The sequence below is a fragment of the Elephas maximus genome, chromosome 27, assembly GCF_024166365.1.
Source record: "Elephas maximus indicus isolate mEleMax1 chromosome 27, mEleMax1 primary haplotype, whole genome shotgun sequence".
Classification (NCBI taxonomy): Eukaryota; Metazoa; Chordata; class Mammalia; order Proboscidea; family Elephantidae; genus Elephas; species Elephas maximus.
This window is the reverse complement of record NC_064845.1, coordinates 36,122,099-36,698,814: the sequence shown is the minus strand read 5'-3', so window position 1 is coordinate 36,698,814 and position 576,716 is coordinate 36,122,099. Positions and strand designations below refer to the sequence as shown.

The window sequence follows — 576,716 nt, the reverse complement described above, 5'->3', positions numbered from 1 at the left end:
TAAAATACTTAGGAATAAATCTTACCAGAGATATAAAAGACTTATACAAAGAAAACTACAGTACACTTCTGCAAGAAACCAAAAGAGACTTACGTGAGTGGAAGAACATACCTTGTTCATGGATAGGAAGACTTAACATTATAAAAATGTCTATTCTACCAAAAGCGATCTATACATTAAATGCAATTCCAATCCAAAACCCAACGACATTCTTTAATGAGATGGAGAAAAAAATCACCTATTTCATAGGGAAGGGAAAGAGGCCCCGGATAAATAAGGCATTACTGAAAAAGAAGAACAAAGTGGGAGGCCTTACTTTACCTGATTTTAGAACATATTATACTGCCACTGTAGTCAAAACAGCCTGGTACTGGTACAACAACAGATACATGGACAAATGGAACAGAATTGAGAATCCAGACATAAATCCACATATGAGCAGTTAACATTTCACAAAGGACACAAATCAGATAAAAGGGGAAAAGACAATCTTTTTAACAAATGGTGCTGGCATAACTGGATATCCATCTGCAAAAAAAATGAAACAAGACCCCTACACTCCATGGACAAAAACTAACTCAAAATGGATCAAAGACCTAAATGTAAAATCTAAAACGGTAAAGATCATGGAAGAAAAATCAGGGACGTTAGGAGCCCTAATACGTGGTATAAACAGTATAGAAAACATTATAAAGAATGTAGAAGAAAAACTAGATAACTGGGAGCTCCTAAAAATCAAACACCTTTGCTCATCCAAAGACTTCACCGAAGGAGTAAAAAGCCTACCTACAGACTGGGACAAAGTTTTTACCTATGACATTTCTGATCAGTGCCTGATCTCTAAAATCTACATGATACTGCAAAAACTCAACTGCAAAAAGACAAATAACCCAATTAAAAAATGGGCAAAAGATATGAATAGACACTTCACTAAAGAAGATATTCAGGTAGCTAACAGATATAAGAGGAAATGTTGACGATCATTAGCCATTAGAGAAATGCAGATCAAAACTACAATGAGATTTCATCTCACTCCAGCAAGGCTGGCATTAGTCCAAAAAACACAATAAATGTTGGAGAGGCTGTGGAGAGATTGGAATACTTCTACACTGCTGGTGGGAATGTCAAATGGTACAACCACTTTGGAAATGGATTTGGGGCTTCCTTAAAAAAAAAAAACTGATATATGCATATCCATGTTTATTGCAGCACTGTTTACAATAGCAAAAAGATGGAAGCAACCAAAGTGCCCATCAACGGATGAATGGATAAATAAATTATGGTATATTCACACAATGGAATATTTCACATCAGTAAAGAAGAGTGAGGAATCTGTGAAACATTTCATAACATGGAGGAACCTGGAAGACATTATGCTGAGTGAAATTAGTCAGTTGCAAAAGGCCAAATATTGTATAAGACCACTATTATAAGAACTTGAGAAATAGTTTAAACTGAGAAGAAAACATTCTTTTGTGCTTACGAGAGGAGGGAGGGAGGGAGGGAGGGAGGGAGAGAGGCATTCACTAATTAGATAGTAGATAGGAACTACTTTAGGTGAAGGGAAAGACAGCACACAATACAGGGGAGGGCAGCACAATTGGACTAAACCAAAAGCAAAGAAGTTTCCTGAATAACTGAATGCTTTGAAGGCCAGCGTAGCAGGGGCAGGGGTCTGGGGACCATGGTTTCAGGGGACATCTAAGTCAATTTGTACAATAAAATCTATGAACAAAACATTCTGCATCCCACTTTGAAGAGTGGCGTCTGGGGTCTTAAACGCTAGCAAGCAGCTATCTAAGATGCATCAATTGGTCTTAACCCACCTGGATCAAAGGAGAATGAAGAACACCAAGGACACAAGGTGATTACAAGCCCAAGAGACAGAAAGGGCCACATGAATCAGAGACTACATCACCCTGAGACCAGAAGAACTAGATGGTGCCCAGCTACAACCGATGATTGCCCTGACAGGAAACACAACAGAGAACCCCTGAGGGAGCAAGAGAGCAGTGGGTTGCAGACCCCAAATTCTCATAAGACCAGACTTAATGGTCTGACTGAGACTGGATGGTCCCCGGTGGTCATGGCCCCCAGACCTTCTGTTGGCCTAGGACAGGAACCATTCCCAAAGCCAACTCTTCAGACATGGATTGGACTGGACAATGGGTTGGAGAGGGATGCTGGTGAGGAGTGAGCTTTTTGGATCAGGTGGACACTTGAGACTAGGTTGGCGTCTCCTGTCTGGAGGGGAGATGAGAGGGTAGAGGGGGTTAGAAGCTGGCAAAAAGGACAAAAAAAAGAGAGAGTAGAGGGAGAGAACAGGCTGTCTCATTATGGGGAGAGTAATTGGGAGTGTGTAGCAAGGTGTATATGGGTTTTTGTGTGAGAGACTGACTTGATTTGTAAACTTTCACTTAAAGTACAATTTAAAAAAAAAAGGAAAGGGAAGCATCAGAGAGTTGGGGACATCATACCACCAAGAAAGAAGCACCCGGACCAGAGCGCATCCTTCAGACTCGGGATTCCTGCGCAGAGAAGCTCCTAGTCCAGGGGCAGATTGACGAGAAAGACCTTCCTCCAGATCCAGCAGAGAGACAAAGCCTTCCCCTGGAGCTGACACCCTGAATACGTACTTTTAACCTATTTTACTGTGAGAAAATAAATTTCTCTTTGTTAAAGCCATCCACTTGTGGTATTTCTGTTATAGCAGTACTAGATGACTAAGACAGTACTCAAAGTATGTTCTGTGAACCAGCAGCATCAGCATAACCTGGAAACTTGTAAAAATGTATCATCTTAAGCTCAACCTCAGACCTGCTGCATCAGAGGCTGCAGCTTAACACGAGCTCCAGGTGATTCGTATGATCATTACAGTTTGAAAGGCGCTATTTTAATCTGTTTGAACCTGTTTCCTCATACTTATCTTACCAGGTATCATGAGGATTAAACGTATTCAAAGTGCCTGGCAAACAGTAGGTGCTAAATAATTATCATCTTCCTTTGCCCAGAGCCTAGCACTGCCCATGCACCTCTGTTCAGTCTCTGTCTGCCTGTGCCCTTCTCATTGGCCTGGACTTCTGACCGCTGACCTTAACTTACTTAGTCAGACCATGCCACTTGGCCGGTGCCGTAGACTCTGACCTTAGCTCTTTCCTTGGAGTCCCTAGTGACTGGCTATGGCCTCTGACTATGCCCTTCAGCACTCCCTGCTGACCCAGACTCCTCCCAAGCCCCACCTCTCTTGGCCTGTTCCATCCTATGAACACTGAAGACCCTTTGGCAGCACTTATTTTTGTCATGTTGCCATTGCTCAAAATGGCCTTGGAACTACCCCTTGGAATTTGCCTTGCATGGTGCCTAGCCCAGAGTATGCACTCAACTAAACATGCGTTAGGGGAATGCATGAAACAGAAGGATTTGTACTGGGGTGTGGTGTTAGGAAGGAAGCCCTGGTGGCACGGTGGTTAAGCACTCAGCTGCTAACTGTAAGGTCTGCAGTTGAACCCACCAGCCACTCCATGGGTTAAAGATATGGCAGTCTGCTTCTATAAAGATTACAGCTTTGGAAACCCTATGGGGCAGTTCTACTCTGTCCTACAGGGTCTCTATGAGTCAGAATCAACTGGACGGCAACAGGTTTGGTTTTTTTTTTTTGTTTTGGTGGTATTAGGGTTTAGTATCTCTCTTTTCGAATTCCATCTCTTTGCTTTTCCTTATCCTCACTTTTCTTTGCATCCAAAAAGCGAGATGCGGAAGGATGAGATGTAATGTGGGCCTAGGAAGAAAGAGCCAAAGAGACCGCCCAACCTGTCTGGATTCTAGAACTCAAGCCTCTATGCAAGGGAGCCCTAAGGGTTCAGCCCTGTTCACTATGGTTCCACACTGAGGTTTGAGGCCCTATCACCAGCAGGTAACAAAGTGTTCTGAGCCTGGCCAGGTACTCTGTATTTAGGTCACTATAGGCTGTCTGTGTCCTACCCAATCTCCTTTACCAGCCAAGACACCCATCTCCCAGCTGCTGCAAGAGCTGAAAGCTAAAAGCTTCCATCTGTGACCCTCTTTGGATAATTGACTTTGGATGAACTGTCTCACCTAGAGAAGCTTGGGATGTGTCACATATTCCCCAACCCCTCCCAAGAAAAAAAATCAGCCAGTGGTTGATGGATACAGGTACAAGTGCACGTTGGCATTAGGTGGGACGGATTCTCCTCTGGAAAGAATCATGTAAGGAGCACAGGGGTCAGGTAGAGCATTAGAGCTCAAGTTGAAATCAAACCAACAAGGGACTTGGAAACACTGGATCCCAGAGATGATGAGATGCTCCAGTTGCTCATGTATACTCCTAGGAAACTCTCGTGTCTCCAGTTGAAATCAAACCAACAAGGGACTTGGAAACACTGGATCCCAGAGATGATGAGATGCTCCAGTTGCTCATGTATACTCCTAGGAAACTCTCGTGTCTCCAGTTGAAATCAAACCAACAAGGGACTTGGAAACACTGGATCCCAGAGATGATGAGATGCTCCAGTTGCTCATGTATACTCCTAGGAAACTCTCGTGTCTCCAGTTGAAATCAAACCAACAAGGGACTTGGAAACACTGGATCCCAGAGATGATGCGATGCTCCAGTTGCTCATGTATACTCCTAGGAAACTCTCGCATCTCCAGTTGGGTTCTTCAGAAGACGACGCTGCAAAGCAATTATTAAGGGTGTATTCCCAGGAGAAGCTGGTAAGCAGACGGGGAAAACAAGACAGGGAAGGGGTGGGGGGGAGCATGGTGTAATTTCAGGCTGTTCTGCAGAGGCAGCTTCAGCAGGATACACCTGAAAAACTTTGGAGTGTGAGTTTGTATAGTCCTACACTAATCGGTAATTGGCTGCTGCCCACAGTTCCTTGCCATGTAGCCCTCTGCAGAGGCCCTCTCATAACATCGGAGCTTACTTCTTTAAGCCAGCGATAGAAAGAGAGATGAATGCTAGGAAGATGGAGTTGTATTATGTATATTAGATATAATGTAATCATGGGAGGGACATCCCAACACCTTTGCTGCATTCTATTAATTAGACCCAAGTCCAAAGTCCTGCCTACTCTCAAAGGGAGAGGATTATACAGGGCACGCATATGGGGGCTATACTAGGGCCTGTCGCCCACAATGGGTATGAAGAGAGGATGTTTGTTAGGAAGTCTCTTGGTGAAAGATGAAAAAAGTCTTGTGGTGGAGGAGAAAGTTGGTTTAGTCTCCACTCTTCCATTCATACTAGCCTGGTCTTTAGCAAAAAGCAAGGCCTTTCTTGTGTTTACTTGGAATGGTTTTGATCTATTACCTTGCTTCCTGACCTGGCTTTCCTGGGTTCGTTTTGACAGCACATTCTCATCTGCCTCCTGACCACTGGCTCAGCCTTAGGCTGTCTCCCTCTAGTAAGACAACCTTGCTTTAACTCTGCATTCTTACGGCTGCTGCCTCTGGTCCCACACTGGTTACCTTTTTCCAGGTAATTTCCTGCAACCATTTTCATGTATTTGATCATAACCATCCTATGGTAAAAGGCTAAGGCTCACTGGGTCAAACATTGCACATTATAATTATCAAATGATCAGATCTTAGTTAAGTTTCTTTCAGGTAAAAAGAGGCTAAAATAGATTAATTGTACTTGACAGCCTTGGTAAAATTGACATTATTTAGATTTATTTTTAGCCTTGGGTTTTTTGTTTGTTTTTTTTTAAACCTATAGAATTTTTTTATAGAATACCAGTTTTAGAAAATTTGGCTGGCATTCTGAAAAATCACATTTTGCTGAAAGCTTGTTGGATTCAGAGCTCATGTCTTATGTAAATTTGAAGATTTTTATGCTTAAGAGCTTCAATTTGTTCTTTCTCTTTCTAAGGTCTTAAAGCGTCATTATACTTTATTCCATCAATGGAAACAGTTAATAGTAAACACTAGGGGATTAAAAAATAATATGCTATTCATTCAGCATTATCAGCAAAACCTAATCATCAGAAAAACAAAAGGAATTTAAGAACTGAAGATCATTTTAGAGCTGGACCAGGTCAGGGATGGCAAATATTCAGCACAGCAGCAGCCTCTACTGCCCATTCCTGTGCCCGTGGCAGAAATCACCAATCAGTCACAGTATCTTTCTGTTGAGTCCTGATGGAGTTTTAGAGTTCTTCTGAACTCTGGGAAACTACTATATATTTAGGTAGGGCTATTCAGTTACAAATAATAGAAACCAACCTGAGTCAGTTTGAGAAAGTAAGGAGGAATTTCATACAATCATACAAGGGTTTCCCAAAAGACTCAGAACAGGAATACAGATAGGCCTTCGGAACCAGAAAGCTGTAAGGACAGTATCCTTTGTCTCTGTGTTTTTGCATGCCTGTTTCACTTTTTCTGTCTACAATCTGACTTTCTCTACCTCTCCAGTCTGCTTGATGTCATGTGGCCACCCCAGAGCACCCATGTTTATTTATTTCAGTTATAGCCACCTGCAGAGACTATGTCTGAATCTCATTACTAAAGTCCAGAGGAAGAGACTCTGATAGACTGTGCTTGGGTCACATGGCCACTCCTGGTCCAATCAGCCCTAATCTAAAAGGTGGTATCTAACACTCAAAATAAGGTCCGTAGGTGACACAAGATGTTTGCACTTAACTGCTAACCTAAAGTTTGGCTGTTTGAACCCGCTCAATGGTATCGTGGAAGAAAAGGCCTGCCAACATACTTCTTTTAAGATTACAGCCAAGAACACCCTGTGGAGCAGTCCTACTCTGTAACACACAAGGTCACCACGAATCAGAATCTACTCAATGGAGGGGGGGCCAAGATGGTGGAGTAATCAGATGCTGCCTGTGCTCCCTCTTATAACAAAGACCTGAAAAAACAAGCGAATCAATTATATATGATAATCTAGGAGCCCTGAACATCAAAGGCAAAGTTGAGGAATTGGACTGAGCGGCAGGGGGAGGGAGAGACAGTTCGGAAGCAGCAAGGAGTTGCCAGACCTGACCTGGCAGGAACTAGCACCCTGTAGGCCAGATCTGCCTGTGTGAGCATGGTAAGGCAAGTGGTGGCATTTGGGACACGTTTTCCACATCAGGAGAGACTGAGCAGTGGAGGGTTCACTCATGCCTCCAGAATCAGAGAAAAGTGGTGCTCTCAGCATAGGTACTTGCATCTACCATGGGGACTAAAAAACACCCCTTTGGAAAAAAGCGCTCTCTCATTTAACTAGTCCCTCCCCACTCTGTACAAGTCCAGAGCCAGCTTCAGTGATAGTCACTTTCCCTGGGCTGAAGTAAGACCTGTTGTGCACCCTGAGCCATCCTCCCAGGCTTGGAGAAGGAACAAATTAACAAATGGGGAAAAAATAATCTGCCAGTTCCTCTAAGCTGGGAACTCAGGGCAGAAACAGCTCATTTGCCTAGGTACAAGCATAAGCAGTCCACAGACTCTGAATGCGTTTCAGCCTTGTATAGACCTGTGTGGGCCCATTTCAGCAGCATAGACCCTCATTAGCACAGTACAACAGTATATATATATCTGAAGTCTAACTTCAAGTGTTTCAGCCTTACAGTGGAGAGGCAAGTTTGTGATAAACCACTCTGCCTATTAAGCAGGATCCTCACCTACCCACATCAGGGGCCTGAGGACTGGTGGCTTCACCCACATCACCTAGCCACCCTCAACAGGGGTTCAAAGATAAGCGGTGCCTCCCAGTTCTTATAGCCAACAGCACTGGGTGCCCCTAGTCCAGCTACAAAACCCACCCACCTAGGCGCCCTAGGGAACAGGGACACACTTTCCTCACAGACACTCAGGGGAGGTTGTCAGTCCCCTGCCTTGCTCAGCGCGTGACCCCTTACTGCAGCCAGATACCTGTGCCTATACCAATCACCTCTGCTCTTCTAAGACTGTAGGTGAGAGCCTGCACCACACACTTGGTGACTGACTACCTGGACACCTGAGATGAATCCATACAAGAAAAGTAAATGAACTCCTGGGCTCATATACCTGGTAAGAGCTCTAACCACCTAGTGACAGGACATTAGAGCTTCAAAGGCATCAACAATCAAACTAGCTCACTCAAGCAGCCTGTGTTGGCGTATTAAAACAAAAGAAAACAAGAAGCTAGGACATAGTAAGCAAACATAAAATAAATAAATACAACAATTTATTGATGGCTCAGAGACAACAGTCAATATCAAATCACATAAAGAGGCAGACCATGGTGGCTTCAGCAAGCTCCCAAAACAAAGAATCAAGAAATCTTCTGGATGAAGAGAACTTCCTGAAAATATCAGAGGTAGAATACAAAAGATTAATACACAGAGCTCTTCAAGAGATCAGGAAGGAGATCAGGCAAGACACAGAACAAGCCAAGGAATGAACAGACATAGCATTAGAGGAACTTACGAGGATTAGAGAAGAGCAAAATGACAAATTTAGAATCAACTCAACAGCAACTAACAACAACAACAACAGCACTTAAAATAGCTGCCTAGTGCCCATTCCTGTGGAGTGGGGAGTGGTTCTCAGAGAGGGCAGGAATGGCTCACAGCCTGGGCAAACAACCTGTAGATGTTTTTCTGCTACTTTTATCAATCAGTGAGACAAGTGAGAAAACAAATTTTCTCTTCAAGACAATAGAATTTTCTTTGATAATGAAAATGGTATATAGTTGCACTCTCCAATGCAGTAGCCTCCCGCCACATGTGGGTAACGAGCATTTGAAATGTGACTGAGGAACTGAATTTTTAATCTTTTTTATTTTTAATATATTTAAACTGAAATGGCCATAAGTAGTGAGTGGCTACCATATTGGACAATACAAACCTATTTGGTCTTTCTGGTTTAAAGATAAGGACATTGGGCTTCTAGATCACCCAGCTAGTTGAGAACATGACTAGAACTAAAATCTTGGTCTCTCCTCTCTTTTTAAATTTTCCATCCTATTAATTGGAATTGAGGAGGTGATTTTCCCAGATAATTCAAATTTGCCATTTTAAATCTCCGTACCTAACCATTCTTTGATGTAAAGTTTTCTAAAATGTATTACACACTTCTCTGTCTTGGGAAAAAAGCCCATGTGATCATAATTGTTACTGTTGTTAGTTCCCACCTAGTTGGCTCCAATTCATGACAACCTCAGGTATAACAAAATGAAACATTGCCTGATCCTGCGCCATCTTCATGGTTGTTGGTATATTTGAGCTCATTGTTGTGACTATTGTGTAGTGCTTTCCAACCTACGAGGCTCATCTTTCAGCACTATATCAGACAATATTCTGTTGTGATCCATAGGATTTTCATTGGCTAATTTTTTTGAAATATATCTCCAAGCCTTTCTTCCTAGTCTGTCTTAGCCTGGAAGCTCTACCAAAACCTGTCCACCATGGGTAACCCTGCTATTTGAAATACTAGTGGCATAACTTCCCGCATCCCAGCAACATGCCAGCCACTACAGTACAACAAACTGACAGTCGGGTGGTGGACCGTAATTGTAAACAGTCCTCAATAACACAAAGTTGTAACTGTGAACCTCATTCTGGGTTTTAAGAGTGATGCCCTCAGATCAGGGCCTAGTGAAGCTTACAGGGCTGTCTTCACCATACTCACATCTCTACAGCTGGGAAGCAATTCAGCTGTTTCCTCTCCCCTCATCACATCATGACGTGGTAGCTTCTGACAGCATCTGCCCTGCCTTCACTAGCTCACTACAAACCACCTACATGAATTTGATTCACCAGTGGGCTTAATTTGACCCACAAGTCCACATCCTTAAGTCTGGGGGATGTTTCACAACTGAGTCAACTATACAAGGTTTTATACAAAATTTTTTCCACGATGTGCAGGCATTTTTCATAACGAATATCCATTGCCATCAAGTCAATTCCGGCTCATAGCAACCCTACAGGACAGAGTAGAACTGCCCCACAGGGTTGCCAAGGAGTGGCTGGTGGATCTGAACTGCCAACATTTTGGTTAACAGCCAAGCTCTTAACCCTATGCCACTAGGGCTCCTTTTGTCGAAAGGCCTATAATAATGTGAGTTTCTAAAAGGCTAATTGCTGGATAAGTGGTATGGTACTTTATTTTACTTTAATTATACCACTCTAGATATGTCAAGGAAACCCTGGTAGTGTAGTGGTTAAGTGCTACGCCTGCTAACCAAAGGGTTGGCAGTTTGAATCTGCCAGGCACTCCTTGGAAACTCTATGGGGGCAGTTCTACTCTGTCCTGTAGGGTTGCTATAAGTCGGAACCGACTCGACAGCACTAGGTTTGTTTTTTTCGGTTTAGATATGTCACTATTATAATATCCAGGGTACCCAGGCAGGGTAGGATTGTGCACAAGATATTTTGAGAAATGTGACTAAAACTAGCCTTACAGATTAAATTGTGTCCCCCAAGAATGTGTTGGAATCCTAACCCCTATACCTGTGAAGGAGCCCTGGCGGCACTGTGGCTAAGTGTTCAGCTGCTAACTAAAAGGCTGGCAGTTCGAATCCACCAGCTCCTTGGAAGCCCTGTGGAGCAGTTCTACTCTGTCCTACAGGGTCACTATGAGTTGGAATCCACTCCACAGCAACGGGTATGGTTTGGCTTTTTTATACCTGTGGATGTAATCCCATTTGGGAATATCAGTGCAGGGTGTGTCCCAAAACTAATCACTTCTGAGTGATATAAGGAGCAGCATAGACACAGAGGCAAGCAAGCCTCCAGGTGAAGATAGACACTATCTGAAGACAAGGGAGGCTGTCCAGTCTACAGACCCAGAAACTCCAAGGGCTGCCCGCTACTCAAAGCTGACGTAGACAAGAAAGGACCTCTACCTACAGCCAGTGCCTTGAATTTAGACTTCTAGCCTCTTGATTTGTGAGAAAATAAATTTCCGTCTTTTAAAACCACCTACTTGTATTATTTCTGTTATTGCAGCACTGAGAAAACTAAGACAATTAGTGTCTTAGTCATCCAGTGCTGCTATAACAGCAATACCACACGTGGATGGCTTTAACAAACAGAAGTTTATTTTCTTACAGTAAAGTAGGCTAAAAGTCCAAATTCAAGGCATCAACCCCAGGGGAAGACTATCTCTCTCTGTCAGCCTTCTCATCAATGTTCCCCCAGACTAGGGGTTTTTTCATGCAGAAACCCTAGGTCCAAAGGACGTGCTCTGCTCCCAGCATTGCTTTCTTGGTGGTATGAGGTCTCCCTGTCTCTCTGCTTGGTTCTATCTTTTATATCTCAAGAGATTGCCTCAAAACAAAATCCAACCTTGTAGGCTGAGTCCTGTCTCACTAATACAACTGCCACCTATCCGCCCTCATTAACATCATAGAGGCAGGATTTACTACATACAGGAAAATCACACAATACTGGGAATCATGGTCCAGCCAAATTGATACACACATTTTTGGGGGAACATCATTCAATCCATGACAACTAGATACAGATTATTTTAGATGACTTTCCTTAGCCGTTTTTCCTTAGTATGTTCTCAGGTCCTGTAATATGAACAGTTTTGTGAGTCTTTTGAAAATATTCAAAAACTAAAGTGGAATTTAAGAAAGCTAAATCATCATAATAAATTTACCTCACTAACTCTCCACTTATAGAGAGGCCAGGCTTCCAATAACTGTATCCGTCCTAAACTTATTAGAGAGCATGGGAGCCAGAAAGGGCTCAGAGCAACAAGAGTACTTGTCCCAAAGCCCATGCATTAGAGCCCATGGCAGCACCCCGGGAAATAAGGCATTTGGATAGCCTTAAGCCTAGGTCTCCTGCTCCACTCCTGGAGCTGGGACTGAGGGTGTGTGAGGAGGGTGGCTTAGGAGGAAATCTGCATTCTGCTGCCATATCCTGGGCCACCAAACCCCAATAAATGATTATGCACTCTTTTCACCAACTCTGGGAAGAATATAATACATTTTAGAAAGATTTTTATACACAATTAAAATGTTGGCTTTTTTTTTTTTTTTACATCTATTAGGGTAGTTTTCAGTTATCTGGAAAAACTATGTAAAGGCACCACTGTCAGTCAGGTGTTCCTGTATTTTTACTTGGCCTTTTGGAACAGCTTAAGGATTTGCTCAAGGGAAGCACTCATTTTGCCTATAAGCTGTTTTAGCAAATGACTTTACTAAACATGTTTATTGCTCCATTAGTTATTTTTAGTCAAGTTCTGATTATCCACATGGCAGGTTCCTGGCACAGTTTTCAGCCCTCTGTTTGCCTTTCTCACCTCCCACCGACATACGTTTACTGAAGCTTGTAGCAACTTAGAATCTCCCCTGAGTCACAGCTCCCCTTCCGCCAGGTCCAGCTCAGCAACCCACCTCCATCCCCAAGATACCTACAAACCCAAACAGCAGTAACCTACCTCTCCCCTCAGTCTGCTTCCACCCCACATCCTCCACCCAGTTTTCCCCAGAAAAGTATGAGGTTTGCCAGAGAGAACGCACAGAGGAGGAGGACCTTGGAACCGGCAGCCCACAGAGCACATTGGTGCACACGTGTCCTGGGCACCCGAAGGCTAAGGTAAGGGTTACCAAATAGGGCAGGGAGGGGGAAATTCAATAGCTTTCCATCTCTTCACAGCGTGGCATCCTTTTGTTTGAAGTGTTATGTATTCCCAAGACATGTGACACACCCACACCTCCTCAAATTCCAGATGAGTACAAAAACACATTCCTAAGTCTCCCCAGAATCATTTCTTTTGTAGCTGCACTTTGGCCTCAGTGAAAGTGGCACTGGTACTTTTTATACTGAGAGGTTTCTTCTAGGTCTCCTAATGCCCAAGCCAGGACAGTTGCCACGCTAGCTTCAAGCAGTGGTTCTCAGCCTTGGAATTCTGATGGCCAGGCTTCACCTTCAGAGATCCTGATTTTAACTGGTCTGAGATAAAGCCTGGCACACCAATGGCACACTGATTAAGAGAATGGCTGCTGACCAAAATGCTGGCACTTCGAGTCCACCATCTGCTCCTTGGAAGTCCTATGGGGCAGTTCTACTCTGTCCCATAGGGTGGCTGTGAGTCAGAATCAACTCGATGGCAACTGGTTTTGTTTTTTTGGTTTTTGAGATAAAGCTTGGAGTTCCTGGGTGATGCAAATAGCTAGGCACTCTGCTGCCAACCAGAAAGGTTGGCAATTTGAATTCACCTGGAGGCACCTCGGAAGAAAGGCCTGGTGATCTACGTCTCAAAGGTCATAGCCATTAAAAATCCTATGGAGTGCAGTTCTACTCAGACACGTGGAGTCTCCAGTAGTTGGATTCCAGGGCAATTAATTATTTGGGTTTTTTTTTTTTTTTTCTTTGAAGGTGAGGCCTGAGCTTTCGGATTTGTAAACATTCCCCAGGTGATTCTAATGTGCAGCCAAAGTTGAGAACCACTAGGTGAACAGTGATTGTGTTGTTGGGTGGAAACCGCAGATTTTGCCCAGTAAAACTTGTCTCAGCCAATAAACAAGAGGTCAAGGTAGGAGATTAGAAAGGCACCTTTATTTCATTGCACAAGGAAACAAACAGTTGGGGCTGCTGCCTCCAAGACTGCTCAGTGAGGGTGAAAGGGAAGGTTACTTTTATGGGGTTTACAAGCAGGAAGTTCACAAAAGTTATCTCAGCAACATTTTTAATCATACTATGCAGGCATATTCATACTACACATTGCGTATTCAGAAAATAGTGGTTAAACTCCACCTAGGGGCAGGGAAGTTACTATTTACGTGGTACTTAATGAGCTAAAAGGTTATCCAGAATGTCAATATGGTGCCTGTCATGGATTGAATTGTGTCCCCGAAAAATATCTGTCAACTTGGCTAGGTCATGATTCCTTTGTATCACTGTATGATTATCTATCATTTTATCATCTGATGTGATTTCCCTATGTGTTATAAATCCCATCACTATGATGTAATAAGATGGATTAGCAGCAGTTATACTGATGAGGACTACAAGATTAGATAGTGTCTTAAGCCAGTCTCTTTTGAGATATAAAAGAGAGAAGCGAGCAGGGAGACATGGGGACCTCATACCTCCAAGAAAGCAGTGACGGGGGCAGAGTGCATCCTTTGGACCCTGAGTCTCTGTGCAGAGAAGTTTCTAGTCTGGGGGAAGATTGATGAGAAGGCTGATAGAGAGAGAAAGCTGATAGAGAGAGAAAGCCTTCCCCTGGAGCTGATACCCTGAATTTGGACTTTTAGCCTATTTCACTGTGAAGAAATAAATTTCTCTTTGTTAAAGCCATCTATTTGTGGTATTTCTGTTCCAGTAGCACTAGATGACTAAGCACCTAAACCAGTTTCTACTGATTTCTCCTAGTTTTGGGCAGCAGTTTAGGAAAGGAGAACCATGATGTTAATGTAAAGCTACAGGACATGTCAAGCAAGCTGCATGAGGCAGTGGAATTTTCCACAGCCTGGGGACTTCTGTCTTAATTGTGCGTGTGGTTCTTTGTACAGCTGTGGCTTTGCTGATTTAGAATAAATGTTTGAATAGGAAGGGGCTAAGACATGCACACTCATAGAACAACTCAGGAGCTGTTGTATATTTCCAGGGTCAACATTTCATTCACTCAGTCATTCAACAAACATTTATTGAGGGCTTCTGCTAGGATGGGTGGATGAAAAAAAATGCATGATGAAGTCACTGCCCTCAAGGCATAAAAATTCCCCGGAAGAATCCTTCAGATGTGTTCTCTGGGCCCCCAGGCTCCCCGAAAGAGGCAGTGAACTCTAGCCTTCCTTCTTGCTGTTCATCCCCAGCTGGTGTCTAATGATTCCCCTCAATTTGCATCATGATTTGACTGAACATACAGAATCTTGACGCCCGTAGTCTCTGGTTGCTCTATAAAGTGCAGTTGCTTGAATTATAACAGTTATCTCTGCTAATAAAGTTCACTTTTTTACTGCAGAGTTATAAATACACACGCAGCTTGCACATCCAAGGAGGCATGTGGGAGGAAACGCTAAGCTGTGGCTAGAACAGAAGCCACTCCCTGGCACCTGCACATGCATAAATTTCCTGATACCACCTCCCCCCCCCCCCCCCAAAAAAGGCTCATCCTCAGGGCTTTCTTATAAACAGGAGTTACTGTAAACAGCCCTGGTGAGAAAATCAGAAATTAGTATCCTTGATATCTGCATTCATTCCGTGGGCCCCCAAACGCATTCACAGCGCTCACCTCTCCCTCTCCAAGAGGAAAACTCATCCTGCAGTCGTTGAGGAGACTGGCGTGGAATTCACTGGAATGTAAAGCGACAGCCGAGTGGTGATCAGGGGGCAGGCTGCACTGCAAGCAGCAGAAAGGGGATAGAGCTGATCTTACAAGACTCTGAGCTGTGCAACTTAGTTCATTAAATCTAGGACGCGCTCAGGGTACTGGCAGGGCATATGTAGAAGCAGCAAACAAATCTGGCCTGTGGTCTGGAGAAGAATGGAAGCTAATGGAAGAATTTGATAAAAGGAGCTTTGACTTTTTACTGAATACAGTAACACTGTAAATTACAAATCAGCTAACTGTAATTTTAAAATTTAGCCTGGAATTTGAACTGCTTGCAGGAGATTTTACCTTGTAGGTAATAACAGGTATGCATGGTGAATGTTATGCATATTTCTTTAAAATGTAGAGCTACCTACTGTGGTAACAAATGCTTATTTGCAAAGAAAATTATGATTATGGTGCAATACAGCATGTAGCAGACCCTGCCAGCTGTCCAACCAACAGCTTTTTCCTTGTTTTCTTGCCAGGTGAGCCTTGATTTGGGGTGAAGAACTTCAACTCTCCCCCATGAGAGGGGTGAGTGACCTTATTCCTACTCCCCAGGATCAAAGTTAAATCCTAATGGGTTTAAGCCAACCCCGTGGCCCATTCCCCTTACTGGGACTGGCTTTGGGGTGGGTGTGAAGGATTGCTAGTTGTCAATCTAGCATGACCACTGTTCCCTTTTACGTCTAGGAACCATGCTTCCCAGCATCACTCTCTCTGTCCAAACCAAAACCACAGCCATTGCCGAAGAGTTGATTCCAACTCATAGTGACCTTATATGACAGAGTAAAACTACCCCATGGGGTTTCCAAGGAGCGAGTGGTGGATTTCAACTGCCAACCTTTTGGTTAGCAGCTGAGCTCTTAACCACTGCGCCACCAGGGCTCCTTGTCTTTGTCCAGTTCCAGGTTATTGCTCATGAGAGAATCTCAGGCAAGATTTAGAAACAGGAAGCCATGGTTCCTTGCGAGATGACTATAACCGTGTAGATAGGCCAATGAGAGATTTCTAGTGGTCTCAGTGGCACACACTTGAAGAACTACCTGCTCAGGTGTGTCAGGCTAAGATCTCTCAGGGTCAACTCCTCTGACCTCCAAGTTCCTGAACTCTGCTCACCCAGCTCTCCTAGCAGTCCTGTGACCCTTTAATTCAGGGCGGTTGTCGTTGTCCGTTGCTGTGGAGGCAATTTCCAGCTCATAGTGACCCCATGCATGCAGAGTAGAACTGCTCCATCGGGTTTCCAAGACTGTGACTTTTGGGAAGCTGATTGCCAGGCCTGTCTCCTAAGGTGCTTCTGGGTGTGTTTGAACTGCCAACCTATTAGCTAGTAGCTGAGTGCTTAAGAGTTTATGCCACTCAAACCAAACCCATCACCATTGAGTGGATTCTGACTCACAGCCACCCTCCTAATTCAATGCTAATGCCTTTATATCCAGGATGCACAGAGTGGCTTTTGTTTTCCGGCCTGAATCCTGACCAAGAGAGTGGCCATGTGGTACCAAACCTGCCAACAGGATGTGAGGGAAGATCAGCTGGAGGGCTTCTCCTGACTTCTAAGGAGACTGTGGAAAATTCAGCCCCTATCTGCCTCTGGACAAGGTGGCATTTGGAAGCAATGCCTAGTACAGCTGTTATGATCTTGCAGCCACCCTGAGGATAGAGCCAATACGCAAGTAGACGGCACAGCCAAGAGACACGCCCAGCAAGAGGACCTGGAGCCCAGAAGTGTCAGCAGCCAATGGCCCTCTAATTGTGCACGCTCATCCCTTAAGGAAGTAAATGTTTAAGATAGTTTGACATTGGCTGCCCTGTTTTCCTGAGGATGAGACATTATATAATGATCCATGCTTGTCCTCCATCATTTCCTCTTTATGCTCTCACCCTCCAGGCAAATGAATACCTTAATTTCTGTCTCAAATGTATCACACACTATTGAGATGACTGTATGAGGTACTGGTTTGCACTGGCAAATGTATCTATAATATTATTACGCCTTGTTATCATTTTTCAAACTGTAATTATACTTTAAAATATACTTACATTGCCAAAGCATTTGTACATTTACACCATTTAAAAATTCCTCTTGTTTTACTTACATAAAGACAGCCCTCACTTTGCATGGTACTGCAGGATTGTAAAAACACCCGTGCCTGCTGAAATCATGCCAAACAATCTTAATCAGGAGGAAAAATTATAATTATTCCATAAATTTTTGTTAAAATATTAAAATTCTTACTTTCAGTTATAAATATATAGGGGGATTCAAAAGATACTAAAACTAGTAGAAACATTGACAATTAAATTATTTTATTTCTTTGTGAAAAATTTACCAAGCATAGTTCAAGCAATGCTTGCTTTCAGATCGTCTTTTCTGTGCCTTGGCAAACTGTCGTACTCCATTCTAAGCTTGGATCAGCTTCCAGCAGTTTTATCTTTGCACCTTCAATGTCACGCAGTGTCTTGGAGAGTTCCTTCAAAGTGAACTTTCTGCCAGAGTCGCTTCCTCCGGAACATCATCCTTTTTACCGCAGCCACCCATCTAGGTTGACACGTTTGCCTTCACTAAGTCCCTCTGGCTGTACACCTAGCGTCTCTTGAGTGGCAGCCGTGTCAAGATTCCCACAATCCCCTGTTTCTTCTCTAATTCCATTTACATTCTACTTGAATTTCACTTTCAACATTATCACTTTTCGTCCCTCTGAAATGCTTTCATCTTTTTTGGCCAATTCTCTCTCTTGTTTACCCAGTGATTTAGAAGCGGGAGATGAAGAAGCAACACAACTATTTGCTTTACTGTCTGTGTGTGAACAATGCTTTAACCAATCACCAACAGGCTTTGAAAGAAGTCACGTGATTGGTCGCTGATCACAAAGCACATCTGTTATTTATGTAGCACTTTGTGGGCCCAAGAGGTAGCAATAAAGTTTTTACTATTTTGTAATTACTCACTGTTAATACGCTGTGTAACTAAAATTCGCTTCATGTTGTTAGGGGACTGGTGATATTTAACAAAGCCATGGTAACTGAACCTTGTGACTATCTGACCCCTGCAAAACAAGAACAGCCTGTGTCACAAATGGTGTGATATTATGACAATTCACTAAGACCAGCTAGTGGTCTTATTTCACATCAACTTCTAGATACATTTGGAAATGTCTTATTAATACTCAATAATGTACTAATTTTGTTGATAAAGCTACCTAATGTATAATAGTATCAGAAACCTGAAAAGCAATGCCCTAAACTACACAGGGGTTTATTTTTCTCTCACCTAAAGAGAAATCTGGAGGTGGGAAATCCAGTGCTGGTACAGTGGCTCCATCATGTCATCGAGGCCAGGCTCCTGCTATCCTTCCATTCAGCCATCCTTAGATCAGGTTTGTCACCTTATGATCACAGGATGATTACTGATGTTATATCCATTACGTTCACCTTTCAGGGAGAAACAGAGAAGGGACAGAGAAACATGCCCCCCCCCCCAAAAAAAATCACCTTCAATGATCTTTCCTGGAAGCCCCTAAGCAGTGACTTCCACTTATAACTCATTGGTCAGAACTGAATCACAAGACAATCTTCAGCTACAAAGTGGGATGGTAAAGAATTCTTTTTTTTTTTTTTTTAACTGGGCACATTGATGCCCTTTATGACATTGGGGATTCCGTTAGTAAAAAAGATGCAGACCGTGGACGTTGGAGAAGCAAATAGCAGTTTCTGCCACACGTTAAAGAGTTACTGTAGATTATAAGCACGTGAAATAGAATAGTGAAAACAAAGGCTGCTGGGAAAGCTCAGGTTTTGGCTGATGCGGTGGCTAAAGACACATTAAATACAAACCTAATTCCTTCCGCTGCTCAAATGGAGCTGGAACTGGGGGCGAAGCTGCTTTTTAGTTGTTATTCCCTCAATAGCCAATTAAAAAAGAAAAGTTCTCCCACCTTAGAGTTTCTTATTTGATATTTAATGTAAATTGGTTTTTATATGTAAAAACTAGAAACTACGGCATTAAATTGCTTATAATGACGAATGATCTATAAAAACTTTATTTTAATTCTGTGCTGTCATGGAAATGCTATTCACCTTTGCTCAAATTTATTTGAACTGTAACATATTGAAAAAGAAATGCAACATGCCTGTGCTTTTCTAAGAGATCTTTAGTACTGCCTGAGGACTTTTTTTATCATGAGATTAACAATGATTTGTTTAGATAGAGCGTTCATGGAGGTTTGCCAATCCACAAAATTTCAGAGGATTTTACAAATATTTCTATGAAGAGTTTTTCAAAAGGCAAATTTTTCCTTATATTTCAACTGACAGGAGAGAAGGAACACAGAAAATGCTGTTTATGGTAAATTACAGCATTTCTTAACTCATACACTCAAACTGTGCCCTTAAATAATAAAGGAAGAGTATGGTACAAATGGTTCGCTCTCTGCTACTAGCCTGAAGGTTGGTGATTTGAACCACCCAGAGGCACTGTGGAAGAAATGCCTGGCAATCTGCTTGTGTAAAGATTACAGCCCCAAAACACCCTACACAGCAGTTCTACTCTGTAACACATGGAGTCGCCATAAGTGAGAATCTACTCAACAGCAATGGGTTTCATTTTGGTCTATATTAGAAACTTTAAACAAATGTATGAGACAATGAAAATAACTTACATAAATTAGAGCTTTGTTGGATTTTCATTGATGCATTAAGATTTTTGATTCTGAACTTCTATAATAAGTTTATTTAGCTAGAGTTAGGATACTTTGGAATTTGGAAGCACACTTATGACTTCACCAATAACTACTCAAGATATGGTAGTATTTGACAGCTAACCAAAAGGTTGGTGGTTCAAACACACAGTGGTTCTGTGAGAGAAGGACCTGGCAATTTGCTTCTGTAAAGATTACAGCTAACAAAACCCTACAGGACAGTTTTACTCTGTCACATGGGGTCACTGTGAGTCAGAATCAACTTGACAGCACCCAACAACAACATACATATATATACATATACACATAGACAGATAGATAGACAGTAGATATAACAAGATAGAGATGGAGAGAGAGGAGAGGAGAGCAGAGAAAGCAAGGACAAGCTTGGGCTTTAGAGTCAAACAGAACTGGGATGAAATATTGGTGCTTATAATTTCATTTATTCAATTGACAAATATGCATTTTGTTCCTACCATACTGCTGGTCTTCGAAAGTAAGGATACAGTCATTGTTTTCCGACAGGTTTCCAAGGAGAGGCTGTGGATTGGAACTGCCACCTTGTGGTTGGCAGCCAAGTTATTTAACCACTGTGACACCAGGGCTCCAATCTAGTGAGCTAGTTACTTTATTTCCCTAAGAACCTGTTCAGACATTGGTAAAATGAACAAAATATCTATCCACCCTAGGATTGTGAAAAATAAATAATATAATGTATGCAAAAGATTTAGCAAAGTACCAGGCATGTATTCAGTGTTCTCTAAATGATAACTGGTAGAGGCTTCTGGTTGTCTAGATTATACTTGCTGGCCCCTTTTGCAGCCATTTATGGTCATGTGACTTAATTCTAACCAATGAGATGAAGTGGGAATTACTGAGAGGAACTTTTGGGAAGGCTCCTGTATTAGTTTCCTACTGTGCTGTAACAAATTACCAAATTTACTGGCTTAAAACAACACAAATTTATTAATTATATTACAGTCTAGAAGTCAGAAATCTGAAATGAGTTGATAGGGTTGTCTTTCTTCAGGAGGCTCTAGGGGAGAATCTGTTTCCTTGCATTTTCTAGCTTCTAGAGTCTGCCCACATTCCTTGGCTTGTGACCCTGCATCATTCTGATCTCTGCTTCCATCTTTATATCCTCTTTGACTCTGACCTTCGCGCCTCCTTTTTAAGGACCCTTGTGATTATATGGGGCCCACCCTGGTAATCCAAGATAATCTCCCCATTTCAGGATACCTAACTAAATCAAACCTAATCATCAAAAGTACCTTTTGCCATGTAAGGTAATATATTCATAGGTTCTGGGGATTAGGATGTAGTTATCTTTGGGGGGGGGCTATTATTCTGCCTACCACAGCTCCTTAAACAGAGAAGAGACAACTAGAGAAATCCCTTTTGTCTTTCCTCCTTCTTCTATCCAGCTGCAAATGTGTTTCAGCAGCCACCTTGGCCCATGGGGTGACCTAGAATGGAAGCCGCATGCAAAAACTGAAAAAATGATAGAAGTGTTCTTTCTTGATGGCCTTGGAGACACCATACCAGTCCAGGCTTGTCTACCTCTGGAGTTCTTTTACATGAATGAAAAATAAACTGTCTTGTTTTAAGCTACTGTTGGGGGAGATTTCTATTACTTTCAGCCAAAATAATTCTAACTGATACAGAAACTATTAGTATAATTGATATTGTGGTAAATTCCACACAAAAATGTCCTGGTGAGTTCCAAATCACATATAGTTAAATTTGAAAAGAACTGTATACAAACTTCGGGAGCCTACCTCTGGAAATTAGAAAAAACATGTTATATGCATTCTCCATCCTATTATCTTGACCTCTTAAAATGCTATTTTTCATCCTCTGGTCCCCATTATGCACCATAAATGTTCTGATTGTTATTAGAACTGACCTACCCTTATGGGAAAAATGAAATGAGACAAACTATCCTACACATCAAAATAAAATACAAGAAAAAAATAGAGACTCAGCAGAAACAAAATCAACAACAACAAATATGAGGAAAGGACAATATATAAAGATAACCTACTCAGCACATAAAATTAAGTGGGAAAAAGAAATTGTCAACAACACACAAAAAAAGACATCAAAACGATAGCACTAAATTCATACTTATCCATAATTAAGCTGAATGTAAATGGACTAAATGCACCAATAAAGAGACAGAGAGTGGCAAAATATATTAAAAAAACCCGATCCGTCTATATACTGCCTACAAGAGACACACCTTAGACTCAGAGACACAAACTAAAACTCAAAGGATGGAAAAAAATTACATCCAGCAAAGAACAATCAAAAAAGAGCAGGAGTGGTAATATTAATTTCTGACAAAACAGATTTCAAAGTTAAATCCATCATAAAGGATAAGGAAGGACACTATAGAATGATTAAAGGGACAATATACCAAGAAGATATAACTATATTAAATATTTACGCACCCAATGACAGGGCTGCAAGATTCATAAAACAAACTCTATCAGCATTGAAAAGTGAGATAGACAGCTCCACAATAATAGTAGGAGACTTCAACACACCACTTTCAGTGAAGGATAGGACATCCAGAAAGAAGCTCAATAAAGCCACGGAAGATCTAAATGCCACAATCAACCAACTTGACCTCGTAGACATGTATAGAACACTCCACTCAACAGCAGCCAAGTGTACTTTCTTTTCTAGTGCACATGGAACATTCTCTAGAATAGACCACATATGAATTAGGTCATAAAGCAAGCCTTAACAGAATCCAAAACATTCAAATATTACAAAGCATCTTCTCTGACCATAAGGCCATAAAAGCAGAAATCAATAACAGAAAAAGCAGGGATAAGAAATCAAGCATTTAGAAACTGAACAATACCCTGCTCAAAAAGCGCTGGATTATAGATACATTAAGGTTGGAATAAAGTAATTCATAGAATCCAATAAGTATGAAAACACTTCCTATCAAAACCTTTGGGACTCAGAGAAAGCAGTGCTCAGAGGTCAATTTATATCAATAAATGCACACATACAAAAAGAAGAAAGGGCAAAAATCAAAGAATTATCCCTACGACATGAACAAATAGAAAGAGAGCAACAAAAGAAACCCTCAGGCACCAGAAGAAAACAAATAATAAAAATTAGAGCAGAACTAAATGAAATAGAAAACAGAAAAGAAATTGGAAGAATTAATAAGACCAAAAGCTGGTTCTCTGAAAAAAATCAACAAAATTGATGAACCGTTGGCCAAAGTGACAAAAGAAAAACAGGAGAGGAAGCAAATAACCCGAATAAGAAATGAGATGGGCAATATTACAACAGAACAAAAAGAAATTAAAAGAATCATATCAGATTACTATGAACAATTGTATTCTAACAAATTTGAAAACCTAGAAGAAATGGTTGAATTTCCAGAAATACACTACCTACCTAAGCTAACACAGAGGCTGTTGTTGTTAGGTGCCCTCGAGTTGGTTCCAACTCATACCGACTCTATGCACAAAAGAATGAAACACTGCCCAGTCCTGAGCCATCCTTACAATCGTTGTCATGCTTGAGCTCACTGTTGCAGCCACTGTGTCAATCCACCTCGTTGAGGGTCTTCCTCTTCTCTGATGACCCTGTACTCTGCCAAGCATGATGTCCTTCTCCAGGGACTCATCCCTCCTGACAACATGTCCAAAGTATGTAAGACGCAGCCTCGCCGTCCTTGCTTTCAAGGAGCATTCAGGTTGTACTTCTTCCAAGACAGATTTGTTCGTTCTTTTGGCAGTCCATGGTATATTCAATATTCTTTGCCAACACCACAACTGAAAGACTTCAATTCTTCTTTGGTCTTCCTTATTCATTTTCCAGCTTTCACATGCATAAGATACAATTGAAAATACCATGGCTTGGGTCAGGTGCACCTCAGTTTTCAAGGTGACACCTTTGCTCTTCAACAATTTAAAGAGGTCCTTTGCAACAGATTTACCCAATGCAATGCGTCTTTTGATCTCTTGACTGCTGCTTCCATGGCTGTTGATTGTGGATCCAAGTAAAATGACATCCTTGACAACTTCAATCTTTTCTCCGTTTATCATGATGTTGCTCATTGGTCCAGTTGTGAGGATTTTTGTTTTCTTTAGGTTGAGGTGTAATCCATACTGAAGGCTGTGGTCTTTGATCTGCATTAGTAAGTGCTTCAAGTCCTCTTCACTTTCAGCAAGCAAGGTTGTGTCATCTGCATAATGCAGGTTGTTAATGAGTCTTCCTCCAATCCTGATGCCCCATTCTTCTTCATAATAGTCCAGCTTCTCCGATTATTTCCTCAGCATACAGATTGAATAGGTATGGTGAAAGAATACAACCCTGATGCACACCTCTCCTGACTTTAAAACAATCAGTATCCCCTTGTTCTGTCCGAACAACCACCTCTTGATCTATGTAAAGGTTCCTCATGAGCAAAATTAAGTGTTCTGGAATTCCCATTCTTTGCAATGTTATCCATAATTTCTTATGATCTACACAGTCGAATGCCTTTGCATAGTCAATAAAACACAGGTAAACATCCTTCTGGTATTCTCTGCTTTCAGCCAGGATCCATCTGACATCAGCAATGATATCCCTGGTTCTACGTCCTTTTCTGAAACTGGCCTGAATTTCTGGCAGTTCCCTGTCGATATACTGCTGCAGCCGTTTTTGAATGATCTTCAGCGGAATTTTGCTTGTGTATGATATTAATGATATTGTTCTATAATTTCCACATTCAGTTAGATCACCTTTCCTGGGAATGGGTGTAAATATGGATCTCTTCCAGTCAGTTGGCCAGGAAGCTGTCTTCCATATTTCTTGGCATAGATGAGTGAGCACCTCCAGCGCTGCATCGGTTTGTTGAAACATCTCAATTGATATTCCATCAATTCCTGGAGCCTTGTTTTTCACCAATGACTTCAGAGCAGCTTGGACTTCTTCCTTCAGTACCATCGGTTCCTGACCATATGCCACCTCTTGAAATGGTTGAACATTGACTAATTCTTTTTGGTATAATGACTCTGTGTAGTCCTTCCATCTTCTTTTGATGCTTCCTAGATCGTCTAATATTTTCCTCATAGAATCCTTCACTATTGCAACTCAAGGCTTGAATTTTTTCTTCAGTTCTTTCAGCTTGAGAAACGCTGAGCGTGTTCTTCCCTTTTGGTTTTCCATCTCCAGCTCTTTGCACATGTCATTATAATACTTTACTTTGTCTTCTCGAGCCGTCCTTTGAAATCGTCTGTTCAGTTCTTTTACTTCATCAATTCTTCCTTTTGCTTTAGCTGCTCGATGTTTGAAAGCAAGTTTCAGAGTCTCCTCTGACATCCATCTTGGTCTTTTCTTTCTTTCCTGTCTTTTCAATGACCTCTTGCTTTCTTCATGGATGATGTCCTTGATGTCATTCCACAACTCATCTGGTCTTCAGTCACTAGTGTTCAATGAGTCAAATCTATTCTTCAGATGGTCTCTAAATTCAGGTGGGATATACTCAGGGTCATATTTTGGCTCTCGTGGACTTGCTCTGATTTTCTTCAGTTTCAGCTTGAACGTGCACAGGAGCAATTGATGGTCTGTTCCACAGTCAGCCCCCGGCCTTGTTCTGACTGATGATATTGAGCTTTTCCATCGTCTCTTTCCACAGATGTAGTCAATCTGAGTTTTGTGTGTTCCATCTGACGAGGTCCATGTATATAGTCACCATTTATGTTGGTGAAAGAAGGTATTTGCAATGCAGAAGTTGGTCTTGCAAAATTGTATCATTTGATCTCCAGCATTGTTTCTATCACCAAGGCCATATTTTACAACTACTGGTCTTTCTTGTAGGTGTTTGTCAGTTTGTTCTACTGTGGGGGCTTGTGTGTTCCTGTGATGCTGGAAGCTATGCCACCGGTATTCCGATACCAGCAGGGTCACCCATGAAGGACAGGTTTCAGCTGAGCTTCCAGACTAAGACAGACTAGGAAGAAGGACCCAGCAGTCTACTTCTGCAAAGGATTAGCCAGTGAAAACCTTATGAATAGCAGCAGAACATTGTCTGATATAGTGCTGGAAGATGAGCCCCCCAGGTTGGAAGGCACTCAAAACATGACTGGGGACGAGCTGTCTCCTCAAAGTAGAGTCAGCCTTAATGACATGGATAGAGTCAAGCTTTCAGGACCTTCATTTGCTGATGTGGCGGGACTCAAAATGAGAAGAAACAGCTGCAAACATCCATTAATAATCAGAACCTGGAATGTACGAAGTATGACTCCAGGAAAATTAGAAAGCATCAAAAATGGAATGGAATGCATAAATATCGATATCCTAGGCATTAGTGAGCTGAAATGGACTGGTATTAGCCCTTTTGAATTGGACAATCATGTAGTCTACTATGCTGGGAATGACAGCTTGAAGAGGAATGGTGTTCCATTCATCGTCAAAAAGAACGTTTCAAGATCTATTCCGAAGTACAATGCTGTCAGTAATAGGATAATATCCATACGCCTACAAGGAAGACTAGTTAATACAAACAGAGGTAGAGTAAGTAAATAGACCCATAATAAAAGAAGAGATTGAAAAGGTAATAAAAAAAAAAAAAAAACTCCCAACAAAATAAAGCCCTGGCTCAGACGGCTTCACTGCAGAGTTCTACCAAACTTTCAGAGAAGAGTTAACACTACTACTACTAAAGGTATTTCAGAGCATAGAAAAGGACAGAATACTCCCAAACTTATTCTACGAAGCCACCATATCCCTGATACCAAAACCAGATAAAGACACCACAAAAAAGGAAAATTACAGACCTATATTCCTCATGAACTTAGATGAAAAAATCCTCAATAAAATTTTAGCCAATAGAATTGAACAACATATCAAAAAAATAATTCACCATGACCAAGTGGGATTCATACCAGGTATGCAGGGATGGTTCAACCTTAGAAGAACAATGCAAGCCATCATATGAATAAAACAAATAATGACATAATTTTATCAATTGATGCAGAAAAGGCATTTGACAGGGTTGAACACCCATTCATGATAAAAACTCCCAGTAAAATGGGAACAGAAGGAAAATTCCCCAACATAATGAAGAGCATTTATACAAAGTCAATAGCCAACATCATCCTAAATGGAGAGAGCCTGAAAGCATTCCCCTTGAGATCAGGAACCACACAAGAATGCCCTTTATCACCACTCTTATTCAACATTGTGCTGGAGGTCCTAGCCAGAGCAATTAGGCTAGATAAAGAAATAAAGGGCATCCAGATCGGCAAGGAAGACATAAAAATATCTCTATTTGCAGATGACATAATCTTACACACAGAAAACCCTAAGGAATCCTCCAGAAAACTACTAAAACTAATGGAAGAGTTCTGCAGAGTATCAGGATACAAGATAAACATACAAAAATCAGTTGGATTCCTCTACACCAACAAAAAGAACATCGAACAGAAAATCCCCAAATCAATACCATTTACAGTAGCCCCCAAAAGATAAGATACTTAGGAATAAATCTTACAAGAAATGTAAAAGACTTATACAAAGAAAACTACAAAACACTTCTGCAAGAAACCAAAAGAGACCTATATAACTGGAAAAACATACCTTGCTCATGGATAGGAAGACTTAACATCATAAAAATATCTATTCTACCAAAAGCGATCTATGGATTTAATGCAATTCTGATCCAAAGCCAATGATATTTTTTAATGAGATGGAGAAACAAATCACCAACTTCATATGGAAGGGAAAGAGGCCCCGGATGAGTAAAGCATTACTGAAAAAGAACAAAGTAGGAGGCCTCACTCTACCTGATTTTAGAACCTATTATACAGCCATAGTAGTCAAAACAGCCTGGTACTGGTAAAACAACAGATACATAGACCAGTGGAACAGAGTTGAGAATCCAGACATTAATCCATCCACATATGAGCAGTTGATATTTGACAAAGGCCCAAAGCCAGGTAAATGGGGAAAAGACAATCTTTTTAACAAATGGTGCTGGCATAACTGGATATTCATCTGTGAAAAAATGAAACAAGACCCATACCTCACACCATGCACAAAAAAGAGCTCCAAATGGATCAAAGACCTAAATATGAAATAAAAAATGATGAAGATTATGGAAAACAACATAGGGACAACATTAGGAGCCCTAATACATGGCATAAACAGTATACAAAACATTATTATCAATGCAGAAAAAAAACTGGAAAACTGGGAGCTCCTAAAAATCAGAAACCTATGCTCATCCAAAGACTTCACCAAAAGAGTAAAAAGATTACCTACAGACTGGGAAAAAGTTTTTAGCTATGACATTTGCAATCAGCACCTGATCTCTAAAATCTACATGATACTGGAAACACTCAACTGCAAAAAGACAAATAACCAAATTAAAAAATGGGGAAAAGATATCAACAGACACTTTACTAAAGAAAACATTCAGGTAGCTAACAGATACATGAGGAAATGTTCACAATCATTAGCCATTAGAGAAATGCAGATCAAAACTACAGTGAGATTCCATCTCACTCCAACAAGGCTGGCATTAATCGAAAAAACACAAAATAATAAATATTGGAGACATTGTGGAGAGATTGGAACACTTATACACTGCTGGTGGTAATGTAAAATGGTACAACCACTTTGGAAATCGATTTGGTGCTTCCTTAAAAAGCTAGAAATAGAACTACCACATGATCCAGCAATCCCACTCCTTGGAATATATCCTAGAGAAATAAGAGCCTTCACACGAACAGATATGTGCACACTCATGTTCACTGCAGCACTGTTTACAATAGCAAAAAGATGGAAGCAACCAAGGTGCCCATCAACAGATGAATGGATAAATAAATTGTGGTATATTTACACGATGGAATACCACACATTTATAAAGAACAGTGATGAATCTGTGAAACATTTCATAATGTGGAGGAATCTGGAAGGCATTATGCTGAGTGAAATTAGTCAGTTGCAAAAGGACAAATATTGTATAAGACCACTATTATAAGAACTCGAGAAATAGTTTAAGCAGAGAAGAAAATATTCTGTGATGGTTACAAGATGGGGGAGGGAAGGAAGGTGGGAGAGGGGTATTTACTAATTAGATTCTACATAAGACCTACTTTAGGTGACGGGAAAGACAACACACAATATCTGCAAGGTCAGCACAACTGGACTAAACCAGAAGTAAAGAAGTTTCTGGAATAAACTGAATGCTTCGACAGCCAGCATAGCAGGGGCGGGGGTTTGGGACCATGGTTTCACGGGACATCTAAGTCAATTGGCATAATAAAATCTATTGAGAAAACATTCTGCATTGCACTTTGGAGAATGGCGTCTGGGGTCTTAAATGCTAGCAAGCAGCCATCTAAAATGCATGAATTGATCTCAACCCACCTGGACCAAAGGAGAATGGAAAACACCAAGAACACAAGGTAATTACGAGCTCAACAGACAGAAAGGGCCACGTAAACCAGAGACTACATCATCCTGAGACCAGAAGAACTAGATGGTGCCTGGCTACAACCGATGACTGCCCTGACAGGGAACACAACAGAGAACCCCTGAGGGAGCAGGAAAGCAGTGGGATGCAGACCCCAAAGTCTCATAAAAAGACCAGACTTAATGGTCTGACTGAGACTAGAAGGACCACAGTGGTCATGGCCCCCAGACCTTCTGCTGGCCCAGGACAGGATCCATTCCCAAAGCCAACTCTTCATACAGTGATTGGACTGGAGAATGGGATGGAGATAGATGCTGGTGAGGGGTGAGATTCTTGGATCAGGTTGACACTTGAGACTATGTTGGCATCTCCTGCCTGGAGGGGAGATGAGAGGGTGGAGGGGGTTAGAAGCTGGTGAAATGGACACAAAAAGAGAGTGGAGGGAGAGAGTGGGCTGTGTCATTAGGGGGAGTGTAATTGGGAGTGTTTAGCAAGGCGTATATGCGTTTTTGTGTGAGAGACTGACTTGATTTGTAAACTTTCACTTAAATCACAATAAAAATTATTTAAAAAAAAGAGAGTGGAGGAGGGAGCAGGTTGTCTCATTGGGGGAGAGCAAATGGAAGTATGTAGCAAGGTATACATAAGTTTTTGTGTGAGAGACTGACTTGATTGCAAAACTTTCAGTTAAAGGACAATAAAAATTAAAAATAATAATAAACTATAAAAAATATGTAAAAAAAAAAAAAAAGGACTTTGAAGCTATGTCTGGGCTCCACAGAAAAGAGTGCTGTAATTGATTATCAGGGTCTGTCATAGTTAAGGGAGGGGAGAGTAGGAGCATGTTAGCTGTGTATAGGCCATTACTCATCTGGAGCCTGGTTCTTAGTTGTTAGGATCAGATATTCAAGCTTGGTAGCATATCAAAACGAATAGACTTGTGCCAACCAAATTCATAAGAGACATTTATAAATCAGGAGGCCTGTTCATTGATCTGAATCAGAAATAAAACCATAAACGTGCACCAGTTATTAAGTGGGAAAGTGGTTGGGGTAATACAGAAACTTGGTCTTTGGAGTCAGGCAGAACTGGTTTTACAACATGGCTCCTTTCCTCACTGGCTATATAGCCTCTCAGAGTGTCCTGTTGATAAAGATGTTGATGCTGTGTCTGGGCTTAATGAGAAAAAAAAATGTCCTGATGGATTAAGCATGTCTGAAACAGTCAAGGAAACGCCGGTGGCATAGTGGTTAAGTGCTCAGCTGCTAACCAAAGGGTTGGCAGTTTGAATTCACTAGGCGTTCCTTGGAAACTCTGTAGGGCAGTTCTACTCTGTCCTATAGGGTCGCTATGAGTCAGAATCGACTTGATGGTACTGGGTTTGGTTTTTTTGGTGGAAACAGTCAAGTTAGGCAGAGGAGGGGGAATAGTTATAATTGATATGTATTTTTGTATGTTCTAGATTTTTTTTTTTTTTAGTTTTTACCAAATCAATGCATTCTTTCCTGAGAGAAAAATCCATTTTTCTAGAATTGAAAAATTGCTTTGTGAACATGGATATAAAAGAAGATATTTGCTGCATGGTTTTTTATGGCTAATATTATTGAGCTATCTTCACCATAGGAACCCAAATGGCATTAATAAGAAATGCAGGTTTGTGGTTCTGGACACCCATTCGCCTGGTCAGAGCTGGAGGAAAGTCATGGTCAAATTTTTCTCCTGCTCACCCTTCCCCCCTCCCCATTTTATAGATGGCTTATAAGCCAGTGTTATCTAATAGAAATACAATGCAAGCCATAAATTTGAGCTACATGAGTTATTTTTAGTTTTCTAGCAGCCACATGAAAAAAAGTTAAAATAGACACAGATACATTTGTACAAAACTCTTATCATACAGTTTTATTGCCCATTATACCTTGTCCTACATAATCACACTCTCAGAGGCTAGTCTTTGTACTTGGCTATTGGCTTCAAGTATCTCTGGCCAGAAGTCCCTGGGTGGTGCAAACTCAGGGACTCCATACGTCTATTGCAGCCCTCTATTATTCCATGGTGTTTGTCATGGATTGAATTATGTCCCCCCAAAATGTGTGTATCAACTTGGTTAGGCCATGATTCTTGGTATTCTGTGGTTGCCCTCCAATTTTATGTTAAAGAAGATTAGGGTGGGATTGTAACACCATTCTTACCTAGGTCACATCCCTGATCCAATGTAAAGAAGTTTCCCTGGAGTGTGGCCTATATGAACTTTTATCTTACAAGAGATAAAAGGAAAAGGAAGCTAGCAGAGCGAGGGGAGGTCACACCACCAAGACAGGAGCAGCAGGAGCAGAGTGCATCGTCTGGACCCAGGATCCTTGAGCTTGAAAAGCTCCTCGACCAGAGGAAGATTGAGGACAGCACCTCCTCCCAAACACGAACACCTACCACAGTCATCACTCAATGGAAGATTGTTGAATGGTTGAGTGAATAAATGAAATGTGTTTATAAGGAGAAAAGGGGGACTATTCACATGTTAGTTAAAATTTTTCTTTAGTGTAAGAGACAGCAATGACACTAGAGATTATTAAAAACAAAAATACTTAGCCCTATTATAAAACACTGCTGCAAGAGATTAAAGAAGGCTTAAATGGAAAGACAGTCCATGTTCATGGATTGGAAGACTTAATATTGTTAAGAAGTCAATACCTCCCAAAGTGATCTATGGATTCGATGCAATCCTGATCAAAATTCTGGCAGCCTTCTTTACAGAAATGGAAAAACCAACAGTCAGCTTTATATGGGATGACAAGAGGCCCCAAATAGCTAAAGCAATGTAGAAAGAGACAAAGGACTCACACCTGCTGATTTTAAACCTGCTGAGGCTGCTTATATTCAACCGAAAACCTCATGGGATTTGGTTTCTTGGTTTGGAGGTTTAGGGTCATGGTACCATGGGACATCACAGTTAATTGGCCTAGTAACATGTTTAGTGCTTCTGTTCTATCTCTTAGTTCTATGTGCAGTGCCTGCAGTCTTAAAAGCTTTCGAGTAGCCATCCAAGGCACAACAATTGTCTCCGTTCGCCTGAAACAAAAGAGGAAGGACAGTCAGGAGTAGAGAAGGAGATGGAATGTGTGGCTAATTGCCTCCATGAACACTGCTTCCTTTGCCAGGAGATCAGAAGAACTGGATGGTGCCCAGCTACCATTACTGAACATTTTGATCAAAGATTCCATAGAAGAATCCTGATCAAAAGGGCCAAATTGTAGAACAGATTTTCAAATTCTCATGGATTCCAGACTTCCTGGAGCAATGAAGGTTGGATGAGCCCCGGAAACTACTGCTTTCAGATAATCTTTAAACTTTAAACCAGAAAATCCCCTGAAATCTTAAAACCAAACAAGAATTTAGCTTAACTAGTAAAGAATGTCTGCCTTGAGCATTATGCTTTTTTTTAAGCACTATGTATATGGGATCAAATTGACAACAGTTTTAGTAAAGAATGTCTGCCTTGAGCATTATGCTTTTTTTTAAGCACTATGTATATGGGATCAAATTGACAACAGTAACTCAAAAGACTAGATAGAAACCCTAGGGAGCAATGAGTTTCTGTTAATGGGGGAGGAACAACTCAGAAAAGAAGGGTGAGAATACTTACATAACTTGAAGAATGTGATCAATGTCACTAAATGGAACATGTAGAAACTGTTGAATTGGTGTATGTTTTGCTGTGTATACCCTCAACAACAACAACAAAATAAATAGAATTATATAAAAAAAACCAACAGTTGATCCTCCTGAGAACTCATAACTTTAAAATTACTTACATGGTGTCACTCGCACACACAGTTCTAAATACCCATCACTGTTTCATAGACAAAACTTCCATTTGTTATAGATGGTGTTACTTGGATTGATGAACCTAAGGTGCGATATTATGAAGAAAATGGATTCAGTGCCCTTAACACACTGGGTTTCAGAGGCTCTGCTTTTTTAATTTTAACTTATACATTTTAACTTTTTATTTGGAAAATTTCAAATATATACAAAAGTAAAGAGGGCAATTTAATGAGCTGTCACAAACCAACTGACCAGGTTTAATCGTCATCAACTAATGGCCAGTCTTGTTTTATGTATAACGTTACCTGCTTCTCCTAGGGAGTCCTGGTGGTGCAGTGCTTAAAGCGATCGACTGCTAACCGAAAGGTTGCTGGTTCGAAACCACCAGTGGCTCCATGGAAAAAAAGATGTGGCAGCCTGCTTCCATAAATATTTACGGCCTCGGAAACTCTTTGGGGTCACTATGAGTCAGAATTGACTTGATGGCACTGGGTTTAGTTTGGTTTGGTTGGTTACCTACTTCCTCTATGTGTGTTGCTACTGTGAAGCAATTCCCAGTGTCATATCATTTTATTTGCAACAAATTTCAGTGTATATCTCTAACATATAAGGACTCTTTAAAAAACATAGCCAACTATCACACCTAAATATAATTCCTTAATATCATCAAATAATCAGTGTTTAAATTTTCCCAATTGTCTCATAAACTTTTTTAGTTTGTTTATTCACATCAGAAATAGAAATAAGTTCCATATATTGCAATTGGCCGATATGCCCTTTAAGTTCTTTATTGGTAATAATTTCTCTTTAAATTTTTGTTTTATCCTGTCATTAAAAAAAAAAAAAAAGTTAAACAGCAGCATACCATACCATATACACTTTTCTCTGTCTTGCTTTTTTCACTCAACCTTATAGCCTGCTGAGGAGTCTCCGGGGGGTACAAATGGTTAATGCACTCAGCAGCTGACTAAAAGCTTGGAAGTTTGAGTCTACCCAGAGGTGCCTCGGAAGAAAGCCCTGAAGATCTACTTCCAAAACATCAGCCATTGAAAACACAACAGAGCACGGTCTCCTTTGACACACACGGGGTGTCCGTGAGTCAGAATCAAGTTAATGGCAACCGGTTGCTGGTTATATCCTGGTTATTACCACAGAGTAGTTTATAGAGTAATTCCTCATTCCTTTTTTACAGCTGCATGTTTTTTCACTATGTGAGTGTTACATAGCTTACTCAACCAGTTCCCTGTTGATAGGTGTTGGGTTGTTTGAAGTTTGTTGCTATTACCAATAATGCTGCAATAAATAGCCTACAGTGAATACATCTCTTTGTATTTTTGCCAGAGTATCTTTGGGATAGATTTCCAGCAGGGAGCCTGCTGGGACAAAGGATAATTGTATCTGTAATTTTCTAGACATTGCAGAGGATCTGCTTTTAAAAGGCAATGCATTTCTGCAAGTTTTGTCATAAAATGGGTCCTGAAACAGATCCTATTTCAGTAATCTACTGCTATATAACAAAAGACCCCCAAAACTAGTGGTTTAAAGCAACAACTATTTATAATTTCATGATTGTGCAGTTTGGGTGGGGCTCATTGGGAATGGTTTGTTTCTGCTCCATGTGGTTGGCTGGGGCTGGAGAATCCAAGATGACTTTATTCCCATGTTTTGTACTTCAATTACAATGGCTGGAATGACTGGGGCTGGCTAAGTCTCTCTCTCTAGCAGTCCAAGCCTCTTTACATGGGGATTAGATCACACACGACGGCAAAACTGGAAGTTGCAAGGCCTCTTAAGGCCTGGGTCCAAGAGTCACACAAGACCATTTTTGCTGTTGGCCAAAGCAAACCACAAGGCCAGCTTAGATTCAAGGGAAAGGAAAACAGACTTGGTGAGAGGAGCAACATGTACAAACAGAGGTGAAAGAAATTGTTGATGGCCATCTTCACAGACAATGTACCACAGACTCCAAGTACGTTTATGCCTTATACAAACCATAAATACATGCGCAATTCTCATCTACTTCAGCATCAGCAGAAACCTGTGGAACGAGTCCATAGAGATGGAGTTTAATGACTCTGCATTCGACAGTGTTAAGTGAGTGTCGTGGTAAAGTTTAAAGCAACTGAAAGCAGAGATTTTATGTATTGATATAATACATAAAAATATACATAAAAGAGGGTCTTTCATTGAGGCAGGGCACTTGGTCACATATCTAGAACATAAATCTATCAGCAGCTATTGCATTCATTCATTTGGTTTGTGCTTACTCAAGAACACTGTTACAGGTACGTAACATAACAGACAAGGTCTTAGCTCTTTGGGCACTTACATTCTAAATGGGGGGATGCAGGACATGGTAAGGGATAGAAATATATAGGTATATATGGTATAGATATGAATTGTTGTTGTGTGCTGTGGAGTTGATTCCGACTCACAGAGACCGTATATGACAGCATAGAACCACAGGGTTTCCTAGACGGTAATCTTTATGGGAACAGATTGTCTGCTCTTTCTCTGGCAGAGCTACTAGTGGGTTCAAGCCACTGACCTTTCTGTTAGCAGCTGAGCACTTAACTCTTGTGTCACCAGGGCTCCTCATAGATGTAGATAAATATATGAATATCTTGCCCTTGAGGAAGTTACGATTTAGTGGAAAGCGGGGATGATGAGCTAGAACAAAATAGAGATAATGTGAAGACACATGCAACTTCGTGTAAGTGGAGAGAAACAAACAGACATTAGAACACCTGCTCTGCATAAATAAACAGCAGCAATACCAGGAGGAATGTCTACAAAGATTCAGACAACAATGAGGAGTGAGTTCAGAGAAAGAGGGAGCATGGTGGTCTAGGGGAATCAGGGTGTTGGGAGAGAGAGGCATGTGGTATCTGATGAAATACTGACAAGTCTCAGGGACTGCTTTGTAATTAAAGCTTCTCACCAAGATGGCTTCCCTCCAAGATGGCCTCCTGCTACTTGCAGAGAAAGAGAGAAAGACAAGTTAGGGCTTTAAAACTGATTGATATACCTGGTAGGCGATGCAGTTCAATATAAAATATATTTGCCTTTGAATACAAAGACAAAAACTGGAGTCTTAGGACAGATGTTCAAGGCTGAGTCCTTGGCTCTCATATCAACTTGCTCTCCCTTGGTGATTTCACCCAGTCCCGTGGCCTTACATAGCATCTGAATGCCAATGACTCACAGAATGATATCTTCAGCTCTGACAGCTTGCCACACTTGTATATCAACCACTTAATCTACATATCCACTTGGAAGTCTAAAAGGCACTATAAGCTTCCCATGGCCAAAAATGAATTCTCGATTTTTTCTGGAAAACCTCTGTTCCTCCCCAGTTTCCCTAACACAGATAGTGGCACCTCTACCACCAAGTTACTCACGCCAAAACTTTGGAGACTTTCTTGACTCCTCTTTTTCTCACACCCCACATCCAAACACTCAGTTAGTCCTGTTGTTCTACCTTCAGGATATATCTAAAATTCAACTACAACTCAACATCTCTTTCCCCACACCAGCCACACGGGCCTTCTTTATATTTCTTAAACATGTCGAACTTCTTGTTTCCTCGGAAACTTTGTGCTTGCTCTTGCCACAGACTGTGCCTCTCCCAGGTCTTTGCAAGTCTGGAAACTTCTCATGTTTTAGGTTTCAGCTCAGACGACACTTCCTTAGAGACACATTTCGTCTTGGTCATCTAGTGGAGGAAGGTCCATGTCATCAATCTTCCCTTGGGCTAGGAGCTTCTCTGCGCAGGAACCCGGGTCCAAAGGACATGCTTTGCTTCTGGCACTGCTTTCTTGGTAGTATGAGGTCCCCAACTCTCTGCTTGCTTCCTTTCCCTTTTATCTCTTGTAAGATAAAAGGTGGTGCAGGCCACATCCCAGGGAAACTCCCTTTATACTGGATCAGGGATGTGACCTGAGCAAGGGTGCTACGTCCCACCCTAGTCCTCTTTGACCACAGGCAGAGATTATGCTTTATAACACAGAAAAATCACAAAATGGAGGACAACCACATAATACTGGGAATCATGGCCTAACCACGTTGACACATATTTTGGGGGGACACAGTTCAATCCATGACACCATTCCTGACCACCCTATAGAAAGAATTCTACAGTCAGAATTCATTAACTCTGACACAAAGGGTACAGTAATGGACATATCAGACAAGATTCTTCCTCTTGTACTTACATACTAAATGAGGGGAATGCCAGCCATAGTAAGGATACCTTGTTATCCTGTTTTATAGTCTTCATGGCATTTATCATGCTCTGAAAAATATCTGACTTAATCAGTTTCCTGTTTACTGTCTAGCTCCACCATTCAGTATATATGCACCCTGCTCTTACGCCAAACTCTTCTTTTAAAGCATCCCATTATCTGACTACCACTTTCTGTCTTCCTAGTTCATTTATTCTAATACCCTCACTCAAGATGTCGTTCGATCCCATCAGGAACTCTGATCCTTTGGCCCATCGGTATTTCACTGTCCCTCCTCTCCTCACTTTCCTTATCCAGCCTAGATTCCACCACCCCTCAGTATAACAGCTACCTTGTGTACACCCCCAACTACCTTGCCACTTTCTCCTCTATCATACTTGCCTGGGAAAACTCCAATCCTGGTTAAAGCCAACTCTGCCTACTCTGTCCCTCCACCCAAGTAGTGGAAGAAAACTGGACCAAAAATGTCACAACTGCGCTGTTTATACTCTAAACTTACAATCACCAGTTATAGGAATGCCCTCAACAATGCCCAGTTGTTCTTCATTTCCTTATTCCACTCTGTTTCACTCTGCTAGAAAACTTTATTTCTCTTTAAACCCAAGACTCCCAATGCCCACTCTTCACTCTTACCGGATACTCTCTCCTTATGAACTGTATCTCGTATCCTCTTTCTTTCTGAAGGATGTTGCTGCTGCAGGTATCTATTCTCTCATTCACATCATTAACTCTCCCCTTTCAACTATACCATTCCTCAGCCTATAGATAGGATATAATATCTTCCATCTTAAAAGTCAAAAACAACTTCCCTTAAGCCTCACATTCCAGTCTATCTACTGCCCCCTTTCTCTGCTGCCCTTTAAAACAAAATTCCTTGAAAGAGTGGTCTTTATTCCTTTTCCCCACTTCGTCACTACTCATTTTTTTCTAACTTATTAAAATCAGGATTTTATTTCTGCCATTCTCCTGAAACCTTTCCAAAGCTTGTCAGCAACCTCCACACAGCCTAACCCAATGGCAAATTCTCATTTCTCTTTTTGTTGGACTCAATAGCATTCAACCCGTTTCTTGAAATATATTCGCTCTTGATTTCTAATTTTTCTTACTCTACTGAGACTCCTTTGCCAATTTTTTTTTACTGAGACTCCTTTGCCAACTTAGACAACTTTCTTTTCCTACTCTATTCAGATCACGTGGTTTTGTCCTTTATCCTGTTACATTAATTGATTTTCAGATGTTAAACCATCCTTGCATTCCTGGAGTAAATCCCACTTGATTATGGTATATATAAATACATATATACACACATTTTTTTTTAATGATGCTGAATTTGCTTTGCTAATATTTTGTTAAGGGTTTCTGCATCTTTGTTCATGAGGGATATCAATCTATAGTTTTTTTTCTTGTGATGTCAGTCTGACTTTGGTATCAGGGTAATATTGACTTCATTAAAGGAGTTGGAAAGTGTTCGCTACTATTTTTCTGAGTTTGTGAAGAATTGGTATTATTTCTTCCTTAAATATTTGATAGAATTCACCAGTGAAGTCATGTGGGCCTGAGCTTTTCTTTGTGAGAAGATTTTTAATTATTAATTCAATACCTTTAATTGTTATAGACTTATTCAGGTATTTTACTTCCTCTTGAGTCAGTTTTGGTAATTTGTGTCTTTTAGAAATTTGCCCATTTTATCTAAGTTGTCAAATTAATTGCATAAAGTTGCTTATAATAAAACCACAACCAAACCCACTGCCATAGAGTTCATTCTGACTTCTAGCAGCCCTATAGGACAGAGCAGAACTGCCCCATAGGATTTCCAAGGCTATAAATCTTTAAGGAAGTAGACTCACGTCTTTGTCCCACCAAGTTATTGGTGGATTCCAATCATTGACCTTTTGGTTAGCAGGCCAGTGCTTAACCATATTGTCATAAGGGCTCCTTACACATCCCTGGTCGTCTAAAACCCAGGTCTGGAGACAATATATGTAAGCCATGTGGGGAGACAGAACACTTGATGTCCTCATGCACAAATGGTGAGCCACAGCCCTGGGGAATGCATGGCCACAAAGCCGGTGAGGTCTCCTCTCTCCAGAATCTTCTGTCGTAGTCCAGTTTCCTATGGCGAGGCAACCTCCCGGGGTCAGTGCTTTTGGGGCTGAAGTCAGTATAGAGGCTGTTTGGGGTTGGTGCTGACAGAGTCTATGTGCAGCTATCAAACAGTGTCTGGTCAGGATACAGATAGTCTTCTGCAAAGTCTGGGTATGTATGTGCAAACCTGGTGAAGTCAGCAAGGGAGATTCTTCCCTTCTCCTCTTTATTGATGGTGCTGAAGAGGTCTGCCCCAGGAAGTTCTGCCACTCCCACGGCTGTCTTCAGAATGCAGGAGAGATCTTCCTCATTTATGCAGCTGTCCTCCTGTGATGTGTATATCTTGAATGCCAGCTGGATGGTGTCCAGAGTCTTGGACGCTCTGCAGACTATGGACAAGGCGGTCACATATTCCCGCAGGTCCATCTTGCCACCTCCGTTCTCGTTAAATAGTGAGAACATGCCATCCAGCACGTCAGAAAGGGGTACCTCCAAGTACTCCGCAAACTCCAACAGGTGGATCTTCTCGCCCTTCTTCAGTTTAGCACTGAGTATTTATCCAGACCTTTTTCAAGTTTTTCTGGCTTTAGCCCCAGGCCTCTCACAAGCCTGGCAAATTCTAGAAGGCAAGTGTCCGAGGGAAGACGGAACTGTCCTTCTACCAGGGCCAGCTAGCAGTCCTCGTGACGGAGACACTCAGGGCCTCTGCTATGACACGCCTTACATTGCTACACCGCTGGGCTCCTCATCGCCTCTGAAGGGTGGTACACTGGGAGAAACTCAATTTGCATCTGACTGTGAAACTCACATAATGTGAGTCACAGGATTTCTAAGACTCCAGGCCCTTCCCACTCCACCTGATCATGTCCAGCTAATTTGGGTATCATAAAACCACAGGCTGCACAGGAACTCCAGGGATAAACACATCAGTCCTGGAGGTAATTAGCCGGGCCCTTTTGTTGGTACAAGTACCTTCTGGAAAAATCATAATAGTGGCCACTTCCCACTGGACTGCACCAGTCTCTTTATCTCTTCCACTGTTTTCCTGCACAAGTCCTGGTCTGATCGGGACACAAACACTGGCCAGATGTACTTGATCAGAGTCCCCCCAACTGGGTATCCCTGCTCTCCGCCTTCATCACAACCGACGACATGGTCATGGTCACCCGAAAGGCATCGAAGTAGGAGGGGTGCGGTGCCAAGGTTCAGGATGGCCACCTCAGTCGGTAAGGCCTGTCACCCCTTCCCGGCCACCCAGTGGGAGCCGCCGGCAAACCACGAGGTCTGCATGATGGCCTTGAACAGGAAGTCTACGACCTTCAGCCACAAGGCCAGCGGCTCTTCTGGTTCTTTCTCAGCAGATCCCAATGAAGCCACAAATGAGAAGGACCAGGAGAACAGCATCATGAAGGCGGCGAACAGGAGTCAGATGGGAAAGAGGGTCAGCGACACAATGGTGATCTGGACCTTCTGCAGGGTGCTGAAGAGCAGCTCGTGCACGAATGGGGTCCACCCAAGGGGCGCCAGCCACTGCTTCACCTGCCCCTGCGCTGGAGGAGGCGGCAGCTGAGATGGGGCAGCCTGCGGCAGGTCTCCCCATCCGCACGGCCGCCGCCGTGAGAGGAGCCCCAGCGGACCGAGGTGGAGGGTGGGCAGGCCCCTTATAATTCTCATTTCTAAAGGGTTGGCGACGATGCCGCCTCTTTCATTCCTGATTTTGGTAATCGGTGTCTACCGTTTTGTTTTCTTGGTCAATCTAGCTAAAGATTAATGGTTTGTCAATTTTGTTGATCTTTTCAAAAAACCAATTCTTGGTTTATTTGATTTTCTCTGGGTTTTTCTTTCAGCTACAGTATTTAGTATTTCACACCTTTTGCTTGCTTTAGGTTTAGCTTGCTGGTTGTTTTCTAGTTTCTTAAGGTGGAAGCTTAGATTTTTTGAGACTTGTCTTCTTTTCTGTCATAGGCATTTAAAGTTATACATTTCTTTATTAGCAATGCTTAAGATACAACCCATATATTTTGATATGTTGTGTTTTTGTTTTCATTAAGTCCAAATTATTTTTAATATCCCTCGTGATTTCTTCTTTGATTCATGGATTATTTCGATGTATGTTAACTTTCAGATATCTGGTGTTTTTTCATATTTCTTTGTGTTGTGGATCTCTAATTTAATTACATTGTGGATAATCAGAGAACATATTTTGTATGATTTCAATGTTTTTAATGTTATTGAGACTTGGGCTCCAGCATATAGTCTACCCCGGACAGTGTTCTGTGTTTTGCAGTCCTTGGGTATTCTATAAATATCACTTATGTCAAGTTGGTTAGTAGTGTTATGAAAGCTTTCTACGGTTGTTCTACCAATGATTGAGAGTGGGGTATTGAAATCTCTCTCTATTATTGATGAATTGACTATTTCTTCTCTTAATTCTTCTGGTGTCTACTTCATGCACTTTGGGGGTCTGTTGTTAGGACATTTAAAATTGTTATATATTCTAGTTGTATTAACTCTTTATCAAAAATGTCCCTAGTAATATTTGTCTTTAAGTCTATTTAATCTGATACTAATATAGCCATTCCAGCTCTCTTACGGTTACTGTTTACATATTATATCTTTTTCTATTCTTTATTTTTAACCTATTTATGTCTTTGAATCTAAGGTGTTTCTCTTGTAGCCAGCAAGACCCATTGTTGGATCTTGCTGTTTTATTCAGTTGCATAATCTCTGCCTTTCGACTGGGGTGTTTAGTCCATTCACATTTGATGTTCTCCTTGATATAGACTTTTTTTTTTTTGCTATTTTGCTAGTTGTTTTTTGTTTGTTTCATGTCTTCTTGGTTTTAATGAAATAACAGAACCGTTAAAAAAAATTTAAGTTTCTAAGAAGCACCAATATATTTGGAAACTACTTAAATTATTTTTCACTAAAGAAAAAAATGCAAAAGAGAAGAAATGACTCACACTGCTGTCATTCAAACATAACTTCATTTAACATTGTGGTAATTTTCTTCCAGTCTTTTTTTCTCTTCATAGATGTTTGTCTGCTTTTTTTCCTCCCAGAGTTTATATCACACTACATATACAATTATTGTATATTTCCTTACAGAAGTGTATGTATTTTCCATGTATTTGAACCACAGAAGAGCCATCACCAGCCAAGATATCCTTGAAGCACTCAAGCAGATATTCTCTTGGAAGACTTTCTGAATAAATCAAGTGGTTCTATATGGTCCTGTTGCTTAAATGACTGCACTTATCAAAAAGTTGAATATGTCAGAAGGTTGAGTTAGAAGGAAGTACTTGGGTTTGGATGATACAAATGGTTAACGTGCTTGGCTGCTAACTGAAAGGTTGGAGATTTGAGTCTACCCAGAGGTGCCTCAGAAGAAAGGCCTGGGGATCCAATTCTAAAAAATCAGACATTTAAAACCCTATGGAGCATAGTTCTACTCTGACACATGTGGGGTCTCCATGAGTCAGAATCAACCTGATAGCAACAGTTCCGGGTTAAAAGACAAGGTGTCTGAGCAATGCCTGCTGCATCAAGTCTTTGTACTACACACCTGGTCTCTGGGTGCTGTGTTTTTAGCTTCCTACTTACTTTGTGAAATAAAAGAAAGATGTTTTCTCTCATAAGTTTGGTAAAAATCACCTGTAAATGGCTGGACTTAGTGTCTTGAGGGAGTGGTGTGGATAGTTGTTTGCTCTTGATTTTATGTACAGGCTGATATCAAATTTATTGATTTTATGGTATTTAAACATTTTGTCTGCTTGTCTACTAGTTTTTGGTGGTATATTTGCCAATTCTCCAAGTAGTTTCACCAAATTTTGCTCGCTATAGAGAGAAGATTCTGCAACTCTGTCAAAGTAAAATAAAAGACCTTTATTGAAGCCAATATGTCATTCCAGTGGAGACTGTGAAAACCTCAGAGTCTGAAGCTCATGGATCCAAGGGAGGGGGTGCCAATCACACATAGTTATGTGCCATAGGAGGAACTACGAAACACAGTGTTCTGATTGGTTTATAGTGACTGAGGTCAATCAAAGGTGGGACAAAGCAAAACATGATTTTTAACATTAGTGGTTACATTAATATAGCTGGAATACATTGATTGGCTAAAGGACATAATTACAAGGTATGTGTTTGTGGAGGTGGTCTCATGCCCATCACAGAATGATGGCATAACAGATACTGTCAGGAAGAGATTGCTAAACATTGCCTCGCTCAGAGCATAAGGTTTTCTGGAGCAATCTAACACAAAAAGTTTTGATAAGGTCTGATTACAGACCCCAGGACATGTAGTATCCACATTCTTAGCCTGAGCACAAAGAAAAGAGTTTCCTTAATGACAGGGTTGGTTCCTATGAAACAGGGTTTGAATCTGTGTGAAAGGTTATACTGAGCTTTAGCATTAATTCAGCCATTTTACTTTAGGTCAGATGCCTCTTTTGATTTTATATCCCATATCATTCTGTCCTTTTGATCAAGGATTCTGAAGAACCTCCTTTGTTCACACATATGGGCATAATCTCTTCTGCATGGGTTTGTCAATATGTTGCTCCCTGGTGATTACTCAGCCATCGTAATTTATGCCTTTCTAGTTTTTCATGTTAAGCTCCTTTTCCCCCATAATCAGGGACCATCAGTATCTTGGTTGCTGGGCATCTCTGGTAAGTCCATCATGCTATGGCTGAGCAGCTGTCTTCAGTGATCTCGGTATGGGGAGTGGATAGGGTAAGACCACATTAGAGGAACAACCTGACTTATTTTCAAATGGCTAACATAAGTCATGAAGCTTCTCTAATTTTGGGTTCCTGAATGCAGTGTTGATATGCATAATTCTCTGAGCACGAGATGACGTGGAGTTATCTGTTCCTGTTGTAGATGCACGTCTCATAACACATTTTATAATTCCAATAATAAAGATTATTATTAAAATAATTAACCCAGTTTGCAACAGAGACTGTAACCAAGAAGCTGCACTATTAGGCAGCCAATTGAAGATATTAAAAAAGAATGGCAAAGTCATAGGGGTATAGAATGTAAGCAAACAGCCATTGGATGAATCTTAGCAATATCCTGTTCAACGTCTCCAATTAATCCAAGTGCAACAGTAGGGGTTATCAATGGCGCAAACCTCTCTTTGCTGGGCCAAGAGGAAATCCAGGGATATTTTATGGTCCAATACTACTTTTACCAAGGATTCTAAAGATTTTTGTTGGGCAGCCATTCCATTGGCCACATCATCAACAATTTTAGCCATAGTGGCAGATAAATTGTGAATGGGCTGTTTTATTGCATACTCCCAGGCCAGGGCACAGGAGCACATTAGAAGGACCATCCCCATCATGGGTAATAAACCATAGTATTATCTGAGAGGACAAGTTCTATCTTCTGTATGGATATTAATACTGTTCCATAGTAAGGTGTCATTGTATGAATGGATACTCATGGGAACTCGTAGGGTCTTTAAGGTACATTTGCCTAGCATGTATTCCAACCATGTAAACATGATAAAGTCCAAATATAGAGTGAAGTATCAGATTTTTTTCCTTGAATAAGCTGATCCTCCTACACAAAAAGACACATCTAGATGAGGCAAACAACATGCCTGCCCCAGTTTGAATATAAGGAAATGGGATGGGCTGATTGGCCCTTCCAAGTCAGTGTGCAGTTAATGAATCATCACAAATGGATAATTCTCCCAACTCTAGGGGATCCTGCAGTCAGGCACAGACTGATAGTTTCTTATTATTTTTAAAATGGCATCTGCTACTGGGAAACCCTGGTGGCATAGTAGTTAAGTGCTATGGCTGCTAACCAAAAGGTAGGCAGTTCGAATCTGCCAGGTGCTTCTTGGAAACTCTACAGGGCAGTTCTACTCTCTCCTATAGGGCCACCATGAGTCGGAATCAATTTGACGGCAGTGGTTTCGGCTTTTGGTTATCTGCTACAGCAGAATAATATCAAGCATTATTAAAAAAAAAGATTGCATGGTGTGGATAGAATAAAACATTCTAACCATGCACTGGTAAGAGTGAAAGAGGGAGCTGATAGATAAGTGGGTAATTCTGGAAGTAGCCATAATGTGACATGAATAGCCCATTTAAAGGGTTTCTCAAAATCAACAGTAAAATCAGGTGTGGATTTATAATCTAATACTGGCACAGCAAAAGGATCAGTATGATCTTGTGTAGACTAAGGGCAAGAGTGATGCATCCAGCCTTCAGTTAAATTGTAAGCACTGGCTACTGATTGAATTAATTTGACAAAAGCATTTTCTTGCCAAGTAATAGAAAAAGGAAACAATAAGGAGATTAAAACAGTACTGGGAATCACGATTAGAACACATATACCAAAAAGGAATAACACCACAAACATCCTGAAAAAATAACTGTGCTTATAATTACCAAGTAAACCCTTGTGGTATAGTGGTTAAGGTTTGGCTGCTAATCAAAAGGTCTGCAGTTCAAATCCACCAAGTGCTCCTTGGAAACCCTATGGTACAGTTCTACTCTGTCCTATAGGGTCACTATGAGTCAGAATTTGCTTGACAGCAATGAGTTTGGTTTTTTTAGTTTTGGTTATAATTATCAAACTAAGTCCAAAATCTCCAAAAGTTGCATAAATGTTTACCAAAAAACAATTCTTAAGTATACAACAGATACAGAATAGCTAAAGCTAGAAAGATAGCAGTATAACAAAGTCTGAAGGTCTTAGCCACTTCCATGTTCCAGTTCCATGACCTGGAACTCTTGCAGTTGTCCACTCTTGCAGTTGTCTACTTCATGTTCAAACACCAAGTGAATATCACTTTGAGTTCTTCTGTGGCTTCTAATCCAAACAGGTGCTATAGGTTTTTTCAGTTGAGATAAATGGATCAACTCCTTAACTCCTTGTAATTTGGCCACACAAGGATTAATTAGGAGGACTAGATATGGACCTTTCCAACAAGGCTCAGGTGAATACTTTAATTGGTGCCTCTTCCAATAAACATAGTTGCCAGGTGCAAAAGGAGGCATTGTGAGACATTCGGTACCTCTTCCATCAAGTGCTTCTTTGAGGAGCACACTCCTTGGCAAAATAAATTAAGACCTGGCAATATTTTAATAAATTGGCTTGGATCAAATTTGAATCAGCAGCCCCCAATATATAAGAAAAATTCATTGGCTGGCCTGAAATTATCTTATAAGGGGTCAATTCATGAGGGCCAGGTCAGCCCCCTTGAAGATGAAAGTTTTGCCAGTTAGGTCTTTATGATACCATTGTTCCATTCCACAAATCCAGAGGACTGAGGGTGGTAAGGACAATGGAGCTGGTGAAAAATAGGAAATATTCTACAAATACAGTGATCACTTGTCCAGTAAAGTGGATACCTCAATCACTGCAAAGGCTGGTTGGAGCCCCCCAAGTGGGAAACATATTTTCCAGCAATTTCTTAGGCACAAAAGTTGCTATAGCTTGGTGATGGGGAAAATTTTCTACCCAATGTGAATATCTGCAAATCATGACTAAAACATATTTATAACCACTGGAAGAAATTAGTTGAATAAAATCCACCTGCCATTCGAGGTTAGGGCCTATTAGCAGGGGGTATCTCCCAGGAGATACCCTGAGGATGGGGGTAACTCCCTGGTGAGGGTTGGTAGATTTTACTTGGGTTATACTAAGAACAAACAGAGCACTGCCTCATTACTTGATCTGAAGCCTTCCAAAATTGTCCCAAAAAATATTTATGTAAAATTCCCATTGTCTTGTCCCTGCCCAAATGATCCTTCACATGAAAGGTCATGAACAAAGGGATGTGTAAGTCCTTGAAGTTTACTGGTTTTGACTCTTGCCCTTCCCAAAGTGAAGCAATCTTAATAATTTTACAACCCTTCTTTCATGGATTGCCTTGTGTCCCCCAAAAATATGTGTATCAACTTGGCCACGCCATGTTACCCAGTATTGTGTCACTGTCCACCATTTTGTCATCTGATGTGATTTTCCTGTGTGTTGTAAATCCTATCGCTATGATGTTAATGAGATGGGATTAGTAGCAATAATGTTAATGAGGTAGGACTCAATATACTAGATTGTATCTTAAACCATTCTCTTTTGAGATATAAGAGAAAAGTGAGCAGAGAGACATAGGGACCTCATACCACCCAGAAGCTGCACCAGGAGCAGGACACGTCCTTTGGACCTGAGGTTTCTGCACTGAGAGGCTCCTAGACCAAGGGGAGATTGATGACAAAGGCCTTCCTCCAGAGCCGACAGAGAGAGAAAGCCATTGCCTGGAGCTGGCACCCTGAATTCAGTCTTCTAGCTTCCTAGACTGTGAGAGAATAACTCTCTTTGTTAAAACCATCTACTTGTGGTATTTCTGTTACAGCAGCCCTTGATAACCAAGACAGAATTTGGTACCAGGAGTGGGGTGCTGCTCTAACGGTTACCTAAAATGTGGAAGTAGTTTTGAAACTGAATGAATAGAGGCTGGAAGAGTTTTAAAGTGCCTAATAGTAGAACCCTAGATTGCCTTGAAGAGAGTGTTGGTGGAATTACAGACATCGAAGACAATTCGGGTGAGGACTCAGAAGGAAGTGAGGAGAGCTATTACACTGGAGATAGAGCAGACGGTGAGAAGCAGCTGCAGAGAACTGGCAGCACCAGAACCAGGAGAACAGCACAAGACAGCACTGGAGCCAACCCATGGAGTGAGAGTTCTGACTGACTTTCCACAGGAGGCTTCCTGGTGGAGTGGGATGCCCTCAGGCACTTATCAGTGGAGCTACACTTGCCGACCCGTGAAGCGAGAGAGCTGAGTGCCTTCTGGCCTAAGTTTACTGGTGGAGCGGGGTATCTCCAGGTACCTATTCGTGGAGCTAAAGGGCTTTGGAACGCTTGCCCCAGCAGGGCAGATGTCGGTGGTGAGGCCTGAAGCGCCGAGAGACTAAGAAATCAGGAAGCAGACGCTGAAGAGGCAAGGAACAGAGGAAGCTAAGCTGCTTCATTCTCAAAGGGTATGGCCACGACCTCTGGGGTCTCAAACGGGGGAGCCATGATCTCTGGAGTTTCTACAGATGGAGTTGCCACACAGATGGACTAGAAGAATGGTGAACCTAAAGCTGAAGGAGCAGAGTTGCCATTCCAGGGCTGAGTGGCCTCTACTCAGAATTGGGATGGTGTAGCCAATACCTAGAGCCTGGAAGGCAAGGCCATTGTTTGGATGGTCTCAGAGAAAAAGGATTATTTTCAAGCCTTGAGGGCTAATGCAATGTGTTCTACTGATGTTCTTTCCTTCCAATTTCTCCCATCTGTAATGGAAATGTCTAGCTTGCTCATGTTCCACCAGTGTGCTTTGGAAGCAGATAACTTGTATTTCACAGATGAAGAGGAATTTTTGGATTTGGGGCTTGAAGTTGAATTAAGACTTTTCCTATGATATAATGGGGTGAATGTGTTTTACATGCAGCAAGGACATGAATTTGGGGGGGCTAAAGGCTGGGATGTCATGGATTTAATTTATCCCCCCAAAATATGTGTATCAATTTGGCTAGGCCATGATTCCCAGTATTGTGTGAATTCCCACCATTTTGTCATCTGATGTGATTTTCCTATGTGTTGTAAATACTATCTCTATGATGTTAATGAGATGGGATTAGTAGCAGTTATGTTAATAAGGCAAGACTCAATCTACAAGATTATGTTGTGTTTTAAGCCAATATCTTTTGAGATATAAAAGAGATGAGTGAGCAGAGAGATATAGGGACATCCTACCACCAAGAAAGCAGTGTTGGGAATAGAGCACATCATTTGGACTCTAGGTTCCTGCACTGAGAAGCTCCTAGACCAAGGCACGATGATGACGAGGATCTTCCTCCAGAGCCAACAGAGATAAAAAGGCATTGCCCGGAGCTCACACCCAGAAATCAGACTTCTAGCCTCCTAGGCTGTGAGAGAATAAACTTCTCTTTGTTAAAGCCATCTACTTGTTGTGTTTCTGTTATAGCAGCACTAGATAACTAAGACACCTCCCCTTACATTGTTCCCTCTCATCATCAGGAGCGTTAGCCTGATGGGTAGTCAAGACATGCCAAACAGCAGTTTTTTGTCTACACGCTTCAGTTAGTAAGTTGGTGGGTGTATCTGGAGGACAGTTGCTGCAAAGGCGACATTTGTTATGAACAGAGGAGTTGTTGGGACAGTGTCGGTAAGAAGGGCTGTAAATGTGCGAGCCATAAGGACTCAGAATCATAAAGGTTCTTGTCCTGTAAGACACTGTGGAGCTAAAAGATGCTATGTGGTTGGCAGTGGACTCGAAATGTCCCCCAAAAAGGATTCCAAGAAATCAATGAAGCTTTCACAAGCATATCGATCATCTCGATTAAACAGGTTCAGAGCAACTGGACAGGAAGGCAAGGAGGCAAAACAGGTCTGTCCACAGGACCAGTCCACAAGCATATGTAACACTCACTACATGCCCAGTCCTGAACCTCTTCCTCAGAGGCCAACTGCTGATATTTACTAGGATACCAAGAAATCAGGAAAACTGGAAATATCAAGAATGTTTGGGTTAAGTTTTGCCAGGCCCAACTTTACTTGATTTATCTTTCTTGAGATATCAGACTTCAAAAAACTGCAAGAAGACCCTTATTTTATTTCCCTTATTCCCTCATTTACGTTCTGATGGCAACTGAGGCTGTCATAAGCAGGAGGTAATTGGGAGGCAGCCTGTCTGGTAGCTGCGTCAGCTAAAATATTCCCTTTAATTTCTTTGGTCTGGGGAATATTTTTAGGTTGTGTGCCTTCCTTTTTGCAATAATAGTAAATGCCAGGAACTCCTGATTGGGAAACTCTGGGTCTATTCCCAAACCAGGGTTTGAATCCTTTATTACAACCTGGAGATTGTACTTGTTGTAAATATAATGCCATTAATTTATTCTGCCAAGTTTTAAGCTTTTGGTCCAATTTCTTAGCTCTTCATTCTAAGGTTTGGGCTAATTTATAAAAAGAAAATAAGCCAAGGTCAATTCTGAAGTGTCAGTATTTCCCAGTTTAATTGATGATGTTTAACTGAATTGGCCAGTTTGGTGTGGAGTCCTCCAAAAAAATAGAATTAAAAGAGATCTGGCTCTAGCATCTTCTAAATTTAACACTAATGATCCATAAAAAGTTTAGCTAAATAATCCCTATAGTTATAAATTTTTTCACCTTTATCCTGCTTACAAGCTTGAGTCTTAGCCCAATTTATATCGTGGGCAAAAACCTCTGGGAAACATTCGCTAGATTTGCAACAATAGCTTTAGTCTAAGTTAGTAATTCTAGACCTGGGACATTAGATTGTATAGCTAAATATTTTCTATTTAGCTTCTTCTATCCACCTTTGATGGAGCCCTGGTGGCGCAGTGGCTAAGAGATTGGCTGGTAGCCAAAAGGTTGGTAGTTTGAATCTATGAGCCACCCCTTGGAAACCCTATGGGGCAGTTCTACTCTGTGTTTTAGTTGGCTATGAATCGGAATTGACTCGATGGCAATGGGTTTGGTTTTTTTTGGATCCACTTTTGAGCATCCCCAGGTTCTAGTAGCATGTTTAATAGATTATATAAATCTGCTGGTCCAGGTTCTGAAGTTTCTGACAAAATCTTAAACTGACAAAACTTTTGATGATCTTCGCAAGGCTGAAGAAATTCTTTAAAAATGGCATGAGGTTTTGCTTTAGTCCAGAGGGCAAAAGAAACCTCAGGAGGTCTTTCCCCTGCCTTTGGATATTTTATTTTTAAAGGCATCTTAATTACTGCTTTAGTCTCTCCTGTAGCTACTAGTTTGGTTTCTTTTGAAGATACCCAGGGGTAAGAAGGAAGTTCACACCTAGTATTGTCAGGACAAGAAGGTATAGATGGGTACAGAGAAGCAGCCTCCAGAGGAAAAGACGGAGGAGGAGAAAATGCTGTAGTGGCAGTAGAGTTTTGGCATTACAATTCTTTAATTTGTTTTCCTTGCCTGAACACTGTATCTTGCAGTAGGCAAAACTACAATCATTTTGTCTCTTGGAAGCTTCCAAAAACCAATTAAAATAGGGTTCCCACTGGTTCTGATTGGCCCAAGAGCCTTTAGCCTCTAACTTGCTGCACAGAAAAGTTAATTTAGTGAGTTCAAAACTCCCCTAACTTGGCCAGGGATTTTCTGGCTTTTCTCTATAAGCACATTCAACCACCCAAAATATTGAACTGAGCTAGGGTCATAGTTTTTAAAAAAAAAAAAAAATTTTTTTTTTTTTTTTTTTAAGCGGTGGGAGTCCCAGAAGGAGGTCTGTTATGGTCTTTGGAGGTGGTATTCCACATCTTACTAAAAACTTCTATGTTCCAGCAACCAAAGGGTGTGCTAAGCCTGATTCACCTTTAGAGAAACAAAAGGAAAAGGTTTGTACAGGGAGTTACACTTTTCTTCCACTAGATGGTGGACTTGTTATGCTCAAGAATTCTACAAAATGTCTAGGCCACGAAAAGAAAGAAGTGACCAAAAGCTCAAAAGGTACACTGAGAACTTCAGCACCTTCAGGGTTTGAAAAAAATCTCACAGTATTTTGCTGTGGTTGAGGTGTGCTGTCTTGTTGTATTTAAGAGGTTGGCCTGTGCCTTTATTTTTTTAATTTATTTTTCAGCTTGTAAGACCTGAAAGCACCCTAGTAGACAGTCATTCAAACCAGGAATTAGACTGTAAATGAGAACAAATGGGCAACACCTGCCCAAAACCAAAGAAGAGAAGGCAGGAAGGGACAGAAAAACAGGATAAATGGACACAGGAAACCGAAGGTGGAGAAGGGGACAGTGTTGACACATTTTGTGGGTTGCGCCAATGTCACAAAACAATTTGTGTATAAATAGTTGAATAAGAAACTAATTTGCTCTGTAAACTTTCACCTAAGGTGCACATGCACAGGAACACACACACAAACCAAAACTCACGAATTAGAAATAGGCAAACAGAAAACAAAAGAAAGCTGAGGGTGAATACACTTAACAGGGTACAGCCAGTGAGCGGCAACTTTGTAACATCCAAACTGTAGTTGAAAACACAAACCTCCAACAAAATTGTTCAGTAGCAAATGAGACAGTGAAAGCAGAGAAATGGCTTTGATAAATCCCAAAGAGCCATGCCAAAATACTTGGGGCTCACTTTTGGGAGCGCTCACCTCTGGACAGGTCCCAAGGGGTCTGAGAAAGCAGGAGGGCACAAGGGGCCCTTGTCAGTGCCTGACTCTGGTTTTTCAGCTCCTCCTGCTCCATTGGGGAAGACATCACCCAATCCTGCCAAGACTCTGCCAAATGTTGTAGTGAAAAGATTCTCCAACTCTGTTACAGTTAAATAAAAGACTTTTATTGAAGCCAATATGTCATTCAAATGGAGATTGTGAAAGCCTCAGAGTTTGAAGCTCAAGGATCCAAGGGGGGGGGGTGCAAATCACACATAGTTATAGTGCAGTAGGAGCAGATACAAAACCTAACATTCTGATTGGTTTACAGTGACTGAGGTCCGTCAATGGTGAGACAAAGCAGAGCATGATTTTTAACATTACTGGTTACATTCATACAGCTGGAATACATTGGCTAAAGGACAAAATTGCAAGTTATGTGTTCGCAGGGGGAGTGTCAGGACCATCACAAAACCATGACATGATGTTGGCATAACAGATACTGTCAGGTATAGGTTGTTAAACATTACCTCACTCACCAAAAAAAGACCAAACCCATTGCTACCAAGTTGATACTGACTCATAACGACCCTACAGGACAGAGTAGAACTGCCCGCGTAGGGTTTCCAAGGGGTGCCTGGTGGACTTGAACTGCCGACCTTTTCGTTAGCAGCGGTAGCTCTTAACCACTACGCCACCGGGGTTTCCAAGAGATCTAACACAAAGCTTTTCGATAAGGTTTGGTTACAGACCTCAGGACAGGTAGTATCCACACTCTTAGCCTGACCACAAAGAAAAGAATTTCTTAATGACAGGGCTGGTTCCTAAGCAACAGGGTTTGAACCTAAGTGAAAGGTTATACTGAGCCTTAGCATTAGTTCAGCCATTTTACTTTAGGTCAGGTGCCTCTTTTGATCTTATGTCCCACATCATGCTTTAGGTTGTTAAGTGAATACGAGTTGAAGACTGTATGTTTTCTTGATGTTTTCTATAATTAGTATATACCACCCGTTTATCCTATCAATCCTTCTTACCTTAAATTCTTATGCCTGATATTAATGCTATTTACATAGCAATCTTTTGGTTAGTATTTTCTTGGTATATAGTTTTTTTTTAAACCCTTACCCCAGAAGTTTTTGGCAATATAACTATATATCTTGCAAACAGCACATAGGTGGATTTTCGTTTTAATCTATCCCTGGATTTTTTTTTCTTTAATACACAAGTCTAATTAATTTATAGGTATTGTGATTAATACACTTGGACTTCTTTCTACAATCTTATTTGGATTTTCCTGTTTCCCATGCTTTTAATTTGCTTCTATTTTTCTTCTTTCTTACCTGCTAATCAATTAAGTTTTCCCTCATTTTTTTTCTTCTGTATAAAAAAAAAAGAAAAAAAAATTTTTTTATAGGTTTGGAAATAATACATTCTATTTTTCTTATTTTGCTGAATACTCTTAAGTATTTAGCATGCATATCAGTAATGAAAAGTACCTGAGTGGCACGAACAGTTTGCACTTGACTACTAACCTAAGTCACCCAGTGGCCCTGTGGAAGAAAGGCCCGGTGGTATCCTTACATAAAAATTACAGCCCAGAAAACCCTGCAGAGCAGTTCTAGACTGTAACACTTGCGGTTGCCGTGAGACACGGGCTGACTCAATGGCAACTAACAATAATATCAGTAATGAACTCCTGTCATCTTCAGGACTGCCATAATCATTTAAACAGCCTTTCTGTATTTGGGTTATTGATCCCACCTCTCTAGTATAGAAGGCAGAACTCAAATTTTCTGCCTTCCTTGCAGCTAGGCTGCAGACCTGTAACTTAGTCTCTGCTAACTAGAAGCACCGGTGGGAGTAAGCGATGTAAGCTATGCAACTATGCCTTCAGCTTCCATTTTCCTGGTAGAGGCAGAGGAATTCAGCTCATGGTGGCAGCAGTGGTTGCAAGATTAAGTTCCTGATGCAGAATTGACACTGATGCTGACAACAGAAGCCAACGAAGAAAAGTTGAGCTCCTGGATTTTGGTGTTCCCTGGGGGCAGCAGCAGTTTCTTTATCACGCTCATTCTGTTGCATGGTTTAGGGCACTCCTAGGACCTTAGCCCAAACCTTTTTTTTTTTCCCTAACCCTCCTAATGACTCTGAGAGCTGCTGCACAGAATTTTAAGAAATTCCTCCACGGATTCCATTAATTGCAACAAAGAACCTTAACTATAATAACTTGTTAAAATCAAAAGTTAAGGAATATTTTGCTCCTTCTTCTGAATAAAAGGAGTCAAGAATGTTTTAATTCAGAACTCCTTCCTGCTATCATCTACCATATTTTTAATGACTAAAAAAAAATTTTTTTTTTTAATACATTAATTTCACCTTGTTTTTACATTCTAAAATACTGACACTTAAAAAACAATAATACTTATTTGGATTAACCAGGATATTTGCTAATTTAGTGGTTCACCCTTTCTTCTCCCATCTCACTCATTCCTTTAGGGTTCAGTTTTTTTTTCTGGTTTAAGTATATCCTTTAATATTTCTTTCAGTGAGGGACTGTGAGTCCCAAATGTGAAAATGTATTTTGTCCTTCCTTTTGAAAGATAGCTTAGCTAGGTATGGAATTTAGTTTCTCAGTTCTGGTTTCTCAACACTTTGAAGATACCTTCCATCTTCTGTCACCTATTTTTGCTGATAAGTCTGATGACATGTCCCTGTCTTTCCTTTTAGGGTAAGTTGAAGTTTTTCAGTGGTAATTTTTAACATTTTCTTATTGTGTTTGGTATCCTGTAGTTTCACTGTTATGTGTAGGTCTCAGTTTTTACAATTTATTCTGCCTGAGATTTACTGTCTACCTTTGATCTGATGACTCATGTTTTTCTTCAAGTCTGAAAAACTCTCAGCCATGATCTCTATGAATAGTGCCTCTTCTTCACTTTCTATTTTCTTTCCAATGAAACTCTTTTAGATGTATGTTGGATCTTCTAATTTTATCTTTTAAGCCTCTAAACTTACTTTCAATTTATCTCCTTGTATTTCTTTGCTGCTTTGGCAGTCTATTATATACATTTTCAGAGTGTTTCAGACTCTTTATAAAGCTCATTTTTATAAGACAGGTAGAGGATCAGTGAACAAAAGGAAGACCCTCAACAATATGGATTGACACAGTGGCTGCAACGATGGGCTTAAACTTAGCAACAATTGTGAAGATGGTACAGGGCTGGGCAGTGTTTCATTCAGTTGTACACAGGGCTGCTATGAGTAGGAACTGACTCGACCACACCTAACAACAACAATGGGGATTATCTGGCTGAAAGACATCAGTAGTTGCCTATTTCCTACTTTATTAGCTACTCTTCTTGGCTTCCAAGGCCCTCATGAATCCAGGCCTGCCATTTACTAGCTGGGTAACTCTGGGCACACTTCTGAGGCTATTGAAAACTGAAATGAGATAAAGGATATACAGTGCAGAACAAGTACCTGACATGTAGTAGTATCCAAAAACCTACTGCCATCAAGTAGATTCTGACTTACAGTGACGCTATAGGACAGAGTACAACTGCCCCATAGGGTTTCTTAGCTTGTAATCTTTACGGAAGCAGACTGCCACATCTTTCTCCCCTGGGGCGGTTGGTGAGTTTGAACTGCTGAACTTTAGGTTAGTACCCAAGCCCTTAACCACTGTACCACCGGGGCTCCTTATGTAGTAGTATCCAAAACAAACCAAACCCATGGCCACTGAGTTAATCCCGACTCACAGTGACCTACACGACAGAGCAGAACTGCCCTGTAGAGCTTCCAAGGAGTGCCTGGTGGATTTGAACTGGCAGCCTTTTGGTTAGCAGCTGTAGCCACCACTATGCCACGAGGGTTTCCATGTAGTAGTAAATAAGATTTGTTGTGGCTATCCAGCTCACAGCAATTCTGTATGAAATCTGTCCTCCCACCATTTTAGACACGACTTCTGCATAGAAACTGTCATCAATTCCAAGACCTTGCTTCTTTGGCTGTAGTGATTGGCTAAGGCGTGGTCACATGACTGCAACCCAACCAGTTAATCATTCCTTTCTTCTGTGCAGTGGGTGATGGATTAGAACCCCTGACCTTTCAGTTAGCAGCCCAGTGCTTAACCACTGTGCCATCAGGACTCCTCTCCAAATCTGAGGCCAGGAATATTGGCTTTTTTCCTTTAGCATTGCAGAGTACTTAAAATGTGTTAGTAGAGGTCTTGGTTGTAGTAAAGGAGAATGAAAGTGACCTGCAGAAAAGAGGAGGGAGGTAAGGGTGGCAGACGGAGGGATTACTGACAACATTCAAGTTTCTAGTTTCACTAGCTTTGATGATAAGGGACATTACTTTCAGTATTATAAATTTCTTTTTTGTTTTTATAGTGCTTTAGGTGAAAGTTTACAGCTCAAATTAATTTCTCATACAAAAATTTATACACATATTGCTATGGGACCCTAGTTGCAACCCCTAAAATGTGGCAGCACACTCCCCCTTTCCACCCCGCATTTCCAGTGTCCATTCGACCAGCTCCTATCCCCTTCTTTCTTCTCATCCTGCCTCTGTACAAGAGCTATCCATTTAGTCTTGTGTATCTACTTGCACTAAGAAGCATTCTTCATGAGCATTATTTTGTTTTATAGTCCATCAATTCTTTGTCTGAAAAGTTGGCCTAGAGAATGGTTTTACTTCTAGGTTAACAGAAGGCCCGGGGGCCATGTCTTTGGGGGTTCCTCTAGTCTCAGCCAGACCATTAAGTCTGGTCTTTTTACGTGAATTTGAGTTCTGCACCACATTTTTCTCTTGCTCTGTCAGGGACTCTCTGTTATATTCCCTCTCAGGGTGGTCGTTGGTGTTCTTCTGGTCTCAGGCCAATGGAGTCTCTGGTTTATGTGGCCCTTTTGTCTCTTGGGTTAATATTTTTCTTGTTTCTTTGGTGTTCTTCATTCTCCTTTGCTCCAGGTGGGTTGGGACCAACTGATGCCTCTGAGATGGCCTCTTGCAAGCTTTTAAGGCCCCAGATGCCACTCCCCAAAGTGGGATGCAGAATATTTTCTTAATAAACTTTGTTATGCCAATTGACCTAGATGTCCCCTGAAACCATGGTGCCCAGACCCCTGTCCCTGCTACTCTGTTCCTCGAAGTGTTTGGTTGTGTTCAGGAAACTTATTAGCTTTTGGTTTAGTCCCGTTGTGCCGACTTCCCTTGTATTGTATATTGTCCTTTCCTTCACCTAAGATAATTCTTTTCTACTATCTAGGTAGTGAATTCCCCTCTTCCTCCCTCCCCACCCTTGTAATCATCAAAGAATGTTTCTTCTGTTTGACGTTTTTCTTGAGTTCTTATAATAGTGGTCTCACACAATATTTTTCCTTTTCTGACTAATTTCACTCAGCATGATGCCTTCCAGATTCATCCATGTCATTGAGATATTTTTCACACTCATCATTGTTCTTTATCGTTGCACTGAATTCCACTGTGCGTATATACCATAACTTGTTTATCCATTCATCTGTTTATGAGCACCTAGGTTGTTTCCATCTTTTTGCTATCATGAACCGTGCTGCAATGAACATGGGTGTGCATATATCTGTTCATGTAAAGGCTCTTATTTTTCTAGGATATATTCCAAGAAGTGGGATTGCTGGATCGTATGGTACTTCTATTTCTAGCTTTTTAAGGAAGAACCAAATCGAATTCCAAAGCGGCCATACCATGTTACATTCCCAACAGTAGTGTATAAGTGGCCCTATTTCTCCACAACATCTCCAACATTTATCTTGAGCTTTTTGGATTAATGTTAGCCTTGTTGGGTTGAGATGGTATCTCATTGCAGTTTTGGTTTACATTTCTCTAATGGCTAGTGATCATGAGCATTTCCTCATGTATCTGTTAGCTGCCTGAATGCCCTCTTTGGCGAAGTGCCTGTTCATATCCTTTGCTCATTTTTAAACTGGATTATTTGTCTTTTTGTTGTTGAGGTTTTGCAGTATCTTGTATATTTTATAGATTAGACCCTGATGAGATATATAGTAGATGAAAATTTTTTCCTAGTCTGTAGGCTGTCTTTTTACTCTTTTGGTGGAGTCTTTTGATGAGCATCAGTTTTTGGTTTTTAGGAGTGCTCCCAGTTATCTAGTTTCTCTTCTGGTGTTTGTGCACTGTTAGTTATGGTTTGCATTCTGTTTATGACATGTATTAGGGCTCCTAGCATTGTCTCTATTTTTTCTTCCATGATCTTCATCATTTCAGATTTTATATTTAGGTCTTTGACCCATTTTAACTTAGTTTTTGTACATGGTGTGAGGTATGGGTCTTGTTTCATTTTTTTTGCAGATGGATATGCAGTTACGCCAGCACCATATATTAAAGAGAGTGTGTCTTCCCCCTGTAATGGACTTCGGACCTTTGTCAAATATCAGATCCTCATAGGCAGATAGATTTACATCTGGGTTCTCAATTCTGTTCCATTGGTCAATTTGTCTGTCATTGTATCAGCACCAGGCTGTTTTGACTACCATGGCGATATAATAGGTTCTAAAATCAGGTATTGTGAGGCCTCCCACTTTGTTCTTCTTTTTCAGTAATGCTTTACTTATCCGGGGCCTGTTCCCTTTCCATAGGAAGTTGGTGAATCACAATCTCTTTAAAAAATGTTGTTGGAATTTGGATTGGGATTGCATTGTATCTATAGATCGCTTTGGGTAGGATTGACATTTTTATAACGGTGAGTCTTCCTATCCATGAGCAAGTTATGTTTTTCTGCTTATGTAGGTCTGTTTTGGTTTCTTGCAGTAGTGTATTGCAGTTTGCTTTGTACAAGGTCTTGTATGTCTCTGGTTAGATTTATTTCTAAATACTTTACCTTCTTGGGGACTATTGTAAATGGTATTGATTTGATGATTTCTTCTTTGAAGTTCTCTTTGTTGGTGTAGAGGAATCCAACCGATTCAGTACTGTACATTTAAACACTTCTTTAATATCTGAATATTTTATAATAAGCAGGAATAATCTTATAAAAATTTTTTAAAATATCAGAATTTGAACATGAATTTTATTTTACTGCTCAATTTCTCACATTTTTTATTCCTATGTTTCAAAAAAAAAAATGGTTATTACTCTCTTGCCAGCTATGGAAATGTAGTTGCTATAATAATAACATTAAATTTGAATAGCCCTTCAGAGTTCCCACAGCCTTTCATGTGATCTTAATTGTGTGAGATGAGCAGACCAGGTAAGGGCAGGTTTAGATTTCACAAATGGTAAAATTGAGATGCAGAGAAGTTAAATGATATTCAGAGTCAGGAAGGGTGATAACCCAGATAGGTCTTAAACATTCTCTAGCAGGGGAGTTTCGCGTTTACTATTGGTAAAGTTGTCAGATTTGGCGCATTACAAAACATTCATTAATTATTGATAATAAGGAAAATTCAGAAGAGCCCTGAAAAGTTTTATTAGATCTATTACAAAACCTACAAAAATGCATACTTGGTCCATAATTTAAATTCACGTCCTCAAAAGCACTTTCGCTCTCCCAAAAGTTAATTTTCACCATGTTCCTAATCACGTTTCCACTGTGCTTTTAAATTCTAGAACTTTAATCTAGAGAAGGGATGATTGGAGGGAATTTTTTGACTTCTAGCTAGGCATCCACAGTAGTTAACAACAGGTTTATGTATGCATGAAGCTGAATTCTTGCACCCCTTACTAAGGTAGAACGTTGTATTGGACATAGCACATGGGTAATTATTTACAAAGGTGACCTGTAATTACAAAGTGCATTGGTAGTATTATCACAACACCTTTGTTTTGCAGAACTCAAATGTTTTCATAACATTAATTCATTCACTTTCACTGAACAGATAAGGAGAGGTTGGGGGACAAATAGCATCCCTATTTTATCTGCTGGAGTTGATGAAGTAAAGGGAAAGGAGTGAAGTACTGAAGATAATACAAAGCAAGAGCAGTTGGACTTTCTTTTTAATTTTGTCATGACTGTGCATCTCACTGTTATGAGAATCCATTTTAAGTAGAAAATGTAATTTATGATGATGAATATAATTTTAGGTAGAAATTGTTTCTGTAGCATCAAGGTATGATATGTCAAAGAATACTACTAGCAGGCTTGTACTATTAATCTGTATCGTTTTTGATCTTGCAGATTCTGATATTTTCATTTTTTATGGGCCTAAAGATAAGATAAGATAAGCTTTTTGTTATAAGTGAAGCATTAAAATAAGCTGACAGTTTTGGCATAGGTCCCCTTTCCTGCAACCAGACTGCCATTAGGCTCAAATCGATCTTCTAAGTATAAAGTGTATCTGAAGAGATACAACCGATGTGGGGAAAACAGGACTTTTTAAAACCAAGTCTGAGGTCACACTTTTGTGTTCTAACCATCTGTACCTTTTATTAACCAGGGGCTGGTGCCGCCAAGGAGGTCACACACAGGCGCACAACAGTCTTCTCCCACACAATCCTGGAATGGTAACAGTGCGTGGCTGCCTAAGAAAGAGAAGCCATTTCAGAGCTCTGGGGTGGCCTGGGGAGGGGGGGGAGTGTGTGTGGGCGGGGGCAGGGTGAGGGAGTCATTCCTCTTCTCCATCCAAGGAGGATACTTATTAGAAATCTTGCACATCTTTTTTATATTTAATTGATTTCTCTCGCGTGGGAGGCAGAATACTTGCATAAGAAGAAAGGGGGAATAAAGAAAAAAAGGAAGCCTGGCAGGGGTGCTTTCGAGATGGTGACCATAGCCTTGCTTAGGATTGGGGACTGCGGGTAAAAAAAAAAAAAGCTCAGGTGTTCACAACCTGTTTGGCTGTAAAGATGCCTCCCTTCCTTCCGGAGAGCCAGCATCCCCCCTCTTCCCCAGGATTGCAGCCACCAGGCATTACCTCACACCCTTCCAGTGACTCCACCATCCTCTCCAAATCCTGGGCCTTTGTGGTGGGGGGGAGGAGAGGGGAGACAGAGGGGTCTCCATTCTACCTCGTCACACAAATAGCGGCCAGTTCGCCTCCCCCACCTCTCTCTGGCCCTGCTCACCGCCCCAGTGAGGGCAGCAGCCCCCAAAACCACCTCTCACCCCACTCCCTGGGCTCCTTCGACCCTCCCCCACCCAAGCCCAGGGGCGCATCCTCACTCTTCCTCCAAATGCGAGTCCAGCTCACCCCCCAACCCAGGCCGCTATGGGGAAGGCAGCAGCCCCCAGGTTCCCACCCCTCACGCCTGCCCATTCCCGCCCCTCACCCAGCTCCTTCATCCTCCAAAGCTGGAGGCCCATCTACACTCTACCTCCACGTGTGAATCGCGGGCCGTTACCCCCACCCCCTGTCCCCTTCAGCCCCGGGCTCCGCCCACCGCACTAGGCCGCGCGCCCAGGAGCCCGTACACCTGGCCGTCCCACCCCCGGCTCCGCCACGTTCCCGACTCCCCCGCCCAGGGCAGCCGCAGCTCGGCGCCCACCCCTCGCGGCTTCCTCCTCCCCGCCCTCTCCCCTCCGGCAGGCGGGAGGGGCCACCAGCGAGCGCAATGGCGTAGCCAATGGGCGCTCAGCTTACTCTGGCCTCTCCCCCGGGCGGCGGCCAATCGCGGCGGGCGGTGGTGGCAATATTGTGGAGTGGAGTTTGGAGCCGCTGCTGCCGCGGGCTGGAGCGGCGCTGCCGCGGGGGCTGCCAGGGTATTTCGGGAAGGGGGCGTGAGGGGGAGGAGGCGGCAGGGGCTGTGGCGGCCGCTCGGGCAGCGTGTGGAGGCGGCCGAGAAAAAGAGAAAGAAAGGAAGGAAGAGGGCGTGGAGTCCTTAGAAGGAGGAGGCGGGACCGGCCGGGCTCCTCACCTCTCGGTGGCGGCGGGCGGCCCGGGAGGCGGTGCCGCCCCCTGCCCGCGGACTCCTCAGCTCAGCCGGCCGCCGACCCGCCGGCCCCGGGCAGCTGCTGAGGCCACCGGGGTGGGAGCGGCGGGCCGGGGCGTCGGCGGAGGCTCGAGTTGGCGCGGAGGCGACCGCCATGGCGTTCCTCAAACTCCGCGACCAGGTAGGTGAGGGGCGACGGAGGGGCAGCGCTCCGACTGCGGAGGACGGGGGGTAGGGCGGGCCGGCGACGTGGGCCGCCTGGACGCCTGCCCGGCGGGCTGTGTGCGCGGGAGGCAGGGATCCCGCCTCGGGGACAGGCGCGGGCCGGGGGCTGCGGACGGTAGGGGACCCGCCTGTCAGCGCTGCCCGGGCCCGATAGAGCCCACGTGCCTCCGGGGGTCCTGCCGCCGCCTCTGGTGGCAGTCTCGAGGAAGGGGCGGGTCCCACGCTCGCCGCCTTCCAGTCGGGCGCACTATCGGGTGCGCCTCCTGTCGCCGGCCAGGTGAGGTTCAGGCCTAACAGGTGGCTTCCCGCAGGCGGGCGGGAGCGGCGCGGGCGGCCATGACCCAGGGTCACGACCTTGCTTGTTTGCCTCGCCAGATAGTTCCAGGCACATTCTTTCCTGGTTCAGAGTAGTTGATTCCGCTTAGGGACTAGTTATTCAACGTGCAGGTTGCCAGGTTTGTTTTCTTGTGACATCTTGTGCACCTTCTTGGTTCCTTTCCTTGACTTGGGAAGAGCTGGTCCAAGATTACCTGAAGTACTCTAAAAACTCGTGACTTTCTTGTCCTGAAAAAATATTTTGTGTCTAGGAGCGAAATCTCTGTTGTATCAGAACGATATGTTCACCTAAATACGTAGGTAACGAGGCTTTCAAGAGATGCAGGCGCTTGCAAAGATTTGTGTCTTTCCTTGAGGAAAAAGGAAATGTGAAATTTACTGAGTCGTAGGAAACTTATTAGTGCTGAGAACTTATTTTTGCCCTCCTCCCTCCCTTTTATGAACAAAAGATAATTGAACAGATTTGAAGGAATAGTTACTCGCATGCATTGGGAAATTATTCCATACATCAGTACCTGTTTTGCAGAACAATGGGGGAAAACTTGAAATGTGCCTTTTAATATTGTTCCTTAGTGAATGCTGTGCCTTGCGTTCTGAATCTAAATCGTGTTATGAATTCTCATTTCTTATGTGAATTTTATTTTATGTTTAGGCTGGTGGCTGAAGTTGGGTATCATTTGGTAGCAGAGGGGTCTACTTGGTCTTGACATCACCAGAACATGATACTTTGAAAAACTTCAGTCAAGTTTACGCCATTTATTTAAAATTGTAGGACTGCGCTGTCCAATATAACCACTAGCGGGGCGGGTCGGGGGAGGGGACAGAAAAAAACCTGTTACCCTGGAGTCCGTTCCGACTCATAGTGACCCTATAGGACAAAGTAGAACTGCCCCATGGGGTTTCCAAGGAGCGGGTAGTGGGTTCGTACTGCTGACCTTTTGGTTAGCATCTGTAGCTCTTACCACTGTGTCACCAGGCACTAGTCACCTGTGGCGATTAACGTTTAAATAAATTTGAAAAGTCACTTCCTCAGTCCTGCTAACCACATTTCAAGTGATGGGTAACCACATGTGAATATTAGCTATCCTTAAAAAAAAAAAAATTTTTTTTTATTGGACAGCACAGATGATAGAACATTTCTATCATCAGAGTTTTATTGCACAGCATTTTTACAGAATAGCAAGCAAAGTACAGTTGAAATAAATTAGTTTGTCTTTGGAAACCGATTCCTGTACAGTTATCTCACATTATACTCCAGGGTTGTGAAACTCAATATCTAGATTTTCGTCAGATTTTTATCATTCTAATAACTTTGTGTTCCCATAAGTAATGGTTGAGGTAACGATTGTTTGCTTTCTTTAGTTTCTAATTCTGTACTTTTAGGAAAGTTATTTTTACAATTTAAATCATTGTGCATGTTAGGGATATGGTGAACTTTTAGGAGAGCACGCTATTTTATTCACTGTCAGGTTTAAACAGAAATAGGATTGGGTTTTCAGTTGGTCGTAAAATCCAGTTGCACCTTTGTATTTGTGTACAGTATTTAGAAATCGGAATTAAGTGGTTGTGACGCTAGTCCAGTTTTATGTAATATCTAGTAATACCAAGTGATAATGTTAACCTAGTAAAATGTCACCTGTAAACTTGAGGGACCCTGGATAAGTTAATAAAATGGCCGGGCTGAGAGGGGGGTAAAAGAGCATTGAGGTTTATGTGTTAATCACTAAGCAGTTGGTTCATCTGGTCTCTCTTTTGGAAAACATTGAGAAGCGAGTTTAATATTGCCAGTTTAAACAGAATAGCTGTTTTAGAAGTCATCTTGTATGTCGATACTTACTTTACAGTTAGAAGTGATGGTAAAAGTGAAATGGAATGTAAATACTATTTGAACTTCCTCATGTCCAGAAAAAGCAGCTCAGCTAAGATGAATTACTTTATTTGGAGGAAAGCAGGAAGAGATCTGAATAAGTACAAGTGAGTTTTAAAGCTGGAAGTTACTTGACATACATTTAGCTCAAGGAATAACAGTGAAAGCATAAAAGAAACTGGCTTCAATTACATTCGAGGCTGGAAGTAGTAGACCCTACTTTTCTAGGTCTGTTTCCATATTCACCTTGTATTTTGTTTTCTTCTAGCTTTGCAAAATACAGCCTAATATGCACAAACTGTAAATGGTTAGGGCTCCTTTTTTGATTATGCGTTTAAGCATCAGGAGAGTTAGAGCTGGTTTAAATATAAAATCAGTGAGCAAATAAAGCAATTTGTTCAAATACCCAATCAGTGGGTTAATCTGAATGAGCTTTCCTTCATCTTATGTCAGTACCTAATTACGTGAGTAAGAAGTTATTATTGGTGAAAATAATTTGAGACTTTTTAACCTAAAATAAATTTCTTATTCTTTGTAGAGTAGAAACATGAATTTTTCCCCAGATTATTTCACTTTAGTTTACACAGCATGAGTCTGTAACACTTGTAGGGTTTTATTCAACAGGTGTTGCTGTGCTGATTTTTCTCTTTGAAGTTAATAGAAGTGTAATAATACATGATTGCGTTTTATTTTATTAGTAGTGATTCGTAGTACATTCATTATAATAAAGATAGAAGATCTTCATTTAGCTCAGGGATCACAAATTCACATGCCTATAGGGACTACAATAGGGAGTGATGTCTGGAGATCACAGCATATAGGAGCAGGTATGTTACTTGCTGCCATTGTTAACTGTGCAGGTATGCCTAGTGTCTTTAGAACTCCTTTTTTTTTTTTTTTTTAAGGAATTCAGCACTCTGGATTCTTAATACAAAATCTCTTTATAAGAATTTAATGCAATGGTTTTAAAAAGGGGCTTGTAGGGGACTAGTTTGTAATCTGTAGTTTTAATCAGCTTGAGAAAACAAAGTAGTAAGTTAGATTCCTGTTAAGTTTTCTTCAAGGTAAAATGACCAAATTGGTCATAAGCTTAAAAAAATTGAGATATAATTTAGGTCACATATATTGAAAGCTGAGATGTAGTCATTCCTCCTACCAAGTGGTGGTGGTCGTTAGTTGCCTTGAGTCAGTTTTGAGTCTTAACTCGTGGTGATCCCATGCTCCATAGGGTTTTCAAGGCTCTGACCTTTCAGAAAGCAGATTGCCAGGCCTGTCTTCCTAGGCTCTTTTGGGTGGGTTTGGACCACCAACTTTTGGCTAGTAGTTGAGGGCTTAAACATCTACACCACCCAGGGACTCTGAGATATAATTTATATAATATAAAATTCACCCTTTTAAAATGTACAGTTCAGTGATTTTAAGTATATTCACAGAGTTGTGCAATTATTACCATTGTCTAATTTCAGATCATTTTCATTAATCTAAAAAGAAACCCCATATCCCATTAGTGATCACACCCTACTCCCTCCTCCCTTCAGCCTCTGGCAATCACTGATACTGTCTCTATGGATTTACTTATTCTGATTATTTCATTTAGACAAAGGTCTACAATATGCGGTTCTTCCTGTCTGACTTCTTTTGTTTAACGTACTATTTTTAAGGTTCATGTGTGTCATAGCATCAGTTGGTTGGTCGTAAACTTTTACATTATGTTTCCATTGTCATCCAGTTGACTCTAACTCATAGTGACCCTATGGGACAGAGTAGAACTGCCCCATGGGGTTTCCAAGGAGTGGCTGGTGGATTCGAACCACAGACCTTTTGGTTAACAGCCTCTAGGACTCCATATCATGTTTAAAAAATAGGGGTTCCTAAAAAAGTTCCTGTATTTGTATGCTATTTCACTGCTTCCTGTAGTGTTTGTTGATGTTGTCATAAGGTGCTGTCAGGTCAGTTCTGACTCAGCAACCCTGTGTACAACAGAATGAAACACAGCCTGGGCCTGTGCCATCCTCATGATTGTTGTTATGCTTTAGAGAATTATTGCAGCCACTGTGTCAGTTCATCTCATTGAGGGTTGTCTTCTTTTTTGCTGGTCCTCCACTTTACCATGGCAGACATGTTTCATCTGAGCTTCCAGACTAAGATTAGGAAGAAGGACCTGGCTGTCTACTTCTGAAAAGAATTAGCCAGTGAAAACCTTTTGAATATCAGTGGAACATTGATATAATGCCAGAAGGTGAGCCCCCCAGGTTGGAAGGCATTGAAAAGACGACTGGGGAAGAACTGCCTCCTCAAAGTAGAGTCCACCTTAATGATGTGGATGGCATCAAGCGTTTGAAACCTTTATTTCCTGATGTGGCATGATGTCTTACATACTCTGGACATGTTATCAGAAGGGACCAGTCCCTGGAGAAGGACATCGTGTTTGGTAAAGAGAGGGTCAGTGAAGAAGAGGGAGACCGTCAATGAGATGGATTGACACAGGGGATGCAGCAATGGGCTCAAGCATAAAAATGGTTGTGAGGATGGCGCAGGACCAGGCAGTGTTTCGTTCTGTAGTACGTAGAGTCGCTGTGAGTCAGAGCCGACTTGACAGCACCTCACAACAACAACCACTTTACCAAGCATGATGTCCTTTTCTAGGGACTGATCCCTCCTGATAACTTTTCCAAAATCTGTGAGACGGAGTCTCATCATTCTCCCTTCTAAGACACATTCTGGCTGTACTTCTTCCAAGATGGATTTGTTCGTTCTTTTGGCAGTCCATGGTATAGTCAATATTCTTTGCCAACACCACAACTCAAAGACATATATATGCATATACACATACATAAAATATATATTGCATATATAATTTGGGATGTTATTATGTTTCCTGCATCTGTTTTATAACTGGAACTAAACATTGTTTGCAGTAGTACTAAAGGTGAGGGGCTCCCTTCAGGGTTAGTGGTCATTAGGTGAGGATTCTTGATATGATGAAGGATTTTATGAGCAAGTGTCTTAGTTATGTAGTGCTACTATGACAGATACGATAAGTGGATAGCTTTAACAAGCAGAAATTTATTCTGTCACAGTTTATGAGGCTAGAAGTCCAAATCCAGGGCTCTATCTCTAAGGGAGGGTTTTCTCTTTTTGTCAGCTCTGGGGAAAGATCCTTGTCATCAGTCTCTCCCTGGTCTAGGACCTTCTCAGCGCAGGGACCCTGGATCCAAAGGATACACCCATTCCTGTCTCTTCTTTTGGTGATAATGAGGTCTGTCTCCTCTCTGCTCCCATCTCTCTTTTATATCTCAAAAGAGGCAACCCAATCCTGTAGATTGTGTCCTGCCTCATTAATATCATAGCAGTTAGGATTTACAACACATAGCAGAATCACATCAGATCACAAAATGGTGGGCAGTCACACAGTACCGGGAATCATGGCTTACCCAAGTTGACACACATTTTTTGAGGACACATTTTAATCCATAATAGGGTTGGCACATCTCACTGAGTAGAGAGAATAACTTAACTACTATTTTAGTTAGTAAGTTCACACTTGCTCCAGTACCCACTAAGTGGGTAGAACATTGTACTTTGAACTTTGTTTATGGAGGCATGGGGGAAGACGATTCTTGAGAAATCTTGTAATTTGGGGTACAGAATGCACGAAGTGCCTGAAGAACACTGAGGCCTAGATATTGAGGTACTTTATGTCAAGAGTACCGCTTTTGTGCTGGAGACTGTGGGACGCCCAAGAGTACATTAGCTACTGTCTCTTCCCTTAAGGATCTTATTGGCTATGAGAGTAGAAAAGATACACATTAATACAGAGTGTCTGAGATACTTTACATGAAAAGCTTTGTGGAAGTTGAGGACAAACATAGAAAGCATATTATTTGAAAATGTAATGAACAAGTGTATTTTATGTTTCCTAACTTTTTGGATAGTTTGTATGATGCAAGGAAACCCCGGTGGTATAGTGGTTAAAGGCTGTGGCTCCCAACCAAAAGGTTGGTAGTTTGAATCTACCAGGCAGTCCCTGGAAACCCTATTGGGCAGTTATACTCTGTCCTACAGGGGCATTATGAGTTGGAATCGACTCAACGGCAGTGAAAGTTTTGGTATAATACAAGGTAGAACATGGTGAACTTTATAAGAGATGTAGATAAGTTGTTTCAGAATTCAGAAAGGAGCAGATGATGTGATTGTGGACAGAGGGATGATGTCACGGCAGGGGAGGTATTTTAGGTTTACCTGGAAGTATTTGTAAAAAGCGGACAGTTGTGCATGGAAGCAACAAGAGGGAACCGTGAGGTCAGTCCAGAAAATGGATGGTGTGCCTATGTTGGGATAGTAAAGAGAGAGCCCTGATTGGTGCGTGTAGTTGAAAAAGAATGGCAGATAAATTATCTAGGTTAAATGTGACTACATTATGAAGTACTTTGAATATCAGGCTAAGAAGTTTGGACTTGATTGGGAGGCATTGGGAAGTCATTATAGCTGGGCTTGGTTAACCTAGAGTCTGAAGGACTTCAGGAGAGATGTGCATGTATGTACTTTCTCAAGAGGGCCCTTAAGTTTTATTAGATTCTCAGAAGGGCCTGTGACCCCTAAAATTTAAATTACCACTATATTACAGGTTTTAGAAGAGTAGATTACAAAGGACAGATAAACACCCAAGGCCAGTTGGGTCGCTATTGCTGTAATTCAGACTGTATGTAATATGTTTGAGGATAAACTGAGGACATTAAGTACTAAGCGAAAGTTTGAATGGAAGTGAGTATATCTTTAAAGGTCCCACATAGCCATATTAATGGCTCACTTGTAAGTACAACTGAGAGTGACTGTCGTATGTTTTGGAAACCCTGGTGGCGTAGTAGTTAAGTGCTATGGCTGCTAACCAAAGGGTTGGCAGTTCGAATTCGCCAGGCGGTCCTTGGAAACTCCATGGGGCAGTTCTCTGTCCTACAGGGTTGCTATGAGTCAGAATCGACTCGACAGCACTGGGTTCAGTTTGGTTTTTTTTTTATCATGTATTTTTGTTGTTATTTAGTCCCAGTAGGATGAATTAAACTTTATGAAAGTGAAGTCAAACATTGATTATGGCAGTAAAAAAGAATCAGATAATCCAGGTGTTTAGATTTGGGTTGTGTTAGGTTTTTCAGTGTTTTATCCTGTTGTCTGGTTTTTACTCTAGTCTAACATAAAATTTATATTTAGCGAATGTACTCTGGGGTGAAGTGACCCTGGAAAAATGCTGTGTGTCTGGAGAGAGTAGTTTAGGATTAAGCCTTTTTGTTTTGGATAATGTTCCCGGTAGACAGCCACATGAAATCAAATCAGTCACATAGTAATACTTCTGATTCAAAACAAAATTTAATGAAATCTCCAGTCACTTAGATCAGTAATGTTTTCAACAGTTACTAGTACGTTGTGTGCAAATATAAAGTTAAAATGATTAAAATTATCAAATACATTAGGTTTTATTTCCACCATTCCCCATTCTTATTTATATGATAACTGTCCTCCTTATGTGAAGCTCATTAAAAAAAAAAGAAAAACTTAGTAACATTCTTCTCTGTATTTGCTGATTGGCATAGAAAATAGTCTGGATGCACTTATTACTTCACAGCTTTAGTGAAAAGGCCACTTAATTTATTAGTTTATTATTAACTTCAAGGTCAATCTTTTGTACTTGTAAGGATTTAAGGCCACAGATAACATTAAAACATGCAGCACAGGATAATTAAAATATTTAAAAAATGAAATCAGGTAGAGAAATATTTGTTCTAAAAGCTTAGAATGAGAGTTATTACAGTTGAGCACTACATTTAACTTTTATTTCTTGTTACCTAAGGTATAAAAAAAAAGAGAGATTGACTTTATATCTTATAGTAGGGAGCACAAATTACTTTGAAGAGGTAGCCTTTTCTTTTGCATCAATTTCTGGATTCAAAAGCTGGATCACTATCTCTTTTTTAGATAGCTTTTTATTGAGATATATTCACCTACCATACAGTTTACCAATTTAAATTATACAGTTTGGTTCACAGAATGGAACAAGTATCATTATGATCAATTTTAAACCATTTTTATCATACCAAAAAGAAACCCCCCACCTCTAAGCTGTCACTCCCTAAATCCCTATCCTCTCCAGCTGTAGATGACCACTGAACTGTTTTTGTCTCTGTAGATTAGCCTTTTCTGGATATTTTATATAAATGGAATTAAATAATGTATGTCCTTTGTGATTATCTTCTTATCTTTGGAGATGTATCTATTAAGATCCATTTTTCATTTTTCAATTGGGCTATTCATCTTTTTATTATTGAGTTGTAGGAGTTCTTTATATATTCTAGATAGAAGTCCATCATCAGATACAACATTTATCAGATTTTTCTACCAGTCTGTAACCTGTATTTTCACTTTTGTGATGGTGTCCTTTGAAGCATAAAAGTATTTAATTTTGATTAAGCCCAATTTATTTTTTCTTTGGTTACTTGTTCTTTTGTTGTCATATCTAAGAAATATTTGCCTAATTCAAAGTCATGAAGAGTGTCCCCCACCCCCCCCAAAAAAAACCAGTGAATACTGGTTCCGAAAAAGACATGTCCAAGTCCTTACCCGAGGATCCTGTAAATGTGATCTTACCTGGACAGAGGGTCTTTGCAGATGCAGTAAAGGTAATGATCTCAAGATGAGGTCACCCTGATTAGCGTGGGCTCCAAATCCAGTGGAATGTCCTTGTAAGAGATAGAAAAGGAGAAGACTGAGAGACCTAGAAACACATGGGAGAAGGCAATGTGAAGCTGGAGGCAGAGATTGAAATCACATACCCTCAAGCCAAGGAACGACTGGAGCCTGAGATGCTGAAAGAGGCAAGAAAGAAGTCTCCCCTAAAACCTTTGGAGGGAGGGCAGCTGTGCGGACACCTTGATTTTAGACTTCTGGCCTCAGCTGTGAGAAAATAAATTGTTGTTGTAAGCTACCAAGTTGTCATTTGTTATGGCAGTCCTAGGAAACTAGTACAAAGAGTTGTATAGTTACAGCTCTTACATTTTGGTCTGTGATCCATTTTGAGTAAGTTTTGCATATGCTATGAGGTAGGAGTTTAACTTCATTTTTTTGTGTGTCTAGACTATTCTTTTCCCATTAAATTGTCTTGGTATCCTTGTCAAAAATCAACTGACTGTAAATGTGAGGATTTATTTCTGGCCTCTCAATTCTGTTCCACTGGGCTATATCAGTACCATACTGTCTTAATTACTTGTAGCTTTGTAGTAGGTTTGAAATTGAAAAGTGTGAGTCCCCCAACTTTATTCTTCTTTTTCAAGATTATTTTGACTTTTCTGGGTTACTTGCATTTCCACATAAATTTTAAGATGAACTTGTTAATTTCTGCCAAAAAGGCTGTTGGACTTTGATGGGCGTTCTATTGAATCTGTAGATCAGTTTGAAAAATACTGCCATCTTAGCAATATTGTCTTTCAGCCCATGAACATGGGATATCTTTCCATTTATTTAGTTTTTTTTTTAATTTCTCTCAATGATATAGTTTCCAGAGTACAAGTTTCTTAATTTCCAGATTGTTTATTGCAAGTGTACAGAAATACAGTTGTCTTTTGTATATTGCTCTTGTACCCTGCAACTTTGTTGAACTTGTTTATTAGTACTAATAGTTTTGCGTGGATTCCTGAGCATTTTCTATGTATGAGATCATGTCATCTGTGAATAGAGAGAGTTTTACTTCTCTGCAGTCTAGCCTGTTATTTCTTCCTCTTGATGAATTGACCTGAGCAGAGTGTCCAGGACAATGTCGAATAGAAGTGGTTAGAGTGGACATCCTTATCTTGTTCCTGATCTTCTGGGGAAAGCATTCAGTCTTTTATTTTAAGTATGATGCTAGCTGTGAGTTTTTCATAGATGGCCTTTATCAGTTTCAGGAAGTTCCCTTCTATCTCTGGTTTGTTGACTGGTAGCTTCTTATACATGGATAAGAAGTTCCCACCTTGGGTCCATGATGTAGCCATGTAAGTATAACTAGAAGGAAAACCCCCCTGGCTTTAGCCAAGGTCGTATATTGTCAGAGCTTGTCCATTCTCAAGACTTCTAAATATTGCGTTTTTATTAGTGATTCTCAAATTTGTGATTCAGGTTTTGAATTTTGACCTAAGTTCTAATCTCTCTGACATTTGCTTAATTTGATAATCCCAATTAGCTATCAGTCTGTCATTCCAAATTCAGCACAACTTTATTTATGCATTCATTTGATTGATTCATTTAATATACATTGAGTGCTGTTCCAGACTCCAAAGGACACAAGAATATGTTTGGAGAAATGTCTGGGGTAAGAATGGCTCTAACACAGAGGACCTGGCATGTCAACAGAGGACCCTCTTGGAGATGTGCAGGGGCCGTATCACGAAGATCCTGTGAGCTAAGTTCTAAGGAGTTAGAACTTCATTCTGAAAGTAGTAGTGAGCCACTGAAAGATCTGAAGCAGGAAATCAGTGTCACATGTGAATTTTGAACAAATTGTGAGGAAGGAGAGCTAGTGTAAAATATATAGATTGATGCTGAAAATGAAGCTGGAGGTTGGGGAACTGGTAGAAAGTTCTATCGTTTGAAAAAAGAAGAAAGTCTGAAATGAGACACTGGCAGTGGAGCTCTGGTGGTGCAGTGGCTAAGAGCTACAGTGGGCCATGGCTACTAACCAAAAGGTTGGCAGCTCAGATCCACCAGGGGCTCCTTGGAAACCCTGTGGGGCAGTTCTACTCTGTCCTACAGGGTTGCTGTGAGTCGGAACTGACTTCGATGACAACGTTGGGGTTTTTTTTGTTGTTGTTGTTTGTTTTTAGTGAGGCTAGATCTGTAGATTTTTAGGAAGTAAAAAATGGATAGCAATTGGTAACTGGATTTTAGAGGCTGAAGGAGCAGGATGGTTCCTCCGTGATTCCTGTGGTTTTGACTAGGGGGCCTAGGTGGTTAGGGAACAAACAGAGGGAACTGGTTTGGCAGGAAGATGAATTCATATTGGGATATGTTGAGGTACTAGAGGGACATCTAAATTGGAGAAGTGTTATAGTTGTTGTTAGTTGCCATCAAGTTGTTTCCAACTCACGGTGACTCCATGTGTACAAAGTAGAACTGCTCCATTGGGTTTTCGAAGCTGATCTTTCATAAGCGAATCGTCAGGCCTGTCATCCAAGGCACATCTGGGTGAGTTCAAACCGTCAACCTTTTGACTACTAGTCGAGTGTTTTAACCTTCTGCACCACCGAGGAGCTCCTAGGCAGTTAAATGTGAGGCTGGACTCAGAAAAAAGTATTTTCGGTGATAATTGAAGTGAATGAGGTCACTCAAGGAATGAGCAGAACTCATGGTCAATGAGAGTATAATGGAAACTAGAGGATGAGTAGAGGAAAGGAAGCCTGAAATTAAGCTACAAGAGGTAGGAAGAATGTTACGAGAGGCTGCTATTACAGGCCAAAGTAGGAAAGAAATTTGCTCAATTTTTCATTATCTTTTAGTTTTCCTTTTATCCAGCACATTGTTTTAAACTTTAACATGAATTTTTTTTTTTTTTTTTTTTTTCCCTTTGCCTCATGCTCTTTACTACCTAAGCCAGTGTTTCCTAACTTGGACATACATCAGAGTCACTTGGTGAGATTAAATGCAGGTTCTTGGGGTCCTGGTAGACCTACTGAATGAGAATCACCTGGGATGACACCCTAGAATCTGTATTTTTTTTTAAACCTTCTGTGTTAAAGCCTGGCTTGCTCTTTACCGAGCATGTTTCTTTTTATCCCTAACTTATATTTACTAGTCCCTTTGGTGCTGGGGATGGCCATATGATTGAGATCTTATTATAGGAAATTCAGCAGAAGTGTTGAGTGTCACCTTATCCCTGACAAATATGAACCTCCTTTGATCGATCCTCTCTCTTCCCCATCTTCTGTCTGGGAGTTGTATGACAGAGCAGCACTGGAAATGAGGCGTCAAATAGAGCTGAGCTTCTGTCAGCCTGGGTTGTCTCCACCATCCTCAAACTGATCATTAACACTGATTTTGGTCTTTATGTATGCATGGATTAAAAATAAACTATTGTGTTATGCCACAGTTTTGGAATTTACCTAATATAATATCCACTGTTACATTAGCCAGTATAGTTTCTTAGATTACTATTTAAGGACCAGAGTTTGGGGAACCATGACCCTCGGTCTCTGCCATTTGTGTTTTTAAACTTCTTTATATGGCAGGGTAGTCTTCAGTTTCAGACAACATATTGCATTAGGCAAATCTGCTGCAAAGACCTCTTTAAAATATTAAAAAGCAAAGATGTCACTTTGGGGACTAAGGTGCACCTGACCCAAGCCGTGGTATTTTCAGTTGCCTTGTATACATGTGAAAACTGGGCAGTGAATAAGTAAGACTGGAGAAGAATTGATGCCTTTGAATGATGGTTTTGACGAAGAGTATTTAATATACTATGAACTGTCAGAAGAGCGGACAAATCTGTCTTGGATGAAGTAACAGTCAGAATGTGCCCTAGAAGCAAGGATGGCGAGATCGTGTACTTTTGGCATGTTATCAGAAAGGACAAGTCCCTAGAGAAAGACATCATGCTTGGTAAAAAGAGGGTCAGCGAAAAAAGGGAAGACTGTCAACGAGATGGACTGACACAGTGGCTGCAACAGTGGGCTTAAACATAGCAAGGATTGTGAGGATGGCACGGTTACTGGGCGATATTTCGTTCTGTTGTACATAGGGTCATTGTGAGTTGGAACTAATTTGATGGCACCTGACAGTAGTCTTCAGTTGTTGATTTACAGGACCTGTAGGTAAATATTGTGGGTTTTTTTCTGTAATAATTTTAATGGAAATGGTTTCATTAACATCCTGATAATTTTATTAAATGACAGACATTTGCATGCATACTGCCTGCTGGTCCTTGAAGTTGGGGATACATCTACATATAAAACAAAGGGTCTGCCTTCTGGTATGGGATAAGATGGAATTAGACAGGGGCAATTATCTTACCTGTACTTTGGAGCACCAAGGGAGAAGTGGCTAATTGAACCCAAGGTGGAGTGGGTGGAATCCTTCCTGATGTTTGTTTTAATGCAATTTTACTTAGTCCTTTTTGTAATATTGTTCTCTTTTATCCTTGTTGGACAGGAGTCATATATATGACTCCTTTAAAATATCCCTTTAAACCAAAAAAAAAAAAAAAAAAAAACCCAAACCTGTTGCCATCGAATCCGTTCCAACTCATAGCCACCCTATAGGACAGAGTTTTTAAGGAGCACCTGGTGGATTCAAATTGCTGACCTTTCAATTAGCAGCCATAGCACTTAACCACTACGCCACCAGCATTTCCAAAAATACCTCTTTAGAAGATCAGAAACGACAAGTATGTTTTTGGTAGATGTGTGTTACATGGGGTGTGTTCAACATGTGCCTTTTCTCAATCTCTATCACTAAGAAAGAATGAAATTATTTCAGAGAACCGTAAATTTTAGTCTTCATGCAGATTATATTGTTAAGCTTTTCCTGCAGTTAACAAAGAAAAAAATTTAAAGAAAACCTTATTGATGATATTTACTCTTTCCCTCTTCCTTTGCAGGGAAATTTGGGTTGGGAATGGTGAAGGCCAGAAAGAACCTACTTTCTTCATAAGCATGGTATGCTAAATCAGTGTAAGTTCCATAGGGTAAAATCACATAATTAATCAAACAGGACTTTGAAAGATATGTCTATCTGTCTTTCCAAGCCCATGGCTGCCGAATTGATTCTGACATGATGACTCCATGTGTGTAGAGTAGAACTGCACCCTGTAGGATTTTCTTGGATGTAGTCTTTATGGAAGCAGATCACCAGGTTTTTCTTCTGTAGTACCACTGGGTGGGTTCGAACCTCCAACCTTTAGGTTAGTAGCTATGTGTGTGTGTCTGTGTGTGTATATGCATGTGTATGTGTAGATGGGTGCATATGTAGATGAATAAACAAGAGTCTTATATATTGCATGGTTCTCTAAATGCTTAGGGATTTACCCCAGTTTTGAAAGCCTACATGCTAGGCAGTGTGTGGTTGTGGTGTCAGACAGGGTTGTTACCTGCATGAGGAAAGTGTTCCCAGGAGAACTATAAAAAGCTGAGCAAGTGACAGCCACAACATGGAGAAGTAGGCATGGCATATTCCTGGAGTTTCTTGGACTTGGAGCTTTACAGCAGCTAGCTTTTAAGGGATATGTAAGCTACTGCTGCATCAGTAGGGTTGAAACCAGATGACTATATCAGAGTAGCAAGTATAGTATTAGTTAGGCAAGACAGATAAGTAGCCTAATCAAAAGTATAAGCAAGTAGTTAGAAACTAGCGTGTCTGTGAGAGCCTGCAGGATTCAAATAGGGAAGATGCCTGGGATCAAGAGACTTCAGTAAATGAGGCCAGGGAGCTATATAACCTTACAGACATTCTCATGTGATCTTGTAGCAGGGACAGTGAGAGAGAACCTGGTTAGAGTATTTCCTAATAGAGAAGCTAGTCAAGGGGGGAAATGAAATATGGGCTGTATGTCCTATAGAAATGTTTCTGGGTGATTGTGTGTATATGTTCAGTAATGGTTAATCTACTCATTTCACAATGGGTGACCGTGCTATTTTATTTAAAATATGAAGTCCTTTTTTAATTTTTTAGTAGAATAAGTTATCTTTTATCACAAAAGCTGGATTTCTGTATATCACCTTCACTTAAATTTAGATGATGTGACTGCTTGACTCTTACAGGTGATTAATACACAGATTATTTTGCATGTCCTCATGAATTACTGGAGTCCTGGGGCATAGTGGTTGACCACCCGGCTGCTAACCAAAAAGTCAGCAGTTGAACCCACCAGCCACTCCTTGGAAACCCTGTGGGGCAGTTGGGTTGTTACGAGTCAGAATTGACTGAACAGCAACTAGTTGCAGGTTTGGTAAATTACTGGCTTTAGAACCATTTTTTTTTTTTTTTATGTATTGGCTGTTGAACTGTTGCTTTTTAAATGTTAGTGATTAACTCGTTTGTATTTTCCCCTTACTGACAATATTTCACCTTCTAGGGCTTCCAGATTCTGTTGATGTCAAATGAACTCCTTACCTGCTCACCTTGTGCCTCTCTTTGCTCCTTGGAGCCACAGTTTTGAACTTGAGATTTGTTTTCTCTGACCACAGCTGATTTCATTGTTGGTTTTTCCAGTGAACTTGAGCTTTGCTGTATTAAGCCTACTTTGCTTAGTCGCTAGGTTCAATTTGGCCACAGTCTGACCTCTTGAGAAGCGTTGACCTTTTGATTTGCACAGTCCTGGTCAGAGTAGTGTTTTTCAAAGTGTATGTACTGCTAAAGGGGCAAGGTGGGCAAACCTCACCTTTGTCATTTCCTTGTCACCACTTACATGGCACCTTGTCTCTTAACCCTAACCACCCAGAGTTAAACTAGACCTCATCCCTGGCCACCTAGGGCCAGGTCATTGGGTACCAGCTGTAGGCTCAGGAGTCTGCACAACTCCCAGCACTTCAGACCAGCTGGTCTCCCCCCCCCACCTCCGTTCCTCTGGGACTAGGTCACAAGCTAAAAGGACTCTAACCTTCTTCTTCGACTGCCTGTGCAGCCTTTCTCTGTCACCCAGCCACCTAAACGTGGGTCTTCACAAATCTCTGTCCTGCTGGCCCCTGCTAGCTTATTGCCCCCTATGGGTTTGCTAATTCTCTATAACTGCTTATAAAAGTCACAGAAACTTTTTAATTTGTTGTTGTGGTGTGCTGTTGAGTTGATTCCAACTCATAGCAACCCTTTTGACAGAGTATAACTGCCCTGTAGGGTTTCCTAGGCCATAATCTTTACCGGAGCAGATCGCCAGGTCTTTTCTCCTGCGGAACCACTGGGTAGGCTCAAACCACTGGTTGGCAGCAGAGAGCTTAACCATTGTGCCACTAGGGCTCCTTTACTTGTACCTACATTTACCCATTTGTTATAATAAGAAAGAATACAAGCAAAGAAAGACTTCAGACAAGGTCTGGGAGAGGGCCTTGTGGCACAGTGCAGAGACAGTCTCTGTCTTTCATCTTTATCCTCCCATCTTGTCAGCTGGGGATTATGTGCCTGATGATTTTATACATGGTGTTAGTTGATGAGGACTGAGGAGGGATGGCAGGAGCTGAGACTAGGGGAGGAAGAGTATATAGGGGCAATTCTAAACTAAGGGGCTTGAAATTTATTCTTACAGCTGTGGGGTGGCAGCCATTGGAAAAGTTTATTTAGAGTTTTGTCGTTCAATTTGAGCCTTTAGGAACCGACTTTGGAAACACTGGGCTCTGAATGCTTAGAGATGGCAGTGACAAGTCACAGGTTCAAATTTGTGACAGAGTGATGTATAGTGTGTGGAGAGGGAATCATGAGAGCTCTCTGTGAGGTTTGTGCAGCAACAGTTTGAGGAAACCACTATTAAAGGAGTCCCCGGCTGGTGCAAATGGTTAACGTGCTCAGCTCCTAACGGGAAGATTGGAGGTTGAAGTCCACCTAGAGGTGCTTCGGAAGAAAGGCCTGACAATCTTCTTACAAAAAAACAGCCATCGATAACCCTGCGGAGCACAGCTCTGCTCTGACATACGTGGGGTTGCCATGAGTTGGAATTGAGTGGACAGCAACTGGTGTTTTGGTTTGTTACAGGCTGAACAGATTGCTTATTGTTTGTGTATAGGGAGTGGGGTGTGTACTGAAAGTTTAAACATCCTCTGGCATCTTATTTATTTTTGACTGTTCAAGGAAGGCTGGGCTGGTAATAGGAGTGCATTTTAGTAGTTGACATAACAGGGAAGTGTTTGGCCTTTTACTTCCTTGGAACCTACAGCTTTTTTTTTTTTTTAAACCGTAGGTAGGCTATGTAAGAGGCTTTGTACTTGCTTCATAGGAGAAATTTAAGAGCAGTAAATTGACTTCAAATTTTTGCTACCAGCTCTTCACAGAAGTACAAAATGCAGAATCCCTGCCTGATTCCTTTTGTAAGCAATCCTTGTGATTGTCAGCTTACCTACAGATGCTTTTTTCTTTTGAGTAATTTCTGGGGAATGCCTTGCTTTGGATCACCTTCAGTTATTGCCCAAAGTTGCCTTCAGGAGTGCAGGAGCTCTTTTCCCCCCTTATTCATAAAACCATTAAATTCTATTCGTTTTAAGAATTTAACATTGTTTTCATTGAACTGGAAACCCTGGTGGTGTAGTGGTTAAGTGCTACGGCTGTTAACCAAGATGTCGGCAGTTTGAATCCGCCAGGCGCTCCTTGGAAACTCTATGGGGCAGTTCTACCCTGTCCTATAGGGTCACTATGAGTCGGAATCGACTCGATGGCAGTGGGTTTTTTGGGTGGGTTTCATTGAACTGATGGAAGTTAAAATTGGAACTGTGAGGGAATTTACCTATTTAGTCTTGAGCTTAAAATTTCTGAGAATATGAGGCATGGTTTTGCCTAGCACCAAACATATAGCAAATAATTTTGAATTTATGGATATGATTATGTCATAGCCTTTCTAAATACAAAAATATAAAATAACTTTCACTTAAACATTGACTATTTTGATAATATCTTTACTGATATTGGTGAGAATGTAGTGAAATTGGTCCCTTTATACTGTTTTCTTTTTTCCATTCACCTTTTTTTCTTTAAATTGTGTTTTAGGTGAAAGTTTACAGAGTAAATTAGTTTCTCATTAAACAATACACAAATTGTTTTGTAGCATTGGTTGTCAACCCTTCGATGTGTCAGCTTTCTCCCCTTCACGCTGGGTTCCCCCTTTCCATTCATTCAGTTGCCTGTCCCTTCCTGCTTTCTCGTCTTTCCTTTTGGGCTGGTGTATTCATTTAGTCTCATAACCTAGTACCCCCCCCCCAAAAAAAAATAAGCATGATTAAATTATGAAGCCAGTTTCTCAAGTGTGTTATTGTTTGCCATGTAGACTTGTCCAATCTTTGGCTGAAGGGTGAGCCTCTGGAGTGACTTTAGTACTGAGTTAAAAGGGTATCCAGGGGCCATACTCTTGTGGTTTCTCCAGGTTCTGTCACACCAGCAAGTCTAGTCTTTTTTTGTGGCTGTGAATTTGAATTTTGTTCTCTGTTTTTCCTCCTGCTCTGTCCAGGACCCTGTATTGTGATCCCTCTCAGAGCAGTTGGTGGTGGAAGCCGCGCACCATCTAGTTCTTCTGGGCTCAACCTGGCAGAGATTGTGGTAGTTGTGGTTCGTTAGTTCTTTGGGCTAAACTTTCCCTTGCATTTTCTTTTTTATAGACTGAAGTGATCCTGTTTATTTGTCTACATGTTTATCGTGTTTCCGTGTACTGGAATGTGAGCTCTAAGAGGACAGGGACTGTGTCTTTTTTTTTTTTTTTTTTTAATAATTTTTATTGTGCTTTAAATGAAGGTTTACAAATCAAGCCAGTCTCTCACACAAAAACCCATATATACCTTGCTACACACTCCAATTACTCTCCCCCTAATGAGACAGCCCGCTCTCTCCCTCCACTCTCTCTTTTCATGTCCTTTTCGGCAGCTTCTAACCCCCTCCACCTTCTCATCTCACCTCTAGGCAGGAGATGCCAACATAGTCTCAAGTGTCCACCTGATCCAAGAAGCTCACTCCTCACCAGCATCCCTCTCCAACCCACTGTCCAGTCCAATCCATGTCTGAAGAGTTGGCTTCGGGAATGGTTCCTGTCCTGGGGCAACAGAAGGTCTGAGGGCCATGACCACTGGGGTCCTTCCAGTCTCAGTCAGACCATTAAGTCTGGTCTTATGAGAATTTGAGGTCTGCATCCCACTGCTCTCCTGCTCAGGGACCATGTCTTTTAAATATTGCTGTATCCCTGTCATGGATTGAATTATGCCTCCCCCCACCCCCCGCCCCAAATGTGTGTATTAACTTGGTTAGGCCATGATTCCCAGTATTATGTGGTTGTCCTTCATTTTGTGATTGTAGTTTTATGTTAAAGAGGCTTAAGGTAGGATTGTAATAGCCTTACCAGGTTACATCCCTTAGCCAATGTAAAGGGAGGTCCCCTTGGGTTGTGGTTTGCACCACCTTTTATCTCTCAAGAGAGGAAAAGGGAAGCAAGCAGAGAATGGGGGACCTCATACCACCAAGAAAGCAGTGTCAGGAGCAGAGCATGTCCTTTGGACCTGAGGTTCCTGTGCTAAGATGGTCCCAGACCAGGGGAAGACTGATAACAAGGACCTTCCTCCAGAGCTGACAGAGAAAGCCATTGCCTGGGACTGGCACCCTGAATTTGGACTTGTAGCTTACTAGACTGTGAGAGAATAAATTTCTTTTTGTTAAACCCAAGCACTTGTGATATTTCTGTTACAGTAGCACTAGATGACTAAGACAATGCCTATCACCTATTAACAGTGCTTTGCATCTAGTAGGCACTCAAGTAATTGCTGAATGCATTCTGATTTGGTGTGGCTTAGATGGTATCCTGACATATATTGAAAAAGCACGTCACGTTATTTTGATGTGCGCTCCCATGGTTGAGAAACCTTGGTCTATCTTCCCTCTCTAATGTGCATGAGATATACAAGATATCGCTCTTAAAATTGGTAATCTCAGTTCCCTAGTAGGAAAAGTTTAATTCAGTAATGTTATTCAAGTGTTGTTTGTAGGTAGGACTTAGAATGGACAATTGCATTCCATCATCAAATAAATTTAGGAGAAGTGGGAAGATAGAGTTAAAATTGAGTCTATTCCATTTTTTTTCTTTTTGTAAAAACAAACCAAAAAAACAGGCAAGGTTAGGCTTCCTAGCTGATTTTCCTTCAAAACAGTACTTCTCAATCTTGGTTAGGGCAGGATTTTGCTTCTGGGGGACATTTTGACATCTGGAGACATTTTGGAGCCCTGGTGGTTCAGTGGTTAAGAGATCAGCTGCTAACCAAGAGGTCAGCAGTTCAAATCCAGCCACTCTGCGGGAGAAAGATGTGGTAGTATGTTTCTGTAAAAATTACAGCCTTGAAAACCCAATGAGGCAGTTTTACTCTATCTTACAGGGTTGCTGTGAGTTGAAATGGACTGCACTGGCAATGGTTTTTTTAGTTTTAATGTAAATATGCACATATTTGTATTTTAAAGATGTTTGTATATGTAAATCAGTAGTTTTCAAAGTGTAGTCCTTGAACCCTTAGGAGTAAAAACTTTTCATATAAATACTAAAATATTACATGGCCTTTTCTCTTTGATATTTGAACTAATGATACAAAGGCAATGGACAGCTGATATCTTAGCAGGAACTGAAGGCAGTGGCACCAAATTGTCTAGTATTGCGTATTCTTCTCTGTCATGAATGCTTCATGTCATACAGTTAAAAAAGAAAGCTCATTTTTCCTTCAGATTATTTTTCAGTACAAATTAAATTTTACTCTACTTGGCTCTAGAGTATCTGTGTGATAAAATGGGCATGTGCTGCAGAGGAAAAGAACTTGTGTGATTGAGTTGCTAGCTCAGCTATCCCCCTCCCCATTTTCATGTAATATTTTCTTTAATTGAAAGAACAACTGAAAAACCATGGTTATTCAGACTTGGGTATTTGGCAAACATTTCTTCAAAAATGAACGAAATGAAATTGTTACTAGTGATAAAATTGTAGCTTTCAGGCAAAAATTAGAATTTGGGGAAATCTGTATTGGCCACCTTGAGCTTGGTGGCATTCTAGTAAGGACGTTTCTGGTAATAATGATAGTAATATGGATATTAAATAATGAAATGTGTCAACATTTGGAAGAACTGAGTAACTCAGTAAACCAACATTTTCCAAAGGGTATTATGAGATGACACATAGGTGAAGATCCCGTTCAAAGAGCAAGTTAGACAAATGGATTGTGTGTGTGTGTGTGTGTGTGTGTGTGGTAAAAGATATATAACAAACCATCTGGCATTTCAACCATTTGTATGTGTACAATTCAGTGACATTTATTACATTCACCATGCTGTGCAATTGTCATCGAGATGACACATAGGTAAAGATCCCATTCAAAGAGCAAGTTATACAAATGGATTGTGTATGTGTGTGTGTGGTAAAAGATATATAACAAACCATTTGGCATTTCAACCATTTGTATGTGTACAATTCAGTGACATTTATTATATTCACCATGCTGTGCAATTGTCATCCCTATCCATTTCCAAATTTTTTTGTCCTCACCCTTAACAGAAACTTCATACTTCTTAAGGAATAAGTTTCCATTTTCCATTCCCACCGGCCCTTGATAAGCTCTAATAAACATTGGTCTCTATGCATTTGCCTGTTCTAGATATTTTATATAAGTGGGTCATACAATATTGTCCCTTAGTGTCTGACTTATTTCACTCAGCATAATGTTGTCAAGGTTCATGCATGTTTTAACATGTATCAGAACTTCATATTTCTTCATGGCTGAATTACTGCATTGTATGGATTTCCCACATTTTATCCATTCATCTGTTGATGGACACTTGGGTTATTTCCACTTTTTGGCTATTGTCAATAATCCTCCCCCCACGTGTCATTTTGTCATACTCTTGGGGCTTGCCTGTTGCTGTGATGCTGGAAGCTGTGCCACAGGTATTCAGATACCAGCAGGGTCACCCATGGTAGACAGGTTTTAGCGGAGCCTCCAGACTAAGACAGACCAGGAAGAAGAACCTAGCGGTCTATTCCTGAAAAGAATTAGCCAGTGCAAACCTTATGGATAGCAGTGGAACATTGTCAGAGACTGTCCCAGAAGATGAGCTGCCTCCTCAAAGTAGAGTCAACTTAATGACATGGATTGAGTCAAGCTTTTGGAACCTTTATTTCCTGATGTGGCATGACTCAAAATGAGAAGAAACAACTGTGAACGTCCATTAATAATCGGAACCTGGAATGTACGAAGTATGAATCTAGGGAAAGTTGGAAATCATAAAAAACGAAATAGAACACGTAAACATCAATATCCTAGGCGTTAGTGTGCTGAAAAGGACTGGTATTGGCCATTTTGAATCAGACAGTCATATAGTCTGCTATGCCAGCAGTAATAACCTGAAGAGGAGTAGTGTTGCATTCATCATCAGAAAGAACATTTCAGGATCCATCCTGAAGTACAGTGCTCTCAGTGATAGGATAATATCCATACGCCTGCAAGGAAGACCAGTTAATATGACCTATTTTTCAAATTTATGCACCGACCACTAAGGTCAAAGATGAAGAAATTGAAGATTTTTACCAACTTCTGCAGTTTCACATTGATTGAATATGGAACCAAGATGCATCAATAATCACTGGTGATTGGAATGCAGAAGTTGGAAACAAAGAAGGAGCGGTAGTTGGAAAATATGGCCTCAGTGATAGAAACGATGTTGGAGATCGCAGGATAGAGTTTTGCAAGACCAATGACTTTTTCATTGCAAATACCTTTTTGAATAACATAAGCGGCAGTTATGCACATGGAGCTTACCAGATGGGGTACACAGGAATCAAATTGACTACATCTTTCTAAAGAGACGCTGCAGAAGCTCAGAATCATCAGTCAGAACAAGGCCAGGGGCAGACTGCAGAACAGACCATCAGCTTTTCATATGTAGGTTCAGGTTGAAGCTGAAGTAAATTAGAAGTCCTCAAGAGCCAAAGTACAACCTTGAGTATATCCCACCTGAATTTAGAGACCATCTCAAGAATAGATTTGACACATTGAACGCTAATGACCAAACGAGTTGTGGAATGACATCAAACATGAAGAAAGCAAGAGCTCATTACAAAGACAGGAAAGAAAGAAAAGACCAAAATGGATGTCAAAAGAGACTTCTGAAACTTGCTCTTGAACGTCAGGTATCTAAAGTAAACGGAAGAAATGAAGTAAAAGAGCTGAACAGAACATTTCAAAGGGTGACTTCAGAAGACAAAGTAAAGTATTACAATGACATGTGTAAAGACCTGGAGTTAGAAAACCAAAAGGGAAGAACACACTGGACATTTCTCAAGCTGAAAGAACTGAAGAAAAAATTCAAGCCTGGAGATGCAATATTGAAGGATTCTACAAGGAAAATATTAAACGACACAGGAAGCATCAAAAGAAGATAGAAGGAATATACAGAGTCACTTTACCAAAAAGAACTGGTCAACATTCAACCATTTCAGGAGGTAGCTTATGATCAGGAATTGATGGTGCTGAGGGAAGAGGTCCAAGCTGCACTGAAGGCATTGGCAGAAAAACAAGGCTCCAGGAATTGGTGGACTACGAACTGAGATGTTTCAACAAACAGATGCAGTGCTGCAAGTGCTCACTTATTCATGTCAAGAAATTTGGAAGACAGCTTCTTGGCCAACCAGCTGAAAGAGATCCATATTTGTGCTCATTCCAAAGAAAGGTGATCCAGTTGAATGCAGAAATTACCCAACAGTATCATTAATATCACACGCAAGTAAAATTTTTCTGAAGATCGTTTAGAATCAGCTGCAGCAGTACATCAACAGGGAACTGCCAGAAATTCAAGCCAGATTCAGAAGAGGAGGTGTAAAGAGGGGTATCATTGCTGATGTCATATGAATCTTGGTTGAAAGCAGAGATAACCAGAAATATGTTTACTTCTGTTTTACATTGACAGTGCAGAGGCGTTTGACTGTGCCGATCATAACAAATAATGGATAAGATTGCCCAGGATGGGAATTCCAGAGCACTTAATTATGCTCATGAGGGATCTGTACATAGATCAAGAGGCAGTAGTTTTAACTGAACAAGGGTATACTGCATTGTTTTAAAGTCAGGGGAGGTGCCTATCAGGGTTGTATGCTTTCACCATATTTATTCAAATCTGTATGCTGAGCAAATAATCTGAGAAGATGGACTCTATGAAGAAGAATGAGGCAACAGGATTGGAGGAAGACTCGTTAAGAACCTGCAATATGCAGATGACACAACCTTGCTTGCTGAAAGTGAAGAAGACTTGAAGTACTTACTGATGAAGATCAGAGACTACAGCCTTCAGTATGGATTACATCTCAACATAAAGAAAACAAAAATCCTCACAACTGGGCCAGTAAGCAGCATCATCATAAACAGAGAAACGATTGAAGTTTTCAAGGATTTCATTTTACTTGGATCCACAATCAACAGCCATGGAAGCAGTAGTCAAGAAATCAAAAGACGCATTGCATTGGGTAAATCTGCTGCAAAAGACCTTTTTAAAGTGTTAAAAAGCAAAGATGTCACCTTGAAGACTAAGGTGTGCCTGAGTCAAGCCAGTGTTTTAAATCACTTCTGCACGCAAAAGCTGAAGAATGAATAAGGAAGACTGAAGAAGAATGACTGTCTTTGAATTAATGGTTTTTGCGAAGAATATCGAGCATACCATGGACTGCCCGAGGAACGAACAAGTCTAGTCTATCTTGGAAGAAGCACAACCAGAGTTCTCTTTGGAAGCAAGGATGGTGAGACCTCATCTCACATACTTTGGATTTGTTATCAGGAAGGAGCAGTCCTTGGAGAAGGACATCACGCTTGGTAAGGTGGAGGGTAAGCGAAAAAGAGGAAGACCCTCGACGAGAAGGATTGACACAGTGGCTGCAGCAGTGGGCTCAAGCATAGCAACAATCGTTAGAATGGCACAGGACCACACAGTTTTTCGTTTTGTTGTGCATAGAGTCACTGTTAGTTGGAACCAACTCGACAGCATCTAACAACAACAGTAATAATGCTCTAGTGAACATTGGTGAGCAGGAAACTGAGACCCTTTTTCTTAGGCTGGGTTCTCTAGAGAAGCAAATCCAGTAAAGTGGATAAATACATGTAAAGAGAGATTTGTGTCAAGGAAATGGTTAATGTGGTCAGAAAGGCTGGAATGCCCTAAGCCTGTGGATCAGGCTGGAGGCTTCTCCTGAGTCACACAGCCGCAGGGCTGGGGAACCCAGAAGTGGTGGGCAAGATGCCAGGTAAGCTGCTGGCTCAAGTCCCAATAATTGGAGGTCAGACAAACAGGAGCCAGCTGCAGAGTCCAGAACAAGCAAAAGTCCATGAGCCTTGCCAGAAAGTCTGCCTATACTGGTTGCAGGCCACACCCCCAAGGAAACTCCCTTTCAACTGATTGGCTACTCACAGCAGATCCTATCATTGAGATGATTACATTATATCAGATCTCATCATGGAGGTGATTACATCATTATATGACTGCCAAACCACAGAGAATAATGGCTCAATCAATTTGACACACAACCATAATGATCACACCCTGCTTTCAAGTCTTTTGGGTTTTTATACCTAATAGTGCAATGGCTGAGTCATACGGTAATTCTGTGTTTAACTTTATGAAGAACCACCAAACTTTTCCACAGCAACTATACCATTTTACATTCCCACCAACAATTGATTAGGGTTCCAATTTTTCCATACCCTTGCCAACAGTTGTTATCTTCCATTTTTCTGGTAATAGTTATCCTAATGAGAGTGAAGTGGTATTGTGGTTTTGATTTGCCTTTCCCTAATGATTAATGACGTGTCAAGCATCTTTTTTTTCCCTTAAGTTGAAATATTTATTTATTTATTGTACTTTAGGTGAAGATTTACAGAGCAGACTACTTTCTCATTAAACAATTAATACACATACCATTCTGTGACATTGGTTGTCAACCCCATGACATGTCAACACTCTCCCCTTCTCAATCTTGGGTTCCCCATTACCAGCTTTCCTGTCTCCGCCTGCCTTCTTGTCCTTGCCCCTGGGGTGGTGTGCCCCATTCCTCTCCTTTTGTTTTATGGGCCTGTTTAATCTTTGGCTGATGGGTGAACCTCAAGAGTGACTTCATTACTGACCTAAAAGTGTGTCCAGGGGCCATACTCTTGAGATTTCTCCAGTCTCTGTTAGACCAATAAGTCTGGTCTTTTTTTGTGAGTTAAAATTTTGTTCTACATTTTTCTCCAACTCTCTTTGGGACCCTCTATTTTTTTTTTTTTTTTTTTTAATTTTTATCGAGCTTCAAGTGAACGTTTACAAATCAAGTCAGTCTGTCACATATAAGTTTATATACACCTTACTCCGTACTCCCATTTTCTCTCCCCCAATGAGTCAGCCCTTCCAGTCTCTCCTTTCGTGACAATTTTGCCAGCTTCTAACCCTCTCTACCCTCCCATCCCCCCTCCAGACAGGAGATGCCAACACAGTCTCAAGTGTCCACCTGATACAAATAGCTCACTCTTCATCAGCATCTCTCTCCTACCCACTGTCCAGTCCCTTCCATGTCTGATGAGTTGTCTTCGGGAATGGTTCCTGTCCTGGGCCAACAGAAGGTTTGGGGACCATGACCGCCAGGATTCCTATAGTCTCAGTCAGACCATTAAGTCTGGTCTTTTTGTGAGAATTTGGGGTCTGCATCCCACTGCTGTCCTGCTCCCTCAGGGGTTCTCTGTTGTGCTCCCTGTCAGGGCAGTCATCGGTTGTAGCCGGGCACCAACTAGTTCTTCTGGTCTCAGGATGATGTAAGTCTCTGGTTCATGTGGCCCTTTCTGTCTCTTGGGCTCATAGTTGTCGTGTGACCTTGGTGTTCTTCATTCTCCTTTGATCCAGGTGGGTTGAGACCAATTGATGCATCTTAGATGGCCGCTTGTTAGCATTTAAGACCCCAGACGCCACATTTCAAAGTGGGATGCAGAATGTTTTCCTAATAGAATTATTTTGCCAATTGACTTAGAAGTCTCCTTAAACCATGGACCCCAAACCCCCTGCCCTTGCTCCGCTGACCTTTGAAGCATTCAGTTTATCCCGGAAACTGCTTTGCTTTTGGTCCAGTCCAGTTGAGTTGACCTTGCCTGTATTGAGTATTGTCCTTCCCTTCACCTAAAGTAGTTCTTATCTACTAACTAATCAGTAAAAAAACCTCTCCCACCCTCCTTCCCTCCCCTTTTCGTAACCACAAAAGTATGTGTTCTTCTCAGTTTATACTATTTCTCAAGATCTTATAATAGTGGTCTTATACAATATTTGTCCTTTTGCCTCTGACTAATTTCGCTCAGCATAATGCCTTCCAGGTTCCTCCATGTTATGAAATGTTTCACAGATTTGTCACCGTTCTTTATTGATGCTTAGTATACCATTGTGTGAATATACCACAATTTATTTAACCATTCATCCGTTGATGGACACCTTGATTGCTTCCAGCTTTTTGCTGTTGTAAACAGAGCTGCAATAAACATGGGTGTGCATATATCTGTTTGTGTGAAGGCTTTTATTTCTCTAGGGTATATTCCGAGGAGTGGGATTTCTGGGTTGTATGGTAGTTCTATTTCTAACTGTTTAAGATAACGCCAGATAGATTTCCAAAGTGGTTTTACGTTTTACATTCCCACCAGCAGTGTATAAGAGTTCCAGTCTCTCCGCAGCCTCTCCAACATTTATTGTTTTGTGGTTTTTGGATTAATGCCAGCCTTGTTGGAGTGAGGTGGAATCTCATCGTAGTTTTAATTTGCATTTCTCTAATGGCTAATGATCGAGAGCATTTTCTCATGTATCTGTTAGCTGCCTGAATATCTTTTTTAGTGAAGTGCGTGTTCATATCCTTTGCCCACTTCTTGATTGGGTTGTTTGTCTTTTTGTGGTTTTGACAGAATCATATAGATTTTAGAGATCAGGTGCTGGTCGGAGATGTCATAGCTGAAAATTCTTTCCCAGTCTGTAGGTGGTCTTTTTACTCTTTTGGTGAAGTCTTTAGATGAGCATAGGTGTTTGATTTTTAGGAGCTCCCAGTTGTCTGGTTTCTCTTCGTCATTTTTGGTAATGTTTTGTATTCTGTTTATGCCTTGTATTAGGGCTCCTAAGGTTGTCTCTTTTTTTCTTCCATGATCTTTATTGTTTTAGTCTTTATGTTTAGGTCTTTGATCCACTTGGAGTTAGTTTTTGTGCGTAGTGTGAGGTATGGGGGACCCTCTATTTTGATCCCTGTCAGAGCAGTTGATGATGGTAGCAGGGCACCATCTAGTTGTGCTGGCCTCAGTCTGATGGAGGCTGTAGTGGTTGTGTTCCATTCGTCCTTTGAGCTAATCTTTCTCTTGTATCCTCGGTTTTCTTTATTCTCCCTTGTTTTGAGCATCTTTTTATGTGCTTGTTGACTGTATGTTCTTTAGAGAAATGTCTGTTCAAATCCTTTGCCCATTTTAAAATTTGTTTTTTGTTGTTGTAGGGTGGTTTTTTAAAAAAATATTCTGGATACTAAACCCTTATCAGATATATGGTTCCTAAATATTTTCTTCCATTCTGTAGGTTGTTTCTTAACTTCCTTGATAAAATTCTTTGGAAGTTTTTAAATTTGGAGAACTGGATTTATCTGTTTTATCTTTTGTTACTACTGCTTTTGGTGTTGTATCTCAGAATCTGTTGTTGGAAACTGGGTTCCGAAGCATGTTTTTTTCTTAGCGTTTTAGTTCTGACATGTAGATCATTGACCCATTCTGAGTTTATTTTCATAGGTGGTGTTAGGTATGGGTCTAACATCATTCTTTTGCATGTGGAGATGTACTTTTCTCAGCACCGTTTATTGAAGACTGTTTTTTCACCAATTGAATGGACGTGGCACCTTGTAAAAAATCAGTTGGCCATAGAAAATGAGTTTATTTCTGGACCCCCAATTCTGTGTAATTAGTTTACATCTTTGTCCTTATACCAGTACCAAACTATTTTGATTACAGTAGCTTTGTACTAGTTTTTGAAATAGAGAAGTTTGAGTCTTCCTACTTTGTTTTTATTTTTCATTGTTGCTTTGTTCGGAGCCCCTTGCAATTTCATATGAATTTGAAGATTGACTTTTCCATTTCTGCCAAGAAAACTGTTGGAGTTTGGGTAAGGATTGTATTGTGTTGAATCTGTTGATTGGTTTGAGTAGTATTGACATTTTAATAGTATTAAGAACGTGGAATGTGTTTTCATTTATTTAGGTGTTTGATTTCTTTTAGCAGTGTTTCATGGTGTTAAGGTCTAAGACTTTGTCCTCTCTGGTTAAATTAATTCCTAGGTATTTTATTCTTTTAGATGTTTTTGTCTATGAAATAGTTTTCATTTTTTTCCTTGCCTTATTAAAGTAGTTAATTTTTTGTTGCTGAGAGTATATGCAGCAAAATGTACGCCAGTTCAGCACTTTCTGTGTGTACAATTTAGTGACATTGATTGCATTCTTTGAATTGTGTTACCATTCTCACCCTCCTTTTCTGAGATAATCCTCCCCCATAAGCATAAACCCTAAGACTCTTACATAATCTTTTGAATCGTGTTGTCAGTTTGATTCCACATAAATAAGCCTTAAAAGAACATAATGCTCAAGGCATTCTTTACTAGTTAAGCTAAACTATTGTTTGGTTTTAAGAAGACTTCAGGGGATATTTTTGGTTTTAGGTTTAAAAGTTAGGGCAGTAATTTCAGAAGCTTATCCATCCCCCATGGCTCCAAGACGTCTGGAGTCTCTGAGAAGTTGAAATCCTGTTCTGCATTTTCCCCCTTTTGATCAGAGTTCTTCTGTAGAATCTTGGATCAAAATGTTCAGTAATGGTAGTCAGGCAGCATCTGGTTCTCTTGGTCACCTGGCAAATGAGAGAGTTGTTCATGGACGCAATTATCCACACATTCCATTTCCCCCTCCTGTGCCTGACTCTCCTTCTTCTTCTCTTTCTCCTGGCAAATAATTACCAGTTGTTGTGCCTTGGATGGCAGATGGCAAGCTTTGAAGACCCCAGGCACTGCACAACAAACAAGGAGGTAGAACAGAACTGCTAAACACGGTATTAGGCCAGTTAACATGGATGTCCCATGAGACCATGACCCTAAACTTCCAAACCAAGGAACCAAATCCCATGAGGTATTTGGTTGTACAATAAGCAGCCTCAGAAGCTACTCTCTTTTAGTTGTTGTTTTTGTAAATATATCTGTTAGACAACTTCTGCTGATTCAGCTTTTAACAGGTATGCAACTTAATGACAGCAGTTTCATAAATCGGCTGTGTAACCTTGCCTTTAATGAATGTAATTTTTCTATCACTGTAACCCAAACTTCAGTTCTCCATAAGCTGTAACCCTCTTTTTTCCCCTGCTTCCTGCCCCAGTAGCCACTAGGAAACTTTGATCTCTATACATTTGCCTTTTCTTATCTTTTTCTATAAGTGAGGTCATACAATATATGTCTTTTTATGACTGACTTATTTCACTTAGCATAATGTCCTTAAGCTCCATCCATATTGAAGCATGTATCAAGACTTCATTTTTCTTACTGACTGAGTGGTATTCCATTGTACGTATGTTCCACATTTTGCTTATACGTCTATTGATGGGCATTTAGGTTGTTTTGGCTGTTGTAAATAGTGCTAAAATAAACATTGGTGTACAAGCCTCTGTTTTCAAGTCTTTTTGGTATATGCCTAGGAGTGGAATTGCTGGGTTATATGGTAGTGTTTTTTAGTATTTTGAGGAACTGCTACACTGGTTTGCACAGTGGCTGTACCATTTTGCATTCCACCAGCAGTTGGTAATGGTTTCAATTTCTCCGCGTCCTCACTCGGCCCACATTTGTTACTTTTTTTTTTTTTTAAGGCAGCCTAAACAAACAAACAAAAACTCATTGCCATCCATTAGATTCTGACTCATTGTAACCCTATAGGACAGAGTAGAACTACCTCATAGGGTTTCCAAGGAGCAGCTGGTGGATTCCAACCACTGACCTTTTGGTTAGCAGCTAAGCTCTAACCATTATGCAACCAGCCTGGCCAAAGTGAAATGTTCTCTCATTGTGGTTTTGATTTGTATCTCTTGTTGGCTAATGATGTTAAGCACCTTTCCATGTGTTTATTGGCCATTTGAATGTCTTTTTTGGTGAAATGTCTATTCAAGTCCTTTGCCCATTTTTTGATTGGGTTATTTGTCTTTTCGTTGTTAAGTTGTTGAGACTTCATATGTAATTTGGTTTTTAGATTCTTGTCGGATATATAGCTTCTGAAGATATTCTCCCAGTTGGCAGCTTGCATTTTCACTTTTTCAGTAAAGTGTTTTGATGAACAGAAGTTTTTAATTTTTATGAGGTCCCGTTTATCTATTTTATCTTTTGCTGTTTGTGCTTTTGCTATTATATTAGGTAATACATCATTAAAAACTAGGCCCGACAGCATTGCCTCTACATTTTCTTCTAAGAATGTTATGGTTTTAGTTTTCACGTTTAGGTTCTCGATCCATTTTGAATTTGATTTGTATATGGTGTGAGGCATGGATCCTGTTTCATTTTTCTGCATGTTAAAATTCAATTTTCCTAACACCATTTATTGAAGAGACTTCTTTCCCCTTTAAAGAGAACTTAGTTAGCACCCTTGTCAAAAATCAGTTGATCATAGATGTGTGGGTTTATTTCTGGACTCTCAATTCTATTTCATTGATTTCTGTGTCTACTGTTACACTAGTACCAGACTGTTTTAATTGCTGTAGCTGCATAATACGTTTTCTGTTGGTCAGGTTTTGATATCCTATCAAAGAAGAATATCCACAATTATCTGAAAAGGCTGTGAGTAAAAGATTTTCTGCATGTTCTTGAATGAAAACAGTTTATTGCAACACATTAAATGAAGAAATGGCTATGAGACAACTTTTTCTTTTAATTCAGGCATTAAAGAGCTTTTTAAGAATATGAAACTGCTACCTTTTTCACTAAATTTTTTTTTAATTATTTTCATAGAAAATTTATTTACGTTAATAGGTAGATGATATATTATTATGAAATGTATTTTAAAAATTCTTAGTTTTAATTTGGAATACAGTAAACATTAATAGATACAACCCACATGAGCAAACTTCTTTGAGCACCTCAGTAATCTATACATGTGGAAGGGTCCTCTCTTAACAACCATTTTTAAATCAGATAGTCTCCTAAGAGTTGTCCCTCAGATGATGTTGAACGTCAGTTTGTGTCTCTTGTTAGGCTAGTCTGCCATAGGTTAGGTGATTGAATTGGCTTTGAAGAAAAGTTTTGGCGTTTCATTGAAGACTTGAACATATTTTTCATGTATAAAATATATGACAGAATTTAAACTGATGGTTACATTTTGACTTCATATGGCTAAGGAAAGCATTACCTGCAGATCAAATGAGTGGATAATTACATCTGGAAGAATAAAGAAAAGAATTGTGGAAAATGATGAATAAAAATAAATACTGAACTGTGAACTACAAATAATTGTGGAACAAGCATTGTCTTAAACTGTTGACATTGAGTCAGTTCTGACTCATAGCAACCCTAAGCATTGTCTTACGAGTATCTTAATTAGACAAACAGATTAGGTTTAGTAAACACCTTAAATGAAAAGATTGCAATATATAAGGGGGGGTATGATAAATAGACAAACAGATTAGGTTTAGTAAACACCTTAAATGAAAGAAATTGCAATATATAAGGGGGGTATGACAGGAGTATTTTAATTGCTGATAATGCTATAGATTTACCCAACCATAAAGAAATAGAAATAATTGTTTCTGTGAACTATGTGTTTGAGTAAATTGTTGGTAGGTACTATGAAAGTTAATTGTGGGGAACATTTATGAGAACCTTTTTGAAGGTAATTTAGAGGAGAAGAGACTTCACAGATTTTTTTTCTTTATCTGTATAAAATTAGTCAGGATTACCTTGCTTAAGGAGTCCTCATGGTGCAGTGGTTAAGGACTCAGTGGCTAACTAAAAGCAATGAACAATCTGAAAAGGAAATTAAGAAAATAATTCCATTTTCAACAACATCTCACATAATACAATACCAAGGAATTAATTTAACATTGAAAACTATATAAAAATATTGTTGAAAGAAATTAAAGATCTAAATAAAGGAAAAGACACTTCTTGGATTTGAAGACTTAATATTGTTAAGATCGAAATACAACCCAAAGTGACCTACAGATTCAACGTAATTCCTATCAAAATGACAATAATCTTATTGCAAAAGCTGAAAAGCCAATCCTCAAATTCATATGGAGTCGCAAGGAGCCCCTAATAGCCAAAGCAATCTTGAAAAAGAACAACAAAGTAGGACTCACACTTCCTATTTGAAAATGTACTATAAAGTTATAGTAAACAAAACAGTCTGGTACTGATATACAGATAGAGATATAGACCAATAGGCTAGAATTGGGAGTCCAGAAATAAACCTGTGCATCTGTGGCCAATTGATGTTGAACTAGGGTGCCAAGTCCATTCAGTAGAGAAAGAATAGTCTCTTCAACAAATGAGGCTGGGACCGTTGGATCTCTCTATGCACAAGATTGAAGTTTGACTCATATCTCATACCATATATAAAGATTAAATCAAATGGACTAAGTGTAAAAAACTAAAGCCATGAAACTCTTAGAATAGGGGTAATGCTTCAGGACCTAGTTTTTGACAGTGGATTCTTACATATGACACCAAAAGCATGAACACTAAAAGATAAAATAGATAAATTGGACTTCATCAAAATTAAAAGCTTCTGTGCATCAGAGAAATTTATCAAGGAAGTGAAGAAACAACCTACAGAATGGGAGAAAATATTTGGGAAGCATGTAATATCCAGAATATATATTAAGGCACAGTGGTTAAGAGCTAAGGCTGCTAACCAAAAGGCTGGCCGTTCGAATCCACCACTTACTCTTTGGAAACCCTGTGGGGCAGTTCTACTTTGTCCTATAGAATCGCTATCAGTCATAATCAACTTGATGGCAGCGGGTTTGGGTTTTATCTGTGGTGACTCAGTGGTAAAATTCTCAACCTCGATGTGGGAGACCCCTGTCTGTGAGTGGAGATTTGCTGAATATGATGCCGAATAGGTTTCCGTGGAGCTTCCAGACTAAGATGAACTAAGAAGAAAGGCCGGTGGCAATCTTCTTCTGAAAAATCAGCTAATGAAAACCCCATGGATCACAGCGGTCCATTCTGCAGCCGATCATGTGAGTGGTGTAGGACTAGGCACTATTTTATTCCGTTGTGCATGGGGTCTCCATGAATCAGAGGCGGACTCAACAACAGCTGACAGCAAGAACAACAGCAACAACTCAACAACAAAAAGACGAACAACTCAGTTAAAAAATGGGCAAAGGACTTGACTAGACATTTCATCAAAGAACTATCCAAATGGGCAATAAGCATATGAAAAGATGCTCAAAGGCCATTAGTCATGGTTGTTAGTGGCCATTGAGTCAAGTTGCTAGCATTCCACCCTGACTTACGGAGACCTCATCCACAACAGAATGAAATGCTGCCTGGTCTTGTGCCGTCCCGTCCCCATGATGAGTTGCAGATCGGCAGGCTTTTCTTCCTAGTCTGTCTTAGTCGGGAAGCTCCACTGAAACGTATTCAGCATCATAGCAACACACAAGCCTCCGCTGACAGACAGGCGGTAGCTGCACATGAGGTGCATTGGCCTGGAATCAAACCTGTGTCTCCTGCATGGAGGGTAAGAATTCTACCCCAGAACCGCCACTACCCCCTTATAATGTTTCATGGCATCTTCAGATTTCGTGTGCTTGAAATTAAATTTATCATCTTCCTTTCCACGAAAATTCTGTTACTGTCTGTGTTTCCCTTGTTGGTGAACGGTGCTATCATCTGCTCAGTTCCAGAAGTCATAAATTCAAAAGTCGTTCTTAACTTCTCCTTCCATCACCCTCTCATAGTCACTTGATTACTAAGTTCTGTTGATTCTGTCTTAATATCCTAGAAATCGTTCCTCTGCTTTCATCCCTTCTGCTATGGTTCAGGTTCTTATTTGAGCCATTGACTACTGCATCAGCCTCTTAATTGCCTTTCTGGACTTTAGGCTGACTCTTTGATCTTGTTAGTATATTCAAATTTTAATATTTGTGAGATACAAATTTGAATAGTCACACCCATGGTTAAAATTTTTCAATTATTGGCCATCACCTTCATGATAACAGTGGCATTAAATATAGCTAAGTGCATTACTTATTGTGGTGCAGTAAATTACCTAATATGGTCCTTCTAGCCATAGTCTTTGTAAGTCCCACCAAATGACTGGATGGGACTATGCGAATGAGGTGCTTGTGGCCCACCAAAGGGATTGTCTAGCTTGCTAATTCTTGTGGGGGCAGGACCACGCAGATAGGTATATGCAACCCTAATGAGGGGTTTGGTCAGTTTTTCCATCCCGCTAGGCTTAAAATGACCCATCCCAGAGGTAGGAAGAGAGGATTTCACCACCACCAGGAAAGAGGAGTCAGGAGTGGAGCGCATCCTTTGGACCCGGGATCCTTGTGCTGAGAACCTCCCAGATCCAGTAGACAGACAGAGAGCTGTGACACCAGAGATGGTGAGAGACGGCCAGAAACAGCCACAGAGAAATGGTGGCAGCAGAGGCAGCAGAACGAGGAGAACGGCAGGCAACGGCGAGGTGGGCTTCTGAAGCCACGGAGCGAGAGAGCTAAGTACCTTTGGACAGGAGGCCTACTGGTGGAGTGGGGTGCCTCCGGGCACTTATTGGCAGAGCTAAAAGAGCTTTGTAACACTTACCTGAGCAGGGCGGAGGCCAAGGGGCCAGAGAAAGGTGTTCCTGCGAACACACTGAGAAGAGGCTGTCCTGATCCAAGAACTGTATCCTGAGCATTCCTGAACCTCAGTTGTAACCTGTTACTTCCCTAATAAACTCCATAATTGTGAGTATCGTCTGTGAGTTCTTTGTGGCCATTGCAATAAGTTATTAAACCCAGCAGAGAAGTAGAGAGTGCTGTGGGAGGGATGGTTGGTGTCATAATTGGTAAAAAGGTTGAAAGGTGGAGGCGTGTCTGACTCCTGCCTATGTAAGAGCCAGACTTGGGCTGTTGATTTTGATTCTCCTTCCCGTATGTGAAGTTAGAGGAGGTCAGATGCCCCGCCATGCCATTTTTACACTTGTGTTGTCTGATTTTATTCTTTGAACAGTGCTTTGCTATTTTCCCAGTTGCACGGATGAGGAAATTGAGAGCTAGATTTAAACCTAGGACTGTCTGTTTTTAAAGTTTATGCTTTTAGGCACTTTGTTATGCTGCTTATGTAGGACATTCAAGACCCCTTGTGTTGTGGCTCTTACCCACTTCTCTAGTGTCCACTTGATATTTTTTTACTCTAACTTCCTTGAGGGCAGAGATCATAATCCCATGCCAAGCAATTGCTTAGTACATAGTAGGCACTTGGTAAATGTTTGTTGAGTGTTAAACAGTGATGAATAGAAGGGGACAATGAGACTAGCCCAGTGTAGAAAGACATGAAAAACACATCTGAAGAAAAGGATTCATCTGGCTGGCCGTATTCATAAAAGGTCAGCCTTTGGGATAAAGCAAAATAGTGAGAGGTAACAGAATGAGGGAAATGAAATCCTGAAAGGCTGATTAAAAGAGAGCAACTTTTTATTTTTGACTTGAATGAATTGTATCCTAGGGTTGTAGAACCTGAAAATGAAGCCTCTAAATACCTTTTTATGTTTTTAGGACTTGTGGAATTAAAGAGAGAGGTACCTGAAAACTAGAGACAGAAGTATATTTTTCAGAAAGGGGAAGAAGGAAGACTAGAGCTTGATATGGCCCTCAGGTGAGATTCTAGAATAAATTTTTTAAAGGAGAAATTGTTTCCAGGAGAGGTGAAGCACTAGTCGTTAGGAAACAGCCTGAATTCATTAAGAAATAAGCGAAACAGCGGAGCCTTCTCTTTGCACATGGAGCCTGTTGTTTTCCATCCATTGGATGAGATATAAGGTGTACTCATCAAAAGCACAGATGGCACAGATCATGGGAGGGAGAGGGTGTTAGCTAGGATGGGCTAGATTCTGCTGTAGTAATAACCTCAAATTTTGGTGCTTAAAAACAAAAGAGATTGATTTATTTTTGAAATAGTATTGTTTTTGGTGATTCCCTTCAAGAGTTTTCACATGTATTACTTAATGACATTGGTTACATTGTTTTTTTTTTTCCTATTATTGCATAGGGTTTATTTGTTTTTACAAAAGTAGAGTAACTGTAACAACAGCACTAATCTACCATGGCTGATGTGGTCCAGGCCTCCATCCATATTTCCTGGGACCGCAGTATCATTTTTTAAATTTTATACGGTTGTTGTTGAGAATATGTACAGTGAAATATATACCAGTTCACCACAGTTCGGTAACATTGATTGATTACATTCTTTGAGTTGTGTAACTATTCTCCCCCTCCTTTTCTGAGTTGTTCCTCCCCCATTAACGTAAACTCACTGCCCCCCTAAGGTTCCTGTCTAATCTTTTGAGTTGCTGTTGTTACCTTGGTCCCATATAGATAGTCCTTCAAAGAGCATAATGCTCAAGGCAGACACTTTTTACTATTTTTTCTTATCGTTTAGTTTCAGGAAGACTTCAGGAGATTTTTTGGTTTAAGGTTTAAAGATTATCTCAGAGCATTAGTTTCAGGGATTTGTTCAGCCTCAATGGCTCCAGAAAGTCTGGATTCCATGAGAATTTAAATTCTTTTCTGCATTTTCCTCCTTTTGATTAGGATCCTTCTATAGATTCCTTGCTCAAAATGTTCAGTCATAGTCACTGGGCACCATGCGTTTCTTATGGTCTCATGGCAACAAAAAAAAACCCTTTGGCGTCAAGTCTATTTTGACTAATAACAACCCTGCAGGACAGTGTAGAACTGCCTCATAGGGTTTCCAAGGAGCGGCTGGTGGATTTGAACTGCCAGCCTATTTGCTTAGCAGCTGAGCTCTTAACCACTGCCCCACAGTTATTCATGGAGGTAATTAGCAACACATTCCATATCTCCTCCTGTTGCTTACTTTTCTTCTCTGTTGCTCCAGGCAAATAGAGACCAATTGTTGTGTCTCGAATGGCCACTTGGAAGCTTTTAAGACCCCAGGCACTATGCAGGGAACCAGGAGGTAGAACAGAAGCATGAAAAATGTTATTAGGCCAATTAACTGCGATGTTGTATGAAACCGTGACCCTAAACCTCCACACCACATAACCAAATCCCACGAGATTTTTGGTTGTACATAAGCAGCCTCAGCAGCTACTCTTTTTTTGGTGGTTATTGTTATAAATATTTCTGTCACACAACTTTTGCCAGTTCAGTTGTTTACAGGTATATAACTTAATGGCAGCAGTCACAGTAGCCGGCCGTGCAACCCTACCCTCAGTTCGATTTTTCCATCCCACAGAGACTCTTTGTTTTTCCTATCCTACATGCCTGTTCTCAGGTTGGCAGGACAACTTCATGTCTTAACTCCGGAACCCAGGCTGGAGGTTTTACCCTCAGGAACATTGCCTGTGTTTTTGGCAGGGGAAAGGGAAGTTGCAGAATCTCTCAAAGGCTTCAGTCATGTCACTTGAACTCACATTTACTTGATCAAAAGAAAGTCACGTGGCTATATTCAACCTAAGTGTTGGGTGGGTAATAAAACCAAAACCAAACTAGTTGCCGTTGAGCCGTCTCCTAGTCATGGCAATCCCATGTATTGCAGAGTAGAACTGTGTTCCATAGGGCTTCACGGCTTTGACCTTTTGAAAGCAGATTACCAGGCCTTTCTTCTGAGGCTCCTGTGGGTGGATTTGAACCACGTGCCTTTATACTAGTAGTCGAGCACTTAACCATTTATATCAGCCAGGGACTTCATTGGGTGGGTAGGGAAGTGTAACCCTACTGTGTGTTTGAAAGGAATATTGGTGAAGAGCAGTATTGACTACCTAAAATAGTGAAGATTTTGGATGACAAATTAAGGAACTAAGAGGATTGGTTTTTAATAGGCTGACATGTTCAGCTGAACCTAGTAAGAGAAATCAGTAGGGAGAAATTTCAGATCCTGTTCTTCCACTCAAAACCTAATTCCCATAGCATATTGTTGATGGGAGGTGGTGGGAGTACATATTTTTGGGTTATCAGCAATGTGTGTCATTAAAGAAGTGTGGTAGTGTGGAGGTTGGTGCAAGAAACATGACCAAAAAAACCCATTGCCATCGAGTTGATTCTGACTCATAGCAACCCAAGAGGACAGAGTAGAACTGCCCTGTAGGATTTCCAAGGCTGTAATCTTTACGGAAGCAGACTGCCACATCATTCTGGGTAGCAGCTGATAGGTTCTAACCACCGACCTTTCGGTTAGCAGCCAAGTGCATAACCATACTGCCACCAGGACTTCTGACCACGTCACACCTGTATTACACTTATTTCTGGCCACAGGTGCATGTTTAGAGGGGCAGTGCACTTGGAATCATGTTATATGAAAGACTTCAGGTGATAGGAATGTAACTGGAAAAATCAGCTTGGGGAAGGGGTAGGATCATGGCTGCCTCAAGTATTTGAAGGTCTGTTGTGTGGATGCAGAAATGGACTTTTATCATATTTCAAACTAGAAGCTAGTAGATGAAAACGGGAAGTAATTTCATCCCATTGTAAGGAAGAACATACTCTAGTTCAGAGGAAACATAGCATAGAGTACTTTTTCCTGGAGAAAATCAAGGATCAGTTCGTATGATTCCCCTGAAAGTCTATGGTTCTGAATCCTGGGCGGATTATCCAGTAGGCAAGATAAACCCAGTGCTTACTTTGCTTACCAGATCTTTTGTAGTGAGCAATTTCACATTTTTTAATTGCATCAAAAACTCTGCTTTTAGATATGGCTGGCATCTCTCTCTCTTCCAACCCCACAGCACCTTCCTACAGAATCAAAGCCTATTTTCAAATTTACAGTCCCTGACAGTGGCAAATGACGCAGTAAGCTGGTAGAGTGGTAGATTCAAACTGCTGACCTTTTGGTTAGCAGCCGAGCTCTTAACCACTGTGCCACCAGGGCTCTGTGGTTTTTTGGTTTTTTTTTTTTAATAATTTTTATTGTGCTTTAAGTGAAAGTTTACAAATCAAGTCAGTCTCTCACATATAAACTTATATACACCTTACTATATACTCCCATTTACTCTCCCGCTAATGAGTCAGCCCTCTCCTTCCTTCCAGCCTCTCCTTTTGTGACCATTTTGCCAGTTTCTATCCCCCTCTACCCTCCCATCTCCCCTCTAGACAGGAGATGCCAACACAGTCTAAAGTGTCCACCTGATACAAGTAGCTCACTCCTCATCAGCATCTCTCTCCAACCCATTGTCCAGTCCAATCCATGTCTGGTGAGTTCCTGTCCTGGGCCAACAGAAGGTTTGGGCACCATGACCGCCAGGATTCTTCTAGCCTCAGTCAGACCATTAAGTCTGGTGTTTTTATGAGAATTTGGGGTCTGCATCCCACTGTTCTCCTGCTCCCTCAGGGGTTCTCTTTTTGTGCTCCCTGTCAGGGCAGTCATTGGTTGTGGCTCTGTGGTTTTAATGGGACCTCCCAAATCTCTACATTACTTTGTTAACCACCACTACCACTCCCCCCCCCCCCCCGCCACCCCCGCTGTCACCCAGACCAGACCAAGGCAATCAGAATTTCCTGGGAATTTTCAAACTGACACCAGGGAAGAGAATCGTCCCTCTCTGGTGATAGTTGTAGTAAGGTGTACTACTTGAGATCTAGCTGTTCATGTTCATGTTTGCCATTCTGTAAAGGAAGCTAACCTGCAGTGAGAGAGAATGATGCCTGCTGTCTGACACATTAGTGTCCTGGGTGTTTTCAGTCCTTGGTTCCAGTTGTTCGTGATGTTTGGCTGCATCCCTACCCTTAAACATTGATTTGGTTATTTAAAAAAAAAAAAAAATTTTTTTTTTTTTTTTTTTTGCTATGTGAGTCATACCTAATAGCCTTTCCAATAAATTTCCCTTTTTATAGAAGCAAAAAGGATTGGGTGTTTGTCTTAGTCACGTAGTGCTGTTATAACAGAAATACCACAAGTGGATGGCTTTAACAAAGAGAAATTTATTCTCTCACAGTCTAGGGGGCTAGAAGCCCAAATTCAGGGCGCCAGCTCTAGGTGAAGGCTTTCTCTCTCTGTCGGCTCTGGGGGAAGGTCCTTGTCAACCATCTTTCCTGGTCATGAAACCCTGGCTATAAAGGACACGCTGTTCTCCTGTTCTTGTTCCTTGGTGGTATGAAGTCCCCATGTCTCTCTGCTCGCTTCTTTCTTTTATATCTGAAAAGAGATTGACTTAAAACACAACCTAATCTCGTAGATTGAGTCCTGCCTCATTAATGTAACTGCCGCTAATTCCATCTCATTAACATGATAGAGATAGAATTTACAACACTTAGGAAAATCACATTAGATGACAAAATGATGGACAGTCATACAATACTGGGAATCGTGGACTAGCCAAGTTGACACACATTTTTTGGGGAGACACAATTCAATCTGTAACAGCCTTGAACAGTATTCGGTCAGTTTTAATAGATGTGATGTGGTTGTAGGGGCTGTGTGCTGGGCAGACCTTCTGACAGGAAGACGTGAACCATTGAGGAAGACAACCACCACAGTGGCTCTTGAAGCTGCAGTTTTCGTGTACTATATATGTTTGGCTTTGGGAAAGGTGGAATTGTCAACACTGGTAATTTTCAGACATCTTTTTAAAAAAAAACCATCAGACCCATTTTATCAAATACAGTTCTGCAGTATACCAGTATATTATGACAGTGGCAGAGCTGTTCTGGTTGAGTGATGCTTGGAGCACTGCCCTGTTCTTCATATCCTTTCTCTATCCCCAGCTTCTTGGCCACTACCTAAAACATTTTGGTGTGGTCTGGAAATACTTTTTTAAAACCTGGTGACTGTTCTGCATTGGCCCTCAAGGACAAGAGGCAGCAGTTACTCTTGGGTAGAATGGGATGGGCGAGGGAGGAGAAAAATGGGAGGAAGATTTATGTTTATTAAACCCTGAAAGTCTACTGAGTGCCTTATATGTATTTGAGGTATGTGGCATTATCCTTAAGACACTTAGGAAAATTCAGGCTCGGAGAGATTACTCTACCAAGGTCACAAGGCTAATCCTAGATCCTTTTTAACACTAAAACATGGCCATTTAACTTAACTGCTAGACAGTGGTTAACTGTGTAGTATTTTATATATATGAGTCAAAGAAAGGAACTAGTTATGACTTCATCTAATAAAATACAAAGGCAGGCCAAAGGTTAGGAGCAGGAACAAAAGAAAAGTGATTCTAGAAAGGACTAGAAAGAGGGGAACAAAATGATGATAAACCAAAACCAAACCAGTTGCTGCTGTGAAAAACAATCAAAACTCACTGAAATTTCAACATAAGGTTTATTCTGAGGAGTTATTTATATAAAAACCACCCAGTGCTTTTGAGTCAATTCCCACTCCTAGTGAGCTGGTAGGACAGAGTGGAATTGCCCCATAGGCTTTACAACACTGAATCTTTGCAGAAACAGACTGCCACGCCAGAGTTTGAATCATCAACCTTTCCGTTAGCAGCTGCCCATTTAACAGCTGTACCACCAGGGCTGCTTTATCTGCACATAACCCAAAACCCATTGCCATCGAGTTGATTCCGACTCATAATAACCCTATAGGACAGAGAAGAACTGCCCAGTGCGGTTTCCAAGGAGCACCTGGTGGATTTGAACTGCCGACCTTTTGGTTAACAGCCAGAGTTCTTAACCACTATACCACCAGGGTTTCCATATAGAGAAGAGGAGGGAGAAATATAGATCAACTATTGGCTAATGTTAACATGATTGATTGAGCCCTGCCTTCCACTTCACTGTGATCAGGTTACTTCCGGCCTGGCTGCTAATAATTTGGCCCTCCACTCACCTGCAGCCAGGAGACTTTTTGAGGCTTAAGTTAGGAGGTAATGGTTTGATGACTATCCTATTTAGCAGGATAAGACAAGTTCACTTTGCTGTAGAGCAGTTTCTGGCAGGCTTTTGCAGTTTGGGTCAGGCTTTTTATGGTTAATACTTGATTTCATGGATAAGAAAAACCTTCATATCTAAGTAATATAAAAAAAGTAATATACCTGTTACTAATTTTCCTCTTAAACGCTGTCAAGTAGATTCCAACCCCGTGTGTTTGAGGGCAGAGCTGCCCTCCCTAGGGTTTTCATGGCTGTGACCTTTCAGAAGCAGATTGCCAGGACTTTCTTCTCTGGTGCCTTAGAGTGGGTTCGAACCTCTACCTTTCAGTTAGTAGCCCACCAGTTTGCACCACCCAAGGACTCCTAAAATGGTGATAAAAAACCAAAACCAGACCCGTTGCTGTCGAGTTGATTCTGACTCATGGTGACCGCGTGTGTTACAGAGCAGAACTGCTCCATAGAGCTCCCGTGGCTGTAATATTTCTGGAAGCAGTTCACTAGGCCTTTTTTCCATGGTGCCACTGGGTAGATTTGAACCGCCAACCTTTAGGTTAATAAAACCTCCCCCCGCCCCCCCCAAAAAACCGATTAGGTTACTAGTCAAGCACAAACTGTACCATGCAGGGACCTAAAATAATGATAGGTCAATATTATAACTGATTGAACCATACTCAGTGATGAGCAATGCCCAGAAAGATTATCACACCGCCCAACAGTGAATGCTATGGCAGCCAGACAGCCCGAGTTATTATACTTATGTCTTTGCCTCAAAAAATGAATGACTCTCAAAAGATGGAAGAAATCTTTGTACCTCAGAGTTAACAGAAACTTTTTCCGTCTCGCAGGTGTAATAATAAGACCTGTGTGTGCAGTTTCTGAAAGGTGATGACCTTGGCATCACAAACTGAAAAGCAGCTCTGTATAAGCCCAAGTAGAGCAGAGGAAAACAAGCTAACTTTTTTTGCTTTTTTAAGTAAAGCCTCTCTAAAGCAGTTTCCCCTGATAAGCAGACATCCCTCAAAGAAACTAGAGTTCAGTTGTAAAAGTTACAGCACCTCACTGTTTAAACATTAAAGGTATTTAAATGGCTCAGTGTATTTTTGGTAATTGAGCAGTACATTTCCTGTGGTGTTCCTCTGGGTCCTACGGTGGTACCGAAGTGTGTCGCGGTAGGAAATGGGATGGCGACCTGGTCGACCTCTGGGCCTGCGTTCTCTCCTTAATTAGAACGGGTTCTGCTTGACTTGTCATCTGTCTCTAGACATTCTCATGAAGGTGTGTCGTGAACAAGATACATAAGATGGATCCTGTTGAATATTTCTTTTGATAAAAGGATACTTTCAGATTGATACTATGAATGTAGGATTGACTCTAGTTGTTTTATATGTCTTTTTTGGAATTTGCAATGTTTTTGACTATGATTCTGTTTGAATTCCAACGTTAATGACTACTTAGGATATGTTATGAGCTGCTGTTATGTCTGTAGAAGTATTTTCAGGTGGCGATTAGAGATGATGAATTTTGGACTTTTGTTTGTAAGCTGCCAGCTTTCATGTGATACACACATAGTGAAAGTGACAAGTTTTGGTGTAGGCCAGTAAGTAAGTGCCTTTACTGTGGAGTAATGCAGACGTGATGATAATGCTGTGAATACTTCTGCAAATCAGATTTAATAATAGTAGTGCAGAGTTTCTCTAAAGAGGTTTCTCAGGCTTTAATTTTTACTAGATAGTTTTATAGAAGACATCGTAAGTTCACTAAGTACATAATTGAGCTTGAATTTTATGAGAAGACAACCCCCAAATTACACTAACATTTGGGGACTTTTATTTATTTTCTTATACTGGTTTAACGTATATGAAGAAACATTTCAACAGTATAGGGGATCTTAAAAGAAAATGACCCATGGGCATACCATGCTTACGCAATTGTGTAAGAGTCTTATTTCATAAGCATATGTAATTTGATCTCTGTCCTTCCCACTTCCATGGTCTCAGGTCATGCTGCAGTTTCTTGCAGTAATGCTGTAGTGCTCTGACAAGCCCACCCCCTCCAGTCAGGCCCCTGTTTCATTTCATGTTCTGCACTGAGGCCAATTAGAATGATCTTTCTTGAAAAATATTTTTTAATCGAATTGAAAATTTCAGACACACAGGATAAAATAGAATATAATTTGATAGAAACTTAAGTATCTATCAGTGAGAATAAACTAAACCAAACTAGTTGCCACAGAGTCAGTTCCAACTCTGGGCAACCCCCTGTGTTTCAGAATAGAAATGTGCTCCATAGGGTTTTCGCAGCTGTAATCTTTCGGAAGTAAGGCCTTTTTTCCAAGGCACATCTGGGTGGATTCAAACTGTCAACCTTTCGGTTAGTAGCCGAGTACCTAACCATGTACGCCACCCAGATGTTAATACTTTACCATCTTTGCTTTGTGTCTTTTAGAGAATACAATAGTACATATACAGCTTAGAGCCCTGCTCTCATCCCTGCCCTAGGTAACAACCTTCAGAGTTGGCTTATATCATTCAGCTTTTTGTACTTTTACTATATATACAATTGATAAACAATACGTACTATCATTTTGTGTTTTCTGAATATACTAGATGTGTCTTTTGCAACATTGTTTTTGAAATTTATCCATGTTGATAATACTTGTTATAAGTGCTGTGTATCTCATACAAATAAACCACCGTTGACCCATTCCCCTTACTGCAATTCGGTAGTTTCCAGTTTTGAGCTATTACAAACAGTGCTACAGTAGACGTGCTGGTGTGTCTTCTGCTGTGCGCACCGAAGTTCCTCTGAGGTTGATGTGTAGAAGTAGACTGCTGGGTCGTAGGTTATGTACATTTTCACCTTTACCATGTAGTTTTCCTTTCTCCAAAGTTGTTATTCTGATTATAATTGCCAGAAGCAATTGTATAAGAGTGCCTCTGTACTCTTAAAGTTGTTACAGTTATTTTAGTTGGACTTTAATTTTCAAAGAATGTAAAGTGGTATCTTATTTTTAATTTTCATTTACCAGATTCCTAGTGAGATCTAATAAATTTTGGCCGTTTGGGTATTTTTGGATGTGAATTACCTTTTTCTTCCCTTATAGTGTAGTCGTAAATACATGTGTATGTACATGGTTTATTTTATTTTTTGACTGTAAATCTTTTCTTGCTTGTGTTTTCCTTTCTTCTGTGAAAAATCCATCTGTACCCCACGCATGTCCTAAAGATATTCTATTACTTCTAAAAGTTTGCAGTTTTTTTTCCCACTTAGGTTTTTGAGCTGCCTGGAATTTTACTTTTATACATGGTGTGAAGTTCAGTTTTTTCTTTTTTTCGTAATTGATTCTTCTTTACTCTTTGTTCTTACGTATAAATTTTTAAAAAATGCGCAGGGCCATGAAAACTCCTGTTGAGTTTAACTAATATTTTATTGAAATTACGAAAAATAGACATCATAAAATACTGAGTCTGGAAAAAGCAAATGGTTCATCGGCGCTCCTGCAGCGGTCACTTCAAGCATTGTGTCTACCTGTGCATTTACTCAGAGTTGTCATCACACAATAATGGCTTTTCCTTCCCTTCATTAAATGTTGAATGAGCACCCCCTCATTCACTGACGTTATTCTCCAATCATTCGCGAAAATGAATTCTGGGAAATGTAGTTCAGGCTTTTGCCTTATGATGCAGAGACGATAGAAGGGGGGAGTATTGTTGATTCAGAGTTTGCAGTAGACAAGCCAAGCATATACAAATCTGTTCTTACTTTTCTCCCCCTCTTAGCACACACCGTGGCCTACTTGATTGTTGTGCACTTTGCACTTGTTTTTTTCTATTATATCTTGGAGATCTTTTTCAGTGGATTGTGCGTTTGCAATCTTGCTGGCTATTACCAGTTGCTTTCTACAGAGGCTGTATCAATTTATATTCCCACCAATAGTGTGGCGTTTCAATTTTTCTGCCTCCTGGCCAACTCTGCAGCCTGTCCACTTCATTAGGAATGCCTTTTTACCTGTATTTGACCAACTCCTTTAACACTATTATCTGGACAGAAGTGATATTGATTACACAAATGCACACACACACACTTAGTTCACGCTACCCCCCAGATTGGGTTAATTGCCCTTTCTTTATGACTTAATAATGTGTTGCATTAATTAACATTTTCTTTTTGCCCCTTTTAGGCTTAGACTTTCTTAGTCATCATTGTAGATCCCTCCATTGTAAGCACGTTGTGTGTATTTGTGTGTGTATGCTTGTCTCCTTTAATAAAAACTGCAATTCCTATAGAGCTATATACTGTGCAATCACTATATGCTGACTATACCATGCCAGCACCTAGCACATAGTAACTATTCAAAAACTGTCTAGCACATAGTAGCTATTCAGTAACTGTTGGAATGAATGAGTAATACATATTATAAACAGTATATGTATTTTTAAATCTGTCTTTTTCACTTAGCACAATACATTGTGCTAGATGCTGTGCAAGTATTAACGGGAATCCATGCAACCATACAAGGTATTGTAATTATTAACTATGGAGCTTCTGTTAAAACCTAGGTTCGTATCATTCCAAGACCTTGAGTGCTTTGTGTGTATCACATTGCAACTGAGTTACTGCACCTAGTTGCTACATAACTTTCCTAATTGTTATTTTTAATCGTTTAATCAGATTCCATCAAGTCAATTTACCATTCTAACCTTTGGACATTTTGGGTAATCAATATATTTTTATTTTCAAAGAATATTCTCAGTGTTGGGTTCAGTATCTTTTTAGTTGATTGTTATTTATTGCCCAGATCCACACATACAGGTCAGCACAATAAGTAACTGTCCACCTCATCTATTTATATATATTGCCATTTCACCCCCCCCCCCACACACTTGTTATTCTTCATTGCTGTCATCAATTCCGACTCAGTGACCCTGCTTCATAGGGTTTTCTTGGCTATAATCTTAACGGAAGCAGATCTCCAGGACTTCTCTTCTGTGGTACTGTTGGGTGGGTTTGAATTGCCAACCTTTAGGTCAGCAGTACAGTCCAGACCGTTTGTACCACCTCAAACCAAACTCAGTGCCGTCGAGTCAATTCCGACTCATAGCGACCCTATAGGACAGAGTAGAACTGCCCCACAGGGTTTCCAAGGAGCGCCTGGCGGATTTGAACTGCCGACCCTTTGGTTAACAGCTGTAGCACTTAACCACTACACCACCAGGGTTTCCTTGTACCACCTAAACCCAGAACCCAGTGCCATCGAGTCGAAGGGACCATAAAATTCACGTAACATAAAGTTCGCCATTTTAACCGTTTTAAGGTATACAGTTCAATGGCATTTAGTATACTCACAGTGTTGTACAACCATTACCGTTATCTGGTTCCAGAACATTTTCATTTCCCCAAAAGGAAATCCTGTACCCATTAAGCAATTACTCTGTTTCCCCTAGTCCCTGTCAATCATTAATATATTTTCTGTCTCTAAAGATTTGACTTCTGGATATTTCATGCAAATAAAAGCATACAATGTGCTTCTTTTCATTTCTGGTTTCTTTCACTTAGCATAGCATTCCCAAGGTTCATCTATGCTGTAACATGTCTCAGTACTTCATTTTTATGGCAAATAATATTCCCTTGTATGGATATATCACATTTTGTTTACTTTTCATTGGCTGATGCACATTTGGGTTGTTTCCACCTTTCGATTAGTGTGAATAATGCTGCTGTGAACATTCCTGCATGTGTTTTTGTTTGAACAACTGATCTCAGTTCTTGTAGGTACACACCTAGGAGTGAGATTGCTGGGTCATATGGAAATTCCATATTTAACTTTTTGAGGAACTGTCAGACTTTTCCACAGAGGCTGCACCATTTTACATTCCCACCAGCAATGCATGAGGGTTCCAATTTATCTACATCCTCACCAATCCTTGTTATTTTCCTTTAAAAAAAAAATTATTATAGCTATCCTAGTGGGTGTGATGTGGTATCTCATTGTGGTTTTGATTTGCATTTCATTAACGACTAATGATATTGAGCATGTTTCTATGTGCTTGTACAAGGATAAAAAACATAAATAAAAATTCTCATTTTCCATTTCGGTTCCGACACCATCTGGACGTGCAGCATTTCTTCGTGTGACCTTAACCTGGAGTTAGGTCAGACCTCACAGGCTAAAGGACACAGCCCTCCAGACTACCAAATAGGCCCAAGACTTCAGACGTGAGCTGCAAACTTGGGAGTCCCGAAGACTTCCCCTCACTTCTGAGTTATTGGCTACAAACTTGAAGCTTCCCTACTACCCCTTCAGAATGCCATCTGTAAGCTTGAGGATTCCTAGCCCCCCTCACTTCTGATTTCCTGGCTCCCACCACTTCCTTGGCTTTGATAATTTGCTGGAACGACTCACAGAGCTCATGGAGAGGGCTGTACTTAATGACAACAGTTTTATTACATCAAAAGGTATACAAATAAAGAGACACATTGGGCGAGGGCTGGGAAGGTTCCCAATGCAGAGCTTCCATGTCCCAAAAAGAGACATGCCACCCTCTCACACGCATTGGTACCTTTCACCAACCGGAAAGCCCATGGAGCTTCCATGTCCAGAGGCTTTATTGGGGCCTACTATGTAGACGTGATTGATTGAATCAGCTCCTCTCCCCTGCATCAGCTGATTTCACGAGGTGCCTTTTCTGGCCTGGCCAGTCCCCATCCAAGTAACCTCGTTAGCATAAACTCTCAGGTGTAGTCCGAGGGCTTATAGATAGCCAAACCCGTTGCCTTCCATTCCGACTCATAGCGACCCTATAGGACAGGGTAGAACTGCCCCATAGGGTTACCAAGGAGCAGCTGGTGGATTTGAACTGCCAACCTTTTTGGTTAGCAGCCATAACTCTTAACCACTGCGGCACCAGGGTTCCCTATAGATAACACAGATACCTAAATTACTCAGGGAATTCCAAGGGATTAGATTTATCTCTCAGAAACCAAGGACAAAGACCAAATTCTTTGGTCAAAGTTCATGTAATCTTCATAGCTTGTTGACCATTTGTATAAGTATCTTCTTTGGAAAATGTCTATTCAAGTCCTTTGTCCATTTTTTTTTTTTTAAATCAGGTTATTTGTCTTTTTATTGAGCTGTAAGAGTTCTTTATATATTCTTGATACTAGACTGTTCTCAGATAAATGCTTTGCAAATATTTTCCCCCATTCTGTGGGTTTTTTCACTTTTTTGATAGTGTCCTTTGGTGCATAGAAGTTTTTAATTTTGATGAAGTCTGATTTATTCTTTCTTTTGTTGCTTATCCTTTTGTGTCATATCTAAGAAACTGTTGCCAAGTCCAAGGTCGTGAAGATTTAGCTCTGTGTTGTCTTCTAAGAGTTTTATACTTTTTGTTCTTACATTTAGTTCTTTGATCTGTTTTGAATGAATTTTTTTATATTGTTTGAAGTAAGGATCTAAGTTCACATGGCTATCCAGTTGTCCCAGCACTGCTTGTTGAAATGAGTATTCTTTCCATTGAATGGTTTTGGCACTGTTCTTAAAAATCTGTTGACCTTAGGTGTATGGGTTTATTTCCGGACTCCCAGTTCTATTCCATTGATCTATATGTCTGTGCTTATGCCAGTACCGGACTGTTTTGATTATTGTTGCTTTGTAGGAAGTTTTGAAATCAGAAATGTGAGTTTTCCTACATTGTTCTTATCTTTCATAATTGTTTTGGCTATTCTGGGTCCCTTTCAGTTCCATATGACTGTTAGGATCAGCCTGTCATTTTCTGCCGCAAAGACCGTTGAGATCTTGATACAGATTGCACTGAATCTGTAGGTTGTTTTGGGGAGTATTTCCATCTTAACAATACTGAGTTTTCCAATTCAGGAACACGGGATGTCTTTCCACTTATTTAAGGTTTGTTTAAATTCTTTCAACAATGTTTTGTAGTATTCAGTGTAAAAGTCTTAAACCTCCTCAGTTGAATTTGTTCCTAGGTATTTTATTCTTTTCTGATGCTGTTGTAAATGGAATTGTTTTCTTAATTTTATTTTCACATTGCTTATTGCCAGTGTATAGAAATACAGCTGATTGTGTATGATGTCTTGTATGTTGCGTTTTTACTGAATTTGTTTATTAGCTCAAATAGTTTTTTTGTGGATTATTTTTAGATTTTCTATATATGAGATCATGTCATCTACAAATAGAGTTTTACTTCCTCCTTTTCAATTTGTATGCCTTTCATTTCTTTTTCTTGCTTAGTTGATCTGACCAGAACTTTTAGTACAATGTTCAGCAGAAGTGGTGAAAGTGAGCATCCTTGTCTTGTTCCTGATCTTAGGAAAGCATCCTGTCTGTCACCATTAAGTATGATGTTAGCTGTGGATTTTTTATAAATGCCCTTTATCATGTTGAGATTTCCTTCTGTTCTTAGTTGAGTGTTTTTATCATGAATGGGTGTTGAATTTTTTCAGATGTTTCTTCTCTGCATCCATTGAGATTGTCATGTTTTTTCCTTCATTCTGTTCATGCAGTGTATTACATTAGGTGATTGTTCTGTGTTGAACCACCCTGGAATTCCTGGGATAAATCCCACATGATCATGGTGTATAATCCTTTTTATATGCTGCGGGATTTGATGCCAGTATTTTCTTGCAGATTTCTGGACATATTATTTACACAGAGCTGTCAGTGAGTCCCAGGTGTTCCCAGGTATTGACTCCCTCAGTTCTTCAAGCAGTGAGAAGTCCCTGGGGTTGCTGGGCCACTGGCCAGGCACCTGAGTGGGGGCAGTCTGTTCTCTTTATCTCAAAATATGTGCAAATATGATCATTTTCTTTGAGTGTGATGATGTGGATAAAGTTGGAAGCACAGCCTTTGTTTTACTTGCTTACATGCTGGGTAGCATGACAGTGTCAGGACCATCAATGAATTTCGCTAGGTGGTCAGCAGGTGAAAGAAGGACACGGTATTCCTGTCTTGAGAAGGCAGTTATATTACCAAGAGGAATACAGCAACCCTGAATGTGCTGAATATCTCTTAAATTGACAGTAATGTCTATGTTTTTGTACTCCATAATATGTCTTTCACCAAGCTGGAACAAGCCACCATTGCCTGCAGAGGATTGGTACCGTCAGCTCTCCGTATCTATGGGTTCTGCATCTGCGGATTCAACCAACTACAGATCAGAAATAATCAGGGAAAAAAAGTGAAATTGAATTTGCCACACGCCGAGCATTACGCTGAATCCACGTGAATTAAATGAAGTGTAGGCATCCACTGCTGTAGCCTCCTTCCATTTCACAAATCCTCTGTCTCCAGTACTTGTTGTTTTAGCATTGTTCACCTCACATCTTGTCCTTATTCCCTAAGCAACTGGAGCTCTGGTGGCACAGTGGTCAAGAGCTCAGCTAAACAAAAGGTTGGTAGTTCAAATCCACTAGCTGCTCCTTGGAAACCCCATGGGGTAGGCAGCTCTGCTCAGTCCCATAGGGTTATCATAAGTCAGAATTGGGTCAACGGCAACGGTTTTTTGTTTTTTGTTTTTTTTTTTTTAAGGACAACTAGTTATATATCGTGTACATTGTGTTAGGTGTTATAAGTAATCAGAGATGATTTAAAGTATACGAGAGGATGTGTGTAGGCCATATGCAAATACTACGCCATTTTATACAAAGGACTTGAGCATTTGTGAATTTTGGTTTCTTCAGGGGTCCTGGAACCAACCCCCTGTGCGTACCGAGGGTCTGCTCTATCTGCTTGTTCGTTACTTCAGGACATACTCTGCCCTCAGAGTCCTTAGCTGGCTGGCTTTCTAGGACCATGTTGAAGAAACACTGACCAGTTGCTGTTGAGTCAGTTCTGACTCATGGTGACACCACGTGTGTTAGAATAGAACTGTGCTCAATAGGGGTTTAAATCACTGATTTTTCGGAAGTAGATCACTAGGCCTTTCTTGCAGAGTGCCTTGAGTGGACTCGAACTGCCAACCTTTCAGTTAGCAACTGAGTGCCTTAACCATTTGAAGAAACATAGCGCTACTTTAACCACTGGATTCAAACCAACAGGTGCAGCACTTGCACTGCAGGAGCATAAACAACAAAAGGGGTGGGCAGACAGATAACGTGCTGTGACTGTGCCTCATGGTTCTTGCCTCTCCCCTGCTTGATGGTGTTGCTAAGCACAGCCTCAGTTTACCGGGGCTAGCTGGAGTGAGCTAGAGACACTTCCTACAATTGTTGAATTGGTGTGTGTTCTGCTGTGTATATTCTCAACAAGAGCAAAAATAAAATAAATTTTTTTTAAAAAATTGCCTCGCCCAGCAATCTGTGTTTTAACAATAGATCCACGTGATCCTGATGCACTATAGAGTTTAAAGACCTCTAGTCTCCAGTGTCCTCTGGCCCTGTTTAACTCGCATCTTAGCACATTAAACCAACACTAGTTCATCTGTATGTGGTCAGACCCACTGCAATATGCTGTGTCACTGATGAAGTTCCCTCTAGTATGGCCTAAAGTCCCCACCCCTTGAATTGCACACAGATCCATTGACATCTGCCCTTATTCCTTGAATGTGCCCTGCCTTTGCTACCAGGCCAGCTCAAAGCATCTTAAGTGTGCAAACAGATCAGAACATAACACCAGTTCAACAGTTTCTGCATGTACAATTCAGTGACATTGATTACATTCGTAGAGTTGTACAACCATTCTCACTGTCCTTTTCCGAATTGTTCCTCCCTCATTCACATAAATTCACTGCCTCTTGTTTCCTGTCTAATCTTGGAGTTGCTGTTGTCAGTTTGATCACATATAAAACCAAACGAAACCCATTGCTGTTGAGTCAATTCCAGCTCATAGAAAGCCTATAGGATAGAGTAGAACTGCCCCATAGGGCCTCTGAGGTGGGGCTGGTGGACTCAAAAACTGCTGACCTTTTGGTCAGCAGCCGAGCACTTAACCACTGTGCCAGCGGGGCTTCTGATCCCTTATAGATCAGAATGTTCAAGGCAGACATTCTTTGCTAGTTAAGCTAAACTATTTTGTTAAAAAAAAAAAAAAAAAAACTTCAGGGGATATTTTTAGTTTAAGATTTAAAGACAATCTCAGGGCAGTGGTTTCAGGGTTCATCCAGCCCCTGAAGAATTGTTTTGCTGGATATAGGATTCGTATTTTTCTGTGTCTTTCAGTACTCTCTCTCTCTCTCTCTCTCTCTCTCTCTCTATCTATCATCCCACTGCCTTCTGGCCTTCATAGTTTCTGAGGAGAAATTGTCTGTTAATTTTATTGAGGATCCCTTGTATATGAGTCACTTCTCTTGCTGCTTTCAAGATTCTTTCTTTGACTTTCCACAATTTGAGTATAACGTGTGTTGGTGATGATCTGAGTTTGTCTTACTTAGTGTTTATTGAGCTCTTGGAAGTGTAGATTCATGTTTTTCGTCAAATTTGGGAAGTTTTTGGCTGTTATATTTTCACATGTTCTTTTTGCCCCTTTCTTCTCTTTCTGAGACTCCGTTTACATATGTTGATATACTTGATTGTGTCTTATAAGTCTCTGAGGCTTTGTTCATTTTTCTTCATTCTTTTTTTTTTTCTGCTTCTCAAACTGGTTGATCTCAGTTTTCACAAGTGTGCTGCTTGTTCTACCTGCTACAATCTGCTGTTGAGCTCTTCTAGTGAATTTTTCATTTCAGTTGTTCAACTTTTCAGCTCCAGAATTTCTGTTTGGTTTTGTTTTATAATTTGTCTTTTTATTGGTATTCTCTATTTGGCGAGACATTATTCTGTATTCCTTCAGCTCCTTGTCCATGGTTTCCGCTAGCTCTTTAAGCATATTTAAGACAGTTGATTTTAAGGCTTTTTGTAAATTAGTCTAATATTTGACCTTCCTCAGGAGCAGTTTCTGTTATTTATTTTTCCTATGAAAGGGCCATACGTGTTTCTTTGAATGCCTCAAAAATTTTTTGTTGTTGAAAACTATATTTTGAATACTGTAGTATGGTAACTGTAAATTCAATTCTTTCCCATCCCCAGTATTTGTTATTGTTGTTTGTTTAGTGATTTTTCTTAACTATTTTTGTAAAGTTTGTATTCTTTGTCATGTGTGGCCACTCAAGTCTCTGTTCTGTTATCTTAGTGGTCAGCTAGTGATTTTGAAAGGATTTTCTCAAAACTCTGGATCAAACAAATGAAAAAAAAAATCTAGTTTTTCAGATTGGCTCTGAGTTGGGGCACTTCTACCATGCGTAGTCAGGTCATTTACAGCTCTGTCTTAGCCTTCTTTTTTTGATTTCACAGAGGCAAAAGATCGGTGAGAGGTGATTGCTTAGGTTCTTCTCAGGTCTTTTTTTAAATTATATGTTATTGTGTTTTCGGAGGAAGTTTACATACCCAATTAGGTTCCCATTTGATGATTTCTGCACAAAATTTTGGTGACATTAGTTACATTTTTCACAATATATCAGCATTTTCTTTAATTACATTCTGGTTGTTGTGTTTTCGATACTGTAGTTTCCCTACCCTCTTATCTTTTCCCTACAGTAATTGTTGAGCTTTTGGTCTCATATAATGGTCTTTTTAATGGAGCACCATACTCATGTGTAATATCTTTATTTTGTGTGCCAATCTGTTATTTCGCTGAAGGGTGACCTAGGGATAGTTTCAGTTTAGGGTTTAAAGAGTATCTCAGGGTGATAGTCTCAGGGAGTCCTCTAGTATCAACTGGTCCAGTAAGTGTGGACTTTTTAAGAATCTGAGTGCTGTTCTGCATTTTTGTCCTGTTCTATCAGGATCCGTTTATTTTGGCTCTGGTCAGAACAGTTGTGAGAGGTAGCTGGGCACCATCTAGTTATTCTGGTCTCAGGGTAGATGCAGTCGTGGCTTTGTATGCTGTTAACCCTGTAGACTATTTTCTTCTCTGAGACTTTGGTTTCCTTCTTTCTTGTTTGCTCGTCATGTGTAGAGACCAACAGTTCTATCTTAGATGGCTGCTTGCAAGCTTTTAAGACCCCACCCGCTACTTATCTCACTAGGATGCAGTACATGGACTTTGTGAAAGATTTTATGCCACCTGACTGAGTTGTACCATGAGACAAAGCTCCTGAGCCTTCAAATGCAGAAAACCAATCTGCAAGGCATTTGGTTATGTCTAAGAAATATCTGTAATTGTGCCCTCTATGAATATACATGCGTGCACACTCATGTCTGTACATATAAAAAAAAATTTTTTTTACATACATATAAATATGTGCATATATGTGCATGCCTATACTTACCTGTACTCATACATGCCTATATACACACAATGACCATACGCTCGTTTTTCGGTTATGTTGGTGTGTTGCCATTTGTTTATGTCATATTCTTTAGCACAGACATCCTTTTCTCTTGAGCACTTCTTAGCAGCATGATTTACTTTGGTTCTCAGGGCTATTTTGACTACCATCCAGCCGTTGGTATGAATGTCATATATACTAGGCTTCCTGGTATATGCAGGATCTTTTCAAAGGCATATTCACAAAAGTATTTTCCTCTCCACCTCCTCCTTTCCAGTTTTTTTTTTTAATTTCATAGCTTTTATTACAAAATACATATGGATAAATAAAATGTGGTACATACATACAATGGAGACTTATTCAGTTATAAAGAGAACATGCCATCACATGGATGAACCTTGAAAACACCATGTCAAGTGAAATAAGCCAGACACAAAAGGACAAATACGTATGATCCCACTTACATGAATTATCTAGAATATGCAAGTCCATCAAAATAAAAGAATATTAGGGGTTACTGGGGGTTGGGGGAAGGAGGGAATAAAAAAAAGAAACACATTTAATAAATTCACAATATAAAATGCAAACTAGATGACCTTTCATATTGGAAGTTTAGGAGTCAGAATTTGTTAGACTTATTTCTGTTATTTCTTTTTTTTAAATTGTACTTTAGGTGAAAGTTTACAGCATAAGTTAATTTCTCATACAAAATTTTATACACATATTGTCATGTGACAATAGTAGCAAACCCTACAATGTGACAGCACTCCCCCCTTCCACCGTGGGTCTCCCATGTCTGTCCAGCCAGCTCCCGTTTGCTCCTGCCTTCTCATCTCGCCTCTGGACAGGAGCTGCCCCTTTGGTCTTGAGTATCTGCATGAACTAAGAAGCACACTTTTTATGAGTACTATTTTATGTCTTATAGTCCATTCTAATCTTTGTCTGAAGAGTGGACTTTGGGAATAGTTTTAGATCTGGGTGTCCAAGGGCCATGGCTTTGGGGGTTCCTTCAGTCTAAGTCAGACTGTTAAGTCTGGGCTTTTTATGTGAATTTGACTTCTGTTCCACTCTTGTCTCTCACTCTGTCAGGGACTGTCTGTTGTGTTCTCTGTCCAGATGGTCATTGGTGGTAGCCAGGCACCATCTATTCGTTCTGGTCTCAGGCCGATGGAGCTTCTGGCTTATGTGGCACTTTTGTCTCTTGGGCTAATACTTTCCTTGTGTCTTTGGTGTTTTTCTTTGTCCTTTGCTCCAAGTGTGTTGGGACCAATTGACATATCTTAGAAGGCTCCTCACAAGCTTTTAAGGCCCCAGATGCCACTCACCAAAGTGTCCCCAGTTTTTTGGTCTGTTGCTTGCCTTCACTATTATCCGTTGTCTTCGGTAGGTAGAAGTAATACATTTTCTTTTAAATGCTTTTGATTCACACTACAGGGAAGCTGCTTAGCCCTGGGGAAGCTCTGAGACTGGTGTAAAAAGGCAGATTCTTGAGCTGATCCTTCAGGAAGCCATCATATAGTTCAGAACACATAATACATCAAGAATAAGGTCTTTATTGCCCTCTCTGGTACCAGTCACCTGCAGCAGGAATGCACACTGCTGTCTTCACAGCTCCAGCTTTATAGGGGTATGGGATATAGTAAGCAGGTAGGTAAGTTAAAATACTACAGAGCTCTTTTACCAAAATTTTTACCAAAATTTAGCAGTTTCTTTCTTCATAAGTATTCCTCTGGTTGTTGTAGAATTTTTACTAGATTCTAGAGCCTTGGTTAAGTGTGTGGCTGCTACCCGAAAGTTTGGCCGTTTGAACCTGCCCAGCGACTCCATGGGAAAAAGACCTGGAGATCGGTTTCTGTAAAGATTACAGCCTAAAAAACCCTATATGGACAGTTCTGCTTTCATCACATGGCGTTACTCTGAGTCGGCGTGGACTCGATGGCACCCAACAACAGAGTGTCAACAGTTTTTGTCATTTTCTGGAGGGGTGGAGTTTTGCTGTTCCCCACTTCACCGTTTTTGGTGATGTCATTTCCATTGTTCTGAATGAGCTGAATATATAAATGAATATAAAATGTTCACTATGATCTTGAATCACCAAAAAAGCCCAATTTGTTTGGTATATTGTGTTTAAGGATAAGAAAATGTACATATTGTTTCCATTTTTATAAAAAGGTTAAATCTCTGCTCAAATATTTGAATATTGATATTAATATGGAGAAAATATCTTGTCTGGTACAAGCTAGTTTAATGCTGCTTTTAGTGAGGCTACTTTTGCCGGATTTTCAGGAAAATAGTTAAATTCCTTTTACTTTTTTATTAAGAAGCTCATCGGTCTAAAAAATTACCTGTTTACGTCATTGTTTCTCAACTTGGGGTGACTTTGCCCCCTAGGGGAAATTTAGCACCGTCTGGAAATGTTTTTGGTTGTTACAGATGGAGTTAGGGGAGGTGTGCTACTGGCATCTAATGGGTAGAGAGAGGCCAGGGATGCTGCTAAACATCCTACGGTGTATAGGGCAGCCCCATACTGTAAAGAATTATCTGACCTAAAATGTCAGTAGTGCTGACATTGAGAAACCCTGACTTAGAGTCCCTAAAGTGTCAGGTAGACATGTTACTATAAAATCTAATGCCTAGATTTGGAACTGACAACTTTTAACTTCTTTTTTAACCCCTCTTTCTGAAACGCTGTTATTCGTGAATAGAATAATAGGAAGGTTTATGTTTCTCTCTTTAAATTTCTAATATAATTTTATATTAGTTAATTTTTAAACTTTCAGTTATATTGAGAAGACATTAATGATTTGATTACCCAACTTCAACATTTTACCATTTCTCCAACATTTTTTAGTATTTTAAAGCGAATTCATTTTGCTTCTCATTTTCTTTGACTTTTTTTTCAGATGTCTGTTTGTAGTAGGTTTGTTAAACTCAATCTAAACAAAGTTTGAATATTGCATGTGTTTGATTTCTTAAATCTTTTTATTTATCACTTCTTCCTCCTTTAAAAATTTTGTTGACGAAACTGTCATTTGTCCTGTAAAATTAATAGGTTTGGTTGCTTGTATTCTTGTGGTGTCATTTAACATGTTCCTCTATTCCACCCCCCTTTTTTCCCTGTAAATTGGTAGCCTTAGAGGTTTGATTAGATTCAGTCTTTTTCTTAAAGCAAGGATATGTCATAAAGCAGGTGACAATATACATGTAGCCACCTATTACATATCTGTCATATAGATTATAGGCTGATATATGTATACATACATGTACACACACATGCACACACACACATATACATATATAGTTTCAGAGTATGGGGAGAACATAATGACAGGTTGTAACATTCTTAGGGATAATTCTGATCCGTGAGGATGGTCTCGGCTTGATCCATTCATCGTAATGTTTCCCATAAATCTGTCACCTAACATTTTCACTGGAGGTTTGCAAAAATGATGATTGTCCCTAAATTATTTTCTCTGCAGTATCATTTGACCCAAATTAATGTTCCATTTACAAATCAGTGTATCGATCATTTGCTTTGTGCTTTTTAGGGCAGGAAATATTTTCATTTTGTCAACTCAGCCTAGTTAGCATAATGTTTTGCACATAGTACCCATGCCCTATCAGTGGTTCTAAACCTGGGTCTGAGTTAGAATCACCATTTAAAAGTACAGATCCCAGGCTCCACTCCAGAGGTTTTTTAACTTAATTGATCTGGCAACCTTTGAGTTGGAGAAAAACAGTCTGGCAGAGTAAAATGAATCTGTCTTGACACAATTTAGTTATTTAGTGAGCAAAGCATTGTCTAAGTAATTCTTAACCTTGGTATGCATTTGATTCATCTGTGTAGCTTTTAAAATTTAATTTTAGCAGGCAGTCATATGGTTCACAATTTGAAAGGAATGAAAAAGGGGATTAATGTCTTGTTTGCCTACCCCAAGGTCACAAAACTTTTCAAGTATATTTGAAATTTTCCTATATGCAAAGTATATATATATAAACACACACAAAAAAAACCAAACCCATTGCTGTCAACTCGATTCTGACTCATGGCAACCCTATAGGTACACAGTAGAACTGCCCCATAGGCTTTCCAGGGAGTAGCTAATGGATTGATTGGAACTGCCAACATTTTGGCTAACAGCTATAGATAACCAGGTTCTCTCTCTCTGTATACACACACACACACACACACTCTCTCTCCTCACTTATCGATTATCTTGTTATTTGACATTTTACATTTGTGACAATAGTAAAGACTCTATTTGGCTATTTTGCACGTTAACTACGTACATCTGGCAGCAATGAACACCATGGGAGGCGAGAGTAACGATGACCGATGATGATTAATGTTATTTGTCAGCGTGGCTGAGCCATGATTCTTAATGGTTTGGCAGTTATGCGATGATATAATCTGGCAGTTATGTAATGATGTAATCATCCACTGTTTTGTGATCTGATGTGATCATTTTTGCATAATGCCATTTTCGTATAATGGCCTGGTCTTTGGAACCTAACCATGTCAGTAAGCGAGGAGTGGGGGTGTGTGTTCGTGCATCCCTATATCATGCTTGGTAAAGTAGAAGATCAGTGAAAAAGAGGAAAACCCTCAAGGAGGTGGATTAATACAATGGCTGCAGCAGTAGGGGGCTCTAACATAGCAATGTTTGTGAGGATGGTCCAGGACCAGGCAGTGTTTTGCTCTGTTGTATGTTTCGCTAAGAGTTGGAACTGACTCAACGGCAACCAGCAACAACAGCTTTAGGTTGTACATTTAGTCCATGATCCATTTTGGGTTAATTTTTGTGTATGGTGTGATGTAGGAGTCCAGGTTCTTTTTGGCATATGGTTTATTCAGTTTTTCCAGGAGCGTTTGTTGTAAAGATTATTCTTTCTCCATTGAATTGTCTTTGCACCTTTGTGAAAAAGCAGTTGACCAACTATACGTGGATCTGTTTCTAGATTCATCTCTTCCGTTGATTCTGTATGTCTGCATCCTTTCTCCACTATCACACTGTCTTGATTACTGTAACATCTTGATTACTGTAACGTTATATATAGCAGTGTGAAAATAGTGTGAATGTTACAACTTTATTCTTCTTTTTCAAAATTGTTTTGGCTCTTCCAGTTCATTCGCCTTTCCGTAAAAATTCTAGAGTCAGCCTATTGATTTCTACAAAATAGTCTGCTGGGATTTTGGTTGAGATTGCATTGAATCTATAGATTATATGAGGAAAAACTGACATCTCAACATATTAAGTCTTCTAATCCATAAACACGGTATCTTTTATTTCGGTCTTTAATTTCTTTTATCAGTTTTTTGTTATTTTTAGCATGCAGACTTCGCATGTATATTGATAAATTTACACCAAAGTATTTTATTTCTTGGTGTTATTATAAATGGTACTGCTTTTTAAATTTTGACTTCCAGTTCTTTATTGGTAGTATAAAAAATATATATATATAGACATACAATTGGTTTTGTATATAAGATTGTGTTCTATGAGTTTGCTGATCCTACTTAATAGTTCCAGGAAATTTTTTTGTAGATTCAATGGGATTTTCTACATAGACAGTCATTTCATCTGCTAATACAGACAGTTTTCTTTCTTCCCAAATGGTATGCCTTTTATAGCCTTTTGTGGCTAGAACTTCTAATAGGATATTTAATATAGAGGTGGTGAGAGCAAACATTTTTGCCTTGTTTGCTGTCTTAGGGAGAAATCAGTCAATGGTTTCTTCTAGTACTTTCATACTTCTTTAAACATGTAAATCCCAGTATGGTGATCACTTAGGAAAAGAATCTTAATTAATTTTATTTACTGTGTGGCCCTCCAGCTTTCCGATATCATTTTCATTGACTAGTATATCTTGTGATTCCTGTTGTACCATGTTTGTCTGTTTCTCTCTCTCTCTCACACGAACTTCTGTCAGAGCACTTAATTCCACAACTTTGCCGTTTACTCTTTACTTACCTTTCTCCCTTACTAGAAGGTGAACGTTTTGAGGGGGGAGTATGAAATGGTACCTATCCTCTGGAAACTTACGTTGTGAACAAATTGGTATTTTGTTGAACCATATGAAATTGCTGATGTTAGTTTATAACTTTCAAAAATTTGTACTTTATTATTGGGCCTAAAATTAAAAAAAAACTCCAAAAATAACAAACATGAAACTTCTGTTCCCCAAAATACACCCATCAGTATGAGAAATGTTCATGCATGAGAAATTCTTTATCGTTGTGTGTTAGGCAGAATCATAGAGCTGCATACACAGATGTGAATGAGATACGGTACATTCCCTGCCCTTGAAGGAGACAGTCACGCTGAGAAAGATTAGGCTTTTTATGATACCCACATGTGTTATTTGCATAAATTTTGTCTCAGGTTGAGTCCACTCATGATCCTAACCTCAAGATTCTTGGTGTTTATAATAACTTAAAGAAGTTATTGCTAACGTGTCATATAGTCACAAAGTGTGACTGTAAGATACTTTGACAATAACTTCCTTAAGTGACTAAGAAGTTTGATACACGTTGCTACGTGACAGTTTTGAGAAATTGTGGAAAGATACTCTGTATACATTTTTTCAACTGTTTATTTGGTATAATTTAAATATTCCACTCAGTATGTAGTGGGTCGAGTTAACAAGGTAGTAAATTAAGAGTACCAAACATTTCCTGTTGAAATAACTTAATATTTTAAGTAAGAGAAAAACATCAAAGCAGTCATAATAGAAAAAATAAAATTTTGTTTTATTTCCTTACTAGAAATTTTTTCTTTTTCAAAAATTTTTATTGTGCTTTCAGTGAAAGTTTACAAATTGTCAGTCTCTCATGCAAAAATTTATATACACCTTGCTGAATACTCCTAATTGCGCTCCCCCTTATGAAACAACACACTCCTTCCTTCTACTCTCTCACTTCGTGTTCATTCGGCCAGCTTCTGACCGTCTCTGTCCTCTCATCTCCCCTCCAGACAGGACATACCAACATAGTCTCATGTGTCTACTTGATCGAAGAAGCTCATTCTTCCCCAGAATAATTTTCTATCCCATTGTCCAGTCCAATCCCAGTCTGAAGAGTTGGCTTTGGGAATGGTTCCTGTCTTGGGCTAACAGAAGGTCTGGGGACCATGACCACTGGGGTCCTTCTAGTCTCAGGCCCTTAAGTCTGGTCTTTTTACGAGAATTTGGGGTCTGCATCCCATTGCTCTCGTGCTCCCTCAGGGGTTCTCTGTTGTGTTCTCTGTCAGGGCAGTCATCGGTTGTAGCTGGGCACCATCTAGTTCTTCTTGTCTCAGGCTGATGTAATCTCTGATTTATGTGGCCCTTTCTGTCTCTTGGGCTCATAATTACCTTGTGCCTTTGATGCTTCTTCATTCTCCTTTGCTCTAGATGGATCAAGACCCATTGATGCCTCTTAAATGCCTGCTTGCTAGCGTTTAAGACCCCAGACGCCACTCTCCAAAGTGGGATGCAGAATGTTTTCTCGATAGATTTTATTATGCCAGTTGACTTAGATGTCCCCTGAAACCATGATCCCTAAACTCCTGCCTCTGCTACGCTGGCCTTTGAAGCGTTCAGTTTATTCAGGGAACTTCATTGCTTTAGGTTTAGTCCAGTTGTGCTGACCTCTCCTGTGTTGTATGTTGTCTTTCCTGTCACCTAAAATAGTTCTTATCTACTGTCTAATTAGTGAAAACCCCTCTCCCTCCATCCTTCCTTCCCTCCCCCAACTTCTTGTAACCATCAAAGAATCTTTTCTTCTCTGTTTAAACTGTTTCTCAAGTTCTTATAATAGTGGTCTTCTACAATATTTGTCCTCTTGCAACTGACTTGTTTCACTCAGCATAATGTCTTCCAGATTCCTCCATGTTATGAAATGATTCACTGTTTCATCATTGTTCTTTATTGATGCATGGTATTCCATTGTGTGAATATACTATGATTTATTTATCTGTTCATCCATTGATGGGCACTTTGGTTGCTTTCATATTTTTGCTATTGTAAACAGTGCTGCAGTGAACATGGGTGTGCATATATCTGTTTGTGTAAAGGCTCTTATTTGTCTAGAATATATTCTAAGGAGTGGGATTCCTGGACCATATGGTAGTTCTATTTCTAGCTTTTTAAGGAACTGCCAAATCGATTTCCAAAGTGGTTGTACCATTTCACATTCCCACCAGCAGTGTATAACTGTTCCAGACTCTTCACTACCTCTCCAACATTTATTATTTTGTGGTTTTTTTTTTTTGGATTAATGCTGGCCTTGATGGAGTGAGATGGAATCTCATCGTAGTTTTGATTTGCATTTCTCTAATGGGTAATGATAGTGAGCATTTCCTCATGTATCTGTTAGCTACCTTTAGTGAAGTGTCTATTCATATCTTTTGCCCATTTTTTAATTGGGTTATTTGTCTTCTTGTAGTTGAGTGTTTGCAGTATCATCTGGATTTTGGAGATCAGGTGCTGATCAGAAATGTCATAGCTAAAAACTTTGTCCCAGTCTGTAGGTAGTCTTTTTACTCTTTTGGTGAAGTCTTTGGATGAGCATAGGTGTCTGATTTTTAGGAGCTCCCAGTTATCTAGTTTCTCTTCTGGTGTTTGTGCATTGTTAGTAATATTTTGTATACTGTTTATGCCATGTATTAGGGCTCCCAACATTGTCCCTATTTTTTCTTCCTTGATTTTTATCTTCTAGATTTTATATTTAGGTCTTTGATCCATTTTGAGTTCGTTTTGGTGCGTGGTGTGAGATGTGGGTCTTGTTTCATTTTTTTGCAGTTGGATATGCAGTTATGCCAGCACCATTTGTTAAAAAGCCTGCCTTTTCCCCCATTTAACTGACTTCGGGCCTTTGTCAAATACCAGCTGCTCATATGTGAACGGATTAATGTCTGGATTCTCAATTCTGTTCCACTGGTCTATGTATCTGTTGTTGTACCAGTACCAGGCTGTTTTGACTACTGTGGCGGTATAATAGGTTCTAAAATCAGGTGGAGTGAGGCCTCCCACTTTGTTCTTTTTCAGTAATGCTTTACTTATCCAGGGCCTCTTTCCCTTCCATATGAAATTGGTGATTTGTTTCTCCATCTCATTAAAAGATGTCAGTGGAATTTGGATGTGAATTGCATTGTATCTGTAGATGGGTTTTGGTAGAATAGACATTTTTACAATGTTACATCTTCCTATCCATGAGCAAGGTATGTTTTCCACTTCTGTAAGTCTCTTGTAGCTTCTTACAGTAGCGTCTTATAGTTTTCTTTGTATAGGCCTTTTACGTCTCTGGTAAGATTTATTCCTAAGTATTTTATCTTCTTGGGGATTACTGTAAATGATATTGATTTGGTGATTTCGTCTTTGATGTTCTTTTTGTTGGTGTAGAGGAATCCAACTGATTTTTATATGTTTATCTTGTATCCTGATACTCTGCAGAACTCTTCCATTAGTTTCAGTAGTTTTCTGGAGGATTCCTTAGGGTTTTCTGTGTGTAAGATTATGTCATCTGCAAATAGAGATACTTTTACTTCTTCCTTACCAATCTGGGTGCCCATTCTTTTTTTAGCCTAATTGCTCTGGCTAGGACCTCCAGCGCAATGTTGAATAACAGTGGTGATAAAAGTCATCCTTGTCTGGTTCCCGATCTCAATGGGAATGTTTTCAGGCTCTCTCCATTTAGGGTGATGTTGGCTGTTGGCTTTGTATAAATGCCCTTTATTATGTTGAGGAATTTTCCTTCTATTCCTGTTTTGCTGAGAGTTTTTATCATGAGTGGGTGTCGAACTTTGTCAGATGCCTTTTCTGCATCAATTGATAAGATCATGTGGTTCTTTTGTTTTATTTTTGTGATCGATTCCATTAATTGTTTTTCTAATGTTGAACCATCCCTGCATACCTGGTATGAATCGCACTTGGTCATGGTGAGTTATTTTTTCGATAATGTTGTTGAATTCTATTGGCTTGAATTTTGTTGAGGATTTTGCATCTAAGTTCATGAGGGATATAGATCTGTAATTTTCTTTCGTTCTTTTTTCTTTTTTGATGTCTTTACCTCGTTTTGGTATCAGGGATATGCTGGCTTCATAGAATGAGTTTGGTAGTATTCCTTCCTTTTCTATACTCTGAAATACCTTTAGTAGTAGTGGTGTTAACTCTTCTCTGAAAGTTTGGTAGAACTCTGCAATGAATCTGTCCGGGTCAGGGCTTTTTATTTGTTGGGAGTTTTTAAATTACCTTTTCAATCTCTTCATTTGTTATGGGTTTATTTAGTTGCTCTGCCTCTGTTTTTTGTGTTAGTTTCAGTAGGTAGTGTGTTTCTAGAAATTCGTCCATTGCGGTTTTTTATAGTAATCTGATAAGATTCTTTTAATTTCAGTTAGATCTGTTGTGATATCGCCCATCTCATTTTTTATTCGGGTTATTTGCTTCCTTTCCTGTTTTTCTTTTTTCAGTTTGGCCAGTGGTTTATCAATTTTTAAGTTTTTTCAAAGAACTAGCTTTTGGTCTTGTTAACTCTTTCAATTGTTTTTTCTGTTTTCTGTTTCATTTCGTTCTGCTCTAATTTTTATTCTTTGCTTTCTTCTTGTGCCTGAGGGTTTCTTTTGTTGCCCTCTTTCTATTTGTTCAAGTTGTAGGGATAATTCTTTGATTTGGGCCCTTCTTTTTGTATTTATTGATATACACAGACGTCGGAGCACTGCTTTCACTGTGCCCCAAAGGTTCTGATACGAAGCGTTTTGGTTTTAATTGGATTCTATGAATTTTTTTATTCTATCCTTAATGTCTTCTATAACCCAGTCAATTTTGAGCAGGGCATTGTTCAGTTACCAAGGGTTTGATTTCTTTTCTGTGCTTTTTCTGTTATTGATTTCTCCTTTTATGGCCTTATGGTCAAAGAAGCTGCTTTGTAATATTTCAATGTTTTAGATTCTGGTAAAGCTTGCTTTATGACCTAATATGTGGTCTGTTCTAGAGAATGTTCCATGTTCACTAGAAAAGAAAGTATACATGGCTGCTGTTCAGTGGAGTGTTTTATATATGTCTGTGAGGTCAAGTTGGTGGATTGTGGCGTTTAGATTTTCCGTGTCTTTATTGAGCTTTTTTCTGGATGTTCTGCCCTTCACTGAGGTTTGTTGAAATCTCCTACAATTGTGGCGCTGTGTGTCTTTTCGATGCTGTTGGAGTTTGTTTTCTGTATCTTGCAGCCGTGTCACTGGGTGCATAAATACTTAATATGGTTATATCATCCTGGTATATAGTCCCTTTAATCATTATGTAGTGTCTTTCTTATCCTTTGTGGTGGATTTAACTTTAAAGTCTATTTTGTCAGAAATTAACATTGCTCCTCCTGCTCTTCTTTGATTGTTGTATGCTTGATATATTTTTTTCCATCCTTTGAGTTTGAGTTTGTTTGGTTCTGTAAGTCTAAGGTGTGTCTCTTGTAGGCAGCGTATGGATGGATCGTGTTTTTTTTTTTTTTTTTTTTTTTTCATCCATTCTGCCACTCTCTGTCTCTTTATTGGTGCATTTAGTCCATTTACATTCAGTGTAGTTGTGGATGGGTATGAGTTTAGTGCTGTTATTTTGAGGCCTTTTTTGTGTATTGTTGAAAGTTTCTTTTCCCACTTAATTTTTTGTTTTGAGTAGTTTATATATTGTCTTTTCCTCTTATTCCTTGTTGATTTTGTTTCTACTGAGTCTCTATTTTTTTCTTGTATTTTATTTTGATGAGTAGGGTTGTTAGTCTCCTTTGTGGTTACCTTAATATTTACCCCTATTTTTCTAAGTTTAAGCCTAAATTTTATTTCTTTATATCGCCTTGTCTTCCTCTCCATATGAAAGATCTGTGACTACATTTCTTTGTTCTTCTTTGTTTTAGTGTTGTCTTTTTTTACATAACGACATAGCCGTTTCCCTGTTTTGAGCGTTTTTTTAATCCTGATTTGTTTTTGTGATTTCCCAACCAGATTGACATCTGGTTGCTCTGTCCTGTCTTCTAGTGCAGGGTTGGTATCTGATATTATTGATTTTCCAACCAGTGAACTCCCTTTAGTATTTCTTGTAGTTTTGGTTTGGTTTTTACAAGTTCTCTGAACTTCTGTTTATCTGGAAATGTCCTAATTTTACCTTCATATTTGAGAAACAATTTTGCTGGATATATGATTCTTGGCTGCCAATTTTTTTCCTTTAATTTTTTATATAAGTCATCCCATTGCACTCTTGCCTGTGTGGGTTCTGCCGAGTAGTCCAAGCTTACTCTTATTGACTCTCTTTTGTACGTGACTTTTCATTTATCCCTGGCTGCTCTTAAAATTCTCTCTTTATCTTTGGTTTTGGCAAGTTTGATTATAATATGTCTTGGTGACTTCCTTTTAAGATCTACCTTATTTGGAGTTCAGTGAGCATCTTGGATAGATATCTTCTCATCTTTCATGACATTAGGGAAGTTTTCTGCCAACAAATCTTCAACAATTCTCTCTGTATTTTCTGTTATCCCTCCCTGTTTGGGTACTCCAACCACTCGTAGGTTATTTCTCTTGATAGAGTCCCACATGATTCTTAAGGTTTCTTCTTTTCTTTTTTAAATACTTTTATCTGATTTTTCTCCAAATAAATTACTGCCAAGTGCTTTATGCTCAATCTCAGCAGTTCTGCCTTTCACTTGCCCAGTTCTGCTCCTCTGACTTTCTATTGAGTTGTCTAATTCTGTAAGTTTATTTTTCATCCAAATTTCTGATTGCTGTCTCTCTATGGATTATTGAAGCTTATTAAATTTTTCTTTATGTTCTTTAATAACTTTTTTAATTTCTTTAACTGCTTTACCCACGTGTTCCTTGGCTTGTTCTGCATATTACCTCATCTCCTTCCTGATATCTTCAAGAGTTCTGTATATTAATCGTTTGTATTCTGCATCTGGTAATTCTAGGAACGCACCTTCATGTATGTTTTGAGAGCTTGTTGAAGTGATCATGGTCTGCTTCTTTATGTGATTTGATATTGACTCTTGTCTCCAAGCCATCTGTAAGTTATCGTATTTATTTTGTGTTTGCTTTCTGTATCCTTGCATCTTGCTTCGTTTTGTTTTGATATTCCCAAATAGGTTGCTTGAATGAGCTCTCTTGATTATTTTTGCCTTTGAAGCTCTGACATCCTGTCACCAGATGGCTAGAGCTGTTATCAGGTCTATGAGCCTGGGAATTCATTGACTTTTCTTGTATGGCATCAGCTCAGGTGTCCAGGTAGTTGGTCATCAAGTATGTGGTACAGGCTCTGTCCTACAGTCTTAGAGGGGCAGGGATGATTGGTGTAGGTTGCAGCGGGGTCACACTCTGAACAAGGCCGGGGGCTGACTACCATCCCCTGAGTGACTGTGAGGAAAGCACATCCCTATTCCCTGGAGCACACAGGTGGGTGGGTCCTGCAGGTGGACCATGGGCACCCAGTGCTTTTGGTTGTAGGGATTGGGAGGTAGCAGTTATTCTTGGACCCCTGTCGCGGGTGGCTGGATGACCTGAGTGGAGCCAGCAGTCCTTAGGCCCCTGATGTGGGTAGGTGAGGACCCTGTTTAATAGGCAAAGCAGTGTCAACATCAAACACCCACCTCTCCACACATGGCTGAAACAGTTGCAGTCTGCCAACAAGGGCCTATTCTCCTGAAACAGCCCAGACAGGTCCATGCAGAGGGTGAAGGTATTCAAAGCCCATGGACCATTTATGTCTGGACAGAAGCCACTTCTGTCTTGAGCTCCCCAGGCTAGTGGAGCTGACAGATTATCTTTTTCCTCAACTGTGAATTTATTCCATCTCCAAGGCCTAGAGAATGGCTCAGGGCGTTCAGCAGGACCTATCTCAGGCCCAGGGAATCCTGTAGCCACTAAAGCCCGCTCAGGGGCTGGGGACACCTTAAAATATATGCAAGTACTTAACTTTTGCCAACAGTGCTGTTCTTCTCCGATTCCGGAGGTGTGAGTAGGCTGTGCGGCTGGCTGCTGCTTCCTGAGGAAACTGCAGCTGAACACTACCACCGGCCTGCCGCAGCTGCTCCCAGGAGTGGTGCCTGAGGTGCTCAGGGATTCAGGTCTGGCAGTTCCTTCCCACTTCTGAACCATCTGTCCCTCCCCCTGTTGCTCAGTCCGTTTTCTAACTTTGCCTTTGATGTTCAGGGCTCCTAGCTTGTCATAAACATAATTGTTTCACTTGTTTTTTTTTGGGTCTCTGTTGTAAGAGGGACAGATGGTTCAGAAGCATCTGACTACTCCACAGTCTTGGCCTAGCCTCTCAGTGTCTTTTATTGTAAATTATATTTGGAGGAAAACCATATGTTCGGTTCCTAGGCTATCAAGTTGACCGTTCACTACCGCATATTACAAGTCTGGGAGAAATTTTGTGTGCGCTTCACAAAGCCAGAAACTATTTCTCTTCACCATTGTTAATCTTTGCATTTAGCAAATAGTTGTTGAATAAGTGTTTGTAGGAGTGGGTGGCTAGGCTAGCTAGATTTGCTTAAAGAATAAAAGTATAGTTTTTACATGAGATTTTAATTTAGTCTGATTTTTTAAATTTTAATTTCACTTTAGCAGAAGTGAATGAAAGTTATTGCAGTACATGTTGCTTGATATGCGTGAAAAGTCACATAGTTTTTGAGGCAATTAAATGGCATTTATAAATGGTGTAGTAACGGGGACTGTTACTTTCATTTAAGAAGTTTACTCATGATATTTTTATGAACTTGACTTCATATGAGATTACAATAATTATAAAAACCTATAAAGCATCTTCCATTTGATGACTTTTCAGTGAAAATTTAGAGTGTTTTTTAATCTCCAGAAAACCCTTGTTTAAAATACAAAACTCAAAAGAAGAATTTACCTTTGTGTTAGTAATAAAAAATGTACTACTCAGGAAATTTATTTTCCTTTGTATTTGCTGCCACCAAATGGCAAATTAATATATTACCATGTCCGTTTCATTAATGCAGTAGCAAGGATACTAAAAATAATATCCATTTAGTCTTTTTTTGGTAAGGTTAATTTATAAAGAGTTTTGATAAGAGGAGAAATAACAAATCTTAATGTCTGTAACTGTAGTTAACCACCTTCCACCAGAGTGGATAGTGTGGTTTCCATTTTCTTCTAACATTAGAAAAGTATTTTAGAACATTATCAGTACTTACTGTGACAAAAATGGTAAAAGCTGATGATTCTTTCATACGAGTAAGAAATGTGGTAGGCAGCATGCTTCTGTATAGGAAATTTAATTCTGAATTTGTTCTTTGCAGGTCATTGTACCTGAGAATTATGGGTCCATAATATTTTAGGGCTAATTTAATTTATTAACTAAGCCAGCATTTGAAGACGAGCCATTTGACTAAAAGTTGATTTCTTAGGTACATGGTAGATATGATCCTCAAAAATTAGTATATAAAAGTAAAAAATAGAAGTGATCCAAATGTTCAGTTTTAGGGACTTGGTTAAATACATCAAGGTACTAACTCTGGGATGGAATTTTATATAGTCATTGAAATCATAGAGGAATATTTAAGGAAATAGGTAAAGGCCTGCATTGTTAAACGGGGCGGGAGTTTGGGGGATGCAAGTTATTGAACAGTGTATATATTATCCCAGTTTTAAAGAAGTACATATATAGAAAATAAATACCTGTGTTTATCTTCGGGAGGTATTTTGGTGATTTTTTTAAAATTGATGCATTTCTGAAATAAGGATGATTTTGATATTAGGAAGTATATAGACTATTTTATACTTTTTAGACAGTTTCTTAGATTAAGGCATCCCCGTAGAGAAATATAATTATTCCATTGGTAAGTAGTTGGATATGGTATGTCATACCAATTATTTATAACATAGCCCTTCATTTTTAGGGTCGGCAAATTCTTGCTTTTGATATCTGTTTTCTGCCACAGGCTTGTGATTGGAATTGAAACAGTACAGCTACTGCTTCCACCAGAGGAAAATAGTATGGGAATTCCTATTATGGTAGGTTGTTTTCTGGTGGTCTTTCTGCAGTAATATAGGCAACTCTTGTAATTCATTAGTTTGTTGCTGTTTATGCCTCCTCATAACTCTTACACTTAGCTTTTATACATAGCTATGTGAATAGATACTTAGCATCAACCAAGTGCTTCGTTTTAGACATTTTGTTAATAGTGGTGGGCCCTGTGTTAGTGAAAATCTATTTGAATTATTAAGCAAGTCATTATACTAAATTTAATATAATTAAGCAAGTCATCATACTAAACTTAGTGTGATGACTTGCTTGATAATTCAAATAGATTTTCAGTGGAGGGCGCTTAAGCATCTAGGAACTTTATATTGTAGCTTGGAGCAGAAAACATTAAATAGTTGAAGAAACAGTACTGTAACTAGTTTTATTGTATCCTGAATAACAGATAATGTACTAAATGTTTTCATTCTTTTGTTTTCTAGCTGTATGCATCACCTTACTCATAGCTCACTCTCTTACATGTTTGTGGTGCATGCTTCAAACATTATCAGCTATTCAGTGTCACTGGGGAACCTCCATCATGTGAGTGACTCTTGTGTTTCTAGCGAAAGTAGTTCTAAAGATTTGTGAAATTTAGAGGCCTTAGAATGACATCACTAGTGAGGATAATTTAAGCTTGTTTGATATCAACATTTTTTTTATATCAACATTATTTGTTAAGCCTTTTTATTTGAAATTCAAACAAATTGAAAGATTCTGTAGAATACAAAAGGAAGACCCTTTTAAAACCCAAAACCAAACCCATTCCTGTCGAATCGATTCCGACTTGTAGTGACCCTATAGGACATAGTAGAACTGCCCCATAGGGTTTCCAAGGAGTGGCTGGTAGATTCAGACTGCCAACCTTAATTGGCTAGCAGCCAAACTTTTAACCACCACACCACCAGGGATTCGGACAAATTGAAAGATTCCTTAGAATTCAAAAGGAAGACCCTAGGGTCTAATAATTGGCTTCTTCACTGTTAACAAGCTGCAGCCAACTGTACTTTTGTTAAATACTTTATGGTCCCAAACAGTAATAAAACCCAAACTTGATGCCATCAAGTCGATTCCGACTCATAGCGACCTTTTAGGACAGAATAGAGCTGCCTGTAGGGTTTCCAAGGAGCAGCTGGTGGATTTGAGCTGCCGACATTTTGGTTAGCAGCTGTAGTAGCTCGTAAGCCCTGCGCCACCAGGGCTCCAAAAGCAGTAATACTGTTTGATATTAAGCAGTCTTGACGCAAAATTTAAAAAAAAAAAAACCCTTACTGGGTTTTGGTTATAATTTGTTTTTAGTCATATTTAAACCTTTTTTTAAAAAAAAAAAAAAAAAAAGACAAGGCATTGCTTTGAAAGCTGTTATATTGGAGAGTCAGAGATTTTATCCATCTGTTTTCTGGTAGAGGGGAAGCAGATTATTGTGAACACAGTATTTAGTGAGTTGTTTTCTTCAAATGGGTGTGGGTATGATCACATTCAAGACTCATGCTCTCTTTAGAAGTTCTGAATTCTGTATGAATTAACCAATTGTAAATCTTCACCTGGTCTTTCAGTAAAGTCCAGATTACTAACCAAATTATTGCTTTGAAAAAAAAAACACATTTGTTGTTACCTTGTTGGCTCTTGCTGAGCAGAATTCCATTGGAAATTCATCCCTTCCTTCCCACACCTGATTTCTGTTATTTCAAACCATTTTCTAACCTCGGGCTCAACAAGTGTTTTGGATGAACCTTATAATACTCCTGTTCTAATGCTGTCCCCAACTAAACATTTGGAATGGGTGGGCAAGAGAGAATAAGAAAAAAATGCCAAATTAAATGTAATAAGGATAAGACCCGATTGGGGAAAGTAGTTAACAAACAGCAGACACTGTCGATGTCAGATACTCCATTGTATTATACTTGCTAATGTGTGTGAGGGACTATAAAAAAAGACTATGCAGAACAGTAAAACATTGAACTACTTTTATCATGATTACTGTTTAAGTTGTAATTATCAATTTTTACCACTGGGTGGTGCTTTTGCGTTGGTTACTGCAAAACCAAAAAAAAAAAAAAAAAAAAACCAAACCCATTGACTCATGACGACCCTATAGTTGCTGCACAATCTCTGTAAATTTACAAGGCACAGTGGTTAAGGGACTAGACTGCTAGCTGAAAGGTCAGCGGTTTGAACCCACCAGCTCTGCAGGAGAAAGATGTGGCAGTCTTTTTCCATAAACATTTACAATCTTGGAAACCCTATGGGGCAGTTCTGCTCCGTCCTGTAAGGTCACTATGAATCAGAATCCACTCAACTTAAAGGGAAAGTAGTGGTGGATGTTTTTATCGTAGTATACTTTAATAAAATTTAGATGGCTAAATAAAAGCAGGCAAATAACATTGTATCTATAATTTAGAAAAGCAACTCTGGTTATACGGAGAATTGTTAATCAGGACTGTTTGGTTACAAGTGAGAGAAATCCAACTCAAACTGGCTTAAACACAAAAGGAAATTTATCAGTCAGACAGTAGGGATGATCAGGCAGAGCTAGATCCAGGACTTGGCGACACTGGGCCCCCTCCCCCTTTTCAAACTTTGTCCCTTTTTTTCTCTCCTCTTGCAGGCAGTTTAGCCTACATTGTCTTTATTACTCACAATCCTGAATGAAAAGAGAGTGTTTTTCCTGATATCCTTGGCAGGAAAATAAGGTCCTGAGGAAGACCCTAAATGATCTAGCTTTGGTCATGCACTCATCCTTGAACTAGACATGTGGCTAGGGGTAGGTGATCTCTGACCAGGCCTGGGTCTCTTGTGTGTCTCTGGATCAGAGGCACTCCCTAAAGGACGGAATAGAACCTATGTCTGCTTGTGAAAGAACCTGTGTCTGCTACAAGGATGGTCAAAACTAGAGATAGAACAGCCGGAGTTGAGAGACCAGTTGGGGAGTAGTTATGATAGCTCAGGTAAGAACTTAAGTGGGTCAGAGCTAGGTCACTGTGAAGGAAGATTTTAGGTAAAAAGCTTAGGACTCGGGGAGGACTTCTAGATAATTCATTTTGTGTTTTTGACTACTGCATATGGTGATGTCATTACTATTAACCAACACGGGAATTACAGAAAACAATTTCTTTGAAGGAGTGGACTACAGATAAGTATTTTGATATGCTGAATTAGAGATAATACGGACTATGCAGGTGGAATGACTCATGGAGCATTTAGAAGTAGTATCTGGAAGTTAGGAATGGAAATACAGACTGAGAAGTATCATATAGATGGTTAATATTATATAAATAGATGAGGTTGTCCGGGAAGAAATTATAAGATGAGAGGAAGAACAGCAGGCTAAGGAGAAAGCCAGTATTTTTAAGTATGGATGGTAGAAGAAAAACCAAAAAAAAAACCATTGCCATCAAGTCGATTCTGACTCATAGTGCATAGCAACCCTGTAGGACGGAGTAAAACTGCCCCATAGAGTTTCCAAGGAACGATTGGTGGGTTCGAACTGCCAACCTTTTGGTTAGCAGCCGAGTGCTTAACCACTATGCCACAAGGGTTCTGGTAGTGAAAGGGGCCAAAAACGAAGATTTACAAAAATAGGCAAAAGTTTTATGGAAACAGCAAGAACAGAGTTTAATAAAGGTCATTGCTATCAAATATTGTAGAGTAGTTGAGAAAAAAATAGAAATTGTGCAATTGATGGTAACTGGTGACCTTTGAGCAGTTTCAGTTGAGTGGTAGGTATGGAAGCCAGATTGCAGTAGGTTGAATCAAATGAAAAAATGGAACGGTAGCTTGATAGGGAGGCAGGAAAGTTTTCTTTAGGCCAAGAGGAATAGAGACAGCAGTGAGGGTTAAATCAAAACTATACGAGGAAGGACTCAGAATTAATAAAGTCTCTTAGAAAAAAAAATTTTATTTTTATTTTTTTTTTCTAAGAAGATGGGGAAGCCCTGGTGGTATAGTGGTTGAGTGCTACAGCTGCTAACCAAAAGGTCAGCAGTTCGAATCCACCAGGCGCTCCTTGGAAACTCTATGGGGCAATTCTACTCTGTCCTGTAGGGTTGCTATTAGTCGGAATTGACTAGACGGCAGTGGGTTTGGTTTGGCTTTTTTTTAAGAAGATGGAGATATTTGGAATGCACAGACTCTTCTCGTCAGACTATAAAGTCATTGAGGTTTGGTACGTGGCATGTAAGAAGTGTTTAATAAATGACTTGAGTGAATGAAAGATTCTCAGAGGGAAAAGATTGAAAATACAAATATGTATGGAGGTAAAACAGAAGGAAGTTGAAGGAATTCATATTTGTTGTCTTCTTCCCTTCTGAGGTAGAATGCTAGGGGGTAATGCCTCACCTACCTACTTACCTTAAAACCTGGACCTATGAAAGAATAGGTGTAAAGATACTCTTTAAACTATGGACTCCCTGGGTAGTGCAAACAGTTAAGCACTCTACTGCTAGCTGAAAGGTTGGCGGTTCAGACCCACCCAGAGGTACCTTGGAAGATAGCCCTGGAGATCTGCTTTCAAAAGGTCACAGCTTTAAAAGCCCTACGGAACAGTTTTTGGTTTCTTATCAACTTAGAAATCCTATTTAACGCTTTAACAACTGGTCTTTTAGATTGTCTTGGTTGTGTGATGTGTGGGAAGAGATAGGCTTTGGAAGCAGATGGACCTGGGTTAGAATCCATTTTTCTCTGCTTCTTTGCTATGTGATTGCTAGTATTTGTCCAGCTCAGATTAAAAACTACTCTGCAGAAATGCTGTTATAACTAAATGAATGCACATAAAGAACCACCATAGTAGGTATTCAGCTTACCCGAAATGTTTATCCTTCTCCCATATCAACAGCCAACCTGTTCCAACTTCAGGTAAAACAATGCTAGGTAAAAGTACTGCCTTATATTGAACTGAATTTTATTTTCCTGCTATTTATTATTCAGTGATCCTAGTTCTTATCTCTAGAATAGTATAATTTGGTATCTATTCATAATGACAGCCCTTCAGATATTTTAAAGCTGTCATATTCTCTGACTCTTTTTCAGACTAAACTCTTCAGCTTCATCAACCCATATGACATGATTTCTAGATCCGTCATCATCCTGGCTGCCCTCCTTGAATGTGTTCTAGTCTCATCACTCTAGAAGAGGTCTGCCCAGAGTGTAGTAATTAGCCTGGCATTTCGTAGAGGAAAAAAATGAAATTGACAGGAATTTATAGAAAACATTACAGAGATAGAAATTTTAAGTGATCAGAATTAAGGTATAATTTTATTATTTCATAACCTAAAGTGTACTGTTCCCAGGTGTTTGATATTTTTCTTGTTATGTTTGTGTCATTTACCGCATCAGTTCATTTAGTTTGCTTTAAGATGAATTACTGCTTTACCTTTTAAAAATAAATGCCTAGAGCTCTCAAAGTGTCTTCTACTACTGGTGTGTGTGATTAATTCATAATGGTGGGAAAACTAAATTACTGAAAAAAAAAAAAAAAAACTGCCGTGGTTTAGTTTTTCCATATAATGTTTAGCATAATGTAGTTGCCTCTTCATTGGCCTTTACCCTTGTAGGCTTACCCTCAGTTTTGTTTCAATGTCTACCTCTATCCCACATGACTTGGAGAAAATCCTGAATAGCGTAAGCTAATCAGTGGTAGCCCTAGTCTGTTTAGTAGTGATAAGTTAGGAGGGGACATGTGACCCAAGCCTAGCCTTTCACATGTGAGGGACAGTTTGCTTGGGAGCTTCTAGGAAAGGCTTCCTCGTATTTAAAAAGGGAGATGCGGGAGACTCCCCTTCCGCTGGACATCAGTATGTGTCTTTGATATGATGCCTTGAACTCTAGAAGGCATTTGTAACTATGAAGGGAGTTACCCTAAGGCCCATGCTGAGTCTGACAGAAGGAAAAGCTGAAAGGAGTTTGGGGCCTAGATGATAGTGTTGAATAACTGAATTAAATCACCCTACAGGAAAAAAACAAACAAACCAAATCCATTGCTCTCAAGTCAATGCCGACTCATAGTAACTCCATGTGACAGAATAAAACTGTCCCATAGAGTTTCCAAGGCTGTAATCTTTGCAGAAGCAGACTGCCACATCTTTCTCTCACAGAGTGCCTGTTGGGTTCAAACCACCAAAACCAAACCCATTGCCGTTGAGTTGATTCCAGCTCACAACAATCCTACAGGACAGAGTAGAACTGCCCCATAGATTTTCCAAGACTGGGAATCCTTACAGAAGTAGACTGCCACATCTTTCTCCCACGGAGAGGCTGGTGAGTTTGAACCACCGTTTCAGCTAGCAGCCGAGCGCTTTAACCACTGCAGCACCAGGGCTCCTTTAATCACCCTAGGCCCACCTTATTTCACTTCTTACTGCTTATGCTAATAAATTCCTTTATGTTTTAAGTCATTTGAATGTGAAGTGCTATTTTATAAAGCATTTTCAGTTTTAAAAACCCGTTGCAGTCGAGTTGATTCTGACTCATAGTGACCTTATAGTTAAAAAAAAAAAAAAAAGTTTAGGATAGCCCTAATATTAAAGAACAAGTATATTTAATATTCTAGTAAACAAACAAAAAAAAGACACTTTGTAGAAGGCTCATTAAGGCAAAATAATAAGCTTTATAATTTTAAGATCATGTTAGAATTGTATTGAGCCAAAAGTTCTGTAACATTCTTGCAATACTGCATGTTCTGAATGTAAACAAAAATAAACAAAAAATTCTACAATACAATAATTAATACCAGGTGTAACTACCCGGTTAGTTAGGAACAGGCAAGTTATCAGTTCTGACAGGGGTCCCTGTTTTCCATTTAAGCAGTTCAAAATTGACTACATATAATGGAATTTACATTGTTCTTCTCTGAAGTAACTAAGTTACAAGCATGACTTTTCACAAGACTAAAGGCACCAAAATCTCTTTGTGCAAAAAAGAAATTCCTCACCTGAAACACTTTGCTTCTCACAACAATGGAAGTTACTGTATAAAATTTCAGTACTCTTTGATAAAGGGAACTAAAGAACATGAAAAAATGCTCTAAACTGTGTGAGTCATCACTTTGATTTAAAAAAAAGTTACGTTCAGTATTTTTGTTTCCACCCTTCTACAGTTCAAAAGGACGTGAATCATTTTCTTTAGTGTTTCCCAAATGCTAGCTACTTTGAAACGGAAGTGGTATATGCAGTTCCAATTTATGTGGAATGACTAGTGTACACTTCAGCTACCAATCTTACTGCACTTGTGGGAATACCCCAGGCATCTCATGTAATTCTTGCTTATAAAGGTAAACATTGGGTAACCATAACAACTTACTTTTGAATTGAGAATTTTCTCTCTTCAGCTTTTAAAGGACAGTAAGTTGATACAGCATTTACTCAGTGTCACCACTTTGTAGAAACTAGAATGAATTGCAAATAACCTTTCCTCAATCTTTTTCAAGCAGTACAGAAATTCAGCTTGTTTAAAATAAAAATCGTAGAATCTACTTACTTGTAATATTGGGCCTAAGTTGTCTTTTGATACAGTTGTTGAAAGGTAATTGATTATGCAAAGTATAATGTAATTAGATTTCAGAGAATATGTTTATCCTGGGCCTGGTAGGACAGAAGTAATATACCAGGATGCCTCTCGTCCCATAAATCTTCACTAAACGTTATACTAATAAGAGACAGGTCAGATAGGATATTCGAAAGCAACATGGCTTTAAAAAGAAACAACAATAAATAACCTCTGACTCAGCCTGGTTTTCAAGTCAGTCTGAATGATGAGTGCTTTTGTTTAATTTCAAACTACTTCTTAAGGTAATCAAAATTATGGAGATAGTAACTTTAAAAATACTATTTAAATGCAGTGGTACATATTTGATAGCAGAGTAGTTTTTCCTCCTTTTGATCCTTGGTTTGTACATATTAGGTGTATTCTAAAAAACTACCTGTATTGTGTTTTGCTCGTTTAAAAAAAAATTTTTTTTTTTTTTTTTTTTTTGCTTATATACTTTTCAAGGGAAATAATTTCTTTCTCTCAAGACTCAAGTCTGAAAAATGGTCATCTAAATACTGATTTAGACCTAAAGTTCTTTGGTATAACTCTTTAATCTGTACTCTTCCACAGAAAGCCCATTCTACATCCTAGCATAGCTGAAACTTGATGTTTTTGTAAGTACGTGCTGCCCCAGAGATCCTCTCAGGTGTTAGCTATAGTTCCCTTGCTCACAGTGAGTATGTCTTGGCAGTACCTGTGCACGTGTGTTGGCGCAGGCAGGGAGGAAAGGCCACAGAGGCAGCAATTAGTCTCTCATTATAACTCTTAAAATGTTACTAGGCCATCTACCTATAAAAACCGTCCTTCTTTTGAGGCAAATGCCATCTGATCAGTTTACCCTTTATGTTTCTCGTTGCTATTGTCTGTCAGATCTTACTCCCCATTTCTAACATCTGGATCCTGTTTGTCTCAGTCAGGTGATTTCATTTCATTTTGTGGATTATATTTTGAACAGCATACAGCACAGTTCAGCTACTGCCACACCAGTGAGCCGGTGATCCTCTCCGTTTGACTCTGACCACCTGCCCCAGTGACCACATCCCATAGCTTGTCTCATCAGCTGAAACTGCCTTCACCTCTGTGTTTGTTTCTATTTGGTCTGGCCCCCATGAAGAAGATTCCTTCTTCACAACTCAGTGTTTCCACCTCCCTTCAGTATCCGGCTTTCTGTACCTTTTCGCTCTCATCAGTTATTCCCCTTCTTTCCTGTCCTTCCTTTTTGAAAAACAAATCCTTTAGCCTTCAGCATGTTCATCTTGACCTTTAAAAGATCCTTTTTAATCTCTCTTCCGCAGTTTCCCAGTTTGTTCTGTCACAGCAAACTTCTTGAACAGAGCTAACCGGTGCTCACCACCACCACTTTCAGTATCTTCCTTTCATGAATCAACCTGCTCTCATTGACGGAGGAAAGGGCCATCAGCTCATAAAATGTTAGGACTGAACACAACTTTAAAAATCATCGAATTGTTTCCATTTTCTTCAATAAAATTAAGGTACCTAAAGAAATGAAATCATGTGCTGGCAGATCTCTATTCAACTCATGAAACCTGTACGGAGCCCTCCTGAATAATGAAGAAAATCGTGCCCAGGAAGGTCATGTGCTTTGTTTTGTGAGAAGATATGTTGTTGCCTTCAAGTCTGGGTTAACATTGTAGTAAAAAAGGGAGGGGCATGTGTGTGTTTTGAGGGAGGAGACAAAAAAGAGAGCTAGCTGCTAAAAGAAGTGCTGAACTAGTGAGCCGTTCAAATTAGGACAGAAATATTTAGGAAGACTCACATTTGTGCAAATGTGGGAAACCTACATTTGTGTAAATTGTAACAGAAACCGAATTCTTAATTTTGTTTCATTTTAATTAACATAAATTTTAAAACTCATACTTCATTTAGTTGTTAGAAAATTTTTGAATATATTTGGAACAACTTAGACACTTTCTCAACTGTTTTATGAAGTCTGAATACAGATTGAGTATTTCCAATGAAAACTTAGTGTTCACATTGAGATAAGCTATAAGTGTAAAATATACAACAAACTCTGTAGACTTAGTGAAAACAGTAAAATGCGAACTTTTTATATTGGTTGCAAGTGGAAGTAATAATATCTTGGATATATTAATTTACAATAAATAGTGTTAAAATTAATTTTACCTCTATTTTTACATTTTTAAATATGGCTACTAGAAAATTTTAAATTATATATGTGGTTCACTTTATATTTCTATTAGACAGCACTGGCCTAAGCTTTGAATAACTATTATTCATGCATCATTATTTATATAGTTTTAAAGTTTCAGCCATTTTCTCAAAAATGTGATCATCAGAAGAGTGAGTTTTGGTATTAAATGTTCTAGCCTGCATACCATCAGTTTCTTTGAAAAATCATCCTTCTAATAAATAAATTAATGGAGGAAAAAATAACAACACCAAAGTTTATGGATAGTTTTATTAAAAAGCCCATTTTTTGGAGAGTGGACAATTAAAAGATATCTTTATATCTTGATCACAAGTAATAAATTCATATGCTACAATCTATCCCATGGTTGAATAGTGGCAGGTATAGTCTATATACCTCTTATTTAGGCTTTTAGTGTATATTGCCTTTTGGTGTATTTCATATTCTTGCCTTGCACTGCTTAGCTTTTCTCTTGCATAATGTTGTTGTTAGTTGTTGTCAAGGGGATTTAGACTCACAGTGACACATGTGACAGAGTAGAACTGTCCCATAGGGTTTTCTAGGCTATAATCTTTACGGGAACAGATTGTCAGGCCTTTCTCCCATGGAGCTGCTGGGTGGGTTCAAACTGCCAGCCTTTCGGTTAGCAGCCAAGTGCTTGTTCTACCCCATTTATGTTGCATGAGGTCATTGTTGAAGGTGGAAATGATACATGGATTATTTTATAATCTTTTGGTGTCGTTTGTATGGTAGCGTGCAAATATGAATTTTAAATATTTGTTGAATCAGTGGTATATAGTATTTTAGGTGAATGTTTTTTTAAGAAATAAGATATTTTGGCACAATAAGATATTTTGGCACCCTGGTGGTGTAGTGGTTAAGTGCTACAGCTGCTAACCAAGAGGCCAGCAGTTCGAATCCGCCAGGCGCTCCTTGGAAAAACTCTTATTGGGCAGTTCTACTCTGTCCTATAGGGTCACTATGAGTTGGAATCGACTCAACGGCAGTGGGTTTGGGTTTTTTTTTTTTTTTTTTTTTGCTGCAAGGTTAATTATTTCAATATGTCAGACTTTGAGTAGAATTGGGCCAGGTCTCACCACCCTTTATGAACATTTTTATACCCACTTAAAATGAGGCAACTTTGGGATTAATCCTTCATTTTCAAATGGGTTTTAGATTAAGACTTTTTGAAAGTCTTTTTGAAAGGGACCTTAACTATGATATAAAAAGTAACATTCCTCATTGTAGAAATTTGGAAACTAAAGAGGACCCAAATTGTTTAACCTGTAGGAAACACTAGTTGCTTAAGTTAAAAACCTAGGAGTTGTTTGTGATTACTACCTTCTCCCTCATCCTTACATCCAATCTGTTAACATGTCCTGTATATTCTATTTCTAAAATACATCTTGATCTCCATCTACATGCCCAGTATTGAGTTGAGATTGCCACTCTTTTGGATTACTGCAGTTGTCTCCTAACTTGTCCCGTGGCTTCCATTCTTATACTCCTTCAATCCATTCCTCACACTGAAGCCACATAATCTTTTTAAAGCATAAAGCAGATCATGTGACTGCCTTGCTGAAAAATCTCTAAGGACTTTTCAATAACAACATAAAATACAAACTTTATAACTTGGCTTGCAAAAAGAAAAACTCATTGCTGTTGAGTCTGTTCTGACTCATAGTGACCCTAAAGGACAGAGTAGAACTGCCCCATAGGGTTTCTAAGGTGTGCCTGGTGGATTTGAACTGCCAACCTTTTGGTTAGCAGCTATAACTCTACTTGGCTTACAAGGCTGTATATGATCTGGCCCTACTTGTTCTCCAACTACATCTTCTGCCATCGTTCCCCATGATCGCTTGCTTCAGCCACGTGGGCCATCCTTTAGTTCCTTCCCCTTCAAATTTTTTTTCCTTGTAGAATTTATTACAGTTTGCAGTTACATAGTATTTATTTGTGTGTAAACTCCATTAGAACTTTGACCGTTTATTCATAATTTTGTTACCTCAGCCTGCCACAAAGCCAGGCACATAGTAGAAGATGAATAAATACTAGATGGATGGGTGATTGGGCAGATGAGTGATTGACTAGATGTTACTGTGCCTCTGTTTCACATATGTAAATTGGATGATAGTGCCCACTAATAATGGTTGAAGATTCAGTGTGAGTATTTATGATAAATGTTTTCTTCTCCCTATGCTGATTTTTCTTTGCTTAGACATGATAATACAGTGAACTGCTTTCCAAGCCATTCCTAGTCAGTCATTGTTCTTGTCACAATTTGTTGCAACTAGTGTCTCTAACCCATTTTATTTATTGAAAGTTTAAGTAATTATACCTACTTGAGTATGGATGGTAGAAGAACAGGGCTAGAAGGATATATGCCCACTGATTGACAATTAAAGAATAAGATTATCAGGTAGTGTTAGTTTCAGCTCCAAATATCAGAGACTCAAAATCACAGTGACTTATTTAAAAAGGAAAAAGTTATTTGTATCTGAGAAAGAAATGCTTGTGTAACAAAATAGGAACATGAGAATAGTCTTTCACATGCGAAATGCAGGGTGGAGAGGAGTGTGCTGTCACATTGTAGGGAGAGCAACTAGGGTCACATAACAATGTGTGTATAAGTTTTTATATGAGAAACTGACTTGAATTGTAAACTTTCACTTAAAGCACAATTAAAAAAAAAAAAAACAGTCTTTCAGGGCCTTAAGTTTTTCATCAGTAAAATGAAGGTTTAAGCCAGCTTTACCAATATGTGAGTCTATGAACAGTAAGAATAAGCTCTATTAATAGGATACATTTTAGTATAAAGAAAAGATTATGACATTGTCAGGGTTGAATTTGTTGGCTTATTGAAAACTTAATCTAACGAATATGACTTTAAAAGTAACCACCTAAAGAAAAACCACATCCCCTTGCTATTTCCCTAACTGGGGGGGGAAAAAAAAAGTTGAACTTACGGTTTACACAATCTTTGTCAGTAATTTTTCATCAGAAGTACTTTCTCCATTCCTAATTTCTTAATTACTTATGTACCTCTCTCCTTTTCCTTTAAGATGTGAGTTAGGGGCCTTTCTTAATCAGTAGAAGTTAACAAGATATAAAACAGTGCTGTACGGTGCTACTAACTTAGATAATTTAAAAAATGCAGTATTTATCTCTTAATTTTTTTTTTTTTATCTTTGATTATATAATATATGGTAGACCTTTCTCTTTCCCTAGACTGTGAAATACAATGAATGTGGAAGAATGTAAAGAACCTGTGGTCCTATTTCTTAAGTTTACTGGTCCCTCCATCCTACCCCCAGTAACACTTGTAAACTTCTGTCTGGTTTCTGAGGTTCTGATTAGCCTCACAGTTACTAAGAGGATGGGTGCCTGCCTGTGTGTGGTTAGCCCTATATCTGCTCATTGATTTCACAAGTGACATCATTCAACTACTCTGAATATCTGTAATAACAAGATTATCTTATTTAAACTTCACAGCAACACCATGAAGTAGGTTCTGTTGATGTATGTCGTTTAATAGATTTTGGAATGAGACACAGGTTAAACTTGCTCAAGGTCACACAGTGGGAATCTGGATTGGAATCCAGGCAGTTTGATTAAAAAAAGCTTTAATTATCAATCACTTTGCTGTTACTCTGTTTCTCCTCAGTAAAATCCCTGGGGATTATTATTCTAATTTTATAAGTGTGAGGAAACTGAGGCTCAGGAAATTTAAATAGTTTGCCCAGGGACACAGCTAGTAAATGATGGAGTCAGAATTTGAACTGTAGATAGGCTGACTCCTGAGGCCTTATTTTTAACTATATCACTGTTTTATATTAGCTACTAAATTTAAGTTGCTCACTTAATAGAGATATAAAATTCACTTTATTACTCATTAATGCTTATGTTTTCTCATTAAAGCATATTGTCTTTATAATTCTGCCACTCTATTCTAAAGTCTTGCAACATAGTAGAATTTATTTCAATGAAATTATTTCCAGGTGGAAGAAAGCAGAAGGAAACAATATGTATATAACACAGCCTCTGCCTTCAAGGAGCTTGCTTTGTGGTTGGGAAAGACCTAAATATGGAAGTTGGCTTAGAACAAGAAACAGGATATACCTGCTTCAGTCTTAAGTAGGTGAATTTACACGCTAGCTACTTTGGAACAAGTTAAAATTGCCTATTTAAAAAGAAAAATATCCTGAAGATAGAATATAGAGTATGGTTACTATAACGGTTTCGTTTTCAGATATTAAGATGTTATTTTTGATTCACCTTGTGGAGCTGGTTGATAGCATTTTTGTGTATCAGGATATTTGCAGGCCTTTAATGTGGCTTAAAACTATTTTACATTTTAAGATACAACTCTCTGAATTGTTAACATGTTTTAGTACTTTGGTTCAGATATGTAAGGTTTATAGGCTCTTTCACAGATTGATATTCTATGGCTTTTAACGGTTTTTATTAAATTTCTGGCATTCTTAGATGCTGTTTTGTGTGTGGGTATGTGCGTGTATGGTTTTGATAAGTAAATTTGCTTAACATGTGAGTGAAGACTAGCCCTGAAACACCCATTTAAAAATAACTTTTTGGAATATTATTGCAGTAGATAGTATATTACTTTATTACCTAAACTTTTCACGACCATCACAGAGACCGCCTTTTTAGCTAGCAAAAATCTTGAGAGAGTGTGTGTGTGTATACACACACGATGAAAGCAGAATAAAAAAACGTGTTTGGAGTTAGCACAACTTTACCAATTTGCATGACTTTGAATAAAATACCTAATTTCTGAGTCTGGTTTTTCCTCTATAATATGGAAATGTATCAAGCTTATGGAGTGTATTAAGTGGAAATGTACAGCACCTAAACCCAGTGCCATCGAGTCTGCTCCGACTCATAGGGACCCTATAGGACAGAGTAGACCTGCCCCATAGAGTTTCCAAGGAGCGCCTGGCAGATTCGAACTGCCAACCCTTTGGTTTAGCAACCGTAGCACTTAACCACTACACAGCACCTGACATGTCATAAATGTCTAAAAAAAGCTATGTTTATTAATAAAAGTATATGTTGATGAAAGAAAAAACAGATTTAAAGGGGACGGTGGTATTTTCTTTGTAATTTTTCTGTTGGCAAATATCCTCATTAGGGACACTTGTAGCTTTGAGGAAATTCTTTATAGGGGAGAGAGATTCTTTGTTTTCTTTGTGTTTATCTTATGCCCTTTTGGCATACAGATTGTTTGGTACCAAGGACTTTACACAGTTGTTTTGTGCAGCTATTTAACAGATTCTTAAGGCTTTATTCCATTTTCCAGATGGAAAGGTAGGTTTAGTTAATTTCTTCAGTTAAAATGCAAATGATTTATAGGATATTAGAGTTAGAATTTCTACATTGTGAAATTTTTAATTTTTCACTCTAAAAATACGAATTAATGATTGAGTACATTCAACTAATTAAAGTTGTTAGAAAAATCATAAATTTTTTTGTTTAAACTTTGTGTTTTTAGAAATAACATACATCTGCTAGGTTAAAAATGGTCTCAGTTAAAAAAAAAAAAAAGAATAAAACCTTTACTAGGTTCCTGGTTTTTGTATTCTGATAAAACGTTTGTCTTCATTTCTAAATCTTTTTCGTGGGTTCACCGCAGACATGTTCTTACTGCAGCTGTCATTACAGGGTTAAACATTTGCTGTATTGTAACATACGAAAGCGGTTAAGCTGTTTGGAATTGTTTACTTGCTAAAACCAGTGTTAGTCAGCAGAGGCAGTACACCAGATTTCCTTGTGGCTTTTAGTGGAAAATGTTAAAAGCGCACTCGTTTTTCAGTTATAGAATTTTTCGGTTTGATCTGGATTAGTCACAGAACTGGCATGAGTTGTCTAATTGTGAAGGCTGTCCAAATGCACTATTTTTTTCTCCTGCTAGAGGAAGTTACATCCTGAGCAGTAGCTCAGATCTCTGGTAAGTGTAACATGTGAGCATTACTAGGCGTTTCATCCTGCGGGTCTGCAGTCTTTGCTCTTCCGACTGTTGCCCAGTTGGAATGCTTCTGTGGAGCCGATCCTGAGGTTGTAGAGAAATTTTTGAAGGACCTACTATTTGGGGTGTCCGTGGTTTTTTGCAAGATCATCTGAGAAGCAGGAAAGCTTCTGAAGTCTACTGAAAAGGATAACTGAAGTGGTTTTCACAGTGGAAGGAAAAACTCTGTTGGCACAGAGGCAGATGATTGAATAAAGTAGTTGGTTCAAAGAAGATGCACAGTCTGCTGTTTTTTTCCTCTGAATGAAGACTATTTAATGGGAGCTGTATTCGTGTGGAGATCAAAGGAAACACTGGAGTGATAAACTACTGCCTTTTTTTTTTTTCCTTTTTCTTTTTCTCCTCTTTCTTTTTTAAGAAAAAGCCTGAAGCCGTAATTGGAGCTCACATGCCTTCTAATTCCTTTGCAGACTGCTTGTTCTATTAGGATTCTCCTCTAACACCGTTTCTGCCTGGTGCCCTTTTGCTGGAGCAGCTACAGACCAACTGCCTGATGTAGAAGGAATGAATGATCTGCCTCGCTTATGCTATTGATGGAAATAAAGCTATCCATGTTTCTTCTATTATTTGGGAAGTCTGGATTAATCAAGCTGTATTCTAGTACCAAGAGTCCTATTGTCCCCTGTGGGCTGACTCATCGTATGTAAATGTACTGCAGCTTTGCTATTAATGCAGAGTGGTGTTTTTCCCCCCTTTTCTTTCTTCCAAAACACAGAAAGAATTGTCAACCTCTAAGCATCATTTTCGGAATTTGTGCTGAGCTCTAGATACTTTTTTTTTTTTCCGGGTAGTATCTGCATTAAACCAGTGAAGCTGAAGAAATGAAGACAAATTAGAAGTGGAAACAGAATAGTGAGATTTTTTTTTCCAATTATAAGAAAGCCAGCTACTGGTAACTATATGACCTTGCAGGCAAGAGTGGGTATAGCTGTGATCATCTCTGTCTCAGCGGTTGTTTCTCATTTCATTTCTACATCGTGTGGTGTTGTATCACCAAAAACAGTGACCTTTTTGTGCAAGTAAATTTAGAGCAATAGGACTATTTTGGCAGGGGAAAAGTATTTTTAAGTGAGCTTGTACTGGACTCAGTTTTAGTTATTGACATGTTAATGTGAAATTTCTTTTTAGGTATTGCAGTAACCCAGCAGAAAATAATAAAATTTTGTTGTTTTTAGAAAGTTACAAGCTTGTGGTCATAATTTTAAACTTCAGTTTTTCCAGTAGTACCTAGTAACTTAAAAAAAAAAAAAAAACAGCTGTGCTGTTCGCAGAGAATGTTTGTAAGTGTTGTACAGAAGAGGAGGAAAAACTACTTGTGCTCTTCCAACTGTGACTTTTACCATATAGCTTTGAATTTAGTATTTTAAAAGAGCGAATGAGTCGGGTGTGTATTGTTGTTTTGGAGGAGGTAGAAGATGAATCTCCTGCATTCATTTCTAAATTGCCACAGGAAAATAAATCCCTACATTCTCTACCTTCTGGAAATGTATTGGTAAGATATGAGAGTTTATATGTTTACCGTATGCTACTGAACTATTAGGGGGAATTTTATTTTTTAAGAGTAGACATAAGTTAGTTTCCAATAGTTTAATTAAAAATCTGAATTAAAGCACTATAGATGCATAACTGTGATGCAGTCTTGCTTGTGTGTAAAATACACACGTTTCTCATTTTTAATTTTTTAAATGCTTAGATAACATTTCAGACTTTACTGTCTTAAAAAGATTTTTGAAAAATAGTAGTTATGGCAACCACGTTTCTGTTTTCATCATGTGGTTTCAGAAACCCATGTAACAAGAAACAGGAACTCTGCATGTTTTAGGAAAGCTTGACAACTACCAGCAACACTGAGGCATGGCCTTTTCTGTAATGGATTTTATGTATTTACATGCAAGACTTTATATGAAAAAGAACCAAACTTCATCTTTAACTTTATTTTTAATGCTTTGTTAATGGCTTCTTTCACTAGTATAATATGGAATCAGAGAGACTGTGTTGTAGAATAGGAAATTGTTATATTTAGACCATGCACGTGTTTGTCTCTTCACGCCATTCAGGTATATGTATTTTTTTTGTTTTTTCTATAACAGGTATTTTCATCAACTGCCAAATTTGCCTTCTTGGGATCTGTATGTTTATACATATAGTGCTAACCCATACAAGTTATTTTGATGCCCTGAATAAGCCTTTCTTCACGGGCTTTAGCATGGGCTGCGAGCTGCTTGTTTAAGTTGTATCCCACAAGTAGATACTGGGATGTCATATTAGCGTTTGGAAGACTTTATGTATAAATAAAAGGCTTCAACTTAAAAGGAAGAAAATAAAATCTAATTGTGTTTGTTATACCACCTTATTTAGGTCAAGCTGAGGTGATGTATTTTTTTTTTGCTATTGCTGGGTGCCATCAAGTCGATTCCAACTCCTAGCGACCATATAGGACAGAGTAGAGCTGCGCCATAGGGTTTCCCAGGTTGTAATCTTTATGGGAGCAGATCCCTGGATCTTTCCTCCCTGAGAACAGCTGGTGAGTTTGAACCACTGGTCTTTAGGTTAGCCACTAAGCACTTTACCCATTGCTCTCCCAGGGCACCTGTTTTCTTTCTCTAAAGGCCGTTTTTTCCAAGAAGGGATCTTGTGCTTTAATATGATTTGGCTTCAGAAGACTTCTGGTTTATCTCAAAAGGGAAGACAATTTTTAGATTTAGGATACCATTTGGTAAGTGTGACTTAATGTTTTTATTACTCTCTTATATTTCAGCCATCACTGGTGCAAGCTATATTTAATGGAGATCCTGATGAAGTTCAAGCGCTAATATTTAAGAAAGAAGATGTTAACTTTCAGGTAAAACAATTAATTCACTGATTCTAACCTTTAAAATGACTTTTTAAAGCTCGTTCTCAGACTTGTGACTTTTATACAGATATAACAGTTACGTAACCGTCGTTTTAAATGAGGGCAGAAGAGTCTTGTAGCTAGAAGCCAGTGAGGGTCTTTTGTTCTCCTAATTTTTGCTTTGAAATTTTCCATACACAGAACACTCTGAACACCTGTATACCCTCTGCTTAGATTCAGCATTGATAATATTTTGCCATATATGCTCATATTTACACAGATATATATATTGTGTATATATATGTAATATATATAGTTCTCTTATTTTTCTGAACCCCATTTGAAAGTAAGCTGTAGACATCCTGATACTTAATCCTGAAATACTTGAGTGTGCATTTCAGATCAGAATTCTTTTTGTAAATTTGAAATACAAGGTATTTCTATTAAATTTGTTATGTATCTAATTGATTATGAGGTCAAATTTTCTTTTTGTAAATAATGAGCATTTTACAAAGACTCCTTTCATTAATTTTTGCCTGATTGATTCTCTCAGCAAAGAAAGACAGTGTTTAAAAAGTGTCTAAACTTGAAGATTCAGTAGATTTGATATTCAGGACTAACTTGGGAGACAGTTTTAGAAAGAGTGAATATCTGGATAATTTCCTCTTTTTATGTTTCTCCAATGGCCAGTAATTTCTTTAATTTATTAAATTGAGGCTGAAAGTACATAATTTACTCTTATCAGATCAAATTCACTGATGTATATATTTTTACTGGAAAGAATTGCATCTCTGAATTATGAGTTGCAGAGAAAAGTCATATGATTCATAACTTTTGGATAGCTATAGCAATACCAAAACCGACCTAGAAATGATTATAGTTCTAAGAAAATACCCTTGTAAGCTCATCTTAAGCTATTTAGCTAAAATGGTTGATTTTAACATTGGGTACTGATGAAAATGCTATGGTTACTTTTTTTTTTTTCCTCCTTAAACTTTTCTAAGTTAATTGTCTTTATAATTGGAAAATATACGTACCTAACTCAGGACTAGGAAACATGCACCTCATCAGGATTTACTTTACATGGAGCTCCTGATCACCTTACCTCACTGAGGTGTCCTAGAGAATCTACTTTTCTTAAGTCGGAAAAAAACTATAGGGATATGGATTTGTGAAAAGGAGGAAAGCAGGCTTTCTGTTCTGTTTGATTCTAGTTTTGTTTTTGATAGTACCATCAGATCTTAGTGAGAAATTTTGAATTTTATAATCCCATTTACCATGGCTAATTTCTCTGTCATTACTAAGTCTCATTATAGCCAAGACTGCTTTTTTCCTGTTATATTAATCAAAATTTCTGAAATTAAAAAAAATTATTCAGAGCCATTATTGGGAGCTACTGTGTGTATGTGGGAGTGGTGTGTGACCACCTAACTTTTATGGTGTTTAGCCTTCACTTCTCTACATAAAGACTCCTTTGTTGACTTGCTTTGAAGAATCATTTTTTTTTAACACATCCTAGCATGTTCTCCTGTTCTAAAACTTAGGGCATAAGTAAAGGTTAGGTTTTACCCCAAATCAGTAGGCCCTTTTTGAGGGTGACTCCTTGATGGTTGTTGTCAATGATTCATGGGTTTTGTGCTAGATATTTTTATGGTTGCTTTTAGGCCTTTTCTCTTGTGACCCCCTTTTTTTTTTTTTAATTGTGGTTTAAGTGAAAGTTTACAATTCAAGTCCGTTTCTCATAAAAAATTTACACATCGTTTTGTGACCCTAGTTGCTCTCCATATAACCCGACAGCACACTCCTCCTCTCCACCCTGTATTTCCCGTGTCCATTCAACTAGCTCCTGTCCCCCTCCGCCTTCTCATCTCGCCTCTGGACAGGAGCTGCCCACTTAGTCTCATGTGTCTACTTGAGCTGAGAAGCACACTCCTCACCAGTGTCGTTTTATGTCTTACAATCCAGTGTAATCTTTGTTTGAAGAATTGGCTTTGGGAATGGTTTCAGTTCGGGGCTAACAGAGAGTCCGGGGGCCATGTCCTCTGGGGTCCCTCCAGGCTCATTCAGACAAGTAAATCTGGTCTTTTTACTAGAGTTTGAATTCTGCACCCCACTTTTCTCCTGCTGCATCAGGGACTCTCTGTTGTGTTCCCTATTAGGGAGTCTTGTGACTCTTTAATTGTTGAGTGGTATTGTCATAATTTTAGTATTTGTTAAATATTTCCTGTTTTTCTAATATAAGATGGTAAAATTTTTCTCTTTATGTTTTTGTCCTCTATTAAGGAACCACTTGGAATTTTAAGGGGGGTGGGTATGTGTGTATGTGTAATAAAATGCCCTGTTCTTACATAGAATTCACTGACTCTCAATAGGTAATACAAGATTTTTAAGCTTTATATCAGTGTAACAATGGTGTGTTTCTAAAATCAATTTATTGGAAATAACACCTGACTTTCTGAAACTCAGCTTACTCCTAAATATATTGAAGTTGTTTTTATATATTTTTAGAATGAGTGCAGGAGTTCAGATTTGTTTGTATACTGTTAGACATTATATTATTTGAAATCAGTTTCTTTAGTCAAATTCTCAAGTTTTGAATACTGTGAACCACTAAAGAACATTTTTCTTAGTAACACAGCTAACTGGTTTTTAACAAAACTCTAATTAAAAAAAAATTTATGCTTTCATATTACTTGATGTGAGAAGGAAGTTTTTGTGTTCTTCTGTTATAGAAGATAGGTAAAATGATTTCACTAGAAAATACTGGAGTTGTTTTTTTTTTTTTTTTTTTTTTTGTATTTGGAGGCTCTTGACCCCAAGTATTCACTACCTGACTAAATAGAGGTTTATTTCTTATGTAATAATTTAATCCCTGGGTGGTGCAAACAGGTAATGCGTTCCACTGCAAACCAAAATGTTGGCAGTTCAAGTCCATCCAGAGGTGCCTTGACAGAAAGGCCTGTGACTTACTTTTGAAAAATCAGCCATTGAAGAACCCTGTGGAGCACGGCTCCACTCTCACACACATGGGGTTGCCATGCATTGGAATCAGCTCAACAGCAGCTGGTTACTGATAGTTTAATCCGGAGGGACATGATTCCTAAACTGGTTATGACAGTGATGTCAGAAGTCTGAGTGAGCCTTCTCCTCAGGGTGGAGAGGTGAGTGCTGCATCTTGTACTCATGACAACAACCAAAGAAACTGGAAAGGGGGCTCTCCCTGTAAATTTACTTAAAAAAAAATCAAGGCGATACATCTTTTCTAGAACCATACAAAACTCCCCCCTGAGGTCCCATTGGTTATACGGCCACCCTAAACCAGCCCACCAGCAAAGTAGAATGGGATTAGCATCTTTACTTAGATCAATCTTGGTTCATCCCATGGGGTGGGAATAGAGGCTCATCTTCACTGAATATATTGCTGTTCCATATCTGGAAAAATCAGGCTTTTCATAAGAAGGAAGAAAGGGGAAATAGTTGATTGGGTAGGAAACCTAACAGAGGAAAATTATTGATTTACTAAAAGTAATTGAAAGATCAGACTTAGAAAAATAAAAGTCACCTGGATGTGGAAGAAGCAGCACTGTAAACCAAAAAAGTGAAACACAGTCAAATATTTTTTAAAAGCCGAATGGTATATAAAGGACACTTGGACTGTAAGTTGAAGGACTTAGGGTCTCACATCTTCTTAGCCTTATTAACTGTACAGCTTGCGCATATTCATTTCACTTTTTCAGGACTCACTTTTCTTTTTTTGTAAAATGTATGGGGTTATGTTAATGACCTTCAGGTTCTTAACCTAAATTTAAGGTGCTGTAAAAATTCTGAGTGACTTTAACTGATCTGCTTTTGCCCAAAAGTCTTCATTTGTATTTCTAGGTTTATGTGGCCTAAAAAAAGAAATTTTTAAAAATGTCTTTCCCTAAGATTTGCTAGAGCCGAATAGGGTTGCTATGAGTTGGAATCGACAGCAACAGGGTTTTGTTTTTTTTTTTCTTAATTTCATGTTGTAGAACCCAAAAAATTAATCTGAAATATTAATGGTATCACATTTCAAAAGAAAAGTCTGACTCTTTTATAAGAAGCTTATTTTCTACAAATAAAAATTGTTTTTCTCTATTCAGAGTGATGGAAATTGATATTAATTTTAGAATTTTATTTCTGAGACATTGATATGCACTTTTCAAAATCTTATTCAATTTGATTTATGCAACCATCTTTTAAAGTTGGTAGGTTAACATTCCATCTTATAGGTAACAAACTAAAACCCCGAAAGGTTAAGCATCTCCAGGATCTGTAAATGTAGCAGAAAAAGAATTTGAACCTATATCGGACTGACAGAAATTGCAAAAATATGAAAGCAAATTGGAGAGAAAGAAATACTTTATCTATTGCCAAATAGTGCCATAAAGTAATAATGGTTCAAAAGTGGATTTTTTTCCCCTAAAAGGTATATCTATGCTCTATGGATTCTCATCATATGAGTCGGAATCGACTCAACGGCAGTGGGTTTGTTTTTTTTGGTATGGATTCCCACCTTTTAAGGTGTGATGCTAATATGATGCTAATTTTCATGATACCAAGTACTATTAAATTTTAGCATTGCAGATGACTGAACACAAAAGCCTCTCTTGGGGGAGAACAAAGGGGCTAGAGTTCTCAGGACAAAGTAACTGAGAGGAGAGAATGGAACAAGAAGAAAATCCCAGGTATCTACAGAATATCCCCGTCAGGGTTTTAGCTGGTGCTGAGCAGTATTTGCGTGTACTACCTTAGGCTGGTGAAAGAATAATCCAAAATGTTTAGTGCTTTTCAACCTTCAAAGGGTTTCTCTCTTTTTAAATATAACTGCTTTATTGAGATATAATTCACCCATTTAAAGTGTATAATTCATTGGTTTTTAGTATAGTCATAGAGTTGTGATACCATCACCACAGTCAATTTTAGAACATTTTCATCACTGCAAAAAGAAACCCCATACCCGTTAGCAGCCACCCCTTATCCTCTCTTCCACCCCCTCACCGCTACTATAATTTCTTGGCAACCGTTAATCTACTTTTTGTCTCTACACACACATACACAAAAAAAGTTGCTGTTGAGTGGATTCTGACTCATAGCGACCCTGTAGAACAGACAGGGTAGAACTGCCCCACAGGGTTTCCAAGTAGTGGCTGGTGGATTGACACTTCCTACCTTTTGGTTAGCACCCTGAGCTCTTAACCACTCTGCCACCAGGGCTCCAATGCCTATTTTGGGCATTTCGTACAAATGGAATCGTAAAACATGTAATATTTTGCGACTGGCTTCTTTAATTTAGCATAGCGTTTTCAAGGTTCATCCATATTGTAACACGTATCAGTACATCAGCTTTTTTTTAATAATTTTTATTGTGCTTTAAGTGAAAGTTTCCAAATCGTCAGTCTCTCACATATAAACTTATATACACCTTACTACATACTCCCATTTACTCTCCCCCTAATGAGTCAGCCCGCTCCTTCCTTCCAGTCTCTCCTTTTGTGACCATTTTGCAGTTTCTAACGCTCTCTACCCTCCCATCTCCCCTCTAGACAGGAGATGCCAACACAGTCTCAAGTGTCCACCTGATACAAGTAGCTCACTCCTCATCAGCATCTCTCTCCAACCTATTGTCCAATCCAATCCATGTCTGATGACTTCTCTTCTGGAATGGTTCCTGTCCTGGGCCAACAGAAGGTTTGGGGACCGTGACTGCCGGCTTCTAGCTAGTCTCAGTCAGACCATTAAGTCTGGTGTTTTTATGAGAATTTGGGGTCTGCATCCCACTGTTCTCCTGCTCCGTCAAGGGTTCTCTTTTTGTGCTCCCTGTCAGGGCAGTCATCGGTTGTGGCTGGGCACCATCTAGTTCTTCTGGTCTCAGGATGATGTAAGTCTCTAGTTCATGTGGCCCTTTCTATCTGTTGGGCTCATAATTATCTTGTGCCTTGATGTTCTTCATTCTCCTTTGATCCAGGTGGGTTGAGACCAATTGATGCATCTTAGATGGCCGCTTGTTAGCATTTAAGACCCCAGATGCCACACTTCAAAGTGGGATGCAGAATGTTTTCTTAATAGAATTTATTTTGCCAATTGACTTAGATGTCCCCTGAAGCCATAGTCCCCAAACCCCCACCCTTGCTCTGCTGACCTTCAAAGCATTCAGTTTATTCAGGAAACTTCTTTGCTTTTCGTCCAGTTCAGTTGAGCTGACCTTCCCCATGTTGAGTGTTGTGCTTCCCTTCACCTAAAGTAGTTCTTATCTACTCTATCTAATCAGTAAATAACCCTTTCCCACCCTCCCTCCCTCCCTCCCCCCGTCTTAACCACAAAAGAATGTGTTCTTCTCAGTTTATACTATTTCTCAAGATCTTATAATAGTAGTCTTATACAATATTTGTCCTTTTGCGTCTGACTAATTTCACTCAGCATAATGCCTTCCAGGTTCCTCCATATTATGAAATGTTTCACAGACCCATCATCGTTCTTTACCAATGCGTAGTATTCCATTATGTGAATATACCATAGTTTATTTATCCATTCAGCTGTTGTTGGACACCTTGGTTGCTTCTAGCTTTTTGCTATTGTAAACTGTGCTGCAATAAACATGGGTGTGCATATATCTGTTCGTGTAAAGGGTCTTATTTCTCTAGGATATACTCCGAGGAGCGGAATTTCTGGGTTGTATGGTAGTTCTCATTTCTAACTTTTTAAGGAAGCACCAAATCGATTTCCAAAGTGGCTGTACCATTTTACGTTCCCTCCAGCAGTGTATAAGAGTTCCAGTCTCTCCACAGCCTCTCCAACAGTTATTATTTTGTGTTTTTTGGATTAATGCCAGCACATCATTTCTTTTTATTGCCAAATAATATTTCCACTGCTAACCAAAAGGTCACCAGTTCAAATCGACCAGCCACTCCTTAGAAACCCTATGGAGCAGTTCTCCTTTATCCTGTAGGGTCACTATGAGTCAGAGTTGACAGCAACTTTTTTTTTTTTTAACGGATATAATGTTGTTAGGTGCCATTGAGTTGGTTCCAACTCATAGCAACCCTATGTGCAATGGAACGAAACACTCCCCAGTCCTGTGCTATCCTCACAATCACTGTTATGCTTGAGCCCATTATTGCAGCCACTGTGTCAATCCATCTCTTTGAGGGTCTTCCTCTTTTTCTCTGGCTGTCTGCTTTACCCCGCATGATGTCCTTCTCCGGGCACTGATCCTTCCTGATAACATGTCCAAAGTATGTGAGACGTAGTCTCACCATCCTTGCTTCTAAGGAGCATTGTGGTTGTACCTTTTCCAAGACAGATTTGTTCATTCTTTTGGCAGGCTATGGTTTATTCAGTATTCTTCGCCCACACCACAATTCTAAGGCGTCAGTTCTTCTTTGATCTTACTTATTCATCATCTGGGTTTCGCATGCATATGAGGCAATTGAAAATGCCATGGCTTGGGTCAGGCACATTTTCCTTCTTCAAGTGACATCTTTGTTTTTCAACACTTTAAAGAGGTTTTTTGCAGCAGATTTGCCCAGTGCAGTGTACCATTTGATTTCCTGACTGCTGCTTCAGTGGGTGTTAATTGTGCATCCAAGTAAAATGAAATCCTTGACAACTTCAGTCTTTTCTCCATTAATCACGCAGTTGCTTATTGGTCCAGTTGTGAGGACTTTTGTTTTCTTTATGTCGATATGTAATCCTTACTGAAGGCTGTACTCCTTGATCTTCATCAGTAAGTGTTTCAAGTCCTCTTCACTTTCAGCAGTTAAAGTTGTGTCATCTGCATATTGCAGGTTGTTAATGAGTCTTCCTCTAATCCTGATGCCCTGTTCTTCTTCATATAGCCCAGCTTCTTGGATTATTTACTCAGCATACAGATTGAGTAAGTATGGTCAGAGGATAAAACCCTGACACACACCTTTCCTAACTTTAAACCACATAGTATCCCCTTGTTCTGTTTGAATGACTGCGTCTTGGTTTGTGTACAGTTTCTCATGAGCACAATTAAGTGTTCTGGAATTCTCATTCTTTGCAATATTATCCATAATTTGTTACAGTTCTCACAGTCAAATGCCTTTGAATAGTCAGTAAAACACAGATAAACATCTTTCTGGTATTCTTTCCTTTCAGCCAAGATCCATCTGACATCAGCAGTGATATCCCTGGTCCCGTGTCCTCTTCTCAATCTGGCTTGAATTTCTGGCAGTTCCTGTTGATGTACTGCTGCAGCCACTTTTGATCTTAAGCAAAATATTACGTTCGTGTGACATTAATGATATTGTTCGATAATTTCCAAATTCGATTTGATCACCTTTCTTGGAAATAGGCATAAATATGGATCTCTTCCAGTCGGTTGGCCAGGTAGCTGTCTTCCAGATTTCTTGGCATAGAAGAGGGAGCACTTCAGTGCTGCATCTGTTTGTTGAAACATCTCTGTTGGTATTCCGTCAATTCCTGAAGCCTTGTTTTTTGCCTGTTTTTTCAGTGCAGTTTGGATCTCTCCCTTCATTACCATTAGTTCCTGAGCATATGCTACCTCCTGAAATGGTTGAATGTCGACCAGTTCTTTTTGGTAGTGACTCTGTGTATTCATTCCTTCCATCTTCTTTTGATGCTTCCTGCATCATTTAATATTTTCCTTGTAGAATCCTTCAGTATTGCAACTCGAGGCTTGAATTTTTTTCTTCAGCCCTTTCAGCTTGAGAAATGCTGAGAGTGTTCTTCCCTTTTGGTTTTCTCTCTCCAGGTCTTTGCACGTGTCATCATAATACTTTACTCTGTCTCCTTAAGCTGCCCTTTGAAATCTTCTGTTCAGCTTTTTGACTTCATCACTTCTTCCATTTGCTTTAGCTACTGGATGTTCGAGAGCAAATTCCAGAGTCTCTTCTGATATCCATTTTGGTCTTTTCTCCTCTTGCTTGATTCATGGATATACTACCTTTTATTTATTCATTGATCAGTTGCTGGACATTTAGATTGTTTCTGCTTTTTAGCTGTCGGGAATAATGCTGCTATGAACATTGGTGTACACGTGTTTACAGGAGTATATGTTTTTATTTCTCTTGGGCGTATACCTTGAATGGGATGACTGGGACATAAGGTAACTCTGTTTAACCTTTGGGGAACTGCCAGATTATTTTCTCAAGCAGCTGCATGCACCATTTTACAATCCCACCAGCATTGTTTGAGGGTTCCAGTTTCTTCACAATATTGCCAACGTGTATTATCCGTCTTTTTTAGTATAACCATCCTAGTGTGTGTGAAGTTGTATTTATCTCATTGTGGGTTTGATTTGCATTTTGCTGATGGCTAAAGGTTGTTATTTTAAGCCATCAAGTTTTGGGACGATTTGTTTTGCAGCAATAGAAACCAAAACAAATGGTTAGGAAGACTTTGTCTTCATCCAAATATTCAGAGCCCGTCTCTATCCCCTCCCTGCCCAAAAAAGCCCTTTTTAAAAAAAAAAAAAAACAGCTTCGTATGGGCTACTGAGAAGCATTTTATTGATTGAAGCAGTTGACTGACATGCCACTGAATGTTTCAGACTTGAAGTTTGTGAAATGGCAATTTTCTGTTCAAGTCCAGCAGTATTTTATGCATTAGTTCTCCAAACAATTATATTGCTGTTGATAATGAAAATTGCCCAATCATATGTAGTATCACCTCTACTCCTTATTCTTACTGGACCTGTTATTGATACGTAGTTTTGGTGTTTACTTTTCTGTGAAAAGCAAGTAAGCGTTAGAGTAGAGGTATGTAATTACTGTTAAAATTGTAGAAGAGAGTAAATTCAGTAGTTAGAACAGGATATTGAATTTTTTTGATATTATTATTTAATTATAGACCAAGGTATAGATTACTACATGAATTCGTAATTAGATTCTGAACTTCCTGTGTAGAATTTGCCCTAGGGCAAGAGCCATAGCTTCTGTTTCGTAGGATAGTTTACACTGGAAAGGAATCTTAGAGGTTTAGTAGTTAAATCATCTGCTACAGATGAGGCAGAAGTAAGGCCTTTGGAGTTTATTTGATTTCATCACTTCCATTTAACAAAGACAACCGAAGAGCCCAGTTGTATTTATGTGCAGTTTTGTTCTCTGTTTACCGGTATGTTGTCTCCCCTGGCATGTCACCCCTAATTCTGCCTAATGGCTTTATGTATTAGAAGACAGTTCTTAGCTTTTCTTTTGTAGTGGCAATCTTAGTAAATACTTGTTAGTTTAATTTGATATGATTTGGCATGATGATTTATTCCCTTGACAATATATGTGGCAGTTACTGTGCTGGTGACTGGGGAGACAAATCCAGTCATATTGTACTTTTTTCCCCTGCTCTTCCATGCCCTTTCCTGACTCAGGTATCAGATGTGCCCCCATTCTCTCCAACTCCCTTTGCCTCATCTGCAACTTCTGTTCATTCTTCAGGTTGCAGCTTGTGGCAGGCAGAAGTCTTAATTAAAACAATTGCCAAGATTCCTGTCCCCCTGATATACACACCACGTATAATCCTCTGTACTGTGAATATGACAGGCTATCATTCCTGTGATTAGGTTATGTCACCTGGAACAGTTGACTTCAGGAAAGCAAGATTATCCAGATGGACCTGACCTAATCACATGAATCCTTTAAATCTCCATCTAGAGTCAAAGACAGGAAGAGTAAGAGATTTGAAGCTTGAGAGGTACTTGTTGCAAGGGAGAGTCTCTCTTGCCGGCTGTGAAGATGAAGAGGGCTGTATAGCCTGCAGGTGGTCTCTAGAAGTTGAGATGACTTCTGGGTGACAGCCGCTAAGGAAACCAGGACCTTAGTCCTACAAATACAAGGAATTGAATTCTGCCGAATGATCCTAGAAGCACATTCTTCTTTAGTCAGCCATTCAGGTGAGAATACAGTCCACTGACACTTTGATTTCAGCTTTATGAGACCTTGAACAGAGAACCCAGCTATAGTTTTCTTTGACTTATGCCCTACAGAGCTGTGAGCTAATAAATGATTTTTGTTTTAAACTGCTGAGTTTGTGGTAATTTGTAATGCAGCAGTAGAAAACTAATATATGGCTTAAAAAACAACAACAAAAAAACCCAAACCTGGTGCCATCGAGTCAATTCCGACTCATAGCGACCCTATAGGACAGAGTAGAACTGCCCCATAGAGTTTCCAAGGAGCGCCTAATACTATCGGGATATATTGGCTTAAATATCACATTTTCTCCAGCACCTTTCCTGGTCCTCCAGATAGTATTAGGCCAGCTTAATGGGGTCACTATGAGTCGAAAATCAACTCCACTGGCACCTAACAACAGTCGATGCCTATAGCACTCTAAACTTCTTTGTAATGCTTGTCACATTCTTTGACTGCAACGTGTTCAGTAACTAACTCCATGGAGGTAGGAACCTTGTTTGAAGTATTCCCTGTATTTCTGCCCAGTACAGTTAAGTTACCAGGTTAGGAATATCTGATTTACTCACAACTCGTACTTGCCTTTTAATGTTACGTAAATTTGTCGTCACTTTGAAACGACTGAACCAGTCCCTACTTGGAACATATTCTTCGTCACAATCACCTTCACTTGCTGCAGGTGCAGATTTTAAATTGTTGAAAAGCCTTCCAGCCTTTTCTTGTACTAAAGTAATATTAAATAAGACCCTTGTCCACCTGTTCTGACTTACCTGCAAATTCTTAAAGACACACTTAGGAATGAGCTCCAGGGACTGCATGTACATGGTAAGTAAACCTACTGCTGTCGAGTAGATTCCAACTCATAGCGACCCTATAGGACAGCATAGAACTGCCCCATAGAGTTTCCAAGGAGCACCTGACAGATTCTAACTGCCAACCTCATGGTTAGCAGCCATAGCACTTAACCGCTATTCTACCAGGGTTTCCATATATGGTAAGTAGTAGCCATTTAAAAAGTATTAGAAGTGAGTGAATAAAAACAAGACATAAAACCCTGACTTTAGCAAGCGTATAGTCTAAAGATGTTTAGCTCTTTTGTGTTGTGTTGTAGTGGTATGGCGGGTGTGTGTGTGTGTGTATTTGGTGGGTGGGAGCAATCAACTGTTGGTTGTAGTTAAGCTAAACTGGTTCTTTCCACAAGTAGTCATTTTGCCTTACATCCCAACCAGTACTTGTTGAGGCAATTTAAGTCACCTTGACATAGGGATGGAAACCCTGGTGGCATAGTGGTTAAGTGCTATGACTGCTAACCAAAAAGGTCGGCAGTGGGAATCCACCAGGCGCTCCTTGGAAACTATGGGGCAGTTCTGCTCTGTCCTGTAGGGTCGCTATGAATTGAAATCAGCTTGACGGCAACAGGTTTGGTTTTGGTGACTGGAAGGGTGAGTCCTTTAAAAAACAGCATGTGTACTTGATATACTTCTAGGCAAAGGCAGTAGCCTCTTATGAAATAGTAAAAACTTTGGTATCATTTACAGCATTCTGTTGATGGTTTGGCAGAGCATTGACTTTAGAGGGACAGCTGAGGATGGCCCTGTTCTACTTTATTCTCTGCAATGGGGACAAGTTACACTAAATCCTATCTTGCCTTCAGGGCTGAAGAATGGAAACTGGTTCTAGGGAAGTTATTTAATAAAAAGTTCTTAGCATTAGAGCTTCCCTGACAAACTAGAAAGAGTCTTTACTGTTATACTACAGGAGTAAATCACTGTCAGTAAATAAAAGTAAAGATTGCGGGATTGCTGAACACGTAGCACAAAAGCAACACAGGGAATAATGGAAACCTTAGGGGTGGAGAAGAGTTGCTGGGAGCTGCCATTCATGGTTAATGAACTGCCTAATAAGGCAAGTGTATAGTTTTTGATAACCTGGGTTTCACTTTTCAGATCATGTTGCCCAAATAGCGGCATATATAAGCAAACTTTAAATAGCTGGTAGCACTGGTAATTGGTGTTATCCAGAGGCAGAATTGGTGGTGGTGGGGCGGGGGGGGGGCGGTGCTTTTTGTCCCAGAACCAAAAACCCACTACTGTGGAGTCAGTTCTGACAGAGAACTGCACCAGAGGCTTCCCAAGGCTGTAAATCTTTGCGAAAGCAGACTGCCACATCTTCGTCCTGCTGAGCAGCTGGTGGGTTCGAACCAGCTACCTTTGGTTAGCAACCAAGCATTTTAACCACGACACCACCAGGACTCCTGTCTTTCTCCCGCCCCACCCTAATGCATGTATTTCTGAAGAAAATGTTTTGTATTTTAATTACATAATTTTATATTATCTACTATGAAAATAATTGATTTAATTAATAATAAATTGCTAAATAAATTATATTTAATACATTTCTCAATTACAGTCACAAAACCTTGTGATAAATTTTAATGTCTTTAATTATTGAGTAAATGCATATAAATTAACACAGATTTAAACCAGTAATGCACAATTTTTTGTAGTTTTTTTATTAAGAATCAATTATTTGAATATTATTTACTAAAGTTATCTGAAGCATGAAGCATGTTCTCTTTACCATCTCAGAAAATTATCACTTAATCATTTTAGAACACATGTGTTTTTGAGTATGAGAAAAAATTTTCAGTTACAAAATGGAGCATATTTGTTGAGTTTTTATCATTAGTTTGGAAAATAAATACTTATAGTGAGGGGTTTTTTGTGTTTACGTAGAAATTAGGTTACATTAAATTTTTGTTGTTTGTTTTTTAACATTGTTTTGCAAAATTCTCTGGTAATAAAACTTTTGCTTTTATTCCTAATTCCTTCCTAGACCCAAATTGGTTGTTGGGTGGAGAGGTGTGGGTGCAAAGCTAAGCAGCTTTCCGTTTCAGTTTTCAGGTGTCTTTCATTTCAAACGTTGGTTCAGGACAGAACTTCCCGACAGAGGAAGCTCCTGTTTTTAAGCTGCAGTATTGTTTCAGAGCCTTCTGCCAGTTGATCAATACATTTTTCCTATTAGTTCACATGTGTTTCAGTAGATATTTTAGAAGAATGATTTTTAGCACTTGTGATAAACCTTTTTTTCTCCCTTCTCTTAGACTTCTTAAAAGTTATGAAATAAAACACACTTAAAATATGTAAACAAATGTAGAATTTAATGAATTATTTAAATGTAACCACTACCCAGGTCAAGAAACAGAATATTACTAGAGCCTCAGAAGTCCCCTTTGTGCCCATTTTTTGATCAAAATCAGCCTCACCCCCCCCCAACCAGTAGTCTTTTATAATCTCTTGGTTTTCTGTATAGTTTTACCATCTAATTATTCATCACTACAAAATCCATTGCTGTCAAGTCGATTCCGACTCATAGAGACCCTATAGGAAAAAGTAGAATTGCCCCATAGGGTTTCCAAGGAGTGGCTGGTGGATTTGAACTGCTGACCATTTGGTTAGCAGCTTGAGCTCTTAACCACAGTGCTACCAGGGCTCTGTATGTTCATCGCTAAGCAATATAATTTAGTTTTACATGTTAATTGAATTTGATGTAAAAGGATCATACGATGTATATTCTTTTAGATCTTGTTATTTTTTGTGCAAAACTTTTAAAAATTGACCTGTGTTGTGTATAGCGAAAGGTTATTCACAGTATTCCACCGAATGCATATACCACACTTTATCCGTTCTACTATTGATAGGTAGTTGTGTTGTTTCTAATTTCTGCCTATTATGAACAATGTGGTGATTTTTAAACATGTCCTCTGGCACACATATACATGCATTTCCATAAGGTAAACCTGGGCATAGAATTTCTGGGATATAAAAAACCTGTTGCTGTCAAGTCGATTCTGACTCATAGTAACCCTATAGGATAGAGTAGAACTGCCCCATAGAGTTTCCAAGGAGCACTTGGTGGATTCGAACTGCCAACCTTTTGGTTAGCAGCTGTAGCACTTAACCACTACAGCACCAGGGCTTCCTTCTGGGATATAGGCTATGTATATCTTCAGCTTCACTAGGTAATGCTGCATTGTTGAACAGTTACCACTCCTATGAGCATTGTTTGAGAGTTCCTGTTGGTCCACATCATTGGACCATACTCATGTGTTTGTCAGACTTTCTTAGTCATTCTGATATGTATATAGTGGTGTATCATTATTTGTTTTGGTCCAAGTTTTTTTGATGACCGTCTAGCACCTTTTTGTAAGTTTATTAGACATTTAGATAAGGTCTTACGTGAAATTAAAAAAAAAAACCATTGCCGTCAAGTCGATTCTGACTCATAGCGACACTATGAGACAGAGTAGAACTGTCCCATAGAGTTTCCAGGGAGTGCCTGGTGTATTTGAACTGCCGACCTTTTGGTTAGCAGCCGTAGCTCTTAACCGCTACGCCACCAGGGTTTCCGTCTTACGTGAAGTGCCTGTTAAATCTTTTGCCCGTTTTTCTTTTGAGTTGTCTGTCTTTTCTTATTAATTTGCGACAGTTCTTTATGTATTCTGGACATGAACCCTTTGTGTGTGTTGAGGATGTCTTCTTCTGTTCCACCTTGCTCTTTCACGCTTAATGATGCCATCGAACATGAGGTCTTAATTTCAGTGTAGTCCAATTTTTCAGTGTTTCCTTTATGGTTAGTGCTTTGGATGACTTGTTTAAAAGTCTTCCCATAACCGGTTGTATAAAGATAATAACCCATGTTTATTTCTGAGAATTCTATCATTTTGCCGTTTACAGTTAGCTTTATAATACATGTATCAGTCAGAAGCAATAGCAGGTGTGTGTGTATTAATATATACATGTATATGTAATGTATATGCATATGAATGTATATGTGTGTGTGTTTTAAAGAGATTTATTTTCGGTAATTGGCTTACACAATTGTAGGGGCTGGCAATCTGAAATTTGTAGGGCTGGCTGGCAGGCTGGAAACTTGGCAAGAAATTACCTTGAAGTCTTGAGTCTGAAATCTGCAGGGCAGGCCAGGAAGCTGGAAACTCGGCAGGGGTTGACACTGCAGTCTTGAGGCAGAATTTCTTCTCTGGGAAGTTAAATTTATCAGCTTCATGGATTGTGCTTTCGGTGTTCTATCTCAGAACTTTTCCCCAATCCATATATTTTCTCTTGTCTTTTCTTGTAGTTTTAGATTTAGCAGATAGAGCTATAATACATTTTGACTTAATTTTTTTTTTCAATTTTATTTTGGTCAAATATATATAACAAAATGCCATTTCAGCCATATTTAACGTGTACAATTCAGTGGTGACATTAATTACATTCACCATGTGCAGTCATCACCACTATTTGTTTCACTCTCAACAGAAAACTCTATACCCTTAAACAATACCTCGCTATTCCCTCTCCCCCCAACCTGCTACTGGTAACCACTGATAAACTTAGGTCTCTGTGCATTTACCTCTTATCAAAACGATATTTGTCCTTTTGAGACTAACCTATTGCATAATGTTTTCAAGGTTCAGCCGTGTTATATAGCATGTATCAGGACTTCATTTCTGTTTGTGGCTGAGTAATACATATACCACATTTGTTTTTCCAGTCATCTGTTGATGGCTGTTTAGGTTGTTTCCACCATTTGGCTATTGTGAATAATGCTGCAGTGGGCATTGGTGTACAGGTTTCTGTTTCTGTTCTGCTTTCAGTTATTTTGGGTGTATACCTAGAAGAGGAATTGCTGGGTCATATGGTAATTCTAGATGGATGAGTTAATTTTTATGTTAGGTGTATAGATCTGGGTTCATTTTTTTGGCATGTGGATATTCAGTTGTTCCAGGACCATTTGTTGGAGAGATTATGATTTCTCCATCAACTTGCCTTTGTACTTTTGTCAAAAAAAAAAAAAAAAAAAAATCAGTTAACTATATTTGTGTGGCTTTATTTCTAGACTTTTTATTCTGGATATGTCTGTCCTTTCTCTTACACTCCACTGCCTTGATTACTGCAACTTTACACTAAGTATTGAAATCTCAGTGTGAGGCCCTAACTTTGTTATGTTCTTTAAAAATCGCTTTGACTGTTCTAATTTCTTTGCCTTTTCACGACAATTTTAGAATCAGCTTTTTAATATCTACAAAGAATTATGCTGAGATACTGATTGAGGATTGCATTGAATCTATATTTCAAATTGGGAAAAATTGATACCTTAGCAACAATGAGTCTTCCAACCCGTGAACATGTTATCTTCTCTCCATTAATTTTGGTCTTTGATTTCTTTCATGAGTTTTTTGTAGTTTTGAGCATACAAATCCTACAAATTTTTGCTATGTTTATTCCTAAGTATTTCTCTTTTAAGTCTTCCTTTTCCCTCTTACTGCCTTTCCCCTCTTTCATTTTCCTTTTTATTCTTTCTTTATTAGTGCTATTGTAAATGATACTTCTAAAATTTTTTAATTTCTAGCCATTCATTGCTAGTATGTAAAATACAATCACTTTTTCTATACTGGCTTTGTATCTAGAAATTTTTCTAAACTTATTTTTTCTAGGATCTTTTTTGTAGATTCCTTGGGATTTTCTACATAAACAATATGTCATCTATCAATAGAGATACTTTCATTGTTTACAATCCATATGTTTTTTCTTTCTTTTTCTTGACTTATTGCACTGACTAGGACTTCCACTATGTGGTTAATAGAATTGTCAAGAGCGGACATCTTGCCTTGTTCCTGATCTTAGAAGGAAAGGATTCAGTCTTTCAGTTGCAGTCCAACTCATGGCAACCTTATGTATACCCACCCAGTGCTGTCGAGTAGCAGAACGAAATGCTGCCTGATACCAGATCACCTTCGCCACCTTTGATGTGTTTGAGCACATTGTTGTCCTGTTTTGTCAGTCCATCTCATTGAGGGTTTCCCTCATTTTTGCTGACTACTGTGCCAAACATGATGTCCTTTTCTAGCAATTGGTCTTCCTTGGTGACCTCTCCAAAGCAAGCAAGGTGAAGTTTCACCATCCTTGCTTCTAAGGAACTTCTCTGTTTTATTTTTTTCTAAGACAGATTTGTTTGTTCTACTGGCAGCTCAATAGTATATTCTGTATTCTTTGCCAACACTACAATTCAAATGCATTAATCCTTCTGTCTTCCTTTTTCATTGTTCAGCTTTCACAAGCATATGAAGCAATTGAAAAGACCATGGTTTGGTTAGGCATGCCTTAGTCATTAAAATGATATCTTTGCTTTTTTAGAACTTTAAAGAGGTTTTCTTTTTGCAGCAGATTTGCACAGTCCATCCTTTGATTCTTTGCCTACTGCTTCCTTTACCAGGTTAAAGAAGTTCCCTTCTATTCCTAGTTTGCTGAGAGGGTTTGTTTATTTGTTAATCATGAATGGATGTTGAATTTTGTTAAATGATATGATTATGTAATTTTTTTCTTACTTTTTCTATTAATATGTTCATTTACATTGCTTGATCCCAGTTGAGTGAGACTTCCATTCTTTGAGTAAATCCCATTTGGTAGTGATGTTTTACCTGTTTTCATATATTGCTGGATTCAGTTTGCTAATATTTAGTTGAAGATATTTATATCTACAAGTAGTCCCTGGGTTACAATCTTCTGACTTAAGTACACCCCATAGTTATGAACCAAGCCCTGTAAAGTCTATTACAGTATGTTAAAAATTTGAGGTACATACAATGATGGTAAAGATAAATGGGTGCTATTTTGCGACGCACATCAAAACATTATTATTGGGCGGAGCCAACATGGCACTATAGGCAGAAGCACCACGCTATCCCTCCATAGCAAGGACCCAAAAAACTAAGAGACACAAATGTCAGTTCAGGAACCTTAACCGTTAAATGAAGAGATAACACTTTAAAACCAAAACATTAACAAAGGGAACCAGAGAGGTTAATCTGTAAATGACAACGACATCAGAAAATAAAAGAGGGAATAAACTATGTAGGTATAGAACTTTCTAATGGAGAGGGAGGCAAGGCAATACTAAGTAATAATAGACTGGCTCAAACCTAGGAAGATAAGCATAAATTTCAGGGTAACCACAAAGAAATTTAACAAAACTACTTATGAAAATAAAGAAGAAAAAAACAAAATCTACAGAAACAAAAGAAGTGGAAAAAAAAATTCACAAACAAAGGAATTCAGTGCAGGAGAGTAAGAGGAACAAAGAAAATGTCAGCACCAAAAAAAAAAAAAAGAAAGAAAAAGCACCACAAAATGACAGCAATAAACTCACACCTATCAATAATTACACTGAATGTAAATGGCCTAAACGCACCCATAAAGAGATAGAGAGTGACAGAATGGATTAAAAAGAAACAGGATCCATCAATATGCTGTCTATAAGAGCCACATCTTGGAAACAAAGATGTAAATTTATTAAAAATCAAAAAATGGGAAAAAATATATCAAGCAAATAGCTACCAAAAAAGAGCAGGGATGGCAATACTAATTTCAGATAAAACAGACTTTAAAACAAAATTCACTGTAAAAGACAAGGGCACTAGATAATGATTAAAGGGATGATCTGTCATGAAGACATACCCATAATAAATATCTACACACCCAATGACAGGGCTCCAAAATATGTAAAACAAACCCTAATAGCACTGAAAAGAAAAATTGACAGTTGCACAATAATAGTGGATTTCAACACACAACGCTCAGTAAAGGACAGAAAATCTAGAAAGAAACTCAGTAAAGATACAGAAGATCTAAAGGACACAATCGGTCAACTCGAACTCATAGACATATATAGAACACTCCACCCAAAAGCTGTAAAGTACATTCTTTTTCAATGTACGTGGAATATTCTCTAGAATAGACTAGATCTTAGGCCACAAAGCAACCTTCAACAAAATCCAAAACATTGAGATAATACAAAGTATATTCTCTAATCACAATGCCATTGCAGTAGAAATTAGCAAAAGAAAGGGAAAGGAAAAAAAAAAAAATCAGTTATGTGGAAACTGAATAACACCCTGCTTAAAACTACTGGGTAATAGAAAAAATCAAAGATGGAATTTAAAAATTCCTCGAATCAAATGAAAATGAAAACATGATACCAAAACCTCTGGCATACAGCAACGGCAGTGCTCAAAGATCAGTTTATAGCAACAGATGCACACATCAAAAAAGAAGAAAGGGACAAAATCAAAACATGAGCTGCACGACTCAGATTGAAGAAGAACAGCAAAAGAAGCCCACAGCCACCAGAAGAAAGGAAAGAATTAAGATCAGAGCAGAAATAAATGAAACTGAGAATAGAACAACAATAGAAGGAATCAACAAAACCAAAAGTTGGTTCTTTAAGAGGATCAACAAAATCGACAAACCACTGGCCAAAATTACAAAAGCAAAAACAGAAGAGGACACAAATAACCCAAATAAGAAATGAAATGGGGGACATTACAACAGACCCAATGAAATAAAAAGGATCATAACAGAGTATTATGGAAAACTATACCCCAACAAATTTGAACACCTAGAGGAAATGGACAGATTTATAGAAACACACTAACTACCCAAAACTAACACAGAATGACTTTGAAAATACAAACACACCCTGTAACAAGAGAAGAGATTGAAAAGGTAATTAAAAAAAAAAAAAAACTCCCAACAAAAAAAAGCCCTGGCCCAGAGGGCTTCACTGGAGAATTCTACCATTCAGAGAAGAGCTTACACCAGTACTACTCAAAAACTATTTCAGAACATAGAAAAGGAAGTGATACTTCTGAATTCATTCTGTGAAACCAGCACAAGCTTGACACAAAAACCTGTTTCCCTCAAGTCGATTCCGACTCATAGTGACCCTATAGCACAGAGTAGAACTGCCCCACAGAGTTTTCAAGGAGTGCATGGTGGATTTGAACTGCCAGCCTTTTGGTTAGCAGCTGTAGCTTTTAACCACTATGCCACCAGGGTTTCCAAAACCAGGCAAAGACACCACAAAAAAAAAAAAAAATTACGGACCAGTAACCCTCATGAATGTAGATGCATAAATTCTCAACAAAAATCTAGCCAATAGAATGCAGCAGCATATCAAAACAGTAATACACCATGACCAAGTAGGATTCATACCAGGTATGCAGGGGTGGTTCAACGTTAGAAAATCAATCAATGTAAATGCGCCACATAAATAAAAGAAACACATGATCATCTCAGTCAATGCAGGAAAGGCATTTGACAAAGTCCACCGCCCATTCCTGATAAAAACTCTCAATAAAATAGGTATCAAAGGGAAATAACATAATAAAGGATATCTATACGCAACCAACAGCCAACATCATTCTTAGTGGAGAAAGGCAGAAACAAGACAAGGATGCCCTTTATCACCACTCCTATTTAACATTGTACTGGAAGTCCTAGCTAGAGCAGTAAGGCAAGAAAAAGAAATAAAGGGCATCCAAATTGCTAGTGAAGTAAAACTGTCACTATTTGCAGATGATATGATGGTATACGTAGAAAACTCAAAAGACTCCACGAGAAAACTACTGGAACTGATGGAAAGATTCAGCAGAGTGGCAGGATACAAGATAAACATACAGAAATCAGTTGATTCCTATACATCAATAAAGCGAGTGACAAAAAGGAAATCAGGAAAACAATACCATTTATAATAGCCCATAAAAAAATTAAATACTTAGGAATAAATCTAACCAGGGATGTAAAAGACCTATACAAAGAAAACTACGAAACACTACTGCAAGAAACCAAAAGAGATCTATCTATATAAATGGAAAAACATACCATGCTCATGGATAGATAGACTCAACATTGTGAAAATGACAATTCTACCCAAAATGATTTACACATACAATACAATCTTCATCCAAATACCAAAAATATTCTTTAAAGAAATGGAAAAACTAATCATTAACTTTATATGGAAAGGAAAGAGGCCCTGGATAAGTAAAGCACTATTGAAGAAGAAGAATATAGTACCTGATCTCAGCACATACTATACAGCTGTGGTAGTCAAAACAGCCTGCTACTGGTACAATAACAGATATATTGACTAATTGAACAGAATTGAGAACCCAGATGTAAAGGCATCCACCTGTAGTCACTTGATCTTCGATAAGAGCCCAAAGTCCATCAGATGGGGAAGACAGTCTTTTTTAACAAATGGTGCTGGCAAAACTGGATGTCCATTTGCAGAAACATGAAACAGGACCCATACCTCACACCATGCACAAAAACTAATTCAAAATGGATCAAAGACCTAAATATAAAACCAAAAACTATGAAGATCACAGAAGAAAAAATAGGATCAATGCTAGAGGCCCTAATACCTGGCATTAACAGCATATAAACCATAACTAACAACATGCAAACTCCAGAAGATAAGCTAGATAACTGGGATCTTCTAAAAATTAGACACTTATGCTCATCAAAAGACTTCACCGAAAGAGTAAAAAGAGAACCTACAGACTGGGAAAAAAAATTTGGCTATTACAAATCTGACAGAGGTCTAATCTCTGAAATCTATAGGAAAATCAACACCTCTACAACAGAAAGACAAATAATCCAGTGAAAAAAATGGGCAAAGGAAATGAACAGACACTTCACCAAAGACATTCAAGCGGCTGACACAAGAGAAAATGCTCACGATCGCTAGCCATTAGAGAAATGCAAATCAAAGCCATAATGAGATGAACCATCTCACCCCGGTATTACTGGCACCAATCACAAAAACAGAAAATAACAAATGTTGGAGAGTCAGCAGGGAGCTTGGAACACTTAAACAGTGCTGGTCCAAAAACAATATGGTGCTTCTGAGAAAGCTAGAAATAGAAATACCAAATGATCTACCAATCCCACTCCTAGGAATATATACTAGAGAAATAAGAAGTGTCACACAAGGAGACATACACACACCCATGCTCATTGCAATAGCAAAAAGATGAAAACAACCTAGATGCCCATCAACAGATGAATGGATAAATTATGGTACATACACACGATGGATTACACAACAATAAAGAACAATGATGAATCTGCAAAGCATCTCACAACATGGATGAATCTGAAGGGCATTATGCTGAGTGAAATAAGTCAATCACAAAAGGACAAATATTGTATGAGACCACTACTGTAAAAACTTATGAAAAAGGTTCGCACACAGAAAGAAACAATCTTTGATGGTTACGAGGGAGAGGAGGGTTAGGGATGGAAAAACACTAAATAGACAATAGGTAAGTGGTAACTTTGGTGAAGGGTAAGTCAGTACACAGTGCTGGGGAAGCCAGCACAACTTGTCCGAGGCAAGGTAATGGAAACTCCACAGACACATTCAAACTCCCTGAGGGGCCAAATTACTGGGCTGAGGGCTGTGGGGACCATGGTTTTGGGGAACATCTAGCTCAATTGGCATAACATAGTTTATAAAGAAAATGTTCTACATTCTGCTTTGGTGAGTAGCGTCTGGGGTCTTAAAAGCCTGTGAGCAGCCATCTCTGATACTCCACTGGTATTACCCCCTCGGGAGCAAGGAAGAATGAAGAAAACTAAAGACACAAGGGTAGGATTAGTCCAGAGGACTAAGGGACCACAATTACTATGGCCTCCACCAGACTAGATGGTGCCCACCTACCATCACTGACTGCTCTGACAGGGATCAAAACAGAGCGTCCCGGACAGAGCTGGAGAAAAATGTAACTCACAGAAAAAGACCAGACTTACTGGCCTGACAGAAACTGGAGAAACCCTGAGAGTATGGCCCCTATATGCCCTTTTAGTTCAGTAATGAAGCCACTCCTGAGGTTCACCCTTCAGCCAAAGATTAGACAGGCCCATAGCACAAAACAAGACTAAAGTGGCATACCAGTCCAGGGGCAAAGACAAGAAGGCAGGAGGGGACAGGAAAGCTGGTAATAGGGAACCCAAGGTCGAGAAGCGAGATTGTTGACATGTCCTGGGGCTGTTAACCAATGTCATGAAACAATATGTGTACTGGCTGTTTAATGAGAAGCTAGTTCTGTAAACCTTCATCTAAAAAAAAAGTACAATTAAAAAGAAATTATTGCTGTATCATTGTCTTAAAGATGCTTTAGTGTATCTGAAAGTGTTTAATGTTTTTACGTATAGAAAGGTACACTATGTAGTATATACCAAGACAGACATTTGACTAACTGTACCTAACTGTTCAGTTTACATACAAGTTTGACTTAAAGACAGATTTAGGATTGGAACTTCTTCATAATTTGGGGACTGCCTGTATATTAACGAGGGATATAGGTCTGTAGATTTTTTGTAAGCTCTTAGTTCAGTTTTAATATCAGGGTGATAATGCTGGCCTCAAAAAGTGAAAAGTGTTCCTTCCACTTATAGTTTCTAGAAGAGATTGTGTAGAATTGATAATATTTTTTCTTTGACCGTTTGGTTGAATTCTCTAGTAAAACTTTCTGGGCTTAGAGTTTTCTATAGAAAGTTTTTACCTATGAATTCAATTTCTGTAATAGCATAAGATTATTCAGGCTACCTTTTTTTCCCCCTTGAGTAATTTTTATGTCTCTTAAGGAGTTAATCTTTTTTCATCTATATAGTCAAATTTGTATTCAAAGAATTGTTCATAATATTCTTTTTATCTTTTTAATGTGTTTGCGCTTGTGGTGACATCCCCTCTTTCGTTCCTGCTACTGATAATTTGAGTCTTAAATGTTTTTCTTTGGCCTACTTGTTGTTGTTAAGTGCCATTGAGTCGGTTCCGACTCATAGCAACCCTGTAGGACAGAGTGGAACTGCCCCATAGGGTGTCCAAGGAGCGGCTGGTGGATTTGAACTGCCGACCTTTTGGTTAACAGCCTACCTAGCTAGAGAATTGTCAATTTTATTGATCTTTTCAAAGATCCAACTTTTGGATCCATTAGTTTTCTGTTTTTCTGTGTTCATCTTCAGTGATTTCTGCTTGCTTTGTGGTTGTTTCACTGTCTTTTCTAGTTTCTTAAATAAAAGTTTAGATTATTTGAGACTTTCTTTTCTGATAGACACATTTAATAGATAAATTGCTCTCTGAACACTGCTTTAACTGGATTCCATGAATTTGATGTTTTATTTTCATTTTCATTCAGTTCAAAATATTTTCTAATGGCCCTTGAGACTTCTCTTTAACCTGTGGGTTATATAGAAGTATGTTGTTTTCATAATGTGTAAGGTTTGCTTTGGCCCATAATGTGTATCTTGGTGAACATTTCAAGTGCAGTTGGAAAGAATGTGTATTCTTTTGTTGCTAGCTGGAATGTTCTATAAATGTCATTTAGGTCTAGACTATTGAGTGTGTTGTTCAGGTCATCTGTATCTGCTGATTTTTGTCTACTTGCTTGTTCTCACTCACTGAGAGAGGAGTGTTGAAGTCTGTACTAAAAATTGTGGGTTGTCTGTTTCTCCCTTCAATTCTATCAGTTTTTGCTTCTGTGTACTTTGTTGTTGTTAGTTGGCAACCTTACGTATAACAGAAGAAGCATAGCCTCTTAAAAATGGCATGGCAGCGGTGTCTGAACTCTTCTATGGGGAGGGAGAATCAAGAATAACAGCCCAAAGCTGATCCCTGTGAGGCAGAAGTCACACATGCCTCCACCCTCCAATCTTTTTACCAATTCTGACACCAACTGTCCCTCCCACGTCACTCTCTACTTCTCTGCTGAATTCAATATTCAATCATTGCAGTGGCCACTTAGAACTCACAGACAATACTCACAATTGTGGGGGTTTATTATGGAAGTAACTGGTTACAGTTCAGGTTCGGGAATGCCCAGGGTACAGGTCTTCAGGACAGCCCCTTCTCAGCTGTGTTCACACCTCTGCCCTGCTGGGAAGGTGTTACAAAGCTCTTTTAGCTCCGCTGATAAGTGCCTGGAGGCATCCCACTCTGCCTCAGCCCAAAGGCACTCAACTCTAACTCCGTGGGTTGGCAAACCTAGCTCCACCAAGTGCCCAGAGGCAACCCACTCCACCAGCAAGCCTCCTGTCTGAAGGCTCTCAGCTTTCTCAGTCCGTGGGCCCCTGCATCATCTCCTGCAGGTCTCCTGCCTCTGCTGCCACCATTTCTCACCATCTTGGTGTGACAGTTCTCTCTCTTCATGATCATTGATATGCCTGAGTCCACTGTTGCTGCTGTTATGTCATTCCGTCTCATTGAGGGCCTTTCCCTCATTTTCACTGACCCTCTATTTTGCCAAACTTGATGTCCTTTTCTAGTGATTGGTCTTTCTTTATGACATGCCCAAAGTAAGTGAGCTGAAGTCTCACCATCCTTTCTTCTAAGTAGCATCTGGTTTGTCTGTTTCAGACTGATTCCAACTGTGTTGGTGAAGAACATTGACTATATTGTGGACTGCCAGGACACAGAATGTCCTTCTATTTATTTACCCACTGCCGTGGAGTCAATTCCGACTCATAGTGTCCCTACAGGACAGAGTAGAACTGCCCCATAGGGTTTCCGAGGCCGTAAATCTTTACAGAAGTAGATAGCCCCATCTTTCTCACGTGGAGGAGCTGGTGGATTCAAAATGGAGACCTTTTGGTTGGCAGCTGAGTGCTTTAAGTCTTTAATTTCTTTTAGTAATGTTTTATAGTTTTCTGTTTATAAGGCCTTCACCCTCCTGGTTAAATTTATTTCTAGGTATTCTTTTAGATGCTGTTGTGATGATAATGTTCCCTGAATTTCTTTTTCAGCTTGCTCGTTGCTGATGTATAGAAACCCAACTGAGTTTTGAGCCCTCGTACCCTGCCACTTTGCTGAATTTATTTATTAGTTCACATAGCTTTCTTGTGGAATCTTTGGGGTTTTCTTTGTATAGGCTCATGCTGTCTGCAAAAAGGGATAGTTTTACTTTATCCTTCCTGATTTGAATACCTTTCTTCCGCCCACCCCCAGCCTCATTGCTGTGGCTAGGACTTCCAGAACAATTTTGAATAGTAGTGGTGGGAGTGGGCATAGCATGCATCTTGAAACCAGGGCTTTGGACTTGTTCATTCTGGTTTGAACCCTTGCTAATAATTTGCATTTCTTACAGGTTCCCTGGGGATGCTAATGCTGCTGGTTGGAGACCAATTCTGAGAGCCAGTGTAGTAGAGCAGTGGTTCTCAAAATTTATCATACCTAAAGATCACCTGGCGATTTTGCTAAAATGTAGATTCTGATTGAGAATATCTGAGGTGGAAAGGCAAATTCCCAGAAGAGGTTCGAATCAGACCAAACCAGTTCAAAGCTCTGATTGTAACAGGTTTTTAATTACATTTATGCACCAGTGGTCTGCCAGGGGCAGTTCTAGAATGTGCTTTGTTCTAGGGCACAAAAAATCAAGATAGAAGTTTTCTACAATCTACAGCACATTAAAGGAGTCTGATATAGTGCCAGAAAATGAGCCCTTCAGGTTGGAAGGCACTCAAAATATGACTGGGGAAGAGCTTCCTTCTCAAAGGAGAGTCGACCGTAATACTGTAGATTGGATCAAGTGTTCAGGACCTTCATATGCTGATGTGGTACCACTCAAAATGAGAAGAAACAGCTGCAACCATCCATTATTAATCAGAAAGTGGAATGTACAAAGTGAATCTAGGAAAATTGGAAGTTGTCAGAAATGAAATGGAGCACTTGCAGATCGATATCCTAGGCATTAATGAGCTGAAATGCACTGGTATTTGTTATTTTGAATTGGGCAGTCACATGGTCTACTGTGATGCGATGACAAATTGAAGAGGAATGGCATCAAATTCAATGTCGAAAAGAACATTTCAGATTTATCCTGAGGTACAACACTGTCAATAATAGGATAATATATATATGCCCCCAAGAAAGACCAGTTAATGTGATGACTAGTCAAATTTACATAACAATCGCTAATGCCAAAGATGAAGAAATTGAAGATTTTTACCAACTTTCGCAGTCTGAAATTGATCAAACATGAAGTCAAGATGCATTAGTAATTACTGGTGACTAGAATGCGGAGGTTGGAAACAAAGAGGAAGGATCAGTAGTTGGAGAATATGGCCTTGGTGATAGAAACCACATGGAAGATCGAATGATAGAATTTTGCACGACCAACGAGCTATACATTGAAATACCTTTTTTCAGCAGAACAAAGCCAAGGGCCAACTGTGGAATAGATCATCCATTGCTCATATGCAAGTTCCAGTTGAAGCTGAATAAAATTAAAACAAGTCCACAAGAGCCAAAGTAAGATCTTGAGTATATCCCATATAAATTTAGAGATCATCTGAAGAATAGACTTGACACGTTGAATACTAAAGACCAAAGTCCGGATGACTTGTGGGATGATACCAGAACATCATACATGAAGAATGTAAAAGGTCATTAAAAAGACAGGAAAGAAAGAAAAGGCCAAAATGGATGTCAGAAGAGTCTCTGAAACTTGCTCTTTAATGTAGACTAGCTAAAGCAAATGGAAGAATGATGAAAAGAGCTGAACAAAAGATTTCAAAGGGCCACCCGAGAAGACAAAGTATTAAAATGGCATGTGCAAAGATCTGGAGTTAGAAAACCAAAGGGGAAGAACACGCTTGGCATTTCCCAAGCTAAAAGAATTGAAATTAAAAAATAAAAAATTCAAACCTTGAGTTGCAATATTGAAGGATTTTGTGAGCAAAATATTGAACGATGCAGGAAGCGTCAAAAGAAGTTGGAAGAAATGCACAGAGTAACTGTACCAAAAAGAATTGGTCGACATTGAACCATTTCAGGAGGTAGCATATGATCAAGAACTGATGGTACTGAAGGAAGAAGTCCAAGCTGCACTGAAGGCATTGGCATGAAACAGGGCTTCAGGAATTTACAGAATACCAATTGAGCTTTTTCAGCAAACCAGACGCAGTGCTAGAAGTGCTCACTCATCTATGCCAAGAAGTTTGGAAGACAGCTATCTGGCCAGCCGACTGGAAGAGATCCTTATTTGTGCCCATTTTAAAAAAGGTGATCCAACAGAATGCAGAAATTATCAAACAATATCACAGGCAAGTAAAATTTTACTAAAGATAATTCAGTTATCTTTAATCAATTCAATTGCAGCAGTACATCGACAGGGAACTGCCAGAAATTCAAGCTGGATTCAGAAGAAGACATGGGTTGAGGGATAATCACTCCTGATGTCAGATGGCTCTTGGCCTAAAGCACAGAATACCAGAAAGATGTTTACCTGTGTTTTATTGACTACACAAAGGCATTTGACTGTATGGATCATAACAAATTATGGATAACATTGCAAAGAATGGAAATTACAGAACACTTAATTGTGCTCATGAAGAACCTGCATGTAGACCAAGAGGCAGTCATTCAAACAGAACAAGGGGATATTGCATGGTTTAAAGTCAGGAAAGGTGTGCATCAGGGTTGTATCCTTTCACCATACCTATTCAGTCTGTATGCTGAGCCAAATAATCCAAGAAGCTGGACTATATGAAGAAGAACAGGGCATCAGGATTGGAGGAAGACTCATTAAAAACCTGCGTTATGCAGATGACACAACCTCACTTGCTGGAAGTGAGGAGGACTTGAAGCACTTACTGATGAAGGCCAAAGACCACAGCCGTCAGTAAGGGTTATACCTCAACATAAAAAAAAAAAAAATCCTCATAACTGGATCAATAAACAACATCATGATAAATGGAGAAAAGATTGAAGTTGTCAAGAATTTCATTTTACTTGGATCCACAATCAACACCCATGGAAGCAGCAGTCAAGAAATCAAATGATGTGTTGCATTGGGCAGATCTGCTGCAAAAGACCTCTTTAAGGTGTTGAAAAGCAAAGATGTGACTTTGAGAACTAAGGTGCGCTTAAGCAAAGATGTGACTTTGAGAACTAAGGTGCGCTTAACCTAAGCCGTGGTATTTTCAGTCGTCTCATATGCATGCAAAAGCTGGACAATGAATAAGGAAGACTGAAGAAGAATTGATGTATTTGAATTATAGTGTTGGTGAAGAATATTTGAATGGACTGTCAAAAGAACGAACAAATCTGTCTTGGAAGTATAGCCAAAAAGCCCCTTAGCAGTGAAAATGGCAGGACCTCATCTTACACACTTTAAACATGTTATCAGGAGGTACCATACCAGTCCGTGGAGAAGGATATCATGGTTGGTAAAGTATAGTGACATCAAAAAAGAGGGGGACCCTCAAAGAGATAGATCGACACAGTTGGCTGCAACAATAGGCTCAAACATAGCAGTGATTGTGAGGATAGTGCTGAACGGGGCAGTGTTTCATTCTTCTGGACATAGGGTCTTTGTGAGCTGGAAATGACTGGACGGTACCCAACGACAACTACCTTCAAAATATAGAGCTCTTTTGTTACCACAAAGGAACTTCCTCGTGTTTTGACTGTTTGTGCAATTCTTCCATAATGCACCAGCCCAGAATATGCCTGTGGCCCAAGCTCGACGTGATTAGCAACACTAGTCTTATTTAATCCTCCTGATGTGTTTCACCCTCCCTCTTTCTGGATAATCACTTATAAAAGGTGAAGCTATTTTTTGTTTGTTTTATTTAGGGAGACTCAGAAGAGAAAGACTTACACTCTTTTTTTTGTAGTCCTCATCATATGTACCCAGCATCTTTAGAGCACTTACAGAAGAACTGTAAGAAAAATGAATTTAAAGCGTGTGATCAAAAGCCATGTGATCAAATGTGTTGAAAAAGTTATTTGTGTCTGGTGGTGTATTTGACAGTTCTAGTTGGGATATTTTGGAATACCATATTGAGATGTAATGATTTCTATAATAAACTGACTTACCATCTAAGAAACTTTTTTTTTTTTTAATGGCACCTGGTACTTGTGAAATGCCTGGTATGGGAAATTGTTTTTAGAATTTTTATTAAAACGCCTTGCACTTGATTGAAATAACTTATTTTAATTTTTTGTTTTGTTTTTACTTTTTGAAACATGTGCGTGGTAAGAACTCGACCGTACAAAAGGCCACAAGTAATTGTGAAACTCTTTCTCACACTTGAAACTTTACATTGTCAGCTTTCTTCCCCAGAGGAAATCATTTTAATCAGTTTCTTGATTATTTTGGAGATACTTTATGCATATTCAAACCTAAGTGTGTATAGATCTTCTTATATAAAGTTGCTGTGACCCTGCATTTTTCTTTTAACACTGTGCTTTAGAGATTGTTCCATTGATAGGGAACACCTTATTTTAAATTGGGAACATAGTGTTTCATTGTAAGGTTGTACAACTAGAAGATCTCTCATCTGTTAAGTTCACAACTGGTAGTTGGTAAACTAAACAAAGTTCGAAGCAGGGAATCATAATAAGTGGCACATATTTTTAAGCATCTTATTATAACAATGTGTACTCGCCAGTCAGTTTTTAAAAATTGGACCAAGGCTCTCATCCCTTCGGGAGCAAGGAAGAATGAAGAAAGCTAAAGACAGAAGGGGAAGATTAGTCCAAAGGACTAATGGACCACATCTACCACGGCCTCCAACAGACTGAGTCCAGTACAATGAGATGGTGCCCAGCTATCACCACTGACTGCTCTGACAGGGATCACAGTAGAGGGTCCCAGACAGAGCTGGAGAAAAATGTAGAACAATGCTCTAACTCAAAAAGAAAGACCAGACTTGCTGACCTGACAGAGACTGGAGAAACCCCGAGAGTATGGCCCCCGGACACCCTTTCAGCTCAGTAATGAAGTCACTCCTGAGGTTCACCCTTCAGCCAAAGATTGAACAGACCCATGAAACAAAAGGAGACTAAAGGGACACACCCAGCCCAGGGACAGGGACTGGAAGGCAGGAGGGAACAGGAAAGCCGGTATTAGGGAGCCCAAGGTTGAGAAGGGAGGGTGTTGACGTGTCGTGAGGTTGTTAACCAATATCATGAAACAGTATGTGTAGTAACTGTTTAATGAGAAACTAGTTTATTCTGTAAACCTTCATCCAAAGTATAATTAAAAAAAAAAAAAAGACAGGAATTCAGTGTTTTCTTTCTTGCATTCATCATACCCACAATGCATTATCTGTAACTCTGATTTTGAGTTTCTTTCAAGTGATACAAGACTTCACACACTTAAGAAACAATCATAGCTAACCCCGCGCCCCGCCCCCCCCCAATGTGTTTACTGTTACCCTAGTGTTCCAGTTGTCCTGGTCACAGCCAGCTCAACAACACTTTGTTTTTTGGAGCTTGCATTTGTTTGATCTTTTTTATAGTATTCAATTTAGTGGTCATGAAACAGCTTGTTTTGTTTTTGTTTTTCATTTCAGTTGCATGAGTCTGATCACTAAAAAATCATATGGTTTAAATAGCAGGTGTACAATTGGCACAAACAGTTGTGGTAACACTTCTTACCTTTGGTAAAACATATACCCAGTGATACTCTGTCCTATGGGGTCGCTATGAGTTGGAATCGACTCGACGGCAGTGGGTTTTTTTGGTATACCCAGTGATGAGAGCAAAAATGTGTGGACATATTAGTAATAGCCTACTAGTCAAAAATAAATGGTGTGCCCCAGTTACCAGTCTTAGTATTCCTGAGGAAACAGATAATATTGGTTAGTTGTGAATCAGTAAAATGAAGGTTGGCTAAGGACTTCTTTGTGTTCCATAATTTAAGGTAATCTGTTTCTAGCATTTTGCTTCCTACAGTGATTCAGCAAATATACTTAACATTTTATCTGCATACATAAAAAAAAAATAGAGGAATGTAATTACCTGGATGATCTTTTTTTTTTTTTTAACAAATTTTGCTGGAAGGAACCTTAAGTGAAAATATTTTACTGCCCAATTTTCAATATTTAACTGTAGTAAAAAAAAAAAAAAAAGTAACACTTTTCCTTCTAAAATTAACCGGTTTTGTTCCATTTTTTCTTCAACTTGATTTGTAGAGAAGAAGAATTATGTTGATATGAGTCATAAAATACATTAATAGGATGTAAGATATTGAGTCATAGGATTCCAGACATCTCCCATATGTAAATGGTTCACTTTTGTGTGTGAGTTACATGTGTGTGGCTTATCCTGTGCAATAGATATGTTTCTCAGTTTGACTTAGGTCTGATCTTATTTAAACACTCTAGGAAGTTTGCTGTGTTAATGAGTAACACTGGAAAGCTTTAAAAGGATCGTTTTGTTAAAATTATTAAATTGGGGACTCAGCTTTAAATAAATCCTGAAATATTAATGGTTCTGTATCAGCTTTTCAACTGCTATTGGTTGAGAAATTTCTGTGCGGGGCATTGTTTGCTGAGGTATATATTGGAATAAAAAACTTGGTCTTGAGGAAATTAATTTTGGTAAGGAAGGCAAGAGCTCTTAACTTAAAAACAATATTAATAGCTACTAGACCAGCCTCCCTTTTCTGGAGTCTACTTCTCATTATTATAAAAAACAAAAACAGTATCATAAATACATTAAAATTATATGAAGGAATATATTAAGAGGCCAGAAATAATTACACATGTCATTAAAACCCCCAGTGCCGTCGAGTCAATTCCGACTCATAGCGACCCTATAGGACAGAGTAGAACTGCCCCATAGAGTTTCAAAGGAGCGCCTGGTGGATTCGAACTGCCAACCTTTTACACACATCATTATATACCTTTATATGCTATATATATGCTATATAGTTAAGCCTTTGGGTGGGGGTTAATTAACCTCTCTTTTGCCTATTGTAAGTTACCATTGGGTCAACTCCGACTCCTGCCGACCTCGTGTGTGCAGAGTAGAACTGCTCTATAGGGTTTTCAAAGCCGTGATCAGATTACTAGGCCTGTCTTCTGAGGCACCTCTGGGTGGGTTCCAACTGCCAACTTTTAGTAGTTGAGCACCTAACCATTTGTGCCATCCAGCTGCATTTTTTTTTTTAATTTAAAAATTTTTAAGTAATAACTCCCCATTGTTCTCTTTTCCTAACCCCTGGTAACCACTAGAAACTTTTGTCTCTATGCATTTGACTATTTAGATATTTCATATATGTGGGATAATACAATATCTGTTCTTTTATGCTGGACTTATTTCACTTAGCATGTTTTCACGGTTCAGCCATGTAGTAGCATGTATCAAAATTTTATTTCTCTTTATGGCTGAATATACTGTTTTATATATATACTACTGTGACACAAATATCACAAGTGGGTGGCTTTAAAGAACAGAAATTAATTCTCTCACAGTTCTGGAGGCTAAAGGCCAAATCAGAGTCTGGGCTGTGTGGATTCCTTCCTTGATGGTAGCCCCAGGATTTCCTTGGTTCATTGGTGTTCTTGACTTGTAAACGATCTTCACATGACATCTCTTTTCGTGTGTGTGTGTGTGTCCTGGTTTTTTTATGTGTCAGAAGTGAAAGGGTTTAGGATCTACCCTACACTGGTATGATCTCATTACCATTACAAAAGAAAACCCAATTTTCAAACAAGATCACATCCACAGGTAGAAGGGCCACGAATTCAATACATATTTGGGGTTGTGGGCAGATAAACTCAGTCCATAACAACTGCAATTTGTTTATCCATTCATCTGTTGATAGACACTTGGGTTGTTTCTGCCTTTTGGCTCGTGTGAATAATACTGCCATGAACATAAAAACCAAACCCAACCCACTGCCGTCAAGTTGGTGCCGACTCATAGCGACCCTATAGGACAGAGTGGAACTGCCCCATACGGTTTCCAGGGAGCGCCTGGTGGATTTGAACTGCTGACCCTTTGGTTACCAGCCGTAGCACTTAACCACTATGCCACCAGGGTTTCCGCTGTGAACATAGGTATACATATACCTATTTGTGTCCCTGATTTCAATTTTTTGGGATATATATTTGGTCTAGGTGTAGAATTGCTTGTCTAGCAGGGTTTTTTTTCCTCCCTCTAATTTCTTCACAATGGTCCAGCTATCTTTTTTTGGAACACTTTAGGGATTTCCAACCTAGAAAATCATTACAAAATGAAGTAAAATTTTCGTTTTTAATTTTTTGAAAGCATTAATAGTATTGTCGTATGGTAGGAGACCCCAGAATATAGGACTTATTTTAAGTAAGAGGGGGCAGTGGGTGCTTCCGTGGTAGGATTCTTGCCTTCCATGTGGGAGACCTGGGTTTGATTACCAGCCAGTGCATCTTAGGTGCAGCGACCACTTGTCTGTCAGTGGAAGTTTGCATATTGCCATGATGCTGAACAGGTTTCAGAGGAGCTTCCAGACTAAGTGCAACTAGGAAAAAAGGTCTGGCAACCTACTTCTGAAAAATGAGCCAGTGAAAACCATATGGTTCACAGTGGTGTGATTCCATTGTGCTTAGGGATTACCATGAGTTAGAGGCTGATTTGATGGCAGCCAACAACAATTTTAAATAAGAAGTATATTTTTCTTAATAGCTTGGAGGTCCATGGTCCAGGCTGGTATAGCAATTCTGCTCTGTAAGATTATTTACAATCTTGTTGTTTGACAGTCTTCAAGGATATTATTCTAGAACTGCTGGCTCAGTTTCACGTCTATCTTTCAGCCTGTGGGAAGAGGGAAAATATTAGTCCAGCTCTAGCAGGTTGTCTTTAAGTTGAAGATACCCTGAAGATTGTGCCCATTACTTCCGTTCATGTACCATTGGTCCACACCAAGTAACATAACTGCAAGGGAGTCTAAGAATATATTTTCTCACTGGGTGGCTAAATGACCAGCTAAAACTTTATTCTCATGGCTAAAGGGGAAAACATACAATGGAAAACAACTAACAGTCTGCTCAAAAACCTTACTCAAAATTGGATGTAAATTTCAAATTAAGAATTTCTAAGTGAATGGCTTTCTCAGATGCAGCCAAGTCAACAGTACTCAACTGTAGCATTAGATATGATGTAAGTATGAATTTAAAATCCCTGAATGTGCCTCTGCCTTAAGACTGTACTTTGTGAACTAGAGAACACTGTTGTTTGTGGAGAGGAGGTAATGAAGCTGTACATTAAATGCAGTGTTATCTTCCTGGAGGAAGAGTTGTAAGAATATGTATTTTTGGTATTACAGCAGACCTGAATCTATTACGGAGCTGAAAGCAAACTTGGCAAGAATTTTAAGAAAAGCTGTAAGACTAAGCACCTTGGTGGTGCAGTGGTTAAGAGCTCAGCTGCTAACCAAAAAGGTCGGCAGTTCGAATCCACCAGCTGCTTCTCAGAAACTATGGGGCAGTTCTCCTCTGCCCTATAGGGTCGCTATAAGTCGGAATCGACTCGATGGCGGTGGATTTGGTTTGGTTTTGGGTTTCAAGCCCCCAGAGATATTTTCTGGTTTTGCCATTAGGTGTACTCCATTGGAAACATTTCATAAGCAAATCTTTTGGTTGGTTAAGGTTTATTTTATTTAATTAGGTTTACAGTTCTAAAACTCTATAAAACTATGAAAATATATAGGCCAAAAAATGAATAGTATGAGGTAAAAAATTTGTGTATATCAGCACCATAGGCATCTTCATTCAAAGACAGTCTAAGAAGCTATTTCTTTGTCATCTTAGATTTTTATTTTTTGCTGGACTTTATACCACTGTTTTAAAGCCTTTTTTTTTTTTTAAAGATTTTTCTTCTAGAAGAAAGTACCCTGTGTTTTATTAATGGGACTTGTAAACAAGACCATAGTTGTAAAAGTAGTAACTTGGTTGCTAACAGTGTTTTTTCTTCATTTAAACTATATTAAAATAACATTATTTTAAAACTTATATTCCATCTCTCCTTGTTATCACAGGACAATGAAAAGAGAACCCCGTTGCATGCTGCTGCCTATCTTGGAGATGCAGAAATCATTGAACTGCTTATTTTGTCTGGTATGGTAAGCTCTGTAATAAGAGCATGTTTTTGTCATAATTAGTATTTATCAAAATTAATTGACTATTTACTGTATGATCTGGTTCTTCATATTTATTTCATAAGCTGAAATTTATTCATTTATTCTACAAATAGTGATCATGTGTTATATACTAGCTACTGTTCAGGGTGCTTAGGGTACACTAGAGAACAGAGATAAGCTGCACTGTGGTCCCTATATTCTAGTTAGTAGAAATAGAAAATAACTACAAGTAAATTTTACAGCATGTTAGATGGTGATAAGTGCTATGAAAACTAAAAATGTAGGTCAGGATTTGGGCATGAGATGAGCATTATATAGAGTATTCATGTTGTTGTTAGGCGCTGTTGAGTTGGTTCTGACTCATAGCGACCCTGTCTATGTACGAAACAGTGTCCGGTCCTGTGCCATCCTCACAATCGTTGTTATGCTTGAGACCATTGTTGCAGCCCCTGTGTCAGTCCATCTTGGCGAGGGTCTTCCTCTTTTTCTCGCACCCTCTAATTTACCAAGCATGATGTTCTTCTCCAGGGACTAATCCCTCCTGATAACATGCCTGAAGTATGTGAGACATAGTCTTGCTATCCTTGCCTCTAAGGAGCATTCTGGTTGTACATTTTCCAACACAGATTTTTTTGTTCTTTTGGCAGTCCATGGTATATTCAGTATTCTTCACCAACACCACAATTTAAACGTGTCAATTCTTTGATCTTCCTTATTCATTGTCCAGGTTTTACATGCATATGAGGTGATTGAAAAAACTTTGCCTTGGGTCATGTGCACCTTAGTCTTCAAGGTGACATCTTTGCTTTTTAATACTTCAAAAAGGTCTCTGCAGCAGATTTGCCCAGTGCAATGCATCTTTTGATTTCTTAACCGCTGCTTTCATGGGCGTTGATTGTGGAGCCAAGTAAAATGAAATCCTTGACAACTTCATTCTTTTCTCCATTTATCATGCGGTTGCTTACTGGTCCAGTTGTGACGATTTTTGTTTCCTTTATGATGAAGGTGTAATCCTTACTGAAGGCTTTGGTCTTTGATCTTCATCAGTAAATGCTTCAAGTCCTCTTCACTTTCAGCAAACAAAGTTGTGTCATCTGCATAACGCAGGTTCTAACGAGTCTTCCAATCCAGATGCCCTGTTCTCCTTCATATAGTCCAGCTTCTCGGATTATTTGGCTCAGCATACAAACTGAATAGGTATGGTGAAAGGATACAACCCTGACGCACACCTTTCCTGACTTTAAACCACACGGTATCCTCTTGTTCTGTTTGAACAACTGGCTCTTGGTCTATGTGTATGTTCCTCATGAGCACAATTAAATGTTCTGGGATTTCCATCCTTCACAATGTTTTCCGTATTTTCCACACAGCCTCATGCCTTTGCATAGTCAATAAAACACAGATAAACACCTTTCTGGTATTCACTGCTTTCAGTTAAGATCCATCTGATATCAGCAATGATATCCCTGATTCTGCGTCCTCTTCTGAATCTGGCTTGAATTTCTGGCAGTTACCTGTTGATGTACTGCTGCAGCCACCTTTGAATTATCTTCAGCAAAACTTTACTTGCATGTGATAGTAATGATATTGTTTGATAATTTCTGAATTCGATTGGATCACCTTTCTTGGAAATAGACAAAAATATGGATGTCTTCCAGTTGGTTGACCAGGTAGCTGTCTTCCAGATTTCTTGGCATAGACAACTGAGCACTTCCAATGCTGCATCTGTTTGTTGAAACATCTCAGTTAGTATTCCGTCAATTCCTGGAGCCTTGTTTTTTGCCAGTGACTTCAATGCAGCTTGGATCTCTTCCTTTGGTACCATCGATTCCTGATCATATGCTACGTCCTGAAATGATTGAATGTCGACCGGTTCTTTTTGGTACCGTGACTCCATGTATTTCTTCCCTTGTCTTTTGATGCATCTTGCATCATTTAATATTTTTGCTATGAAATCCTTCGGTATTGCAACTCGAGGCTTGATTTTTTCTTCCAGTTCTTTCAGCTTGAGAAATGCTGGAAGTGTTCTTCCCTTTTGGTTTTCTATCTACAGGTTTTTTGCACATGTCGTTATGATACTTTACTCTGTCTTCTCGAGCTGCCCTTTAAAATATGCTGTTTAGCTCTTTGGCTTCATCATTTCTTCTGCTTGCTTTAGCTATTCAACGTTCAAGAGCTAATTTCAGAGTCTCTTCTGACATCCAATTTGGTCTTTTCTTTCCTTCCTGTCTTTTTAATGACCTCTTGCTTTCTTCATGTGTGGTGCCCTTTGTGTGCGTCATTCCACAACTCATCTGGTCTTTGATCATTAGGGTTCAATGCATCAAATCTGTTCTCGACATGGTCTCTAAATTCAGGTGCGATATACTCAGGGTCTTACTTTGGTTCTCGTGGACTTGTTCTAATTTTCTTCAGTTTCACCTGGAACTTGGCATATGAGCAGTTAATGATCTGTTCTGCAGTCACACCCTGGCCTTGTTCTGACTGATGATATTGAGCTTTTCCATCATCTCTTTCCACAGATATAGTCGGTTTGATTCCTGTGTATTCTATCTGGTGAGGTCCACATGTATGGTCACCAGTTACGTTGTTGAAAAAAGGTATTTGCAATGCAGAAGTCATTGGTCTTGCAGAATTCTGTCACGCGACCTCCGGCATCATTTTAATCACTGAGGCCATATTTTCCAACTACCAATCCTTCTCCTTTGTTTCGAGCTTTCACATTCCAATGACCAGTAATTATCAGTGGATCCTGTTTGCATGTTCGATCAATTTCAGGATGCAGAAGCTGGTAAAAATCTTCGGTTGTTTCATCTTTGGCCTTAGTGGTTGGTGCGTAAATTTGAATAGTAGTCATGTTAACTGGTCTTTCTTATAGGCATATGAATATTATCCTGTCACTGACAGCGTTGTACTTCAGGATAGATCTTGAAATGTTCTTTTTGGTGATGAATGCAATGCCGTTCCTTTTCAAGTTGTCATTCCAAGCATAATAGATCATATTATTGTCCTATTCAGAATGGCCAATACCAGTCCATTTCAGCTCGCTAATGCCCAGGATATTGATGTTTATGCATTCTATTTCATTTTTGATGATTTCCAATTTTCCTAGATTCATACTTCGTACATTGCATGTTCCAGTTATTAATGGATGTATGTAGCTGTTTTTCTCATTTTGAGTGGTGCCATATCAGCAAATGAAGGTCCTGAAAGCTTGACTCCATCCACGTCATTAAAGTTGACTCTACTTTGAGGAGGCAGCTCTTCCCCAGTTGTATTTTGAGTGTCTTCCAACATGGGGGGCTCATGTTCTGGCACTGTATCTGACAGTGTTCCGCTGCTATTCCTAAGGTTTTCACTGGCTAATTCTTTTCAGAAGTAGACTGCCGGGTTCTTCTTCCTTTTCTGTCTTAGTCTGGAAGCTCAACTGAAACCTGTCCTTCATGGGTGACCCTGCTAGGATTTGAATAACATAGGCATAGCTTCCAGCATCACAGCAACACACAAGCCCCCGCAGTATGACAAGCTGACAGACGCGTGGAGGAGGGTATTCATAGTAGGCTTCAATGAACAAAGAGTTACTTAGGAGAGAATTACAGTCAAAGAGGGAGGTGGTAGAAGCTCAGATAAAGTACAGTAGTGGAGATGGAGAGAAATGGTCTGACTGTGGATAGATTTTGAAGGTGATGTCCACAAGACCTCCTGTCTTTAAATATCTTTTATCTAATCCTGTTTCAGGGCCACTAAAATTCTTTTTTTGAAATTGCACTCTATTTTTAATTTTTTCTAAATTGTTTAAGATTTTACAATATGAAGTTATAGTAGAACTGTCTCTTGTAGAATACCTCCTATTATGTTTAGACTGCCTACAGTCTTAAAATAGGCAATCAAACAGAGCTTAGAAAAAGTTTTGTTTTAGTGGTGTTTATTGGGAAAAGATGCATGTGTTTGACTGGAGCTGTGTTGGCAGATAGCACAACTGTATGCATTAATGAAATTGGAGAAATCGCATCATTCTTCATATTTCAGGGGTGGGAGGTGGAGAGGAGAGAAATTTAAATGAAGATCCCACTAAATAGCAGTCCTCATAGAATTTTGCTATTACAAATTCATAAAATTTAAAAAAAAATCTGGTTTTCATAACAAATTTTATGATCATATATAATTAAATGTGGTTAAACATATAGCCAACTAATCTTATATTAGTTTCATTAGGAATAACTTCACTACTGATGTGTTCCCTGAAGATGTCTGTTCTGCTGTGGGTGCTAGCTCACTGATTTCTAGCTGAAATGTACTATAGATAAGAACTAAGGCAGTACAAGAGAAAGATCCTATTTGGCCTGAATTGAAGCCATCTTCTGTTTTAATAATACGAATTGATAGAGTACAGGTTTATGTGTGGAGTTTTCCTCACAAACATTGTCCAAGAAACAGTTTGTTTTTTTTATATTAGGAAATAGCTGTGCCATAAACAACATAACTCCAGTTAGTTTAATGTCTAGCACTTTGGTAAGAACTCTACTGCTGTGTTTTTTATTTTAACACATAATTCTGTTCATTTACTTTTATAGAAAAGATTATTTTATCTGACTTGACATGGAGGATGTTTTCCCCGTTTTTAACTTTCATACCTAGGAGAAACTTTTCAAATACTCAAAGTTGCACTTAATCTCCTTTTAAAAAGTGAATGTTTATATCAAGGATTTTTAGTTAGTTGTAGAATGTTGACTTCTTGGTCTTTTTAAATACGGTTGTCAGATAAGCCTTATGAATGTGATAGAATCAGATGTCAGCTTTGAAATATGCATCTGAGAGAATGCTTAGTATCTTTTGAATAATTCAAATAAAAATCATACATAAAATTAACTGCAGTATATGTATAAAGAGCTCTCTCTACTTGCCTTTGAAAAGCTATTTTAAAATTGTGTTTTGTTTATCAGTTTCATGAGTAATGCAGGTCATATAGCATTTTTCAAAGAAAAATAAAGCTCTAAATGAATTCAATTATTCACAATTCTCAGAACAAAAAACAGTCTGTACGTTGGCCTCAAGACCGTACATTGTCCTACTCCAGATTTTTTCTGACCTCAATTTCAGCCACTCTCCCTTTTGCTTGCTGCTCTAACCCCACTAGCCTCCTCCCATCTGAGGGTCTTTGCATTGCTATTTCTTTAGCCTCAAATTTCTTTCCTCAGATAGCCACATGACTCACACCCTCACCTTCTTCAGGTCCTTGCTCAAAGGTTACCTCATCAGTGAGGCTGTCCCTGACCACTACTACTGCCACTACCCTGTCCTTCTCACCTGTGGTGTCTTTTTTCATAGTGCTTGCCATTACTGGAGCCCTGGTTGCTCAGTGGTTAAGAGCTCAGCTGCTAACCAAAAAGCAGGCAGTTCAAATCTACCAGCTGCTCCTTGAAAACACTACAAGGCAGTTCTCCTCTGTCCTGTAGGGTGGCTAGGAGTTGGAGTTGACTTAGTGGCAACAGGTTTGTTTTTTGGGTTTTTTTTTTTTTTATATTATCATTACTAGAGGTAGAGCTGAAGTAGTTCAAGAGCCAAATCTATTTTGTCTGAATTGAGGTACATTCTGTTTAAAAATTTTTACTTTTACTTTTATTTGCATTGTCTCCCACTAGAATATAAACTCCAAAATGGTAGGGATTTAGTCTGCTTTGCTCACTAACATATTTCCGGTGCTTAGAACAGTGCTGAACACATAATAGACCCTGAGCAAATACATGCTGAATGAATTTGTGATTATCAAAATAAAAGTTTAGGCTCTATCTCCTTTTCAGAAATTTGTTCACATTTTGGCCTCAGTCTTTAGTAGAAGTGAGAATAGGAGAGGTTGGGGCAGTGTAGGAGTATGGAGTGGAAGGCAGTCAGGTAAGTGAGAGGGAAAAGAGAATAGAAAGCAAGTAATTTATTTCCTATGAGTGCAACTCAAGCTCTTCTTTAGAATTTATTTCTCATCAGACTGAAAATTGGTCTCTAAGAAAAATAATATAAAATTAAAAAAAAAAAAAAAAACTTTACTGGGTTTGGAGTAAAATGAGCTGAAGTAAAATCCAAGGCTGGATTTCTACTAAAGTAGAACCCCAGTTATCTATTTACAAATGAAAAAATAAATAAACCAGGTTCTGTGTTGCACTGAAGGTGGTATAAAAGACACAGACTCTGTAACCAGACAGATTTGGCTTCAGTCCTGGCTCCTGCCTCTTAACTACCTCTTTGATCTTTGGGAAGTTATTCAATCTCTAAGCCTCAGCTTCTTCATCTGAAAAATTAGGATAATATAAATTTTATGGGCTTGAAGAAGCAATCGTTAAATGAAATAATATACTTAAGACAAAAAGTAAAGTACCTAACATAAAAGATATTCAAAATTGTGGCTGTTATTTTTAAAGCAGCCCTGCTCTCTTTCCTCCACCTTTATTTGATCCTGCCACTTTGATGTCAGTAATTATCTTTTTTTGTGATGTTCAGGTACGCTGCCTTAAAAAATTCTCTCTTCCCCATATTGCACATGCTGATCTTCATAAAAAACATTTTTTGTCATGTAAAAATGTATATAACACAACATTTGCCAATTCAACAATTTTTTCATGTATAATTCAGTGACTTTGATTATGTTCATCATGTTGTCTATCATTTCCACTACCCTTTTCCAAATTATTCCACTTCATTAACAAACTCAGTGCCCCCTTAGCAAAGAGTCCCCCTTTTCCCCTTACTCCCACCCCTGGTAACCACTAGTACACTTCGGTCTCTGTACATTTGCCTGTTTCGTATAAGTGGGATCATATAGTATTTGTCCTTCTGTGACTGACTCATTTCCCTCAGCACAATGTTTTCAGGGTTCATCCCTGTTGTGACGTGCATCAGGACTTCATTCCTCTTTATAGCTGAGTGATATCCATTGTATGTATATACCACATTTTGTTTATCCATTCATCTGCTGATAGACATTTAGGTTGTTTCCATCTTTTAACTATTGTGAATAGTGTTGCAGTGAACACTGGTGTGCAAGTACCTGTTTGTGTCCCTGATTTCAAGTCTTTTGAGTATATCTAGGAATGGGATTGCTGGATCATAATATGGTAGTTCTATGTTTAATTTTTTGAGGAATTGCCAAACTCTTTTCCACACAGCTATAACATTTTGCATTCCCACCAACAATACATGAGAGTTCAGTTTCTCCACATCCTTCCCAACACCTGTTACTTTCTGGGTTTTTGATCATAGCCATTCTAGTGGGGATGAGAGAGCATCTCGTCGTGGTTTTGATTTATATCTCCTTAATAACTGGTGACACTGAGCATCTTTTCATGTGCTTGTTGGCCATTTGTGTAGCCTCTAGTAAAATGTTTATTCAGGTCCTTTGCCCATTTTTTTTATTGAGTTGCTTGTCTTTTTGCAGTTAAATTGTTACAAGTTCTTTATATATTCTAGATATGAAACCCTTGTCAAATATATGGCCCCCCAAATTTTTCTCTCAATCTGTAGATTGTCTTTTTATTTTGTTCATAAAGTCCTCTGATGAACAAAAATATTTAATTTTTAGGACACTCCATTTACCTATTTTATCTTTTGTTGCTTGTGCTTTTGGTGTTATATCTTAAGAATCCATTGTTATAAATTAGGTCCCTAAACAATACCCCTATACTTTCCTCTAAGAGTTTTATGATTACAGTTCTTACATTTAGGTCTTTGATCCATTTTTAATTAATTCGCGTATATGGCTTGAGGTATGAATCCTGCTTCATTCTTTTGCATGTGAAAATCCAGTTTTCCCAGCACCATTTATTAAAGAGAGTCTTCTTTCCCCATTGCTTAGCACCCTTGTCAAAAATCAGTTGACCAAAAATAACAGTTCTTAAACTATTTGTTAATTTGTGTTGTATCAATTTAAAATTCCTATTAACTCTTTAAATTGAATGTTGATTAGAACAGTTTTATAGAATATATAATAAGACATTTAAAAAATGAAAAGTTTATACTAAGGTTCCTGGGTGGCACAAACAGTTTGGCTTGACTACTAATTGAGGGGTTGGCTGTTTGAACCTATCCCAGGGGCATCATGGAAGAAAGACCTGGCAATCTGCTTCCTGAAATATCAGCCAGTAAAGCCCTATGACGCTGAATTCTACTCTGTAACACATAGGGTTGCAGTCAGTCAGAACTGACTTGATGGCAACGGGTTTTTTATTTATTTTGTGTGCTAACTTTTTAATTCCAAGTTGTGTATTGGAAATAGATTTCTAGGAGAGCGGGTTAGTAAAAGACTCATTATATTCACATTTTAGTTCAAAATAACTATCCCTCAGAAGAGTTAGTCTTCAGGCTGAATATATATACTCTCAGAGTTCAGTAGAGGTGCTTCGTAGGTTCTACTTAAATTTGATTTGAATCCCATGGCTCCTGAGGCCCAAGTTGGACTCGCTGATATCGATACCCCTGATTCAAATTCTAGGTCTGTCAAAACAGTCTTATAATCTTATCAAATGAATTTATAATAAATTAAATTATAATTGAAACTAGATATTTAACCTGATCAATTCCGTAGGTAGAGAATAAAATGGATGGAGGGAGATAAAAATAGACAACAAAATTAGGCAGATTTGTCTGTAGTTAGTAATGGTAACTGTTAGTATAGGAAAGTTTAGATTAGATTGCTTTTGTCATCTATGTTACTGAACACATTATAATAGTAGTTAGGTTAATATTAACTGATGTAATCCTAAAGAAGCAAATTAAGCAGTGTGAAATAACCCCCATTTGTCTCGTGAATTACATAAGTCATAATATGCTTCAACAAGAATATGCAGTGGAGTTGATTACTATAATTTTATATTTTAAAACTATGTTGTTCATGACAAGGTTTATTAGTTCCTAAAATATTTCTCTAAAATGAAAAATGAAGAGTATAAAAAGGTTGAAAACATTCTATAGAACCCCACCTCCACCCCATGTCCATGTTTCGGGTTTTGATTGTTTCTGACTTCCTATGATGAAAAATTAGTAAATGAGGTCCTGTATACTTTCTCCAGTCTATTTTACTCTTTGTGTTTCATTGTTGTAAAAATGGTGCTGTGGTGTCAGACCTCATCTAACTTCAGGGGAAGGAGAGAGAATCAAGATCCGCATAGCCCAAAACTGATTCCTGTGAGGCAAAGGTTAGACACGCCTCCTCTCTCCAACTTTTTTTAGCCATTCTGATACCAGCCATCCCTCCTACGGCACTCTCTGCTTCTCTGCTAGGTTCAATAATTTGTTGCATTGGCCACACACTACACAACAGACCATACTCACAGTTATGGAAGTAACGGGTTACAATTCAGAATCAAGAACGACTTAGGATACAGTTCTTCGATCAGCTTCTCAGCTGTGCCTACAGGCAGTCCTCTCTCTTGGCCTCTTAGCCCTCTTGGCCCTCTGCCCCCTGCCCTCTGGCCCCTCGGCCTAGCCATTGAACCCCACTTGAGTAAGTGTTACGAAGCTCTTTAGCTCTGTCAGTAAGTGCCTGGAGACACCCCACTGTGCCGACAAGCCTCCTGTCTGAAGGTACTCAGCTCTTTTGCTCTGTGGGTCCGCACACCCACTGTAGCCGCCTCACTCCTTGAGCCAGGAAGCTCACTGAGCCGTCTTGCGCCAGTGTCCTGGTGCTGCTGCTGCTGCTGCCATTTCTCTGCCCCTGCTTCTGTCCATCTCTGGTGTTACAGCTCTGTCTTCTGGGTCTAAGAGGTTCTCAGTATAGGGACCCCAGATCCAAAGAATGCACTCTGCTCCTGGCTCTTAATGGTAGTGAGGTCTCATGTTTTGCCCTGGGATTGGTTCTCTTTTTAAGCCTAGTGGGATGGCAAAACTGACCAGTCCCCTCATTAAGGTTCCGTATACCTTATTTGTCAGTCCCACTCCCCACAAAGGTTCCATGCACCTTATCTGCATTATTAGCAGGCTGTTCAATCCTCTTGTTGGGCCACAAGCATCTTATCTGCATAATACCACCCAGTCGTTGTGTGGGAATCACATAGACCATGGCTAGAACAGGGCTTTAAACTGCTTCTAAGCAGCTTAGTCATGGCTGACAGAAACAAGGCAGGGCTTCAAACCGGTTTGAATTATGCTTATAAAATAGAACATAAAGCTGTAATTTTTGACAGTGGTGGTGTAGTGAATTACTTTAATATGGCCCATCGAACCAGTTCTGAGAGGTTCAGTCATGGCTGACAGGCAGTGCAGGAGTTGCATAGCAACCACATCTCTTTCAAGTCGGGTTTTGACCCCCGTGGGAAACAGGCAGTGATATCCCTCTCCAAGATGGTGGCTGACCACTCCACTTTCAATGTGTGTCACTCTCCACAGTCCTGCCAATAAACCAGTCTCCCGCATCAGGCCCCTGAAATTTTACCGATGCAGGAGATTGGATTACTGGCGTGACTATGGAGAGTGACACACATTCAAAGTGGCATGGTTGGCTGCCATCTTTGAACGGGCTAGCTGCCCTTGTTTCCCTTAGCTGGGACTGAACCACTTAGAACCCATTTGAAGCCCTGCCTTGTTTCCATGACCATATTAAAGTAGTTCGCTACACCACCAATTGTCAGAAATTACAGCTTTACATTCTATTTTATAAACATAATTCTCATGGTTTTCATACACACACCCAGTTCTTATTCACAGCCTTTCTATTCTCACGTTTTTTTTTATTATTATTATTAATTTTATCCCCTGTTATCTTAGGTGAAGGGACAGCACACAATACAGGGGATATCAGCAAAGCTGGACTAAACTAAAAGCTAAGAAGTTTCCTGAACACACCAAACACTTCAGGGAACAGAGTGGGAGGGTCAGGGATCTGGGGACCATGGTTTCAGGGGACATCTAGGTCAATTGATATAACAGAGTTTATTAAGAAAATGTTCTGCATCCCACTTTGGTGAGTGATGTCAGGGGTCTTAAAAGCTTGTAAGTGGCCATCTAAGGTGCATCAATTGGTCCCAAGCCACCGGGAGCAGAGGAGCATGAACACCAAAGACACAAGAAAAATACTAGCCTAAGAGACAAAAGGGCCACATAAACCAGAGACTCCATCAGCCTGAGACCAGAAGAACTAGATGGTCCCTGGCTGTTACCAATGGCTGCCCTGACAGGAAACACAACAGAGAATCTCTAATGGAGCAGGAGAAAAGTGTGGTACAGAACTGAAATTCATAAAAAAAAAAAAGAAAAAACAGACTTAATGGTCTGACTGAACCCCAGAAGACATGGCCCCCAGACTCTCTGGTAACCCAGAACTAAAACCATTCCCGAAACCAACTCTTCAGGCAAAGATTAGACTGCACTATAAAACATAAAATAATACTTGTGAAGAGTGTGCTTGTTAGTTCAGGCAGATACATGAGACTAAATAGGCAACTCCTGTCCGGAGGCAGGATGAGAAGGCAGAAAGGGATAGGAGCTGACTGAAAGAACGCGGGAAACTCTGGGTGGAAAGGGGGAATGTGCTGTAACATAGGGATTGCATCTAGGGTCACATAACAATATGTGTATAAATTTTTGTATGAGAAATAACTTGAGCTGTAAACTTTCATCTAAAACACAATTAAAAAAAATTTTTTTTTTAATATCCTGGTTGAATGGGCATCGTCATAAAGTCACCCACCACCTATCCACTGCCGTCGAGTTGATTCCGACTCATAGCGACCCTATAGGACAGAGTAGAACTGCCCGGTAGAGTTTCCAAGGAGTGCCTGGTGGATTCGAACTGCAGACCTTTTGGTTAGCAGCTGTAGCACTTAACCACTACACCACCAGGGCTTCCCCATCATCAGGTAGGTTTTTGTTTTGTTTTTATATTTTCAGTCAGGGCTTTTGTATGTCATATTCTCTGATATTTTACTTGAGAATGTTGCCTTTTTTATTTAGTTGAAAGGTAGATTGACTTATAAAACTCCTGAGCCATGCTTATTTTATTTCAACTTAAAGATGTTACTGCAGTGGTTTCTAGTATTGAGTGAAAATCTTGGATCAAGCCTTTCTGTGCTTACCATGTCCATCGGTTATCCACTCCCCTGGCCCCACCATTGTGTCGGTTGTCCACTTCCCTAGCCCCACCATTGTGTCGGTTGTCCACTCCCCTAGCCCCACCATTGTGACTTGCCTCTTCTACCTGGATGCCTATAAGATTGAATGATTTAACCCTGAAATTCAGTAACTAACTTCTTTAGACTAAATCCGTTGATCATTTTTCCTGGGATATAATGTGCATGTGTGCTTCTATTCTTGAAATTCAACTTTTTATTTCATTTATATCTTCTATTACATCTTTGAATATTTTGTTTCCACGTTTTTCATAAATGCTAATAATGTCTAAGGATGTCCTTCATCTGTCTTTATTTACTTTTCTCTGATCATAATTTCATCTTTTCCATTTAGTTTTAGGTTATTTCCATATTCCTGTCTTTTATTCATTTAACATGTATTTAATGATTTTTTTTTTTTTCTTTGTATCAGGCAGCCTTGTAGGTGCTGGGGATACAGCATTTTAAGTAAAGTAGATGCCATATAGAGCTTGTGTTTTAACGGAGGAGACAGTAGTAGCAAGTAAACGTATACAGTTTGTCTTATAGTGATAATTGCTATGGAAAAATTAAATACGGCCTCATAGGGTGGGGATAGTTACTATTTTATATTGGGTTTTCAGGAAATGACTCACTGAAAATGCCATTCGATCGGGTAACTGAAGGAAGTAAGGGAGCAAGCCTTGCACACCATACAGATATTTGGGGGAAAGTGAGAGAACAGAAGGAACAAGTCCCATGAGATAGTGGCATGTTTGAAGGCAAATGAGGAGTAGTGGGAGCTGATGCAGAGAGGCAGCAGAGTTCAGAGCACGTGGAGCCTCGTAGATCATGGGAAGGACTTTCTTTGGCCCATGCTCAGCATTCTGGAACACAAGTGGAGAGTTTTGAGTGGAGTGATATGGCCTCACTTAGGTTTTTAAAGATTCACTCTACTGTAGCTTCAGATTCATGACTGTGTTTTAAGTCATGATTATTCTGCCTTTTTTTGTTTCTAGTGTGGTTTTATCTCTAATTGTTTTATTTTCTTTCTAGAACTGTGCTGGCTCTCATTGTCTGTTGGCATTGTTTTATCTCTTTCTTGGAACTCTTTGAGGTATTTCTTTAGAGCTTAATTTCTCTCGAGTATAGAGAGTACTTCATGAATTTATCCTCTTATTTCCTGAGAAAATTACTTCCAAATATACCTTATAACTGTATTTCACTGGGTTTACCCTGCTGCACATATTTTTGCCCTAGTCCTGTGCCAGATCCTTTCAGATTCTTTTATGTCTTTGAGGGGTATACTTCTCTAGAACGGCCATTTGCTAAAGAATTGAGTAGGGAGGGGCAGAAACTGAGCTTCGGTTAGGTTTGTTAGAATGAACAGGAATAGCTCTCAAATCGAGTATGTTATCTTAGCAGTATAGATTGTTTCAGTTGTTGGCACATTACTGCACACAGAGTTGGAGTGACTACACCGTAACTTCGGGCATGGGCTCTGATGTAGTGATGGAATAGCGAGAGGGGGGCACGGGTGGACCCACACACACACGTTCTGTTAGAGGACTAGGTGGCCGTTTCAGGATCTGAAGAAGATTCTCTTAACTCAGGATCTGAAGAAGATTCCCTTGATTTTGGTACAGATTTCACTATAACTGGTAGAAATTCTTCATAATTTGCTTTGTAGTTGTGACTTCTTTTGAATATGATGTTTCTCCTCATTTTCTTTTATATTTTGGTGAATGCCTTAGAATAAAACTACTCTTTTTAACAGGTAGTCCAAATCTAAATTCATTATCAAATATTTGTACATTTATGCAAGCCCACGATTTGTAGGTAAGAGGTTTTATTTTTTATGTAGAGTGTATAATCAAATAAGTGAATACTTCCATAGAATCTACAGTAACTCTAGAATCCAAGGAGATTAATATCACAATTTTATTGAGTACGGTAAAATAATAATAGCAAACAGTGAGTGCTTACTACATCCCAAATACTATGGTAAATGCTTTTTCATTTATTATCTCATTTATTCCTCTAAGGCTGAACTCTGTGAAGGTATTACTATAGATAAGGAAGCTAAGGCATTTAGAGGTTTTAGGAACTGGCTGAAAATTGTACTGCTAGTAAAAAGCTAGAGCCAGAATTCAGACCAGGCAGGCTGACTCCAGAGTCTGTGTTCTAACTCTGCAGTAATCTGAACCTCCCCTCCTCCCCACTACCCACCATACTGCCCCCACACACCTACTTAGTATTTAATAAAATTTGTAGAGGTAATCACTTTTATTTAAGAGCTTCCATTTTAAGGACTAAATTTTCTGGCCATCACTTAGGTATAAATATTTTGTATGGGAGCTATCCATTTAATGCTTGCGTTCAAATCCATATGTTTAACATTATTTGAGACTTGTTCCAGAGCGTACGCTAGGTGATTAAATGACTCTTGTAAAAGACGTTAGTCAAAAATTCATTTGACAGGGACAGCAACTAGGGTCATATACCAATGTATATATAAGTTTTGATATAAGAAACTGACTTGAATTGTAAACTTAAAGCACACACACACAAAGTTCATTTGGCCTTTTATAGAAAATATCCGTAATAAGGAATTATGAATCTGATGTTTCTGACATTAAGAATTAGACCTGTAGCATGTGACCTTTGAAAGCCTGCAGCACTGGTATGTATACATAACACTGTCCCCAGAGATACAGTGCAGCAACTGTTTTTTCAGGATTGTAGGTGGAAATGTAATTGCCCTTTGCTCATTGCACTCCCAACCTGAGAACAGAATCTGAAGCCTTTGCCACTGCTTTTGGTAGGCAGCCAAAGAAGAGCATTATTTCCAATTTGGGAAGAAGGATGAAAGTACTTGGCTCTTGGCCCGGCTTGCTGGGTATGGACTATCTCCTCTGTGACTTAGGAGCAGAGAAGAGACCCATTCTCTACAAATATGTTTTAGAAAATGACTAGTAGAATTATTTGTAATTATGAAAAACACATATGAAATAAAAATAGCTTTAATAGTACCTACTGTCAAGTGCATAGAAACTCTGGTGGTGTAGTGGTTAAGTGCTGCGGCTGTTAACCAAAAGGTCAGCAGTTCAAATCCGCTAGGCACTCCTTGGAAACTCCATGGGGCAGTTCTACCCTGTCCTATAGGGTGGCTATGAGTCAAAAGCGACTCAATGGCCACAGGTTTTTTCTTTTTTTTTTTAATCAAGTGCTTAGCCTAGATCAGAGGCTGGCAAGTTTCTTTTGTTTTTTGTTTATTTCAAATAGTAAATATTTTACACCTTGCAGGCCATCCAGACTGTCTGGCAACTACTGAGCTCCACTGCCGTAGCACAAAAGCAGCCACTGACAAGATGTAAATGAATAGGCTTAACTGTGTTCCGGTAAAACTTTATTTACAAAAAGGTGACTGGCAGCCTGTGGGGTGGTAGTTTGAAGACCCCTGGCCTAGATTATAAAGATATTACTTCATCTTTTTAACCTTAAAGTAAGGCAAGGTATTTAATAAGTATGAAATAATTTGTTCTAGGTATTTCAGAATAGGATAGTATGTTGCAACTGGAAATGGACTGTAGGGATCATTTAGTACAAATTCTTATTTTGTAGACAAGTGAGGTTCAGAAATCTACAAAAATGGAAAAATTAACAGAACTTGGTGACTGGAGTCCCTGGATGGTACAGATGGTTAAACACTTGGCTACTAATCAAAAGGTTGGCAGTCTGAACCCACCCACAGGGGGCCTCAGAAGAAAGACTTGGTGATCTGCTTTTGAAAGGTCACAGCCATTGAAAACCCTATGCACAGTTCTACTCGGAAACATGGCAACTGGTTTAGTGACTTCATTACCTCAGGGAGAAAACAGGTGAATCAACTTATCTTGTAGAATGAGACCTGCAATCAAATGGGATACCCCTGACTTGAGTGCCTGACTCTAGAATTCACTTCGCAGAAACAGGGTGCCATGTGTTATTAAACTGTGCCCTGGTGCTGCCCACCAAACATACACACACAAGGCAAGAATTATAATTAGCAAATGAACAGCCCAAGGACACACAGTCTACTGGTTACAGGGCCATTATTAGATCACAGGTGTCTGTTCCTACTCCTGGGCTCCTTACACTAACCCCTGACTGTCTCCTCACAAGGCCAGGCATTTTCATCTGCATTGCTAAATAGAGCCCAGCATAGATTTGTGGGAGTAAATGAGGTGGGTTTTTTGTTGTTTTCAGTTACTTTCTGATTCATCTCCAAATGAGCTAGACTTTCATCTAATTCTGAAAATCTCACTTGCGGCCCCCCTTTAAGTAACTTTTTACTTTAAAAAACAATCACTTCATATATATAGTTTTAATTCTTCCTTTTTGATTTGGTTATCCTTTATTTCTTTTTATTGCCTAGTTGCTATGGGAAGAACTTCCAGTCCAATATTGAATAGTAATGGTGAAAGCAGGCATCCTTGTCTTGATCTTAGGGAGAAAGGTTTTAGTCTTTCTCCATTGAGTACGATGTTAGCTGTAGGTGTTTCATAAATACCCCTTGTCATATTGAAGAATTTCCCTTCTATATCTAGCTTATTGAGTATTTTTATTATGAAAGGGTGGTAGATGTCATCAGATGCCTTTTCCACGTTAATTGAGGTACTCACTTGGTTCTTTTCCTCAGTTCCATTGTTGTTGTTTTTGGAGCCCTGGTGGCTTAGTGGTTAAGAACTGTGACTGCTAATCAAAAGGTTGGCAGTTTGAATCCACTAGCCACTCCTTGGAAACCCTATGGGGCAGTCCTACTCTGTCCTGTAGGGTCGCTATGAGTTGGAATCAACTCGACAGCATCGGGTTTGGTTTGGTTGGCTTCATTGTTGTGTGCTGTCAGTTGATTCTGACTCATAACGACCCTTTAGGACGGAGTAGAACTACCCCATAGAGTTTTCTGGGCTGTAGGAGCAGATTGCCAGCCAGGTCTTTTCTCCCTCGAAGCCGCTAATGTGTTGAAATTGCTGACCCTTCGATTAACAGCCGAGTGCTAAATCATTGCCCTGCAATGGCTCCTTTTACTTTTATTAATATGGTGTGTTACATTGATTGATTTTATGTTGAACACCCTTGCACTTTAGGGATAAATTCCAGTCAGCCATGGTGTATACTCTTTTTAATATGTTGTTGGATTCACTTTGCTAAATCTGCATTCATAGGTGATATTATTGGTCTGTAGTGTTCATTTCTAATAGTGTCTTTGGGTTTGGTATCGAGGTAATGCTGGCCTCATAGCATGAGTTAGGAAATGCTCCCTTTTCTATTTTTTAGAAGAGTTTGAGAAGGATTAACGTCAGTTCTTCTTTAAATGTTTGGTAGAATTTCCCAGTGAAGCCGTCTGAGCCAGGATTTTCTTTTTGGGTATTTTTTTAAATTACTAATCCAGTCTCTTCACTTGTTATGGGCGTGTTCAGATTTTCTGTTTCTTATTGAGTCAATTTAGGTAGTTTATCTGTTTCTAGGAATTTGTACATTTCATCTGGGATATCTAACTTGTTGGTGTAAAATTGTTTATAGTGTATACTCTTATAATCCTTTTTATTTCTATAGAGTCAGTAATGTCTACTTTCATTTCTGATTTTAACTACTTTTTACATGAGTCTGGCCAAAAGTTTCTAGATTTTATTGATCTTTTCAAAGGACCAATTTCGTGGAAAATCTTCATTGTTTTTCTGTTCTCTTTCATTTATCTCTGCTCTGAACTTTGTTATTTCCTTCCTTCTGGTAGCTTTTGGGAGCTCAATTTGCTTTTTTCTAGGTTCTCAAGTAAAGTTAGGTTACTAATTTAAAGTCCTTGTTTTTTAATTTAGGCAGTTACCACTATAAATTTCCTTCTGAGCACTGTCTTCATTGTATTCCATAAGTTGATATGATTCCTCCCCTGCCCCCGCAGCCTCATTCTTCATCCTCATTGTCAGCCTTTGTGCAATGCTGCTCTTAGATATACTCCAGGTATAGCCTTAATAGTGCTCTACTGATGTCCAGAAATGGGAGAGTCAGCTAGATAGAGGAGTTGTATTTAAATCTGTGTTCATAAACTGTCTTGCAACAACTCTCTTGGCCTGTTTGTAAGGGCATTTTAGTGTCTTTAACTTCTCTAGGCTTAGCACAGGGGCTCAGAGCAGTTCCTGGTCATTACAGTAGTCAGGTGCAGTGTAGCCACTGCCTTAGTGCATTGTTTTTCATCTTCCTGCTGCCTGGAATACTCTCCACTTTTTCTCTGCCTTGCTATTAACTCTTAAGCTGTTAAGTAACTCATGCCACAGAAAGGGTGCCTCCTCTATATTTGATCTCATTTGGATGGTCTTCTTCCATGCTCCCACCCATAAGACATTGGATGTAATACCTGCATTATGACACTTGCCACACTATTTCGTAATGACTGGTTTACTTGTCATTACCCTGGTTGCCTTTTGAAGGCAAGAGAGCCCTGCCTTAGATATTTTTGTGTCTCACGTACCTGAGATGTAGTAGATGTTCAACACATATTTCCTAAGTCACTAATTTCCTCTAGGTGCCTTGTCCTATAGTACATGTTAATAGTTTTAGACCTTCCCTAAAATCACACAGCTTAAAAAACCCCAGAGAAACACTTCATATTTTAAAGATACTTCATTTTTAGAATTTGGTTGTCACTCATTATATTGATTTGACATACGAATAATACAACTGTCACAGGTATTATAGTTAATATGACTTATTCAAATTTATACACCAACCGCTAAGACCAAAGATGAAGATATCGAAGATTTTTGATCAACTTCTGCAGTCTGAAATTGATCAAACATGCAATCAGGATGCATTGATAATTACTGGTAATGGGAATGTGAAAGTTGGAAACAAAGAAGAATCGGTAGTTGGAAAATATGGCCTTGGTGATAGAAATGATGCCAGAGATTACATGATAGAATTTTGCAAGACCAGTGACTTCTTCATTGCAAATACCTGTTTTCAACAACATAAATGGCGACTATAACATGAACCACACCAGATGAAAAAGAAAAAGACCGAAATGGATGCCAGAAGAGAGTCTGAAATTTGCTTTTGAATGTCAAGTAACTAAAGCAAGCGGAAGAGATGATGAAGTCAAAGAGCTGAACAGAAGATTTTAAAGGGTGGCACAAGAAGACAGAGTAAAGTATTATGATGACATGTGCAAAGACCTGGAGAGAGAAAACCAAAAGGGAAGAACACTCTCAGCATTTCTCAAGCTGAAAGGGCTGAAGAAAAAATTCACGCCTAAAGTTGTAATGCTGAAGGATTCTATGGTGAAAATTTTAAACAATGCAGGGAGCATCAAAAGAAGATGGAAGGAATACACAGAGTCACTACCAAAAAGAACCGGTTGACATTCAACCATTTCAGAAGGTAGCATATGATCAAGAACAATGGTACTGAATGAACAGATCCAAGCTGCACTGAAGGCACTGGCAAAAAACAAGGCTTCAGGAATTGACAGAATACCAACTGAGATGTTTCAACAAACAGATGCAGCACTGGAAATGCTTACTCGTCTATGCCAAGAAATTTGAAAGATAGTTACCTGGCCAACTGACTGGAAGAGATCCATATTTATGCCTATTTCCAAGAAAGGTGATCCAACCAAATTCGGAAATTATCTAACAGTATCATTAATATCACATACAATATTTTGCTGAAGATCATTCAAAAGTGGCTGCAGCAGTACATCAATAGGGAGTTGCCGGAAATTCAAGCCAGATTCAGAAGAGGACGTGGAACCAGAGATATCATTGCTGATATCAAATGGATCCTGGCTGAAAGCAGAGAATACCAGAAAGGTGTTTATCTGTGTTTTATTGACTACACAAAAGCCTCTGACTGTGAGAATCGTAACAAATTATGGATAATATTGTGAAGTATGGGAATTCCAGAACGCTTAACTGTGCTCATGAGAAACCTGTACATAGACCAAGAGGTGGCTGTTCAGACAGAACAAGGGGATACTGCGTGGTTTAAAGTTAGGAAAAGTATGCGTCAGGGTTGTATCTTCTGACTGTACTTACTCAGTCTGTATGCTGAGTAAATAATCGGAGAAGCTGGACTATATGAAGAAGAACGAACGGGGCATCAGGATTGGAGGAAGACTAATTAACCTGCGATATGCAGGTGATACAACCTTGCTTGCTGAAAGTAAAGAGGAAGCACTTAGTGATGAAGGTCAAAGACTACAGCATTCAGTGTGGATTACACCTCAACATAAAGAAAACAAAAATTATCACAACTGGACCAATAAGCAACATCATGATAAACAAATAAAAGATTTAAGTTGTCAAGGATTTCCTTTTACTTGGATCCACAATCAACACCCATGGAAGTAGCAGTCCAGAAATCGGACAGTGCATTGCACTGGGCAATTCTGCTGTGAAAGACCTTTTTACAGTGTTAAAAAAAAAAAAAGCAAAGATGTCACCTTGAAGACTAAGGTGCTTCTGACACAAGCTGTGATATTTTCATTCACCTCATATACATGCGAAAGCTGGACAATGAGTGAGGAAGATTGAAGAAAAATTGACACCTTTGAATTGTGTTGGTGAAGAACATTGAATATACCATGGACTGCCAAAAGAACGCATAAATCTGTCTTGGAAGAAGTACAGCCAGAATGCTTCTGGAAAGCAAGGATGGCGAGAGTACATTTCACATACTTTAGGCATGTTATCAGGAGGGATCGGTGCCTCGAGAAGGCTATCAGGACATCATGCTTGGTAAATTAGAGGGTCCTGAAAAAGAGGAAGACCCTCAACAAGATAGATCGACACAGTGGCTGCAACAGTGGGCCCAAGCATAACAACAATAGTGAGAATGGTGCGGGACCACTCAGTGTTTCTTTTTGTTATACATAGGGTTGCTCTGAGTCGGAACTGCCTCAAAGGCACCTAACAAAACAGCAACATACTAATGGTTTGAAAAACACTCATGTGTAGGATATAAGTATAGCTTTTTAGAAAGAATTTTATGGTTTATAATAATTAGAAACAACATTGAATTAAAATGTTTTTTTCTTGTTACCTTTTTCTGATGTTTGCAAAGCACTAAAATGACTTTTGGCTAAGATTGCAATTTATAATTGCTAGTTTTCAGCTGGTGAATTAGTTAACTATAGTCTGAAATGTCTTTTCCGTTACTGGAATGACTCTTTAGCTTGGTGTTTGAACATGTGGCTAATTGTAACTCTGACATGCTCAGATGCTAACCAAAAGGTTGTAAATTCGAGGCCACGCAGAGGCACTTCAGAGAAAAGGCCTGGCAGTGTACTTCCAAAAAGTCAGCCATTGAAAACCCTATGGAGCGCAGTTCTACTCTGACACACATGGGGTCGCCATGAGTCAGAACTGACTCAACAGCAGCGGGTAGCGGTGGTGGTGGTGGTTATAGCCAAGTGGTCTGGTTGCCTTCAGAGCGCTCACAGGAGACTGGCTCTGGGGGTCTGGACTGTCTCCGATGATGTTTAAATTCCACGGAATTAAAAGGTTTGATTAGTACTATTAGAAGAAACATATAATAAAAGGCGTCTTCTGAGAAAGATCATGATCAGATGTCTAAAATACCATTGTGCTGATTTTTCTCCAGATGAGTATCTTTACAGAAACCCTGGTGGCATAGTGGTTAAGTACTTCAGCTGCTAACCTAAAGGTCAGCAGTTCAAATCCACCAGGCGCTCCTTGGAAACTCTATGGGGCAGTTCTACTCTGACCTATGGGGTCGCTTTGAGTCGGAGTCGACTCGACAGCAGTGGGTTTTCTTTTTTTTTACAAAGTATCTTTACAGTCTAAAAAGAACAAGCCAAATTTTTTATCAAATCTTTTATTAATAACAAATAGTAGTATGATGTATCTTCAGTCAGTCATTAATAGATTTCTTTGTTGTAGGCACTCATGTGTTTTAATGATTTACTTTGGTTATATTATTAAAAGTAAAAAAGGTGAAGGGAGGGAAAGGACTTACTGTAATTTAAAATGGCAGAATGAGGTCAGCAGGGTGTTTGTTTTACCTTGGGCTCTGAAATGTGTCATTAAAATAACGATTTTCCTTTCAATTTTATATCTGATAACCCATATTAGAAAGAAAGACAAAAATATATTTGCCCAGTTTCTAGCTACCTTCCTTTTTTTTCTTTGCATTTGATGCCAAATAATTGAAATGTTTTTTATGACCCCTCCTTTTATTTTCTCTTAATATGTTTCATTTTTTGAAAAGGCAGTATTTCTGTATTGTTCAAAAATAAACATATTTATTTTTAAAAAGCTATGCAGTATTCACTGAAGTAACCTTTCTATCCAGTCCCCCACCTGCCCAGTTCTTAGTGCATTCCACCATGAACACAAGCACGTAGGTAACCACTGTCGTTAACGTCTGAGCGTTCCTTCAGGGTTTCCTTAAGCATACCTAAAAACCAAAACCAGACCCACTGCCGTCGAGTCGATTTAGCGACCCTGTATGATGATGAGAAGCATATATAGCAAATGTGAATATAGAGCTCATCTTTCCATATCGATACACTGAGGGCTTCCTCATTTTTCGTGACAACCATATTCTGTCCCTTAATACCTTTGCTGAGGGCCCTTTATCAGGCTTTATTCCTCTTGTTGGGCCTTGTCAATCTAGGATACTGCCTCTTGTGGGTGCCTGCGTCACTACCCTCAGGCCTTACTGCCAGAGCTTGCCCTTCTGTTGTGAACATGTACTGTGAATATGTGGCACATCGGTATAAAATGACAGAGTGCGGAACAGGGATTGTAGAGAAACATTGAAGCCCCTCTCAGACAAATGAGAGAATAAAGGACCTAGCTTCTGCCTTGCCCCTTCACTGTCTCTAGGGGGCCAGTCTTCTAATCATAAAAATTTTCAAATGTTTATACTATCTACATTCTACCCCCTCCCAAAACAAAAACAACCCAATGCCACACTTATTGTGGTCAAGCAGTCTCAACCATCTTGGTCTGCACAGTGCCTTGTGAGTAGTTGTTCAAATGTTTATTCCATGAATACACCACTCTCTCTGACTGGTTTTTTTATTGCCGTTTCCTTTTCCTTTTCCCATAAGCCTAACTCTGAGCACTCTTGCAAGTTCTCTTATTGTCTCTTGATTCTTTCAGTGTCCTCATTGCCCCCAGAGAACTCACCTACTCTCAAAATTTCAACTGCTACATTTATATGGATGATTCTTACACCTCAGATTTCTTTTCTTTCATGTTCAAGACTTAAATCTGCCTCTAACCTAACTGTATTATGTGTGCTAGGTATGTTTATATGTTCATCTTTGTAGCAAAGTGTTAGGAGAGCTGTTTTATACGTGGAAATCCTGGTGGTATAGTGGTTAAGAGCTACGGCTGCTAACCAAACAGCCAGCAGTTGGAATCTACCAGGCTCTCCTTGGAAACCCCACGGGGCAATTCACCTTTGTCCTGTGGGGTTGCCATGAGTCAGAATTGACTCGACGGCAATGGTTTTTTGTTTTTTTGGTTTTATACATGAAGAGACTTAGGTTCAGAGGGATCACACAATTAGTTAGAGACCCTTGGCTAGTAATTAGCAGAACCATTACTTGGAGTCACTGCGTTCAATTATACCCTGGAACCTCACACGTAAAGTGTAGAAAGAATGTAAGCATAAAAAAAAGCATTAGGAGACCTGAATTCTAGCCTGGGTTTTGCCATAGTTGACTCTGATGTTGTGCTATTTGCTGTACCTGCATTTCTTCATCTGGAAAATAAGGAGGTTGGACTAGATAGCTGAAGTCCCTTCCCCCTAGCTACTTAAGACAGGATATAAATCTAGGGGATTACTTACAACACAGGACCTGTCATCCAGCTTCTGTACACTTCTAAGAGCCAGGCCTTTTTTTTTTTCTTTACTGAGATAGAAAATGATCCTACCATGTGCTGCTTCTATTTGGCTGGGACTTGGGCACCAAATCAGTGGATTTCATTTAGGAGATAGATTCCCTCCCCTCCCCCCCCCACCCCCAATTATTTAATGCACCTTTTGTCTTACTACATATACTTGTATTCTGTTAAGGATAATTTTTGTCCATTGTTGGTTTAAATGACTATGCATAGTTGATTTACTTTAAAAGTATTCCTTCTATGAACTGTTAGGTATAACCCAGAAAGACATAGGGGTTGGTTCATTTTCTTCTTTGTCAATATTTTTTCCTAAGCTTGTAGCTATTGTATCCATTTTATATAATAAGTTTATAGTACTAATGGGTTTTTAATCATAGCTAGAGAACCATTTTGATATTATTATATTGCATTATGGCATAAAGCACTCATTAGTAAAGAAATGTGATAAAGATCTTGGAGTGGTCTGCATTTTCTCTCTCAGTATTCTTATGTTCATTTATTTATTTAGTATTTTTAACATTTTAAAGTGGGGTCTGATTTTTATCTTGAATATGCTCTGTATAAAGGTGGCTTTTATAGTCTTATCTATGAAGTCGTGTTTCTTTTATTTCTAATAGAAAGAGCAAATACTTTATTGGGTGATTATATCAATTAACAAAACAGTTTTGTGATTTAAGAGTAATTTATTAGCAGGAAGTATAAAAATGAAGTACTACTTTCTATTGTTATTTATCCAATTTGGACTGTATATGAGTTATTTCAGGAGATTTATTAAAAATATTTTATGTAAGATATTTCAATTTACTTTTTTCTTCTTGTTGCAGGAGCTAGAGTTAATGCCAAAGACAGCAAATGGTTGACACCTTTACACAGAGCAGTTGCATCTTGTAGTGAGGTATGAAATTTTTCTTAGTCAATATATTGTATATAAAAAATCAGGTAACTAGGCTGGTTATGGGTCCATATTCAAATTCTGTGTTTTCCAAAGAATAAAACTACTGAAAATACTTAGGCTGGTTATTTTACTTTAGAATTTGTATAAAATCAAGTTATTTGTTCCGTTTCACCTTTTGTAACTGAGTAAGGCCTCCTGGAGAGTTTGGAGTAGCAGAGAGTAGAAAACTCTGCTTTCATCCTTCCTATGAGAGAGAAATTAATTTTCTATCTTATAAAATCCTCCTCAGAACTTTTTTCTTCTGGTGCATAATAACCTAATAGATGCGTTGCAAAGGTTCAGCAGATAATGATCAAGAAATCTCAGCAGTGTATAACTACTAATGGAAATATGAACGTTTAGTTAAACACTGACGTTGGTTTTAAAACATTACTTGATTGCAAATTTTAGCAGCTTTAAATATATAGCCATAAAATACGTTGTCTTTTACAAGGAAGAACAGTTCCCGCTTTATGTCTAGCCATGTATATTGTTGGCTCTTCAAGATAACTCACAGCTTTTAGAGAACCTTTGTTATTTACCAAGTGTTTATATATTTTCATATCTTCTAGTCCTCATGGCATCCTTGAAGATAGGTATTTTTATTATTGTTTATTATGTAGATGAGGAAACCATATTGTTAAACGATTAGCCAGAAACCACTCAGCTGTCAAGTGACAGAGATAAGACAAGAACCCAGACCGTCTTTGTGTCATTTTACTGCATTTCCAAACTGTATTGGATTATCTTCTAAAAATGCATTGTGCCCAGAGCACCCATTTTACTTAGGATACTTGGTGCTTGTTGCAAATTTTTAAAAAATACCTTAAACTATAAAGTGTGTGTGTGAGAGAGAGAGAGAGAGAATTAATGCTAGTCCAGTGTTTCCTTAGTTACCCAAATTGTGAGAGACAGAAAGGGGACTCATAAGTCTAGCTACTGTTCCTACTGTCTGTGATGAGAACAGTTCTGGAGAAGGAAAAGGAACTCTAACTAGTACCTCAGGAGATTTTTTTTTCCCCTGAAATTGGGGGAGCTCCTACTACTTTATTCTTCTTTGTTATTCCCCTCTGTGAACTACTTCTTGAACCCAGACCAAGAACTGGGCAAGTGAAGAGAAGTAGAATGAAAAGTGACTGGGAAGGATTACAAATTCTGCGGTAACCTGGAGCTGTAGCCTCCTTGTTGGGAGAAGGATGAATGGAACAATGGAAACAAGCACACATCGAACTCGAATCTGAGTCCTTGGTGTGCTAAAGTTGATGAACCAGGGAACTTGGATTTGGAGAAACTGGCTTCAGATATCATCTGCCACTTTCTAGTTATATGATCTTGGGCAAATCAGAGGGTTATCATGAAAACTAAAACATAGTAGCCAAAATACTTTGAACTCTGAAGTTCCTTGAAATTGTTCTTAACGTTGTCATTAGCCTTCCTTAAAACAGATAAGGAAGATAAATGTTACTGTCATTGGAACTTATCAGTAAATTAGTTATACTTACCCATTTTTCAGTATGACTCTTGGGAATATGACTATTAAAAATAATGGAGTTTTGCTAGATAAAATAATCATTAAAAAAACTTTGTATAATCGTACATATTGTGAAACAGAACAAAAATTGTTAATTAATATTAGAGGAAAATGGCAAGTTTCACCCAGAGACTTCACTGCTGTTAGTACTTGGTCTGAAGTAAGGAAGGGCAAGGTGTGGGTTAGAGAGCAGTGACCTTTAATACGTGTTAGGTAAAGTTTCTTAAGTCTGCTTTTCAGGCTAAAAATTTCTGGGTTACATAGTACCGACACTCTTTTTGTAGAATTATGGTAAATAGTTATAAAATGTGACCACACACCATGATAATAAAACTTATGTGAGTTCTGAGAATTTTTCCTTCAAAAAGAAAATCTCGTAATTATCAAGACTACTAGAAAACCTACTCAAGATTATCCATTTCACTGGTGTTCTTTTTTTTTTTTTTTTTTCTTCTTACCTCTTTCTATGGTAGATACAGAATAATGCAATTTCTAGATCACAGGATTGCATATTTTTTCATTATAATTGGTACAATCAAATTACCCTCCAACGGAACTGTATCACTGGTGATGTTTTAATTGTTCCCATTACATCCTGATAACAAAAGGGAAGTATACTTACTTCATTTAACTGAAAACATGCCTTGGCCACAGAGTGTTGAGTAAAGAGATACATCTTTCAAAGGCAGAATATCAGGTAGCTTTATATTTTTGGTTTATGTTTTTGAAATAGCATGAAGAGAAGTAAGCCTTACAAAAGATGATTAGAGTGACAATTTCCTCGGTTCTCCCAAGGAGATACATACCATTGTAGATGCATGGGAAAGAAGCTAATTCATGATATACATAAATGCCTTAGGGATTAATTTCCTCACAGAACCGGGGTTGAGAAGGACTGCTTTGGATTAAATATCCCAGTGACATGGTTTTTATATACTTTGTCCTGTTGGCCAGCTACCTCACTCTACCTACACCACTCTGATTTGTGACTGTCATTTTTCAAGTGTAGCATATATTCTGCTCTCTGAAAGTGCTGAGGGTCCCTCTGAAAAAACCAATTTCTAAGTATAGGGTTTTGTTGTTTTTGCTTTTTGAAGCCACATCACAGTGCTAGATTCTCTGGAGAGTATGCAACTAGTTTTTTTTTAACCTAAATCCAGGAATTATGTTTTGGTTCTATCAAGATATCTGAGTTTAAATTATATTATGATGTGAGATACTAGCAGTCCATCCAAGCTTCATGTTTATAGGCAGTCCCCAGATTACAAACAAATTCTGTTCCTAAGTCTGTCTTTAAATCGAATTTGTATGTAAGTTGGAACAGGTATCGTTCATATCTAACATCAGTTAGTCAAACATTTGCCTTAGTATATTGTGTGCCTTTCTATGCATAAAAAAAAATTGAACACTTCCAGACACACTAAAACATCTTCAACAAAATGATAATACTGTTCCGATGTGCATCACAAAGTAGCAGCTGTTCTGTTACTACGAACCATTGTACGTCCCTCGAATTTTTAATATACCGTTTTTTTTTTTAATAGGCTTAACAGGAGTTGGTTCCTAACAGGACTTTGAACCATTAGTTCCAGATCTAACCCCTCCTGGAGAATTTGCATTTTTAACAGATTCCCAGCCAATACTAATACCCCTGGTTAGGGACCAATTCTGAGAACCACTGGTGGAGCAGTGCTTCTCAAAATCACCTGGGGATCTTGTTAAAATGTAGATTTTCATTCAGTATATCTGGGGTGGAGATGCAAATTCTCAACAGGGGTTCGAACTGGAATGAACCAGTTCAAAGCCCTGGTTTGTAACTATGGGTTGTACTCAAGTCAGATGTTCCTAACACAGGGACTGCCTGTATTTGCAAATGTGTTAGCCCTTCTTGTGCCCTCCTTCACATCAGTGGTAAGAATTGCTGAGAAGTAATGGTCAAGGACAGAGCCAGGACTGTGCAGGCTCTTATAGATCAATCCTAAGCTGTTACTAAATACTCTTTGGGTACCGGTATTTAACCTTTTGTCATCACCCCCATATTTTATAATCTTATTTAAATAGATGTCATGAGGTATTTACTTAGCTGTTCTTTTGAAATCGAAGTAGCATTTCTTGCACATGCCCTCTAATAATAGAAAAATTCGAATTGAGGTTACTGTAGTAATTGTCATTAGTGAACCATGTTTGTCCTTGGTTGTTTCCTGCGTAATTTTCTAAATTCTTATAACAGCTGATAATATGATCTATAATTTTACAGTGATACAACATCAGGCTCATTAGTTTGTAGTTTCTAGAAATTCGCCTGTTTCTCTGTGTATCTCCAGTCTTTGGAGATTTTTCTAGTTGTCTCTGAATTTCCAAAGATCACTCTTATTGGCTGTTAGGCCATCCTTGTGATCTGGCATGTATTATCCTGAGTAATAAATAGTAGACCCAGGGTTCACACCGTGATCTGTCTTGATTCTGAAGTCTTAAGTCACTGTGCCTTCCTTAGGTGCCATCTTTGCTACCCTCACCTACTGTGAACTGGATTCTTTTCAGTGGTACAAAAGAAGAATAGATTTGTATTTTCCTATTCTTGCTAATGGAATGTAAATATTTCTCAAATTCTTCAGAGACTTCAGTGTTCTGATTTGTGTTTGTAAATTCCAGAGTGGGAATGAATAAGGCAGGGTGAAAATCTGTGTTAAGCTGTGTTTACTCAATTTATCAGTTTATAAATTAATTTTATCTTTTAATTATTTTCTAGTAATTCACTAACATGCCTGCTAACATTTCCTAGTGTAGTGTTAGTTTTACGCCCCCCCCCCCCCACCCCCGTCACCAAGTCACAATATACCCTTCCAGGAACAGGAGTGAGGGCAAGGAATCCTGATAGTGTTTCTACCCTTTTTTTTTCCATAATTTTGAGTAGATATCACTCTATGCATCCTCCTCCCTCATGTTTTTTAATTGAAGTATAATTTATAATAAAATGCAGATTTTAAGTGTACACTGATATTTTGGCAAATGTATGCATCTGTATAACCTCTCCTGTAGTCAAGATACAGATTTCCATCACCCCAGAAGTTTCCTTGTGTCCCTTTTTAGTCAGTCCTGTCTGTCTGCAGAAGCAACCGCTATTCAGATTTCTCTCGCCATCGAATACTGTATTTTTACACAAATAATGTGCACCTTTTTATGTTTGTTTTCCAATTGGACCTTCCCCTGTTGAGGTATTTTCGTAAGCTCCACTATGCCAATTTTTTTTCTCTTTTTTTAGATTTTGCTGTAAAAAAAAAAAAAAAAATTATCAGGGCACGTTTACGAAAATACCTCATTGGGGGAGGGTGCTGTTGGCAAACAAATGGAGAAGGCATGCATTATTTGTGTAAAAATATGGTAATTGTCCCTGTTCTAGAACTTTATAAAAGTAAGGTCATATAATATATACTCCTTTGTGTATTGACTTCTTTTGTTCTCAACATAACATTTTTGAGATTCATTCATGTTTTCTGCATCAGTAGTTCATTCTTATTTATTATTCAACAGTGTTCCACTGTGTGTAGCTGTATCACAGAGTGCCTATCCATTCTTCTGTTGATAGACATTTGCATTTTTGCTTTTGGGCTCTTATAAATGAAGATGATATGAACATTTTTGAATAGATGAGGCGTGTGTGTGTGGAGAGAGAGAGAAATCCTGGTGGCATAGTGGTTAAGTGCTATGGTTGCTAACCAAGAGGTTGGTAGTTCAGATCTACCAGGTGCTCTTTGGAAACTATGGGGCATTTCTATTCTGTCCTATAGGGTCACTATGAGTCAGAATCGACTGGACGGCAGTGGGTTTTTTGGGTGTGTGTGTGTATATATATATATAGATATATATATGATTTTTCTTGGGTAAGGAATCCTGATGGCACAGTGGCTAAAGTGCTGCTAACTGAGAGGTCAGTGGTTCAAACCTGCCAACCACTGCAAGGGAGAAAGATGTGGCAGCCTGTTTCCATAAAGCTTTACAGCCTTAGAAACCCTGTGGGGCAGTTCTTTTCTGTCCTGTCGGGTTGCTATGAGTCGGAATCAACTCAACAGCAGTGGGTGTGGTTTTGGTTTGGATAAATAACTGGAATAGATTTTGAGGTCATAAGATAGGCCTCCATATATATTTGATTAATAGTCTGACTTCCTTAGAAGGTTGATAGATTACGGGGACTCTCTCCAGTCTTTTGCCAACCTTGTTAAGCATTTACACTGTTTCCCATATTTCAAACAGTTCTTATGCTTTTTATTTCTAAGACTTGAAAAAAACTGTGGGTAAATCACAGATAATAGTATTTGTTTAATCTTTCTTAATACTTTACATACTTATAGTTACTTACACTTTGTAATACTTTTCATGTGCATTAGTTTATTGTGCCTTTATAGCAGCCTTGAAAGAATGGTGGACAGGTGCTTTTCTCCCTCTTTAAAGATAAGAAAACCAAGAGTCAGTTTTGTTAGACTGACAGAGCTGAGATGAGAATCCAGATTCCGTGGCTGTGTTCTGGTCGTGGGCATTTGCATGCATAGTTAAGACATTCATCTACCAGGGATAGAATTATCAGTTTAAGAAGAAACTTTTGTTTAGTTCTGATTATATTACTTAATGTTGATGGCAGACTGGATTTTTTAAAGATCCTAGTTTTTTTTAGTGTGAGTCCAGTTTGTATTTGTGTTGTAGAATTTTCCATGTGCATTTGGGGGACAAATGCCTTTGGGGAGCAGATGCTTCAATTGCCATAATACCAGCTTTCCTATTAGATAGTGTCACAGCAAAAGCCTTGTATGACTCTTTCTCTTTTTAACAAACTAGATCCTAGTGATTTTTTTATTAATTTTTGAATTAATTGTATCACTATCTAGAAAAACAAGATAAGAAATAAATGTTTTTTTAAGAGTATTTCTTAATATTTCTTGTACATTTTGATAGGGATTGTTATACTTTTAATGGGGAGGATAGGAAAAGGGAATGTTTTGTCATGGTGCATCTTATATGGCTGAGTATTTATTGCCTTTAGTTGAAAATATCTTGTTTTCTTGGGTGAATCCCTACTTTTCTATAGCAGGTTCTACCAGTACTTTTATTTCCTCAGGAAATTTTATTCCTTTATATATATATTTGTATGTATCTATAAATATTTTTTTTTATATAAATATAGGTAAAATTTCTAAAACTGTTAAATCACTTGTCTTTTATAACTTCTATCTTCATATGTTTTCAGGAAGCAGTTCAGGTACTTTTGAAGCATTCTGCCGATGTTAATGCTCGGGACAAAAACTGGCAAACCCCTTTACACATAGCTGCTGCTAATAAAGCTGTAAAGTGTGCAGAAGCTTTGGTACCTCTTCTGAGTAATGTAAACGTGTCTGATCGAGCAGGGAGAACTGCATTACATCATGCAGCCTTCAGTGGACATGGTGAGGTAGGTAGTATTCAATTAGACTGTGATCCTCTTTCCATGTCTCCCCCTGCCTCCCCATCTGCAGTTATTAATGAACTTTACCTTTTTAAAGCATTTATCAGTCCTTGGTAAAAGCAAATGAAAATATCTGTCTTTCTCATTTTGCCATTCCTTTAGCAAACTCTCAGACTTTTTCATGATAATTCAGAGCGTAACTTAGCAAATTTAGAAATTTATTTAGCACATACTGTCCCCACATTTGGATTTGATAGTCCAGCTGGGGAAACAAACTAGCACTATTAACTATACCACACATGAAAAAGTATGTTCTGTCATTGTTTTGTCAATCTGTATGCTGAGCAAATGATATGAGAAGCTGGACTATATGAAGAAGAACGGGGCATCAGGATTGGAGGACGATTCACTAACAACCTGCCTTATGCAGATGACACAGCCTTGCTTGCTGAAAGTGAAGACAACTTGAAGCACTTACTAATGAAGATCAAAGACCACAGCCTTCAGTATGGATTACACCTCAACATAAAGAAAACAAAAATCCTCACAACTGGACCAATGAGCAACATCATGATAAATGGAGAAAAGATTGAAGTTGTCAAGGATTTCATTTTACTCGGATCCACAATCAACAGCCATGGAAGCAGCAGTCAAGAAATCAAAAGATGCGTTGCATTGGGTAAATCTGCTGGAAAGGACCTCTTAAAAGTGTCGAAGAGCAAAGATGTCATCCTGAAGACTAAGGTGCACCTGACCCAAGACATGGTGTTTTCATCGCATCATATGCATGTGAAAGCTGGACGATGAATAAGGAAGACGGAAGAGGAATTGACGTCTTTGAATTGTGGTGTTGGCGAAGAATATTGAATATACCATGGACTGCCAAAAGAACGAACAAATCTGTCTTGGAAGAAGTACAGCCAGAATGCTCCTTAGAGGCAAGGATGGCGAAACTGCGTCTTACATACTTGGGACACGTTGTCAGGAGGGATCAGTCCCTGGAGAAGGACATCATGCTTGGCAGAGTACAGGGTCAGCAGAAAAGAGGAAGACCCTCAACGAGGTGGATGGACACACTGGCTGCAACAGCGAGCTCAAGCATAATAATGATTATAAGGATGGCTCAGGACCGGGCAATGTTCCGTTCTGTTGTGCACAGGGTCGCTATGAGTCGGAACGGACTCGACGGCACATAATAACAGCATCATTGTGCAGGGAACCAAATGCATAGAGAACTGTTGCGCTCCCAGAGGGATAGTATCAAAAGAAGCTGGAGTTCAGAAAACACATATTTTCTTATAGCTTATCATCAACATTTAGTCAGTAAATCTTTGGTGACAGAACCGTGTAAAGAAAACAGTTTAAGAAAAGTAGTATTTAGATATCTAAAATGCCTATGTTAGGTGTTTTCATAGCAAAGGGGAGGATTTATGTGTAGGCAGAAGACTTAGGAACACTAAAACACAGAGTTAGAAGAGCCTTTAACCCAAATTTTCTAGTCTGTCATTTTTGTTGTAGACACAGAAACTCAGAGAAATAAAGTGATGTTTTCCAGAATTTCATAGCTGGGAGCTAGTAGCTTCAGTGTCCTTTTCACTGTCTTCTCTGCTTTTGCAAGCATAAAGAGCCTTCAACTCCACTGCAGTTAGCTCCTATTTGAAATTTAGAATGTTGTAAATATGGTTAGGGATAATAGAAACAGTACTCTCGGTGTACATTATGAGGTAAGTAGACTGTGCAGTGACCTTCAGACTTAATCATATTGTAGATATTAGGTATATGTTTGGATTAAATTTAAGACATTTCTGGGAATAGAATATGCTTTGCATTTTAATAATACTTTGGAATGTGAATAGAAATAAAACCTGTTGTTAAATATTCCAGCTTTAGACTCCCTAGATTTGTACTAGGTTATTCTTAAAATAGATGCCCTGATGCCGTAGTGGTGAAGTGCTCGGCTGGTATCCGAAAGGTCGGCAGTTTGAACCCCCAGCCGCTCCACAGGAGAGAGATGTGGCAGTCTGCTTCTGTGAAGATTGGCAGTTTGAACCCCCAGCCGCTCCACAGGAGAGAGATGTGGCAGTCCGCTTCTGTAAAGATAGGCAGTTTGAACCCCCAGCCGCTCCACAGGAGAGAGATGTGGCAGTCCGCTTCTGTAAAGATCGGCAGTTTGAACCCCCAGCCTCCACAGGAGTGAGATGTGGCAGTCCGCTTCTGTAAAGATCGGCAGTTTGAACCCCCAGCCGCTCCACAGGAGAGAGATGTGGCAGTCCGCTTCTGTAAAGATAGGCAGTTTGAACCCCCAGCCTCCACAGGAGAGAGATGTGGCATTCCGCTTCTGTAAAGATCAGCAGTTTGAACCCCCAGCCGCTCCACAGGAGAGAGATGTGGCAGTCCGCTTCTGTAAAGATAGGCAGTTTGAACCCCCAGCCTCCACAGGAGAGAGATGTGGCAGTCCGCTTCTGTAAGGATAGGCAGTTTGAACCCCCAGCCTCCACAGGAGAGAGATGTGGCAGTCCGCTTCTGTAAAGGTCGGCAGTTTGAACCCCCAGCCTCCACAGGAGAGAGATGTGGCAGTCCACTTCTGTAAAGATAGGCAGTTTGAACCCCCAGCCTCCACAGGAGAGAGATGTGGCAGTCCACTTCTGTAAAGATAGGCAGTTTGAACCCCCAGCCTCCACAGGAGAGAGATGTGGCAGTCCACTTCTGTAAAGGTCGGCAGTTTGAACCCCCAGCTTCCACAGGAGAGAGATGTGGCAGTCCGCTTCTGTAAAGGTCGGCAGTTTGAACCCCCAGCCGCTCCACAGGAGAGAGATGTGGCAGTCCGCTTCTGTGAGCAGTTTGAACCCCACAGCCGCTCCACAGGAGAGAGATGTGGCAGTCTGCTTCTGTGAAGATCGGCAGTTTGAACCCCCCAGCCGCTCCACAGGAGAGAGATGTGGCAGTCCGCTTCTGTGAGCAGGTTGAACCCCCCAGCCGCTCCACAGGAGAGAGATGTGGCAGTCTGCTTCTGTGAAGCCTGCAGCCTCGGAAACCCTCTGGGGCAGTTCTGCCCTGCCCTGTGGGGTTGCTGTGAGTCAGAGTCAACTTGATGGCAACGAGTTTGGTTTTTTGTGTTTATCCATAAAATACCAGGTGTCATCTTAAAAGGATACTTACGGCTGACTTCACTTATACCCACGGTGAACCCCTTTTTTGTCCTGTTATTTATTAAATACTGTTAAAGCACTTTTAGTATTTAGACTGTCATATTTAGAATATGATATTAAAGCACCTTATCACCACAAACGGAGAATTTGAATCTCAGAATTGAAATGGGCATCATCACAAAGGATGTTTGTGAACAGTTCCACTTCTGAATTTTAATGAGACTGTTTATTTTTATTCCAGATGGTCAAATTACTCTTGTCTAGAGGTGCCAATATTAATGCTTTTGACAAGAAAGATAGGCGTGCCATCCATTGGGCGGCATATATGGGTATGTGCTTTTTAAATTTATTTTTTGACATTATGTATAAAGGAAAAGTTATACATTTGAGTTCTTGGTGCTGGTATAACATGTCTTTTAGGCTAGTGAGGAAAAGTTACACCACATCTGAGTTTGTTGCCTGTGTGTAGAACCTGTCTGATTTGGCCGGGCGGGGGCGGGGAGGGGGTGTTGCCACCTAGGACAGCTTTGGATCCAGTTCATCTAAAAGCTGTTTGAAATAAATTTTGTTTATCTTTAAAGGGACAGGTATCTGAGACACAGTCCTAGAGTATGCAATTTAGGATTGGTGTTCACTACAAGCTTATTCTCATAAAAAAAAAAAACCATCCTTATTTTTATGGAAGTACTAAGGTTGAAGCTATGAAGGTGCATTGAGAAGCCTATGGGCCAAGCACTGGGTTAGAGAAATACCATCATGTTTTGCTTCTACAACAGTAATTTCACAGAAGGAATCCGAGGCTTAGAGTGCAGGCTTTTTTGCTGTAAAAGGATGCACATGTTCTTGACGGTTTTTATGATCTGCAGAATCGCACTTTAAAAGTAATAGAATTCATGAGGAAAATAGGCCTGGGTAGACCACCCAAAACCGATGCAACTTTGTGACCAGAGTATTAGCCAAAACATTAATTGGTCCTTGAGATAATTTGGCTAGCCAGGGAGGTAGATCAGCCTACCTCAGGATATTTTAAAATGTACAAAAATAGCAGAGTAGATGTGTTAGTTTGTGGTGCTAAGACCACGCAGATGGAAGTAGATCTCTAAACGTGGAGAAAGTGTAACCTGCCACAAACAAGGCTGGGCTTTCGCCGCCGCCCCCCCCCAGGAGGAAGCTGTGAATGCCGTTTCTTAAAACAGCTGAGAGAGCTCGTCCCTTTGCCACCATGGAGCTGAGAGGGCTTTTCCTCTTCTTGCCAAAGGTTAAAATTAAGCTTCTGCTCTTCTGGCTCTTCTGGCCTAGGAAAAATCATGTATGAACTGACATATCTTCTGGTAAAATGGGTATTATTATCTGATTTGCCAGTCACGCCACCTAATTACAAAGAGTCTAGAGAGTCACTTTCTTTTAGGGATAGTGTATCCTCATTAGGTACTCCCCCATTCTTGGTTTTGACTTTTCCCATCTCTCACTTTAAAATAAGAGACATAAGTAAGATACAATGGAATATTATTCATTTTAAAACTATATTAAAAAAGTATAAAATAGAAAGGTACAAGAAAGCAAATGAATTCAGATCACTTCTAGATACCCAGAGGGCCAGGAAAATATTTTGCCAGTACTGAAATAACCACAAGCAGTAGAATCTATCTTGAATTACAAGCTTGGCCTTCATTGTGGTTGTAAAGGAAGATCAAAAGTAAAGGTTCCTGAAGGTTAACATTTGTGTCTTATGTCTCTGTTTTGAAAAATCAGAGGTCAGTGACTTTGAAGATGTTACGTGCAATTTTCTTTTGCTAATTGCAGGTAAAACAGCCAGAAGCAAGTCTCCTGTAGTGTTCCTGAAATCTGTTCCTCACAACCTAGAATTTTCCATTTTTAAGCCTTATGGGCTTTTTTGAATATCTGTTGTCACTTTAAGACAGTATAGGAACAGCTAATGTGTATGATTTAAAATTATACACCTTATATTAAAGAGTTTGAGCATATCAGTCCTTTAAAGAATTAGGCTTGACTGAGCAGCCGTTTTCACGGATTTGAAAGTTGGGGGAATTTTATGGGTTGCCTCTAGTTGTGCTTCCAGAATAGCTGGGTATTTGTACCTCAGGAGCTTTGGATGGCTTTGTTGTCCCTCATCCACTAAGTGTCACTTTTCAGGCCCTCGGTTTTAGATTGAAAAAGGCATCCCAAGTTTCTTGGACCTCAGTAGCACAAACATTCAGAGATTCATAATTCTTCTTTCCCTGTCTCTGACTTCCTTAAAATAAGAATAAACAGAAGAATATGATACTTAACTTCTAAAACTGTTCAGCTGTTCTAGGCAGTCAGGATTAAAGAGAGCTAAATATGTGAAAAGTAGGGAGCTTTTGACTGGCCACTGGTCTCAGAGACAAGCCTGAAGTCTAGGTTACATTCAGAGAATCCATAAATGTTGATATAAGAGACATTAGTGATTACATGTAGTCTTGAAATTTCTTTCTCACAGGCTTCCTGATTACTCCTGGCCTTCTCTACCCTGGTTGTGGCTCCCTTAATTTTCTGTTAGGCCCCACCTCTTATCTTGATGCTATTATTAAATTCGTTATTGATGTTCTCCAGCCCCACTTCTATCCCCAGATGAATCGATTATTCCCTCCTCCCCACCCTGTAGTTGTTCTCACCTTAATCAAGATCCTTGTATACTCAGCGTTCGTCAAGATCTTTGATACATTCATCTTTAGCAATATCCAGCTAAGTTCTACATAAAATTATCTTACCATGATGACTTGACGTAGCAGGTACTAAATAAGTATTAATTACCTTGATTAATAACATATTGTATTATTTCTTCTTGAAGTAATGCATAATTTCAATGGATGTGAATTTTTTTTTCTTTTCTCCCTCCTTTCCCTGAAAATTTACAAATTCTGAGCATAACTCATTGACTGTTCTTATACATTCATGAACAAAATAAAAATGTACAGCCAGTGTTTTATTTTTAGTTACAAATTCCTAAACGATAGGGATTACATTTATCAAGTTCATATGTGCGTGGATTTTTTTTTAAGAATGCTGTCATTAACTATTGAATTATGTATGGCATACACACTTGATGGATGTCATCTGCTAAAAATAGACCTAGATGAATTAAATTAACTCTAGTCCCACAGTGATATTATGCATTCTGTAAATTAACTAGGAAGATACTTTTCTGGCCAGGGTTCACCTAGCCACGTCAATTTATCATTTATTTCACTCTGGAAACTTTCTTCTCTTTTCTCTTTTACATGAGATACCCACAAATTGACTACGGAAAGGCCCCTTCTTCATGTTTTTAATAGTCCACGAAAGGAATTTACCCATATTTCTGAAATGCGCTCAAATAAGTATCTTATCAGTTTCCCTATACATAGACCGCTTTAAGGATTAATTTAAAGCACACAGAAAGTTGTCTTTACCAAAGAACAAAATACAGCTTTAAGCATTAATGTTATAAAAACATCCATTGGTTTATGTATGTATCTCTGTTGATTCTCAATTACTATTATATTAGAAGGGATTTTGGGGGGTTCCCCCATTTTACAGTAAATAACATTAAGGCATAGGGCTTCACCATTGCTAGGAAAAGTTTATAATTCCTGGAATCTATCCATTTGCTTCATTAGCATGATCTGGGTCATTTACTTAAAATGACTAGTGTTGGTTTTGCAGCTTCTCTACTATATTTGTATGTGTGTCTTAAACATCAAAGAATTTCATTTTGGCTGTTAGTGAATAATATGCATTTACCCAGTTTAAAAAGCTATGTTTATGTTTGACCCTCTTTGTTGTTAAAAGTTGTAATTTTCACTGCATTGTGATGAATCTAAGATCAAAGAGCAATGTGTAGTGAGGGATCTTTTGTATCAGCTAATCCTCTTAGACTGTAGTCACGTTTAATTTGGCGCCTAATGACTTGACACGTACCCTTTTGAATTTTGTTTCTAAAAACATAATAGTAGAAGGTGTTTCTTTTTAATATGGAGATGGGGAAGGAAAAAAAGCTGAAACTATCCACTTTAATTGAAAATTTGTGTATAAAACAACTAAATTTACTTTATATTCAAAGTAGTATGAAGGTTTTTTTTTTTTTTAAATGGCATCATGAGCAGTCAATGTAGCAAATATTGGGTATTTATTTTTATTTATATATTTATGTATAGGAGTCCTGGTGACACAGTGGTTAAAGCACTCCACTGTTAACCGAAAGGTTGGCAGTTTGACCCCACCAGCCTCTCTGTGGGAGAAGGATTTGGCAATCTGCTCCCTTAATGATTTACAGCCTCAGAAACCCTGTGGGACAGTTGTGGCCTTTCCTACAGGGTGGCTACAAGTTAAAATCGACTCCACGGCAGTGGGTTTGATTATTTTGTATATAGCACTGCTGTCTGCCCTACCAAGAAGTAGAACATACAGTCTTTGCCTTTAAGAATGCATAACGTATTTGGAAAGCTAATTCATAAAAGTAAAGAGTTACTTAAATAATGATTCAGGTTTAAGAAATATCACAAAGCATTATCTAATTGTTAGATGGGATTTACAGCTATTTGGCACTTTTGGTATACAGGGCTTCTAGGGAAGAAAGTGACTGAGTTGGTCGAGGAAGTTAGGCTCTGACATGGGCCTTGAAGGATTAGTAGCAGTGATTAGGAAGAGAGACATCCAGTCATAATATTCTATACATGGAAGGAGTCTCATGAATAAAGGCACAGAGCTGGTAAGGGTCCTGGGGGGAGGAGGATACTGAAAATCTAATCTGGTAAAAAGTAAGTTAGAAAAGAGAACAGTGGTTCTCCCACTTCCCAGATACACGGCCCCCTTCCTGGACTCCTGATGGCTGGGTCAGGTCTTGAGATTAGTTCTGGTCAGTGAATTGAAAGCAACGTCACTTCTGAGCCAGAGGACTCAATTGCTGATAAGAGAGTGTACAGCCTGTTTCCCATTCCAGCACGGCAACCAGCTATATTCAAAATGGTGTCAGTTGCTTGAACCTGGGTCCATGACTGACTGAGCAGAGCCCTCTTGCCAGCCTATCATAGTGTGAATGAGAAATGAAATGTTAGTTGTTTAAGCCACTGAAATGTGGGAGTTGATTGTTAGCCACAGCACAGTGTAACCTAGCCTATCCTGACTGATACAATGGGTAAATAGCAAAGTTTGATCTGGTAAAAATTAGTAAGGGAAAAGCAGTTTTCAGCTGCATGTTTTTAAGATCTAACATTTTCAAGAAAGTAACTGCCAGATTTTCAAGTAGAAAACTGCAAACAAAAAAGTCTATCATCAGCATCAAGAGAGAGAAACAAAAACTAACGTCAACGTTAGACTTAAACAGCTAACTTCAGAACTTGAGAATATAATTAAAACAACCTTGAAAAGGAGGAGAAGATCTAGGCAAAAGGAGAATTATAGATTGTGGGGTTATCATAAACTAATCACATTTTTTTCCAATTATTAGTTACTTGTGCAAACATTGATCAGAAATTATCCAGAATTTCTTTTCTTTCTCTTCCATCCTCTCTCAGATGATAATGTGGTTTATTGGTGACTTGCCATGTATTATATAGGTGATTTGCATTGTTACTTTTCTTTTAAGATTACAGAACAATATGTAATATTTTCCATATCTTCATCTCTTTTTTTCTGCATAAATACGTTTTCAGGTCACATTGAAGTAGTGAAATTACTTGTGGCGCATGGAGCTGAAGTGACATGCAAGGATAAGAAGTCTTACACACCTCTTCATGCGGCAGCCTCTAGTGGAATGATCAGTGTAGTCAAGTACCTTCTAGATCTTGGAGTCGATGTAGGTATATAAATTGAGCCGTTTAAAATTATAGACCATTTTCTATATTTTTGTTAGTACATTATTGGTAGAAGTTATTTTATGTTTTTGTCTTTTATGTAATTAGTCAAGGTATGTTACAAGGTGAAATTTGTTTTAACAGTGAATGATAGAAGTTTTTCTCCATCATATTTCAGTCCCTGTACCTCCATTTCAGCTACGGGAGCCAGCAGATCAGACACAATTGGATGATTTTTCCTACATGGCTAGATTGTTGTTGGTCTTATTTGCCTAATTAGTCTAATATTTTCTTTAAATAACTAGCAGTTCACATTACAGGATATTGACAAGAGCTAGGCAGGAAATAAGAGGCTTCTTGTATAAATAAAGTATTCCTCACTATAAAATCTGCCTGGTTAGGAACGGATAGTGCTTTATCTGAATATATTTGATTTCTGAGTTGAAACAGCTAAGAATACTATCTCGCAGGTCGTCCTTTAAGCACACATACTTTACTCCTACTCTTAGTATATTTGTTCTCATTTTAGTTACAGTTCTGACAAACTCAGTTGGTTCTTCAAAACAGGTTAAAAGCAGCAAATTAGGAGGAGAGAGTGAGGTTCTGCTAGAGGGAGGCAGCTGAAATCAGCTGTCAAAAAAGAAAAGAAAAAAATTAAATAAAGGCAGGTGATAGCCTAGTTAAACAAAGAATAAATGACAGAACTTTAGAGCTGAATAGACTCTTAATTAAAGGACAGTGTGAAGCACTTTGCCTAAAGCAAGCAAGTAGTTATTTAAAGTGTGGAGATGAGAACGAGTTGCAAATATCCAAATACACTGTTATGTGGGATGATGCAGAGTGCATGGATAAAAGTTTCATCTCCACAGTTTCTGTTAGCTCTGTTTCAACAAAGTAACATAATGCTTTAAAGGACCCCTGATCTATAAGTGAAAATAAGGCAGCTTTGTCTCTAGTGACTGTTTCAAGTAATTCTGGTGCAGTTTTTAACACTTATCAGAATCAGCACAACTGGACTAAATCAAAAGCAAAGAAGTTTCCTGAATAAACCAAATGCTTTGAAGACCAGAGTAGTATGTGGGGGTTGGGGGGAGGGGGGATCTGGGGACCATGGTTTTAGGGGACTTTAATTCAATTGGCATAATACAATCTATTAAGAAAGCACTCTGCATCCTACTTTGGCAAGTGGCATCTGGGGTCTTAAATGCTAGCAAGCAACCATCTAAGATGCATCAGTTAGTCTCAACCCACCTGGACCAAAGGAGAATGCAGAACACCAAAGACATAAGGTAATTATGAGCCTAAGAGACAGAACCTAAAAACCAAACCCACTGCCGTCAAGTTGATTCCAACTCATAGCGACCCCATAGGACAGAGTAGAACTGCCCCGCAGAGTTTCCAAGGAGCTCCGGGCGGATTTGAACTGCCGACCTCTAGGTTAGCAGCCGTAGTAGTTAACCACCATGCCACCAGGGTTTCCAGGAGACAGAAAGGGCCACATAAATCAGAGAATACATCAGCCTGTGTCCAGAAGAACTAGATGGTGCCTGGCTGTAACTGATGACTGCCCTGACAGAGAACACAACAGAGAATCCCTGGAGGAGCAGAAGAGCAGTGAGATGCGCACCTCAAATTCTCATAAAAGACCAGACTTAATAGTCTGAGACTAGAAGGACTCCAGAGGTCATGGTCCCCAGACCTTCCGTTAGTCCAAGACTGGAACCATTCCCAAAACCAACTCTTCAGACAGGGATTGGACTGGACTATACGATAGAAAATGATCCTGATGAGGAGTGAGCTTCTTGGCTCAAGTAGACACGTGAGACTATGTGGGCAGCTCCTGTCTGGAGAGGAGATAAGAAAGCAGAGGGGGACAGAATCTGGCTGAATGGACACGGGGAGTACAGGGTGGAGAGAAAGAGTGTGGTGTCTCATTAAGGGAAAAGCAACTAGGAGTACATAATAAGGTGTATATAAATTTTTGCATGAGAAACTGACTTGATTTGTAAACTTTCACTTAAAGCACAATAAAAATTTAAAAATGTACTTTATTGACAGCAGTATAAAATTTGTAAACTCTTAAGGGCCGAATGTTCTTCTAAATAAGTAATCAGAATTAGAGCCATTTAATGACATATAGCCTCCAACTGTATAGCGTATTAGTTGCCTTTCAAAGGGTGGCTCAAGAAGACAAAGTAAAGTATTATATGACATGTGCAAAGACCTGGAGTTAGAAAAACCTAACGGGGAGAACACGCACGGCATTTCTCAAGTTGAAAGAACTGGAAAAAAAAAAAAATTCAAGCCTCAAGTTGCAATATTTTTTTATGCAAGATCTTGAATGGCACAGGAAGCATCAAAAGAAGATGGAAGGAATACACAGGGTCACTGTACCAAAAAGAGTTGGTCAATGTTCAGCCATTTCAGGAGGTTTCACATGATCAGGAACTGATGGTTTTGAAGAAAGAAGTCCACACTACACTGAAGGCATTGGTGAAAGGCAAGGCTCCAGGAATTGACGGAATACCAGTTGGGATGTTGGAACAAACCAGCTGCAATGCTGGGAAGCACTCAGTTATCTATGCCAAGAAATTTGGAAGACAGCTCCCTGGCCAACCAACTGAAAGACATCCATATTTGTGCCCATTCCAAAAAAAAAGTGACTCAACAGAATGTGGAAATTATCAAACAATATCATTAATATCATGCAAGTAAAATTTTGCTGAAAATAATTTAAAATGGTTGCAACAGTACATAGTGAACTGCTAGATACTCAAAGTGGATTCAGAAGAAGACATGGAACGAGGGATATCATTGCTGGTGTCAGATGGATCTTGGTTGAAAGCAGAGAATACCAGAAATATGTTTACCTGTACTGTATTGACTATGCAAAAGCATTAGACTGTGTGGATCCTAACAAATTATGGATAACATTGCAAAGAATGGGAATTCCAGAACACTTAATTGTGCTTATGAAGAACCTGTACACAGACCAAGAGGCACTCGCTCGAACAGAACAAGGGGATACTTCCAGGTTTAAAATCAGTAAAGGTGTGCATCAGAATTGTATCCTTTCACCATATTTACTCATTCTGTATGCTGAGCAGATAATCTGAGAAGCTGGACTACATGAAGAAGGACGTGGCTTAATTGGGGGAAGGACTAATTAACGATGTGCGGTATGCAGATGACACAACCTTGTTTGCTGAAAATGAAGAGGACTTGAAGTACTTACTGATGAAGATCCAAGACTATGTACAGCCTTCAGTATGAATTGCACCTCAACATAAAAAAACTGAAATCCTCACAACTGGACCAATAAACGAAAAAAAGATTGACATTGTCAAGCATTTCATTTTACTTGGACCCACAACCAATGCCCATGGAAGCAGCGGTGAAAAAGTCAAATGATGTATTGCATTGGGCACATGTGCTGCAAAAGACCTCTTTAAAGTGTTAAAGAGCAAAGATGTCACTCTGAAGACTAAGGTACACCTGACCCAAGTCAGGGTATTTTCATTCGCCTCATATGCCTACGAAAGCTGCATGATGAATAAGGAAGACCAAAGAAGAATTGATACATTTGAATTATGGTGTTGGCAAAGAATATTAAGTATGCTATGGACAGCCAGAAGAATGAACAAATCTGTGTTCTAAGAAATACAGCCAGAACGCTTCTTAGAAGTGAGGATTGTGAGACTTCATCTCACATACTTTGGACATATTATCAAGAGGGACCAGTCCCTGGAGAATGACACCATGCTTGGTAGAGAATCAGCAAAAAAAGAAGAAGGTCCCTATCTTAGTCATCTAGTGCTACGATAACAGAAATACCACAAGTGGATGGCTTTAACAAAGAAAAATGTATTTTCTCATGGTCTGGTAGGCTAGAGGTCCAAATTCAAGGCGTCAGCTCCAAGGGAAGGCTTTCTCTGTCTGGTCTGGAGGAAGGTCGTTCTCGTCAATCTTCCCCTGGACTAGGAGCTTCTCTGTGCAGGAACCCCGGGTCCAAAGGACTTACTCTGCTCCTGGTGCTTCTTGGTAGTATAAGGTACCCACTCTCTGCTTGCTTCCCTTTTCCTTTTATCTCTTGTAAGATAAAAGGTGGTACAGGCCACACTCCAGGAAAGCATCCTTTACATTGGATCAGGGGTGTGACCTTAGTAAGGGTGTTACAATCCCACCCTCATCCTCTTTAACATAAAATTACAATCACAAAATCGAGAGCAACCACACAGTACTGGGAATCATGGCCTAACCAAGTTGACATATATTTTGGGGGGACACAATTCATTCCATGACAACCACCAGTGAGATGGATTGACGCAGTGGTTGCAACAATGGGCTCAAGCATAACAACAATTGTGAAGATGGCACAGGACCAGGAGTGTTTCATTCTGTTGTACGGAGGATCAGTGAGTCAGAACTGACTCCATGGCACCTAACAACAGCAATAATTAGTTTCCTGGGGCTGCTTTAACAGATTACCAGAAAGTCTGAAACAATAGATTGTCAATTTGGTTCCTTCTGGAGGTTCTGAGGGAGAATCTATTGCATGCCTGTCTCCTAGCTTCCGGTGGTTGCTGATAAGTCTTCATTTTCCTTGGCTTATAGACGTATTGCTCCAAGTTCTGCCTCTTGTCTTCACATGGCATTCTCCCTGTGTATATTTGCGTCCAGATTTCCCTCTTCTTGTAAGGACACCATTAATTGGATTAGGGGCCACACTAATGCAGTTCGGCCTCATATTAACTTGATTACGTCTGCAAAGACTTTATTTCCAAATAAGGTCACATTCACAGGTTCTAGGTGGACATGAAATTTTGAAGGACACTATTTAACTCAGTATGTGTGGTCTTTCTAATTTTCATTTTAATTTTGCCATACTTTTTTTCTTTTTCTTCTGCCCTGAGCCACCAAGAGTCTGTCAAGCATTTGGTACGACCTAACTTCTTTTTTTAAAAATGGACTTCTTAGAAAGTAAGGATTACAGATAATGGAAAGATCAAAAGAATATGGTGTAATATAAACAGAAATGAAACCTAGGTACTTTAAATAAAGTTGAGTGTTACTTTTCTACTTCCTCTAATTTCTTTTACCAGGGATCTCAGAAAAGAAAATATTAAGTTGTGATAAATTGGGGCCAGCTACAAAGTTATAAGGCACACTCTCCACACTTCTGACACCAATTGCAAGTTTGGGTAGTTTCCAAAATCACCCTCAGTTTTGATAATTTGCTAGAAAGGCTCACAGAACTGACCGAAAGTTGTCATACTCAAGGGTACAGTTTTTACAGGGACAGGATACAGATTAAGATCACTGAGATGCGTAGGGTAGGGTCCCCAAGGGCTCTAAATGCAAAGCTTCCTTTGCGCTCTTCCAGTGGAGTGAAGACACATTACTCCTCACGGCAATGTGTGACAGTACACATGAAGTGTTGCCGGGGAGGCCCACTTGAGCTTCATTGTTCTGAGTTGTTATTGGGACTTTATTATGTAGGCATGATTTATCGACTGATTGCCCACACCATCAATCAATCTTCTGGTCCACTGATACTGAGTGACCCAAAATCCCCACCCTAAATTACATGGTGGTTCTTTCTGGTGTGACCAGCTCCCACCCTAAACAAGAACACTCCTAATTAGATATGACATAGATCACCCAGAAGCTGAGGGCAAAGGCCATACCTTTTTTTAGGCTAGGCCAATTTGTTTATTACACAAAAGTCATCTAAACTTTAAAGTGTTGCCTCATATTGTTCATTGGAATTAGAAAGAAAAAAACTTGAGTTGCTTGAATTATTTCTCATTCTTGAGCACATTCTTTGGACTTTTGGCAAAATGTCAACGTGTAAGGCTGGAAAATATCTAGAACCCAAGCCTGTAGCAAAAATGAATTAAGTAAGTAGAAGACACTACCACTTGTTTCTTAAAATACTGAGTCTACTTCATTACTGACTTCAGTCTTTCATTACTACAGGGTGAAAAGTTTGAAAATATGCATGCTGTTGAATATATTTAGAATTTTCAGTGTATTTTTGTTTTGGCTTTTAAAAGTACATTATTTTGGTTTCATTTTCCTGAAACATCTCTTGGAATCATTCAGTTTTGCCCTGAGGTTGTCTTTGTTTATGTGAATTATGTTTTCTGCGTGTACAAAATCTATTTGACACCAATTACAAGGTTGCTAAAATAATTTACAGCAGTGACAATTAGTAAGACTACCCTAACATTTACATTTTTTCTCCCAATAGATGAATGAACCAAATGCTTATGGAAATACACCTCTTCATGTAGCCTGCTATAATGGACAGGATGTTGTAGTGAATGAACTGATAGACTGTGGTGCTAATGTAAATCAAAAGAATGAAAAAGGATTTACTCCTTTGCACTTTGCTGCTGCATCAACACATGGAGCGTTGTGTTTGGAGCTTCTGGTTAGCAATGGAGCTGATGTCAATATGAAGGTATGAAACAAAATCAGAATCCATACTTTACGGATTTAGGAGTTCTATGTTTAAAACAATGTCAGTAATGAATACCATTCAGCAATAAAGGAATAAAATACTGATAGCCTTAAGAAAACAGATGAATCTTAAAAATATTTTGCTGAATGAAAGCCTTACACAAAAGTATTTACCGATTCCACTTACAGAAGGTTCTATATCAGACAAAAGTTCATTGATACAAGGTTCAAGAATCTCTAGTTGAAAAAACGGAGAATGATGGTTAACCTCTGTGAGGAGAGGGTAGCAGAGGAGTTGACTGGGAAAGAGACATGAGGGAACTTACAGTGGTGATGGCGGTAGTCTGCATTTTGAGAAGGCTTTGAGTTATACAGATAAGCATTTGTCAAAAGTCATAAAGTGGTGTATATAAGATTTGTACACTTAATTGTATATAAATTTTCCCTCAGAAGGAAGAAAACTAATGTTGAACTCTAGTTAATGATATGCATGCTGAAGTGTTTAGAAGTGGCATACTTAAAGTCTACAACTAATTTTAAAATGCATCAGATAAGAAGAAGAATTAAATAAATGGTGGATGGAGAGATTGATACGTGGCAAAGCACATATATAGTAAAAGCTCAGCGGTAGACTCTAGATGATATGTATATGGATGCTCACTTTACAAGTTTTTCAACTGTTCTGTTTTGAAATCTTTCACGATTTTGGAAACACAAAATATCTGTTGCACATAAAGAATAGTTGCATTTGTTTATTTGGTCACAGTCACTTTCAGGAGGGAACATTTGGGTTTTAGAAATACAAGAAAATTCTGGAACCAAAATAAATGTACTTTCACTGTACAATTCTTTGAGAAAGCACAATGCAACCAAAGTTTCGAGCATCACTTCTTTATAATATATAATCATCATTCCAGCTTTTCCAAGGTGCTTTCACCGATCATTTCTGATATTGATTCATCAGTTCATCCATTGGGCGGGCACTTGCCAAACCGCGTCTTGTGGTATGAAGAAAACCATAAACAAAATTGAACCGTTTAGGACTAGGAAAAAAAAAAAATTAAGCTTAAAATGTGGTCTTCAGAGGGCTTTAATTACATGTCGTTTTGCAGGTGTGATATGCCAGTGTCTTTCAGGCTGATAGAGAAAGAAATTCACTTTCTTACCCAACTTCTAAAAAGCCTTCAGTGATGCCACTGTCCTGTCCCAACAGCTGTAGCAGCAGCAAGTCCATCTGTAATTAGGTCTAAATTGCCCCCTTTCCCAGCTAAGTGACAAAATTTATACAAATCAGACGGAAAGAAGGACATATGAGGTAATATAAACAACCCCTGTTATGCTTAGGGTTAAAATGTCTTAAGAATATACATTTACAGTTTTCAGTTCTCGGTCAGATCCCTACCAAAGTTTTGTTTTTTAAATAGTTTAAGTAATTACTTAAAAATTTATTGATAATGATTTTGAACTGCTTATTTTAATTTGAAGGGTTTCTGCTATTTGGATAATCAGGACCCAAAAAATAATTAAACTCGGGGGGCGGAGGGGGAAGGGTTCTTTGGTGCCTTTTTTGTCAGAGGCACAGCAGTATTTTTTAATGAAGATTAGGCTATTTCAAAAATAGAAATTTTGAAATTATCTTAACATTCCTTAAAAGCAAAGACCACAACATATTTTTTCAATTTCTATGAGACTTGTTTATGATCATGAAGTGGCTGCAGTTAAAATCTTTGTGTGTTAAAATATTAAGTATCATGGAAATAGGAAGCTTACCTATATCATAACTATTATACAACTTTCCACTTATATAATGGTGTCTTTAAAAGGTAAAGATTGAGCTCCCCATTTGTTTTATACAGTGCCATTTAGGCACAAATATTTAATTTGGTGAGAATGAATTGCTTGGTTTGTATATTGGTATCTACATAGTTGACTCCAGTAACTGATTTTTTTCCTATATTTTCTTTTGAAATTTAGAATTGAGCATCAGTCCTATTAGAGACTAAATTGTTATAATACTCACACTGATGATTCAATTTGGAGTTTAAAAGAAATCAGTGACAGGTTTTATATATGACAAAGGAATTTTTTACCAAGGAAGTTAAGATGTGAGTAAGTAGATTTGAAGGCAACAGCCTGTGATGTTGGCCGAAAACAGAATTTTAACCTTGACTAAAGTCGTATGACATCCCATTTATATAAAGTGGTTCAATTATATTTTTGCCGAATTCTGTTGGAACACATTGCCTATGTTATTGATGCCTTCTAAGATCCTTCCAACTCTGAAATTACATAAAAATTGTTGATAGCTGTGAGTTTTCAACCAGCAAGAGAATATGTATTCATTCTGGACACCTTTATTTCCTATAATTGTCAAATCGGTGTTCATCAAATTATTGATTGACTAAGGGACTAAGGTCTTGACACTTACCCTATAATATTAAAAAAAAAAAAAATTTGCTACCTCTCATGTCTCTGTATCATAGTATCTCCCCTTTGTCCCTGCTTCATCTTCACCTCCTACCCCATTCTCCATTTTGTTGTGACTAGAGATTGGAGTGTGAGTTTAAGGTTGTAATAATTTGGTTTGTAAGTTTCCGAAGTGATTGTCCTACAAAGTGATAGAATGAATGGGGTTTAAAAGGCGGTATGAGTCTGGCTTTTATAACCTGGCCTGCCATGAGCCCTTCTGCATCACATCACTCACACCCTTTCCCATCCGCATCCCACATCCTAGAAACCCTGGTGGCGTAGTCCTTAAGAATTCAGCTGCCAATTAAAAGGTCAGCAGTTTGAATCCACCAGGCACTCCTTGGAAACCCTATGGAGCAGTTCTGCTGTGTACTTATAGGGTCACTATGAGTCGGAATCAACAGCAGTGGGTTTGATTTTGGTTTTTATCCTTTCCTGTTCTTCTTTAGGAATAAATCTTGGTCAGTACTGCATGTGGCTTTTTTTGTTTTTGTTTTTGTTTTGGCTGCCTGTGAAACCAGCTCTTAGGAATTTGGTGGTGCAACGGTTAAGAGCTCAGCTGCTAACCAAAAGGTCGGTAGTTTAAATCTACCATCTGCTTCTTGGAAACCCTACTGGGTAGTTGCACTCTGTCTGTAGGGTCTCTATGAGTCGGAATCAACTCGATGGCAACGGGTTTGGTTTGGTTTTGGGTTTCTGTTTTTTATTTAAGACTCCTAGTTTGAGTCTAAAATGATTTAAGGTAACCTAAAAAATCTCCCCATTGTTTCCCCAATTTAGAAAGAAAGAAATGTGCTCCTCCCCAATGTTGACTTAAGGGGAACTTTTCAGGTGGGAATCGGAATCTTTTTTTCCTTTGTGCGTTAGGAATACATTTTATGACCATAGAATGTAAGAATGGTGACCCACCCAGTGGCACTTACAGATTTATAGTAAAGTACTTGGCAGATTACTTAACTCCAGGGCCTAAATTTCCTCATCTGTAAAATAGGGTTAATGACACCTATCTCATAGGGTTATTGTGAGGATTAAATGATGAATAAATGTGAAGTGCTTTAAAACCGTGCTTAGAACTTTTTTTTTTTTTTTTTAGAACATAGTGCTTGCTATGTAGGTTATCTGTTTATGTCTTTTAAATTTAATTACCTTATGAACTCAAAGTTTTATTACAGGTTATTTATTCATTTACGTTTGAGAATGTAGGCGAAAGATTAACATTAAAAATCAAGATATACCATAAAGCGGACATTTAAGAAAAGACACTAGAAGCCAGAATCCCTTTACTAAAATCCTTTTGTGCTTTTTAATTTTCTTTTGTTTTTTTCTGGCTAAAAGAATAACAACTGGCAAATAAATTAAAAAAGAACAGCAGATAGAAATAATAGTTCATACTGTAACAGGCACTGGTGTGTTAAATGGCTGTTTTACAAAGTTTGTTGTATTTACTCTGCACAGCAGACTTACGGAGCATAGGTGATAAAAAAAGCATCCCCATTTTCAACAGAGGAAGTGAAGGCTCAAAGAGGTTAGGCAACTTGTCCAAAATCTTACTTGTGGTATGTGGCAGAGCCAGGGTTCATGCTCAGGTTATTCTGATTCCAGATTCTATGTGTGTCTTTTGTTTTTTCCGTCCTGTGCACACACTGCCTCCAAATGATTGAAGATTCTCTAAGATTACTTGCCAACTGGATCCCTTGCTTGCTTGAAAAAATTTATATAAAATTATGGAATTGAATACCGAGAGGATGTATTACCTTTATGATGATGTTCTAATGTTCCATTATTAAAATGTCTGAGAATTTCTTAAAGATATCTTATGTGTCATTTTTCAATTTTGAGTATATATGCAGAAAGTACGCTGAATACAGCTGAGGGATTAGGAGTTGCAGAACAGTCCCTTCCCTTTGTGTGGTCATGTATACTGGTTTTGATTAACCAAAAGATTTTAGGGAAGAAAAACACATCACCTAATTCAGGGATTGTTTTGGAGCTCCTTTAGAATTTCAGAATTTCAACATGACATATACACTTGCACAGCCAGTCTATCTGATTTATTATTTTAAGTAGTTTGAGAAAAGAGCCCAAAATTTTTATTATAGATAATCATAAACAAATTATGTAAGTTTTTATAATTTTGATGGCTGAAGTTAGTTCTGACATACGCTTTTTCCTAATTGAGGAGGGATTCAGGATTTCTTTAGAATAAAAGCATTATAGCAATGAGAAATTTTGAGTCCAGAACTTGGGAAGCATATCCTGGCTACCGCTCCCTATTATGTGACTTAGCCAAATCATTTAAAATCCTTGTGCTTTAGTTTCCCCACCTATGAAATAAGAATGATATTAACAGCTTTTTACAAACTGTAGGCATCGAGGTTTTTTGTTTTGTATATTTGTAGTTTATGAGGCACATGCTTAAACATGTTAGTTCATAACTTTAAGTAACAGTTTTACTTCCTGGAGTCCCTGGGTAGTGCAAAGAGTTAATGCACTTAGCTGGTAACCAAAAGGGAGATGTTCAAGTCCACCCAGGGGCACTTGGAAAAAAGACCTGGTGATCTGCTCCTGAAAACCCCATTGAGCAGAGTCCTACTCTGATCGGACACGCACCGGGCAGCCACAAGTCAGAGTCAGCTTGACAGCGACTGCTTTATGTGTTTTCTTTCCAGTGGCTTCAGTTGAACTTAATGCTTGAGCAATATTCATATAAACTAAAATACAAGAGGATATTCAAAATAAAACTAAGAATTACATATTATGGGCACAATAGGGTTATCTTAAATTTCTTTTGTTCAATTATTTCAGAGCAAAGATGGGAAAACCCCACTGCACATGACTGCCCTCCACGGTAGATTCTCCAGATCACAAACCATTATCCAGAGTGGTAAAAAGTATTTCTGTTTTTTGTATTTTCTTAAATGTAGTAAAAATATCCACAGAATGAATGGCATTGAAGAATTGTCATAGCAGCCTATATATTTTTAATATTTGACTTCATATCTCATGAAGTCAAGTAATAAAGAATATAGAATGCTATGTATGTGTCTTTCATACTTTTTTTTTTCATTTATTTTTGCTTTGTTTCCCCTGAACTACATTATTATTTTTCTAGCAGTTAGTGATTACTCTCTTAAACGTTGCTAAGCATAAAATTGCCTTCTTGCTGTAATTTGTTGTATATATATGAACAGACATCTGTTGTATTTATCGTTTTTCCTCTATTGAACATGTTGAACTATGTCAGGATTTTATTTTCTGAACTTGTGTTCTTGTGCATTTGAATTAGTACTAGACAAAGTAACCTTTTAAATAAAAAGAACTTTTAAATGCATTGCTTTAAATCATTGTTTCCCGAGCCATGTATGTTCTAAGGAGGTGTTTGTTAGTAGTCCTCAAAATAATAGGTGTTAATGGTTTTACAAGGGAAAAGTAGGAGTAGGTTCATGATCAAGTCATTTGTGAAGCATGCATGCAGCCTTCTTGATGATGCACAGGGTATATGCATTAAAGGTCTGAGAAGTCTTACTCTAAAGAAATATGTTAATTTTGTTGTAATACATTGATTTCCAAACTTACTGGACCTCAGAACCTTTTGTCAGTTGAAAACCTATTAAAATCTTATGCTCAGTTCTCAAAACTACTTTTAAAATGACATCTCTAACCCTAGTGCCTGGCCTAATAAATATTCTGTGACTAAAATCTAGCTGGAATTGTTATATCCATTAGTTTGTGCTCGAGCAGCATTTTATATTCTTTTTCATGTGATAGGTTTGACTGACCTTTATATAGTCCAGAGTCTGACAACGCATTCTTTATGGCAGGAGCTGTAATCGACTGTGAGGATAAGAATGGCAACACCCCTTTGCACATAGCAGCTCGGTATGGCCACGAGCTGCTGATCAACACTCTTATTACAAGTGGTGCTGACACGGCAAAGTAAGTAGCACTCACCAAGGCGTTGCGAGCTGTGACAGGGACGCACAGACGAAAGTGGATTTCAGTTCTCCACATCTTCCCGGTGGAAATAGGGGCTTTGTCCTCGATATCGTACTAATTGTTTGAGCTTTTTCTTTATCTTTTTGTGTTGACAATGTGATGAGATAGACTGTTTAAGTACAATTTTAGTTGGTAAGCCAGCATAAAGTATTTTTGTTTCGCTTTTTTACCCCAGTTCTTTCTAGATTACGAATAATATACAATTTTGATCAAAGCTTGTAATTTTTGTGGTCTCTCTCTCTTTTTTTTTTAATTTTGTTGTTGTTGAGAATACACACAGCAAAACATGCACCAATTCATCATTTTCTGCATATACAATTCAGTGACATTGATTACGTTCTTCTAGTTGTGCAACCATTCTCACCCTCCTTTACTGAGTTGTTCCTCCCCCGTTGACATAAACTCACTACCCCCTAAGGCTCTTAAGTAATCTTTCAAGTTGATCCCATATGGATAGTTCTTAAAAGAGTATGATGCTCCAGGCAGATGCTTTTACTGGTTAAGCTAGATTGTTTGGTTTTAAGAAGACGTCAGGGGATGTTTTTGGTTTAAGGTTTAAAGATTATCTCAGAGTAATAGTTTCAGGGGTTCATCCAGCCTTCATGGCTCTGGAAAGTCTGGAGTCCATGAAAATTTTAAATTTCTGTATTTTCCCCATTTTGATCAGGAAGTCTCTATTTTTAATCTAGAAGTAAATAAAGACCTGAAAAAATATGGTGCATACCAAATGCTTTTCTTTTTTATCCAAACAGTATTTGAAGATAGTGATGTTCACACTGTCTTCTGCAGAACTCAGAGACGCTTTGGTAGCTGCTGCTGGGAGACCCCTATCCCCTGCTTTGGTTAGAACAGTTCACTTTTAGCTGTTCTATATCTTAAAGTTTCCGTGTAAAATTTTACTGAAAGATGGGTTCTCTTGCACTCTCTGCAAAAGTAAACACCCTTACCAAAAATACCACTAAAATCTTCTTAAAACCAAAGTTTAGCTTAACTACTAAAAAATGTCTGCCTTGAGTATTGTGCTCTTTTGAGATCTGTCTATGTGGGATCAAATTGACAATAGCAACTCAAAAGATTAGACAGAGGGCAGTGAGTTTATGTTAATGGAGAAGGAACAGTTTGGAAAACGAGAGTGAGAATGGTTACACACCTCCAAGAATGTAATCAGTGTCGCTGAGTCATACATGTAAAATTGTTGAATTGGTGTGTACTCTTCTGTGTATATTAACAACAAAAATAAATTACTTAAAAAAAAAAAACCCACTTAAATTGATGTTCATCATCCCTGTGTATGTTTTTAATACTTTTATTACATTTATTTATATATTTATTGACAAGTTTTAGACCTTCTGTAAATGGAATGCTACTACATATATCTTCTTTTTTTGCAACTTCTTTTTTTAAAACAAACTGTTAATTCAGTCATGTGGATACAATATTTTTTTTCCTATTACAAGAAATACTGCAGTGAACATTGTTGTGTGTGTTTTTCTGTGGGAAGGATTCCCAGTGGTGGGCAGGAGGTGGTGGTGGTGGTGGTGTGAATTTTGCTCCCCAGGCAAATGTTTGGACATACTTTTGGTTGTCAAAATTGGGAGAAGTTGTTACCGGCACCTAATGGATAGAGCTCAGGGACGCCGCTGAACATCCTACAGTGCATGGGACAGCTTTCGCCACCCCGTCCGTCTCCAGACAACAAAGTCCAAAATGCAATAGTGCTGAGTCTGAAAGACCCTACTCTAGGAGAATTGCTGGTTAATTAAGTTACGCCTACCTGAAACCTTACTAGATGCTGCCAGATTCTTCGCTAAAGTGCTGGAGATTTTGACTGATCTAGTTGATTCTCACTTACGTAATTTCCATGTAATTTACTTAAATGATTGCATTTTCTTGTGCTGTAAAGAGAGTACTGTCTTGCTTTCCTTAGGCGGGGCATACATGGAATGTTCCCCCTCCATTTGGCAGCCTTAAGTGGCTTTTCAGATTGCTGCAGAAAGCTGCTTTCTTCAGGTAAGCAGAACCTTATTAGCAAACTGATTCTCCTTTCTTTGTCTCCCCAGCCCCCCAAATTTTAAGACTATCTCTTTTATTCTGCTTTTCCTAAATGTACAGATAGGTGTGTTCAAAAGAGGATCATTCATTAGCCCTTCTTAGAAGATGTTAGTTGGGTCCTTTAATTTCAGGACTCGATTTTCTCTTCAGCTCTGGGAAATTTTTTGTTTTCCAGTGATTTCCTCTCCTGTGTTAGTCAGGGAGTGGGGTGTGGAGTATTTCTAGAGCAGCTCCTGTACATTGGATGGTGATCTTCCTGGCTTGGCCCTTTATATCTAGAAGCAAAATATCTTCATTTGCATGTCTTTTTGGACTTGGCTTCTTTTTTTTAAAGCCAAGGACCATTCTACAGAATCTTCTACTAGATTTGTGGAATTATTTATACCGTGTCTAATTACTGTTTAAATACCGTAAGCATAGTTGGTTTAAGACAAAACAGGATCAGTGGCATTCTATAAATATTATTATAAAACTCTGACCTTATTAAATGTATGGAATTACTAAATATGTAATAAGACTTCACTGATTTTAAATGATATTCTATTACTCAATGTTAAGAAACATGAACAGTTTTGTATATTAACACTCATGTTTGTTGAAAGAATTATAGGTAAAATTCAGTGAGATTAACATTATAGAATAAGACACTTCGTCTGGGTTTTTCTTGATTATCTTTTTTAAGTGAGTTAATTTTGTTTTGGTTCTTTTTAATTTGTGTGTGTGCATGTGTCCATGTGTCCATAAGTATTCACATACCCATAGATGCATGAAAGGGAGTGATAAAAATCTCTTCTCAGTGCTTATAACAATCTACACATAACAAAGCACTAATATACAGTTCAAAGTGGATCCATCCACCCACTGCTGTCGAGTCGATTCCGACTCATAGCGACCCTATAGGACGAAGTAGAACTGCCCCATAGAGTTTCCAAGGAGCGCCTGGTAGATTTGAACTGCTCACCTCTGGGTTAGCAGCTGCAGCACTTAACCACTACGCCACCAGGGTTTCCTTACAGTGGACAGTTCAGTGTTTTTTAGTAATATTCACAGCGGTGTGTAGCCATCACCACAGTCAATTATAGAACTCCCCACCCCTACACAAACCTCATTAGTAGTCAATTCCTATTACTTTCCGCTCCAGTCCTAAGCAACCACGACTCTGCTTTCTTCTCTATAAATTTGCCTATTCTGGACGTTTCATATAAATGGAATCACCCAAGATGTGGTCTTTTGTGACTGGCTTCCTTCACTAGCATACTGTTTTCAAGGGTCATCCATGTCATATAGCATGTATCAATACTCCTTTTTGTTGCTGAATAATATTCGATTGTTTCCTATGCCTTTTTAAACAAGCACTCTAGCACTTTTTCTAAAAGCTCCAATTTTTGAGTAGTAAATTTTTCATAATGTACATTATTAATTTATTTTCTACCCACTAATTTCACACCTATTCAGAATTCATAGTTTGGGATTGTGGCTGGATGATTCTTGGTGTTTCTTGACATAATACTGTAATGTACATTCATATAAGACATATTCATCCTTGTAGGATTTGATATCGATACCCCAGATGATTTTGGCAGAACGTGTCTACATGCAGCTGCAGCTGGAGGGTATGTTAAAAGTATTTTTATTTCTTTTAGAAAAAGATAGCTGATCATGGCAGTTTTTCTCTTATCCTTGATTCTCTTTACTAGTTCTGGGCTAGCATAAAATAGGAAATAAAATATAACAGGAATGGTTTGGGAGAAGAAAATCCAAGGTGGCAGGAATTGCTCTTTTCATCTTCTATAGATTAAGTCATACCTCGTTAGTGGAAGAGAAAGAATAAGCCTACAAAAGGAAGTGTTGCTTTATATTAGAGATATTAATTTCCTGGATAAATGAAAAAAACTAATGAAGTGATTTCTGAAAATAAATTTTTTAAAAAGATATGTCCTCATATGAAAACACATTCAGAATGTTTTGACTAGTGCAAATATTCTTTAAATAGGTAAATTTTTTTTTTTTTAATCACTATAACATGAGGGGAAAATGTTGATGATCTGATTATGTCTTGCCTCTACTCCATACTAATATATAAGAAGAGAGAATCTTGAGTTTGGAAGATTTTGGACTAAGTTTTAAATACTACTACTGGGGAGACTAGGCAGTTAGTATGAATGAACCAAAACTGTTAATCTCTGAAAGCATGCTGCTAGTCTGACACGTCTGATAATTTAAAGCCTGGATCTATGATAAGCTATTTAATTCATGATTACCTATCTAAAGGATGTTTTGAAAGAACCTTATTTTCAGTGATAATTACTTTTAAAAATCACAATAACTTCAGAAAGTAAGTGTGATTAACCAAGATCACCACCAAGCCAGTCTCATTTGTAGAGATGGGTTGTGAACATATGACTGGCTCTGCTTGTTCTTCCAAGCACACTGGAAACCTGTCAGTTAAAAACTACCACAACGTAAATTGCCTACAGAAGGACAGCAGACAACATGAGTGTTCATTTGGCAGTTAGTTTCCATTGCAACTTAGTAAGGTGATGTTCAGGTTTATAAAAATTAAATTACAGAAATACCCACTTGTGTAATGTACTCCTACAATTTTGATGTAGACCATGCAGTATTATCCACATTTACCCTCATTGGGAACATGCTTTTATACTGATTTAAACCTTCCAGTTTCATTATAAAACCAGTGACAATTAAGGTTTCTAATGTATTTTTCCTGAATAGAAATTTGGAGTGCCTAAACCTTCTGCTGAATACTGGTGCAGACTTCAACAAAAAGGACAAATTTGGGAGGTAGGGTATAATGCAGTTCTTCAAAAGAGCCTAATTACTTTTATTTACTTAATGACTTGCTTGACCTTCTCACTGACTTATGAGAATTAACTGAACAAGATCGCATTGTGATCATGATTTACGGAGAGGCCCAGCCGTCTTAGTTATCTAGTGCTGCTACAACAGAAATACCACAAGCAAGTAGCTTTAACAAACAGATTTATTCTCACAGTCTAGGAGGCTAGCAGTCAGAATTCAGGGAAACTCCAGGTGAAGGCTTTCTCTGTCAGTTCTGGGAGAAAGCCCTTGTCATCAATCTTCCTCTGGTCTAGGAGCATCTCACCACAGGGACCCCGGGTCCTAAGGATGGGCTGCTTTCCCAGCTCTTCTTTCTTTTTGATAAGAAATCCCCCTGTGTCTCTGCTCACTTCCCTCTTTTATATCTCAAAAGAGATAGACTGATCTCGTAGATTGAGTCCTGTATCCTTAACATAACTGCCTCTAATCCTCCTTTATTAACATCATAGAGGTAGGACTTACAGCACATAGGAAAATCATATCAGATGACAAAATGGTGGACAGTCACACAATACTGGGAATCATGACCTAGCGAAGTTGACACACATTTTTAGAGGACACAATTCAATCTATACCACCAACTAAAGGTGGTAACTTCTAAATATTCATTCTTACCCTCTTAAGCACCTCTACACCTCTTGATATCACTCCTCCCCTTCCATAATTATGGCCATGGAAATGTAAAACCCCATGGCACCTATTTTCCTTCAAGAAATCAAAACACCTAGGGTTTAGTAGTATAGTTCTCCTTTCCCCAAGTTATTCCTTTGTTAGAAACTCTACTACCCATATCTGGATATTGAGCACTAGAAACAGGGAGGAAATAGGTTATAAGTATATATGTATAATTTTTCTTTCTCCCCTTCTGTTTTTTTTCTCATTGCTTGGCCAGTACTCTCACTGTTCAGTCCCAGGACTCACTGATAGTAGCATTTGTGGTAGCTGTACTTAAAGTCACCATTATCTACTTAGTTACTTAGAATAGGAATTGATCCAGAGTGTATTAGAACTGGAGCCCTGGTGTGCAGTGGTTAAGAGCCTGGCTGCTAACCAAAAGGTCAGCAGTTCAAATCCACCAGCTGCTCCTTGGAAACCCTATGGGGCAGCTCTGCCCCGTTCTGTAGGGTCACTATGAGTTAGAATTCACTTGACGGCTACAGGTTTGATTTTGGTTTGCATTAGAATCACATGGGAAAGGATTGAAAGCAGTTTGAATTGGTTTAAAAGATGGAGGCAGCAATATGAGCAAAATTGTGTGTGTCAGAGTTAGAGAATTGTGAATGTCAGAGTATATGTCAGGGAAGGGTGTGTGTCAGAAGGAAAAGTGTAGATGTGTGTTAGTAGATGTAATTGGGCAGTGCAGGAGGAGAAGCCAATAGTGACAGAAGACCAGAAATGATTATAAGAAAAGAAAAACTACTACTATTTGACCCTATAATTACTTTGAGAAGCAGACTGCTCCCATAAGCCTGCTAATGGGAGGAACTAATGACCTGCAAAATAAAAGTCACGTGCTTAGTTTGGAAATACAGTATTTTTAGAGATGATTTGCTTTTATAATTATGTTTTAATCCAATTATGTTAATTTGTAGCATCTTAAGCATTCTGTACTACAAATCACAGGGAGAGCTTCTAAACATACTCTGAATTTAGAGGCTTGAAAATAATTCAGGGCTGTTTAAGTTTTTTAAAATATCTCTATAGTATTATCCCAGAAGGCGAAATAATACTTTTCTGTCACATCAACATAGTTTACACTCCTAAGATAGGGACTCCTATATTTAGTAACATTCTGTTTCACTGCAGTAACCAGGAAAAAAACAGCTACAAATACTGCCTTTTGAAATTTAAAAAAAAAAAAAAAAACTCTAGCTCTTCTGAATAGTGAGCAGTCTTTCATGCCTTAATTGATTAAGAAATCTGATATTACTGTGGCGCTCTATCATGCAGTTAATAGAACTAAGGATGCTTTTTAATGCTTCTATATTTCTCTTACCCTTTATTCCTGTGCTGATGCACAAACAAAGGCTGCTACCTGGGATATAACCTACACGGAACATTTTTATTAGCATGGGAGAAGCTTAGTTAAAATAAACAAGTTTCTAAGCAAAACTTGAGGGTATAATTCACTGAAGGAATGGGGGGGGGGGCATGCTACTGTCTGGGGACCATGAAATCATTTAACTGTATTTCCATCTTATTTTCTCTTCTTAGAAGCTCTCTACAACCTTACTTTTTCCTTCTAGTTTTCTGTCCAGCCATCTAAAAGGCTTAGTCTATGGCAGAAGTCAATCTAAATCTCAGTGTAAAGATCATATTTGTAACTGGGTGGTATAAGAGTAAAATACACTTTTGTTTACTGGCGTATGCCCCTGGCTTTTGTTTTTCTATTACCTTGGGCACAAAAGATCTCCACTGCACTATGCTGCTGCCAACTGCAATTACCAGTGCCTGTTTGCTCTTGTGGGATCAGGAGCAAGTGTGAATGACCTTGATGAAAGAGGCTGCACACCGCTGCACTATGCAGCTACATCAGACACAGATGGCAAGTAAGTGTCTCGTGGGTGAATATGAAGGATTGTTATTTCTAGAAGCTGGCATCTTCCATATGAATTGCTGTTTTTAATTGCAAATTTATATATCCTACTTGTATTTTTTGCAGGTTTTATTTCCCTGAGTCTCTAGAATGGGAAATTAATTAGTTTCATAATTCCTAAATCATAGCTATTACTGTCCCTATTCAACAAACTGCTTCACCAACTGTACTGGTGGAAGAAAGATAAAGGTCCCTTCTCATTCTCCCTGCCAAAAGCACATTTTACTATGACCTCCATGTTTTTTCATCTGTCCTATTCTCAGAGGCTGCAGTCTTAAGTATGCCATGGGGGAAGGGAGAAAGGAGAAATATGCAGGCAATATTATCAGAAGTTTGGACAGAGATTGGAACATAAGAATCCCTCAGAGGTAGAGAGTTTAGATTTGCAGGGATCCTGCAAATTGGTATCTGAAAAAAGGAGTAATTGAACTGGTAGAACCTGGCACATATGGGTACAAAATATTACTCAAATATTGTAAATGTTGGCCAAGAATGACTGAGAACAAAAGAATGAGAGATGTAGTGACATTAAACAGTTGATTTTTCTTTCTAAATTCCCCAGGATTTAATTCCCAGGAATAGGTTGAGTAATAGGATAAATCTGTCATGATTAATTCATGTATCTGCCAAAGCAAGAGTGAAATATTTTCTAAGAAACAAACACACTCATAGCTTCAAATTGCTATTATTCAATAATATATGTGTCTTGATTATCTAGTGCTTCTGTAACCACAAGTGGATGGCTTTAACAAACAAATTTATTTTCTCACAATTTAGGAGGCTATTTAAGTCCGAATTCAGAGCACCTGAATTCAGAGCACCAGCTCTAGTGGAAAGCTTTCTCTCTTTGTCAGCTCTGGAGGATGGTACTTAACTCTTCAACTTCTGCTTCCTGGTGCCTTGAAGATCTCCATGTGTTTTGACATCTGCCATACCCCATGTCTTCTCTGCTTGCTTACTTGTTTAATCTCTTATATCGCAAAAGAGATTGACTCAAGACACGTCCTACAGCAATCCTGTCCCATTAACATAACAAAGACAACCCCTTCCCAAATGGGATTATAGCCACAGGCATAGAGGTTAGGATGTTTTGGGGGGACACAATTTAATCCATAACATTTCACTCTTTGGCTCCCAAAAATTTGAGTCTTTGCCATATACAGAACACATTCATCCCATCACATCATCCCCAAAGTCTTAAATCAACTCCAAATCCAAAAATCTCATCTTCTGAATCATCTAAATCACATATGGGTGAGACTAGGAGTATTCCATCCTCGGGCAAAATTCATCTGTGAACCTGTGAAATCTAGGGTATAAGTTATCTGTTTCCAGAGTACAATGGTGGAACAGGCACAAGATAAACATTTCCATTACAGATGAAAGAAATCGGGGGGAAAGAAGGGAGGGCAGGCACCAAGCAAGTCCAAACCCCAGCGTAACAAATTATATTAGCTCCGAAGTCCTGAAAATAATTCTGTATTCTTTGAGACCATCTGGACAATGGGTCCACCCTCCAGACTCAGGTGTTGCCATTCGCTTTGGATTCTGGGTGGAGGTCCCTTGACACTGGACTTCAGCTCCACCTTCCAGGCGCTCTGGGATGGCAACTTTGCTCCCTCGGCTTTAGGCAGCCCCATTCTTCTAGCTTATCTCCTAGTCCACACTCCCTTGGCCATTCTTCTGCCCCTTAGGCATGGTAGCCCCGCCCACATTCCCCTGACACACCTAAACAGCAGCCACATACCTAGGAGGCTATGGCTCTACCCTCTGAGATTCAGGAGACTGTGGCCCCACCCTTTGAAACTGAGAAGGCCCCACTTCCTGTGCTCCTTCTAACAGTTCTGCTGATCTCTGAGTTGCTCCAGGGATAGTCCTCTTCTTTTCTTGGAGGACAACAGATGTAGCTCCTTTGCCTTGTTGCCTATCCATAGAATTCTGATTGGTAGACAGCGATCTTTCCTTCTGTTTTTTCTCTGTACCCTTCACGCTACACTGATGGTTTTTCTGCTGTGGTAGTTGGTTAGATCCATCAGTCACAGGCTTAATCTCTTTGACAAAAGATTGTGTAGCCATGTGCTTGGTGAAAATTCTAGGACATGTGTTCTTAGTTTGTACAGCAAAATTTCCAAATCTTCAAGTTTTGTTTTCATTTTACATGGTTCATTTTTAAGTTCGTTTCTTTCTTCTCACATTTTACTACAAGTGGCAAGGAGAAACCACATTGTCTTTTTAAGACCTTGCTTAGAAGTCTCATCAACCAGATACTTAAGTTCATCACTTAAAAGTTCTACATTCTATCAAACATATGAACATAATTCAGACAAGTTCTTTGCCACTGCATGAAGAACATTGCCCTTCCTCCATTGTCCAGTCACATGTTCATCGTTTCCTTTTACAGCCTCACCAGAAGCATGCTTAGCATCCACATTTCTAGCAGCATTCTGTTGCTGGCGCCATAGGTATTCTCTAAGACGATAGAGACTTTCTTTATAGGTATCTTCACTTCCTTCTGAGCCCTCACCAGAATTGCTTTTGACACCCATAATTCTACCAACAGTCTAGGTACCTTAAAACTCATTGACCCTCTATCCATTACCAATTCCAAAACCGCTTACACATTTTAGGTGTTTGTTAGAGCGGCACTCCAACTTAATTATCTAGTGGTGCTCTAACGGAAACAGCACAAGTGGATGGCTTTAACAAACAGAAATTTATTTTCTCACAATTTAGGAGCCTAGAAATCTGAATTCAGGGTGCCGGCTCTAGGGGAAGGCTTTCTTTCTGTGTCAGGCTCTAGAGAGAATGTCCTTGTCTCTTAAGCTTCTGCTTCCTGGTTCCTTGGCGATCTCCATGTATCTTGACATCTGTCTTACCCTGTCTCTTCTCTGCTTGCTTTAATCTCTTATATCTCAAAAGAGATTGACTCAAGACCTACCCTATAGTAATCCTGCCTTATTAACATAATAAAGACAACCCATTCCCAAATGGGATTATAACCACAGACATAGAGGTTAGTATTTACAATACATATGTTGGGGGTACACAATTCAATGCATAACTGTGTGTGTGTTTTTAAATGATTGTTCACTAATCACCTGTCAGCATTACAGCTTATGCTTAGAAAATCCCCCCAGGGAAAGTTGTTTATATTTTAGGATTTTTGACACTGATATCGAAGTGACATATAATAATTATAATTCTCTGCCTGTGTCCCTCCTTTCTCACTTTCAGTGTAAATATTGGAAAAATACATCAAATGTTCCCTGACTCATTCTACTAGTCACTCCCGTTATCCTGATGTCTGCATTAGCTGTAGACTGTGATGACTCAGCAAATCCTCTAAAGTCTTATTTCGTGTCTAAGAATCCAGCAAATAAATATATGGTTGCTATCACAAGAAACATTAAATATTAATAAGTTCTCTTTGCTAGTTGAAGAGAAATAGGCTGTCTTTGAGCAAGATGGCTTAGGACTGTCCTATACCCATGAGTGGTGTGTGTATGTGTGGTGTGTATGTGTAAGAAGAAGTAAAACCAAAAATACCAAACCCGCTGCTGTTGAGTCGATTCTGACTCATAGTGACCGTATAGGGCAGAGTAGAACTGCCCCATAGTTTCCAAGGAGTGCCTGGCAGATTTGAACTGCTGACCTTTTGGTCAGCAGCCATAGCAATTAACCATTACACCACCAGGGTTTCCAAGAAGAAGTAGATTGGGTGTTTTTTTGTTTGTTTTGCTTTTGGGTGTTGGTTAGCATTTTTCACAAAAATAGGATCACAGTTTTTTGTATAAACCAAACTCATTGCCCTTGAGCCGATTCCAACTCATAATGACTTTATAGGACAGAGTAGAACTGCCCCATAAGGTTTCCAAGGAACACCTGGTGGATTTGAACTGCCGACTTTTTCGTCAGCAGCCGTAGCTCTTAACCACTACACCACCAGGGTTTCCAGTTTTTTGTATAGAGGTCTTGAAATCCTTAGATTTATTCCTAAGTATTTGATATTTTTATTGTAGGCCTTTTCTACATCCCAGTGAGCACTGTCCTCTGAGTTGGCACCTAAGAAGGTTATATACAAACAGCTTGTATACTGCCTGAAACACACCCTGTTCTGGAAATTCCCTCAGAGCTAGTTTATGAAACACCAGAAAGTTTAGGGTCAGATTTGTTGTTTGATCACAATCAGTGATACCTAGTTTAAATATCTTCCTTATTCACTAGTCAGAGTGGATTCTACGGCAACCAACGACAGTTCCAAAGGATAACTTTTAGTTGTACATGGATAGTCATGTACTGCATAATGTCCGTTCAGACAGTGCCTGACTGCCTGTACATCCATCGTCACATAAGATTATAATAGATTCAGAATTCTAGTGGGAGAACAGGACATAGCAGAGGTACTTCACTAAGTATGGAGATCCAGTCTGTCTCTCACTAGCTCTCGGGGTCTGCCCCGGAGGGGGTACGGGTGCCTATCCACTGCTGTCTGTCCCATCGTGCTCACCTCAGGCAGGCACCACCAGAGCTGCAAGGGGGAACCCCCACCAAAGCCACTGCCCCACTCAGCCTAGACACCTGGCCCCAGGCCAAGGCTCCTCCCACAGTGAAGGCTGCCTAAGGGTTGTCCTGGTCTAGCCAGGGTAGTAGCAGGAGGAAGAGCAGGAAAGGCAGCCAGGGGAGGAGGCAGAGGAGAAGGTGGGAGAGGGGTGAGCAGGGGATGGAAGAGCCCATTAGAGGGGACTGGGAAGGCAGGAAGGAAAAGACGCTGGCCAGCTGGATGGCATGGGTATGCTACGGCAGGGGCCAAGCGCAGCTCTCAGAGACTGGGCCGTGACCACGCAGGACTTGCGCGGAACCAGTTTTCTCGAAGTCCCTTATCGCAGCACTGGCAGTCCCAGACCATCCGGTGACTATCCGCACCTGTCTCCTGTATAGAATATGGTGTTTGCACAACATCCAAATCACAATAGGTTTCACAGAACGTATTGTGGACGTTAATAGACTTACAGACTTAGAATTTGGGCATGAGTAGAATTTAGACTATTTAGTTGGTATCACCACCCACATCTATCAAAGTAATAAAACAAAACCCGTTTTACCATAAAGGTGAAATGGTTTGCGCTGTATCACTGGTACCAGACTAGATCTTTTAATTTCTAATCCAGTACTTTTTTTTTTTTTTTTTTTGCTACAGTAACAATAAAATTCATTAAAATCATAACAAATTGTGGGCCTTATAGTGCCCTTTAAAATTATTTTCCTCATTTTTTAGTAGCACAAGAATAAAATTAAGTGTCTCCTAATGGGAAGGCCTTTCTTATTACCTATATACCACTTTTACTCTGTTTATATACTTGTCAGGTAATTGGATTCCAATCATGATTTCTTATTTGTTTGGTTTCATACCATTTAATTGAATTCCAATCATGATTTCTTGTTTGTTTGGCTTAATCCCGTTTCTTGAGCTTACTGTTGAGAAATTATACTCACAATGTGTTCTATACAGGTAAGCAGTAATATTGCCAACATTGTATGTTCACCATCACAAAGAGTTTAATCATATCAGACATTGTTTGAGTGGAGTAGGCAGTGCCATAGACTGTGACTGTGTGAAAAACAACCTTCAGGTCTACCGCACCTGCTGACAGTCTTTGGGGATGACCACTTATGAACAAAATCAAATTTTCTTATGAGGTTTTTTCTTTTTTCTTATGATACTTATAGTCAATGTGGAAACCCCGGTGGCGTAGTGGTTAAGTGCTATGGCTGCCTACCAAAAGGTCTGCAGTTCGAATCCACTAGGCGCTCCTTGGAAACTCTATGGGGCAGTTCTACTCTGTCCTGTAGGGTTGCTATGAGTTGGAATCGACTTGATGGCAATGGGTTTGGTTTTTTTGTTTTTTTTAATAGTCAGTGCCATGTAAATAGCAGGTTTATACAGTACAGATGTATTTATGATTTCTCTACCAACTTGAGTATAAGAAAAAATTGTCAGTTTTTAATTTGTCTCTGTTTTATCATTGGTTAAAATGCAGAATTTAGAATTTTGAGTATGTTGTTACTGTATATAGGTGCCTGGAATACTTACTAAGAAATGATGCAAATCCAGGGATCCGGGACAAGCAAGGATACAATGCTGTTCATTATTCAGCTGCTTATGGTCATCGCCTATGTCTTCAGCTGGTAAGGATCTGGAGTTTTTGTGGAAGGACTTACGTGAGTTTATATTATAATAATGTAAAGAAAATGAGAATAAATGCTTTAAGAATCATTCTATTTTGTTTTTTGATGTTTTAAAAATCCATACGCCTTTTAAATTCATACTCACCTCAGTAAGGTCTCTCATTCCCTTTTCCCTTCAAAAACAAAGAAGGAAGAAATTAGATCCCTAGAGAGGGCTACTTACATCCTTCACTTATACTACCCCATGTCTGTGTCTAGCATTTACTTCTCCTGCCTCCTTAAATAAATGTTTTCTAGAAGCTTCTTTGGAGCTATGACTATGTCTTAATGTGAGAAATAAATGTCTCTGTGAAAAGAAGGGTACCCCCGTGTATTCTGGGAATTCTGAGAGGCTCATTTATTTTAGTCTCTCCTGATAAGGGAGACTCTATTTCTGCAAAAGAAATTTTTATTTCAACTGTAGTCTCATTCTTGAATATGCGCAAATTCACCCCCCTTTGCCAAACTAGAAGGAAAGTAAGGAGCAAGTGAAACAATACTTAGGTATGTGAACAGTAGCTTCATGTTACAGGTTCCTTTACTTAGACTTCCTTTATGAATTATGTTAAACTCTTCTTCCTTTCAAGGGAAAATACAGTTTAAGAAGAATGGGTATAAAACAAAGAGGAAGTTGACATATTTAATATAGCTTTTAGAACCCTGATACAGCAATGAGACCTTTTTTCTTAGGTGTTATAGCATCTTCAGACTAAAATCACAGTCCCATGCGTACAGATTTGTGGTCTGTTTTATTGTAAAATTAATTCGTTAAAGGACTTGGGTTTTTTGGAAGCAAAGGAAGCACAGATTCAGAGTAGAATTCCAGAGTCCTATATAAGTTAAAACCTACAGTTAACATTTCTCTTTCATACATACTAGTACTTTCTAAACTAAATATTTTTGTTTTGAACTTTGTTTCAGATTGCAAGTGAAACTCCTTTAGATGTTGTAAGTATTGGTCATTTTTTCCCCCTACCATTCAGAATATATTATATGGCATTTGGGAAATAGACTAAGCAGTACTGAAAGATCTCTTCACATTTGTGTGGTAAACCTTTCTTTCTAAGTCCTGTTGTTTTGGCCAGCACAGCATTTTTGAGATTCACCATCTACAGAGTAATCTTTCTTCACCTAGAAATTTGAAAAGTAAATTTTGTTTCTTTGCTTTCATTAGAGCTGAAGCTGTTTTTTTATAGCCCTGGGAGCAAAGATAGTGACAGAAACCATGGATGTGGGACTTAAGGTTTGCTTACTTGGTGGCAGTTAAATAGCATTTCCTCCAGGCTCTTACTCTGTGGTCCGTATCACGCTATCAAGATGGTCCTGTTGTATAAGCTTGCTGAATTAGTTTTTATAATGGTCTAGGATTTTTTCATACCGCTTCAATTACCAATTTATACTCTAAAATGGAATTGAACTTGGGGAAAGGGAAAAACTATAGTATATCTAAAAGTACCAGGTCTCTTGGGGGCAGGGAGTTTATGCTAATGGGAGAGGAACAGCTCGGAAAACGAGGGTGAGAGTGGTTGCACAACTCAAAGAACGCGTTCAGTGTCACTGAATTGTATATGTAGAAACTGTTGAATCGGTCTGTGTTTTGCTGTGTGTAATTCAACAACAAAATAAATAAAAATAACAGTTCCACTTCTGACATTTAAAACATACCTTTCTTTTTTAGTTAATGGAAACTTCGGGGACAGACATGCTGAATGATTCAGACAACAGAGCAACAATAAGCCCTTTACACTTGGCTGTGAGTACTGCCTTCATAGCCAACTTGACGGCTGGCTTTACAAACACAATCTAATGTGATGACTCAAACCGGTACCCTGAACTTGTGTTCTCTATAATAATTACCATGGAATTAAAACTTAATAAAACCTTTTCATTTCAGAGAATTCTTTAGTGCTTTTGTATTTGTTTTTTAAACTGGTCCCTGGGCTTCCCCCAGGGCCTACTCAGACTATGCCCATGACGATGAATTTAAAAATGAACTGCCCTAGAAAAATGGCTTCTAACTTGCTAAGCAGGTGGTATAAGCACTATAATTTCAGTGCTATCTCTGCAACTTTTTGCTTACTTTATTATTTTGGGACACTAGATATGTACTCACAGATCCTTAGATTGTGCATACTATAGCATTTGGCTGTATGATCTGTAATGTCCCTTTCAGGTTAAAATTCCTCTGAATTTTTCATTAGCATGTCAATCACTAAGAGGAGGAAGGTTAGGAGAGAGTGTGATAATTCCTTAAATGATATATGGGCATGAATTGCCTTGAAATTTTCAAGCAGAGCCCAATCTAGTTCTTTCTCTGTTGAAATAAGAATTAATATTTAAGTTTGGAGTCCTGGTGGCATAGTCATTAAGAGCTTAGCTGTGAACCAAAAGGTCAGCCATTCAAATCCACCAGCCCCTCCTCAGAAACTATGGGGTAGTTCTTTGTCCTGTAGGGTCGCTATGAGTTGTAATCAACTCGACGGCAACGGATTTGGTTGGTTTTTTATACTTAAGTTTAGGAGTCCCTGGGTAGTGCAAACAGTTATGTGCTCAACTAGTAGCCGAAAGGTTGGTGGTTCAAACTGGCACCTCAGAAGATGCCTGGCTGTCTGCCTTCAAAAGGTCACAGCCTTGAAAATCCTATGGAGGGAGCAGTTCTAGTCTGCACGCACAGGGTCGCTGTGAATTGGAATTAACTCTACAGCAGCTAACAGAAACAACATATTTAAATGAATGTGGTGCACTTAAGTTCCGTGATCCATTTCGTTATTACTTATCACTTGTACTATTACTTTTTACCTTAATATTCTCCTGGCAAATGTTCTGACACTTTGATATACTACATTTAATTTTCTGCTGCCTTTTTGCTCCCTTTTTCCCCTCTAGTACTTCCTGTCATGTTCTCAGTGACTCAGAAGGCATGCCCAAGCTTCTTGCTTCCATGGCCTCTGAGTCCTTAGAAGCCTATTACCCCTCCCAGGCTGGAGGAAATGGTAATTTTGCTCTTAGTGCTAAGAAATTAAGACTGAGCAGATGACTAGGCAATTCTTGAGTCAGCATCATTGTTTTCATCATAATGATAGCACTGTCGTTTCTTGAGTACTTACTAGGTGCCAGACTAAGTATTTTGCAGCCTTTGAGTACATTATCTCAAAAAGGCTAGGAGGGTAAGTGTTTTACAGATAAGGAATGGGAACTTCAGAGAAGTTAAATGGCTTATCTAAAATCTGACAGCTGTGCAATGGCAGGGCTTAGTCTTAACAGATTCCAAAGCTCTGTTGTTTTCCTAAGCGTTTCCAACAAAACTAGGTCCTCAAATGGTTTTGTCAAATAGTATTCCATGATCAAATAAGTTTGGAAATGCTTCTGTTTCTGCCTGTTGGAGATTCAGTACCATTGCCATCAAGTCAATTCTGACTCATAGCAACCCTATAGGACAGAGTAGAACTGCTCCATAGGGTTTCCAGGCAGAAGCCGGTAGATTCGAACTGCCGACCTTGTGGCTAGCAGCGGCACTCTTAACTGCGGCACCACCAGGGCTCCAAAGATTGAATAAATATCAGCATATTAAAGGCTTCAAAAAGTCCTGCAATCTGTAGGGCTGTCTTACTAACTTAATTTTTGAAATGGTAGGATGATAGTTTCTTTAGAATATTTATGTTTGTGTCCTTCTCCTCACTCCATTGCCCCCTAATTTGGCAAGTTTCCTTTTTTGCACGTACAGTTTAACAACATACTCTACATTGGAATAGTATTTTTAAGTTGAAATGGAAACAGCTTTTTGATTTAGCAGTTAGACTCAGTCAGCTGTGATTATGCCACCAAACTGTTGAATTTTATGCCTGTCCCAAAATTACTTGAAGTGATTTTCCTTTTAAACTCTCCCATCCAGGACAACCTGGTGCGGTGAAAATACACCGGTCTGGGGCTCAAAGAATCTGACCTTGATTCCTTACTTCATGCTACCTATAGGCGTGCAGGTTCCCACCCTCAGCGGGTTCGTGCTTTCAGTCCTTTATAAGGATATCATGAGAGGAAGAACCCTGTGACAAATCATTGTGACTCCTAGTCGTCCTTCTATTTTCTATACACACATTTCTCAAAGCTCGTTCTTTTAGCAGCATATCTCATTGTTCTGATACTGAGGAACAAGATTAGATGTGATCCTAGGACAGTGCAGTTCACTGATCGAGAGTCACTTTAAACTTGGAGACAGTGAAGCCTATGTCCTACACAGAAGCATCAAAGAGATCAGTAAGGCCCAGAGTAACTTCTGTTGTTGGTACTTTCTGACATTTTCCACAAGAAATAGCTTTACAGCTCTTTGATGGAATATAGAGCCCTCTTCTAGGTAAGTTACCTTTTTTTTTTTTTTCCAGATTAGAAGCAAGTGAGAGCTCAAGTACAGTAGAATTTTATAGGTTTTTCACTTTACAGTGAAAAGTTCACATGTGATAATTTACCAACCTAGTACTTTTTTTAGTAAGCTGTAAGTTAGGATGGTATCAGAAAATGATGGGTAAAGTTCTCTTAGCTGCAGAGTAGCGGTGTGAGTAAACTAGATAAAATGTTCAGTATCATGCCGGGACTATGTCTTGTGATTACTTTGTCCTGCAAGTAATGGATGTTGAGTTGACATGCTGGTTTTTAAGAACAAATCATCTGGAAAACCCCTTATCAGACTGTAAAGCAGTGGGCTTCAGTCTGACAAATCATCAAATCTTCTTGCTATCTTGTACAATTAGCACAATGCCTGGTCCATGGCAGATATTTAAGCAAGCCTCATTCCAAGTATTTTTGTGCTGAAGGAAAGTTTATTTCTGAGATACAGCATCTTACAGAGTGGGTATGGATGGTTGCTTTAATTTAAGAAGGCAGGAGACTTGAGCACTGTTGCTGGCTTTGGACTTAGGATCCAAATATGCAAATACCTGGTCCATGGCAGATATTCAACAGTTGTGTGACATGGATTCAAAGCCCTAATTGAATCCATGTCACACAACTGTTGAATATCTGCCATGGACCAGGTATTTGCATATTCATGAGAAGATCGTCTGTCATCTGAACTTTTATTATTTGCAGAATAGCCATTCCCTAACCCCTACTGTGCTGACGGAAAAATCTATAGCTAACTTTCTGAATTCCGAATATAGAAATTATGGATTATCTCCATAACAATAATAATAATAATGTGAAGACAGAAGTACCACTTCTTTTATACTTTCTAAAGTATTTGGTAAGTCACTCTAGATATGCAGTTTTTTAATTTACATTTTTATCTCATTTCCAGGCCTATCATGGTCACCATCAAGCACTGGAAGTGTTGGTACAGTCTTTGTTAGATCTCGATGTGAGAAATAATAGTGGAAGAACACCCTTGGATCTTGCAGCATTTAAGGGCCATGTTGAATGTGTGGATGTACTTATTAACCAGGGAGCCTCAATCTTAGTAAAAGATTACGTTTTAAAGAGAACACCTATACATGCTGCAGGTACACCAAATACTGTGCCTGATGTATTTATCACTTTCTACCTAACTTGCTTCTTCTTTTTCAACTTGTAGAATTTATTGCTCTTGGTAATTGTCCAAACAATTTCATTAACTTGAAATGGTAGAATGATTGTATTCTTAGGGAAAAGTTAACAAATTATAATCACTTAAAAAAATGCTTATCTGCTTCAGAAACTGGATTTATGTAATGCTCTTACTACTGAGGTGCTGCATCAACAAAGTAATGCAGTATGGTTTTGCTTTCTGATGGAAGTTGTTCGGGATTGCATTGTGCTTTCATTTAGCAGTTGGTGTGCATTGTGACTCACTGTGTCAATGTGTACTACATTGATCATTTTTTTAGACAAGATTTAAAGGACCCACATTATTCAAGACCTGGTCCATGCTGTGATTCTTTTGGTGGTGTAGATGTGTGAAAAATCCAGAGATCATTAACCAGTTCGTTATAATAACTTGATACTAGCTGTGAGTCACTAGCAGATGCAGACTCACAGCTACTCTACGGGAATTAGTACTAAGCAGTGAAATGAACACCAACCAGTTTTCACCTTAAATAACCAAGACTACTAGAATTTAAGAAATCCTAACCACGTATTTTTCTCATCCCAATAAAGGCTATCTTTATATGATTGGAGTCATTTAGCTTAGTCTCTTTGTATAGAGTAATCCTTAAGATCACATTTCAGTATTGGTCTTGAACTTTGTTTCTAGTCCCACTGTTAACCAGAGCAGCCTTTTAGAAACTATCAGATATTCAAGAGCTCAGAGGCAAATCTTTTAATAATAGACTAATGAATGTGTACATATAAACTGCTATGTGGTATGAATAAGAGTTCAAAATGCTGTCGTTTTCTATTCTCCTGAAAAAGAGTGACGTTATATATCATTCTGCAACTATAAAAATAATATTGTAGCCACAGATGATTTACAGAGCTAATTTAAGGCTTTCATGGAGTATTTGCACTCTTTCTGTTGTTGTTGAGAATATCCACAGCAGAACATATACCAATTCAACAGTTTTGCGTATACAATTCAGCGACATTGATTACATTCTTGGAGTTGTGCAGCCATTCTCACCCTCCTTTACTGAGTTCTTAAAAGAGTAAAATGCTCAAGGCAGACATTCTTCACTAATTAAGCTAAACTATTGTTTGGTTTAAAGAAGACTTTAGGGATATTTGAGTGTTTGCACTCTTAACAGATAAATATTGAACCAAGACAGTAGCCAGTCCTTCAGAAATGGTTAAGCAATGCTGTACAGACTAGCGTAAGTCTTACCCACTGAAAAAGCTGTAGTTACTGTTAGCATCTGCCTTTCAATAAATGCAAGCCTTGGTTCTGTAGCTGCCTTTCAAATTTGGAAGTCTACAAAGTGTCGTCTCAAGACTCCTGTGTCATGAAAAAAATCACTGAGAGTCTTTGTGGACGTTAACCAGTTTTTTTCCACAGCGATGTTTTGAGCTTAGGTGACACACAAACTTACAGTAGCTGTTGCACACTTAGTGTGTAAGTGAATTGATAAAAATAATAACAGTGAGCCAAATGCAGCCTCCTTGAACCACTCCTAAGTGGCGTGACACTGTTGCTGCTGACTAAACTGTGAGAGTGGCCGGCAGAGTAGAGCATACAGGTGGGGGTGGGGGATTTTTTGAGCCACGAGTCTTAACAACTGTGAGGATGTGATACAGCTGTTAGAAGGTACTGCGGCGTATCAGGCGCTGAGTGTGCTTTCACTAGTACTGTCATCTTTCATTTAGGAAGAATAGTGATATACATTTCTTTTTATCTCATTGTGTGGCTTATGTATTTCTTTAAACTTCAAACATTATTATACTATGGGCAGGACCTACGTTTTGCAGAGGGTTTAACTTACCTTAAAAGCTTACCGTTTCCTTTGGGCCGCTTCTGTTTGTACCATTGCTTTATGCATTTGGATATGTAAATGCCGTCTTTAGATACATCATTTTCCCTTTTATTATTGTATATGTGTCATTTGGGATTTTTTTTTCCAGCTGTAAGTAACAGAGTACCCGGCTAAAAGTGGCTGAAATGGCAGGGGTTTAGTCTCTCAAAGAAGATGTCCAGAGATGGACACAGTTCCAGGCTTAGCTGAGTCAGAAAGGGTATCACAGCTCTGGATCAGATTCTCTGTTCTCCTGTCTTTGTACTCACGTTGCGAGATGGCTGCTGCTGCTTTACAGGATCACATCCAGAAGCAGGAAAGAAGGGGGACTTTTCATTATCAGGGATAAAATATTTCCCAGAAGCCCTCCTGACATCTTACATCTCAGTGGTCACAACTGGATCATGTGCTCACCTTGAAACCAGTCGCTGGCAAAGGGGAGTGAGGTTTCTATGATAAGATTCGTCTGATCATGATTTCATCCTTAGGGCTAGAGCCCGGCCACCCTTGACCACATTGTCATCACCAGAGAGCTAAGTAAAGTGACCGTTCTATTAGCAAGGTAGTTGATGAGGAATGGCTGCTGGGTAGGCAGTCTGTACCCCTGCTGTGACTTACTATGAGAAATTTGTATATATTCATCTTGTCAACAAAGGCAGTAGAAACTTTCTTTGATGTACCCATAAGTAATATTCTTTCTTGAATATTAAATTCAACAAAACTCTCACAAAATTATTTTATAGAAGATGTGCTTAAAGGTGGACATTTTCTGGCTTATCATTACTAAAAATTTTAAATTTCACTTTACAGCAACAAACGGTCATTCAGAATGCTTGCGGCTATTAATAGGAAATGCAGAACCACAGAATGCAGTAGATATTCAAGATGGAAATGGACAGTAAGTTTTAATAATTTTTAAATTATATTTAAGAAGTTGGTTGATTCTTCATACTTTTGTCTCTAATAGTTAAATTTGTCATAGAATGTAACTGAGTATTATTATATATAGTTTTTTAATTTAAGTATACTCTAAGGTTGCATCACAAAATGACATATTTAGAAAATAGGCACGACACTGTTATTCATAAAATGAACTCAGTAAGCAATAGCACTGAACCTATTCCTTTTGGTGCTCAGGACTCCTCTGATGCTGTCTGTTCTCAATGGGCACACGGACTGTGTTTACTCACTACTGAACAAAGGAGCAAATGTAGATGCCAAAGACAAATGGGGAAGGACAGCATTGCATAGAGGGGTAAGCAGAAACGTTCCCATCTCCTTTCCAGAAGCTTTTATGACCTCATATTACCTTGCACAGAATTGGGATGTGTTTAGTTTTTTTCATTAAATTTTTACCACATAATCTTTACTTGGTTTTTTTTTTTCTTTTTTTCTCGTTGTTGTTTTTTAGTAAATTTTAATTTTTGAGCCCTAATTTTGGACAACTACAAAGCACAAATTAATCCAGGGAACAATGTTGTTGGCACAAAATTTTAAAATCCTGAGTAGAATATCTGTACTTGACATGTAGTACCCACCATGATATATTTGACTACATGCAAATTGTTTTTCTTTCAGGCAGTTACAGGTCATGAAGAATGTGTAGATGCATTACTTCAACATGGTGCTAAGTGCTTACTTCGGGATAGCAGAGGCCGGACACCGATACACTTGTCAGCTGCTTGCGGACACATTGGTGTTCTTGGAGCCCTTTTGCAGTCAGCAGCGTCTATGGATGCCAATCCAGCCACGGCAGACAATCATGGATACACGGCTCTTCACTGGGCTTGCTACAACGGTTAAGTACACAGATAAACAAACCTGCATTAACTGCCTGCTCTGCATTAAATGCCTGTTATATACCAAGCAGGGACAGCTAACTGTAATGCACATTAATTGGGATATTAATGAGAATGACCTGTTTATACGGTAAAGTTAAAGTTCAAGATTAACAGGAGGCCCGGGAACAATCTACTGGGTAGTTACGTCTCACTCCTGTCGCTTGTCATGCTAAAGCTAAGATGCTGCTGTCAAAGACACTTATTACGCCATGACTGTGTGACATTTTTGTTACTTCAAGTTTTGTTTTTTTTTTTTTTCATTTTTAAGAGGCATTTGTAGTATTTATTTCCAATGCCTTTTATATGTTTGTATTTTGATTATTGTTTTTACTTTCTGAATGCAGTTGTACTAGGAAAAAAGACAAGGGAGAAATGATGAAATGCACCACAATCTAAACCGAAATCTGTGTATGTTTTCTGAGCATGTCACAAGATAAGACCCTTATATCAACATTGACGTTCAGCAGGTGGTAGAAGTAGAAACTTTAATGGGTTAATTTTACTACATGATCAGAGCAGGATTATTTTTAGCTTCCTAGAGGTTCACAGTCATATTTATTCTTTTTACAGTTAGACTCACAAAAGATCATTTAGGAAAACAAAAATTTTTAAGGTATCGATGTTAAAAATGAAGTTGGGCTTATGAGATGATCATTAATTAAAATAATTTAAGTAATGAAATGTGTTGAGACGTGTTAATTTTGTCCTTGCATAGGGCCGTAGATTGGATCATCTTAGAAAATGCTCCCCAGACACATTCAATGCAGTGAGCATCAGTCCTGTCAACATTTGGGCCTAGGGCTTTAGCAGGGAAAAGAGGGGTTTTTTTATTTGTTTTGAATTTCAGTGTTGAGTTGAGATTAATGTTAGTTGTGATAGCACATCTACAAAACTGTAGTTCACAGTTCTAGCAACTTTCCTTCAAAATGTAGAGAAGATATAAATTGTCCCTTTATATAAATACCCACTTGATAAAATAGTATCTGTTCTAAAATTCAACTGACTGACTTGTCAGAGTTGAAGTTTGCTGTCTTTCTGTAATATGTTGCTTGATGGTTCTTCCACTGGGAGCCCTTCTGACAGATAATGGTGGCTTTTAGTGATGGAGGAGAAATCTGAATCTTGCCAAAGAAAACCAAACTTGTTGCCATCGAGTCGATTCTGACTCAGAGCGACCCTGTAGGGTCAGAGGACAGAGTAGAACTGCCCCATAAATATTTCGATATGTATTTTCTAGAACAGTATTTTTATTTTCTTATTAGTCCTTGTGCCAGAGTTGAGAGGTCCATTCTTTTGCTGTGAAAAAGTTTTGGGATCTTGTTGAGGATGCCCCTGTGATGACTATTGGTTATCCACAGTGAGCGCTCTGATGGCACCGTGAAAAGCTTGGGTAGTTGAAGGTATTGCTAATTCAAAAGTTTAGCTTAGTTTATTTCATTTTTACTACCTCAGACCCTTAACCAGAACAGTTTTGAAAACTATGAAGTATAACCTTTGGGTTTTGACTTCTCTTTTTACTTTTTCACCTCACTAGAGTTGGTATTTAATGACTATAGTGAAGTGGCCAAAGAATGGTCCTAAGTCAGAGAAGATACTTTATTTTGCCATTGGAATTTGGTTTGTTTTTATTCTGTAGTTGACATTTTACGAGTATAAGGACTACCTGAACAGTGGGAAAGCATCTGCAGATGTGAACTTGGTTTAAGAAGTCAGTGAGATAAAACTCTGCAGAAGCAAAGACTTGTATTGTTCTTTTTTTTTTTTAAATGTATCAGTGAGAATTCATACCATTCAAAAATTCATACATTAAGGATGTTTTTCTTTCAAGAAGGCAGAACATTTTGTTGTAAATGTGTTGTTGTACTGTCCTTCCGGGAGTTGCTCTATTCTGACATTTTCTGTCAGGTCTATATGGAGAGCACTGTTGCCCTAAGGTTGAGTTTCCACTCTGTCACTGCTGAATTGGGACTCGCTAAGCACGTTTTGTACAAGACAGAATTTTGCATGAACTGCATGCCTGGTTGCCATTTAAAGATCAACAGATGTGTCTAATTTCAAGACTGTAGCAAAATCGTGGTGATTCTGAATTGAGCTGGAAGAAATTAAATATACATTGACTGTGTGCAGTAAGAGACCATAGAGGCAGTCTAAAATTAATACCATATTTATAGCTAAAAGCCTGTTTTATAATTCGGCATTCTGAGAGTAAAATCTGTAAAATGGTTTTACTTTGACTAGTAATTATTGTACGGCTGGAAAGGAAATGGGAAGCAGTCCAACAGAACAGAACAGCCTTTCTCTCAAAATTAAAATGGAATTATGGCCAGGTTTTAGAAAAGAACTGGCTACACATACTAAACTTTAAAAAAAAAAAAAAAACCTCAGCACTAAACAAAATTTCAGTTTATGTAATCAGTCATAGAACTTAAGAGCACTTATATTATCTCATTTGTTCCTTTTTTAAAGTTGTCAATTTTTCTGAAGCTTTAAGTATCCCGAGAATACCCATCTGAAACATGGACCAGCTTTATCATTCTGTCTTTCACAAACTAGGAGACAAAGTGGTGAGACTGTCAGCTTGATATCTCCCAGTAATGATTGCTGGAGGCAACCAAGAGTCCTAAGACTCCCTTTTCTCTGTCTGCACTCTACTAACATAGTGGTTCTCAAATCTTTAGGTCTCAGGATCCCTTTACACTCTTAACTTACTGTGAAGCCCAAAGAGCTTTCATTTAATATCAATATAGGTATTGATATTAACTGTGGAGCCCTGGTGCTGCAGTGGTTAAGAGCTACAGCTGTTAATCAAAAGGTTGCCAGTTCGAACCCACTAGCCGCTCCTTGGAAACCCTGTGGAACAGTTCTGCCCTGCCCTGTAGGGTCGCTATGAGTCAAAATTTACAGCAATTGATTTGGTTTTGGGTTTTTGTGTTAGAAATTAGAACTAAGAGTTTTTTAAGTATGTATTAATTTATATGAAAATAACAATATTAAATCTATTACATGTTAATATAAATAACATTTGTATGAAGAATAACATCCCTCCCCCCCTTTTTTTTTTAAATGAGAAGAGTGGCAAATCTCTTTAATGGCTGGCTTAAGAAAAGGCAGTTGGATTTTTGTATCTTCCCCTGCATTCAGTCTTCTCTGATATCACTCCAGTGTTCAGACCACACCAGGAGAACCAGGAAAATGGAAGGGTCTTAAATCAATATGCACAGCTTTGCAATGTTACTTTTTTGTAGTGAATTAACATTCAGAGAAATGGCATTAAAGCAGGGTTTTCAATCTCAGCATTATTGATATCATGGACCAGATGATTCTTTGTTTTGAGGGGCTGTCCTGTGCATTACAAGATATTTAGCAGTACCCCTGGCCTCTATCGTCTAGATACCAGTACCAGGTCAGCTGTAATAAGCAATATTATCTCCGTACATTACCAAAGGTCCCCTGAGGAGAGGGGCAAGATCACCTCTAGTTGAGAACCCCTGAATTAGAGAAAACAAACTGACAAAAGATGTAACACAATTACAGGTTTCCCGAAAAAGAATTTTTTCCCCAGTAGAATAAAGATTAAGTTGAACTATTCTTTGAGGACGTTAGAATAATTTTAAAAGAAAATACAGTATTTATTAGCCAAATATTAAACAGCGAAAATAAAGAGGCTATATGTAAGAATGTTAGTTATTCCTAAAGCAGATCCTAAGCGACAAGTGGAATAAAGGAAGCAACATTTTCTTGGCAGCAATTAGTACATCAGTTGGGGTATTTTTACTAAAACCCTGGCTTTGAACTTTACGTTAAGAAATTCTGAGGTTTTCAAACTTCCCTCTCTTCAAAGTAGTTCTTAAAATTGTGAGACTTTTATCTCTCAGTAGTCAATATATTTGTCCTTGAGTCCTTGGAGGGACTCAAACCTCCAGCCTTTCGATTAGCAGCAGAATACATTTGTGAGGCAATTTGTGGGAAAATTTCCTAGAAATGATATTGCTGGGTTAGAGTTCCCCCAGAGGTGCCTCAGGTGAGAGGCTTGGTGATCTACATCTGGAAAATCAACCATCGAAAACCCCATGGAGCACAGTTCAGCTCTGACACACATGGGGTCACCATGAGTCAGAATTGACTTGATGTTCCCACAGATATGCTTATAGAAATATGTACTGGAATGTTTCATTACAGCGCTGTTGATAATATCACAAAAAGAAAAAACCCTAGCAATCACCTGGAAATCCATAAAGAAATTAAATCATTATGATACTTCTCTGATATTAGGAAGTTCTTTGAAACGTTCAGGAATAGAGTATCTGTCTATTATGGAAGGATACATGCAATTGTGATATTACGCCAGTGTTCAGACCAGACTTTGAGTACCACTGTACAAGGGGAGAAAAAAATTGCTGTTGAGTGGATTCCAACTTATAGCAACCCTTCAGGACAGACTAGAATTGCCCCAAAGAGTTTCCAAGGCAGTAAATCTTTACTGAAGCAGACTGCCACATCTTTCTCCCTTGGAGCAGCTGGTGGGTTCGAACCACTGTACTTTTGGTTGCCATCTGAGTGCTTTAATTGCTGCATCACCAGGGCTCACAAGGAAAATAGAAGGGTCTTAAATCAATACTGGACAACTTCGCAATGTTATTTCTTTTTAATGAGCTAACACTCAAAGAGATGGAATTAAAGCAGGATTTTCAGTGAAAAACAAGTTGCAGAACAAAAAAAATCCCATTTGTGTAAAAAAAAAAAAAAATGAAAGTATGTATTTGTGTGCATGCAGTTATGTATGCCCAGAAATCTTCTAGAACTATTAAGATAACATGGAAACCCTGGTGGCGTAGTGGTTAAGAGCTGTGGCTGCTAACCAAAAGGCCAGCAGTTGGAATCCACCAGGTGCTCCTTGGAAACCCTACGGGGCAGTTCTACTCTGTCCTATAGGGTTGCTATGAGTCAGAATCAACTCGACGGCAACAGGTTTGATGGTTTTTTGTTGTTGCTGTTCATTAAGGTAACAGTGGTTACTAGTCTAGAGAGTGGAACTGGGAAATGGGGGTCAAAGACTTGTCCTTTTTCCCTTTAAACCTCTGTATGGTATTTGAGATTTTTACCATTAACTTGTTACTGTAAGCAGAAAGGAGCCCTAGTGGCGCAGTGGTTAGGAGCTAGGCTGCTAACCAAAAGATCAGCAGTTCGAATCTACCAGCTGCTCTGTGGAAACCCTTTGGGGCAGTCTGTACGCTGAGCAAATAATCAGAGAGGCTGGATTCTATGAAGAAGAACAGAGCATCGGGGTTAGAGGAAGACTCATCAACAATCTGCAATATACAGATGACACAGCCTTGCTTCCTGAAAGTGAAGAGGACTTGAAGCACTTACTGATAAAGATCTAAGGCAGCAGGCTTCAGTATGGATTGCACCTCAACTGAAAAACAAAAATCCTTACAACTGGACCAATAAGCATCATCATGGTAAATGGAGAATAGATTAAAGATGTCAAGAATTTCATTTTACTTGGATCCACAATCAACGCCCATGGAAGTAGCAGTCAAGAAATCAAACAACTGCAAAAGACCTCTTTCACGTGTTAAAAAGCAAAGATGTCACTTTGAGGACTGAAGTCTGCCTGACCCAAGCCACTGTACTTATTTCAGTCACCTCATACGCATGCAAAAGGTGAACAGTGAATATGAATAAGGAAGACCAAAGAAGAATTGATGCATTTGAATTATGGTGATGGCAAAGAATTTTGAATATACCATGGACTGCCAAAAGAACGAACAAATCTGTTTTGGAGGAAGTACAGCCAGAATGCTCCTTAGAAGCAAGGATTATGAAACTTTGTCTCACATACTTTGGACATGTTATCAGGAGGGACCAGTCCCTGGAGAAGGACATAGTCCTTGGTAAAGTAGAGGGTCAGCAAAAAAGAGGAAGACCCTCAACAAGATGGATTGACACAGTGAGCTCAAGCATAACATGAGGGTGGCGCGGGACTGGGCAGTGTTTCTTTCTGTTGTACATAGGTTCACTATAAGTCAGAACCGACTCGATGGCACCTAACAACAACAGCGATGCATAAAAATATGTTGTTGTAAAAGATACTATGCTACATATGGAGCCGTGGTGGCACAGTGATTAAGAGCTTGGGTGCTAACAAAAAGGTTGGCAATTCACATCCACTCAGCTGCTCCTTGAAAACCCTATGGGGGAGTTCTGCTCTGTCCTATAGGGTCACTATGAGTCGGAGCCTATTCAGTGGCAGCTGGTTTGGTTTTTGGTTTATGCTACATATAAATATGATATTTTCAAGATTTTATGTTAAATTTATTTGGATATCTAGGTTTCTGGAAATTTTGTTTAAATGATGACTGAATAACCCTGGTCACCAGGAAAAAAAAATAAGACTGATTTATTCCCCATAAGATAAATACCTGTCATGTCAATAAAAACTGCTGTGAAATTACCATAAGAAGCTACCACACTTCAGGTCTTAAGTTGTACTTTGCATTCCAAAGCTCCTAAAAATGGGACGTGTAATAGGTTCAGTACACTGGTTATTTTTAAGCCATGTAAAGCTCTTTCTTATTTCTGTGGGTATGTTTGTGTGTGTATGGGTACTTCAGTATCTTTTTATTTTAATATCTGACTTTGGTTTTACCTATTTAGGTCATGAGACTTGTGTAGAACTTCTTTTAGAACAGGAAGTTTTCCAGAAAGTGGAAGGAAATGCCTTCAGTCCATTACATTGTGCTGTGTAAGTAAAGCCCGAATGAACTGGATTTGGTGTGGGTAGTTACAGATTACTCCATTGCCGTGAGTGGGTGATGACCTTATTACTTTACACAGGATAAATGACAACGAAGGTGCTGCTGAGATGTTAATTGATACGTTAGGTGCCAGCAATGTGAACACCACTGATTCAAAAGGAAGGTAGGAGTTCAACTATGTACAAAAAATTTAATTTTAATAGAAAAAATTTTTTCACTCACCTAGTATATGAGAATGTACATTAAAAAGTTGGTTTTTATATTTGCAGATACAAATTGTTAATAAAATCTTAAGTATTTTTGTATTATCGAAACTGCTTTTCCATTTATGGTTTTTAGTCAGTCCTCTAAAACATAAAATGTAAGATTTTCCATTTTTTTTCAAGAAGTATGTTTGTTACTCAAAGATCATTGTTAACAAAGTTAACTGTTTTCTAAATCGGAATAAAAGCTAGAAGAGTGTCTGGCAGTTGTAGTCAGTAGCAGTATTTGGGTCAAGATTTGTTTTCAAAATTTCCTTTAATGATACAATGTTGTTTTAGCAATTTTATGATTTGTCCTTATTTTTTTACTAATTCTAGTTTAATTAAGGCCTTTTACATTATCAAAAGTACTAATTTCTTTGGCAGAAATTAGTAAGCTCCCTGAAGCCCGTTTGTATGCAGGTGGTGCTTTTACCGGCTGAAACGGAAACGCTTCGGGGTGGTCACGTGTTTCCATTTCTCTGTATCGCAGAACTCCTCTCCATGCGGCCGCCTTCACAGACCATGTAGAGTGTTTGCAGCTGCTGCTCAGCCATAACGCCCAAGTCAACTCTGTGGACTCCTCTGGGAAAACACCTCTTATGATGGCTGCAGAAAATGGACAAACAAATACAGTTGGTAAAGAAACTGTTTAAGGATTTTGTTCTTCTAAGCTTATATATTGTTTATGTATAGCTTAGATCCTTAGTCTTCTGACATGTAATTCACTGCATTTTCTACTAGGTATCTCACCACTCCTGAGATTTCAAACCATTTACCTGCCTACAATCCACATTTCATTTAAGGCCACAGTGTTTTCATTGAATAATCTGCTTTAGCAAGGCAGTGCAGCATAGTAGTTATGAATACTGGCTCTTGAGTCAGACTGCGTGAATGTGAGTCCTAGATCTGCCAGCTAAGTAACCTTATTCCTTAGTTTCTTCATATGTAACATGAAAAAAATAATAGTAACTACTTTGTAAGATTGTTGTGAGGGTTACATAAGTTAATATAAACCCAGAGCACTTAAAACAATATTAAACATTTAGTAAGCAACTGAATAGATGTTAGTTGTTAATTGTTAGTGTATCTTACTTACACAACAATATAATTGTTCTGTACTATTATGTGATAAAATAATATGTACCTTACGTATTACTATATTCTTCTTGCACTTAAGTTTTTGCTAGAGGGATATTTTTGCAGTGAGTTATTGGTAATCTAAGAAACATGTTCGTAAACCTAAGAATTGATGCACTTTTTCCTCCCAGAGATGCTGGTTAGCAGTGCTAGTGCAGATCTGACTTTACAAGATAACAATAAAAACACCGCCCTCCATTTAGCTTGTAGCAAGGTATGTACACGTTTTAAGGACGTATTTTTATGATTAATATGAACATTGGCATTTCAGGCTTTTCCACTTAACTGACATGAACAAAGCTAGGGACCATGATCTCTGGCATCCGGTTTCTTGAGCAAAACTATTAGCAAAATTTGTTAGGCCCCACAGTGTATGGAAGTCTCTAGTAAGTCAAATTGGTTTGAAACACATGCCTAAATAAAAATTAATGTCTTTCTTCAATCTTAACTCTTCTTGTCCTCTTCCCCTACTCCCACCTCACCAACACATATTGAGCAAATACTTAAGGCATTAATCAAGAGAATTCATGGCGTGTGTATGTACAGTGTTGTTCATATTGTATGGAATAGGGTTGGGGTGTGTTAACAAAAAAAACTCATTGCCGTCAAGCCATTCAGCTCATAGTAACCTTATAGGACAGAGTAGAGCTGCCGCATAGGGTTTCCAAAGAGTGGCTGGTGGGTTTGAACTGCCGACCTTTTGGTTGGCAGCCATAGCTCTTAACCACTGCACCACCAGGGCCACTGGATTGTGTTCAGTGTATAAAATTATCTTTAATTGTGTCCAAGTTTTTAAGAGTTACTTACCATAATTTTAGGGTCATGAAACTAGTGCCTTGTTAATACTGGAGAAGATAACAGATAGAAACCTCATCAATGCAACCAATGCAGCCTTGCAAACGTGAGTACTTTCAGTGTCTTAATGTAAACATTATAACCTATAATTACAAGAATGGTAAGTGTTTTGGTTTTTTTAACATGTGACTGTTGGAATTTGTCTCACTAATCACAGAAGCAGTTATAAAGAACAGTTTCTACAACTTACAAAACTCATTTTTAAAATTGTCACAATCAAAAGGCGTATTACTAAAAAAAGCTTTTAAATGGAAACTTTTTTAGAATATCGAAAATGTGTTTTTTCTCAATTCATTTACTCACATAATTCTCTGAAGGGAAGTAGTACTATTCTGTGTATTTTATGGAAACCAACTGAAATAGTCCGTTATTTTGACATTAACAGTAAATGAGGTAAGAAGCTTCATAAGTGTCTGTAAACTAAAGAGGTTTAAGAAAGAATCAAGTCCTTAAATGTGAGCAGCCAGCCTCGAAGTTGACTGACATAGATCCTTAGAGTAGTGTCTCCCATCATCCTCTCTTTCAGTTTTCATTTGCTATTCCACTTTGGGACTTGGTAAAGAGAGAAATTTCTGAATACTGGTTTCTAGCCTGGGGTCAGTCAGATCCCATGAGGATTTAAAAATTAGTCAACCTCGTTTCTTTAAAAACAAACAACTTAAAAATGCAGTTTCGTTGGTTGGTAAGATATTTTGAAACACTGCGTCTTAAGTGGGAAAATAACAGAAGACATTGGTGATAGTGGGAATTTGCCAGCAGGCCCAGAGGCTAAGCTTGTACACATTGATGAGGAGCAGATGTGCCCTGCACAGAAGTTCTGCACCCCTCCCCTCATCCTCATTGCTGTTAGGACCGAAGACCTCAAGTTTGTATCTCTGGGTCTTCACCACCTGGCAAAAATGGCCTTTGACAGCCTGCTGTGTGAGTGTGTGTGTATACGTGTGCATGTGTGTACACAGTCACGTATGTACCTACAATTTTTCCCCAGACCTCTGCATGTTGCTGCCCGAAACGGGCTAACAATGGTGGTTCAGGAACTTCTGGGGAAAGGAGCCAGTGTGCTTGCAGTAGATGAAAATGGTGAGTAGGCTCTACATTCTTTTTCCTTAATGTCTGTCTTACTAGAAGCTTTTATCTTTTGATGATCCACATTTGAAGTAAACTTGTATATTTTTGATTGGTCAAAGAAGAAAGCTGATGTTAACATTGAATCAGACTTTCTTTTGGCAAAGGGAACGGGGGCAAGAGAAACAGGAAAAGTCCGTCTAACAGATGGACTTAAGAATTCTGATATCATCTATTCAACCAAAGTTAGTATTTACTCTTCACCACCTTTGTTGATCTCAGTAGCCAAGGAATTTGTTCTTTGCATAAATATTTATCAAGTCCCTTCTTAAATGTCACGTTCTTAAACATGTTATCTAAAGCCAGTCCTTCTACTCCCATACCAGATCCTGTCCCCTTTTACCTACTTGAGAATACCACTTTAGCAGTTCTCTCCTTTTGTGTTCTGCAGTAACAGTTTTTTGCTCTCTTCCTAGATTACTCCCATTGGTATATAAACATTATTTCTCTCATCTTAAAAAAAACCTTTTTTTAATCCCACTACAGAAAAAAAAAAGCCCTGCCAGCTACTGCCATATTTCTCTGTTACCCTTTGCAGCAAAATGTCTCAAGAGTTGGCTGTACTTTCTGTCCTCAATTCTTTTTCTTTCATTCTCTCTTAAATCCCCTGTAGTCAGGACTTTGCCCCCCTCCCCCATCGTGCAAAACTGTTCTCATCGAGATCACCAGTGGCCTTGACAATGTTAAGAGTCAATTCTTAATACATTTCTTAGTTTTCATCTTACTTACCAGCATTTGGCATGACTGATTACTGATTATTCCTTCTTCTTTGATACATTTTTTTTTTACTTGGCTTTCATGGAAGGGTCCCACACTTTCTTGGTTTTCCTCCTACATTACTAGTTGTTCCTTCTCAATTTCTTTTGCGGAGTTTCTCCCTTTTCCTCTCTAACTTCTTAATAATATTGGAGGGCCCTCGTACTCAGTCCTTGGTTCTTTTTGCGTTCTCTGTCTACACTCACTCCCTGGATGATGCTCTCCAGTCCCTTGGTTCTAAATACTACCTGTATGCTGAGAATTCCCAATTTTGTATCTCTAGCCCAGACCTCTCACTATCTCCAGACTTACATCTCCAGCTGCCTAATTGACATGGACATCTAATAAACAGCTCAAACCTAACATTCCCAACTGAACTACTGGTACTTTCTCTCATCACCCCCCAACGTCAACCCTCCCCCCACCCCCACAATGTGCTATTCCCTGCTGATCTCAATTGGTGGCAATTCCCTTCCTTGTAGTTGCTCAGCCCAGAAACAGAGTCATCCTGGACTTCTCTCTCTCCCACCCAGTGTACAATCCATCAACATATACTATTGATTCCACCGCCAAAGTATATCCAAACTCTGCCTACCTTTTTCTGCTCTGGTGCTGGATCCTTCTGAAATATGGGGGAACATATTACTCCTCTGAATCTCAGATCACTCATGATTTTTATAATGAACTACAAACAAGCCCCTACATGATCTGACCCACCCCTTTTACCCCTTTGACCTCATTCTACCCTAAAGTATTCTTTGACAAAATCCTTCACCTGTTTCAAATCTAAGCTCAAATTTCATTTTCTTGATGAAGCCTATCCTGACTACCCTGTTTATACCACAACTTGTTGTGTCCCCCTACCGCAACATTCTTGGTCCTTGTTAACCTGCTCTGCTCTTTTTTCCACTGAGCTTGTCTAACATACGTAATTTACTTTTTTATTATGTTTGTATGTCTCCTCACTGGAATAAATGTAACCTTCATGAAAGAAGGAATCTTCATCAGTTGCATTAGGGTGCCTAGTATATATTGGGGGCTTAGTGAGTATTTGCTGAGTGCGTGATAATGCCAAGCATTTGCCTAAGTTCTGAGGATACGATGGAAAATAAGATACAGCCCATTCCCTTGAATAGAGACAAGAGTATAAATGGGCAGTTATGATGTACTTGAAGTAGTTCACTTGGGGTAAAACTGGAATGCTGTGAGAGGGTCTTCAAACCCTGTCTTGGCAGGAACATGGAAGACATCCCAACAAAAAGTGACTTCTAAACCAAAATTCACTGGACAATTAGAAAACAGAGGCAGAACTTTCTGACAGAGAGAGTGGCATGTTAAGAGACATAACATGGGGGTGGAGGTGCAAGTACTGAGTTAGGCCAGAGCCCTTCGCTCAAATGCCTATAGATCTCTGCTTTAGAAAAATGTCACTTAGTCTGAAGAGGAGCAAGACTAGAGAAGGGAAAGGAATTAAGTTACAGGTGAAAGAAGATGGTAGGCAGAATTAAGGTAGAAGCATTGGGATGAAAAGATGTACATGGCTTCTGGAGAGCTTAAGACAGTAGACTTGGTGATGGAGTGCTGAGGTGTGGAAGGTGAGGAAGGAAGTTGCACATCCTCTAGCTTGAAGAGCTGTGTGAATGGAAGTCCCTCCCACTGATTGAGACAGAGAACGTAGGAGGAAGAGTTGGGTTCATTTGGGGGTTGTGCAAAAAGTGCAGTAGAATTTCCAAGTAGGTGATTGCATGTATAGATCTGGAGCCCAAAAGCAAGTTCTGGGCTGGACCTAGAGATTTAGAAATCATTAGCATATGTATGTGGTCAGTGAAATCCATAGAGATGGCTGGTATCACCCAGGAAAACAAGTTCAGACTCATCTAGGTTTAAAACAAACTTTTAGTATCAGTAAGTTACATTTCTAAAAATACAGCTAACCCATATAAGATATTTGGCCACACTGTGAGACTGTGAATCAATAGTTGATGATACCTGCTAACGTCCAAGTCTGTGTTGATTGTTTTCAAGATGTTATGCATCTGATTTAGCCCCCTTATAAGAGATGGAAGGAATGATAAAATAGACCGTAATGATTGCTAAGATTAAAAAAAAAGTTGGCTAGGATGTGGGGAAATTGGAATGTTTATCCATTGCTGGTGGAAATGCAAAATGGTATAGCTGTTGTGGCAAGCAGTGTGACCCACTAAAACTAAAAATAGAACTACCATATGACCCAGCAATTCCACTCCTAAGTATACACCCAAAAGACTTGAAAGCAGAGACTCAGAGACTTGGACTCCAGTGTTCCTTGTAGCACTAATCTTAATAGCCAAAAGGTAGAAACCACCCAAATGCCCAGCAGCAGATGGGATAAATGAAAAAAACAAAATGTGGCTCATACATACAGTGTAATACTACTATGCCAGTAGGAGAAATGAAGGATGGATACATACTACAATACAGATGGAGCTGGAAGACATTGTGCTGAGTGAAATAAGTAAATCACAAAAGGACAAATATCTTTATGACCTTGCTTATATAAAAAGACAAGAAAAGACAAATATTTAGAGAACAAAGTTAATTAGGGGTTACCAGGGGTGAGAATGAGGGAGAAAGAGGGAGTTTAACAGTGATAGAAATATCACCTTGATTAAGGGTAGGGTTGCACAGCCAATTATTGTAATTACTGTCAATAAGTTGTATACCTGTAAAAAGTTGAATTCGCGAAAGCTGTGTGATAGATACATTTACAACAATGACCAAAAAAAAAAAAAAAAAAACTGCTGAGGCTGCTTATATACAGCCAGAAACCTCATCGCATTTGGTTTCTTGGTTTGGAGGTTTAGAGTCATGGTATCATGGGACATCCCGGTTAATTGGCCTAATAACGTGTTAGTGCTTCTGTTCTCCTTGTTCAATCTGTAGTGCCTAGGGTCTTAAAAGCTTGCAAGCAGCCATCCACGGCAGTCAGGAATAGGAGGTGGATATGAAATGTGTGACTAGTTGCCTCCTTTACCATAAGACAAGAAATGGATGGTACCCAGCTACGATTACTGAACATTTTGATCAAAGATTCCATCGAAGAATCCTGATCAAAGGGAGGAAATGTAGAACAGAATCTCAGATTCTTAATGGACTCCAGACTTGCAGCCATGAAGGTTGGGTGAACCCCTGAAACTGTTGCCCTAAGATAATCTTTAAACCTTAAACCAAAAATATCCCCTGACGTCTTCTTAAAACCAAACAGGAGTTTAGCTTAACTAGTAAGAAATGCAGCTTTGAACATTATGCTCTTTTAAGAACTATCTACATGGGATCAAATTGACAACAGCAACTCGAAGAATAAGAACTTGAGGGGGCCGTGAGTTTATGTTAATGGGGGAGGTCCAACTCAGAAAAGGAGGGTAAGAATGGTTACACAAGCCGAAGAATGTAATCGTTGGCACTAAACGATACATGTAGAAACGGTTGGATTGGTGTGTATTTTGCTATGCATGTTCTCAACCACAACAACAAAATAAGTGAAATTATTTTGAAAAAAAGACCATAGTGAAGATCACTGGTGACCTGGTTATCTTCCAACATACTATCACTGTGAAATTGTAATCATGGCCCAGCGTTAACAAGTTACAGTAAATAGCTATTTCAATTTTATAATCAATTCTAGACTTTAAATTAGTGATACAGTTATAAATTGCTCCAGTGGCAACAGGGGTTGATGGTTAGTTGGACTCTGTAGTAGAGACAAAGGGGCCAGAACATCCTGTGCCTATATTCACTGTAAGAAACGGGTTAAGTTACATTTTGACAAGTTTTCTGGAGGAGGTGGAACATACTGTAATATACTTGCATAGGATGGGTAAGACCTTTATCTTCAAGAAGCTTGCTTCTCTTTAACTGACCACACGAACCCCACGCAGAGAGGTGGAGCCTGTGCTTGGTCATATTCTGACTAGGAAGCCCTCCTGAGGCCCTGTTCGCTCCCACCCCTGTGTTCAGCTGAGGAGTCGTGGCCTGTCTGATGGGTTGCTCTGGCTGCAGCAACAGCAGCAGGTGCCTTTAGATCTTCAGAAGAGCCCTTGAAAGAAGTGTGGGCAGTGGAGAGCTCTTGTCCCCACTTTGAGCAGGCAGGGTCTGATTAAAAATACGCATTCTCTTCAGCAACTCCTGCCAAGCTTGCAGGGGCATCAGCTGTTCTCTTTGACCCCTGACAAAATGGGAAATATATGAAAGGAAAAGATTGTTTTTTTCTTTTTATATAGGCCAATAACATGGATGAAAATATATGGGAAATTGGAAACAACCAAATGTCCTAAAGCAGGCAGCTAAACCATGGCATAACACACAGTGGGAGACCACGTAGCAATGAAAATGAACAACTACAGCTATATACAACAACCAGAGTACATACTGTCTGATTCCCTTTATATTATGTTCAAAAAAACAGTCTGGAGTTAGTGTTTATCAATGAAAGTAGGAAGGGAGAGCAAGAAAATTGCCGCTTCGTAAGTCAGAATAGTGATTACCTTTGGAGAAGAAGAAAGGGGTAGTGCCTGGATAGGGGATGTGTGGGGCTTCTGGCATGCTGGTAATGTTCTTTCTTAATCTGGATGTTGGTTATGCAAATGTTTGTTTTGTGATAAATGAGCTTTTTAAAAATTTGTAACTTTTGATAAACATGCATGTATGTGTGTAAAGGCTCAGTCATGAGTAAAAATGTAGTAAAGGCAACAGTGTCTAGATGTGCAACAACAAAATGAAGTTAGACTAAAGCATTAAGATATTTGCTGCTAAATACCTTTTAGAAGCTTCATGTGATCTGAAATAATCAACGTGAACTATTCCATACGGTATAACCTAAACTTGACATCACACAGTGTATTGCCTTCTCTCCCACTCCTTCCTCAAGATCGTGTCTTTATATACCAACTAATACTTCCTTCCTCAGTTTGCTGTGTTGATAATATTATGGGACCCTGTGGCTAAGGAGAGGAGCCCTGGTGGTTTAGTGGTTAAAGCTCTCTGCTGCTAACCAGAAGGTCAGTGGTTCGAACCCACCAGCTGCTCCATAGGAGAAAGATGTGGCAGTCTGCTTCTGTAAAGATTTACAGGCTTGGAAACCTTGTGGGGCAGTTCTGCGCTGTCCTGTAGAGTCGCTATAGGGTCGCTGAGTCGGAACTGACTCAGTGGCATTGGGTACTTGTGTGTATGTGTGTCTAAGGTCATTTGTCTTCTTGTAACAAAAGGAAAAGTTTCAAAAGTTCACCTGTTTAGTTTATCCACTGTTTTTCTCTAGTGGATTTATTTGACTGACCCCAAAAGTTAAAATGACAACCATTCAGTATGTGTCTTTTGAGCACATTTTCAGTGACTCATTCATGAACCTGTACACATTCAGATTTCTCCGCATTTAAGCCCTTGCATAACTGCATTAACAGTAAGTCTCTGCTCACCATTCTGAAGTAAGATTTATTGACTTATGGTTTGTTCTTGTTCTAGCCCAGTATCTTCTGTGAGTTCAGATAAATATGGATAAACTGTGATATTTTAAGGAATCATCCACCTTTCAACTTCAGTTTCCTCTTCTGTAATGTCTCCTTCCACCCTAGGTTTCTATAACTTTTCTCTTTTTCTACTTTACTTATTGGAAAGTTCTGAATCATTCTGGTTCAACCAATTTATTGTAAGCCAAATAATTTAAAATGTGTCTAAAGTTGAAGGCCTTGGGCTTATATCCTTACATATCAGTAAAATGAGCCTCAGGATATTTCATTTGTAAATTCTGTCTTGTATTCCAGGTTATACCCCAGCATTGGCCTGTGCCCCCAATAAGGATGTGGCTGACTGCTTGGCACTCATTCTGGCCACCATGATGCCTGTCTCAAGCAGTCCTTTATCATCCCTGACATTCAATTCCATTAACCGATACACCAACACCTCAAAAACAGTCAGCTTTGAAGCTTTACCCATCCTGAGGAATGAACCTAGCTCCTACTGCAGTTTCAACAACATTGGCGGGGAGCAGGAGTACTTATACACGGACGTGGACGAGCTCAATGACTCCGACTCCGAGACCTACTGAGGCTGAGCCAGAGGTCAAAGGAGGGAGTTCAGACACTAAAGCTTCAACCTGTGCTTTTTCAGGAAAAAAGGCACTTTCTTATTCACATTCAGATTCAGCCTAAGAGGAAAGACCGCACAGTGAAGGAATGTCAGAGATGTGATGACATTAGAAAGAAGAGTTTTAAAGGCAAGTTTTGCAAAAGGAACTTCTAGAATCTTGAAATAGACTTGACCAGAGCAAAACACGGATATCAGATTGCTTTGTGGAGTTGTTTGATTTGGTTTTGCAGTGCCAGGAATAATTTGCGACACTGTGCACCCTAATCTGCTTACCGAGGCAACACCATTGTAAAAGAAGAGATACGGACACTAGATTTAAATTTTATCGGTAAAGTTACAACTAAATTTAAAGGCAATAAAAGTTTGGTACAGTAGGCATTATGTGCGCAGCGAATTGCCAAAGGACCAAGTAACTTAGAAGTTTTTTAATGGAATATCATTTTGTGGAAACTGGAGTAGGTGAAATTAGACATTATCTAAACCAAACACTATTCTGAAAACAAAGTTGAGATTTGGTTTTAAATTTTTTTTTTTTTTTTTTTGAAGAAAACATCTAAAAGCCTTCTGTTGTATTAAACCATGAGAGAAAGCAGATGTATTTTTACATTTTGTTTCTTTTACATAAGAAATTTTAAAATCCAACTTTTATAATATTAGAAAACCAGCTGACTAGGTGCAGTCAGGGTGAAAATACTTGTGACAAAGACACGAGGTGGATTGTACTTGGCTTGGGTGGTTATTGCCCAGTTTTGAATGGTTTGGGTTTAAAACTGAATCATTTTCATTTAAAAATGTAAAGAATTTCTTAGAAGAAAAAAATTTCATGCAAATCAAAAAGTAGATTGTTTTCACCCTACTGCAGCTAAGTAGTCCTGGAGAATGGAATTTTCAGCCTCGCTACTTTGGACGGTAAACCTTCATCACCGATATTACTTTTTGAACCTCCACAATGGGTTGGGATTTTTCGTTGTTGTTTATTTTGATTTTTGAGTTACGAAAAAATGAAGAATCAAAAGAAAAAAAAAACCCTTGTTATTCATAAATTAAACACCATCAGGTCTCTTGGAAGGCATTTATTTATAATGGACAAGATTTAAAATACTAAAGCCTTTAGGTGTCCTGTTTAGATTTATTTAAATTTTGTAACATTTGGGGAAAGAAGTAATTGCCTGCCGAATGGAAAGACCTCCTTTCAATTAAGAAAGAGAAAAGGCTCATGTTTAGGCTTTTAAATAACAATTTATGTGGTTCTGCTTTTACTGTAACTCACTTTTCCTGTGAAAGTGATTTCACACATGTAGGGGGTCTTACAGGTTTGGGTAAAGTTCCATAAATTGCAATGAAATGATACCCAATTTCATTTTACCCTTTTTGTATTGTGAAACTGGAAACTTTATGACATTGTAAATTATCAGCTGGTTTTTCTGAATATAAAGTGTGAAAACACAGAACAGTATTTTGATCTATTTGATAATTTTGTGGGGTTTTTGAAGAATTAATGAGCATGTACATAGAAATAGTGACTGCTTGAATACTGTATTTACTTGCACTCTTTCAGTACATCAAGATTCCTGTATATTTTAGAGAAAAATAAAACACAGATGTGAGTTGTATTTAATGAATAATGTATTTGTATCTGTGCATATTATCTAAAAACTATAAAGTTTCTAGGGCATTGACTACTAGATTTTAAGCATTTTTTTCTAAAATATTTACAGAAATTATAATGCAATCCTCCATCTTTTCTTTATAATATAAAGAAATCATAATGACCCCTTCCTAAGTATTAGCGGTAGGAAGGTGAATATGCATTTCAAAGCCAGTGGGCTACATTTTCTATTGTACCTTTTGAAGAAAAAAAAAAAACTCAAGAGGATTCTAAAAGTATACATATGTGTGCTTTCTCTTTCCTTTTAGGAATTCCCTTCTGAATTCCCTGAGGGAATTTTCTAGAATCTCAGAATTGAAAGAGACCTGAGGTTCATCCAGTCTAACCTCTTAACCAGTGCAGGAGTCCTTCCTACAAGGGTGATCTTTCCACCTTGAACATTTCCAGTGACTCTACCTCACCAAGCAGTCCATTCAGTTGTTGAGCAGCTCTTACTATTAGAAAGGCCTTCCTTAGATGGAATTGAAGCCTCCCTCCTGGTAACTTCTGTCCTTGGGCCCAGGTCTGGCCTCGGAAAAAAAACCTTAAGAATGTTGGAAGGATGAATCTTGCACCTTCTGCCATGTCTTCCCTTTACAGGATGCTTGACTTATCTGCTGAAGTGATTTCCAGAAAGACTGATTAAACACACTGTCAGATTCATCACATCTGATGGGATCCAAGGTGTAGCTATAAAGTAACAAGCTGTCTTTATTTTATCTTCACACATAGCAGGACTTATATCCTGTATCGTTTATATGTAATTGATGCTGTTATCGAAAACATTCGTGAGGTGGTTCTTGCAATTGCTAGCCCCCTAAGAAAACTGTTTCACTGCTTTGTAATTGCATCTTGTGAGAGTCTGTTCCCCAGCTTGATCACCCGCCTCTTGTGGTCTTCAGTTGATGAGAGGAAGTTCCGAACTACCGTCTCAGATAGTATTTGAACAGCAGTAGTATTGTCTATAGAGTAAGTACATGGACTACTTGAATGAACACAGCACAGTAAGTTCCTTTATAGTTACACCTTATATGTCAAAAGCATTCAGGCCCTGCTCTGTAGACCAGTGCTACCAGTGTTTTTTATCCTCACACAGAATAGAAAAGCTGTTTGCCTTTTTTAACTTCTGCATGAAAGGTGACATCCGAAATATCCGATGTGTTAATAATACCAGCTTCTGCTCTTAGAACTACTTTGGGGAAAACGGCGGTAATAGCAAATGACCTCCTTTAACAGGACACTCAGCTCAACAGTGCCATTTAATGAGATCCAGGAGTCATTAGTTCAGGAGATCGCTAAGTGTAGCTGTAAATTTGGGGTTTAATTGGGCCTATATTGGACCTTTTAAATGAAATAAAATTTTTTAATGCAATAAATCAAGTGTCTTTCTTTTTTCCACACAAACTTCCTTTCCCTTATCTTAAAATGTGTAGCGTTCAGTTATGACGATAAGTATTTACCTGTCTTAATTTAGTGACTTTTCAGTAAAGCTGTTTTCGGATTTAGATGAAACCACCTAAATAGGCTTTTCAGATAATAATCACTCATTTTTTATTGCTTTTCTGCTGTATACTTGGGGGTAGGAATGGGAAGAAAGTATGCCTAGACAGTGTGGTCTTCCCGCTATTACAGGAGCTTACAATTTCATCATGGAAAGGTATATACCTGGAAGTAGAAAGCAGTAAAAGTGCAACTGAAGTAGAGGTGAATTACTAAGGAAAGTCAGAGAACAAAAAGACCACTTGGAGAGCGAAGGATCAGAACCGGCTTCCTGGATGAGGTGACATTTAGGCTAGACATTGAGGAACAAATACAATTTAGGCAGGTAGAGAGGGACAAATGACACTCTAGGTGAAAAGAACAAAGCCAGAAGACCTTAAAATGATCGGTACGGGGGGAGGTTTAAGATGGCGTGGATATTAGCGGTTAGCATTCCTGAGCATAAAAAGGTCATGGAAACATACGAAAGAGCTAATTATAAATATGCACAGAGAGTAGAGAACAGAAGTGAGAACAAGTAGATATAAATAGGTGGGGGGGGCAGGTGAAGCAGATTTTAATAATCTTGCTCAAAATAGTCTTATGCAGGTAATAACAACAGCAAATGCCTACACAGCATTTATCATGTACCAGGCAAAGTTGTAAGTGCTTGAAAAACTTTATCTCTTAATCCAGACAACTGTGTATGAGGTAGGTACTATTATTAGCAGTAATTAACACATGAGGAAATAAACAGAGAGGTGAAGTAACTTTTTCCCAAGGTAACTCAGCTGGCAATTCTTGAAGCCTAAATTGAAATCTCAGCAGCCATTTGCATAGTCAGTGTTCTTAACTACATAACTACCTCTGACATGTTTTCTGTTCCTTGAAATTGGTGGCTTTAAATTAGAACACACTCAACTATTAAATTTTTAAGTTCCTTTCAGTTTTATTCTCCAGGTTCACTATTTTTAGAAGAAACATAAGTGTAACCACAGTAGGTGTTAATTGAACACCTGTTGTATGCCAGGTACTGGAGAATCTAGGCGTACAGCAGTAAAGGAGGAGGGGGCACAGTTTGCCCTCATGATGGAGCCTAAGAGAAAGACTCTCCTAACGTTCCAACTGGTACTGCTGCCTACCCCAAACCAAACCCATCACCACTGAATCCATTCCAACTCATAGCGGCCATATAGGACAGAGTAGCCCCATGAGTCTCTCAGTTTGTCATACTGTGGGGGCTTGCATGTTGCTGTGGTGCTGGAAGCTATGCCACTGGATACCAGCAAGGTTACCCATGGAGGTCACCCATGGAGGACAGGTTTTAGCTGAGCTTCCAGACTAAGACTAGGAAGAAGGACCCGACAGTCTTCTTCTGAAAAGAAGATGCCAGTGAAAAGCTTATGAATAGCAATGGACCGTTGTCTGATATAGTGACAAGAGATTAGCCCCCCAGGTTGGAAGCCACTCAAAAAATGACCAGGGGAAGAGCTGCCTCCTCAAAGTAGAGTCGACCTTAATGACGTAGGTGGAGTCAAGCTTTCATCATTCGCTGATGTGGGAAGACTCAAAATGAGAAGAAACAGCTGCAGACATCCATTAATAATCAGAACCAGGAATGTACAAAGTATGAATCTAGGAAAATTGGAAATTATCAAAAATGAAATGGAAAACAAACATTGACATCCTAGGCATTAGTGAGCCGAAATGGACTGGTATTGGCCATTTTGAGTCAGACAATCAAATAATCTACTATGCTGGGAATGACAGCTTGAAGAGGAATGGTGGTGTATTCATCATCAAAAAGAACATTTCAAGATTTATTCTGAAATACGGTACCGACAGTGATAGGGTAATATCCATACGCCTACAAGGAAGACCAGTTAATATGACTATTATTCAAATTAAGTAAGGCCACTAAGGCCAAAGAAGAAGAAATTGAAGATTTTTATCAGCTTCCGCAGTCTGAAATTCATCAAACAAGGAATCAGGATGCATTGATAATTACTGGTGATTGGAATGAGAAAGTTGGAAATGAAGAGGGATCGGCAGTTGAAAAATACGGCCTTGATGATAGAAATAATGCCAGAGATCTAATGATATAATTTTGCAAGACCAACGACTTCTGCATTGCAAATACCTTTTATCAGCAATATAAACCATGATTATACACATGGACCTCATCAGACGGAATACACAGGAATCAAATCGCCTACATCAGTGGAAAGAGACAATGGAAAAGCTCAACATCATCAGACAAGCCCAGGGGCCGACTATGAAACAGACCATCAGTTGGTCATATGTAATTTCAAGTTGAAACTGAAGAAACTCAGAGCAACTCCACAAGAGCCAATACGACCTTGAGTATATACCACCTGAATTTAGAAACTGAAGAATAAATTTGACGCGTTGAACACTAATGACCGAAGACCAGACAAGTTGTGGAATGACGTCAAGGACATCAAACATGAAGAAAGCAAGAGGAAAGAAAGAAAAGACCAAGATGGATGTCAGAGGAGACTCTGAAACTTGTTCTTGAATGTCAGTCAGATAAGGAAAACAGAAGAAATGATGAGGTAAAAGAACCGAACAGAAGATTTCAAAGGGTGGCTCGAGAAGACAGAGTATTATAATGATGTGTGCAAAGAGCTGGAGATAGAAAACCAAAAGGGAAGAACATGCTTGGTGTTTCTCAAGCTGAAAGAACTGAATAAAAAATTCAAGCTTCGAGTTGCGGTAGTGAAGGATTCTATGGGGAAAATACTAAATAGCACAGGAAGCATCAAAAGATGGAAGGAATACACAGAGTCATTATACCAAAAAGAATTAGTCACCTCTTGAAATGGGGTAGCATTTCAAGAGGTAGCAATATGATCAGGAACTGATGGTGCTGAGGGAGGAAGTCCAAGCTACACTGAAGGCATTGGCGAAGAACAAGGCTTCAGGAATTGATGGAATATCAGTTGAGATATTTCAGCAAACAGATGCAGCACTGGAAGTGCTCACTCGTCTGTGCCAAGAAATTTGGAAGATAGCTACCTGGCCAACCACCTGGAAGAGATCCATATTTATGCCTATTCCCAAGAAAGGTGATCCAACTGAATATGGAAATTATCGAACAATATCATTAATATCACACACAAGCAAAATTTTGTTGAAGGTCATTTAAAAGCGGCTGCAGCAGTGTATCGACAGGGAACTGCCAGAAATTCAGGCCGGATTCAGAAGAGGACGTGGAACCAGGGATATCATTGCTGTCAGATGGATCCTGGCTGAAAGCAGAGAATACCAGAAGGATGTTCACCTGTGTTTTATTGACTATGCAAAGGCATTTGACTGTGTGGATTATAACAAATTATGGTTAAGAATGGGAATTCCAGAACACTTACTTGTGCTCATGAGGAACCTGTACACAGATCAAGAGGCAGTTGTTTGGACAGAACAAGAAGATACTCGGTGGTTTAAAGTCAGGAAAGGTGCATCAGGGTTGTATTCTTTCAATACACCTGTTCAATCTGTTTGCTGAGCAAATAATCCAAGAAGAACAGGGCATCAGGATTGGAGGAAGACATTAACAACCTGTGTTATGCAGATGACACAACCTTGCTTGCTGGAAGTGAAGAGAACTTGAAGCACTTACTGATGGAGATCAAAGACCACAGTCTTCAGTATGGATTACATCTCAACATAAAGAAGACAAAAATCCTCACAACTGGACCAATAAGCAACATCATGATAAACGGAGAAAAGACTGAAGTTGTCAAGGATTTCATTTTACTTAGATCCACAATCAACAGCCATGGAAGCAGTGGTCAAGAAATCAAAAGACCCATTGCATTGGGTAAATCTGCTGCAAAGGACCTCTTTAAAGTGTTAAAAAGCAAAGATGTCACCTTGAAGACTAAGGTGCACCTGACCCAAGCCATGGTATTTTCAGTTGCATCATATGCATGTGAAAGCTTGACAATGAATAAGGAAGAGCAAAGAATTGGTGCCTTTGAATTGTGGCGTTGCCAAAGTTGAATATACCATGGACTGCCAAAAACTGAAAAAATTTGTCTTGGAAGAAGTACAACCAGAATGTTCCTTAGAAGCAAGGATGGTGAGACTGCATCTTACATACTTAGGACATTTTGTCAGGAGGGACCCATTCCTGAAGAAGGACATGATGCCTGGTACAGGGTCAGTGCAGAAGAGGAAGACCCTCAACGAGATGGACTGACACAGTGGCTGCAACAGGGGGCTCAAGCATAACAATTGTTACGGATGGCGTAGGACTGGGCAGTGCTTCGTTCTGTGGTACACAGGGTCGCTGTGAGTCGGAACCAACTCAACAGCACCCAACAACAGGACAGAGTGAAACTGCCCCGTAGGGTTTCCAAGGCTGTAAATCTTCATGGAAGCAGACTGCCACATCTTTCTCCTGCAGAGTGGCGGGTGGCTTTGAACCGCTGTCCTTTCGGTTAGCAGCTGAGCACTTTAACCACTGTGCCACCAAAGCTTTGCTTATTACTGCCTAACCACCCCAAATCTCAGCCGTTTCCAATAGTCATTGTCACTAGGGCTTCTGTAGGGCGGTTGATCTAAACTTGAATGAGCGGCTCTGGTTCAAGCTGAGGCTCTGACTGGCTATTCATACAAGTCGAGCTTGGATCTGCTCCATCTGTGTTTATCCTGAGGCCTGGGCTGGAATACAGAAGTTGTCAAAGCGAAGTTCTCATGGTGATGCCAGAAGTGCAAGAAGGCAAGCCTTACCACACAGGCATGGTTCGTTCCTTTGTGTGCATCACATCTGCTAACAGGCCACTGGCCAAAGTTGCATGGCCGAGGCCAGTGTCAGTGGAATGGTACCCCTCCCTCAAAGGGCAGAGCTTAGTACACTAAGTTCAATTTCCAGAATTCACTTATCCTTGAAATGATGAGCGAATCAGTTTGTCACTTGTCTTCAATTTACCTGTGGGCTTGGTAGTCTGCTTACTGGCTGCTCCTTCCCTTGTTGCAGTACCCCTTCTGGTGTGGGTGGTCCAGAAGTAAAACTATGGGTAGCAAGTGTGTTTTGAATCGCAAAGTGCTTCCTTGGCAGCCTAGGACCTCTTGCTCAATGTTCAGAAGAACATAGCACCAGTTCCCTCTCTCGTTTTATTGTGCCATCCTCCCCAAAACAGAGCCTCATCTAAAGGAAGGTAGAAAATAAAGCTTTATTGATGATCAGGAGTGGCCAGTGACTACTTTTAAGGTAACTGAATAATCACGGGGAAAATCTGCCGATATATAAAGCTCTTCCCTCTACGAGGGTCGATTCTCCATCTTACCCTCTCTGGTGCTTTTATAAGTCCCAGTCTCTGCTTCATTCTTTGTGCATATTTCTCCTTTCCTTGTGTTTATTTCATTGCTCTTGCCTTTCTTACTCCCCTTTCTGATTCTTGTCCGTCTGCTCCTCTTAATTAGAGCACAGGAAGAAAACCATCCAGCTGCCCTAAGGAATAGGACCTAAGACATTGTAAATGGTCAAAAACCTTTTGCCAAAAATGGCAGTGGAAATGGCAGAAAAAGGAGTCTGAAATTTTGCTCCTCTATAAAAGCAATGAAATAATTGGCAAAATTTGTCAGGATCAACTTTCACAGAAGTTTGGAAACTAACCAAAGGCTGGCAGCCACCTGGGGAGCATTTATTCAAGAAAAACTTCCACATCTTGGTAAGAACAGCAATCTTGGTGATGTTTTAACTCATACTAGAACCATCCCATGTTCTCCAGCTCTGCATTAGCTTGTAAAACTAAAAGCCCACATTTCCAGTGCAACCTAGCCAGCAGAGGAAGCAGTCAGAGCTAGAGCTCTTTCCAAGCTTCATTCTCAAATAATTTTCATTATTTGACCAAGCTTGTGTTTCCTTGGAAGCCCCCACTTACAAACCTGTTTTTTAACTGACTGAGAGGTGACCCAATGGAAAACGTCTTCTCCCTAAGGGTGGAGGGGCGTGTTTCTTCAAAACAATTTTGGACAGGAAACAATGTTGCAGTTGCCTGAGGTGATACTAAGAGTTGGGGCAAACAATAGACTAACCAAAAAGCTTAAAAGGAAAAGCTGGGGAATGAGCTTGAAAAGTTGTGACTCATTCCTAAGAATCCAGGAGGCCATATGCTTCCATAAGGTTGTGGTCAGACTCAGAGAAGACCCTAAGCTTTCACCTCTGGTTGACCTTGAGGTTCTGCACAAGCAGGAAGTGAAAGCTAAGAAAGGGTTTTGAACTGCCAAGCTGAGTTTTGAAGGCATGTCCCGATGCACACAGAGCACTTTGGCAAAGACTGGGAGATTTTTTTAGGTTCCAGGCATTTAAGGAAATCTCTGTCCTATCATTAGCTAACTATTAGCTCTACTAAGTAGAGACTTCGGTGGCCACACATGACAAAGAATATAGACTTTACAAAATTTGTTCAGAAAAGTCACTAAAACTACAAGCAGCTGTAACAACAAACCCTGAGGAGGAAAGAAAGCCTGATTTTCAGAGTTGCCATATTATTTAAAAGGTCCAGTTTTCAACAACAAAAATGAGATACGCAAAGAAACAAAGCATGGCTCATACACAGGAAAAGTAATCAGTAGAAATTCCCTGAAGAAGCCAAAACGTCGGACTTAGTAGAAAAAATCAGCTATTTTAATTAAGTTCGAAGTACTAAAGGAAATTATGCCTAAAAAATGAAAAGGATGAAAATTATGCCTCACCAAAAAGAGAATATCAATAAAGATACATAAATTATACTTTTAAAAAGAACCAAATAGACCCAAATAGAAATTCTGGAGTTGAAAAGTACAATAACAGAATTACACTCAAAAGGCAGAGAATGGCAGAATGGATTAAAAAATACCGAAATACATGCTGTCACAAGATTCAAAGACACAAGTAAGTTGAAAGTTAAAGGTTGGAAAAGATATACCATGTAAACATTAACCAAAAGAGAGCTGGAGTAGCTATGGAGCTATGGTAATATCAGAAAAAAATAGATTTCAAGACAAAAAAGTGTTACTAGAGAAAAGGACATTTTATAATGATGAAGTCTCAATCCATCAAGATGGAACAATTGTGAACAAATATGTGTCTAGCAATAGAACTCCAAAATACATGGAGAAAAAAATATCAAAAGAAGAAACAGACAATTCAACAATAACAGGTGGACACTTCATGACTCTTTCATGACTCTACTTTCAGTAATGGAAAGAACTAGACAAAAGATCAACAAGTAAGTAGAAGACTTGAACAACGTGATAAACTAACAAGACCTAACAAATCTATAGAATATTCCACCCAACAACAGCAGAGGACACATTCTTCTCCAGTGCATGTGGAATTTTCTCTAGAATAGACCATACGTTAGGTTACAGAACAAGCCTTAATAAAGATTGAAATCATACAAAATATGTTTTCCAAACACAATGGAATAAAATTAGAAATCAATAACAAGAAAACTTGGGAAATTCACAAATAAGAGGAAATTAAATGACATATGGCTAAATAATGGGTCAAAGGAAAATAGAAAATATTTTGAGATGAATGAAAACAAAAATGCAACATGCCAATATTTAGGATGCAGTGGAAGCAGTGCTTAGAGGAAAATTTACAGCTGTTCATACCTACGTTAAAAAAGAAAAAAGATCTCAAATCAATAGCCTAACCTTCCACCTTAAGAAACCAGAAAAGAACAAACCAAACCCAGTGCAAGCATAAAGGAGGAAATAATAGACTAGAGAAGAAATAAACAAAACAACAGAAAAACAGTAAAAAAAGCCAACAAAATGTAAATAAAGTTGGTTCTTCATAAAGGTCAGCAAAATTGACAAACTTTAAGCTAGAATGACCAAGAAAAAAAAGTCTCAACTTACTAAAAATAGGAATGAACAGGGGACATTTCTACTGACCTGATAGAAATAAAAAGGAGTATAAGAGAATACTATGTAAAAATATATACCAACGAATTAGATAAATGGACAAATTCCTAGAAGGATAAACTATCAAAACTATCTCAAGAAGAAATAGAATCTAAGTGGATCTATAACAAGAGATTAATAATCAAAAAAATTCCCACAAAGAAAAGCTCAGGACCTGATGTCTTCACTGGTGAATTCTGCTGATGAGTTTTGCCAAATATTTAAAGAAGAACAAACAAACTTTCAAAAAACAGAAGAGAAGCAACACTTTCCAACTCATTCTATGAGGCCGGTATTTCCCTGATACCAAAACAGAGGTATCACAAGAAAACTACAGACCAATATCCATTGATTATAGACACTCGATTTTCAACAAAATACTAGCAAACCGAATCTACCAGCATATGAAAAGGATTATACATCAGGGCCAGTGAGCTTATCTCAGGAATGCAAGCTTGGTTCAACATACAAAAATAAATTTATGTAATATGCCCACTCCTCACTTATCAACATAGTTAGGTTCCAAAGATCAGGTCACTATGTGAAAATCAGCATTATGCAAAAATGGAGGATGATCACATCAGATCACAAAGTAGAGGACGATTACATCAATACATAACTGCCAAATTGCATTATTACATTACTGCCAAACCGCTAAAAATCACAGCCCAGCCAAGATGCCACATAACCATCACAGCCAGCATGAACACTCTCGCCTCACACCTCGGCATTTGTTACAGAAAGACGTATGTCACTGATGCACAGATAGGCTACTATCCGACTATTGTGTGCATTAACAACATATATCTTTTGGTAAAGAACACAAAATGTCGGTTAACAAGATAGCTGGTGAGGAGTGGGTGTACACTGTATTAATACAATAAAGGGAGAAAGATGCGATCATCTCAAGTAATGGAGAAAAAGCATTTGACAAAATTCCAACACCCTTTCATGATCAAAACACTCAGCACTAGGAGTAGAAAGAAACTTCCTCAGCATAATAAAGGCCATAAACGAAACACCCACAGCTACCATCATACTAAATGGTGAAAGACTGGTGCTTTTCCTCTAAGATCAGGAACAAGAAAAGGATGCCCACTTTCGCCACTTTTATTCCACAGAGTACTGAAAGTTCTAGCCAGAGCAATTAGGCAAGAAAAAGAAATAAAAAGTAACCAATTTGGAAAGGAAGAAGTAAAACTATCTCTATTCACAGGTGACATGATTTTACATGTAGAAAGTCCTAAAGAATCCACAAAAAAGAAAAAATATTACTAGAGCTAATATGAATTCAGCAAAATTTCATTGTGGTTCAATTTGCATTTCATTTTGTTGAATATAACAAAAATCACTTTTATTTCTATACACTAGCAATAAAAATCCAAAGAGGAAATTAAGATAACAATTCCATTTCTGATAGCACCGGAAAAAATAAAATGCTTAGGAACAAATTTAACAAAAGCAGTACAAGGCTTGTACCCTAGAAACTACAAAACATTACTGAAAGACGTTACAGATCTAGATAAATGTCCATAGACTGGAAAACAATATTACTAAAATGGCAATGTTATTAAAACAACAAATGCTCTCCAAATTCATCTATAGATTTAATGCAATCCATGTGAAAACTCCACTGCCTTGTTGGCAGAAATTTATGAGCTGATCCTAAAATTCATATGGAAATGCAAAGATCCAGAATAGCAAAACCAATCTTGAAAAAAAAAAGAGCAAAGTTAGTGGACTCACACTTCCCAATTTCCAAACCTACTACAAAGCTACACTAATCAACACAGTGTGTACTTGCATAAGGGTAGACATATAGCTCAATGGAATAAAATTGAGATGCCAGAAATAAATCCATACACGTGTGGTCAACAGGTTTTTGACAAGGGTGCCAAGTCCATACTATGGGGGAAGAATAGTCCTTTCAACAAATGGTGCTGGGACAACTGGAGGTCCACATGCAAAAAGAAAGAATTTGAACCCCTACTTCACACCATATTCCAAAACTAACTTGCAGTGGATCATAGACCTAATGTAAGAGCTGGAACTCTTAGAAGGCGGCAACTTTTTAAACTTTATGACTCAGGATTAACCAATAACAGATATGTCACCTAAAGCACATATAACAGAATAAAAAACAAATAGAACTTCATCAATATTAAAAACTTTCATGTACCAATGACGCTTGAAAGAAAACAAAAAGACAACCCACAGAATGAGAGAAAATATGCGCAAATCACATATCTGATAGGGGTCTAATAGAATACATAAAGAACTTAACAGCTCAACAATAAAAAGACAAATGATCCAGCTTTTAAAATGGTCAATAAACACATGAAAAATGCTCAACATCACTAGTTTTTAGGAAAATGCAAACTGAACCACAACAAGATACCACTTCACATCCACTAGGATGGCTATTAAAAAAAAAGACAAGAACGAGTGTTGGCAAGGCTGTGGAGAAATTTGAATCTCATACATTGCTAATAAACTGTTGCCTTTGAGTCAGCTTCAGCTCATTGAGACCCTATAGAACAGAGTAGAACTGCCTCACAGGGTTTCCAAGGAGTGGCTGGTGGATTCAAACTGCCGACCTTTCTGGTTAGCAACTGTAGCTCCTAACCGCTATGCCACCAGGATTTCCACATTGCTAATAGGAATATAAAATGGTGCAGCTGCTTTGAAAAACTGTCTGGCAGTTCCTCAAATAGGTAACAGTTACCAGATGATCCAGCCATTAAACTTCTACATATATACCCAAGAGAACTGCAAACATATATTCACACAAAAACTTAAACATGAATGTTCTTAGGAGCATTACTGATAATAGCCAAAAGTGGAAATAACCCGAACGTCCATCCCCTGAGGCATGGATAAACACGGATATCTGTACAATGAAGTATTATTCACCCATAAAAAGAAATGGAGTGGATACATACTGCCATGTAGATGAACCTTGAAAACATGCTAAATGAAAGAAGCCAGACACAAAAGGCCACATACTGTATGATTCTATTTATGTTAAATTCCAGAATATGTAAATCTATAAAGATAAAAAGTAGGTGAGTGGTTTCCCAGGGATAAGGAGAAAAGATAAGGGCATGCTGATAGAGGCAAACTTTCTGAATATACCAAAGATCACTGAATTGTATACTTCAAAATGGTGATTTTTATGGTATGTGAATTACATCCCAATAAAAAAGGTGAGAAAACAATTATGACATTTGAAACGATTAGAAATCTGAAAACGGACTAATTGACGACATTAAAGAAGTAGGGTAGTTTCTTCTAGGTGTGAAAAGGTAATGTGATCATGTTTTTAAAGTAGTCCTTATCCTTTAGATACTGAACAATTTACAAATGAAATTATAACAATGTCTGAAATTTGCTTCAAAATAATATGAGCCTTCATGGCCAAGGGTGACTTGTTAAACCTGTTGCTGGTGCCAATGACTGTGAAAAGCAACCCAGCTGGCTGTGAAATTTGTGACTTGTTTATACACATCATTAATACAGCAGATCCAGAGTTGTATTTATAGGGTTTGATTCAGCTACTGCCCATCTTGGTGAAAAACGAGTCTTGGAAAAGCACAGGGATAAAGCACTTCCGGCAAAACGGAGATATTTTTTGTTCCTTCCCTAAATATTGAGTGCTTATGCGATGCTGGGTGCTGGTCCTCTTGACGGGAGAGGGTGATTTGTAATTGTAACTCTAAAAAGGGTGAAGGATATCCACAGAACGGTGACAGAAATGGTTTTCTAAAATCATAAGAGTCATTATATAGAAATTTTTTTATGAGCATGCATTATTTTAATTGGAAAAGGAATATGTTTTGAAATGATCAATGTTATTGGCTCAGAAAATTTTCAGTGGTTCTTTCCACACCTACCTATTCAACAGCCTTTCTACCTGTACTTCTTCCTCACCAATGTTAGACAACTATTGGTTTAGATTTGCCTCCAAGCTCAGATTGCTGCAAAGAACAAGGAAATGCGAAAGTAGGTACACAGGTATTTACCAGGCTAGATGCACCTTTCCAGGGAGAGCTGGTGGAAAGACTCGATTTTGTTTAAATGGCAATTTTGGCTTGTAAAATTGTATTTGATAAGATTGAATATCAAGTTAAGAAATGTGTCGTTTTCATAACAAACAATTACATTAGGCTTTTCCTTACTACAAAGTAATACACTAATGTAGAAAATTTAGAAATAAAAGCAAAAGAGAGGAAATGAAAATCACCCATAATCTTCCCACTGAGAGATTATGAAAAACATTAAAAGTGGTTTTATATTCTTTCAAACCTATAACTACATGCATACCATGTAGGTTTGGTTCCAGACCACTTCGATAAAAAGAATATTGCAATAAAGCAAGTCACACAATTTTTTTGTTTCCCAGTGTATATGAAAGTTATGTTTACACTATACTGTAGCCTATTGGGAAACCCTGGTGGTGTAGTGGTTAAGAGCTACAGCTGCTTACCAAAAGGTCAGCAGTTGGAATCCACCAGGCGCTCCTTGGAAACTCTATGGGGCAGTTCTACTCTGTCCTATAGGGTCACTATGAGTCGGAATCGACTCAACCACAACAGGTTTGGACCTATTAAGTATGCAATAGCATTATGTCTAAGAAAACAATGTGCGTACCTTAATTTAAAATGTACTGCTGAAAAATGCTAGCCATCATCTAAGCCTTCAGTGAGTCATAATTTTTTTTGCTGGTGGAGGGTCCTGCCTTGATGTTGATGGCTGCTGTCTGATCAGGGTGGTGGTTGGCTGAAGGCTGGGTTGGCTACGGCAATTTCTTAAAATAAAACAACAATGAAGTTTCCTAGATCAACTGACTCTTCCTTTCAGGGAAGATTTCTCTGTAGCATGTGATAACGTTTGATAGTATTTTACACACAGTAAAACTTCTTTCGAAATGGGAGTCGATCCTCTCAAACCCTGCCGCTGCTTTGTCAACGAAATTTATGTATTATTCTAAATCCTTTGTTGTCATTTTAATAATGTTCACAGCACCTTTACTAGAAGTAGATGCCATCTCAGAAAACCACTTTCTTTGCTCATCCATAAGAAGCAATTCCTCATCCATTAAAGTTTTATCGTAAGATTGCAGCAATTTAGCCACATCTTCAGGGTCCACTTCTAATTCTAGTTCTCTTGCTATTTCCACCACATCTGCGGTTATTTCCTCCACTGAAGTCATGAACTCCTCAAAGCCATCATGAGAGCTGGAATCATCTTCCAGACTCCTGTTAATGTTGATATTTTGATCTACCATGAATCATGTATGTTCTTAATGGCATCCAGAAGGTTTTCAATTTACTTTGACCAGATCCATCAGAGGAATCGCTATCTATGGCAGCTAGAGCCTCACAAAATGTATTTCTTAAATAATAAAAGTCAGAATTTTTGAAAGTCAAAATTACTCCTTGATTTGTGGGCTGCAGAATGGCTGTTGTGTTAGCAGACATGAAAACGACATTATTCTCCTTACACATCTCCATCAGAGCTCTTGAGTGACCAGGTGCGTTGTCACTCAGCAGTAATATTTTGAATCTTTTTCTGAGCAGTAGGTCCCAACAGTGAGCTTAAAATATTCCGTAAGCCATGTTGTAAACAGATACACTGCCATCTAGCCTTTGTTGTTCCATTTACAGAGCACAGGCAGAGTAGACTTAGCATAATTCTTCAGTGCCCTAGAAGTTCTGAATGGTAAATGAGGACTGGCTTCAACTTAAAGGCACCAGCTGCATTAGCCCCTAAGGACAGAGTCAGCTTATCCTTTCAAGCTTTGAAGCTAGACACTGACTTCTCCTCTCCAGCTGTTAAAGTCCTAAATGGCATTTTCTCCCAATGCAAGACTGTCTCATCCACACTGCAAACACGTTGTTCAGTGTGGCCGCCCTCGTCGGCTTCCGAGCTGGTCTCCCAATACGAGGCTGTCTCATCCACACTGCAAATCCGTTGTCCAGTGTGGCCGCCCTCGTTGGCTTCCGAGCTGGTCTCCCAATGCAAGGCTGTCTCATCCACACTGCAAACACGTTGTCCAGTGTGGCCGCCCTCGTCGGCTTCCGAGCTGGTCTCCCAATGCGAGGCTGCTTCATCCACACTGCAAACACGTTGTCCAGTGTGGCCGCCCTCGTTGGCTTCCGAGCTGGTCTCCCAATGCAAGGCTGTCTCATCCACACTGCAAACACGTTGTCCAGTGTGGCCGCCCTCGTCGGCTTCCGAGCTGGTGTCCCAATGCAAGGCTGTCTCATCCACACTGCAAACACGTTGTCCAGTGTGGCCGCCCTCGTCGGCTTCCGAGCTGGTCTCCCAATGCGAGGCTGCTTCATCCACACTGCAAATCCGTTGTCCAGTGTGGCCGCCCTCGTCGGCTTCTGAGCTGGTGTCCCAATGCAAGGCTGTCTCATCCACACTGCAAACACGTTGTCCAGTGTGGCCGCCCTCGTCGGCTTCCGAGCTGGTCTCCCAATGCGAGGCTGCTTCATCCACACTGCAAACACGTTGTCCAGTGTGGCCGCCCCCGTCGGCTTCCGAGCTGGTCTCCCAATGCGAGGCTGCTTCATCCACACTGCAAACACGTTGTCCAGTGTGGCCGCCCTCGTCGGCTTCCGAGCTGGTCTCCCAATGCGAGGCTGTCTCATCCACGCTGCAAATCCGTTGTCCAGTGTGGCCGCCCTCGTCGGCTTCCGAGCTGGTCTCCCAATGCAAGGCTGTCTCATCCACACTGCAAATCCGTTGTCCAGTGTGGCCGCCCTCGTCGGCTTCCGAGCTGGTCTCCTGGGTCACTTCCTGCAGCTTCTACGTCAGCACCTGCTCCTTCACCTTGCACTTTTATGCTGTGGAGACACCTTCTGTCCTTAGACCTCATGAACCAACCTCTGCTAGCTTCAAGCTTTTCTTCTGCAGCTTCCTCACCTCTCTCAGTCTTCATAAAACTGAAGAGAGTGAGGGCCTTGCTCTGGATTAGGGTTTGGCCTAAAAGAATGTTGTCACTGGTCTGATCTTCTACCCAGACCACTAAAACTTTCTCCACATCAACAATAACGCTGTTTCACCTTCCTATCATTCATGTGTTCTCTGGAGAAGCATTTTTAATTTCCTTCAAGAACTTCTCCTTTGCATTCACAACGTGGCTAACTGTTTGGTGCAGGAGTCTAGCTTTCAGCCTATCTCCACTTTTGACATGCCTTCCTCACAAGCATAACCATTTCTAGCTTTTGATTTAAAGTGAGAGATTTATGAGACTCTTCCTTTCACGTGAACACGTAGAGGCCATTGTAGGGTTATTAACTGGCCTAATTTCAATACTGTCCTGTCTCAGGGAATAGGGAGGCTCAAGGAGAGGGAGAGAGATGGGGGAACTGCTGGTTGGTGGGGCAGTCAGAACACACACAACATTTTTTGATTAAGTTTGCCGTCCTATATGGGTGTGGTTCGTTGCACCCCGGAAAAATTACAATAGTAACATCAACGATCACTGGTCACAGATACCCATAACACATACAATAATGATGAAAAAGTCTGAAATATTGCGAGAATTACCAACATATGACACAGAGACATGAAATGAGCACACACTGTTGGAAAAATGATGCCGATAGACTTGCTCGATGCAGGGTTGCCACACACCTTCGATTTGTTAAAAAAAAAAGATCATAATTATCTGTCAAGCACAATAAAGCAAAGCAAAGTGCAATAAAACGAGGTATGCCTGTATAAACACGAGCCATATTTTTCATTTGGAGTGATAGTACGTAACATGTTTCTAACTTGCTTTTTCACTTGTCATGTTATACATTTCTTTCTGTACCAATAAATATATACTGTGTATAAATACAAAAAAAAAACATAATAAATGCACTTGGTGCTTAATGGCTTCCTAGTGCTCCATTGTAAGACATTGGACACCTAGGCTATTATGTTTTACATAGATTCACATTGTGGAAAAGATGAGGGAACTGTGTTCAGAAGCAAGACTAGAACCATACCTGGACTAGGAATTAAAATAGGGAAAGGTTGACATTCCTGAGTTAAAGGGATCTTCATGAGTAGCAACGGTGGAAACAGAAACATGAACAACAGCTACTGTGAGGCACCTCTTCCACATAGCTGGGACGATATTGCCATGAGCGGGAGGCAAGACGGAGGTGAGGATATGGGCTCTGGAGTTAAGACTGCCCTGGCAGGAATTCTGGTTTTGCTGCCTCCTAGTTGGGTTAACCCTAGGAAAATCATTTGATTTCTCCCTGCCCAGTTTTCTCATCTGTAAAATGAAGACAATGAGGACAATAACAGTCCCTCCCTTATAGGATTGTAGTGGGAAGTCATTAACGATAAGGAAAGGAATCAAGATTAAAATATCAACTCTGTAAGTCTGGGTCCTCCAAAAACACAGATGGCAAGACAGGATTAACATGCACGAATTGTGCTAGGGGAAATGCCTGCATGAAAGGAAGTAGGGCTGGGGCCAGGGAAGGCTGGGAAGCTGTCAGACCATGAGGCTCGTCTGACCCCAGGGAAGGAGCAAAGGGTCAAAGGTTGGGTGGAAGTATTCCTAGCTGGCCATGTGGGCTAATGAAGTTTTGGCAAAGCAGTTGGGGAATCTTTGAGCCAAAGTTGGCCAACCTAGGAGTTCACTCTTTCCCAAGAATGGGTCGCCCTTGATGACTCCACCACACTCAGTCACTGAAGCAGCCCTGGGAGCCCAGCATGGCTGCAAGCACAGCGATAGATTTCAAAATGCATCAGCTGGGACCCTCAGTCAAGTATGCTTCCTAGGGTAGAAGGCCTGTAAGACATCCCCAGGGTCACCACATCAACTTAACTCTAGACTTCGGAGTCTTGGGCCCATGCAGCCCTAGAGATGCCCTCAACTTTGATCAGTTTGATTCAAGCATTTATCGAGAACGTACAGGTGCTGCGAGCCTTGCTCTGCACCAGGATTATGCTGATGAATCAGGTTGAGTCTCCACCGGATGGGGAGCTGGACATGTAGCCTATAACCCTGCGTGACCAGTGGCAGGCAGCACAAGCTTGGGGTCAAATTCATGGGCTTTGGAGGCAAACAGGCCAGCCTATATGTCTTTGGGCAAGTAACTTAACCTCTCTGTGCTCTCTTCTCTGTCAAAAGAGGGTGGGAGTGCTCCAGGGTCCCAGTGAGGGTTAGATGAGTTGATGCCTATAAAGTACTCAGCACAAAGAGAGTGGCACATGGTAAGTGGTCAACCAGCTGCCGCAGAGGAACGCAGTGTATGCTGACTGGGGAACACTGCGTTTTCCCACAAGGGCCAGGGGAAGCTTTTAAAGGGATGAAGTGGTGTTTAAGGTGCGCCTTGACTGGCAGCAGTGAGCTCAGCTCCTGGAATGTCAGGCAGCCAGCCTACCTCCTTGCAGTGCTAGGGAACCATGGGCTAAAGAGGCTATGACTTCCATAAGACCCATCTGAATACCTGATAAGAAGATAATGTTTGCTGGAGCTTCAGCAAGACAAAAATGAGCTGCGTGTACAAAGGCTGGATCTAAGTGCTGGCAAGACTGCCTTGGTGCTGACTACCATGGCACCCAAATGCCCCATTGTTTCTCCCTGAGGAGCCGCCCGCCATCACTCTATTATCAGGTGCTGGAGGGAGATGCTGCTTTCACTACCCAGGTAATAAGCCTTCCAGGGGGCTGAACCCATTGTTCCAGGCAGACCAGGGCTCTGTTTACTTTTGCCGTGTCTCCCGTGTCCAGAGGACATGCGGCTCTGAGTTATTTGCACCGGTATAACTGATATTCTCCCTGAATTATTTCTTTCAACAATTTTGTTTGGGTTCCTAGTCCTCAAATTTTGAAGATGCTACTTGGGGACTGTTAGATTGTTTGCAAGATTCATGGCTAGAGAAACAAAGATTCCTGTGAGAAGCGCTAGAAAGGGCTGGGGGCCCTTGAGCAGCCCCTCACTCACCCACAGGCCGGATCTTCTGGACCTTCAGACCCACCGCAAAAAGGCAGCTGGTTGCACACCAATGTTCATTGCAGCAGCACTATTCACAACAGCTGAAAAGTGGAAACAACCCAGTGTCTATCAACAAATAAATGGATAAACAAAATACGGTTTATCCATACAAGGGAATATTATTCAGCCCTAAAGAGCACCGACGCCCTGCCGCGAAGAGCACCGACGCCCTGCCGCGAAGAGCACTGATGTCCTGCCGTAAAGAGCACCGCTGTTCTGGTAATGCTACAACAAGGATGAACCTCAAAAACATCATGCTGAGTGAAATAAGTCAAACACAAAAGGATAAATACTGTATGATTCCACTTTTACGAAATTTCTAGAAGAGGCAAATGCACAGAGACCAAAGGTTATTAGTGGTCACCAGGGGCCAGGGGAAGAGGGAAAGGAGGAGCTATAGCATAGTGAGTACTGAGTTACTGAGTTTCTGTTTAGGGTGATGGAGAACTTTTGGAAACAGTCGTGATGGTTACACAACACGAGGAATGTAGTTAATGTCACTGAATTGTATGCTTAGAAATAAAATGGCAGACTTTTTGTTATATATATTTTACCACATACACACACACAAAAGGTAGCTGAGACCATCTGTACCGGAGAAGGACGTTTACTGGATATGTGGAAAGGCTCTTGCAAAGTGCTTGCAATATGCCTTGTCATTGTTGCTAATAATAATTGTCTGAAGTTATGATAATATATAGCCTACTTAACTTCTTAATGTCCGATGCATAGACGGCTTGAGTTCAGAACCTGGCACCCCTACAGCTGGGTGGCCTTGGGCCAGCTGTTTAGCCTCTCTGTGTCTCGGTTTCCTTATACGTAAAACGAGAATAGTAAAGATATCTACTTCATAGAGTTATTGGAAGGCACATATAAGTACTCAATAAATAAAAACCAATGTCAGTGCAACAGCCTGCCTTGAGGTACATTTAAAATAGCCACGGATTCTTTGACAGTCCTCCCATGGATGGATGGGGGAGGGGGGCTATGTCTCCATCCTTGCATCCGGGCCAGCTCTGTGGCAGTTTGACCAATAAAACGTGGCAGAAGTTCCCCGGTTTCTGGTCCCAGCGTTAAGAAACTGGGAGCGTCACCTTCCTGCCTGTTGTAACACTTTCTCCGGGAGCCCTGAGATGGCAAGTAAGAAGCGTGGCCACCCTGAGGCCACCATGTTGGAGGACCACATGGAGAGCTCCAGAGACCATAGAAAGGAGGAGGGGCCCAGAGGAGACTTCCAGCTGCCCTGTCAAGGTGCCCAGCCTGTGGGTGGGGAAGTGAACTTGTTAGTGGGTGCTCCAGCCCTAGCTACTCCAGCTGGAAGCAGCGATGAGCTGTACCAACCGAGCCCTTCCCAAATTCCGACCCACAAACTCGTGAGTAAAATAGATTGTTCCAAGCCATTAAGTTTCAGGGTGGTTCATTATTTAGCAATAAATAAACCACAACGCTGATTATAAAAAGCTAAACATATTAAACAGATGAATGAGTCTGGACAGGGTGGGTCGCTTCCAGCCCAGGGGAAGAGATGATTCATATCACAAATGGAATGTTTCTGTTTGCTTTACGGAGTGTTCTATAATAAGAGCACTCATTGCTTCTTTATTTACTAATAGAAAGCACAGAGAGGAAAACACCAAAGTCTCTGAGGATGTTTAAGCTGAAATCATCTAGTTTGAATCCCTTTTCCAGAGATGGGACCTCAGGCCTACAGAGGTCATGGCACTTGCCCAAGGTCACACAGCAAGTTAGGAGGAAGCTCAGTCTTCAACCCTGCCTTCTGAACTCCCAAGCTGGCACTTTTTTTTTTTTTTTTTTTAATTGTGCTTTAAGTGAAAATTTACAACTCAAGTCAGTCTCTCACACGAAAACTTATATGCACCTTGCTACATACTCCCAATTGCTCTCCCCCTAATGAGACAGCCCGCTCGCTCCCTCCAACCTCTGGTTTCACATCCATTTTGTCAGCTTCTAACCCCCTCTAACCTCTCATCTCCCCTCCAGGCAGGAGACGCCAACATAGTCTCAAGTGTCCACCTGATCCAAGAAGCTCACTCCTCACCAGCATCCGTCTCCAACCCATTGTCCAGTCCAATCCATGTCTGAAGAGTTGGCTTTGGGAATGGTTCCTGTCCTGGGGCAACAGAAGGTCTGGGGGGCATGACCACTGGGCCAAGCTGGCACTTTGAAAATCTAAGTGCATAACTTTTGTTGTTGTTGTTGTTGAGCCAGTTTGCAGGGACATATCTGTTTTGTGATATGTGTCCATTTCATATATTCAACATATATTGCCTGTTCCAGGAAAGGCCCGAAACAGAATATTACAGGGACCAAGTGGAATACAGAGGCCAAATTGTGGTATATTAATTACAAAACAATGAAATTCTTCATCCTTCTCAGATTCATTTATAATGCCAAAATACTGCCTCATAAATACAAGCTGTTTTATTTTGTATTCCATCAACCCAATCATTTTCCTCACGCACGTCAAAATCCCAGCATGTTGTACCCTCCAGTGTGGCAGAAGTTTAAACGAAAGGCATCTAAACTCTAAAATATGGATGGCAACCATTCTTTGAAGATGTGTATTTTTACCGAACACAAATGCCTTTCTGTTTTCTGTGAATGCAGGGTTTCTCCCTTAGTTTCGACATTTCTTGTAGTCTTGTAGTGAGGCAGTGGTGGTTCAGTGGTAGAAGTCTCGCCTTCCACACAGGAGCCCCGAAACCAAAACCAAACCCATTGCCATCGAGTCCATTCTAACTCATAGTGACCCCATAGGACAGATTAGAACTGCCCCATAGGGTTTCCAAGGAGTGGCTGGTGGATTCGAACTGCTGACCTTTTGGTGGGTAGCCGAGCTCTTAACCGCTGCATCGCCAGGGCTGCTCCAAGACCCAGGTTCAATTCCTGGCCAATGCACCTCACATGCGGCCACCAGCCGTCTGTCCGTGGAGACTTTGGTGTTGTTTTGATGCTGAACAGGTTTTAGTGGTGCTGCCAGACAAAGACTAGGAAGAAAGGCCTGCCAATTGATGTCTGAGAATCAGCCAGTGAAAACCCTATGGATCACAATGGTCTAATCCACACCTGATCGTGGGGATGGCGCCAGACTGTGTAGCATTTTGTTCCATTGTGTGTGGGATTGCCATGAGTCGGGCTGACTGGACAACAGCTAACACCGATAACAAGAGTCGTTCAAGCGCTGATGCAGGACTATACTAGAAAATGTTAAGCTTAAAACAGAGAATCACAAAGAATTATTGTATTTTTCTTCCCTCAAATTGCAATTTACTACACATCCCTGTGTTAAGCACTCATGGTGGGTCGTGAGGTGGGACTGCCTTAGGTGGGAAGGAACTCCTGGAAGCCTCGGGTTGGTTCTGACTCATGGCAACCCCAAGTGTGTCGGATTACAACTATACACCATCGAGTTTTCAGTGGCTGTGACTTTAAGAAGCAGATCACCAGGCCTTTCTTCTGAGGTGTCTCTGGGTGGGCTAGTAGTGGAGTGCTTAACCGATTGTGCCCAATTAAGTGGCTCAAACAACCACCATCACTTATTTTGCTCATGAGTCTGCAATTTGAGGAGTGCATGGTAGGGAAGGCCTGTCTGCCCCAGACGGCATCAGCATCCGTTTCCAAGATGGCCCACTCGTATGGCTGGCAAGTTTGTGCTGCTGTCATCTGGGAGCTCAATGGGCGCTGAGGGTTGGGGGATCTTGGGTCTCTCCACATGGCCTGCATTTCCTCAGAGTATTGCGTTTTGGTTCCAAGGGCGGAAGTCCCAAGAGAGAGCCAGATAGAAGCTGTGCCCTCTTTTCTGACCTAGCTTTGGAGGTCCCACAGCATCTGTGTTCAAGGCGCCACATTCTGTTCACGGTGGCAGTCACAAGGTCCTGCTGAGGTTCAAGGGAAGGAGCATAGACACTGCCTCCTGATGGGTTGTGGCAAAGTTCTGGAAGAGCGAGTGGGACCGGAAATATTGTTGCAGCCACTTTTGGAAAATACAATCTGCCATGATCTCTGTCACTGATTTGTTTTGGGTGTGTGCATGTCCTTAAGTCCTGTCTTTATGTGAATGCTAGAAAATAAGCTCTCTCTGAAGGCAACGGTCTTTTCTTCTGTGACTTTATACACTCCATGACTTCTAGCGCAGTAGTTCACACAGAGGTTCCTGGGTGGCACAAAGGTTTGCCCTCAGCTACTAGCTGAAAGGTTGGTGGTTCAAATCCACCCAGCGGCACTGCCGAAGAAAAGGTCTGGCAATCTGCTTCCACAAAAATTACAGCCAAGAAAACCCTACTGAGCTCAGTTCTACTCTGTAACATGTGGGGTTGCCGTGAGTTGGAACGGACTTGATGGCAGCAGGTTTTTCTGTTGTTGTTTAGTTGGTTGGTTTTTAGTTTACGCAGAGCTAAAATTATTACACCTGATTTCGTGAGAGCTAAAAGATATCCATAGATGGATTAACAATTTTTTTTTTTTCAGAAATAGCCATGAGTAGCCTTTTTTTATTATTATTATGCTTTAGGTGAAAGTTTACAGCTCAAGTTAATTTCTCATACAAAGATTTGTACACATACAAAAATTTCCACCCTGGGTTCCCTGTGTCCATTCAACCAGTTCCTGTCCTTTCCTGCCTTCTCATCCTGCCTCCAAACGGGAGCCGCCCATTTGGTCTCCTGTATCTGATTGAACTAAGAAGCACACTCTTCACTTGTATTATTTTTTGTTTTATAGTCCTGTCTAATCTTTGTCTGAAGAGTGGGCTTCGGGAATGGTTTCAGTTCTGGGTTAACAGAGCACCTGGGGGCTGTGGTTTTGGAGGGTCCTCCAGTCTCTGTCAGACCATCAAGTATGGTCTTTTTACATGAGTTTGAGTTCTCCATACTTTTTTCCCTGCTCCATCCAGGACTGTCTGTGTTCCCTGTCAGGGCGGTCATTGATGGTAGCCGGGCACCATCTAGTTCTTCTGGTCTCAGGCTGGTGGAGTCTCTGGTTTATGCAGTCCCCTAGTCTCTTGACCTAAAGGTTTTCTTCATTCTCCTTTGCTCCAAGTGGGATGGGACCAATTGACGTATCTTAGATGGCCACTCATAAGCTTTTAAGACCCCAGACGCCACTCACCAAAGTGGGATGCAGAACATTTTCATAAACTTTGTTATGCCAATTAACCTAGATGTCCTCCAAAACCATGATCCCCAGGCCCCAGGCCCAGCTACTCTGTTCCTTAAAGTGTTCGGATGTGTCTAGGAAACTTCTTAGCTTTTGCTTTGGTCCAGTTGTGCTGACATCCCCTGTATTGTGTTGTCCTTCCCTTCACTGAAGTTGATCCCTCTCTACTATCTAATTAGTGATCATATGGTATTTCTTTTTCCAACTTTTTTAAGGAGTGCCAAATTGTTTTCCAGAACAGTTGTATCATTTTATATTTCTACCAGCAGTGCATAAGTATTCCAATCTTTCCACAACCTCTCCAGCATTTATAATTTTGTGTTTTTTGGATTAATGCTAGCCTTGTTGGGGTGAGATGGAATCTCATTGTAGCTTTGGTCTGCATTTCTCTGATGGCTATGATCGGGAGCATTTCCTCACATCTCTGTTAGCTACCTGAATGTCTTCCTTGGTGAAGTTTCTGTTCATATCCTTTGCCCATTTTTAAACTGGATTATTTGTCTTTTTGTTGTTGAGGTGTTACAGTATCTTGTAGATTTTAGAGATTAGACCCTGACTGGATATGTTGTAGCCAAATTTTTTTTCCCAGTCTGTAGGTTGTCTTTTTACTCTTTTGGTGAAGCCTTTTGATGAGCACAAATAACTCATTTTTTGATGAGTGAGTTACTGGCCACCTTCAGATTTTTAGGAGCTCCCAGTTATCTAGTTTTTCTTCCAGTGTTTTTGCATTGTTAGTTATGGTGCGTGTACTATTTATCCCATGTATTAGGGCTCCTAGTGTTGTCCCTATTTTTTTTCCATGATCTTTATCATTTTAGATTTTATATTTAGTTCTTTGATCCATTTTTGAGTTAGTTTTTGGGTGGATCAACAATTTTTAAAGAATTAAAACCCCCAGATGTAACTTATCTTAAAATTACACTGAACATAACTTAATCTCCCTTTGATTATTAAGAAATCTCTTTAGAACTTCATGGTGCTTCTAGATCAATGGATAAGAATTTCAACCATTACATTCCAATGCTTGGGGAAAATAAAAAACTCCGATCATGTGTATTTCCTATGGGCATACTTAGGGTTTGAAAATGAAAAAGGTGGGTGTCTTTGCTTTTAGTATTGGGGGTATCTTTAGCTAATGCATCAGGACCCCACAGCAATAGACTTGGGATTCATGTGATAAACTACAAAGCAAGTCTTGAAGTTAAAGGGCATAGGATCTGAAATTTCTGTCCTCCCAAATCAGCTGACAATATTGCAGATGTTATCAACATTCAGAGTATTGATAAAACTAATCATCTGACTTGTACTAATTAATCATCTGACTGAACCCAGGAGAAGGTTCAGTACAAACACGCCCAGTAAACATGAGAACAAGCTGCCATCCTACATATGTTATTCAAAATGCTGAAGCACCAGATTAAAGGATTTCAGAGCATTCCACTGCTGGCCTTCTCACACTGGAATGGAATAAAGGGGTTATTCTCAAATTAATTGAAAGTGAATTTATTGGTTCAACATGATTCCTGCTGCCCCAGGAAGCCTCCCGTGAACTTTCAAAATTACATAGACCCTGATGAAAGGCAATTACTTAACTCTAAATTGTAACATCCCCTCTAAAATCTGTTTTTGGTCAAATAAAAAACAACAAAAATAGAGTAATAATTTTGAATAGCGAAAAAGTCATCCCAAAACAGTAAAAATCAGGTGCCATTGACTTCGACTCATGGCAACCCCACGTGCGTCAGGGTAGAACTGTGCTCCGTGGGATTTTCAGTGGCTGGTTTTTCAGAAGTAGATCACCAGGTCTTTCTGCCAAGGTGCCTCTGGGTGGACTCAAACCTCTAACCTTTTGGTTAGTGGCTGAGTGCATTACCTGTTTGTACCGCCCAGGGACTCCTAAGGGATGATCATAGGTTGAAAACTAGCGTAAGGAGAAAAGAAAAGAGTTCTGGATTCATGGTCTGGAAATGCTGCCCGTGTGTTAGCTGGGAATTTCAGGGTTGGCTCTGTCGCTCGAGTGATGTTAAGCCTTAGGCAAGGTACTTCCCTTTCAACCCTCAGTCCCTTCTTCTGTAAAATGGGCACACCTGCCTGCTTCAGAGAACTGGTGTGAGGAGCAGATGACTAAGGCCTGTGCACTGCCCTGGGGAATGCCCAGCATTAGAGCAGTGGTCTCACACTTTGTCAGGATCAGCATGGCCTGGGGGGCTCATTGCAACACAGCTCAGTGCGCTGCACCCCTGGAGTTCCTGATTCACTAGGGCTGGCATGGGCCTGAGAATTTGCACCAACTTCCCAGGTGATGCTGATGCTGCAGGTTGGGAGACCACACTTTGAGAACCACGACACCAGGCTGACGGATCACTTGCTGCTGGGCGTGGGTTAGGTAGAATTCTGGGGACAGAAGATGTTACTGGCCGCGTTCAGAATGCCTCTTCCAGAACTTCCCATTTCAAATCAACCGAGATCTGTTTGTGGACCCCTCCACCTGAGAGCATCTCCCTGGCACACTTCGCCCTTTAAAACCATAAGAAAAGAAAGCAGGTGATTTCTGAATTTGTATAATCTAACAAATTATTATAATTTTAACAAACAGTAGTGGCTAATAATGCTTAGTCCCTGGGTGGCTCAAACAGTTTGCACTTGGCTACTAACTAGAAAGTTGACAGTTCAAACGCACCCAGTGGTGTCACGAAAGAAAGGCCTGGTGATCTGCTTCCATAAAGATGACAACCAGGAAAATTCTTTGGGGCAGTCCTCCTCTGTAGCACGCACGGCGTCACTGTGAATCTGAATTGACGCAACAGCAAGAGTAATAGCACTTAGTTTACAGTGGGCGAGACCAGCGAGGGGGCAGCCAGGGCAGCTGGGAGGCTGAGCTGTATGTGGATTTGAACCTGGCAGGGGGTTTATGCGCTGGCAGGAGGCTATAGTGTTCTCTGTTGCTCCGTAATAAATTACCCCAAAACTTAGATGCTTCAACATCTCACCGTTTTGGAGGGTTAGCAATGTGGGAGAGGCTTAGCTGGTTGTCCTGACTCGGGGCCTCTCATGTGGTTGTAGTCAAGATGTCGGCTGACTTGCTGGGCTGGAGGACCCACCTCCACTGTGGCTCATTTGCACGGCTGTGGGCAAGAGGCTTCAGTTCCTGCCAAGTGGGCCTCCCGAACGGCTGCTTGGGACATGGCCACTGGGTTCCACCTGAGCAAATGATCCAAGATAGTGAGCTGCAGTATCATTTATAACCTAATCTCAGAAGTGACATGGCGTTACATCAATCGCAGATGTGTGAACACCAGGAGGCAGGGGCCGGGGGGTGGGGGGTATCTCGGAGGTGGCTACCCCAGTTATGCTCATTAAGAAGCCCATCTGTTCATTGGGCTCTGTCTTTCCTAACTCCCCTAACTCTTCACAAATGAATTGGTCCGTGAGCCCCCAGGATGTGCTGGGACAATCATGTCTGTGATGTGTTTCTTCCCGCACATGAGCCCCTCTTGTCCCTCCTGTTCTGTGACCCTTGTGTAGACAGCACTAAGACACTGACTCCTGTACACAACACCTACCAAACTCTTTTGCCCTCTGCCTTCCTGCTGGGTCCAGCCAATGGGAAGCAGCAGCAGGAAATGGGTGGGTAGAAGAGAGAAGTCACGGTATTTATGCCCCCGGCTCCCTCCTTGCCAGATCACCACAGTCTGGCCGTGTTTCCCTGCTGAAGGCCGCAGCTGCTGTCAGGCTGCCCTGTTCAAACAGCTTTCTTCTCTCCATTCTGGTATCTACTTCATCCCTTCACACTTTCAGGTCCAGGGCGGTAATGGCTCCTGTTGTCACAAGCCCCAGTATGTTGAGCTGTCCTTTGGCTGTTTCCCTACACACTGCCCACACCTGTGCCAATCATTCTGTTGTTAAGCTCTCCTCAGTTAATCAGGCTGTGCAGTCTCCCTTCTGCCATCACCCTGCCTGCAACAACACCAAACTGGCGTCAGAGGGCAATTTCTGCTCAGAGGAAGCAGGCATGGCGGACATTCCGTGCTTTTGTATGACCATATCCCATCTCACCTTCTCCAAGTAACAGTGCCCTATTGTTCCTTTCAGGATCCACCCCTTTCCCCTCTCAATCCTTGAGTTTTAGGTCAGAGCTAAGCCCATCGTCCTTTACCCTAACCGGGACATGAGACTGTCCTTGTCAATCAGAAGATCACAGCCCTCCCTGGCCAGTGATCGGTCCAGGGATGGTGCCGTGGCCCAAACAGCTAGGGAAGCTCACTTCTTGGACTTTTTCAGGGAACTGTGTGGAAACAGAAGCTATTTCTCTGGGGTTTCTGAGAGAATCACATGAAGCCTAGAGCTGGGGTGGCTATTTTTACCACAACAGGGGGAGCCTGTCTGAGAAAGTTGACAAATAACAATGCAGAGCAGAATGAGAGAGTAAGAGAAGGTGAGGAGGAGTGAGGGTAAGAAGGAGAGGAGAGCGGAGGAAGAGGGTAGGGAAGGGAAGGGATGGGAAAGGGGTTAAGAGGCTGTGATCAGGAACAGCATTTGGACTCCCTGGATCCAGCCATGCCTGGAGAATTTATTGGCTCATATAACTAACGGTTTTGACCCACAGGCACTGAGGGAGTTAATAATGTTTATGCCTGTTTTCAGTCACTAGGTTTTGGGGTAATTTGTAATGTGGGAACAGACAACTAATAGGAGGAAGGCTTGGCAATGAGGGAAGTCTGAAGTCGGAGACCAGTGCAGCCTTCTAGCCTGATAAGCAATGAAAGTAGCCTCCACAGTAAGCCTTTTCACAAAGCTTCATGTCACATCAGCACTCATTATAAATTCTGGCCTTTTCTCACAGTTGTTGTTCTTAGGTGCCGTCGAGTCGGTTCCGACTCATAGCAACCCTATGCACAACAGAACGAAACACTGCCCCGTCCTGTGCCATCCTTACAATCATTATGCTTGGGTTCATCGTTGCAGCCACTGTGTCAATCCACCTCATCGAGGGTCTTCCTTTTTAATGCTGACTCTGTACTTTGCCAAGCACGATGTCCTTCTCCAGGGACTGATCCCTCCTGACAACACATCCAAAGTATGTAAGATACAGTCTTGCCATCCTTCCTTCTAAGGAGCATTCTGGTTGTACTTCTTCCAAGACAGATTTGTTCCTTCTTTTGGCACTGCATGGTATATTCACTATTCTTCACCACCACCACAATTCAAAGGCGTCAACTCTTCTTCGGTCTTCCTTATTCATCGTCCAGCTTTCACATGCATATGACGTGATTGAAAATACCATGGCTTAGGTCAGGCGCACCTTAGTTTTCGAGGTGACGTCTTTGCTCTTCAACACTTTGAACAGGTCCTTTGCAGCAGATTTACCCACAGTACAACATGCTCTTAACACTTTTATTTCAATTTTGCCATATATAAACCCTCTTTGTTCATAAATCATTTATTTGTCCGTTTAGTGTGTAATTTGTGTTTGACTTTCATTGAGAATTTGATTGGCTGAGTCACCACTGTGTCTCTGGGTGGAGCTTCTGTGCCAGGCCACCTCATAGGCTACCAACCAGCCTTCTGATTGGCTGGGCTTGGGTCAGGTGTTTACTCCTGGCCCAATTCTCTATGGCCAGGGGGCCAGGTCACAAAGTACTGAGCAGGGTCACCGGTGATAAGGGGTGGTCTTGGTGCTATGAGTCGGAATCAACTCGACGGCACTGGGTTTGGTTTTCGGTTTTTTTTTGGCGCATTTCCCTCAGCAGGGGCTGTGGGCAGGCCCTCCCCTCAGGAGTGAGCTTGGCAGGTGCAGAGACCGGACAGTCTGTGAGGAGGATGTGGTTTTCCCTTCTCTGGGAACAGGCCTGTTTAAGCTCAGTGTGAGCACAGCTCCTTGTCCTTTTCACTTCCTTTATGTCGAAAACCACAGACAGGCAGAGCTGCGCCTATGTTATAAACCACATGGACCAAGTGGCTTCCCCCAAGTCTGATTCAGCCAAAAATACATTCGATTTCCTATCTCTATGTTATCGTCAAGGTTGCCATTTGTTTCCTGAGTTTTAGGATCACAGCTGACAAAAACATATCATAACATTTAGTCATAGGCATTTTTTTTCCTGAAGATGATTTATTTTACTCATTTTCCCTTGTACTCCACTGTGTCCTGCCACTCCTTTTTATTGTGAAAATCACTTTGTTGTACCATCATTGTTTACTTCTCTCTTCATTTCTACTTTATGAGCAATTATTTCTAAATTGTTGGCAGAAAGAAACTCAGAGAAAGTTCTAGGTGCTCTGCTCGGAAGGGCAGAACGTACATTCAGTAGGTGCTTAATAAATATTTATTGGGTAAAGTACTTCCAGCAGGTCTGTAACTGCTGTGTCTCTCCCTTTCTCAGGCTGATTTGAATCATCTTGGCATGAAGCAATGATACGCATTTTTTAAATAATTTGTTTCCCTGGGGTTTGGGCAGGGAAGCAGAGCGGAGTGGGCGGCCACCACCACATCCGGAGCCACGTTCCGCCCGCCAGCTCACTCCTCCCGCCCGGCCGCTCTGCGTCAGCCAGGGTGAGCACCGCCATCTGGGTGGGAGTCGGCCACTCCCAGTCCAGGGGGACTTCCCAGGGCGCCGGGGAACCTCAGGGCCTCCTCAGGAATTCTGAGTTGTTCCTGCTTACCCTGAAGACTTGACTCATTCCAGGCCTTTGTGAGGCTGCAGTTAGCCAGCCGATGAGGCTGCCTCTGTGGCTTTCCCACAGGGATCACTCAGTACCATTTCACAAATGAGAAAAGTGGGCCACAGCAAGGTTGAAATACATTGTCCAAGGTCTACACAGCGAGGAGTAAGCTGTGAGGCCAAGAATGTAAACGCGGTCCATCTGCTCTAGAATCTATGCTCTGAATTCTCCTGCCTAAAAGCTGGAAAAGGATCTGCAAGACCACACTGAGGGAGGAAAATTTTCATTTTTTACTTTATACAATTCTGTATTTATATATGGAGCATAGGCAGTTAAAAAAAATCAATTTAAAAAGAAGACAGAACTAAATAGCTACAGCGGTTAAGAGGCTAATCACAGGTTATCAATTGTCTACTTAAAAAGTTATCTGACAGTTACTGGGCAGAGTCAAAATCCTTTTTTAAATGGGTTTGAAATGTTGGGTACAAATAATACAGAAACCAGTGGCCTACAAACGTCTTCACCGCACTGAATATGAGGTGCCTGCAACTCTTCTCCCACCGACGACTTTGCATATGGGAAGAGTGGGAGCCCCGACTCTGTACCTAGTGGGTGCTCCGTAAATGCCTGGTGAGTGATTCATAAATGAATGAAGCATACTAGCTGCCACTTATCTTTATGGGGCACCGTGCTTCTCTGCAGAGGGGAGACCCTTGTGTGGGGCTGTGGATTGAATTATACCAGGATCATTCTATTCTGCGAGGTTGGGCAACTTTCCAAAATCCCAAACCAAACCCATTGCCATTGAGTCGATTCCAACTCATAGGAACCCTGTAAGACAGAGCAGAAATGCCTCATAGGGTTGCCAAAGCTGCCAAGGCTGTAATCTTTATGGAAGCATACCGCCATATTGTTTCCCTTGGAGTGGCTGGTAGGTCAAAGCTAGCATGACTAAGATCCCTGGATTCCTGGGTGAGACACGTTGTACAGAAAAAATTCTATTACTCATAACATTCCGTGGCTGCCCCTCTCTCTCCAATGCTTTTTTCCAGTCCCACTCTCTCTCTCTCTCTCTGTCCGGGGCACTGCACTTTCTTTCCAGTTATCCTGAGTCCTGCCTGACACGTTCCATGTACTGACAGGCAGATGTGAGAAAAACTTCTTTCACATTTTTAAAAGCTGCTTCACAGGCCACATTTCTGATGTCGTTGGTGGCTCTGGTGTTACCATTTCATTTGAAGAGAGTTCTAGTCAATCGTGATGAGAAAGGTCCCTACAACAGTCACTTCTAATACAGCTTTTGCCTTAAGAGTTTGGTTCTTACTTTAGAGAATGTTGGAGGCATGCAAAATGGTTATAATTCCTGGGTGTCACTTGATCAACAAGAACAAGAAAAGAAAACAAACAAAACCCTGCTTTGTGAATATGTAAAATATAAATTGACATTTATTTTTGTTTGAGCTCTTAAAACCAATTGTGTACTGAGAGATTTCTTGGGAGGAAGATGTGGCTTGAAACAGACAAATGTGAGTAGAAAATACCAGAACATGTCTCAGTAATTCATGTTCAAGAGAAAAAATGCTGAGGGAATCTGCATCTCCTACTTCTTTCCATAGTTCCCAGGGTGAGATCTGATGCTGCAGAAGTGGTTCCCGCCTTTGGGGTAGAGAGGAGGTCACAGTGCTTTTGACCTGTGGCCTGTGAAGTACAGCTGTCCACGTGGCGGCCAGCATCCACCTCACACGCTTCCCCTAGTCCCTCTCATACAACCGCCCATAGAGAGCTGCTGTCACCAGGCCTGAGGACAGCCCACTCTTCTCCATGAAATAGTGGTCATTCTCCCAGCCAATCTGGTCAGGGGTTTCCAGGGTCATCCCTGAGGTCAGAAACAGAGGAAAGATATAGGAACTGGAGAAGTTCCCCCAGAGGTGAAACTCAAATATCCCGGTGGCCTCTGTGATCTCCTGCCCACAGGTATCAAGGCCAATCCCCCCACACTTGACCAGGGCACAGACTTGAACGTAGTAAGTGCCATGCACTGTGTGAAGGCCATCAAAGACCCCCAGGGCATACAGCTCTGTGGATAGGTTGGGCCTCTGATAAAGTAAGGAACAGCAGAGGCCATTCGCACACACTTGGAGATGGCCTTCCTTTCCCCACACAGGGACAAGGGTGAAATTGTCATACATCATCTCAGACTGAAACATGGGAGGAGTGTCCATGTTCCACTTGGCGGCTCCTTCGCAATGGACTTCTTGAGCATCCTTCTCACAGTATGGATCGCCTGCCAAGATTTTTAAAAACTTAGTATGAGATGGGCTCATTTTACCTGTTGCATTCTCTGTACCAGTATGACCCAGTGGATTTTTAGCTACCTGGGCAACTACAAGGTGACCTCTAGGGTTTTCCATGTCGTGGTGCCAAAAGGAACGCAGAGGGGTGTATATGCCACTCCCTGTCATCCCCAAAGATGGGTGGTGGATGTTAGCTGCCAGAATGTTGACGCCAAGGGCAATGGCAAAGCCGTGTTGAATCTGAATAGCTGCCAAGAGTGGGAGCTGGTTCATCCAGGCAGCTGGGTATACAACATGCTTCACCCCGGAGTCTCTGAGGAGCCTGATGGCAGGGTCAAAGAATAATATGTCAAAGCAAGTGAAGATGCCAAACTTGCCAGCAAATGGGGTATCGAAGGTGATGTAATCCACTTTGGGAGGGGTATCAAAAGCTGCCTCAAAGTAGAGGTTGTGTTTGCGGTAGCGGTCAACAAGGGTTCCATTATCACTGAACACAACATTCGTGTTAAACTGGTATCTCCCATCATTTGGGCACCCTGGGTCACTGCTATGACAAGGCTGCTTTGTGCCGAGATTCGCCACCAGGAACATCTGTCCCCTGATGGCCATACAACTCAGGCGCTGGAGGACCTAGAGAGAAAGAAGTATTAATAAAAGGATCTTTAAAGTTCTGCCTTTTGCCTTAAGTTTTTTAATGGAAGAGTACACTTATATTATGCCCATAATATATACGTTATAAATCAATAAGAAAAAGGCAACCATTACTGAAAATGTGCAAAGGATATGAAGAGGTGATTCATGGAAGAATAAATACAAATGGCCAATAAACATCTGAAAAGATGCTCAACCTCATTAGTAACAGGGAAATGAAAATTAAAACAATAATGAAATATCATTTTTCACCTCTATCAGATTGGCAAAAATTCAAAAGACTGATTCTATGCTGCACCGACCAATAGGTGGGAAAACAGGCAATGGTTAAGCACTCAGCTACTAACCAAAAGGTTGGTGGTTTGAATCACCAGTCACTCCTCGGGAGAAAAGACCTGGTGATCTGCTCCTGTAAAGATTACAGCCTAGGAAACCCTAAAGGGCAGTTGTACTCTGTCCTGTACGGTAGCTCTGAGTCAGAATCAACTCAATGGCAGATAACAACATAAAGTGAATACCAAGTGTTTTGAAGGGGAAATTTGGCACTCTTTAAAATAATTACGAGTCTATCGTTTGACTGAGAAACTCCATTTCTAGGTATTTTATCTTACAGAAAAAGTTGGACATGTTTACAAAACTATGTATATAAGGACATTCATTAAAACATTGCTCATAATACCAACATTATAAAAAATTTAATTTAAAAATGTTAGCATATAGCATGCTAAAAAAGAGGCCGTCAAAACTATGAAATGCACTGAAAAGAGTATCACTGGATGTACACCAAATTGCCGATGGGAGTTTCTCTAGGAAGGGAAGGGTGAGGGTGGAATATGCGGAAAGTGGGCTTTCACCTTTTTACTTCTGTGTGGTTTTTTATAACCACGTATTTTTTGTGTGTGATTAATAAATAGAAAGATCCATAGATGAGTAAATGCCTTGTAATACCAGACATTCTTTAACTGAAGGAATGGGTGGCAGATGGAGTCTGGGTTTGATTTCTACGATCCTAGGGTCTCCCTTCGATCTCAGATAACACTGTCTTGGCTTTTCGTCCCTGGGTGGGTTCATCTGCACATGACCTCTGTTTATTGAGGAGGAAGGCTGGGATTCTCACACACCTCCGTGTCATTGAACCGGTGAGGCTCCAGACATGGGTTCCACCTCACCAACTGGGGAGACGGCATGAAGTCCAGAAATGGGTATATGGATGTTCTTGAAAAGTTGAACCCATGAATACCATCTTCTGGAAACACTATAATCTGTACACCCTGTATGTGAAAACATCAAAGAATAGTCTGTTAGATGACAAGAAGCATTTCATTCATTTGTTCATTTTTTCTTCATTCATTCAACAACCATCAAGCAGTTACTACTCAGAGTCAGTGACCAGAAGTACAAAGACAGTGGCTAGACTCTCATCAGGGGTCTTAGTCTTTGGGAAGATGTCTCTCTTGGCCTAATTCTGAGGGAACAAAGTCCTCTAGCAACACCCATTGACTGTGCTGGGGGGCATGTCAGGAAGGAGGAATGTGGGAGCTTGTTTGAAGGGAGTTTGCCAAGCACAGAGTAAAGAAGGGTTTGGAGTTCTTGTGCAATGGGAGATGAGGTCCAATTACAAAGGCCGGAATATTGGGCCTTTTAATAGATTGGTATTTCCAGTCAATGTGCATCAGAGTTAGATGGAGAATTTCTGAAAAAACACTGATGCTTTGGCCCCACCCCTAAAAAGTCAGATTCAATTAAATTTGTTTAAAGGTCCCCAGGTGATTCTAATGTGCATCCAAGGCTGGGACTCCCTGGGCTGGAGGTTAACAGCCAAGTGTATTGATTTCAGCATGGAAACAAAGACCACTCTAAATCGAAATTTCCCAACTGGGAATTCAGAGGTTCCTTTCAGAACCCTGACTGCCCTAACGGCCTTTTTACACACCCCAGGGACACCCTTGGCTCCCTGACCGGGGTGGCCTGAGGCTCCACATGACGTATGCAGCAAGATAAGGATATCCAAAGCTACAGGGCAGCCCTCAGCCTCAGCGCCAGGGCCTCATTCTTCTGGTGCTCTCCACTTACAGGGCTTAAAATGTCACACAGGGATCTTCAGGCCTGCTGTGGAAGGTGGAGAAGAAAGACAGAGGGGCATGAATAATTTAAAATAGCAGGCAGTTTGAGTCATTTCTTTCCGGAATGCACCACAAACTCTCTGTTCATTTTTTTTTTTCTGGTTATAGAAGCTTTAAAAGTTTAATTGTAGAAAATTTAGAAAACAGAAAATATAAAGGAAGAATTCATTTTCCTATAGCATGAAGCCTGCTGCTGTCAGGTGCCATCGAGTCATTTCTGACTCATAGCGACACTATGTACAACAGAACAAAGCACTGCCAGGTCCTGTGCCACCCTCATGATCTTTACTGTGTTTGAGCCCATTGTTGCACTGTGTCAACCCATCTCATTGAGGGTCTTCCTCTTTTTCAATGACCGTCTCCTTTACCAAGCATGATGTCCTTCTTCAGGGACTGGTTACTCCTGATAACATGTCCAAAGTATGTCAGATGAAGTCTCACCATCCTTGCTTCTAAGGAGCATTCTGGCTGTACTTCCTCCAAGAAAGATTTGTTTGTTCTTCTGGCAGTCCATGGTATATTTAATATTCTTCGCCAACACCATAATTTAAAGGCATCAATTCTTCGGCCTCCCTTGTTCACTGTCCAGCTTTTGCATGCATATGAGGCGAATGAAAATAGCATGGCTTGGGTCTGGCACACCTTAGGGCGCAAAGCGACATCTTTGTTCTTTAACACTTTAAAGAGGTCTTTTGCAGCACATTTGCCCAATGGGATACATCGCTGTTTGCCTGATTGCTGCTTCCATGGGTGTTGGCTGTGGATCCAAGTAAAACGAAATCCTCGACAACTTCAATATGTGCTCCGTTTGTCATGATGTTTCTTACTAGTCCAGTTGTGAGATTTTTGTTTTCTTTATGTTGAGTGTAACCCATATCTTCAATACAGCTGTAGTCTTTGCTCTTCATTAGTTAAGTGCTTCAAGTCCTCTTCACTCTCAGCAAGATTGTGTCATCTGCATATATCAGGTTGTTAATGAGACTGTCTCCAGTCCTGAGGAAGACCATTCATATAGTGCAGCTTTTCAGGTTACCGAACATGAACATAAAGGTACTTGTTAATATTTTGGTTATTTTCATTATTTTCCCTTAAAAAATAAATACACACACATACAATGCATATATAGATGTATATATATTCATGTTGTCAAATAAAAAAATAAATCCAGACTTTGATATGAAGAAGCTTTATCCAGAATGAAAATGGGGAAAGGGACTATTACAATAGGAACCAAACCCAACCCATTGCTGTCCAATCGATTCCGACTCATAGCGACCCTACAGGAGAGAGCAGAACTGCCCCATGGAATTTTCAAGGATTGGCTGGTGGATTCAAACTGCTGACTTTTTAAGTTAGCAGCCATAGCTTTTAACCACTGCACAACCTGGGCTCATTACAATAGGGGGAGGGAATATTGTAACAGGGAGAACACTCTGACCATAAGATCAGCAAGTGTCTGGAGTTAAACAGTGTTTTTCTCTTATAGAGACTGAGAGTAAACAAGGCTTGAAAAAACCTAGCTGTGAGGAAGTGAATTGAGTGGGTGACATCATCGGATAGTAAGAATGTTTTATAATAAGGCCAGCCTGCTCTCTGGGTGGGGCCCTTAAAGAGGGGGAGTAGGTTGGCTCAGACTGAGGATGGGTCAAAGTTCAAGGACTTGGGAGAAAGAGAGAAAGTTAACCAAAGTTTGGTTAAGAGGCACTTTGTTTCTGATTGATCAGTGGTGACAAGAAGTTTGGTTACTCATTTATGAGGCAAGGAATGGGAATTTGGAGGGTCTGTGTCTGGCCTTGTCACAGGTAAACAAGGTACGTCCTTAAGTCTTGTCTAGATCACATGGGAACAGTAGTTATGCAGGGCTTTGAACTGGTTTTTCTTGGTTCAGCCACGGCCAAGAAAGCTACACCAGAACAGACCTGAATTTTTAAAATTTGGGTGAACCAGAACCATAACTGAAATGGGAAAAAGTAAGCTATACGAAAAACTTCATCTTCTTCTTAGAAAACAAGAGCAGTGTATGTGATGCATAGCAACCAACTCTCTTGCCCCTCGATTCTGCAAACACTTGGAAACAGCAGTGCCTTGCTCAAAAATGGCGGCCAACTGCTCCACTTTGAATGTGTGTCACGCTCCTAAGTCCTGGCAATAATCCAGTCTCAAGCATCGGGGTCCTTAAAGGGCTCACTATGCCTCTCCCGGGTCTCCCACTCCGGGGCTTTGACCCATCATTTTTCCCATTCTGGTTATGGCTCCAGATCACCCAAATTTTAAGCATTTGGGTCTTTTCCAGTTTCACTTAGTTGGCCACGACCAAGCCGGGAAGAACCAGTTCAAAGCCCTACTTATCTGCAGTAAGTCATTTTCCTGAACACAAAGGGTGGGGGGATTTGTTTAACCGTCGTTTTTTTTCCATTATCACAGGATTCCGGTAAAATTTAGCCTTATTAATGTATGTATAAAAAATATAACTACGGTAATAACAAGTGGCTTTGTATCTTGATTTTTCCCACCACATGGGACATCAAGAACCTTCAAAAATATCATTCGTAATGGCTGCACTGTATTTAATAAGATGCACTGGAGTTTATCTTTTATTGTTGGACATCTGAATTGTTCCCACTTTTTTGTAATAAAAAGAACACTGTGGTGACCATCTGCACACAGAGTGCTCAAAACATTAACTGAATGAGTGTTGTGCATGAATCTTTGAATCTCTGTTTCTTCAGAATAAAGTCTTAAAAATAGAGTTACTGAGCTAAAAGGTATGAAAAATTTTAAGTTCTTAACACATATTGCCAAGTAGCTTTCCAAAAAGATTATAGCAATGTACACACCCTCCGGCAGAGTACGAGACTGTTCATTTCACGGCACACTTAGCAACGAATGTGTAAAGAATAATGATTGAAAGCTTGGAAATAAAGCAAGAAGATCCAGGCATGCCCTTTCAAAGTCATACTGGGGTAGTATTCACCAGGCTCACTCAAGGATTACTTAATTATCTACACAATGAACCACTGGTTTGGTTATTCAGTAAAAGATCAACCCAGAGATTACAGTCTTACGGCCCAGGAGGACATTAACCGGTTTTATATCTGTTAGCAAACTCATTTCTGCATTCATTTGACTAACATACACATTTCTCCTCCTCAAATTCTCTTTTGAACCAGCTTCACCACCTTACTGCTTCCCTAAGTCATGAGTTGAATAAATGCTTCAGTATGCATTCATTCTATATGACATGTTTTTAACTTTTTTTCAAAATTACACTTGGACATATATTATCCTTTTTAAAAAGGAAACAAAACTTTGAGAGCACTAAATGGTTTACTATGGAGAATAACGTGTAGGCTATGTATGCATATTGAATTGATATTAAAATGAAGTTGCATTCCCTGAGCACAGATAGGCCAGGAGTAAGGAGAGGAAACACGTGACCTGGGACAGAACTCTGGGGCTGATGTGGTTAGCAATCCTCTGTAGGAAGTAATTAACATTCTGATAAAAGGCCTGAGAAATTTTCTGGTAGACCTTAATGAGATCAGGAACTCCCTGAGGAATTAAGGTTACCAACCCAGTTGACCTACCAGCCTAATCATTTTTAAGCTGGACTTCTTTTTCCCTCTATAAATGCCTCTACCAAGAGAGAAATATTCCAGTTGGCTTGTTCAGGAACTCTGCCCTTACAGCAAGCTTGATATAAAACTTTGACACATGCTTGCTGCCAATTTGCCTTAGAAGTTGCTTTAACACACAGAACCATGTAAGGGAGCCAAGATATCTGCAAGCACTAAAAAAGATCACATCAACAACTTTGTCCTGTTCCTGGACCACAAACAGAGAAGGAATGATCTCTTGCAGTGTGCATGGGGTCAACAAAAACATGTTATACAAGACTAGCCTCATCACTTTTCTGGGCAGGTTATTAAAATACTAAGGAGTCTGGGTGGTACAAGCAGTTTGGAATAGTCTGCTATCCTACAGGCTGGTGATTCAAACCCACCCAGTGGCTCTGCGAAAGAAAGGTCTGGCAAACTGCTTCCATAAAGACAGCCAAGAAAATCCTATGGGGCATTTCAGCTGTGTAACACATGGGGTCACCATGAGTTGGAAGTGATTCAATGGCAACAGGATTAAAATGCTAAAGCAGGGGACTGTTACAGTCACAGCCCCTGGGTTTCAGTATGGCATTGGACAAATGTCTGAGGAGGGTCTGTGGACAGCATGGAGCAGTGAGAGGTGGGTGACATTTCAGGTGCGGGCTCAGCACCATGCAAGCCTACACCTCTACCCAGAGGATACCCTTGGGGGGATCGGCGTCATCAGGAGGTCTGAGGTCACAGCTCGGGATTTTTTTACACTGACTTCAGCGCAGACATAAATGAGGTGTGTATCAAGTTTGTGAATGACGTGAACGTAACCGATATGCTGGATGTCAGGAGAGATCCCCAAATAGCCCAACAAGCTCAAATGTGAAGTCCTGCCCTCAGATTAAATCAATCAACTGTGTAAATACGGGATGGCAATGGCAGCAGCGTGGCTGTGTGTGTGAAAAGGTTCAGGGGCTTCATTTGACGGCAGGTGCCATGAACCACAGTGAGATGTGGCTGCCAAATGTTTCCTGGGGACAATGCCTAGAATGAGGGAGGTGTGAGTTCCCCTCCGCCCTGCCCTTGACCAATAGTCTGGAGAACTGCGTGCAGTTCCAGGCACAGAGATAAAATGGCAAGTCTTTAGCGGAGGGGCTGGACACCACATAACCTAAGGAACTGTGGAAGGGACTGGGGACATAGAGCCAGAAGGAGAGACATCTTGGGGAGCCGTGATGGCTGTCCTTACATGTGGGAAGGATGGCAGGCCTGGCAAAGGGGCTCAGTCTGTTCTGTTTAGCTCTGAGGACAGAACAATGGGTAGCTGTTACAGGGAGGCCCACTGCTGCTTGTTGAAAGGAAGACTTTTCTAGAAGTTTCAATTGTCCTCAGTTGGGATGTGTGGGCCTGTGAGACAACAAGTTCTGGGCCACTGAAGGGATTCAAAGAGAAACTGGACAGTAGGTTAGGGACAAAGGGGATTTTCATTCATCAGAAGAAAAGAAGCTAGACCAGGTCTTTCAACTTCCTTCCACCATCAGACATGCATATATTTCTTGTGAAGTTCCTGGGTGGTACAAATGGTTAGTGCACTTGGCCGCTAATCAAAAGGTTGGAGGTTTGAGTCTGCCCTGAGGTACTGCTGAAGAAAGGCCTGGCAGTCTACTTCTGAAAAATCAGCAATTGAAAACCGTATGGAGCACAGTCCTACTCCGACACATATGGAGTTGCCATGAGTTAGAATCGAGTGATGGCAACTGGTTATATATCTTTTAGGCTGAAATGTTTAAATGTAACAATAGATGGCGGCTGTCCAGGCAATCCTTATCTCCCTGATCACAGAAAGGCACTTTCTGGGGCAGGACCTGCTGGCATGACTGGTTTTGACCTTTAAACTCAGAGACACCATGGAAGTTTCGCTCACCTCAACTCTACTTCCTGTTGAGGCAGCGCAGCCCGCCCTAGGCACCCCACCACCAGGGTTAAGGCCCAAACTTTCCTTTGGTTATGGGTTTCCCAACAGGGCATCTCTTACAGGAACATCTGGCTCTGGCATTTCCGGCTCTGCCCAGGGGTCGCGTCCCCTTCTCCCCGCCCTTCCGGCAGGAGTGGAAAACGTGTGCCAAGCAGGAAGCCTACACAAAGGCTGGCACCCACCTTCTCCTTGTCCTTTTGGGCTTGGTTCTGTCTGGACAGAGGTCTCAGACTGTTCACAGCCTGGCACAGAGACCAGAAAAACCCAAACCCACTGCCATCAAGTCAATTCTGACTTATAGCGACCCTATAGGACTGAGGAGAACTGCCCCATAGAGTTTCCAAGGAGTGGCTAGAGGCCAGAAATGAGCCCTAAATAATCTGAAGGCAACGAACTGCAGTTTTATGGATGCTTGTTGTTGTTGTTGTGTGTGCTGCTGAGTCAATTTCCAACTCATAACAACCCTATAGGACAGAGGAGAGCTGCCCCATACAGTTTCCTAGGCTGAAATCTTTATGGGAGGAGTTTACCAAGCCTTTCTCTCACAGAGCAGCTGGGTGGGTTTGAACCACCAACCTTTGGGTTAGCAGCCAAGCACTTAACCATCGTGCCACCAGGGCTTCTCTGTAGGTGCTTACCATTTAGTTAAGCTCGGCATGCCTCAGAGAGGGTGAAAGGCCATCATGCCCGGTGGTTCTCAAAGTTTTCTGCACCTTAGTAGCCCTGGTAGAGCTTTAAAAACTCCTAATGCCTAAACCACGCCCCGGACCAATTACAACAGAATTTCAGGCAGGGCCTGGGCCTCCACACTGGTTAGCTGGTCAGGTGATTCCTCTGTGTAGCCACACTGGAGAACCGGGGATCTAGGCCCGGGCTTCTGAAACTTGAAAGTACAAACACATCACCAGGGTTCTGGCTAAAATGCAGACTCTGATTCAGTGGGTCCGGGCTAGGGCCTGAGGCTCTGCATTTCAACAGCCCCCAGGGGATGCTGCTGCTGTCCATGACCCACTCTCTGAGTAGCAAGATTCTAGCCAACTGACTAATTAAACTCAGGCTTACTAACCAAAAAAGCCAAACCCACTGCCATCAAGTCGAGTCTGACTCCTGGCAGCCCCATGCATGGCAGAGTAGAAGTACTCCATAGGGGGTTCTTGGCCGTAATCCTTATCGACGCAGATCGCCAGGCCCTTCTTCCATTGCACTGCTGGGTGGGTTCAAACTGCCAAGCTTCAGGTTAACAGTTTAGTGCAAACTGCCTGCTGCACCCAGGGACCTCGGCCCTACTAGCCGGGCTGGTTTTCCAGGGGGGCTGTAGGAGCCTAATGTTCCCCAGTCCCTGAGCAAGAGTTAAAGAGCAGTTTGCTCTGTTCTGGGGGTCAGCTCATGGTACACTGGGGAGTGCTTCTTGCCTTTTGGGCTGCAGCCATCACTTGCCGTTCATAGATGTCGAGGTTCTGGTTCATTAGCTCCAAGGCCTCCTTTCGGGTGGTGAGAGCTAGAGGGTCTGGACTCAAGATCGACTGATGCTCATAGACGGCAGCCGTGTAATATTCAGCCACGTGACCTTCAGCCTCGCGATGCTTCCCGTCGTGGGCTCCCAGGACAACCACGTAACAGCCGCAGAGGAAAAGAGCGAGCTTACTGCTGGCTCTAGACATGATGTGGACCATAAATCTGAAATGTAATGGGGCAAGGGGAAAATAGCTGAATAAAGAATCCTGTCAAGAATTTAACTTCTGCAGCTGTGATTTGTTAAACCCAGCAATTAAACACCCAAAGTGATACTGCAGCTCAAAGAGTTTGTTTCCTTCACCTAATAAAAGGGTATGTGTTTCTCTCCAAACACGTAGCAAGCTACGTTCAAAATGGCTCACTGCACGAACAGTCTGGTTTTAGAACATTTCCAGAGCAGACCCAAAATCTGCCATGATTTTCTTACTCAACGTTCAGTAAGACTGCAGGGCGTTACCACTCGCTCTTCTAGCTGCACATTTGCTTAAAACAATTCTGATCACTCCAGTTATTTTACATAACTCTGTGACATAGTCCACACTCTGCCCCCTCCCCGCTATAGACACAAACATACTACAGGTCAACCATCTATACCAGCTACGCTTGTTGTGATCCCAGTAATACAACCCAGCTTTCCTAGCCATAAACACCTGATGGATTAACATTCTCCCTGCATTTCCGTCAGTGGTAATGAATACACGGGCTAAGCCTCCTTTTACTCAGCTCTACATTCTTCACTCAGGGCAGAGACACTGCTGACTTCTGCTTAAATGCCAGCACCTACTCTCTGTTACAGACAGGCAATAAAGTGCCCCCATGGGGCTCGTCTTTTGTTTTGCTTCCTTGAACTTGAGAACTGCCATTTCACATTATCATCTCTCAATCTTCGTCTCCCTCATTCCAAAGCTCTTGCTCAAAAGCATAATCCTCTGGAAACAAAATCCTTTTGCAGTGATAGAAACGCAGTTTTCTAGAATTAGAAATTTTTAGAGGGTAAATTCATCTTTGTAGCTCCGATCCTAGTAGAATTATAATGTTATCACAAGGCACTTCTGCGTGTCCCTCGCCGCCCCCCTCCGCCCCACGTCCAAGGAATTCCAGAGAATAGGAATCTTTATTTCTAACAGAAATGTGTTACTCTGTGTTTTAGAATGAATAGCCAATTTGGCCTTGAAGATAAGCCTGGCTCCCAGCTGAAACCCCCTCCCTGGCACACAGATTTGCCAAGTTTGGTGTGCCCAGGCCAGGCCACCTGCTCTGTGGAAATGTGCTGACGAGAACCAACCCCCCAGGGATCTGGATTAAACATCAAGATAGCAAAGACAAGCCTATGAATCGTACTGCTGTCCTTTTAAAACGAAATTTTTTTTTTTAAGTCCAAGTCTCAACTCATCACTCCTGTTTTCGTTTCAAACCAAACACCCTAAGCTGCAAATTTCTTTTTATCTTTCTGTCGAAAGTTCCAGTAACCATAATTATTTTCAGCCACAGAATAAGAACTAGGGACGCTCATTTAGAACTGGGGCAAAATTAAATGCTTCTCATTCTGAGAAGCATTCTCTCACATCAAGCCCTGCCCCATCTCAAACTGTTACTTCTTTCCCCAGGGAATAAATGTACCCTCCAAATACCAAACCCGGCATCTGTTGCCATTCAAACACTGTAAACAATGTTTTAGTGAAGAACAAGAGGCCTTTCAGTGGGTAGTCATGAGTTTGTGAGTAGAAACAAAAGTATAATTGATAAGCCTTCTTATCTGAATTTTGCCTTCGAAAGACAAGCAGGGAATAATTTAAAATGTCTCGAAAATTTATTTTCCACTCAGTTTCTGCTTTTAGCATGATAATGGGGTGTAGAGTGGGGGAGAACTTTCACCTTCAAAGTCATACTCATAATATTTCTAAAGCATAAGGCAATGGCCTCACTAACGTGGGGAAACTGAGGCTAGGGTGTATGAACAAGTCCCCGGTGGAGGCAGGTCAGGAGTGCCTGGGGTGGAGGGTGGCTGGCGTTCACACTAGCCCCCCCCTTCTCAACGAAGAGCTGCCTGTATACCTTGGATTTGGGGACACAGAACATTTGCGTGACGCTAAGGGATTTTTTTTTTTTAAGGGACTTGCAATCCAGCAAAACAAGGAAACTGCAGAACCAGCATGACAGCACATTTCTTTCTACTTTGAGAAAATAAAATTTAAATTATTTACAAAAGGAGACTGGTGGGAGAGCTGTAAGTGCGAACTTTTGTGTGTGAACAAAGGTAGCCTGATAATAAGAGGTTATGCAGATTCAGCCAGGTATTCACGCTTGAAAGAACACAAGCTTAATGAGGTAGCAGAGAATGAGTAATTACAATAAAAATAGGTACAACCGCTTGCCCGCCCCAAATAGTGGTGATATAGGAGAAGTTCTAAACAAATTGGTAAATGCTTGTTTTCACTCTTTTATTGGCACCACACACACTAAACCAAAAAAAAAAAAAAAAAAAAAAAACCCATTGCTGTCAATTCTGACTCACAGTGACTCTATAGGACAGGGCTGAGCTGCCCCACAGGGTTTCCAAAGCCGTAATCTTTATGGAAGCACTGTGACATCTTTCTCCTGTACCGCACCACCTTGGGAAAAACCAGACAGGGCCTCCAAGAGGGATTCTGAAAGGTCAGCAAGCAGCGGAAGGGCCAGGGGTGCACTCAGCTGTAAAGGGTCAAGCCATCACCTAGCGATTCCAGTGGTTACTGGGGGCTGGCTCTTCATATTTTGTACAGGTAGATGGGGGAGGGAGAACTAGGAAGAAGGCAGCTCTGGAAATCACGAATTCTTGGAAATCTAGCAACTGATCATTTTTAGGACTGGTCAGGTCCTGGGCCCATAAGGGAGATGGTGACTAGAGGTGTGGGCCCCATCTGAAAAGGCAGCAGCACACTCGCTTCCCCTGGAGGGCGCCTGACACCGGAGACTGGCTGCATCTGCTGTGCCGCGTGCTCTGCCTTGCCTCGCCCTCTGAGGGGGGACATCAACCCCCTAACAGAGGAGGGGCCTGAGGTCTATAGGTTAAGTGAGGTGCCCTGAAGGAAGCCCACTGCCAGGAAACAGCACAGCCAGGACGCTCTCACTTCCGATATCCATGCAACATGGTGACTGTGAGCCAGACACGGCTGCGGGTGTCGAGGTCAGCAGTGAACAAGACAGGCTCCTGCATGGGGCTCACGCTCTGGATGGATGCGGGGGAGACCAACCATGATCAAATAAATACTAGTATGTCAGGTAGCAGGACGTGCAAACAAGACAAGACAGTGAAGCGGTTAGGGAGGGCCCAGGAGTCCGTGGGGGGCATCTTAAGCAGTGTGGGAAGGGAAGGCCTCAGTGAGGTAGTGATGTCTGAGCAAGAACCTGAAGATGGTGAGAGTTAAGCCAGGTGGATGGCTGGGGGAAGAGTGCTCCAAGCAGAGACAATAGCTTGGTCGAAAGGCCCGAGGTGGGAGTATGCCTGGTGCTGTTATACTCTTGGGCATTTATCCTAGACAAATGAAAGCTTACGCTCACAAAAACCTGTACACGAATGTTCACAGCAGTTTTATTCATAATAGCCCAAAAGCGGAAACCATCCAGACATCCTTCAGTGGGTGAATGGTTAAATAAACTGTGGTACATCCATACCATGGAATACTACAGTACTCACAATAAAAAGGGGCAAACTTCTGACACACACAACATAGATGCACTTCAACGGAATTATGCTGACTGAAAAAAGCCAATGTAAAAAAGCTACATACTATATTCCATTTAATACAACATTTTTTTAAACAAAAAAATTACAGAAATGGAGAGGAAATTGGTGGTTGCCAGGTTAGGGACAAAAAGTGTGGCAGTGGTGAGGGTCAGGAGGGAGGTGGGTGAAGTTAAAAAAGGGCAACACGAGGAATTCTTATGATGGAATTGTTTTGTATCTTGACTATGGTGGTGGACATACGAACCTACACATGTGATACAATTGCATAGAACACACATACATACACAAAGGAGTACAAGTAAAACTGGGGAGATCTGAATAAGACTGGTGGATTGCATCAATGTCAATATAACGTAGTAGAGTTTTGCAAGATGTTACCATTAAAGAAGAACAAAGTGAGAGGCCTCACACTACCTGATTTTAGAACCTATTATACCACCACAGTAGTCAAAACAGCCTGGCACTGGTACAACAACAGACATATAGCCCAATGGAACAGAATTGAGAACCCAGATGTAAATCCATCCACCTAAGAGCCACTGATGTTTGACAAACGCCCAAAGTGTGTTAAATGGGGAAATGATAGCCTCTTTAACAAATGCTGCCGGCATAACTGGATGTCCACCTGTAGAAAAATGAAACAGGATCCACAGCTCACACCATGCACAAAAACGAACTCAAAATGGATCAAAGACTTAAATATAAAATCTAAAAGGATAAAGATCATGGAAGAAAAAATAGGGACCATGTTAAGAGCCCTAATACATGGCATAAATAGTATACAAACCATAACTAACAATGCACACGCATCAGAAGAGAAACCAGGTAACTGGGAGCTCCTAAAACTCACACACTTACGCTCATCAAAAGACTTCACCAAAAGAGTAAAAAAACACTTATAGACTGGGAAAAAAATTTTGGCTACAACATAACCGATCAGGGTCTAATCTCTAGAATCTACAAGATACTGTAACACCTCAACAACAAAAAGACAAATAATCCAATTAAAAAATGGGCAAAAGATATCCACAGACACTTCACCAAAGAAGACATTCAGGTGGCTAACAGACACATAAGGAAATGCTCGTGATCATTAGCCATTAAGAAATGCAAATCAAAACTACAATGACATTCCATCTCACCCCAATGAGGCTGGCATTAATCCAAAAAACACAAAATAATAAACGCTAGAAAGGTTGTGGGGAGATTGGAACTCCTATGCAGTGCTGGTGGGAAGGTAAAACAGTACAACCACTTTGGAAAACAATACGGCGCTTCCTTAAAAAGCTAGAAATAGAAATACCATATGATCCAGCAATCCCATTCCCAGAAATATACCCAAGAGAAATAAGAGCCGTCACACGAATAGACAAATGCATACCCATGTTCATTGCAGCACTATTCACAATAGCAAAAAGATGGAAACAACCTAAGTGCCCATCAACAGATGAATGGATAAACAAATTATGGTACGTACACGCAATGGAATACTATGCACTGATAAAGAACAATGATGAGTCAGCAAAACATACCACAACATAGATGAATCTGGAGGGCATTATGCTGAGTGAAATAAGTCAGTCGCAAAAGGACAAATATCGTCTGAGACCACTGTTACAAGAACTCAAGAAAAGGTTAAACACAGAAAAAAGCATTCTTTGATGGTTACAAGGGTGAGGAGGGTGGATGACAGTAGACAAGGGTCAATTTTGGTGAAAGGAAGGACAACAAGCAATACAGGATAAGTCAGCAACATTGGACCAAAGCAAAAGTAAAGAAGTTTCCTAGACACATGCAAACATTTTGAGGGACACAGTAGTTTTGGCTGGGGCCTGGGGACCATAGTTTCGGTGGATACCTAGTTCAATTGGCATAACATAGTTTATAAAGAAAATGTTCTGTATCTCACTTTGGTGAGTGGCGTCTGGGGTCTTAAAAGCTTGTGAGCGGCCATCTGAGATACATCTAATGGTTCCATCCCACTCAGAGCAAATGAGAATGAAGAAAACCAAAGACACAAGGAAAATAGTAGCCCAAAGGACTAAAGGACCAAATGAACTAGAGACTCCACCAGCCTGAGACCCAAAGAACTAGATGGTACCTGGCTACCACCAATGACCACTCTGACAGGAAACCCAACAGAGAGTCCGGAACAGAGTAGGAGGAAAATGTAGAACAGAATTCAAATTCACGTAAAAAGACCAGACTTAGTGGTCTGACAGAGACTGGAGGAACCCCCAAAACCATGGCCCCCGGAGGCTCTGTTAACCCAGAATTGAAACCATTCCCAAAGCCCACTCTTCAGACAAAGATTAGACAGGACCATAAGACAAGGAATGATACACATGAAGAATGCGTTTCCTGGTTCAGTCGGATATATGAGACCAAATGGGTGACTCCTGTCTGGAGGCATGATGAGAGGGCAGTAAGGGACAGGAACTGGTTGAACGGACACCGGGAACCTGGGGTGGAAGGGGGCAGTGTTCTTTCACATTATGGGAATTGCAACCAATGTCACAAAACAATAAGTGTATAAATCTTTGAATGAGAAATTAACTTGAGCTGTGAACATTCACCTAAAGCACATTTAAAAAAAGTTACCACTGAAGAAAGCTGGGTAAAGGGTACATGGGATCTTTCTGTATCATTTCTTACAACTGCATGTGAATCTACAATTATGTAAAAAGTTGAAACCTCTCTTGACTTACATCCCCAGGTACTATTCCAGCTTTCTGTTCTCTCTATATAGCAAAACCTTAAAGAGTTGCCTGTAGATGATGTCTCAAATTCCTCTCTTCCCATTCTATCTTGAACCCACTCTAGTCAGGCTTCCACCCCCATCACTCCCCCAGAAGCCGCTCTTGTCGTTGAAGAATGACCTCCACATTGCTAAATCCAGTGGTAATTTCCCACCGTTCATCTTACTTCTATCAGCCGCATATGACACAGTTGATCACACCCTCTTCCTTACAACACTTTCTTCCCTTGATTTCCAGGGCGTTCTTGGTTTTCTTCCTACCTCAACAATCACTCCTCAGTCTCCCTTGCTACCTCCTCCTGGCCTCCCTGATCTTTATCACCAGCAGAGCACCCAGGCTCAGTCCTTGGGCTTCTTCTCTTCTCACTGTGCACTCACTCTCTGGGTGATCTCATCAGTTTACTGGCATTAAATGCCATCCCTGTGCTGATGACTCCCACATTTACATCACTAGCTTGCACTTACCTCCTGAACTCTAGACTCTGATATCCAACTACCTCCCCAGCCAGTCCACCTAGATGTCCACTTAATGTACCCAAAACTTTCTTTCTGCTGTCTTGTGCATCTCAGAAAATGATAGCTCTGTTTTCCAGCTGCTCAGGCCACAGACCTTGGTGCCATCTTTGACTTACCTCTTCCTTGCATATCCCGCATCCACTCCATTAGCAAATGCTGGTCGCTCTACCTTCAAAATATAACCAGAATCTGACTATTGTCCACCACCTCCACCCTGGCCCAAGCCACCAGCATCTCTCCCGGAATGACTGCATTGGCCTCCTAACATCTCCCAGAGTTGGCCCTTGCCCTCTTACATTCTGAGTTTCATTACAGCAGCCAGGAGATCCAGTGAAAGCAGGTGTCAGATCGTGGCACTCCTCCGCCCAGGCTTCCCCAGTGACTCCCCACCTCCAGTAGAGTAAAAGCCAGTGTTCTCCAAATAAGCCAGTAGGAATAATCAGTAGACAGAAAATAACAGATGGGCTGGGGAGAGCATCGTGGAAGCGACACCTTTCAGCAAGCATCCTCCATCTTTTAACTGCCCTACAGAAGCCTCTGCTTCATATCTCACAATGAAAAATGGTCTCCTGATCATGAAGGTTTTTTTCATCTATGAGGAAAAGAAATCAAAGTCTAAATTACATAGCAATCTATTTGGTAACATGTCAATCACTAGATATTTTTATACACAAGGAACTTTTTTCCCGTTTTGCTGAAAAGATTCATCTTGCAAATTATGTAGCTGTGTTTTCCTTCTGAGCCATGCTATTACAGTAGGGATTTTAGCAAAAGAAAAAAGGATTATTATTAAGGTATAAGGAAGGTATATACATTTAAAAATTTATATATAGACCTATTGCTCTTTATAATAAAGGATCTTGCCACTCTTTACTTGTCAGGGAGAATAACAGTCCCACCACCAGGAAAGGACGCAGGAAAAGCCAGCAGAGGAAATGTCCCATCCTGTGGAATGATGCCCGAGGGGCCTGCTAAGTCATTAGGCATCAGCACAGTACATGTTTCTATATATATCTGACAGAATGCCAGGAAAAGCACCGTAAAGCTCCAAATAGTTTAAACCCATTCTTACGAATTTCATGATTTTCTTGTCTAAATTCTTTTACACGGAGAGGAGAAATAATATGTGTCTCCATCTAATTTATTAATACATAATCTTTATTTAAAGAAGCTCCCAAAGGGATTTTTCATTTCCCAGAAAGTCTTTTAATTACCTCTTGTTTCCTGGTTCTCCCATCTGATATGACAGTCATGAACTATTCCTTGCCTGGCCTGAGACAAGAAGCTCCATGATGGTTTCAGCTTGGATATCCTTGCTCACACCCATCCACCGACAAGATTTCTGATGTCTCAGTTGAAAATGCCAAGTGTAAACACTTTCGAGTGGCAAGTGATGATGACATCAAAATGCAAGAGACAGTGAATAAACTATCAAGTTAACATGTTTTTTGAGTTGAACTGGTAAGTTGTGATGTCACTCTTTAAAAATTCCAACTATTATCTTCAAAAAAGAGAGTAGCAGAGACGTATAACTTTGCACCATGCCTTTGGTTAAGTCTAATTTCTGCTCTGTTGACTAGAATAACTTATTTTAGGAAATTAAATAAGCAACCAAAGGACTGTGACACTTTAATCTAAATGTCGGTGTTGTTAGCGGCCTTGGGGTTGGTCCCTCCCTCATAGGGACCCCATGTACAACCGGATCTGACAGTTGTGATCCCTGGGGTTTTCACTGGCTGATTTTTGAAAGTAGATCGCCCAGCCTTTCTTCCTAGTCTCTCTTAGTCTGGAAGTTCTGCTGAAACCTGTTTAGCATCACAGTAACGGCAACCCTCCACTGACAGAACAGTAAAGGCTGTGCTGAAGTGCCTTGGCCGGGAATCAAACCTGAGTCTCCCGCATGGAAGGTGAGAATTCTACCACTTGAACCATCAAGTCATCTTTCTTTTCCTCAAATGGTAAATTGTCTTCATAACTTTAAAACTGCTCCCTAAAAAGCCCAGACATTTAATGAAAGAAGGCTTTTTCGCATGTGATATTTGGATAAAAGACTTAGTCTTTCTCTGGACAGAAAGAACCCCAGCCGAGACTGATTCAACAGGTTTTCTACTGCCACCCTGTGGAGAAATTCAGTATCATTAACCCAAGTGGGTATCTGCTCTTCAGTGCTGCAACAGAAGGGAGTCCTGGTGGCGCAGTGGTTAAAGCGCTCCTGATCCGGCTCTCCTAGCAAATGTTGAAGAACTGGGACAAATTATTGGTCAAACCAAAGACCATGCATGACAGAATCTTCAATGTGGCTGCTGGAGAAGTAAATACAAATTCAAAGATAGCACTCCCAAGAGATTCTGAGTGACCAGGCCAGAGCAGGGATTCTCAATCTTGTGCGTGCCACCAGGGTCACGAGCAGGGTGGTTAACACACAGATCACTGGACCCCAGGCCCAGGGGTTTTGAAGATCTTGGGTGGGACCTGAAAAGCTGCGTTTCCAACAAGTTTCCAGGTGATGGTGATGTTGTTGCTTCTGGTCTGGGGTCCCACACATGGAGACCCACTGGAGTAGAGGATACCCAAACCAAACCTGCTGCTGTCAAGTCGATCCCAACTCATAGTGACGCTACAGGACATAGTACAACTGCTCCATAGGTCTTCCCAGGCTGTAATCCTTACGGAAGCAGACTGCCACATCTTTCTCCCAAAGAGCTGCTGGTGGGTTTGCAACACCGACCTTTTGATTAGCAGCAGAGCGCCACCGGGGCTCCTTGCAGTAAGGGATAAAAGCTTGTACATCCTATATTCTGACTCTTATCTTTCCCTCATGTCGAAGAGAGGAGTCAGATGTATCACCCTTCTTTCCCAGCCGCCTCTTCAGTAGGGCTGATAGAACTGGGATACATTTCTAAGTGTTTCTACCACATTTAGTGAAAATAAGCAGGGAAGTATTTAAATACAGAAACTAGAGGGGGAAAATAAAAACTCCCAAGACCAATTTGATCCAGGTCAGCTTAAGTACTCAGTCCTTTTCTGAGCCATAACAGGAGCACCATTATAGAATGGGTTGTTAGGAATTTTCACTTGTTTAAATAATGTTCGTGATTTTCAAAGACTAAAACGGGCAATATGGCCCACTAGATAATATGAAAAACTTTCCAACTATATTCTGCAAAAATGTAACAGATGCCTACTCAAATGCACAGGAGAGCTGGCAGGGAAGTTACAGGTAGTCCTTGAGGGCCAAAAACGAAATGTTGAGGAGGTGACTGCTGTCCAGGCAGCAAGGCCAGGGCACAGAGGGAGGGCTTCTCCCCAGCAGTCCGTTCTGGTGACAGAAATGGTGGTGCCACTTCCAGCCGCTCTGCTTTTCTTGAATATTTATGGTTTCCAGCTGGGCTTTATCCTCGGTTCTCTATGAGCCACCATAAAATTCTCAGAAATGAAGCTCAATGGGTCAGCAAAGAATCTTTTTTCTTTAATATTTCACTGTGTTTTTGGATCAAATTGACAGAGCAAATTAGGTTCTCATTTAACAATTTCTACACATACTATTCAGTGACATCAGTTATACTTTTCGCCAATGTGTCAGCATTCTCATTATTTCCATTCTGGTTGTTCTGTTTCCATTAATCTAGCTTTCTTGTTCCCATTATCACCTTTGGTCTGGGGTAAACGCTGACAGGTCTCATTCAGATGATTGTTTAGAGGAGCACAGTACAAATGGGTGATATTATTTATGTGCCATTCTGCCTTTCGGCTGATAGGTGAACATTAGGATTGGTCTGAGTCCGAAGTTTAAAGGGTATCCCAGGGTGACAGTCTTGGGGGTTCCTCTAGTCTTTACGAGTCCACTTAGTCTGGCCTTTTTTTTAGGAATTTGAGTTTTGTTCCACATTTTCTCCCATTCTATCTGGAAACATCTATTGTGTCCCTGGTCGTAAGGTTGGTTCAGATTTTCAACATCATTTTGTGTTACTTTGGGTAGGTCATGTTTTTCTAGAAATTTGTCCATTTCCTCTAGGTTTTCAAATTTGTTGGAGTATAGTTTTTCGTAATACTCTGTTATGATCCTTTTTATTCCAGTTGGGTCTCTTATAATGTCCCCCATTTCATTCCTTATCTGGGTTGTCTGCGTTCTCTCCTGTTTTTCTTTTGTCAATTTTGTCAATCCTTTCAAAGAACCAACTTTTGGTTTTGTTGATTCTTTTTATTGTTTTTCTAGTCTCGATTTCATTTATTTCTGCTCTGATCTTTATTATTTCCTTTCTTCTGGTGCCTGTGGGCTTCTTTTGCTGTTCTCTTTCTATTTGTTCAAGTTGTGTAACTAATGTTTTGACTTTGTCCCTTTCTTCTTTTTGACGTGTGCATTTAGTGCTATGAAGTGACCTCTGAGGACTGCCTTTGCTGTGTCCCAAAGGTTTTGGTGCGATGTGTTTTCATTCTCGTTTGATTTAGGAACTTTTTGATTAAATCTTTGATTTTTTCTATTACCCAGTGGTTTTTAAGCAGGGTGTTATTCAATTTCCACGTAACTGATTTTTTTCCTTACCCTTCCTGTTGTTAATTTCTGCTTTGATGGCATTGTGATCAGAGAAGATACTTCGTATAATCTCAATGTTTAGGATTTTGTTGAGGGTTGCTCTGTGGCCTAAGATGTGGTCTATTCTGGAGAATGTTCCGTGTGCGTTGGAAAAGAATGTGCATATTGCAGCTGTTGGGTGGAGTGTTCTGTACGTGTCTATGAGATCACGTTGGCTGACTGGGCTCTTTAGCTCTTCTGTATCTCTGTTGAGTTTCTTTCTAGATGTTCTGTCCTTTACCGAGAGTGGTGTGCTGAAGTCTCCTACTATTACTGTGGAACTGTCAATTTCTCTTTTCAGCACTGTTAGAGTTTATGTATTTTGGAGCCCTGTCATTGGGTGTGTAGGTGTTTATTATGGTTAAGTCTTCATGATGGATCATCCCTTTAATCATTATATCATGCCCTTCTTTGTCTTTTATGGTGGATTTTGTTTTAAAGTCTATATTATCTGAGATTAGTATTGCCACTCCTGCTCTTTTTTTGGTATTTGCTTGATGTGTTTTTTTCCATCCTTTAATTTTTAAAAAATTTACGTCTTTGTTTCTAAGGTGTGTCTCTTGTAGGCAGCATATTGATAGATGCAGTTTTTTTTTTTTTAATCCATTCTGTCACTCTGTGTCTCTTCATGGGTGTATTTAGGCCATTTACATTCAGTGTAATTATTGATAGGTGTGAGTTAATTGCTGTCATTTTGTAGTGCTTCTTTTTGTGATGTTAACATTTTCTTTTTTCCTCTTACTCTCCTGTGCTGAGTTTCTTTTGTTTGTAGATTTCTTCTTCATTTCTTTTGTTTTTATTGAAACTTTATGTTTTTCTTCTTTATTTTGATGGGTAGGTTTGTTAACTTTCTTTGTGGTTTTCTTGAAATATAACCTTATCTTCCTGGATTTGCCTTGCTTTCCTCTCCATTAGAAAGTTTTATACCTATACTGTTTATTACCTCTTTTATCGTTCTGATGTTGTTGTCATTTACAGATTAACCTCTCTGGTTCCCTGTTGCAATTCTTTTGGTTTTGGATAGTCTTTGAAAGTTCATTTCCTAGGTTGGTATCTGGCTAGTACAATCTTGTGTCCTAGATTCAGGCTGTGGTCTGACTTTGTTTGCTCTCAGGCCAAAGGTCTCCCTTTAATAATTCTTGTAAGTCTGGTTTGGTTTTTACATATTCCCTTAATATCTGTGTATCTGGAAATGTCCTAATTTCACCACTATATTTGAACAAAAGCTTTGCAGGATACATTATTCTTGGTTGGCAATTTTTTTCTTTCAAGGTTTTATATATGTCACCCCATTGCCTTCTGGCCTGTGTGGTTTCTGCCAAATAATCAGAGCTTAGTCTTACTGTTTCTCCTCTGTATGTGACTTTTTGTTTTTCTTGAGCTGCTCGCAGGATTTTTTCTTTGTCTTCGGTTTTAGCGAGTGTGATTATGATATGCCTTGGTGTTTTTCTTTCGGGGTCTATCCTATATGGAGTTCATTGAGCTTCTTGGATGGTCAGCTTTTCACCATTCACGGTATTAGGGAAATTTTCTGTCAGCAATGCTTCAATGATCTGCTCTGTGTTTTCCATCTTCTCTCCCTCTTCTGGAACTCTGATCACTGGCAAATTTTTGCTTTTGATTGTATCCCACATAATTCTCAGGGTTTCTTCATTTTCCTTCATTCTTTTTTCTGATTTTTCCTCAAACAGAGTTGTATCCAAGTGTTTGCCTTCAATTTCATCAATTCTATCTTCCATTGTTTCAAACCTGCTCCTCAGCCATTCTATGACACTGTCCATTTCTGAAATCTTGTTGTTTATCTTTTGGATTTCTAATTGTTGTTTTGAATTATCCCTAGTTGTGAATTTATTTTGGCATTTTGTTCTTGTATTAATTTCCTGAATTGTTTCACTTTTTTGTCTGTATTTTCCATGAATTTGTCTGCCTTTTCCATAAATTTGTCTATTTTTTCCTCATTTTCATCTGCTTTTTGCTTCAACACTTGGATTTGTCTCAATATTAGTGATTTGATTTTTTTTTTTTTTTATAAGGTAGTTCTAGTGCCTTTTGTTCTACTGGAAAGCCATCTGGTGTTTTATTTTGGACTCCTACTGGAGCCATCCTGTCCTGTTTTTTTAATATGTTTTGATACTGTCTGCTGTCTTTGGGACATTCAGTAGTTATTTTGTTCATTTCTTGATTGTAGATTTGTTTGTTTCATCCTCTTTTTTTGTTTTATTTGGTTATATCTGAGCAGGCAGGCTGTGCGTTCTTTGTTGTTTTGCTCATCTGTCATCAGAGTACTTTTTACATCCTTGTCCAGTGGGCACTGCCAGTCATTCAGCTATGGTGCAGCAGGGAAGATTCAGCTGAAAGGGAGGGGCTGGGATGGGTTGTTTGTGGCACATACTAGGGCCAATAAGGCGGGCGAGGAATCAGTGCTGGGCAGATTCCAGTAGGTCGTGGATTTGCTGCTCAGGGGTGTGATGCTCAGTGCATGGTGCAAGTAGGCAGGAAAGAGGTGGGAGATTGTGATGTGTGGAGTTAATAGGGGTATGGGAAAGAGGAGAGAGAAAAGAGAGGAACAGGAGACAAAAACAAGCAAACAAAGAAAAAAAAAGAGTGCTAAGGGAGCTTGCCTCTGGAGCGGATAGATGAGAAACCTAGAAATGGAGAAAAGCAAAAAAAAAAAAAAAAAAGGAAAAAGAAAGAAAAAATAACTAGACAAAAATTTGGAAAAGAAAAGACCCCAGGAGACCCAGAGTCCCACTGGTGGGGCTGGTAAGATTGGGGAAGTGGCTCCCAGGCTGCGCAGTATAGCCTGGCTCGGGGGGTATAGATGTCACACAGCACCAGGTATTGAGGAGAGAGGAAAAGGAGATAAGTGTAGAGAGAGGAGAACCGAAAAATGGAGAAAGACAGAAAGGGAAAAAGAGAGAGAAAAGAAAAAAACAAAAAAGAAGGGGGGGAAAAAAAAAAGAAAGAAACGCCCCAGGGATCCACCTATGCGGCTGCGCAGATTGGGAGAGTGGCTCCTAAACTGTGCAGTGCAGCCTGGCTAGAAGCTGTGAAAAGAAAAAGAAAACAAACAAAGGAAAAAAAAAGCCCCAGGATCCCACCAGCATGGTGTCGTGGCTGGGGGAGTGGTTCCCCAGTTGAGTGTGGTTTAATAGCCTTTCGAGAAGAAGCAAAGATGGCATACGGAGCCAGGTATTCCAGATAAAGGAGGGGAAGGTAGTAGGAGGCACAGAGGAGGCCAAAAGAGATGGAAAGAACCAACACCAGCTCAGAGGCCTGGCCAGTGTAGGCAGGGCGAATCCAAGCAGCCTGAGGCCAAAGCAGTTGCCTCCCTGCCAAGGGGCTGCAGCTGGCAGGAAGCAAAGGAGGCTGAAGGCAAGCGGAGCAAGGGACGTTATGAAACCATATACCGCTCCTCACCAGGTGCTCTCTTTCCTGCTGGGAACTTTGTGAAGCTGTTTTCTTGTACTCCCTGTCTGCCTATCTCTGACATGGGTGGGGTGTATCCAGGTGGCATGGATGCTGCACTTCCCCACCAGCTGAGCCACCGCAGCTAGCCAGGGAGCTTGGAGGTAGAGCAGCAGGGAAAGAATGGGGGGTGGGAAAGCTTGTATCGTTGGTTACCAAGTACTCTGTCTCCTGCTGGGAGTTCTGTGAAACTGCTTTCCAGTGCTCCCTGTCTGCTGATCCCTGACAAGAATCCAAGATGGCGGATCCATGCTACGTTAGCTGATGGGGCCTTCGGCATGTTTCTCTCCTTGTTCTCTGTCCTCTGTCAGTTTCTTATTCCATTCAGTGCTTGGCTGAGTTCTTTATCTCTTCATTTGACACTTCAGGTTCCAGGAATGACATCTGTCTCTGGCTTACTTAGTTTTTTGGGTCTTTGCTATGGAGGGATGGTGTGGTGCTTCTATGGTGCCATGTTGGCTGGAAAAAGAATTGTTTTTAAAGCCTTTGGGAAATTTCTCCTTCATTTCCTTGTTGGACTACCTCAAGTTGGCGTCATCAGAACAGCCACCTTCTAGGTAATGTGGACCTGAAGGCTGGAAACCCATGAGAAATGTAACCAGTGTGTACTAGAACCACATGTCATACTTTTAAGGCTCTTTGTGATTATTAAGTGTGTGGTAGATGCAATATTACGAAGTTTATGGTGGACGCTATGGTGGACACAACATCACTAAACGTATGGTGGACACTATGGTGGATGCAACATTACTAAGTGTATGGTGGACGCTATGGTGGCTGCAACATTGTAAGTGTATGGTGGACGCAATATCACTAAGTGTATAGTAGACACACTATCACATCAAGTCCTGAGCACCCTTCTGCTCTTCTTATCCGCTGGTGCTCAGGAGTGGAAAACCAGATCACAGAGCTGATGTGATGGTGAGGATGCAGACAGTGGAGAACAATGGAACAGATGACAGAGTCAAAGACCATGCTCCCCAAATCAAAACGACAATCCTTAATAGGATAGTCTGTTAAAACTGGGTCTGGACGTCGTAATAAGTGTGAAAGAAACAAGAAGACAAGCTAAAGTAAAATAGAGCACTAGAGAAAACACCTCAAAGGCCACCTTCTTCTGTGGAGAGACCAGGAAGTATATACTTGGGAGCAGCAGAGTCAAGGTTACTAAAGGTAGAACAGCAAAACGCAAGCAAACGGGTCTAGGTACCATCAGTTTCCAGGTACCTCCGGAGGATGCTCTTGACACAAGCATGGTGAAAGACATGAGTCACGCTTAGCATACCGAAGGTGGGCAATGGTGTTCAGTTAGAGGACAGCACATGATTATGAATGACAGTGACCTTTCCAGCCCTAGTTACAAGCTTGGCCATTTTCTCCACCCTGGCATGGCAGTTGTGTAGAGAAATGGTCTGTACTCACACCTCTGTTTGTCTTCTTAGAGGAACTTTGTGTTTTTGTTTTTCTTCTGCTTTGGTTAAATCAGCAATTACCTGTATGCCTCGTTCCTCTGGCAAAGGTTTGAGCTCAGCCAAGTCCTCCATAGCTGTATCCAGGTTACTAGCTCAAGTCCCACTGCCTGTGCCATCTAGATCCTACAGGAGAAGCCACCTGACTGGTTCCTATGTCCTGCAGCATTTCCTGGGACAAGATCTAAGCCCTCCAGGTCCGGAGCTCTGGGGGTGGTAAAAGTGTAGGGTTGGCTATGGAAGGTTTCAGTCACTCTCATGACAGATGTTGGTGCTACACTGCTGAGCCCTGAAGGCAAAGCAGAGGGGGGCATTCTAGCTCTTTTTTGGGAAGAGGTTGCTCCTAAACCGGAAGAGCCTTGGTATCCAGAGCCAGAATTTAACCCAAATCTATTTTGCCAAAAGCCCTCACTCTTTTTATGCCACCACACTCAAAACAATGAATTGAAAAGACTGCATATAACATTAAAGTGTCTGAATAACAATTTGGAAATAAATCTAAACACCTCAGGCCATATACAAAAATAAACTCAAAATCAGGAGTTAGGAAAGCTAGCAAAAATTACAATTGGGTATCAGATATTCACTTAAATAACTTTCTAAAGTTGAAACAGTTGAAATAATAGAGGAAACAGATTGACAAATTAAAATTAACACCTAAAATATAAACATTAAGACAACATTTGTAAACAGGCAATGAACGAGGACAGATTTTAACAAGAAGAGAACAAATTCATAAACAAACACTTCGAAAGACTTAAATTTATAAGCAAAGCACAAAATAAAGATTAAAACTGGTACCATTCAAAAACATTAAATATGAAAACAAAAAATTTAAGGTATTGCCAAACCAGTAAAATGGTAATAAATAGCAATGTCTCACTGGTAAAAACAAATTTAACAACTGATATAATGGGTCACAGTCTACTTCTGGGACTTTGTCTTAGACAACCAAAACAAGAGAAAAACGTATCAGGTGAAATGATGGTGTATCACGGGGAAAAAAATTCTGAGCTTTCACGTTAGACGTACCTGAGGTGAAACCCTGGATGTGATACATACTTGCTCTATAACCTCGAGTAAGTTATTTTACATAAATAATCTTCAATTTTTTCATCTATACATTGGAAATAAAAATATCTGATGTGAAGTTCTTAGTTTTCAGTAAGTGGAAGCTAGCTAAAACTGATGCAGGAGTCCCAAAAGATGAAAGCTGGAAACAAGCGATGTCCAACAGGAAGACAATCATGGAAATTAATGTACATCAACCAGAATATTAGCTCTTGATAAAGAAATATGCTTAGGGAGTGCTAAACAAACACATAATTCAAATTTTTCTATATTCTACTTTCATTTTTTTACTATGATTATAAGTAAGTAAAATATGTATGTGTGTAAACAAAGCCTGGAAATGAATGTGAATAAGTGAAAAGGGGGGAGGTCATTTTATTGGAATTTAAAATGTTTCCTTAAATGTTATGTTGTTTTACTTTCTTCTTTAATCAGAGCTTCAAACCGATTGGTTCTGGCTCAAAATCCTGCTGAATATCTGCATTTCTAACAAGTTCCCAGGCAATGCTAATGCTGCCAGTTAGGGATCAGTTCCAAGAACAACTAGCAGAGCAGTGGTGCTCAAAATTTATCATACATAAGAATCACCTGAATATATTATTAAAATGTTGATGCGGATTCAGTATATCTAGAGGTGGAAATGTACGTTCTCAGCAGGGGCTTGAACCAGATTGAACCGGTTCGAAGCCCTGGTTTTTTTTGTACTTTAGGTAAAAGTTTGCAGAGCAAATTAGTTTCTCATTAAACAATTAATACACAAATTGTTTTGTCACATTGCTTGCCAGCCCCACGATGTGTCAACACTCTTCCCTTCTCTACTCCAGATTTCCTGTTTCCGTATGTCCAATTTTCCTGTCCCTTCCTGCCTTCTAATCTTTGCTTTTGGGCTGGCGAGCCCGTTTAGTCTCATATACATGATTGAACTATGAAGCACATTCCTTGTTGTGTTATTGTTTGCCCTATAAAAACAAAACCTGTTGCTGTTGAGTCGATTCCTAGACTCACAGTGACCCTATAGGACAGAGCAGAACTGCCACATAGGGTTTCCAAGGAGCGGCTGGTGGATTCAAACTACCGACCTTCTGGTTAGGAGACGAACACTTAACCACTGTGCCACCAGGGCTCTGTTTGCCCTACAGACTTGTCTAATCTTTGGCTGAAGGGTGAACCTGGAAAGTGACTTCAGTACTGAGTTAAAAGGGGTGTGCAGGGGCCATACAATTGGGGTTTCTCTAGTCTCTGTCAGACCTGCAAGTCTGGTCTTTTTTTGTGTGAATTTGAAATTTGTTCTAGATTTTCTCCACCTCTGTATGGGACCCTCTACTGTCCTCCCTGTCAGAGGAGTTGGTGGTGGTAGCTGGGAACCATCCAGCTGTTCTGGGCTCGGTCTAGTGGCGATTGTGGTAGTTGTGGTCCGTTAGTCCTTTGGACTAATCTTTCCCTTGCATCTTTGGTTTTCTTCATTCTCTTTTGTTGTTTTTCTAATCACTGAAAATGATAAGGAAAAACACAAATAGCTGAAAACCAGAGTGGTAAGGAGCCCTGGTGGTGCAATGGTTAAGCACTCAGCTGCTAACCAAAAAGTCAGCAGGTCGAACACACTCAGCAGCTCTGCGGGCGAAAGACCTGGTGACCTACTTCCCCAGAGATTACAGCCTAGAAAGCCCTGCGGGGCAGTTACACTCTGTCACACGGGATGGCTATGAGCAGTTACACTCTGTCACGTGGGATGGCTATGGGGCAGTTACACTCTGTCACACGGGATGGCTATGGGGCAGTTACACTCTGTCACACGGGATGGCTATGGGGCAGTTTCACTCTGTCACACGGGATGGCTATGGGGCAGTTACACTCTGTCACACGGGATGGCTATGGGGCAGTTACACTCTGTCACACGGGATGGCTATGGGGCAGTTACACTCTGTCACACGGGATGGCTATGGGGCAGTTTCACTCTGTCACACGGGATGGCTATGAGCAGTTACACTCTGTCACACGGGATGGCTATGGGGCAGTTTCACTCTGTCACACGGGATGGCTATGGGGCAGTTACACTCTGTCACACGGGATGGCTATGGGGCAGTTACACTCTGTCACACGGGATGGCTATGGGGCAGTTTCACTTTGTCACATGGGATGGCTATGGGGCAGTTACACTCTGTCACCTGGGATGGCTATGAGCAGTTACACTCTGTCACACGGGATGGCTATGGGGCAGTTACACTCTGTCACGTGGGATGGCTATGGGCAGTTATACTCTGTCACATGGGATTGCTATGAGCAGTTACACTCTGTCACATGGGATTGCTATGAGCTGAAAGTGACTTGATGGCACCTAATCATGACACCAAGGTGGTACTGGGGCACTTCCCATTCTTGGTATTTAAGGGACTGAGATTTTAATGGCCAGGAAAAAGATATGATCTTGGCCTGACATAAGGCAGGAAGTTGGGGTGAGATCTGTGCATACAACTAGGATCTTCGAAGGGTATATCCTCATTGAAAAGATGGAAAAACAAACAAACAAAAACCTGCTTGCCTGTAAGAAACTATCTGACATAGAAACCTGTATTTCTTATCTCAGGATCTGAGTAGGAAAAAAATTACCCACTTCCTTATTTGGGTTCAGGAAATCCTAGGCCAAGAAGTAAACACAAAGTGGTCCTGAGATGCTAACAGTCCTGACATACCTGGAAAAGCCAACCCATGGCCTTCTGGAGGAGCTCACCTTCAACTCAGGCCACTCAAGAGTCCCACAGTGAGAGCCCCAGTAAACACGAGGTCACAATTCAAAATTATAAAACCCACAAGGAAATAAGCTATCATAAAAGACAGTCAAAAGAACACAGAAAAACCAGGCCCACAATAACCTGAGATGATAGTATTACTGGTACAGATTAAGAAACAAGCACATTTAAGATGATTAAAGAAGGGCCTAGAAGAATCTACGTAAAAGGAATAAGACACCGCCAAATAAAACCAGATGACTCTGAAAAAGTACCCAAAAGAACTACTGTAAGTGAAGATTATAGCTATAAAATTAAAATCTCAACGGGTAAATTTAAAAAGCAGATTTAGGATGGCAAAAGAGAGATTTTGTGACGTGGGGGTTAGAGCTGGAAAAAAATTTGCTTAGAAGGTACCACAGAGATGATAGAAATTTCTAAAAAATTGGATAAGAGACATGGAGGATTACCACAATAAATTTTTTTTTAAAAAAGAAACACAGAGGATAATTAAGATGATCTATCATATGTCTAGAGCCATGGTGGTGCAGTGATCAAGAGCTACAATCAGCTACGGCTGCTAACCAAAAGGTCAGCAGTTCGAATCCACCAGCTGCTCCTTAGAAACTCTGCGGGGTAGTTCTATTCTGTCCTATATAGGGTAGCTATGAGTTGGCATCGACTCAATGGCAACAGGTTTGGTTTGGTTTTTGATTTATCACATGTCCATTTGAAAGTTCAGAAGGCGAAAAAATGACACATATTTGAAGGAATAATGGTTGAGAATTTTCCATCTAAATAAAATTCAGAAGTACCAGATTTTGGATAAATAAAAAGAAATCTACAGCAGACTTTTCAAAAGCAGCCATAGACTAAGAAGATGCAATCTTCAAAGCGCTGAGAGAAAATAACTGTCAAACTAGAACAGCACTGTCCCTTATTCCACCCAAACCTCCTGAAAATAAATGGTCCAGGGAAAATTCACTCATTCCAAGCTGAGTAAAAAAAAAGCACAAGATCTATTAAAAGATACTACGAGAAAAGAAAATAAAATCCAAGTGAAGATCACTCACCAGAAAATTGGCACCAAACATAAAAACTGTGACCAAACATTTTCTCACAAATGAAGCAATTTGTGAAGCAAAAATGAAGCAATTGTTTCTGTAACACATTAAATAGATCAGGGATAAGAACATAAGGAAAAAAAAAAGAAATGAAATGTTCTCTGGCAGAGCTCTGGAAAGAACTAGAAGAAAAAACATGAAATTAAAACAAATATGGAGTGGCTCGAAGGAATCAGACGATGCTGTAAATATAGTAAGTGGCACGGAGATCAGGAATGAGAAAAGTGAACAATATGAATGGAAACATAAGAGTTGAAAATGATTCAAGAGAAAATGACTGATATGGAGTACGGGTGAATGAGATCCAAAGTATGTATGTGTAACTGGAAGACTGATGTAAGAAACGGAAATGTATGGTGGACACGCCAGGAGAAACTGTGATTTGCTTTTAGTTGACAGAGTATGCCAAGAATGAAGGGATCTCACAGATGTAACTGAAGTCTCAAATGAGTTGATTTTGAGCTAATCTAAAATCCTATGGGAAAACTTGGTGACATAGTGGTTAAGAGCTACAGCTCCTAACTAAAAGGTCAGCAGTTCAGATCCACCAGGTGCTCCTTGGAAACCCTAAGGAGCAGTTCTACTCTGTCCTATACAGGTGCTATGAGTCGGAATCGACTCCATGGCAATGAGTTTGGTTTTTTTTTTTTTGAAGTCCTATAGTGTCCCTATGAGTCAGAATTGACTTGACAGCAATGAGTTTGAGAAGAAGGTTATCCTGGGTGCAGCTGGCTTAATCAGGTGAAACTCTTTAAAGGAAGAACTAGGGTCCTCCTTGAGCTCAGACTGTCCTGCTGTTCTTGAAGAAGCAAACCCCTTCTTTTATCACTGCATGGAAATGAATTCAGCCAACAACGAACTGAGCTTGGAAGAGGACTCTGAGTCTCACTTGAGACCACGAATCTGGCCAACACCTTCATTTGTAGCCTCATGAAACCCTGAGAAGAGGACCCAGTTAAATTGTGCCTGGACTCCTAACCCATGGAAACTGTTGTTTTAAGCTGCTAAATGTGTGGTAATCTGTTATACAATAACAGTTAATTCATAATGGAACAGAAAAAATATGTTATTGATTGACATATGACAGAGGTGGCATTATGGATCAACCAATAAACTATACCATAAACGATGCTTGGACAATTGGATATGATGGTAAACTGATTATAAAAATGGACAGTAAGGGGTCTTAAAAGCCTGTGAGTGGCCATCTGAGATACTCCACTGGTCTCACCCCTTCAGGAGCAAGGGAGAATGTAAAAAACTAAAGACACAGGAAAAGATTAGCCCAAAGGATTAATGGACCACAACTACTATGGCCTTCACCAGACTGAGTCCAGTACAACTACATGGTGCCTGGCTACCGCCACTGACTGCTCTGACAGGGATCACAATAGAGGGTCCTGGACAGAGCTGGAGAAAAATGTAGAACACAATTCTAACTCACAAAAAAAGACCAGACTTACTGGTCTGACTGAGACTGGAAGAACCCCGGGAGTATGGCCTCCAGACACCCTTTTAGCTCAGTATTGAAGTCACTCCTGAGGTTCACCCTCCACCAAAGATTAGACAGGCCCATAAAACAAAAGGAGAATAAAGGGACACACCAGCCTAGAGGCAAAGACCAGAAGGCAGGAGGGGACAGGAAAGCTGGTAATAGGGAACCCAAGGTCAAGAAGGGAGAGTGTTGACATGTTGTGGGGTTGTTAACCAATGTCATAAAACAGTATGTGTACTAACCGTTTAATGAGAAGCTAGTTTGTTCTGTAAACCTTCATCTAAAGTATAATAAAAGAAAAAAAAAATGGCCAGTAATCATTCCCCTCTCTGTACCCAGGTTCCCTTACCATGCAACTTTAATGCCATCCCACTCAAGAGTCTGGGCTGAGCTGTGTAACCTGCTTTGGCAAATGGGATGTTAGTAAGCATGGCACACAGAGGTTTACACAATGGGGCTCGTCCCCTTCTGTTTTTGGGACCTGCTGCCATCATCTGAAGAGCTCACGGCTAACCTGCTGAATGACGAGGGATAGATGGCTCAGTGGTGATATCCCTATCACCCCAGCTGACAACCGGGCAACCTCCAGTGGAAGAGCCTCCTAACTGACCGGTAGCTGACCAAAGCCACATGTCTGAGCCCAGCTGAGCCTAGGCAGAAATGCCCAGCTGAGCCCAGCCCAAATGGTCAGCTCACAGAATTGTAAGTTAAATAAATGTTTGCTGTTTTAAGCAACTAAGTTTTGGAAGGTTACACAGCAAATTCAACTGAGGTAAATATATGGGGAAAAAAATGGATTCCTATCTCTCATCATACGCAAAAATCAATTTCAGGCAGACTAGAGACTTAAATATAAAAGACAAAACTTTAAGCTTTTTGATGAAAATATACAAAAAATCTTCATGACCTCAGGTTAGGGAAAGCTTTCTTAAATAAGATACAAAAAGTAAAGAACATAAAGGGATGGGGGCAGAACTGTCAAATGTGAATACAAAAAGTTAAAAAAAAAAAACTCTGCATTTCAAAAGTAACCATAAACAAAGTTAAAAGACAAAGAATTGGTATTTAGAATATGTAAAGAGTTCCTACAAATCAATAAGGAAAAGATAAGCAACCCGATAAAGAATAGGGTAATTCACAAAAGAAGCAATCCGGATGATATATATACTTATGTATACATACATATATGTATAGAAGGAGCCCTGGTGACACAATGGTTAAGCATTTGGCTGCTAACTGAAAGGCTGGCAGTTCAAACCCATGAGCGGGAGGAAAGACCTGGTGATCTATTTCTGTAAAGATTACAGCCTAGGAGACCCTACATGCAGTTCTACTCTGTCATATGGGGTCGCCATGAGTCGAAATTTGACTCGGCTAACAACTCTTTATATATTTATGTACATACACGTACAGGGTTGCTATGAGTTGGGACCGACTCAATGGCAACGGGTTTAGTTTTTTGGTATGTATGTAGTATAGATAGATAGATAGGTAGATTAGATAGATAGATATAGATATATAGATATACTCAGTGCCCAAACAAACCCAGTGCCGTCGAGTCGATTCCAACTCAAAGCGACCCTACAGGACAGAGTACAACTGCTCCATAGAGTTTCCCAGGAGCGCCTGGAGGATTCAAACTGCCAAGGCTTCGGTTAGCAGCTGTAGCACTTAACCACTATGCCATCAGGGTTTCCAGATATAGATATAAATATAAAAAAAAAAACCTGTGAAAACAGTGAACTGTGTAAGGCGGAAACCTGTCAGAGAAGAAAAACTCAAATATTCTCCACTAAAACGAACGATAGAAAGGTGGTAAGACTGCACCCCTTCAAAGGCAGGAAACTTGCAAGACCTTGAAAAACAAAGCAGTTCTGTCGAGTTCTGGCTTTCACAGATTTCAATGTGTATATATATATACACACACACACACACAACTTAGCCTAGTTAGAAGGTAAGGAAATGGAAATGAGAAGCCATTTCATATCACGATTGGTAAATTTTTTTTTAAAGTTCCATAGTATTTTGGTTTTAGTATCAATTGAGGATGTAGAGAAAGAGGTGTTTCTCATACCTAGATGGTGGGGGTATAAATTGATAAAATGACTTTGGAGACCAGTCTGGCAATATCTCGTAAGACCGATGATAAACCAGCTCTAGATATATATACATAGAAACTCTCATACGTGTGTACAAGGAGACATGCAAGAATGTTCAGGGCACACTGCTTATTATATCGAAAAGCTAAAAACAACCTAAATGTTCATCACCTGAAGGATGGATAACACGGGGATTCTAAACATCAAATTCAGGACAGTGGTGACCTCCATGGGATAGGGAGAGAGATGCAATGAGGGAAGGATAGATACACAGGGGCTTCTTTGTAATGTCGTACTTCTTAAACTAGAGGCTGGGTACATTAAAAAAAAAAATTTTTTTTTTTGATGTGTATTAATCTTTATTCTTAATCATGTGTCTGAAAGATGTCATAAATGTTAAATGTATAAAGAATAAGTGACTAAGAACACCAAAGACAAAATGTAATTTTAAGCCCAAGAGACAGAAAGGGCCACATAAATCAGACTATGGCCTGAGACCAGAAGAACTAGATGGTGCCCGGCTACAACCAATGACTACCCTGACAGGGAACACAATAGAGAATCCCTGATGCAGCAGGATAGAAATGGGATGCAGACCCTAAATTCTCGTAAAAAGACCAGACTTAATGCTCTGACTGAGACTAGAAGGACCCTGGAGGTCATGGTCCTCAGACCTTGTTAGCCCAAGATTGGAACCATTCCCAAACCCAACTCTTCAGACAGGGATTGGACAGAACTATAAGATAGAAAATGATACTGGTGAGGAGTGAGCTTCTTGGCTCAAGTAGACATATGAGACCATGTGGGCAGCTCCTGTCTGGAGGGGAGATGAGAAGGCAGAAGGGGTCAGAAGCTGGCTGAATGGACACAGGAATACAGGGTGGAGAGAAGGAGTGTGCTGTCTCATTATGGGGAGAGCAACTAGGAGTATATAGCAAGATGTATATAAATTTTTGTATGAGAGACTGACTTGATTTGTGAACTGTCACTTAAAGCACAATCAAAAAAAAAAAAAGTGACTAAAACAATAAATCCCGGCTAAGCTCCAAACCAGAACTCAAAGGTTATAATGCAGAAAGAAGGTTAAGGGCTTAAACTCTTCATCGTGAAGATTTCCCTCACCTAGGGTTATACCCCAGTTTGGCCCCACATCTCTGGGAATCACTCAGAGATTCTTCCATAAAGATAATTTTTTGTTTTGCTGAAATAGAGAATACATTAAAGGCAAACCAAGTGATCAGGTACAATTTAGAAAGCTAAAGCAAGGAGTTGCAATAAATGCTGATGGCAAAACAGAAGAAACGAATGAAAACAGAAAACATTTAAATACTGGTACCATTGTTTCCTAGGTGACACTCTCAAGTGTAGAGTTCATTACAGTGCAGAAATACTGTATTATGATTTCTAAAGCATTTGAAATAAATCCCTTTTATGTCTTCACAGCACAACATACAGCTGTCACCATTTCCCGGTACATTTTACACAAAGTGAATATCCTTGCTAGTGAGTTAGCAAATCCTGATGCCAAACTCTGCCGAATTTGCTAAAGAAAACACAATGGATGAAGACAAAGGGAAAACAGGGAAACATCGTTCCTTGGGCTTCCTTCCCGAAGAGCTCCCTGCTCCGGTTCTGGGTCTCACTGGCATTAACATGCAAAGCAAAGGTGGAGGGCTTGCCAGGCCAAGCCAGAGGCAGGAAGCCAACTGTTCTCCAGGTCATATGGCAACTGGGAAAAACTCCCAGTGCCCGTTGGCTGGTAACAGGCACTAAATTTGTCCCTGACGGCTCAATAATAAAGTTGCTTCTCATTGGCCTTGCTGTCAGCCCACCTCTGAGCTTTGGTACTCTGTAGCCCATAAATTTGAGAAGCAAACAAAGTCCATTTGACCTGTTTTATTCAAAGTGCCATTTTATGGCATTATTTTATCGCCTGCTCTGTTTCTGCTTAAATATTTCCTACAGCACATTTCCTGCCGTTCACATTTCAATACTAGTTTTATAAATAGCATTCTACAGAGATTTCCTTTCTTGTTACTCTTATAATGGCTTTCGGGTTGATGAAATATGTTTGTGAGACGATTTCTCACAGGTTCAGCTTTAAGATAAACACAAGGATTATCAGTGCTTTTGTTAGTTCACTGAAATTCAAACATACTATCAAAATTTCTCGGAGCCTTGGTGGGATACTGGGTAAAAAAGAGCTCAGCTGTTAACCAAAAGGTCTGCAGTTTGAACCTGCCAGCCACTCCTTGGAAGCCCTATGGGGCAGTTCTACTCTGTCCTACAGGGTCGCTATGATTCGGAATGGACTTCGACGGCAATGGGTTTGGTTTTTCTAATCACAATTTCTGTGCCTGAGGAGTTACTCCCTGTGGAAGCTATTTTAAACCTTTAGAGACTATATACTCTCCATGCACTATATTTGCAACTCTTACTAAAGTGCCTAGCTGCCTGGATATTCTCCTCGCCCAGGTGGAAGACAGCCCCCATATAACTTTGACAGCCTCAAATCCAGACCCCATTCTGCTCTTATCAATACTGTACTCCTTTCTTTTCAAAAAAAATTACATTTGTTCCTCTTTTGGTTTCCTCCTCCTCGTAATGAAGGAATGAATATCCACACTTACTGCCAAACAAGGTAATAAGGACCATGGTTAATGCTTACCAAGTCTGCACCAAGAGCCTTGGGTGAATTAAGAAAGAATCCCTGGGATCCTATCACGACAATTTGACAAGGACAAAAAGAGTTGTCCTTGTCCCTCTAAGCCTGGAAGCGCATCGCTTTTGCTGAATCATCAGACCCAAGTGAACAGTGGAACACTGAACCCTGAACTGAAAGGTTTAAAGGTGAAAGCAAGTTTAAATAAGCTCAAGGATGTTGCTTTTTGCTGAGCGGCTAGAAGCCAGCCAGTTAAGAATTTATCTTTTTGAAAAACCAGTTAATCTGGACTCAGACAATCTGTCCCAATTCGGAGTTTTCAGTGCTCTTTGTACTCAGTAAGCAGTTCTCTCAGTGATTCTAGAAATAACGAAGTGGACACAAGGCTCCTTGAACTGACTGCCTGTTGGATAGATTCGTGCAGACTATGTCCAACCAACTTTGAACCATCTCGTGCAAATTAATCAACAGTATTACTTTGCTAACAGGCAATCATAGCTTGAATTATCACCTAGTGTCTTCAGCCTTTATACAGAGCTGTGATTGTTGCTGTTAGGTGCCACTGAGCCAATTCTGACTCATAATGACCCCATGCGACAGAGTAGAACCGCCCCATGGGGTTTTATCTTTACAGAAGCAGATTGCCGGGTCTTTCTCCCGTGGAGCCACCGGATGGGTCTGAACCTCTGACCTTTCAGTTAGCAGCCGAGTACCTGAACCACTGTGCCACCAGGGCTCCCTTGAGTACAGACTTAGAGCTACTGGTTCTCAATTCTGGCTGCAAATCAAAATTGGCCCGCTTTGGGAAAAAAAAAAATACAGGTGCTTAACTTATCCTAAGAGTCTGATTCAGAAGATCTGGGGTAGGACCTAAGCAACGTTTTTTTAAAAAGTTTTCCAAGTGATTCTGGTGTAATGAGGTCAAGACTGTCACAGAGGTTACTGATATAAACAGTACTCATGATGGAGGGGGTGGGGTTCGTGCTTCTCAAACAGGGCCGGGATTCAAGTGCCAGGAACTATCTGAAGCCATCAAAGAACGTCCTACATCTTTCTGGAGTGTCAATTTTATCTGACAGGTAAGTGCTTTAAAATGTCTTTTTTATTTTGGGTTTTGTCAAAACTCATCTAACTGGTACTTAAGATCTGTGCGTTTCATTGTATGCTTATTATACCCCAATAAAAATGTCATTTTATAGTAAAATATGGATACATTCTGGGAGAGAACGCAAGACCAACATTTACTTATTTATTTTATTGTGCTTGAGGTGAAAGTTTACAGAGTAAATTAGTTTCTCATTAAACAATACACAAATTGTATTGTGACACTGGTTGCCAAGCCGTGATGTGTCAACACTCTCCTCTTCTCTACTCCGGGTTCCCTGTTTCCGTATGTCCAGTTTTCCTGTCCCCTCCTGCCTGCTCCTTTTTTGCTTTGGGGCTGGTGTGCCCATATAGTCTCACGTGTATGACTGAGCTGTGAAGCACGTTCCTCACATGTGTTATTGTTTGTACTATAAAACCGTCTAATCTTTGGCTGAAGGGTGAACCTTAGGACTGACTGCAGTACTGAGTTAAAATGGTCTGGGGGGGCCATATTTTTGCAGTTTCTCCAGTGTCTGTCAGACAGTAAGGCCGGTCTCTTTTTTGTGTGTGTGTGTGAATTTCAATTTTGTTCTACATTTTCCTCCTGCTCTGTCCAGGACCATGTACTGTGATTTCTATCAGGGTAGTCAGTGATGGTAGCTGGGCACCTTCTAGCTGCTCTGCGCTCAGTCTGTTGGAGGCTATGGTAGTTGTGGTCCATTACTCCTTTGGACTAATGTTTCCTTTGTGTCTTTGGTTTTCTTCATTCTCCTTTGCTCCAGCTGGGATGGGACCAGTAGGTGTAGCCTAGATGGCTGCTCGCAGGCTTTTAAGACCCCTGATGCTACTCACCACAGTCAGATGTAGAATGTTTTCTTCATAAATTCTGTTATGCCAATTGAGCTAGATGTTCTCTGAGACCACAGTCCCCAGCCCCAGCCCAGTAACTCGGTCCCTCAGGGAGTTTGGATGTGTCTGTGAAGCGTCTATGACTTTGCCCTGGTCAAGCTGTGCTGACTCCCCCAGAATTGTGTACTATCTAACCCTTCACCAAAGTTACCCCTTATCTACTATCTAGTTATTGTTTTTCCCTCCCCATACCTCCCTTCCCTCACAACCATCAAAGATTCTTTCTGTGTGTAAACCTTTTCATGAGTTTTTATAATAGTGGTCTCATACAGTATTTGTCCTTCTGTAATTGACTTATTTCACTCGGCATAATGCCCTCCAGATTCATCCATGTTGTGAGATGTTTCACAAATTCATCATTGTTCTTTATTTTTGCACTGTATTCCATTGCATGTATGTATCATCGTTTGTTTATCCATTAATCCCTTGATGGGCACTTAGGTTGTTTTCATCTTTTTGCTATCGTGAACAATGCTGCAAATGAACATGGGTGTGCATGTCTATTTGTGTGATGGCTCTGATCTCTCTAAGCATTCATTTTTTTTTTAGATGAACTATAAGACTTGAAAGACATCTCTTCCTTAGATGAGCTGCCTTAGGCTAGGCCTTGAGGCCCAGGCAGGCAGCCATTTCAGTCCTCTGCTTGGGGTGGGGGTGGAGAGTTGAAATACAGAGGGAAAGACCATTTGGAGTCCCCGCGTGGTAGAAACGGTTAACTCACTTGGCTACTAACCAAAAATCCAACCAGGGGTGCCTCAGAAGAAAGGCAGCCTGGTGATTCACTTCTGAAAAATCAGCCACTGAAGACCCTGTGGAGCACAGTTCTACTCTGACACACACGGGTTTGCCTTGGGCTTAGAAATCCTTTCACTTCTGATGCTTCTCATTCATTTCACTACTCGTGACCTGCTCCTCTCTCTTCTTGTCTCTTTTATGTCCACATATTACTGGTCTTTTTGCTTAAAAACAGTCCCAATCATCAAAATACGAGAAGTTCCACTCTTTGCTACGATTGGAGATTTTATGTTTATTGTTACCGAGCAGATGGTTTAACAGCTCTGAGGTGGCAGAATCAGCAACTGCGCATTGCAAGCAATTTTTCCACCCAAAGATATTTTAAAAAGTTATGGCCTTCCAGTTTCCCATCCAGTGAGTGAGGAGATTGGAAGTTATCCTTCCTGTCCTCACAACAATAAAATGCTGAAAATCTGAAAATCAAGAACTCTTCTTAGATCCACCAGAGAATTGAGGTTACAAGAGCAAACCGCTGCCCCAAAGCTGGAGCGACAGACGAACAGCAAACCACCGCTTAGCTTATGGGAACAGACACCTCCACCCCTGCTGCAGCCACCAGACCCAGTGTCCGTCCCCTAGGAATTCTTAAAGGGTAACTGATTCTTGGAGACTCAGTGTGGACTAGGTTGAGAGATAAAAAATTCTAGGAGGCCCAACCTCACTTTCAAGAGCCCCACCAGATTTTAAGTGCGCCACTAGAGAGGGAAGAGAAAAGTAAACATTTTAAAATAGTGCTCTGTTCTCCTTGTCCAGGGCCTGCCCTCAAGGGAAACTGCTTTACCAGACTCTAGCCAACCTGGGTTTTATCACAGCCCAGCTACTGGGATGGTTTCTGAGGGCAGCAAAAATTTTTGCCTAAAATGTCTGTGGTTCGAACCCACTGAGTGGTGCCGCAGAAGGCCTGAGATCTGCTTATGTAAAGATTACAGCCAAGAACCCTATGCAACAGTTCTACCCTGTAACACATGTGGCCCTCATGAGTCAAAATTAACTCGGCGGCAACGTCAAGTTTTTTTTTTGTTGCTGTTGTTAACCTACTGTGTGGTTAAGTGCTCAACTACGAATTGAAAAGCTGGTTGTTCAAACGCACCCAGAGGTGCCTTGGAAGAAAGGCCTGGAAATCTGCTTCCAAAAGGTCAAAACCTGGAAAAGCCTATCTTTTAATAGACTTGGGGGTGCAGCGGTGGTTCAGTGTTTGAATTCTTACCTTCCCATGCATAAGACCTGGGTTTGATTCTCCACCAATATACCTCAAGCACAGCCACCATCGCTCTTTCCAAGAAGGGTGTTGCTATGATACTGAACTGGTTTCAACTGAGCTTTCAGACTAAGATGAGAAAGAAAGGCCCGGTGATCTACTTCTGAAAATCAGCCACTGAAAACCCTAGGGGTCACAACAGTCTAATCCCCAGCTGATCATATGGATGGCACAGTACTGGGCAGCATTTCATCCTGTTGTGTGTGGGGTTACTACAAGTTGGGGGTCAACTTGATGGCAGCTAACAACAACAACAAACTTAGAAGAGGTGAAATATCCAGCTCCAGCCACACTGAGCCTTCCACATGGGGGAGGAGAATTGCCAAACTCCAGCCCCCTTCTACCCTTCAATGTAGGGGGAAAGGAAACACCCAACTCCAGGCCCCTCTAGTGTTCTTGTTTCACCTAAACGATGGGGGGCAAAAGGTAAGAAGCACCTGTGAAGGTCACAACTCAGGGGTACAGCCTCACTAAAAGATTAAAACCTAATCTTAGGATAGAACACTTCCCCTCCTCCCACACTCAGCCACCACATCAACATCAGTAACAATACAACTTTACAAGTGAAAGCACCTCAGTTCCTCTTACCCTGCACTTCTCCCTCGGATTTCAACAGAAAATTATAAGGCATGCTAAAAAGACAAAACACACAAGGAACAGAATAATCAACAACTGTGGGACAATTATAAAAGGTGTAACATTTTTTTTAACATATGTGCAACGGGAACACCAGAAGAAGAGAGAAAGGAACAGAAGAAATATTTGAAATAATAACGGCTGAGTTTTCCAAAATTATTGACACTAAACCACAGATCCAGGATCACAGGAACCTCAGAGAACACCAGGCAGGATATATAACCATTAAATCTACACCTAGGCTTATCACATTCAAACTGCACAATACCAAAGGCAAAGAGAAAAATCTTGAAAAAAGCTACAGGAAAGTTACGGTGCACGGGCTGGTTGCAGGTAGGGACTGTATCTAAGAATTACAAAAACCCACATTTCCTGACTTTGAAAAGACAGTAACGTGGATTAGCAGCAACGATTACAGAAAACATGTCTCAAAACTAACGAGGTTCAACGGATCTTGCTCAGTTAAGGAGTGAACGGTGGATAGAGGGTACGATTTGGGGGTCAGAAGCAAGGTCTGGGTCTAATGACTCTGGGAAAATTACTTTTGTTTCGAAGCTTCAATTCCTAGTCTATAAACCTGTTACAAAGCCTACGGCCTTATACGTGACATGCATCACTATGACTCAAAGCCTAGAACACAGGGTACATGGTGGGGGGCAGGCAGGACCACGTGATCCACAGGACGCCCTGCAGCGGACCTCATCTCCCAGCAGCCTTTGCGGAGCCTGTCTGCAGACCCCAGGGCGGCCCCGGGAGCGCGCGCCCGCGCCCGCGCCACGCCCACTGCCGGGCCAGCTCCGAGCCTTCAGCCAGCCTCGACTCTGCGCATGCGCCACTCGCCTTTTGTGCTCCCGAAAAGCGTCGGGATGGTAAGAGGTTGAGAGATGACGGCCAGACGGACTTCCCAACGCCTCCGAAGTTCGGCTTCTTACCTGCTAAACCGCCGCCTCCTGCTAGTCCCGCCTCCTCTGGCACTCTGACCCCACGAATGGGGGCGCTGAGAGGAGAACACGGTTCTGATTGGAGGAAGCGTAGGTTTACATTCTCGCCTTACCTTCAGTGCGGGCTGGCTTTAGCCCCGCCTCCGTCTTCCCGATACTTAAAGCGGTTGGTTGCTCTCCTGTCAGTCAGAGGAGCGGTCGGACAATTGGCTCGCGGGCCTCTTCGAAGGTTTCTTTCGCTGGCGATTGTCAGCTTGGCTGTAGGCTGCACAAGTGCCTTTTACTTTGAGGTGGAGGATGTCGGACAGCAGCCTCGCAGAGCGCGGCGACAGGAGCGAGGAGCAGGTGTCTGGCGCTGAAGTCGTAGCCCAGGCCCTGAAAACGCAAGTAGGATAGACTCACCTGGGCCTTACAGAGGGCTCTTACGGAAGCCGGCCAGGGCCTGGGGTTGTCTTGGAAACGAGGAGCGCGGGAGGTGGTTTGCTGCGGGGGGTTTTCTTTTAGTGCCCAGGAGGGAGGGAAGGAAGGCTGTGGCGGGCCCCGGGCGTTTATTCCTCTATTCTCCGGCCCCCAGGGTGTGGAGTACATGTTTGGCATCGTAGGCATCCCAGTGACCGAAATCGCCGTGGCTGCGCAGGGCCTGGGTATCAGGTACATTGGCATGAGGAACGAGCAAGCGGTGAGTATGAATGCAGGGAGTTAAATGCATTATTGGGAGTAATCAACAATAATGGCAAATGGTCATTGTATCCATTTAGCACTTGCCACTGTTACTGTGCTTTACACATCTTAATCAAAATAGTCCTATGAGGCCAGAACTATTGTTAATCGTACTTGACAGGTGAGAAGTGAGACAGCAAAGGTTAGGGTAACTTGCCCAAGCTGACACAGCTGACAGTGTCAGAGCCAGCATTTGAACTTGGACATTCTAGGTCCAGAGTCCGTGCTCTTAACCACTGTCCTGCGTTGCCAAATCTAGAGTGTCAGAATTGGAAGGGACAATTTCCCAGTCTGAACCTGAGTGCCCTGTAGTTCACTGTCACTCTCCATTGTTGTTGTTAGGTGTCCTCGAGTCGCTTCTGATTCATAGTGACCCTGTGTACAACAGAACGAAACGCTGCCCCGTCCTGCACCATCCTCATGATCGTTGTTATGCTTGAGCTCATTGTTGCAGCCACTGTGTCACTCCGTTTCACTGAAGGTCTTCCCCTTCTCCACTGACTCTCTAGCAAGTATGATGTCCTTCTCTAGGGACCAGTCCCTCCTGGTAACATGTCCAAAGTGCGTGAGACAAAGTCTCACCATCCTCACTCCTAAGGAGCATTCTAGATGTTCTTTCTCCAAGACAGCACGTTTCTGTGTTTTATTTGTGTATGGTCTGACTTCTCCATTAGGCTGTGAGCTCCAGGAGAGCAGGGAGGTTATTTCTTCTCTGCTTAGCTAGCTGTACTCCCAGTGCTTAGAGGGATGCCTGCGGAATGAATGAATGAACCCCAACTTTCTCGTTATATCATAGGTGGTTTGGCTACTTGAAGGATATCACAAATGGCGGAGGCACAGTTGGAACTCAGATGTTGAAAATCCCAGTCCAGTGCTCTTTCTACCACGTCACACCACTACGTTTCTCAGGCTTGTTTGGAGGAAGATAGGATCATTTGTCAGCCAAGTCTCAGTTTTTCCTCTGTCAGCCCGGCCTCACCCTTACTTCAGCAACATTGGCTTAAAAGATTGAGGATCCGCTTCTACCTTGTCATGTCCACTCAGTCCATCTTCAGTTAAATATTGCCGCTTTTCACTCACACTGTTACACTCTAATTCAGGCTCTTGCCACTCTTTACCTCCTGGCTGGTGCCTTGCTTCTGCAATCAGGTGTGAGCCCCTAGAGAGCTGGAGTTGTGGTTCGTTGGTTATTCTGTCCCTTACAGTGCCTGGTTTGGCTGGGGCTTTTGATGATGTAAGTGTTTAATACATTTTCTATTAATTGAATGACATTCCTTATCTACAAGGTGAGAGTTTTTTTTTTTTACCCTTAAAACTTCCAAGTTTCTTGAAGTCTTGAGTTTCTGTTGCTTCTACCTTTTACTTTTACCGGTTGGGACAACACTGTGTCTTTCATCTGTATGGGAAGATGAAGCTATTGACTTATTAATGGGACCTATATTTTACTGTTTTTCTAGAGGTGGGAAATCTGCTACTGATTAGTTCTTCATACAGCAAACATTTAATGAGTGTGTGTTATGTACCTGGTACTGTGCTGCTTACCTGTGGGAGACAGAGGCTGTAAAGAAGGAGTGGGGTTTAGTCTTGACTTTCAAGTTGATCAGAGTCTGGGAGGGTGAGGGCAAGACATACAGAAAAAGCTTTTATCTAGTTTGATAACTGGTTTAACGTATGTATAAGGGGCAGTAGTAGCACAGAGAAAGCTACCAGTTTTCTATGAGCGGGACAGAGATTACTTATAGAGGTAGTGTTTGTTCATGCTGGTCCAAGGTATCTCAAAAGCGTGGGCTGTAAGACTAGATGGGAAGGCTGAGGGGAGGCTGTGGAGAGTCTTCTCTAGCTGGAAGAGGAGTTCAGACTTTATTCAATAGGCAATAGATAGACTTTAAAGGATTTTCTAAACAGGTGGGAGATTTGTACGTCAGTAAGGTGATTTTGAAGGTAGTACAGAGTATGAAGGTCCCTGGGTGGCGTAAATGGCTGGCACTTGACTACTAACCTAAAAGTTGGCAGTTCAAACCACCCAGCAATGCTGTGGAGGAAAGGTTTGATGATCCGCTTCCATAAAGATTACAGCCAAGAAAACCCTTGGCTGTAATCTTTATGGAAACAGTTCTACTCTGTAACACATGAGTTTGCCATGAGGGAGAATCAGACAGAGGGAAGGAGCCAGAAGATAGAATCCAGCTTGGAGTTTTATTTCAGTCTCTATAAACTTAGTTGGAGAATCCCTGAGTGGTGCAAACAGTTAAGTGCTTGGCTACTAGCCGAAAGGTTGGTGGTTCGAACCCCCCCAGAGGTGGCTTGGAAGACAGGCCTGGTGATCTGCTTCTGAAAAACCACAGCCTTGAAAACCCTATTGAGCATTTCTACTCTGCACACATGCAGTCGCCACGACTGAGTGTTCTTATTGCATCAGATGTTTTGTTTTGTGTACTTTCGTGTCTCCAAAAAAGCCCGTTGTGTCAAGTCGATTCTGACTCATAGTGACCCTACAGGACAAAGCAGAACTGCCCCATAGGGTTTCCAAGGAGTGGCTGGTGGATTTGAACTGCCAACTTTTTGTTTAGCTTTCAGATACTTAACTACTGCGCCAGCAGGGAACCTTCATATCTCAAGCATTGTCTTATTCTCCTGTGTGAATTTGGCCTTATATGCAAAAGGAAAAAGAGTAGGGCCAAAGATTGGCTGATAGAGAGTAGCACCACAGAAAAAAAGCAGAGCCTTTTTGCAGTTTCTTAGTTGGGCATATGCAGTGGTGTCAGTTAAGATTATGATTCATAAAAATTTATTTTTATTTTTTATATTGGTGTCCTTAATGTGGGTTTGGAGGAGCCCTGGTGGTGCAGTGGTTAACCCTGTGGCTGCTAACTGAAAATGGGCGGTTCGAACCCACAAGGTGCTTCGCTGGAGAAAGATGCGGCAGTCTGCTACCATAAAGATTTCAGCCCTGGAAACCCTATGGGCAGTTCTACTCTGTCCTGTAGGGCCACTAAGAGTTGGAATTGACTTGATAGCAACTTGAACCTGTAAAATCCCTTTGCCGTCGAGTTGATTCTGACTCATAGTGACCCTATAGGACAGAGTAGAACTGCTCCATAGAGTTTCCAAGGAGCGCCTGGTAGATTCGAACTGCTGACCTTTTGGTCTTAATCATTATGCCACCAGGCTTTCCTTGCCAGCAACAGGTTTGGTTTTTTTTTTTTTTAAATGCGGATTCAGGTTCAGTATACCGTGTTTAAAGCTGAATGAAGGCTAGAAAGTACCCAACTTATTTCTATAAAAATGTGAAGCGATGCTACTGGGTAAAGTGATATCTCAGATGAAGAAGAAGGATGCGTTTGAGAGGGTATTTGGCATTTTTGCAGGTTTTCTTGTATTTATATAATTTAGTGTCTCCTTGTGCTTCCTGATTATGAGCTGAAATACAGCATAAAATTAAAAATGAGCCATAAGCAGGCCGTTAAGGAAGTCTCAACAAATTTCCAAGAATTGAAAACATACAGTGTATGTAAACTGAAAATCAATTAGAAATTAATAACAGAAAGATAACCAGAAAGTCTCCAAACGTTTGAAAATTAAGTGGCACACGTGTTGGTATTTTGTAAATATTTAAGATTGATAGACTCAATAAACCTCAAGCAAGACAGATCAAGAATAAAAGCAAAACACAATGACCAGTATCAAGAATGAAAATGAAAAAATAGGGATATCACTACAGATCCTAATTAACCAGCGGGTTGAAGAAGAAATTACAGTGGGAAATAGAACATATTTTGAATTGAATGATACAGGATACAGCTAAAGCTGTTCCTAGAGGGCATAGCTCTAAGTGAATCTGTTAGTAAAGAAGGTGAAAAACCAATGCTGTAAACTTACATTCCAAGAAAAAGAAAAGCAAACTAAACCAAAAATGAAGAGTTAAATAGTAAATATAAGAGCAGAAATTAGTGAAATTGAAAAACAAAAAATAGCAGTAAAAATCAACAAAGCCAAAAATTAGTTCTTTGATAAAGTTTAATAAAAAAAAAATTTTTTTATAAATTTGATAAATCCCTATTAAGACTGATGACAAATAAAAGAAAGAAAATACACAGCACCAATACCAAGAATAAAGAAGACATTCCTGCTGAGCCTGCAGATATTTAAAAGAATCATAAGAGGATATTATGAATAATGTAGGTGAAATGGAGAAATTTCTTGAAAGACTAAAAACTAGATTAGGTAGCTAAACCATTATTTGAAAATTATGGGTAGATGATTTCTTGGTAAAATGGGAAGCATTTCAATTCCTGTTTTACCATTAGATCCTATTCTCTTGCTTAAAACCGAAAACCAAACCCACGCGACTCATAGCGACCCTATAGGACAGAGTAGAACTGCCCCATAGCATTTCCAAGGAGCAGCTAGTGGATTCGAACTGCTGACCTTTTGGTTAGCAGCTGAGCTCTTAACCACTGTGTTACCAGAGCTCCACTCTTGCTTGGTAGTAAATTATTCTCGTACACAGACTCTAAGGATCCCAATATGTTTAAGTCCTGGTGTTCTTTCTTTGTAGGCTTGTTATGCAGCTTCTGCCATTGGATATCTGACAGGCAGGTGAGCAAAAATCTGTTTTTTTTTTTTTTTTTTAAACTTTAACATTTTTGGGTAGAACTCTTAGAATTCTCAGTTGAAGAATTAGTTGCTTTGAAAAGATTATAGATGTTATTAGTGAAGAAAAAGAAGGAAATTTTGAGCTCTCTGAGGGTCAGTTCAAAGAATGATAATGAGTACCAGACAAGGGTGTCTTAGGATGGAACACGTTGCCATTTGCAGGGTGAACCGCTGAAGGTCAGATGAGTCTTGCCTTGACTTGGATCGCATAACCACTTCAGCATGCTTCGTACAAAAATGCTCAGCTCAAAAACATGACTGGGGGCCGGGGGGCTTGTTCCACAGATTTTATAGTGTGTTTCCATGTTACCTAATCACTCACCCTTGTTTTATTTAAAACAAAAACAAAAGTCCATTTTAGAAAACCTGGAAAATTCAGAAAAGTCTAAGGAAGAAAACTAAAATCACACATAATCCCATAGCTGTTAATACTTGGTTATAATTTCTTCACGTTTTTATTTCTACACACACGTGTCTTTCAAAGCAGAGTCTGGACTTAAGCTGTAATTAGTATCATACTTTTTTTTTTGTTTATGTTAGCTTTAATAAAATTTTCTTTCCAAAAATGAAATTAGTAATTAAATACTAAAAGACAGAAAGTAGTAAAGTTCCAAAGCCTGTAAAAAAAAAAAAAAAAAAAAATTTTTTTTTTTTTTTTAAACAGATTAGTCCTTCTTGTCTGATAGGAACCTTCTGAGTTTCAGCTCGAGGAAAATAGGCCATCCAAATAACAATATCCTGACCCCCATTTTCTGTTACTTTATTTGCATGTGAACAATTTGGCCTGGAAGACCTTTCAATACAGAGTCATAAATACCGTAGCCTACAAAATGACTATAATATACTTTTTTAAAAACTTTTTTACTTAAATGTACTTCTAGAACTGCACTGTCCAGTATGGTAGCCACTAGCCACGTGTGGCTATTTACATTTGAATTTAAATTCATTAAAATTAAATATTTGAACTATAGTTTCTCAATTGCACTTCTCAATGTCAAGTATGGCTACCGTGTCAGACTGTGTAACTATATAACATCTCCATTATTGCAGAGAATTATATAACACTGTTCTAGAAGTTTAATGTACTTGGTGATAGTTAAGGTCCTTTTAAAGACTGTCTTAACCAGAGCTTCTAAAGAAATTGTAAAAGAGTTGCATCCCGGGTAAAGTTCCCATGCTCAGTAAAGAGATTTGGGGCATAACACTCCATTTCAGAATTACTTTTGTCTGAAAGATCATTTGACGTTCTATTTATTTGATAAGAAATGAAAAAGCCTTCCCCCCTCAACAAGAATTTACTCAGCAGTAAAATAAATTGCCCTGTATGCAGTCCACTTTGTTTAGCCTCAATGTGAACCCGTTGCCGTCCAGTCGATTCTAACTCATAGCGACCCTATAGGACAGAGTAGACTTCCCATAGAGTTTCCAAGGAGCAATTAGTTGATTCAAACTGCCGACCTTTTGTTTAGCAGCTGAGCTCTCAGTCACTGTACCACCGGGGCTCCTTTTAGCCCCGATATATTAGGTGCAAAATGTGGAGAGACTAGTGAAACAATGTGAAGATACCGTCTTAATTATTGAAGAAAGAGTGATATAATCTTTTTCTTGTTTTTTAATTGAAATAATATTCTAATTTTTGTTTTGCCGATGGTAGTAAAGACCTATATGTCCTTCTGAATCAGTCGTTGTATTTGACCACTTTTAATAATTTTGTTTTGCTTCTAGGCCAGGAGTATGCCTTGTGGTTTCTGGCCCAGGTCTCATCCACGCCTTGGGTGGTATGGCAAATGCAAACATGAACTGTTGGTAATCAAATCATTATTGAAAACCATCTCTTAAAAATGTCCCTGATTTTACTGAGTGGAGGAAGCACTGATCCGAGCTGGGGTGGCTGAAGGGAATGCTTAGTTAAGGCCACAGTGCTTGATTTCCTCATCCTGTTGAGCAGGTTTGACACTTTATCTTCTCTGGCACAGATTTCGTGGTGATAATTAGAACATAAAGTTCTTAGGAAGAAATGTAGATACCAGTATTTCTGCCTCACATACTTTTGAAGCTTCTGGAACCATAGACTTTAGAACTCTAAGGGCTGTTGGAGATTTCCTATCCCCGTATGTTACAGATAAAGAATTGATGCTCAAAGAGATTAAATGACATCTGATCATTGTTGCTAATTTTTTTTTTTCTTCACGAAGTATTTGTGCATATCTAATAATAAATAAAATCCTACTGGGTATGTGTAATATGTATATACTTTATATGTACTTACTAATTTTAGATTTCTTTTTTGGAAATAATTTCAAACTTACAGAAAAGTTGCAAGAATAAGAATAAACAGTACAGAGAACCCTTGTATAGACTTTTATTCAGTTTCACTTATTGTTGACATTGTTATCTCATTTGCTTTATCATTTGTTCTTTCTGGATGGATGGATACATAGATACACAGACAAATATTTAGGTAGATAAACCGAAACCAAACTGTAAAGTCGATTCCAATTCATAGCAACCTTGTAGGACAGAGTAGAACTGTCCCATAGGGCTTCTAAGGCTGTAATCTTTACGAGGAAACCCTGGTGGCGTAGTGGCTAAGTGCTACGGCTGTTAACTAACAGGTTGGCGGTTCAAATCCGCCAGGTGCTCCTTGGAAACTCTATGGGGCAGTTCTACTCTGTCCTATAGGGTCGCTATGAGTTGGAATCGACTTGACAGCGCTGGGTTTGGTTTTTTGGTTTGGTAATCTTTACGAAAGCAGACTGCTACATCTTTCACTCACAGAGTGGCTGGTGGGTTCAAACCGCCAACCTTTTAGTTAACAGCCGAGCATATTAACCAGTGTACCACCAGGGCTTCTAGGTAGATAATACCCACACATAATATTTTTTTCTGAAATGTTTGAGGATAGGGGCTGTCTAGCCCTAAATACTTCAGTGTATCTTGCCTAAGAATAGAGATGTTCTGACCAGTAGAATTAGGAACTCAGTTAAATTTAGCATTGATACAATACTTTTTATCTACTCTGCCATCTGTATTCTAATTTTGTCGGTTGACCGAATAATGTCCTTTATAAAGAGCATTATTTTTTCTCCAGCACAGGATCTTGTCTTAAGTGATGCGTGGCATGTAATTGTCGTGGCTCTTTAGCCTCCTTAAACTTAAGAACGTTTGTTGAGGACCATTTTATATCATTATTGACTACTGTATTTTATCTGATATTCTCACTTGTTTTGAGATAAGTCATATGTATAATGCTTCAGAATAAGCAGAAATCCCTTTCGTTACATTATTTTGTTGTTTAGTTATACTCTTTGAAGAGACCATTTTAAAAAATTCTGGGAGGCAGTATATAAAAAAATAAAGTTATAATACTTGAATTTACTCAGTTGGAAAAATTCATTTTAGAATTTTAAGAAATACATTTTTCCAAACCGTTTTTTTTTAAAGTTTATTTCTTGAGCAGTTTTAGGTTTGCAATATTCTTTTTTTCCCTTTTGAAGAGTAAGAATTTTATTGCTGAGCAATGTCGCTTTCTCTGTCATTTTCAAGTAGACTAACATAGGAAAGTGTAAAATTTCTTCTCCCTTCATCCCATCCCAGGAATAATAGGAAGAGTATAAAAATTCAGTTTATATTACCACACTTAGCAGTTAGGGCCAGCATCTAAAAAGGGGGAAAGAGGAAAAACAGTTATTACAAATTTCGGATTTTTTGAGGAAAGGTTCTCTCGTATCAGGTTACACCCTAAATCTTTATCTACAATTTTAAAGGGAAATTTAATTCTGTTTTTAAAAATTAATATTTCAGGCCCTTGCTTGTGATCGGTGGTTCCTCTGAAAGAAGTCAGGAAACAATGGGAGCCTTCCAGGAGTTTCCTCAGGTACCCAACTCTAAGACTTTTCCTCTAGAGCACGTAGCGCAGTTACACACAGTAAGAGTTATGAGGAAAAAATTAAAAAGCCGTGTTTGCAAAATAAAAATTAATACAAATAAAATAGAGGTTCCTAAGAGAATTTAAAGGTAATTCTCCTGAACTAAAAAACAGTCTCAGGGTGAATATTGAGAAAGAGCTTTTAGGCCTTAGTTAGGGTTGGTTTTTGAAGAAATACACCTTTCTGACAAGCTTTTAAACTCTGAAATAAGTTCCTCTAAGAGTTAAAGATATACAGGAATGAAAATAATTTTAAGCTATGCCTCTCAGATGTTAGAGAAGTGAAAAGTTCAGAGAAAAAATCTTACTCAAAATGAATACCAGTAGATCCTGGGCCCACCACCCACCTGGTGGCTTGCATGTTGTTACTGTGATGATGGAAACTGTGCCACCAATATTTCAAATACCATCAGAGTTGTTCATGGTGGTTAGGTTTCACTGGAGCTTCCAGACTATGACAGACTAAGAAGAAAGGCCTGGTGATCTATTTCTGAAAATTAGCCAGTGAAAACCCTATGGATCATAACAGAATATTGTCTGATACAGTGCTGGCAGGTGAGCCCTCTAGGTTGGAAGACACTCAGGATACACAGTGACTGCAGCAGTGAACTTGAGCATACCAATGATTGTGAAAATGGCACAGGACTGGGCAGCATTTCGTCCTGTTGTATGTGGGGTCACCGTGAGTTGGAGTAGACTCAACAGCAGCTAACCGCAACAGAAACAAACCCTGGACAAGTTCATTTTTATTTTAGAAAACCGAAGGAAAGTATTTCAAGATTTAAAAAAAACCTGAAAACTTGTCAACGAGATGCTGCAGTTTTAAGAATAATTGTAGAAAGCAAATAGGCAGGAGTAAATGATTGACACTTAAGATATAAATACGTTTGAACATTTACAGGACAAAGTTAAAAACAAAGTAATTCATGGTGGATAGGTTTGTATATCAGGAATCATCATGAGAACTTCAGAATATAAACATAGAATTTTGTATGTGATACACTAATATAAAATACTAGACTGTGGTATAAACCCAAAACCAAACGCCTTGCCGTCGAGTCGATTCCAACTCATAGTGACTCTATAGGACGGAGTAGAGCTGCCCCATGGGATCTCCAAGGCTGTAATCTTTTCCACAGCAGATTGCCACATCTTCCTCCCATGGGGCAGCTGGTGGGTTCAAACTACCAACCTTTCAGTTAGCAGCTGAGCACTTAACCACTGCACCACCAAGGCTCCTTCCGACTCTGGTATAAGTTAGTGCAAAAATGGAATTTTTATACTTTTGAAAGGGAATAAAGTTACGCTTAGTTATTGATAGAAAATAACAGTGATTTAAAAGATGCTGATATATTTGTAAAACAAGCACAGCAGATAAATTATTTAAAGGGAGATGTAGATTACTGCAAAAATTGTATAGACGAAGAAAGAAAGCAGAGGATAATGTCCCTTAGAAGCCTTTTTTCCTGAAAAGGAAACCCAAAGAAATTTATTACATTAAATAAAACGACCAAAGAGTTTAAAGAAAGGCTGTGACATAGTTTCTTTACCTTTTAACTTAGAGTTAAACCTGATTTAATTGTTCAAAAAATTGAAAACATGTTGTTTTGCTAAAGTAAATAAAAAGTAAATTTTGCTGATGACATGGCTTTATTTTCCCAAACTAAGGTGAGTGTTAAAAGAGATGAACTACTATCACTGCCCAAAGGAATGTAGCATAAAATTGGTTGCAGTTAAAATGAGTCAGTAAATATTGATTGTGCCTAGTGACTGTGGTTACAGAGTAAACAAGATACATCCTCTTCCTGCCCTTACAGAGTTTTATAGTCTAGAAAGGAATAGAGATATTAAAGACTTGTATTAGTGTGGGGGGCCAAGATGGCTGACTAGGTAGACGCTACCTCAGATCCCTCTTGCAACAAAGACTCGGAAAAACAAGTGAATCGATCACATACATGACAATCTACGAACCCCGAACAACAAACACAGATTTAAAGAGTTGACCTGAGTGACAGAGACGGAGAACGAACAACTACGGGGAAGCAGTGATTGTTTTCGGAGCCTGGAGCCAGCATCCCAGTCAGGTAACCTTGGCACCGGGCTTAGGACTGGGCCCAGGGGAGCTGAACACAACATCTTGTGATGGCGCAAACACGGGGCGCAGCCCTACCCCCCTGAACTGACCCTGGGAGGGGGCCCAGCTGGTCCGCTCGGGCGGCACGGCGACACAGCTGGTGGGAGGAGAAGTCCCCGGGAGGCAGCAACTGGTTTTGGAGCCGGGAGTGCAGCGTCCCAGCTGGGGAACCTTGGCGCCAGGCTCTGGACTGGGCACAGGGGAGCTGAACACGGCATCTTGTCATGGCGCAAACATGGGGCGCAGCCCTACTCCCCTGAACTAACCCCGGGAGGGGACCCAGCCGGTCCGCGGGGGTGGCGTGGCGACGTGGCTGGCGGGACGAGAAGTCCCCGGGAGGCAGCGACTGATTTTGGAGCCGGGAGTGCAGCGTCCCAGCAGGGGAACCTTGACACTGGGCTTTGGACTGGCAGCGGAGGATCTGAACGCGGCTTCAGCTGGCCAGACCCTCGGGGACAATCTCCACAGAGCCAGCACACATAGGCGACACGCCCCTCGGGAATCTCAGATAAAATAGTCATCCCAAGCAAGATAAGCAACTTTGGCTATATTCCGGGGTGCTACTCTCCTGTTTTTCTGAACCCTCCCCTCCCCTTCCCAGGCGACTTCATTGGAATTTCCTGAGCCAGAGGGAGAACGGCTCCAGCTCCGCGGCTTTGCTTTTCCTTTTTTTTTTTTTTTTTTTTGGTCTTTTCCTAACCCAATCTTCTGGCCTGAGAGAAGCAACCACAAAAAACCCAGGGACCAAAAATCCTTCCCTAATTGGACTAAAAACACAGAACCAGCTCCAGCCAGGCATATATAATCCAAATCTCGGGCTTTCATCCTTACAGGGAACAAGGTGGCTGTTATAATGCAAAGGCAGTTCTGATAGGGATCTGACTGCATTTTTTTTAGTGGATTTACTGGAAAAACAAGTTTCCCAGGTCTGATATCTCTGCTTATTCAACAGAGCCCTAACTGACCCACAACAGGGAACTGAGGGCTGAAGCTCCCCCCAGACCACCTAGCCTCTTGCCTTAGGGGTCTAAGGAGGGTGACACCTACCAATCAGTAGAGGCACTTGCATTGGGGGCCTAAGGTACAGCTGCAGAGTGCTCCCACCAAGGTGCTATAGGAATAGAGACACACCTACCTCACTGACACTTGGGGGAAGCCTGTCAGCATCCTGCCCCCCCTGGAGTGTGAACCCCAGCTGCTAATAGAATCTGGTGCACACAACTATCACCACTACTTCTCGAGGTGGATAGGTGTTAGGGTGCAGCACACACTTGATGACCCAAAATCAGATTCTACTCAAGAACAGTGAATAGGCTCAGGCATATATATCTGGCAGTAGCCCAAACCAGCTGGTAATAGGTCATAAGTAAATCAAGGACTACAACAAACAAGACAGCACAATCTAGTAGCCCATCCACGTATATTGAAAGAAAACAAAACAAGATAAGACTCAGTGAGCAATTATAGAATAAATCACTACAATATCTTAGTGATGGCTCGGAGACAGCAGTCGATATCAAACCACAGAAAGAAGAAGACCATGACAGCTTCTACAACCCCCCAAACAAAAGAATCAAAATCTTTCCCAAATGAAGATACAATCCTGGAATTATCAGATACAGAATATAAAAAACTAATTTACAGAATGCTTCAATACATCAGGGATGTCCTCAGGAATGAAATAAGGCAAACTGCAGAAAAAGCCAAGGAACACACTGATAAAACAGTTGAAGAACTCAAAATGATTATTCAGGAACATAGGGGAAAAATTAATAAGTTGCAAGAATCCATAGAGAGACAGCATGCAGAAATCCAAAAGATTAACAATAAAATTGCAGAATTAGACAACGCAATAGGAAGTCAGAGGAGCAGACTCGAGCATTTAGTACGCAGACTGGGAAATCTGGAGGACCAGGGAATTAACACCAACATAGCTGAAAAAAAATCAGATAAAAGAATTAAAAAAATGAAGAAACCCTAAGAATCATGTGGGACTCTATCAAGAAGGATAACTTGCGTGTGATTGGAGTCCCAGAACAGGGAGGGAGGGCAGAAAACACAGAGAAAATAGTTGAAGATCTGCTGACAGAAAACTTCCCTGACATCATGAAAGATGAAAGGATATCTATCCAAGATGCTTATCGAACCCCATTTAAGATTGATCCAAAAAGAAAAACACCAAGACATATAATCGTCAAACTTGCCAAAACCAAAGATAAAGAGAAAATTTTAAAAGCAGCCAGAGAGGAAAGAAAGGTCTCCTTCAAAGGAGAATCAATAAGAATAAGTTCAGACTACTCAGCAGAAACCATGCAGGCAAGAAAGCAGTGGGATGACATATACAGAGCACTGAAGGAGATAGACTGCCAGCCAAGGATCATATATCCAGCAAAACTCTCTCTGAAATATGAAGGAGAAATTAAGATATTTACAGATAAACACAAGTTTAGAGAATTTGCAAAAACCACACCAAAGCTACAAGAAATACTAAAGGAAATTGGTCAGAAAACCAAAAATATCAGATACCAGCACAACACAAGGTCACAGAACAGAACATCCTGATATCAACTCAAATAGGGAAATCACAAAAACAAATTAAGATTAATTAAAAAAAAAATGCTCAAAACAGGGAATCATTGAAGTCAATATGTAAAAGATCACAATAATCAAAAAGAGGGACTAAATACAGGTGGCAAAGAACTGCCATATGGAGAGGGTTACAAGTCGATATAGGACAATACAAGTTAAGTTTTTACTTAGAAAAATAGGAGTAAATATTAAGGTAACCACAAAGAGGTGTAACAACTCCGTAACTCAAAAGCCAAGAAAAACGTAACGACTCAACAAACATAAATACTATGAAAATGAGGATCTCACAATTTACAAAGGAAAAGTCTCAGCAGAAAAAAGTAGGTGGAAAAATGAAATTGTCAACAACACACATAAAAAGGCATCAAAATGACAACACTAAACACTTATCTATAATTACGCTGAATGTAAATGGACTAAATGCACCAATAAAGAGATGGAGAGTCTCGGACTGCATAAAGAAACACGATCCGTCTATATGCTGCCTACAAGAGACACACCTTAGACTTAGAGACACAAACAAACTAAAACTCAAAGGATGGAAAAAAATATATCAAGCAAACAATAAGCAAAAAAGAGGAGTAGCAATATTAATTTCTGACAAAATAGACTTTAAACTTAAATCCACCACAAAGGATAAAGAAGGACACTACATAATGATAAAAGGGACAGTTGATCAGGAAGATATAACCATATTAAATATTTATGCACCCCATGACAGGGCTGCAAGATACATAAATCAAATTTTAACAGAACTGAAAAGTGAGATAGACACCTCCACAATTATAGTAGGAGACTTCAACACACCACTTTCGGAGAAGGACGGGACATCCAGTAAGAAGCTCAATAGAGACACGAAAGACCTAACTACAACAATCAACAAACTTGACTTCATTGACTTATACAGAACTCTCCACCCAACTGCTGCAAAGTATACTTTTTTTTCTAGCGCACATGGAACATTCTCTAGAATAGACCACATATCAGCTCATAAAACAAACCTTTGCAGAATCCAAAACATCGAAATATTACAAAGCATCTTCTCAGACCACAAGGCAATAAAAGTAGAAATCAACAACAGAAAAACTAGGGAAAAGAAATCAAATACTTGGAAACGGAACAATACCCTCCTGAAAAAAGACTGGGTTATAGAAGACATTGAGGAGGGAATAAAGAAATTCATAGAATGCAACGAGAATGAAAATACTTCCTATCAAAACCTCTGGGACACAGCAAAAGCAGTGCTCAGAGGCCAATTTATATCGATAAATGCACACATACAAAAAGAAGAAAGAGCCAAAATCAGAGAACTGTCCCGACAACTTGAACAAATAGAAAGTGAGCAACAAAAGAATCCATCAGGCACCAGAAGAAAACAAATAATAAAAACTAGAGCTGAACTAAATGAATTAGAGAACAGAAAAACAATTGAAAGAATTAACAAAGCCAAAAGCTGGTTCTTTGAAAAAATTAACAAAATTGATAAACCATTGGCTAGACTGACTAAAGAAATACAGGAAAGGAAACAAATAACCCGAATAAGAAACGAGAAGGGCCACATCACAACAGACCCAACTGAAATTAAAAGAATCATATCAGATTATTACAAAAAATTGTACTCTAACAAATTTGCAAACCTAGAAGAAATAGATGAATTCCTGGAAAAATACTACCTACCTAAACTAACACAATCAGAAGTGGAACAACTAAATAGACCCATAACAAAAAAAGAGATTGAAACGGTAATCAAAAAACTCCCCCCAAAAAAAGCCCTGGCCCGGATGGCTATACTGCAGAGTTCTACCAAACTTTCAGAGAAGAGATAACACCACTACTACTAAAGGTATTTCAAAGCATAGAAAATGATGGAATACTACCCAACTCATTCTATGAAGCCACCATATCCCTGATACCAAAACCAGGTAAAGACATCACAAAAAAAGAAACTTACAGACCTATATCCCTCATGAACAGAGATGCAAAAATCCTCAACAAAATTCTAGCCAATAGAATTCAACAACATATCAAAAAAATAATTCACCACGACCAAGTGGGATTTATTTTTTTATGCAAGGCTGGTTTAATATTAGAAAAACCATTAATGTAATCCACCATATAAATAAAACAAAAGACAAAAACCACATGATCTTATCAATTGATGCAGAAAAGGCATTTGACAAAGTCCAACACCCATTTATGATAACAACTCTCACCAAAATAGGAATTGAAGGAAAATTCCTCAACATAGTAAAGGGCATCTATGCAAAGCCAACAGCCAACATCACTCCAGATGGAGAGAGCCTGAAAGCATTTCCCTTGAGAAAAGGGAACCAGACAAGGATGCCCTTTATCACCGCTCTTATTCAACATTGTGCTAGAAGTCCTAGCCAGAGCAATTAGGCTCAACAAAGAAATAAAGGGCATCTGGATTGGCAAAGAGGAAGTAAAATTATCTCTGTTTGCAGATGACATGATCTTATACACAGAGAACCCCAAGGAATCCTCCAGAAAACTACTGAAACTAATAGAAGAGTTTGGCAGAGTCTCAGGTTATAAGATAAACATACAAAAATCACTTGGATTCCTCTACATCAACAAAAAGAACATCGAAGAGGAAATAACCAAATCAATACCATTCACAGTAGCCCCCAAGAAGATAAAATACTTAGGAATAAATCTTACCAAGGATGTAAAAGACCTATACAAAGAAAACTACAAAGCTCTACTACAAGAAATTCAAAAGGACCTACTTAAGTGGAAAAACATACCTTGCTCATGGATAGGAAGACTTAACATAGTAAAAATGTCTATTCTACCAAAAGCCATCTATACATACAATGCACTTCCGATCCAAATTCCAATGTCATTTTTTAAGGTGATGGAGAAACAAATCACCAACTTCGTATGGAAGGGAAGGAAGCCTCGGATAAGCAAAGCATTACTGAAAAAGAAGAAGAAAGTGGGAGGCCTCACTCTACCTGATTTCAGAACCTATTATACAGCCACAGTAGTCAAAACAGCCTGGTACTGGTACAACAACAGACACATAGACCAGTGGAACAGAATTGAGAACCCAGATATAAATCCATCCACATATGAGCAGCTGATATTTGACAAAGGCCCAGTGTCAGTTAATTGGGGAAAAGATAGTCTTTTTAACAAATGGTGCTGGCATAACTGGATATCCATTTGCAAAAAAATGAAACAGGACCCATACCTCACACCATGCACAAAAACTAACTCCAAGTGGATCAAAGACCTAAACCTAAAGACTAAAATGATAAAGATCATGGAAGAAAAAATAGGGACAACCTTAGGAGTCCTAATACAAGGCATAAACAGAATACAAAACATTACCAAAAATGACGAAGAGAAACCAGATAACTGGGAGCTCCTAAAAATCAAACACCTATGCTCATCTAAAGACTTCACCAAAAGAGTAAAAAGACCACCTACAGACGGGGAAAGAATTTTCAGCTATGACACATCTCCGACCAGCGCCTGATCTCTAAAATCTATATGATTCTGTCAAAACTCAACCACAAAAATACAAACAACCCAATCAAGAAGTGGGCAAAGGATATGAACACGCACTTCACTGAAGAAGATATTCAGGCAGCTAACAGATACATGAGAAAATGCTCTCGATCATTAGCCATTAGAGAAATGCAAATTCAAACTACGAGGAGATTCCATCTCACTCCAACAAGGCTGGCATTAATCCAAAAAACACAAAATAGTAAATGTTGCAGAGGCTGCGGAGAGATTGGAACTCTTATACACCGCTGGTGGGAATGTAAAATGGTACAGCCACTTTGGAAATCTATCTGGCGTTATCTTAAACAGTTAGAAATAGAACTACCATACAACCCAGAAATCCCACTCCTCGGAATATACCCTAGAGAAATAAGAGCCTTCACATGAACAGATACATGCACACCCATGTTTATTGCAGCTCTGTTTACAATAGCAAAAAGCTGGAAGCAAACAAGGTGTCCATCAACGGATGAATGGATAAATAAATTGTGGTATATTCACACAATGGAACACTACGCATCGATAAAGAACAGTGACGAATCTGTGAAACATTTCATAACATGGAGGAACCTGGAAGGCATTATGCTGAGCGAATTAGTCAGAGGCAAAAGGACAAATATTGTATAAGACCACTGTTATAAGATCTTGAGAAATAGTATAAACTGAGAAGAACACATACTTTTGTGGTTACGAGGGGGGGAGAGGGGGGTGGGAGAGGGTTTTTTACTGATTAATTAGTAGATAAGAACTGCTTTAGGTGAAGGGAAGGACAATACTCAATACATGGAAGGTCAGCTCAACTGGACTGGACCAAAAGCAAAGAAGTTTCCGGGATAAAATGAATGCTTCAGAGGTCAGCGGAACAAGGGTGGGGGTTTGGGGACCATGGCTTAAGGGGACTTCTAAGTCAATTGGCAAAATCATTCTATTATGAAAACATTCTGCATCCCACTTTGAAATGAGGCGTCTGGGGTCTTAAATGCTAACAAGCGGCCATCTAAGATGCATCAATTGGTCTCAACCCACCTGGATCAAAGGAGAATGAAGAACACCAAGGTCACACGATAACTATGAGCCCAAGAGACAGAAAGGGCCACATGAACCAGAGACCTACATCATCCTGAGACCAGGAGAACTAGTTGGTGCCCGGCCACAACCGATGACTGCCCTGACAGGGAGCACAACAGAGAACCCCTGAGGGAGCAGGAGATCAGTGGGATGCAGACCCCAAATTCTCATAAAAAGACCAGACTTAATGGTCTGATTGAGACTAGAGGAATCCCGGCGGTCATGGTCCCCAAACCTTCTGTTGGCCCAGGACAGGAACCATTCCCGAAGACAACTCATCAGACATGAAAGGGACTGGACAGTGGGTAGGAGAGAGATGCTGATGAAGAGTGAGCTAATTATATCAGGTGGACACTTGAGACTGTGTTGGCATCTCCTGTCTGGAGGGGGATGGGAGGATAGAGAGAGTTGGAAGCTGGCAAAATTGTCACGAAAGGAGAGACTGGAAGGGCTGACTCATTAGGGGAAGAGCAAGTGGGAGTATGGAGTAAGGTGTATATAAACTTATATGTGACAGTCTGACTTGATTTGTAAACGTTCACTTGAAGCTCAATAAAAGTTAATTAAAAAAAAAAAAAGACTTGTATTAGGCTGACATATGTACCTTTAAGCACAGACTGCATTAAATAATTTCACCCAAGATTCCTTGGGTGTACATTTTGCAGCTCGCTGATTCTGGTAGGCTATCAGGGCTGTCTTCCTAAAATCAGACTGTTGGCAGGAACAGTGTTTTCTCTGGTTACAGCAGACAATTGGTAATAACTGCTGTTACTTGGAATTCTAAATCGTCTTTTCAGCAGTATCTGGGGCAGTGATTTGGGGTTTATTCAGGCTTTTGAGGAGACACCAAACCTCTTTTCCTTTTTCTAACAAGAGTAATTTATGTGCATGGTTAAAAAATAATCCTGTGGTTCAGAGGGCATAAAGTTAAAAATAAACGTCTTCTACCACTTCTGTCTTTTTCTCCAGTGCTAATTAATTTCTGATGTAGCTTTCCAGAAATGTTTTTTATGCACATGTTATCCTGTTTGTGATTTGAATAGGGGGTATCTGTCTCCTGGGGAGTGTGGACGGAATCACATACTGGACATTATGCTGCACCTGCCTTTTGTCACTTAACACTGGCCGTCTTTCTGTATTAGCACATCGGGAACTACTGCTTTTTGAAACATAGCTGCATAGCATTCCCTCTGTGAATTCGCCACAGTTTATTAAACTAGTTCCTTTGTTTGTTTGTTTGTTTTTTGTTACTGAGAACCCTGCTTTAGTGAACGCCCTAGTTTATGTTTTCTTGCGCCGGTGGAAGTATAATTCCAAGCTTTGAAATTGCTGGGTCCAGGGGTATGCTTATTGTAATTTTTAGTGGATGTTGTCAACTTCCCTTTCTATTTACTCTTACTGGCAGCTTATGAGGGCACTTGTTTTCCTGTGTTCTCGGGGACACTGGGTATTATGAAGCTTTCTCATTTTTGTCTACATCTGAGAATTAAAATAGTGTTTTGTTTTGATTTGCTTACTGAATTATGTTGAGACAGAAATTTGATTGTGCTTTGCATAGGCTTAAAAAAATAGCTAATGCATTGTCTCCATTTTTTCTCTACATATAATAGAAAGTAATGACTTAAAGTTTTGTCTTCCTTTAAAAGAGTAATGTGATCTGTGGGTGGAATTTTAAGTAATTTTTTTTTTTTTACACACATAGGTTGAAGCTTGTAGATTATATAGCAAGTTCTCTGCCCGGCCAAGCAGCATAGAAGCTATTCCCTCTCTTATTGAAAAGGTACAGTATTTAATTACAAGCTCTCCTAGTGACTGGCTTATTTTGGTTACTGATACCTACATTATTTTTATTCTCAAAAGAATAAGTAACAATTAGAAATATGCACAGGCAGTTAAAAATGACAGTATTAAACAGCTATTCACACTTTGATGATCACTGCCATTACATTTAATTACAGAAACAGAGAGGCGAAATAAGGTTATTTTTGTGATGAGTTTCTCCTGTGCTTTAATTTTTTAGATTATTATTTTTTTAATTATACAAAAGAGAAGAGTAGAATGAAATCCTTTATACCCTCTTTTTTCTTTGCAAATCAGGACTAATGCATGTAAGACCATCTCTTAGTTGGCTAAGTAGCATATTATAAATGAATTTTGGTTAACCAACATTTATATGTGACATTCTGTTTGAGCTGTTTTAAAACCCTGAGTTCCAGAAACCATTTGACTCACAGTTTCTGGAAACTCTGCCAGATTCTTAGGATTAGGAAACAGGTGAAAGTACCTGGCACAGAGCAAAGATCTGGGTGCAGAGCCCTGTGAATAATCGCTAGGGTTAAAGAGTGACAGAAAACGAGTTCTAAAGCCCTAGTAACTATTGTCTCACTTACCTCTTTCCTTTTTAAACAAAAATATCTTTTAACATACATAGACTCGATAGAGGGCATTTAATTAAAAAAAATTTCTAGGCTTTATTTTTTAGAGCAGTTTCGGGTTTACAGAGAAAGTGTACAGAAAGTTCTGAGAGTTCCCATACGCTCCTCTCCCTCCTGCACGTTGCTTCTCCTGTTAACACCTTACATTACTGTGGTACACTGGTTTCATTTGATGAACCAGTATAAATGCATCATGGTCAGCTAAAGATCATATATATGTTAAGGTTCACTGTTGGTGTTGTACAATCCTATGAGTTTTGACAGGTGCTTAATGTCCACCATCATAGTATCATACAGAATAGTTTTGCTGCCCTGAAAATGCCCTGTGCTCCACCTAGTCGTCCCTCCCCTCTCCTCTTGACCCCCTGGCAACAACTGATCTTTTCACCAGCAGCTTAGCCTTTTCCAGAAGGTCGTATGTTTGGAATCATACAGTATGTAATACTGGCTTCTTTTACTTAGCAATGTTATTTAAGGTTCCTCCATGTCTTTTCATGGCTTAATAGCTTATTTCTTTGGGGCATTTCAATTTTAATTAATTTTTTTTTAATTCCAACTAAGGATGTCTCCTAAAATTAAAATAGTGTTTATTTCACAGCTTTAAATTATTTTCAAGTGGAATATGGTAATAAAGATTGAGAGTTTTCAAATCTGTTGTATTTATAATAAATGTAGGCCGTGAGAAGCAGCATTTATGGCTGTCCAGGTGCATGCTATGTTGACATACCTGCAGATTTTGTAAACCTCCAGGTGAACGCAAATTCTATAAAGTGAGTAATTGTTACACATAATTTCCTTATCATATTGTTTACCTTCTTAAAAGGATCTGCCTAGCAGTCTGTAGGGTGATCTTCATTTGTCTTGTGATGATTTAGTAATTAAACTGAATCCTAGACGAAGGGCCTAATTCTCTTAATTAAAGTGTTGTTATTTAATAATTACTTATAGATATGAGTTTCCTGAACTCCTCATTTGAAATTATTCCTGCAGTGACCTCTTCATAGTACAAACCAGGAAACAAGGCAACTGTTGAAACGTTATTGGGACTCAGCAAAAAGTTCAGCTTGCCTATCTCTCTCTCTGCAGGATTTAAAAATATTCCTACACAGATGCTACTATGATTTGTCATGTCCCCTCATTCCTTAAATAAACTCTGAGTGAACAGTCAGTATGAGAAACGTCTTGTTCACTGGTATCTCAGCTACCCCTGGGAAGGACGGGTACTTGGGTTAATGCCTCAACCTGGTAACCATTTAGTGTGTTCCTTCCATTGTGGACCAGATGGTTCACCAGTGACTACCAGGAGACAATGGGCCTTTCTGTACACTCAGTGTACCAAGGAGGGATTTCTTTTTGGATGTGTCAGACAAAAAGGACATCTATTGTGCATAATACCTGAACATGGCAATGAAAATAATGCTGTTGCCTTACCTGGTGAGTGGAAATATAGTGAGGTGGTTAAAACATGGACTTGGAGACAGAATGACCTGATTCAGTCCAGTCTCTGCCACATGCCATCTGGGTGCCTTGGGCAAGTTACTTACCCTTTCTGTGCCTTAACCCCGAATGGTAAAATGAGGGTAATGGTAATACCTAAGCTCATTGTTTTACAAATTAAATGAAAATAAATAGCACCCAAGAAGTATTAAAAATTAGCATTTAGTGTGGTTACAGTATTATTATAGCTACTGTTACTACTATAGTGCAATGCCTTTAACCCAAATTTCATGGCAATGAATTACCTGTTTGACTATTAGATGATATTAGGGAATGTGATGAGGATATTGTGGTTATATAGGGGAAGGTCCCTATCTTAAAGCTGCATGGGGAAGTTTTTAGGGGTGAAATGTCTCAATACCTATAATTTACTCTAAAATGGTTCAGAAAAAAAAAATGTGTGTGTGTGCACGTGTATGAAGCAAATACAATAAAATGATGTTAGTTCAATCTAGATGGTGGATACGTGGGGTTTATTATGCTATTTTTTCTACCTTTTTATGTATTTGATATTTTTCACAGTAAATAATTTGAAAGCTGGCCTCTTTCAATTAACAGGACTCTTTATTTCTAGGTACGTGGAGTGCTGCATGCCACCTCCTGTTAGCATGGCAGAAACCTCTGCTGTATGTATGGCAGCATCTGTTCTCAGGAATGCGAAGCAGCCTCTTCTTATCATTGGGAAAGGTAGCACCAGATGGGCCTCTAAGTCTTGCAAAGTGTCATGGATTGAATTGTGTCCCCTAGAAAATATGTGTCAACTTGGTTAGGCCATGATTCCCAGTGTTGTGTGGTTGTCCTCCATTTTGTGATTGTAGTTTTATGTTGAGAGGATTAGGGTAGGATTTGTAACACCACCCTCACTCGGGTCACCTCCCTGATCAATGTAAAGGGATTTTCCTGGGGGTGTGGGCTGCATCGCCTTTTATCTGTAAAGAGATGAAAGAGAAGCAAGCAGAGAGTCGGTGACCTCATACCACCAAGAAAGCAGCACCAGGAGCAGAGCACGTCCTTTGGACATGGGTTCCCTGCTCCTGAGAAGCTCCTTGACCAGGGGAACACAGAATTTGGTACCAGGAGTGGGGTGCTGCTCTAACAGATACCTAAAATGTGGAAGCGGTTTTAAAACTGTGAATGGACAGAGTTGTGACAGCGGCAGAGGACCAGCACAGCAGAGAACGTGCAGCAGCAGAGAAGCAGGAACAGCAGAGAAACAGCGGCAGCAGAACCAGGAGACCAGTGCGAGACGGTGCTGGAGTCGACCCATGCGGTAAGAGAGCTGAGTGCCTGTGTGCAGGAGGCTTCCTGGTGGAATGGGGTACCTCTGACTACTTATCAGTGGAGCTACAGAGCTTTGGAACACTTGCCACAGCAGGGCAGATGCTGGTGTGAGGCCTGAGGAGCTGAGAGGCCAAGAAACCAGGAAGCAGAAGCTGAAGAGACAAAGAACACAAGAAGCCTAGCTGGCTCAGCCTCAAAAGGTATGGCCTTGACCTCAGGGCTTTCAAAGAGTGGAGCCATACCCTGTGGTGTTTCTAAGGGAGGAGTTGCCACTCACATAGGAAGAGGAGAATTGCGCGCCTAAAGCTGAGGGAGCAGAGTTGCTGTCCCGTGGGCCTGGAAGGCAGAGCTGAAGCCCAGGCCTGAGGGGCCTCCACTCAGAATCTGGAGAGTGTGGCAGATACGTAGAGGCTAGCGGGCAGGGTTATTGTGTAAATTGTCTCAGAGAACAAAGGATTATTTTCAAAGCTTTGAGGGCTAATGTAATGTGTTCTGCTGACTTGCTTGGTGCCTGTTATACCTCCTTTCCCTTCAGTTTCTCCTGTTTGTAATGGAAATGTCTAGCCTGTGCCTGTTCTGCCATTGTACCATTGGATGCAGATAACTTATATTCTAGGTTTCTCAAAGAAGAATTTTTGGATTTTGAGTTAAGACTTTTGATATGATATAATGGGGTGAATATGTTTTGCATATTGTGAGAACGTGATTTTGGGGGGCCAAAGGGTGGAATGTCATGGATTGAATTATGTCCCCTCAAAAATATGTGTCAACTTGGTTAGGCCATGATTCCCAGTATTGTCTGGTTGTCCTCCATTTTGTGGTTGTAACTTTATGTTGAGAAGATTAGGGTGGGATTGTAACAGCACCCTCACTCAGGTCACTTCCCTGAGCCAGTGTAAAGGGATTTTCCCTGGGATGTGGCCTGCACCACCTTTTATCTGTCAAGAGATAAAAGGAAAGAGAAGCAAGCAGAGAGTTGGGGACTTCATACCACCAAGAAAGCAGCACCAGGAGCAGAGCACGTCCTTTGGACACGGGGTCCCTGTGCCTGAGAAGCTCCTCGACGAGGGGAAGATTGAGGACAAGGACCTTCCTTCAGAGCCGACAGAGAGAGAAAGCCTTCCCTGGAGCCAATGCCCTAAATGTGGACTTGCAACCTACTAGACCGTGAGAAAATAAATTTCTTTTTGTTAAAACCATCCACTTGTGGCATTTCTATTATAGCAGCACTAGATGACTAACACACAAGGCTTTAGAAAGAATGCATAATCTGTTTAGAAATTGTCCTCATTATTTCTTAACAGCTTCACTGATGTTTGAAATTGGAATAAAAGTTCTCTTGATTTAGCATCGTATGTCCCTCCATGTATGTACTGCAACTTACTTTAATATTTTTAAGGCGTTTGGTACGTATTGTCAAATTGCTGTCTCCCAAAGTGGTGTGCAGTTTACAGGCCTGTCGGCGATTTATCATGGTGTCCATTATCAGTTTCTAGAACTGAGACTGCCGTGAATCACGTATGATTTAAGTTATTACCTGTCCCTAGTAGTTCCCATGCTAGTGAATTATCAACTACTTGGGAACTGACTACATAGAGTGTAAAATTGGTTTTAATTAAAATGGTGAATAACAGAAAAAAAATGAGGCCAAAGCTGTGGTGAATGCATCTGTGTGATGGTGTACGAGCCCCATGACCTTTGAAAAGCTCTAGAAGCAATTGCGTGTGAACTATGTAGAGGGTCACAGTGCATTGTCCGATACCTTTGCATTTCTTGCAGGTGCTGCGTATGCCCACGCAGAAGAGAGTATTGGGAAATTGGTTGAACAATGTAAATTGCCATTTTTGCCCACCCCCATGGGAAAGGGTGTTGTCCCTGACAACCATCCGAACTGTGTCAGTGCGGCTAGATCCAGGTGCGTAGCATTCCTGATTTTAAATACAATGGCTTGGCGGACTTTTGGCTAATTTAAATTGTTTTCTGACCTTAATGAATCTAGAGAGAAGTTTGAAAGAATCGTATAAAAAAGATCAGGAAACAAATTTAAACACACCTGTTTCTTTTTAGCCTTTTCAGCACTTTAAAGATGCATTTCTACTATCTTCTGGCCTTCATGGTTTCAGATGAAAAGTCTACAGCCATTCAAATAATTGTTCCTACATGTCATGTGTCACTTTTTCTGGCTGCTTTAACTTCTACGTTTAAACCTTTTCTTGAATTCTTATAATAGTGATCTCATGTAATATTTGTCCTTTTACGACGAATTTCACTCAGCATAATGCCTTCCAGATTCATCTATGTTATGTTTTGCAGATTCATCATTGTTCTTTATCTTTGTGTAGTTTTCCATCGTGTGACTTTGTTTATCCATTCATCCATTGATGGGCAATGGATGTTTGTTTCCATCTTTTTGCTATTGTGAACAGCACTGCAGTGAACATGGGTATGCATATATCTATTCATGTGAGGCCCTTATTTCTCCAGGATATATTCCAAGAAGTGGGATTGCTGGATCATATAGTACTTCTATTTTTAGCTTTTTAAGGAAGTGCCAAATCAATTTCCAAAATGGTTGCACCATTTTACATTCCCACCAGCAGTGTATAAGTGTTCCAGTCTCTCCACAACACCTCTCCAACATTTATTATTTTGTGTTTTTTTGGATTAATGTTGAGGTGAGATGATATATCACTGTAGTTTTGATTTGCATTTCTCTAATGGCTAATGATCATGAGCGTTTCTTCATGTACCTGGTACCCCTTGAATGTCTTCTTTAGTTAAGTGGCTGTTCATATCCTTTGCCCATTTTTTAATTGGATTATTTGTCGTTTTGTTGTTGGGGTTTTGCAGCATCCTATAGATTTAGAGATTCGATGCTGATTGGATTTGTTGTAGCCAAAAATTTTTTCCCAGTTTGTAGGTAATCTTTTCACTCTTTAGGTGAAGTCTTTGGAAGAGCATAAGTGTTTGATTTTTAGGAGCTCCCAGTTATCTAGTTTCTCTTTTGGTGTTTGTGCATTGTTAGTAATGTTTTGTATTCTGTTTATGCCATGTATTAGAGCTCCTAGCATTGTCCCTATTTTTTCTTCCATGATCTTTATCATTTTAGATATTGTATTTAGGTCTTTGATCCCATTTTTGAGTTAGTTTTTGTGCATAGTGTGAGGCATGGGTCTTGTTTCATTTTTTTGTAGATGGATATCCAGTATACCAGCACCATTTGTTAAGGAGACTTGTGTTTTCCGTTTAACTGACTTTGGGCCTATGTCAAATATCAGCTGCTCTTAGGTGGATGATTTTGCATCTGGATTCTCAGTTCTGTTCCTCTGGTCTATGTATCTGTTGTTGTACCAGTACGAGGCTGTTTTGACTACTGTGGCAGTATAATAGTTTCTAAAATCAGGTATTGTGAGGCCTCCCACTTTGTTCTTCTTCAGTAATGCTTTACTTATCCAGGGCATCTTCCCTTTCCATATATGAAGTTGGTGATTTGTTTCTCAAAAAAAATGCCATTGGAATTGTGTTGTATCTATAGGTTGCTTTGGGTAGAATAGACATTTTCACAGTGTTGAGTTTTCCTATCCATGAGCAAGGTATGTTTTCCCATGTATGTAGGTCTCTTTTGGTTCCTTGCAGTAGTGTCTTGTAGTTTTCCTTGCATAGGTCATTTATGTCTCTGGTTAGATTTATTCCTAAATATTTTATCTTCTTGGGGGCTATTGTAAATGGTATTGATTTGGTGATTTCCTCTTTGACGTTCTCTGCTGGTGTACAGGAATCCAATGATTTTTGTATGTTTATCTTGTATCCTGATACTTTGCTGAACGCTTCTGTTAGTTCAAGTAGTTTTCTCGTGGATTTTTTGAGGTTTTCTGTATGTAAGATTATATCATCTGCAAATAGAGATACTTTTACTTCTTCCTTACCAATTTGAATGCTGTGTATTACTTTTTCTAGCCTAAATTCTCTGGCTAGGACCTTCAGCACAATGTTGAATAAGAGTGGTGATGAAGGGCATTCCTGTCTGGCTCCCGTTCTCAAGTGGAGTGCTTTCAGATTCTCCATTTAGGATGATGTTGGCTGTTGGCTTTGTGTAAATGTCCTTTATTATGTTGAGGAATTTCCTTTATATTCCTATTTTGCTGAGAGTTTTTATCATGAATGGGTGTTGGACTTTGTCAGATGCCTTTCCAAATCAATTGATAAGATCACGTGGTTCTTGTCTTTTATTTTTGTGATGGATTACACTGATTGTTTTTCTAATGTTGAACCATCCCGCATACCTGGTACAAATCCCAGTTGGTCATGGTGAATTATTTTGATATGTTGTTGAATTCTGTTGACTAGAATTTTGTTGAGGATTTTCTGCATCTATGTTCATGAGGGATATTGGCCTGTAATTTTCTTTTTTTTTTTGTGGTGTCTTTACCTGGTTTTTGTATCAGGGTTATGCCGGCTTCATAGAATGAGTTTGAGAGTATTCCATCTTTTTCTGTGCTCTGAAATAGTGGCGGTGTTAACTCTTCTCTGAAAGTTTGGTGGAATTCTCTAATGAAGCCATCAGGGCCAGGGCTTTTTTTTTGGGGGGGGGGGGAGTTTTTTAATTCCATTTTCAATCTCTTCTTTTGTTACAGGTTTATTTAGTTGTTCTACCTGTGTTTGTATTAGTTTTGGTAGGTACTGTGTTTCTAGAAATTTGTCTGTTTCCTCTAGGTTTTCAAATTTGTTAGAGTACAGTTTTTCATAGTATTCTGTTATGATTCTTTTAATTTCAATTGAGTCCATTGTAATGTTGCCCATCTCATTTCTTATCCGGGTCATTTGCTTCCTCTCCTGTTTTTCTTTTGTCAATTTAGCCAATGGTTTATCAATTTTGTTGATCTTTTCAAAGAATGAAATTTGTCTGTTTCCTCTAGGTTTTCAAATTTGTTAGAGTACAGTTTTTCATAGTATTCCATTATGATTCTTTTAATTTCAGTTGAGTCCATTGTGACGTTGCCCATCTCATTTCTTATCCGGGTCATTTGCTTCCTCTCCTGTTTTTTTTTTTTTTTTGTCAGTTTAGCCAGTGGTTTATCAATTTTGTTGATCTTTTCAAAGAATGAGCTTTTGGTGTTGTTAACTCTTTCAGTTGTTTTTCTATTCTCTATTTAATTTAATTCTGCTCTAATTTTTATTATTTGCTTTTTTTCTGGTATCCAAGGGCTTTGTTTGCTGCTCTCTTTCTGTTTGTTTGAGTTGTAGGGTCAGTGCTTTGGTTTTGGCCCTTCTTTTTGGATGTGTGCATTTATTGCTATAAATTGACCTCTGAGTACTGCTTTTATTGTGTCCCAAACGTTCAGGTAGGGTGTGTTTTCATATTTGATTCTGTGAATTTCTTTATTCCATCCTTAATTTCTTCTATAACCCAGTAGTTTTTGAGCAAGGTTTTGTTCAGTTTCCATGTGTTTGGGTTTTTTTCCTTGCTTTTTCTGTTTTCCATTTCTGCTTTTATGGCTTTGGTCAGAAAAGATGCTTTGTAATATTTCGGTGCTTTGCTTTATGGACTGATATGTGGTCTACTCTGGAGGATGCTCCATGTGCACTGGAAAAGAATGTATACTTGGCTGCTGTTCAGTGGAGTGTTCCGTATATGTCTGTGAGGTCAAGTTGGTTGAGTGTGGCATTTAGATCTTCTGTGTCTTTATTGAGCTTCTTTCTGGATGTTCTGTCCTTCACTGAAAGTGCTATGTCGAATTCTCCTACTGTTATTGTAGAGCTATCTGTTTTCTCTTTTCAATTCTGTTAGAGTTTATTTTATGTATTTTGGAGCCGTGTCATTGGGTGCATAAATATTTAATATGATTATGTCCACCTGGTGTATTGACCCTTTCACCATTATATAGTGTCCTTCCTTATCCTTTATGGTGGATTTTACTTTAAAGTCTATTTTGTTAGACATTAATGTTGCCACTTCTGCTCTTTTTTGATTGTCGTTTGCTTGATATATTTTTTCCACCCTTTGAGTTTTAGTTTGTGTCTTTAAGTCTAAGATATGTCTCTCATAGGCAGTGTATAGATGGATCGTGTTTTTTTAATCCATTCTGCCACTCTCTGTCTCTTTATTGGTGCATTTAGTACAGTTACATTCAGCGTAATTACTGATAGGTATGAGTTTAGTGCTGTCATTTTGATGTATTTTTGTGTATGTGTTGTTGGCAGTTTCTTAATTTCTTCCACTTAATTTTCTGTGCTGAGTCATTTTTCTTTATTTTTTTTTTCATATTTTTCATTGTTGATTTTGTATTTGCTGAGTCTATGTTTTTCTTGTTTTTTATTTTGACATGTAGAATTGTTAGATTCCTTTGTGGTTACCTTAATATTTACCCCTATTTTTTGAAGTTTAAACCCATCTTTTATTTCTTTATATCACCTTGACATCCTCTCCATATGAAAAATCTATGACTACATTTTTTAGTCCCTCTTTTGTTTTAATGTTGTCATGTTTTACATAATGATGTCTCTGTTTCCCTATTTTCAGTGTTTTAGCTTTAATTTATTTTTGTGATTTCCCTGGCTCGGTTGATATGTGGTTGCTCTGTCCTGTGTTCTACACTTGGGTTGTTATCTGATGTTATTATTTTTCTAACCGGAGGGCTCCCTTTAGTATTTCTTGTAATTTTGGTTTGGTTTTTGCAAGCTCCCTAAACTTCTGTTTATCTGGAAATGTCCTAATTTTGCCATCATATTTGAGAGACAATTTTACTGGGTATGTAGTTCTTGGTTGACAGTTTTTTCTTTCAAGGTTTTATAGATGTCATCCCATTGTCTTCTTGCCTGCATGGTTTCTGCTGAGTAGCCTGAACTTAGTCTTATTGACCGTCCTTTGCAGATGACTTTTCATTTATCCCTAGCTGCTCTTAAAATTCTCTCTTTATCTTTGATTTTGGCAAGTTGATTATCATATGTCTTGGTGACTTTCTCTTGGGATCTGTTTGTGTTTGATGAGCATCTTGGGTAGATATCGTCTCATCTTTCACGATATCAGGGAAGTTTTCTGCCAACAGATCTTCAACAATTCTATCTGTATTTTCTGTTATCCCCCCTGTTTTGGTACTCCAATCAATTGTAGGTTATTTCTCTTGATAGACTACCACATACTTCTTAGGATTTCTTCATTTTTTTTAATTCTTTCAGCAGTTTTTTTTCCTCAGATATGTTGGTGTCAAGTGCTTTATATTCAGTCTCACTAATTCTGACTTCCCAATGGAAGGAGCCTCAATTCTGCTCCTATGACTTTCTATTGAGTTGTCTAATTCTGAAATTTTATGGTTAATCTTCTGGATTTCTGTTTGCTGTCTTTCTGTGGTTTCCTGTAGCTTGTTAAATTTTCATTATGGTCTTCTCTAATCTTCTTGAGTTCCTCTATTGCTTTGTCTGTGTGTTCCTTGGCTTGTTCTGCACTTTGCCTGACCCTTTCCTGATCTCTTGAAGAGGTCTGTACATTAATCTTTTGTATTCTACCTCAGATAATTCCAGGAAGTTCTCTTCATCCGGAAGATTTCTTGATTCTTTGTTTTGGGAGCTTGCTGAAGCCATATGGTCTGCCTTTGTATGTGATTTTATATTGACTGTTGTCTCTGAGCTATCAATTAGTTACTGTTTTATTTTATGTTTGCTTACTGTTTCCTAGCTCCTTGTTTTGTTTTGTTTTGATATGCCCAAATAGGCTGCTCGAGTGAGCTAGTTTGATTATTGGCGCCTTTTTGAAGCTCTAACGTCCTGTTACCAGGTGGTCAGAGCTGTTACTAGGTGTGTGAGCCCAGAAATCTGTTTACTTTTTTTGTATGGATTCAGGTCAGGTATCCGGATAGTTGGTCATCAAGTGTGTGGTGCAGGCTCTCACCTACAGTCCTAGACAGGCAGGGGTGATTGATGTAGGCAAAGATATCTGGCTTAAGTAGGGTGTCAGGTGCCGGGCAAGGCAGGGGGCTGATAGCCGCCCCTGAGTGTCTGTGAGGAAAGCATGTTCCTGTTCCCTAGAGCACATAAGTGGGTGAGTTTTGCAGCTGGACTAGGGGTACCTGCTGCTGCTGGCTCTAAGGACTGGCAGGCACCACTTATTCTTGGACCCCTGTTGCAGGTGGCTAGGTGGTGTGGGTGGCGCTACCAGTCTTCAGGCTTCTGATGTGGGTATGTGAGGACCCTGCTTAATAGGCAGAGCAGTGCCAAATGTCATGAGCCTGCCTCTCCACCATGCAGCTGATACAGTTAAGGTTAGACTTCAGATATATATCCTGTTGTACTGTGCTAATGAGGTCCTACGTTGTTATAATGGGCCCACACAGGTTTATGCAGGGATGAAAGGCATTCAAAGTCCATGTACCCCTTATGCCTGTGCCTAGGCAAAGGAGCTGTTTGCGCCCTGAGTTCCTTTAGGGGAGCCAGCAGATTATTTTTCCCTGTCTGTTAATTTGTTCCCTCTGCAAGGCCAGGAGAATGGCTCAACACGTGTAACAGGGCCTACTTCCAGCCCAGGAGACGTAGCAGTCTCTGAAGCTGACTCAGACCCAGTGCAAAGGGGAAAGGGGGCAGGTAAATGGGAGAGAGGTTTTTCCCAAAGGGAGTTTCTTGATCTGTGCGGTATGTTAGACGCACGTACTTACCTTTTACCAGTCGAGCACTGCATTTCACTGATTCTGGAGGTGTGAGTGGACTCTCCGCTGCTTGGCCTCTCCTGATGTGGAAAACACATCCTGAGTGCCACTGTTTGCCTCACTGTGCTCACACCAGTGGATCCGGCCTGAAGGTTACTGCTTTCTGCCAGGTCAGGTCTGGCAACTCCTTGCTGCTTCTCAACCGTCTCTCCTTCCCCCTCCCACTCCGCCAGCTTCCTTAACTTTGCTTTTGATGTTCAAGGCTCCTAGATTGTCACGTATAAGTTATTCACTTGTTTTTTCAGGTCTTTGTAGTAAGAGAGGCCACAGGAAGTATCTGACTACTCCACCAGCTTGACCCCACCTCTTTTTTAAGAAACAAAAGTTTACAGATTTGTGGTCCCCTGTGTATATTTCCTGATCCCATTCCCTTCTTTGATCTTCACAGTTAACCACCATCATTTGTTTTGTGTTTTTCATATTCTTATGCATGAACTAAAACCAATTTTTAGAGCTTTAAAAATGTCATGTTTGCTGATTGATCTTTGTTGCTCATTTAGTGCCATCTTAATTGATTATGCTTTACTTTTTATTCATATTAGTATATTTTGTGCAGTAACCAAGTTAATTCTTGCACTATTAATTAAGATTTTTTTGGTGTGTAGATATTTTAGACTGATTTGAGTTGAAGTTTATCTTCATTCCAGCCAAATTTTTAGAAGATATTGTTAGTGACATTAATAGCATGAAAAAGATACTTGAATCAATAATTGTAAGGGTTTTAGAGTCTTGTCATATGCAAATCTATTCTGCCAATTGCAGTTTTTATCAGTTTGTTAATTGGGTGCCACAGAATCAATAGAGTAAATGAAGATGCTTTTTTGGAGAGTATACTTGAAATGATAACTGAATTTCTGTGAAAAATAGCGCAAACGACTAAAGAAGACAAAAGCAATAAAAACAGACCTGGTAAAAGATAGGAAAAAAGGGAAATAGCCAGGAACCAAAAGAGCAGAGAAAGGAAGGAAAAAAAAAAAATAGCATTTATGGTAATTAGTTCTCTTGGAAAAAAGCAGAGACATACAGATCGAGTTAATTATAACAACAACTGTGTGCATTACAAGAGCCACATCTGAAACAAAATGGTACTTCTTACAAATAAGACCGGGCAGAGATGTATGAGGTGAATAGAGAGAAAGCAGGGGTGGCCATGTTAATATCAGACACTGTGGATTTCAAAGTAAAAATCATTAAAAGAGGTTAGAAATTATTTATTTTTGCTGCTTTTTTTTTTTTTTTAATTTTTATTGAGCTTCATGTGAACGTTTACCAATCAAGACAGTCTGTCACATATACGTTTATATACACCTTACTCCATACTCCCACTTGCTGTCCCCCTAATGAGTCAGCCCTTTCAGTCTCTCCTTTCGTGACAATTTTGCCAGCTTCCAACCCTCTCTATCCTCCCATCCCCCCTCCAGACAGGAGATGCCAACACAGTCTCAAGTGTCCACCTGATATAATTAGCTCACTCTTCATCAGCATCTCTCTCCTACCCACTGTCCAGTCCCTTCCATGTCTGATGAGTTGTCTTCGGGAATGGTTCCTGTCCTGGGCCAACAGAAGGTTTGGGGACCATGACCGCCGGGATTCTTCTAGTCTCAGTCAGACCATTCAGTCTGGTCTTTTTATGAGAATTTGGGGTCTGCATCCCACTGATCTCCTGCTCCCTCAGGGGTTCTCTGTTGTGCTCCCTGTCAGGGCAGTCATCGGTTGTGGCCGGGCACCAACTAGTTCTCCTGGTCTCAGGATGATGTGAGTCTCTGGTTCATGTGGCCCTTTCTGTCTCTTGGGCTCATAGTTATTGTGTGACCTTGGTGTTCTTCATTCTCCTTTGATCCAGGTGGGTTGAGACCAATTGATGCATCTTAGATGGCCGCTTGTTAGCATTTAAGACCCCAGAGGCCACATTTCAAAGTGGGATGCAGAATGTTTTCATAATAGAATTATTTTGCCAATTAACTTAGAAGTCCCCTTAAGCCATGGTCCCCAAACCCCCGCCCTTGTTCCGCTGACCTTTGAAGCATTCAGTTTATCCCGGAAACTTCTTTGCTTTTGGTCCAGTCCAGTTGAGTTGAGCTGACCTTCCATGTATTGAGTATTGTCCTTCCCTTCACCTAAAGTAGTTCTTATCTACTAACTAATCAGTAAAAAAACCCTCTCCCACCCTCCCTCCCTCCCCGCCTCGTAACCACAAAAGTGTGTGTTCTTCTCAGTTTATACTCTTTCTCAAGATATTATAATAGTGGTCTTATACAATATTTGTCCTTTTGCCTCTGACTAATTTCGCTCAGCATAATGCCTTCCAGGTTCCTCCATGTTATGAAATGTTTCACAGATTCGTCACTGTTCTTTATCGATGCGTAGTATTCCATTGTGTGAATATACCACAATTTATTTACCCATTCATCCGTTGATGGACACCTTGGTTGCTTCCAGCTTTTTGCTATTGTAAACAGAGCTGCAATAAACATGGGTGTGCATATATCTGTTCATGTGAAGGCTCTTATTTCTCTAGGGTATATTCCGAGGAGTGGGATTTCTGGGTTGTATGGTAGTTCTATTTCTAACTGTTTAAGAAAACGCCAGATAGATTTCCAAAGTGGTTGTACCATTTTACATTCCCACCAGCGGTATATAAGAGTTCCAATCTCTCCGCAGCCTCTCCAACATTTATTATTTTGTGTTTTTTGGATTAATGCCAGCCTTGTTGGAGTGAGATGGAATCTCCTCGTAGTTTGAATTTGCATTTCTCTAATGGCGTTTTTTTTTTTTTTTAATGGCTAATGATCGAGAGCATTTTCTCATGTATCTGTTAGCTGCCTGAATATCTTCTTTAGTGAAGTGTGTGTTCATATCCTTTGCCCACTTCTTGATTGGGTTGTTTGTCTTTTTGTGGTTGAATTTTGACAGAATCATACAGATTTTAGAGATCAGGTGCTGGTCGGAGATGTCATAGCTGAAAATTCTTTCCCAGTCTGTAGGTGGTCTTTTTACTCTTTCGGTGAAGTCTTTAGATGAGCATAGGTGTTTGAATTTTAGGAGCTCCCAGTTATCTGGTTTCTCTTCATCATTTTTGGTAATGTTTTGTATTCTGTTTATGCCTTGTATTAGGGCTCCTAAGGTTGTCCCTATTTTTTCTTCCATGATCTTTATCATTTTAGTCTTTATGTTTAGGTCTTTGATCCACTTGGAGTTAGTTTTTGTGCATGGTGTGAGGTATGGGTCCTGTTTCATTTTTTTGCAAATGGATATCCAGTTATGCCAGCACCATTTGTTAAAAAGACTATCTTTTCCCCAATTAACTGACACTGGGCCTTTGTCAAATATCAGCTGCTCATATGTGGATGGATTTATATCTGGGTTCTCAATTCTGTTCCATTGGTCTATGTGCCTTTTGTTGTACCAGTACCAGGCTGTTTCGACTACTGTGGCTGTATAATAGGTTCTGAAATCAGGTAGAGTGAGGCCTCCCACTTTCTTCTTCTTTTTCAGTAATGCTTCACTTATCCGAGGCTTCTTTCCCTTCCATATGAAGTTGGTGATTTGTTTCTCCATCACATTAAAAAATGACATTGGAATTTGGATCGGAAGTGCATTGTATGTATAGATGGCTTTTGGTAGAATAGACATTTTTACTATGTTAAGTCTTCCTATCCATGAGCAAGGTATGTCTTTCCACTTATATAGGTCCCTTTTAGTTTCTTGCACTAGTACTTTGTAGTTTTCTTTGTATAGGTCTTTTACATCTTTGGTAAGATTTATTCCTAAGTATTTTATCATCTTGGGGGCTACTGTGAATGGTATTGTAGAAATTATTTGTTTTGAGGAAAGACAAAATACATAATTAAGACCTAATATAGCAGTGGTTTTTTTTTAATAGCATGAAATATATAGAAGGAAACTATTAGAGATATACTTGGTATAGTATTTCTGGAAGCAACCTGGGAATATGAATCGGTAGCCTTAAAAATAACTCCTTCTAGGAGTCAGTGTGAAGTGTGCATTAAAATCCAAGCACAGATATTCAACTTAGAACTAATAACATAGAAAATATCCAACAGTGGAGAAAAGATTATTTATATAAACTACAGTATATATATATGTTCAACATAATATGTCACCTTTAAAAACCTTATATAAGAAAAACTTAATGTCAAAAACATTGATGAGAAGCAAAAGTACATGAGACAGTATTATAGTATATGAGCTCAACTATGTAAAAAAACACCCAAAAACAAAACCAAACCCACTGCTGTTGAGTCGATTCCAACTCATAGCGACCCTATAGGACAGAGTGGAACCACCCCATAGAGTTTCCAAGGAGCGCCTGGTGGATTTGAACTGCCATCCTCTTGGTTAGCAGCTGTAGTACTCAACTACTACGTCACCAGGGTTTCCATAAAAATATACACACATAGAAAAAAAGACTAGATGGAAATATGCCAAGATTTTAATAACAGTTAATAAGGTGTCAGTGTTGCGTGATTTGATTTTTTTTCTTCATCCCTTTTTTTTGATCTTTCTAGATTATCCACTGTGGACTTGCATTAGTTTTTATAAGTTGGCTTAGAAATTTTAGTTTGAAAGATCAAACTAACCCTAGTGCTGATTCTGAAGTCTAATGTAAACTCCAAATTGTTTATTTAAACTTTTCCAAATACTTCAGATATTAATTTTAGAATCGTTCAAATAAGAAATATAAACTTCTTGTGTCATATCAGATTGTTTTTCTCATAGGGCTTTACAATTTGCTGACGTAATTGTGTTATTTGGTGCAAGATTAAATTGGATTTTGCATTTTGGACTGCCTCCACGATATCAACCAGATGTGAAGTTTATCCAGGTACTCGGAGAGGAGGGATTTAAATCAGAAAAAAAAAAAAAAATTTTTTCAGAGCTATCTGTAATTCACTGTTCTCCCTCTCAGCCTTTACCAGCCCCTCTTTCTTCTTGGCTTTTGTAAAGAACCATTTCTCTTTTTACAAAAGTAGAATTTTATAAGTTATCTGAAATAATTATAGGTACTAAGTAAGCTGCCTTTTCAAGCCCAAGAAACATAATGTGCCAGTTTGGTCATACTCAGAAACCCTTCAAAATCAAGTTTTAAATAGCTTGAAAAATAAGCATAATTTGCCTCTTCTCCATTAAAACAACAACAACAAACAGTTGCCGTTGCGTCAGCTTCAACTCATACCAATCCCGTGTGTGTCAGTAGAATTGTGCTTCATAGGGTTTTCAGTGGCTCAGCTTTTCACAAATAGATCTCCAGACGTTTCTTCCAAGGAACATCTGGGTGAACTTGAACCCCCAACCTTTTGGTTAGCAGCCAAGCATGTTAACCGTGTGCACCACCCAAAGGTTCCCCTCTTTTCCATAGTACAAGAATATTTCAAAGTGGAAAAGAAGTTTAAGTAGTAAGGTAAGTTAGAATGGAATATTCAGTGTTGTTAGAGATTGAATTCTTCATTTAGATGCCAAAATTTTCTTTTACTCTTTGGTTGGAAATCTCTAAACTATGCTGCATTTACCTGTGTTGTTAAACAAGGGGTCTGGAACACACTGTGACCCCTCTTTGATGACTCTCCTATCATTATGACCGTCTTTATAATCCAGATTCCTAATGGGCATGCGAAGTACTGCCAACGTGGCATAAAAACCTATCGGCCCTATAGAAATTGGCTCCATCCCATTTTATATTTGACGAACCCACTGTAATTGCTGTTTTCTCCCTTTATATCTTTTACTTCTTAAGGTGTCAATGTCTAATAGCCCTTTTCCCCCCTGGGACAGTTGAAAACTAAAGCCACAAATAAGCAAGACCATGGATGTACCTGGAAGATGCTGTCATCCCTTGATCACAGAGTAAAGTCCATCTCCTTTGGGCAGCTAAATTATTCCTAATTAAGACCTATTTTCACTTGCCCATCCAGAAATGGGCTTCTGAGTAACTGGGAAGTAACCATGCCATGCTGTAGGAGTGGTTCACAAAATGTGGTCCCGGGACCAGCAGCATCAGCATCACCTGCTACCTGTTAGAAATGCCAGTTCCCAGACCCACCTCAGACATATTCAGTCAGAAACTCTGGGGGTGTCCTCTTGCAGGTGCACTCTTTATTTTAACAAGCCCATCAGGTAATTCTGATACACGCTCAAGTTTGAGAACCCCTGCTGTAGATAGGAATTCCCAGTGTAGAAAACTAGAACCTTATTATTGCTTAGATTTAAAACCATAATTGATCAGGTCAAACACACCAAAATTCCACGAGCAGATTTTAAAATAAGGGAAAGTGATGAAGTTCTCTACTAGCTATGATACTCATGTAGTTCTGTAGATTTTTACTTTTATTAAAGGACTTCTTGAGTATCACATTTTTTTGTCATACGTTGTATATACATAGTTAATGTATTCTACCTTAGTTGACTTTTTAAAGATTTTAGGAATAAACATAGCTTGTTCTTCAGCCTTGTCTCTCTTTTAGGTTGATATCCGTGCAGAAGAGTTGGGGAATAATGTAAGGCCTGCTGTCGCTTTGCTTGGAGACATAAATGCCGTAACTAAACAGGTGAGCACTTTGCCTGAGTTTTCATTTTTGTGGATTGGTCCTTGAAGAACAGTTCTTGAAAACATTTCTGTCTTGATTCACTTGGTGACTGGACTGTTAATACTGGTTTTAAAGAAAATTTATGATGAAAAACTATTCTTGAATATACTTTGTTGGAACTTGATGAATATAACTCCTTGCACATAGACCGTTTCATATGAGTAAGTTAAGCATTTCTAGAAGGTGACTGAAAGTTTAAAGTCATTCAGTGGGCAAAATAGTGATTTACTAAATAAGATCCGGCTATAGGGTCGCTGTGAGTTGGAATTGACTTGACGGCAGTGGGGTTTTTTTTTGTTTGTGTCAAAAATTGTAATATAGCTTCCAGAGGAACTGAATTTACAGCCAAGAAATGGCTTAGGCACTGAGAAGATCTAACTTAATATTTCTTCAGGCAATAAAGAGCTTTTTATTCTTCAAACTATAATTGGTGACTTGTCCAGGTTCCGATTATTTGTACATAATTTATACATTTCATTGTAATAGATAAAATATTGTCATATTCATTATTTGATTTTGGTTGGTATAAACTGGTGTTATTAACATGATTATACAATTAAAAAAAAAAAACAAACTGCCAAACCCATTGCCACTGAGTCAATTCTGACTTATAGCAGAGTAGAACTGCCCCATAGGGTTTCCAAGGAGTGTCTGGTGGATTCGAACTGCCGACCTTTTGGTTAGCAGCTGAGCTCTTAACCACTGCACCACCAGAGCTCCAATTATGCAACAGTAGCATGCAATTCCAAATTACGTATTAAAACACTGTAGAGCATTTGTTCTTTGTCATAGCAATCTGAGGATGTTGGCCTTCCTGCAAGGGTTTAATGGAAGGTAGTGGATTTCCTTCTAGTGTCAAAGGCTGAGGAGGACTTAGGAACCCCTGCCTGTGAAGTGTAGCTGTGTCCTGTGGGAATCCCAGCATCTAGCAGAAATCCACACTGATTCAGGCAAAAGCTTTCCATGTTACCCATTTACCTTCTATCAGCCGTTGGCTGCCTAAAGAGAAACCAGCAAGCATAAGAGTGATGTGAGGGGTAGGATAGGAGAGTATTATTGTCTCCTTTAATAAGAGGTTGTTTTTATGTTAATATGATATAAGTTTGCTTTCAAAAAGGTAAGAAAAAGTTTGTGGTGTTTTAGCTTTTGGAACAATTTGATAAAACACCGTGGCAGTATCCTCCAGAGAGCACATGGTGGAAAACTCTGAGGGAAAAAATGAAGAGCAATGAAGCTGCATCCAAGGTAATATGGGGCCCACTGAAACTCAAGAAAGCCTTAGGTTCATGGTTCATTTAGTTCTGTCATAATGCAACATACGCGTTCCTAAAAATCCCTGGGCTACGCAAAATCACTCAATGAAAACCACAGGGCTGACGAGCAAATACAATTACGAGTGCAATACTCAAAAAGTTTTTGACACATAAAAATAAGGTGTTGTGTGCGCCACTGAGTAGCACAGATTTACACACAGTAATAAAAAAAAAAAAATTTTTTTTTAAGTAGTTCAGAAATGCATGTATACAACAATAAATATGGTACTCTTCCTTGAAAAGGACCTGAAGTTTGTATGGAGAAGGGGACCTTGAAGGGTTGCAGCTTGTGTATTAGGGAGAAGTGGTAGAAGGAGGGTCATCCAAAATTGGACAGAAAGTTTTAACACCAGTTTTGGATGGGTGTGGCTCATTGTCCTCAGTTTGATGTCAAAATCAAACATCACAGTTAAGCAACCTTTCACAGCCTGAAATTCTGAGGCATGTTTTTTTTTGCATTAAGATGTACGTTCTTCGAGACATAAATTTGTAACAGCTCTTTCATTAAAATTGAAAAATTGGTCCAATGTATAGCCTTCTTTTTCAATTAACTTTTTTATCACTGCTGAGAATTCTTTTGCGGCTTTCTCATCTGCCCTCGTGCCTTCGCCTGATAGCCGAAGGCTTTGGAAATTGTAGAGATACTTGAAACTATCAAACCATCAACTGCTAGCACTGAAAGGAGCTACTTGCAGGAGTTGATGATTTTTGTTTAAAGCCTTCATATATAGATGGTGCTTTATTTTTGACCGTGAGAAAGGTTGCGTCTGACTTTTTTTTTGCTGTTCTACGTTTTCCTACCCATCTTGGTTCAGCTGGGTGCAGCTTTTTGCTTTTACCTAGTGTTTCTTACTGACAGAATCGTGCATAAGCCAGTACAAATCGTGTTGGAACAAATTCACATTTTCAAAACAAGCATTATAGCACCACTTAGTGTACATGATTCCGTCTTAGGCTGAAATTTTCATCAGCGACTGTTTCTCCTGTCAGGAAAAAAACAAAGCAAAATTTTTTTTTAAGGAGGCAGCCTCAATTCTGTTTCCTGAATCGTATCATTTTTATTCTCCTTTCTTCCGTAACTTAAGAGGAAAGGAACTGACCTTTGGCCCCTGGCCCAGGGGCCACTCATCCATCTTGGATACAATCTCAGACCAAAGTAACATGGGGCAGGGGCAGTACTGGGGCTGATAGGGCCAGTGGGATGTTGCTGCTAATGCCCTGCGAGGCTTTCTCTCAGTTCCAGTAGGCATATGGCTAGGCAAAAGGCGTTTACTTGACTCTTTTCTCCTCCAGTGAGGGACTCCCTAGTATAGTGGGTGTAGTGTATTTCCTTTACCCTCCAGTATATGTGGGGGGTCGGGGGGGAGAAGCAGATTTTCAGATGGTGTGGAAAATCTTGACATTTTTATTTTAAGTTTAGGGGCAAATCTTAAATGAAATATTCTAGAACAAAAATTTCACTTTTTCCAATGCAGTGTTTTCTTAAGAATGCTTAAATGAGATTGATTGGTTTTGTTTAACCCAGTGTTTCATAGCTGTCTTTAGTAAAGGGACTCTCGTTATTCTCAGCGTGTCCCCTAGGATTATTTCTAGGTCACTTAGCTTCTGAGAGTAGCCATTTCACAGCCATGGGGATACTTGTAATTATTGCCTAGTGGTTTGCCAAATAGGTTTTATAATAGCTTATGGACATGGTTTATTTTCATTGTATTCGAATCTCTTCCCTTCTGCTGTTTTAGGAATTAGCTTCCAAAATATCTCTACCTATGAATTATTACACAGTATTCTACCATGTTCAAGAGCGACTACCCAGAGACTGTGTTGTGGTAAGCGAAGGAGCAAACACTATGGACATTGGACGCACTGTGCTTCAGAACTACCTTCCTCGTCACAGGCAAGTCTTCCAAAAAAGAAAAATAGAGCTCTGTTATTTAATTTTAATGTGTTAAACACAATAAAAACCCACTGCTGTCGAATCGATTCTGACTCATAGCAACCCCATAGGGTTTCCAGGGCTGTGATCTCTATGGAAACAGACTGCCACATCTTTCCTCTGTGGGGCCGCTGATGGTTTCAGACTGCCCACGTTTCTGTTAGCAGTTGATCGCTTTAAGTGTTAAACACGATACTGCAGGTTAATAAAACATTTGAGAATTATATATCTTCATTGTATAAGGGTATAGTTCATAAAAGTAATTCTTAGATTAGGTTTTGTAGTTTTTATGCTTGATACACGCTAACGATCATGTCATAACCTGTATACTCAGTGTTCCCGGGATATATTCATAGTCTTCCAAGCAGTCACAAGTATCATTGTCCTCTTGTTCTGCTTACCCTGGCCAATTTATTTCTTCATGTTCTAGTAATTTTATATCGAAGAAAGAATGGTTTATCATTTATTTTCCCATGAGCCATGTGAATGCATCCAGAAGGCTTGTGCTAACCCAACCCTCTGTAACATGGCCCAGAAAGTTTCACTGTAGCTTTGTTTCCCGACAGGCTTGATGCTGGTACTTTCGGAACAATGGGAGTCGGTTTGGGATATGCCATTGCAGCCGCTATAGTGGCTAAAGATAGAAACCCAGAGCAGCGGGTCATCTGTGTGGAAGGAGACAGTGCATTTGGGTTTTCTGGCATGGAAGTGGAAACCATCTGCAGGTAAAACAGCATCTTGGGCCCGAGCATTTTCATTTTCCAAAATACGAAAAATTATACAATAAAACCCACGCACCTAACAGGTCTTCATCAAGGGTTCCCCATGTGCCAGGCACTGAGGATAGGAATAAAAATAACCCGGAGTCTTTCTGTTTAAGGATAGCATGTTCAAGGCTGCTTCTGGGGTCAGATGGCCTGGATTTAAACACTGGCTCTACCATGTCCAAGCCAAGTGACTTTGGTTAAGTTTTAAATAAGAACGGTAATATGGCTACCTTAGTGGATGGTTATGAGAAGCAAATAAGATCATCCAGGTAAAGGTGAGTGTTCATTGGATATGAGCTGTTCCCATGATGTTAGGGGGATTTGTGGGGAAACTCCTGAGTTGTAGATCCTTCTTTAGGAGTACAGGGATTTTTTTTCCCTCTCTGTATTGAACTGTAGTAAAACCGTTCTAGTCTTAGCCAAGGCTCTCAGTAGAACTTTTGTAAATCATGGTTTGGGGCTTTTAAAACTTTGGTACGTAAAACTCTCAAGATCAGGAAGAAAGTTTATGCCTGTTAGAGTGTCTGTATTGACACCCAAGTGAACTGATAGACCAAAAGATGATTTGTGGGAAAGCCAGCCTTCTAGAGAATAGTGATTCCCTTTTAGTATGGAAAGCAAATGCTGTTGTTGTTATTAGGTGCCGTTGAGTCAGTTTTGGCTCACAGCTACTCTGTGCACAACAGAATGAAACACTGCCCAGTCCTGTGCCATCCTCACAATCATTGTTACGCTTGAGGCCGTTATTGCGGCTACCTTGTCAGTCCATCTCATTGAGGGTCTTCCTCTTTTTCCCTGACCCTCTACTTTACCAAGCAAGATGTCCTTCTCCAGGGACTAGTCCTCCTGATAACATGTCTAAAGTATGTGAGATGAAGTCTCACCATCCTCGCTTTTAAGGAGCATTCTGGCTGTACTTCTTCCAAGACAGATGTGTTTGCTCTTTTGGCAGTCCATGATGTATTCAATATTCTTCGCCAATACCATAATTCAAAGGTGTCAATTCTTTGGTCTTCCTTATTCATTGTCCAGCTCTCCTGTGCATATGAGGCAATAGAAAATACCATGGCATGAGTCAGGCACACCTTAGTCTTCAAAGTGACATCTTTGCTTTTCAACACTTTAAAGAGGTCCTTTGCAGCAGATTTGCCCAATGCAATGTGTCTTTAGATTTCTCGACTGCTGCTTCCATGGCTGTTGATTGTGGATCCAAGTAAAATGAATTCCCTGACAACTTCAATCTTGTCTCCGTTTATCACGATGTTGCTTTTTGGTCCAGTTGTGAGGATTTTTGTTTTCTTTATGTTGAGATGTAAACCATACTGAAGGCTGTGGTCTTCGATCTTCATAAGTAAAGTGTTTCAAGTCCTCTTCACTTTCAGCAAGCCAGGTTGTGTCATCTGCATAATGCAGGTTGTTAACGAGTCTTCTTCCAGTCCTGATGCCCTATTCTTCATATAGTCCAGCTTCTTGGATTATTTGCTCAGCATACAGATTGAATAAGTATGGGGAAAGGATACAACCCTGATGCACACCTTTCCTGACTTTAAACCACATAGTACCCTCTTGTTCTGTTCGAACGACTGCCTCTTGATCTATGTATAGGTTCCTCATGAGCACAATTAAATGTTCTGGAATTCCCATTCTTCGCAATTTTATCCGTAATTTGTCATGACCCACACAGTTGAATGGCTTTGCATAGTCAATAAAACCCAGGTAAACACCTTCTGGTATTCTCTGCTCTCAGCAAGTATCCATCTGACATCAGCAGTGATATCCCTGGTTCCATGCCCTGTTCTGAATCTGGCTTGAATTTCTAGCAGTTCCCTGTCAATGTACTGCTGCAACTGCTTTTGAATGATCATCACCAAATTTTACTTGAGAAATACCTAGCACGTTCTTCCCTTTTGGTTCTGTAACTCCAGGTCTTTGCACATGTCATTATAATGCTTTGTCTTCTTGAGCCCCTTGCTTTGAAATTTTCTTTTCAGCTCTTTTCTTCATTTCTCCTGTTTGCTTTAGCTACTTGACATTCAAAAGCAAATTTCAGAGTCTCCTCTGACATCTATTTTGATCTTTTCTTTCTTTCTTGTCTTTTTAATGACCTCTTGCTTTCTTCATATATGATGTCCTTCATGTCATTCCACAACTCGTCTTTGGTCATTAGTGTTCAATATGTCAAATCTATTTTTGACATGGTCTCTAAATTCAGGTGGGATATATTCACTTTTGTACTTTGGCTCTTGTGGACTTGTTCTAATTTTCTTTGGCTTCAACTTGAACTTGTATATATGACCAATCGATGGTCTGTTCCACAGTCTACCCCTGGCCTTGTTCTGACTGATGATATTGAGCTTTTCCATCATCTCTTTCCAAAGATATAGTCAGTTTGATTCCTGTGTATTCCTTCTGGCGGGGTCCACGTGTATAGTTGCTGTTTATGTTGTTGAAAATGGTAATTGAAAGAAGACGTCATTGGTTTTGCAAAATTCTGTCATGCAATTTCCAGTGTCGTTTCTATCACCAAGGCCATATTTTCCAACTACCAATCCTTCTCTGTTTTCAGCCTTCCTATTCCAATCACCAGTAATTATCAGTGCCTCCTTATTGCATATTCAACCAATGACAGACTGCAGAAGTTGATAAAAACCTTCAATTTATTTGTCTTTGGCCTTAGCAGTTGGTACGTAAATTTGAATAATAGTCATATTAACTGGTCTTCCTTGTAGGCGTGTGGATATTATCCTACCACTGACAGCATTTACTTCAGGATAGATCTTTGAAATGTTCTTTTTGATGATGAATGCAATGCCATTCTTTTTTAAGTTGTCATTCCTGGCATAGTAGACCATATGATTGTTCAATTCAAAATGGCCAATACCAGTCCATGTCAACTCACTAATGCCTAGGATATCATACCTATGTTTATGTGTTCCGTTTCATTTTTGACGATTTCCAGTTTTCCTAGATTCGCACTTTGTGCATTCCACGTTCTGATTATTAATGGATGTTTGCAGCTGTTTCTTCTCATTTTGAGTCATGCCACATCAGCAAACGAAGGTCCTGAAAGCTTGACTGCATCCACATCATTAAGGTGGACTCTACTTTGAGGAGGCAGCTCTTTCCCAGTCGTCTTTTGAGTGCCTTCCAACCTGGAGGGTTCATCTTCTAGCACTATATCAGACATTGTTCCACTGCTATTTATAAGGTTTTCACTGGCTAATTTTTTTCAGAAGTAGACTGCCAGATTCTTCTCCCTAGTCTGTCTTAGTCCAGAAGTTCTGCTGAAACCTGTCCACCATGTGTGACCCTGTTGGTATTTGAGTCCCAGTGACATAGTTCTAGCATCACAGCAACACTCGGGCCTCTACAGTACAGCAAACTGACAGATGCGTGGGCAGAGCAAATAGTTACCCAAATCCTGTCATTTAACACTATGCAGTTTAGTTTTATTTTTTACCACTTGGCCTCAGAAATTTATCTGTAGAAAATAAAACCCATGTTCTTTTGTCAGTCATTAATAAGGTTGAATCAGACCTTTTTTGTCATTACCATACTGTTTAGCACATTGTTAAATACTGTCTTTCTCCTGATGAAATCATATAAGGTCTTTCTAATCATGAGTGAAGTGGTTTGAGGGCAGAGAATGTTTTCTTGTCCCTTGTGTGCCTCCCACCGCATCAAGCATATGCTGGTTGTCTAAAAAAAGCTCAAAAAATAAAAAGATGCTTTTCAAACAGACTCTGAGGTGATGCTTCAGAGGCTATTAAGTAGGGAAGGTGTGTTCTTACTAACATTTGGGTCTATGAAAATCAAAACTCAGAGAAGCTTAAGGTTTGCTCTAGGTCCATAGGTAAATAGTAGTAGAACCAGAGAAAAATTTAGGTCTGCTGGCCCCAATCTTACGTACTTTCTACCATTTCATGATGTCTCTGTTAATGGTTTGATAGTCTTTATTAAGGTAATAAATGCCTAATTTTTAGCCCGACTCTAATGCTGCCAAAAAGCATACAGAAAATGGTAACCATTTTCAGTTGAAATCTCAACTGAAAGAAAAGAAATTGCTTCAGAGTTAAGATGACTTTCTTTGTACTTTGCTCTCAATTTTAGGTACAACCTGCCGATCATACTCTTGGTGGTGAATAATAATGGAATTTACCAGGGTGTTGATGCAGGTACTTGGAAGGAGATGTTAAATTTTGGAGAAACTGCTACCGTGTGAGTAACCTAGAACAAAGTAGATGCACTCTCATGATTTTAACCTGTCTTTAAAAATTCTGCTACATCTGAATGTGCTTATGTGGTGCGGGTATTTGATTCGATTATCAGCCCCTCTCAGTGGCAGGTTGTGCACGACCCCTCTTTGCACAACCATTCATGATTGGGCGCTTCAGTAAATACGATGATTATCTGGGACCGCTGAAGACTCGGGTGGATGGAGCTGATGTCTAAGCCTTGTTAATTAGAGGGCTTATTGCAAAATGCCTGAAGTACCAAGGGACCATTCCTTATCCGTGCATTATGTCGGCATGTAGATGTCTGCAGATTAGTTATGATCCGGAGATCGTCCTGCCTTTTATCACTTAGAGCCCTGGTGGTACAATGGTGAAGAGCTCAGCTGCTAACCGAAAGATCGGGCAGTTTACCCACCAGCCGCTCCTTAGAAACCCTAATGGGGTAGTTCTACTTTGTCGTGTAGGGTCGCTATGAGTCACAATTGACTCAATGGCAAGGGGTTAGGTTTTTGGTTTTTATCACTTAGCTAAATCACGATCATCTGATGACAGAGCTAAACTAAGACAGTGTTGGAGCTGGCCATGCGGTGTGAGGGGATGTGGATTTCTGTTAGCCTGGGGGATGGTATGGGTGGGGAATACTTATGTTTGTTTATGCCTCACAGACTTCATTCCCAAACTACTATATATAATGGAGTTGAAGTTATTTGTTGTTTTGCAGTAACCATTCCTCTCTTCTTCTCTTGGATTTGTAATAGTTGATAGTGTGGTCTGCGCTGTCTAGTAAGGTAGCCACTAAAACCAAAAACTAAACCTGTTGTAGTTGAGTCAATTCTGACTCATGGTGACCCCCACGTGTTTCAGAGTTGAACTGCACTTCATAGGGTTTTCAATGGCTATACTCTTATGGCAGTGTATCGCCAAGCCTTTCTTCTGTAGCACCATTGGGTGAATTCAAACCGCCAACCTTTCAGTTAATGGCCAAGAGTTTCCTTGGTTTAACTAGCCACAGTTCATGTGCTCAGTAGCCACAGGTGACTAGTGACCATCTTATTGGATACTGTAGATATAAAACACTTCATCATGACAGAAAGCTCTATTGGACAGCAATAGATAGACAATAAACCAAGAAGTAAATCCGTCCATTTATGGACAGCTGATTTTCGACAAGAGGTTAAAGTCCATTCAATGGGGAAGAAACAGTCTCTTTAACAAATGTGCTGGCAAAAATGGCTACCCATTTGCAGAAAAATGAAACAGGATCCATACCTCAGACTATACACAAAAACTCAAAATGGATCAAAGACCTAAATGTTAAAGCTAAAACCATAAAGTTCCTGGAAGATAATATAGGGACAAAACTATGGGACCTAATTTTCTTTAGAAATAGATTATCAACCACAATTACAGATGCACAATCAACAGAACACAAAATAGTTAACTCAAAAGAATAAAAAGAGACCCCACAGACTGGGAAAAAAATCTTAGGAGTGACATATCTGAGAAGGGCCTAATCTCTAAAATATGTAGAAAACTTCAACAACAAAAAGACAAACCAATTTAAAAATAGGCAAAGGGCATGAATAGACACTTCAGCAAAGAGGACGTTCAAGCAGCCAACAAACACATGAAAAGATCCTTGCGATCATTAACCATTAACCAAAAACCAAACCAAATCAAGTCGATTCTGACTCACCAACCCTGCAGAGAGATGCAGATCAAAACTACAATGAGATATGTCAGTCCTGCAGAAGTGGCACTGATCAAAAAAAAAAAGAAAAACAGAAAACAACAAATGCTGGCGAGGTTGTTTAGAGATTGGGATTCTTATACACTGCTGGTGGGATTATAAAATGGTACAACCACTGTGGAAAACTGTATAGTGCATCCGCAAAAAGCTAGAAATAGAAATACCTTATGATTCAGCAATTCCACCCCAGGTATATACCCTAGAGATCGAATAGCAGTGACACGAATAGACACATGCATACCTAGGTTCATTACAACTTTATTCACAATAGCAAAAAGATGGAAACAGCCTAAGTGCCCATCAGTGGATGAATGGATAAACAAACTGTGGTATGGAATACTATTGAGCCATAAAGATGAATGCTGCGTTCTTGAAACATATTTTAACAAGGATGAATCTGGAGGACGTTACGCTGAGTGAAATAAGCCAGTCACAAAAGGACAAATATTGTACAATCTCACTATTATAAAAAGAAAAGAATAGATATACATACAGAAAACAACATTATTTGGTGACTACCAGGGATGGGAAAGGGAATCACTTTCTAGATGGTGGATACTTGTTATTTTTGGTGATGAGAAAGACAATAACAAATGCAGGTGAAGTCTGCACAATTTGGCCAAAGTAAATCAGTTTGTCGTACTGTAGGGGCTTGTGTGTTGCTGTGATGCTGGAAGCTATGCCACCGGTGTTAAGATACCAACAGGGTCAGCCATGGAGGACAGGTTTCAGCTGAGCTTCCAGACTAACACAGACTAGGAAGAAGGACCCGGCAGTCTACTTCTGAAAAGCATTAGCCAGTGAAAACCTAATGCATAGTAGCGGAACATTGTCTGATATACTGCTGAAAGATGAGCACCCCAGGTTGGAAGGCACTCAAAAGATGACTGGGGAAGAGCTGCCTCCTCAAAGTAGAGTCGACCTTAATGATGTGGATGGAGTCAAGCTTTCGGGACCTTTATTTGCTGATGTGTCATGACTCAAAATGAGAAGAAACAGCTGCAAACATCCATTAAAAATCGGAACCTGGAATATACGAAGTATGAATCTAGGAAAATTGGAAATCGTCAAAAATGAAATGGAACGCATAAACATCAATATCGTACGCATTAGTGAGGTGGAATGGACTGGTATGTGCCATTTCAAATGGGACAATCATATAGTCTACTATGCTGGCAATGACAACTCGAAGAGGAATGGCATTGCATTCATCATCAAAAAGAACGTTCCAAGATCTACTGTGAAGTACAATGCTGTCAGTGACAGGATAATATCCATACGCCTACAAGGAAGACCGGTTAATACGACTGTTATTCAAATTTACGCACCAACCACTAGGGCCAAAGATGAAGAAATAGAAGATTTTTATCAGCTGCTGCAGTCTGAAATTGATCGAACATGCAATCAAGATGCATTAATAATTACTGGTGATTGGAATGCGAAAGTTGGAAATGAAGAAGGATCAGTAGTTGGAAAATATGGCCTTGGTGATAGAAACAATGCTGGAAATCGAATGATAGAATTTTGCAAGACCAGTGACTTCTTCATTGCAGATACCTTCTTTCACCAACATAAACGGCAACTATACACATGGACCTGGCCAGATGGAACACACAGAAGTCAAATTGACTACATCTGTGGAAAGAGACGATGGAAAAGCTCAATATCATCAGTCAGAACAAGGCCAGGGGCTGACTGTGGAACAGACCGTCAATTGCTCATATGCAAGTTCAAGCTGAAACTAAAGAAAATCAGAGCAAGTCCACGAGAGCCCAAATATGACCTTGAGTATATCCCACCTGAATTTAGAGACCATCTCAAGAATAGATTTGATGCATTGAACACTAGTGACCAAAGACCAGACGAGTTGTAGAATAACATCAAGGACGTCATCCATGAAGAAAGCAAGAGGTCGTTGAAAAGACAGGAAAGAAAGAAAAGACCGAGGTGGATGTCAGAGGAGACTCTGAAACTTGTTCTTGAGCATCGAGCAGCTAAAGCAAAAGGAAGAATTGATGAAGTAAAAGAACTGAACAGAAGATTTCAAAGGGCCTCTCGAGAAGACAAAGTAAAGTATTATAATGACATGTGCAAAGAGCTGGAGATGGAAAACCAAAAGGGAAGAACATGCTCAGCATTTCTCAAGCTGAAAGAACTGAAGAAAAAATTCAAGCCTCGAGTTACAATAGTGAAGGAGTCCATGGGGAAAATATTAAATGATGCAGGAAGCATCAAAAGAAGATGGAAGGAATACACAGAGTCATTATACCAAAAAGAATTAGTCAATATTCAACCATTTCAAGAGGTGGCATATGATCAGGAACCGATGGTACTGAAGGAAGAAGTCCAAGCTGCTCTGAAGGCATTGGCGAAAAACAAGGCTCCAGGAATTGATGGAATATCAGTTGAAATAATTCAACAAACAGATTCAGTGCTGGAGATGCTTACTCGTCTATGCCAAGAAATGTGGAAGACAGCTTCCTGGCCAACTGACTGGAAGAGATCCATATTTATGCCTATTCCCAAGAAAGGTGATCCAACCAAATGTGGAAATTATAGAACAATATCATTAATATCACACGCAAGCAAAATTCTGCTGAAGATCATTCAAAAACGGCTGCAGCAGTATATCGACAGGGAACCGCCAGAAATTCAGGCTGGTTTCAGAAGAGGATGTGGAACCAGGGATATCATTGCTGATGTCAGATGGATCCTGGCTGAAAGCAGAGAATACCAGAAGGATGTTTGCCTGTGTTTTATCGATTATGCAAAGGCATTTGACTGTGCGGATCATAACAAACTCTGGATAACACTGCGAAGAACGGGAATTCCAGAACACTTAATTGTGCTCATGAGGAACCTTTACGTAGATCAAGAGGCAGTTGTTCGGACAGAACAAGGGGATACTGATTGGTTTAAAGTCAGGAAAGGTGTGCATCAGGGTTGTATTCTTTGACCATACCTATTTAATCTCTATGCTGAATAAATAATCCAAGAAGCTGGACTATATGAAGAATAATGGGGCATCAAGATTGGAGGAAGACTCATTAACAACCTGCGTTATGCAGATGACAGAATCTTGCTTGCTGAAAGTGACGAGGACTTGAAGCACTTACTAATGAAGATCAAAGACCACAGCCTTCAGTATGGATTACACCTCAACATAAAGAAAACAAAAATCCTCACAACTGGATCAATGAGCAACATCATGATAAATGGAGAAAAGATTGGAGTTGTCAAGGATGTCATTTTACTTGGATCCACAATCAACAGCCATGGAAGCAGCAATCAAGAAATCAAAAGATGTGTTGCATTGGGCAAATCTGCTGCAAAGGACCTCTTCAAAGTGTTGAAGAGCAAAGATGTCACCCTGAAGACTAAGGTGCGCCTGACCCAAGCCATGGTATTTTCAATCGCATCATATGCATGTGAAAGCTGGACAATGAATACGGAAGACCGAAGAAGAGTTGACACCTTTGAATTGTGGTATTGGCAAAGAATATTGAATAAACCACGGGCTGCCAAAAGAACGAACAAATCTGTCTTAGAAGAAGTACAACCAGAATGCTCCTCAGAAGCAAGGATGGCAAGACAGCGTCTTACATACTTTGGACATGTTGTCAGGAGGGATCAATCCCTGGAGAAGGACATCATGCTTGGCAGAGTACAGGGTCAGCGGAAAAGAGGAAGACCCTCAACGAGGTGGATTGACACAGTGGCTAAAACAATGAGCTTAAGCATAACAACGATTGTAAGGATGGCGTAGGACCGGGCAGTGTTTCGTTCTGTTGTGCACAGGGTCTCTATGAGTCGGAACCGACTCGATGGCACCTAACAACAACAAAAATCATGACACTAAAAAGTACACTAGAATAAGGGACGTTTTTGGTAAATACTGTAACGTACAATTTGGCAACAACAGCAGTATCAACCAAAAAATATATGTGTGATTACATAGGTAGATAAGTAGGCATATTTGTGTATAGGAAGGTATATGTGTGCACACGTTTGTGCTGAATATATATAATAAAGCACATAGGGGACACAGTTACAGATACTTTCTGGACATAACCAACACCTCATGGGATAGGTTTACTGAATTTGAAGGCTTAGGACTATATTCTTAGGGGACAACTTGGCCAATTGGCATAGTATAGTTCATAAAGTTTATGTTTTACATCCTAGTCTGGTGGGTAGCATCTGGGGTCTTAAAAGCTTGCGAGTGCCCATCTAAGATATGACTATTGGTCTCTACTTGTCTGGAGCAAAAGAGAAGAAAACCAAAGACTCAAAGAAGAAACTGCAGAATTAATAGCTCACAGGAACCACAGCCTCGTCTATCCTGAGACCAGAAGAACTAGATGGTGTCCAGCTACCATGACTGACTGTTCTGGCCAGGGACACAATAGATGGTCCCAAATAGAATGGGAGAAAATGTAGAACAAAACTTAAATTCTTAAAAAAAAAAAAAAAAACAGACTTACTGGATAGAGACCAGAGGAACCTCTGAGACTGTCACCTTGAGACACCTTTTAAACCTGGAACTGAAACCACTCCCAGAGATCACCTTTCAGTTAAATAACATTAGCTCATAAAATAAAACATCACCCATGAGTACTGTGCTCTTAAAAAGAAAAAAATCAACTATATGAGACCGAACAGTCAGCATTTACTCTAAAGCAAAGATGAGAAGGTAAGGGGAAGCAGGGAAGGTAGTTTACTAGAAAAGGAACGACCAGAACGGAAACAATGAGAACGTTGACACATTGTGAAAAATGTAACCAGTGTAACTGAACAATATGCATAAGCCCACTGCCACCGGGTTGATTCTGCGCAGAAATTATTAAATGGGAACCTGATTTGCTGTGTAAACTTTTCATCAAAAACACAATAAAATATTGTTAATAAAAAAGTATGTCCAAACTTGTCCAAGGCAAGGTCATGGAAGCTCCATAGACGCATCCAAAATCCCTGAGGGACCGACTGAATTACTGGGCTGAGGGCTTTGGGGACCATGGTCTCAGGAAACATCTAGCTCAACTGGCATAACATAGCATATAAAGAAAATGTCATACATTCTACTTTGGTGAGTAGTGTCTGGGGTCTTAAAAGCTTGTGAGGGGCCATCTGAGATATTCCACTCATCTCACCCTGTCAGGAGCAAGGGAGAATGAAGAAAACCAAAGACACAAGGGAAAGATTAGTCCAACAGTCTAATGGACCATAATTACCACAGCCTCCACCAGGTTGAGTCCAACACACACACACACAGAAAAAAAAAACACACTTATTGGCCTGACAGAGACTGGAGAAACCCTGAAAGTATGGCCCCTGGTCACCCTTTTAGCTCAGTAATGAAGTCACTCTTGAGGTTCACCCTTCATCCAAAGACTAGACAGGCCCATAAAACAAAATGAACTAAAGGGACACACCAGCCCAGGGGCAAGGACTAGAAGACAGGAGGAGACAGGAAAGCTGGTAATAGGGAACCCAAGGTTGAGAAAGGAGAGTGTTGACATGTCGTGGGGTTGTTAGCCAATGTCACAAAACAATATGTGCACTGACTGTTTAATGAAAAGCTAGTTTGTTCTGTAAACCTTCATCTAAGGTACAATAAAAAAAAAAAAAAATACATGCAATGTTTAGTATACTGGCATCTTAGTTTAAGTGTTAAAGTTAATAGTTAAGTATTTAATTTCAACCTATCTTGTTTCACAGATTATTTTACAAAAGACCTTTACAAAAAGTCCTACGGTTAAACTATTGACCTTAACCTTCTTTTTCAGGGCCCCTCCGTTGTCTCTTCTGCCGAACTCCCATTATGAGCAGGTCATGACAGCATTTGGGGGCAAAGGGTATTTTGTACAAACACCAGAGGAACTCCAAAAATCCCTGAGGCAGAGTCTGGCAGACACAACTCAGCCCTCTCTTATCAACATCATGATTGAGCCACAAGCCACGCGGAAGGCCCAGGTAAGTGTGGTTGCTAAATAGAAAGCAAATAAAACATCTGCCAAAAAAAAGCAAACAGAATACACTCTGGTATTTACAGAGTCCTTCTTAAACTAATTCTGAGTTTGGCAAATTCATTTGTTCAGTAAATATTTGCTGAGGTATACCTTTGGTGCTGTGTTAGGTGCTAAGAATAGCATGGTGAGCAAAACCAGGCCCAGCCTGCACCTTCATGGAGTTTACAGCCCAGCAGAGGAGATGGGCAGTCCAGTAACCTCACGACAGAGTAATGGGATTGCTCTGAAGGAGAGGAACCCAGCCTTAAGTAAACAAATAACAAAGGAAAACTTGATTATATCAAGGTCACAGGGAAGGAAAGTCATTTTAGGTTCTTGTGTAGGACCAATCAGTAAGTTTCACTAATGGATTTTTAGATGAGTGGCATAAATGGCTAAGCTCTCAACTACAAGCCAAAAGGTCACCATAAGTCAGAATCAACTTGACAGCAACTGTGTTTTTTTGTTTTTTTTTTCTTTCTTTCCTTGGTAAAACTGCTAAAGACAAACTTCATTTGACCACTGTAGTGGCTGCGATAGATAGGACTTTCAGATTTGAGAGCAGGCAGAAGAGTGAGGGTGTGGTTTCAGTTATTTTCCATTTGGTTCGCTGGACTTCTGACTGAATGTTTGTTGTCTTTTCTTTGTTTAGGATTTTCACTGGCTGACTCGCTCTAATATATGAATAAAGATGCCAGTGGGTGGTCTTGAGGAGTCTTCTCTTTCGTGCAAGATGGAATTTATTTTCCACAGCAAAATTACTAGCATGTTAAGATTGTAAAAAGAAAAAAAAATTTCTAAAAAGACATTTTATAGTAAAGGAATTAATTAAAAGAAAGAAAAAATTACCAGTATTCTATCGCCAAAACAACCATTTGAAGATGAAAAAAGTGGAGGGATTTTATTAAACAATACCATAGTGACTGCCTAACTGTGGTTTACACATTGCTATTCTTTTATATGAATCCATTCTTAAAGCTACATATCTTTCAAAAACGTCTTCCACAAGCAGGCATCCAAGGCACGAGAATTGGTCTCTATTCACTTCACGCAACAGAGGAAGAAGGAGAGTCAGGAATAGGAGGAGGACATGGAATATGTGGCATGTCCATGAACTGCCTCCTTTGCCAGGAGACCAGAAAAAGTAGATGGTGCCTGCCTGCCATTACTGAACATTTTATTGAAAGATTTTACAGAAGAATCCTGACCAAAAGGGGGAAAATGCAGAACAGAATTTCAAATTCTCATGGACTCTAGACTTTATGGAGCTATGAAGGGTGGGTGAACCTCTGATGCTATTACCCAGAGGTAGTCTTTAAACCTTAAACTAAAAGTATTCCCTTAAACATGAACTTAAAACTGAATAGTAAATTAGCTTAACTGTGTAAAAATTTTCCTGCCTGGAGCATAATGCCCTTTTAAGAACTAGGTATGTGGGGTCAAATTGACAACAGCAACTCAGAAGATTAGATGGGCACCTTAGGGAACAGTGGGTTTATGTTAATAAGGGAAGAACAACTCAGAAAAGGAGGATGAGAATGGTTGCACAACTTGAAGAATGTAATTAATGTCACTAAATTATACATGTAGAAACTGTTGAACTGGTGTATGTTTTGTAGTGTATATTCCCAAAAACAACAAAATAAATAAAACCTAAAAATTTTTAGAAAATCTCCCAAAGAAAAAACTCCAAGAATTGTTTAATATAGAGACGTGTCTTCGTCATCTAGTGCAGCTATAACAGAAATACCACAAGTGGATGGCTTTAACAAAGAGAAATTTATTTTCTCACAGTCTCAGGCTGGAAGTCCAAATTCAGGGCATTAGCTCCAGGGGCAGGCTTTCTCTCTCTGTCGGGTCTGGAGAAGGGCCCTTATCATCAGTCTTCCCCTGGACTAGGAGCTTCTCTGCGCAGGAAACCCTGATCCAAAGGACGTGCTCTGCTCCTGGTGCTGCTTTTTTGGTGGTACGAAGTCCCCCCCACCCTCTGCTCACTTCCCTCTCCTTTGATCTCTTATAAGATAAAAGGTGGTGCAGGCCACAACCCAGGAAAACTCCCCTTTCGTTGGATCAGGGATGCGACCTGAGCAAGGGTGTTACATCCTACCATAATCCTCTTTAGCGTAATCCAGTCTTGCCTCATTAACCACAGGCAGAGGTTAGTATTTACAATTCATAGGAAAATCACATCAGATGACAAAATGGACAATCACATAATACTGGGAATCATGGTCTAGCCAAATAGATACACATCATTTTGGGGGACACAATTCAGTCCATGACAACATGTTCAGTGAATTGAGGTACTCGGACTATTTCTACTTCATATTTTATCAGTTGGCCACTTGGTGCTACAGTATCTGCCTTATTTAATGGTGCTTTATTCTACATTTCATGAGTTTTTTTTTTTTTTTTTCTGGAACTTACTGAGTCAAAAGAGAAATCATAGCACACTCAAACTATTAATGGTAGGGTATATTTAGATTAGCACCCATAGTTTATGCATGCTTTGAAAAACCACATTGGGACAAATAGTTAATAGCCTTAATGTATTAAAAACTTTTATAAATAAGAAAATATTGATTTACCGTTAAAGTACAGGCAAAAGGCATGAATGTATAATTCATGAAAAATATGAATAGATGCAAATAAGTTATACTGAGAAATCTTTTGTTGCCTATTCACTTAGCAAAGACCTTTTTAAATTCTCAGTGCGGGTGAGGTGAAATGGAGACTTTTTTGGTTTAGGTGACAGTTTACAGAACAAATTAGTTTCTGATTAAGCAGTTAATACACAAGTTGTTTTGTGACATTGGTTGCCAACCCCACAATGTGTCAGCACTCTTCCCTTCTTGACCTCGGGTTCCCCATTTCCATTCATCCCGTTTTCCTGTCCCTTCCTACCTTCTCGTCTTTGCTTTTGGGCTGGTGTGCTCATTCAGTCTCATACAGGTGGTTGAACTGTGTGTTATTGTTTTATAGCCCTGTCTAATCTTTGGCTGAAGGATGAACTTTAGGAGTGACTTCAGTACTGAGTTAAAAAGGTGTCCGGGGCCATACTCTCAGGGTTTCTCCAGTCTCTGTCAGACCAGTAAGTCTGGTGTTTTTTTGTGAGTTAGAATTTTCTACATTCTTCTCCCACTCTGTCCAGGACCCTCTATTGTGATCCCTGTCAGAGCAATTGGTGGTGGTAGCGAGGCACCATCTAGTTGTTCTGGACTCAGTCTGTGGTAGTTGTGGTCCATTAGTCCTTTGGACTGATCTTTCCCTTGTGTCTTTGGTTTTTTTTCATTCTCCTTTGCTCCAAATAGGGTGGGACTAGTAGATGTATCTTAGATGGCTGCTCACAAACTTTTAAAATCGTAGACACTGCTCACCAAAGTAGGATGTAGAACACTTTCTTTATAAACTGTGTTGTGCCAATTGAGCTAGATGTCCCCTAAGACCATGGTCAGATGGGGACTCTTGTGCTCTTGGTGGAAGTTAAAACTGGGACAACATTTTTGTAGAGCAATTCTAATATTGCTTGTATTTGGGGTCTTAAAAATGTTCATATTCCATAACTTTTGATCCATTGAGTTTATTTAGGGAATGTATCCTGAAGAAAGCATAAAATTTGGTCCAATATTTATTTATAAAGCCAGTTAGCATAGCTTTATTTAGGAGCAACCTCAATGTTTAATAATAGGGCACTGGTTACATAAATTAGGAGCCCTAGTGGCACCGTGGTTAAGTGTTTGGCTGCTGAATGAGGGGTTGGCAGTTCAAATGCACCAGCCGCTCCATGGGAGAAAGATGTGGCAGCCTGCTTCCGTAAAAATTTACAGTCTTGGAAACCTTATGGGGCAATTCTACTCTCTTACAGGGTCTCTATGAGCTGGAATCGACTCAGTGGCAGTGGGTTTTTTTTTTTTTTTTTGGTTTGGGCTACGTAAATTATGGTCCTTCATGCAAAAAATGGTATGTGGACGTCGTCAGACCTCTAACTTCACAAGGTGAGGAGAGAGAATCAGGATCAGAATCAATCCAATGCTGATTCCTATGAGGTGGAGGTCAAACATACCTCCACCCTCCGACCTTTTCACCAGTTCTGACACCAGCCGTCCCTCCCATAGCACTCTGTACTTCTCTGCTGGGTTCTCTGTTGCAACGGCCGCCACACAGAACTCACAGACCATACTCAGAGTTATGGAGTTTTATTAGAGGAGTAACAGGTTACAATTCAGGATCAGGAAGGAGTCAAGATTCAGTTCTTTGATCAGGATTGCTTCTTGGCTGTGCCCACAGGCAGGCCTCATTCTTGGCCCCTCAGCCTGGCCTCTGCCCTGCTTCATCAAGTGTCACAGCACTTTAGCTCCACTTATAAGTGCCTGGAAGCCAGTAAGCCTCCTGCCCAAAGACGCTCAGCTCTCTTGCTCCATGGGTCAGCACGCCAACTGTAACTGTCTTACTCTCTGGGCCAGGAAGCCCACCGCAGTACTCTCCTGTTTCAGCTGCTGCTAATTCTCTGTCACTGGAGAGAGAAGCAGCGGCAAGTACAGCAAAGTCTTTTGGACTTTGCTGTACTTGCCGCTGCTTCTCTCTCCTGAGGTACCATCTCCTCCTGTCTTCTGGATTACAGCTCTCTCTGTGTCCCGGGCCTAGGAGGTTCTCTGTGCGGGGACCCCAGGTCCAAAGGATGCACTCCACTCCTGGCTCCTCTACTCCACTTCTGAGATTGGCTCCGTTTAAGCCTAGTTGGATGGCAAAACGTGACCAATCCACTTGTTAGGGTTCCATACACCTTATTTCCATGCCCTCACCTCCCTCACAATGGTTCCGTGCACCTTATTTGCATTATTAGTAGGCTCTCCAATCCCCTTGGTGGGCCATAAACACCTTATTTGGATAGTCCCACCCAATCATTTTGTGAGAGTCACAAGACTGTGAATGACTAGAAGGGCCATATTAAGTAATTCACTGCACCACAGCCAACATCATGAAATAAAAATTGTGTTAAAGAGTATCTATTAATCTAGGAGAATTATTGCAATATAATATTATATGAGAAAAGCAAACTACAAAATGGATTGGACCCAGTTTTGTGAAGAATTACATACTCATTCACACATACATACACCAGGAAAAAGACTAGCACAAAATAAACCAAAATTTTCATGTGGCTATCTCGTGATGAAGTTATATGTAATTTTTAATTTCCTCTTTATTTTTTCCTTCTTTATGAATTTCTAAAAAATCATGTAATTATTATCAGAAACTGACATTATTTTTAAAAGTATATCAAAGTTCAGCTTATTTGACTGCACCATCTACGTCAGACTTGTCAACATTGGCTGCTTGAGGGCCTAAATGCTCACAACAAAGTGGTGGACTCCAGCTTTGAGGTGTTAACCTGGGAAATTCTTTCAGGGTGCTGTGATTTTATCCCCATTCTGTGGACTCTTGTCTCTGGCAGCCAAATGCAATGTGAGACTTTTCTGTAAGGTGGTGTGGAGGGCTTCATGAATTTTAAAGAATTGAATTCTACAAATCTGTTTCTAAATATGAAATATAAGTTGGGGAAATACCCCTTTCCTAACCATTCTATCTCGAGGGAGAAATGTTGGCCACTTAATGGACTGTCCAGCAGAGGTCAGTGTGCCCATGTAAAGAACGTTTTAGTCCAGGGGCACCTGGATGACAGTCCATTGACCTCCTATTTTGGAAAAATAATCTTTTTTTTCTTTTTTTTTTAGTTTAGCCGTTCTGTTTGCTCCCTTGAATGCTGGGTCCTTTCCCTCTCTTTATTTTATTTAAAAAAAAAAATTTTTTTATCATGCTTTAGGTGAAAGTTTACAGAGCAAATTAGCTTTCCGTTCAACTGCTTGTACATAAAGTGCTCCATGACATTGGTTGCATTCCCCACAACGTGTCAGCACTCTCCCCATTTCCACCCTGGGTTCCCGCTTCCTTTTGTCTGGATTTTCTACCCATTCCTGCCTTATCTTTGCTTTTGGCAAATGTCCTTTTGATCTTGTATAATTGATTGTTCTAAAGAACACATTCCTCTCAGGTATTATTGTTTATTTTATGGACCTGTCTTTTGTTTGGCTGAAAGATGATCTCCGGGGATGGACTCAGTTCCAGATCAGAAGGGCATCTCAGGGCCATAGTCTCGGGGATTCCTCCAGTCTCTGTCAGACTACTAAGCTTGGCTTTTTTGTGAATTTGATTTTTTGTTCTACAGAAGCACGTGTTCACAGAGGAACTGAGGAATACCAGGGCTAGAGAAGCTGAGACAAGGGTTGTCTTAGTCATCTAGTGCTGCCGTAACAGAAATACCACAAGTGGATGGCTTTAACAAACAGATTTATTCTCTCACAGTCTAGGAGGCTAGAAGTCTGAATTCAGAGTGCCAGCTCCAGGGGAAGGCTTTCTGTCTCTGTCAGCTCTGGGGAAAGGTCCTTGTCATCAATCTTCCCCTGGTCAAGGAGCTTCTCGGTGCCGGGACCCCAAATCCAAAGGACACACTCTGCTTTTGGCACTACTTTCTTGGTGGTATGAAGCCCTCCTGCCTTTGCTCATTTTTCTTTTATATCTCAAAAGAGATTGACTTAAAACACAATCTAATCTTATAGAATGAGTCCTTCCTCATTAACATAACTGCCACTGCGTTAACATCATAGAGGTAGGATTTACAACACATAGGAAAATCACATCAGATGACAAAATGGTGGATAACCACACATTACTGGGAAGCACAAACTGGCCAAGTTGATATACGGTTTTGGTGGGGATACAATTCACTCCACAACAAGGATCTTCCCCTAGAGCTGATGCTCTGAATTTGTACTGGTAGCCTTCTAAACTGAGGAAAAAGTTCCTGTTTTTTAAAAACTACCCACTTGTGGTATTTCTGTTATAGCAACATGAACACACTAAGACATGTGGTTGCTCCTCCAATTGGGGAGCAGAAAAAAGGCTTACCAAGAAATTTCTGGGTCTCCAGATTTGAATTTTGAAAGGAACACTTTAAATATTTACTCAGGCCTGCAAATATCTACAGAGATGGCATCACCCATGATTTTTCTTTCCTTGGGGAAGAGCTTAAGCAAGAGACCATCCAGCGGCCCACAGAACCAGCTCTGTGGATTGGCTCATCTACAGTCCTATCATTGCCTCTAAGCTGGTTCTCCTGATCCCAGCATGTTCCCAGGAATTGCCTTCCACTCCACGGGTGAGGTGGGCTCAGGAAGTTAGATCCAGCTACAGCTTAGCCTGAGCTTTGCTCATGCTATTTCCTTTCTGTAGTTCTGTGTATCCCCACCCATTTTGCCATGTTGAATCAGCTACATCCTTCAAGGTCCACTTCAAAAGTCTCCTCTTCTGTGAAGCCTTCCTTCCTCCTGCAGCACCCTATGTGCACCTGTCATGTACTGACGCTGCTCATGGTGAGACGAATCCTCTTCTCCCTCCGCTACTCATCTGTGAGCACCTATGTAACCCAGATGTCACCCACCCCTCATTGTCCAAAGCCTGCATCTTCTTGCTCCTGTTTGGTGAGCTCCCCTGTAAGTTCTCCCCTGAAGAATCTACTTACACGATAACCAACCAGTGCCATCGAGTCTACTCTGAATCATGGACACCCCATGTGTGTCAGAGTAGAACTGTGCTTCAGAGGGTTTTCAATGGCTAATTTTTTGGACATAGATCATCAGGCCTTTCTTCTGAGGTTCCGCTGGGTAGACTTGAACCACCAATCTTTCAGTTAGTAGCCAAGTGTGTTAACCATTCACAATACCCAGGGACTCCTACACAACACCATATACCATTTAAAACAATGTGGACATTTTCTTGGGGGCTGATTTTTACTGCAAAAGCTACAGCAAACAACTTTAAACAAGGATGCAAGGTGGATAGATGAGCCACCAAAGGTCACAAGCCCACTCTGATGCCTGGTATTAGATTAGGCCCATCAGTTCTTAGAGCAATGTTAGGGGTAGGGGAATGAGGCCCTGAAATGACTGAAACTTAGTTTCCACACTGGCAAAATGGAGGTTGTTATGGATTGAATTGTGTCCCTCAAAAATGTGTGTCAGCTTTGCTGGGCCATGATTCCCAGTATTGTGTGGTTGACCTCTATTTTGTGATTTGATATATAATTACCTATCTATTGTAAATCCTAACTTCTATGATGTTATGAGGCAGGATTAGAGGCAGTTATGTTAAAGAGGCAGGACACAATTTACAGATTAGCTTGTATCTTGAGTCAATTTCTTTTGGAATATAAAAGAGAGAAGGGAGCAGAGAGGAGAAGGACCTCATTACCAGCAAGCAAGAAGAGCCGGGAGTGGAGCGCATCCTTTGGACTCAGGGACCCTGCACTGGGAAGCTCCTCAATCGGGGAAGATTGATACAAGGACCTTGAGGACCAGAGCTGACAAAGAGAAAGACTCCCCCTAGAGCTGGCATCCTGAATTTGGACTTCAAGCCTCCTAAACTGTGAGAGAATAAATTTCTTTTTGTTAAAGCCATCCACTTGTGGTATTTCTGTTACAGCAGCAGTAGATAACTAAGATAGAATTTGGTACCGGGAGAGTGGGGTGCTGCTCTAACAGATACCTAAAATGTGGAAGTGGTTTTGATATTTGAGTAATGGATAAAGGCTGGAAGAGTTTTAAAGTGCCTAATAGTGAAAGCCTAGACTGCCTTGAAGAGACTGTTGGTGGAATTATGGACATCAAGAGACAATTCTGATGAAGCCTTAGAGGGAAGTGAGTAATGCTAAACATTACTGGTGATTGAGGGCATGCACCATTTTCCTTCTAAGTGTTTCAGAAGCAGCATATCCATTATCTACTTTCGTCCTTTGGGAAGAACAAAAGATGAAAAGAAAGCCTCCCTCTGAAGAGTTACTTAGCCATGGGATTTGACTGTCTTCCACAAAGGCACATGGCAAGATTTGGAAGACAATACCATTTCCAAGTTGGGGCCTCTGGTCACCTGCAATAAAAGGTGACTTCCTGGTAATTTAATTAGGACTAGATGGGGTACAAGGAGCCCTGGTGGTATAGTGATTAAGTGCTTGACTGCTAACCAAAAGGTCAGCAGTTCAAACCTACCAGCCACTCCTTGGGAGAAAGATTTGGCAGTCAGCTTCTGTAAAGATTACAGCCTTGGAAACCCTATGAGGCAGTTCTACTCTATCCTATAGGGTTGCTATAAGCCAGAATTGACTAGGCAGCAACGGGTTTAGTTGGGGTTTCATGCAATTACTTGTCACCTAGACTGCCTTCTTTCATGGCATTGAGACCAATGAAGAAGACAAACATATTGAGGCATCTGTTCCTTTGTAGCCTTCACCTTCAAAACCTCAGGCCAACTTCCCCTTGGAAAGTCAGCAGAAGACCACCTTCCTTTCCTTTTCCTCCATCTGGTGATGAGTGTATGGTTGGGGACACCAGTGGAGACAGGCACTGCTTTAGTCTGGCTTATCTGAGCAGCAGAGGTCAAGATGGGATTAAACATGCAACGATTTTATTAAGGGAAACATCTGTGTGAGAGAAAGCAGAGGGAGCTGGGTAAGGCTGGAAGAACCATCGGATTGTGTTGCAGATCTGACCCCAGGAAAGGAGAGAGGGAAGAAAGACTGGGAGAAGCATCCTAGACTTGGGCAGAGCCTCCAAGGAAGGTTGGTAGGGCCTCCATCAGAGGAGTCTTATGCCTCCCAGGAACGGGCCCACCTTCATCTCTATTGGACTCAGATATTGAGGGGAGCAGCTCAGTTGTGGCCTTGGCACCAATACCAGCAGCAGGTTTCAGGGCACAGCAGCTGGGGCTCTTGTCAATTACGCTCCTATAGTTGGAGGTATGTTCTGCTGGCCACCACAGCTACTTCCAGAGGTCTCTTTGCTACTGCCTTTAGACTGTTGTAGCTGAAAAACAGGGAGCTGAAGTTCATTCAGTGGGACTTAAGTCCAAGGACCTGACCCAAGTCCATCTGCAGCTTGGTTTTTAGCCTAGCACCCTCCCACGTGGACAGGAGATGGTGTACAAGAAAAAGAAAAAGTCTGAGTCTCCACCTTGGCTTTGCTTTGGTGGGTTATACAACTTTTCCAAGCCCCAGTTTCCTCATCTCTGTGTGGGGTAGTATAATGCCTAACTCAAAGCTGTCTTGAGCAAGTGCTGTTTGTAGAAATGGTTAGCAAGAAGCCTGGCTCAAAATAGGTCCTTGATAACCAAGCCCCTCTCCCTTCACTCCCTCTTCACGCCTCTAACCTCCACCCCTCACAGAGTGAAGGGCCAGGAAAACGCTAGCTTCGTCCTACTGAGAAACCTGGTAGGACAAATCCTAGCATCTGTAAAGCTACTTTGTGCCTTTGACAGCCTCTCTTGTCCACTGGGGAAGTGGCCGAGGTCGACCTTTCCTTTGGCTGCCTTCCTTCCACACTTCAGCACAGGCTGGGTTGTTAGTGTCAGCTCAGGAAAATGCACATTCATTTGGGCCAAACTGAATTAGCCAGGCCGGCTAGCTGCTGGGAAGTCATGTGCTGCTTCCCCAAACCCAATAGAAGTTATTTTTAGGTTATTCACTGTTGGGAATGAACCATGCCACAGCTCCCTCCTATTAGGGCACATCAGAAGCCAATTAATGGGTATTTCACAAGCCTTTTACCATTCCTGGGCTTCTGTGTTCTCATTTATGAAGAGTGGTTGGAATAGACCAGTAGTTCTCAATCCTGGTAGTGCCTTGAAATTGCTTAGGGAGTTTTTTAAAATCCTGATTCCTAGGCAACCCCCCAAAGCCTAGTACATCGGAATCTCTAGGGTGGGACCCAGCATCGGTATTTTTTTAAAGCTCCCCAGGCAAGTCCAGTGTACAAGCCTGGGTTGAGAACTAGCTTTCTTCCATCAGGGATACCAATCTGAAGGAGCGTACGGTCTACTTCTAATTTAATTCATTAGACTGGAATGTAAGTGAATGTTCCAGTGATTTTATGATTTTATATTCTTCTTATATTCCCTGCTCTCAATTATGTTCTTCTGTGGCACCTTGATCACTTGATATTTATACATTATTAATACTTTTTTTTATATAAACATTTGTTTACTTCATGCAGATATCATAATCCTTTGTTTTCATTTAAATACCACATTTGTGGCAGGCAGGCATACATTTCACAGAATTGGTTACCTTTATTCCTTACTCTGTAATAGAAATTCACTTAGTTTCATAATAGAAAATTCAGTGTTGCCAAATTTGCCATAACTCAGTCACTTGAGGTTCAAAAACTTTCTTAAAGATTTTTTTTTTTTAATTTTTTACTGGGGAATAACTTATAAACAGTAAAGTGTACCTAAGTAAGACAGAAGAATTGATACATTCGAATTGTGGTATTGACAAAGAATATTGAATATACCGTAGACTGCCAGAAGAATGAATAAATTAACTTTAGAAAAAAATACAACCAGCAAGGATGGCGAAACTTTGGCTCAGTTATTTTAGATGAAGACTTACAGAACAAACTACCTTCTCATCAAACACTTAGGACACATATTGTTTCATGACATTGGTTAACAACCCCACGACATGTCAATACTCTCCTTTCTTGACCTTGGGTTCCTTATTACCAGCTTTCCTGTCCCCTCTTGCCTTCTAGTCTTTGACCCTGGGCTGGTGTGCCCCTTTAGTCTTGTTTTATGGCCCTGTCTACTCTTTGGCTGAAGGGTGAACCTTGGAAGCAACTTCATTACTGAGCTAAAAGGGTGTCCAGGGGCCATACTCTTAGGGCTTCTCCTGTCTCTGTCAGGCCAGTAAGTCTGGTTTTTTTTGTGTGTGTGTATGTGTGAGTTAGAATTTTGGTCTACATTTTTCTCCAGCTCTGTCCAGGGCCATCTATTGTGATCCCTGTCAGAGAAGTCAGTGATGGTAGCCAAGCACCATGTAGTTGTACTGGACTCAGTCTGGTGGAGGCCATGGTAGCTATGGTCCATTAGTCCTTTGGACTAATCTTTCCCTTGTATCATTAGTTTTCTTCATTCTCTCTTGCTCCTAAAGGGGTAAGACCAGTGAAGTATCTTAGGTGGCCGCTCATAGGCTTTTAAGACCCCAGACACTACTCACCAAAGTAGAATATAGAACATTTTCTTTATAAACTATGTTATGCCAATTGACCTAGATGTTACCCAAGACCATGGACCCCACAATACTCAGCCCAGCAATGTGATCCCACAGGTCAGCTGGCTTACTTTGGACATGTTGTTAGGAAAGATCAATTTCTAGAAAAGAACATTATGTTTAGTAAAGTAGAGGGTCAGCAAAAACAAGGGAAACCCTCAATGAGATGGATTGACCCAATTGCCACAGCTATGGGCTCAGACATACCAATGATCATGAAGATGGCACAGGACTAGACAACGTTTTTTTCTGTTATACTTAATTAAGGTCTCCATGAGTTGGAGCCGAATAGAGGGCAATTAACAACAATCTCAAGTATACAGTTGGATGGATTTTTACATATGTATGTATCTAGATAACTACCACCAGATCAAATAATATTTCCAGCAATCCAGAAGTTTCCCTTGTGCCCTTTCCAGTTAACGTCCCATCCCCCAGAGGTAACTATGCTCCTAATTTCTGACATGAGAGATTGAGATGCAGTCCTTTTAAGTAAGTGCTCAGTCTCACTGAGGGTCATCTCTCTCCCTTCCTGTTTCCTTGCTCCCAGGGGATGATCTAGGTTTCAGGGGTCTTCTTGCCCTGGCATCTGGGGAGAGGTCTGTTTCAAGCACCATTGATTCAATAATCGATTTATCCCTAAACTCAGCGGGTCAAAACAACAAGCAGCCAACATTTCAGTTAGCAGTTGAGCGTTTAACCATTCGTACCACCCAGGGGCCCCTTTGAATAATTGCTTCTTTCTTAGCCACTGAGAAACTTTGGTCTTTAGAATTGTAGACTCTCAGAAGCTTTTATCTAGAAGACAGATGCAACCTACTCTTGCCTGGAGGATCTACATCAGTTTAACACAGAGAAGCAGCCTTGATTTACAACTCAAATAAGGGGTTTTTGGACACAGCATTAACAATCTGTTTTAACTCTACAGTATCAAGGCAACAGGACTTTGGATTCACCTCACAGGCCAGACCTGATGTTGAACCCTTTGCATAGTCTGATCTGCCTTGATCCTATCAAAACTATGCTTCGGTACTAAAAATCACTGAATTATATACTTTAAAATGATGAATTTTACAGTATGTGAATTTATGGAATGTGAAATATGTATCTCAATAAAAAAAAACACATTAAAAGAATTGAAATGTATCATACGGCTTTGAAATAATAGTTTGTTGACACTCCGTAGGCCAGCCAGGCATAAAAAAAAAAAATTTTTTTTTTTTTGTATTGTTTTATTCCCACTGCCCATCTCCGAGCAGACCTTCATCGTTCCAGCTTTGTAACTAGGCTAGGATACCAAGGTTTCTTCACCCTCTTCTTCCCCCATCCTCAGTCAGCAACCCCCCTACCCTCCTTGAACCCCCTCATCCCCTCTCATTTTTCCTCATCTACACGATGCACATATAGTCTCCAAGTGCTTTGCATGAAAGTTGTTACTTAATGTCACTTCACACCGAGCTTCCTTGATAACATCAATTTAATATAATAGTTTTTCAGTTTAAAAACAAACAAAACCTCTGCTTCATTAATATTTCACCTAAACCCCATCCTTCCCCCAAATCCTGTAATAACTTGACTTTTTCTTTGGTGAGATGCCTTAGGGTTCCTCTGCTGTGTGGTCTTCCTCATTACAACGGGGCAATAAGTCTGACTTTGTCAGACTACAGTTTTTCCCTGGAAGTCTCAAGCTGACTGGCCTAGGACAATTCACATGTCAAATGCCTTCGACTCCTCTCTGTGGTCTCTCTCCATGCATGGTCTCTGTACACGCATGGTGTCCCCCCTCCAGAGCCTCCTCACATGGCTTCTGTCTTCCAAGAGGATAGCTGGTCTTTTCTCATTGCAGCTAACCTCCATGAGTGCAGAGTGAAAGCTGCTAGGCTTTCTTAAGGCATAGATCCCGAAGTAGCACAGCATCACTTCTGCTACACGCTATTGTTTGAAGTCAGTTGAAGGCCCAACCCAGGCTCAATGGATACGACTATCAGGAGTTGTCGTTCGTTGGGGGGCTTCTTTGGAGACCAGCTACCACAACTGCCCTCTCTCCTCATGATATCCCCATCCTGAGGCTACATCTGCCTTGGGTTTCAGCCTCACTCCCTGTCAATCTGCTAACGGTGTTCACTTTTTACCAGCCACCAGGCCTTTTCCAGTTTGCTGTCTGCTCAGCCCTTCAGTATCCTTTTGGGAACATGGGACGTTTCTGGAAGCATTCCTCACATTATGTTGAGATGTATGAGTTTGTGTGGACTACTCTCAGGCCCATCTGTCTGAACTTCTTCTTCAGATATTACAGTGCTACCACCGGGTGCCATGTTGGATATGACCTCCTACTTGAGGTCCACACTCTAGGGAGTCAGGCAATGTCCCCTTCTGTTCTGGGATTTCTCAGCCTGGCTTGTACCTACCCCGGGGTAGTGAACGCCACTGGCTTAATGAGTGGATGGCTTTGGAGCAGCAAGAAAAAAAATCTGGAAGAGAAAATGACTAAAGTCTCTAAACATTACAAGTTTTGTCAGAAATGCTCCAGCAATGAGGACTGTTCAGTTATAGGTAGTTATTAAGATCGATTATTAGTTTTTAAATCTGGATTTGAGGTGATAAATGATAATTTTGTATAACCCTTTAGAGCTTTCATACAAATAATTTTATTGCATCTTCACAACAGCATTTTGTAAGGAGCTATTATCATTGCCCCATTACAGATCAGGAAGCAGGGGCAGCAAAATAAAGTGACTTTTTCAAGGTCACATCTTGTGTGATTTTATCTTGAAGAGCACATTTTTCAAGACAGAAGATTTGGCAGAGAATAAATGGGTGTATAGTCTTGAAATTGGAGCTTTGGAATTTTTTCATTTTGATTGTCTTGAAAAATACTGTGTTTACAATTTATACAGCAAAGCTCAGGATTACCTCAAGAACAGCAGTGCTAAAGCAATAAAGAAATAGATCTTAAGTGTTTGTTCAATTCAACAGGTACTGTGTCCCTACTGTGTGCCACACCCTGTACTAATCCTGTGTGGCAGATGTGAGTCTGGACGGCTCATTCGAGAAAAGACTCAAGACATTTCCTGCCCTCCGACAGCTGATGGAGCCAGCAGACACACTGAGATTTGATTCCATGAAACTGATGAAGAAGAGGACGCAGGGGACATGGAGTTTCTCAAATTGCAGGAGAGCATGAAGTGGGCAGCTCCAGGGATATAGGAGGGTTCGGGGCTATGCCCACCTAAAAGGGCTAAATCTAACTCCCAAACAATAATGACATCTGGCAGTGCACCTCTGTGCATCTGAATACATTCCTGAAACTCATGACAACACAGAACTGACAGGACAGGGGATAGATTCAATAGACCCTGCAGACAGGGCCAAGAAATGTTCACCAAAGACCTTGGATTTGGGGTCTTAACTTTGAAAAATGATTCCCAATAGGTCTTTAATACATGTTGACCCTCCCTTCATGACATTATGCAACAAACACTTTGCATGCATTATTTTCTGAAAGCCAGACTCCATTTATAATAAAAATAGACGGCTAGTTGGCTAGAGAGAGAGGGAGGTCACCAACAAAAACCACGTTGTGTGTCAGTGTAGTTTTTTTTTTCCTTTTTTTTTTTGTAAATGTGTTTAGGATGGCACATGAGAACTAACAAGTTAGGGCTATTTGAATAGGCCGTTTAGCTTTCTTTGACAATGTGATTCAACTTGGACAAATAGCCTTGAGAATGATCCAGAGAAAAGCAAAACAAATTGGCTATTAATGGAGCTGACTACTATTATAAATGGAAATGCTTTTAGCACACGTTCTTTCCAGGAATCTCCCAGACTGACCAAAATACTGAGGGACAAAAATGGAAAATTACTTGAGAAGGTCATTTACATATTGGCTGCTACTATTAATCAATTGCTTTGAGTTTGCAAAGCTGCTAATTCAAGAACTGTTCAGTTTTAAATCCAGGGTTCAAATTGATATGTAAATGGAGAATTGTGAAGGAAACTGGGACTTGTGAGAAAGACCAAAAAAAAAAAGACATATGCTTTTGAACTGGCCTCAATTCAAAATATATTTTTCAATTTGCCAACCACCAGGACTCTTCCAGTTTGCCTCTAGTCTGAGAATTTGTGCACCAACAGAGTGAAGTAGAGTTAGAAACAAAAACCTAAAAATGGGGTTCTATATGGTTTTTGGGTGGAGGTGGTGTTTAAAGGGAGGGGAGGAACATTGGGAGAAGACAAAGAAACCAGAACACCGCCACAAAAAGAATTTGCCAGGCAAGTTGGAAGTTTGTTCAAACTCCTGTGCTGTAAATGGTCATCTGGGTAAATCAGCCGCAATAATTCAAACTGTGTGGGCACACTCATTCTGCTAACTTAACCCTTAGACCAGTGCTTCTCAAAGTGTGGTCCGTGGTCCAGCAGCATCAGTATCACCTGGAAACCTATAACCAATTGCTGTGGGGTTGATTCCAACTCACCTCGACCATCAGAGTAGAAGTGTGCTCCACAGGGTTTTCCATGGCTAATACTTCAAAAGTAGATTGGCAGGGCTTTCCTCTGAGGCACATCTGGGTGCATTAATTTTTTGCACCACCCAGGGATTCCTAGAAATAGCTAAGAAATGCCAATCACTGCCCCGCCCCTGAGACTTTCTGAATCAGACATTCTGGGGGTGGCAGCCCACAATTTGTGTTTTAACAAGCCCTGTGAGGCATGCAGAAGTTATCTGCTTACCCCCAGGTCCATGAGATTTTAGTTTTAGGCCTCTAAGAAAGAACTCTTGGCCCATTATTCTCCTGTGCAGGTGTGCATGGGTGCTTGGCCTCATTCATTCCCAAAGCTCAAGTGAATGAGATGGGTGTTGGGTGTGAGTTTGCCCTGGGCCATGTGGGATACAAACTGGAGGAAAGTGTGCTGTGCTCTAGAGAAGGACTAAGTTGTGTGTGCTCCCCGCAGATGTAGCTCTGAGGGCTGACAGAGAAGATGCTAGGATCCATTTACATAAGGAACCATGGAGCCTTACTAGAAGGAAGTCACCCTGAGGAAAGAGAAAGTTAACACGCTTAGAAGAGCAGCGGAGTGAGACAATGTGCTGCTTATAAAATTGGTCCACAAATTCTTTGATACCCTTCAAGAGGTGGAATTTAGTTCTCCCCCCCCTTATATCCTGTGACCTGGACTTAGTGACTTGGGTTTAGTGGCAGTGTGTCACTTCTGGGACTAGGTCATAAAAGGTGGTGTGGCTTCCTCTTTCTCCACTCACTCTTGGGGAAGCCAGCTGACAGGTCAGGGACACTCAAGAAGCCCTATGGAGCAGTCCGCATGGCCAGGAACAGGGCCTTTGCAGGTCCTCCAGCCCCAGGCAAACCTTCAGATCACACAGAGCTGAGCCTGCACCCTTCTGCACCCACACTAAGATTGCCCCACCACCTCCCCTCTGCCTCTCCCATCACCCACACTTACAAAAGAACTCTCAGAAGATGGGGATCTTAAATGCACAGAATCATGGGAATCTCCATGTGGGATGAAATGTATTTCCCCTCTTTAGCTTGCAGACCACCCCCGCCAACCGCAGGGGCAGAGGGAGGAGCTACACGGTAAACATGACAGAGGACATTTCCCTGCTGCCTGACATTATGGCACCAAAAATACCTTTACTCCTTTCAGTGCAGGAGGAGAGGGATGGCCTGTGAGGGGCAGGGGCGCCAGGTCTCCAACCACGTAGAGAGGCTCCAACCTATTACTGGGGAGAGACTGGGAGGGCATTTTGGTGCTGAACTGCCCACAAAAGGGTTCAACTGTTTTTATGATCCCCTTTTACCTCCAGTTATGGATTAAATTGTGTTCCCCCCAAAGGACTCCTGATCCTTATTCCTGTGCTTGTAATCTGTTTGGAAATAGAAATTCCTTTGTTATGTTAATGTGGCCATCATCAGGGTAGTTGTTGTTAGGTGCTGTCTAGTCACTCATGGCGACATTATGTACAATAGAACGAAACACTGCCTGGTCCTGTGCCATTCTTATGATGGTTGTTATGCTTAAGCCCATTGTTGCAGCCACTGTGTCAATCTACCTCCTTGAGGATCTTCCTTTTTTTCCACTGACCCTCTGCTTTACCAAGCATGATGTCCTTCTCCAGTGACTTGTCCCTCCTGATAACATGTCCAAAGTATGTAAGACTAAGTCTCGCCATCCTCACTTCTAAGGAACATTCTAGGTAGGGTGTACCCTAAACCTAATCACGTCTGGGTTATAAAAAGAGCTGAGGAGACACAGATGCAAGCACAAACGGGAGAAGATAGCTGCTGTGGGAAGATCGCTGAGGAGCATCAGAGCTACAGACACCGGAAGAGACAAAGATCCACCCCCAGAGCTGACACAGAGAGAGCTTTTCTCTAAAATTGCCCTGAATTCAAATTTCTAGCCTCCGAAACTGTGAAAAAAATACATTTCCGTTCTTTAAAGCCCCCCATTTGTGATATTTTTGTTACGGCAGCACTAATAACTGAAACACCCACCCATTTCTTGCAGGCATCACAGTTACATCTGGTAACTCTGTATATCAGGAAACAGGTTATCACATAACCCATGGTAACTGGGAGGACATTTTTAAATCTCTCTCATGCTTTAAAAAAAAAAAAAAACCTCACCTGTTTCTCTGACCCTGAATTGTGTGTATAGTTTAACCCTGTCACTGTGGCTGCGAATTTTTAAAGCACTTTAAGACCTTCAGGAGTGGGTTGGATAGAGCACATACTGAGGCCTCAGGTTTGCAGGATTTGTTCCACCACAGCCTGTGGGAGAGGAGAGCATCCTTGACATGGGATGTCAGGAAAGTGGCATGGGGCTGCAGCATCTGTGGGTTTTTCTCCTCCGTCTCCTGGGTTATTCTTTCCTAAATAGCCAGTCTTAGCTCCTCAGCAGCTCCTGATAACCCGGAAGAGCAAGTCTGGCACTGGGACCCTGCCACAGAGCAGGAGAGAAAAGGGAGGTGCAAGGTGGGCGACAGGAGAAAATATCGATGATCCGGCCAAGATCTCTCTTCCCTCCAAGGGAGTGGAAGTGTGCGTAGTTACACACGGCAAGGGCAGGGCCCTTGCTCACCCTCTGACTTCAGAGCTGTGATCAGCACAAGCCCATGAGTGTGTTGGGAACCATCAAGCCCATTCTAGGCCCTTGGCCAAACCACACAGCTGCACAGCCTTGATTTCCCCCTCTAGCTGGACAGAGACTGGATGGATGCTTTGAAAATGATCATTTGTCCTCACCTTGGGCCACATCACATTGTTAGGTGGACCTTCCTCTCGCTCCATCCAGTCTCTGCAAATAAAAAAGGAACCATACGGCGCTGGTGGAAGTGATGGGATGGAAGTGGTAATGTCCTTCCAATAAATGTGTAAAAATAAAATTTTGCAAAATAGTAAGTGTTAAACAGTGGAGTCCCTAGATGGTGCAAACGGTTGAGCACTTGACGACTGGCGGAAAGACTGGAAGTTTGAATCCACCCAGAGGCACCTTGGAAGACAGTAATGGTGATCTGCTTCCCAAAAGTCACAGCCTTGAAACCTCTAGGGAGCAGTCCTACTCCGCACACATGGAGTCACGATGAGTTGGAATCAACTCGACAGGAACTAACAACCACCACCACAAAGTGCAACAAGTAAGCTAGGAATATATACATTTGGCCCAGCTAGAAGAGTTTGCAGTGAACGTCAACTGAGTTTTGGGGGGATTCACCCTAGGGGAAATCTGGGACAAACCCTCTGCCCCCTGAGAGAGTGAGGGATTTGTTAAACCCTTCAGTAGCTTAATGATTACTATGAGTTCATTTATTTCTGTTTCTTGAAATAAATAACATCAGGAGACCGGATTAGCTGAGGATTCAGGATGTTTTCCCTTCCTGTGAGCTTCAGTTCAAGAGCCATTAGTCCTCAGCTTGTCATAATCCATTCTGAGGTCTCCTCTGAGATCCCCAGCCCTCTCTGGCTCCCTGTCACAAAAGCTGTGGCTTTCCTCTCTCCTACACCTTCAGAGCTTAGTGATTCTTGGGCTCCCAGCATCTCTAAGTCTGGTTTCAGGTACAGGCAAGGTCGACTGATATTCCTTTGAGGGTCTAGACTTGGCCTGAAGGCCCAGGAGGACTGGATGACATCTGGCTTGGCTTGCCATTCTGCAGTCTGCAAGGTGCAGGTCCAGCCTTGCCAGTAACTGCTCCAGCCTGCCAGACAATGACCTGACTCTCTGCTGCTGTCTCCAGAACCTCAGTTTTCTCATCTGTAAAATGGGGATTACGATTCTAGCCCTGCTGCCTCCCTTGTGAGTACCAAATCAAAAAAATTATGATAAAAAGTACTTTATAAAAAATAAAGCTTTATCCCTGGGTGGCACAATCAGTTAAACACTCAGCTCTTAACCAAAAGGTTGGCAGTTCGAATCTACCCAGAGGCAACTCAGAAGAAAGGCCTAGTGATCTGCTGCTGAAAGATGACAGCTGTGGGAAATCCTATAGAGCAGAGTTTTACTCTGACACACAGGGAAGCTCCACGAGCTGGAATGGAATCGAAAGCAGCTTGTGGTGACATGAGAATTATTTATCACATCAGTAACGTGTTAATTGTATAAAACAGAAAAGGAAAAAGAGGAGAGTTAAATGATAGGAATTGAATATATATGGGTTTGTAGTCAAACACGTTTAGGAATGAAAGCAAATTTAATGGATTTCTTTACTGCAGGACTTCGCAGTGCCTTTGGAAAGCTAATGTATGTTGTAAATTTCCAAGAGGGACATAAATGCACTGTTTTTCCGATTTATTTGAGCTTCACCACTCCTTCGCATACAGGATATCTCTTAGAATGCAAGCGCCTGCCAGCACAGATTGGGAAGCTCTGTTCTTGGATAAGGTAATTGTCACTATGTTGTGATTGCACTATAGATGGCTCAAGGCCAGCCCAAGGCAACTCTCTTCCCCGAAAGTGAGGAAAACCAGGCTCCCTGCCTTGGAAATGTAACTGCAGACTAGGTGGCTGAATGAGTCTAATTAGTGGTGTTAGGCTTACTGGTTTCTTGGCTTCTCTGACAGATTTGTACTTTGCGTTGTGAGGCCCCGTCTGTCTGTCCTGGCTCTCATTTAAGCTTAGGTTGCCAGGGGACCGTGAGCTGTGAGGAGGGGCTTCCCCAGGCTTCTCAGCTGCCCAGGCTTACATCCCACCTGCAGATACAGCTACAACTGCCGGTGGGCAGTGGCCAGGACTTTGCTTAACTAACTGAATCATCGTTAATTCTGGGGCAGAAGGACGGGGCCCCCAGCTCCCTTTCTCTGCCAGGACTGATCAATAACTGTCTGTCTGCTCCTCTCAGCACACCCTGTGGGCCAAGGACTTGTTGGACTTCAAACTAGCAAGAAGGAGGTTTTTTTCTTTTCTTCTTCTTTACTCCTCAGGTTGCAAAAATCTGATTTTGTAAATTATCCTTTTATTTTTAAATGAAAAGTTAAATAATACACACTGCAAAAATTTCAAAAAATACACTCATGCGGCGAAAAAGGTAAGTCTCTCTCTTCCTTCTCTCAGCCCACGTGCTTCCGCCCCCATGTGTTTAATGTATCTCTTTCTAGATCTTTGTCTTCTATAAATAATAGATAAATATTTGTTTGTTTAGATGTTTGGTCAGATGTACCGCCACTTTCTTGTTTCATCCAACAATATTTCATGGACTTTTCAAGTCAGTGCATAAATAAATATAAACTTTTTTTTTTTTTTTTTGCTGGTGGGCATGTAAGATGGCCCAGTCACTGCAGAAAACAGTTGGGCATTTCCTCAAGAAGTTAAACATAGAATTACCATATGACCCAGCAATTCTACTCCTAGATATGTATCGAACAGACTTGAAAGCAAGGATTCAAACAGACCTTGCACACCAATGTTCATTGTAGCACTATTCACAGTAGCCAAAAGTGGAAAGCACCCAAGGGTCCTTCAACAGATGAATGGATAAATAGGATGTGGTATATACGTACAATGGAACATCACTCGGCCATAAAGAGAAATGAAGTTGTGACACATGCTATGACGTGGATAAACCTTAAAAATGTTATGCTGAGTGAAACCAGTCAAACACAAAAGGACAGCTATTGTGTGATCCTGCAGATATGACATACCCAGAAGAGGCAAATGCTTAGAAATGAACATAGATTAGTGGTTATCAGGGGCTGAGGGGGGAGGAATGGGAGGTATTGTTTAATGGGTAGTTTTTGTTTAGAGCGAATAAAAAGTTTTGGAAATAGTGGTGATGGGTGTTCGACCTGGTGAATGTAATTAAAGTCACCGAATTGTACACTTAGAAATGGTTAAAATGGCAAGATTTATGTTATATGTATTTTACCACAATAGAATTTTTAAAACATGAACTGCCTTTTTCTTTTTAAGTCAAGTTTATTGAGGGTTAATTTACATGCAATAAAACTCACCCTTTTTGAAAGGGAGTTTGGTGAGTTTTGATAAAGTATACAAACCACCACTCCAATCAAGATAAAAAACGCTTCCTTCACCACAAAGTCCTCTTGGGCCTCTTTGCAGCCCATCCTTTTCTCACGGCCCCAACCCTGGCAACCACTGATCTGTTTTCCATGCTTGTAGGTTTGTCTTTTCCAGAATGTCACGTAAATGGACTTACACAGTATGGCACCTTTTGTATCCGACTTTGTTTCATTTAGCACAATGTACTTGGGTTCATCCATGTTCCTTGTATCGTTAGTACATTTAATTGTATTGCTAAGGAGCATTGCATTGTATGGATATACCAGAATTTGTCCATTCATCAGTTGATAGACATTTGTGGTGTTCCAATTTTTGAATATTAGAAATAAAGTGGTTATGTACTAAATAGACAATAGGAAAGTGGTAAGTCTGGTGAAGGGTCTGAGACAGTACACAATACTGGGGAAGCCAGCACAACTTGTCCAAGACAAGGTCATGGAAGCTCCATGGACACATCCAAACCCCCTGAGAGACTGAGTTACTGGGCTGAGGCTGAGGGCTGTGGAGACCATGGTCTCGGGGAGCATCTAGCTCAAGGGTCATAACACAGTTTATGAAGAAAATTCTCTATGTTCTACTTTGGTGAGTAGCGTCTGGGGTCTTAAAGGCTTGTGAACGGCCACCTAAGGTACTGCACTGGTCTTACTCTGTTGGAAGCCAAGGGAGAATGAAGAAAACCGAAGATACAAGGGAAAGATTAGTCCAAAGGACTAATGGACCACAGCTTCCACCAGATTGAGTTCAGCACAACTAGATGGTGCCCAGCTACCACCACTGACTGCTCTGACAGGGATCACAATAGAGGGTCCCAGACAGAGCTAGAGAAAAATGTAGAACAAAATTCTAATTCACAAAAAAAGGCCAGGCTTACTGGTCTGACAGAGACCGGAGAAACCCCAAGGGTATGGACCCCGGACACCCTTTTAGCTCAGAAAGAAAGTCATTCCTGAGATTCACCCTTTAGACAAAGATTTGACAGGCCCATAAAACAAAAGGAGACTAAAGGGGCACACCAGCCCAGGGGCAAGGACTAGAAGGCAGGAAGGGACAGGAAAGCTGGTGACTGGGAACCCAAAGTTGAGACAGGAGAGTGTTGACATGTCGTAGGGTTGGTAACCAATGTCACAAAACAATATGTGTTTAATGAGAAACTAGTTTGTTCTGTAAACCTTCATCTAAAGTATAATAATAAAAAAAAAGTCAAGGAATAAAAGAAAGTTGTTATGAATATTTGTGTATGAGTGAGTGTGTATTTAGTATAATTATCATATAGTAACTGTGAATTTAACTTTGTAAGAAACCACCAAACTCTTTTCCAAAGTGTTTGTTCTATTTTGCTTTCCGTTTTAGCCTTGCATGAGAGCTCCAATTGCTCTGCCTCCTCATCAACACTTAGTATTGTCAGTCTTTTTAATTTTAGCCATTCCAGTGAATGAGTAGTGGTATCTCATTGTGGTTTCAACTTACACTTCCCTATGATGTTCAGCATCTTTTCGTGTGCTTACTTAACATTCTTGTATCTTCTTTGGTGAAGTATCTGTTCACATCTTTTGCCCGTTTTTTAAAACGGAGTTGTTTGTTTTATTATTATTGAGTTGTAGAAGTTCTTTCTATATTCTGGATACAAGTCCTTTATCAGATATGTGTTTTGAGAAATATCTTCTCTAATCTGTGGTTTTTCTTTTCAGTATAACTTTGCCTTTCGAGGAAAAGAAATTTTGAGATTTTGGTGAAGTTCAGTTTAACCTTTTTTTCTTTTATGGTTTGTGCTTTTTGTGTACCATATAAGACATCTTTGCCTAACTCAAAGTCACTATGATTTTCTTCTAGAAGTTTAAGAGCTTTAGGTCTTATATTTAGGTCAATAATCTACTCTGAAGCTCATTTTTATGTATGGTGTAACATTAAGTCTTAAGGTTCATTTTGCATGTGAAAGTCCAATTTTTCCAGCACCATCTGTTGAAGAGACTACCTTATTCTTTTTAATGACTGCATAATGTTCCACTGAATGGATGTCCCATGATTTATTCAGTCAATCTCATGTTTATAGACAGTTAGGCTTTCCCATTCTGAGGCTGTAACGAACATCCTTGCACCTAAACCAGCAGGCGGTTGTGTGAATGTTTCTGTGGAACTCCTGGGCCAAATGGTGCATGCGTTTTAAGCTTTGAGGAGTACCACCAGATTGCCCTCCAGTGTCCCTCCCACCCATAAGGCCTGAGAAGACAGGCTCTGACTTTAGCTTTAATGATGTAAGCCTTTCTCAAATCTTAAATAATTTCCTTCCGGGCAAATCTAATAGCCTGTGCTATTAGATTCTGAAAAGATTCAGAGCCTTCCCAGGAGGACTTGAAGAAAGGACCATTTCTACCTTAGTTAGGGTAGCCTCATAAGAAATGGGCTCATGAAATACATGGTACCTGGGAGGACAGGAATATTCTAGTAACTGTTTAATATGTACTAACCAGTTGCCATTGAATAGATTCTGGCTGGTGGTGTCCATATGTGTTTCAGAGTAGAGCTGTGCTCGCAAGAACTTGTACCTCATAGGGTTTTCATGGCTGTCACCTTTCAGAAGCAGTTCTGAGGCACCTCTGGGTAGGTTCAAAGCACCGACCTTTCAGTTAGTAACCCAGTGCTTAACCGTTTGTACCACCCAATATTGGGGCTTGTAAATACTTCTGTAATGGGGCCTTCCCAAATGGTAGCATGTTCTATTGTAACTTTAAGTCAGCGGTGACTTGCCCCCTCGTGACCTGAATGTACACATCCACCTCCCTGTGTGTAGGTCCTAATCCAGGGTGGCATCTACATTCCCTCTCACTCTCCTGTGATGCTCACCAAAGCCCTCTGTTGTACCAGGCCCCACCAGGAAGCTGTGTGTGCAAAGGCACAGAGGGGTGCTGGGAAAATGCACATTACACAGTGTGGCATAAAGTTATGCCACTTTTTCTACTTTTTCTTTTCATTCCACCAAACAAACAAAAAAACACTAAACTCACTGCTGTCAGGTTGGTTCTGACTCATAGCCTGGTGGATTTGAACTGCTGACCTTTTGGTTAGCAGCCGTAGTTCTTAACCACTACACCACCAGGGTTTCACCATGCACATGAGGTAACTGAAAAAGCCATGGCTTGGGTCAGGGTTACCTTAGTTCCCAAAGTGAAATCTTTGCTTTTTAACACTTGAAAGAGGTCTTTTGTAGCAGATTTGTCCAATGGAATACATGGTTTGGTTTCTTGACTGCTGCTTCCATGGGTGTTGACTGCAAATGCAAGTAAAATGAAATCCTTGACAACTTCAGCCTTTTCTCCATTTATCATGATGTTGTTTATTGGTCCAGTTGTGAGGATTTTTGTTTTCTTTATGTTGAGGTGCAATCCATACTGAAGGTTGTGGTCTCTGATCTCCATCAGGAAGTGCTTCAAGTCCTCTTCACTTTCAGCAAGCAAGGTTGTGTCATCTGCATAACGCAGGTGGTGAAAGGATACAACCCTGATGTACACCTTCCCTGATTTTAAACCACACAGTATCCCCTTGTTCTGTTCGAACGACTGCCTTTTGGTCTATGTACAGATTCCTCATGAGCAAAATTAAATGTTCTGGAATTCCCATTCTTCAAAATGTTGTCTGTAATTTGTTATGATCCACACAGCCGGATATATTAAATATTGTAGGAGCAGCTGACATGGATTGAATCGTGTTCTCCCCAAATGTCTGTCAACTTGGCTGACCCATGATTGTCAGTATTGTGTGATTGTCCACCATTGTGTCATCTGATGTGATTTTCCTGTGTAGTAAATCCTACCCCTATGATGTTAATGAGGTAGGATTAGTGGGAGTTATGTTAATGAGGCAGGACTCTATATAAGATTAGGTTATGTCTTAAGTCAATTTCTTTTGAGATATAGAAGAGAGAAGCCAGCAGAGAAACAGGGAAAACTCATACCACCAAGAAACAAGAGCCAGGAGAATAGCACGTCCTTTGGACCTCGGGCCCCTGCCCATAGAAGCTCCTCGACTGGGGAAGATTGATGACAAGATTTCCTTCAGAGCCTACAGAGATGGAAAGCCTTCCCTTGGAGCTGGCACCTTGAATTCGGGCTTCTAGCCTGCTAGACTGTGAGAGAATAAATGTCTATTTATTATAAGCCACCCGCTGTGGCATTTCTTTATGGCAGCACTGGGTGACTAAGACAGCAGCTGAATGAGGTACGGCTACAGTATTTAAGCTCTACATTAATTTTTAATGTAGCCCAAGTGTATTTTTCATGCTTTCAAATACTTATAAACCTTATAACCTGCTGCCATGGAGTCAGTTCTGACTCTTGGTGCCCCTACGTGTTTCAGAGTAGAACTGAACTCCATAGGGTTTTCAATGGTTGTAATCTTACAGAAGTAGATTGCCAGGCCTTTCTTCTGTGGTGCCACCAACCCTTCAGTTAGTAGCCGAGAGCAAACCATTTGTGCTCCCCAGGGATCTTTAAATCCTGTGTCAGTTAGCTATTGCTGCATAACAAACCACAGTAAGCCTTAGGGACTTGAAACACTAGCCATCTTATTTGCTCGTGATTCTGTAATCTGGGCTGTGTTCAGCTGTGCAGTTCTTCAGCTGGTCTCACCTGGGGTTACTCCTGTGACTGCAGTTCTGTGGAGACCTGAATAGCACTAGATGATCTCAAACGGCCTCATTCACGTGCTTAATGCCTCATCTTGGATGGCCAGAACAGCTGGGGATGGCTGCTTCCCCCTGTATGTGGCCTCTTCAATAGCTCAGGCTTCTTTATGTGGCCACTGGTGTCCAAGGAAGGGCAAAAACAGAAGCTGCCAGGCCTGGAACTGGCACAGTGTCACTTTGGTCACATTCTATTGGTCAAAACAAGTCACAAGGCCAACCCAGATTCCACAGAAGGGGAAATGGCCTCCACCTGTTGATGGGAAAACAGCAGGTGCATACAGGGAGGGGTGGGATTCTTGGGGGCCATCTTTGCACCCGATTTACCATGGCTCCCTGGGTTTCATTTTTGCTGTCTCTATGTGTAAGTTCTACCATATTGTTACCTAAATAATTCTCACCTTCTGTTTGTTTGCCAACTACACAGGTGTTTTGGGGTCTGTTTGTTTGCCAACCACACCTTTCCCCCTACAGTGTATTTTTATAAGCACTGTCATGGATTGAATTGTGTCCTCCAAAAATATGTGTCAACTCTGTTAGGCCATGATTCCTGGTATTGTGTGGTTGCCCTCCATTTTGTGATTGTAATTTTCCTAAGTGTTGTAAATCCTAATCTCTGCTTGTGGTTAATGAGGCAAGATTAGATTATGTTAAAGAGAATTAGGGTGGGATTGTAACACCCTTAATAAGTTTACATCCCTGATCCAATGTAAAGGGAGTTTCCCTGGGGTGTGGTCTGTACCACCTTTTATCTTACAAGAAGTAAAAGGAAAGGAAAGGAAACAGCAGAGAGTTGGGGACCTCATACCACCAAGAAAGCAGCTCCAGGAGCAGTGTGTCCTTTGGACCTGGGGTTCCTGTGAGGAGAAGCTCCTAGACTAAGCGAGGATTGATGACAAGGGCCTTACTCGAGAGCTGACAGAGAGAAAGCCTTCCCCTGGAACAGATGACCTGAATTTGAACTTCTAGCCTACTGGACTGTGAGAGAATAAATTTCTGTTTGTTAAAGCCATCCACTTGTGGTATTTCTGTTATAGCTGCACTGGATGACTGAGACACACACTGTGCTATTTTTTTCTTTTTTTTCCACAGCAACAGGTAAAAATAAATGGCACTGCAGTGCTTAAGAAGATATCTTGCAGAGCCAGGGTGTGGTTGGCAAACAAATGTAGAAGGTGTGTGCTATTTGCTTTAAAATACAGTAATTTATTTAGAATTCATCCAATGTTACCTCATTTAACCTTTCCAAAAAATCTTTCAAGGGAACATTATTTCCATCTTATGGATGAGAAAACTGAGGCTTAGAGAGGCCAAATGACTTGTCCGTTGTCACATAGCAGAGCTGGGAGTCATGATCAAGTCTGGTACTAATGCTGTATATTGTTGTTGCTGGTTGCCATTGATCTGATTCTGACTCATGACAACCCCATGTGTGCAGTGTAGAACTAGAACTGCTCTATACGGTCTTCAAGGCTGTGACCTTTTAGAAGCAGATTGCCAGGCCTTTCTTCTGAGGTGCCTCTGGATGGGTTTGATCCACCAACCTTTTGGCCAGTAGTCAGCTTAACCCTTTGTGCCCCTCAGGGACTCCTAATGCTCATCTTATACTATGCCTTAGTACATGCCTCAACCCAGCTCTACCTCCCCCTGAATGAGGCTCAGCACCCCTCCTCAAGGAGGCCATCCCAGGGTCCGGTGGCTGCCAGACTGTTTCTGAATTAACTCCCATGAGACACTGGGAGTATGTGATATAAATTAAGCAAAATGAACAACTCTGTGGATTATTATTTTAGTAATCCAAGAATCTGTGTAACAGGCTTTAGAAGCTCATAAAAGAAATTCATTTAAAGACGCATTAATTTTTATTTGAAGAATTCTGCCTAGTCAAAGATCAAGTTAATGATGCCACTTCTCCCTATATAGCTTGATAAATAATTGCTCACTTTCCATCTATTGCCTGTTTTCATTTATTTTTTCATGGGATTAAAGAGTTGCAGCTTCTAGAGAGAGAGAAATACTTTTTTTTTTCTTACAGAGAAAGCTGTTTTTAAAATATAAACTCCCCTACTTTTTAGTGAATGATAAAAGAAAAAAAAAAAACCAAAGGTCAGCTTGACAGCTGCCACTCACCCAAACTAAACCAAACCCACTGCTGTGGAGTGGATTCTGACACCTAGCGACCCAATAGGGCAGAGTAGAACTGTCACTCAGTGGGTAAAAATGTCAAGGTTGACCACAGAGGAGTTTGTGGCCATGGAAGTTCGTTTTGAATCAGGAGAGTTAAGCCTGTGATGCTGCAGGAAGGCTCAGCTCAGAGCAAGTAGACGGTGGAGAATCAATGAGGCAATCCACCCGCCCTTGAGGACGGCTCCCAGTGAGCATTTGAGACTTGGCTGCGTTTTCATCACCTCTTCAATAGCCACTTACCTCAGTCACCAAAAAAGAAAATTCTGACATCTTAATTTTAACGTGGGCACTTGATCCAGTGCTTGAGATATATATAACCCCATGTAGTATGGAGAAGGTTTAATGGGAAATGGTTGGCATTCTTTCTCAATAAAGGCATGAGGAAAGGGAAGAGAGAGAGAGAGAGGGAGAGGGAGGTGCGGGGGGGGGGGGGATGAGAGAGAGGAGCGCAAACAGCAGCGAGGAAGACAAAACCGAGATAAGCGAGGGCCCAGAGCAGCTTTCTCTAAACTTGACACTTGCCAGATCCCAGCCAGCATGGTTGCTCTGAATCCAATGACTGTGGGAATTTATCTTCCGCTTTTCTTCCGCTTTATCGCGTCTCAGCCTACTTTCATCAACAGCGTCCTCCCAATCTCAGCAGGTAAATGATGGCCACAACTTTCCTCTCTTCCCTCTGTCGGGGGTGGGTGCGGTGGGGGAGAGGAGGAAGGTAGATTGTTTTGCAACCGTGTCCTGCGAATTTTCCCATTCTACCCTCGGTGGAGGGAGGCTGGAAGGGAGTCGGCCACCACAGCAGCTTCCTGTCCCCCAGGCTTTTCACAGAAGCCCCTCTGTGCTTGTTGCCACCAGCCCCCACCCAGCTGCTCAAAGCCAGAGGCCCTTTAAAAATGGTTTCTGCTTTCCTCACTCCTTCTAGCAATTGGTTGCATGATTTCATTGTAGTCAGAAATTTGGGGAGTCCAAAAGAGACAGAGTGAAGTGAGTCCCAGATGTTTCTATAAATACACCTCTGACCTTTTCCAAATGGGGCTCAATGCAAAGGGGATGTTGTTGTATAAACATGCCCTGCCCAAGCTTGGGCAGTGTCCACCGCCAGGACAGTCCGCAGAAGAGCTCAGCCCAGTTGATCCTCCCGGAGACCAGGGGCCCTCCTGTAGCCTCGGGATTAGGTTTCCCATTTCTCCAGCCCTGCCTGCTTTCCTGTTCGTGTTTTCTTCCTGGGGTGAGACTTCCTTTCAGCCCCACACGAGGCAGTTGGAGGTCCTGAGAAAAGAAGGCTTTTCCACAGGGCTGTGGAGGGGGTTTCAGTGTGACAGCTGGGCCTGCAGCTGGTTGTGTCTGCCGTACAGGGGTGGGGACTTGGGGATGGGGCTGCTTCTGTCAGCCTGGCAACCTTTTCTGAGGGCACCAGCCTATCGCCCTTGTCCTTTCTGACCTGAAGCAGGGGAAGTATTGGGTTACCGGTAAGGCCTGTTTACACCTTTCTGAGGAAACTCAAATGTTTCCCCGAGACTTGACGGAGGCAGGCCAACCCCAGGCTTGCTACCTATTTCCTCATATACTGCCACACCTCACCCCCAGTTCACCCCAGCCACCCCTGGGTCTCCCCAGCAAAGGCAGTTTTAGTTAAGTCCTCCAAACAGAATCTCACAGTTACTCCAGTTGAGGCAGAAATTCACCCTCACTGCCTCTGCTAAAAAGACAGGGAAAGCCAGAAAATCTAGGCTTTCTGAGAGGGTTTATCTCTGAATCCAGCCCCAGCCGCTCTCCATTCATAAAAACAGCTCATAGCGTGGTGCAGCTGCCAACGTCTGTGGGCCCTGAGGGAGCAGCTCAGAGGAGGACGTGGCTAATTATAAAGTGTGAGGAACTGAGGGACAAAAGAGGGGAATCTGTGGAGAATATTGGGGGTGGTGGGTGGGCAGGGAAGGTGGATGGTTGTGCCACCACAGTGAGCACCAAAATGGCCCTGACAAATTCAAACTGAGGGTGCCAAGCTTCTTCTGTAAGCAGGTGGGTTATTATTCCCCTGTTGGAGGGGAAGACTTGATAGTTAATTTGGTGGCTCTTAACCTTGTTTGGGTCCTGGATCCCTCTGAGAATCTGCCGAAGGCTCAGACTTCAGGGGACTCTGTCTTCTAGGTGGGCTCTGCTGGGACCTCTGACTTCTGGGAGGCTGTAGAGGTTAGATTGTATGTGCCATGCGGGCAGGGATTGGTTGTGTCTGTTTTGTACATTGGGAAACCCTCGTGGCATAGTGGTTAAGTGCTACAGCTGCTAACCCAAGGGTTGGCAGTTCGAATCTGCCAGGCGCTCCTCGGAAACTCTATGGGGCAGTTCTACTCTGTCCTATAGGGTCGCTATGAGTTGGAATCAACTTGACAGCACTGGGAGGTTTTACCTTGTACATTATCACTGTTTCTTCAGGGTCAGAACTGTGCCTGGCACATAGTAGGTGCTGAATAAATATCTGGTGAACGAATGAGTGAATGAAGGAATAAGATCTTTTCTCATTTGTGAATTGGGGTTTACCATCACCTTGTATCACTTTATTTAGATAGAGCCAAAACTGCTAATCATGAATTCTGAAAGCTAGAGACAAAAGAGTCTGATTTTCCTTGAATGCCTTTCCCTGGAGAGAGGTAGCCCTGGCAAGACGTTTCTTAGGTAATATTTTTTGCGGATTGTACCAGTCAGGGTAACAGCAGAGAAACAACTCAAATGGCTCAGATGAAAAGACTTAAGTGGAGGGGCCATTTTCAGAGGTATGGGTGGAGTTAAGGGAACCAACAAGGAATGTTGAGGCACCTAGAAATCTGGAACTGTGGGAAGCCTTTCCTACCCCCGTGCTTGAAGAGGAAACACTGGTGGTGTGGTGGTTAGGAGCTACGGCTGCTAGCCAAAAGGCCAACAGTTCGAATCCACCAGGGGCTCCCTCCTTGGAAACTCTATGGGGCAGCTCTACTCTGGCTTATAGGGTCACTATGAGTCAGAATTGACTCGACAGCAATGGGTTTAGGTTTTTTTTTGTGCTTGAAGAGGAAAGAGGAGGATATTGGGAAATGGATCCTGTGTGATTTGGAGCCGTCGAGGAGGGGCCACTGAGTAGAAGCTTTGATCATGACGGACTCAAAACAGGGAGAAAATGGAGAAGAAATAACCTGACCTCTCTCCTTCCACATCCCATCATCAATGCTTCCCATTGGCCAAATCCAACACAAAGCCAGAGGGCAGGGAAGTCCCTTGAGGCAGTCCATGGGATCAGCCTTGGGACTCAGAGCAGTGAAGAGGACAGAGAGTGAAGGAGGAGGGGTAGGAAGGTAGAATAACCAGCTCATACATCCACAGACATATCTGATGAATTGCTAAATCCAATCTTCTGGTTGGACATGCGGTCTTTAGACATTTGGATAAAAAAAAAAAGGTCAGACCTAGGGGGAACCCCTAAAGTAACAGCTCAACAGACTACAAAAATACCTGCTTTCTCCTGAAGTGTCAAGTGGCTTTATTCCCCTCATTTAGTCACATGGCTTCACGGTAGCACAGGTCAGAAAATAAACTTATGCTCTGAAATAGGAACTGCTTTTTGACACAGGACAACTTCACTCATTTGAAAATATTTTCCAACAATTTGATGTGAAGTATTTCAGAAGCTCATAGATTCCAATTCTTCTGAAGACAAGCCTGGGCACAGAAAAACAAGGGCCACCAGGAAAATCTTTTCACTCCACCCACAATACACTTAGTGAGTACCTACTGTGTGCCTGGAGCTGTGCTAAGTGCCTCGGGACACAAAGACAAGTAGGATGCTGTCTCTGCTCTGGGGGAACCCATGGCCCCCACTGTGCTAACATAAGGCAGTGTGTACAGAGACGGGCTGTGACAGAGGAAAGAACTTGGTGGATAACTCTGACCACTTCTGGCCTGTGGGCCAGTAATTACCTTCAAGTTGAGTCTTCCGTCGCTCTCCTCAGCAAAGACTATTCCAGCAATGGAGGAACACAGCGCCACCTATGTGGGGCAGATGTTCCTTACCTGGCAACCTCTGCCGCTGGCTCCCAGAGGAAAACCAGGAAAAGAGCATGAAGCATCAAGGAGGTCAACATCAAGGACAGAAATTCCAGCACTAAAGCACATGCATTTGATACTCAGAAAACCATTTCAGTTACTCTAAGCCTGTTAACTCTTACTTTGGACACCATTCTAACCGGCATAGATGAGTTTCTTGAAGGGGTAAATTAGGTCCAGCACATTAGGCTGGGGCGGAGGGGGTGAAGATAGTCACTGTAACTGTACAAAGGATTACAGCTGATAAAGTTGATTACAAGACAAATTATAAAGACCTAGGGACTAGATTTGAGATTTCAAAAGAATAGTAGACTGGAATTCTTTCCAGAGCCTCCATTGTGTATGGAAGCCCTGAGGACATCACTGGCTTATGGCGCACTGATGGCTTTTCATCATGGTGGGCATGAGTGACCCAGTGAAGGCTGAACTGCTTTCGCTTGATTTTGCTGAAGAAGGCAGGTAAGCGTCAGATACGTTTTAGAATGATTTCTATTAAACGTGCAATTATTACAAATGTTAGGTGTATTGTTTTAACTATTGCTGGGTATAAACTACCCTAAGACTCAGTGGCTTCAAATGACAATCACTTATTATTGAAGTTCATGTGTCTGAGTTAAATAAGGGTGGGTCGATCTAGCCTGGGTTTGGCTGACCCTGGCTGGGCTCCCTCACTGGTCTGTGGGTGGGCGTGGCTTGGCTCCAGGCTGGTTTACCTGGCCACTTTTGCTGTGGCATCTCTGCTCCGTGCATCTTTCCTTCGCCTCTTGGGACTGACCAGTTGGCTGCCTGGGCATGTTCTCCTCCTGGTGATGGCAGCAGCATGAGAGTTGCCGGTTAAAACCCTTGCTTGCAGCACATTCCATCTGCTGACATCCCATTGGTCTTACCATGTCACATGACCACCTCAGAATCAAGGGATGCCTCTTGATGGGAGGACCTGCAAAGTCACATGACAACGCCGCGGATACGGGGGAGGGTGAAGAATTGAGGCCACTAACGCAGTCTTGCAATCTACCGCATTCAGTAAGCTTTTAATTACCCGGGAAAAAGTCGCACTTCCTTGGATTTTCTTACTCACCACTGTTGGGGGCTGTTGCTGACTGATGATGTCAGGAGCATAAATGGCAGGTTATTTCTTCCTCAAGAACTCTGAGCAAGGAGATTCCATTTTCCTGGTGGCGTAGTACCCTTTCTGATAGATCTCACGTGCTGAAGGATTCCTGATGGTGCAGCGGTTAAAGTACTTGGCTGCTAACGGAAATGTTGGCAGTTGGAACCAAACAGCCGCTCTATAGGATAAAGTTGTGACAGTATGCTTCCGTAAAGATTCGTAGCCTTGGAAACCCTATGGGGCAGCTCTACGCTGTCCTACAGGGTCACTGTGATTTGGAATCAACTCGAAGGCAGTGGTTTGGTTTTTTGGTTTGTGAGTGCCCTTCCTGATAGTGCTCACGTGTGCAGGTTCTCGATATCTCCCCCAAAGGCCAACCTCCTCCTGCCTCTTCTTTTTTGTCTGCTTTGGGTGCAGGAAAGCTTCCCCTATTACCCATATCCCTACAGGAAGCAGGAAGGATACTGTAGAAAGGAAGTGGTTGGGGGCGTGTAAGGGAAGAGGAAGAACCAGACAGGGAGTTATAGTGGAGACAAGGTAATATCCACTCACAGATGTAACTCGGTGGTTGTACAGTTTCCAGAATGTGGAGGCACAGACAGCAATATGTATGGAGGGGCAGACCTTCCACACACTTTATGTAGTTCTCACAGCACCCCCAAGATGGGTGCGGTATCACACACTTTTCGGATAAGGAAATGGTGGCCCAGACAGGTTAAGTGACTTGCCCAATGTCACGTAGCTGGGAGGTGGGAGAACTGGAGACTTTGACTATAGCCCATGGCTTTTACCAGTGTAGACCAATCTGCTTATCCATACCACTTGCTGTTGAGTAGTCTGACTTATGGTGACGCCATGTATGTCAAGAGTAGAACTGTGCTCCACAGGATTTTTAATGACTGATTTTTTGGAAGTAGATCACCAGGCCTATCTTCTGAGATGCCTCTGGGTGGACTCGAACCACCAGCCTTTCAGTTAGCAGCCAAGAACATGAACTGTTTACACCACCATGGATCAATAGTGATATTGGTTTTTAAGATTCTGCAGGCTACCCTTCTCCCTTCTGGAAACCCCCTTCTCAGTTCTTTCTTCCACATTGCCTCCTACCTATGTCTTCTCAGGATATCAATGCTAAAAGCTTGTAGCAAAGGATTGAGGATTGCTTCATACTAAAATGTGGCTGACTTGCCAGGCTACAAGCTTATCTCTCCTTTGAAGGTATTTGCATTTTAATGGAGGTTAAAGACCTAAGTTAAAGCATGCCGGGTATTTTTGGGGATGGGTCCTTGCTGGAGCCGGGGGAATCCCACTTCACAGACATTCTTTTCCGGCCTTTTAAGTCAACCTACTCTAAGCCCAAATAGGCACATGTGGCTTCCCTCTTCCAATCCAAGATTTCCCAAGGCAGGCAGGCACTTTGGGCCCAGGTTAGAGAAAATGGTTTTCTTTCAGATCCTAGATGGTGAGAAGACCCAGTCTAGTTCTATGGAGTGACATCATGTGGAAAGATGCAGATCCTGCCTGGGTGCTGGAATCTTCTCCTGCTGGCTGCTGGGATATGACCACAGGCAGGCATTCTATGGTCTATAGGGTCTGATGTTCAGCCCACACGCTTCCCTGCCTGGAAGCCAGCCAGCCAACCCTCCATGTGTTTGGCAGTAGATTATGGGCCATTTATTTGTGTCTGATGCTGACCAGCTATTGTTTAATGTTCTGTAATGCACTTCCTAGCCATCTCCTCCCATTTAGCTCTCCATATTTCCTCTGGATAATAAAATCAGAGAGGGTTTTCAAATCAGAGGGCTCTCTAGGGGTTCCAACCTTCCTACCTCACGGCATTCTGAGCCTGTGAATTAAGCACTGGGCTCATCTTCAGCTCAGATACACAAAGAGGGTGGGTGTAGGGATGGGAGGGTCTCCCCTAGGATGCACCAGGCCAAGCTTGCTTTCTTCAGATCCACAACCACCATCACTTCCACTATAACAAAACAACACAGCTCCAGAATGAACAGGAAGCTCCTCTGACTTCAGTGAGACACCAAATAAGTTAGTGTCCCACTTCTTTAAATGTGATTCACAATCAAAATTACTACTTATTATCGCTCTTACAGGAGCCCTGGTGGCACAGTGGTTAACAGTTTGGCTGCTAACCAAAAAAAGGTTGGCAGTTCAAATCCACTAGCCACCCCTTGGAAACGTTATGGGGCAGTTCTACTCTGTCCTATAGGGTCGCTATGAGCCGGAATCGACTCGATGGCAATGGGTTTGGTTTTTTATTGCTCCTATAAGTGGTCCCTGGTTGGTGCAAACAGTTGAGCACTCGACTACTAGCCCAAAGGTTGTTGGTTCCACCCCACCCAGAGGCACCTTGGAAGAAAGCCTGGCAATCTGCTTCCAAAAGGTCACAGCCTTGAAAGCCCTATGGAGCAGTTCTAATCTGCACACACGGGTCACCATGGATTGGAATTGACTTGATGGCAACTAACAACAGCAGCAACACTGCTCTAATGACTGGTACCAGTTATCCCCAAACTTCTCATTGTGCAAACCAGTTTCATAGCTACAGTTGTATTTGCTCTTCACAGCAGCCCCTACTGATAAAGCAGTGTAGCGGGGTCCTAGGTTTGAATCCTAGCTCTGTTGGTTATCAGCTGTGTGTTGGTTAGAAGGTTACCTCACTCTGGTGAGCCCCAAGTTCCTCATCTGTAAAATGAGTATTATGGTCTCCATCTTACAGGATTGCTATGAGAATTTGATTTGTTTACTCAACAGACATTTAATGTGTGCCAAGTATATACCTGGAGTTAGGGTGCAGTAGTGAACAAACAGAGAAAAATATTCCACCCACAGGAGACTTTCCATTGTAATGGGGGTGATATGGGAATATGCAAAGCATATCAGAGGGTGACAGTGCCAAAGAGAAAATAAAGAAAGGTCAGGGTTCTGGGTGTGCCAGGCAGAGCCAGCTTCATGGACACATGACATGTGCATCAGATGGGGCCTTGAGCTGAGAAAATCACCATGTTTGGTTTAATGCTTCTCCGTCACCATCTTGAAATTCTTTTTTTTTATACATAAAATATAAGGTTTATTAATTTGTCTAAATGTCATTAAAGTAAGGAAAAGTAAATGACTAAAATGCATTGTTATTTTGGTCATATTGGTGAATATACTGCAGAAAAGCATTTAAAATTATTTGCGCTCATAGTTTTTAATTGAAAATTTTCAGAGCTTGATTTTTACATATTGTTTTAAATTCTTTAGTTTTGCGAACAACCATTGTGACTTATTGACACAGGTTCTTTAAAAGGCCTCCGTCTCTGATCTTAACTCATGTGCATACCACTTGCCACTGGCCAACTGAACACATTTTGCTAGCTCTCCTTTCCCCCTCTACCTTTCTTTCTTTCTTTTTTTTTTTTGATTCATTGATTTTTAATCGTGGTGAAAATATATTTTCTTATTTTTACCATTTTGAAATTCTTAATAATTTTATCTTTGAGCTCTTTTTGTGTGAGTGAAGTCCAGTGGACAATGAAACGTGTGTGAGTAGAGGAGACACCCAGGTGAGAGCACGGGCACACAGATGTGGTGTCTGTGGGCACAGTGGGCAGTGGCCCAAGCACATAGCAGCTGTCCCTGAGTGCACATGCTTAGTTTGAAAACTAAGGGTTCCTGGGTGGTGCAAACAGTTTGCATTTGACTGCTAACCTAAAGATTGGTGGTTCAAACCCACCCAGAGGAACCACGAAAAAAAGACCTGGGAATCTGCTTCCATTAAGAAAACCCTATGGAACAGCTCTACTTTGAAACACACGGGGTCGCCGTGAGTCAGAATCGACTTGACGGCAACTAACAACAACAGGTTTGAAAACTGCGACAACATTGCAAAGCAAATATCCACAAGTCTAGAAATAGAAATTCAATTTACAGATTATGGTATTTGACAGAAAAGAACACTATTTTCACTTAAAGCTTTGGGTGAAATAATTTTATTAATAAGAGAGACAATTTTAAAATTATTTTCTTCTTGTAATTGAAGGTACAGAGATAAAACACATAAACGGGCCTTTGGAATTATACAAAAATTATGAAGCTACTCTTGGTTTCTTGTGTGATGTTTGGATCTAGCTCAAGGTGGTGAGGGTCAGAAAAAGTACATTTGCAGTTAGTGTCAGAAAAGACAGAATTGGTGTCAGAAGAAACAGCTCAGAGTAAGTTTATGTTGTTAGTCATGTATCATTATTACCCTGTTAGTTTTATAAGTAATAAAATATTTTTAAAGGAAAAAGCTTTATCTCTTATTGGCTTTAAGGGCATCTTTTCCCCTCATTTCCCTATGTTTTCATTTTCCACCGAGCCTTGTAAGTTTTCTAGCTGGTGCTGGTGTCAGGGAAGGAGGGGGTTGTTGTAATTTTATATGATGGTCCAGAAAGGCCTTGTTGAGAAGCTGTCCTTTGGAAAAAAACCTGAAAGAGGTGAGATAGTGAGCCATGTGGATATCTGTGGTAGAGTATTCTAGGATGGGGACTAGCAAGTGCAAAGGTCCTGAGGCAGGAGTGAGCTTACTGGGGCTCAAGGAGGCCAGTGTGACTGGAGTCGAGTGAATGAAGGGGATGTTACCAGGAGATAAGATCAGAGGGTTTGTGCAGGACAGATCATAAAGAACCTTGTAGATGATTATTTGCAATTTTAATTTTATTAGAGAAGAGAAGAGGACCCATTGACAGGCTTGGGCAGAGGATGACATGGACTGATGTCTTAGGCTGGGCTATCTAGAGAAACGAAACCAGTAAAGTGTAGAAATATAGAGAGAGATTTATATCAAGGAAATGGCTTATGAGGTTGTAGAAGCTGGAACACCCAAGTCCGTGGATCAGGATAGAGGCTTCTCATGATACATGCAGCCACAGGGGCTGGCAAACCCAAGATTGGCAAGTTGGAGAGCAGGGCTTTTGCTCACAGGCTGTTGAAAGTTGATGAATCCCAAGATTGGAAGGCAAGACCACAAGGCTTCTCCTGATTCATGTAGCTGCAAGAGCTGACCAACCCGTGATCGCAGGTCAGAAAGCAGGGTTCTTGCTCACAGGCTGTAAAGATTGACAAATCCTAAGATTGGCAAGCAAGGCCACTGGTAAGTTGCTAGCTCAAGTCCAAAGAACCGAAGGTCAGATGAACAGGAGCTAGCTGCAGGATCTAGCACAGATAAAAGCCAGAAAGTCTGCTTATATTTGGATGCAGGCCACACACCCAAGGAAACTCCGTTTCAACTGGTTGGCTACCCACAGCAGATCCCATCATGGGGGTAATCACACATCAAATCTCAACAGGGAAGTGATCACAACGTAATACCACTGCCAGAATACTGAGAATCATGGCCAAGCTGACACACAATCTTAATGATCATACCTGACCTTTTTTTTAAACGGTTCTCTCTGGCTGCTGTGTGGAGAATCAAGTCTAGGGAACACAGTGGAAGGAAGGCAGACCAGGTCAGAGGCTACTGCAGTGATCCGGAGAGATGAAGGGGGCTCGAACTCAGGTGGGAGAGATGAAGGTTTTGAGAAGCTGAATTTTAACAGTTCTGATGTCAGGATATATCATAGAATCTACGGCATATTCAAACATGATTGGCAGGCTTTTTTTTTTTTTTTTTTTTGGATGCATCTTAAATATCTAGAGTGTCTGCAAATCAATGAAATGCAGTATTTTGAAGGTGGAGCCAACAGGATTTGCTGGTGACCATGAGGGGAGGGGTGAGAGGAAGAGAGGACTAAAGGATAGCTCAGAGAGTTTGGGCCTGAGCCGCCAGGAGGCTAGAGACACCACTTACTGAGATGGAGACAGCTGCAGGATGGAGCAGCTTTATTTTTTTGAGGTAAAGGGACAGCAGGAGTAAAGACTGGCCATGTTACGTTTGAGATGTCTGTTGGGCGTCTAGGAGGATTAGATGACAGTATCTGTAAAATGCTTGGTTTTATAAACCACAGGTTGCAATCCATTACAGGGTTGTGAAAACAATTAAATGGGTCAAGACCAGCATTAAACAACGAAAGCAGCAACAAGAAATGAAACAAAATAGACTGGAATGGAATAGAATAGTCTAGAAATATCACAGCACATTGCACATCATAAGGATAAATATTATTTTGTGAAACTTGTTCCATTTGCCAAGTGTGTGTGTTTGTATGTGTACCAGGTTGAGGCATGAAGTAAATTTTTTTCCGGTTGGTTGCAGTCAAAAAAGTTTGAAAACCACAGATGTAGTAGGTGCTCACCGCACCTGAGCTCCCAGACCTTTCCGTACTGATAGCTCAGCCATAGAAGGGACATTGTGGATGGAGTCGAGCTTCTGCCCACATGATAAAGTTTTTCCCAACCTTTTTGGAATCACTAACCTTTTTCATTTTATAACTGTTCCTTAAAAATTAAAAGAATAAAAAAATTTTGTCATTTTCAGTATGGTAGGTATGTCATGAATAAGTGATGAAAAGTCAAAATAGATTAATACAGTCTTAAAGATTTTATAAAAATTAAATTTAGAAGAATCTTAAAACTCATGTATAATATCAAATGCCAGCTTTCCTCACTTAATAAGTTGACCCATTGTTCTTAATTATGTAGTAAAATTTTTAAATTGCCAGCCCATACATTTTAAAATGACATTTAAATTATGTTTGTTTTGGGGACAGTAGTTATCAAAATACAGATTGAAACATAACTGTTCTGACATTAAAAATACACAAAAAAAACCTACTTCAATTGTCTGATTGGAATACTTCCATTTTTCCTTTTAAAAATCCCAACAGGTTTGGCTTTATAATTTTTGTATTTCGTTTCTAAATGGCAAAACTCAGAGAGGTGTTAGACTACACAAGTAAAAGTTATGCTTGTGGAAAACTTCAGTCCCAATAAACCAACAGCCAAATGAGTATACCCTTCTATCTCCTCTTCCTTTTTATACCTTGCAGAATTAGCCTGTTCTGTACTTTCTCTCCCTAACGTCAATTTGTGAATCACTAGAAGTAAGTAGCGTATGGACCAGCTGATGAGTGGCCTGAGGCAGTTGCAGAATTATTGTTTCAGGCTCATGAATTCCGACATCCAACAACCAAACCAAATCCATTGCCGTGAAAACATGGTGACCCCGTGTGTGTCAGAGTAAAACTGCTCTTTAGGGCTTTCTTGGCTGTAATCTTTACGGAACAGATCACCAGCCCTTTCTTCCCTGGTCAGTGGGTTTGAACTTCCAACCTTTAGATTAGCCACCAACCCTGCCACCCAGGGACCTTAGGGATCCCTATATTTGCTGTTTCTACAGTGGAATTACTGTGTTTTACATAAATAATACGAGTCTTCTACGTTTTGTTTGCCAACCTCGCCCTCCCCGCAACCCCCAAGTATTTTCGTAAACTCCGCTATGCAGTTTTTAAAAACATGTTGCTTTAAAAGAAAAATTGGCAGAGCGCCTTACAAAAATACCTGGGGTTGGGGAAGGTGCCATTGGCAAACACAGAAGGCAATAGTTGAAGTGTTCCGCTGGCTGCTAACTGAAAGGTTGGTGGTTAGAACCCACGAGCCATTCTGTGGGAGAAAGATGTGGCAGGCTGCTCCCATAAATATTTTATAGCTTTGGAAACCCCATGGGCAGTTCTACTCTGCCCTCTAGGGTCTCTATGAGTCAGAACCAACTCTACAGCAATGGGCTTGTTTTCTTTAATTACACGTGACTTTTTGACCCCTAGGGCCAGGAGCCCTGCTGGGTTGGCCTCTGCATTCCCCATCTTTAGTGACATCTGGGGCATCTTCCCAGAATCCCCATGCTCTGTGAAGCTCAGTTTGAAAATCAACCTTCTAGATCAGTGGTTCTCATACCATCACACTGGTTCTCAACCCTAACTGGACAAGAATCAGGTGGGGTAATTTAAAAAAGCCCAGTGTCTACCCTGCACTTTAGACCACGCATTTCAGAATCTCTGGGGTATGGGATCAGACATTCACACTGTTGAAAGCTCTCCGGTGATTCTAACATCTAGCCAGGGCCGACCACTGAACTGGATGCTCTGTTTATGGGGAGCATCACAATTTACCTGGAAGGCTTGTTAAAGCACCGATCACTGGGCCCACCCCCGGCTCTGCTCAGATTCAGCACATCTGGGGTGGTGGTTGTTGTTAGGTGCCATCGAGTCGGTTTTGACTCATAGCGACCCTGCGTACAACAGAACGAAACACTGCCTGGTCCTGAGTCATCCTCGTGATGTTGCCATGCTCGAGCCCGTTGTTGCAGCCACTGTGTCAAACCATCTCTTTGAGGGTCTTCCTCTTTTTCGCTGACCCTCTACCGTGTATCTGTCAGGTTTTTGTACTGTGGTGGCTTGCGGGTTGCCGTGATACTGGAAGCTTTGCCACCGGTATTTCAAATACCAGTGGGGTCACCCTTGGTGGACAGGTTTCAGCAGAGCTTCCAGACTAAGATAGACTAGGAAGAAGGACCTGGCAGTCTACTTCTGAAAAAATTGACTAGTGAGAACCTTATAAATAGCAGCGGACATCTGGGGTGGGACCTGAGAATCTGCGTTTCTGACAGGAGCTCAGGTGCTGCTGTTGCTCCTGGTCTGGGGACCACACTTGGAGAACTGCCGCTGTAGTCTGTCCCTGAGTTACTGTATTAGTTTACTATGGCCATTGTAAAAAACTACCACAGACTTGGTGGCGTAAAACAATGCACATTTATTCTCTTACAGCTCTGAATGGAGGTCGGAAGTCTGAAATCAGTTGGAGCCTCTAGAAAAGAATGTGTTTCCTTGCCTTTTTTAGCTTTTAGGGTAGCATTCCCTGTATCCTTTGGCTCACGGCCCCTCCCTCCATCTGCCAAGCCAGCAGCGTAGCATCTCGTTTCAAAGTCACATTGTCATCTTCTGTGTCAAATCTTCCCCTGTCATCCTCCAATAAGACACTTGTGATTGCCTTTAGGGCCCACCCAGATAATCCAGGATAATCTCCCCACCTCAAGATCCTTACTTTAATCACACTCGTAATGTCCTTTTGCCATATAAAGTAATATTTACAGGTCCCAGGGACTAACCACCAACCCATTGCCATCGAGTCAATTCCAACTCACAGCGACCTTAGAGGACAGTGTATAACTGCCCCATAGGGTTTCCAGGAGTGCCTGGTGGATTCGAACTGCCGACCTTTCGGTTAGCAGCTGTAGCTCTTAACCAATACGCCACCAGGGTTTCCTCCCAGGGACTGTTGTTAGATGCCGTCGAGTCGGTTCCGACTCATAGTGACCCTATGCACAACAGAACGAAACACTGCCCGGTCCTGAGCCATCCTTACAATCATTGTTGTGCTTGAGCTCATTGTTGCAGCCACTGTGTCAATACACCTTGAGGGTCTTCCTTTTTAACGCTGACCCTGTACTTTGCCAAACATGATGTCCTTCTCCAGGGACCAATCCTCCTGACAACATGTCCAAAGTATGTAAGACACAGTCTCACCATCCTTGCTTCTAAGGAGCATTCTGGGCCTGCATATCTTTGGGGGCCCTTACTCAGACGACCACAGTTCTCTTTTCCACGAGTGCATTGTTGAATTGACATCAGGATAAAAGACACAGGCATACATACTGTCTTCATGTGGGTTCCTTCCCAGAAGGACAAGGGTTTGAGTTAATTTGGAAGGTAGCCCCAGGAAGCACTATAGGGCGGCAGGGAAGTGAGACCGGGAAAGAAAGGCAGTCAATACCGGGTGTGTCTGTGTGTGCGTGTGCGCGTGTGTGTGTGTTAATGAGCAGATTATCACTCTGAGCAACTGGGGCTCCATTCTGCTGGAGACCTCAGGGAGACAGGCAACTGGGAGCATTTATCTACCAACTCCCTATACCTTGTTGTTGCTAGTTGCCAGTAGAGTCAGCCTCTGACTCATGGTGACCAGAATGAAACAAGGAACTGAATGAAATGCTGCCCGGGCCTGCGCCATCCACATAATCAGTGGGGGATCAGACTGTTGTGACCCACAGGGTTTTCACTGGCTGATTTTTGGAAGTAGATCTCCAGGCCTTTCTTTCCAGTCCACTTTAGTCTGGAAGGTCCGCTGAAACCTGGTCAGCATCATAGCAACACACAAGCCTCCACTGAGAGATGAGTAGTGGCTGTGCTTGAGGTACATCGGCCAGCAATCGAGCCTGGGCCTCCGGCATGGAAGGTGAGAATTCTGTCCCTGAACCGCCACTGCTCCCTCCTTTATACCTAATCACCCCATATTCCTGCTTGCTCAAGCAATTTCCCACAGCTAGAGGAGCCCTCTGGCATAGTCGCAGGTGCCTGTGGCAGGAAGTGGGAAGCTTGTGGAGGACTGATGAGTGCTGATGGGCAGGGAACTGCCAGCATCTGCTATAGACACTTTCAGACAGCAGCTGTGATCCTGCTGGCCCTGATACATTTCCTGCCTCACTTGTTCCTTCTGAGCGGCAGCAGTCACAGCTCAGCACCCCTTCCCGGCTGTGATGCAGAGGTTGAGTCTGGTTACCAAAGCTACCTTTCACTGGACACTTTCTATTTGCTAGACTCTTCACATATCGTATTTCTAATCTTCACAACAACGTCACTGGATAGCCATTAGTACCCTCATTTTACCCAAGAAGGAACCAAGGTTCAGAGAGTGAAGCCACTTGCCTGAGGTCACACAGTGCCAGAGTCAAAATTCCAAGTCAGGACTTCCTGACCCCCACATCCTTGCAGAGGCAGAATATCATAATGGTTAGAATGCTACCTAGGTTCAAACTCTGTGTTTCCCTTACCTTTGTGGCCTTGGGCAAATTACTTACCTACCTTGTGCCTCAGTGTTCTCATCTGTAAAATGGGACCAAAAGTAGAACTTCCCTCACAGGGCAGTTGTGAAGATTAGACAGCTAATTTTAAACATAAAACAGTGCCTGGCACACAATGTGCGGTATCTAAACATTTTCTGTTACTATTTCCAGAACTTCCCAGGGTCTCTGCACCAGTGGAGACGTGACAGTTTTCCAGTCATTGTGTCAAAAGGCAAAAACTCTAAGTAAAACCCAAACACACCTTTTTAGCTTTAAAGGTGGAATAGAAAGCAGAGGCTTAGCTTTTACCCACTTTGTGTTTGTAAACCAGTCCCCAAGGAAAGAACACGCTGATCAGGGCGAGAGGCTTTCCTTGTGGTGACCGGGTTTCCCAGATGGCTTTAAAAATACACCTGGCCCTATTCCATCTCCCAGCCCTGGCGCATTTAGCTCCATTCAAGCCAGCACTTAAGTCTCCATGACAACCAACATGAACAGGAGCATGAGGCAAGTTTGGGAGCTGGCGACAGCTGAAGGAGAGGCCTCGTGGCTGCTTCAGGCTTTGCACCACAAATTGAATGGGGGCTGAAACAAATACACAAAGGAGAGAAGAAAACACAAAGAGCCAAACAAGCTCCTCCCCTTCTGACTTCCCACTCCTTCTAGCTGATCCTGCGCTGCTCACCTAGCCTTGTTGGTACCTTCCGAGATGTTCGGGGAAAGCCCCAGGAGCTTTCCTGCTGCTGGTAGTTCTCTCCCGGGACCCATGATCCAGGAGAGACCTTCCAGAGGTCTCAGGGGCTTCCTGGGGAGCCTAGGAAGACAAGGCCACGGACTGATGATGGTGAGCCTGTTGGTAGAGACCTATTGGCACACTTGGGCTCCCCTGTGACCCAGGTTCTGTTGAGGCATTTGAACTTGTTCCTTATATGAGGGTCTTGCAGTGGGTCATTATCATGGGAGTTGAAGCTATGCAGCTCCTTTGCGCCCAAATGGGGCCGGCTGAGTTCCTGAGACCATCTTTCCTGGGATGGGTCTCATAGGTGGTCCCCAAAAGACTTCTAGACCATTCTCTGTGGTCATTCAGCACCCACAGTCTCAATTGTTGAGAATTCTCAACCGTGTTCAGGATTCAGGAAGGCTCCAAGTGAAATCAATGACCCTTTTTCCTGCTATCCACCTTTTCAAGCGTTACATTGGACAAGGCCATGGTAAGGAAAGTTAATGGTAGAAAAGACTAGGGTCTGCTGAGGCATGCCCATCACTCTCTGCGTCTGCTCACAGAGTGAGGCATGGAGGGTCCGAGAAACGAGCAACTCAGACCCTGGAAATGTCTCCCCCAAAGTATCTGGATAATTGAGGTAAATCTTTTGTTTTTGCTTGTTTTGTTTTTTTATCTTCAATTATCTAGATCAGCCTCTCCAGCTCTCACTTCTCTCTGCTGGGCGGTCTTGAAACTAAGAATGCATCCTCCCGACAGACTTAGGAGCTGGCCACCATGGTGGTTCCCGCTAAGTCTCCTCTGTTCACATCCAGCTGGAAGGTGATGTGGGGACATTTAGTCAGTGGGTTTAACAGTTTGCCTGTTTACTCAGGTTCTTAGAGAGGTATTACAGTACAGCTCTCAAGCACTGAAGTAAAACTTGGGAAATCTGGGTTATCTCTCTGGCTCCACCGCTAATTCCAGAAACTCATGTGTAGTGTTGGACAAGCCATTTGCTCTCGATGGACCTGAGTTTCTTTGTCTGTAAAATGAAGGGATGGACCAGATTTTAAAGGTCCTTTCAACCCTAGACTGTCCATGATTTTTGTGACTAAGAAGCTGCTTACTGTTAATTTACAGACCTAGCACCCACACAAATAGGGGTCTTGGCATGTGTTTCTCTTCTGAGCACTGTCACCTGAGAATCCACATGGTATGCACGGTAAAGGCTTGGGGTTTGTATTCAGACAGCTCTGGACTTGAATGGCAGCTCCGTGACCCATTCGCTGAGTGACCTTGGCCAAAACGTCTTGCTTTAATTTCTCAACACCTCAGTTTACACGTCTGTAAAATGGGGACCATAATAGTACCTACCTCATTAGATGGTGATGAGGATTAAATGAGCTAATACATACAGGGTTTTGCACTGTGCCTGACATGTAGTTAGCTCTGTTATCGGTTCTAAACATTATTCCAAATAGTAGAGAGAGAACTAGAATCCAGGACACTTGCCTTCTCCCAGGATGTTCATTTTCACTATCATCCCACCTGCTCTTATTCGATGGCTGGGAAGGTTTACTCATAGCACTGACAATTCCAGTTTCACAATTCAGAGTCTCCATCTAGATCCTGAGGCTTAGTGGCAGTCACCCCAGTGCCCAGGATTTGGAATCAGAAGCCTAGACTCAGAGTCTCTGCTCCAAAGACCTTGCCTTGGATGTCAGAGCCTCAGTTTTCATCATCTGGAAAAGGGGGACATAATAGAACCCAATCCATAGGGTCATCATGAGGATTGAATGAAAAAGCATGGTAGGGCCTAGCCATGCTCTGAGTATAGTGTACATACTCAGGAGTTGTTGTTGTACCTGGAGAGCCAGCGTTGGCCTTGCAAGTGCTGGGAAGCAGGGCTTGCACCTGAGGACAATACCTCAACCACACTGAAGTCATCAGCAGAAAGAAGGGCTGCTGATGGGCAAGCATAGTCCTCCCCGTGGCTGTGGGGGAGAAAGCCTCTTACCTCCCTCCACAGATGGGTGATCTTATTAGGAGTCCCCCAAGACACTACAGTCCTGAGGGCGTCTGCTGTTTTGAAATTGTGCAATCCTGTCCCGGCGGAGGGAATGTGGAATCAAGCTAGTGGGACAAGCTGCTTCCTGTATCCAATTCATCTGTGACAGGAGAACAGACCCTCTGTCCACAGGGCATCTGCCTTGTATGGGATGCCAGTCTCAATCCTCTTCAAGATGGACAGCCAGCTGTCAAGTCACCAGGCCTGGTCCAGCATGAGTGCACCAGGCAATGAGAGGGAGATTATTAAATGTGAAATTTTCAAATGGAATTCCAGGAAATGGTGGCTGATTTGGCAAAGATGTTCCATTTTCTGGCCATATAGACATCTGTTGCTGCTTTGCATTTTGTTCAATTTTTTTTTTCTAATTGGGGCAATAAAATTCATCTGAATTGATTCAGATCTTGATTATTATTATTATTATTAAGGTGTTAAATCTGTCCTTCTCTCTCTAAATTTGTTATGACTATTACTTGAGAAGTCCCTGGGTGGTGCAAACAGTTACTAAGCTCAGCTGCTAACTGAAAGGTCAGAGTCCACCCAGAGATACCTCAGAGGAAAGGCCTGGCAATCTACTTCCGAAAAATCAGCCATTGAAAATCCTGTGAAGCACAGTTCTACTCTGACACACATAGGGTCGCCATGAGTCGGAATTGACTTAATGACAACTTGTTGCTTATTACTTGAGATATATAGTGTTTGAGATATTTTCTATCAATCAAATGACCAACATTTATTGAACCTCTTACTATAGGCTTGACTACTATATTGAACAAGGAGATTCTTAAGACAACCTGACTCAAGGAAGTCAATCTATTTGTGATGCTAAAATAACACAGATGAGATGTTTAATGAGGAGAGATGGAACCACATGGCAGTGTCTTAGAGTACACAAGAAGTTGGAGTTTGCATGAGAAGAGAAAAATTAAGACAAGGACATGACCATCCTGGGTTCAAGTCATGACTCCACTGTTTACCAGGGTACTACTTTGAGCCTCAGTTTACTCATCTGTCAAATGGAAAAAACATTAATAACCCTTAAGCCACACCAAACCAAACTGGTTGCTGTTGAGTTGATTCTATTTCAACCCTTACAGCTGTTGAATCCCTGTGCTTAGCATATAATAATTGCTCCGTACATATTATTGAAAGTTGTGATAGCTGATCTTTGCAGATTACACATTGTTGTTATTGTTAGTTGCTGTCGAGTTGATACCAGTTCATGATGACCCCATGTGTTACACAGTAGAACTGCTCCATAGGATATTCATGGCTGTAATCGTAATGGTAGCGGATCACCAGACCTTTTCTTCCGTGGTACTGCTGGGTAGTTTGAACTGCCAACCTTTAGGTTAGCAGCCGAGTGCAGACGATCTTCACCACCTAGGGACTTTGCAGGTTACACAAAGATAGTTTAAAGAATGTTTTTGCTTTCTGCTTTAGGCCATAGGTAAACTATCTTCCAGAAAACAAACACAAACAAGCTTTTATATCTTATGCCAGAATAAGTTTAAATACAAAAATGTAAAGTATTAGAAAAACCATTGGGAGAGTTTTTTTTTTTTTTTGTAAATTTAATGTAGGAAAAACCCCAGAGGCCATAGGAAGAAAAGGGGGCGGGGGGGGAGGCTTATACAACAGATTCTACCACATAAAAATAAAAGGTTTGTGCATGGCAAAAACAAAATCACGAGGTCAAAACAAACTCAGGAAAAGATTTGCAACTCACATGACAAAGTGCGAATTTCTTTATAAATAAGGCAATATCACAAGAAAAAGACCAACAACCCAATGGAAAATGGAAAAAAAATTAAATGATTCTAAAACATGTGAAAATGTCCCCAGCTTCATTCACTGTAAGAAAAATGTAAATTAAAACCGCACTGAATTAGTTGTCCCCATATCGATGGGCAAAATCCAAGGAGCCTATCTTCACATTCTGCTGACCAGGGCGTGTGGAAAAGGCACCCTCATCCACTCCTGGGGGGAGGGAAGGTGGATTGATGGAGGCTTCGTAGAGATGAGTTAGGCAGCATGTGTCAACGTTACAAATGTACACGCCCTTTGACTAGGCAATCCTGCCATCTAGGAATTTATCCAATGGATGCACAGACATACACAAAGTTGTGTGCAGAGGGTTATTTTATTGCATCAGTGTTAGCATCAGAAAAGATGTATGAGCCAACCAATTGTCCACCGATAGGGCCAGACTGAACAAATTATGGTTGGTGCAAATGAAGGAATATTACGCAGTCGTAGAAAGAAATATGAATCCATTTTATAGTTATGCAGACTAATCTCTTAGATATACTGTAAAGCGAGGAAACCAAGAGGAAGTATGCAACCCTTTGAATAAAAGGGGGTAATAGTGTATTTACGTATTGCTTGTAAATCCATGAAATGTTCCTTGGAAGTATACATAGGAACTGGATGGCTGCGGGCACCCCTATAGGAGAGAGAGTTATACTTTTTGAATTTTGAGTCATGTGAATATTACCTATTCTGAAAACTTAAATGGAGCACCATGTATAGCAGAGCCTCTCATCTGGAGTTCAGGCAGGGATTTTTCTGTCTTCGAAAGCTTGTTAGAACCAAAGCAGCAATGAGAATTGAGATATCAGAGGATTTCCAGAATGGTCCAACTCATGGAGACTTGCCATTGGGTTGACTCCAACTCATGGAGACCCCAGGTGTATCAGAGTAGAACTGTGCTCCACAGGCTTTTCAATGGCTGGTTTTTCGGAAGTTGATTGCCAAGCCTTTCTTCCCAGGCACCTCTGCGTGAACTCAAGTCTCCAACCTTTTAGTTAGCAGCTGAGCATGTTAACCATTTGTACTACCCAGGGCTTCCCCCCAGGATGGTAGAATCACACAATTATAGTGTTGTGAAAAGCCAGCTTGCTCAACTGAGAAGCTCTGTTACTCCATTGAGTTCAAACAGGTCAGAGGACTTTCCTGATATCTGGAACCCAGGGGTTTGAGTGACTCAGCAAGATCAACAGGGTCGATGCCCATCTGTGCTGACGGGTAGCCAGGGGGCTCCCAGGGACCCACCTTTCATCCCTGATGTGGACCCCTCAACAACAAACACTGGAGGTGGTAGGGGCAGAGATGAGAGTTTTGGAGGTTAAGTGGACCCTGTGGTTTGGAATGACACCAGCCTGTAGAGCTAAAATTTCACCGTGGAAAAAGGAAGACATGGAAACTTTGCTGCTGGAAACACAGGGTCTTTCCACTCAGCACAGTTGTTGGTGGGTGTTGGAAATAGCCCACCATGTGGGCCTGATGCAGCTGGAGGCGTTTGCCTCTGACCTACGGCCAGATTTCCCAAATACTTCTACAAACTTGGCCTCTCCTCTCAAGCTCCAGTGGAAGATTTAATAACGCTCGCTGATTGATGCTGGTCACTGTAATCAAATTCAGAGCCAAAGCCTAGCCAGCCACGAGGAGGTTTCTTTATATTCCCTTGGCCCCTAATAACATTGTCTCCTCCTTCCTCTCTATTTGCCATATGCCATTTGGTTAGATTAGAACTTGAACTCAGAAAGCAGATGCCTTCCTTTAGATAAGGGCTGTCTTAGTTATCTAATGTGGCTATAACAGAAACATCACAAGCGGGTGGCTTTAACAAACAGAAATTTATTTTCTCACAGTTTAGGAGGCTGCTGTTGTTAGGTACCGTCAAGTTGGTTCGGACTCATAGTGACCCTATGCACAACAGAATGAAACTGCCCAGACCTGTGCCATCCTCACAATTGTTATGCTTGCGCCCATTGTTGCAGCCACTGGGTCAATCCATCTCCTTGAGGGGTCTACCTCTTTTTCACTGACCCACTACTTTACGAAGCATGATGTCCTTCTCCAGGGACTGGTCCCTCCTAATAGTATATCCAAAGTGTGTGAGACAAAGTTTCACCATCCTCGCTTCTAAGGAGCATTCTGGCTGTACTCCTTCCTGGACAGATCTGTTTGTTCTTTTGGCAGCCCATGGTATGTATAGTCAATATTCTTCGCCATAATTCAAATGAATCAATTCTTCTTCAGTCTTCTGTATTCATTGTCCAGCTTTCGCGTGCGTATGAGGCAATTGAAAACACCATGGCTTGGGTCAGGCGCACTTTAGTCCTTAAAGTGACATCTTTGCCTTTTAACACTTTAAAGAGATCTTTTGCAGCCGATTTGTCCAGTGCAATGCATTGTTTAATTTTGTGACTGCTGCTTCCACCGGCATTGACCGTGGATCCAAGTAAAATGAAATCCTTGACAACTCCAATCTTTTCTCTGTTTATCATGATGTTGATTATTTAGTAGGCTAGAAGTTGGAATTCAAGGTGCCAACTCTAGGGTAAGGCTTTCTCTCTCTGTCGACTCTGGAGGAAGGTCCTTGTCTCTTTGAGGTTCTGCGCTTGGGTGACCTTCACATGGTTTGGCACGTCTTTTCCCCAACTCTGCTCTGTCCACTTGTTTAATCTCTTTTATATCTCAAAAGAGATTGACTCAAAATATATCTTACACTAATCCTGCCTCATAAACATAACAAAGACAACCCATTCCCAAATGAAATTATAACCACAGGCATAGAGGTCAGGATTTACAACATATATTTTGAGGGGACGTAATTCAATCCATGACAAGGTCCAATGAAATTCTCTTGCGGGAAGGAAGAAGCATGGATTGGTCTCCTTGAATCTTACACACACAAGAGTCATTTTTGATATACGACTTAACTATAAAATCATGGCCAATGTCATTTCTTTCATCCTTGTTGCTAGGACAGACTCTTCCTTCTCAAGGTGTCCCTATGGGGAGCAGAGAGAGAACATCCTTCTCATGTTTGTTTGCAGGGATTCATGTGCTGCTCCAGGGCTTGTGACGAGTGGCTGCAGGCCCCTTCAGGCAACCCTGGAGTCCTAGCTCTGTGTGGCTCTCAGGGCCCCAGATCTTTGCCAACAAGGGCTTTAGCCCCTGCCCACCCTCAACCCTAACCTTTATGGAGATGCCACTGGTTCTCTGTTGCCCGTTTAAATTTTTTTTTAATTCTTTTTTATTATGAAAAATTTCAAACATTTAAAAGAGTGAAAAGAATTGTCCAGGCTTCATTAATATGCCCACCCTGTAGGTTCTGCAATCATTAACATTTGCTAGCTATATTTACTCTGGAGCTCTGGTGGCACAGTGGTTAAGAGCTCGGCTGCTAACTAAAAGGTCAGCAGTTCGAATCCACCAGGCACTCCTTGGAAACCCAATAAGGCAGTTCTCTGTCCTATAGAGCGGCTATGAGTTGGAATCCACTCGACAGCTATGAGTTTGTTTTTTTTGTGTGTTTATTACATATATATCAATACATCTTATTTCTTGTTGGATTTCAAAGTGAGTGGCCGATCTCTTCCCACTTTGAAGAATAAACTATTCAAAGATAAATGCATGTTTGATTGAGTCATGCTTGCATGAACCCTCTCTGTGGCAGGGATAGTTTCAGGTTAGGGGTAGGGGGAGCAGCAGGCCCCAAGGACATGCTGAAATGAGGAATCAGGGGGCTCACAGAACTTCTGAGCATCCTGGTCTTTCCTTGAGAACATGAGCTTCAGCCTGAAGGAGAACTGGGTTCGAGTCTAGGGGTTGGGGGTTGTGGGACTTAGGGAGGCAATCAGGATTGTCTACTACATGTGTTTACAAAGCAGGAAACTGGGACCCAAAGATGTATAATTTTGTTTGGCTTGAAAGGCACTGTCTTAGTCATCTAGTGCTGCTATAACAGAAATACTACAAGTGGATGGCTTTAACAAAGAGAAATTTATTTTCTCACAGTCTAGTAGGCTAGAAGTCCAAATTCAGAGCGTCAGCTCTAGCGGAAGGCTTTCTCTCTCAGTCAGCTCTGGGGAAGGTCCTTATCATTAATCTTCCCCTAGACTAGGAGTTTCTCCGTGCACGAACCCTGGGTCCAAAAGATGCGTTCTGCTCCCGACACTGCTTTCTTGGTGGTATGAGGTCCCCCCAACTCTCTGCTCTGTCTCTGCTCACTTCTCTCTTTTATATCTCAAAAGAGATTGGCTCAAGACACAATCCAATCTTGTAGAGTGAGTCCTGCCTCAATAACATAACCGCCGCCTGTCCCACCTCATTAACATCATAGAGGTAGGATTTATAACACTCAGGAAAATCACATCAGATGACAAAATGATGGACAATCACACAATACTGGGAATCATGGCCTAGCCAAATGGACACACATAGTTTTGGGGGACACAATTCAATCCAAGCAAAGGGTCAGCAGTTCAAATCCACCAGGCGCTCCTTGGAAACTCTATGGGGCACTTCTACTCTGTCCTATAGGGTTGCTATGAGTCGGAATCGACTCGAGGGCACTGGGTTTATTCAATCCATGACAGGCATTGTCTTGGTGTTGGTAAACTCATCCAGCCCCGCTGGCTGAGGCAACAGCTCTGGCTCCTTTAAACGATCTGCCGTCGAGTTGATTCCGACTTGTGGTGAGCGAGTGTGTGTCAGAGCAGAACTGTGCTCCACAGGGTTTTCAGTGGCTGATTTTTCAGAAGTCAATCACCAGGCCTTTCTTCTGCGATGCCTCTGGGTGGATTTAAACCTCCAACATTTCGGTTAGCAGTCGAGCATGTTATTAACCACTTGCATCACGCAGGGACTGCCTGGCTCCTTCAGGAGACATTTTTTCTGAGGTTTGCTACTCATTCTGTCTGGATGGTGGTGGTGGGGTCACTACCCTCCTCAGACAGCAGAATCTCCAGAAGTCTCCAGGTTCAGATATCTGTATTCAGTCTCGGCTCTACTACCATGTGTGACCTTAGGTGCATCCCTTAGTCTCCCTGATCCTTGTCTGAAAATGAGGACAATAAACTAATACTCACCTTACAGAGTTGTTGCGGGGACCAAATAAGGATGTTGAGGGCTCACTGAATGTCCTCCACCGCTGGTCTCTGGGAAGATCCCTGAGTCTAGTTGCTGCTGCTGCTCTGCTCTTCCCTAGGCATCCTGCCCTCCACATTTGTGTGCTCACCACTCACCCATGAGGTGAGGTGTCAGATATTTGGGTGTGAGCTCTGCCAATGTAGGCCTCGGCCAGCTTGCTCGCTAGTCCACAGAAACAAAGGACTCAAAGGTACAGACAGGGGATGGGGCAAGGAGAAATGACTTTTGAGCAAAGTGCCACCAAAGAGACTGTCCCCAGGAACTACAGACTTCAGCTTTTCCTACGATTTCTTCTTGGAGATTTTCCCTTTCTCCCAAGGCTTCAGGGCATGGACCAAACACCTTGCTGCTAGCCAGGAGAACAGCCCCTTCTCCCCAAAGAGATGCCAGTCAAAATTACAGAAGTAATGCACAGCTGTTGTAATATAAATCTGGCCAATCCAGAGGCATACGAGGTCCAAAATGAAAGCTTACCTCCTATCCCACTCCCCAGAGGGAAGCACTCTGAATGGTGCGGGTGGCCTATCCAGAAGGGCTTTTCAGCACATTTAGGTCCGTACTGAGTTAGTGGAAACCGAGGCAGTAGGAGCAGACTCAACTGGCTCAGTAGTGGAGTGCTCCTGACCAAGTCCGCTTCTCTGAGACACTGTTTCCTTGTCTGCAAATGGGGGTGGTGAGATCAGCTTCACAGGGCTGCAAGGATTCAAAGAGATAAGATAAGGAATGAGCCAGCGCAGGTTCTGGTAGGTTCCAGGGTTTAATAAATATTGCTCTCCCCTCCACTTTATGTTTAGAAAGGGTCGAGGAAGAGACAAAGAGGAGGCGTGGGGGACTTGGGTTGGTTGTGGGGGAGCTGCGCTCACTCACGCCTACACCTTTTCCATCCTCCTTTTCTGCATAGGAGCCATGGTGGTGCAGTGGTTAAGGGCAATGGCTGCTAACCAAAAGGTCAGCAGTTCAAATCTGCCAGCTGCTCCTTGGAAACTCTATAGGGTAGTTCTACTCTCCTCTATAGGGTCACTATGAGTCAGAACCGACTTGATGGCAAGGGGGTTGGTTTTGGTATTTTTTCCTGTATATCTCATTCAGCAAATGAGTTTACCATTCCCTCCCCACTGCTTCCCCTCCGGCAGATATTTAGAAAAGGAAATCAAAATCCGGTGAAAATCAGTGGCCTGGCTTTATTTATAGGCTGTGCGTGACCTTAAGGCTATACTTTAATCTCCGAGGCCTTGGTTTCTGACCATCTGACAAACAAAATTTCTTCCTCATAGGATTGTGGTAGAGGATGGTGTATAAATATGGCCATTCCATGTCCGCACTTTCTGGGAATGTCCCCATCTCAAGTATCCCACTCTGTCATCAGAATGCCAGTTCTCATTTGTCTAAATTGGAAAAGACAGTCTCCATCCTTCCACAGAGAGAAGGCCTTTGTAATGAGGCCTTAACATGTTAAGACGTGACTTGGGCCCCGTAGACCGGGAGAGGACACGGATGTGACCTCGCTTCAGAGAGCCGTGAGCTGAAGTGATAGGCGGTGTCACTCCTGCCGCTGAGTTTGAGTCCCAGGGAAAGGCTGGTTCACCTGTTTGTTAGAGTTGGGATTGAGGCCGGTATCGGTTAGGGAGGTGGCCTTAAACGTTAGTGTGTATCATCAGATGACCCCAGAGCTTGAGAAAACACAGATTTCCAGGCCCAACCCCCGCCGAAAAAAACCCAAACCAGTTGCTGTGGAGTTGATTTGGGACTCATGACAACCCCATGTGTGCAGAGCAGCACTGCTTCATGTGGTTTTCATGGCTTTGACCTTTTAGAAGGAGTTCACTGGGCCTTTCTTCCAAGATACCTCTGGGTGTGTTCGAACCCCCAACTTTTGGTTAGTAGCCCAACATTTACGCCATCCAGGGACTCTTCCCTCGGAGTTTCTGGTTCAGTAGGTCAGGGATGAGACTAGGGATTTGCATTTCTAATAGCTCCCAGGCGATGATGATGATGGTGGGCCAGGGACCAAACTTTGAGAACCATTGGATTAAAGTAACTGCATTTGTTCTAACAAATAAGCATCAACATTTTAGTGGCTTACTATAATCGAAATTCATTTTCTGCTTACCTAACAGTTCAGTGTCCCTGGTTAGGGGTGGCTCACCTCCATTCTGAGATTCAGGCATGCAGGCCCCTTCCACCTTGTGGCTCCACCACCCCCAGGGCTTGAACCCTCTGCATCCAGGCGGAACCAGCAGTTCCATGTCCCCATCTCTATGCAGGAGTCTGGGAAGGGCAGCCACTTCTCAGTGATGGCTCTGGCCTGTGGAAAGACAGCACATATTTTGGGGAGGTTATCCATCTCTGCATGTGTTGGTGAAGAATATTGAATACACCATGGACTGCCAGAAGAACAAACAAATCTGTCTTGGAAGAAGTACAGCCAGAATGCTCCTTAGAAGAGAGGATGACAAGACTTCGTCTCACGTACTTTGGACATGTTATCAGGAGGGATCAGTTCCTGGAGAAGGACATCTTGCTTGGTAAAGTAGAGGGTCAGTAAAAAAGAGGAAGGCCCTCGATGAGACGGATTGACACAGTGGCTGCAACGATGGGCTCAAACATAGTAACGATTGTGAGAATGATGCAGGACTGGGCAGTGTTTCGTTCTGTTGTATGTAGCGTCGCTATGAGTTGGAATGGACTCCGTGGCACCTAACAACAACAGCACTCTGTCTCTGCACAGCCCCAACTCTGAAGAGGCCATGTGGTGCAAAGGCAGAGGCTGTGAGTTAAGAGTGGAGGCAGCCAGCAGGCCAGGGAAGGGCCACGCCAGAGAGAAACTGCCCTGCTCCTTCCTCAAGAGCGTGAGAACTGCAGGAAGGGTGGGAGTGGTCGTGAACCTGCTAGACTGTCCCCCAGGGGCAGGGTGAGATGGCCACCAGGAGGCCACCTCCTCACAGGGATGTGTGCAAGATTCCTTTAAACTCTGGCTCTACCCTTGTACAACCTGTGTGACTCAGACTGAGAGACTTGGCTTCTCCAAGAGTCAGTTTCCTCTGCCAAATGGAGAGAGTCATGCTGTAAGCACTAAACGCATCAATGCGTGGTAAGAACTGAGCCCAGTTGTGGTGGTTGTTTCATGATGAAGATTTTGCTAAAAAAAATCAGCAAGTACGCAGTACAGACGCACCCCTCCTGCCAACTCAAGGAGGACAATCCTAATATGTCATGGTACTCTTTCTTCAGAGTCTTTCTTAACACAGCGGTCCAGGCAATCTGTACCAATCAGTTTTCGTTAGCAGATGCGATGAAAACTCTTTGCCCTTCTGAGGTGAGACCATGGGCTTATTCATTGCTGTATGCTGGCCGTATAGCAGCACAGCTTGGCACATGGTATGTGCTCAATAAATGTCTGTGGGTTTAAGTAGATCTATTATAGGACTCTCCTGAGTAAACAGAACATTGAATCTGGAGGTGAAAAGGTAGCACCTGCTTCCTCCCAAGCCTGTTCTTCTCCCTGCTTTTGGGATTGAAGAGCAGGTCTTGGGATTGGACAGCAGACTTGGGGTACCCCAGGGCCGGTGGGACCCTAGGCTCTGCCCCCAGACATGCATATGCCTTTGCCTTACACTGAGAACCCCAGGACCCTGGGTAGAGGCCACAAAGCCTCTCCTGCAGTAGGGGTGGGGGACACAGCAGGGGAGGATTCAAGGCAGACTCGCCTTGGCCCCCGGATTGTTAGGGCATAGTCCTGCATCTGGCAGCAGTGGACACAGAAGCTTCTGGAACAGCGCCCAGGGATGTGATAGTCCAGAAGTGGGCTTCTAGCCTAGTTGATGAATCCCAGAGCCACAATTATGACAAAATACTGTGAATATGACACCTGCTGTCGGCGGCAGGAGGCCCCGGAAACTTTTATTATGCATTAGATTTGTGCAGGCTGCTCTGCTGTGGGGAGCTGGTTTCTGGCAAAAGCACCACGGGGAATTCAGCTGGCCAGCTGCTTGAGGGCAAGGGCTGCTCACTAAGAGAGGACTGGACTGGCCATCCCCAGACAGTCCCTGTCCTGGGCCCCTATGAGAGTCCATTTATGTATCAGGAATCGCAGCCCTTGGGAGAAGTCACAGCTGGAAAGACTTAGAGTTCATCTGGTTCAATGCTTCCATTTTACATATGGGAAAACTAAGGCTCAGAGAGGGGAAGTGAGTTGCCCAAGGTCACATAGCAAATACTGGCCATGTCAGGGCTAGAGACCAGGGTTCCTAACTCCTGGGCTGGCACGCTTGGCTGAAGGGTAGTTACAAGGAGTTGGAGCATACATTCAGGCATTCGACTTAGGAAATTCAACTGCTCGTGCTTGGAAAGACAGAGGAAGAGAGTGAGACAGAGACAGACAGACAGAGAGGACAAGAGAGAGAGAGAAAAGAGAGCTGTGGAAGGACAGTGGCACAAAGAGACAGAATGACAGAGAGGGAGAGAGACAGAACAGAAGAAGAAAGACAAAAAGGGAAAGAGAGGTAGGGTGAGTTAGAGATGGAGAAATATAGAGACAAAGACAGAGAGGCAGGGAGAAAGAGAACGACTGAGACAGAGATAGACAGAAAGAGAAGAACAGCATGAATGGTGCAGGACAGTCAGTCTGCGTTCTACCCCATGAGCTTGGGCACCAGACCCAGTGCAAGTGGGAAACGCAACTGTGTTGTTGCCACGTGGAGCGGCTCCTTCCTTCCTCCATCCTGTGCTCATCCCCCGTCACCAAGCCTTGTCCTGGGCATTTCTCAGACGTTGGCTCTGAAAGGCAAGCCAGGAACTTAACAGAATAGACAGCATTCAGCTCCCTCACTGAGTTGAACTTTCCAGAACATACTTGTGTACTGAACTGGGGGCAGGGAAGGGGGAATTGAGTTTATCTGGGGCAATTTTATCCAGCTTAATTTTTACCATCTGCACAGATTTGGGAAGTAAATGTTGTGATGTATTCAACTCCTCTGCACTTGGCTTACTTAAAAAAAAAAACAACAAACCATTGCCATCAAGTGGATTCCAACTCATAGGGACCCCATAGGACAGAGTAGAACTGCCCCATAGATTTCCCAAGGAGCGCTTGGTGGACTCAGACTGCTGACCCTTAGGTTAGCAGCTGTAGCACTTAGCCTCTACACCACCAGGGTTTCCACTGGGGGTTAAGAAATGTTGGCTGGACAAGTGGATGCTATGGTGGAGATACGCATGAGGAAGAAGCAGAGAGAAACGGACAACAAGCTTGGGTGGAGCCCCCGGCTGGCACAAATGGTTAAGCACGTGACTACTAATAGAAAAGTTGGCAACTCAATGGCAACTAACAAGAAACGCTGGCTGAAGGAGTAGAGGCTACAGCAGAGACCTGAGTGAGAAAGAAGCAGAGAGAGACGGGCAACAACCTGGGGTCTGAGCAAAGAGAGCATCTCCCAACTAGAGGCCCCCGGGCTGTGTCCGCATGGCTGTCCTGCATAGCAGGTTGGTTCACACATGGTGGGCATTGCAGCTCAAGCCCTCTGCCAGCCCTGGTTCTGTGGCCATGCAGAAGCCCTCCACTCGCTGCTGGATCTCTTGTCTTTGTATGGGTGTGAGGGGGATGAGTTATTGTCAAGGCTTCCCTAGAATGGTGGCACAGCTCTGATGAGCCTGGTGGGCTCTTGCAAAGGAGGCGAGGTGCACCTGGGGAGGTTGGTCACCTTTGGTTATGAGCCTACTACAGTTTCTGGAACTCAGAGAATCCATTCTTCACTTCTTTGGCCCATTCAGAGAGGTCTATCCATATACTTCTTCCACACAAATCCTGGTCTCCAATTCTCCAGTCATGTTCCTTCCAAGTTCCTGACTATCCAGCAGAACCATTGGCCACAGCCTATGAATCAGTATATAATCACACATCTGGCCATTTCTCCTACCAAAGTGAAGCACTGCTCAAAGTTCTGCCCATTGGAAGGATTTCCCTTCACCACTGCCCTTCAGGGAGGTTCCAGAACGGGGCTGTAGTGCTGCCACTGTCCACTTTCAAGTGGTGCCTGCATATCACTCAGAACCCAGCCTAAGACACTCAGTAAATGAACAGAGCTGAGAACCCATTGTTGTTGTTAGGTGCCATCAAGTCAGTTCCAACTCATAATGACCAGAATGAAACACTGCTGTGTCCTGCGCCATACTCACAATCGTTGTTATGCTTGAGCCCATTGTTGGAGCCACTGTGTCAATCCATCTCATTGAAAGCCTTCCTCTTTTTCACTGGCCCTCTGCTTTACCAAGCATGATATTCTTCTCCAGGCACTGATTCCTCCTGATAAATGTCCAAAGTATGTGAGATAAAGTCTCGCCATCCTTGCTTCTGAGAACGTTCTGGCTGTACTTCTTCCAAGACGGTTTGTTCTTCTGGCAGTACACAGTATACTCAACATTCTTCTCCAACACCATAACTCAGAGGTGTCAATTTTTCTTTGTTCTTCCTTATTCATTGCCCAGCTTTTGCATGCACATCAGGCAATTGGAAACACTATGGCTGGAGTCAGGCACACCTTAGTCTTCAAGATGACATCTTTGCTTTTTAACACTTTAAAGAGGTCTTTTGCAGCTGATTTGCCCAATGCAATACATCATTTGATTTCTTGACTGCTGCTTTCATGGGTGTTGATTATGGATCCAAGTAAAATGGAATCCTTGACTACTTCAACATTGTCCTCATTTATCTTAAAAATTTTTTTTTTTTTTTTGCTCATTGGTCCAGTTGAGGATTTTTGTTTTCTTTATGTTGAGGTGTAATCCATATTGAAGCCTGTGGTCTTTGATCTTCATCAGTAAGTGCTTCAAGTGTTCTTCACTTTCAGCAAGCAAGGTTGTGTCACCTGCATATTGCAGGTTATTAATCAGTCTTCTTCTAATCCTTATGCTGTGTTCTTCTTCATATAGTCCAGCTTCTCGGATTAATTGCTCAGCATACAGATTGAATAAGTATGGTGAAAAGATACAACCCTGACACATGCCTTTCCTGACTTTAAACCATCCCCGTGTTCTGTTCAAACAACTGCCTCTCGATCTATGTACAGGTCTCTCATGAGCACAATTAAGTGCTCTGGAATTCCCATTCTTCACAACATTACTCATAATTTGTTATGATCCACACAGTCGAATGCCTTTGCATAGTCAATAAAACACAGGTAAACATCCTTCTGATATTCTCTGCTTTCAGCCAGAATCCATCTGCCATCAACAGTGATATCCCTGGTTCCATGTTCTCCACTGATTCTGGCTTGAACTTCTGGCGGTTCTCTGTCAATGTATTGCTGCAGCTGCTTTTGAATGATCAGCAAAATTTTACTTGTGTGTGATATTAATGATATTGTTTGATAATTTCCCGATTCCGTTGGATCACCTTTTTTTGAAAGAGAAGTAAATATGGATCTCTTCCAGTCGGTTGGCCAGGTAGCTGTCTTCCAAATTTCTTGGCATAGACGAGTGAGCACTTCCAGCACTGCTCCCGTTTGTTGAAACATCTCAATTCCATCACTTCCTGGAGCCTTGTTTTTTGTCAATGCCTTCAGTGCTGTTTGGACTTCTTCCTTCAGTACCATCAGTTCCTGATCATATGCTACCTCCTGAAATGGTTGAATGGCGACCAGTTCTTTTTGGTACAGAGACTCTGTGTATTCCTTCCATCTTCTTTGGACGCTTCCTGCGTTGTTTAATATTTTCCCTGTAGAATCCTTCTGTATTGCAATTCGAGGCTTGAATTTTTCTTCTGTTCTTTCGGCTTGAGAAATGCTGAGTGTGCTCTTCACTTTCGGTTTTCTAACTTCAAGTCTTTGCATGTGTCATTATAAATGGTGAAGTAAAAGAGGTGAACAGAAGATTTCAAAGGGCAGCTCAAGAAGACAGAGGCAATTATTATAAAGTATTAGAAAACCAGAAGGGAAGAGAACCCATTAGAAAGAAGAAAAAGTTGTTTTGCATCCTCACTAAAAGCTCAAAGGGCCCTCAGAGCTGAGCACTCCGACCTTCCTCATATTTCTACACAATTCTGATCAGCCAGAGATGGGCCCTTTAAGCCCGGGGCAGTTTAGAAGCCAGAGGGAAGGGAGGAGAAAGGCAGGTTCAAGCTTGCCTGCACCTGGGCGGTGAAGTTTGATAGCAGGAAGTAGTCAGAAAAACTATAGAAATCAGAACGGGAGCCCCCAAAACATAGCCTCTTGGCCCATTTAGTGTAGGGGCAAGAAACCCCCAGGGGCACAGTGAAGTGAGGAAGATAAGGAGCCAGGAATCCTGGGTTTGAAGCCAAATCAGCCAGTTGACTAGCTGTATGATCTTGGTGCAAAGTGACCTCCCCAAGCCTCCAAGTCACTCAGGAAAACTGGGATTAAAAACCCCTCCATAACGTGGCTACTATGAGAAACCAGGGACTAATAGGAGAGAGACAGAGCTCTGTAAGCGGGGAAATGTCTGTGCAGTTGTTTGCTGTCATTATGATCTTCATGAGCCTGAGTCACTAGGTTCACAATAGAGATTCAAACACCTTCGGAAGTAGATGGAACCACAGCGATCATCTAGTCCAGTTGCCTGAATTCTTACACCAACAAAACAAAGGTAAGGCTGGGTGTTTTACATGTGTTTTCGAAAAAGCCTGATCCCTAATGGTAAAAATACAAATGCATTTGGTGCTAAAAGTGGCAAAATTTTCATTTCCAAGGGAATGAGGTTTGAAAAATGAAGTGCTACAGGCATATGACCCAGCACAGGGGAATTTAGGAAAACGTGATGCAGATATTTCTGCAAATGTTTGTGACTCCGGGCTGAGCACTGTATCTCCTCGTTGCTGTTTCCTCATGTGTCTTAGACTGTGTTTTTGAGAAAAATGATGCGAAATGACCCTGAGAAGGAGCAGAGTCTACGCCTTTCCTCTCTCACTATTCTCACCTTAGCACCAGCAAATTTTCTCTGCTTTCAAGGTTCAGCTCAAATGCCACCTCTTCCAGGAAGCCTTCCCTGATTTCTTACTCCCACCCCTCTCACCCAACTGATATCTATCTCTTATTCTTGTGAACCCCTCTTCACATCCCCAGCACCATGTTAGCCACTCTTCTTTTTCCACCTTGTATGGTAGTTACCTATGAACATGTCAATAAAGGTGCTCCTACTCTGTGCCAGGAGCCCTGGTGGCACAGCGTTAAGAGCTCAGCTACTAACCAAAAACTCGGCAGGTTGAATCCACCAGCCATTCCTTGGAAACCCTATGGGGCAGTTCTACTCTGTCCTATAGGGTCACTATGAGTTGGAATCAGCTCGATGGCAATGGGTTTGGTTTTTGGTTCCCTGTGCCAGGAACTTCAAATGCCTTAGCACTAGCCCTCATAATCAGCTAGGAAGATGGGTTTCACCATTCTCACTTTACAGATAAGAAAGCTGAGACTCACAGAGAGTGAATAACTTCCTCAAGGTCACACACCTAGTAAGTAGCAAAGCCAGGACTCAAGCCCAAGCTTGTCTAACTCCATGGCTTTTACCCTTTCCACAAGACTGAAGGACAAACTCTGGGAGCAGAAACTATGGCTAGCCATTGTACCTTGCACACATTTGGCACTCAATGTGTGTTTCTGAATGAATGAGATAGTAAATGAATGAATGAATACAAGAAGTGGTCTTTGTTTTGAAAGCTACAGCTCAGGGGTCGGCCAAATCCAGCCAGCCTCCTATTTTTGTAAATAAAGTTTTATTGGAACATAGCGACACTCATTGCTTTATGTGTTGTCTGTGGCTGCTTTCATGCTACAAAGGCATTGTTGAGTAGTTGAGACAGAAACCATATGGCCCACAAAGCTTAAAAGATTTACCGTTTGGCCCTCTACAGAAAATGTTTGGTGACTCCTATTACCCCTGATAATCTTTACTGTTGTTGCTGCTAGTTGCAGTCAAGTTGGCCCCCAATTTATGATGACCCCATGCACAATGGCATGAAATGCTGTCTGGTCCTGCACCATCTCCATAAGCGATTGCGGATCAGACTGTTGTGATCCATAGGGTTTTCACTGGGTGAGTTTCGGAAGTAGATTGCCAGGCCTTTCTTCCTAGTCTGTCTTAGTCTGGAAGCTCCGCTGAAACCCGTTCAGCATCAAAGCCACACACAAACCTCTACTGACAGACAGGTGGTGGCTGCACATGAGGTGCAGTGGCTGGGAATCAAACCCATGTCTCCGGGGTGGAATGTGGGAATTTTACCACTGATCAGCCAATGCCTCATGGTCTTTGCTAGGCTGCTTTAAACAATGGTTCTTACTGCTAACTACTAATAATCTTGTCCTCTCTGATCTGTTATATTGTGTGTGTGTGCATGTAAACATACAAGCTCATTGGGTACAGCTGTAAAGACGGACTTCCACACGTATGTGGTGGATGCCACTTTATTATTTTATAGATAGACTTCATCTAAAAGTTACACAGTCTCTGGTTTGTCCCATGTGCCCTTTGGACACATATTTCTATCAAGTTTAGCTTTGTTGGCAGCACTATGGCACAGATATGGAAAGAGTCCAGACCCGTTGGCAGCCAAGGTCTTCCCTGAAGCAGAAGGGCAGCCTCCCCCTGGACAGCCGTGGTGGGGGGTGGACTTTGAGGCTTGCCAGAGCAGTATTGACGTGGCAGTGTTTGAGCCAAATGAAAAGCAGCTTGTTTGACAGATTCCACTGCATTTCTTCTCTGCTGGCAGGAGTGATCAGTAGCCCTGGGCTCCTAGACTCACCTCCGCCCCAGGGCTGAGGGCACTCTTTGCTCCCCAAGACTCCTCTAGAGTAGCTCTCCTGGGAGGCCAGAGCAGAGTGACCACCCATTCCTGCTCCTGGGGCATCAGGCCTGGCCTCTGGACCCCTGGTATCCCGGGCAGAAGCAACATCAAAGCAGGGATTGGTCGGATCGCTCTCCAAATGCCAGGCAGACCAGGCGCCGGGAGCACTCCGGGAGGGGGTGGGTGACGAATCTCAGCCTGTCTCCAGCTTGCGTTCCCTGGCCAGTCTGCCTGGGCCTTGCCCCGCTATGACCTGCCCATCACTCGGCCTCGCTCATCTCCTCACCATTTCAGGACTGCTGTGTTACTCAACACGCTGCTTGGGTGAGTTGTGTGTGCGTGTATGTGTGCGTGTGTGTACATTGTTTTGGAAAAAGGACTCTTGGAAAACAGATTTGTTCTGGAAGCTTTCCGCAGGCTTTATATTTTTAACTTCTCAGCCAGTGTTGGGATTGCAATGTAAGGGGGGTTTGATGGCAGAGCTGGTGGGGAGCTCAGCGTATACCCTCACGTGTATGTGCACGTATGTGCGCCCCTCTGTGCCCTTGACTTTGGCGTGGCAGGCTGGCAGCTGCTGCTCACTTGGTGAAGGCTCTTTGAACTGACTTTGAAGTAAAATTGTGTTCTGTGGTCTAAGGCCACCCTTTGGCACTGGTGCTGAGACCTTCTCAGTCTCCAGGCTGGGATCATGCAGCTCACCGTCCCAGAGGCAGCAGCGTCCAAAGCACCAAACTGCCGAAAGGTCAGATTGTTTCTTTGTAGATTGTGTCCTCATCTGCCCCTCGTGTCCACTCAGAGGCAGGTGGCAAGGTGGCATACTTCCACCAGGGCCTTTCAGACAAGTTCAAATTACCTTCGACTCTTAGAATCAGAATTTTTCTCGAGGTGTGTGTGGTGTGTGTGTGAGTGTTGAAGGAGAGTCACATGGTACAGCCTTTTCCGGGATATCTGAATCAGGGAAAACTTGGGACAAATTGCGGCCAGTTAATCTCAGAACTTCACTGTGGCTGAGACGACCGACTCCCTGGCAGAGCACTTAGTGACGCCACCAAGAGTGTGCCGTTCGCCTTCCTCCCTCTTCTGCATCTCCTTCTAGTGGCAGCTTCAGAGGAAGTTCAGGGAAAGGCCCAAAAAAGCACCAGGAGGAGGAATCAACGTTCTGAACAGCCCACCAACGGGATGAGCAAAAGCAACATAGTTAGCTTACAGCTGCGCTTGTCATTTCCCCAAGCTGTTGAGCAGGAAGACTATGTCACTTCTTTCCTTTGGTGACTCCTATAGCACCTTTGCTCGGGTGAGGGGGCTGCTCGATGCAGACACAGCAGGGAGAGATGGAAAACATCGCCTCTAGTGAACTACTGATGGGCTGGTCTCGTGAGTGGGAGATGCATGCAGGCATGGTGGTGACCCTGGGGTCACATTTGTACAAAAGGACTTTGGAGATGGTTTGGGCCAAACCCCTTATTTAGAAACACAAGGAAGCTGAGTCTTGGACTGAGGAAGTGTGTTGTGCTGGGTCACGTGGCCAGCCGTACCTGGACTCACCCTCTTGGATCCAAGTCCCTATATTTCCAACAGTGAGTGGGAGTGAAACACTTTCTAAGGATGTGTCTCAGCTTCTTGAAGTAAAATATTACAGAAAGGCAGCTTTTGAAGAGTGGGTATTGAGTCCAAATGACAAAACCACCATTCACAATAGCAAAAACTCCCAAACATTTGCTAACGGACTACTTAAGACTCAGCATCATTTCTAGCTGCCATTTGGCAATGCAGTGGCCACACACACTGACTTTGGTGTCTTTAAGTCAGGGCAAGTGATCCTGAAGTTCCGTGATAGTTGGCATTTCCCAGGCAGCTGCCGGGGCCTGAGCCACACGGCACGCCCAGGTCTCTGCAGGCTCCATGTACATACATGGTTGTTTCCATTACAACACAGTCTTTGGGGCTTTTTCAGGCAGGACCCTGAGCTCAGACACAATTCCATGGAGGCAGCATGGTCCTGAGAGAGACCCACAGGCCACTCGGATGACACCAAAACAGACATGTGAACTCCTGGCTTAGCTGACCGGGTGGGAAGCTGTTCCCAACCACGTCCACCTGATGGAAATATTCTGAGCTGGAATGAGCTGTAAATAAACTAGACTGTGCTAAAAACAAACAGCTCCAGGGAGCTGGGGCAGGGGGAAGAAATAGATGGCCTTCACCTGCTGAAATAAAGTAGGTCAAGGGGGAAAGGGTAAGGAAGACTTGGTGGGCGGGGACGTAAATGCGGATACCTCAACAGAAAAAGCGATTGATAATTTATGTCCACTGTTTCCTGGAAGAAATAAGAGAAGTGATTGCTTTAAATGATGGGGGGGGCGGGGGGTGGTCTTTCATAGGGTGTCGGGTACAGGGAGGCATTGGAGGCCATATATGATCTGGAAAAATAAACGGCAATGACTGTGAATTAGCCATGTGGACCCACCAGCCTCCCAGGTGCTCCAAGCTGGGGAAGCTTTGGGGGAAACGGCAGCCTTAGCCATCAGCAGTCTGCTGAGGCAAGAGAGAGACAAAGGGAAGACTGCAGTTGGGGGGCCTTGAAAGGGCTCTGTGGTGTCTGCCAGCCCTACGCTGCTCACTCTTGTCTTACTTAACATTCTGGGGAAGGCACTTGGAGAAACTTTAACATCATTGACACTAACGTCAAGTTCTATAACTGTATCAGTACCAGTTCCAACTCGTGGCAACCCCATGTGTGCAGAGTAGAGCCCTTTTGGGAGTAGATCATCGGCTTTTCTTTTGAGGTGCCTCTGGGTGGATTTGAATCACTAACCTTTCAGTTGGAAACCGAGCGCTTAACTGTTTGTGCCACCCAGGGACTCCTTCTGTAACCATATAGCTATTTTGTTTTACTGCCGAGAAAGAGAAAAGCAGCCCGTGACCCCTGGGCTGCCCTGGTACCCGCAGTTGGTCTGCAGTGTTCTCCTGTTGAACTTAAATGGTTTCTCAGAACAACATCAGACAAGGCCACTCTGACTGAGCTGGATGAAGACAAGAACAAGACCACTGCGTAACCATCTCTGAACACAGACAAAAACATGAACCTTATCCCAACCACAAAAATGACCCCACAACCCCTGTTAATATGAGTGACCACTGCTTCTCTACCAATCACAGCTTTGGCTTCTCTCCGTTCTCCTCACCTTCTAGATTAGAATTATTAAGACTCCCAGTAGAAGAGTAGCCCCTGCTTTCTGACAGCATCCAGCACAGAATGAGGCCAGACTAGTCTCCCCAAAATTATCTATCAAAAACCCCAATGCTATGATAAACCCTCTCTAACACCCTCTTACTGAGATGCCTCACAGTTCTCCTTGGTGTATGTTCTCCACTATTGCAATGAGTCAATAAAGCTAACTGTGTTCAACTGCAGGTGATCTTTGCTCGGAAGGCATCGATGCTGTGTGCCTCAAGCAATTGCTATGGGAGTCTCTTGCCTTTCTCCTTAGCTTTAACTCTTCATATCTGCCTACATGCCATCAGAGTGTAGAGGATAAGAAGGACTCTGGAACTAGACTGCCTGAGTTCAGATCTTGGCTCTGATACTACTGGTATTGTGACCTTGGACAAGTTGCTTAACCTTTCTTTGCCTCAGTTAACTGATCTGTAAAATGGAATCTTGTGAAGATTAGGTGAATTTATGTATGTGAAATGCTTAACTGCTACCTGGTGTGTAGTAGGAAACCCTGGTGGGGTAGTGGCTAAGTCCTGTGGCTGCTAACCAAACGGTCGGCAGTTCAAATCCGCCAGGTGCTCCTTGGAAGCTCTATGGGGCAGTTCTACTCTGTCCTATAGGGTCACTATGAGTCAGAATCGACTCGACGGCACTGGGTTTGGTTTTTTGTTTGGTGTGTAGTGTGTTTTATGTTAATATTATTAATTCAGCAAACATTAGTGGAGTTACCATTGTCTACCAGGTGCTGTGCTAGACCCTGGGGATAAAAACTACCCCCACACTCCCAGAGAGCACAGTTTAGTTAAGGAGATATAAGGAAGCAGTTTCACCCCATGGGTAAGAGTTAACATAGGGGTAAGCCCAGAGATAAACATAGCAGGGTCACTTAACCCTGGCTGGGGAAGTCAAGGAAAGCTTCCTGGTGGAAGCAGCACCTGAACTGGTTCTGATGAATGAGTAAAATTATCCAGGGCCAGGGCTGACTGGGGGAGGGGAGGGAGCAGAGCATGAGAGAAGGGGCTTGGTGGCCACTTGAGCTCAGCAGGTCTCACCATCTGTAAGTCAGAGCCCACTGTTTAGGCATCTTCCTGCCCACGCAAAGCTTGGCCAAGTGCCTGGCACAAACCATGTGCTCAAATGAATAAATGTCTAATAACGAATTTCGCAGCTTTCCCCACAAGCTCCTCTGACTTTTCTATCTCATATTCTGATCACTATCATCCGAGTCCTCTGCAACTTGAAAATCACTGCTACAACAGGTCAGCCCCAAGTTTCATTCTCCGTACTTTGCACTGGTCCCTTCCTTTCTGTCCTCCATGCCTCCTTGTGAGTCAGGGCTGGCATACAGATGCCTCGCTGGCCTGCAGCGGGCTCCTCATTCCCTCAAGTCTCCCTTGCCCCATATTTCCGGCACAGTCTCTGCTCAGCCCCACCTGGACTCTGTCCCTCCTTTCCTCAGAACCTTCTGTAGCTCCCTATTGCTTCTCGAACAAAGCCCAAGCCCCTTGGTGGGCATCCACACTCAGCACAGTTGAGCCCCAAGCTTTTCCCAGCCTCATCCCCTCCCCCACTGCTCTTTCATGTGCCTTCTCTCCGGTTAGACTAACACCTTGTGCCTTTTGGCTTCCGCGCAGTATTTGATGTACTTTGGGGTGCCTGGCTACCCTGTTTACTTCCAGGGAACTCTCCTTCCATGGCTCTGCTGTGTGGGCCTGGCCTGGGGCCGGGGCAGGTTCTACATGGGGTCCCAGGGACCTGCAGCCTGGCTGGAAAAGATGTGCAGGGCAATCGTTTCCCCATCATGGGTATTTGAAGTAAGAGCCACTAAGGGGTGTTCTAGACAAAATGGATGCTTGAGATAAAATGTAGAGTTGAGAAAAGACTGGGGCAGCTGTCATGGCTTGAGGAGTGAAGAATGGTGTGTGCATAAGAGAAGCATAAAGAGGAAGGAGAGTGGGAGGGAGAGGGAGAGACACACACACAAAGAGAGTGTCAAGTCCATTTATTGACTTTCCCCTGAGCCAGTATGAAGGGACTTCTGCCTCTTGCAATCACAGTATCCCCGAACAGAACGCTACCTCTCTCCCTGCCATCTCTCCCTCTCACCAGGAAAACTTCCGCCCTTGCATCACCACCCCACCCGTACCCAGTCCTTCAAGGTGTATCCCATATACCCATGACTTCCCCAGATATTCCCTTGGTCTGGGAGACTTCCTGTCTGAACCTTCCCTGATCTTCCAGGACCAGCATGAATGCCACCTTCTCCAGAAAGCCCTCTGTTCATCCCAGCTGGTGGTCACCTCTTGCTCTCGCTCCTCTGAATTCCTTCAGTCCCTTGTTAGCACACTTATATGATCTGGGGTTCCTGCTTTGGTGCCAGGGTGCCAGCTTTCTTGGAACTGTTTGTAGCCAAGCCTTCACCATGTATAGGATAGGCCAACAGTATTCAGTGGGGTTGTTTTTAGAAATTTTCAAGGTGTTTTTGGTTGTCACAATGACCAGGGTAGCACTGCTGTCTTTGTTGAGGTGGGACTAGGGGTGAGAGATATCCTCCAAAGAGTGGGACAGAGTCACATCAACAATTGTTCCATGTCCTACATGATTTTGAAATGTCTTATGGAATGTTCATACCTGTATGTAATGAGCTCATCTTAGAACCTACTTCTGTTTTACAGTTATTTTTTGCGTTGTTTTAAAATAAAAAGTTACAATATTAAAGGATTCTATGGGCAAAAAATTGAACGACTCAGGAAGCATCAAAAGAAGATGGAAGGAATACACAGAGTCACTGTACCAAGAAGAATTGGTCAACATTCAACCATCTCAGGAAGTAGCATATCATCAAGAACCAATGGTACTGAAGGAAGAAGTCCAAGCTGCACTGAAGGCATTGGCAAAAAACAAGGCTCCAGGAATTGATAGAATACCAATTGAGATGTTTCAACAAATGCATGCGATGCTGGAAACACTCACTTGTTTATACCAAGAAGTTTGGAAAATAGCTATCTGGCCATCAGCTGAAAGAGATCCATGTATGTGCTTATTCCAAAGAAAGGTGATCCAACAGAGTGTGGAAATTATCGAACAATATCATTAATATCACATGCAAGTAAATTTATGCTGAAGATAATTAAAAAATGGTTGCAGCAGTACATGGACAGGGAAATGCCAGAAATGCTGATGGGATTTGGAAGAGGACATGGAACAAGGGAAATCATAGCTGATGTCAGATAGATCTTGGCTGAAAGCAAAGAATAACAAAAGATGTTTACCTGTGTTTTACTGACCTTGCAAAGGCATTTGACTGTGTGGATCATAACAAATTATGAATAACATTGCAAAGAATGGGAATTCCAGAACATTTGATTGTGCTCATGCAGAGCCAGTACATAGACCAAGAGGCAACTGTTTGAACAGAACAAGGTGATACTGTGTGGTTTAAAATCAGGAAAGGTGTGCATCAGGGTTGTATCCTTTCTGCCATACTTATTCAATCTGTATGCTGAGAAAATAACCCAAGAAGCTGGACTATATGAGGAAGAACACAGCATCAGGACTGGAGGAAGACTTATTAACAACCTGCAATATGTAGGTGACACAACCTTGCTTGCTGAAAGTGAAGAGGACTTGAAGCACTTACTAATGAAGATCAAAGACCACAGCCTTCAGGATGGATTACATCTTAACATAAAGGAAACGGAAATCTTCACAACTGGACCCATAAGCAACATCACGATAAATGAAGAAAAGATCAAAGTTGCCAAGGATTTCATTTTACTTGGATCCATAATCAACACCCATGGAAGCCAAAACCAAAAACCAAACCCACTGCCGTCAAGTCGATTCCGACTCATAGCGACCTACAGGACAGAGTAGAACTACCTCATAGAGTTTCCAAGGAGCGCCTGGCAGATTCGAACTGCCGACCTCTTGTGTAGCAGCCATAGCACTTAACCACTACACCACCAGGGTTTCCACCCATGGAAGCAGTAGTCAAGAAATCAAACGATTTATTGCATTTGGCAAATCTGCTGCAAAAGACCTCCTTAAAGTCTTAAAAAGCAAAGATATCACCTTGAAGACTAAGGTGTGCCTGACCCAGGCCATGGTATTTTCAGTCACCCCATATGCATGTGAAAGCTGGACAATGAATAAGGAAGACTGAAGAAGAGTTGACGCCTTTGAATTGTGGTGTTGGCGAAGAATATTGAATATACCATGGACTGCCAAAAGAACGAACAACTCTATCTTGGGAGAAGTGCAGCCAGAATGCTCCTTAAAAGCGAGGATGGTGACACTTCATCTCACGTACTTTGGACGTGTTATCAGGAGGGACCAGTCCCTGGAGAAGGACATCATCCTTCATAAAGTAGACGGTCAGAGGAGAACCCTCAACCAGATGGACTGATGCAGTGGCTGCAACAACAGGCTCATAGATAGCAGTGGTCGTGAGGATGGCGCGGGACTGGGCGACGCTTCGTTCTGTGTACATAGGGTCGCCACGAGCTGGAACCGACTCGACGGCACCTAACAGCAGCAATATAAACCGAGTTTTCTGAGACTGCAGCTATTGAGTAATAGTTGTGCTTTGTTTGGTTGGGAGTTTTACCAAATGTTATTTATTATTTCAGGAAGTCACATCACTTGTGGCGACGTCGCTTGTAGTATCTGAGTTGTTGATACCATAACCTGTATTCCTGGCTATTGCGTTCACTGTGGTTGCACACATAGGTGCAAGCATCTAACTATGCTGTTGTGTTTTCTGACGTGGTTGTGCCTGATTGTCACCACAATATGCGTTATTACACCATAAATCGCTTTTCTTTGGTTTTATTTTATATTACAGTTAGAGCACTATATTAGTTTTTAAAGTTGTGTGTAGGTAAGTTGGATCATTTATGAATTTCATTTTAGGATAATAAAGCTGTGTTTAGAAAACATTTCTTATGAAATGAGTCTGAAAGGGCTGACTATGGGCACAGGTCAATGGACGCTTCTCCATTAGGCAGCGAGGGTGAGTGTACACCGGAGAGAACACTGCAGCTGTGGAGCTGTGGTTAAAGTGCTCAACTGATAACCAAAAGGGCAGCAGTTCGAAACCACCAGTGGCTCGAAGGAGAAAGATGTGGCAGTCTGCTTCAATAGAGATTTATAGCTTCGGAAAGCCTATGGGGTCGTTATAGTGGAACGACGGCAGTGGGTTTGGTTTTTTGGTTTGGAGTCGACTCAAGCAGCCCGCACAACCTGGCAGTTTCTGGGGAGACCCACCACTTGCCGAATGTCTGAAGGCATGTCCTGGAAGACAGGGTGGAAAATTATAGGTGGGCACTGGCCCCTGGTGATAAGAATGAAAACTGGTTTCAGGGCTTGGATGCACATGGTGGGCAACCTACACATGTTCTGTGAGGTCAGAGGTTCAGTGAAGGGGTGGAGGTCAGGGTGCCCATATAAGGCCAAAATGGGAATTGAAAAAACACAGCTTTTGGTGACTGTGGCTATTGCTGCTATGAACATTCTAGTACATATGTTTTGGTGACCATACACCCACCTTCCTGTTGGTAAATGCCTAGGAGTGAAATGACTGGGCTATGCCTATATTCGGCTTTAGTGGGGGGAAAAAAAAAATCCAAACAATTTTCCGAAGCAGTTGCATCAATGTATATTCCCACCAGTCAATGCATGATAGTTCCGTTTGTTCCACATCCTTGCCAGTATTTGTCATTTTCCATCTTTTTCATTTTAATCATGCTGGTGGGTGTCCATTGATATCAACCCAAATGTCCGTGAGCAGCAGAGTGGATAACAGATTGTGGTATATTCACAAAATGAAACACTATTCAGCAAGAATAATGAATGTACTACAGCTACAATCATCCATCTGGATAACTCCCACAAGCACGATGCTGAATGAAAGCAGCCAAACACAAAAGAGCTCATATTGTGTGATTCCACTAATATAAAGTTCAAAATCAAGTTCATGGTGTTAGAAGTCAGGATCGTGGAGTGTAGAGATTGGAGAGGAGATTTCTCAGATATATTCACGTTTTAGCAGTTTATTGGGCTGTGTATGTATGATCTGCGTACTTTTTAAAGGCATACTGCAACATTGAACATATACTATCATTGGACATGGGGAGGCTCCATGTAAAGATGAAGCTGTAAGGGCCCAGTTCCCTTCCTTCATCTCCTCATACTTAGAATTGGGCCACCCATGCATTGAGACTTTAAATAGTAACTCTCGGCTGAGTGTGGGTGACACTTGAATGTGTGTGCGGAGTCTGGAGTCAATACATGTGTTTTAAATCATGGCTGTGGGTCACTTGTGATCAATGCCCCCTGCAGCCCTGACTGCTTTTGTCTCAGAAAGATTTCCTTCTGGGTACAGTATCAAAGTTATTAATGCATGCTTCCTTCTGCCCAACCTTTGGGGCACGTTATGGGTCTGTTTGAACTTTGCATTCCTCATCACACCTACCAAGGACAAGCCAGTATCTCGATCAGAAATGGGCCCTGCAGTGGTCTCTGTGTCAGTACCATCTGCTCAGTGATTGTTGCTGTGTCATTGTTAGTTTACGTCTGGTGGATTCCGATTCATGGCGACCCAGAGTAGAACTTACAGAGTAAGTTACAGAGTAGAACTGCTTCAGAGGAATTTCTTGGCTATAATCTTAATGGAAGCAGATCTCCAGCAAGCAGGTTGCCACATTTTTCTTCCGTGGTACCACCGGCTGGGTTCCAACTGCCAACCTTTAGGTTGGCAGTTGAATTCAAACCGTTTGGGCCACCTAACCATCCTAATTCAGCGAAGGCAAGGTTGGGGATGGGGTAGGGAGGCTATGTCAAGTATCAAATGGTAGGTCTCTCACATCTCAAAGGTTAAATCAGATTTGGAAGTATGGGGTGGCAGGGTTGGTCTCCTTTGGGCCCTGTGGGCACCGACCCACAGCAGCAGTTTTCTCTGCACAGCCCTTCCTGGCCTGGATCAGAAGAAGCGTGGCAACCACAGAACATGCTGCCTGCTGACACCACCTCCACCCCCGCTCTTCCCGCCTCCTTTCTTCAGAGGGGGCCGAAGTCCCGTGAGTAGTTTCGGACCTGTCAGAGAATAGAAATTCAGGGTCCCCAGGGCTCACCCCACAGCCCCCTCCTTGCCCCACCATTCAATATTAACTGTCTCCAGCCCTGTAATCTCAGCAGCTGAACCCTGGAATGGAACTTGGGTAGTTTCTGGTGGATGTCCATCCTCCCAGTTTTAAATACGTTATGGAGGGGGATTCCTCTCAGTGGGGGATTGGATTCCATGGCCCATCTTTCCAAAAACAATCAGGTGGATTTATAACTTTCTGATTTATAACTTTCCAGCTGCTCAGATGTGGAATTCCCCCTTTTGTTTTTCTTCTTCCCAAATATTTATGAAATTCCCTTCCACAGTCTGTGTCTAATGGAGACCATTTCAGTGAAAGGACACCGGAAACAGTCCTTCCATAGACATACTGAGGTGTGAGAGGGAATGGGATTTGGGAAGAGAGGGAAAGAGTGGGTTCAGGAAGCTGACCTAGAAGACAACAGGCCATGACTTCCCAGAGACGTGGGCTTCTCAGCACCTTTCCGGAAACTCTTAGACCTGTACTGTCCAATGCAGTAGCCACTAACCATATGTGACGATTGAACGCTTTAAATGTAGCTAGTTTGAGCTTAAAACTGCTGTAGGTGTAAAATACACGCTAGATTTTGAAGATTAAGTATGGAAAAAAAGAATGTAAAATACCTCATTAACTATTTTTTTGTATTTACTATACATTGAAATGAAAATATTTTGGGTATGCAGGGTTAAATAATATTGTAAAAATTAATTTTTTTACCTTTTTAATGTGGCTACTAGAAATTTTAAGACTACATAAGTGGTTCACATGATATTACTATTGGACAGTGGTGACCTAGACATTGGACAAAGGTTCTGAGATGAGCCTCCTAACTCCATCCAAAGTGACTATTATATCTCTGTAATCCATTCAAGCCAGGAATGTCTCAAGAGCAGAAGAGAGACCAGAAACTGGTAGGTCAGAATGTCATCTTCTTGGGACATCCATTGGGGTATCAAGAAAGCACCAGCCTTTGGGACTGGACCCTGGAGCAGATCTATGTCTAGGGTGGTGACTTTCTTCCATCCCCCAAGTCTGACCTATAACACCTGTGTTGCTTTGTATTGAAGCTTCTTTCCCCAGACGTGAAGAACCTCATCCTCGAACTGGAGACCACAAAATCCCCATGTGTGCAAGGATCCCTCGGCTCCCCTGGGCTTCCTGGCCCCCAGGTTGGTGGACTGTACTAGACCCTCTCTTGACGTCTTCTGTTCAAAGCAGTGAAGAGCACTGGGCAGAGTCTCCTGCTGTTCAACCCTTTTAACATGATGTGGCGGTGCTGTTTTTCTTTCTCTAGCTCACCTCCAGTTCCAGGGACATGTGGATAGAACAACACTGGTTCTTTTCTGGGTGAATTCTGAACTTCCAGCCTTTATTTCCTCATCCATGCAATGGGAATAGTAATTGGCTCTGCTGTACTGGATTTGGGGGAAATAAATGAGATGCTACCCATATGGATGTGGTTATGATTATAGTTGTCATCAAACACTTGATGACAATCTGGTTCACCCTTATTCAACCTTTGACCCCACCTGTAGACCTGGAGAAAACACTGGTGACATAGTGGTTAAGTGCTATGGCTGCTAACCAAAAGGTCGGCAGTTCGAATCCAACACGTGCTCCTCGGAAACTCTATGGGGCATTTCTACTCCGTCCTATAGGGTCGCTATAAGTTGGAATCAATTAAACAGCAATGGGTTTGGTTTTTTTGTTTCTGGTAGACCTGGAGGTGGCTACATTCAGTGCAGGAAAGTGGAGGCAGAGAGGAGGTGGTGACTCTGAGTTACATTTGGCCCCCAGATACTGTTATCAAGGAGCCCGCCCCTCCTGATCAAAGCCAAAGGAAGGGGGAGGAGTACAACAGTACAATGCTATTGAAAGTACTTTCTAGGTGAACAAAAGAATCCCTCCAGAGACAGCATCTCACAGACTCTGGCTCCTCTGGCCTCAGAGAAGGCTCCACCAATGAGGAATGGCCCCTGGCTTGGGCTTCCCATGAAAGAGGGTGCAAGGAAAGGGTGCCAGTTCCCCAAGTGGGTTCCCCATGCAAGGGCATAGAAATGATGCCACTCCCCTGAGTAAAACCCTCCTGTGGCGTCCCATCACTGAAGACTAAGATCCAAACTTTGTACCCTGGGTTACAAAGCTGCACATGAGGGGACCCTGGCCTGCATCTCCATCACCCACTAGACTCCAGCCTCAGTGACCTTCCCTCAGGCTCTCAAACACTCAGGCTCGTTCCAGGCCTAGGGCATTTGCACTGTGGTTCCTGCTCTTTGGTATGTTCTTGCTTTACCACAGCTAGCTCTTTTCGATCACTCAAAACTCACCTCCTTAGAAATGAGTTTTGAGCTACCCAGGCTAAAGAGCCCTCCATGCCCCCAATCACTCTCCATCACAATCACCTATCTTAATTCTCTGCATAATTTTCTCATCCTGTTATACACTCATTTGCTTCTTTCTGGTCGCTTTGGTCTCCTCTCAGTAAAATGTAGCCTCTATGGCAGGGGTTGGCAAACTAGCTTGTGGGCCAAATCTGGCTGGCTGCCTGTTTGTGTAATCACAGTTTTATTGTCTATGGCTGCTTGTGTGCTACAATGGCAGAATTGAGTAGTTGTGACAGAAACCACGTGGCCAGCAAATGCTAATATATTTACTATTTGGCTCTTTTCAGAAAAAGTTTACGGAGTGTCTTAGTTTTCTAATGCTGAACAGAAATTTATTTTCTCACAGTTCTGGAGGCTAAAAGTCAAAATCAGGGCCTTGATGGTGTCCTTTCCTTCCTTGTCAGTAACCCAAGCATTCCTTGGTTCTTGGCAATCCTCACATGTCATCTGTCTTCGCCAGTATGTGGTAATATCTCTGTATGTCTATGCTGCTCTTTATTTAACTCAGGAGTGATTAGGTTTAGGACTCACCCTGGTATGACTTCCACTGATTGATCACATTACATGATTATATTACATTAGATTATATCCACAGGTATAGAGATTAGGATTCCAACACATGTTTGGGGAGGAAGGGGGGACATAATCCACAACAGTGACCCCTGGCCCTATTGGAGCAGAAATGTTGTCCATCTTGCTCACTATTGCATTCCCAGTCTAGAACAGTCCATGGTGTTGTAGTAGGCCTGCCATAAATATTTGTTGAATGCAATTAAGAAAACAGGACTGTTGAGCCCAGAGTTGGTCAGAAGTTGCCACAGAGGGGCTGGTAGAGCTCTGTAGAAGGACCCTAGGATGAGCTCTTGAAGCACCCCTTTAAGGTGGATTTCTATCTTCCCCCATCAGCAGTCCATTCTGACAGGTCTCAGGCATGTGAGAACCCACAAAACGTGGGAAAGAAGGGGGGCTTCCCTACTAACCTAAAACCAGCAGCTCTCCCATCACACTTGCTCATCTCGAACCTCGTGCAATCCCATTTGAGCCACACAGTGGCCGCGTGGACCAACCCCAGGGGACTCCATTTTCTTAAAACACAGTGCCAGTGCTGTCCCTACTCAGAGTGAGACCCGAGAACCAATAATCTTGGCATCTTCTAGGAGCTTGTTAGAAATGCAGAATCTCAGCTGCCCCCTTCAGCCAGAACCTGCATTTTAACAAGATCCAGAGTAGAGTTTGAGATCTGCCGAGCGAGAGCACAATGACCTTGTAGAATGGTTCTAGTCGCATTTCACCAAGTGGAAAACCTGAGGCTTGGAAAAACGAAGAGCAGGAAACTAAAACCTTCCTGTCCTCCGTAAGACAGAGATTAAACCAAAGACAGTGGTTCTCAAACTCACCTGCACGTTGGAATCACCTGGAAGAATGTCAAAAATGACTGATGCCTGTGCCCCTCGCCCAGCAGTAATGACTTAGTCTGGGTGTGGCCTGGACTTCAAAGTCGTTAAAGATCGCCAGGCCTTCTCATGTGCAGATGGGTTTGGAAACCACTGGCTGAGGGGCTGCTGGTCATCTGGGTAAATTTCGTAGGAATTGTCAACAGGCTTTTCGTGAAGCGTGTTCACCTGCAGGTTTTGGGGATGAAGGAAAGTCTGGGGGATTTTGATGGATTTCCTTCCCGCTATTCTGGGGAATTTGGAAAACAGTCATCTGAGCATTTCACAGATGCGTGAGCAGAGTGCAGCTGCTTTCTGGCTCTGGTTGTGAAAAGTTCTGATCATTGGGTTCTAAAGTCTCTAAATTGAGGTTAGCCCCACTCCTGTGACTGAGCAAGGAATGAAAATGCACTACTTGCCCACATTCTTAACATCTTAAAAAAAGAACACCTTTGCTGCTGAATGAGGAAAGAAAAGAATTATTTGGCACCTGGTTATACATAAGGTCAGAGCCTACTCGAAGGCAATTAACCACAACAACCACCTAAAGATCAGAATCCCTGGGTGGTTTAAATGATTACCGTGCTTGGCTGCTACCCCAAAGGTTGGAGGTTTGAGTCCACCCAGAAGTGCTTTGGAAGAAAGGCCTGGCAATCTGCTTCCATGAAATCAGCCTTTGAAAACCTTATGGAGCACAGTTCTACTCTGATACACATGGGGTCGTCTTAAGTCAGAATCAACTCAACAGCACCTGTTTTTTACGCATAGATCAACCATGGGAATTTCTAAGTTTTGAAACTTAGATTCCCTTTTGTCAGGGCCCTAGGAAAGCTCAGTAAGCACAGCTTGAAAGATGTGAGAATTGGCCAAGTATCTCGTTTTCAGCAAATGGAATTTCTTCAAGCCTCTTTTGCTGCTTTCCAAGTACTTGGGATGTTTTAGGCAACCAAAAGGCTCCGATGATAAAGTTACAGTCACAGAGAGTAGGTGGAGGGGCACTGCAACCATGGTACCACTAGAACGACAGCTCAGAGGAAACTAGGAGAGGAGGAGGTGCAGAGGGGAGGAGACGGGGAGAGAGGGCCTGAGAGGGTCCTTCCTGGGGGCCCTGGAGCCTTGCATCTTCATCTTGCATAGAATGAAAGGCCAGTGCACCAAAAGCCTTCCTCCCGTTCCCACCTCCCTCATCACCTGCACTCGTTTGATCTGTACTTTCTTTACTTCTTGACTGTTTAGGGTCCACCGGGGCTTCCTGGCAAGACAGGACCAAAGGGAGAAAAGGTATGATCCACTACTTTCTTCATCCCACCTCTCTTTGGTCATTCCAGCCTGGTTTCTGGGGGTGTCACTGAGAATTTTCTGGTCTAAAGGTTTTCAGTTGAGATTTCAAAACGTGCTAATTTTGCCTCAGGGTGTGAGAATGGGCTCCATGATGACTGGGATGCTGCTGTAGGTGGGATTCCACCTGTGCGCTTTGACTTCACCCACTGATATGGCAAGGCTGCTATGAGCAACCAGGCAGACCCAGCCACACAGTCATGCCCAATCATCAGCCCCACTAAGCCCTCTGCTTCCAGAACTTCTCTTCCAAAGCAACCTCTGCTTACCTGCCTTCTCCATCCACAGGGGGAGCTTGGCCGACCAGGAAGGAAGGTATGGTACATGCTGCTCTCTCAGTAGAGCTTGGGCAATATGCTCCATGGGTTTGTGGGTGTGTGTGCACTCCTAAGGGGGAAGGAAACAGCGATGCACTTAATGGTCCCCAATACCCAGGCAAACAGAGGCAATACTGCCACCCTGATGATAATAGCAGCAACCTTGCCCCTTCTGCCGGTGCCTTCTGCCAAGAGCTGGAGCCTGCTCTTGCCAGCCATTTGAACTTCTTCTGAAGGCTACCCAGCCCTGCCAAATTTCCTCCAGCGTTAGACCATCTCTTCTTGCTACCCATTAGAGAAACCCCCAAGGCTGCAACCGGTGACATAAAATGGTTCATATTGTCTATTTGATTAAACTAGAATAAAGCACCAGGACAGACAGAAACAAATGGCTTTTGCTTTTTGGCTCTCCTGAAATTGATGGGAGTTACTTAAGGTTACAGCGACTCTGAGTGAACCAAACAAATGTGATCAAGACTCATTAGTGCCAGGAGGGAGTAAATCAGCACCCTCTTCTTCTTCTTTGTGGTCAGTGGATTCTGGCACTGACAGTCTAGGTCTCTGTGATACAGGGAAGTGCAAAATCTTGGCCAAGAGAGATGCTCGTGTCTCTAAATATAAATTACGGTTTTTTCTGGCTAAATGTTTTCCTCAAGTGGGTTCACTGTCAACAAGAGCCCCAAGTAGACCTTTCCAAGGCAAAGGTACAACTCTTTGAAGCGCAGATGATTATAGCCATCTCAGATGCTGGGCTGAAAGAGATTCTGGGCTGGGCTCCATGCTCAGAGCTAACAGGGGCCATGATTGATTAGTGATGTCTGTCATGGATGAGGGAGGCAAGAGTAGAAGCCAGTACACAAGCCAAGATTTGCCATCTCTGGCTTAGGAAACAGAGTCTCCACATCTAGCTAAACTCAATGTAAAGTTAACTAATGAGGCCAGAGCTCAACATAGACCCCAAGTGCTTGTTTCCACTCTCTCTGGTAGGCTTGCTCTTCCATAGCCCCTGGTTTAGGTTGGGTTTCCTAGGACAAGAGACAGAAATGGCCTGTACTGTGTGCAAGTGAATTAATTGTTAAGGAAGTGCTCTCAGCAGGAGCCCATAAGGGAGCAGAAGAACCCAGATGGGGCAGGGGAAGAAGCCAGGTAAGGATGTGGCATCAGATGAAGGCCAGACTCAGCCTGATCCCTGGAGGAGCTCTGGAGTGTAAACTGTACCACAGAGTTTGCTCTGCCTTGAGGCCAGGGAGCTGGGCTGTGGCTGCAGGCAGGGGCGGTGCATCAATTGTCAGGCTACTCCAGTTGCCCAAGAGCAAACTCCACAGTTGCATGTTGCAGAATGAGTTGTTAGTAGTAACTAAGGCAGCCACTGAGCAGGTAACAAAGATCTTGAAGGAATACCAACAGCATCTGTTACTGCCTGCAAAACATAATCCTATCCCATTCTACAGCACACCTTGGGGAAATCCATTGGAATGCAGGAGGCCTTTGGCAGGGCTGATAAAGACAGAAAACCCAAGAAGTTTAGAATTCCTCCCCCACCACTTCTATTTCATAAGTAGAATAAAATCTTGCTTGCTGACTCAATGTGACACCAACGGCTTTAGTTTATATCCAACTGACCCAACTGGTCCTTTCTAAGCTGTCAGTCTCTGGAGGGTGGGGATGGAGGACTTAGGGGCTGTGCTTAGAGTCTCCGCACTCCCCTCAGGGTCCCAGAGACAAATCTTATTCCCTGGAAGGAAGGAGACAAACCCAGTTGTCCTGACTCTTGTTTTTGGTCTTTGAAGGGTAGACCTGGCCTCCCAGGTGTTCCAGGCATGCCTGGGCCCGTCGGCTGGCCAGGCCCTGAAGGACCCAGGGTAAGTGTGTCACACTTGGAGTTCATGGGGTATCCAAATATGAGGGGAGAAGATGGCAGCTCCCCTGGTCCCTGACACACAGTCAATGAAACTCATTTCCTCTAGAGGGTGAGGAAGAAAGCAGAAGAATTGCCCACAGTGTTGGTGCCTTCTCTTCCAGGTGGACACTCTAGTCCCAGGTCCCTAAACATTCCTATTTCACTTTGACTGCAAGCTCTTGGCCAGTCAACAGATCTGTTCCTATGGGAAGAGAAATGGGGGGCTGCTCCCCCTTTCACAAGTGTCCTGGTTCTCATTTGCCTGAGATTCTGAGTCATCTTTGGTTTCGCCCGAGATGACTGAAGAAGGGCTTGTGTCTGGAAAGCTCTTGGCCTGTCCTGCTAATCTGGCAGGGGGTAGAGGGTTAAGGGGGTGGGTGTTGGCTGGCTGGAAGGTAATCTTACCTTCAAAGAGTGAGCAACAAATGCCGATGAAACCCTCTTCCTCAGACAGGTTATGGGAAACAAATGCATCCATTGTTTACGTTCTTCTCTCTGTTGGTCACGGAGTAGAGGATGCAGAGGCCAGGATTCAGAAGTGAGGGGGTGGGTAGGTTAAAGTCATCTGCTCTGATTCACCTACTGGCTGTATTATGTTGTGTTTCCAGTCCCCTTGGGAAAAGTTCCAAGGATATTTCTTTTAAAATCTACTCTAGAAACCTGAGCTATCTGACACGGCAGGCCCTAGCCACATGTGGATATTGAGCTCTTGAAATGTGACTGGTGCAACTATGGAACCCAATTTTTATTTTAATTAACTTAAGTTTTAATTAAAAAAAAACTGATAGTCGATTCAGTTACTGGAAAAATTTTAAGTATGTTTGGAATAACTTGGGTGTGTGAATCTGCTTTTTCAACTATTAATTTTATGAAGTCTAAATAACAGATCATGTGTTTCCAAAGAAAATTTACCACCTGAATTAAAATGTGCTTCACATGTAAAATTGTTATTGTTAGCTGCCAATGAGTCAGTTCCAACTTATAGCAACCCTATGTACAACAGAACAAAACACTGCCCAGCCCTGCGCCATCCTCACGATTGTTGCTATGTTTCAGCCCATTGTTGCAACCACTGTGTCAGTCCATCTTGTTCAGGGTCTTCCTCTTTTTCTCTGACCCTCTAGCATGCATGATGTTCTTTTCTAGGAACTGGTCCCTCCTGATAACATGTCCAAAGTATATGAGATGAGGTCTCACCATCCTAGCTTCTAAGGAACATTCTGTTTGTACTTCTTCCAAGACAGACTTGTTGGTTCTTATGGCAGCCCATGATATATTCAATATTCTTCACCAACACCGTAATTCAAATGCGTCAATTCTTCTTCAGTCTTCCTTATTCATTGTCCAGCTTTTGCATGCCTACGAGGTGATTGAAAATATCATGGCTTGGGTCAGGCACACCTTAGTCCTCAAGGTGACATCTTTGCTTTTCTAAGACTTTAAAAAGGTCTTTCATAGCAGATTTGCCCAGTGCAATGTGTCATTGGATTTCTTGACTGCTGTTTCTGTGGGTGTTGATTGTGGATCCAAGTGAAATGAAATTCTTGGTAATGTCAGTATTATCTCTGTTTATCATGATGTTGCTTGTTGGTCCAGCTGTAAGGATTTTTTTTTTTTTTTTTTATGTTTAGGTGTAATCCATACTAAAGGCTGTAGTCTTTGATCTTCATCAGTAAGTGCTTTAAGTCCTCTTCGTTTTCAGCAAACAAGGTTGTGTCATCTGCATATTGCAGTTTGTTAATGAGTCTTCCTCCAGTCCTGATGCTGTGTTCTTCTTCGTATAGTCCAGCTTCTCAGATATTTGCTCAGCCTACAGATTGGACAACTATGGTGAAAGGATACAACTCTGACGCATACCTTTCCTGATTTTAAACAATGCAAAATTCCCTTGTTCTGTTTGAACGACTGCCTCTTTGTCTATGTACAGGTTCTGTGTGGGCACAATTAAGTGTTCTGGAATTCTTATTCTTCATAATGTTATCTGCAATTTGTTATGATCCACACAGTTGAATGCCTTTGTATAGTCAATGAAACACAGGTAAGCATCTTTCTATTATTTGCTTTCAGCCAAGATCCATCTGACATCGGCAATGATATCCTTCTCCTACCTCCTCTTCTGAACCTGGCTTAAATTTCTGGCAGATCCCTGTCAATGTACTACTGGGATCGTTTTTGAATTATCTTCAGCATAATTTTACTTGCATGTGATATTACTGATATTGTTTGATAATTTCAGCACTGTGTTGGATCATCTTTCTTTGGAATAGGCACGTATATGGATCTCTTCCAGACAGTTGGCCAGGTAGCTGTCTTCCAAGTTTCTTGGCATAGACAAGTAAACACATCTAGTGTTGCATCCATTTGTTAAACATCTCAACTGGTATTCCATCAATTCCTGGAGCCTTGGTTTTTGTCAATGCCTTCAGTGCAGCTTGGACTTTTTTCTTCTGTACCATCCGTTCGTGATCATATGCTGCCTACTGGAATGGTTGAACGTTGACCAGTTCTTTTTGGTACAGTGACTCTGTGTATTCCTTCCATCTTCTTTTGATGCTTCCTGTGTCAATCAATTTTTTGCCCATAGAAACCATCACTATTGTAATTCGAGGCTTGAATTTTTTCTTCAGTTCTTTCAGCTCAAGAAATGCTGAGGGTGTACTTCCCTTTTTGTTTTCTAACTCCAGGTCTTTGCACATTTCATTGTAATATTTTGTCTTCTCAAGACACCCTTTGAAATCTTCTGTTCAGCTCTTTCACTTCATCATTTCTTCCTTCTGCTTAAGCTGCTCTATGTTCAAGAGCAGGTTTCAAAGTCTCTTCTGACATTGATTTTCTTCTTTTTTTTTAAATAATTTTTGTTGTGCTTTAAGTGAAAGTTTACAAATCAAGTCAGTCTCTCACATATAAACTTATATACACCTTACTACATACTCCCATTTACTCTCCCCCTAATGAGTCAGCCCACTCCCTCCTACCAGTCTCTCCTTTTATGCCCATTTTGCCAGTTTCTAACCCCCCTACCCTCCCCTTTCCCCTCCAGACAGGAGAGGCCAACACAATGTCAAGTGTCCACATGGTGCAAGTAGCTCACTCCTCATCAGTCTTTTCCGTCTTCTTAGTGACCTTTTTGCTTTCTTCAAGTATGATACCCTTGATGTCATCCCACAACTAGTATGGTCTTTGGTCATTAGTGTTCAATGCATCAAACTTATTCTTCAGATGGGCTCTAAACTCAGGTAGGATATACACAAGGTTGTACATTGTCTCTCCTGGACTTGCTCTAATTTTCTTCAGCTTCCACTTAAACTTGCATACGAGCAATTGATGGTTTGTTCTGCAGTTGGCCTCTGGCCTCATTCTAATTGTTGATATTGAGCTTCTCCAACATCTCTTTCCATAGATGCAGTCGATTTGATTCCTGTGTATTCCATCCGGTGAGGTCCACATATATAGTAGCCATTTACATTGTTGAGAAAAGGTATTTGCAATGAATAAGTCATTGGTCTTGCAAAATTCTGTCATGCGGTCTCCCACAACGTTTCTATCACCAAGGCCATATTTTCTAACTACTGATCCTTCTTCTTTGCTTGCAACTTATGCACTCCAATCACCGGTAATTATCAGTGCATCTTGATTGCATGTTTGATCAGTTTCAGATTGTGAGAAATTCATAAAAATCTACAATTTCCTCATATTTGGCCTTAGTGGTTGGTGCATAAATCTGAAGAGTTGTCGTATTAACTGATCTTCCTTTTAGGTGTGTGGATATTATCCTATCACTAACAGAATTGTATTTCAGGATAGATTTTGAACTTTTTTTTTTTTTTAAATGAATGTGATGTCATTCCTCTTCAATTTGTCATTCCTGGCATAGTAGCCAATATGATTGTCTGATCTGAAATGGCCAATACTGGTCCATTTCAGCTCACTAATGCCTAGGATATCAATCTTCAAGCATTCTATTTCATTTTTGACAACTTCTAATTTCCCTCGATTCATACTTCATACATTCCATGGTCCGATTATTACTGGACGTTTGCAATTGTTTCTTCTCATTTTGAGTCATGCCACATTAGCAAATGAAGGTCCTGAAAACTTTACTCCAACCACATCATTAAAGTTGACTCTACTATGAGGAGGCATCTCTTCCCCAGTCATATTTTGAGTGCCTTCCAACCTGAGGAGCTTATCTTTCAGCACTATATCAGACAATGTTCCACTACCATCCATAAGGTTTTCACTGGCCAATTTTTTCCAAGTAGATCACCAGGTACTTCTTCCCAGTCTGCTGAAACCTGTCCACCATGGCTGACCCTCCTGGTATTTGTAATACCAGTGGCATAGCTTTCAGCATCACAGCAGCACACAAGCCACCACAGTATGACAAACTTGTTGGTTTGTAGTACTGTGGTGGCTTGCCATGTTGCTGTCCACCACTAGTCAAATGTAAATTACATACTAGATTTTGCGAATTTAGTATGAAAAAAAGAACGTAAAACATCTCAATAATAATTTTTATACTAATTAGATGTTGAGGTAATTTTTTTAATGTTAGGTTAAAGAAAATATATTGCTGAAATTAATTTCACCTGTTTCTTTTTACTTTTTAATGTGGCTTCTAAAAAAATTTTTAGAATTAAGTATGTGGCTCACCTTATATTCCTAGCGGATGAAGTTTTTCAGTACAGAAGACACTGAAAGCTGCAACTACAAGCTGTTCTGAGGACCAGAAGAGTCCTCCCATGAGTCTTAGCCCCCTGCCTCTGCAGTGCACACCCAAAGGCTGAGGTTTGCACCCAGCAAACCTAGGGCGAAAAGTATATGGAGACGTCTGAAAAGTCCTCCCTATGTGAAGAGCAAAGCAGTTGGAGTTTGGTTTTTGTGCTGACAACCTTCTCCTCTGAGGACCCAGTGCCCTCATGCTCTCCCCAACTCTCTCTCAACCGTCTCTTGGAAAAAGATTAAGTATCAGTCCATTTAGGACATCTTAGTGAGCATTTCAGGAGCCCTGATGGTGCTGTGGTTAAGTGCTTGGCTGCTAACCGAAAGGTCATGTTTTGAGCCCATTCAGTGGCGGCTCCACAGGAGAGAGACCTGGTGATCTGCTCCTGTGGAGATTACAGTCTAAGGAACTCCACAGGGCTGTTCTACTCTGTCCTATAGGGTCGCAATGAGTAGGAATTAATTCAATGGCACACAACAATAACAGTGAGCATTTAGTTTTTAGAGCTGTTCTGCCTTGGGTAATTTAATTTTATATTTAACCTTAAATACCAAAATAAAATGTATAGTATGGAGTCTTGGACCCTAGGAGTATGAGCAAGGGGATATTTGAGGAGCCCCAGATTTATAAGTTAGCCCTGATGTCTCTAGCTCTATCCAGATCTTGCCCATGCCTCTCTTGGTTTGATTTCTCCAAGAAATGTCACTGTTGGTCTTTTTTCCCCCCAATCCCACAGGGTGAAAAAGGTGACCTGGGTATGATGGGCTTGCCAGGGTCAAGAGGACCAATGGGCTCCAAGGTCAGTTTGTTGACCCAGACATTCCCAAATCTTCTCACAAAGGCTCAGGAATGGCTGCTGCCTACAAAGATGAGGACTGGGTGGGGCTGCTGTCCTGTGCTGGGGAATGGTACAGAGGTTAGGACCTGGTGCCACTGTGCCTGCCTTTGGGGAACACTGTGCCGTGGGATGCAGTGGCATAAGGGATGCCATTCCTACAGTGAGGGTCAAGCCTCTGCACAACAAAGCAGGGAGGAACCTTTGTTCAGGTCTTTAGAGGCTGAGATAAAACATTCTCTTTAGCCCTGTTGTCAACACAACCTTCAGGGATATCTTTGTATTCGAGACACACCTTTCCACCACATTCAGGAATTCTTTCCACTTTTACACCAGGTCCAAAGGTCCTACAGGGCTGACTGTAAATGTGCCTTCTGCTTTCTTTTAGGGCTACCCTGGATCCAGAGGGGAAAAGGTTAGTGCTTGTCCCTGATGGCTTCCCAGAGCCTGGTCTGGGCTATGGGTTCTGGGGTCAGTGACGAGCAAAGGATGGGCCCAGGTTTCTATTTGGCCAGTGACTGCAGCATCCATTCCTAGATATCCTCCCGTCATTTGTCAGCGCACAGAGAGAGAAGTGAGGGGCCTCCTGAAGTGGGAAGGGAGGGCAGGTTAGAGAGGGGAGGTGATTTTTCAAGTGAAGATAGAGACCCCTTACAGAGCAGATGAGCAAATGAATGTTTTGCAAGGGAAAGAATGAACAGAGTTTGCATAGGGGTTCTGGAGGAAGATGGTGGATGTGTGTCTTTAAACCAAGCTTCCACCATACCACCCTCTCATCTTTCAAAACAAAGAAACCAAACCAAACAAAACAGCAGCTAGAACTGGGGGACAAGTTTCCTACAGGGTAAGAGAGGACCTAGGATCCAGAATTTTCTATGAGTTGTCTTTTTTTAATGCAACAGGTCTTTAAGTTTCAAATAGAAGGTAAATCACAAAACATTGCTTCTCTGGGCAAGTCGCCTGATATCTCTGAGCCTGTTCTGTTGCCTGTAGAATTAAGGTGTTGACTTGGTGAGCTTTTCAGTCTGAAAATGCTCCAGTCGCCCTTCCCCCATTCACTCTCTCCTATGGTTTCCTCCTAGGGATCCAGAGGTGAAAGGGGTGACTTGGGTCCCAAAGGAGAAAAGGTAATGGCCATTCACAGAAATGATGAACTACAATTGAACCATCTAGTGGACTGAATGACTGACTGACCAGCAGGGCTCCATCTTGAAAATGGCTGACCAAGCTCTCCCACAACCCTTTCAAACATTATTATAGATGTGGTCACTGTATTTATTATTCTCCTCACAGCACTATATTTGTTACTCTCTTCACAGGGTTTCCCGGGATTTCCTGGAATGTTGGGACAGAAAGTAAGTACCTAAAAACCAAAAAAACAAACCCACTGCCATTGAGTTGATTCCAACTAATAGCAACCCTATAGGACAGAGTAGAACTGCCCCATAGAGTTTCCAAGGAGCACCTGGTGGATGTGAACTGCCGACCTCTTGGTTAGCAGCCGTAGCACTTAACTACTACACCACCAGGGTTTCCGAGTAAGTACCTAGAAGTAGTAAAAACAAGCCTTGGTGTATTATCTGCCTCTAAGCACAACAAAAAGAATTCTGCCTTTTTGTCCATCAAGCAGGGAAAGTGGGTTTACTGTGGAAGGTTCTGGTTTGGGGTGGGAGCAAGTTCCCTCACACATTGGTGAAAGGGTAGCAGGAGGTTCTGAGAACTTCCTGCCACACACATATACCCTCCATTTTAATGGGAGGAAAGGGTTGCCCCATCTGAGTGGAGAGAGCCCCTTCTTTGCTTTTCCCATCTCTTGGGGGCCCTGGATGGTATAAACTGTTAAGTCCTTGACTAGAAACCAGAATGTCGATGATTCAAGCCCACCCAGGCATCTTGGAAAAAGGCCTGGAGATCTGTTTCCAAAAGGTTACAGCTTTGAAAATCCTAAGGAACAAACACAGTTGTATTCTGCCCACATAGGGTCACCATGAATTGAAATCGACTCCATGCAACTGGTTTTAGAATTCAAAAGCAGAAAGGGTCATGACAGGGGCCTCAAGCCTGAGCTATAACAGCCGAGGCCCCTCTCAGTCTATGGGCCAGCACAAGGTACAGGCATCTTTGTCTTCATTCGCTGCTGCTTAAAGCCTTGACTCAGTGCCTCCCCAAGGGTTATACCCAAAATCGTTTTAGCTGGTTGACAGCAAGCGTTTTTTATTTTGATAGCTAATTTTTTTTAAATAGTTAAATATTTGATGTGATTGCATGGATATCTTGCTTGAGAAAAGGCTAAATAAAAAAGGAATCAATTTCAGTTAATTTAAAAACAAAAAAACAAAAGATTCAGTAAAAAACAATTGACTCGTGCACAGGTAAGACAGAAATTGTGAAGGTGGTAACTGACTGACAGATATCTGGAAACTTTTACTTACAGTTAGGGTTTGAGGAGGAAGAATGAAGGGTGGCGAGGGAAACGTCAGGGGATAAAGAGAGAGAAATACATAAGTGAGTATTTGGAACAATGAATTCAACACCATAGTGTTGGTTCCTTATGCTATAAAGCACTGACGTTGGTAAATATTATTTTAACCTAGGCCTCTGAATATAATATTCTTCAAACATGCAAGTGGGATGCTCTCTTGGCATTTAAATATTTTTCTAAGTTTACCTTAAAGTTCTATTTTCCAAACTTGAATAAGTTATTTTTATTGGACCTTGTCCTGGCAGTAGAAAATATTCAAATAATTCCAATCATCTGGCACTAATTTACCATGATTTCTCACTACCATAATCTGTCGAAAACTCTGTTCCTCCTACCCCAGATGGGGCATGGGGTGAAAAAAAAAAAAAAAAAAAGATTAATTATGTAAGGCAAATTAAAGAAAACGTTCAAAGAGAAAAAAAAAAAGATTTTATTTTAAAATGTTTAGACTGGGCTTTCATTCGGGGTGACAGTGAGCACCAAAGGCTAATAAATGACTGTGAAGTTAAATATGACAGCTTCTCCAGTCTCTGCACCGTTTACTAGACTTGCTTTCCCAAGAGTTTTCTTTCTCTTCTGGGGGAGGCTGTTTTAAGGCAGAGCTGATGTGATAACCATAATTAGGTCTTAGGAGAGAAATTAGATCAAGAAATTACTGGCTGCTTCCAGTTGGTGAAGGGCCACACTTCCTCCCGACAATCCTAAAAAAAAAAAAAAAAAAGTGTGCTGTTTATGCTGTTTTCTCCCAGCCAAACAAGACTCTCTCCCCCACCCCACCCCCATTACTGTCGCTCCAAACAGCCAGGGGAAAATGCTGCAAACATCCCCAAGGCCACGCAGAATCCACCCTATCTCCTCGCACTCACTGCCTGTAATGCTGAAGGACGTGACAGGTTGGAAAGGAATGGCAGGTTTAAGGACAATTCTAGGAGGCAGGACACTGATGGCTTGGGTAGGGACAAATCCATTGGCTGAGCCAACAGATGATTTCAGAGTTTTATGCTTGGTTCTTGTTGTAGACTGGTGTTCCCTGGAATTTTCCACCGTGTTCTGCCCCCTCTGACCTCCATATGAAAAGCCGGCTGGGTGTTTATTGTTCTCTTTCTGGCTCAGGCAGCTCTTTGGTGTGCGCTGCTGCTGCTAGCAGACACCCTGACGGTTTCTGTTGCTAACCTGATCTTGCCGGCGCTGCATTCTGGGCTGTACGGGAATTACTGGTGTAGGAATGATGAGCCCTGTGGGTTTGCGACGCAAAGAAATAGTAAGCAGACCTGGAATACTAAGAGAACATGGGGAAGAAGGAGAGAACCTAAAATAAATAGGTTTTGCGAAGGGTTGGCTTATGGAATTCTCAATTAGTGCACTTGGTTCTGATAGTTCAAAATCGGGCTTTGCAGCTAGGAATCTTGTTTACATTGCTTTCTGTGCCTTTTACAATAATTATATTGGGTATTTGAACATCTGATTGGGACATCTTTCCCCACAAAGAAGAGTTTTTATCTCATTCAAATAGAAGTAAACTAGCACTCCAACCAATTTTTACTGAAGAATGGAGAAACATATAATCCTAAAAAAAAAAAAAAAAAATCCTAAATAAAATTCATTAAATCAGCAGAAACTTGCCAAGATGATCTTTGTCAAAATTGTGACAAATCATTCAAAAACCCATAGCTTTGGATTTGTGCTTAAAAAACAAACGAACAAACAAACAAACAAAAAACATGACATTATCAACTAAAAGAGAAAGCATTTCCCCCAGACGGCTTGTATTGTCACAGCCACACATAAGGCTGAATGCATGAGCCTCCCACTTTGAGTCTTCTGGATGGTTCTTCCAATTTTTGCCACCAAAATATGTGCTGCGCGGCAGCTACTTCTCTCGTGTAACAACTAACCAACTCAGAGTTACCTTCTTCTATCCTGCTCTTCCTTGAAAAACTCTTTACCCTTCACGTGACCTCATCACTCTCCCCACCTCCCAGAGCAACCCTTTTGGAAAAGATTTAGAATGGCAAAGTAGACCACCCTCTTTCTTAATGATTGGTTAGACCTGAATAGATGTGGGCCCCTCCCCACCCCCACATGTCCTAATTCCTCTCTTCTTTCCAGGGTGAAATGGGTCCAAAGGGTGAGCCTGGGATAGCAGGACACCGGGGTCCCACAGGAAGACCAGGAAAAAGAGGCAAGCAGGTAAGGACCCCAGAGCTTACCTCCTCCATGAGGTCAGACTGTCTTGATCTGGGGATGTAGAGGGGCAGGCAAGTGGGGTTAATCTGAGACATTCCGTAGACCCAGACTCCAGGGACCTCTGGGCTGGTAGGCAGGGGCAGCACCACTTCCAGGAGCTGCGAGCTTCTCTAGACCAGCCATAGCTTCAGGTAGATGAGACAGGATGCTTGGCTCAAACCGTGTCCAAAGCCAGAAGCAAGAGTGGGTCTTTGGCTTGTAAAACAGGTCTAATTAAGCAAAGCAACTGGGAATGGAAGCCAGTTCTGGTCATTTACTGAGACAATCCGCTTTTGCCTCAATGTCCTAGATATGAATAGGGTTTTGGAGAACCGCCCAGATATTTCCCTGATGTTGAAGGGTCTTCTTGGTTTCAACAATAGGACGGTTTGAATTGCTTCCACATAATCCCCCAATTTGTATGTAACCCTCTTGTTGGCACTGTTAAGGCTTGAAGGGAATTTTTCACTCTGAACTCCCTGTGGGCCAGTGGTGCTAAGAGTTTCTGGAGGTTATTCTAAGTCAGTCCAAAGCTTGAATCAGAAGAAAAGCCGAAGGAACTACAGGAGATTAGAATTTCAGAGCCAGAAGGATCTTGTTGTTGTTGTTAGCTGTCACTGAGTTGGCTCCTGACTCATGGCAACCCCATGCACGACAGAATGAAACGCTGTCCAGTTGCAGATCAGACAGTTGTGATCCATAAGGTTTTCACTGGCTCATTTTCGTAAGTACATTGCCAGGCCTTTCTTCCTAGTCTGTCTTAGTCTGAAAGCTCTGCTGAAACCTGTTCAGCATCATAGCAACACGCAAGCCTCCAGTGACAGACAGGTGGTGGCTGGGAATCGAACCCAGGTCACCCACACAGAAGGTGAGAATTCTACCACTGAACTACTACTGCACTCAGAAGGATCTTAGAGACTACCTGATCCAATCCCCTTGGTTTATTCACAAGGAAACTGAGGGCTAGGAAGGTGGAGTGACTTGTCCCAGACCCCTCAGCCAAGCCAGCTTCAAAGCCAGGGTTAGAGCTTAGATAGTTGAGACCAGCTCTTCTCTACACCAAGCATCTCTGCTCCATCACCTTCATGCTTGAGGACTTGCCTTCAGGCAGGCCCAGCAAAGCCACTGTTGACTTTATTATAAAAAATCTTCATTTAAGGAGACTAACCAACTTCCTTGAGGGAGAACACCTAACTTTGTGACAAGTAAGGAATAAAGAATGCCTTTCTTGGAAAGTGCTGCTCAGGGAAGTAGGGTTCTGCTGATAGAGACATGGTTCTAAGCAGATGACCAGTAAGCAGAATATCCCAGTACTGCTTCTATCCGAATCAAGGAGTATTTCCAGCTTCTTCAAGCTTTGGCACTTCCTGTGCTTAAAGCCAGCTGACATGGCTGTTAGAAAAACAAGCCTTCACCGCCGTGGCTATAATAAGACGTGTGACTTCCTTTGCCATTCTGGGACTCATCTTGGTTATCTCATGGAATGCTTCAACTTGGCCTAAGGCTCACAGACTCCCTTCACAAGGGTGGAATTGGAAGCAAACTCTGACCTCACGCGTGCCATATTAAGGTTTAAGAGCTCCTTGGACAGGGACAAGAGGGCCACGTTGACAAGGCGGCAGGTCACATGTCACTGTTGGGATTGGAAAGGAGTCCCCGGCACACCTGCTTCCCAGACTCAAGGAAGATTGTGTTTCACCAGGTGGGCAAGCATGCCACAGCACAAGTGTAGAAAGGGGATCCAGGCCAAAGATGTCGGCATCAATCACTATCCTGGCTAGACACGGGGCAAGAGTAGACAATTAGCAAATTATTCAGGGGAAGAAGCTACAGAGTACACTCAGCCTTAGTTTCTAGGGTCTCTCCCAAAGGCAGCCTTTAAGAAGGAAGCCAAGAGCCTGATAGTGGTTCTTGACACAGCTGAGAGGACAGCCCATATGGAATGGCTGTAGTTGCAGGTACACCTCTCTTTAAGAAACCAGGGCTTCTTGAAAAGTGTGAAAAAGATGGAACCAAGCCTGTTACTGGGATAATCTGCTTGTCCCACAGAGCCTTTCTTTCTGTGCCAAGCACTTCTCCACCTCTGGGGTCTTTCTTGGCCTCACAACAGTTCTGTGTGGAATGTATATTTATTAGCCCCATATTATAGATGAGAAATGGGAGGCACAAAGAGATGACGTCAGTTACTCAGGGTCACATGACCAAAGCAAAACATCAGATCCTTTGATTTATGGTTCAACAAAGCTGCCTCCCCTTTGTGTTTTCAGCTTTTCCGCCCTCCGGCGTTTGATCTGGGGAAGGGAGGTGAGCAAGACAGATTCCAGCCCCCATGGAGCTTATATCTCATGGGGAGAGGAGGGTAAAATGACCACACAAATAATTGTGAAGTTATGATTTTCGGATAAGTGCCGTGAAGGAAAAGGGTGGAGTTACAAAAGTCTACGATGGGGAGAACCAACTCAGTCTGGAGAGATCGGAGAGAGCATCTCGGAAGCAGTGACGTCTGAGTTGAGAGCTGAAGGATGGGTTAACTAGGCAGTGGGAAGAGTCTTGAGAAAGGGGTAAGAGGCATGGTGCTCTTGAAGACCAAAGGGTGATGTGGCTGGAGCCCAGAGAGGAGGGCGAGGGAGGCTGGAAGAAACTAGAAAGCTTAGCCATGCAGGGCTTTGTGGGCTGAACCCCGGAACTGGGTCTTTATACTGGGAGCAAGGAGAGGCCTGTGAGTGGGAACAGCCCTCATAGTAGAATAGAAATGATCCTGATGAGTAAGTAGAAGGCCTGAGTTCCAAGCCTTGCTTTGCCACCTCGACGCTCCATGACCTGAGTAAATAATCTTCCCTTCTTTCTGAGCTGGTTTCCTCATCTGCCAAACAGATGGGAGGGTGGAGTAGGTTGGCTCCTTTCTGCTGTTATGCGCCTAGAAGGGACAGGGCAAGAAGTAAGGTTTGCAAACTTGCAGTCAACTATCACTTTCTCAAATGTCATTTTGCCTGAGCTTTTTAGGAGCTTGGTTGTCAAGACCTTAGGGCTGCAAAGTACTAAGCAGCCCCTCCCTGACTCAGAGACAAAGGGAGTTCACCATATCATGCTATCACACAGCTGGCTTTTGAACAGGCTCTGCCTTTTTTTCCCATCAGGGCCAGAAGGGAGATAGCGGAGTTATGGGCCCTCCAGGCAAGCCTGGACCTTCTGGTCAACCTGGCCCACCAGGCCCTCCAGGACCGCTGGTCCCCCCAGCCACAGGTAAGAGTGACTCTGCTTCATTTGACATACAGTGTCACCCTCCTGGCCAGTCTCCCCAGCGAGAGCGCAAATAGAGCTCTGCCTTGTGTTTAGAGTTAGAAACAACCTAAAAAAAAAGAAACAACCAGAGGCACTTAAATTCCTTAATAATTTCTCCACAATTTGGCTCATTCAACTTTTACACAGCAGAGATTAAAGACCATTCTGGCTTTGTTTCAGCATTTTGGAGAACAAATACAGGAGGGAAAAGAAAAAATATTGCATTTGGTGATGTCATTTATAGTTTAAGTGAAAAATAACAGGCTCATGTTTCATCAACTCACACTTATTCATTTTTTCCTAGAAAAAAAAAAAAAAAGTTTCATGGCTCCAGCAATTCTCTTAAACCTAGAACTAAAGATGACATTACAAATTTTTCTCTTACACTATGAGTCGGAATCGACTCAAAGGCAGTGGGTTTTTTGGTCTCTCAGTCCTCAAGTATTATGAAAGTCTTTGTTTATTTGGGAAACCCTGGTGGCCTAGTGGTTAAGTGCTACAGCTGTTAACCAAAAGTTCAGCAGTTCAAATCCTCCAGGCCCTCCTTGGGGCAGTTCTACTCTGTCCTGTAGGGTTGCTATGAGTCAGAATTGACTCCACGGCAGTGGGTTTGGTTTGGTTTTTGGTTTTATTTATTTGCATTGAATATAGAAAGAAATCACCAAAAAAGCAATTAAAAGCAATCCGAAGCCTACCACTTGCGGAGGGCACAGTTACACTGGACTTGGCGCTTCAGCCTATTCTGGAAACTGGCCATTGAAAACCCTAGGGACTGCATTTCTACTCAACTGGGTGGGTTTTAAGCCCTTTGTTCAGTTTGTGTCCTTGTCAGCTCAAAGGAAAGCCTTTATACATCATCCATGTGAACACATTATTTCTAGGTTAACGGAGACTAGTTAATCACTGGGCAGGATTTCTTTTTGTTCGTCGTCAGTTATGCAAAAGGAATCAAAACTACTTTTGTCTTGACCCCACCCACCTGCAGCCAAGGGCAAGCGGAGGCTCCCTGGGTAGAGATGCAGAGCTGGGCTCGCTGGCTGCAGGGTGGCGAACGGGCCAGGCCCATGGGGCAAGCTCAGCTAGCCCTTGATGGGGAAGTTCAGGTGGCAATACCCTTTAGTGCAGTCTGGCAGGCAACAGGCAGGGATAACGATGTCTCCGACAGCCGGGAGGAAGCGGCAGGGAAGTGGCAGTGGTGGCAGGAAGCAGGTTCCCTGCCACGTCCTGTCAGAGGCCACCCTGGTTCTGGTGGCCAGGGCTGGAGCTAGGTGGTACTGAGGGAGCTGGGGGAGGGAGCTGTTTAATAACCTAGGTTATAGGGAAAGAAGGGCTGCAGGGGGGGATAGAGGCAAAATGCCTCTAGGATTTAATTTGCAAAAATCAAATTACAGATGTAGCTGAGTCCTTCCTGCACCCAGACTGGGTATAAGTGAATCAGAGTGGTACCTGGGAATTACCAGCTTCCTGAGGGCATCTGTATTCTTGGACGTTTGCCTTTTCAATGGTGGAGTGTTAAGTCAACCATGAATGCTCAGCCTCACTGCCGATTAGCTGGATCGTACCAGACAAACTCCTGAATCTCTCTGAGGCCATGGTTCTGGTGGAGGAGTTGGGGCCACAGAACTTTCTGGAAGGCTACTCCAATGCCTCTCTCGCTTGGTTGTATTTCTCCAGGTGCTAATTACCTGGAATATTCCCAGGCATCTCCGTCTCCCTAGGCTCTTCTGAAGACATCAGAAACACAAGACTAGAAGTCTTCCCATAGAATTGTATTCATATTTTTTTAAGAACAAACAGCTGTAATTTGGTATGAGAAGTTGGCAAACCTCCCTCCTCCTCATGCCGGTGGCATTTCGGATTTCGGATTTTGGATGCATCTGTCAACCACCTGGGGAGGCCTCAAGGTGTAGGGCTCCTCTACTGGGGTCTCCTCCTCCAGCTGCAGCTGCTTCCCTGGGTCCTGACCAGACCTCTCCCCTGGGGTCATGTTATTTCCTGCCCTTCAGGGATTTCCATACCCTGTCCCCAGTTGCTGCATGCCCCAGTTGTCACATGACCTACCTTGCTTCTGAAAACAGTGACTGGCTGTCTTCCAAGTCCCTTCATTTCCCCAGGAGGAGGGGTACTTATTTGTTTCCTTTTACAGTATCTATGTTTTCTTCTCTTTTTCTCTCTTCCTGTTGGTTGGTTCTTGCTCTAGTGTTTTTCTACTGATCAGAGGGTGACTATTGGACTTTTCCACAGACCTCATCTCTCTAATTAGTCTGCATTCATTCATTCAATCATCAAACACATATGTGCCCCTACTACGTGTCAAGCAGTAGTGAATAAAAACAGGCACAAACCCTGCCCTCATGGAACTTACATTTTACCAGGGGAGATAGATCTTGATCAGATAATCTCACAATATGCAGAGTCACAGATAAGCGCTGTGAAGAAAAGGCATAAAGAACTATGAGATTGTTCCCAAGAAGAGCATGGCAGTGTGAGAACCCCAAAATTCCTCCCCTCAGAATTCCTGTTTGAAGCTGGATCAGAACGGAGTTAGGAGGTACTGGGGAGGGGAGGTGGAGGGTGAAGGGGTGGACAGCTGGAAGAGGAGTGGCCTATGGAAAGACTGCTTCCCCAGACCAATGGCACTCAACCTTGGTGCACATTGGAGTCATCTCGAGAGCTTTAAAAAATATGAATGCCTGGGATCTATTCCCAAAAATCCTAATGGAATTGGTTTGAGGCATGTCCTGGGCATCTGGGCTTTAAAAGCAGGGGTGAGAACTACAACTCTAGAGGGTCTCCGATGTTGTAGGCAGTGAATTTCCTGTTCACATCATTCTGGGACATGTCCTGACTCTTCTCGGTACCAGAAGAGTAAGTGGGCTGAGCATTTACAAACGTCCTATTTTCTTTCAGAAGAAACCCACACCCAGAAATTTCTCTGTAAGGTTCACCCTTCAGCCGAAGATTAGATAGGTCTATAAGGCCAACTAAGCCCCGGTGGCACAGTGGTTAACAGCATGGCTGCTAACCAAAATGTCAGTAATTCAAATCTACCAGCTGTTCCTTGGAAACCCTATGGGGCAGCTCTACTCTATCCTGTAGGGTTGCTATGAGCTGGAATTGACTCAAGGGTAACAGGTTTGGTTTTTGGTTATAAAAAAAAAAAAATTATAGAGCCAACAATAACACACATGAGGGACATGCTTCAGTCATGTATACTGGACTGACTCATGGTCGTACTAGCAAAGACAAGAAGGCAGGAAGGGACAGGAAAACTGTAGGAATGGAAACAGGGAACCTGGGGTGGAGAAGGGGAGAGTGTTGACACATCCCAGGGTTGGCAACCAATGTCACAAAACAATTTGTGTATTAACTGTTAAACGAGAAACTAATTTGCTATGTAAACTTTCATCTAAATCATAATTAAAAAAAAAATTCCTCTATACAATCCTATATATAAGAAGAACAAAATAAAATGAATAAGAAACAATAAAAGTTATCAGTCAGTAATGTGTTCATCTGCAAGAAGCCCCTGTTAATAATGGTCTAAACAAATAGAGAATTATTTTTCTCATGTAGCAAGGAAGTTCAGAGATGACAGCAGTGCTTTGGCTCAGCCTTTAAAGTGTACTATCAGGACCCCAGGCCCCTTGTCTTTCCTGCATATTTGCTTCTCTTCTCATAGTTGTGGCTTCATGGTCGCAATACGGTTGCTGCAGCACCAGACCTCTTGTCTGTATTCAAGGCTCAAAGTAGTAAGAAGCTATGTCTCCACCAGCTATGTTTCTCTCCTTCTCAGGAAAACGTTCCCAGATGGCCACCCTTCCTCCACCGCAGACCTCACATTTGCCAGAACTGTGATACATGGTTACCTCTAGCTGCAAGGGAGTCTAGAAAGTAAAATTTCTATCCATCTAGTCTTTAAAATAGAGGCAAGGGAGAATGAGACCTGGGAATAATTATGCAATCCACCAAGCGTAATTAAGGGACCGGCAGAAAATTCGCTCCCTATCTTGGATCAAAAGCATCTCTTTGAACTTCTCTCCTCCAGGTTTACTCTGAAATGCGTGGATTTTAACCATCTTTCTGTAGGGAGGTTGCTCATGTCTCCTTGGACTGTTTGGTTTTCTCTTCCTTGGCTCTAGTAACATAGCAGTCTGTTGCCTCCTAGGACAACTTGTCATGGGACCCAAAGGGGAAAGAGGATTTCCCGGGCCTCCAGGAAGATGTCTGTGTGGACCCCCTGTGCATTTGAATAACCCTTCCTACGGGGAATCTGGGTACGGGCCCAGTTCCCCACGAGTTCCTGTGGTAAGGCTCTTCTGGGCGAAATCTGGGGTGGCTATCAAAAAGGGCCTATCACCCGATCCTCTCGTGGCTTTGTAAACGCTTCTTAGTAAAATTGATTTTCCCTCATTATGCTGGGAACACATTTGTTATAGAAAATCAGAAAATCGAAAGAAGAAAACCAAATTGTCCGTTTGGTTGTGGGTCCATTGTGGGGGTATTTTCTTTGACTTTTTAAAGAATAATTTTTACATGGTTGAGATTATATTGTATAAAAATGTTGCAGCCTAGTTGTCTCTGTTGAAATCCCATCATATTTCTACATTCTATAAATATCATTTCAAACTTGTTATTAAAGAAAATTTCTAATAAATACAAAAGCTAAGCAAATAGTGTAATGAGCCTCTGCATCCCCTTCACCTGGCAATGATCAACTCATGGCTAGCTAATCTTGTTTCCTCTTTATGTGTATTCACTACTGTCCACCTTCCCTTGGATTATTTTGAAGTAAATCCTGGATGTCAATTAATCATAAACACCATTTGAATGGATGCGTAGTTACCCATCTGTGGCATAGTTGTGCTATGATTTATCTAACCAGTGCCCTGCTGTTGGATATTTACAGGGTGCTCCCAAACTTCTCATTAATATAAATAAATAACACTGTAATGAACATCTTTGAGTGTAAGAATTTTGTTAGAATCATTTCTAGATGTTAAATTACTTGATTAGATAATATCACCTTTTTATTTATTAAGTCTTGGGAACATTTAAAATATTAAAAAATTTTAAATCACTGCAGACTTTTTTTATATCAAACTCAGATATGAGGAATTGGATTGAGAAGGTGTGGGAATAAAGACGGTTCTCCCCACTTGAGGAAGAGTCCTCCTCCTTGTCCCCACTTGAGGAGGAGTCCTCCTCCTTGTCCCCATGGTTAACCAGCCCAAGGATAGAGTTTCTGTTTTCTCCTCCAGCCTTCTCCCTACCCTTTCTAGAAGTGTTTTCTGGAATCCTCACAAGTGTCTTCTTTGGCAGATTTTTGTGGTCAACAACCAGGAGGAGCTTGAGAGGCTGAACACCCAAAATGCCATTGCCTTCCGCAGAGACCAGAGATCTCTGTACTTCAAGGATAGCCTTGGCTGGCTCCCCATCCAGGTACCCCAAGGAGGACACCTCAGGACCTTCCGCACACTTCCCCATACATGAAAGGGCTACATCCATTAAAGGAAAGGGAAGGCCAAACAGCTGGGCCTGAGGGCAGTTTTCTGCTGCCTGTTTCCATGGAAGAGCTAAGCATCCTCCTTCACACTTTTTCTGAGCAACTATCCCAATAGAGCCTCCTTTTTGAGCCTCTGAGGGGGCCCATAACTAAGGATTCAAACTGTACATCCCCAAACTGCCAGGCCGCCATCTTGATCTGGCCCAGCATTCCTCCCATCTACAGAGCTCTGGGAAACAGGAAAGAAGTGTCTTTCCCAACCCAGAGGAGGAAGTTCTGAGGCAGCCCCAGAAAGCCAAGGGATGCCCCAGCAGTGTCCCCCTGGACCGAGAGCATCTGTCCTCAAGGCCAGTGGCCTGCCCTGCTTTGTGGCTGCCTGGACATGTCATCTCCCGGTAACTGTTATGTGTTTCTTTGGCCAGTTGACCCCTTTCTACCCTGTGGATTACACTGTAGACCACCGTGGCACCTGTGGGGACGGGGTCCTGCAGCCTGGGGAGGAGTGTGACGACGGTAACGACGATATGGGTGACGCCTGCATCAGTGAGTGGGGCCTGGGCTCAGAGGGCCTGAAGCCATGGAGTTGGGGGTCGGGGGAAGCCCTAGACACCACCTGTGGGGGTTTGAGATAGTTCTAGAGCCAGACGGAGTGTACCTGGGCTGCTGTGGGGGTCCCCCACCCCTGCAGTTCAGGCCAAGTATTAACTCCTTCTACCACCCAAGCTCATCAATGGGGGTAGGTGTCAAGGATCTTGCCCCCAGAGAGGCCTCCTTTGTCCCAAAGAGTAGCGCCACGAGGCCTTCCCTTTTCTCACAATTCTTCTTTACTTGGCAAACCCACATCCCAGGATCAAAAGACTGTGGCTTTGTTGTATGGAGGAGTGAAAGGGATGCTGTTGTATGCAAAAGGAAGGGCCTAGAATTTGAATCAGTACTCACTTTTACTAGTTGTAGCTCTAGGAGCAAAGCCCTTCTGATGACAGCGGCTGGCCCAGCCAGAGCTGCCCTCAGGCTTATGGGATGTTACAGGACAGACAGGAAGAGGCAAGGCGCTGGAGGGCTTGCATTTTTCTTTATTTTGAATCATAGGACAAAGGCACGAGGTGAGCTGGAAAGTGCAGGCTTTAGAGTCAGACAGAGTTTGAACGCAGGCTCTGATAGCCAACAACCCGCCCTCGGGCTCAGGGAGGAGGCACTACTCCATGAGTGGGATGTTGGAGGATGACTCATGGCTCCGAGCCTCACTTGCCTCAACTGTAAAATGGGTACAACAGTACCGATTGCTCAGTATCTTTAGAGAGTCCATGAGCTAATAATGTTAGTGTAGGTTGTCTGGAGCATAGTAAGGGTTTGGCATCCATTTGTTAAATTCATTCAAGGCTTAGTTTTTAAGCCCCTACTATAGGAGCTGGAACGCATGGAAACACTGGTGATGCAGTGGTTAAGAGCTGGGCTACTAACCAAAAGTCGGCACTTCGAATCCACCAGTGCTCCTTGGAAACCCTATGGGGCAGTTCTACTCTGTCCTTTAGGGTCACTATGAGTCAGAAACTACTCGATGGCAGTGGGGTTGGTTTTTTTGTTTTTGCTAGAGGATCCAGGCTTGGGCTTGGGGCTGGGGACGTGTAGATGCACAAACAGGGAGCTTCCCCTCAAATAGCTCAAGGGAAGGACGAATACGCACCCTGACGGAGGCGTGCCCAAGGAGTAGGGATGGGCACATGCTGCTGATTCTCTTCGCGTGTGGCTGCACCTTCCCCGGATGCCCTTGGAATTCCCAGGATGGCAATTGCTAGGATGCTGGTGTGGCCTGGAGTCCCTTCTGCCCTTGGTCACACAGTAGGAAAGAACTAATGGGGTCTCTGTGCCCTGTAACAATAAGGGTGGGGTTCACATCCCAAGACCCTCCCCTCGTGTGAAGCCAGAGGCCCCCCTTGAAGATGACCTGGCTCCCCAGGAAAACAGACTGGGTCCACCTGTGTCACCCACCCTGGAAGCGTTCTGTTTCATAGACAGGAGTCACCAAGTGCCATCCCTGTGCCTGACGCTCTCCTGGCCCTCACCTCATGGGACCCCCACAGCTGTCCTGGGAGGGGAGGCAGAGCCATGTCCCTATGTGCATAGAGGCCAAGTACCCTGCTCCTGGCCCTTTGGCGATGTGTGGCAGGGCGGGCTGGAGCTAGGTCTCCTTCTTCTCGTTCCACCATCATCGGTGCAGGATCTGGGGGTCTGAGGGCAGTACCTGGAGTCTGAGCTTTGTGGGGGGCAGTCCTTCCAGCGGTGTGGTGCTGTAGGTGGGCCTTTTGGGTGCACAGTCCTTGCAGGCTGAGGCAGGCCTGTCCCTTCTGCCCCTTCTCAGGCAGCACTTCTATGTGTCCCCTCAGGCTGTCACCGGGCCTACTGTGGAGACGGTCACCAGCACAAGGGCGTGGAGGACTGTGACGGCTCTGACTTTGGTTACCTGACCTGTGAGACCTATCTCCCTGGGTAGGGACCGCCTCACTGCTATTATGACCAGGGCCAAAGGACACTTCTCCCTCCCTCCTTCCTCTCCTTTTTCCCTTCACAAATGCTTGAGTATCTCTCACGTTCCTGGTGCTTTTTAGACACTGAGGTATGGTGATGAATAAGGCATGGCCCCTGCTCACTGGGAGTTTTCTCTTCGGTGGAGTAGGCAGACAATAAACACATAACTGCCGTGTACCCACTCAGAACAGCCTGCATGCCACCAAGGCCTGTGGCTGCACTGTCCTGGACAGACACAGCCACCAGCTCCGCCCTGGGACAGAGGGGTGGGCAGTCTCTAGCTTAGCTGTTGCCCCTGGATGAGCAGCCCCCATCCCAGTGGTTACTATGACTACATTGTCTCTTGGGCTGTGGGCCGGAGAGCCCAGTGGAGGGTAGACATATCAGGCATTTCAAAAGAATCTACACTCCTGTGTAACCTGAATTCCCCAGAACAACCCCCCACCCTGTCCAGCAGGCCTGTGGCCACAAGTGAGACCACACCAGCATTAATATCTCATTTTGCTGGTTCATGGCCAGGAACTTGGTACTCACTTTAAGAACCCCTTTAGTCATTTCCAAGGGTACTCAGTTGTGTGTTCACATTGCTCAGGGCAAGTATGTTAACGTCCTGCTTTCCACACTGACGTCTCCCAAGCCAACTGAGAGCCACTGGCCCCCGTGAGGTGCTAATTCCATGCCCCAAATGTGGCCTCCTGCGCTTATTCAAAATGCAAAATGGCGCCACCTTCCCCCCAGTTCTCACAGAACCAGAGTTGTATAATGTTCTAGGGAAAATATGGAGGCTGACCCTTCTCCCCAGTTTCTGTCCTGCCCGTCCCTTGGCTCTAGAGTGGACCCCCTGGTGCCTCAGATCTCCTAAGTCTCTTGTGAATCCTATTTCCTCAACTTTTGCTTCAGGCACTTTTCCTGTCATGGGCCGGGACCCAGGCCTTGAGCCAGGGCTGAGAACAGACACCTGTCTCTCTACCACTCCCTCTATGCACTCTCTTCCAAGGGAACCTTCTCAACTCCCCCACCCCGCACCCCTCCATGCTTATCCAAGACCATTTAGGCTTGGCCAGGTGGCCCTACTTAGATGTATCCACTGCCCCACTCCCTGAAGTAGGGAAGGCTTCTGACAGGTAACTGCCAGAGAGTTGGCAGAAGGTCTGAGCTGGCTCATGGCTCCATGGAGACAACTGAGTGCGGACAATCAGACATGGAGTACAGGGCTGAGTAGGGCCTGGCTCACTGGCTCACTGTGGTTACCCACCTAATCCCTAGAAGCCTTGAGGGATGCCTTTGATTGTGTGTATGTTTAACACACTGCCATGGGATTATGCCAGGCGCTCCTTGGAAACTCTATGGGGAGGTTCTACTCTGTCCTATAGGGTCACTATGAGTCTGAATTGACTCGACGGCACTGGGTTGGTTTTGGTTTTTTATGGGATTATTATTTGGGTTTACAGAGGTATAGGCTTGTGCTGTCCAATATGATAGCCACTAGCCATGCGTGGCTATTAAAATTAATTCAAACTAAATAAAATGAAAAACTCAGATCCCCAGTTGTATGAGCCATATTTCAAGTCCTCAATAGCCATATGTGGACAGTGGCTACCATATTGAACAAAAACAATAGAACATTTGCGTCTTTACAGAAAGTTCTATTGGACAGTGCTGAAAAGGGCGTGGTTCCCTTGAAGATGCTGTGTTATTAGCAGGGCTACTAATTCCTCTTCTACCCAGAGCCCTGAGCCAGAGATCAAGGAGAAGGACCTCAGAGGCCTAGACTTAACTCCCTCAATCCCCTTTCCCTACATGAGAGTGGAAACAGCCTTTATAGAGCCATTGGCCCTCAGGAAGGTGGCGGCAGTGACCGCTGATGGTTTGATCTCAAGTTACCAGAGGTGGGCTTGGTCCTTGGTCCTTGGAGCTGGGCAGACGCTTTTCTGCTGCTGCCCTGTGATGCCCTGACGGTGTTTTTGCCTCCCCTCAGGTCACATGGAGACCTGCAGTGCACTCCGTACTGCTCCATCGACTCCACGCCCTGCCGCTATTTCACATGAGGGGCACAAGGAGAAGGCTGGCTGCATCCCACAGAACAGCAGCAGCTTCTTCACCTCGTCAAACCAACCTCGCACTGTCCTGGTCCAGTTTCCACCAACCTTTGTGTGACAAAAACAAGGACAACTCTTGCTGCTAAGATGTGCTTTTAACTCAGTCTGGCTGGAAGAACCCAGGACCACTGCATCCTGTCTTAATCCAAAGTACCAGAAAACCTTCTAAATGTCCAACTCAGCCATGTTCCCCATTGCTACCAACTGGCCAAAGAGCTGGCTACAAAGCCCTCCCTCTTCTGGAATGTCGCTGACCCTGGCCGTGGCCTTGGCTTAGGACTGTTAGACACACATGGCCCTGCAGGGCTATTTTAGTTCTTAACTTGTTGGGGGTCTGGTGTGAGGCCTCTCTGCCCTCTGACCTCTGGAAACGCTGGCATTTTCTCCCAGGGTAGCTCACCCTCAGACCCCCTGAAGCCGGAGAAGAACAAAGCAGGGAATGGACAGACTCCCTCCGTGTGGCTCACTGCTCTGAACCTGCTGAGGGACCCTCAGTTGGCCACAGCCCAGCACAGTCTCACGTGGCTCCCCTAGGAAGACACCCAACTGTGAAAAAATACTGAGAAAGCCACAAAACCCACGCTCCCCCTCAGGCAGAAGGTGGGGGCTCAGGCTGGGCCGCTGGCCATACAGACAATTGCAGAGCTGTGGCCTTCCTCTTCTGGATGTTTCCCAAAGGGGTGGCTCATGGTTTTACCACCTGTCACCATCTTGACCTTGTGACCTCACTTTGACCTCTGCCTTATGAATGCTCCTCCTGTCCATTTCCTATTGAGAAGACTCTTAGCAGAGTGTGACCTCCCCCTGAGCCCACGCCCGGTTTCCCAGTCTAGGACCCTTGATGAGTATACAATGCAGGCAGAGACTGTTTCCGTCCTGAGTGCCATCTCTTGCTTCCTGCTGACTCCTCTGAGTGACTGTGGCCTCCCTTTGTGTCTTGGCCTTGCATAGCCTTGTCCTTATGTCTGTGTGCCCAAGCTCTTCACTTTCTACAAGATCATAGTCCTGCCTATCTGTGAGCTGCCTGCCACTACCATCTTTCCCAAGTGGGGCTTGGTTTAGCTTTGGAAAGATGCCTCCAAGGTGAAATGTGCCCCACAGCCGTGATGGGGATGTGCCTTCTGCTACCAGATGGAGAGACACCCCAGGCTTTGGTGCAATGCTATCCAGTGTGCCTAGGACAGAGTGAATCTTGGGGACTCGGCAAGCAGGAGTGTGCAGGGCATTATGCTGGTGGTTTGGTCTCTGGGTGGACCATGTCTTCCCAGGTGGATGTCAGCCCGAGTGGTGTCCCCAGAGGTGGTCACACTGGCCAGCCCAGTTCCCTGAGGCTCTGGCGCACCTCCTGGGAGATGTTACTTCTATGCTGCAAAGCCACCACCACCACACTGGGGCCCGCAGTAGGAAATCAAAAAATAAAGGCAGTTCATTTCCCTACCATGGTTCTCTCTTCCTTGAGGGGTAGGGGCCAGTGTCCCAGCACTGCTGGATGGGGTCTGGGGCTGAATTCAAGTTTACTTCCTGGACTCTGCAGAGAGTTCTAGAACATGGAAGCAGTCCAGCTCCCTCAGGGACAAGGGAGAAAACTGAAGTCGGGAGGAGCGGCAGCATATGCCCAAGATCACAAAACCTGGTCTTGCTAACCCAGCTCCAACCCCAACCTTGTGTCAGGACCTTGTCTAGGACTGGAGGGAGCCCCTAGGTGGCACAGTTAAGAACTCAGCTGCTGACCGAAAGGTCAGTGGTTCAAGCCCACCCACAGGCACCTTGGAAGAAAGGCCTAGAGATCTACTAAAAAATTAGTCTTGGAAAATCCTACCCTGACACACGTGGGGTTGCCACGAGTTGGAGTTGACTCAATGGCAACTCGTTTGTTTTGCTTTTTAGGACTGGGTAAGGCTGCAGTACTGCCTTTGGACCTGCAGGAGGGCCCCTGTCCTGGGTGCCTTAGAGGGCACTACCCTGCTCTCCTCTGACCATGACCCTCCCCACAGGGCAAGGAGTCTGTGGGGCCAAGATGACGTGCCCGCCTAGAACTCGCACTCTGCCTTCCCAGACCATGCTCCAGAAGCCCAGGGCCCCCAAACCCTTATCCTATGGCCCTGAGCCTGCTTCCAGGGCCTGTGGCCTCTTCCCCATGGCCATCCTCCTGAGTGTGGCCTGTGCACACCTCTAAGCCCAGAGAAAAGCTGTTTGGAGAGCTGCGCATGGAGCCTGGACGTGCAGGCTAGGTTTCTACATGGGTGTACGAGGGCCCTCGCTGTATGGGGTGGGCCTGGGGCTCAACAGAGAAGGGGGTTGGGCTGGGACAGGGCCCTGCTCTCCCCACAGCCCCACACGCTGCCACAGAACTTTCAGGAATCTAAAAATTCCCAATTCAGGTCTGGCCTTCCAGGTATTATGAAAATGTATTTGCCAAGGTAAGCAAATAAAATATATTTAATTAATAGTTGGTCAGTTTGATTATAACTTAAATGTTTAGACGTTTGGTGTGTGAGCCTCCATCTGGGCTCTTGTCTCTGGATCCCGCAATACTGGGGGTAGGCTTCTCTCCAGCTATTTCCAGGAAGGGTCCTGCAAGGCTTAGGAAATGAAAGGATTTAAAATCATGTGTTTCAAGAATACATGTAATAAGAGTAATTCTACCTGTTTGGTATGTAGAAACAGAAAGATGAAAGACCAGGGAAGATGGTGGTCTCTGGGTCCTTCCCTGAAATGCTAACTGTGGTGGAGGGGGCAGCTTCCCCATGAACAGAGCTGGGTGGGCTGCCCAGGAGCACCTGTAGGGAGGTGAGGCAGAAACAGAATAGGTGGCCAAAAGCTCACCTGTGCCAGGTAAATGTTTCCTGAGGTCATCTGCTGGTCAGTGGGAAGTTGAGGTGCCACAGTGTGGAGGAATCCCAGGCACCAGGATTCATTACTTCTCATAGCCTGTTTCTTTCCTCACCTAAAAGAGACTTTAAACTAGGGTTCAATTTTCTTCCAACTCTAATAGCTTGTGAGTGTGGACTCTGCCCTTCAGCTGTGACAGGTATGCCCTCAGATGCTGATGGATTCTGTCAGCAGCTTCTCAGGCTATCACACAGGGGAGGCGGAGAATAGGGCAGGTCTTCAGAGGTACAGTTGGTCACCAAAGGAGGCTATGACAATCTGATGCTTTTGTTGGCAAGTTAACATAATATCTACTTTGGATATAAACCATAGACTAGAACGTATTGGCACATATAACTTAAAAAAAAAAATGTCCAGTGGCAGAGTGGAGATTAGGCATAGTTCAATCAAGGTTCACACTCCATTTTTTCTTTATTCTCTAGGCTATTTATATCTGTCAGTTTACTCCTCCAGCTGGTTGTAAGCTGGCTCCTGCAGCTTTATGCTCCTATCTGCACCCGGCAATACTCAGAGGATGAGGGAACATCTATTCTGGTGACTCTCAGGAAACCCCTTTTCCAGAAGCCTGCAGCAAAGCTTGCTTCAAGCCTCCTTGGCCTGTTTTGAGTTACAAGCCCACTCCTGAACCAATTCTTTCATCAGGACAATTTCATCTGCTGACTGGATTAGAGCTGGATTCCTGAACCCATGGTGGGAAAGGTTATAGTACCCTTAGCCCACCTCTGGAAATTCCTCAGAAGCACTTGGGCTGCGTAGAGGCGTGGCTACTGGACCAAAAACTGGGGAGCAAGAATGGGGAAATGGATGCTTGGTACATACACTGTCCATTAGAGTGGCCACTTCTCTGGTGTTGCTTCTCCTTTTGGCAGTGTTAAGGGCTGGGCCACTTGGAGCAAACATTTTGGAAGGCTGCCCATACCCAGAAGCACTTGGTTGATTCTAGTAGGTCTATTCGGAGAGGTCACTCTGATAGGTCACCGCTGATCATGAGAGATGCGGTGTTGCTTGCAAAAAAAAGCAGAGGATTTGGGTTCACGATATGGATTTGAAGCCTGGCTTTCTCACTAACTTGCTGTTCAATTATTCTGATTTACTTCATTTCCCTGAGTCTCTGTTTTCTCACCTACAGAATGAAAGTAACAGTACTTTACTCCAGGGCTGTGGGGAATTCTAAAGGAGCCCTGGTGATGCAGTGGTGAAGTGCTTGGCTGCTAAAGGAAAAGTCAGTGGTTTGAACCGACCAGCCGGTCCATGGGACAAAGATGTAGCCGTCTGCCTCTGTAAAGATTACATCCTTGGAAACCCTATAGGGCGGTTCTACTCTGTACTATAGGATCACTGTGAGTCGGAATCAACTCAATGGCAATGGGTTTGGGAAATTACAGAGATAATATGGTTGAAGTAAGGAGCCCTGCTGGCGCAGTGGTTAAAGTGATTAACCGCCAACTGAAAGGCTTTTGGTTCGAAACCACCAGCAGCTCCCTGGGAGAAAGACGTGGCAGTCTGCTTCTGTAGAGATTTACAGCCTTGAAAACTCTATGGGGTCGCTATGAGTTGGAATCGACTCGATGGCAGTGGGTTTATGGTTAAAGTTTCTGACACTTAGAAATTGCTTAGGAAGTACTGGATTTTATCTGTGTCATTATCATTATTTATCGGTCTAGCTTAATCACTCACCTCTTTGGGGATCTCGGAATATTTTTTCTCCCTTTGAGGCAGATTGCATGAATTTGCTTTGACAGCTGTTTGGGCCACAGCCTTATGGCAAAGGAGTCAAAAAGAGTGATTGTTCTCAGACTCAGGTGCACACTAGCCCACCTGATACACAGCCCCAGGATGAACCTGTAGTCCAGTAAAATCAGGTTTACTGACTTGTAGTACACCAGTAGGTGCGCCTGGGTGGCTCAAATGGTTAAGTGCTCAAGTGCTAGCTGAAAGGTTGGCGGCTCAAACCCACCACCCAGCAGCACCTCGGAAGACAGGCCTGGCGATCTCCTTCTAAAAGGTCAGCCTTGAAAACCCTGTGAAGCAGTTCTACTGAGCACACATGGGGTCGCTGGGAATCGGAATCAACGCAACAGCAACTAATAACAGTACACCAGTTGCCACCAAGTCGACCTCCCGTGTGTCAGAGAACTGTGCTCCACACGGTTTTCAGTGGCTAATTTTTCAGAATTAGATTGCCAGGCCTTTCTTCCAAGGTGCCTCTCAGTTAGCAGCCAAGTATTAACCATTCGCACCACCCAGAGACTCCTGATTTGCAGCAGGCAGACCACATACAAGAGGAGCAATGGGCGTCGCATCACGGACGACACGGTTACTATAGGGAGACATGGAGTTGGAGTAGAGCATGAACAAAGCAGCACTGTGATGGGCTCCGAGCCTCAGGCCTGGACTGTGAAGTGGACCCAGGGTCCTGTCTCCTTGGAAACTACAAAGTTAAGATAAACAGGGAACGTTGTGCCTGAACACCCATGTCTGATGCTCAGCAGCTAGGTTGAACTTGACACTGCTTCTCTATGTCAAAGCAACTCACACAGCTCGGCTTGTCCAGGCAAGACGCGAGTGTTCTGTCCTCACTGACGTGATTCCAAACCGCAGAGTTCTGACAGCCTATGATTTTAGTCATAAGGCTTCCTCAGTGATTTCTGCTCAGGTGGCAGAAGTGAGCATGCAAGGTGGGGGATGTCGTCGGTAAGAAAGCAGTAGTCACTCAAAGAAAGGGTTATGACACTTTACGGCTGCAGTGATGACACTGGGAGAAATACTGTTTCCTGGTAACTTCGCAGCGGCCTTTATCTGTGTCTCCTATGGAAGCCTGACTGAATGGCAGGGCCCAGCACTGACTTTCCCCCTCTCAGGCCTGGCCTGGGTGTGACTCTTTCACCAGTAACAGAGGCCCAAGTTCTGCTCACTGACACCCAAGGATACAGCCTGTGGCTGGAATGTCCTGGCCAGTCCAGAAGCACTCCATGATAACCAGGGAGCTTTGGGGATGAGTATTTGTCCCAGGACTCTATCTACCTGCAAAGCTGTTTGAGCGACACATTTAAAAGCAAAGCAAGTCCTTTGAAGACAGGTTAGGAACTAATAGGACCTGCTGAGTGTCTCTTGGGACAGACACACAGGGCACCCATCACTAATTCAGGTACAGAGGGCACAACTGGGTAAATTGCTGAAGAACCTCCAGACCTCACTGTGATTAATGGGTCAACCTCTGCCCGGTGACTGCCCTTCCCAAGCTGTCCTGCCGCCTCCATCCCCACAGCAGAGTGAGCCAATTTAAATTTGAAATGAAACTTAGTCTTTCCACTTACATAGTAACAGCGAGCTCATGGATCAAGGACCCTGGTGCCTCAGCTAGATCTTTACACTGGAGCAAGCCACAGTTACACCCAAGGGCCCAGAGGCTCCAGGAACATGTGTTCTCCCAGATCTTCACTTGGACTGAGAGGGAGCTGTAAGTCTCCCAAAAGTGATGGGCTAAAGACTACCCACCTCCTCTCATTCAGCCCTACCTGAGAAACAGAACCAACACTGGCTTCATCAGAGGAACTTTCTCTCTGGGGCTCACCCTGAGTTCTTTTCACCTCCAAACAGTTGACTTTTGGGGTAAGGCAACTCTGTAAGACATACGACCTTACTAAATGGAAAAAAACAAAACTGGCTTTTCCCCTGCCCACTGTGTTCATTAAGGAGTCCTGGTGGCACAGTGGTTAAAGCGCTCAGCTGCTAACCAAAAGGACAGTGGTTCAAACCCATCAGTGGCTCCGCAGGGGAAAAAAATGTGGCAGTATGTTTCTGTAAAGATGACAGCCTTAGAAACCCTACAGAGCAGTTCCACTCTGCCCTATAGTTCTACTCTGCCCTATAGGGTCGCTGAGTTGGATTCGAGTCAAGGGCAACAGGCTGTTCCCTCGCCCTACCACCTACTCCCTTTAAGGAAATGAAAAGGGGCCACATATGAACACAGAAATTCTGATGCTGAGACTCTAGTATTATCTCGAGAGAATTTCATTTGGGGTTATTTGGCCCCTTCCATGGTGGCACAGTAGTTAAGCATTTGGCTGCTAACCAAGAGGTCAGCAGTTCGAATCTACTACCTGCTCCTTGGAAATCCTATGGGGCAATTCTACCCTGCCTTATAGGGTCACTGAGTCAGAATCGACTTGATGGCAATGGACTTGGTTTGGCCCCTTAATTTCTTCAAAGAGTAAACCGCCCCCCCCCCGCCTCCCTCCAGCTTTTCTACATTTTGGTCTTTGATGTTCCAACTCATAAACAGTACCACACTCCATTGTATGTCCTGGTTCCAGTTACCCTCAGCCCTTCATCAAACTAGGATGGGAAGCTGAAGAGAGTCACCATGGTAAGGGGTCATCACTGAGGCTCACCAAGAGAGACCTTTTTGCTCCGGGGCAGAGTTCTCAGAATCACCTGAAGGGTTTATCAGAAAGATTCCTGGGTCCCGTCCCAGAGTTCTTGACTCAGCAGGTCTGGGGTAAGGCTTCAAAATATGCATTTCTAACAAGTTTCCAGGGGATGCTGACGTTGCTGGTCTGGGACGGCACTTTAAGACCACTGCTCTGGGGAAATGTCTCATCTGAGAACCATGACAGGGACCAGAGTCCAAGGACACAGGGAGGACAGGTGGGTGGCTTTTGATATGCTTCCATTAAATAGGTGGGGCCTATGTCCCCTCCTTTTGCAGCTGGGTGGGCTATTGACTGCCTTAACAGAATCTAGGGGCTGTGATGCTACATGACTTGCCAGGCTAGGTCATAAAATGCCATGTAGCTTCTCGGAACACTTGTTCCAGAGGAAGCCAGACATCATGCCAGAAGGCCAGCTACCCTGAGACTGCCATGCTAGAGAGGCCCCCAGTGATGTCACTTCGGACTGTGGGGGGTGGGGTGCTGACTACACCAGGTTGACACTCTCAGAGGGGGTGACACCAAAATGACAGTCTATAAAATTTTTGCGCCGTGTTTCAGCAGAAATTATTTTTTATAAAAACACCCCTGTAGTTTTAACAACATTTTTCATAAGCCCAGCTTACAAAATACATCTATAAGGCTAAAACTTAAGCTAATTTTTTTTAACCTTTTAGTACACCCAGTCAGAGCTGCCCAGCCAAACTCTGTCCAATTTCCTAACCAACAGACTCTATAAGATAAAATAAAATGGTTGTTCTTTTAATCCACTAAAGTTTGGGTGTAGTTTGTTATTCAGCAATAGGTAAATGGAACAGTGCTCTTAGTAAGAACAAGTCAGAGGGAATCAAACCACAGTTAATAAAGGGACATGTGCCAAGCCAAGGCAGGAGCCCTGGTGGGAAAGTGGTTAAGTGCTCAGCTGCTAACTAAAAGTTTGGCAGTTCAAACCCACTAGCCACTCTGTGTCAGAAAGATATGGTAGCCTGCTTCCATAAAGATTACAGCCTTAGAAAGCCTATGTGGCGGTTCTATGCTGTCCTATAGGGTCACTATGAGTTGTAATCAATTCAAGGGCACTGGGTTTAGCTTGGTTGTGGCCAAGCCAAGAGGAGCCATTGGCTTGGCTTTGGCGCCCTCTGCAGGAAACATGAGCGACTCCTCCCGGGACTTTTTTTTATGTGGTCACAGCCTGGAAATACTTCTCAGCTGCGCTGGAGACATGAGGTATGTGCATGGATTAGACTGATCCTATTAGTAGTTTAAATTCCTCTCCCCCCTGGATCCACCCCCTTTCCAATGTAACTCTGCGACTCCTCCATCAATTGGTAGTGTATTTCCTCACCTCTTGATTCTGAACTAGGCCTCGTGTCTTGCTTTGGCCAATGGGATCACGAACAGAAGCATTTCCGCTGTTTCTGCTCTCATTCTGGCACCTCCGCCTTTGCCATGAGAACATGCCCAGGATAGCTTGCAGAGGAGGAGACACAGGGAGCTCAGCTGATTGTCCCCTCTGTCCCAGCCAAGGCCCCCTAATCAGCTAACCCTCAGTTAGCTGCTGGTTACATGAGCCAGCCAAAACCACAACTGTCCAGCCAAGTCCAGTCTAGATGGCTAATTCACAGACTTGTGGGTAAAATAATGCTTATTGTTCTAAGCCACTGAATTTTAGGATGGTTTGTGACATACCACTGCAGTGACAATAACTAACACAGTGGATAAAACTCCCCAGGTGATGAACACACCACCACTACTTGCCAGGTGAGACCCCTGGTTCAAGTCTAAAGCCCATCTCCACCTGAGAGAATAGAAGCTAGGTGCAGAATAAGGAGCAGAGGGTAGTCCAGGCAAGTACTCTTATTCCTAGTCTAGTTCTCGTAACATGTAACTTCATTAAAAACAAATTTATTGAGCACCCATTAGGTGAAAGACACCAAAGAATTAAAAAAAAAAATACGGTCATGACCCTTTCGAGTTTACAGTCTTGGGGGGGGGGGCAATGCCACACGCAGGGGTGAGCGATGTGAGCACTGCTCTAGCAGCGGTGCAGACGGAAGCAGGTGGGTAGGATCACTTCCAGCCAATCAGGGGCCAGAGGGTGTGTGTGCGTGTGTGTGTGTGCGCGCGTCTGTGTGTGTCCTGCGTGGCCTTCCAGGTGAAGGAATTTGGTGAGCTAAGTGATTGCAAAGCTGGAAAATGAATAAGGCAGACCGAGGAAGAACTAATGCCTTTGAATTACGGTGTTGGCAAAGAATACTGAATATACCATGGACTGCCAGAAGAATGAACAAGTCTGTCTTGGAAGAAGTACAGTCAGAGTGCTCCTTGGAAGCGAGGATGGCGGGACTTCGTCTCAAGTACTCTGAACATGTTATCAGGAGGAACTAGTCCCTGGAGAAGAACATCATGCTTGGTAAGATAGAGGGTCATCAAAAAAGAGGAAGACCTTCAACGAGATGGACTGACACAGGGGCTACAACAATGGGCTCAAATACACCAACGATTGTGAGGATGGCGCAGGGATGGAAAGTGTTTTGCTCTGTTGTACACAGGAACGCTGAGTGGGAACCGACTTGAGGAACGTAACAACAACAAATGACGGCAGTTAAGCACTTGACTACTGGCCAAGAGGGTGGCAGTTCGAACCCACCCAGAGGCACCTTGGAAGACAGGACTGGAGATCGGCTTCCGAAAGGTCACAGACTGGAAAACCCTATGGAGCTGTTCTACTCTGCACACACAGGGTCCTTATGAGTTGGAATCTATTTGATGACAGCTAAGAACAACAACAGAATGATGGAAGGATATGTCCAGGGATTCAGTTTAACCTCTGCAGGGTTCTCAGACCCAAAGTTAATCTTGCCTTTCCAGACCAAGTAAAATGGCCCCAGGTGCCGTGTGGCTTGCTGAAATCATCCTTTAGGTTCTAATTTTGCACCTTTTAAAACTGAATTGTTCTTCTTAATGATCATAAACACCACATCACAAAGGAATCAATTTAGTCAGTTAATCTGGCTTATGGACAAGGAGTTCTTAAAAGAACCCTCCGTTTCTCATTGATTTTTCATGACAATAAGAAAATAAAAGCTACCAAGACATTATATGTATTGCTGACCTTCATTTTTTACTTAAATATAATAATCTTTTAAGAGAATAAACAACAACAAAAAAAAAAACACTTTACACAGCAAATATTTTACATAAATGTAAATATGCATGTCTACTTCATAATTAAGCAAAATAAACTTTTAGGCACAAGATTTTAAAAATCATTAAAGAACAAGACAATAAAACCAAGACAGAAATAACAGGAGCAACAAAAACACACATTTCATAACGCTTCAGTTGGTCTTGTCTTCTAACCTACTGGTTAAGGCCTGAGTTTCAGGAATCCTACCTTCTTTGCCAAATGGAAACATCCAATTTGGCTGTACCTAACACATGTCCACATAACAGACTATTTCTCTTTCGAAATCACATAATAAATACATCTTTTTTTTTCTCTTTCTCTCTTTCTCACACATACACACACCTCCTACTGCACCAGCCTCTCAAATACGGAAGTGAGGAGTTTAAAATTTTCAAGTTTTCCCACCATCAAAGCACATAGAAATTCATACCAAACAGAAAAAATGGTTCTGCTACAGCAATAAAGGAGTAGATAATGAGTGGTGTCATTACAGATCTCTAGTTTATTTGTTTCCTCAAATTACTTCTTTACCATGGCTTGCCACGGGGCCTTGGACAATTCAGACTTAAGTCTTCACACCTCGCCTACATGACTCACAAGATGGCAGACCTTGTATACAGCAAATAAAAGGCAATTTTAATAATTCAACTAGAGACTTCCAAATTGTGAAAACCTGCATAGATGGTTTTCAGCTGTCTCCAAGTGCCAGGAAAGTTTTCTCTCGTCTCTGTCTTCTGTACTCCACCATTAGTTTTCTCTCCTCCTCCCCCACCAGGTTATGAGCAGCTGAATGTCTATTCCTGTGGACACCCCAGTTCCAGTACAGAGATAAAAATGACAGTCCCTGCTTTTAAGGAGTTCACGCCAACCAGGGTTCAAAGAAGAGGAAAGTCAGGAAATGCACAGAGGGCACTCCATGTGGGTTGAAAGAAACAGAGGAAGAATCCATGAGGATGGCACCTACAAAACCTCAGGAGTGGAGTCTGCAGGGGCAAGGGGGAAGAGCAGGGTAAAGGGGAGGGTCCTGCAGGCTGAGGGAGCAAGCTGAAAAGAAGGCACAGGGCAGGTAGAACAAGAAGTCCAATTTGGCTGGCCCAAAAGCAGTCTGTCCGGCCAAATTCTTGATTTCCAAAAAGAAAAGATTCCTTACTCTGGTGGGTAAAGCTGGGGCTGGGGGCAAAGGGAACCACTGGCAGCTTGGTGCAGAGACCCATGCTGGAGCTGTGCTGGAGTGCTGGGTAGGACGGAGGAGGGTGGAGAGGGTCTGAGTGGGAAGAGTCCGACTCACCAAGCCCAGAGCTGCACGCAGGCACTTCCTATACAAACGTCCTGACCCGACATACCAAAATCCACAGCTCTGTCTACATAAATCAAGACTTTGGGAAAGAAAAGGAAAAATAAGAAAAGAGAGGCTTAGGTATTTTTAGTTCAAGTTCCTAAAACCTGCTCCAGCCTGAGCAAGTTAAGAGCAGTGAAAGAATTCCCACATCCAGTAACAATTCAAGTCTCCCAATCATGACCTTCACCTTCCCTGAGCTGTCATCATTACCAAAGAGTTATAAATCATTAATTCATCATAAGTAAGTCCCTACATACCATTAAATCGACTGACAACTCACGATGAGCTGCGAACCCACCACAGGGCATGAGAGGTACCTCTGACCTCCACTTGGGTTGAGTGGTGTGAGTGTGCCACTGGACAATGGGTCCCCCCGCTCCTTGCCCATGTGTCCAACCCCCGGACACATAGATGTGACTCTAACCAAAGCTCCCGCCATGGACCGCTGATTTCCTTCCTCAGTCCAGACTGCTTCCTTCCAACAGCTGGGGAGGGAGGGCCATCAAGTGGAGGAACCCGAGGAAGGAAAACCATTTTTAACGTCTTGATGCCCACTGAACCAACGCAGATGGAAATTTCTCAGGACACATTCATTCAAACTACAGAAGCGGGATACTCCATGCTGATTACGGGATGATTTATCACACATTCGCTCAACACGGAACATTTACTAGAGACCAGGCTCCTGCAACAGATTCATTCAGAAACTGCACACTGCAAAAGGCAATCTTAGGACTTTCTTCCAGTTGTCTATAAAAATACAAATTGGTCTGGGAGTCAAGCACAAACACTGGGACAAAAGCACGAACAGAAACACCTTATCAGAGAACGTGCACATTTCATACTGCGAAACTCCTATCTAGATTCAGGTTTTTGGAAACTTACTGCTGGTTTGTTCAAGAGGTTTCTTCACTTCTATCCCACACCCTATACCTCCCCTCCCTAAAATCCACTGAAGGAAAGACACTTCGTATGGCTCTACATGGAAAGAAAGCCCCAATTTAATTGAGTTATACAAGTCAGCCCAATGGCTGCTGGTTTGATTTGTTCACCCAGCCTCAGACATTTAGGGGCTGTCTAGATCTAAATTCAAGTTGGAAGTACCCAACGCTTTTGTCTTTTGGAACCCAGTAAAAGCTCCAATGTACATTTAAAGTTTAAGTAGAAAAATCTCTGATTCCAACAAATAAGATTCAAGGTAGAGAAGAGTGGGCAACGCCTGGAGTGGGTGTGGGAGACCTGCCATACAACAGCTGTACGCTTCCTTCTCCTGTTTGTATCTGAGGGGCTGAACTAGCACGCAGCCAGGGTCCTGCCCAGCTGACGCTCTAGGACTCAGGCTTGGAGGCCGGTTCTACACAGGATTGTCAGGCTGCGTCAGGCAGAACTTCCTTACCGCTTTATGTCAACAATTTAGAGTGGTTTTCACATACTTTTATGCTGCAATTTGAGGTTTCTCTTCCTCTCCTACATCTCAAAGACTGTGTTTCATTTCACTGGTACAGACCGTTTGACCAAACTGGTGACTTCTAGGGTTGAAAACTGAATCACTGCCCTGGTGAAGACAGCCTCTGGGTAACCTAGACCAGTGCACATTTGTGTTTTTCATTAACAATGTTAGCCAAATCAGAATATAATCCTGTTAGTTCTTCTATAGATCTACTTACACTTTGAAACATGAGATTGTTCAAAAAGTACATGAGAAAATCACCCGTCACCTCTAAGTTAAGAACTTGAATATCTGAGCGCTCCAGAGCCTCAAACTCCTATTACAGTCACTGCTCCACAATGTTTTCCTCTCGGCAATGGACTCCACACTAAAGTAGCCTGGTCTTGCAGCATTATTTGTGCACCAAAAAAGTAGATTTCAAAAGATTCGGCTCTAGTCATCGCTGTCACTGCCAGATTCACTCAACTGCAAGTCATTTCCTACAAAAGAAAAGAGAATCAAACCAAAAGCACGGAGTTTAAAAATGATTTTCTCATGACTCTGGTTGATTACCTTGGCTACACACTAAAGCTTTCCTAACCAACTTAATTACGGGGGGAAATAATTTTGGCTTACTGAAAAAAACTGATGCAGTCAACATCTTAAAAGCAATTCCATTTTAAATATCTGTAAAGCATGACAGTACTGCTTACCAGGATACAGCAAAGGAAGAGGAGGCTAGATGGCTTTCACATGTGTTAATGAACAGTAAGAGATCATTTTTAAATAACTGATTCATTGTTTAATAGAACCGTTTGCCTTAAGCAGGGATTCGTTTTAAGTGACTTAATAATTGCCATCGGATTTGCTAATTTACTATTTACGAAGGTTTGATGTACTGCCTTAAGAATGTTTGTCACTTTATTCTATTGTCACATGGGGTCGTTAGGAGTCGAAATTGACTTGATGGCACCTAAAAACAACAAAGTCCTGAAGCCAAAATATTTGAGAACTGCTGTTCTAGACTCGACAGCTACAGGGTCGCAATGAGTCACTATGAGTTGGAATCTAGACTCAGAAAAGGTGATGGGGGCAGAGCAACAGCTTGTAACCCCCAATCAACTAATTTGGGCATGGTCCCTTACAGAGTAACCTGAGGGACATGTGAGTTAACACATTGGTGTGACTGAGTCAAAAATCCCTTTGAAATTTCTTGTTACAATTGATTTGATCCCGGTTCAAACTGATCCATTTGTTTTTTGGGGTAAGATTTTGATTCAGGTTACCATTCAGAAAAACAACTAACATCATCATTATTTTTCTTACTTTCACAGCAGGGTTTGGCAAATTTGTGCAATTTATTGTGATTTCAGGGTTTATAAATTAATTCCAGTTGAAAATCCTAGTTTAAGTAACGCAAGTGCTTAAGACACTGGTAGGTGGGTCATCCCCACTGTGCTGCTCTTTCCTCTTTCTGTCTAAGGGAATAACTGAGCAATGACTGCTTTACTCAAGCCCACAGGCCTCTCACATTATTCCCTTTCAACCTTGTCTCCCTCAAGGCTCTCCTGGGCTAGGAAGGCAAGCAAAACACGTTCATGATGCCACCAATCCTAAAGCAAAATGAAGAACTGAGTTAAAGACACAGTAGATATCTGGTACTTTTCCACTATAAACAGCAAACTCCCAATGTGTAGCTTACTATCTATCCCCAGCCAACTGAGAAGTGCATCGAAGTATACCCGGAATCTGGGGCCAGTACTGCGTTCACTCAGGTGGGAGAACAGAGCCTAGAGCAGTAGTTCTCAAGTAGGGGCGCTCTTGCCCTTCAGAGGACATCTTGCAATGCCTTGAGCGGTTAAGTGTTTGGCTGCTAACCAAAAGGTTGGCAGTTGAATCCATCAGCTGTTCCTTGGAAACCTGATGGGGCAGTTCTACTCCATCCTACAGGGTCATTATGAGTTGGAATCAACTTGACAGCAAAAAAAAAAAATTTTTTTAAGACATTTCTGATTGACACAAATGGGAGGAGGGTGTTACTGGCTTCAGGGCAGTAGAGGCCAGAGATGCTCTTAAGCATTTGACAATACACTGGACAAGAAAGGATTACCCAGCCCAATAGGTCCACGGTTAAAAAACTTAGTCTACAGTAGGAGCAGGGTTAACTAGGTCTGCTTCCCCATTGTTGCTGGCAAATCTTCCTCAAAGGAAGTTACCCCAGGGGAGAACATTCATCGGGTTCCAGAGAGCAAAGAGAGTAAATAATCGGCACCCTCCCCGCCTCCAAAGCTATTTTTGTTTTTGTCTGCTTGAGTCTCAGCTATATTAAAAGTGAGCCAGACATCACAGTATCTTCAGGTATCCCCACCCCCCGCCCCATGCAAGAGAGGGTAGTAGGTCCGCAAATACACACTGATGGCACAGGCTGCCAAGTCTGTGGGCTGTCTGAAGGCACCAGGTTCTTGGAATTGTGAGAAGGACTTGGGAGGGGGGCACTATGTAGGGGCAGGTAGTGCCCCTAAAGCCTGGTGGTAAATGCAGAGTCAGAGAGCCTACCTGTTCATGTTTCAGCATTTTCCAGAATTCACAAAACTCAGTTTTGACAGTGGGGAGTAGAGAAGAGAAAGAACAGACCTCTAGTTTTGTGTATCCTTTTTTTTACTGTTTGGTAGCTCACTCCTTTCTGCTTCAAATTATCTTTGCCAAGACCCTTTCTTATGCCTCAAATAGCTTCAGGTTTATACATTCCAATACAAGGTAAAGAGAAGCTGATCTTCAGGCCTGACATGCCACCCCTCCGGGCCACAGAAGGAGAGCACACTTACTGAGGGTGTTCATTAGCTGGTTGCTGCCTTGTGGCCGGGTGGTCCCGTTGGCGACAGCGGGCCTGCTGTTGTAGGGCTGCTGGTGTGAAGGCTGCGGCGGGGAGGCCGGGGCATCGTCCTCACCTCCGCTGCTGGAGCTGTCGTCATCACTTCCTGAGGAGCTCTCGGAGTCTGAGGAGCTGCTCCCACTGCTGCTCATCTGTTCAATAATGTCAACTTCGGCCCTCAGTTCTGGAACAAAACGGCAACACACAAATGTCAGCACAGGCAACCATTCTTTTTTTCATGTTTTTAATTTTTACTGTGCTTTAAGTGAAAGTTTACAAGTCAGTCTCTCATACAAAAATTTATACATACCTTGCTACGTACTCCTAGTTGCTCTTCCCCTACTGAGACAGCACACTCCTTCTCTCCACCCTGTATTCCCGTGTCCATTCAGCCAGCTTCTGTCCCCCTCTGCCTTCTCATGTCCCCTCCAGACAGGAGCTGGCCCCACAGTCTCATGTATCTAGTTGGGCCAAGAAGCTCACTCCTCACCAGTATCATTTTCTGTCATATAGTCCAGTCCAATCTCTGTCTGGGAATGGTCTAGGCTACAGAAGGTCTGGGGACCATAACCTCTAGGGTCCTTCTAGTCTCAGTCAGGCCATTAAGTCTGGTCTTTTTTTTAAGAATTTGAGGTCTGCATCCCACTGCTTTCCTGCTCCATCAAGAATTCTCTGTTGTGTTCCCTGTCAGGGCAGCCATCGGTTGTAGCCGGCCACCGTCTAGTTCTTCTGATCTCAGGCTGATGTAGTCTCTGATTTATGTGGCCCTTTCTGTCTCTTGGGCTCATAATTACCTTGTGTCTTTGGTGTTCTTCATTCTCCTCTGCTCCAGGTGGGTTCAGACCAGTTAATGCATCTTAGATGGCCGCTTGCTAGGGTTTAAGACCCCAGATGCCACTCACCAAAGTGAGATGCAAAATGTTTCTCAATAGATTTTATTATGCCAGCTGACCTAGATGTCCCCTGAGACCATGGTCCCCAAACCTCCGCCCCTGCTACTCTGGCTTTTGCAGCATTTGGTTTATCCAGGAAACTTCTTTGCTTTTGGTTTAGTCCAGTTGTGCAGCACAGCAACCACTCTTAGGGCAGCACACTGAACCTTCTGTAAATAGTAAACCGACAAATTCAACAGCAATGACGAATAACTTAAAGCGAATCCCCACTTCTCAATTCCTTAAAAAGACACAAACAGTACGAGTGAATACACAGGTAGGTATGTAAGCCGAACACGGTGAGAGGGCGTATGGAAATACGCCCACGCACGTACACATGCGTACATGCTGTAAATATACCCATGTATGCAATAGCGTGCACAGAAACACGGTCGTGAAAACTTTTTAGCCATAACCATATACCTCCCAGGACTGAGACACTGGGCTTGAGGGCTAGGGACCATATTCTCAGGGAACATCTAAGTCAACTGGCATATTATAATCCAGTTAGACATTGCTCTACATCTTGCTTTGGTAAATAGTGACAGGGGTCTTAAAAGCTTGTGATTGGCCATCTAAGATACAATTGGTCTCTTCGCATCCAGAGCACAAAAGAGTGAAGAAAACCAAAGACTCAAGGGAACAACTAGTCTAAAGGACTAATGGACCACATGAACCACGGCCTCCACTAGCCTGAGACCAGAAGAACTAGATGGTTCCCAGTTACCACTACCGACTGCTCTGACCATGTCCACGATAGTAGGTCATGGACAGAGCAGGAGAGAAACGTAGAACAAAATTCAAACTGATAAATAAAAGCAGACTTGTCTGTTAGAGACTGGTGGAACCCCTGAGACTATGGCCCTTAGACACCCTTCAAACTTGGAACTGAAATCACTCCCGGAGATCACATTATAGCCATATAATCTCATTGGTGTCGAGTTGATTCCAACTCATAGTAGCCCTACAGGACAGAGTAGAACTGCCCCATGCGGTTTCCAAAGAGCACCTGGTGGATTCAAACCGTGGATCTTCTGGTTAGCAGCCGTACCTCTTTAACCACTACACCACCAGGGTTTCCTTGACAGGCCTATATAATACCAGTGAGGGATGTACACCTCAGAACAATCAACTATATAAGACCTAAAGGGTAGCATTTGCCCAAAAGCAAAGTTCAGAAGGAAGGTAGGGGCAGGAAAGCTGGATGAATGGACATGGGGAACCTACAGAGCAAGGCGGGAGAATGCCAACACATTCAGGCGTTTGCAACCAATGTCAGGAAACAGGCTGTGTATAAATTGTTGAATGGGAAGCTAATTTGCTCTGTAACTTTCACCTAAACAACAATAAAATGTTTAATAAATAAATGTAAAAATTCTTAAAAAGATATAAAAATACCAAAACCAACAAAAAAAAATCCAACCTCCAAGAGACAATGAAATTATTAAATTCACACAAAATAACCAAAAAATAAACTGTTTGAAGATAATGACAGTTCTGTGTAAGAAATGAATTAAGTCTATTTTCCCTTTATCTACTTTAAAAAAAGATGGGAAGCCCTCCCTGCCCCAGGACCTTCTCATAATTCCAAAGTGAGTTATGAGATTAAATGCCAAATAAGAGAAAAATTATGCTAAAGTGTTGAAAAATATAGGATTAGGAGGTGGAAGGTCTGAGTGCTTATTTTGGATCCACTTCTACCTAGCAATGAGGGGCCCAGGTGGAAGCCAATCAATTTTCCATGCCACTCTGGAAAAATTAAGGGCCAGAGCAGACAACTTCTGAGGTGCTTCCTGGCTTGCATGTCCCATGATGGAAAGCTAGCCTGTAGGAGGACCCATGGCGACCAAGAAAAAAAGGAGGGAGCACTCCTCTCTCGACATGCCTGGCTGACAGCCATGCCTGGCAAGCACTGCATTGTTTACAGATGTAAAGCAGAGAAGGAAAAACACATTTTACCTAACCGTTTCCATGTCGTTAGGCTGTATGAAGAAACCTGCCAGATTTTCCTATCTAAACAAACTATGTGGCATTAAACGGTGAGGGTTCATAACTAAATATAACTGTCAACATCTAATCACTCATGCTCTAATTCCTATCAACTAAAGTGAAGACTTCCATCAACACAGCAATATTCACAAGGAAAAAAAAAAAAAACGTCAAGAGGTTTAACTGTGTACCCTGCAGACGGTGATTTCACTTACTGAAAGGCAGCATTTCTATAGGGTAGAAAAGCAGACTTCCCAAGGACAATTCTTTGTATTTCCCTATCTACTACTATTTGGGATTTCATTTTGTCTCATAAAACCTTACAAATATGAAACATGATACCTAGTCTCATAATTCCCTAAGATTCACCCATTCTCCATATGGGGGAGAAAGGTGAGGTAAGCTGCTTTGTCTCAGGTGTGCGCTGCAGAGAGGCCGGCCAGACCTCTAGGTCTTTCTAGGCCAGTATACAATTCTACTGGTCCCCATTACCTCTTTCATGTTTCACATGTTATGTCAGCAGAAAACGTCTGATCACGGTATTTTACATGTCTCTCTAACCAGATACTACACTAACATAGAAGACAGAAACACTGGAGCACTTGGTCTTCACCCCACCTCAACACACACACTTGGAATCCTTTCATTTCCCAAAGCCTTAACGGTGTACATTATTGAGTTTCAGATGGCTGTCATGCCTGTTAAAATTCTGGACCTCTGAGCAGAATTCTGCACGGACAGTCACAACTCAAGTTGTGGTCTTCCTGGACTTAGCCCTGTCAGATGTGTCAAGTGGTAGAGGTCCCCACCCTCAGCCTCTCTGGAACCCTAAGCTTTGCAGAATTTTTTTGATGGCAGTGAACGCCCGTCCGTTGTGATCCCGCCCAGGAGCAGCAACACTGCTCCAAGTTGCTATCATGGTCCCAGAAAATGCTCCCTACCTCTTTTGATGTCATCCAGCTGAGGTTCAGGTGAGGGGTTATCTTTCAATGGAGAAGTTTTAGGTCCAACTGGCGGCTTCATTGGAGCTCTGAATGGCATTGGTGGTGGTGGAGGAGGCGGTGGTGGCGGCTGTGGTGGCTGTGGGGGACGAGTGGTCTGTTGTTCCATGCGGGCCTGGATTTTACTACTCCCCTCAGCTCTGAAATCAGGTATAGAAATTAATTCTGAAGAGCGAAAAATTCGGAGGGCTCTCCAACGTCAGGTGGCAGAGCACCTGGTAGCCTCTGCAGAAGCCTCTGCCCTCTAGAGACCTGGCGTTTGTCATTTTATCACATGAACTACACAAACTGCTCGTTCAACAGCTGAGTGCTGAATGCATTACGTAATGCAATATACCCCAGGGACACAGAGATGGATAAGATAGGCTTGCTTCCCTCAGGGGCTCACATTTCACAGCGAGAAGCAGATAAAATAGGTTTGTAGGCTACAGTGGATTATGAGAGCCCATTTTACTAATGGAAAATATGATTTCACTTGTATGCCACATAAAGTTACAATCACAAGTGCATGATTTCCTAAATAAAATGAGCTCCTGAAACACAGGCCAGTTTGCCAATTCTCCCATTATTTACTTACTGCTTGCTCTGTCACCTGCCAGATCTTGCTGGTGGACAAGCAAAGGGCACCAACCTAAATGCAGAAAATTCTATCCATTAAAAACTTCTTTTGTAAATGGACTAGCCCAGCGCTTCTCAAACTTTAATCTCATTAAAATGCAGGTTCTGACTTGGAAGCCCTGAGATTTCTGCATTTCTAACAAGCTGCCAGGTGACAGAATATGGTTGGTCCCCAGTTCACTAAGTAGTAGTAGAACAGGCCGCCACTGTCAGATATGGGAGGAGGAACAGTGGCACCTGGCTCCCTGCACCTAATTAATGACCAGAGCAGCAGGGGAGGAGCGAGGCCTTTGCAGCACACTGCCCGGGCGGGGTAGCAGCTCGACCATGTGAACTCAGGTAAATCGCAACCTTTCTAATCCTCCGTCTCATCTGTTGTATTTTTTAGATAATGGAATTGTTCCTGTCAAAAATGTTGAAATGGCAGATACTTTATTAGATATAGCTTTACAATTTAAAAAATGAGCAAAAAAATTTATTGGAACCGACTCAACAGCACCTAACAACAACAGCATATAAAGACAAGGTGGGTTAATATATAGGTGTACTACTCTGTAAATCCAACCGACTCAACAGCACCTAACAACAACAGCATATAAAGACAACGGTGGGTTAATATACAGGTGTACTACTCTTTAAATCCAACCGACTCAACAGCACCTAACAACAACAGCATATAAAGACAAGGTGGGTTAATATATAGGTGTACTACTCTTTAAATCCAACCGACTCAACAGCACCTAACAACAACAGCATATAAAGACAAGGGTGGGTTAATATACAGGTGTACTACTCTTTAAATCCAACAGGCTCAACAGCACCTAACAACAACAGCATATAAAGACAAGGGTGGGTTAATATACAGGTGTACTACTCTTTAAATCCAACAGGCTCAACAGCACCTAACAACAACAGCATATAAAGACAAGGGTGGGTTAATATACAGGTGTACTACTCTTTAAATCCAACAGGCTCAACAGCACCTAACAACAACAGCATATAAAGACAAGGTGGGTTAATATACAGGTGTAAAAATCTCTTTAAATCCAACCAACTCAACAGCACCTAACAACAACAGCATATAAAGACAAGGGTGGGTTAATATACAGGTGTACTACTCTTTAAATCCAACAGGCTCAACAGCACCTAACAACAACAGCATATAAAGACAAGGGTGGGTTAATATACAGGTGTACTACTCTTTAAATCCAACCGACTCAACAGCACCTAACAACAACAGCATATAAAGACAAGGGTGGGTTAATATACAGGTGTACTACTCTTTAAATCCAACCGACTCAACAGCACCTAACAACAACAGCATATAAAGACAAGGGTGGGTTAATATATAGGTGTACTACTCTTTAAATCCAACCGACTCAACAGCACCTAACAACAACAGCATATAAAGACAAGGATGGGTTAATATACAGGTGTACTACTCTTTAAATCCAACCGACTCAACAGCACCTAACAACAACAGCATATAAAGACAAGGGTGGGTTAATATACAGGTGTACTACTCTTTAAATCCAACCGACTCAACAGCACCTAACAACAACAGCATATAAAGACAAGGGTGGGTTAATATATAGGTGTACTACTCTTTAAATCCAACCGACTCAACAGCACCTAACAACAACAGCATATAAAGACAAGGATGGGTTAATATACAGGTGTACTACTCTTTAAATCCAACCGACTCAACAGCACCTAACAACAACAGCATATAAAGACAAGGGTGGGTTAATATACAGGTGTACTACTCTTTAAATCCAACAGGCTCAACAGCACCTAACAACAACAGCATATAAAGACAAGGTGGGTTAATATACAGGTGTACTACTCTTTAAATCCAACAGGCTCAACAGCACCTAACAACAACAGCATATAAAGACAAGGGTGGGTTAATATACAGGTGTACTACTCTTTAAATCCAACCGACTCAACAGCACCTAACAACAACAGCATATAAAGACAAGGGTGGGTTAATATACAGGTGTACTACTCTTTAAATCCAACCGACTCAACAGCACCTAACAACAACAGCATATAAAGACAAGGATGGGTTAATATACAGGTGTACTACTCTTTAAATCCAACCGACTCAACAGCACCTAACAACAACAGCATATAAAGACAAGGGTGGGTTAATATACAGGTGTACTACTCTTTAAATCCAACAGGCTCAACAGCACCTAACAACAACAGCATATAAAGACAAGGGTGGGTTAATATACAGGTGTACTACTCTTTAAATCCAACAGGCTAAAATCTGAATTAAAAAATGAGGGATGAACATTCATTTCATCGCTAATTAATTCATCATAAACTAGCTCCATTAAAATGTTTAAATGATTGGATTTATGAACATTTGTTTTATATTCAATTTAGTAGGGATGTACGGAACACAAAGTTAGAGAATATATCACCTTATAATAAAAGACACTTAAAAAAGGTAAAAAAAAAAAAAAAAGGAAAGTAACAGCACCTTTCTAAAAGTAACTTGCAAATATTAGATAATGCACATAAAACATCTAACACAGCACCTGACACCTGGTAACTGCTCAATAAATGGTGGCTATTTTTATTTTTTGTGGAATGAGTGAATGAAGAAAAACCGCTTCAGGAAGCACAGACTGAAAGATCAGGCAGTAACACTCCCTTTAAAACTTCATTACTGTCTTACAGTAATCACTGTATTACAATGTTACAAATAGAACCGCTCGGTTATTGCCAATCTAGGCTGAATTTTTACTTTCAAACACTAACTGGCTTCACAGCAGACATATAAGGCTTGCCAGATTATATACTAGAGAGTTAACTATTCAAGAAAACAAGCAAAACTTAGTTTTGGTATTACAGTGATGGCGAATGTATCTTGTAAAAAATCCATGTTTTCACCCCGAACAAGAACACATTCTTCAATTACTCTTTTAAAATTATGTTTGTAAATTTAAATCTTATCCTTAATGATACTATACGAACACTCATAAAATTAATAAAATTGGCTTAATTATAAAGTACCTCCCTTCCCAACAGCTACAAACAGTTTCTATGGTTCAGGGCTTAAAAACCATATTTATTCTTATTGCGTTTGAAGAAAAGATTTAATTCTTTGACTTAGATTATGTAGATGGAGTGTTGACAGAACACAGTGAGTAAGCAGATGACCATCACATCCTCTTAAAATAACTGGACAGTACAAAGGCATAGAAACATTGTACATGTCTGCATCTAGTAATTCACATACCTCGTTTTCTTGACCTGAATGCTGCTACTGAGCTTTTCCAGCACGTATTCACCAGTGTCATGATTAATAATGAGCACACAGTCCTTCTGGTAAGGCCGCTTGTTCCCTTTGAACACAGTCATTGGCGGTGTGGACCCCTATTTAACACGGAAGTATGAGATGATGAGGTAAAACACACCAGCTAAACATATCAAAACTGAGTTTACAGATGTCTCTACCACATCAAATCTTTTATCAGAGCTACCCAAAAAGAGCAGAAAAAAATGACTTCTATTTTTAACATCTTCTGGTTTCCTAGGCAAAAAGAAAGGAGAAATAATACTATAGCAAGAATCTATGCCTAGGCAACTGATTCGAAGCTAGCAAGAAAGGTAACGTAAATGTTTTCAATTACGGTCCACTTTTTCATGGACTGGGAAAATGTTACAAATAATGGCAAAGTGTGAGCTAAGAAAAATAAACTAGCCATTACTTGTACTCCACCGAGCCGTCACTGTGGGAGTGATCACTATAGTTTCTTGTAATTTGCAGGGTCCAGAGCTTCCTTCCCCCTCAGAAAAGCACATTCTCCAAGGGTAGGCCATTATCACAAGCAGCACAGAGTAAATACATCATGTCACTCACCTGCTGAAATCCTTCAATTGCTCCCCCATTGCTCTAGGCCCCCAAATAAAACCCTTAGAGCAGCTAGCTGGCCCTGTACCACATGGCCCTTCCCTAGCTCTCCAGCCTTCCCCACACCACTCGCCCCTTGGCTCTGTGGACTCCAGAGCTGAGGGTGGCTGGCCTCTCCCATCCTCATGCTCTTTCTTGCCTCAAGGCTTTGACAGAAGCTACATCTTCTGCCTGCAATATCCTGCCTCTCCCTCCCTTTACCTACTCAACCTTCAGATCCCTGATTGTCTACAGTAAGTGTTATTTTCTCTTGTATTTATTTAAACTCCAAACCATAAGCTCCCCAGGGTGAGAAATGTTTTTGTTCACAGTTGTATTCTCAGTGCCTCCTAGTAATTTTTTTTTTTTAGTAATGAGCCAGCACGTAGTAGCTGTTCAGTATTTAATACTGAATACAGAAGATAATACCTTGCTTAGACTAAAAAAACTACTTGGCTCCTTGGCTCCTTTTTCATACAGTAGAAAATTTACAGTGAGAAGAGACCTTAGGGATCATTTATCCAATCCCTTCATTTTACATTTGAGAAACTAAGGTCCAAAGGGAGGTGATGTAACTTGCCCCAGGCAACCAGTAATGAAACTGAATTGCCAGGCAAGTAACTGTTTGTTCCCCAGCACAAAGCTTTCCAGGTCTCCCTGTCTACAGCCTTCCCTTTTCATTCTCTCACCAGTTACCGAGAACTTACTACAACCCAGGACAGGGCTACAGCATGCAATGACACATGTTCATTAACAGCATTCCGTCTGACCCTCAGGCAGGGTTTCACAAAGGTCTTTCTCTGCAAGGTCCCAATTCAGCTTTTAACTGAGTTCCTCGTCCCTAAGTTAGCTGAATGTTCTGAACCTCTGGATCATGTCTGAGACTATCAGCCTGCACCTGATCCCTTCTCAGACATCTGAAAGATGTCAGCCTGGCTCTGGCACGCCTTATCTCCTGGCTTGGCCATCCTGCCCTCCTGAACCGTTGCGGCTATATATCAGCATGGGCCTAGGACTCCCCTCCGGAGTTGCTTGGAAGAAAGCTATGCATGTGCAAAAGGAGGAAGGAGGATTAGGTGCCCAACAAGGAACCTTGTCTAGTTTGCAGCAAATTGCGTTGGGTGGAAGTAGGGGAGGGGAGGGTGCCAAAGAATCATTTAAAATCAAGCATCTGGGAAACATGAATCTCATCCCCCAACCCTCTAAATTCCTTTTCCCCTTATGCTGGCACTTTAGAAATCTCAAAATTTTAACAATAGGAAATTGAAATTGCAATAACAAAATATAAGGATTCACTGTGATCCCACATTTAAAAACAACAATAATGGGGTAAACTTACAGGGATATGTGGTAGCGTAATTGTGACTTCATCTCCTTTGCCAACCTGAAGCTCTCCTTCACAGGAAGTGTCTATAGATGCTGGCTTAAAATCATCTAAAGAGATAGGAAAAAGCATTACCTACTAAATGACTTACACTCAGGGCTTCCAAAGCGTTCTTATTTAAGAATTTTCTGTAACTCAGATAAACGGCAGATATACACAACTTTTAAATACTATTTCATTACGGAAAACATCACATATACAAAAGTAGAGAAAACAGAACAATGAACCCCTATGGACAATCACCCAGATTCAGTAATTACCAACTTAGGGACAACCTTGTTTCATCTACACCTCCACAGACTTTTTCCCCCATCCCCTCTGGATTATCCTGAAGAAAAGCTAGAGTTTAAATGCCATTTTATTAAGCAAGGATACTCCCTTCTCCTAAGAGACAGATGGAAATTAGTGTTGCGCTATCCATAACAACATATTTTGCCAGGGTTGTTGTGAGGATCAAGAGCAACAGAACATATGACAAAGATCTTGCAACTAAAAAGCCCTATACAAAACATAAAAGGCCACAGCATCATACCAGCTGATTTCCTTTTACACAGGAACTGTCAAAGTTAGGATCTGCCACGCCCGAGTTTCATGGCTTTGACAGAGCTGCTACTCTAGATGTTCAGAGAAGATAGTCAAACTATCTCCTGAAGTTATCCTGCCCATACGTCTGAACTGCAGTTAAGGTACACCATCAGCCATCTCACTCCATATTTCACCATGCCTGCCTCAAACTGCAGGGCAGGTGGACAAGTGAATCTTCTTATTTAAATCTCACATTGCTCTTCAGCCCATGAAAACATCAGCCTAGTAAACGGTTCAGGGAATGGTCTTATCACACTCCTAACATCCTCTCTGAAAGAGCTGGACCTGCTGTCAGCAGGAAGCATAGTAATGGCATGGCTGGCGATCCCACAAAGATGGGACTTCATTATTTAACACGCCCTCTTCCTACGTGTTGAGTCACATTATCTCCTCTGACAAAAACAAGTCTTAACCAGAGTTAGCACTACCAAGACAGGAAACCAGGAGCTCGTGAATCACTCAGGGATGCTCAGTCGGCCAATATCTACCAGCCAAATCATTAGCCAGGGCATAGAGTGGAAAGGAGCCTCCCTCAACAGAGTCTATAATCATGTAGAAAAAGAAGGTCCAGAATAATGACTGTTTTGACATTCCTTATGCCCTACGCTCTCTTCTGCTTCCAAATATAGATCAGGCTTTAACCTATCCCAGGTCTACAAATTCTAATTTTATTCTTTACAGAGGAAAAGTCAGGGTAGTACTAATGGCTTCGAAAGACATCAAAGTCAAGTAAGGCACGGAAAGCTAGAAGAGGAAGACGTCCATGAGGTGCAAAGAATGCGGATCTTCTGGCTGGAGAGGGGACGAAGAGCAGTGTCAGGGTGGCCAGAACCAAGATGGGCAAGGAAGGAAAGAAAGCTGAGGAAACGGGGGCAAAGACAGCGCAGGAGCAGAAGGGGAGCGGGTGAGGATCAGAAACAACCGGGCCGAGAATCCTTTAAACGTAGAGAATCCTGGTGGCAGAATCAGAAAGCGTGGGGAGGGTGGATTAGAAGGAGAAGAACGGGGTTCTGATGTGGGGTCACGGCCTTTCGGGAACGAGGAGTGGGGAGTCCTGGCTTAAGGGCTAGGTGGAGAGATGAAAACAGAAAAAGGTCAATGACGTTCGGAAGAAGAGTTTGGGACTATGAGGTAGGAGAATAGTTGCGAGTGACGAAGAGTCTGGTTCAGGAGCAGAGAGCTGAAAAAAGGAAAAAGCCAAGGTCCCGGGGTTTTTGAAAAGGGAAGGCACAGGGTTCCCTGGACGTTGGCTGGCCAGGAAATGAGGGAGTCGAGGCTGCAGGGGGCTGGGCGGCCGAAGGGGACCGCGGGGGGAGCCGGCTTACAGCGAATGGTGTGGAAGGAGGCCCGCGGCCGCTTCTCGAAGCTCTCCCCGAGCCGCAGGCAGTGCTCCTCGCGGTCCAGCAGCGGGTTCGCCGTCCCGTTCATGGCCCCACGCGACCCTCGCGCCCGGCGCGGCGCCCTCGCCGCGGCCCGAGCTTCCGGCGCCGGCGTCCGGAAGAGCAGTGGGTCCGGGACACCGCTCCGGGGCGCGCGGAGAGCCTAGCCGGCGCCCACTAGGGGCCGGAACCAAGTTCCCCTCTACGCGTCGGGGTGGGGGAAGACTCTGAGGAAGTGAGGCCGCGGAACTTCCGGCGTCGGGGAGGAACTGCTGGGTTCCTGGCGGAAGTCATGGGGGCGGTGCCATGGCACGAGAGTTCCGTCCAGAGAATCCCAGTTCGAGACTGTCTTGACCAAGCTCGTGGCTCCCGGCGGCTGCTCCCAAGCTCTGCCTCTGAGGGCGGGGCCTGGCTGAGGGGTCTGACCCGGCCCTGCCCCTGCAGGAGAAACCAGGATCGGGTAAGGATGGGTCCCAGAGCGCGGCGGACTAGATTGACCCAGATCTGACAGCCAGTGTGGCCTGCTCTCTGCATGCCATCGGGGCCCGCAGGGGCCTAGAATATCCGGAGTGCCCTTAGAGGGACACCAAAGACCCCGCCACCACGCGTCACTGGCCTCTTGTCCCTTTAGCGTCGTGACAGGGTTGGGAAGGCCTCAGTCCTTGGGAAGCGACGCCCCCCTGGCTCGTGCGACAGCCCCTTGTGAGTGCTGACCTTGTCACACTGACTCAGGCCACCCGGGGCGAGCTCCGACTCCCCAGACCAAACGGAGTCTATCCTGCAGGCTCTGGGACACGATTGCCGCCCTTCGTCTGGCCGTTGACCGCTTCCAGTTCCTGCAGCGTTTACCGTTGTGATTGTTTTTAAGTTACTCCTTTCACGGACAATCATTTTTTCGGAGTTCCTTTTTCTGAACTCTAAAGATTTATTGTAATAGTTGACTCATTATGCTTTGAATTAGAGTTTGGTGCTTGAGACAGTCCCGGCCACTGAATGTAAGCTCTCTGCAGTTAGGGACTTTTTCTTGGTCTCTGTTGCAGACTGAGTTGTATCCCCCCAAAATATGTGTTGGGATCCTAACCCCTAGACCTATGGATGTAATTCCTTTTGGGAATAGGGTTTTCTTGGTTATGTTAATGGAGACATATCGGTGCAGGGTGTGTCCTAAATTGAAGCACTTCTGAGTTCTAATGCTATGGGGCAATTCTACTCTGTCCTGTAGGGTCACTATGAGTGGAAATCGACTAGACGGCAGTGGGTTTGGTTTTTTTTGGTCTGAGTTCTAAGGAGCAGTGTTAGACACGGACAAGCAAGCACAAACAAGTGGGTGCAATAGGTGCCATACGAAGACTCTGTCTTCTTTGTGACCCCTCCTGTAGCAGGCAGAGTTTAGTGTAGAGTCTGCATCTGAACTGAACCACTAACCAGGATCTCATTCTTTTTCAGCAGAAGCATCCCATGCTGCCGGAGGCTGGAACCTGACAGGAGGAAGCACATCTGAGAAGAGCTGTGTCTGCAGTGTCAGCATGGATTTCTCAGGCTATGCAGGGATGGAGAACCTTCAACAGTGTTAAGTGTACGACTGTCAACTTATGAGATGGCGTCTTTGCAAAGGAAAGGGCTGCAAGCGAGGATGCTCAGCTCTGAAGAAGAGGAGAAACTAAAAAGAGACCAAGCTTTGGTGTCTGATTTTAAACAGCAAAAACTGGAAAAAGAAGCTCAGAAGAACTGGGACCTGTTTTACAAAAGAAACAGTACTAATTTCTTCAAAGATAGGCACTGGACCACCAGAGAGTTTGAGGAGCTAAGATCATGTAGGGAGGTGAGCTAATAATTAGCACCTTATTTGAGTTGTTCTCCATTTAAAATGTATAGAGAGTGATGACTTATTTCATTCATGTGAGGAATGTGAAGCAGAGAATTTATGAAGCTTGTTAAAATGCTGTGTACCTTGAAGAGAAACATACAGTTTGGTCTCAAGTGGTTTCAGCAGTTTCTGGGGTGTATAATACACAGGAGAGGGAATTTAATGGGTATTTTCTATTTCTATTCCTTTAAAGTTAACCTGAAAATTATAAACATTAAGTTTATACTGAGTGACTTTCATGACAGAGTTAGAATAATAATAAAACCAAAAACCAAACCCACTGCCGTCAAGTCAATTCCGACTCATAGCGACCCTATAGGACAGAGTAGAACTGCCCCATAGAGTTTCCAAGGAGCGCCTGGCAGATTTGAACTGCTGACCCTTTGGTTAGCAGCTGTAGCACTTAACTACTACGCCAAAGTTAATGAACACTGACCGTGGCCCTTTTCTAAGACCTTTACATGTGTTCTCTCATTTAAGCTTTATAATAATTCTGTAAGGTAGGTATTATTATCCCTACTCACAGGTGAAATTGTGTCACAAAGCTATTTAAATGACTTGCCCAAGAATAGAATAAAACCAAACCCATTGCTGTTGAGTCGATTCCGACTTATAGTGACCCTAAAGGACAGAGTAGAACTGCTCCATAGGGTTTCCAAGGCTGTGAATCTCTGTGGAAGCAAACTGCCACATCTTTCTCCTGAGGAGTGGCTGGTGGGTTTGAACCGCTGACCTTTGCGGGGGGCAAATGGAGAGTTGGAATTTGAATGCAGGCAAGTTAGCCCCAGAAGCTTTTCTATTAGCCGTTATGCTGTTTTTTCTCCACAGGAAACTACCCAATGCTTGAATAGTTAGATGACAAATGAAGTACCAGTATCAGCTTTGAGTTATTAGTTCACTTGTTTATTGTCCATTTTTTGGGAGCAGAGACCTTGTGTCATGTTCTGCACCTGTTAGTTTGGTTTATTTCTTCACTATGCAAGTATAAATATATTGTAACTTTGAGTTCTCTTCCCCAGTTTGAAGATGAAAAACTTACTGTGCTTGAAGCTGGCTGTGGGGTTGGAAACTGTTTATTTCCACTTTTAGAAGAAGATCTGAAGATTTTTGCCTATGCCTGTGATTTTTCTCCAAGAGCGGTTGAGTATGTTAAGGTTGGTGCGCCATCCATGTATTCTGTTATGCTTCTCCTTTTTTTAGGCTTGTTTGTCCTCTCTTCACCCATGTGCCCAATTCCAGTCCTCTGTTCCAGAGCTCACTAGCTATTAGCACCATGGGCTTTAATTTTACTGTTTCTGTGAGTCGGAATCAACTTGACAGCAACGGGCTTGGTTTTTGTTTTTTTGGGTACATTATATGTACATATGGAAACCCTGGTGGTGTAGTGGCTAAGTACTACAGCTGCTAACCAAGACGTTGGCAGTTCAAATCCACCAGACACTCCTTGGAAACTCTATGGGGCAGTTCTATTCTGTCCTACAGGGTCGCTGTGAGTCGGAATCGACTGGATGGCAACGGGTTTGGTTTTTTGGTTTTTTTTATATGTACATATAGAAACACAGGAGGCAGTAATGTCTGGTAATCTCACTGTTAGTAATGCTAGTTTTGATCAGTGGGTTAAGGTCATAATGGCCTGATTCCGTCATTGTAAAAATATTAACTTTGTGCCATTAACAAATACATGGGGATACTTTGGCAACACACAAATATCCATTTCCCCATCGACCTTTTACAGTTTTAGCATCCAAAAGACAATTTAAAAAAAAAAAAAAGTTAACACATTGTACTGAAACTTGCTTTCTTCACTCTACATTGCGTCTTGCAGGGTTTTTCATGTTCGTATGTATGATCTACCACATTTTTAATTTACCTGTTATAGTACTCCGTAGAATGGTTATACCATACTCAATTTAACATGTACCCTATTGTTATTCATTTAAATTATTTCTAACTTTTTGCTCTTATAAATAGTATTAATGTGACTCATTGTGCATGCTCCCCCAAACACATGTCTAAGAGTTTTTCTGTGGTGAAAAATGGAAGAGTAGAATTCCTCAGAGGGGGAGAAAAGGCACATTTAAATTTTAATAGACGAGGCCAAGTTGTCTTCCAAAAAGATCTCGCCAGTAACAGAGAACTACTTTTGTCTTCTTTTCCTCAACAACATTCATTATTCTCAGGCTTTTATTTTTCCTCATTTTATGGGCAAAAAAATTTTGTCTCTGCGTTTTAACTTGTTTTTCTCTGATTACGAGTGAGGTTGAAGACCTTGTCGTTTGTAAATAAGCATTAGTTTTTCTTCGGCTGTCAGTTTCTTTGTTCAATGAATTCAGCAACTACTGAGGGTCTAATGTTTGCGAGTTACGGTTCTAAGCACTGAGACTCAGCAGTGAACGAAACAGATAAAAATCCGCACCCGTGTGGAACGTACGTTACAGTAGTACCTTTGCCCATTTTTCGATTTGGTTGTCACTTTCTCTTTTGTTCTTCGGATGTATCCTGTATATTCTTGTTTCTGTTATATGTATTGCAAACACTTTCTTTTATCCCCTGTCTTTCAGAATTGTTTATGATATCTCTTTTCTTACACAGAATTTAAATTATGATGTCAAATTTATTAATCTTTTCCTTTTGAGGTACTAAGGTTTTATCTCTTGTTTAAGAGTTCTTTACCCCAAGAATTTAGACATAATTATCAATGTATTTTTATAAGTTTGGTTATTATACTTTTTAATCTGGAAAATTTCAGCCATTATTTCTCTAAAATTTCTTTGATCCCGTTCTCTCTTTTTTCCTTCTGGGAGTCCAGTTAACATTTATGTTATACCACTTGGTATTGTCCCACAGCTCTTGGATGCTCTGTTTTGTTCTTTTTACTTTTTCCTCTTTGTATTTTCAGCTTGTATAATTTCTATTGTTCTATATTCAAATTCACTGATTCTTTCCTAGGCATTATCAGCCCATCAAAAGCATTGTTTATTACTAAAGTTTCTTTTACTTCTAGCCTCCATCTCCCTGCTGAAATTTACTATCTGATCTTGTATGTTGTCTCCCTTTTCCACTAGTGCCTTTAACATATTAATCTTTGGTTTTAAATGTCTGGTCTGATTGTTCCAACATTTCTGTCATATGCGAGTCTGGTTCTGATGATTGATTTTTCTCTTCAGAGTGTTTTTTTCTTGGCTTTTGATATGCCTGGTACTTTTTTGTTGAAAGCCTGACATGTTACATAGCAACCCTATAGAACAGAATAAAACTGCCCCATAGGGTTTCCAAGGAGTGGCTGGTAGATTTGAACTGCCAACCTTTTGGTTAGTAGCCAAGCCCTCACTCACTGCGCCACCAGGGCTCTGACATGTTACATAGGGCAGTGGGTACTAGGTAATAGGGTTTGTAATAATCTACGTAGAAGTTGGGCTCTGTTTGAAGTTTGTTGTTGCTATAGTTACCAGTGTTGAGGTTTGTTGTTGCTATGGATACCAGAGACTTCATACTCCTCTAATGACTTTATTTTTGCCTCCCTTCTTGCCTTAGGGTCTTCCCTTTGTGCTGTTCCCCAGAGAGAGTATGTCTCTTGCAACTCTCCCCGCTGTAATCCACTGCTGTTATTACCGGAGACACTGGTGTGGTGGTGGGATGGAGGGGAGGAGAGCACTCCCTAAAGCTCTGATCAAGCCCCAGTTTTTAAGTGCACAGTGAGCCTGGGTCTCAGGGGTGTAGCCTTCTCAAGTATTTCTGCTTCTCCAGGAGTAGAGTTTTTCTCTCCTTGCCCACCTTTCCCTAGCTGTGGGGGTATATCCACCAGTGTCCTCTTTATGGTCTTGAGGCATTCCCCCTGCAGATTAAGGCTGAGTCTGGACAGAGTAGTTCCTTTCCCTACCTGCAGCGGTATGCCACCAGTGCCCTTAGGCTACAGGCCTCAGACAATCTTTCCCCTGTGGATTAAGCCTAAACTTCTTCTTCCTTATGGGAGATTAGGAGACAGGCCAACACCAAGAAGAGCTCCAGAATCTCACCACCCTCCCTGTGAGCCTGGTGGACTTCCTGGAGAAAACACCTGCAAAACGTGGGAACATCCTGAGACTTTGTCTCCAGGAGCTCCTGAGGTACCTTCACACTCACGGCTAGCCCACATTCGGCCTCCAGAACTTTGTCAAATTTCTAATGTAATCTTCCCAGGCAGGAGGCTTCTGCCTCAGGTAAGCCAGTGCTTAGCTCCTGTCTCTCTGCAGATTTTGGGATTGCCATTTGTCCTGTGGCCTTAGTGCTTGCTGGTGGGTTCCTTACCGGGCTGTCTGTCTAGCTTTTTTCTTTTTGTGAGGATGAGAGACTATGTCTTTCCACTTCCTCTACACCCCCAAGTCCCTGGGTGGTGCAGAAGGTTAACAAACTCAGTCGCTGGTGCTTCAAGTCCATCCAGAAATGCCTTGGAAGAAAGATCTAGCAGTCTACTTCCAAAAAAATCAGCCACTGAAAACCCTGTAGAGCACAGTTCTACTCTGACACAGAGGGGGTCACCATGAGTTGGAGTCATGGCAACCGATGAACTGGTTTGCGTTTCTGAAGTAAATCTGGAATTCCTTTGATTCATCTGGAATTCTTATTTCTTAATGAGTTTTCCAGATGGGTAGCTAGTTGTCTGAACATAATAAATTGAATGAGAAGCCCATTTTCCCTCACCGATAATTGTCACTTTTATCTACTTTTTAATCTAAATGTTACATTTGTCACCTGTTTTTCATCACATATAATGCTAAATTTCTATATATAAAACCAAAAACCAAACCCATTGCTGTCAAGTCGATTTCAACTCCTAGTGACCCTGTAGGACAGAATAGCACAGCCCCAGAGGGTTTCCAGGGAGCACATGGTGGATTCAGACTGCCAGCCATTCGGTTAGCAGTCGTAGCTTTTAACCACAGTGCCACCAGGGTTTCCTCCTATACGTGCATGGGTCGTTTCCAGACTTTTTATTCTGTCCCAGTGATCTTTTTGTCACATTCCCAAACCACATTGTTACAATACTACACTTTGTAATGTTTTGATGTCTGGTAGGGTACCTCCCCCTTCTTTGTTCTTCATTTTAAAATTTGACTTGACTATTCCTAAAGATTTTCTCTTTCAGATAAATTGTCCACCCTGTCAACTTTGAATCTCTGTTGGGATTCAACTGAGATTGCGTTGGATTTATCGGTAGAATTATGGGTAGAAATGACATCTTTTTTTTAATCTTTAGATGAAGGTTTACAGAGCAAACACGTTTCTCATTAAACAATACACATATTGTTTTGTGACATTGGTTGCCAACTACATGTCAACACTCTCCCCTTCTTGACGTTGGGTTCCCCATAACCAGCTTTCCTGTCCCCTCCTGCCTTCTCGTCCATGCCCCTGGGCTGGTGTGCCCATTTAGTCTCGTTTTATTTTATGGGCCTGTCTAATCTTTGGCTCAGGAGTGACTTCACGACTGAGCTGTAAGGGTGTCTGGGGGCCATACTCTTGGGGTTTCTCCAGTCTCTGTCAGACCAGTAAGTCTGGTTTTTTATTTTTTTGTGAGTTAGAATTTTGTTCTACATTTTTCTCCATCTCTGTCTGGGACCCTCTGTTGTGTTCCCTGTCAGAGCAGAGAAATGACATCTTTTCAATATTGACGCTTTCCATCCAATATCTTGTTTATCACTATCATTTACATTAAAGAAAAGTTTAATGTTTTTCCTTATAATACTCTTATACGTGTGTCAAAGCTCACCAAACGGAATGCACCAGGAATCCACTTGTAGTCAAAAACATTAGGCTTGTTTAGCTTGTTGCAGCAAGGAAAAATATACCCTAGAACTCCCTAAGCATATCGTGGGAACATCTCAGTAAGCGGAGTTATAAGGGCTTCTCATAGGATTGGGGCATATCCTGGACGGTTCAGAGGAGGGTTAAGGAGGCAGAGGCCTCCCGTGGATTATCATCTCTTTGGAAATACAGGATTCTAAAAGGCTAAGTTTTGAGTACGTGATAGACTATATTCTCTCCCCAGTTAAAAATGATTTGTTGAAATGAAATCTTACCACTTGTAGCAATAGCAGATATTACATGCTTTGTATGAGAATGGTTCAGTACTCAGTTTTACCCAGCAACAAAGCAAGCATTCATTTCTGTGCAGCAGTACGCAAGTGGAAATGGGGTCTCCTTTTGATGCTCTGGAAACCCTGGCGGTGTAGTGGTTGAGTGCTACGGCTGCTAACCGACAGGCCTGTAGTTCACATCCGCCAGACGCTCCTTGGAAACTCTAACGGGCAGGTCTGCCCTGTCTTGTAAGGTCACTATGAGTCGGAATTGACTCGACGGCAGTGAGTTTTTTGATGCTCTATTTTTGTATATCGACATGGTTGTTAGACTAAAATTCTTTTGTGTTTTTTTTCCCTCTCTCTAGCAAAATCCTTCATATAACACAGAAAGATGCAAGGTATTCCAGTGTGATCTGACTAAAGATGACCTTCTGGAACATGTGCCCTCAGAGTCTGTAGATGTCGTCATGTTGATATTTGTGCTCTCAGCTATTCACCCTGACAGGATGCAGCTTGTCTTACAAAATGTTTACAAGGTAAGTAATTTGGGGCTTGCACTTGAGGATTGGCCCTCCCAATCCTTTTGCTTCTCTTCCTTCCGAGGCTCATGTTCTGTGTAGAGTCACAGAGTCCTGCCATTCTCACCAGGTAGGCTGTGCAGTCAGCGTGTGGAAAGGGCACGAAAGGTCCACCCTAAATGCTGGTCTGTGCAGTGGCCAGGGCTGCTTTTCAGAGCTTGGCCAGCTTATTATTGAGATAATAATACCTAGATCATAGAGTTTTGCAAGATTAAATGACATATGTGTAAAGGGCTAGCACAACACCTAGAACATGGTAAGTGCTGATTAAAAGTCAATCATTACAGCTGTTGTTATGGTTATTGTTACTGCCATCATTGTTGTTATTGGAGTGGGGAGAACCCAAACTGCTGTGGCCACCAGGAGGCTGCCTTAGCACACAGGAAGTAAAGCTTCACTCTTTAGTCTTGTGATAAGCCCCCTCAGCTTCCATCTCTGAGCCACAGTTTCCTTGTCTGTAAACTGGTGGTACCTCTCACAGGGTGGTTGTGAGACGCAGGCGAAATCATGTGTGCGAGGGGGTTCTGTAAGCCACAGCAGAAGCCCCCTTATTTACACAAACAGTTGGTAACAGTGTCAGTTAATTAAAAAACCAGCTAAACCAAGAAGTTCTTAAAAATGGTACATTCTTATCTTAAACATTTTATTATAACTTAAAATACATGAGCAAATGTTCATTCATCACTTTTTTGACTAAGACTAAGTCCTTTTCCTTGGATATGAGACCACTGATGATCTTTCATACATAACCACACACATGATGTAGTTTTGGTCTCTTTAAAATGGAGCAAGAACTTAAAGACGATTGGAAAGTAATCAGGGGGCAGAGTCCTTTATGACTTGAGACTTTTATAGTTGACTCTCTTGCGCCTAATTAAACAGCACTTTGTTCAGTCCTTCTTTATCAAGGAAAGAGTTCAATTTACTTTTCATAGAAAATGAAAATGCTTTCTATTCACATTTATATTTTATTGTTTATATACTCTCTTAATAAAGTTTATAATTAATTATAAAACAAAGTACAGCTAGCGTAAGTAGGTTTGGGAGCAAACCCAAGTGACTCATGGTGAGCATGCAGTTCATGGAGGGTGGGGGTCACCAAGTTATAAGCATGCGTGATCTAGAAAGCCTACGACCTTCAAATGTTCAAATGTTCGTGGGCTTCAGTCCTGCCTTACAGAGGGAAAGCAGAGCATGCAGCAAGTAGAAAAAGTAGATGTTGGTTAAAAGAGCTTCTGTTGTATTTAGAGCTAGCTATACATCAAAATTTACCCCTGGTTTTGTTTTAAAGTAAGTACTGAGGTAGAAATTTCCAGACACCAGAAACCTATTGGGTAATTATTCTTACTGAAAATACTGCTGTTTGGTAATTCATATATTACCACACAGGTTTTAGCCCTCTGCTTGTGAAGTTTGGAGAGGTTTCTTCTTACTTTCTCTCTTCCTGCCCCTAATATCTGAGCAGATCAGAACCGACAGAACCCACAAAGGGGCATGATACTTAAGCTGGGTAGAGACGGAAGAGTGTATCAGTCAGGGTTTTCCAGAGAAACAACCAATAGAGGGTGTACGTGTGTCATGTATATGCATACAGGTATGAATGTGTGCGTTTGTGTGTGTAAAGGGAGAGATTGATCGATTTTAAGGAAATGGCTCATGTAGTTGCGGAGGTTGGCAAGCCTGAAATATGTAGGGCAGACCAGCAGGCTGGAAACTCAGGCAGGATTTGATGCTGTGCTCCTGAAACAGAATTTCTTCTTTCCCAGGGGACCTCAGTTTTTGCTCTTAAAGCCTTCAGCTGACTGGACGACACCTACCCACATTATCAAGGGTAGTTGTTTAAAGTCGAGTGGTTGCAGATGTTAACCACGTCTACCAAACACCTTCACAGCAACACCTAGATTGGTGTTTGATTAACTGGGTATCGTAGCTTAGCAAAGTTGACACCTAAAACTAACCATCACGGAGGTCATCAGGGGAGAGATGGTAGGGTCAGTGATTTGGAGGTCCACGTGAGTGTGAAGGATTATTAAAGGTGGGGAACTACAGAGAGAAAGCTGGAAGGGTGGAAGGGTAGTCAGAGAGTAACTTGCATGGCATTGAGAGTATGGAGGGGTTATACTTATTAGTGTTGGCAAAGTCTAGGACGTGACTGTGATTGAAGGGTGGAGGACACAATCTTTTGAAGAGAGAAACTCAAATCATAAAGAGACCAGCGTGTCTGGAAGGACAGTGCACTTGTGTATTGAACTTGCCCAGAATTAAGAATGGAGTAGCACTGATGATAGAACAGCGAGCCAGAAGGTAAACTCATCATGAAATGGAAAGAAATGACCCTGGAACTGATAGATGATGGTAATGAGAAGGAATGGTGGATGATGTAACCTGATGAAAGAGATTCAGAGCTGAGGGAAGCAAGGAGAACACCAGCCCCCATTCAGGCCCAACGGTACAAGGTTCGTGGAAGAAAACAGCCATAACTTGAGAGATTGCAGAGAAAACACTGTCCTCAGGGGATAGCCAGGTTTCTGTTGGAACAGGAATGTGAAGGGAACATTCTGAAGGGGTTGTGGATACCAGTGATTTCACTGATGAAAGGTTTCAGGAATTACGGAGGATTGGGAGATAGATGAGAGCTTAGAAATAGACCTGCATGTCATTCTCAGGTAAACTAAAGACTTAGATGAAAAGAGAAAATTTTGAAACTTGCAAAAGAAAATATAGGAGAAATCTTTATAACTTCTTTAGGGGGTAAATTTTCTCAAAGACCCAAAGCATTCCAAACATAAAGATGATTAACTGTTCTAAAATCAAGAGTTTCTGTTCTTCAAAAGACAACATAATATAAAGAAATTAAAAAGGCAAGTTGCGAAAAGAAATTTACGCACTTTTACAAGCTATACAACTGACGAAAGATTAATACCCGGAATATATGAAGAATTCCTGTGTATCAGTAAGAAAGACAACTCATTTAAAAAAATGGGCAGACTTGATTAGTCGGTTTATAGCAGAGAGCCCAGGTATGGCAAAGTAATTTATTAGATGAACAAAATTAAGAAATCTGACAAAGCCAAGTACTGGTGAGGATAGGGGCCTCTAGGATCCCATATACTTTTCTGGTGGAATATAAACTGGTATAACCACTTGGGAAATCAATTTGACATTATTTTACAGAGCTGATCACTTTCATTAACATGAACCAGGCTTCCACTCCTACATATATTTCCTAAAGACACTCTTACCCACATGTTCCACGAGACATATGGAAGAGTGTTTATGACAGCAGTGTTTATAACACCAAAAAACTGAAAGTAACTCAAAAGTCCCACTGATAGAGGATCCATAAAGTGTGCTGTGTTCATGCAGTAGAATGGTTACAGCACTGAGAGAGAATGACCTCAGCTGCACACAAGAACACGGACTGATTTTTGAAAAGCAAGTTGCTGAAGACTACTTACAGCATGATACCATTTTGGGGCCAGCCTCCACTGCCCCCCCGCCCCCCCCCCCCAAAAAAAAGCAGTGGACTGATAATACAAATCCAGGCCGGTAGATCTCTAGGGCAGGGCTTCGTACCACAATTGTGCCATTCACCCTCTTGCTAGGCTATGAAGCTTACGGATCCCTTCTCAGAATGCTTTCAATGGCCTGAAATAAACCTGGGATTACAAGGGCAAATGATATTGAAATAAGGTAACAAATTTGTTATAAATGAGAAGTAAATATACCTTTTTATTAATACACCTTTTATCAAGATTTAGTGATAAGTCTAATAAATAACCATGATTTGGGAGTGGTGATGAATGTAAATTGAGGTGTCTCCAACCACTGCACCATGAGGTGAAAACACTTCATGACTTCTGTTAGTGAGGAAATGTTTTACCGTCTGCATTTATCATGGAAGGAGTGCTAGATTCCCTTTAGAGAGGAGTGAAACTAAAGGGGGAACTTTTTTCCTACCTAAGTTAACAGTCTCCCTAAATTCTAATCTTAGACCCTTTGGATCTTGGGACTCTCTAGATTGTTTTTAGGTTGCTGCTAGGTGCTGCCTGGTTGTTTCTGACTCGTAGCAACCCTGTGTACAACCCAACCAAACACTGCCCGGCCCTGCACCATCCTCACAGTCGTTGCTGTGTTTGAGCCCGTTGTTGCGGCCGCTGTGTCAGTCCGTCTCATTGAGGGTCTTCCTCTTTTTCACTGACCCTCTACTTAGCATGATGTCCTTTTCTAGGGACTGTGATTAGGACTCTGGATTAGGGACCCGTGTTCTAGGGGAAGGCAGAGGGATGCTACGGGTGAGGAGCATGCAGAGACGTGCAACAGTATCGGTAATACTCTAGTTCTTAAGCTGAGTGGCGGGTTCCGTTCATAATTCACATCTTACGTTACATATAGTTTTACATTTTCCTGAGGTTTAACATATATGTTATAAGCAGCTAAATCCCAAGTGTTCCGTTAGATGCGTTTTTGCACGTCCATACACTCATGTAAACACCACCTCCGTATAGGTTCTGGCATCCCTGCAGGCTTCCCGGTGCTCTCCCACCCCAGGCCCCAGGTGCCCGCTGTTCTGATCTGTGAAATCATTTCACTTTTTCTTGAACTTCCTATAAACAGAAACGTGTTAAGTATATGTTAGTAGGTATGAAATGTTTTTTATACGTATATATTTTTAAGATTGGATTGAGCTGCCTCAGGCTGTACTTGGCCCCTGTTGTAACCTTTCTTCCGTAACAAATTCCATTTCAGCAGTCCTCCTGCTTTTGCTCCCCACTAGAAATCTCTTTTCAGCTGATCTGGAACGAGTTTACAGCACCAGTCTGACTACCTTTTCTCTGTGGTCATAGTGACCGGTTCATTAATTTGACATCATGTGCTTCATCAGGAAATTACCCCAGGGAGAGCCAGTCTCTCAGCCTCTGACAATAAGATACCCTGTGGGCATCTCTGAAGCCTGGCACAAACAGCCACGGTGATAGGCGGTTGTAACACAGTTCTAATTTTCTCCAGATCTTGACTAGAGAAGCTAACTAACAGTCAAATTTTAAACTGGAAGGCAACCTTAACGTTGAACTCTCGGGTTTCTGGAATAGGATGGTGAAGAACAGACTGCATTTGCCATCGGAAGACCTGGATTTTCATCTTCCCTATTCCACCAATTTGCCTTGAGACCTCAGGCAAGTTCCTTTTACTCTGAGCCTTACTTATTGTAAAGTGGGCATAATCTACCCGCTTCTTGGGGTTGTCGGAGAATGATAGGACGTGACACTGGAAAATGCCTGCTAAACGATAACAGCGCCATGGTCAGAGAAGGCATTAGTCTCATTGTTTTACAGACAAGAAAGCAGATTCAGAGGGACAAAATTACTTGCTAAAGGTCCTTCAACTAGTTAATGGAAGACCTGAGAGTTGAATCAAGATTTCCTAATTCCTGAGTGAGTGTTCTTTCCACTATCCACGCAGCCTTTCCCTCCTTCTAAAGTGAAGAGTAAGTTTTTCTCATGTGAGCTAAATTGATTTCAGAATGTTCCCTTCTCAGTTATTCACATTTTAAAACAGCGTTTCTGAACAAGTAAAATTGTTTTTACCCACCAGGCTCTTTCCTGACTCCCTTTAAAACGCCTGCCGGTATCGACAGGAATCAGCTAAGTGAGGCAATGTGCTAGCACGCACGGAGGCATTGTGGACCACATGTCCACGTTCTGTTCAGGAAGAGGAAGTGTACCCCAAACTGCATTTGGAAAAGTTCACAGCACAGCACGTGCTTTTTCAAAGGAGAAAAAAATTATTACGATAAGTGACACATGTCCATTTTGAAGTAAATATTTTCAAAATCATCTTGTTGATGAGTCAGAATTACAAGATTTAATAAAATGAATTCCTCCTTTGAAACTCCCTTTCATTGGTATGGGACACAATTTGAAAGAATTCTCATGTAAAAAGCCAGTTTCACAATGCACACCACTTTTCATTTTGCGAAGCACGTGACCCTTTGCTATGTAAGATGAAGCAGTCACACGTGCTGTACTGCTTATCTTACCTTCTGAGCTTTGAAACGCCTTCTCTTCTGACATCTTATCTCCGAAAGGCACTGCCATGGGCTCACCACTTGGTGCTGACACTGACCCCTTCCTAAATTACTGCCCTCTGGCCTGAGGACCCACTTCTCTTCATACACGAGGTCCACTCGAAGTTACCTGTCCCCTCTGAGCTGCTTTTTTCTCGTCAGTAGTGTGAAGGAGCGACCTGATTCTACAGTGAGACCTTTTGACCTAAGTGTGAGTGCTGACTCTCACGTAGTAGCTAGTGAGTGATCATGGGCAAATCATTTCACGTCTTCCACTGTCAATTTCCTTATCCCCCATGAGGATAACAATTGCCATCCTTCCTGTCTTCTAGAATTGTGGTGAAGATTTGATGAGAAAATGTCTGGTAAGCTGTAGAGTGCCAGGTGTATATTAGTTATTAGCATAGTGAGTGAGCTATACATGATTGTAGCCACATATAGTGAAACCATAGCTGAGACTCAGAATGAGGAAAACAGCCCAAATCAGTAAAAAGCAGAATTACCTAATAGTTTTTTAAAGAGGAAGTTTGATACAGGATCACCTACTACGAGAAGGCTGATAAAATGCTGAAAGAATGTTTTGCCATATAGAGGTCCCTGAATGTGCTTTAATGAGGATTAGGCTTTTTCATTTATTGTCTTTAGCATTTTAGTGGAATGACACTGAACCTTCTAGAGTGCTCCTGGCGGTGCTCAAGAAATGTCTTTCCAAGGTTATTGGGTCCATGCCAAGCCTTACTTATTCCTTTGATTTCTGTTGTTAGTTGTCATTAAGTTGGCTCTGACTCAGGGCGATCCTATGTATAATGGGACAAAATGCTACGCGGTCCTTCACCATCTCCGTGGGCTTTGATTAGCAGATCCTTCCTAAGTATATGGCCCCTTTCATAATCACAAATTCTAAGTTATTTTACTCTCTAAGTTAATAAGATTTTATTTTATAGTAAGCTTCACTTGACTAGATTGCCCATAGTTAACCTGCAATTTGCTTTTGTTTTGTAGGTATTAAAACCAGGCAAATGTGTCTTATTTCGTGACTATGGACTGTATGATCATGCTATGCTTAGGTTTAAAGCCGGCAGCAAGCTTGGAGAAAACTTCTATGTTAGACAGGATGGAACCAGATCCTATTTTTTTACTGATGGTAAGATGAATGGACTCACCAGAATATGTTTTATTCTTTATTTCCATTTCCTCGGTTGCGTTGTCACTGCGCTGTCCTTAGCACACATGCACGGGACCTTGGAACCAGCTCCCCAGTGCTCTGGGACAACACAAGTGTGGCCCCTGCCCAGAGGCTCTCACAACCTTCCTCTGGGCAACAGTGTCAGTTAGGGAACCTGGTGAGTGGACAGACTCTGACCCGCCGTACAGATGCTCTGCTGAGAACTGTGCTGGGGAAGCGGGGAGGGCAGTGCAGGAACGTCACTGTTCAGTAAGGAATGAAGCATGTAGGACGTTAAGTGTCACACCCTCAGATTACTTTCCCAAGTCACAAAGGTAAGAACCCTTTTTCTATAAATGCGATTGGATTGATTTTTTTTTTTAATAGTTTTTATTGTGCTTTAAGTGAAAGTTTACAAATCAAGTCAGTCTCTCACACAAAAACTGGTATACACCTTGCTACACACTCCCAATTACTCTCCCCCTAATGAGACAGCCTGCTCTCTCCCTCCACTCTCTCTTTTCATGTCCTTTTCGCCAGCTTCTAACCCCTTCTACCCTCTCATCTCCCCTCCAGGCAGGAGATGCCAACATAGTCTCAAGTGTCCACCTGATCCAAGAAGCTTACTCCTCACCAGCATCCCTCTCCAACCCATTGTCCAGTCCAATCCATGTCTGAAGAGTTGGCTTTGGGAATGGATCCTGTCCTGGGGCAACAGAAGGTCTGAGGGCCATGACCACCGGGGTCCTTTTAGTCTCAGACCATTAAGTCTGGTCTTCTGAGGATTTGGGGTCTGCATCCCACTGCTCTCCGGCTCCCTCAGGGGTTCTCTGTTGTGTTCCCTGTCAGGGCGGTCATCAGTTGTAGCCAGGCACCATCTAGTTCTTCTGGTCTCAGGCTGATGTAGTCTCTGGTTCATGCGGCCCCTTCTTGTTTGTTGGGCTCGTAATCACCTTGTGTCCTTGATGTTCTTCATTCTCCTTTGATCCAGGTGGGTTGAGACCAATTGATGCATCTTAGACGGCTGCTTGCTAGTGTTTAAGACCCCAGAAGCCACACTTCAAAGTGGGATGCAGAATTTTATTATGCCAATTGACTTAGATGTCCCCTGAAACCATGGTCCCCAGACCCCTGCCCCTGCTACACTGGCCTTTGAAGCATTCAGTTTATTCAGGAAACTTCTTTGCCTTTGGTTTAGTCCAATTGTGCTGACCTCTCCTGTACTGTGTGCTGTCTTTCCCTTCACCTAAAGTAGTTCTTATCTACTATCTAATTAGTGAATACCACTCTCCCACCCTCCTTCCCGCCCCCCTCTTGTAACCATAAAAGAATGTTTTCTTCTCAGTTTAAACTGTTTCTCAAGTTCTTATAATAGTGGTCTTATACAGTATTTGTCCTTTTGCAACTGACTAATTTCACTCAGCATAATGCCTTCCAGGTTCCTCCATGTTATGAAATGTTTCACAGATTCCTCACTGTTCTTTATCGATGTGTAGTATTCCATTGTGTGAGTATACCAAAATTTATTTATCCATTCATCTGTTGATGGGCACCTTGGTTGTTTCCATGTTTTTTGCTATTGTAAACAGTGCTGCAATAAACATGGGTGTGCATATATCTGTTTGTGTAAAGGCTCTTATTTCTCTAGGATATATTCCAAGGAGTGGGATTGCTGGATCGTATGGTAGTTCTATTTCTAGCTTTTTAAGGAAGCGCCAAATCGATTTCTAAAGTGGTTGTACCATTTGACATTCCCGCCAGCAGTGTAGAAGTGTTCCAGTCTCTCCACAACCTCTCCAACATTTCTTATTTTGTGTTTTTTGGATTAATGCCAGCCTTGTTGGAGTGAGATGAAATCTCATTGTAGTTTTGATCTGCATTTCTTTAATGGCTAATGATCGTGAACATTTCCTCATATATCTGTTAGCTACCTGAATGTCTTTTTTAGTGAAGTGTGTATTCATATCTTTTGCCCATTTTTTCATTGGGGTATTTGTCTTTTTGCAGTTGAGTTTTTGCAGTATTATGTAGATTTTAGAGATCAAGTGCTGCTCAGAAATGTCATAGCTAAAAACTTTTTCCCAGTCTGTAGGTGGTCTTTTTACTCTTTTGGTGAAGTCTTTAGACGAGCATAAGTGTTTGATTTTTAGGAGCTCCCAGTTGTCTAGTTTTTCTTCTACGTTCTTTATTATGGTTTCTATACTGTTTATGCCATGTATTAGGGCTCTTAATGTTGTCCCTATTTTTTCTTCCATGATCTTTATCGTTTTAGATTTTATATTTCGGTCTTTGATCCATTTTGAGTTAGTTTTTGTGCATGGAGTGAGGTATGTATGGGTCTTGTTTCATTTTTTTGCAGATGGATATCCAGTTATGCCAGCAGCATTTGTTAAAAAGACTGTCTTTTCCTCATTTAACTGTTTTGGGGCCTTTTGGATTGATTTTTAAATACACAGATTTGTTATAGAGTAGTGGTAAGGCAGTTAAGAAAAACCATTTGTGGGACCAATGGACACAGAGAACCCAGGGTGGAAAGTGAAAGGGGGAAAGTGCAGACACATTGCTGGGATGGCAACTAATGTCACAAAGCAATTTGTGGATAAAATTTTTGAATGAAAAACTAATCTGCACTGTAAACTTTCACCTAAAACACAATAAAATTTAAAAAACAGCAGCAACAACAAAAAAAGAAAATCATCTCAATGCCTAACACTGTTTCAGAACCTTTTAGGTCTTTTGAACATTAGTTTTACGTCTACCTAATAATATGGACCTTCTTAAGCTCTGTTTTTGCAAACATTTTTATTTCTTGATTGCCATTAAGACTGCAAGATCTTAAAAATATCAGATGAAAATTAAAAATATGTTTTAATGTTTCTGATTCATAAAATACGATTAAATCAATAGTAAATAATTGAGAAGATACAATGAGATCTGCAAAGCACTTCAAAGCACATTCTTTGGAGTAATGGACTCAGGAAGAGTCCGTCTGTGCCACATAGCTGTTAGTCTGTTTGTTTTGGTTCACGCGTACCCAGCACCCAAGTTTAACGCAGACATGAAACATAGTGAGGCATTATTTGAGTTAAAGTTTACTATGGGTGTAACACCAGCAGGTGACGTTTTTCCACTCTGGTCACAGATTTTCCTCCTCTGTATTAGGATAAATGAGGTCCTCGGTGTAAACAAATTGAGCCTATGCAGACCTTGTGTAAATAAAGCCAGTTTAGAAATTTTATTTCTTTTTACTCAGACTTTAGTATTTGGGGCTTATAATAGGGCAAGATGCACACACTCCACTTTGTCCTTAAATGTTTCTGATTAAATTGTGTTTAATTAGAGATTTCTACTTGTAAGTAATAGGAGTGTTAGTTTCTGGCTCCAAAAAAACAAAACCTTTAAATCGTAGCTTTGAAATTTCTATTACATTTATATATATGAATGTATGTATGTATGTATCTCAGTCTCAGCCCTCTACCCCTCCTTACCCACTGCGGGGCAAACGTCCCGTCATTAAGATTCTGAGCACTGTTGACCTGCTTGTCTTCCAGAATTCCTGGCTCAGCTCTTCACGGACACAGGTTATGAAGAAGTGATAAACGAGTATGTGTTTCGAGAGACTGTGAATAAAAAGGAAGGCCTATGTGTGCCCAGAGTTTTCCTCCAGAGCAAATTCCGGAAGCCTCCAAAGCACCCAGCACCCACCTCCCAAGGCCCTGGCCCTGAGTCACAAGTCCTGATCTTTCACGAAGTGGACGCTTGTGCCTTCATTTGAAGAAGCAGTTTAAAATCAGTCTTTTTACTTTGTATGTTTTTATATTTTAATGGTTTTTTAAATGAGCATATATCATTTTTGTGTGAAAAAGTTGTATGTTCGTGCAAATAAAATTGCAAGGCCTAAAAAGGGAAGAAAGCATTATGGTATAACACAAGTTAGCCATGTTGTTGGACTGTGAAATTCCATGAAGAAAAGAATAAGGGCCCCACAGGACTTGGAGGCCCTGTCATTGTTCAATGACTCTGTAAGTGTGCCTTGAGGCAGCGTGTCAGACAACCCTGTGAGAAGTGAGGCCAGATGGCCTAAGATAGCACATCCTGATGGATTTTTACCCCATAGGATAAAAATGTGCACTTTTCTTCTCTTTTTCCAGTGTTTCATATTTGCCTGTTTTCCTCCCCCTTCATTTCACTTATGTATCTCTTCAAGACCAGTGTACCACAAATACCAGTTTTGCTATGTCTGTGCTCAAGAATTTACCGCACTGCCTGATTCTGAGACCCTCCATAATTGGGCCAGTTCCTGGGAGAGGGAGGGGAAGGCCACCACCTATCCCCCATCTGTCTAATACCATGTCACCAGTACAGTGGATGTCTAGAGATGAGTTTCAGAACTGAGAGGGGCATTAGAATGGACTGTCCCAGCTTCCTGTCCAGAAAAGAGGAAGCAGTGGCTAGGTGGTAAATGACGAGGCCAAAAGCAGATAGCTGGTGGTGTGTTGGAGAATGGGGAATACCCGGAATCGTTCTGTTGAGCTGTTTCCTGAACTGAACACCATATATGGCTTTTACTTTATGAAATAAAATCAAAGTTCTGTTTGCCTATGAACAAAAGTTGATCCTATAAGCCTTTATGTTTTCCTTTCTGCAGAAATGTATTTAGGGAGTACTGAGTATGTTGAGTTGTGGACTGCACATGCCGCAAGCTAGGGCCCATCAACCCCAACCACACCTGTAGAGAAGGGGCCCTTGGTGGGGAGGGGACTGGGTAATAGTCACAGCAGCTCTGAACAATCGAAATAAATCCTTCTGGCTCCAGGAGAGAAGGGGCTTTGACAGTATGCTTTCTGGATGTCCTGTCTTAACTCTCTGCTGTCTGTCCTCGACTTCTCCTTAGGAGGTGGTGGGGTGTTCTGGATAGAGAGAGTGAGCAAGAGGAACCCCTGGGCTATTCTGGTTAGAGACAGTGAGCAAGAGGAACCCCTACTTCTTGCTTTGTATATTCTCTCCCCTTCCTTTGGGGGCTGGAAGATGTCTATAAAAGAGAAGAGCAACGTTGATGAGGAATAGTAGAGTGTGTCCTTTGCAGCGCTTTATCCTGAAATCAGAAACCCTGGTGGCGTAGTGGTTAAGTGCTACAGGTGCTAACCAAGAGGTCGGCAGTTCGAATCTGCCAGGCACTCCTTGGAAACGCTATGGGGCAGTTCTACTGTGTCCTATAGGGTCACTATGAGTTGGAATCGACTCGACGGCAGTGGGTTTGATTTGGTTTTTATTCTGAAATCAACTTGTAAAGAAGGTGGGTCTAGAGGGAGGCTCACGGGCCTCCTCACAGAGCAACATTCCTTTAAGTGTTGGCCCAGAGCTGTTAGGGGAGAGCAAGGACCTGCCCAGGCTCTCACTTCCAGCCCAGGGCTCCTTCCTGTAAGCCCCCTCCACCAAATGAACCCACATCCAACCTCAGCCCCAGAACACTGCAGAATGCCTTCCACAGAAGCCCTTCACTGGTCTGACCGGTAGTGCTTCGACTTTATTGGCTGAGCTGAATGAAGACAGCAGGGTATGTAAAGTAGGAAAGTGGGGGCAGTATGGTGGAGGAGGGTAAGCATGGCTGCATTATGAGACACCATTGGATCTCCGCCTCATCCCTTAACCTGTTTGAACCTCAGATCCTACATTTGTAAAACGAGGATGACTACTGACCTAATGGTGTTTTGAGAATCAAAGGAAGTAAATATATATAATTTTAGGCACATAGTAGACCCTGGAAACCCTGGTGGTGTAGTGGTTAAGTGCTACAGCTGCTAACCAAGAGGTCAGCAGTTCAAATCCGCCAGGCGCTCCTTGGGAACTCTATGGGGCAGTTCTACTCTGTCCTATAGGGTCGCTATGAGCAGCAATCGACTTGACGGCGGTGGGTGGGCTTAGTAGACCCTTAATACACATAGTGCCATTTCCTTCAATTCTCTCATTTTTTATGGTATTTTATTGAAGTTTAACATACATGCAGAAAAGTGTACAAGTCACATGTTTAGTTTATGATGTCACAGAGTGAGCACACCTGTGTAACCAGCATTCCGATCAAGAAATAGCATGACTATCACCCTGGAAGTCTCCTGGGAATCCTCCCAGTCTTTCTCCCCGGTGGTCACCACCATCCTGACTTCTAACACTGTAGAGTAGTCTTTCTCTTCTATTTTTTCATTCTCCCCAAAAGGATTTAAGGACAACTTAAAAAAAAAAAAAAAAAACAAATTACAAGATGCTTGTGTTTAAGGAAATTAAAGTAAAGGAAAAAAGATGAAAAATCAGGTTATCACACAAACTGCATTACTTGAATTCTTATACACGTGGAGATAAATTCCAAATTTGACTGCCTACTGGTCTGTAAAGAAGAGACAAGATCTGCCACACAAGTCTGAGCTCCTTAAGATAAACCTGAAGCAGCTACTCCTTGTCTTTAGATCTGAGGAATCTTTCCCTCCAGCGCCCCACAGAACACTGTAAAATAGCAAATCACACTTGTAATGGCATCACCAATAACAAACACAATTACTTGTTTCTGATAAAGCTACTTAATGCAGATATAACCCCAAAGGCCTAGTCAATAAAATATCTGACTGTAGGTGGAGAACAGTGAAAGGAGACAGTCCTGGTGGGCATTAGAATCCCTGGAAGGTCAATGGACTGTTTTACCTTCCAGGAATCCTCCACCCACAGTGGCCTTGCTTTCCTGGGTGCTCCCCTCAGCTGAGCATTTGATGTGAATCGAGAAACCAGGTAGTCTAGGTTACACTCCCTGAGAAGTGCAGCTATTCGAGGTTGCTGATCCAGGGTACACTATATGCCTGAGCAAGGTATAGGAGTGACACCCTCTAAAGAAATCAAAAGGGGCTGACGACCCTGACCATAGGAGAAGGTCTCCCCATCTTTGCCAAGCACTAGGTTGAGGAAATAGCTGTGACGGGGCCAACAGTTTCTTCCCAACACAACTTGGAGTTGTCTCCTCCCACAGGAGCAATTATGGCCCCAAGTTCTTACCCCACAAAACCTAACTGCAAACGTTTCACTTGGAATATGTAAAGCTAAGGTAATGACATGCCCACCTCTGGTACTGAGCAAGGTAACTGGGATTAAAAAAAAAGTTGCTGGCAAGTCAATTCCTACTCGTGGCTACCCCAAGTGTGTCAGAGTAGAACTGCACTCCGTGAGATTTTCAGTGGCTGTGACGTTTCAGAAGCACATCTCCAAGCCTTTCTCAAAGGTGTCTCTGGGTGGTTTAAAACTACAAACGCTTCTGTTAGTAGCCAAGCGTTTAACTATTTGCGCCACCCAGAGACTACTTTAAGATATTGGTTGTAAAATATATTTCTAGTTAAATGAATGAAGTGACAGTCCATCAAGTGCTAGCTATGAGCAAGTGGACCCATTTAACAAATTTGAAAGAAATAGAAAAAAAAAAAAGGCTGAGCATAATAAAAACATGGCTTCAGCTCTACTGCCTGTGTCCTTGTGTCCTTTCTCCCTGGCCACACCTCCATTGTTGTTGCTGTTAGGTGCCATCTAGTCGGTTCCGACTCATAGCGACCCTATGTACAACAGAACAAAACACTGCCTGGTCCTGCACCATCATCGCAATCGCTATGCTTCAGCCTCTTCATTGTTGCAGCCACTGTGTCAATCCATCTCATTGAGAGTCTTTCTCTTTTTCACTGACCCTCTACTTTACCAAGCAGGGACTGAGCCCTCCTGATAATATGTCCAAAGTATGTGAGAAGTAGTCGTGCCATCCTAGCTTCTAAGGAGCATTCTGGTTGTACTTCTTCCAAAACAGATTTGTTCGTTCTCCTGGCAGTCCATGGTATATTCAATATTCTTCACCAACACCACAATTCAAAGGCGTCAGTTCGTCAGTCTTCCTTATTCATCATTCAGCTTTTGCATGCATATGAGGCAATTGAAAATGCCATGGCTTCAAGTCGACATCTTTAAAGAGGCCTTTCGCAGCAGATTAGCTCAATGCAATG

At 41.3% G+C, this 576,716-nt stretch overlaps 7 protein-coding genes, 2 long non-coding RNA genes and 2 pseudogenes across 39 annotated transcripts in view; 5 read left to right on the top strand and 6 right to left on the bottom strand.

The window, feature by feature from the left end:
- LOC126068466 (uncharacterized) overlaps window positions 1-99,511 on the top strand; it is a 1,054,989-nt gene extending 955,478 nt beyond the window's left edge. The window contains exon 4 of one of the 2 annotated variants that reach the window (XR_007515700.1): window positions 99,490-99,511. The gene's annotated coding sequence lies outside the window, so the exon portion shown is untranslated. The remainder of the gene's footprint in view (window positions 1-99,489) is intronic. The other variant, XM_049871018.1, reaches the window with a different exon arrangement.
- On the bottom strand, window positions 13,341-19,261 carry LOC126068471 (uncharacterized). 2 transcript variants are annotated; one of them, XR_007515708.1, is made up of 3 exons: window positions 17,604-19,261; window positions 15,190-15,297; window positions 13,341-14,852 (listed from the first exon to the last, which is right to left on the bottom strand). It is a non-coding gene; the product is annotated as an uncharacterized LOC126068471 (long non-coding RNA). The 2 variants fall into 2 exon arrangements; XR_007515709.1 differs by having other exon boundaries at window positions 15,190-15,250.
- LOC126068450 (lysophosphatidylcholine acyltransferase 1-like) lies at window positions 35,903-42,461 on the bottom strand (annotated as a pseudogene).
- On the top strand, window positions 62,425-284,567 carry ANKRD28 (ankyrin repeat domain 28). 12 transcript variants are annotated; one of them, XM_049870969.1, is made up of 31 exons: window positions 62,425-62,770; window positions 76,632-76,704; window positions 134,943-135,015; window positions 135,466-135,565; window positions 153,518-153,601; window positions 190,160-190,238; window positions 215,069-215,139; window positions 221,949-222,149; window positions 225,534-225,621; window positions 230,968-231,110; window positions 237,362-237,574; window positions 242,848-242,926; window positions 243,864-243,978; window positions 245,966-246,048; window positions 247,640-247,703; window positions 248,824-248,892; window positions 251,358-251,498; window positions 257,620-257,731; window positions 258,692-258,718; window positions 259,449-259,523; window positions 263,061-263,262; window positions 265,996-266,083; window positions 266,323-266,440; window positions 266,764-266,983; window positions 273,687-273,774; window positions 273,867-273,950; window positions 274,523-274,668; window positions 275,301-275,383; window positions 275,988-276,070; window positions 277,013-277,104; window positions 283,701-284,567. In XM_049870969.1, exons 4-31 carry the CDS (start codon window positions 135,470-135,472, stop codon window positions 283,982-283,984), a joined length of 3,228 nt encoding a protein of 1,075 aa, XP_049726926.1. In that variant the 5' UTR covers window positions 62,425-62,770; window positions 76,632-76,704; window positions 134,943-135,015; window positions 135,466-135,469; the 3' UTR covers window positions 283,985-284,567. The 12 variants fall into 12 exon arrangements, with proteins under 12 accessions (XP_049726926.1, XP_049726927.1, XP_049726930.1 ...); XM_049870970.1 differs by lacking the exon at window positions 76,632-76,704; XM_049870973.1 differs by lacking the exon at window positions 135,466-135,565.
- Window positions 284,568-299,754: 15,187 nt separating this feature from the next.
- On the bottom strand, window positions 299,755-302,369 carry LOC126068266 (tigger transposable element-derived protein 1-like; annotated as a pseudogene).
- A 15,852-nt stretch (window positions 302,370-318,221) lies between these two features.
- BTD (biotinidase) lies at window positions 318,222-362,593 on the bottom strand. Of its 3 annotated transcripts, none has more exons than XM_049870993.1 (4): window positions 362,503-362,593; window positions 328,974-329,238; window positions 320,995-321,144; window positions 318,222-319,852 (listed from the first exon to the last, which is right to left on the bottom strand). In XM_049870993.1, the coding sequence occupies exons 2-4, from the start codon at window positions 329,232-329,234 to the stop codon at window positions 318,680-318,682; spliced, it is 1,584 nt and encodes a 527-aa protein (XP_049726950.1). In that variant the 5' UTR covers window positions 329,235-329,238; window positions 362,503-362,593; the 3' UTR covers window positions 318,222-318,679. The 3 variants fall into 3 exon arrangements, with proteins under 3 accessions (XP_049726950.1, XP_049726951.1, XP_049726949.1); XM_049870994.1 differs by lacking the exon at window positions 362,503-362,593 and adding an exon at window positions 362,381-362,463; XM_049870992.1 differs by lacking the exon at window positions 362,503-362,593 and adding an exon at window positions 362,289-362,372 and having other exon boundaries at window positions 318,223-319,852.
- Window positions 362,399-433,857, top strand: HACL1 (2-hydroxyacyl-CoA lyase 1). Of its 8 annotated transcripts, none has more exons than XM_049870983.1 (17): window positions 362,399-362,479; window positions 362,964-363,068; window positions 367,668-367,708; window positions 369,491-369,571; window positions 371,570-371,642; window positions 382,724-382,801; window positions 384,132-384,226; window positions 385,528-385,640; window positions 388,014-388,149; window positions 399,671-399,776; window positions 401,413-401,496; window positions 402,679-402,780; window positions 404,588-404,742; window positions 405,348-405,506; window positions 409,659-409,766; window positions 417,320-417,506; window positions 432,675-433,857. In XM_049870983.1, exons 2-17 carry the CDS (start codon window positions 362,976-362,978, stop codon window positions 432,813-432,815), a joined length of 1,752 nt encoding a protein of 583 aa, XP_049726940.1. In that variant the 5' UTR covers window positions 362,399-362,479; window positions 362,964-362,975; the 3' UTR covers window positions 432,816-433,857. The 8 variants fall into 8 exon arrangements, with proteins under 8 accessions (XP_049726940.1, XP_049726939.1, XP_049726938.1 ...); XM_049870982.1 differs by lacking the exon at window positions 362,399-362,479 and adding an exon at window positions 362,684-362,772; XM_049870981.1 differs by lacking the exon at window positions 362,399-362,479 and adding an exon at window positions 362,687-362,776 and having other exon boundaries at window positions 432,675-433,856.
- Window positions 433,858-447,567: 13,710 nt separating this feature from the next.
- Window positions 447,568-527,344, top strand: COLQ (collagen like tail subunit of asymmetric acetylcholinesterase). Of its 3 annotated transcripts, XM_049870870.1 has the most exons (18): window positions 483,527-483,917; window positions 493,777-493,889; window positions 494,828-494,866; window positions 495,023-495,124; window positions 499,009-499,053; window positions 499,399-499,425; window positions 501,218-501,289; window positions 506,787-506,849; window positions 507,274-507,300; window positions 507,968-508,012; window positions 508,205-508,240; window positions 511,477-511,557; window positions 514,731-514,836; window positions 519,044-519,183; window positions 520,198-520,317; window positions 520,804-520,924; window positions 522,766-522,868; window positions 524,886-527,344. In XM_049870870.1, the coding sequence occupies exons 1-18, from the start codon at window positions 483,842-483,844 to the stop codon at window positions 524,953-524,955; spliced, it is 1,386 nt and encodes a 461-aa protein (XP_049726827.1). In that variant the 5' UTR covers window positions 483,527-483,841; the 3' UTR covers window positions 524,956-527,344. The 3 variants fall into 3 exon arrangements, with proteins under 3 accessions (XP_049726828.1, XP_049726827.1, XP_049726829.1); XM_049870871.1 differs by lacking the exons at window positions 483,527-483,917; window positions 494,828-494,866 and adding an exon at window positions 447,568-447,736 and having other exon boundaries at window positions 524,886-527,341; XM_049870872.1 differs by lacking the exon at window positions 494,828-494,866 and having other exon boundaries at window positions 524,886-527,341.
- Window positions 527,345-535,783: 8,439 nt separating this feature from the next.
- Window positions 535,784-553,264, bottom strand: EAF1 (ELL associated factor 1). Its single transcript, XM_049870853.1, is given in 7 exon segments — window positions 535,784-538,789; window positions 541,115-541,345; window positions 545,024-545,223; window positions 548,955-549,091; window positions 550,948-551,042; window positions 552,903-553,042; window positions 553,044-553,264. Coding segments are annotated over 7 exon segments (1,071 nt in total). The 3' UTR covers window positions 535,784-538,742.
- Window positions 546,800-547,966, bottom strand: LOC126068384 (uncharacterized). 2 transcript variants are annotated; one of them, XR_007515669.1, is made up of 3 exons: window positions 547,900-547,966; window positions 547,576-547,737; window positions 546,800-547,090 (listed from the first exon to the last, which is right to left on the bottom strand). It is a non-coding gene; the product is annotated as an uncharacterized LOC126068384 (long non-coding RNA). The 2 variants fall into 2 exon arrangements; XR_007515668.1 differs by lacking the exon at window positions 546,800-547,090 and adding an exon at window positions 547,139-547,333.
- METTL6 (methyltransferase 6, methylcytidine) lies at window positions 553,234-573,458 on the top strand. Of its 6 annotated transcripts, none has more exons than XM_049870855.1 (7): window positions 553,234-553,416; window positions 554,406-554,778; window positions 555,843-555,977; window positions 561,248-561,418; window positions 566,554-566,637; window positions 568,530-568,671; window positions 572,244-573,337. In XM_049870855.1, the coding sequence occupies exons 2-7, from the start codon at window positions 554,554-554,556 to the stop codon at window positions 572,465-572,467; spliced, it is 981 nt and encodes a 326-aa protein (XP_049726812.1). In that variant the 5' UTR covers window positions 553,234-553,416; window positions 554,406-554,553; the 3' UTR covers window positions 572,468-573,337. The 6 variants fall into 6 exon arrangements, with proteins under 6 accessions (XP_049726812.1, XP_049726815.1, XP_049726816.1 ...); XM_049870854.1 differs by having other exon boundaries at window positions 553,235-553,416; window positions 554,403-554,778; XM_049870858.1 differs by lacking the exon at window positions 555,843-555,977 and having other exon boundaries at window positions 554,403-554,778; window positions 572,244-573,458.
- Window positions 573,459-576,716: the final 3,258 nt, after the last annotated feature.

Excerpts from the sequence above, each read along its gene's own strand:
- ANKRD28 (XM_049870968.1), top strand. The coding sequence starts at position 152,135 with ATGAGTCGGGTGTGTATTGTTGTTTTGGAGGAGGTAGAAGATGAATCT. Across the intron at positions 266,084-266,322 it reads ATTCAAGATGGAAATGGACA|GACTCCTCTGATGCTGTCTG; the intron begins GTAAGTTTTAAT and ends TTTGGTGCTCAG. Across the intron at positions 273,775-273,866 it reads AGTCCATTACATTGTGCTGT|GATAAATGACAACGAAGGTG; the intron begins GTAAGTAAAGCC and ends TACTTTACACAG.
- BTD (XM_049870993.1), bottom strand. The coding sequence starts at position 329,234 with ATGGTCCACATCATGTCTAGAGCCAGCAGTAAGCTCGCTCTTTTCCTC. Across the intron at positions 321,145-328,973 it reads TGATGGCTGCAGCCCAAAAG|GGTGTACAGATTATAGTGTT; the intron begins GCAAGAAGCACT and ends TTTCACATACAG. Across the intron at positions 319,853-320,994 it reads ACCGGTTCAATGACACGGAG|GTCCTCCAGCGCCTGAGTTG; the intron begins GTGTGTGAGAAT and ends CTTTCTCTCTAG.
- HACL1 (XM_049870981.1), top strand. The coding sequence starts at position 362,687 with ATGTCGGACAGCAGCCTCGCAGAGCGCGGCGACAGGAGCGAGGAGCAG. Across the intron at positions 388,150-399,670 it reads GTCAGTGCGGCTAGATCCAG|GGCTTTACAATTTGCTGACG; the intron begins GTGCGTAGCATT and ends TTTTTCTCATAG. Across the intron at positions 399,777-401,412 it reads CAGATGTGAAGTTTATCCAG|GTTGATATCCGTGCAGAAGA; the intron begins GTACTCGGAGAG and ends TCTCTCTTTTAG.
- COLQ (XM_049870870.1), top strand. The coding sequence starts at position 483,842 with ATGACCTGCCCATCACTCGGCCTCGCTCATCTCCTCACCATTTCAGGA. Across the intron at positions 501,290-506,786 it reads CAGGCCCTGAAGGACCCAGG|GGTGAAAAAGGTGACCTGGG; the intron begins GTAAGTGTGTCA and ends CCAATCCCACAG. Across the intron at positions 506,850-507,273 it reads GAGGACCAATGGGCTCCAAG|GGCTACCCTGGATCCAGAGG; the intron begins GTCAGTTTGTTG and ends GCTTTCTTTTAG.
- METTL6 (XM_049870855.1), top strand. The coding sequence starts at position 554,554 with ATGGCGTCTTTGCAAAGGAAAGGGCTGCAAGCGAGGATGCTCAGCTCT. Across the intron at positions 555,978-561,247 it reads GAGCGGTTGAGTATGTTAAG|CAAAATCCTTCATATAACAC; the intron begins GTTGGTGCGCCA and ends CCCTCTCTCTAG. Across the intron at positions 568,672-572,243 it reads ATCCTATTTTTTTACTGATG|AATTCCTGGCTCAGCTCTTC; the intron begins GTAAGATGAATG and ends CTTGTCTTCCAG.